The sequence below is a fragment of the Musca domestica genome, unplaced genomic scaffold, assembly GCF_030504385.1.
Source record: "Musca domestica strain aabys unplaced genomic scaffold, Musca_domestica.polishedcontigs.V.1.1 2, whole genome shotgun sequence".
NCBI lineage: Eukaryota > Metazoa > Arthropoda > Insecta > Diptera > Muscidae > Musca > Musca domestica.
The window spans coordinates 31760926-32268838 of record NW_026712249.1 but is presented as its reverse complement, the minus strand read 5'-3'; the positions used below and the strand labels follow the sequence as shown (position 1 = coordinate 32268838).

The following is a 507913-nucleotide window of genomic DNA, read 5'->3' as shown; positions in this document are numbered from 1 at the left end:
ATTCTCCCTGATTGAGTCAGGACAGTTGAGTGCCTATTCTCCTTTACAACTTCTTCTTTGAAACGTTTAGATAATTTGGTTCCTAATCTCTTGTTCTGTTTGACAAATATTTATGATTATGATTTGCCAAATCATTTTCCTGTTTCCTCAAGAGTCTTTCGTAGTTGTTAAGGCGAGTCCTTTCGTAGTCCTCTGGTCCAAAGGTCGTCGGTCGTCCAAAAAATAGATCTACGGGTTTCTTTCCAATTGACGAATGTATTGTGTGATTGTACTTGTTAACGCTATCTTGCAATAGCTCCTCAGAAGAGTAATCGGGTCGCTCACACTTACTGCAACGCATAATTTCCGATAAGGTCGAATGGAATCTCTCTATTTGCCCATTAACCTCGCTCTTATAAGGCGGTGCCGTAAAAATTTCCATGCCAAGTTCGTCTTCCAACATAAACCGAATGGTCTGAGAATTGAAAGATCGCTCGTTATCAAATACAATTGACTTCGGGACCCCAAAGTAGAAAATTATTTCTCTCAATGGTTTCCTAATGTCTTCAATGCCTTTGCCATTTATCATTCTGGTTACTGCGAATTTTGTAAATTTGTCTATTGCGGTTAAAACTCGAAACTTGTCTGTAGAGAAGATATCTATGTGGATTGTATGCCCAGGATAAGTTGGCATAGGTGTCTTATTAAGTTTGGGAGCGTTCGGATGTCGCTCATACTTATTTTCTTTACATACTTTACAGATATTGATCACATTCTTTATTTTCCTAGTCATGGAAGGGAAATAATAGCTCTCTAAAATTTGTCTCCTATTCTCGGCATTATTCCTATGTGCTCTGTTGTGAGTCTCAATAATGATTTGTTTTTGTCTCTCCTCATCAGTAACATCTTCAACCATTGTTCGAGCGAATCGTACTTTAATGTTTCTGAAGTGATGAGGGTACAGTGCTTGAATCATAAGCATAACTGGCTCTGAGGTCTTGATGCCGTTGACTACTGTAGGATTTAAGTATCTCTTTAATATGACTTTCAGATCTGATTCCGCTAGACTGGTTTCTTTAATGATATGTCTATGGTAGGAGGGAAATACAATGTTAAATTCATATGAGGAAGCTGATGATTCCTCAATAATGATCTGATTTTTGAAGGTATTTATTGGCACCTCAGCGGAAGGAATTAGGTCTTCCGATGAGTCCTCGGCACTGTGAACCGTGGGCGTTAGGGAGTTAACATCTGTCACTGGTGGTCTCGATAGCGTGTCCGCGACTACATTCGTGCTACCTGGTTTATAAATTAACTCGTAATTATATTCTTCTAACTGTGCCTTCCACTTCTTCATCTTCACATTTGTGTTCTTGTTGCTTAGCGCAAATGTCAAAGGTTGATGGTCGGTAAATATCTTTATGCTTCTTGCTCCATACAAGTAACAATTCAATTCCTTTAAAGCCCAAATTATCGCCAGCATTTCTTTCTCATTTGTCGCATATTCCTCTTCTGCCCTACTGAGAGTTCTAGAAAGGTATGTGATAGGTCTATTGCCTTGAGATAAAACTGCTCCTAAAGCGTATTTCGAGGCGTCAGTAGTGAGTTCAAAGGGCTTATCAAAGTCGGGATAGTTCAAAACGACTTCCTCCGATACCAAACAGTTCTTGAGCTGTTTGAAACTTTCAATCTGTTCGGAATTCAAATTGACACTGATTTTTTTTGACTGGTTTCTCGGGGTTTTCCCTATATCGCCTCTCATCATGGAAGTTAATGGTTTGGCTATTTGAGCATAGCCCCTTATGAATCTCCGATAATGTCCGGTCAAACCCAGGAACGATCGCAAGTCATGAACTGTTCTGGGTTGAGGGAAATTAACTATGGCCTTAAGTCTGTCTGGGTTTGCAGAAAAACCTCCTTCCTTTACATTGAACCCTAAGAAGTCAATTTCTTCCTTTAAGAATTCACTCTTGTCCAAATGAACTTTCAGATTAGAGTCTTCCAAAGTGCGGAATATTATCCTCAAATTTTCAATGTGTTCCTTTTTAGTCCTACCAAATATCAAAATGTCATCAATGTAGACGTAGCACCGTTTCCCTATATGCTCTCTAAGAATATCATCTAGAGCTCTTTGGAATATTGCAGACGCGTTACGTAGTCCAAATGGTAGTCTTGTGAACTCGAACTTTCCATTCTTGACGGAAAAAGCTGTTTTCTCAATATCGGACTCCCTAAGTGGAATCTGATGGAATCCGCTCTTTAAATCTATGGTGGAAAAGTATTTCTGTTCGCCTAAGTTAGCCAAGATTTCTGTAATTTCAGGTATGGGGTATCTGTCAGGTCTAGTTATCTCATTAAGTTTCCTATAGTCAATAACCATGCGGTATTTTTTCACACCTGAAGCATCTGGTTTTTTTGGTACTATCCAAACTGGAGCATTATATGCGGACCTGGAAGGGCGAATTATCCCGTCCCTTAATAGTTCTTCTATCTGTTTGTCAATTTCGGATTTCAGTGCCATTGGATACGGATAGGATTTTGAATAAACTGGACTATCACTACTCGTATTAATTTCAGCTTGTACGATTGTTGAATAAGTGAGTTTTTTATTGGGATCTGCAAAAAGGTTTGGATGGTCATCCAAAATATTCCTGACTTCTTTTTCATCTTCGGGATTTAGATGATTTAAACGTAGATTCATGTTATTAATCTCATCAATTTGCAGCTCTTTCAAAGGAAATTTCTTTCCATCCAGAATTGTGAGATAGGATCTCCAAGTGTAAATCACTGCATTCAAAGATTTCAGGGTATCATTCCCTATTATCCCATCAAAGGTCTCTAGACCAGGAAGGATGTAAAATTCTAACTTTCCGATCCCGCAATTAAAAATGTCAATAAAACTATGGGTCTCTATACTAACTATGCCGCCTACGGACTTAACATGAAAAGGTTTCTGGTTCTTTAGAGGGTTTCTAATAAATTTGCCATTAATATAATTTTTGTTCGAACCGGTGTCTATAAGAAATTTAAGTTCGTTGCCATTTTTCATTCTGAAAGGGAGGTATGGCAACGTTGAAGCTAGTCTAAAAAATTAACGTCATCTACAATTGCCAACTGATCGTCTAGATCCTCCTCGTACGCTTCGTCATAGGAAACCTCATATTCCTGTTCATCAGAACCATTCATTTCATCCGGCTCTGCATCCTCACGTATTTGGGCCTCAACATTAAACATTCTCTGCTGCTTTTGCGGCTGATGAATATTTCCTGAATTATTTCTCTTAAAGTTAGGCTGAACATTGTTAAAAGCATTACTCAACTGTGGCCTATTCTGATAGTTTACCTGCCTAGTCTGTATTGATTGATCCACGTCCATTGGTACAGCAGGTTTAGGAGGAAGTGGGGGTCTGTATCCTCCATATTGGGGGTGTCCAAAATTATTCACTACTGGAGGTCGATTCGAAAAGTTCGCCGGCCCTCCGTATTGTTGTTCTCCACTTCGGAAATTCTGATAACGATATTGAGTAGGGCCTCTGTACCTTTGGTCACCTTGAAAATTCCTATCACCAATCGTCAGCTGTGGGTAAAAATGTCTAGGAGGGTTAGTTTGGGGGATCCTGTTTGGTCTAGATCCTTTCTCGGTAGCGTGCTGAATACGCACACCTAGATTACCTAATTTTAAACAGGCATTTAGAGCCTGAGGCAAACTTGTCGGGTTTGTAACACTCATTAAGCTTGGAAGATTACCATTAAGTCCTCGAATAAAGGTGTCCAAAGCCTTGTCCCTATATGTTTGGGTCAATACATCCAAAGCCTCGTTCCCTATATCCAGACAATCAATCTTGTCCAGAATCAAAGACAAATGGTGGTAAACCTTCTGGTAAAAATCTGTTATGGTTTGCCCACCCTGAGATAGGACGGTCATTTGATACTCTAAGGTCGAAATATCTCTCTTATCTGAAAAATGAAGCACTAAACACTTTCTTATCGCTTTCCAATTTAATGGGGTCCGATAAGACTCCAAAGCCGTGTCGGCCTCACCAACAATTTTATGCCTAACAGTGTGTAGAATTGTGAAGTATTTGGTTGTTCCCCTTTGTGACTCATAAATGTTCATGATCCTATCAACAGCTTTCCTCCACGAACTAAATTCTCCTGGCTTGCCCGAGAATTCCCTTAACGTCTTCACTATGTCTGGTATTCTCTCTCCTTCTGAGATATCCCCAGATCCTTCTATGTCGACATCTTTAGTGGCGGTAACATCCTCCCCCTGTTTGAGAAGGTTTGCCACCGTCTCACTTATTATTCGTTTCACCTCATTAGTCTGACTTTCCGTAAAGGGATTAAACCTTACGGGAGCTGCCCCAGAAGGCGAAGATGTCTGTCCTGAAACACTCATAGCTTCGACCCTTGTTATTAAGTTGTTTAAATCTTCCGGCATTGGCCGCTCGAAAAAAAGGAGAAAAAGAAACACCAAATCCTAGTTCTCGTCACAAATCTATTATCAAAATTTCTTTAAACTTATTTCAGCACGGATATGACTCTTTAAATTTGGATGCCACACTCTATTTTTTTGTTTAACTTAATCTAACATTTCATATTTCTTACATTTGTTAATTTCGCACAAATATGATTTTTTTTGTAAATTTAGATGTCACACTTTATTTTTTGTTTTACCTTACTCTAACATTTCTTTCTTCTTACTTTGTTATTTTTGTTAAACGTATTCTAGCACAAATATGATTTTTTGTAAATTAGACTTCACACTTTCACTTTCTGTGTTATTCCTTATTTTGTTTAATTTTATTTTAACATTTCTTCTTTTTTACTTTTGTTAAATTTATAATAACTTACTAATAATAATTTGATCATTTTCCTTATATCCCGGTAGTCCGCTAGTTCTTACGTAACATCCTTTTCGTACTCCTACTCAGGAACGGTTCTCGTACCGGCTGTTGGGATGTTTTAATCCTTGTGGTTGTTGGGTTCTAGGATGTGTTGATCCTTGTAGTTGTTGGGCGCCAGTTAATGTTAGAAGTTAAAGTTTATTTCACACTGCTATGGTGTTTCTTTATTTTGTTACTAACATTTATGTTGCGGTGCTATGCACCTCTCTTGTTGGATTTACAATTATGAATTACTTCAACTTAAAACTAATATTATACTGCAGCCTGGTCGTGCTCGTTATTACGCTGAGTCATCACTTGCGGTGCGCTGGTATTAGTGCGCGTGTTTGTGGCGGATGACTGTCCTGGTGTCATATTCCTGTTGATTTGTCGGACTGCTTGCGCAGCATAATGATGGGAATGTTTACTAGTTGGTTTGCATATTTAGTTTGATGTTTATTAGGGTGAGCCGTTAACTTATATATATATATATATATATATATATATATATATATATATATATATATATATATATATATATATATATATATATATATATATATATATATATATATATATATATATATGTATATATATATATATATACATATGTATATATATATATATATATATATATATATATATATATATATATATATATATATATATATATATATATATATATGTATATGTATATATATATATATATATATATATATATATATATATATATATATATATATATATATATATATATATATATATATATATATATATATATATGTATATATATATGTATATATATATATATATATATATATATATATATATATAAACAAGTGAATCAGATAAATGTATATACAAAATTTTAGGTATAAGGATCGAACAATTTAAATTGGCTTTACAAATTACCCTTACAGGTAAAAGAAAAAGAGATAAAAAAACTTAACCTATGATTTTTAAGAGTACGCCGTCTGCACTAACTACATCGGCTTATAAAGCTTCAAAATTGTTATGAATAAATTCATATTTGAATTTCAATTTAATTAAAAAAAAAAAAAATAGCCGAAAAGAAAGAAATTTAACAAATCAGAAAATTCTAGGGCTGCTAATTTAATTCCAATAAGAATGTAGTGTAATAATTTCTCAATTGGAACACATGGTTCCGTTACCAAAAACAATTTCACAAGGGCATTAGACACGTGGCGAAGAACCGTTACTTTTTGTAGTAGCCAAAATTTAACATTAAAATTTATATAAGTCAACATGTATATACGTACATATGTACAAACTTATATACATATGAGGAAGGTTTTTTTTAATCGTTAAAACACAAAACTAGGAACACTGGATGTATCCGGAAAGTTTCTAAAACAGCTCGGCTGACCGTCGAGGAACAGGTTGCAAAAAAAAAAAAAAAACAGGGCCCACCCCTCCCGTCTGTGACTGAAGGAGGTGGGTAACCCAGGGATGATGATTGACTGCTTCAACTGTACCCGTGTGATTGCGTACTTACTCCGTTATTCTCCTTTAGGCATATAGGATTTTCGGCTTACCACAATTTGGGAATATGTTGATATGGTCAGATTTTGGTCTCCTTAACAGTACCGATGGGATCTGTCCTTATATTGGGTAGCACTGCCCTTTAAAGATAGAGTACAAATTGACACACAAAAATGTCCAATAACCTAACCTTTGGTCTTAGGCGGCGTGGTTGGCCAAAAAAGGAATTGAAAGAAACACGAAAAATTTTGGCGTTAAATTCCTGCTCATGCTAAGGAATCTCCTTAAAATCTCACCTTTATTATTAATCAAAACGAATTTATTCGGCACACAAACACTACTTTATCCACAATGATGGGTAACTTCAAATTATAATTGGAGAGGAGAATACCGGCTCTGACTGGTGTTAAATTGAAATTAAACTTTTCTTTTCCTCTAATGGCTTTTAGTTGTGCTGCTTCAAAAAAAACTTTTCTGCAATAATGCAATTTTTAAACTAAACTGCAGTGCGCCATCGAATTGATAGGTTGCCATAGATCGACTAAAGTTGACACCTGATGTCAGGGCTACCAACGACTGCGCACAATGAGGACGTTTTTTACGCCGTCGCTTGCGTTGTCGGGTTGTGGTATTTTAACACAACAGGCCAATGGAAACTGATGAGCCACATTGGTCTGAGAGAGTTTTTTTATGTTTCTCATGGTGATGTCGTCTGCTATTTCTTTGAATATATTTTGTATTAACTTACATACATGTGAAAGAAGTTTATCACCACTAATACAGTACAGTATCAGGGTTAAGTCTAATGTCCTTGTTTTCCAAGTTGGGCCTGGTTATTCTTTTGACTTCAGTTATGGAGGTGTTTGTCATAAATTGGTACGTATTCGGCTTTATAGTTAGATTTTCGTATAAAAATTCTTCGGTGAATTCTTCGTCGTTTGGGATTTGGCCTAGAGTTTATATATCACAGAGTTCGCGTGGAATGAATACGATGTACCTCTTACGGAGTTCTTCAGCACAAACTATTTTGTTTATTGTCTTGCAGTCATTAAGTATTATTTTAATTTATCGTTTTGTATAGAAATGAGTATCCAGATTATGAAACTTCCAATGAAGTTCGTTGGCAATTTTCATGGATTGAATCCATCTCCCATTAGGATATCCCTGCAAAATTGCTACTCCTTCACGTATGTTAAACACAATTAGACAATTAGACCGGATGCGTGTGCAGTACTTGGTCAGTGGTTTGAGTTGGACGTACCTAAAGGTAAATTGAACTCTTCGTTTGGCGGGCTACATAGGCTGCATGTAAAAGTTTTATGCTGACTCCGCAAATTTAGTTGGCCCCCAACAATGCACCTTCGGCAAATTTTTGAATTTTCAAGACTCTGGAAACTTTTCTTTTCTCCAAAAATCGGCTTTTCATTTTCTTCAATATTTCTTTTTAAGTTTATTGCAAGATTCTCGTTTAAAAGTTTCCCACTTGTGGTCATTAGTTGCTCCCGTGAACAAGTTCGCACTGCCAGACATCATTGGTCGAGCAAACAAGAAATTTTCCATTACTGTACACCCGACTGCATTTGTAACTCTTTCATATTCCTTTTGTCCATTTTGTGACGTTATAACCGTCGCCAAGACCACAATTATTTTATTAATAAAAAATCTTTACGTATAAATAATATATTTGCTTCTTTAAGCTGTAAATTATTTTAATTCTATTCGCAAAGTCAAATGTACTATTTAGATAGAAGTACATTGTTAACTGAGTCGTGATTCTAAGAATTTAATCCTATTTACACTTGATCTGTTTTCATTACCGAACGTTAAGTATAATTTTGACGTTGCAGACCGCATGTTGTGTTGGCTTGAATTGTAAAAAAATTGCAACTCGAGTGTCTTGTGTATATTCGTATGTATGAAGTTGAGTTGCTTCGACGGGTACCTATATCCTTTGCTGTGTTGGCTGCAGCGTCATTTCTTTTCAAGAATTTTTGTAATACAAACTTTGGTTTGAGAATTTCTTTAAAAAACCCAGAACTCTACCTAAAATTCTAAAAACCACTTCATTCTGAACAAATTTCTGTTTTTTTTTTTCTTCAAATCTTAAATCACTTTTTTCATGCGAACTTTTGTTCCATCTTAGCATTCTACTTACAGGAGAGCCAATAATAAAGGTTTCAATTTTTTTTTCTTTTTCCGCCTGTTTCCCTCTCTGTCAGCGACTCGAATGGTTTAAGAGCCTATATGGAGCGTGTGGGATCATTTTATGGTTAATGATGCCCATTGGATCCTTTTCAGTCGTAGGAACCTATATGGTCCTTTTTGTTGACTACTAACATTGGGCGCCAATTAAAAATTTTTTTTCTTCTTTAAGTTGTAGATCTGAACAGATTTTAATTTCTTCAAAACTTGACTTACCTTGGGGTTTAAAGTTTATAATTACTATGTTCCAGAAATGCAAGATTATAAATATTTTTATTACGATAACCGATTTGTCCTTTTTGATATCGAAAATAGCAAACCTAGTAGATTCTTGTAGGTTCTGGAACAGATAAAATATGTTATGCATACCTAGCAGCGTGGTAAAATTAAGAAGGTACAGCCACCTACAGTTTTTTTTTGTGATGCCAATACCTCATAATTTTTTAATCTCATTTCTCAGTATTAAATAATTTGTGTATGGGCTTTTCCTTTCCAAGCTCATTCGAAATATGATGACTAACCCATTGTAGAAAAGTATGCATATTTCGTTTCTTCTCTTCCTTTTAATGACATATTAAAGATGCGTTACGGCAAGAAAGATTTAACTACAAATCAAATAACATAATTAAGAATAATTTATTATTATTTTTCTCATCGCATGTTTTTAACATAGCTATAAGTTTACTTTACAAAGAGTAAAATACTATTTAATGTTTTGAATCTATTAGTCTAATAAGCATACACTCATGTGTCAAATTACTTTAATTTTTATACTAATCTAAGAAAAAAACTAAATAAATAAAATAAAAATTTCATAATGCTGTTTTAATTTAAAAAAAATATGTAAGTTATACTTTCCAATGACTGGGGATAATTAACCAATATAAAATATAAAAATATATATAAAAATTTTTTATTGAATAAAATCAAAAGCTAGCATCAAATTTTAGAATAAGTTTAGATTTGTTCGAATTGGTCACCTTTGGCACGAATTATGGCCTTCAAACTGCCAATAAAGCCGAATGTTGCTCTGCGGTACTTTGGCCCATTCCGGGCGAAGGGTGCCAACCTTGCTTTCCAAAATACTCCAGAAACAATAGTCTAACGGGCTGGTATCCGGAGATTTTGGTGACCATTGTGCCCTGGAAATGAAGCGAGGAACCTCATTTTGTAACCATTCTTGGTTGGCTCTTGGGTGTTTGCTTGCAAAAGGCTTTAATACGCCCTCCAGAATATTTTCGCAATAATATTCGCCATTTATTCTGATGCCACGGTCTATTAATGCAAGCGGAAGGCGACCATTGGCTGTTAAGGCGGCCCACACCATCACCATAGCCGCTTGAGTTCTGGTCTCATGGTAGCACCCTTTCACTGTTACTTTACGATTTTCCAGTACTCATTTTCGTCGCTGAACACAAAATGGAAGAATTTCAATCCTTGATTGTTTGTAATGGGTTCCATGGTTAAATTCTACTGCCTAACTTACAATGTTCCTCCAACGGAGCTAGAACCCATTAGGACCCACAAATACCAATTTTTAGACAAATCTGACAAAAATATGACAAAAACCCTTCAAAGTACGAAATATCGGGACGTACTGTTAAATGGGGGCTATACCAAAACGTGGACCGAACCATGCAATGTTTCGCCACCGTTATGACCAACAAATACCAAGTTTTATAAAAATCCGTGAAAAAATGTGGCAAAAATCATCAAAATACCGAATATCGGGAGGTGCCGTTATATGGGGGCCATACCGAAGCGTGGACACATACATGCAATATTTCGCCACACGAACTAGGACCCTTTATGACCTACAAATGCCAATTTTCAGACAAATCCGTGAAAAAATGTGGCAAAAATTATCAAAATACCGAATATTGGGAAGTACTTTTATGTGGGGACTATACCAAAACGTGGACCGATATATCTCATTTTCAATACCAACCATCCTTGACACAATACAAATTGTTCTGCTAAATTTTGACGCTCTACGTCGAATAATGTGGGCTGTATCGTGATTTTAACAGACAGACAAACGGACATCGTTAATTGGACTGAGAATTTTATGCTTATTATGAATATATATACTTTATGGGGTCTACGACGAATACTTGGGGATGTTACAAACGGAATGACAAATTTAAAAATCCTTTCCAAGGTGGAGGGTATAAAAATGGAAGACAGGTGTATTGACGTTTTGAATCTTTGCATGGCAAAATGACGTAAGTAAAGCTTCCCCATTCTTCCACATTTTTTTTTTTTAATTTTTGAATTTAGATTAATTGGAATCTGTTGAAAATATGATTTGATTATTTGAAAAAATGGTGAGAAACTACTTTTAAACGGGTTCGTAGCAATATTCTTCAAAATAATTTTTTTTTTCATCAAAAATTTTTTTCATGCATCAAAAATGTAATTCTTACCTAAACTCAAATGTACCTGACAGACTTCCTGATATAGAGATTCTCATAGCGCTGGACCTCTCTGTTTCACTCTAGATCGGGTAAGAAGAACCTTCGCCTCCTATTCTCTTGATTCCTATAAAATATCGGCTTTAAATATCAAACACTAGTTTTAAATTTGTGGCACACATGATTTTTCCATTTTATTCAACTTAGGATTTTATCTTAAAATAACTATTTTTCAAAAAGCTAAATAATTCACTCTTTTTTATGGAAAATAAAATTTTTTAATAAAGATTGCTCTTAAAATTATATGCCTTGGGTCAAGCAAACATTCAAATAATTAAAAAAAATGTCAAAATTCATATTTTATACTGAGCCTTCAAAATATTTAAGCTGAATTTGTATTTAAGGACCATGCTGGTGTGATGTGTATTACTGCTTCATTAACACAAAAATTAACTATATGGATAGTTAAAATTTTTTTCAATTATAATTTCTATATAATAGTTACAACTAGACCCGTCTAATCATCAGTTATCAATGAAATATCAAATTGAATACAAAACAAGATGTAAATATGTACAATGAAAGTATTTCTTTGTCTTAAACTAACTCAGATCTTCTTGTGAAACTGGTAACGTTAAAGCCTCCTTCAATGTATCACTCTCTTGTAATGAGGGGTTACTGGGCGCTCCTTTACTTCTTAACATCAACTGTATGGTTTTTGTCTTCCAATTGTTTTCAGAAAATGGATCACGCATTAAACCAAAACTACATTCAAATATGCCAACACAATCCATCTGTGTGTGTAATGTACCACATGCCAGGACCAAAACCAGACCATGTATATCCATACGTCCTTGAACACCCGAGTGCGTTAGATTTGGATTAAAGAAAAAATGAAATAATTTGCGGGTTTCGTATAGGGTATCCAAAAGTGAATTGGCATTATCACAGCTATGCTCTTCGCATCCATCACTAGCAGTTATTTGTAGCATAAGTCTAGCGTCTGGCCAAAAATCTTGAGGTTTTAACAAATTTTGGTTGTAGTTGTTGAAAAACCATTCGGAAAATTTTCTTGCAAGCAGGTTTATGGGGAATTCCGATTCCTGGGATAGAGATGTACTCGAGTGTGTATTGTGTGAAACACATGCTAGCTCTGTTGACTGCAAGCACTCATTGGCCAAACCGTTTTGATAACGTTTTTCATCTTCAATCGGACATTCACTGTTCCAGTATTCGACAACCCGTTTTGCTAGATTCGTTTTTGTGAAATCTTTTTGAAAAGGTATTTGTTTGCTGTGTAAATACTTAAATAATATCTCCTTGGTAATGGCTTTTCTGTTCAGAAGTGTCAAACAATCATCCGTATGTGTAAATATGTATTCCAAAGCATCTGGAAACAGAGAAAAACACAGTAAAATATCATTCCAGTTTACCTAAGACTTATGTGCCTTACCCGCCGTGGAATCAACCTCAACGACGTTTTTTGTCACCGTCCTAGCCAACTGCAATAAAACAGGAACATTTTGCTCTTCGTTTTGTAGTAAATCAATAACACCGCTCTTTTCTCTATCCGAAAAAGGCATATTAAATTCACAGTTTTTCTGTTTGTTTTCTGTTTATCTCATATTTTGCAAATATTTCCCAAAAATAGCAAATGCTCTACGCAATAGAGCTGACAAGCCATCGATAAACCTTTTCACGAGCGACTATCGATGCAAAGGTTAAAATCGATAATTTCGATAAATTTGTTTCTCAGTTAATATCAAGTTTCCACTGCAAAATTTGACTAGTTGTGACCATAAGAAACAATACACGAAACACGAGTTCTTTTTTTTTGCAAAAATAAAGAGTCTACAAACGCATACCGCCACATCGTAAAAAACCTATGGAAACGGTAAAGAGCAATGGTATTTTTTTTTTTTTTTGATTAACTGAAGCGTTTAACGATTACCATAAATGTTGAGCTTTTTCTAAAGTTTTCCAGAGGTTAATTCATAAAAAATTTTGTGAAAATCTGTAAATTTTGTTAAGTAAGCAATTGCCCTGTTCCAAAATGCAAGAATGTAAAATTTTTTACGACGATAACCTTTAAGTTATCAGAAAAATTGCAAAAGAAATGTGAACTTTTCTACTAAGATAATTCTTTTCCCTTTATATAAAACAAAAATTGCAAAACTAATTGATTCTTGCAGGTGTTCTTGAACGAATCAAGCGTTTTATATTCCCCATAACAGATTTAACATATGCCAAAAGTTCATATTCCAAATCTAAAGCAAGAGTTTTGTAATTTCAGATGTAATAGTAGTGAATTTACAGTTTTCACAATATTTAAATTTAAGAGAAAATCACGAAAAATTAATATAATCGACCCTATTAGTCGAGGCGACAATAACGGTATTAGCGTTGTCGTTTTTTGTTGATAGCGATGAATGGTTGCTATTATCATTGTCGGCCCAACAGTAGACGTGAAATCGTTTTTAGAGAATATCTGTCGCCGTAAAAAATTGTGACGACATTGTATGTTTACGACGTTGATATTTTAACAATTTTGTATTTGACATTTGACCATGAAAGTAACAACAGCAAAACAATTTGGAAATATTGAAGTCATTTCCGACACTGGTCTGCTAAGAATACCAAAGGTGTGACTAATTGAAAAAAAAACTCTAGTTAAGTAAAAACTCTTCGATGTTTTCGATTTTTTTCAGAGGTAGGTATTTTTACCCCGATTTCGGGAAACTTGCTATGATTCCCCAGATTTTTGACTCGAAAATCCGGGTTAAACCCGGATCCGGCTACCCGATATAGGCAATATAGGTATCGTTTGAAAGCTTATGAAAATACCTATCCCAGAAGACGTAGAAAATTAGGTATTAACACAAATTATGGTCTCAGCTTTAATTTGACATACATTTTTTGATCCCACATTGTGCACTTTCTCGACTTTTTGGGGGTTTTATAAAACTAACTTTCGATCCGCTTTAAATAACCCCATCAAGTGTCCATTTATTGCATTGTATTTTCATAAGCGATACCCATATTGTATATATCGGGTAAGTGGATCCGGGTCTTGAACCCGGACTTTCGGGTCAAAAACTTGGGTTCTGGGTTCGTCACCAAAAAAAAAAAAGATTCCAGAATCAGGGTAAAAAACCCACCACTGGAAAAAATCTCAAAAAAAAAAAAAAAAAAATAAGAGTTTAAACTAAACTAGAGTAGAGAAATTGAAACTTGTTATTCGGCCATGAAAGTAAGTTATTCGAGACTAAATGGTTCTTTGTTTAACTAAGAATGTAAAAAACCGTTCAAGAACAAGGGCTCTCTCGTCTAATCCAGCTTCCCAACTCGCCGACTATATGATGCCCTACACCACTAGGAATATTTAATAAAGCTCCCGAAACAAAATAATTTATTTGAAGTAGATCATACCACCTATCAACATTTGGCTTTAGATCAGTTATTGTTTGGTTTTAGAGGGAACTAATACATGGGAGGCATGTCGAATTCTGAATCGATTTTCACTAAATTTGCGAGGGACTTTAACACCAAATCGAATGAATTTGATGTACTTCCTTCTAGATTGAATTTGGTCGGATGTGCCAAAATTCAGGTCATTTGTACTGATATTAGCCATTTGGTGCATAATTAACCCGAAATCAATTGAAGATATACATGGGAGCTATATGAAAATCTGAAGCCATCTTGATAAAATTCGATACATTTATTTCAGAGCTGTATCTGATATCTGGTACCAAAGATCATTGTTGTGGAATGTATATTACGCGTGTGGGAGCTATAGCTGATCCGATTTATAGCAAATTTGAAATACTAGTTTCTAGGATGATTTCAGTCGTAATACCGAAAATTGAGTCCATTTGGGCTGATGTTAGCGATTTGGTGTACAATAATATCGGATAAGGATATACATGGGAACTATATCATAATCTGATCGAGCAGAGTGTGATATCCGGTACCAAATATCATTCATAAACAACTAAAAAACAAGTAAGCAAAAGCTATAGTCGTGGGGGGCCGACTATGTTGTACCCTACAACACTATAATATGTTAGAAGCCCCCTTATGTCCAAATCCATATTGGAAGATTTCGCTTTTGAAATTAGGATCTTGACTAGGGACATTTGCCCAACATTTATGCACTCCGTCGGGCTGTTAGTTGTTGTAGTCCATTTTACAGCTAAAAATAATCCAATGGTCATCCAAAATGCTAGAATTCTTCCCTGTCCTTAATTCTCTTCGATTGGCTTCAATTGTGTGATCGGAAAAACATTTCTGTTTTTGGTTGATCCCCTAAATATTTTGCAATCATCTCCAAAAGCAAGAAGCCCCTCTGTATCTCCAAATTTAGACTCATTTATATGATTTGCTTGTCTACGATCAACGAAATCAGCATAAAAAAGCCAGAAGTTCGCCTTTTGTGTATTTCGGATATCGCCTGTAAGTAATGCTGGTATTATTCCACACAAAATTAGTGGTCCATTCTACCCGCTGTCCTAAAATCTAACTTTATGCGAGATTTCGTGTCCTTTGGTTTCTATTTGTGACCTTTATAACGGCTGCAAAATCAGGAATATTTTAGTTGTTTGTCCATTTCAACCCCCTAATATATTGCGGACATCTTTGAAAACAATAGGCCTAGCCCTTCTGAGCCCAAACCTAACCCAATTCTGAATTGACAAAATTTCAATCGGTCCAGCCATTCTTGAGATATAAGCATTCTAACAACATCCCCTTCCTTTGTATATACACATTATATATTTCGCTATATATAACCGATATATTTACTATCGGCATCTACGTAACGGTCAAAATTGACCTATTCGTCTATTTGTGATTTCGCAGGGATTAAAAATATTCGCGGTTATATGGAAAATTTGACTTTTATTTAACACAAATGTTGTGGCCTATTTCACCCACTAAATATTACCCGATGACCATCAAAATTGAATTGCCCAGCCCTGAGCTCTAGCCCCATGCTTACTTTCGCTTTGATTGGTCTATAATTGCGACCTGTAGAGCAACTGCAAAATCAGGAATTTTTTCAGTTTTTGGTCCATTTCAACCCCTAAATATTACGCGATAATCTCCAAAAGAAATAGGGTTCTATTCTGACCTTAACCCCACCTTTATTTTAAATTCCGATCGGGCCATAATTGCGACCTGTAGAGTGATTACAAATTAACACGGACATACATAGCTAGATCGACTCAGCTCGGTGAGATAGGAAGATCCATATATACTTTCCTATGTGGGAAACCAATATTTCGAGGTGTTACATAATTTTTGGCCCAATCAAACTTATAATACCCCCAACACATAGTGTTGTAGGGTATAACAAATCGGATGAAACATATACATGGGAGCCATATCTGAACCGATTTTCTCCAAATTTGCAACTTGCTTCTAGACTGGATTCGGTGGGATGTACCAAAATTCAGGTCATTAGGACTTATATTGGTTATTTGGTGCACAACTAACCCGAAATCGGTTGAAGATATATGGGAGCTATATCTAAATCTGATCCGATTATCACCAATTGCAATAGGGTTTGTCCTTGGGCCAAACAAATATTCTTTGCAAAATTTCGGATAATAAATGCGACCTGCATTTTGTTCACCAGAATGCATGGAGGGACGGACTGACAAGCATAAATCAACTCAGACTGTGATTCTATGAATATCCTCAAAAGTAACTATGGGTCTATCTCGGTTCCTTCTCCCTGTTACAAACAAATGCACAAAGACATAATATCCTTACCACTATGTGGTGCAAAGTATACAAATCACTTCAAGGAAATTGATTTAAGGAGAAAAAGAAAAACAATTTCCATTATATCCTTCACAGGATGTTATAAATTGTTCATCAATATGCTTTGAATACCAATTTCCTGAAGAGTTTTTCGCTTCTGCAGTACATATGACATCGACAAGAGTCTTCCCCTCCATGGGGAGTGTTTCATTTAATTTACTGAATTCCATACTTTGTCATCGTCATCTGCGTCCTCAACATTGTCGTTTCGTCGTCTTGTATTAGTGATGTGAAGCTGTTTATAGCGTCTGCTTCGATTTAAGTGATTTGTGTCACTTGCTTCATTATTTAGTCACACTGCGAATCATATTTCTTGCATCGTTGGCAAGACAGTGGGCATGGTTGGTGATGGGAGGGGAAACGTCATGGCATATTTGTTTTTCACAACAATTGTTGGAGACGTTTTAAGGATGCTTTTTATATTGTTCTTTTCTTGTACTCCACCGTCGTCGTTGACTGTGTCATTTATTATCCTGTAAAGTGTCAACAAAAGCACAATTCTTATAAATGAGCTGTCTTGTGATTTCCAACTTCGTATAATGTTAGGTGATGCTGGGTGTTAGGGATTCAGTTGTAGTTTCTAATATTGAGAATGCATACATGATACTATAATTACAAATAATTACCCAAAAGTCCAGTAAGTGAGAGCGAAATGAGAGATACATTTTGACATTTGATTTACTGACAGTTTGCAAATTCTAACTGGGAAAATTTCTCCAGTAAGAATTATACAGAAACATCAGTTGTTCAGAAATTAATCGTTTTATAAACAAATAAATTAATTAATTAAAGAAAAAAGCTATTAAATCTATTAACAAACAAGGGTAATGTGGCGTTTCCACTGTACTTGATTCGCTCTCTATTCGTTGTTTGACCCTTAACTATGAAAAAACTACCTAATTCTTCACACGAATTTTCCTGAGCGTACATTGTTCAAATCAAATCACTCTCAGAACAACGAAAAAATATGTCCCATCACTAACAAGTGAGAGCATTTATCGAAAAATTAAATTATGACATTTTAAAAATAAAAATAGAAAAATTTAATGAAATTTTAAAAAAATTTGTTCAAACAAAAGTACATTTTGTTTTCTCTCTCATTCGAGGTACGCATTTTGTCCACGAGTTGAAATTTCCACAAAAAGCTGCAAACAAAAGAGGCAATATTTTCAAAATGTTTGTATCGGCAGAAAAAATGTTTGACAAGTGTCTCTCCAGCAGAATTTAAAAATAGAAAAATACAAAAATATGTTCAAAATGTCAACATTTACACAAAAAGTTGAAAACGTGAATGAAATTTGTAAAATTAATAATATAATAAATCTTTGGGAGAAGAACAATAATATCTTCTATTCATATTAGTGAGAATTTCTTGTATTTTCGTATATATTAGTATTGAATTCAACAAACAAAATGTTTGAAAAAGGGAATTATTTTACTTCGAATTACGAATCGTGCCGTATGAACGGGTTAATTCGTGTACCTAATTCTGAGAGCGAACAACGTGATTGAAAGTGTAATGGGAACATAGCATAAGGAATATATGAAGAATAATTAATTCAAGACCCGATAATAAGCTTTTTTGTTTATTTAGTTGTATAATTTATTATTATTATTAATTGTTTTATTGTATTTTTTTTATTTTGTCGACAGATGTATACCCTCAGCCAATATTCGATTGTTTAAATATACTGGGTGAGATGAAAAAACTGCAACCAACGTCAGACTGCTGTCATTACCATGGTACAATAAGGAGGTAGAACAGCTTCGTAAAACTACAGAAATACAGCTCTGAGGCTATACCCGCTTCCTGTCAGAATTATTCAAAATTATATCCAACAAGTTGTTTTCATTTATTTGATATATTTTGTTAATATCTAAAATGAGTCACATAGCGCGAAATATGAATGAAATGTCTGGATGTTCTTTCAAAAATATGATCCTATGTGTTCAAGCTTTCAATTCCATAGCAAATCTGGTTAATATTGTTAATGCGTGCCCCGAAATTTAAGTTTCTTCCAATCATTGATTTTGAAAATATTTTGTTTTTATTTTTCAAAACAACAAATACATACACAAAATTGGCAGAAGTCGGGCACGCTTAGAAAAAAAAATTGTAATCAGCTGGGAACTCTACCTTACCTTTTTATTGTACCATGGTCATTACTAAGCCACTCGTCCGACAGCTGTTAAAACTATTCCAGTGTTCACGGATAAGTGAACATGTTTTTATAATAAAAGAGAATAGCGGGGCTACCTAGTGTAGATGAGAGGGATTTGTAAAACAGGGATCTTCTTAATACAGTCCATATTAAATAAGATAAGAAAATGTGGTGAGCAGACCTTCGAGTTAAAAATAAATAATACAGAATTTTCAATTGGTGTATGTGTTATGGTGGAGTTAGATTATAGGATGTAATCTTTACTCAGACTGATAAGCAAGTGCAGCATGTTTGCTTGCCACATGTGAGATGGCTATGCGTGTTTATGACCTCCCCCTAAGGTTCATGGTGGCATGGTGCAGATGCATGTGTACAGTTGGTATCTATCTTTCTCTCTCTCTCTCATTTACACTTAATGATAATTTAGATTAAGTCATATTATCATATCTAGTTCTTAAGAAATATTTTTAATAAATAAATTTAGTGTCTTACAAACGCTCAAATGGTAAAGACTTTGCGTCTTTTAATTATTGATCCCGGTTTACATCCAGTGACAGCTCATTATTTTGTTTACAAGCGAACAAAAGCATTTTGGTGAGAATTTCCCAGAAAAAATGTTATTCGTGATGGAATTTCTTTATATTTGGCTGGAAAACAAAAAAGATTTGCGCCAAACTTGTTTTGATGAATCAGCTGTTATCTCAAGAATGTTTTGCAAGATGTCATTCGTTTACTTTTATTTTTTCTCCCGAGAGAGAGAAACTCTCGATTTTTTATCACATGGCAGAATTAAAAGGTAAGCTCGTGCAATCAATTTGAATTCATAAATCAACTAATCAGAAATGGAAACAGTTTTTAATGAATTTAAATTTGATTTGGTAGATTTGGATATTGTACTTTGAGAAGGAACTTCGCCGTCTGAATATAAAACACCTTTAAAAGGTCTCCTGTGTACGGAATATTTTGAAATGGAAAAACCTGTATGACAAATTATTGCTCGGTTTCAGAAATTCAAATTGTAATTAAGTAAGTTCTGTAACATAACATATAACTATAGTTCATCTAACCAAGGTCTTCCATCTGTAATAACCCCTTTAGAAGACCTTATTAAAGTTCCCAAATGCCACGCATCTAGTATGTATTTGAGTTATGCATCTCTATTTAAAATAAAGGTGCTGTGGGTACATATCTATGAGTTTGAGTGTACGTAGACTTCAATGGCTTTGTGGTCTTAATGACATTGTCTTTATAGTTAATGGATCATTTATCTTAATTAAGTTTTGCCATAAAGACCATAAAATTACAATGCATCCATTGTATGATGAAAGCATGGAATGCTGAAACCTAGAAGACAAACACAAGGAGTTTGTGAATGTGGGTCGGTTATCACTGACATGGAAAGTTTGTTTTGTTGACATTCTATAGCCATGAAGAGTTGTCCATCTGGCGTTTCGCACAAATACCTACACTTAGATGAAAGTTTACGAAGGTTGATTAAATATTAATGGTTTTATGTCGACTAAGTTATATTTTCATTGAGATATGCGAATCATTTTTGGAAGTGTTTTTTAATGCATGGGATTTTTAGATACAACATTTTATCCGGATTTACTTACATTTTCAGGGTTTATTGCCTTATGCCGGATTTATTAAACCAGATTTACCTTATAAAAATAGATCTTCTCATTACAGGATTTATTTTAAATCCGGAAGAATCCAGGTAGAAGCATCGACACAGCTGATGCGACAATGAACTGTAAAAGCATTTTGGGAACATTTTGAAGAAATAAACGATATACACTGGAAAGCTTCAGGAGAGAATAAAAATGTCTATAAACACCAGAGAAGACAAAACAATGAAACAATACATTCTCTTTTGGTCATGGTAGAAGAATGCAGGTAGATGCATCAACGCTTGGGAACATTGATATGTCAACAAATTTTAAATGTTTTGTTCAAAACTAAGTAGATTCTTATAAGTTTTCTTATATTTAGGTTATTATATTTTTTTTAATAATTTTTACAAATTTGAATAATTTTTCAATTTCGAAATTTGTATGACAGTTCATTATCCCAGCAGCTGTGTCGATGCGACTACTTGTATTCTTCTACCATGCTTTTGGTTGTCTATGTATACAGTAGCTCCAAGCAAAACTAGTACAGCTAAAGATTTTTTTTTTATTTTTCTCATAACTTCCAAAAATCAATATTTACAAATAAGAAATGTTTTTTTTTTACATTTTATTAGTACACAAAATTTAGTAATTTAAAAAGCAATGCCAAACTCGTACACTTTGTATATTTTAAAGTATTTCTAGACATAATAATGTCTCTACTTTATTACAATTTGTAGCCCATTGGGCATACAGGGTTGCCCACATTCGACGGACCTTTGGGACCATTCCAATCGACGAGGCTTGTCCGCAGGCAACATTCTTTTCGTCAATTGAATTTTGTACGGGAACAAATGCAAATCAATGCGAATAATCCATTGCAAAGTGGACCGAGCCATGCCCAACTGCTGAGAACGGCGTTTTTGGGATGTTCTTGGGGACCTCTTAACACTGGCTCGTACGGCAGCGATATTCTCGGCCGATCGCCTTGGTCGACTTTTATATGGCCTCTTCGGATTAGAAAGAGCCTTACCAGTCGAAAATTTTTCGTATAAACGCTTAATGGTGTTCTTAGAAGGCGCACTTCTCACATTTTTTTCACAATTGACTTCTTCCGTTGAATGTAAATTTCAACTATTTCAGAGCGCTCGCGTGGCGTGTATTGGTTCATGGTAAAAATCTGCTTGGACTGACGCTTCAAACGCGGTATGTCATTAAGCGATGTGTCAAAAGTTATGGCGTTGCCAGATGGGTCCGTCGAATATGGGCAACCCTGTACTTTTAAAAAACTTTTTGCAAAAGCTAGGTTCAATATGTTGTCATTCTTTCAACAAAGCTTTCTTCAAATCTTCCTTGAAAGATATGGTTTGCTGGCGGATTTTTCCATAGAGATAGCTCCATAAATTCTCTATGGGATTTATGTCTGGGCTGGTGTATCGATGACGTGGGGGCAACTATATAGCAGCCATGACCGCACTTTATAAGCCTTGTGTTTAATTATTGTCTTGATAAAAATAATAATCTTCGCTAAGGCCGAGTTTTCTTTACAGAGTGACACATTTTCTTTCAAAATTTTAAGGTACATAGTCTGATCTATAATACTCTCAATAAAATTCAATACGCCAGGTCCAGAGGCTGAAAATGAACCCTGCACTATTACTGGTGGGTCAAAAAGGCAAGGAGCGCTTCATTTTCCTTTCTCCATACATTAGGTGCACTCAAAAATGGATCCTTTTTGATCTGCCGTAAAATATACTTCTCATCACTCAAGGTAAATACTTTATTATTTGACGTTTTTGACTTATTTTCTATTTTTCACATCCATCTGTTTCCAACCGTTTTATGATGTACTGAACTGTAGATCGGCGTCTGCTAACAATCTCAGATATCTCACTTAGCGATTATGGTTTTTGTAATGTTTAATTACTAAATTTCTCACTTCAAAAGTGGTTTGTCCTCGATGTCTTTCCATTTTTTATTTTTTTAATATTTACTTCACTAAATTACACAACACGTGGGAATTTGTGATGAATGTTGGAAAATACATTTTCCAACAATCGTGTGAAGTTAGACGCAGTTCGAAACAGGGTTGCCGTATAAATATAAGCTGTACGGAGTTTAGCTTTTGCATAGAAATTTGGTGAGTTTTAGAATAAATGTCTTTATTTTGTTAAATAACTTTTGTTCTACGTCTAGTTCTAGTATACACTAATAAAAAATATATGTTTCTTCTGGTAGTGAATTGGATAACAGTTATATATTGCATGAAAGAAAATTGTTTGCTAAGTGTACGAGTTTCGCTTGGAGCTACTGTAGGTAAGCATACAGTTAGGCGGCATTAATATCCTTTTAGGGGTATATCTAAACACACCATAAACGCATATTTTTCAAACTTTTAATCCATATTCTTCGTGATATATTCTGTATAAAAGTCCTATCCCTTTTTTGCTTGACACATTTCAGTTTTGTTTAATATGCAATTAAAAAATTTAATTTCTTTAGAATATTTTCTTTATTACGTTTCAGTTTTTAGTTCTACGTTAACTATTTTTAATACAAGTTTATTGCTCTAATACAGTTGTGAAACATGTGATCTACAACTAAGTTTGTTTAATCAAAAGAAATAAATAAAAAAGTGATTCGGAACATTATTGATAGTTAATTAATACTACTGACTGACTTAATATATATTATATTTTAACAAAAATACTTTGTTAGGATGTTGTATAAAAATGAATTGTACGAATTCAATTTAAAAAAATGTCAATACACTATAGTGTTTACAAATACTTCTTCTGTACATTATCTTAAAATAGTATAATGTTTAATATTAAATATAAATTATACGTATTAGCGCTTTATTAATTTTTTACAGTAAAATAATGACATCGGGAAATATACCGAAAAAAGTAATTTAAAGGAAAATAAATTCACCAGCAATTTAATCGACCGTCGATTTGTTATGGCCCGTTCTTATGTCTTCCCCTTATAGTCCAGTTTTGTTTTACTCTACGCTAGGAAAAGCAAAGAATAAAGTTCACATTATCGGGTTTTCATTATTACATCCTTCCGTTGTAGAAGAATACATGTATCAACGCTTGGGAATGTCAAAATATCGGAAAATAAAAATCAAAATTATAAAAAGAAAACACTGATGTTTTTCAATTGACCTTAAGCCAAAATAAAGTTAATAAGAACATTTTTAAATGTTTTTTCAAATATAAGTAGATTTTTATATGTTTTCTTATACGATGTCATTCGGAGATTATTATATTTCGCATTTCCAACAATTTTCACAAATTAAAATAATTTTTCATTCAACATTAAAATAATTAAATTAAAAATTAAAATAATTTTTCATTCAACATTGTCAATTCAAAAATTGGTTTGGCAGTTCATTGTTGCAGCAGCTGTGTCGATGCGTCTACCCATGGTACAATGAAGAGAAGGTAGGTCAACTTTGAAAAAATTGCAAGTATAAATGTCTACCTGTTTGGCTTGTAATGTCAAAATTAGTATCAAAACAATAAAAAAATCAAAAAAATAAATAATTGAAAACAAAAAAATAAATAATTGAAAACCGCGATAACTGAATGAAATGTCAAAACCTTTTCAAAATCATGTACTATATATCTCTAAAGGATTATTTCGCTACAAAAAATCTAGATTTGGTCGATGCATACGTTGTAATAAACATTATGAAAACATCCGAATTTGAACATTTTCTGAACAAATTTTTTGTTATTGAAAAGAAAACACATACATAAACAAATAAAGATGACATATTAGGCCAAGAAAATAAAAAAATTAAAATCATATGGTATTATAGCCCTACCTTGATATCATTGTACCATGTATCTACCTATACTCTTCTACCATGCATCCTTCCGTTAAAATAAATGATTTTTTTACAGAGATATGGTAAGCTTTTTTTCAAAAGTAACAGGTGTTCACTGCATTTTTTCATAATGGCATCTTAATTTTAGTTTAAAAATAATAAACAAAACGAATTTGTAATTAATTTCTTGAAATAATTCAATTCTTCAAAACGATCATTTTTTTTATTTAAATAAGTTTTGCTGTTATTGACATATTATCAATATGAAATATGGCAACATAAATTCAGTAACATTTACGTCAAAAGGTAAAGCGAAGATGGCCTGACCTTTTGCTTATCGGACAGTTCATATTTAAATGAAACTTGTAATAACGAAAAACTATTTATGTGCCCGAGATTATTTTCTTATTTATCGAAAAGATATAATTATCGACCTTAGGCCTGTTCTTATATCATTCCTTTACAGTTGACTTAGGAAAAGTAAAAGATAAACTTCGCATTATCGGGTTTTCATTATTACATCTTTCCGTTAAAATAAATGCATTTTTTACAGATATGGCAAACTTTTTTTTAAGGTAACTGGTAGGTACTCCATTTTTTCGACCATAATATGTTAACATTAAAGCTTTTCGCAGGATTAATCTCTTGTATGTCGTACATGCAATGCATTTTTGAACCCTAATCCACTGTGTCAACAAACGTACTATTAATCGCTCCCATTTTTGTCTAGTTAAAAGAGGTCAAAGAAAACATGATATTTTTGTATGTTGTCTTCATTTTTACTAGTTCTTATAGAAACAGTGTTCTTTTAGAAATACTGCATATTCTGGACACAACATATGCGAACAGTCAACTTAGTCTACTTTACATCGACATATGCGTGATAAATCTCTATTTATGAGCCTCAAATAGTTTGGTTTTGACAAATCAGCTGATTGCTTGCAAGTCTTTGCAGATTCCATCTGTTTATTTTTCACAATTTTTATGCAAAATACTACTCTATCAGAAATTGCTGGACAATTCTTGCAGGAAAAGTAACCAGACACACCTATAGTATGGAATCTGAAAAACTTGCAAGCAATCAGCTGATTTATCAAAACCAAACTATTTGTGGCTTATAAATTGAGATTTATCCATGGTAGAAGAATATAGGTAGACGCATCGACACAGCTGCTGGGACAATGAACTGTCAAACCAATTTTGGAATTGAAAATGTTGAATAAAAAATTATTTTAATTTGTAAAAATTCTTGAAAAACGCGAATTATAATAGCCTCCGAATGACGTAGTATAAGAAAACATATAAAAATCTATTTATATTTGAAAAAACATTTAGATTTTTTTTGACATATCAATGCTCCCAAGCGTTGACGCATCTACCTGTATTCTTCTGTCATTGATTTATCACTTATTTATTTAAATTAATTTTTTTAAATTGTTTGTCTTAATATAATATAAAAGGAGAAGAAGTGATTCTTGTGTGATTGCAAGAAGAATTTTACAAATTCTGAGTGAAAGATCTGTCACAATTGTTCTCTTTTGTAGAACGTTTGTTTTAACAGAAGACTTCTAGTAACAATTGCAATAAGGGTAACCAAGCACACCTTATATTTCTTGTTTATGGACGATTCGTCATTTGTTTGACATAAAATCAAGAGACATGCTCTCAAACATTGTAGTGCCGGGAGCAAGCACGATATACACTCTTAGTTTAGTAAACACTAATTATCAATTTTTGTAAAGCCAGACGCTGAAAATACGCTTTAGTCATTAAAACAAAACATTATAGTTTTAAGTATTTCTTTCTTCACTTCAAAATTGTAAATTTTCGTGTTAAAAAAAAAAAGACTCAATAAAAATTTGAATTGAATTTGAATTGAATTGACATAAAATCAATGGAACTGAAATCAAAATTAAAAAAGGTTTATTGAAATCAAGGCTTAAGTGTTAAAGGCATGTTAATTGATATGGCCCAGAACCTGAGAGAATCTACTAGTTTTGAAATTGTTTTCGATATCATAAAGGAATAATCGGTTATCGTAGTAAAAAGCAAAGCAAATGTGATGATTTTTGAGTAAAATAATTGACAAATCAATGAATTATGTTGGATATATATAATATAAACATTTCCCCGAATAGTTTCTAAAATACGCGTTTAAATTAAATTCGTTTATATTCATCATGCATACGACAGTACATGCCTGAAAGTATGCTTCATATTATTAATGTAACATAATTCTAAAGGCAGGGCAACACTGGCAATGACATGAAAATAACGCCATCTATTGAAACACATGATGGGAATGGGCAAAATTTTTGAATTTTTAAAGGAAAATTCCTCATTTTCGCCATGCCATTAAGGCGCCAGAAATTATGCTTTAAAATACTAAAAATAGCAAATGGAGGGTACCACTGGTAAAGGCGTGAAAATATGTACATATATGATAGCATAATTTGAAAATGAATATTTTTTCTATTAAAAAAATTAAATTAATGGTATTTGTTACAGCAGACCCCAGCTTTAACGATGACGGTTTTTATAAACGGCTATTAAAAAAAAACGAGAGGAAACTTTACCGACAATTATACGGTTGATTAATATCTCGATGAAGTCGATATTTGAACTTAAATATTTTTTATTTTTAATAGAATGTTTGTCACCGAAAAAAAGGACAGTCTCGGAGGCCAATTACATACGATTGTCAATAAAAAGGTAAAATGAACTATTGAAAAACTTACTTCCTTTCCTTTTTTTATCAAAAATTTCTTTTAATTTTAGATTTTGGGTAACTATAATTCCAACTTTTCTAAAAGCTGCCCGAGTGTGGCATGGCTGTTGGTGAACCACGGAACTAGCCGTACCGAATTATTAGCTGCTACTAAGTCCTGGAGCTGATTCTTGTTCTATGAAAATATGAAAAAAAATAGTTTCTTTATAAAATTTTTCATTTGACACTTCCTGACATTCATACAGGACAAATTGTGTAGAGCCAGAGCTGTTTTTTTTTATCTATCTTTCTAAAAAAAGTTTTGAATATTGCAGAAGAACAAAAAGAATAGAATAAAACAGCATCAAGGGATTGATGATTTTCCAACTTTTTGGGACGCCTGTGTCACGTCAAGATAACTTTTGGTATTCTGAACAATAATACACGTTGCAGGGTTACTTTTCTACAATGGTAATATTTTTGAATTTATTAGACTAGACCCCGGTTATACTGAAATAATATACAATATTTTATCAAACCAAATACTGGCTGTAAATCCTAAAGTCCAATTAAATTGACATATAATAATTCAATTCCATAGATGATCTTATTATCATGCCTTTATAAGTGTTAAACCCGAATAATTATTATTTTTCAATTTTAAAGCATAATTTCTGGCGCCCTAATGGCGTGGCAAAAGTATGGAATTTGCCTTTAAACAATTTTCATTTTTGCCATTTCCGATCACGTGTTTCAATAGATGGCGCTATTTACATGTCATTGCCAGTGTTACCCCTTAATTGTTATTATTCTATGTATGCTGAAGCATAATTTGAGGCGCCGTATTACCGATCTCAGAAATAAAAACACAAACAATGTTTATCAAAAACAAAATTCTTTATTGAAGGAAAAACTATTGAAAATATATTATATAATAAATCATATAGATAGAAACAAATAGGAAAGCAGCAGGGCTTCAATTCTTGTTCTATGAAAATGAAAAATGAAAACCTGAATAAAGGCAGGGGAAAATTTTGAAAAGAAAAATACTTCAGTTTACATTTTTATAGATTAAGAATCAAGCCAGTGTTCTGTTGCAGTACCTGCAAGAATATATTAGTTGCAATTTTATTCGATATCATATAGGAAAGATCTGATATCGTGGTAAAAAATTGTACATACTTGCAGCTCTGGAACAGAGCATAGGTATATTTTTTTTGTAAAATATTACCTAAATAGATATATGTGGGCTACATTTATATTTGACAAAATTCTATAACTACTTTGGGATAAAATGAAGGTCTTACTGAAGTATCGAAATATTAGTTTAGATTACAAAAAGCATAGTTTATTAAGGCATATAATTCTTATATATTTTTTAAAAAAGTTACCAAAAAACAAACTTTTAATAAGAAAACATATTCCAAAATGAAATTGAATTGTATCTTAAAAATAGATATTTTTGCGTTTGACGTATCAGCTAAATTAGGATTCATTTTGTTAAAGCGAGTTTTTCTTCGTTTTTTTTAATTTTTTACTTTTTATAATTCCATTGTAATTGTTAATTGGTCAAATAGTTTTTTTTTTGTGTTTCAATAAAATGTTAACAAAGTTGTAGGATTTTGAACCCAACTCTTCTCTGGTTTCTTATTGCAGATCGGAAATTGGCCCTCTATTAAACGGGTATGCCAGTGCGATCCTTGATTTTACCCAAAACATTAACATGCACCTTGGCATAGCCACTGGATTTTTTGCCCAAAGTACCAAGGCTACCACTGGGGGCTGTGCCCAATGGTGTGGCGGTGGTGGCACCAGCTGCCACATCTATCGATGATGACGAGAGTGGTGAAGAATGTTTCGAATCACTGTGATGCGGCTGGGATGAGCGATGCGTTGATTCATGCGAGGATAATAGATCATCAGTACTCGGTCGCACATGAGACGAGGTCGATGGTGTATAAATTGGTTGTAGTTTATCGACTTCATCATCGATGGCCTTGAATTGCCAACTCCAATTGGCACGATACAAAAATGGACGATGATCGAAACGATTGTCGTCGGGACTATAACTTTCGGCATGCACTGAGGGTGTTAAAACCGTCATTTTGTGACGATTAATGGCATAGCATCTAAAGAAATGTTTAACTTTATCAGCCACCTCTTTGGGACTTAAATCACCTTTCCATGTGGCAACGAGACGACAGAACATACTGTATGGTCCACAGCAGGCTTGCTTTCGCAGACGGCCATATTCACTCAATTCGGCATAGGTCATACCCATATCTTGTTCATCCGTTTGCATAAGTTGGCCATCTTGCAATGGCTCCAATTCGGCAGTGGGTGGTGCATCAATAATTGACTCAAGCACAGGTAAATTGAATCTGAAAAGGAGAAAAAAGAAAACAATAAAAATTCTCCATTAATTTCAATTATTTTCTTTTTGCAGTTTTTTTTATCATTGGAACTATTGGAAACAGAGAAGTACAAATGATGTTAGTAAATTTTGTTCCCAAAAAGTCGATGATTGTATCCCAAATGATAATTAAAATAATCAGATTTTTTTATTCTGATAGACTTTTAAAAACACTGTTTGTGGCCGAGGCTTGCATCACAATTTTGCCAAATAAATCCAGAAATAATTTTAAATTTTAGCTCTGCTAGGGCTCCTGAATTATTCCAAAATTTGTTGTCCTAATAATTTTTAAAACTTAAACTAAATTATAATAATTAAAACTTTACTTACTTGTCTTTGGCATAGATTAAAAATCGTCTCAAATCCGTTTTCGAAATACCACCAATAGGATTAACATCAGCCGACGAGCAGTCGTATTTCGTCAAATAACCTCTCAGCGACTCGTCGACATTGGCCGAGCCCAATACCAATAAACCACCGGGACGATTACGCACCCACAACATAAGCTGGGCAAAAATATACGCCAATACCATGCGAATGCGTGATTGTATATTTTGTAAGGCCAAATTCTGGCGGGCACAGCCACCTTGAGTACGGAAGCGTGGCGTCAATCCCGTTACAGCATTGAAAATACCCAACAGGGCATTCACGGCCGTATCAATGCTTATCTCAATGTGATAGCTACCCAATTGATTGGCCAGCTGAGAGGCACGACGACGTGTTTCTTTGCTGGAGTTAACACTGCCCATGAAACAGGTTACCAACAGGCGATTACACAAGGCAGCTGGGTTATCGGGTGTATATTCGTGATCGGCCAATATTTTACGTATGTCATGCAACACTTGGGCATCGCCCTGCTGAACGGCTTGCACAATCATGCGACACATTGAATGCACAATGGTTGCAGAACTGCTCGAGTCAACACCACCGGACAGAGGCAAAAAGAAACCACCCTGTCCGGAACGTCTCAAATAGTCCCACAGCCAACAAGCCGGACCCATGGCAATTTCTTCTTCGGGCGTCTGATAGATCCATTGTATCGGCGTACTGGCAGTTTTAAAGATATCACAATGGGTGGACATTTCGAAATCACAATTGATACGTGGATATGTTGGCGCCGAGGCAGCCATTGAACAACGGGAACGTTGTGACACACGATAGGCACGTATCTCCTCCAAATCGATGGTGGCCAATGTCACTTCGACATCTTGCAGCGAAAATTGTTTGCCTCGCGCCACAATTTCACCGTTCAAGGCTATGGCAGAGCAACCATTGAAATAGACACGCTGGCCGTCGCAACCACGTAAATTACTAAAGAGATAGGCACCGCCAGCCTTAAAACTGGCATTACGTATTAAATCGGTGGTAATGTGGGCTTTGCGCAATTCCATATAGCTACCGGAACTGTTAACTATAATTTCAACACCGGACAGGGACATGTCAATGTGTTTGCTGGAAAGAGGAAAAAAAAGATCATCAAAGATGAAATAATAAAGAAAATAAGAAGAATAACTGGCTTAATCGGTCGTTGAGAATACCCAAAGAACGGATTTTGAAATTTTCTAGAATGGTAAAATTTTGAGATATATAAAATTTGGACCAAGTCTGGACAGATTTGCCAAAATAATGATCCCCGTATATCCAAAGCATACCAGTGAAAAGCCTCCTGTCAGAAGAATATTTGACGAAATCTTCTAGCTCGGGGAATTTACAAAATATAAAGTCTGATATTTTTGTCTATAGTAGAAAGTCTTCTATCAATGAAACGCTTGAAGAAATTTTTTAGAGGTTCTGATCTTAAATTCAGCGAAACGTAAGGAAGGCTTTAATTTAGGTAAAAGCAGAAGAAATTCCATTCATACGATATAAAAAACCGAAATGTAAAAGTATACAGTTGGACCTATAGAAGCCTTTTAAATTTTAGGTTAAAAAACTTGAGGTCTGACAACTTTTGTTTGTAGAAAAAGGACTTCTATGTATGGAAAGTATAACGAAATTCTTTATCTATGGAATGCCTGAAGAAGGCCTTTGTCTTTGGAAAAATGTATGAAAGTCTTTTAGGAGATCTGAGGAAGGTCTTCCAACTAGCGGTATGTATAAAAACATTTAGGGAAGGATTTTATCTATAGAAAATCTGAAGAAATTCGATCTATATGAGATCTTTGGAAATGCTTTATATGTATAAATAAATATTTTACCTACAGAATGCCTCAAGGTACCCTATTCTTAAAAAAATTAAAATCTCCCATATCTAGGAATCTGCAGATCTTTTGAAGTTCTTTTATCAAAGAGGCCTGCGGATGGGATGATAGCTAAAAATCTGAAGAGTGTCTATCTATTGCATTCAATGAATTAAACAAATTTTAACCTTGTGTGGAGGAAGATGGTCTATAAACGTGTACTAAGTGTGTTAGGAAATATGTTAAAGCTCGAATCGGTAGTTCCCTTTGGGTTATTAAGGTAGAAGGACATATGGACCTAGCTAGATCTATTCCAAATGTATTTGGAAGGACTTTTCTTGAACAACTAAGGGACACTATAACCATAGTTTTGATATGATAAATTTTTGGCTGTTTCTAATGACATATACCTTCTGCAGCTATACGATTGGAAGGAATAAATATGATAGGTTATAGAAATGCGACATTGAAAATTGAAAAACAATTCCTACCAAGGCCCTATATAAGATCGGCCAAGAAGACTGTTTTTAATAATAATTTCACACTAAACATAGTAGTATTTTCACTACTGTGATTGACTCCCTTTGAGTTTCAAAGATGTGCTTACTGGCCGACCTTATATAGGTCATGATGCCTACATAAGGTAAAACCTGAAGACAATATTTTGAGAACAAGTTGACAATAATTTTTTTTGCTTTTCACTATTGTGATTTGAGTTTCCTAGAATTTCAAAAAAGCGTTTCTATTTCGACAGTAAATTTAGTTGTCAGATGGGCTTTACTGGGCGACCTTATATAGGTCATGTTTATGACTAAGTAAGGGAAATCACTTTCTTGATAGTGCATTCTTAGTTTGTTAAGTAGCATAGTCCAAATCCTTGCTTTGTGCCATTTTTCAATTGAGTTTCTTTTTTTTTTGTCAGAAAATCTCACCTCTTGACATTCCACAATTCCTCACAGATTTCATAGCCAATGCATGTATCTTTTGTGGCAATGACAGCATCGCCAAATGGCACTGTATCTTGGCCCGTGTGTTGTGAAATCATACGTGGCAAATAAAAGTCTTCAATTTGCAGGGACTGAAATGAAAGTAGAACGTAAACAAAATTTAGCATTTGAATTTGAAAAATCGTCCACAACATTCTTACCTTGGTCCATGGTGTAAACCATCTTGTCTCGCGATAATTGCCATCATCACAATTTGACATTTTGGGTCGTATTAATAAAATCTTACGATTAAAGAAGGCCACGCGACAATTGTAGGCCACATTGCGATGCATTACAGGCATGCCAACATCGATTAACATGTTTTCACTGAAAGAAAATTGGGGTTTGATTATAGAAGTTCTATAAAGGGAATCATGGCATGCCTTGACTTACCATATGGGTGACATCATAATTTCCAATAAAACTTCCCACGAGTGGAGGTATGTGTCGGGTTCCCGAAAGTGATCTTCACAGCTGTAACCACTGTAAAATATTAAAAGTGAATTTGGTTAAATTTTTTTAAACTGCGATTTAGGTATTTGGATAAGGTATTCGGTTAATGACAACGTTTGAAATTAAAAATATATTAGAGGAATTGGATGTTGGAATCTTAATCTACATATATGACTATATAGGATCTGGAAAATTGTGTGTGCCATCGAGTCGAATAAAATGAATTTCCTCGAAGTGTAAGAGCTCCAAATATACCTAAATATTAACTTTTATTCTGTAGCCTTTCTGTGCATACTTTAAGGAGCAAAAATCAGCAAATAGTGCGAAAGTGATGTAAAGACTACTTAAAAAAAAATTGAGAAATCGAGACGAAAGGCAATATATATTTAAAGGAATTCTCTCAAAATGTACAAAAGAGCCATATATTCTCCATGACAAGATATGGAAAGAAAAATAAATGCGACCAATTTATGGCTGGAACTTTAATATGCATTGCGTAGATTAAGAGCTGGAATCCGGAAATATTTTCCTCTTATTGAGATGAAAAAAGTATTCAAACAGTATACTTGAACGAATTTCTTTAAAGTGTAAGGGCTCCATCTACAATCATTGAAATATTGAATGAAAGCAAAAAAAGTCGGAAATAGCGTCAAATTTTAGAATATATTAAGATTTGTTCGAATTGGTCACCTTTGACACGATTTATAGCCTTCAGGCGGCCAATGAAACCGTCACACGCTGCCCGAATGTTGCTCTGCGGTATTTTGACCCATTCGCTTGCTTGAGGTGATCGACGCTTTGGTATTTTTAATGCCAACCTTGCTTTCCAATATACTCCAGATACAATAGTCCAACGGATTGGTATCCGGAGATTTTGGTGGTCATTGTGCGCTGGAAATGAAACGAGGCACCCAATTTCGTAACCATTCTTGGATGGCGTGTGCTGAATGCGATGGTGCTGAGTCCTGTTGGTCTGCGGCCAAAATGTTTGCGTGCCCAAGGCTTTAATACACCTTCCAGAATATTTTCGCGATAATATTCGGCATTTATTCTGATGCCACGGTCGATTAATACAAGCGGAGAGTGACCATCGGCTTTATATGGCCTCACCATGGCGGGCGCTTGAGTTCCGGTGGCCAAACGAAGGTGCACATTTTTAGCTGACCTCTTTGGCAAGTAAACACGATCATTTTGTTTGTTTACAAACTACTGGACAACGAATGTTTTCTCATCGGAGAAAACCAAATTCGGCAGTTCACCACTTTTGGCCAAGCGAATTAACTCTTAAGCTCTTTTAAGTCTATTTTCTTTCTGTTGCGGTGTAAGTTCGTAGGCTGTAGTACCCGTTATGACCTTCAAATGCGAAATTTAGAACAAATCAGTTGAAAAATGTCGCTAATATCATCAAAATACCGAAAAAAACAATCCCAGTCTATAATGTCTCTAATAAAAAAAATAATAACAGACTATATGGGGCTATGCGAAGGCTTACTCTTTTTTGACGTAGGTTGTAGTACCCATTAAGATCTCCTAATACGAAATTTGAAATGATTCCGGTAAATAATGTTGCTGAAGACATCATAATACCGACTATCGGGAAGTACCTTTATATGGGAGCTGTTCGAAGACGTGGACCTGCATACACAAATTTTTGTCATAGGCCGTAGTACTCGTAATGGGTACTTCAAATACGAAATTTGAAATAATTCTGGTTAATAATGTCATGAAAATATCGCATATCGGGAGATACCGTTATATGGGGCTATACGAAAATTGTTCCGACATGACCCATTTTTGAACTTAACTTGTCTACTGGCCAAGAAACATTGGTGATATTGACCGTTTAATACTGTATTTTTTCTATTTCTATGTTACTCCTCAGACTTATCAACATCCATCATATCCATATTCGAATCTTAATATTGAAAATAAGTTGCTTTAAGTTGCTTAATTTTTATAAAAAAAACATAGATTACGAAAAACACCCATTTGCCATGTTCGCAAATTGTATCTCCTCAATTATTCATTATTGAAGGAATGATTTCTCTCAAAAAAATGTTTTTCATGGGAATAAAATTATGTGCGGATTTTCATGAGTATATAAATATTACATACTTACCACACTTCCAATTCGGGACCCGTGCGATATGAAGCACCCATATCTTTGGCTTCCATTATTGATTGTAGGATGCGCGCGAGATTGCCTTCAAAGTCCAAGGCCCATTGGTTGAGGGTTGAGACGGCCACAGTAATTTTACGACCCATGATGCCTATTGATTTTTTAGTTAGTTTGTTTTTTTTTTTTTTTCAAAATAAAATGTTATAACAGAATATAACAGTTAATTGTTTTATTGTCAAGGTGATTGTTATTGTTGGTAGTCTTCTTCAAAGGTTGTGGGAGGAAAGGCCAATTATTTTCTGTTGTTGTTTTTTTTTCTTTAAATTATACAAGAATATTGGTAAGATAAAAATCAGCACGCAACAAGTCAATAGTCTGTAAGGAAAAAATATAAAAATAATAGAAAAATGTATTAGACAATTTGACAACAACAACTACTAAATATGTATGTATATATATGTATAAAACCTATTTAGAAAAAACAATCACTAAATGGTTTATTTTCATACAATTATTCAATTACTGGATAATTGCGCAATTTTTTCAAGAACAACGACAACAACAACAACAAAACACGGACAACCAAATGACTCACTCTGTCCCACTCACTTTATACTTAGCCGAGTAATTGACATAGACGTAGGACATAGTATGTCCTTAGTTAGTCGTCATAAATGCACTTTCAGATTTACCCAAGTACTACTGACTGCACTTAAGAAATGTTTTGAGGCAAATAAACACTTTACAAGGATAGCGTCAAGGAACCCAGTTCCTTGGCAGCCGGAATGCAGCGATAGCAGAGTTTGTTTGGTGTTTGTTTACATGTTGTGAAGTAGTGATGGCGGTAGTGGTAGTAGTTGACTTTGTTTGACGCTGACTTGATTGCTACTGTTGTTGTTGCCATGTGCGCGACGCCATCATTACTGACGTCTTTTTTTGGTTTCGTTGCCGTCAGTTGATAAGGAGTTGTTATTTATGGGGATATAAGGTGGAAACGACAAATGGTCGATTGGAGTAGGCGATTCTGAACAAAAAAGATTTATTTGGAATTCATTTAAATATTCGGATAGCGCCATCTGTATGTTGTTATCTTCACAATAAGTAATTCTCTGAGAAGCTTAAATTACAGAGCATACTTTTAGGTTAAAATGCTTAAATCTTTTACAGAGACTTTAACGACGATTTTAGATCGACCTTCACGGATGACTAAGAGTTTTGTTTTTAATTTTTTTGTAGAACGCCATCTGTACGTTGATATAGTCGGAATGAGTAATTCTCTGAGAAGCATAAACTGATCACTATCATCATTACTGATGGATTTCTTTCGGTTTCGTTGCCGTCAGTTGTCGTGGAAACGACAAAGGGTAGATTGATGTAGGCGATTCTAAACAAAAACAGAATTATTTGGAATTCATTTAAATATTCGCATAGCGCCATCTGGATGTTGTATCTTGAGAATAAGTGATTCTCTGTGAAGCATAAATTGAAGAGTAGACTTTTAGGTTAAAATGCTTAAATCTTTTACTCAGACTTTAACGAAGATTTTAGATCGACTTTCACGGATAGCTAAGAGTTGGGAACTGTTTTAATTATTCGTAGAACGCCATCTGTACGTTGATATAGTCGGAATGTGTAATTTTCTGAGAAGCATAAATTGATCACTATCATCATTTTTCGTCTTTTTTTCGGTTTCGTTGCCGTCAGTTGATAAGGAGTTGCTATTTATGGGGATATAAGGTGGAAACGACAAATGGTCGATTGGAGTAGGCGATTCTGAACAAAAACAAAATTATTGGGAATTCATATTAAAATTCGCATAGCGCCATCTGGATGTTGTTATCTTCACAATAAGTAGTTCTCTGAGAAGCTTAAATTACAGAGCACACTTTTAGGTTAAAATGCTTAAATCTTTTACTGAGACTTTAACGAAGATTTTAGATCGACATTCGCGATTCACTAAGAGTTGGGAACTGTTTTAATTTTTCGTAGAACGCCATCTGTACGTTGATATAGTCGGAATGAGTAATTCTCTGAGAAGCATAAATTGAAGAGTATACTTTTGGGTTTATGGCTATATCTACGGCTTAGACATTAACTACGATTTTTGATCGACTTTCACGAATAAAAAACTTTTTCAAATTTCATAGAGCGCCATCTTTATGTTGACTATTGGTGGATTTTTTTCTTAAGGGTTCATTTGTGGATTTTCAAAGCATATCCATGAGGGACTATTCGAAATAGTTAAAACATTTTCTTTAGCGACTTTTTGAAGCATAATCTTGAGGAACCATTCCTGGATATTTCGAAAATTTCCAATTTTCAAAATTTTTTATAGTATTCTGAAGCGAATATTCGAGAATATTTATGAATTTTTTAAGAATATTCTGCAGCGAATATTCGTGGATTTCTGAAGAACATTCTGGAGCTAATATTTGTGAATTTTTAAGGGAGTGAATATTCGTGGATTTTTAAAGAAAATTTTGAAGCGAATAATCCTGAATTTTTTAGCAGTATTCTGGGGCAAAGATTCGTGGAATTTTAAACCAGATACTTGATAATATTCCACAGCGAATATTCGTGGATTTTTTAAGCAGATTCTTGAGAATATTCCGCAGGGAATATTCATAGATTTCTGAGGCTGATTCTTGTTAAAATTCCGCAGCGAATATTCGTGGATTTTAAAAGCAGATTCTTGAGAATATTTAGCAGCGAATATTCGTGGATTTTTAAAGTAGATTCTTGAGAATATTCCGCAGCGAATATTCGTAGATTTCCGAAGCTGATTCTTGAGAATATTCAGTACCGAATATTCGTGGATTTTTCAAAACAGATTCTTGTGAATATTCCGCAGCGAATATTCGTGGATTTTTCAAAGCAGATTCTTGAGAATTTTCCGCAGCGAACATTCGTGGATTTTTCAAAGCAGATTCTTGTGAATATTCCGCAGCGAATATTCGTGAATATTCGTGGATTTTTAAAGCAGATTCTTGTGAATATTCCGCAGGGAATATTCGTGGATTTTTCAAAGCAGATTCTTGTGAATATTCCGCAGCGAATATTCGTGAATATTCGTGGATTTTTAAAGCAGATTCTTGTGAATATTCCGCAGGGAATATTCGTGGATTTTTCAAAGCAGATTCTTGTGAATATTCCGCAGCGAATATTCGTGAATTTTTCAAAGTAGATTCTTGTGAATATTCCGCAGCGAATATTCGTGGATTTTTCAAAGCAGATTCTTGTGAATATTCCGCAGCGAATATTCATGAATTTTTCAAAGCAGATTCTTGTGAATATTCCGCAGCGAATATCGTGGATTTTAAAGCCGAATCTTGAGAATATTCCGTAGCGAATATTCGTGGAATTTTAAAGCAGATTCTTGAGAGTATTCCGCAGAGAATATTCGTGAATTTTTCGAAGCAGATTCTTGTGAATATTCCGCAGCGAATATTCGTGGATTTTTCAAAGCAGATTCTTGTGAATATTCCGCAGCGAATATTCGTGGATTTTTAAAGCAGATTCTTGAGAATATTCCGCAGCGAATATTCGTGGATTTTTCAAAGCAGATTCTTGAGAATATTCCGCAGCGAATATTCGTGGATTTTTCAAAGCAGATTCTTGAGAATATTCCGCAGCGAATATTCGTGGATTTTTAAAGCAGATTCTTGAGAATATTCCGCAGAGAATATTCGTGAATTTTTCAAAGCAGATTCTTGTGAATATTCCGCAGCGAATATTCGTGGATTTTTCAAAGCAGATTCTTGAGAATAATCCGCAGCGAATATTCGTGGATTTTTAAAGCAGATTCTTGAGAATATTCCGCAGAGAATATTCGTGAATTTTTCAAAGCAGATTCTTGTGAATATTCCGCAGCGAATATTCGTGGATTTTTCAAAGCAGATTCTTGAGAATATTCCGCAGCGAATATTCGTGGATTTTTAAAGCAGATTCTTGTGAATATTCCGCAGCGAATATTCGTGGATTTTTTAAAGCAGATTCTTGAGAATATTCCGCAGCGAATATTCGTGGATTTTTCAAAGCAGATTCGTTGATTCGAATATTCGTTGATTTCTAAAGCAGATTCTTGAAAATATTCAGCAGCGAATATTCGTGGATTTTTAAAGCAGATTCTTGAAAATATTCGTGGATTTTTAAAGCAGATTCTTGAAAATATTCGTGGATTTTTAAAGCAGATTCTTGAAAATATTCGTGGATTTTTAAAGAAAAATTTGAAGCGAATATTCCTGATTTTTTTAGCAACAATCAACAACAAAGATTCGTGGAATTTTAAAGCAGATTCTTGTTAATATTCCGCAGCGAATATTCGTGATTTTTTCAAAGCAGATTCTTGAAAATATTTCGCAGCGAATATTCGTGGATTTTCAAAGCAGATTCTTGAAAATATTTCGCAGCGAATAATCGTGGATTTTCAAAGCAGATTCTTGAAAATATTTCGCAGTGAACAATCTAGGATTTTTTTGTTCTAAGGACCTATTTACGGATTGTTGAAGGATATTCTAACACAAATTGTTCGCGGATTTTGCTTAAGAATATCCTTAATAGGATATTTCGAGTCTATTGTTCATTGATCCCCCCTTATACACATTTTCGCCTTTTGTTGTTTAACTTTGCCAGCTATTTAGGTTGTTAGGAACAACGCCATCAAACGTTGTGTGCCAGCCGAATGACGTTGACAGGTGTTTGGGCAAAGGAAGACGACATCAGCAGCGAAGAAGACGACGACTGTGTTGTGAATTGTTAAGAAATTATGACACAAACAATGAGAATGAGAGCTGAATGAATAGAACGCCCCGTGAGAAACCAAATGCTATGGAATTTCCATATCGATCAAGCAAAGGTAAAAAAAAACTTATTTAAGCGTTTACGTATGACTGGTTAACATTGGTTACGACAAAACAATTACTGTTAATGAAAAGGAGGTATGAGCATGGTGTTGTTGGTGAAAAGGTCAGTGAACAATGTAAGGTTGGAAGAGAGTATTTTTTTAACTTCTACCTTATGGTTATACCCTTTGTTTTGATACAGACAAATATAAATATTTGAAGTTTAAAAAAATTGCATACATTTCCATTTCATTACACAATGCAATGCAATAACACATCTGACCTTTACAGTTCGCAATTTAATAACGAGTCTTCAATTGTTCAACAAGATTTCCAAAAAATAGAAAAGTTCATTGCATTTGAAACGAAAATCAATTTTACAGTTTCCGATTTCCTTCTAATGTTAGTGCATATCTTTTCAAAATAAATTGCCGGAAATTGTCGAGAAATGCAATGGAAATATTGGCAATGCATTTGACGTCAAAACGAACGAGGAGAAGAAGAAAATGAGATGTTAAACACTTCTCTATGAATTCGTAAGAAATTGAGGGCAATCATTTTGTATAAGAATATAGATATGTATAGTTTGTATGTAAATATTTGTATGAGATTTTTTTTTCGATTTTGGACATCAAAAATTTCGAAAAAGAAAATATTAAAAAACAAGTAAGCAAAGGCTATAGTCGTGCGGGCCGACCATGTGATACCCTACAACACTACAATATGTTTGAAGTCACTTTTGTCCAAATCAATTTTGGAAGATTTCGGTTTTGAAAAAAAAAAATAATAATGTCACTGTTCTTAAATTCCGTGTCGATAAGTTTTCAATTGTGGCCTATAGAGCGACTACAAAATTAGAAAAAAAATGTTTTTAGTCAATTTGCACCTCTAAATGTCCATATTAAGAACAAGAGGCTTTAATTTTGACCCCATGAAAAATTTCGTGAGGATTGGATGATAATTGCGACATGCATATAATACCCACAAAACGTAGTGTTAGGGGGGGTGTAAAAATTTAGCAAATTTACAATTCAAAATTGTTAGTCAAATTAAAAAAATCGCATGTGATAAAAATATGACAAAAATTGAAAAAAATCGAAAAAAGATAGTCACTTTTTTATTGGTATAATTTTCTGCGAATTTGTTAGATTTTATCGTTTTCTGGCAAGAGACCATTTCGAATTTATTGGAATTGTGAAAATCGGCCCAGCGGTTTTTTATGTATATGCAGAACTCTTTTTACATATATATATATATATATATATATATATATATATATATATATATATATATATATATATATATATATATATATATATATATATATATATATATATATATATATATATATATATATATATATTGTATCTATTTTGCTATATATCCCCTAAATATATTGCGAACATCTTTGAAAACAATAGGCCTAGCCCTTCTCAGCCTAACCCCACCCTTTTTCGTGAGGATCGGACCTGTTCGTCTATTTGTGATTTCGCCGGGATTAAAAATATTCGATGTTCAATGGAAAATTTCACTTTTATTTAACACAAATATTGTGGCATATTTCACCCACTAAATATTACCCGATGACCATCAAAATTGGAAGTCTTCTGCCCAGCCCTAAACTCTAGCCCCATGCTATTGGTCCATAATTGCGACCGGTAGAGCAACTGCAAAATCAGGAATTTTTTCAGTTTTTGGTCCATTTCAACCCCTAAATATTATGCGATCATCTCCAAAAGAAATAGGGTTCTATTCTGACCCTAGCCCCAACTCCATTCTAAATTTCGTGAAGATCGGGCCATAATTGCGACCTGTAGAGTGATTACAAATTAACATGGACAGACGGACGGACGGACATACATAGCTAGATCGACTCAGCTCGGCGAGATAGGAAGATCCATATATACACAGAGAAAAAAATTAACCTTATACAAGGTTAGCTTAACCATAAATAAACATGATTTGGAGTCTACGTTATGTAAGGTTAATTTAAACATTTTCTTGTTGACTGGTATTTAAAAATAATCATCGTTAATTTAGCTATTCCATGTTTGACTTTTTTAACCACGAAAATTGTTGATATTGAAAAAAATTGTTGTTTTAACAATGCACTGTTAAATTTTTGTAACCATGAGAATTGTTAATAATAACATTTCATACACAGAGCCGAAAATACAATGACTTTTTTAACCATGTGCATGGTTAATTTTTTCATGGTAAATGTTTGAGATTACAAACACAAATTAACGTTATATAAGGTCAAATGTAGATGAAAAATAGTTTAATTAACGTTGTATAAGGTTGTTGTTTTTTGAGAGAGACGGAAAAATGTGAGAGATACATAAAAATTTAAAGAGCCTTCGGCTCTGTTGTGGTCAACAATTTTGAACTGCTTTGTGTTTGACGAAGTTCAATATTACAATATACGAAGTTGCAACGAATGTGACTGTCATATTCCCCCTCCTCCTCTTTATCGAATCTCTTTCTGTGGTCTGAATATGTGTAAGAAAGATCAAATAGACAATCACTTCTTTAGTTGGTGTTGAATAGTGCAAGGGAGTAGTGCACGTGCTCGTGGGAATAGTGCTTGGTATAAAGGTAAGTAAAAGCTGGTGAAATTAACAAATATATTTGATTGTAATTTGTATTTGTTTTAATAGAAAACCCTGATACTATTTCAACATAGTAATGTGTTATTGCTATATTCAAATTGTATCGGATTTGTCTATCAAATAAACTATAAATTACAATAAAGAAACAAAAATAACGGTAATACATTAAAAAACAAGCAACAACAACGTATATGCAGCGGCAAGCAAAAATGAGGAGAGAAATAATGTGTGAGTGTTTATTCATACATATGTGTTCTTTTTGTCTTGTGGCTGCTACGACGTACATTAGCGTATGCATTTGTCACCAAATGTACGTTGTTGTTGTTGGTAAGTTGTGACAATACTATTTGCTTTTATTAACTACTAGTTTCTTTTTCTGTTTTTGCAGTCGGTGTTTGGCGTTTTGTAGTTTTTTTCACAATGGCTGAGGAATATAATTTAAAATCACTCGGTAAGGCGTTAAAAAATAAAATTTATATTAAACATATATCTTTCTTTACCAGCCCTCCCTTAAATATACATACAATTTGTAATGGAAATACATATTTTAGAAATATGCGGTATTAATAAATAAATAATAAATAAACTTGTAAAAATTACATTTTTCTTGTTTTATTCAAACAAAGGTTAATTTATTATTAAAAATTATCATATGAACTGTTTAGATAAACTGACTATGAAATGTTATTATTAACAATTCTCATGGTTACAAAAATTTAACAGTGCATTGTTAAAACAACAATTTTTTTCAATATCAACAATTTTCGTGGTTAAAAAAGTCAAACATGGAATAGCTAAATTAACGATGATTATTTTTAAATACCAGTCAACAAGAAAATGTTTAAATTAACCTTACATAACGTAGACTCCAAATCATGTTTATTTATGGTTAAGCTAACCTTGTATAAGGTTAATTTTTTTCTCTGTGTAGTCAGTTTATCTAAACAGTTCATATGATAATTTTTAATAATAAATTAACCTTTGTTTGAATAAAACAAGAAAAATGTAATTTTTACAAGTTTATTTATTATTTATTTATTAATACCGCATATTTCTAAAATATGTATTTCCATTACAAATTGTATGTATATTTAAGGGAGGGCTGGTAAAGAAAGATATATGTTTAATATAAATTTTATTTTTTAACGCCTTACCGAGTGATTTTAAATTATATTCCTCAGCCATTGTGAAAAAAACTACAAAACGCCAAACACCGACTGCAAAAACAGAAAAAGAAACTAGTAGTTAATAAAAGCAAATAGTATTGTCACAACTTACCAACAACAACAACGTACATTTGGTGACAAATGCATACGCTAATGTACGTCGTAGCAGCCACAAGACAAAAAGAACACATATGTATGAATAAACACTCACACATTATTTCTCTCCTCATTTTTGCTTGCCGCTGCATATACGTTGTTGTTGCTTGTTTTTTAATGTATTACCGTTATTTTTGTTTCTTTATTGTAATTTATAGTTTATTTGATAGACAAATCCGATACAATTTGAATATAGCAATAACACATTACTATGTTGAAATAGTATCAGGGTTTTCTATTAAAACAAATACAAATTACAATCAAATATATTTGTTAATTTCACCAGCTTTTACTTACCTTTATACCAAGCACTATTCCCACGAGCACGTGCACTACTCCCTTGCACTATTCAACACCAACTAAAGAAGTGATTGTCTATTTGATCTTTCTTACACATATTCAGACCACAGAAAGAGATTCGATAAAGAGGAGGAGGGGGAATATGACAGTCACATTCGTTGCAACTTCGTATATTGTAATATTGAACTTCGTCAAACACAAAGCAGTTCAAAATTGTTGACCACAACAGAGCCGAAGGCTCTTTAAATTTTTATGTATCTCTCACATTTTTCCGTCTCTCTCAAAAAACAACAACCTTATACAACGTTAATTAAACTATTTTTCATCTACATTTGACCTTATATAACGTTAATTTGTGTTTGTAATCTCAAACATTTACCATGAAAAAATTAACCATGCACATGGTTAAAAAAGTCATTGTATTTTCGGCTCTGTGTACTTTCCTATATGGGAAACCAATATTTCGTGGTGTTACATAATTTTTGGCCCAATCAAACTTATAATACCCCCAACACATAGTGTTGTAGGGTGTAAAAACAAAAAAAAATCCATCCCTGGCGATTTTTGGGAAGAATTTATTTTTAAGTACTGACAGTTAGGATTAAGTCTCAGATGAAAACCTCCCCAATCAAAATAAGATAGCTGTTCACTCCGTGGTCAGCGGTTCAATGTATTTATCTCACCCGAAATTTATCTCATAATTGTCTCGGATGAATTTGAGACAATTTTGGGACAAGTTTCCACCATTAGGGATTAAGGAACAAAAGACGAATTTTAAAATTTTATTGAAGGGTTTGTATCTGACCTAAGTCTAATATAAATATAACAATGTTCCAGATTTGGACTATGTACACCACTCGCTTCACTTTATATCAGATATGTGAACATTTTTGGGTAATGTTGCAATGAGCGTGAGATGTCAGATATTGTGAAAAAATATTGGGATGTGCCGAATTTAAAGAAAATCAAGCATTTATTTCCAATTTTATGCGAATAATTTTTAATTCAAATGTTAACCTTTTGTGGGGAAGATATCAGAAGGAGTAGGCCGATATCTACCACCTTCACGCCAGATCTTGCGTTGATATATGTATATTGGGATGTGCCGAGTTTGAAGAGAATCGGATTATTACTTCGGTAATTCAAATTACTTTGGTAATTCAAAATTTTTACCCGTTGTGGGGAGGTACTAGAAGGGGTATCTCTTCTTCAGGATGTCCAAATTAGAAGACATTCGGACTATTTGTTCGCATTTTATAAGAGTTATAGTTATTCAAAATTTTGAAAATTTGGCGGAATGCCGATATTATTTTCTCACCTGACCGTGGACTGATACAATTATTAGGACTGGCAATATTTGCACAAAATCGAATGTTACTTTCTTGTTCTATAGGGTAAATTATATTATGTGCAAATGTTGACCTTTAGAGGGGAATGTAGCAGAAGGAGTGGTCCGATATTGCCCTTCTCCGAACTTGATCTAAGCTTGATAATGATTCGTATGCACGAGCCAAACCGTCAAAAGAGATCTAGAGTCTAAAACCGTTATTTGGAAGAGTCATACTTTGTCCGTATCAAATTGTACAGGGTGAGATAAAAAAACTGCAACATACTTCAGACTGCTGTCATTTCTAAGCCACTCGTCCGACAGATGTTAAAATTATTCCAGTGAAAGCTCATTATATTATTTACAAGCGTACAAATCCATTTTGGTGAGAATTTTCCAGAAAGAAAGTTATTCGTGAGGGTGATTTCTTTATATTTGGCCGGAAAACCAGAAGTGGCTATCGTTAGAGCACTCCAGCATTTAAATGTGAATAAATCTTTTGTGTCTCGTACCATCGCTCGTTACCGTGATAATGGTAGAGTTGCCCGACGTCAAGGAAATGGACGGAAGAAAACAGCAACATCAGCAGAAATGGTTCGAAAAGTAAACAAGCGACTTGATCGAAACCCGCGTCGCAGTGGCCGAAAAATGGCTCGTGAGCTGAACATATCGCAATATTCCATTCGGCAAATATTGAAAGATGAGCTCGGGGTAAAGCTATTGAAATTGAAATTTCAAAAAGTGCAAGAGGAAGAAAATTGACACAAAAGAGCCAAGAGTTGCTTCGCTTGGCCGAAAGTGGAGAACTGCCGAATTTGGTTATCTCCGATGAGAAAACGTTTGTTGTCTAGCAGTTTGTAAACAAACAAAATGATCGTGTTTACTTGCCAAAGAGGTCAGCTGAAAATGTGCACCTTCGGCTTGCCACCAGAACTCAAGCGCCGGCCATGGTGATGGTTTGAACCGCCATAACAGCCGATGGTCGCTCTCTGCTAGTATTAATCGACCGTGGCATCAGAATAAATGTCGGCACGCAAACATTTTGGCCGCAGACCTTGGCCATTCCAACAGGACTCCACCATCGCACACAGCACGCGCCACCCAAGAATGGTTACAAAATGAGGTTCCTCGCTTCATTTCCAGCGCACAATGGCCACCAAAATCTCCAGATACCAATCCGTTGGACTATTATGTCTGTGTATATTTTGCAGTAATAAATACCAAAGTGGCGATCACCTCAAGCAAGCGCTTCGCTGGCAATGGGCCAAAATGACGCAGAGCAACATTCGAGCAGCGTGGGCTGTTTCATTGGCCATTTGAAGGCCATAGTTCGTGCCAAAGGGGACCAATTCGAACAAATCTAAACTTATTCTAAAATTTGATGCTATTTTCGACTTTTTCATATTCAATAACAGTTTTTAAACCAGTAAAGAAAGTCTTAAAGTCGGGTGGGGCCGACTTTATGATACCCTACACCACTTTGCTAATTTAGTAGAGATCTGGATAACAATTAAAAGTACATACACGCTATGATTATAATTTAAAGTTCAAAGGACTGAATATGGCGAAACATTTGTATCTTTTAATTTCGGACTTGTATTACAATCTGATAAAGATATATATGGGAGCTATATCCAAATCGGAACCGATCTCGATAAAATTTGGCAAAGATATTTTTGATATATTTCCCTGAATATCGTCGTTACGGAGTGCATATTACAGCTGTGGGTAACAAATATAACAAATCGGATGAAGAGTATATATGGGATATATCTGAACCGATCTTCACCAAATTTGACATACTAGCTTCTAGACTCAATTCGGTCGTAAGTGTCAAATTCCATTCCATTTGGACAAATATTACACATTTGGTGCACAATAAAAGGTAAATCGGACGAAGTTATATATGGGAGCTATATTTAAATCTGAACCGATCTCGATCAAATTAAGCAAATGCATTTCTGAGTTGTATTTGATATATTCCCCAAAATATTGTTGTTACAGAGTGCATGTTACGGCTGCGGAGGACAAAAAATAAAAAATCGGATGAACAATATATATGGGAGCTATAACTATATCTGAACCGATTTCGATCAAATTTGGCATACTTTTTTTCAGGCCTAATCTGGTTGTATGTGCGAAATTCCATACCATTCGGCCTGATATTACACGTTTGGTGCACAATAAAAAGCAAATCGGACGAAGATATATATGGGAGCTATATCTAAATTTTGACCGATTATCTCCAATTTCAATAGGGTTCGTCCTTGGGCCAAACAAATGATTTGTGCAAAATTTCATATGGATAGGACAACAAATGCGAACTGTACCTTGTTTACAAAAATACATGAACAGACGGACGGACGGACATGCATAAATCGACTCAGAATGTGATTCTATGCAGATCATCAAAAGGAACTATGGGTCTATATCGTTTCCTTTTGCCTGTTACAAAAAATGCACAAAGATATAATACCTTGACTACCTTGTGGTGTAGGGTATAAAAAATTGACTGATACGTTTTAACTTGTACTTCGTAACAAGCATTAAGCTAAAAATACAATATCTATAGCATACTTTAAGGTCCATATAAAATGACATTTATGAAAAAATCTATGTTCGCAGAAACAATTAAAAAAAGTCAATGCAACCCGAATACGACTTCGAGTTTTTTTGATTTTTCTTATACCTTAAGTCGGTTATTAGAAAGTCGACCCATTTATGCCTTATGCCACATCCAGCCATTAGGACACATGACGCCCTATGCTTTCCTCAATTTGACTTTGTTTTGGACAAAATGCATATTCATATGATGTCCATGTATTACATATTCTAAAAGTATATTCAAATTAGTTTCAAACTTATTTGCTTCGGCTTCAATTTGACAAGGTAATTTGCAAAGCCAAACTTGACAACAATTTCCACAATATTTTACACAAAAATGGAATTACGTTACGTTACGTTTTTCCTTGTTTGCCGTACAAAGTAACTTTTTGACGCACACAGATACACAAGACACACACACATGGATATTGCGCAACACATGCAGGCAGGAAGGTAAGTTATGATGTGCGTGATATAGAATCCAAAAGAGAATGCAATGAACTTTAGAAAAAAAAATTGTTGTTATTGTTGTTAACAACAAACAGAATATACTATATAAAGGATGACTACAACAACACAAAAACAACAACAAAATCTAGCAGGAAAAACGTAAAAATGTGTACGGAAGTATATTTTTAGTTGCAAGGTAAAGTAAATTTAAAACCAACGCACGGAGATACACACATAAATATAAAATGGGAATGGTGCAAATGAAGTTAACATGGGGACAGAGAGAGAGAGAGAGAGAGAGAGAGAGAGAGAGAGAGAGGGAGACACGCGTGTGTGCAATAGAATTTAGAGTCGTTGTAACGGAATTAGTTGTTGGTATAGGAATTTGTTAGGACTAATGTGGGTAAATGTTTTTGCTCTAGTTAAAATCTTGGATTAAAGGGGAGGCGGTGCATACGCCCCTGTTTTTTTCGTTCTCATTCTATGCATTCTTATCACAATCTCACAGAAACACTATTTGATATGTTACAACTATTTTTACAGTGTGAGATAAAAAAATTGCAACAAAGTCAAACGTCATAATTTTTACATTTTTTTTCAAATTTTATTGAATGAAAGCAAAAAAGTCGGAAATAGCATCAAAATTTAGAATAAATTTAGATTTGTTCGAATCGGTCACCTTTGGCACGAATGGCCAATGAAACCGTCACTCGATGCCCGAATGTTGCTCTGCGGTATTTTGGCCCATTCCCGGCGAAGTGGTATTTTGGTATTTTTTAATGCCAACCTTGCTTTTACTCCAGACACAATAGTCCAACGGATTGATATCCGGAGATTCTGGTGGCCATTGTGCGCTGGAAATGAAGCGAGGAACCTCATTTTGTTACCATTCTTGGGTGGCGAGTGCTAAGACCTGTTGGAATGTCCAAGGTCTGCGGCCAAAATGTTTGCGTGCCCAAGGCTTTAATACACCCTCCAGAATATTTTCGTGATAATATTCGGCATTTGTTCTGATGCCACGTCGATTCATACGAGCAGAGAGCGACCATCGGCTGTTATGGCGGCCCACGCCATCACCATGGCCGGCGCATGAGTTCTGGTGGCCAACCGAAGGTGCACATATTCAGCTGACCTCTTTGGCAAATAAACACGATCATTTGCTTTTTGTTTACAAACTGCTGGACAACGAATATTTTCTCATCGAAGAAAACCAAATTCGGCAGTTCACCGCTTTCGGCCAAGCGAAGTAACTCTGTAGCTCTTTTGAGTCTATTTTCTTTCTACTGCGGTGCAAGTTCTTGCACTTTTTGGAATTTCAATGGCTTTATCCCGAGCTCATTTTTCAATGTTTGCCGAATAGAATATTGCGACTTGTTCAGCCCACGAGCCATTTTTGTCGGCCACTGCGACGCCGGTTTCGATCAAGTCACTTCTTTATTTTGCGGACCATTTCTGCAGATGTTGCTGTTTTCTTCGGTCCACTTCCTTGACGTCGGGCTACGATATCAGTATTACGGTAACGAGCGATGGTATGAGACACAAAAGATTTATTCTCATTTAAATGCTGGAGTGATCTAACGATAGCCACTTCTGGTTTTTCGGCCAAATATAAAGAAATCACACTATCACGCTTGAATTCCATCACGAATAACTTTTTTTTCTGGAAAATGCTCACCAAAAATGCTTTTGTACGCTTGTAAACAATATAATGAGCTGTCACTGGAATAATTTTAACAGCTGTCGAACGAGTGGCTTAGAAATGACAGCAGTCTAAAGTTGGTTGCAGTTTTTTCATCTCACCCTGTATCTGAACTTCGTTCTTTTTAATGAACATTTCCATTCGGATCAACTAAAAGAAGACAGCTCAATTGTGAAACATGCAATCTTTCGCATTGACGTTTGCTGCAATCATAAAAAATTGCATAAATTCACTGAATTCTAAATCACTTGGGTAACCATAAATGGATTAAATTCATTTGAACTCAGGACTGGGGAACAAGTGGAAAAATAAGATTTGAAAAAAAAAAATTGAAAAATCACTATAGCATGATTTTAAAATTCAAAACAAAATCAAAATTATTTTCAAATATCGATATTTATAATTATTGTAGTTTGTTTTCAATTCATGTGTGCTTTTAATGTATATTTTGTAATAAAACTGTTTTGAAGGCGCGGAAACATAATTGAGCAAATTTGAAACTAAAGAAGCTGTAAATTGTCGTTATATATAAACGCGTATGTCATTTGTCATCCAGACTGTTATTGAAAAAAAAAATTTGCAGCCATTCGGGTCAAAACATTTTCAGAAAAGTTTGTAAATACTCAAACATTCGTTGCTAGCTAACAAATATTCTTGGAAAGATGGAATATCAATAAAGGAATCAAGAGCAAGTCCACAATACTTAAATTCGAATAGTGATGGAAAATTTTGGTAAGTTTTTATATCTATTTTTTAATGCTTAGAGAATGTTGTATAGTGGTGTTTTCTGATATGAAAGCAAATTGTAATCGACGGCCGTGTAAAAAAGGTCAAGTTCAAAATTTGTAGCTGCTACCTAAGCTGACTGTCGACAAAGTGTTATAAAAAGAAAAAAAAGATACATATAAGTTGTATCTCTAGCGCTCTCTAAGCGCCAAAACAAATAATTTGTCCGATTCTTGAAGTTTTGAAAAAGACCCATAAAACGATGTACAAGGAAATGATTTTCGAAACAATTTTTGAAGGGACAAAAATGTAAAAAAAAAAAAAATAATTTTCCATGCAAAAAGTTTAAAAAATTCGAAATAGTAAAAATCTCCCTCGACAAGTGTCCTCGGCTCCATAACATGTTTTTGATTTGATTTTTAAATTTTACAATTATTGAAATGTTCTTAAAAATCCTAGATTTTGTTGAATGTCCTTGTAGCAACTATTCATAAACAAGTAAAAAGGCAGATAAGTTCGGCAGCCGAACCATTTCGAAAACTACCACTTAAATGAAAACCGTCATATGGGGGCTATACGAAGACGTGGACCTGCACACGAACTTTTTTTGCCATATGTACACATTGGGATCGTCCAGTACGAAAATTGAAACTATTCCGGTGAATAATGTTGCTGAAATAATCAAAATACCGAATATCGGGAGGTACCGTTATATGGGGACCATTCGAAGACTTGGTGGACCTGCATAAACTAATTTTTGTCATGGGCTGTAGTACCCATTATGAACTTGAAATATGAAATTTGAAATAATTCCGGTCGCTAAAATCATGAAAATACCGAATATCGGGAGGTACCGTTATATGGGGGCTATACGAAAACGTGGACAGACATGGCCTACTGGTAAACTATGCATGTATGCAAAATTTTAGCCTTCTATCTCAATTCGTTCGAAAGATAGCGTGATTGCAACAGACACGGAAAGACAGATGAACTTCGCTAGATCCAGAATATATATACTTTGTAGGGTCTATTATGAATATTCCGAGGAGTTACACACGGAATGACAAAGTTAATATACCCTTCATGGAATGGTGGTGGGTATAAAAAAGTCCACAATTTTTTCAATGAAGACCGTCTAACTTCTTTATACCCTTAGCCATATGGATGGAGAGGGTATATATCATTTGATACGGCCAAAACGTGTCTCATCGAAATAGTGGGTTTAGACCCTAGGACTCTTCGGACCTAATCCTTTTCAGGACATTTTGAAATCGATCTAGCGATGTAAGTCCGCCCTTTCGTTTGGCTGATGCACACGATTACTCTCGGTGGTACTTAGATCGATTTTTGGAGATGTGCAATATCGGTCCACTCCTTCTGGTACCTCCGGCACAAAAGGTCAATATTTTGCAGCACAGAAAGAGAGAGGATAATCTGATTTTGCTCCAACTTTGCAAATCCTAATATTTGCATCAGTGCTAGGTCGAAAATGGACAATATCGGTTCACTTCATCAAGTACCTTCCCTCAAAGGGTCAAAATTTTGAATAATTATAACTTTTATAAAATATTTTTATTGCCCCAAGATCTGGTGTGAAGATGGAATATATCGGTCCACTACTTTTGGTATCTTCCTCACAAAGGGTCATGAGGCTCATAAAACACGGAATTAACAATCGATTCTATTCAGATCTCAATATTTCCATCAACACAAGGTCTGTTATAAAGATGATAGAAAAAAGGTCAACATTTTGAATAACCAAAACGGTTATAAAATACGAAATAAGCATCCGGTTCTCCACATATTTCACACACCACAATAGTTTTATTAACCCAAGGTCTGGTCGCTCCACTTCTTTTGGTCCCTCCCCCCACAAAGGTTCAAAATTTTAAGTATCCGTGAAGCTCAGAAAACGCGAAATTAGCATCCGATACCATTCGGACTTTGCACGTCTCAATATTTTCATCAACACAAAATCTGTTATAAACATGGTAGAGATCTAACCATTCCTTGTGGTACCTCACCCACAAACGGTTAGAGTTTTGAATAGCCAGAAGGATTTTAAAATCCCAAATGTTCTTTCAACTATTCTTTTCATATTCCGCACATCCCATTATTTCTACTAACACAAGATCTCCTGTGGAGATGGGATGTAACGGTACACCCAACACACCACCAATGGTTCGAAAAGTAAAGAAGCGACTTGATCGAAACTCGCGTCGCAGTGGCCGAAAAATGGCTTGGCATATAGCTCGGGGTAAAGCCATTAAAATTCCAAAAAGTGCAAGAACTTACACCGCAACAGAAAGAAAATAGACTCAAGAGAGCTAAGGAGTTGCTTTGCTTGGCCGAAAGTGGTAAACTTCCGAATTTGGTTTTCTCCGATGAGAAAACATTCGTTGTCCAGCCGGGCATGGTGATTGTGTGGGCCGCCATAACAGCCGATGGTCGCTACCCGCTCGTATTAATTGAACGTGGCATCAGAATAAATTCCGAATATTATCGCGAAAATATTCCGCAGGGTGTATTAAAGCCTTGGGCACGCAAACATTTTGGCCTCAGACCTGTGACATTCCAACAGGACTCAACATCATCGCACTCAGCACGCGGCATCCAAGAATGGTTAAAAAATAAGGTTCCTCGCTTTATTTACAGCGCACAATGATCACCAAAATATCCGGATACCAATCTGTTGGACTATTGTGCCTAGAGTATTTTGGAAAGCAAGGTTGGCACTACAAAATACCAAAGTGCCGATCACCTCAAGCAAGCGCTTCGCCGGGAATGGGCCAAAATACATTCGGGCAGCGTGTGTTTTATTGGCCGTTTGAAGGCCATAATTCGTGCCAAAGGTGACCGATTCGAACAAATCTAAGCTTATTCTAAAATTTGATGCTATTTCCGAATTTTTTTCCTGTCATTCAACAAAATTAAAAAAAAATGCAAAAATTATGGCGTTTGACTTAGTTTCAATTTTTTTTTCGCTTTCTGTGCAGTAAAAGTTTTTTTTTTGAAAATTTCGACCTTTTGTGGGAGAGGTACCAGAAGGAGTGGACAGATATTGTCTAACTCCAAACTCGATCTAATTTTGATAATAATATTATGATGTACCAAGTTTGGACCAAATCGGATACTCCCTTCAGCCAGTCAGACAGACAGACGGGCGGACGGACTGGCGGACGGACTCCACATTTTCTGAAACGAATTTGGTTCAAAGAGACCTAGGCTCTAAAACCGTTATTTCGATAGGGCACGTTTTGACAGTATCAAATGATATATACCCCCTCTAGCCATATGGCTGAGGGTATCAAAATCGACGACTCTCGGCCAAGATTTTTCCCCAAAATATGCCATAAAAACTTTACGGCCGTGGTGATAGTTTGAGCCACTAATAAAATCGTTTTTTTCCCTCCTTGAGAATTGATATCCATTTTGTGATTCCCATCAAGGTTTCTCGGCAATGTGTCATCTGTTAATTAAATGACTCACAACAAATCTATTAAATTTGTCTTTGTCAAATTTTGTCATGTTGTACATTTATTGTTGTACATTTATTGTTGTAGGTCTTTCTCTGTAGATTCTTATGATTGACGTCAAACAAATTGGTTGAATGTGAATGCGGTTATTTGTCGTTTTATTGTTTTTTTTTTGTTGTTTGCGAATTACCGCAATTTCTTAACATGTGTCGGGGTGTGAGTGCCGCCGCAATATTTTCATATTGTTTATTGTTTTAGTTTATTTTACTGCAGTAATTTGTTTGTAATTGTTTTTCGTTTTGCGACTGAAAATGTATTTTTTCAATTGCCAAAGTCCTTATCACGCTAAAGAGCAACTTCTTCTTTATCAGCGGTTTTATTGCTGCAGGAAAATAGATTTTTGTTTTGAATTTACACCCTATTTAAACGTCGGAGTGAAGTTGAAATTCCAAAACCCACTCCCCCCCAATTATTTAGCCATTAGGATCGGCGAATGAAATTTGCCCGCCTGCAAATGACTGCAGTGTGCAATTAGTATTTTCGCTCATTTGTCCCTATAATTAAATATAGGTATTAGCAATTTTATTGTAATTTATTTTACAAAAATTAGCATAACATTATCGCAAAATTAAATGCGAAATAAAAACAATGGCTTGACTTCAATTAGTCGAGCTGACAAAGGGAATTAGTTTAATGAACCCAAAAATAGGCAACACAAATTACGAGTATTCTCAATCGTCCCCTACCAAAGTGTTTTTGTAACACCACATGATATCGTAGTGTTCGACGTACTTTGTTTGTCGGTGACACGAATTCGATTATAAATGTTATGACATAAATGTTACAAACAACCGGCAAAAAGTTAGGTAAAAGTGTGACGACGATGGAGCGGGAAAATGCGGTGTAGCGGTGTAATCAGTTAAGTAAAATGACAAGCGGCAGGGGAGTCCCTATGGTTTACTATAAAAATAAATTTCGAACTTCAATTTGGAGTCAATTAGGTTTTCTATGAGAAGACCTCATGGTCTTCTGTGAGAAGACCCTTTGTTCTTCTATGAGAAGAGCTCTCTTGGTATCCTATGATAAGAGCTCTCTTGGTTTCCTATGATAAGATTCTTGGTCTTCTATTAGAAGACCTCTTAGTCTTCTATGAGAAACCTATTCACCTTCTATGAGCAAACCTTTTGGTCTTCTATGAGAAGACCCTCATGGTCTTCTAATAGAAGACCCTCATGGTCTTCTATGAGAAGACCCTCATGGTTTTCTATGAGAAGACCCTGATGGTTTCTATGAGAAGACCCTCACGGTCTTCTAAGAGAAGACCCTCATGGTTTTCTATGAGAAGACCCTGATGGTTTTCTATGAGAAGACCCTCACGGTCTTCTAAGAGAAGACCCTGATGGTTTTCTATGAGAAGACCCTCACGGTCTTCTAAGAGAAGACCCTCATGGTCTTCTAAGAGAAGACCCTCATGGTCTTCTAAGAGAAGACCCTCATGGTCTTCTATGAGAAGACCATCTGCTCTTCTATTAGAAGACCATCTGCTCTTCTATTAGAAGACCATCTGCTCTTCTATTAGAAGACCTTCATGCTCTTCTATGAAAAGACCATCTGCTCTTCTATGAAAAGACCATCTGCTCTTCTATGAGAAGACCGTCTGCTCTTCTATGAGAAGACCGTCTGCTCTACTATGAGAAGACCGTCTGCTCTTCTATGAGAAGACCGTCTGCTCTTCTATGAGAAGACCGTCTGCTCTTCTATGAGAAGACCGTCTGCTCTTCTATGAGAAGACCGTCTGCTCTTCTATGAGAAGACCGTCTGCTCTTCTATGAGAAGACCGTCTGCTCTTCTATGAGAAGACCGTCTGCTCTTCTATGAGAAGACCGTCTGCTCTTCTATGAGAAGACCGTCTGCTCTTCTATGAGAAGACCGTCTGCTCTTCTATGAGAAGACCGTCTGCTCTTCTATGAGAAGACCGTCTGCTCTTCTATGAGAAGACCGTCTGCTCTTCTATGAGAAGACCATCTGCTCTTCTATGAGAAGACCGTCTGCTCTTCTATGAGAAGACCATCTGCTCTTCTATGAGAAGACCGTCTGCTCTTCTATGAGAAGACCGTCTGCTCTTCTATGAGAAGACCGTCTGCTCTTCTATGAGAAGACCATCTGCTCTTCTATGAGAAGACCATCTGCTCTTCTATGAGAAGACCATCTGCTCTTCTATGAGAAGACCATCTGCTCTTCTATGAGAAGACCATCTGCTCTTCTATGAGAAGACCATCTGCTCTTCTATGAGAAGACCATCTGCTCTTCTATGAGAAGACCATCTGCTCTTCTATGAGAAGACCATCTGCTCTTCTATGAGAAGACCATCTGCTCTTCTATGAGAAGACCATCTGCTCTTCTATGAGAAGACCATCTGCTCTTCTATGAGAAGACCATCTGCTCTTCTATGAGAAGACCATCTGCTCTTCTATGAGAAGAGCATCTGCTCTTCTATGAGAAGACCATCTGCTCTTCTATGAGAAGACCATCTGCTCTTCTATGAGAAGACCATCTGCTCTTCTATGAGAAGACCATCTGCTCTTCTATGAGAAGACCATCTGCTCTTCTATGAGAAGACCATCTCCTCTTCTATGAGAAGATCATCTGCTCTTCTATGAGAAGAGCTTTTGGCCTTCTATGAGAAGACCTTTTGGTCTTCTATGAGAAGACCTCTTCTGCTCTTTTATGAGAAAACCTCTCGTAGTCTTCTATGAGAAAACCTCTTTTGGTCTTCTATGAGAAGAGAGGTCTTCTCATAGAAGACCAAAAGAGGTCTTCTGAGGGAAGACATCGTAGTTTTCTATGAGTTGACCTCTTCGCCTTCTATGAAAAGACCTATTCGTCTTTTATGAAAAGAGCTCTTCGACTTCCATAAGGAGACCTTTTCGTCTTCTATGAGAAGACCTCTTCGTCTTCTATGAAAAAACCTCTTGGTCTTATATGAGAAGACCTTTTGGTCGTCCATGAGAAGACCCTTTGGTCTTCTATAACAAGACCCTTGGTCTTCTATGAGATGACCCTTTGGTCTTCTATGAAAACAACCTTTGGTCATCTATTAGAAAACCTTTTGCTCTTCTATGAGAAAACCCTTTACTCTTCCCGTGAAGAAGATATTAGGTTATTTTATGAACAGATTTCCATCTATTCTTTGAAAAGACTTTCTGCTCTTTCTGAAGTTCTGAATTTTCGCTCCCCATTTGAAAACAAGTTAGTGTTAATAAGTGAGCATGACACAGCAATGTTGATTTAAAGGTATTTTTTTTTGGTTTGACCCCTCAGGCCCACTTTCCATTAACTGAATTTTGGCAGAATGGTTATAGATGTTGATTTGGGCCAGAACAAAAAAAATAAACAATTTATTTTCACGAAAATTAACAACTACAAAAAAGCGTCTACCAAACAAACTTCTACAACTCCCAACAAATGTCTAACGCGATGAAAGAGCTCGTGAAGTGGATAACAATGGAAGTCAACAAATCAAATGTCAGTTAGTTAAGGTGCGCTGGTTGGCAGCAGGTAGCCGCATTTACAAAAAAATATCAAATCAAAGTCAATCCTCAAAAACTCAAAGTTGGAGTTGATATCGAATGGAAAAGAAACGAAGAACCGAAAATATTTAATTAAAATCAGATTTTGTGGCAATGGAGTTGTTGCTGCCGTTGAAATATTCGCATTGAATTGTAATTGTGAAATAATGCATAAAAAGTAGATTCCCCAAATTGTGTGGTGATAGATATCCTTTCACATATATTTTTGCGGAGACAAAAAAGAGAATCCGATTCGTGTATGGGGTAATTGAAGTGTTGTTATTTTTGTTCGTAACGATGGTGAAATAAAAAAAAAGAAAACTGTGAAAGGATGATCTCATTTAAATTCGATAAATGTTTAGTAAAAGGAGTGATTGTGTGTGGCAGTGGATTTATGTTTCCCCAATTGCAAAAGGGGGGCTTTAATTGCAGAGCTGAAAATACAAAGGAAAATTGCGTTTACACTAGGATTGCATCAGAGGCTTCCCCATTATTATCATTGAAATTATTGATTTTCCACTTCAGTGTGTCATGTGATGAAGTGGGTGGATGATGATTCGCATTATACGCATTTGGGGTTAATGGTAATGGTATCTTATGTATCACACTCCATCTGATCTCATATCCATCAATTACTGGGAATTTGAATACCCTACGGCAAATAATTAAAATTGTGATATCCTTTGGTATTTGGTTTGAATTTGGAATTCAGAAAATCCTGGTGCACAAATTAACTCTGGAAAAGTTCAAAGTTAGTACAGGGTTGTCCATATTCGACGGACCCATCTGGCAACGCCATAACTTTTGACAGAGATGTCACATGGCTTAATGACATACCGCGTTTGAAGCGTCAGTCCAAGAACGAAAAATTTTCGACAGGTAAGGCTCTTTCTAATCCGAAGAGGCCATATAAAAGTCGACCAAGGCGATCGGCCGAGAATATCGCTGCCGTACGAGCCAGTGTTGAGAGGTCCCCAAGAACATCCCAAAAACGCTGTTCTTAGCAGTTGGGCATGGCTCGGTCCACTTTACAACGGATTATTCGCATTGATTTGCATTTGTTCCCGTACAAAATTCAATTGACGCAAAGAATGCGGACAAGCCTTGTCGATTGTAATGGGCTTAAAGAGTCATGGGTCCGCCGAATATGGGCAACCCTGTACAGTTGTTTTTGAAACTGATATCGAGTTCGAAGGAAGATGGTCCATTCTTTTGGACTGCCCCTCTCTCAAAAGCTCTTTATTCTCGAAAAATATTATAAATCTCTTATGAAGCACAAGGAATATAGGGTTTGGTTGGAAAATAATATTTCAATCACACTTAAGCCAGGTGAGAAAATGGGCAGCATGGGCTAACTCTCTCTCTCTATCTCTCTCTTGTACCTACCCCATCAGAAATCAGAAATTCCAGAAATCAGAAATTCCATACTATTCTCAGTATTGAAAATTTTGACCCTTTATAAGTGAGGTACCAGAAGGGGTGCGCAGATATATATCATCTTAACAACAGATCTTGTGTTAGAAACAATTTTTGTATGTGTGAAATTTGAAGAGAGTTGGATGCTTATTTCGTTTCTTTGAGCATTTTGTTGTTCACAATCTTGAACCCTGTGTGGGGGAGGTACCAGAAGGGGTTCGCAGATATATATAATCTTCACAATAGATCTTGCGTTAGCAAAAATGTGTGACATTTGAAGAGGGTTGGATGCTTATTTCGCTTTCTTTGAGCGTTTTGTTGTTCAAAATCTTGAACCCTATGTGGGGGAGGTACCAGAAGAAATGGTCCGATCTCTACCATCTTTATAACAGATCTGGTATTGATGGAAATATTGAGATGTGCCAAGTCTAAGTGGAATCGGATGTTAATTTCTCGTTTTATGAGTAAAATGGGTATTCAAAATTTCGACCTTTTGTGGGGAGGTACCAGAAGGAGTGGACAGATATATTACATCTTAATACCCGATCTTGGGTTATTACAAATATTGAATGTGTGTAATTTGAAGTCAATCGGATTCTTACATCACATTTTATAAGAGTTACGATTATTCAAAATGTTGACCTTTTGTGGGGGAGGTACTTGATGAAGTGGACCCCTGACCTAGCACTGATGAAAAAATTTGGTTGCAAAGTTGGAGCAAAATCGCATTAACTTTTCTTTTTCTGTATAGCAAAGTATTTTTTTTGTTAATTTCGACCTTCTTTGGTTTAGGTACCAGAAGAAGTGGGCCGAGTTTGACAATACCAAGTACCAAGTTTGAAACAAATCTGATACTCTCTTCGAGAGTTATGGTGCGCACCACCCAGACAGACAGACACACGGACGGACATCGTTAGAATGACTCCAAATGTCCTGAAACGGATTTGGCCCAAAGAGAACTAGGATTTAAAACCGTTAATTCGATGAGGTACGTATCAATGATATATACCCTCTCTAGCCAAATGGCTGAGGTTATAAAAAAATTCCAGTTACCACCTACCGACAGAAAATCGTGAATTTTTAAAGAAATTTTTGGCTTAGCCAAATCGTAAGGCATTTTCTTAATGGGTCTCTAATAGCGGAGGTTTTTAGCTGTTTGATGGAATTTGATCTTGGATTATTTTAAGGAAAATATTCAAGAATATTCTCATTAAAAATCATATTTTTTTAAGTTGCTGTTGATAAAAATCATTTTAAGAACACCCTGTCCGAAAATCAGGAAAGTTTTTAATAAAAACAATTCCAAGGACCTAATGACAACAATTTGGAATTTTTAAAGAAAATATTTGTCATTAGTTTTTTTTAAGGCATCTTTTTAAGGACCTCCTGATACAAATTTGTGAATTTTAATCCCCTTGATTAAATTTCTTAGGCGTTTTTAAGAACAAAAATATGTGACCCCTGATAATTAATTGTCTAAGAAATTTTTTGCCAAGAACTGACTGAGCGAAAGTAGTGGGATTTTTTATTTTTTTTCAAAGACCCTCTGATTGATTTTTAAGACAACTTTTTTAAGGATCTTCTGATCGACAGTCGTCTTTTCTTTGTTTCCCACACTTTTTTAAGGTAATCTTAACGGGAAGTCATGCATTTTTTAAGAATTTTTATCAGGCACTTCGAACGAAAATCATTTTTGCCACGACCTTATGTTGTTCGAAAATCGTAATTTAAATAAAAATTTCCTGACGGAATTTGTGGATTTTCCAAGGAACTCCTGAACGAAAATCTAAGATCCTTTAGGAAGAGTAGATTTTTTTTTGTGAATACATTTTATTCAAGGTTGCTTTTAATAAACTTCTTTTAAAGCTCCTAGTCAAAAGTCCTGGACTTTTGAACGTATATCAAGATTTTTTAGAAATAAAAAATGTCAAGGACATCCTTTCCAATTATTTTCTTTTTTTAACTTAAAATTGTAGATTTTTTTCAAGGACCTCTTGATTGATTTTCAAAAAAGGATATCCTGACAGAAAAAAGATTTTTTACATTTTATTCATTTGGAGCATCTTTTGATAACATTTTTAAAGAGATTGCGACTGAAAATCGCAAATAAAAACAAGTAAAAAAGATGTAATTTCGGTCGGGCCGAACTTTAAATACCCCCCAGCATTTGGAACGAATTTGGCAATTTAAAAAAAAAAAATGAAATCCGTTAAAATTTCTTTTAAAATTTTAAAAATATCGAATGTAGCTGTTATATTACCTGCATAGGGAACTTTTGTCATAAGCTATTACAATATTCAAATGCGAAACGAAAAAAAAAATATGTTTATAATGTAGCTAAAATCATAAAATACCGAATATAGGGAGGTACCATGGGGGTTATACCAAAACGTGGACCTGCATTTTTCTGTCATAGGCTGTAGTATCCATTACGAACTTCTAATACCAAATTTGAAACAATTCCGGTGAATATTGTCGTATAATCATCAACATACCGAACATCGGGAGGTACTGTTATATGGGGGCTATACGAAGACGTTGACCTGCACAGACAGTTTTCTGTCATAGGCTGTAGTATCCATTACGAACTTCAGGTGCCAAATTTGAAACAATTCCGGTGAATAATTTTTCTAAAATCATCAAAATACCGAATATCGGGAGGGCCTATGCGAAACGTGGATCTACATGGCCCATTTTCAATACCAAAAGTCCTGCAGGCATAATATACATTTGAGTAAAATTTTATCAATCTATTTCATTTCGTTGCGAAGCTAGAGTGATTTCCACAGACGGATTGACGGACGGACATCGCTAAATCGACATAGAATTTTATGCTGATCAAGAATATATATACCTTGTGGGGTCTTAAATGTATATTTTGAGGTGTTTCAAACGGAATGACAAACTTAATATACCCTCCATACTATGGTGGAGGGTATAAAAAATCAAAGATCTCCAGATCGAAACAGGGGATTATTTTTGTTTCAAGGACCTATTGAATAATATTCAAGATTTTGTAATTTTTTACGACTTTCTAAACGAAAATCATAGGCTGGAAATGATTCCAATTCCTGTACGGCATCGGAGGATCTGTACCAGTTCAAGGGCCTCCGGACCGAAAACCGGTAATTTTTTAAGAACAAATTTTCAAGGACCTCTTGAACGATATTGTTATACCCTCCACCATACCATGAAGGATATATTAACGTCATTTCCGTTAGTTACTCCTCGAAATGCTCATGCCAGGCCCAACAAAGTTCTTGATCAGCGTAAAATTCAAAGCCGATTTAGCGATGTCTTTCCGTCGTTTACAATTTTGCACACATGTGTATGTTGTCAGTAGACAGGATACCTCTAAGTATTCGGTATTTTGTTTAGGGACATTATATTCCGGAATTGTTTCAAATGTCGTATTGCAAGATCTTAATGAGTACTACAATCTATTAATAAAAAATTTCTTATGCAGGTCCACTTTTTCGCATAGTCCCCATATAACGATATCTCCTGATATTCGGTATTTTAATGATCTTAGCGACATTACTCACCGGGCATGTTTCAAATTTCGTATTTGAAGTTCGTAATGAGTACTACAGGCTATGATAGAAAAATGTTTATGCAGGTCCACGGCTTGTATAGCCTCCATATAGCTGTATTTTCCCAATATTCGGTATTTTGTTGATTTTATCGACATGACAAAAATTACATATGCAGGTCCGCGCCTTCGTACAGCTCCTATATAACGGTCTCTCCCAATATTCAGTATTTTTATGGTATTAGAGACATTATAGACCGGAATTGTTTCCAATTTCGTATTTGAAGTTTGTAATGGATATTTCAACGGAAAATTGTATATAGGTCCACGTCTTCGTATACCTCACATACAACGGTACCTCCCTTCTTCGGTATTTTGATGATATTAGCGACATTATTCAACGGAATTGTTTTAAATTTCGTATTTCAAGGTCCTAATGTGTACTAAAGCCTAAACGACATAGTTTACAACTTGCTCGTCTTCCAAGTCTGATGGTGTAGGGTATCAAGGAACCAATTTCCATAGATATATATTTAACAAGTAAGCAAAGGCTATAGTGGTGCGGGGCCGACCATGTGATACCCTACAACACTACAATATGTTGGAAGCACCTTTATGTCCAAATCATCATCCAAGTCATCCAAAATGCTAGACTTCTTCCCTGTCCTTAACTCTCTTCTCAGGCAAAATTCCGTCTCGATTGGTTTTAATTGTGTGATCAGGAAAATTTTTCTGTTTTTGGTTCATTTGAACCCCTAAATATTTTGCGATCATCATAAAAAGGTTCCACTGTATTGTTAAATTTAGACAAATCTTCTCTAAGATATTTGGTTATATTCGTCAACGAAATCAGCATAAAAAGACAGAAGTTCGCCTTTTGTGTATTTTGGATTTCGACTGTAAGTTATTTTCAGCGTTTCGGTAGAATGGTAATATTGGTATTTTTTCATACAAAAGTAGTGGTCCATTCAACCCGCTGTCCTAAACTCTAACTTCATGCAAGATTTCGTGTACTGTGTACTTCGATATTTACTTGTGACCTTTATAACGGCTGCAAAATCAGGAACATTTTTAGTTGTTGGTCAATTTCAACCCCTAAATATATTGCGGACATTTTTAAAAACAACAGGCCTAGCCCTTCTGAGCCTAACCCTACCCATGTGAAAATTTTCGCGAAGATCGGACGATAATTACAATCTGCATATAATAACCCCAACCTGTGTTGTAAGGTGAAAAAATATTACAAAATGTATACTTCAATGCAAGATACATATATACTTTCCTGTATGGGAAACCAATATTTCGAGGTGTTACATAATTTTTGGCCCAATCAAACTTATAATACCCCCAACACATAGTGTTGTAGGGTATAAAAATTTCACTTAATTGTTGATATGCACTTCATCATCAACCATATGTGTCCCCTTGTATGTATGGGATGGGTTCAAATGGAGTGTGGTCTAACCACTGCCACTTTCGATTGCCATCAACACCACTTCTTTTTTGTTTCGTTATTTTTGTGTGTGTTTATAGTTCGTTGCATAAATGGATTGATTACTGGTTAAAAAAAGAAATAAAAGAAAAAACTGAAACACCATTGAATAGCTGCTGCCGCTGATGAGTGTTGTCTGTGTTGGTTTGAAGCGGTTCGCTTACTTGCCAGCTATTAATCCGCAATATTGATTGCAAAACGTGATTATAAGTTCAAAAGCTGCGGGAAAATGCTCTATATGTGTATGTGTGAGTGTGTGTGTGTAACATATAGTTGCGGGTTTTTTGTTTTACATCCTCGTTGAAGGCCATCACGAAAAAAAAACACACAAAAGAAAAAAAAAATAAAAACGGAAAGAGTTAAAAAAAAATATTCAGAATTCTTCTTTTGGTGAGCATTGCTAAAAGTTATGCAGCAGTTAAAAAAAATAGTGTTTTTTTTTGTGTACAACTCGTTCTTTATTATACAATAATTTTATGTCGGTCGCTCGTTGTTTGGTCGTAGTGGTGGTGGCGGTGGTGTTGGTTTCTACTGCTGCTGCTGCTGCTTCTGTATTTATGCAGTAGTGCCAGCCATCCAGCGTTTTGCATAAAAACAAACCGCGTTGTGTGCTGCAACAACAACAAATCCTCGCCGAGTTGCCTGCGTGAGCCCCAACAATAAAGATAATTATGGATTATGCCCTCATTTTAACAGATTATACCAGTGGTAAGTACCAACTCTGACTGACAGCCTGGCTGGCCCGGCTTGGCAAAAGATAAAATTAGACATTTTACGCAAAAACAAATAACCAGAATGTAATTATCAGCCGCACAAAATAGTATTTATATAAAAACTTTAAGCATGATTAATGTAATAAGAGGGTGCGGTAAGATTTTAGGTAAAATGTAGCTAGGTGAAGAGAATGAAGAAAATCGAAAAATAAACAAGTAAAAAAGCAGTAATTTCGGCTGGGCCGAACTTTGAATAACCTCCACCATTTGAAACGAATTAAAAAATTTTCAAAAAAATAAAATCGATTAAAAATTCAGTTAAAATCTTTAAAATACCTAATATCGGAAGGTGCCGATATATGGGGGATATACGATATTGTGGACCTATATAGACAAATCTATTGCCTGGAGGAAAAGTACTCACAAAGAACTCCTTTTGTAGATTTTCAGACAATTCCGTTGAAAAATGTGGCTAAAATCGTAAAAATACCTCGTGGACTTATATAGATAATTATCTTACAGGGGATAAAGTACTCACAAGGAACTCTTTGTGTGGAATTTCAGACAATACCATTGGAAAATGTGGCTAAAATCATCAAAATACCGAATATCGGGGAGTACCGTTATATGGGGGATATACGATATCGTGGACCTGTATAGACAATTCTCTCTCAGGGGGTAAAGTACTCACAAGGAACTCTTTGTGTGGAATTTCAGACAATACAATTGGAAAATGTGGCTAAAATCATCAAAATACTGAATATCGGGTGGTACCGCTATATGGGGGATATACGATATCGTAAACCTATAAAGAGAATTCTCTGTCTGGGGGTAAAGTGGTCACAAAGAACTCCAGATAATTCCATTAAAAAATGTGGCTAAAATCATCAAAATACCGAATATCGGGGGGTACCACTTATGGGGGCTATACGATATCGTGGACCTATATAGACAATTCTCTTTCAGGGGGTAAAGCACTCAGAAGGGACTCCTTGTGTGGAATTTCAGATAATTCCATTAAAAAATGTGGCTAAAATCATCAAAATACCGAATATCGGGGGGTACCGTTATATGAGGGCTATACGATATCGTGGACCGATATAGCCCATCTTCGAACTTGACCTGCCTGCAGACCCTCCATACTATGTATGGTGGAGGGTATAAGAAAGAAGTCCTGGAAAAATGTAATTTTTAAACCCTCAGTCATATGTCTACAGAGGCTATACAGGGTGTGATAAAAAAACTGGAACAAAGTCAAAAGCCATAATTTTTACATTTTTTTCAAAGTTTTATTGAAATAAAATTGTAGAATAAGTTTAGATTTATTCGAATTGGTCACCGTTGGCAAGAACTACGGCCTTCAAACGGCCAATGTCACATTCACACGCTGCCCGAATGTTGCTCTGCGGTATTTTGACCCATTCCCGGCGAAGCGCTCGCTTGAGGTGACCGACACTTTGGTATTTTTTGTAATGCCTAACTTGCTTTCCAAAATACTCCAGACACAATAGTCCAATGGATTGGTATCCGCAGATTTTGGTGGCCATTGTGCGCTGGAAATTAAGCGAGAAACCTCATTTTGTTACTATTCTTCGGTGGCGCGTGCTGTGTGCGATGGGGCTGAGTCCTGTTGGAATGTCCAGAGTCTGCGGCCAAAATGTTTGCGTGCCCAAGGCTTTAATACACCCTCCAGGATATTTTCACGATAACATTCGGTATTTATTCTGATGCCACGGTCGATTAATACGACCGGAGAGCGACCTTGGGCGACCTTGGGCTGTTATCACCATGGCCGGCGCTTGAGTTCTGGTGGCCAACCGAAGGTGCAAATTTTCACCTGACCTCTTTGGCAAGTAAACACGATCATTTGCTTTTTGTTTACAAACTGCTGGACAACGAATGTTTTCTCATCGGAGAAAATCAAATTCGACAGTTCACCACTTTCGGTCAAGCGATGCAACTCTTTAGCTCTTTTGAGTCTATTTTCTTTCTTTTGCGCTGTAACTTCCTGCACTTGGAATTTCAATGGCTTTACCCTGAGGTCATTTTTCAATATTTGACGAATGGAATATTGCGATATGTTCAGCTCACGAGCCATTTTTCGGCCATTCTGCGACGCAACATTCTGCTGATGTTGCTGTTTTCTTCCGTGCACTTCCTTGACGTCGGGCTACGCTACCATTATCACGGTAACCCTGTATATCATTTCAAACGGCCAAAACGTGCTTCATTGAAGTAACGCTTTTAAACCCCAGGTGTTTTTGGACAAAATCCGTTTCAGGACATTTGAAGTCGATCTAGTCCAATATGTCTCAATCTATATAACATATAAACTACAAGACCCATGTTGACATTTTTGATCACCCAACCCACCACTACCTACCACCTGTTGTTGTTGTTCTTGTCATTGTTGAATTATACAAAATTGACGACAGCTGAAATGTTTTCTGTCTAAGCAATTGCATACCGTCATTTGTCTTATCTACAAAGTACACCATGTGGTATACATACCTACATATTATTTTGAGCCATAAATAGGTACATATTATTTTATGTACGTTTATGAGGCGTATAATGTATGTACGCCTTTTTTTTTTAAGCTAGCCACCGACAACATCAAGAACTGAAAAACATATGTATTTTGGCAAAATAAATTAAACGCCAAAATATTAAACAAATCTTGTAATTATTCAAAATGACATCGCACTACCTTTCTACCGCATGAGAAGCAGCAGCAGCGCCGGCAACGGCAAATCTTTAAAAACATCTAAATTACTGATGTTCGGTTGGGCTTGACGACGTTGTCATTTGAAATTTGTTGTCGCCTTCTTTTTTTTGTTTGATTTTCCTTAGATTATTTAAAGGTGATAAAATATTTATATCGAAACAAATGTTGTTGGGGAAGGAAAATTTGCAAAACTTTAATTAATTTGTAAGGAAAATTTTGAAAAACCTTTTTTTTAGCAAAAATCGAAAACGCTATGCAGATTAATTGTTCACACTACTATGGGATATAATTTGGATAAAAACGACTAGTTTTTCCAAATCAAAGTAAGTTACTTTTGCAAAAAAAAAAAAAAAAAAAAAAACAAGTAAGCAATGGCTATAGACGTGCGGGGCCGACCATGTGATACCCTACCACACTACAATATGTTCGAAGTCCACTCATATCCAAATCCATTTTGGAAGATTTCGTTTTTGAAATAATGTCAAAGAGCCCTGCCCAGAGGTTACCCTTAGTTTTTTGGCCCGGAGAATTTGGCAAAAGTTGTGAAAGTTGTGGTCCATTTTACAGCTAAATGTAATCCAATGGACATCCAAAATGCTAGAATTCTTCCCTGTCCTTAACTCTCTTCCGATGCGAAATTCCGTGTAGATTAGTTTCAATTGTGGCCTATAGAGCGACTACAAAATTAGAAAAAATTAAACTTTTTTAGTCCATTTGCACCTCTAAATGTGCATTTTAAGAACAATAGGCTTTAATTCTGGCCCCAATCATACCCCCATGCAAAATTTCGTGAGGATCGGACGATATAATTACGATATGCATATAATATCCTGAAAACGTAGTGTTGGAGGGTGTAAAAATTTAGAAAATTTACAATTCAAAATTGTAAGTCAAATTGAAAAAATCGCATGCGATAAAAATTATGACAGAAATTGAAAAAAATCGACAAAAGATATTCACTTTTTTATTCGTATATTTTTCCGCGATGTTCTTAGATTTTATCGATTTCTGGCAAGAGACCATTCCGAATTGATGGGAATTGTGAAAATCGGCCCAGCGGTTCTTGATTTATAAGCAGAATAAATAAGATCAATTCTTTTAGTTATATATTGTACCTATTTTTCTATATATCCGATTTCGTGGCTATTAGCCTCACTGTTGAAAATATTCGCGGTTTGGTGGAAATTTTCATATTTTCTTATATAAAAGTTAGGGTCTATTTTACCCGCTAATTATTGTCCGATGGACGGACAAATTGGTAGGTTTCTGCCCACTCCCAAACTCTAACTCTATGTAAATTTTCGTGTCGATTGGTTCATAATTGTAACCTATAGAGCAACTGCAAAATCAGGAAATTTTTCTGTTTTTGGTCCATTTCAACCCCTAGATATCGTGCGATCATCTCCAAAAACAATAGGGTTCTATTCTGACCATAACCCCACCTCTATTTTTAATTTCGTGAGGATCGGTTCATAATTGCGACCTGTCGCTTGATTACAAATTAACATGGACAGACGGACGGACATACATAGCTGGATCGACTCAGCTCGGCGAGCTAGGAAGATCCATATATACTTTCCTATATGGGAAACCAATATTTCGAGGTGTTACATAATTTTTGGCCCAATCAAACTTATAATACCCCCAACACATAGTGTTGTAGGGTATAAAGATTGAGGAGTTTATCAGGAAATCCTTTTTTTTGGGAAATGCATGATTCCTTGGAATCCATGAAACCATTTCCTTAGAAAATCCACGATTCTTGAAAGTCATTGAAACTATTATCTCAAAAAATCCACGATTTTCGCAATCTATAATGTTCAAAGTTCTTTAAAACAGGTTAAAAAGTATCAGTCAGTTTAGTTTAGACAGATGTATACCCTCATCCAATGTTCGAGTTTTCAAATTGTTGGCTTTTTACGGAGTAGGTTGTGAAGGAATGGGGGCCAATATTGGCCCATTTTGTATCGGACCTAAATAAATATGAGATATGCGATAATCTTTAGAAAATGTACAAGGTACAGGATATAGTCGACCGAAGTATTAAATTTTGATGCTCTATCTAATGCATATAAACATATTGGTATGGGCGAAATTACAAGAAAATCGAACATTTATATCCAATTCAAATTATAAATTTCCATATTTATCTCAGGGTTCTGGTTAAAAGAGATATATTTAGATATAGCAAGTTGTAAAGAAAAGCTGATTTGTTTTGCAAGTTATGGCAAATAAAATTAGTGTAAATTGTGACCCTCTGTGAGTGAGGTATCAGAATGGGTTAGCAGATATATATCATCTACACAACAGATCTTGTATTGCAAAAATGTTTGGATGTGTGAAATTTTATTTTCTTCCTAAGCGTTTTGTTTTTCAAAATATTGAACCCTATTTGGGGGGAGGTTCGAGATGAAATGGTCCGATGGGGTGCATGAAATTTAAAAAGAACCTGATGCTTATTTCGGATTTTATGAATGTTTGGTTAATCAAAACTTTAGCCCTCTGTGGGGGAGGTTCCAAAAGAAATGGTCCGATCTCTACCATCTTTATAACAGATCTTCTGTTGATGGAAATATTGAGATGTACAAAGTCTGAAGGCAGTTAAATGTTAATTTCGCGTCTTATGAGCATCATAGATACTCAATATTTTGAGCCCTTGTGGGGGAGGTACCAAAAGGAGTGGACCGATATATCCCATCTTCACAACAGATCTCATTTTTGTAGAAATGATGGGATGTATGCAATTTAAAAAGAAGCTGATGCTTATTTCGGATTTTATAAACGTTTTGGTTAGTCAAAACTTTGGCCCTTTGTGGGGAAGGTACCAAAAGGAATTGGTCCGATCTCTATCATCTTTAAAACAGATCTTCTGTTGATGGAAATATTGAGATGTACCAAGTTTGAATTAAAACGAGTATTAATTTCGCGTTTTATGAGCTTAATGGATACTCAAAATTTCGACCCTTTGTGTGGGAGGTACAGAAAGAGTGGATCGATATATTTCATCATTATCTTGTGTTTATAAAAATATTGGTATGTGTGAAATGTGAAGACAATCGAACTGATAAATCACATTTTATAAGAGTTGTAATTATTGAAAATTTTGAACCTTTGTGGGAGAGGTACTCGATGGAGTGGACCGATATTGTCAATTTTCGCACATGACCTAGCACTTACGAAAATATTAGGATTTACAAAGTTGGAACAAAATCGGATTATCCTTTCTCGTTCTGTGAAAATTTCGACCTTTTGTGTGGGAGGTACCACCAGAAGGAGTGGACCGATATATTCCATCTGAATACCAGATCTTGGGTTTATAAAAATATTAGGATGTGTGAAATTTGAAGACAATCGGATGCTTACATTACATTTAATAAGAGTTTATGGGGGGGGGGGGGGGTACTTGATGGGGCGAACCGGTATTGTCCATCTTCGCACCTGACCTAGCACTGTCGCAAATATTAGGATTTGCAAATTTGGAGCAAAATAGGATTATCATTTCTCTTTCGGTGTAGAAAATGTTATTTTTTTTTTGAAAATTTCGATCTTATGTGGGGGAGGTACTGGTAAGGTAAGAAGTGGGCCGATATTGCTCATCTGCGAACTCGATCTATGCTGGACAATAATATTACGATGTACCAAGTTGGGACCAAATTGGATACTCCCTTCGAGAGTTATCGTGCGCACCAGCCAGCCAGACATAGACATACAGACGGATATCGCTAGATAAACTCCAAAATGTCCTGAAACGGATTTGGTCCAAAGAGACCTAGGGTCCGTTATTTCGACTAGGCACGTTTTGACCGTATCAAATGGGATATACCCTCTGTAGCAATGTGGCTGGGGCTATAAAAAAAATGAAGACCTTGTTAAAAATGTCTTAAAATCCCGCTTTTCGGCCAAAATATATTCGTAACAAATCCATTATATGTTCCAGAAGAAAGTGCTTGAAAATATAGCCTTAAAATCTACGATCTTGTAAAAAAGGAAGCTCTTTTAAAAATATAAATAAAAAACAATTCCTAGTCAGCAAAATTCTCCTAAAAATCCATGAATCAGCGAAACTTGAAAACAAATTCGGTGAATAATATAGCTAATATCATCAAAATAGCGAATATATGGGGAGGTGCCGTTATATCGGGGCTATACGAAGACCTGGACCTGCATAGGCAATTTCTTGCCATAGGCTGTAGTGCCCATTACGAACTTCAAGTACCAAAATTGAAACATTTCCGGTGAATAATGTCGCTTAAATCACCAAAATACCGAAAATAGGGAGGTACCGCTACATGGGGACTATACGAAGACGTGGAATTGCACAGACAATTTTCTGTCATAGGCTCTAGTATCCATTACGAACTTCAAGTACCAAAATTGAAACATTTCCGGTGAATAATGTCTCTTAAATCACCAAAATACCGAAAATAGGGAGGTACCGTTACATGGGGGCTATACGAAGACGTGGAGCTGCACAGACAATCTCCTGTCATAGGCTGTAGCAACCATTACGAACTTCGAATACCAAATTTGAAACAATTCCGGTGAATAATGTCGCTAAAATCAACAAAATATCGAATATCAGGATGTACCGTGGACCTACATGGCCCATTTGCTAAATCTGCATAGAATTGTATGCTGATTAAAAATATATAAATTTTGTGGGGTTTAAAATTTATATTTCGAGGTGTTACAAACGGAATGACAAACTTAATACCCTCCATAGTATGGTGGAGGGTATAAAAGATAATATTGAAGTGTACCACTCAATCTTAAAAAGTATTAACAACTGGTTTTGTGGACGGAAATAGAAATCATTTTCGAAATGCCCCGAGAAACTTGAATTGATTTGATTATCTACACTTTTCGATTCAGTACCACTATTATTCGAGTACAAAAAAACTGTAGCTGTGTGTGTGTGCGTGAGCGCGAATATGGTAGCAGTCAGCCTTTTAAGCCACCACAAATGTTGCGACCATAAAACCACCAACTACACTTGATATTTGAAGGATTTTCCACAAATGTTTGGAATTCCTTTGTGGCAAAGGTGTGTTAACACGGATTGGGGGGGGGGGGGGGGTAATGATGGTGATGGGGGTAAGTTGAGTGGGACTGGTGATGGCATTTATTGCTGTTGTTTGGCCACAGCAACCTATTGAACCCAAAAAAACAAACATCGGCAGTTTGGTGGTGTATCTAAGGAATTTCCTTAGATTGGAATTTTGTTGTTGTTGCTGCCGTTGTTGTCATTCATTGTTGTTTGTGTTTGCCGCCATTTTCAATTGTTCGAAATGAAAAGAAAAAAAATAAAAATGTTGATGTTTCATAGAAGCCGGCTTGTGATGGTGGTGGTGGTAAACTATTCATAATGGAATGCCTGCTCTCCATGGCATTAAGTATTGCATGTCGAATACAAACAGTTTTAGAAATCGGAGAACACCAAATATATATTCTGCGGGGGAAATAATACATATTCGACAAAAGTCATTGTTGCTTTTCATTTAATGTGATGTTGTTGTAGTTGTTATTGTTGTCTATGACAATTGGGGAAAGAGAGGAGAAAGAAGCAAAAAAAATCAAGAAAAGTCTATTGTCAGTTTGGAGTTTTTGTGTTAGTAATGCGAGGACCACGTGAACATTGGAAAGAAGGTCGCTTGAACAATGGCAAAATAAAAGGTTTTGGAGTCAAAAAAAGAAAACAAAGAAGAAGAAGCGCATAAAAATATTGAAAATTCTAATCTATTTGTGTTACAAAAGAGAAATTGTTCACCGAAAATCTGGGGAATTTTCCCTTGAAATATCATTTTTCTGCAAGAATTTTGAACAAGAGAAAGTAAACAAAACTGTTTTTTTAAAAAATAAAGTCGTTTCTCTTGATTTCCGAGTAACGTGTGAACAAAAACTTTAAAGTATCCGCTTCGTGTGAAAATAAAAAATAAACAAAGAAAAAAAAAGTATTTCAATCTATATCCCCTGTGTAAATTCGGTGCCGTAAAGCGACGATAGTCTGGTGTGAAAAATGAAAATAAATTAAAAACGTGTTTGGACTATTGACTGAAGCAATGCAGCAATGCACCTGAATGGTGCCCAGGATATTCTTAACGCCCCGAAAGGAAAGTAGATTTGTGCAGTGCTGAGGAAGGAGTAGCATAGAATGCATTAAAAATGGATTTAGGTGGCCGTGTGCAGTTCTTGCAAGCCCAGTTATTTCCAGTTTGCCCACTGACACCCTTAACCAGTGGAGGCAGAGGTAAACAAGATTCCATTTTTTTTTTTTTTTTTGGAGAATAACAAAATAAACAAAATTCGTGTAAATTTGCCATAAAACATATTTTGAAATATTAAATTTGCAAAAGTTCGTTACAAAAAAAGTGTTGAAATTATGAGTTCTTTTTGGGGCAATGTGGCATTACTTTTATGGTACGATTTTTGTGAAATTTTTGTTTGGAAATAAAATTTGTATGAGAAATTTGTGTAAATAGCATAGCAAACATTACTGTGGAAAATAAAAGTCATTGAAATCATTATCAAAATTTTGTAAAGATTTTCGGACCAATATCTCGCTAAATATTTTATAACTTCGAGTTATCATAACCACAAAAACTAATTGCAGAAAAAAACTCATAAGATTATAAAAAGAGAGCTAAAAAGAGAAAATGCGTGTATTGGCGTTTTTAAATTTATATCGCATAATAACCGAAATATAGAGGTCAATTCATATTTTCGTATTTTTTGATTTTTTTTTGGATTAAGAATCTTTTTAATCCTTGCATTTAAGGTGTATAGAGTCCTTGGCAATATTACCCATAGCAATACAAGGATTATGTTGGTGAAAAATTCTAACCCTCAAGCGAGTCACCAAGCGAGTTTTTTGATCCTTTCTTCCATTTTCTTAAAACTCCTCTTTAAAGGGATCGTATGACGTCAAAATGATTTGTCATAAAATTCTACTATAGGTCCTGGAATAAATCGAAAGAATAAATCTTACCTAAACACCAGGAATTTTTAAATATTAAAAACGTATTTTAGGGTCAAAATCGTATAGCCGTATGTTATATGAGTTTATGCCAAATTCTCCTAGAAAACACTATTTTACCAGAATGACGCTAAATATAAAATGTTCTTAATCAAATTTCACTAATGGTAACCAAGTGAAAGATATTCCTATTTCCATTATATATCAGGAGGATATTTGTATTATTTCTGTCAAAAAAAAAAAAAAAAAAAAACAATTTAAAAAGCTGTAAGTTCGTCAGAGCCGAACGAACGACCGGAACGAATTTAGCAATTTTCAAAAAAAATTAAATCAGTTAAAAATTCTATTAAAATCATAACAAGTAAAAAAACATTAATTTCGGCCGGGCCAAACTTTTAATACCCTCCACCTTAGGGTAAAAGAAACATTAGAAGAAATGTGGCAAAAACCATTAAAATTCCGAATATCGGGAGGTACCGTTATATGGGGGCTACACCAAAATGTGGACCTATAATTACAATGTTTTGCCACACGAACTAGAACCCATTATGACCCACAAATACCAATTTTTAGACAAATCAGTGAAAACATGTGGCAAAAACCATCAAAATACCGAATATCGGGAGGTACCGTTATATGGGGGCTATATCAAATCATGGACCCATGCATGCAATATTTCGCCACGGAAGCTGGAACCCATTATGACCAACAAATACCAATTTTCAGACAAATCCGAGAAAAAATGTGGCAAAAATCATCCAATTACCGAATATCGGGAGGTACCGTTATAAGGGGGCTTTACCAAAACGTGGACCTACACATGCAATGTTTTGCCACACGCTCAGGGACCCATTATGACCCACAAATACCAATTTTGAGACAAATCCGTGAAAAAATGTGGCAAAAAAAAAATAAAATACCGAATATCGGGAGGTACCGTTATATGGGGGCTATACCAAATCATGGGCCCATACATGCAATGTTTCGCCAACGGAGCTGGAAACCATTATGACCCACATATACCAATTTTTAGACAAATCCGTGAAAAAATGTGGCAAAAAAAATAAAATACCGAATATCGGGAGGTACCTTTATATGGGGGCTATACCACAACGTGGACCTATACATGCAATGTTTTGCCACACGCTCAGGGACCCGTTATGACCTACAAATACCAATTTTCAGACAAATCCCTGAAAAAATGTGGCATAAATATAACGGTACCTCCCGATATACGGTATTTTGATGGTTTTTCTCACATTTCTTCACGGATTTGTCTAAAAACTGGTATTTGTTGGTCATAATGGGTTCTGGCTGCGGTGGCTAAACATTGTATGCAGAGGTTCACGTTTTTGTATAGCCCCATATAACGGTACCTCCAGATATTCGGTATTTTGATGATTTTTGCCACATTTCTTCGCGGATTTGTCTAAAAATTGGAGTTTTTGTGTCCTAATGGATTCTAGCTCCCGAAATATTGTATGCATGGGTTCAGGTTTTTGTATACACCATATAGCGGTATCTTCCAATATTCAATATTTTGATGATTTTGTGACATTTTCCCACGAATATGTCTAAAAATTGGTATTTGTGGGACACAATGGGTTCTAATATTTCCTTTACCCAAAGGTGGAGAGTATTAAAAGTTTGGCTCGGCCGAACTTAATGTTTTTTTACTTGTACAAATATAAATTCGCAGTTTTAAGAACATTGGCATGACCCCTCGAAACTGCAATCGGTAAACTGCAATTCGATACACATGCCTATGCCCATCAATATGCCGCCTCCAGAGAACAATAACCCTTTGCTGTCGGTTATTGGTTATCAACCAACAACTAACATGTTTAGCAATTTATCTATAATTAGTTATGATCTAATTTCCTACTAAAAGCGCCAACGCCAATAAATTCCATTAAATGAATACCCCTGCTTCTTCCCAAATAGGAGCTGCAGCAGCAAATAGCGTTTTAATGACAGGATATCGGAGAGGTATCCTCAAAATTACCATGGCAACATAACAAATCAAGTTACCAACACCGAGCACCGCAACAACAACAGCAACCTAGCTATGGCAAATTTTCCATTGTTTGTTTAGTGGAAAATATATGGCGCTCCAGCCATTGATTGAATGGAGGACGGGGTGGGGCTATCAGAGATAACATCGATTAACCAGACTGCTGTCAGCAAACAGCAAACTTAATGTCATTTCAATTAGCAAAATTTATGTTTAGTTTTGAATACGAATATGCAAATGAATGAGCCGTGGTGCTGATGTCATAGAGAGGGAGGGTGGGTGTGTGTGTGTGAGAGAAAGAGTACGGCATTGATTTAATAAGGACCTGTTACAATTACAAGCGATTAATTCTGATTTCCTACTCCAGATAATGAAATAACAAATGCTCAGTGATTTGTTAGCTTGTCAAGAGCTTTCTACTGAATTACGCGTTCGTTGTTGACGACGACATTAACGCCGGGTATCGGGGGCAAGAAGTGTTGAAAACAAATGACTGTTTATATGCATGAATAATCATGATAACAATGATATATGTACTTAGCCGTTGTTGTATTTGGTGGGGGATTATGATGCTAATTATGGAGAGATTAAAATCTGTCAATTTATTATGAGTGTGTGTGTGCGTGCGAGTATTTAGTTAAGTGTTGACATACGTGCAGCAGTTTAATCAAGATAAGTTCGGTATGGTTGGGGGTGCTAATTTAACAAAATATAAAATCTATTAACAAATTATAATATTTTAATTATACAAAGTTTCTCGGGATAAAAATATTCGAGGCCATCAGGTCTTTTAAAGGAAGGCAAGAAGACCTTCTGGTCTTCTAAAGGAAGACCTTCTGTCCTTCTAAAAGAAGACCATCTTCTGGTCTTTGAAAAGAAGACCTTCTTCTGGTCTTCTAAAAGAATACCTTCCTTTGGTTTTCTATAAGAAGACATTCTTTTGTTTCCAACAAGAAAATCTTCTGGTCTTCTACAAAGTAACCTGGTCTACTCTGAAGAAGACCATTTCTGGTCTTCTATGAAGAGGCCATTTCTGGTCTTCTATGAAGAAAATCTATGGTCTTCCATAAGAAGACATTCTGGTCTTCTATTAGGAGACCTCTTGGTCTTCCATTAGAAGACCTCCTGGTCTTCCATTGGAGGACCTCCTGGTCTTCCTTTAGAAGACCTTCCGGTCTCCCATTAGAAGAGCTTCTTCTGGTCTTCTATGAGAAGACCTTCTTCTGGTCTTCTATGAGAAGACCTTCTTCTGGTCTTCTATGAGAAGACCTTCTTCTGGTCTTTTATGAGAAGACCTTCTTCTGGTCTTCTATGAGAAAACCTTCTTCTGGTCTTCTATGAAGAAGACCTTCTTCTGGTCTTCTATGAAGAAGACCTTCTTCTGGTCTTCTATGAAGAAGACCTTCTTCTGGTCTTCTATGAAGAAGACCTTCTTCTGGTCTTCTATGAAGAAGACCTTCTTCTGGTCTTCTATGAAGAAGACCTTCTTCTGGTCTTCTATGAAGAAGACCTTCTTCTATTCTTCTATGAAGAAGACCTTCTTCTGGTCTTCTATGAAGAAGACCTTCTTCTGGTCTTCTATGAAGAAGACCTTCTGCTGCTCTTCTATGAAGAAGATCTTCTGCTGCTCTTCTATGAAGAAGACCTTCTTCTGGTCTTCTATGAAGAAGACCCTCTTCTGGTCTTATATAAAGAAGACCTTCTTCTGGTCATCTATGAAGAAGACCTTCTTCTGGTCTTCTATGAGAAGACCTTCTTCTGGTCTTCTATGAGAAGACTTTCTTCGGGTCTTCTATGAGAAGACCTTCTTCTGGTCTTCTGTGAGAAGACCTTCTGGTCTTCTGTGAGAAGACCTTCTGGTCTTCTGTGAGAAGACCTTCTGGTCTTCTGTGAGAACACCTTCTGGTCTTCTATGAGAAGACCTTCTACTCTTCTATGAGAAGACCTTCTTCTAGTCTTCTATGAGAAGACCTTCTTCTGGTCTTCTATGAAGAAGACCTTCTTCTGGTCTTCTATGAAGAAGACCTTCTTCTGGACTTCTATGAAGAAGACCTTCTTCTGGTCTTCTATGAAGAAGACCTTCTTCTGGTCTTCTATGAAGAAGACTTTCTTCTGGTCTTCTATGAGAAGACTTTCTTCTGGTCTTTTATGAGAAGACCTTCTTCTGGTCTTCTATGAGAAGACCTTCTTCCGGTCTTATATGAGAAGACCTTCTTCCGGTTTTCTATGAGAAGACCTTCTTATGGTCTTCTATGAGAAGACCTTTTTGCGGTCTTCTATGAGAAGACCTTCTTCCGGTCTTCTATGAGAAGACCTTCTTCTGGTCTTCTATGAGAAGACCTTCTTCTGGTCTTCTATGAGAAGACCTTCTTCTGGTCTTCTATGAGAAGACCTTCTACTCTTTTGTGAGAAAACCTTCTACTCTTTTGTGAGAAGACCTTCTGCTCTTCTATGAGAAGACCTTCTGCTCTTCCATGAGAAGACCTTCTGGTTTTATTTTATGTGAAGAAGACCTGCTGGTCTTTTATAAGCAGAGTTTCTTGTCTTTATTGGAGGACTTCTGGTCTGCCATAGGAAAATCATTGAAAACCTATATTGTTCAGGGTCAATGTTGGTTTTGCATCTATATCATAATGTTGTTTAAATGTGTGTGTGTGTGTAATATAGACATGTTTACATGTCAATATTTACTATAAACAATATGTTCCGCTATTTTTACAACGTAAATGTAATGTAAGTTGTTTCACACCAAAAATCTAAAATGCATAATTAGGAGAATTTGTGGTAGCGGCGGCGGCGGCCACTTAAATTTATAACAGCTGCAATTCATTAAATTTTTTGTAGCAACAACAACAGCAACAAGGAAATCACAAATATAAGAAAGCTCACAACACTTTTACTTGCAATCGAGAGACGGAAATATGTTTTTTTGGTTTAAATTTATAACAAAATAATTGGAATATTTAGAATAATTAAACATCTAGATTTTGTTTTCATTCTGGTGGGCATTTATTTGAAAAAGGGGATAATATACCTACAATTATAAATGAATATATAATTTACAAAAATACGTTGCATTTTTGTTTGTTGTATTTTTTTACTGTCCACTTTGTTGGTCTAGTAAAATAATTTTGTAAAAATTCATATTTGTTGTCTTTATTTATTTAATATGTAAATATGTTAATTTAGATAGGCACAAAAATCAATTGCGAAACCTTTTTGTTAATTTTTCTTAGAAATTAAAAAAGTAATACAATTTTGGGATATTCTGCCTTATTAAAAATTTTATACACCTCAAATATGTTTAAGTTGTTTAAATATGTATCAGTTTTATTATTATTTTTTTGTTTAATCACATAAACACATACATTCTGAACACTCTTATATAAATCATTAAACCTGTTAATAATCTATGAATATTTTCTCATGAAATATCATGAAATATTTATTTATTTTGTGTCTACATACACAGAAAAAAAAATAAATTAATTATATTAAATAAACATTATGTCCACACATTAACGAAAAAGAAAAAAAAAGAGAAAAAATTAACAAAGCCAAAAATGTTTGCATTCGAGCATAACATTTTAATTAATTGTGCGCAAAAAAAAGAGAGGTGAAAAACACATTTAATTGCTAAAAGATTTATAGAATGGAAAAAAACATAAATTTCAATGTAGTACCTAACAAGGATGGATTGACACAAGTAACAAAAATGTCGAACATGCGTGAGTGAGACTTCCAAAATCTATCAAATCACTACAGGGTGAGATAAAAAACTGCAGCAAAATCAAACTCCACAATTTTTACATTATTTTAAAATTTTATTGAATTAAAGCAAAAAAGTCGGAAATAGCATCAAATTTTAGAATAAGTTTAGATTTGTTCGAATTGGTCACCTTTGGCACGAATTATGGTCTTCAAACGGCCAATGAAACCGTCACATGCTGCCCGAATGTTGCTCTGCGGTATTTTGGCCTATTCCCGGCGAAGCGCTTGCTTGAGCTGATCGACACTTTGGTATTTTTCAGTGCCAACCTTGTTTTCTAAAATACTCCTGAAACAATAGTCCAACGGATTGGTATCTGTAGATTTTGGTGGCCATTGTACGCTGGAAATGAAGCGAGGAATCAAATTTTGTAATCATTCATTCATGTTGGAATGTCCAAGTTCTGCGGCCAAATATTTGTGCGCCCAAGGCTTTAATACACCCTCCAGAATATTTTCGCGATGCTATTCGGTATTTATTCTGATGCCACGGTCGATTACAACGAGCGGAGAGCGACCATCGGCTGTTATGGCGGCCCACACCATTATCATGGCCGGCGCTTGAGTTCTGGTGGCCAACCGGAGGTGCACATTTCCAGCTGACTTCTTTGGGCAGTAAACACGATAATTTCGTTTGTTTACAAACTGCTGGACAACGAAAAACCCAAATTCGGAAGTTCACCACTTTCGTCGAAGCAACTCTTTAGCTCTTTTGAATCTATTTTCTTTCTGTTGCGGTGTATGTTCTTTGGACTTTTTGGAATTTGGTGGCCATTGTACGCTGGAAATGAATGTCTAAGTTCTGCGGCCAAATATTTGTGCGCCCAAGGCTTTAATACACCCTCAAAAATTTTTTCGTGATTATATTCGGTATTTATTCTGATGCCAGGGTCGATTACAACGAGCGGAGAGCGACCATCGGCTGTTATGGCGGCCCACACCATCACCATGGCCGGTGCTTCAGTTCTGGTGGCCAACCGGATGTGCACATTTTCAGCTGACCTCTTTGGGCAGTGAATACGATCATTTCGTTTGTTTACAAACTGCTGGACAACGAAAAAACCAAATTCGGCAGTTCACCACTTTCGTCGAAGCGAAGCAAATCTTTAGCCCCTTTGAATCTATTTTCTTTCTGTTGCGGTGTATGTTCTTTGGACTTTTTGGAATTTCAATGGCTTTACCACGAGCTCATTTTTTAATATTTGCCGATTGGAATATTGCGATATGTTCAGCTCAGGAGCCATTTTTCGGCCACTGCAACGGGGGTTTCGATCAAGTAGCTTCTTTAATTTTCGAACCATTTCTGCTGATTTTGCTGTTTTCTTCCATCCACTTCCTTGACGTCAAGCTACGCTACCAGTATCACGGTAACGAGCGATGGTACGAGACACAAAAGATTTATTCATACTTAAATGCTGGAGTGCCCTAACGATAGCCACTTGTGGCTTTCCAGCCAAAAATAAAGACACTACACTATCCCTATCCACTATCCGAATTCCGAATAACTTTTTAACTACGAATAACTTTTTTTCTGGAAAATTCTCACCAATATGCTTTTGTACGCTTGTAAACAATATAATGAGTTGTCACTGGAATTATTTTACCAGCTGTCGTCAAGTGGCTTAGAAATGACAGCAGTCTGAAGTTGGTTGCAGTTTCTTCATCTCACCCTGTGTGCCAACAAATAAAACTATTTTGGAGTATTTATTGCTGGTAGGAATATTTAAAATCTGAAATATCTTCCACCTTTAAACATAATCATAATTTTTAAAATAGGATCGCAATATTTCCCAGCGTTGTTCAAGCGTATACACAACCATATTCGTTCAGCGGAAGGATAAAATTAATTATCATTCAAATCAGGCATGAGCTACATAAGTATTACCATTCCCGTAATAAGCACTAGTGGAAAAAGCCCGTTAGATTCCGGGCCCTAAATAACTACTGTGTATTTTTTACAACAATTTTGCAAGCTTTTCGATCGGAACAAAAGGTTAAATATACATTTTTTATGGGACAAAGTTTATCTTATAGTAAAAGGTAAACAACTTTAAAGTGTTCTTATAAATAAGGTTAAGCCCAGAAATCATTTTTAAGTTGCTAATTGCATTTTAGAAGAATTTTTCTAAATGGATACATTTTTCAAAGATGTCTTGTAAAATTCATATTTATTACCCATTTCCTATCAAGCTAGTTCCGCAAAAGTTGACCATCAAATTATTGTTGCATGATTGCTACAAAAATGTCAACGAAATCTCTCAAAATTTGATCAGACGAATTCAGCTACAGACCATGGCATGCGTATAAGTGATGGCAATGTCAGAAATAAATTATCGCCCATACGCCACCATGACACTGAAAAAAAATCAGAAAAAAGCAAAGCAAAACAAGAAAACAACATTTCCACCTGTCGACTATATAACAGCAAAACTAAAACAACTACAAACAAAATTCAAATGTAAATGATAAACAAAATACAAGATAAGAGGCACTCATAGAGCAGTGACAACATATACATATATCTACTTATATAGGTGAGAAGAACACACAATCAAATGAGAGTGAAACAGTGAGTGACAAACACTCACATACAGCCAAAAATGCTAAAACATAATTATAAAAGCCATTTCTCCCTCTTCGTTGTTTTAATCTCTCTGATATTTCTCTCTTCTCCGATATTTCCCTCTCTCGAAGATGCTAAAGCGTAATTATAATTATAATAGTCATTTCTCACTTTGTGATATTTAACCTCTCTGGTATTCTCTTTCTCTCTCACCGATATTTATCTTATTGGAAAATACTAAACAAAACAAAAAATGAAAATAATAACAAAAATAACAATAAAACAACATACGACAATGAATTAACAATAAAACCAGTAAAGAAAGTCCTAAAGTCGGGCGGGGCCGACTTTATGATACCCTACACCACTTTGCTAATTTAGTAGAGCTCCACATAACAATTAAAAGTTTTTATGGGAGAATTCAATCATACACGCTATGATTATAATTATAATTTAAAGTTCAAAGGACTAAATATACCGAAGCATTTGCATCTTTTAAATTCGGACTTGTATTGCCCATTTGGTGCAAAATTAATTTGAAATCATATAAAGTTATATATGGGAGCTACATCCAAATTTGGCAAAGATATTTCTGAGCTGTATTTGCTATATTTCCCCAAATATTGTTGTAACAGAGTGCATATTACGGCTGCGGTGGACAAAAATAACAAATCGGATGAACAATATATATGGAGCTATAGCTATATCTGAACCGATCATCACCAAATTTGGCATACTAGCTTCTAGACTCAATTCGGTCGTATGTGCCAAATTCCATCCTATTTGGGCAAATATTAGACATTTGGTGCACAATAAAAGGTAAACGGACGAAGTTATATATGGGAGGAGCTATGTCCAAATCTGAACCGATCTCGATAAAATTTAGGAACTGTATTTCTGAGCAGCATTTGATATATTTCCCCAAATATTGTTGTTACAGAGTGCATATTACGGCTGCGGAGGGCAAAAATAACAAATCGGATGAACAATATATATGGGAGCTATAGCTATATCTGAACCGATTTCGATAAAATTTAGCATACTTATTTTCAGGCCTAATTTGGTTGTATGTGTAAAATTCCATACAATTTGGGCTGATATTACACGTTTGATGCACAATAAAAGGCAAATCGGACGAAGATATATATGGGAGCTATATCTAAATTTTTACCGATTATTATCAAATTTCAATAGGGTTCGTCCTTGGGCCAAACAAATGATTTGTGCAAAATTTCATCTTAATCGGATAATAAATGCGACCTGCATTTTGTTCACAAGAATACATGGACAGACGGACGGACGGACGGACGGACTGACATGCATAAATCAACTCAAAAAGTGATTCTATGGAGATCCTTAAAAGTAACTATGGATCTATCTCGCTTCCTTCTCCATGTTACAAACAAATGCACAAAGACATAATACCCTGACCACCTTGTGGTGTAGGGTATAAATAGAGAGAGAGACGCTAAACAAAATATATTAAGAATAACGATAATGTAGGGAGCAGAAACAACAACAACAACAATGCTAAACAATAAAATACCAACACGTATTGTGCGAAATACATATACAAGGTCAATGTTTTGTTGTTTTTGTCGTCGTTTTAATTTCTGCTGCCAGCGGTTCTATACGAACATCCACTACATGTTGTTGCCATTGCTCTTGTAATTTTTGCAAAAAAAAAAAGACAACAAAACAAATAAAGGGCAGTTGAACACCATACATGTTTGAGACACACACACACACACTCAGAGATATATTCACCTCTCTCATTCACATATGGGTGGTCCCTATTTGTTGCCCTTATTATTATTACAATTACAACAAAAACACAACAGCAAGCGAGAGAATGAACGACACATTTGCTGACGGAAGCAAGCAGCAGTAGGACAACGAACAACTGTTAAAATAGTTCAAACAATACATATGGATAATATCCTCCTCGTGTGTAGGAATGTAAACATGAGTGTAGTTGTGTACGAATCCCATTTGAAAAGTGTAGTTGGATGTTAGTGACAATCTCACTTTAATACTTCCCCGCATTGTTCTCTGTTGATGTTTGAGCTGTGTTGAGATAGAAATGTGTGGACGCGATTGTTCGGATGGGGGGTCTTAACACCACACATTGTCATATGTCATGTCTCGGTGACAGTGAAAATTAAATATGAATGGTTTGTTTGTTTGGTTGGTGGTCTTTTTGTTGCTGTTATTGTTGCATGATTTGCTAAATTTTTAGTGTCAGCAACATTTAATTTGAAATGGGTAGTGGTTGGTGGTCAATGGCATCATATATGGAATAGTTTTTGTGGTTTTTTCTATAGAGGGCTCTGAGAAGGTATAAAAATAGAAGACCTTAGAAGGTCATTAGAAGTTCGTCTATGAATAGAAGACCCTTAAAAGTCATCTCTAGAGGGTCTGGTGTGAATATAAGGTGAAAGGTCTTCTATCTGTGGTGGGATTGCCAAACCTATTTTTTTGAGTTATCGACATTTTGAGTTACCGATCGGTAAATCAAGAAGGTAAATAATGAATTAAAAGTATATATTAATGTTGGTAGCACTATTCCCATGGGTAGTACATACTTAGCGACTGCTCTTATTGTAACAAACTTGCCAAAAATGTCATTATTATACCTCCACAATAGTATGTATATTAAGTTTGTAATACCTCGAAACATACATTTTATACCCCACAAAGGGGCCAGCATAAAATTCTATGTCGATTAAACGATGTCCGTATGTCTGTGGAAATCACTCTAGCTTCCGAACGAAATGAGTTAGGTTGATAAAATTTTACTCAAATGTATATTATGTCTGCAGGATTTTTGGTATTGAAAATGGGACATGTTGGTCCGCGTTTTGGTATAGCACCCGTATAACAGTACCTCCCGATATTCGGTATTTTGATGATTTTAGCGACATTATTTACCGGAATTGTTTAAAATCTGGCATTTGAAGTTCGTAATGGATACTACAGCCTATGACAGAAAATTGTCTGTGCAGGCCCACGTCTTCGTAAAACCCCAATATAACGGTACATCCCGATATTCGTTATTTTGATGATTTTAGTGACATTATTCACCGGAATTGTTTCAAATCTGGCATTTGAAGTTCGTAATGGATACTACAACCTATGACAGAAAATTGTCTGTGCAGCCCTACGCCTTCGTATAGCCCCCATATAACGGTACCTCCCCATATTCGGTATTTTGTTGATTTTAGCGACACCGATTTTTTTCAAGCTTCGTATTTGAATATTGTAATGGCTTATGACAAAAGTTGCCTATGCAGGTCCACGTCGTCGTATAGGCATTCGGTATTTTTAAGATTTTAACAGAATTTTTAACGGATTTTATTTTATTTTTATTTTTGGAAATTGCCTAATTTGTATCAAATGGTGGAGGGTATTAAAAGTTCGGCCTGGCCGAACTTACAGCTTTTTTACATGTTCAAGTTTCTTATTTGAATATTGTAATGGCTTATGACAAAAGTTGCCTATGCAGGTCTACGTCGTCGTATAGACCCTAATATAACGGCTACATTCGGTATTTTTAAGATTTTAACAAAATTTTTAATGGATTTTATTATTATTATTTTTTTTTTTTGAAAATTGCCAAACTCGTTCCAAATGGTGGGGGGTATTCAATGATCGGTCCGGCCGAAATTGCAGCTTTTTTCTTGTTTTTACTAACAAAAGATCTGCTGTGAAGAAGGCACTTTCTTCCACCCACACCTTCTAGTACCTTCCCCACAAAGGGTCAAAATTTTGAATATTCCAGAAGCTCATTGAACGCAATAACAACATCCACTTCTCAATATTTCCATCAACACAAGATCTGTTATAAAGATGGTAAAGATCGGACTATTTCCTTTGATACCTCCCCCACATAAGGTTCAAGATTTTGAAAAACAAAACGCTGAAAGAAAGCGAAATAAGCTTCTACCTCTCTTCAAATTTCACGATTTCAAATTTGTGACGATCACATGTATCTGCGAACTCCTTCTTTTCTCTACCATAAATCTGAGATGGATATGGAATTTATGAATTCGCATAAAATTGAATATAAATGTTCGATATTCTTGCAATTTTGCCCATACCAATAGTTTTGTCTGTATTAGATGAAGTATGAAAATGGAATATTTCGGTCGACTATATCTGGTAAACCTGACGCACGTTTTAACATTTTCAAAAAATTATTAAAAAGGTGAGAAAGTAAAGCAAAAAATAGTCCAAACCTGGCACGTAACAGAATTCAAAATATATCTGGCGGCACACTTTTTTACTTGTTTTCATTTTTTTTGCAAAATTTAAAGAAAAATATCGATTTACAATCGAAATATAGATTTCCTTACTTTTTTCACTATTGTCTGTGACATTATATTTTGTAGGAGAATTTACCATAAACTCGTTTTCCATTAACCGAAATTTAAGTCTAAAATTACGGTTTTATATTTATAAATTCCTGCCACGATTGCGCTTAAAGGAGGAAGATCCCTTTTCGGGTCCAAAATGTCCAAGAGAAGACCTCCTAAATACAAGGAAAATCTTACAAAAAAGTACCCTACCTGACATCCGGTTTTATTCGTATTCTCAAAATGTTTGTACGCCAATTTTGTTTATTTATTTTCCCATATTTATTTATAATAATGTATACAAATTATAAATCATAATAAAAATCCGAGGGATATAAAAAATTATTTCCCACATTTGCGTTGAATACATTCTCGAACATTGACATTTACCCGCATTGAACCATAGCGCCCACACAGATACGAACAGGAGGGCATTCATTCGAGTATGTCGTCATTAATGTTCGCTCGCTGCTGGCCCATTTAACAAATTTTCTTTGGAAAACAACACGCAGCAGCATGATTTAATGGTGTGCAAATATAATGGTTTTGTGTGAGGGGATTGGGTTTTCAACTGTATTTTACCATTTCGGGGGAGAGGACGGAAAATTGGACTTTATGTGCAAAAATTTGAGAATCTTGAATATTCGAAAGTGAGCGTTTTTTGCGAAATGACTCCGTCTAATGGCCCATTAGTGAAATTTAATAATTTGAAGTGTTAAGTAGATTTTTGTGTTATTTATTTTTATTGGCTTTAATATTAAGTGGCCGTGCCGAACTTTGAATACCCTCCAACATTTGGAACGAATTCGACAATTTTCAAAAAATAAAATCCGTTAAAAATGATGTTAAAATCTTAAAAATACCAAATATAGCCGACATATTAGGGTCTAAACAATACGTGGATCTACATAAGTCATAAGCCATTACAATATTCAAATGCGAAACTTGAAAAAAATCGATGAATAATGTAGATGGGGGGCTATGACAAAATGTGGACCTGCACAGACAATTTTCTGTAATAGACTTTAGTATGCATTACGAACTTCAAATACCAAATTTGAAACAATTTCGGTGAAAAATGTCGCTAAAATCATCGAAATCACCAAATTTGAAACAATTGCGGTGACAAATGTCGCAAAAATCATCAAAATACCGAATATCGGGAGATACTGATATATGGGGCCTATACGAAGACTTGGACCTGCATAGACAATTTTTTGTCACAGACTATAGTTCCCATTACGAACTCTAAATACGTCATGTGAAACTACTTCGCTGAATAAAGTCGCTAAAATCAACAAAATACGGAATATCGGGAGGTACCGTTTTATGGGAGCTATACGAAGACGTGGACCTGCACAGACAATTTTCTGTCACAGGCTGTGCATTACGAACTTCAAATACCAAATTTGAAACAATTCCGCTGAGTAATGCCGCTAAAATCATCAAAATAGGGAATATCGGGAGGTACCGTTATATGGGGGCTATACGAAGACGTGGACCTGCATAGACAATTTTCTGTCACAGGCTGTAGTATCCATTACGAACTTCAAATACCAAATTTGAAACGATTCCGGTGAATAATATCGCTAAAATCATCAAAATACCGAATATCGGGAGGTACCGTCATATGGGGCCTATACGAAGACTTGGACCTGCATAGACAATTTTCTGTCACAGGCTGTAGTATCCATTACGAACTTCAAATACCAAATTTGAAACAATTCCAATGAATAATGTCGCTAAAATCATCAAAGTACCGAATATCAGGAGGTACCGTTATATGGGGGCTATACCAAGACGTGGATGTAGTATCCATTTCGAACTTCAAATACCAGATTTAAAACAATTCCGGTGAATAATGTCGCTAAAATCATCAAAATACGGAATATCGGGAGGTACTGATATATGGGGCCCATACGAAGACCTGGACCTGCACAAACAATTTTCTGTCACAGGCTGTAGTATTCATTGTGAACTTCAAATACTAAATTGGAAACAATTCCGGTGAATAATGTCGCTAAATTCAACAAATTACCAAATATCGGAAGGTACCGTTATATGGGGGCTATACCAAAACGTGGACCTACATGGCCCATTTCCAATACCAAAAGTCCTGTTGACATAATATACATTTGAGTAAAATTTTATCAATCTACTTCATTCCTTCGGAAGCTAGAGTGATATCCACAGACAGATAGGCGGACGAACCTCGCTAAATCGACATAGATATATGCTGATCAAGAATGTATATACTTTGTGGGGTCTAAAATTTATATTTCGAGGTGTTACAAACGGAATGACAAACTTAATATACAATGGTGGGGGGTATGAAAATAGGAAAGAAAAATCATTAGATTATGTCCCTTCTACACAGAAGAAGATTCCCAGAAACAAATAATCTTCAAAGAATAATAATCTTCAAGAAAAAAAGAACCATAATCCAGATTATTATTCAGCGAAAATTCTCGTAGCATAGCTGCAGACACCAAAGAAAAAAGCCAACAAAACAATAATGCAAATAGCCGGACAATGACATTAAAAAAAAGGACAAGACAACACACCATGGACAAAATTTATTACTTACTTGATAATGAAATTTTCATAATGTAAATAATAAATAAATTTCAAATTCACACGCCCATAAATTATGGTAATAAAATGACGTCCACCACGCCGAATGAAAGAAAACGTTGAGAAGACAAAAAAAAAAAAAACGAAGAAAAAGAAACACTCAACTCAAACGATTTAAATAAAAATTAATTGTGTTGTCTTGCGATAAACAGAAAATCTTAATGATTAAGGAAAGTAGACAAGAATTGAAAAAGAAGAGAAAGCCCCCCGATACAAAATTTAAGCAGAATTTCCAAGTAACGAACAGTTTCTTCTTTTATTTCAACCGCACAATGGCCGCTCGTGTCATACTCCCACAACACAACGGTCGCTAAATGACCAGCCGAAATTCGCAAGAAAAACAAAACAAATAAAAACTCACACATTCACGCACACATGCTCTCACATACTTGTAAATACCAACACTCTTGCAATAACAGCTGTTTTCCGTTTGCCATATTCAACACCCTGCAAAATAAGGCAAAAAGGTAGGAAAATAGAAATCAAAACAAAAACCGTAAAGTATTCCAATGCGCAAATGCTGAGAGTAATGTAGGTGAAAGTCGTTGGTGGGAGAGAGAGAGAGAAAAAAATACAAGTAGAGAGAGGAAAAGATTTTATAGTATTTGAGTAAAGCTTTTCTAAAGCAGCCACCTGCTAGAGAGCTTTTATTTGGAAATCTAGGGACATGACGCCTGCTATTGTTCTCCCAGAGTAATTTATCAGCGTTTTTTTTGCAAAGATATATGTATGTATATTTGTGTGACAAAGCAAAAGAGGCTTAAATGAAGAGGAGTGGTATATTAAATTGGTGCTCCAACATTTTATTAATTTTTTAGAGGATAAATGAAAATGGGACTAAAAATCTTATATTACTCCAAAGCCATTTAAATTTTATAGCCTCAGCCATATGGCTACAGAGGGTAGATATCATTTGATACGGCCAAAACGTACCTAGTCGAAATAAAGGTTTTAGACCCTAGGTCTCTTTGGACCAAATCCGTTTCAGAACATTTGGAGTCGATCTAGCGATGTCCGTCCGTCCGTCTGTCTGTCCGGCTGGCTGGTGCGCACGGATCCGATTTGGTCCAAATTGGCTACATCGTAATATTTTTGTCAAACTTAGGTCGAGTTCGGAGATGGGCAATATCGGTCCACTCCTTCTGGTACCTCCCCCACAAAAGGTCGAAATTTTCAAAAAATATATTTTTTGCACAGAAAGAGAAAGGATAATCCGAATTTTCTCTAACTTTGCAAATCTTAATATTTGCGTCAGTGCTAGGTCAGGTGTGAAAATGGACAATATCGGTCCACTCCTTCTGGTACCTCCCCCACAAAATATTGAAATTTTGAGTACCCATGAAGCTTATAAAACGCCAAACTAACATCCGATTTCAATTAGACTTGGCACATCTGTCGAAATATTTATATCATATTTTTGGGTCCGGTAGGAAATGGCCAATATTGGCCCATTCCTTCGGGATCTGCTCAATAGAGGGTCAAACGTTTGAATAATCGTAAATCTAGTCAAAATATATTTAAATAATCGAACATAGGCTGAGGGTATATATCTGGCGGCAATACCGACTGATACTTTTTAACTTGTTTTTTGAAAAATTAATTTACAAAACATATGCCCGGTCTATAACCATATGCGGAAGTTTGAGCAACTCTTCCATAGATTTTCCAAGCTTAAAATGCTTCTTATAAACTCCACCTTAAAATTGTATTAAATTTTTCATTCCGTTTGTAATATCCCCAAATATTCGTCATAGACCCCATAAGGTATATATATATATTCTGGATCAGCATAAAATTATAATTTAACGACTCTCGGTCTGTCTGTCTGTTGAAATCACGGTACAGTCCACATTATTTGACGTAGAGCTTTAAAATTTGGGCCAGTAGTTTCTACTGTGTCTAAACGGTCCCCGGGTTTTGGGATAGGCCCCACATAAGGGTACCTCCCAATATTCGGTATTTTGAGGGTTTTAGCCACATTTTACGTGGATTTGGTTAAAAATTGGTATTTGTATTTGGGTTGGTATAGATTCTAACTCCGGTGGCGGAACATGATATTCACGTTCACGTTTTTGTATAGCCCCGTATAAAAGTACCTCCCGATATTCGGTATTTTGAAGATTTAAGCCACATTTCCCAATGGATTTGTGTACTTGTACTTAATAATAGGTTCTACAACCGGTGCCAAAACTATGTCCATATTGGTCGGTTTTATACAAATTGTCAGTATTTGATATATATACCGATATTTGGTATTTTGATAACCCAAGTCACATTTACCCTCGAAATTGTTATACGGGCGCCATACCAAAACGGTACGAACTTAATGTCTTTTTATTTCTTATATTTTAAGGTAGCGACTGTATTGTCTATACAGGGTGAGGTAAAAAAAAAAAACTGCAACAAAGTCAAAATCCATAATTTTTACATTTTCTTTTTATACCCTACAACATTATGTGTTGGGGGTATTATAAGTTTGATTGGGCCAAAAATTATGTAACACCTCGAAATATTGGTTTTCCACATAGGAAAGTATATATGGATCTTCCTATCTCGCCGAGCTGAGTCGATCTAGCTATGCATGTCCGTCCGTCCGTCAGTCCATGTTAATTTGTAATCACTCAACAGGTCGCAATTATGGCCCGATCTTCACGAAATTTAGAATGATGCTAGATCCAGCATAGAAGCCTATTGCTTTTGGAGATGATCGCATAATGTTTGAAATGGACCAAAAACTGAAATGTTTCCTGATTTTGCAGTTGCTCTACAGGTCGCAATTATGGACCAATCGACGCGGAAGTTAGCATGGGGCTAGAGCTTAGGGTTGGGCAGAAGCCTTCCAATTTTGATAGTCATCGGGTAATATTTAGTGGGCGAAATAGATCATAACATTTGTGTTAAATAAAAGTCAAATTGTCCAGTAAAACGCGAATATTTATAATACCGGTGAAATCGCAAATATACAAACAGGTCAATTTTGACCGTTACGTAGATGCCGACAGTAAATATATCAGATATATATATAGCGTAATACATACAATGGGTATATACAAAGGAAAGGGATGTTAGCTAGTATGCTTATAACTCAAGAATGGCTGGACCGATTTTGACAAATTTTGCCAATTCAGAATGCCCCCTTGGCATGAAAGTATAAGACCTAAAAAAATTGCATAAGAAGATGCCAGTAATGATGTTAATAGAGATTTTATAGTATTTTGTGACATATTTTTATTTTTTTATATTTTTTATTGCATGAGATTTTTTCAATTTGACTTAATATATTGAAGTGTATATTTTGTAATATTTTTTCACCTTACAATACAGGTTGGGGTTACTATATATAGATTGCAATTATAGTCCGATCCTCACGAAAATTTTCTCAAGGGTAGAGTTAGGCTCAGAAGGGCTAGGCCGGCCTATTGTTTTCAAAGATGTCCGCAATGTATTAAGGGGTTGGAATGGACCAACAAAAATGTTCCTGATTTTGCAGGACACGAAATCTCGCATGAAGTTAGAGTTTCGGACAGCGGGAAGAATGGACCACCACTTTTGTGCGAAAAAAATACCAACACTACTTACGGGCGATATCCGAAATACACAAAAGACTTTTTCATGCTTATTTCGTTGACGAATATAGCCAAATATCGTAGACAAGCAAATCATATAGATGAGTCTGAATTTGGAGATACAGTGGGGCGTCTTGATTTTGGAGATGATCGCAAAATATTGGGGGGTTCAAATGAATCAAAACAGAAGAAAAAATCCTCATCGCACAATTGAAGCCAATCGACACGCCTGAGAAGAGAGTTAAGGACAGGGAAGAATCCGAGCATTTTGGATGACCATTGGATTATATTCAGCTGTAAAATGTAAATCTGGGCTGTGCTCCGTGACATAATTTTAAAACCGAAATCTTCCAAAATTGGTTTGTACATAAAGGGTCTTCTAACATGTAGTAGTGTTGTAGGGTATCACATCGTCGGCTCCGCAAGACTATAGCCTTTGCTTACTTGTTTTTAAATTTTATTGAATGACAGCAACAAATGTCGGGAATAGCATCGAATTTTAAAATACGTTTAGATTTCTTTGGCACGAATTATGGCCTTTAAACGGTCAATGAAACCGTCACACGCTAGCCGAATGTTGCTCTGTCTTATTTTGGCCCATTCCCGGCAAAACGCTTGCTTGAGTTGATCGACACTTTGATATTTTTTAGTGCCAACCGTGCTTTCCAAAATACTCAAGAACAATAGTCCAACGGTTTAGAATCCGAAACCTTATTTTTTGGCACGTGCTGAGTGCGATGTGCTGAGTCCTGTTGGAATGTCCAAAGTCTGCGGACAAAATGTTTGCGTGCCCAAGACTTAAATACACCCTCCAGAATATTTTCGCCATAATATTTGGCATTTATTCTGATGTCACGGTCGATTAATTCGACTGTTATGGCGGCCCACACCATCATCATGGCGCTTCAGTTCTGGTGGCCAACCGAAGGTGCACATTTTCAGCTGACCTCTTTGGCAGGTAAACACGATCATTTTGTTTGTTTACAAACTGCTGGACAACGAATGTTTTCTATCGGAGAAAACCAAATTCGACAGTTCACCTCTTTCCGCCAAGCGAAGCAACTCTTTAGCTCTTTGGAGTATATTTTCTTCCTGTTGCGGTGTAAGTTCTTGCACTTTTTGGAATTTCATAGGCTTTACCCCGAACTCATTTTTCAATATTTGCCGAATGGAATATTGCGATATGTTCAGCTCACGAGCCATTGTCTGGGCACTGCTACGTGTGTTTCGATCAAGTCGCTTCTTTACTTTTCGAACCATTTCTGCTGACGTTGTTGTTTTCTTCCGTCCACTATCTTGAGGTCGGGCTACGCTAACAGTATCACGGTAACGAGCGATGATACGAGACACAAAAGATTTATTCACATTTAGGTGCTGGAGTGCTGTAACGATAGCCATTTGTGGTTTTCCAGCCAAATATAAAAAAATTACACTATCACGCCTGAATTTTTTTTTTGGGACATTCTCACCGAAATGCTTTTGTACGCTTGTAAACAATATAATGAGCTGTCACAGGAATAATTTTAACAGCTGTCGGACGAGTTGCTTAAAAATGGCAGTTGGTTGCAGGTTTTCATCTCTCCCTGTATACCCTCTCTAGCCATATGGCTGATGGTATAAAGAAAAAAAAAAAAAAAATAAATGAATAAAAAAACCAGTAAGGAAATTCTTAAAGTCGGGCGGGGCCGACTTTATGATACCCTACACCACTTTGCTAATTTAGTAGAGCTCCACATAACAATTAAAAGTTTTTATGGGAGAGTTCAATCATACACGCTATGATTATAATTATAATTAGCATTAGAAGCATTTGTATCTTTAAAATTCGGACTTGTATTGCCCATTTGGTGCACAAATAATTTAAAATCGGATAAAAATATATATGGGAGCTATATCCAAATCTGAACCTATCTCGATAAAATTTGGCAAAGATATTTCTGAGCTGTATTTGATATATTTCCCTGAATATCGTTGTTATGGAGTGCATATTACGGTTGTGGGTAACAAATACTAGAAATCGGATGAACAATATATATGGAAGCAATAGCTATATCTGAACCGATCTTCACCAAATTTGACATACTAGCTTCTAGACTCAAATCGGTCGTACGTGCCAAATTCCACCCCATTTAGACCAATATTAGACGTTTGGTGAACAATAAGATGTAAATCGGACGAAGTTATATATGACAGCTATATCCGAATCTGAACCGATCTCGATAAAATTTGGCAAATGTATTTCTGAGCTGTATTTGATATATTTCCCCAAATATTGTTGTTGCAGAGTGCATGTTACGGCTGCGGAGGACAAAAATAACAAATCAAATGAACAATATATATGGGAGCTATATCTGAACCGATTTCGATCAAATTTAAGTATGCCAAATTTTCAGGCCTAATTTGGGTGTATATGCAAAAGTCCATACAATTAGGGCTGATATTACACGTTTGGTGCACAATAAAATGTAAATCGGACGAAGATATATATGGGAGCTATATCTAAATTTTGAACGATAATCTCCAATTTGAATAGGGTTCGTCCTTGGGCCAAACAAATGATCTGTGCAAAATTTCATCTGGATCGGGCAATAAATGCGACCTGTACTTTGTTTACAAAAATACATGAACAGACAGACGGACGGACATGCATAAATCGACTCAGAATGTGATTCTATGCAGATCATCAAAAGGAACTATGGGTCTATCTCATTTCCTTTTGCCTATTACAAACAAATGCACAAAGTCATAATACCCTGACCACCTTGTGGTGTAGGGTATAAAAATAATAAACAATTTTTAAAGGAATCCACTTAAATATATATATTGTCCCCGCAATTTCCGGAAGTCCCTCGTTTTATCTATATTAGAAAACTCAGTGAAAGCACCCACTGAAATGAAAGCTCATTTGTTATTCAACAAATGACAACTGTAGCTCAATGTGGTACAACACAACACAAGACAGCACTCACACATACACATGCACCTAGGCTGGCATTCATGAATTTATTCCCTACAGCAACGAAAAAAGAGGAAAATAATAAACAACAAACATGTTTGTTATGAACAGAAAAAAACAACGCACATACATACACTCTGCTTCTCACACACACAATCAAAGGCAAGACGACGACGACGACACATAATTTTTGGTGCAATATAGAATAGAAAGAATAAATGTCGATTATAGACGACGAGACAAGACGAGACGAGACGACAACAATAGAGGAGGATGGGTAAAACACGATAACAAAAAGAAAAATGAGAAGGAGGAGAAGGACAAAAGAAGCGAAACATGAAGAACAAGAACAAGCAAACCAGCTGTACCAGAGTCGGAGCAAAAAATGCCAACAGAAAAATAATGAAAAAGACATTTTCGCGCTGATTTCAGTTATCAACAAAACGAGCAACAGCAAACAAGTCGCCCAGCTAGTAGTCATTCGAATATACCGAAGAAGACACAATCGTTCAGCGTCGCATAACGCGTATCTAAGAGTTGTCGTATTTTTCGGATTACAACGACATATGGAGATTTAAAAGCCAGATAAATGATTTCGTAGAAAACGGTGTAAACCCATTTTGGAATTTCGCTAAAAAGTAGTTTGTAGTGAACACATAAGCAAACAAAGAAATAAGCGGGAATTATTAAAAAAACAAGACGACGCGTAAATTGAAAATTATTGCAATTTGAGTGTGGAAAATATAAGAAAAAAATATTGAAAAAAATACATACATATATCGAAAAATTGGAATTTTCTTTTGAGAAAATTCGTTTCTAATAAAATCTAGAAAAAAAAATATTGAAAATTGTGTCGACAACATATTGAGAAATTTTAGTGTCTTCTTTGTTTTTTTGAAACACAAAATTCTGGAATAAAAAAAATTCACCCAGTGCCTGTCCCTAAAAAATAATTTTGTAAAATTAAGTGTCGAAAAAGAAATTGGTCTTCTGCATTGGTGAAAATTACAAATTTAAAACTAAATTCTAAAACTTAGAATTTGTGTTGTTGTTGTTATTGTGTTGTTTTGTTTTGTCTGCCGTCCTAAATGAAAGACAATCAAAAAGGTAAAAAAATGCTTCATTTTCATAATTTTTTTGTATTGAAATTCTAAAAAATAAAACAAAATCGCTTAATTATTTTTAAGAACTCTGGTGAAATTTGAAAAAAAAAAAACTCATTTCATGATATTAAAATTTAATTGAATTGTTTTCAAAGTGTTTAGAGCGTGCGTCCCTCACACATTGTTGGCATTTCACAAACAATTACTGTAATTTTTTTTGTTTAATTTTATAAACAATTTCTTGATTTGTTTGAAAATCTGCAGAGAGTGGTTTGACATGACGGGTGGCAATTTGAAATAAATAAATTATTTTAACAAAGGAAATTGACATCAGAAATGCTAAATTCGTAATTTTTTAACAAAAATGTGGCTTTAAATTTGCTGTGGAAATAATTTTTGAATTTTGTTGACTTAATTAATTGCAAAAAAACCCTCAATTTGTGTCCAATGTTGCGTATTAACAATATTCAACACGGATTGCGTATACAACATGATGGATATTATTATAAAAACTATTTGGAGAAAATCTTAAGCGAAGAAACAGGTAATTATATATAACCGCCGCTCCGATAGAGTTGAATAGAAAGAGAACGTGTGTGCTCTGTGGGAGAAATGTGTGATTTTTTTTTTTGGTGAAGAACGACCAACAGGTGAACATTTTAAATTGGAAAGTATGACTTACATGGAAAATTGATAATCTGAAAATCTCCGAGAACATTAATTGCAAAAATTGAAGTTCAAATGCTTTGTGAATGGGAAAGAGAACTTCAAAGTACCTTAAATCGTTAGGTACAATTCAATGGGAGATATAGCAAAAAGTGTACCCTTATGTACACCTTGTTTTGAAGAAGCTTCCTTCCTCAGCAAAGTGGCATTATAAGTGGTCTGTTTTAAATTTATTAAATTGCCACGGATTCTACTGTAATGTTTTTATTCTTCTTCAAGTGCCCGGAAATTAGAAGCGTGGAAGTGGAGCTTCTGTTAAAAAATTTAAAAAATACCAAATTTAAATTAGGGTCTATACGACGCCATGGACCTGCATAGACAAGTTTTGTCATAAGCCATTACAATAATCAAATGCGAAACTTAAAAAAAATCGCTGAATAATGTCGCTAAATTCATCAAAATACCGAATAACGGAAGGTACCCCTATTAGGGGGGGGGGTCTATACGAAGACGTGTACTTAATTTTCAGTCATATGCTGTAGTAGCCATTACGAACTTCAAATACCAAATTCGAAACAATTCCGGTGAATAATGTCGCTAAGATCATCAAAATACCGTATATCGGAAGGTGCCGTTATATGGTGGCTATACGAAGACGTGAACCTGCATAGTCAATTTTCAGTCATATGCTGTAGTTGCCATTACGAACTTAAAATACCAAATTTGAAACAATTCCGGTAAATAATGTAGCTAAAATCATCAAAATATCAAATATCAGGAGGTACCGTTATATGGGGGCTATACGAAGACGTGGACCTGCACAGAAAATTTTCTGTCTTAGGCTGTAGTGTCCATTACGAACTTCAAATGCCAAATTTGAAACAATGACCAACATGGCCCATTTTCAATACCAAAAGACCTGCAGTCATAATATACGTTCGTTTGGAAGCAAGAGACATCGCTTAATCGAAATAGGATTTTATGCTGATCAAGAATATACAGGGTCAGATAAAAAAAAAAACTGCAACAAAGTCAAACGCCATAATTTTTACATTTTTTTTAATTTTATTGAATGAAAGCAAAAAAAAAAGGTCGGGAATAGCATCAAATTTTAGAATAAATTTTAGATTTGTTCGAATTGGTCACCTTTGGCACGAATTATGGCCTTCAAACGGCAAATGAAACCGTAACACGCTGCCCGAATGTTGCTCTGCGGTATTCTGGCCCATTCCCGGCGAAGCGCTGATCGACACTTTGGTATTTTTTAATGCCAACCTTGCTTTCCAAAATACTCCAGACACAATAGTCCAACGGATTGGTATCCGGAGATTTTGGTGGCCATTGTGCGCTGGAAATGAAGCGAGGAACTTGATTTTGTAACCATTCTTGGGTGGCGCGTGCTGAGTACGATGGTGCTGAGTCCTGTTGGAATGTCTTAATATAGCTTTCATACACCCTCCAGAATATTTTCGCGATAATATTCGGCATTTATTCTGATGCACAAATCATTTGTTTGGCCCAAGGACGAACTCTATTGAAATTGGAGATAATCGGTCAAAATTTAGATATAGCTCCCATATACATCTTCGTCCGATGTGCCTTTTACTGTGCACCAAACGTGTAATATCAGTCCGAATAGTATGGAATTTTGCACGTACGATCAGATTGGACCTGAAAATAAGTATGCCAAATTTGATCGAAATCGGTTCAGACATAGCTATAGCTCCCATATATATTGTTCATCCGATTTGTTATTTTTGTCCTCCGCAGCCATAATATGAACTCTGTAACAACAATATTTGGGGAAATATATCAAATACAGCTCAGAAAAACATTTGCTAAATTTTATCGAGATCGGTTCAGATTTGGATATAGCTCCCATATATAACTTCGGCCGATTTACCTTTGATTGTGCACCACACGTGTAGTATTTGCCCAAATTGGATGAAATTTGGCACTTACGACCGAATTGAGTCTAGAAGCTAGTATGTCAAAATCGGTTCAGATATAGCTATAGCTACCATATATACTGTTCATTCAAATTCTAACAGTTTCGTATGTCTACCAAAATATCCTCCAGGTTTTCGATACTTTCCCCTTATAACAAATTCTATTTTTCTCAAATCTTTTCAAACCATGTCATTAAGAGCTTTATTATGTTGTCCGAGAATTCCTAATAAAATTTCGTGGTCATCAAATGGAGACCACAATTTCATGTGGTTTTATTGCATTGGTGGCCAGGACCGACCTGCATGCGGTCTCATCTTTTGGCAATAAATGACATATTCACCGAACTAACGAACTGTATGACGTCTTGTCAACAACATAAAAATTCGTTTATGTTTGAGGCAAATGACAACTAATAATCATAAAATCATGTGTGAGTGTGTGCGTGTGAATAGAGAAATAGTAACAGCAGTTGTTATTATTATGGTCATGGAGCCACTCTACCCCTCCCCACCTCTCCTAAATCAGTGCTAGGGTGAATGTTAATTGCTTGATTGCTGTCATTTCGTTTGGATTTTTCCTAATAATGATGGTAGATTTGGTGTACCACAACATTTACGTGCGTAAATTATATTTTGGCCACTTTTCATAGAAATCCCCTAAATGGGAAATCTTTCGACGCCACCACATCCATTTACAGTTGTGTCCATGTTACTGGTTAGCCAAAAAATCTCAGTTCGTCAAGTGGAAGGCAGAGCGGTGGAGAAAAAGTCTGTCATTAAATTGAAAATCCAATGCGTTTGCTATTGCCAGTTTCCCTCCATGTTTAATGTGATTAATTTTCTATTTTATTGCTCTGCTCTTTGTGGAGGACGGAAGGGGTGTCAAGTCGTCAGCGAGAAGAAGAAAAAAAAAAAAAAAAGAAAATATATGGCAATGTTACGCGTTAACCATGTTGTGTGAAAGTGTTGCTGCTGAAAAGCGCTTGCAATGTTTGTCCGACAATGGAGGAAGTGTTGCAGCCAACAACAAATCAAACATTCGCACATACTTCACTGATCCGGCAAGCAAGTAGTAAACAAGCAGCCACATGTTGTGGGAGAATTCGAATTTTATAGACCTTATGGAATTTTTTGAAAGACAAAAAGTTTGGGCGAAATGAATTTCTTGAGGTCTTCTTTATATAGAAGATCTTCTTCATGTCTTCCATGGATATTAGACCTTCTTAAGCCCCCTGTAGCTAGAAGACGTTCAAGAGGTCTTTAACATATAAAAGATCTTGAGGTCTTCTATAGTTAGAAGACCTTCTTAAGGTCTACTATATCCAGAAGACCTTCTCGAGGACTTCTATAAGTAGAAGACCTTCTTCTTCTTCTATAGCTAGAAGACATTCTTGAGGTCTTCTATAGCCAGGAGGTCATACTGAGGTCTACTATAGCTAGAAGACCTTCTCAAGGTCTTCTATAGCTAGAAGCTTGGATACCTTCTAGAGGAGACCATCTTGAGGTCTCCTATAGCTGGAAGACATTCTTGAGGTCTTCTATAGCTAGAAGACCTTCTCAAGGTCTTCTATAGCTAGAAGGTCTTCTGGAGGATGTCTATAGCTAGAAGACCTTCTGGAGGTCGTCTATAGCTAGAAGCTTGAATACCTTTCAGAGGAGACCATCTTGAGGTCTTTTATAGCTAGAAGACCTTCTTGAGGTCTTCTATAGCTAGAATACCTTTTCGAGGTCTTCTATAGCTAGAAGACATTCTTGAGGTCTTCTAAAGCTGGAAGACCTTTTTGAGGTCTTCTATAGCTAGAAGACATTCTTGAGGTCTTCTATAGCTGGAAGACCTTCCTGAGGTCTTTTATAGCTAGGAGACCGTCTTAAAGTCTTCTATAGCTAGAAGACTTTCTGAAGGTCTTCTGTAGCTTGAAGAGCTTCCTGGGGTCTTCTATAGCTAGAAGACCTTTTCGAGGTCTTTTATAGCTAGAAGACATTCTTTAGGTCTTCTAAAGCTGGAAGACCTTATTGAGGTCTTCTATAGCTAGAAGACATTCTTGAGGTCTTCTATAGCTAGACGACCTTCTCAACGTCTTCTATAGCTAGAAGACCTTCTTGAGGTCTTCTATAGCTAGAAGACCTTCGGGGGGTCTTCTATAGCTAGAAGACCTTTTGGAGGTCTTCTATATCTAGAAGACCTTCTCAAGGTCTTCTATAGCTAGAAGACCTTCTTGAGATCTTCTATAGCTAGAAGACCTTCTTGAGGTCTTTTATAGCTAGAAGACCTTCTCAAGGTCTTCTATAGCTAGATCATCTTCTTGAGGTCTTCTATAGCTAGAAGACCTTCTTGAGGTCTTCTATAGCTAGAAGCTTGAATACTTTCTAGAGGAGACCATCTTGAGGTCTTCTATAGCCAGGAGACCATCTTAAGGTCTCCTATAGCCAGGAAACCATCTTGAGGTCTCCTATAGCTAGAAGACCTTCTGGAGGTCTTCTATACCTAGAAAACCTTCTCAAGATCTTCTATAGCTAGAAGACCTTCATGAGGTTTTATGTAGCTGGAAGACCTTCTTGAGGTCTTCTATAGCTAGAAGACCTTTTTAGGTGTTCTATAGCTAGAAGACATTTTTGAGGTCTAAAGTCTATAGCTAGAAGATCTTCTCAATGTCTTCTATAGCTAGGAGATCTTCTTGGGGTCTTCTATAACTAAAACATCTTCTTGAGGTCTTTCATAGCTAGAAGACCTTCTATACCTAAAATATCTTCTTGAGGTCTTCTGTAGCTGAAGTCTATAGCTAGATGACATTCGTTAGGTCGTCTATGCTAGAATACCTTCTCGAAGTCTTCTATAGCTCAAAACCCTTCTTGAGGTATTTTATATCTAGTAGACCTTCTTGAAGTCTTCTATAGCTAGGAGACCTTGAGGTCTAGCTGGATGTACTTTTTGAGGTCTTCTATGGATAAAATAGGGATAAGAGAGAGTCTTGAGTTCTTTCACGGAAAAATGCCCTGTGGGCGGCTTCTATGGATAACAGACCTTCTTTAGGATTTCTAGGGACCTTCTCAGGTCCTCCATAGTTGGAAGACCTTTTTGACTCCATGTTTTAACATTTCCCAACTCCAACTTAGATCACCAACCAATCCACGATACAGCCCCTCAAACCATGTCGGTAATATTCAATCGGCTATTTGGTTGGCCAAAAAACACCATCAACACGGTTTAACTGATGTTGGCTGTCCGCTGTTTGGGTTGCCTTGTATCGGCGGCACTATTTCAATAGAACCGCATCACTACAACTACAACCACGACTACAACTAAATGGACATGTTCGACAAGAATGGTACGTGTTTTGCATATCCTAGCAAAAACTGCAAAACAACTACAATTTTGTCTACGTGTAATAAAAGCGTGTGTGTGTGTGTGTGTGGATCTGTCGACATATGGACAACCAAACTAGTATGGAAGTATGTGAGTGTAGAGTAGTGCACTCCCACAAACGTGCAACACTACACATTCAGTACATACATACATACACACACATAAACTCACTCCATAACAGGAACGGACCAACTGACAGACAGACAGACAAATAGCCAATTGATGTAGTAGCGGTAGGAGGAGTGTCAATTGTGGTGGTAGTGGTGTGCTGTGTTGTCAGGGTGTTGTGTGTATTGAGCTACTGTTGCGGTTGAAAGTACAAAACGGACATTTGAATTTATACCCTCAAATGAAAATGAATTTGTGGAATTTTTAAGAAACCTCGTTTTTGTTTTCATTTTTTTTGGTTCTTCTTCCTCCCAAAAAAAAAGAAGACAAGCATGTGCCACATTCCCAGCTTGTGAATGTGTAGATACATAGTTGTTTTTTCGTTGTCTTCTTCTTTTTGTATTCCCCCCATATTCATTTCAATTTATCTTAAATCTACACTTCAGCACATTTTCATTAGAGCTTCGAACAGTTTTATTTGAACTAAAACTACAACGACCCAATGATGCAGCATCAACAGCACATGTCTTCCATACACAAAGTTGAAAGCAAAAAAGAAATGGAAGAAGATAAAGAAAAAAAAAATACTGCTACGTTTCTTATAACAAAAACGTCAACAAGAATTATGGAGTCAATGAAAAACAAATAAATTAAAATCTGAAATGAGATACAATTGAGTTGGATTATGGATGGAGAATGAAGAGAAACAGAGATTATTTATTTTATTTATTTTTTTTTTTTTGGGTAGAGGGGGAAAATACTCAAGGATTTGAGGGAAGTGTGAGTGAGAGTTGAAAATCGTAATATTTCAATTAAACTTGGATCAGGTTCGAAGAAAGATAATGCTGATCAATACCATCAGGTATTTAGGGTGGGTATTAAAGATTTGCAAAAGAAAAGAAATTAAAAAAAAAATGTGGAGCTTAGGGTCGATTGACATATCACGTCCAAACGAAACCGATGACATGACTGGAACTCTTTTTGGAAATTAGAACAAAATGGGTACCAAATGTACTCAAAGGTACAAAAAGCTTTGTCATGGTTTTCGGCGAAAAATGAGAACATGGAAAACTGAAAATTGAAATGGGTTTAATTTTGGGAAATTTTAATAAAATGGCTATAGCAATAACAATAAGTAAAAATATATTAAGTTCGCCGGGCCGACATTTTTATACCTAACGATTTCAGACCCAAATTATCTTTGAACCAAATCCGTTTCAGGACATTTGGAGTCGATCTACCGATGTCCGTCCGCATGTCTGCCTGGCTGGAGCGCACGATAACTCTCGAAAGGAGTATCCGATTTGGTCCAGATTTGGTACATCTGGTGTGAAGATAGAATATATCGGTACATTGGTACCTCCCCCACAAAGGGTAAAAATTTTGAATATCCACGAAGCTCATCAAAAGCCAAATTAACATTAAATTCCGTTCAGATTTGACACATCTCAATATTTCTGTCAGCAGAAGATCTGTTACAAAGACGGTAGGGATCGGACAATTCCTTCTGGTACCTCCTCCACAAAGGGTCAAAGTTTTGTATAACCAAAACGATTACAAAATCCGAAATGAGCATCCGGTTCTATTCACATTTCACACATCCTATTATTTTTACTAACACAAGATCTGAAGTTGGAATATATTGGTTCACTCCTTCTGGTACCTCCCACACAAAAGGTCAAAATTTTAAATACCCATGAAGCTCATAAAAGGCGAAATTAATATCTGATTCCATTCAGACTTAGTACATATTACTATCTCCATCAACACAAGATCGGTTATAAATATGGAAGAGGTCGGACCATTCCTTCTGGTACCTTCTTCACATAGGATTCAAGATTTGAAAAACAAATTGCTCAAAATACATGATCTGTTGTGAAGAGGATATACAGGGTGAGATGAAAAAACTGCAACCAACTTCAGACTGCTGCTATTTCTAAGCCACTCGTCCGACAGCGGTTAAAATTATTCCAATGACAGCTCATTATATTGTTTAAAGCGTACATAAGCATTTTGGACAGAATTTTCCAGGAAAAAGTTATTCGTAAAAAAGTTATTCGTGATTAATTTATATTTGGCTGGAAAACCACAAGTGGCTACCCTTAGAGCATTCCAGCATTTAAATGTGAATAAATCTTTACCGACGTCAAGGAAGTGGAAGGAAAATGGCTCGTTAGCTGAACATATCGCAATATTCCATTCGGCAAATATTGAAAACTGAGTTCGACGTCAAGGAAGTGGAAGGAAAATGTCTCGTTAGCTGAACATATCGCAATATTCCATTCGGCAAATATTGAAAACTGAGTTCGGGGTAAAGCCATTGAAATTCCAAAAAGCGCAAGAACCTACACCGGATTAGTACCCGGTTTTTAAACAAACAAAATGATCGTGTTTACTTGAAAATGTGCACCTTCGGTTGGCCACCAGAACTCAAAGAGGTCAGTTGAAAATGTGCACCTTCGGTTGACCGCCAGAACTCAAGCGCCGGCCATGGAGATGGTGTGATGGTGTGGGCCGCCATAACAGCCGATGGTCTCCGCTCGTATTAATCGACCGTGGCATCAGAAAAAATGCCGAATATTATCGCGAAAATATTCTGGAGGATGTATTAAAGCCTTGGGCACGCAAACATTCTGGCCGCAGACTTTGGACATTCCAACAGGACTCAGCACCATCGCACTCAGCACGCGCCACCCAAGAATGGTTACAAACTGAGGTTTCTCGCTTCATTTCCAGCGCAAATGGCCACCAAAATCTCCGGATACCAATACGTTGGACTATTGTGTCTGGAATATTTTGGAAAGCAGGTTGGCACTACAAAATACCAAAGTGTCGATCACCTCAAGCAAGCGCTTCGCCGGGAATGGGCCAAAATACCGCAAAGTAACATTCGGGCAGCGTGTGACGGTTTAATTGGCCGTTTGAAGGTCGTAATTAGTGCAAAATATAAACTTATTCTAAAATTTGATGCTATTTCCGACATTTTTTGTCATTCAATAAAATTTAAAAAAAATGTAAAAAATATATTGATTGACTTTGTTGCAGTTTTGCCTGTAAACTATGTTCCCTAGCATTTTGCTGCTCAGCTATCGAAAATAGATATTTGCTAGTGCTCATAAACAACATCACAGTGCCTTTAGGCCATAAACAGAATGTCAACAAAATTGTTGTTGTAGTTGGAAATTTTAGCCAAGCGTAGTTGACAATTTCATGACAAAACATTGAATCTAATCCAGCGAAATTGAAGAGTTATGTTCGTTGCCAAAAGCAATAGCCGAGTATCTTCACAAGTGACACTTGGCAATAATTCTCAATTGTTTCTAATATCCTCGAACGCAATGGGGTTCCCCATCTTTATTCTTCCGTTTTTTGTTTGTTTTTTATGCTCGTAAAGAAGTTCGTGAGGGGGAGAGGGGGTGCTCCACACTTCAGTAACTCATTTTGTGTGCTGCTGCTGCTAATAAATGAAAGCCATAAAAAATATCATTTTGTGTTGATGCGTTGCTATTTATAGAAATCAACTCATTTTTAATGTTGCCTTAGTTTATTTCAATTTTGGGGGTTGTTGTTTTTGTTAGTTCTTAGTTTTTCTATTTTGTTTTGGAGCGGGGGAGTGGTGAGTGACATTAATCCAGTTGCTATAACAGAGTTTATGCTGGAGGGGGGTTTATATTCAATTATAGTAGGTTTATATTTGTCACAATATTTTTGGCAAACAACGTTGTCTAAATAGGGAATGTGACTTGTCACTGAGTATAAAAATAGAGCGGAAAACATGAATAGCAAGCGGTGTGTAAGTTGGGTTTCAATTCAAAAATGAGGGCAAATATTTTACCATGACACAGCATTTGGTGCATTTTAGTACCTTTTTAGTACTTTTATATATTTTAATTTCGAATTCGAAAATGTAGTCAAATATCCTCCCTGCAAGAAAAAAATGACTCAAATTTCAAATTTGGAAATTCTAGTTTTAATCGTTTATTGGAAACCTATTTGGGCACAACATTTAGTACCTTAAAGTACTTTTGTTATCCTTTTAGTTCGCTTTTCCAAAATTCCAGTTTTATATCAAATTAGAACTACTCCATTCTAATTGGTGATGCTTTTTTTGGTTTTAAGTTCCCGTTGTAGTTACACAGTAATCCCAATTTCAATTGCTCGTTCGTTAAGGTGGGAGAAAACGTAGTTTCGTACTTTTTGTACTTTTTAGATTTCCAACAGTTCAGCTTTTTATAACCTTCACCTTACTATAGAGGGTATATGAACTTTGTCATTCCGTTTGTAACTGCTCGAAATACTCATGTCAGACCCAACGAAGTATATATATTCTTGATCAGCGTAAAATTCTAAGACTATTTTGCGATGACCGTCTGTCTGCTGTAATCAAGCTATCTTTCGAACGAAAGCTACAATTTTGCACACATGTCAGGCTAAGTTCGGAAAAGGTTCATGTTCGTCCGCGTTTTCTTACAGCCCCCATATAAAGGGACCTCCCTTTATTCAGTATTTTGATGATTTTAGCGACATTATTCACATAAATCTTTTAAAATTTCGTATCTGAAGATCTTAATGTGTACTACATGATATGGAAAAAAAAAATACTTATGCAGGTCCACGTTTTCGAAAAGCCCCCGTATAAAACTTACGTGCTTTTTTACTTGTTCTTACCCAGAAAAGCAATAGAGATCCCCATTCCCGAATTTCCCAAAAGCCCGTTATTTAAATACCATGAGCCAGAACTCAGTACCTTTTTGTACCCTCTAATATCAATTTTGGAAAATGGGGCCATATCTCTACCCTACACATCAACATAGGCTCACGTTCCGAATTTCAGAATTCTAACTTGACCAGTTCGTAAAAGATCACGGAACAAAATGAAGAACCTTTTCAGTACATTTCGTATCCTTGACATCTCATATTCAAAAGATCGTTCAGTTACATCCCCATTTCAAATTTTAGAATTCTTGCTTTGCTACCTACTACCATGAGAAGCGACTTTTTTACGTTTTGATACAATTTTTTGTTTTTTTTTTAAGGTTTTCCAAAAAAAAGTAGCACATTTATTCAACACACCGATACCGGCACCCATTACAAATTTCAGAATTCATTCATTCATTCATTCAGTCAAGATCATGCCGCACTATTTAGTATCCAGTTTCCAAAAATCTGGCATTATCTTTTTCAACATACCAACAATAAACCACAATTCAAATTTTGGAATTCCAGCTTTCCTCAACCTCTTCAGACCATGGAAGTACCTTTTAGTACTCTTTGTACCCTATATATTATTATTCCAGCCAACATTGATCCTCACATCAAAATTCTGAATTGCAGTTTTATCCATTCGTCAAATACCGTCATACCGCGTTAAGTACTTTAAAGTACCCGTTCAGTTGGAAATCTCATAGATGTGACCCAATCTTTCACCGGCACGCCAAAAGTGAACTAATTACAAATCAAAAAACTCATCCAAGGCCATGGCACAATATTTCGAACCCATTTTCCATGAATTCAGTAAAATTTTCTGCGAAATTCCGACATTAATCCACAATTCAAATTTCTAAATTCCAATTTTCCCCGAGACACTCCAGACCTTGACATATAGTTTAGTAACTTTTACTACTTTCCGTACCCTATATATTTTATTATTTCATCCAACATTAAACGCAATTTCAAAAATCAGAACTGCTGCTTTAACCTTTTCGCCAAATAGCGTCAGACCGCATTTAGTACTTTTTAGTGCTCCTAGTACCCATTCAGTTCGACTTTTCAAAAATGAGACCGAGCCTTTCAACTACACGCCAAAAGTGACTACTCCATTACAATTTTCAAAAATCTAGTATCCCGCATTCTTTATACATCGAAGGGCAAACATTTTAGTGCCTTTCGTAACTTTTTCATGACATTTCCGAAAAAATTAACCAAATCTCAGGAACTGTGATCGCCCCATTTCAAATTTAAGAATTCTATCTTTATCATTTCAGCCAATACCACGAGAACGCATTTAGTCATTTTATTTCGAAATTTCACTTCACACACAGCAAGAATTTCCATATAACATACAAATAAAAAATATGGCTTTTTTTAATTACTGCCTGCAAATAGGCTACAATTTACTAAAATGGGAACCAGAGTGCGTATTAGTATTGTCACTACTCATACGCAGAATAGAAATGCAGGGAATTTAATGTAGATTTTTTTTTTTAATAAATAATTTAGAAGGTGAAGGTGCGAGAATTTTGAAAATTATTTTTTAAGGACCTTCACCAAACGTGGGTTTTTTAAACATATTTTTTCAAGAACCTTTAAATATTGTGTTTTTTATTTAATATTTTTAAAGAACCTATACCAAACGTGGATATTCTTTCAAGACCCTATAAATATCGTCGTTTTAAAAAAAATATTTTTTAAAGGACCTACAAGAAACTAAATAATTTTTTCAAGAAACTGTGAATATCGTGATGTTTTTTAATATCGTTTTAAAGGACCTAAACCATCAACCGTGGATATTTTAAAAAATATTTTTTCAAGAACCTTATATCGTGTTTTCTTAAAAATATTTTTTAAGGACCTACATCAAACGTGAATTGTTTAAAAATATTTTTAAAGAACCTACAAATATCGTGGTTTTTAAAAATATTTTTAAAGGACCTACACTAAACGAGGATTTTTTAAAAAATATTTTTAAAAGACCTACACCAAACGCGGATTTTTAAAAAATATATTTTAAAAAGACCTACACCAAACGCGGATTTTTAAAATTATATGTTTAAAAGACCTACACCAAATGTGGATTTCTAAAAAAATATTTTTTAAAGGACCTACACCAATTGTGGATTTAAAAAAATGTACATTTTTTAAAGGACCTACACCAATTTTGGATTTAAAAAAATATATTTTTAAAAGACCTACACCAAACGTGGATTTTAAAAAAAAAAAAAAAATAATTTAAAAAAATATAAATTAAATAAATATAATATAATATAAATATAATATAAACCTAAAAAAACGTGGATTTCTAAAAAAAATATTTTTTAAAGGACCTACACCAATTGTGGATTTAAAAACATGTACATTTTTTAAAGGACCTACACCAATTTTGGATTTAAAAAAATATATTTTTAAAAGACCTACACCAAACGTGGATTTAAAAAAAAAATTAATTAAAAAAAATATAAATTAAATAAATATAATATAATATAAACCTAAAAAAACATTTTTTAAAGGACCTACACCAAACGTGGATTTTTTAGAAAAAATAATTTTTAAAGACTTCACCAGACGTTGATTTTTTTTTAAATATTTTTTAAAGACTTCACAAGTCGTTGATTTTTTTAAACGTGGATTTAAAAAAATATTTTTAAAAAACCTACACCAAAATTGGATTTAAAAAAATATTTTTTTAAATACATTTAAATTTTTTTTTTTTAAATACATTTAAAAAACTTTCACCAAACGTGAATTTTTTAAAAAATATATTAAAAATGACCTATGTGGTTAGGTCCTTTAAAACATATATTTTTGGATTTTTTTAAGTTATTTTGTTTTTTAAAGGACCTACACCAATTGTGGATTTAAAAAAATGTACATTTTTTAAAGGACCTACACCAATTTTGGATTTAAAAAAATATATTTTTAAAAGACCTACTCCAAACGTGGATTTTTTTAAAAAAAATTAATTTAAAAAAAATATAAATTAAATAAATATAATATTATATAAATATAATATAAACCTAAAAAAACATTTTTAAAGGACCTACACCAAACGTGGATTTTTTAGAAAAAATATTTTTTAAAGACTTCACCAGACGTTGATTTTTTTAAAATATTTTTTAAAGACTTCACAAGACGTTGATTTTTTTAAACGTGGATTTAAAAAAATATTTTTAAAAAACCTACACCAAACTTGGATTAAAAAAAAATATTTTTTTAAATACATTTAAAAAAATATTTTTTTTAAATACATTTAAGAAACTTACACCAAACGTGAATTTTTTAAAAAATATATTAAAAATGACCTACGTGGTTAGGTCCTTTAAAACATATATTTTTGGTTTTTTTTAAATCATTTTGTTCTTAAAGGACCTACACCAAAAATGATTTAAAACAAAAAAACATTTTTTAAAGAATTCATTAACTTTTCAGTTCGTGGCTCTCTCTAAAGTGACCAGCATTACGAATTTCCGAATTCTGCCTTTACCTGTTTGCTAACATCATTCCGTAGTTTAGTACTTTCCCTTTTAGACAACCAATGTTAATGTCAAAAAAAATATAACAGGTTAGAAAAAAAATATTTTTTTTTAAAATATAGTTTAACTGCAAAAAAAATTAATGAATATTTTTGTTTGGCAAAAAAACATATCACACAAAATTGCATAATTTTTTCAAAACCAAAAATAAAATAAAAAAATACATGTATTTAAACGTTCAAATTTATTGTTGACAGCTGCTTTGGCATTTATGCAACAATTACAATTTTAGAAATTCTGAAAGATATTTTCGAGTGCAAAAAAATATTTAAGATGTAAATGTAACAAGGCAGTGCGCGTTGTTTAAAAGAATTCAGTTTCATATTACAAAAAAATATATTTCAAAATTATTATTAAATTATCTAATTTTGATTTTTTTATCACTCCATTTCAGGCTTTCTTGGCAGTTTCCTATCCAAGGGCTTGAAAACCAATCAACTAGAAGTGAATACCGATGAGAAAACCTTGCGACCGATAGCTCGCCTCAAGGAGCCGCGTGATCTGTTCGCCCTGCCCAAAGACAAGGACAATGACTGTTCACAACAGGCCCCCCGATGGCCGATTGAATGTCAGGTATGTACTCTTATGAGTAAAAAAGTGATTTGAAACATTTAAGTAAAATAGTATAAATAAAATACAATGTAAAAACTGGTGACCGTTCCACCTTCATGCCATGCAATCGATTGCCAGATAAATAAATGTCCCCACAAAAATGTCGGTTTGCCGCCAAGTCCACACAGCAAAAAATATGAACATCATAATTCTCAAAATAAACGGCATCGAATGCAAGTGATTTACGTTGTTGTTTTGTTGCATTAAAGAAAAACATGCAGAAGAAGTATTCGAATCTCAATGGCAAAGGCCCAAAACAATGTTTTAGTTTATGCTCAAAACATGAGGTGTGGTATGATGATTTAAAGGAACTCGACATTATATTCAGAAAAATGAAAATTAAATAAATAACAATTCATATTCAATATGAGTTGGTTGAATAATGCTTAAAACTGATGATATCGGCCTATATACCTTTTTAAAACCATCCCGATAAATTTTACAAATTTTCAAATATCAAGTTTCCATTCCAAGTTTTTGTACAACTGAAAAGTCTTAAATGGTTCGTCAAACTCTGATCGCATGCTACAATTTTCTTCCAAGGTCTCCTGCCCAAAAGTCGTGGAATCCGTTGGCTTGACCGATTCTTAAAAATTAATTTTAAAGGGTGCTTGTACATAAATAATACATTTTCTGTTATTTGTCAACGAATTGCTGCCAAGAATCGTGAATTTCCTGAGAGATCCTTCTTATAAGAATGGTAGATAAAAAAATCAGACTTTCTGAGCAAAAAATTACACATTTTAAGGCTCCAGGACATAGTTGATTTTTTTTTTTTTTTTAATTTCAAGGACCTCATGAATTTTATACCCTACACCACATAGTGGTAAGGGTATTATGTCTTTGTGCATTTGTTTGTAACATGGAGAAGGAAGCGAAAAAGACCCATAGTTACTTTTGAGGATCTCCATAGAATCACTTTCTGAGTTGATTTATGCATGTCAGTCCGTCTGTCCGTCCGTCTGTCCATGTACTCTTGTGAACAAAATGCAGGTCGCATTTATTATCCGATTGAGATGAAATTTTCCAAACAACACTTGTTTGCCCCACGGACGAACCCTATTGAAATTGGAGATAATCGGTAAAAAAATAAAAAATAGCTCCCATATATATCTTCGTCCGATTTTCCTTTTATTGTGCACCAAATGTGTAATATCAGCCCGAATAGTATGGAATTCTGCACATACAACCAAATTAGGCCTGAAAATAAGTATGCCAAATTTGATCGAAATCGGTTCAGATATAGCTATAGCTCCCATCCGAGCTATTGCTCATCCGATTTGTTATTTTTGTCCTCCGCAGCCGTAATATGCATTCTGTAACAACAATATTTGGGGAAATATATCAAATGCAGCTCAGAAATACCTTTGCTAAATTTTATCGAGATCGGTTCAGATTTGGATATAGCTCCCATTTATAACTTCCGATTTAGCTTTTATTATACACCAAACGTCTAATATTTGCCCAAAAGGGATGTAATTTGGCACATGCGACCGAATTGAGTCTAGAAGCTAGTATGCCAAAATTTGGTGAAGATCGGTTCAGCTATATAGCTATAGCTCCCATATATATTGTTCATCCGATTTGTTGTATTTGTTACCCACAGCCATAATATGCACTCTGTAACAACGATATTCAGGGAAATATATCAAATACAGCTCAGAAATATCTTTGCCAAATTTTATCTAGATCGGTTAAGATTTGGATATAGCTCCCATATATATTGTTCATCCGATTTCAAATTAATTTTGCACCAAATGGGCAATACAAGTCCGACTTTAAAAAATACAAATGCTTCGGCATTTTTAGTCCTTTGAACTTTAAATTATAATTATAATCATATCGTATATGATTGAATTCTCCCATAAAAACTTTTAATTGTTATGTGGAGCTCTACTAAATTAGCAAAGTGGTGTAGGGTATCATAAAGTCGGCCCCGCCCGACTTTCGAACTTTCTTCATTGGTTTTACATGTTTTCTACCGAAAATCCTTCACTTTTGCTGACCAAAATCGTGGACTTTTTCAAGGTCTTCCTGGGAGGGCCAAAAATTAAAGAATTTTTTTTTTAAGGATCTCTTGATTAGAAATTGTTGTATTAAGACCTCCTACCTACAAATCTTAATTTTTTCCTCGGACTCTTGATCAAATATCGTGCATTCTTGTCGAATTTTTTTTTTTTTTTTGTTTTTCTTACAAAGTCTTAGCCAAAACAAAATGTCTCCTTTTTTGCAAAAGACCGGAAGTCGTAGATTTTTTAAGGACTGATTTTTCAAGGACATCCTGATAAAAATATTGTATCTTTTAAAGAACAACTTCCCGGACCTCCTAGACAGAAATCGAGAAATCACGGATTTTTTAAGGAAAAAATCCAAACCTGAATTCATGGACTTCATTGCTAAGACTCGTGGGTTTCTAAGAACAATTTTAAGCAACTCCTGACCAAAAGGCTGCAAAAATCGTAGATTTAAAAAAATCCAAGGAAAATTCCAATAACAGTGCGTTGGACCGGATACCAATCCGTTGGACTATTGTGCCTGGAGTATTTTGGAAAGCAAGATTGGCCCTAAAAAATACCAAAGTATCGATCACCTCAAGCAAGCGTTTCGCCGGGAATGGGCCAAAATACCGCAGAGCAAAATTCGGGCAGCGTGTGACGGTTTCATTGGCCATTTGAAGGCCATATTTCGTGCCCAAGGTGACAAATTCGAACAAATCTAAATTTATTCTAAAGGTTGATACTATTTCCGACATTTTTGCATTCAAAAAAATTAAAAAAAAGAATGTTAAAATTATGGCGTTTGACTTTGTTGCAGTTTTTTACTCACCCTACACAGGTCGCAATTATTGTCCGATCCTCACTAAATTTTGCATGGTGTAGCGTTATTATCAGAAGTTAAGCCTACTGTTAGAGACCAAAAAAAAAAAGCATTTTTCTGTTTTTGTAGTCGGTCTACATGAAACATTCCCAAGCGCTTCCCAGTTAAGAGTCGTGTAATTGCCGGTCATTCTGTCCAAAAAACTTCTTTTTTGCAAGAAATCCCTTGCAAAAATGTATTTTTCTAGGTCCAATGATGAATGATTGAAAATTTCGTGGCAATACGCCAATGCCTTTTAGTGACAATTTTTTTAAAGGACAATGACGTTTGTAAGTCCAGGAACTTTATTAAAAGTTACGACCATTTTAGATTTTGGTTATCTTAAAGTGGCATTTTTTGTTGTCAATTTTCGAATTCAATATCAGTTTAGGCATAGATCAGAAATATGACAAGGTTCTAGTTTTTTTGGTTTTCATTTTTTTATCAAGTTTGAATACTCCCTCCTATCGAAAGAAACATAATGGGAGAGTATAAACAAGTTAAAAAGGAGAAAATAAACAAGTTAAAAAGCAGTACGTTTGGCCGGGCCGAACTTTTAATATCCTCCACCATTTGCAACGAATTTGGAAATTTTCAAAAAATAAAATCCTTAAAAAATTCTGTTAACATTTTAAAAATACCGAATATAGCCGTTATATTGGGATCTATACGACGTGGACATACATAGGCATTGTTTGTCATAAGCCATTACCATATTCAAATTCGAAACTTGCAATAAACGGTGAATAATGTAGCTAAAATCATCAAAATATCGTATATAAGGAGGTGTCGTTAAATTGGAGCTGTGCGAAGACCTGGACCAGCATAGACAATTTTCTGTCACAGGCTGTAGCATCCATTACGAAATTCAAATACCACATCTCAAACAATTTCGATGGATATTGTATCTAAAATCATCAAAATACCGAATATAGAGAGGTACTGATATATGGGGCCTATACGAAGACCTGGACCCGCACAGAAAATTTTCTGTCACAGACTGTAGTTCCCATAACAAACTTCAAATACCAATTTTGAAACAATTCCGGCGAATAATGACGCTAAATTCATCAAAATACCGAATATTGGGAGGTACCGTTATATGGGGGCTATACGAAGACATGGACTTGCACAGACAATTTTCTATCTTAGGGTGTAGTATCCATTTGGAACTTCAAATACCAAATTTGAAACAATTCCGGTGAATAATGTCGCTGAAATCATCAAAATACCGAATACAGGGAGGTACCGTTATATGGGGGCTATATGAAAACGTGGACCTACATGGCCCATTTACGAACTTAACCTGCCTACTGGAAAAATAAACATGTGTGCAAAATTTTAGCCATCTATCTCAATTCATTCGAAAGATAGCGTGATTACAATAGACAGACAGACAGACGGACATCGCTAAATCGACTTAAAATTTTACGCTGATCAAGAATATATATACTTTGTTGGGTCTGATATGAGTATTTGGAGGAGTTACAAACGGAATGACAAAGTTAATATACCCTCCATAGTATGGTGGAGGGTATAAAAAATACCTATTTTAAGTACGCCTGTTTCCGATTCGGACAAAAATTCCTTCTAAAAAACTATCTGCGTTTAAGCCAATTTCTTAGACTGGCCGTACACGCAAAAGAAAACAACAATGGTGGCAAATTTTCACCATTGGTCCATAATTTCTCAAGAGATATGCAACGGGCAGGCAGGCTGGCAGATGGTCTGAATACCAAATTCATATCGATAGGTAATGAATGAATGAATGACCCCCAGGCAGGCAATGTGTGCGACTGATATATGGGTATGTATGTGTGTACAATAATTGTGAGCGAGTATTTGTTCGGTTTGGTTCCCTGTGTATTTGTGTGCTGTGCGATAAACAACAAGAACAACGAATTAAATTTTCCTTGTAAAATTTCCTTTCTGAAATGGAAAAGTTTTGTTTGTTTTTTTTTTTTTTTTCAAATAATGCCCCTGAGACGCGCTCTGGTTCAATCCAATGATATTCCATGGTCCATTTTAACACATCCAATCCGAGAACAAGCAGCAGAAGGCAACATTGTTCTTTTTTCCGAACTAAAAACCACACAGGCCCGGTTTTTCTTTTTTTTTTTTTCTTTTTTCCTGCTCACCACTAAATAATGATTGATGAGTTTTTGTTTTGTGGCTTTATTGTTGAATGTGGGTGGGTGGATGGATACAGCAGGACAACATATCGTCCTAGTCCAAGGTGTGATGGGTGGCTTCGTATTCGATTTTATTAAACAAATTTGATTTGCAGTTATTTTTCATTCTCACCACCCCACCCTTACCTAGGGTAGGCGTGTTTTAAAGTCCACAAAGGTGTATACGGGAGGATTTTAGCCGCTTTTTTCAATGGCAAGTTTGATGGATGTTCGAAACTGGGCTAGACGCAACAAGACGCAACAAGGCTAGACGCAACAAAAAAAAAATAAATCGATTAGAAATAACTTTACTTTCTAAACGAATGATTGATTAAATTGAATTCTGAATGCCATGTAACTGGGAAAGAAACAAAATTGATTTTGCGTTGGTTGTTTTTGTATAGGGATTTGTTTGTTATGGAGGGTATATGTATGTCAGAAGGAAGATAAATGGGTTGATTTAATAAAAACGAAAACCTAATTTGTTCCATTTTGATGTTTACACAAAGCCTATTCGATGATGCTACTTTGAAGTGCTTGAAATCTGAAGTTTGGTATTAGGGTTTTGCTGAACATATGTGGTCTGTACATAGGGATGTGGTTTCGGAAATGTGTGCTATAACTGTACGAAAAGTCCTAAATGGTACTATATTTGGTATTGGATGAAGGGATAGAGATTAAATTTTGAAATTTGAAACATAGATTGAGCGTTGGCGGTTGTTTGGAAATGCCTTCTAAATTTGGTACTAAATTGGGTATTGGGTGAAGGGATATTGGGGTCTCTGTTGCCATCTGTGGTTAAGCTATGGAGATGGTATTGGATACGTGTACTATAATTGTTTGAAAAGTACTAAGTGGTACTAAATTGGGTATTGGGTGAAGGGATAGAGGTCGAATCCCGAAATTAAATATTGATGTCTGTTGGTATCTTGGATTGAGATATGAAGGTGCTTTTTGAAATGTGTAGCATAATCGAACGAAAAATACGAAATTTTATATTGGGTGAAGGGACAGAGTTTGAATCTTGAAATTTGATATGGATGCCACTGTTGGTGTCTGCGGTTGAGAGAAAGAGCTGGTTTTGGATATGCATACAATAATGTATTAGATTTGGTAGTGAGGGAAATTATAGATCTGAAATGTTGAGATATGGTGGTGGTTTTGCAAATGCGTACTATAATTGTTCGAAAAATATTAAATGGTACAAATTTTGGATCACTGTCTAGGTGCCTAGGATGGAGAGATATAAATAATTTTGGATAAGGGTATCAATTAATGTTATTAAATTTGATAGTGGGTGTAGGTATGGAGGTGAAATTCTGAAATTTAATATTAAGGTCACTTCATTGATTTCAACGGTTTACATATGGAGACGGTGAAATAGTTTTCCACAGAAAAATCGGATGGGGGTCCATTGAGGTATTGAAGATTTTACGAATATCCTCTACGGAAAACTTCAAAATTATTTTTTCCGAAGAAAATCCAAAAGATCCTTAAAAAATTCTTTAGAATAATTCCTTTTTCTTCAATTTTTGGTGAGAGTTTCATTGAGAGGTTTTTAAAATTTCATAATTTTTTGTCGAGAGAGCTTTTGTTAAGAATTTTTTACAAATCGTGAATTTTTTGTCCTTCAATGAATTTCATAAAAAAAAATTTACAATTTTTGTATAAATTTAATTCAAAAACTTTTTAAACCGGAGATTTTTGGTTTTCGTATGAATTTCTTGAAGAAATTCCATTAATGTTAAAAAATGGTTATTTTTGAAAAAATTTCACCAACCATAATTCCGATGTGCATATAGGATATATATCTATAAAAGAGGAAAATGTTTGTATGTATGTCTGTTTGTTTGTTTGTTTGTTTGTTTGTAATTTATGGACTCGAAAACCGCTGAACAGATTTTCCTGAAAATTTGCATGTATACTGCAACATCGCCTGAAAGTAACATAGGCTATATACATTTTTGAAATTTCACTTGGAAGTGGAGATATAGCATCAGAATCGGAGGTACCTCCCAAAAATTTAGATTTTGTATGCAAATATCTATTGATCGATTACAGATACAGTGTCCAAATTTAGAATGTGTAACGGAATTTGGAAAAAAATAAATTAGTCAAATTATATTAAAATCGGTTCAGATTTGGATTAGCTCTCATATATAGTTTCGACCATGGTACAATGAATTCAAGGTAGGGCAGAACTACCATATGATTTCAATTTTTTTATTTTTCTGGCTTAATATGTCAACTTCATTTGTTTATGTGTGCGTATTCTTTTCAATAATAAAAAAAAATGTTTAGAAAATATTCAAATTCTGGTGTTTTCACAATGCTTATTGCAACGTATGCATCGACAAAGTCTTCAGTTTTTGTCGCGAAATAAATCATAAGAGATATATAGAACATGATTTAGAAAAGAAGTGTTGACCTTTCATTCAGTTATCGCGGTTTTCAATTATTTATTCAAAATAAATGCAATAAGTCGTTTGATTTTTTATTGTTTTGATACTAATTCTGACATTACAAGCCAAACAGGTAGACCTCTATACTTGCAATTTTTTCAAAGTTGACCTACCTTCTCTTCATTGTACCATGGTTTCGACCGATTAAAAAAAAAAAAAAAAAAAAAAAAAAACAATAAGTTCGGCCGAACTTTGAATACCCTTCACCATTCGGAAAGAAATTTGGTAATTAAAAAAAAAAAACTTTAGAACTTATGTTAAAATCATAAAAATACCAAATGTAGCCATTATATTAGGGCCTATACGACGACGTGAGCCTGCGTAGGCTACCTTTGTCATAAGACATTACAATAATATTCAAATGCGAAACTTGAAAAAAAAATCGGTGAATAATGTCATCAAAATACCGAATATAAGGAGGTACCATTATAAGGGGGTTATACTAAAACGTGGACCTGCACAAATAATTTTCTGTCATAGACTGTAGTATCCATTACGAACTTCAAATACCAAATTTGAAATAATTCCGGTGAATAACGTCGCTAAAGTTATCAAAAAATACCGAATATCGGAAGGTACTGTTGTATGAGAGCTAAATGAAAACGTGGACCTGCACAGACAATTTTTTGTCATAACCTGTAGTATCCATTACGAACTTCAAATGCCAAATTTGAAACAATTCCGGTGAATAATGTCGATAGGATCATCAAAATACCGAATATCGGGAGGTGCCGTTATATGGGGGCGTTATACGGAGGCGTGGACCTGAACAGACTGTTTTCTTTCATAGGCTGTAGTATCCATTATGAACTTCAAATACCAAATTTTTAACAAAATTTCGAATATCCAAAGGTACTGTAGTATGAGGGCTAAACGAAAACGTGGACCTGCACAGAGAATTTTCTGTCATAGACTGTAGTATCCATTACGAACTTCAAATACCAAATTTGAAACAATTCCGGTGAATAACGTCGCTAAAATCAGCAAAATACCGAATATCGGGAGGTACTATTATATGGTAGCTGCACCAAAACGTGGACCTGCACAGATAATTTTCTGTTATAGTATGTAGTATACATTACGAACTCCAAAACCCAAATTTAAAATAATTCCGGTAAAAAATGGCGCTAAAAATATCAAAATACCGAATATCGGGAGGTACCGTTGTATGGGGGCTAAACGAAAACGTGGACCTGCACAGACAATTTTCTGCCATAGACAGTAGTAATCATTACGAACTTCAAATACCAAATTTGAAACAATTCCGGTGAATAACGTAGCTAAAATTATCAAAAAATACAGAAAATCGGGAGGTACCGTTGTATGGGGACTCAACGAAAACGTGGACCTGCACAGACAATTTACTGTCATAGACTGTAGTATCCATTACGAACTTCAAATACCAAATTTGAAACAATTCCGGTAAATAATGTCGCTAGGAGCATCAAAATACCGAATATCGGAAGGTGCCGTCATATTGGGCTATACGGAGGCGTGGACCTGAACAGACTATTTTCTGTCTTTGGCTGTACGAACTTCAAATACTAAATCTGAACCTGCACAGAGAATTTTCTGTCATAGACTGTAGTATCCATTACGAACTTCAAATACCAAATTTGAAACAATTCCGGTGAATAACGTCGCTAAAATCAGCAAAATACCGAATATCGGGAGGTACTATTATATGGTAGCTGCACCAAAACGTGGACCTGCACAGATAATTTTCTGTTATAGTATGTAGTATACATTACGAACTCCAAAACCCAAATTTAAAATAATTCCGGTAAAAAATGGCGCTAAAAATATCAAAATACCGAATATCGGGAGGTACCGTTGTATGGGGGCTAAACGAAAACGTGGACCTGCACAGACAATTTTCTGCCATAGACAGTAGTAATCATTACGAACTTCAAATACCAAATTTGAAACAATTCCGGTGAATAACGTAGCTAAAATTATCAAAAAATACAGAAAATCGGGAGGTACCGTTGTATGGGGACTCAACGAAAACGTGGACCTGCACAGACAATTTACTGTCATAGACTGTAGTATCCATTACGAACTTCAAATACCAAATTTGAAACAATTCCGGTAAATAATGTCGCTAGGAGCATCAAAATACCGAATATCGGAAGGTGCCGTCATATGGGGCTATACGGAGGCGTGGACCTGAACAGACTATTTTCTGTCTTTGGCTGTACGAACTTCAAATACTAAATTTGAAACAAATCCGGTGAATGTCGATAAAATCATCAAAATACCGAATATCGGAAGGTACCGTTATATGGGGACGAAGACGTGGACCTACATGGCCCATTTTCAATACCAAAAGTCCAGCAGACATAATATACATTTGAGTAAAATTTTATCAACCTACTTTATTTCGTTCGGAAGCTAGAGTGATTTCCACGGACGGTCAGACGGATAGACCGACGGACATAATAAATATAGAAATATAGAATTTTATGCCGATTAAGATTATATTTATACACTTTGTGAGGTCTAAAATTTATATTTCGAATTGTTTCCATAGTAAAAATTTAGATAAAACTTATGTCAGCTGGGAAAAAGGACAGTATAGGGCGTATGATCAATAATCTTCCTAACTTATCAGAAAATGTAGGTCATACGCCACCATTGACAAAATACACCAAAAATGTATTCCTGACTTAGATTTAGATGAATAAATATTTTTTTGGTTCACTAATGGATACTAAGCGAGGCTCGAAATGTAGAATTCTTATTCAAGAAACATCTTTTATTCATGAATTGGTTTCCTTCAAACAAATCTCCTAATTATTTATAGAGAACCAAAAACACCTACTTAAAAAAATTAAATCACTTCTAGTCTATTTCCTACCGCCTTTTATTAAAAACGAATACATTCGCAGTAAACATCACAACAACTATCCACCCACCTACATTTAGGATTTCCAAACAAAAATCGTAACAATTTTAGAAATGCTGAACATAAATGTTTGCGGTTAAGTTGTTAGTGGTCAGTATTTCAGTTTTTATCTGTGGTTTAGCATTTTGCCATGAATGTCCAAGAGGAGGGATGAATCCAGTTACTGTTCCCTCGAACAGGTCGAAACAAATAAAATCATAGCCAAGTTAAAAATAAAGCAACACCCACACACACGCACACAAGTACCAGACTAATAGATTGTTAGCTCTTTAGCAATGTTGGGTTGGCTGGCTGGCCATTTGCCATTTACGAGTACTTTGCTGGATTCAAATATTTGCAAGCTGGAAAAAACGAGGATTTAGATCTGTAATGTAATTACTGCAAAATTAAATGCATAAATTTATGGTCAAACTCATAAAAGAAATTTGTTTCTGTGGTTTCTTTGTAGCAGCAGCAAGAGGATAATAAAGGATTTAAGGATAGAAACAAATGGATGAAAAACAATTTATTTTTTTTCCGGTAAATTTTGAAATTATTTAAGGTTATTTGTAATGACAATCTTTGAAGTGCTGGTGGTCACAGCAGCATGAAATGAGGATATGCATTTTTGAATATAAATTTAAATCTTTAGTGTTTGGGATAATTGAATTGTTATTGAATATTGTTGCTTCAATACTTTGTCCTTTTCCAGTGACCTTTATGTATGAAGATAAAAGGTCTTCATGATGTTGGCAATCAAATATGCATTTTTTTACAAATTCGTTATGCTCTACATTATTGAGAAGAATAAAGGTAACTAAAGTACAGGGTAAGATGGAAGAACTGCTACCAAATTCAGACTGCTGTTATTTCCAAACCACTCGTCCGGCAGCTGTTAAAATTATTCCAGTTACAGCTCATTATATTGTTTACAAGGGTACAAAAGCATTTTGGTGAGAAGTTTCCAGAAAAAAAGTTATTCGTGATGGAATTCAAACGTGATAGTGTGATTTTTTTATATTTGGCTAGAAAACCACAAGTGGCTATTGTCAGAGCACTCTAGCATTTAAATGTGAATAAATCTTTTGTGTCTCGTACCATCGCTCGTTACTGTGACACTGGTAGCGTAGCCCGACGTCAAGGAAGTGGTCGGAAGAAAATCGCAACATCTGCAGAAATGGTTCGAAAAGTAAAAAAGCGACTGGATCGAAACCCGCGTCACATTGGCCGAAAAATGGATCGTGAGCTGAACATATCGCAATATTTCATTCGGCAAATATTGAAAAATGATTTCCGGGTAAAGCCATTGAAATTCCAAAAAATGCAAAAGCTTACACCGCAACAGAAAGAAAATAGGCTCAAAAGAGCTAAAGAGTTGTTTCGTTTGGCCGAAAGTGGTGAACTGTCGAATTTGATTTTCTCCGATGAGAAAAAATTCAAAAACATTGCGATGAGAAAAAAACCAAAATGTACATCTTCGGTTGGCCACCAGAACTCAAGCGCCGGCCATGGTGATGGTTTGGGCCGCCATAACAGCCAGTGGTCGCTCTCCGCTCAGATAAATCGACCGTGGCATCAGTAAAAATGTCGACTATTATCGCGAAAATATTCTGGAGGGTGTATTAAAGCCTTGGACACGCAAACATTTTGGCCGCAGACCTCGGACATTCCAACAGAACTCAGCACGCGCCACCCAAGAATGGTTATAAAATGAGGTTTCTCGCTTCATTTCTAGCCAAGTTGGCACTAAAAAATACCAAAGTGTCGATCATCTCAATCAAGCGATTCGCCGGGAAAGGGCCAAAATACCGCAGATCAACATTCGGGTATCGGAATCGTTTCAAATTTCGCATGTGAAGTTCGTAATGGATACTACAGCCTAAGACAGAAAATTATCTGTGCAGGTCCACGTCTTGTTATAGCCCCCATATAACGGTACCCCCCCCGATATTCGGTATTTTGATGATTTTAGCGACATTATTTACTGGAATCGTTTCAAATTTGGTGTTTGAAGTTCGTAATGGATACTACATCCTAAGTCAAAAAATAAGCCATGTAGGTCCACGTCTTCGTATAGCCCCCATATAACGATACCTCCCGATATTCGGTATTTTGATGATTTTAGCGACATTATTCACCGGAATCGTTTCAAATTTGGTATTTAAAGTTCGTAATGGATACTACATCCTAAGTCAAAAAATAACCCATGTAGGTCCACGTCTTCGTAAAGCCCCCATATTTCGTACTCCCTGATATTCGGTATTTTGATGATTTTAGCGACATTATTTACCGGGATTGTTTCAAATTTCGCATGTGAAGTTCGTAATGGATACTACAGCCTAAGACAGAAAATTATCTGTGCAGGTCCACGTCTTGTTATAGCCCCTATATAACAGTACCCCCGATATTCGGTATTTTGATGATTTTAGCGACATTATTTACCGGAATCGTTTCAAATTTGGTATTTGAAGTTCGAAATGGATACTACAGCCTAAGTCAGAAAAATAAGCCATGTAGGTCCACGTCTTGGTATAGCCCCCATATAACGGTACCCCCGATATTCGGTATTTTGATGATTTTAGAGACATTATTTAACGGAATCGTTTCAAATTTGGTATTTGAAGTTCGTAATGGATACTACATCCTAAGTAAAAAAATAAGCCATGTAGGTCCACGTCTTCGTATAGCCCCCATATAACGATACCTCCCGATATTCGGTATTTTGATGATTTTAGCGACATTATTCACCGGAATCGTTTCAAATTTGGTATTTAAAGTTCGTAATGGATACTACATCCTAAGTCAAAAAATAACCCATGTAGGTCCACGTCTTCGTAAAGCCCCCATATTTCGTACTCCCTGATATTCGGTATTTTGATGATTTTAGCGACATTATTTACCGGGATTGTTTCAAATTTCGCATGTGAAGTTCGTAATGGATACTTCATCTCATGCCAGAAAATTGTCTGTGCAGGTCCACGTCTTTGTATAGCCCCCATATAACGGTACACCCTATATTCGGTATTTTGATGATTTTAGCTACATTATAAACAGATTTTTCTTCAAGCTTCGCATTTAAATATTGTAATAAGTTATGACAAAGGTTGCCCATGCAGGACCACGTCGTCGTATAGGCATCCAGTATTTTTAAGGTTTTAAAAGAATTTTTAACGGATTTTATTTATTTATTTATTTTTTTTTTGGAAATCGCCAAATTTGTGCCAAATGTTGGAGGGTATTAAAAGTTCGGTCCGGCCGAACTTACAGCTTTTTTACTTGTTTTAAATTTTAAGATTCCAGCTCCATGTGTTTCTTCTAAATTTAAATTGTACTGCATTTAGTATCTTTTCGTATGGATGAGTACAAAAATACCTGCTTACATCGACTCTACTCCTTAACCATGAATCCCATTCCAAATTTCAATTTTTTAGCTCTAACGGTTCACACATGGTACCAAATGTAGTACATTTTAGTACTTTTCGTACACTTGTAGTGAGAATTTCCATAAACCCGCTGGTACATCTATCATACACACCGCCAGTGACCCTCATTTCAAATTCAAGAGTTCTAGCTATACCGCTCTCTCAAATACAAGAGGTATCATATTTAGTACTATTTAATGCTTTTTGTATCGTACTAGTACGAATTTCCAAAAGCCCAGCCTTATCTGACCCCTTCGGACCAAGAGGTGGCCCTCTAGCTTCAGTCGTATTGTTCGGGCGCTGGAGAATCGTTAAGTCAGTCAGTCAATTGTTTTACTCTTTTATAAATAAAAGGTAAAGGAATTAAGAAAGTATCGGGTTGTTTGACGTCAGATACGAAAATTCAGCCTATGAATCACAGAATTCCAAAACAGAGATAGATTTACATAGAATTAAATTATCTTATTATGGAAATTATATTCACGCTACAAATTTAAAGAGCCCCTTCAAGCCTCCGACCCTTCTCAGCATATGCCAAGAATAAGAAAAAGGACGAAATGACTTTTGACGACCCCTACTCGGAAGATCAAAATTGCCTTAGCAACACCAAAAATGTAGGAGAGGGCAGGAAGGAGGAAGATGATAACGCCACCAACAAAACAGCCTGCCACTGGCTACCCTCACCCCCCCTGAACTCATTTGCTGCGATTTTTCCTTTTTCCTACTTTTGATTTCAAAATGAAGTGACGAGTTTTGTTGACAATGACAATGAGCGACATTGTCGTCGGGCGTCGACGTCGGTAGTGTTGACGATGGCTATATAGCTGTCACTTGTTACAAATGATAGAAAATGTCCTCGTTACTACTCCGATGTAGACAGTCACGAATAGGAAATGGTAGCTGATTAAAATAGGCTATGATTTTAGACAGATGTTGCGACCCCTGCTGTGTTGGGGTTGTGTGTTTGGTAGAGCATTTTACACATCTTAGTTGGATTTCGTTGCTGTTGTTGTTGTTGGAAAGGGCACATTCATACTATTTACTTTCTACATCCTAAGCCTCAACACATTTAAAATAGAAACTGAAAATGCTGTGACCCTTCGTTAGCTTCAATATGAAATGCTACATTTTTGGTGAAACTAAAAAGTTAGGAAAAACGAAGTAGTGAAGTAGGCATGAAGAATAGATAAGGGAAAGATAAAAAAATCTGAAGTGATGAGTACACATTTATTTTGTAATTTTACGTAATTAGAATTTCAAGGAAATTATTGCATAGCTACGTATAATACTGCTAAGGATAATTTTTGTTAACAATTTCCTCAACGAAGGGGACACGTAGTTTGGATACAAGTTTTGAAAACAAATTTGAATTCAGCATTTGATATAAAAAATAGTAAAAATCCTCCAACACAATTCTAATTTTTTCAATTGAACTCTGAGGCTAGATTTATTTGAAGCTCCTAAAAAGAAGACTTTCATGGATAGAAGTTTTACCAAATAAAAAGGAGAGCAGATATTCTGAAGCCTTTTACGGAAAAAGGAATTTCTAAAGGCTGTCTTTTTGGAGAGACGACCTTCAGAAGGTATCCTTATAAGAATCTTCAACTGTCTGTGGATAAAACGCCTTTAAAATCTCTCCAACAGAAAAATAATTTTCAGAAAAGATAAAAATTGAGAAAATATTCAAATTCTCTTCTATGGATAGAAGTACTTTAAGAGAATCTATGGGTGGGAGATCTTTAGCCGCTTATAGATAGATCTTCAAATTGTTTTCTATGAAGGGAAGATCTTGTGTAAAGAAAAGACCTTTAAAAGATCTTTTCTGAGAGGGCTTTAAATTGTATCCCATGAAGAAAAGACTTCTACTTAAGAAAAAATTCTGCTATAAAAGCTTTCCATGGAAAGGAAACCATCTAAAGTTCTATGGAGAGAAGGCCTTCGTCAAAGCCTTTTATGGAGATAAGACCTCCAAAAGGTCTTGTATAACGAGAAGTTCCTCAATAAAGGTCTTCTAAAAAGAGAAGACCTTTCTAAGGTATTTTTGAGAGAGGAGACCTTTTTAAGGTATTTTAGAGAGAAAGGGATATAGAGGGGAAGAGGAGCTTTTCAAGATCTGCTCAATGTGTACTTTAAAGAGACTAGCTCGATAATGCCTTCTCTTTGAACTGGCCTTCTCTCCATAGATGCCCTTGAAAATGTATTCTCTATTTCTAAAAGATCTCAAAAAGATCTACTCTTCATAGAAGACCTTTCAAGGGACTTCTTTATATTTCAGACCTTCTCATCTTCGAGTTTTTTCGTTGAAGAGAAGGCCTTTTCAAGTTATTTTATGGAGAAAACATATGCTCCAGTTCTTCTTTAGGCTTTTTAAACCAATTCTATACTGGGAAGGCCTATCTTCTACGGATAAGAGACCTTCTCGAGGTCTGTTATAGAAAAAAAACTTTCTCGAGGTCATCTATGGAAAAAAACTGTTCTCGAAAGAAAGGGGACCTTCTCGAGGTCCCCCAAGCTCTTCAAAAGCTTTCCATGGAAAGGAAACCATCAAAAGTTCTATGGAGAGAAGGCCTTCGTCAAAGCCTTTTATGGAGATAAGACCTCCAAAAGGTCTTGTATAACGAGAAGTTCCTCAATAAAGGTCTTCTAAAAAGAGAAGACCTTTCTAAGGTATTTTTGAGAGAGGAGACCTTTTTAAGGTATTTAAGAGAGAGAAAGGGATATTGAGAGAAAGAGGACCTTTTGAAAGAGAAGAGCTTCTCAAGATCTGCTCAAAGTCTACTTTAAAGAGACTAGCTCGATAATGCCTTCGCTTTTAACTGGTCTTCTCTCCATAGATGCCCTTGAAAATGTATTCTCTATTTCTAAAAGACCTCAAAAAGATCTTCTCTTCCTAGAAGACCTTTTAAGGGACTTATTTCTATATCAGACCTTCTCACCTTCGAGTTTTTCATTGAAGAGAAGGCCTGCTCCAGTTGTTCTTTGGGCCTTTTAAACCTTTTCTACGGGTATAAGCTTTTCTCAAGGTCTTCTATAGAAAAAAGACCTTCTCGAGGTCATCTATGGAAAAAAACCTGTTCTCGAATGAAAGGGGACCTTCTCGAGGTCTTCTATGGAAAGAAGAAGAGCTTCTCGAGATATTCTATGGAAAGAAGAAGATCTTCTCGAGGTCTTCTATGAAAAAAACCTTCTCGAGATCTTCTATTAAAGAATTCCTTCTCTACGTCGTCTATGGAAAAAAGAAAGAAAGGGGACCTTCTCGAGGTTTTCTATGGACAGAAGAAGACCTTCTCGAGGTCTTCTATGAAAAAAAACCTTCTTGAGATCTTCTTTTAAAGAATTCCTTCTCTACGTCGTCTAGGAAAGAAGACCTTCTCGAAATCTTCTTTGGAAAGAATACATTATCGAGGTATACTATGGAAAGAGGACTTTCTAGAAGTCTTCTATGACAAAAATGCCTTGTCAATGTTGTCTAAACAAGAAGACCTTCTCAAGGTCTTCTATGGAGAGAAGACCTTCTCAAGGTCTTCTATAGAAAGGCAGGCAACCTCTCGAGGTCTTTTCAAAGTCTTATGTGAAAAAAGACCTAGAGTTCCTCTATGGAAAGAAGACTTTCTCGAGGTCATCTATGGAAGGAAGACCTTCTTGAGGTCTTTTATGAAAAGAAAGCCAGAAAGACGGAAATCGAGGACTTCCATGGAAAGAAGACCTTTTATAGGTCTTCTATGGAAAGAAGGTTTTCTCAAGGTCTTCTATGGAAAGAGGACCTTCTTGAGGTCTTCAGTGCATAAAATACCCTCTCGAGATCCCCTATAAAAATAAGACCTTTTCGAGGTCTGATATTGATAGAAGACCTTTTCGAGGTCTTCTATAAAAAGAAGACTTTCTCAAGGTCTTCTATGGGGAGACGACCCTCTCAAGGTCTTCTATAGAAAGGCAGGCAACCTCTCGAGGTCTTTTCAAAGTCTTATGTGAGAAAAGACCTAGAGTTCCTCTATGGAAAGAAGACTTTCTAGAGGTCATCTATGGAAAGAAGACCTTCTTGAGGTCTTCTATGGAAGGAAGACCTTCTTGAGGTGTTCTATGGAAAGAACACTTTCTTGAGGTCTTCTACGGAAGGAAGACCTTCTTAAGGTCTTTTATGAAAAGAAAGCCAGAAATAAAGAAATCGATAACTTCCGTGGAAAGAAGACCTTTTATAGCTCTTCTATGGAAAGAAGGTTTTCTCAAGGTCTTCTATGGAAAGAGGACCTTCTAGAAGTCTTCTACACAAATGCCTTTTCTAGGTTGTCTATAGAGAGAAGATTTTCTCGAGGTCTGTTAATGGAAAGAAGACCTTTACGAGGTCTTTTATGAAAAGAAGACCTTCTTGATCTCTTCTATGGAAATAAGACCTTCTTGAGGTCTTCTGTGCATAAAATCTCTCGAGATCCTCTCGAGGTCTTCTGTTGAAAGTAGACATTGTCGAGATCTTCTATGGAGAGAAAACTTTTATGGTATATATAGAGAGATCATTTTTTGATTCTATGGAGGAAAGACCTGAATAGGTCTTCTATGATGAGAAGACATTTCCAAGAACTTCTTTGAAGAGAAGACCTTCTTAAGGTCTGCTATGGAGAAATGACCTCCGAATGGGGTTTCTATGTAGAGAAAGTCTTAATAAGAGTGATTAGTGTAGACAGGAAACCCTCATAATGATTTCTAGGATATAAGAACTTAATAAAGATATCTAAGGATAGAAAACCTCAATAAGGATCATATGTTAATGTCAGAAGACCTTCTACAGATCTTCTAAAGTCAGAAAACCATACGACATTTATAGAAAGAAGATCCGTTACATGTCTTCTTTAGCCAGAAAATTCTTTTGTAGGGTTTCTATAAAAAAAACCAAGTCTTTCATAATGAGAAGACATTTTCAAAAACTTCTCTGAAGAGATGACCTCCGAAGAGGTTTCTATGTAGAGAAAGTCTTAATAAGAGTGATAAGTGTAGACAGGAACCCCTCATAGTGATTTCTAGGATATAAGAACTTAATAAAGATATCTGAGGATAGAAGACCTCAATAAGGATAAAATTTTTAAATGTCAGAAGAGATTATACAGAAAACCATACGACATTTATAAAAAGAGGATCCGTTATAGGTCTTCTTTATCCAGAAAATTCTTTTGCAGGGTTTCTACAAAAAACCCAAATCTTTCATAATCGCAAAAGCTTCTACTTCTCCAGACCTGGAATATCTCTAGTATTCGGGTATTCTGTTATAATATTTTATAAAAAATGTGTATGCCACTTTCATAGACATTTAAAAGGAAATTGTTAATTTGTCTTAATCCATGTAATTTACATCCATGCCGCCCTTCCTCCCTTCCTTTCTCCTTTCCACCACACATCCCTTATTTATTTGCAACTTTGTTAAAAACTCATAAAACAACTAACAGCGATAAACGTTTATCATATAAAAATTGTTTTATTGTTGTTTCTCCTGTTTGGCTACCGTTTGGTCAGCTCCACACCAAATGCTCAGCTCGGCTCGGTTCGGTAATATTTCAAAAAAAAGTTTACGGCCACAACTTATACAATTCGTTGGTTTAGCTGGCCAGCCGGCCATCTGTTAATATTGTTTGGCCAAAGGAGATACGAAGGACTCCACAACATTTCTGTTGTGTTGTTTTATGTGTGTTGCTTTTATTTATTTCCGTTTTGCGCTTTTTGTTCGGTTGGTGGTCACATAACAACAAGGAGGAGAGGAGAAAAATAAGAATACCAACGAAATCTTATTACTATCGCCCGGTCCAAAAAACAAACATGGCAGAATCTTTTATATGATGCTGCTTTGGCTGTTGTTGTTCCCAACAATGATTGTTGTTCGCCTCTTTTTTTCTTCTCCTTGTTGTTTTCTCCTCTATTTTTTTTTTTTTTTGTGTTGTTCAAGGACGAAGTTATTCGTGCATTGAGTAAATCTGTAACACTTAGACTTAATTTATGGCGCACAGCATTAACCCATTTCACAGCCATTTTTACACAAAAGAAATTTCTTCCGTTTCCGTTTTGTTTGGTGGCAGGCGAGAGAGAGAGAGAGAGAGAGAGAGCGAGAGAGACAGAGAGAATTGGTGGTCAAATAGCAGGGGTGGCAGAGAAAAAATTCTCGAGAAGTAGTAGTAACACCAACAACCCACTGCTGATGATGTACGCCAAACAACAAAATAAATCGGATAACAATTTTATTATGTTTAGAGCCGGAAAACTAGATAAGGAAAACAAAAGGAAAATAAAAAACGTCTCTATATATTGGCAAGGAAATCGAAAGAGAAAGTTAAACAACAAATCCTTTGGGTTTCCGTAGACGACAAGGGAGATTGTTGATATTTGATTTCCTTGCGTTGCAATAAATTTTTGATGAAATGTAATCAATTTAAGGAATTAGATTTGGTTTGAAAAAAAAGCGATTTAATTTTATTACATAGAAAATACTTACCTTCGTTCCATACTTAAACTAAAATATTTTTATTTTCTTTTCAGGTAAAAAAATTCCTTTCTCATTTCTGATACAAAAACTTTAATAAAGTTTGTAATGGTAAGTTTTAAAACTTAAATAATAATACGGCATATACAAAATATTACACCCTCTCAAATGGATATTTAATATTTCATGATGATTTCGAAAAAATTGAGTTTAACAAATTTAAAAATAAATGAATTTTCAGTTTTTTTCTGAACTAATTAAAGATTTAAAAAAAAATGACAGCGATTGCAATATATTAGGCAAATTAGGGACAGAAATTGCTCATGCGATGTTTAACAAGTAAAAAAGCTGTAAGTTCGGCCGGGCCGAACTTTTAATACCCTCCACCATTTGGTACAAATTTGGCAATTTCCAAAAAATAAAATCCGTTAAAAATTCTGTTAAAATCTTAAAAATACCGAATGCTTATACGACGACGTAGACCTGCATAGGCAACTTTTGTCATAAGTTATTACTAAAAAATCTATTAGTTAAAAAATCTGTTTATAATGTAGCTAAAATCATCAAAATACCGAATATGCGGGGTACAGTTATATGGGGGCTATACGAAGACGTGGACCTGCACAGACAATTTTCTGGCATGGGCTGAAGTATCCATTACGAACTTCACATGCGAAATTTAAAAAAAATCTCGGTAAAGAATGTCGCTAAAATCATCAAAATACCGAATATCGGGGAGTACGGTATATGGGGGCTATATGAAGACGTGGACCTATATGGCTCATTTTCTGTTTTATGCTGCAGTATCTATTACGAACTTCAAATACCAAATTTGGAACGATTCCGCTGAATAATGTCGTTAAAATCATCAAAATACCGAATATCGGGGGGTACCGTTATATAGGGGCTATATGATGACGTGGACCTACATGGTTAATTTTTTGACTTAGGATGTAGTATCCACCACGAACTTCAAATACCAAATTTGAAACGATTCCGGTAAACAATGTCGTTAAAATCATCAAAATACCGAATATCGGGGGGTACTGTTATATAGGAGCTATATGATGACGTGGACCTACATGGTTAATTTTTTGACTAAGGATGTAGTATCCACTACGAACTTCAAACACCAAATTTGAAACGATTCCCGTAAACAATGTCGCTAAAATCATCAAAATAATGAATATCGGGAGGTACCGTTATGTGGGGGCTATACGAAGACGTGGACCTGTACAGATAATTTTCTGTCTTAGGCTGTAGTATCCATTACGAACTTCAAATGCCAAATTCGAAACAATTCCGGTGAATAATGTCGCTAAAATCATCAAAATACCGAATATCGGGAGGTACCGTTATATGGGGGCTATATGATAACTTGGACCTACATGGCCGAACTTAACCTGCCTACTGGTAAAATATACATGTGTGCAAAATGTTCGCTTTCTATCTTAATTTGTTCGAAAGATAGCGTGATTACAACAGACAGACAGAGAGACAGACGGACATGGCTAAATCGTCTTAGAATTTTACGCTGATCAAGAATATATATACTTTGTTGGGTCTGACATGAGTATTTCGAGGAGTTACAAACGGAATGACAAAATTAATATACCCTCCATAGTATGGTGGAGGGTATAAAAATATCGGCATATGTGAGTACAGTTATGAACATCAGTTCCTTAGCGTATAAGTGATTTCATAAATTTCATATCGCTCATACGCAGGGTTGTCACAAAAAACAACTTGCTCGCCAATACACAGGGCGAGATGAAAAAACTGCAACCAATTTCAGGCTGCTCTCATTTCTAAGCAACTCGTCCGACAGCTGTTAAAATATTCCACTATATTGTGTACAAGCGTGCAAAAGCATTTTGGTGAGAATTTTCCAGAAAAAAAGTCATTCGTGATAGAATTCAAGAGTGATAGTGTGATTTCTTTATATTTGGCTGGAAAACCACAAGTGGCTATCGTTAGAGTACTCCAGCATTTAAATGTGAATAAATCTTTTGTGTCTCGTAACATCGCTCGTTACCGTGATACTGATAGCGTAGCCCGACGTCAAGGAAGTGGACGAAAGAAAACAGCAAAATCAGCAGAAATGGATAGAAAAGTAAAGGAGCGACTTGATCGAAAACCGCGTCGCAGTGGCCGAAAAATGGCTCGTGAGCTGAACATATCGCCATATTCCATTCGGCAAATATTGAAAAATGAGCCATTGAATTTCCGATCGCATTAATCGACCGTGGCATCAGAATAAATGCCGAATAGTATCGCGAAAATATTCTGGAGGGTGTATTAACGTTTTTTTTTATCTCACCCTGTAGATTTTATATCACTCATACGTAGAGTTTTCTCACCAATGACCGGAGTCTTCAGCTCACCTATAGAGACCGGATTTCAAGATCCGGCTTCATTCAGCTGGTTTATGGAGACAGAGGCTGGGCTTCATTTAGCTCTCCTGTAGGTCTTCATCCAGCTCGTCGTTAGAGACCGGACTTCATCCAGCTCGTCTATAGAGACCGGACTTCATTCAGCTCGTCTATAGAGACCGGACTTCATTCAGCTTGTTAATAGAGACTGGACTTCTTTCAACTCGCCTAGTGAAACCGGACTTCATTCAACGCGCCTATAGAAACCGGTCTTCATTCAACGCGTCTATGGAGAACGGGCTTCAAAGCGCCTATAGAGACGCTTAAGTGATTTCATATATTGCATATTACTCATACGCAGATTTTTCTTACAAACGACCGGAGTCTTTATCTCGCCTTTAAAGACGGGTTTCACAGCTCGTCTACAGAGACCAGACTTCATTCAGCGCCCCTTTAGATACCAGCTCGCCTATAGAGACGGGTTTTATTTAGCACGCCCATCGTTCATTCAGCTTCAGAGACTAGACTTCACGCGCTTATAGAGACCTGGTTTCAATTCAGGTCGCCTATAGAGACGGGCTTCATTCAGCTCGCCTTCAGAGAACGGACTTCATTCAGATCGCCTATAAATAACGGGCTTCATTCAGCGCGCCTATATATACCACCATTCAGTTCAAGTCGCCTATAGAGACCGTGCTTTATTCAGCTCGCCTATAGAGACAGGCCTTCAGTTCAAGTCGCCTATAGAGACCGTGCTTTATTCAGCTCGCCTATAGAGGCGGGCTTCATTCAGTTCCGCCTATAGAGACCGGAATTCATTCAGCTTACCTACAAAGAACGGTCTTCATTCAGCTCGCCTATAGGGACCGGGCTTGATTCAATACTAACTTCATTCAGTTCGCCTATAGAGACGGACTTTATTCAGCTCGCCTATACCCCTTTTCCGATAGAAGAAATCCCTATGGGGTCATATCTGAGAAGTTTGTTATGAGTTATCTACACTCTTCTCTCAGAGTTTTAACCCTCTTGAAATAGAGATCTAGAGACAAAAGTCTCCTTAAAATCCATTTATGAAATAAGTCCTTTTACACACCTTCTTTTGATAAGAAGTTCTTTAATCGGAATCGGGGTCTTTTCCCCGTAATTCAGAATAAGGGAACTTTCTGCTATAGAAAAAAGTTCTTTCAGAAGACTTCAGTTAAGAGAAGACCCTTCAAATGTCGTTAAGAGATAGAAAACTTTTCACAGAAGATAGAAGTAGATAGAATACCTTCTACAAGTTTTCTATGGGAAGAAGACCTTTCTCAGGTCTCGTGAAGAGAGAGGACCGTCCACAGGTCCCCTATGTATAGAACACAGGGTTTCTATAGATAAAAGACCTTCTGGAGCCTGAAGTCTTCTTATAGTGAAGACTATAAACCGTAATCCAGAATAAGGAAACTTTCTCCTATAGACAAAAGTTCTTTCAGAGGACTTCAGTAAAGAGAAGACCCTCCAAATGTCGTTAAGAAATAGAAAATTTTTCATGGAAGATAGAGGTAGATAGAATACCTTCTACAAGTCTTCTATGGGAAGAAGACATGTCTCAGTTCTCGTGAAAATTGAAGACCGTCCACAGGTCCTCTATGTATAGAACACAGGGTTTCTATAGATAAAAGACCTTCCAGAAGTCTTCTTATACTGAAGACCTGTAATAGATCTTCTATTGAGAGAATACCTTCCATAAGTCTCCTACAGATTGAAGACCGTCCAAAGGTCTACTGTAGATAGAAAACCTTATACAGGTCTTCTGTGGATGGGAGACCTTCCATGAGTCTCCTACAGATTAATGTCTTCCTATAGTTCTTGTATATTAAGAAGACTTGTACAACCTTTCCCAAGTCTTGTGGATAGAATATCTTCCACTTGAATGGAAGTTCTTCCAGGAGTTTTTTTTTTTTTTTTTTTTTTTTTTTTTTTTTTTTTTTTTTATGAATTGAAGACCGTCCGCTAGTCTTCTGTGAAAAGAAATCCTTCCACAGGTCTTCTATGGATAGAAGATTTTCTACATGTATATCTGTGGAGGAAAGATTTTCCACAGGTCTTCAACAAATGTTCTATAGATAAAAGACCCATATTCGACGGACCCATCTGGCAATGCCATAACTTTTGACAGAGATGTCACAACGCTTAATGACATACCGCGTTTGAAGCGTCAATCCAAGCAGATTTTTACCATGAACCAATACACGCCACGCGAGCGCTCTGAAATAGTTGAAATTTACAAGAAGTAAATTGTGAGAACTCAACGTGCTTTTAAAACATTAAAAAATGTGAGAAGTGCGCCTTCTAAGAACACCATTAAGTGCTTATACGAAAAATTGTCGACTGGTAAGGCTCTTTCTAATCCGAAGAGGCCATATAAAAGTCGACCAAGGCGATCGGCCGAGAATATCGCTGCCGTACGAGCCAGTGTTGAGAAGTCCCCAAAAACATCCCAAAGACGCCGTTCTCAGCAGTTGGGCATGGCTCGGTCCACTTTACAAAGGATTATTCGCATTGATTTGCATTTGTTCCCGTACAAAATTCAATTGACGCAAAGAATGTTGTCTGCGGACAAGCCTTGTCGATTGGAATGGGCCCAAAGGTCCGTCGAATATGGGCAACCCTGTACTTATTTAACCCATTTATGGGTAACTACTCTTTTTTTCGTGCAATTGTCGCGATTAGACAAACTCTTAATTTTTATTTGCTTCCAGGAAATTCGAACCAGATCATCATTGCGGTCATTATTTTTGGCCTACTCGTAATGTAGAGGGTATGCAGTTGTCATTACTAGTGGTGCTGATAGTGGCCTACTAAATTCTGCTCTGATGTAAAATATCATCTATACAGAATAATTCAAGAGGACTGAACTGTAGAAGGCTTTTGGGGGATATTGAATTTCTCTGAAGGTTTAATTTTTCTATTGAACAGTTTTGAGGAATCTTCCATCTAAAAAAAGTTCTCTTAAGGGTTTGTCACCTACAAAGGATCTCATATAGAAAGGGTCCTGTGGAGCCTTTGTATAATTTTTTGGGCTGTGATGTTTAAAGGATCTCCAATATAACCTATTCTATGTCATAAAAACGAATATTTGAATACTTACATAAATAAATGGCACAAATTTGAAATAGCTGAAAAATAGCAAAAAAACATATTTCGATTATTAGTTAAATTTCCAAATTTAAGGAAAATTGCAAAGCTGAATTTCAAAAAATTATAATATTTTCGAGTTGAATCTTAAAATAATTATTTTCCCTTTAAATAACGGCTCTTTGTACAATTCCTTCTAATTCACAAAGCAAAGCCACAAAAGGGAAAATAAAATATTTACAAAACAAGGAGGGAGAGAAGAGAGAGCAAAAAAGACCAACGAAACATTCAAACGTTTTCTAATTAGTTTGCATTTCTATTATCCTCCAAGGCAACTATTTCAGTTTCGCCTTTAAGGTGCACAAGTCGTAACAACATTTTTATTTGGTTTTTATTGCCTGTCTTTAAGTTGGAGAAGAAATTGCGTTTTTCTCCTCAAACCCATTCAGAGTCCTTGCCGTCCATTTTAGATCAGTCAAAGTGCAGGAAAGTCACTTCTTGTTCGCATTTTCTTTTTTTTATTTTGTTCTGCTTTCTTCTCTAGTATTTCTACAACTAAAACGCAGCATATCATTTAATAATTTACAAAAGACTCTTCTTGCAAATGGTTTTCATTTTACTTTGGAAATAGAGACGACAGCAGCCGGAGCAGCAGAAGAGCAAAAGGAAGTAGAAAATAAGAAAATGTGCACTCAAATACAACTTGAAATGTCTTCTCGAGTAGGATAACAAGAGGAGCATAGAAAAAAAACCAAAGAGCTTCTTTTTTCACAACAACAACTCCAACAAAAAGGTGGTTTTAAAGACCAAAGAATGGCAAAATAAAAACATGGTCCCACAGCTCAAGTAACACACAAAAAAAAACCTTTCTTTCCAGCCATCACAGAAATTTGCCAGGGAAATTTTTAAGAGAAGACAGACAGACAAACGGACGGACGTACATTTAAAGATAATGGGTAGAACGAAAAATAGAAGGAGGAGGAGGAGGAGAAACAGTACCAGGATACAGGTGAAAATAATGAGAAAGTTTACTTAACCACAAGGAGCAAAACAACCTAAATTTCTCTTTGAGAAAAAAAATATTTAAAATAAGGCAACGAATTAAAGTCTTAATATTCAAATGGTAGAGCAAAAGAAGGAGCGAAAAGGAAAATCTTCAAATTTCTTCTAAATTAATAAAAAGCACAAAGACCACAGAAAAGAAGTTTGAAGGACTTAATTGTTAGGATAGAAGCTAAAAGGTGTTGCCGGAGAGTTTCACACATTTTTCTTAGGGCATTGAAGAAAAGTGATTTCCATTTAAATTAAAGATATTAAATAAAAAAAAAAAAAAACAGGGATAGTAAAAAATAGAGATGTTCAGAAGATATGAAATAATTGTTTAGGGTCTACTGTCATAGAAAATCTGGGGAAGGTGGAAAGTCTTACATCTATAGAGGATTGTAGAGTGTTTTCTGTCCATAGAATACTTGTGAAAAGTCTTCTATCCCCAGAAGATCTCTGGAAGCAAAGACTTCAGTCTGTTGAAGACTCTCAATTCAATGAGGCTTTCTTTCCATAAAAGATCTGTAGAAAGTCTTAAATTTTTAAAAGACCAGCGGAAAGTTTTCTATCCAAAATATACTTTAAAATTCTTCTGTTCAAAGACCTTCGGAAGATCTTGCTTCCTGTCAAATGTTTACTATCCCAGAAGATGCGCAGAGTCTTCTGTTCTCAGAAGACCTGTGGAAGTTCTTCCAACCACTGAAGACCTGTGAAAGTTTTTTTTTTTCACATAATACTGCTGAGGAGTCTTCTATCCACATTAGACTTGCGGAGTGCTTTCCATCCACAAAGGACCTGTAGAAGGTGTTCCATCAACAAGAGACCTTTAGGAGGTATTCTATCCACAAATGACCTGTGGAAGTTATTCTATCCAAACATGACTTGTGGAAGGCCTTCTATCCACAAACGACATGTTGAAATTTTTCAATCCAAAGAAGACATGTGGAGAGGCTTCTATACACAGAAGACCTCTGAAAGGCTTTGTCCAGAGAAGAACTGTGAAAGGTCTTCAAACTGTAGGAGATTTTTGGAAGGTCTTTTATCAATATTCGAGAAGATTTAAGTTTGTTTTTGTTTTCAAAGGACACCTGTGGACGAGACATGTTTAAGATATACCATAGACCTTAGACTTATAGAGCTGGAACTTAAAATTTTATAATTTCGCACTACAGCCTCTCAAGGTCAAAATTCCAGTAAAAAAAAAATATACAGTCATTGTTAGTCAAGACCATAACCTTTTATCAGGCATACTTCCCAACTGTGGTATGGTAAACCAGTAAAGAAAGTCCTAAAGTCGGGCGGGGCCGACTTTAGTAGAGCTCCGCATAACAATTAAAAATTTTTATGGGAGAATTCAATCATACACGCTATGATTATATTTATAATTTAAATTTCAAGGGACTAAATATGCCGAAGCATTTGTATATTTTAAATTCGGACTTGTATTGCCATTTGGTGCTCAATTAATTTGAAATCGGATAAAGATATATATGGGAACTATATCCAAATCGGAACCGATCACGATAAAATTTAGCAAATATATTTCTGAGCTGTATTTGATATATTTCCTCAAATATTGTTGTTACAGAGTGCATATTCCGGCTGTGGAGGACAAAAATAACACATCGGATGAACAATATATATGGGAGCTATAGCTATATCTGAACCGATTTCGATGGCATGCTTATTTTCAAGTCCAATCTGATCGTACGTGCAAAATTTCATAATATTCGGACTGATATTACACGTTTGGTGCACAATAAAAGGCAAATCGGACGAAGATATATATGGGAGCTACATCTAAATTTTGACCGATTATCACCAATTTCAAGAGGGTTCGTCCTTGGGCCAAACAAATGATTTGTGCAAAATATCATCTGGATGGGGCAATAAATGCGAACCGTACTTTGTTCAAAAAAATACATGGACAGACGGACGAACGGACATGCATAAATCGACTCAGAATGTGATTCTATACAGATAATCTAAAGTAACTATGGGTCTATCTCGTTTCCTTTTTCCTGTTACAAACAAATGCACAAAGACATAATACCTTGACCACCTTGTGGTGTAGGGTATAAAAATCAAGTACTTCCCGTGCACGTAATGTTCGAATTTCCCATTAGCCATTTAGTACATATCCATGTTAAACTCTACATTAACCCTAAGATATCAGAACACTAGTTCTATTCCAATAACCTTCAGTACATTCCGTAACCTTGTAGTATGGGGTTCCCTTCAATTTGTTTATATTATAGACAAAGCTAGATTCAGAGCCATGGCATCTTAATATTAACGATAGCAAAATTAGTACCTTCTTGTACTGAAGGACAAATTTCGAAAAAAAAAAACCAGCCGTATGACGCACCCACGCTTCTAGGCTTTGTATGTGCGTTGATGAATCAGTCAGTCAGTTAGTCTAAGTCAAGTGTTTTCTTAACCCATTCGTTGCGGAGATAATTGCATTATTTATCGTTTCACGCCCACAAAATTTAGACCTGCTTATTTCATTAATAAAAAATACATATGACCGGTGTTGATAATCAATGATTCCGATTATCTCCAAAAAAATCCAAAAAAAAAAAAATATATATTCTATATAAATAATTTAATTGGTCTGGGCATAACAGATTTTCTCCTTTCTTTCTCCCTCTCTCTCTTTTTCTCTCTATGGCATATAAAATGAAATAGTTTCTTCTGTTGTGCCCTCATCAAATCAAAATACAAACAAAAACATATTTCTTGCTTTTATTCATCTTCTTGTTTTTGTTGTTGTCCTTCTTCTTTGGGAACTGAAAGCTTAGCTAAATCCTGATGGCAAGGTGAAGTACCTGCCTGTCTAATGGGGGGCATAGTTTAAGTGCTCTCTCTCTCTCTCTCTGTGTTTATTTTGTAGCATAGAAGAAGAAATGCAAATTTGACTACTACACAAGCCGAGCATGGCATAACAAATATAAGAATTATAACAAGGTGAAGGTTGTTTAGAGGAATTAAAAATGGGTGTTCCTACAAAGAATTTTTATGGACAAAATTATATTTAACATTTTTTATAATAAAACATTTAGCAAAAATAGACAATGTGTAAAGGGTCAGCATATTCAGAAATAATCATAATGTAGGTCAGTATATATTTAAATAAACAGACATAGAGGGTGGCATAAAAAAAACTGCAACAAACGCCATAATTTTATTTATTTTTTTTTTTAATTTTGTTGTTGTAAAATGGTCAGACTTTATCCCTTTATTGTTGTTTTTATAAAAACAACGTTTGTTTATTAGTGGAGAAAGATGGTAATGTTTAATTCTTTGGTTCCTCTTCTATTGAGCTCACGATCTCGTCACTTGGGTAAAAAATGTTTTTGTCATAGAAGTTATTTTTAAAATAACTTCTGGGGAGAATATCCCAGACAAAAAACAAGGGAACTTATGAGGATTGGTGGCTCTTTCCAAAACCTAGGTATTCCCCGCCTTTCCCCCTGGTAAACATCACCATCGTTCTCCACTAATAAACAAACGTTGTTTTTATAAAAACAACAATAAATGGATAAAGCCTGACCATGTTGCAACAACAAAATACTACGGTATCCCGAACAAACAAGCCACACTGTTCTATTTTTATTTTTAATTTTATTGAATGAAAGCAAAAAATGTCGGAATTAACATCAAATTTTAAAATAAGTTTTGATTTGTTCAAATTGACAACCTTTGGCACGAATTATGGCCTTCAAACGGCAAATGAAACCGTCACAAGCTGCCCGAATGTTGCTCTGCGGTATTTTGGCCCATTCCTGGTGAAACACTTGCTTGAGGTGATCGACACTTTGGTATTTCTTAGTTCCAACCTTCCTTTCCAAAATACTCCAGACACAATAGTCCATCGGATTGATATCCGCAGATTTTGGTGGCCATTGTGCGTTGGAAATGAAGCAAGGAACTTCATTTTGTATCCACATTCTTGGATGGCGTGTGCTGAGTGCGATGATGCTGAGTCCTGTTTGGAATGTCTAAGGCCTGCGGTCAAAATGTTTGCGTGGCCAAGGCCATTTATTCTGATGCCACGGTCGATTAATACGAGCGGAGAGCGACCATCGGCTTTAATGGCGGCCCACACCATCACCATGGTCGGCGCTTGAGTTGTGGTGGCCAACCGAAGGTGTACATTTTTAGCTGACCTCTTTTGTTTGTTTACAAACTGCTGGACAACGAATGTTTTCTCATCGGAGAAAACCAAATTCGGCAGTTCACCACTTTCGGCCAAGCAAAGCAACTCTTTAGCTCTTTTGAGTCTATTTTAAGTTAAGTAAGTTCTTGCACTTTTTGGAGTTTCAGTGGCTTTGTCGCGAGCTCATTTTTCAATATTTGCCGAATGGAAAATTGCGATATGTTCAGCTCACGAGCCATTTTTCGGCCACTGCGACGCGGGTTTCGATCAAGCCGTTTCTTTACTTTTCGAACCATTTCTTTTGATTTTGCTGTTTTCTTCCGTCCACTTCGTTGACGTCGGGCTACGCTACCAGTATCACGGTAACGGGCAATGGTACGAGAAATAAAATATTTGTTCTCATTTTAATGCTGGAGTGCCCTAACGATAGCCACTTGTGGCTTTATAGCCAAAAATAAAGACACTACACTATCACGCTTGAATTCCATCACGAATAACTTTTTGTCTGGAAAACACTCATCAAAATGCTTTTGAACGCTTGTAAACAATATAATGAGCTGTCACTGGAATAATTTCAACAGCTGTCGGACGAGTGGCTTAGAAATGACAGTAGTCTGAAGTTGGTTGCCGTGTTTTCATCTCACCCTGTAGACTTAGAATATACATTTTTTTCTCCACACATATATAATATTTTTACCGCATACTGTAGCTACGGATTTTTTATTCTTATTCAAGTGGTTGCATCCCGCATTCGCATATTGGTGGTGCTGCACGATTTGATAGAAACATTCAAAAAGTGAAGTGTGTTCATGACAAGTCAGGCGGAAAAATGCATCTGCATAAGCATTTTTCTTTTTTGACGACTTTTTTTTTGCTTGCGATTTGGCGCATTCTTCTCCTAACCCACCTCCACCTTCAGTCCCCTCATTCCAATACATTACGTATTAGATTCGTTTCGTTTGTTCGTGGCATAGTTTTGCATATTTTAAGAATCGCACACATTTGAACATGAAATATTCAAAATATTACCTCTCTCGCCATTCGGTTCGGAATTGCAGCAAAAATTTGAATATGTTTTTCGTGTTGGATGTTTTTTTTTTTTTTTTGTGGCGAACATGTTCTGTGTTCAAAACCGAAAAAGTTTCAATGTCAGGAAATACAAATGTAAACATTATCGGATTTGGTGAAGAAAATAAGAAATTCGAGATATTTTAGGGAGATTACAAAATAATAACAGATTTAAAGTTGAGTATTTGAATTTGAATGAAATTTAAGTTTAAGGTACGCTGTAAAAGCACTCCAAGATGATGGAGATGAATAAAACTAGCTTGCATTTTCATTTCACTTTCGTGTATGGGAATTTACAGTAAAACCAGGATTAATGACTACACCTTAAAAGAAACAGTAGAATTTGTTTCTAGCCGTGTTATATCAATCGGAGTAGTAAAGGGTCGACTTAACTCCAGTATAGTAAAAACTCTCGGATTAAAAAAAAATCCTGTTTAGTTTTGTAGAAACTGTACATGTTGTAAAAAATAGTTTGTGTGTTGAAGGTTCTTCTTTAAATTCTTATCTCATTTTTATTTGTCTTTTCCGAAGAATGTAAATTAGTTAAATAAAGAAAACACTTAAGATGGATGTGCTTTCCAAATGCTAGGTTTATGGTCGGTAATAAATAATGTAATAAATGTCACGGCCATAAATAGAAGATAAGAAAGAGTCGATCACAAATTAGGTACGTTTCGTTTTCTCCCGCAACGTATTGTGTGCGTTAATGCACAGCGTGCATTAGTAAATAAAATGCATGTGTTAATGTATTAGATGTAAGCTTTAGTGTTAAGAATATGTTGTAAATAAATTGAGTTCCCTTCCAGCCACGGAACGAGAAAGATCAACTCGCGGCGTTTTCTTTTTCTTTCGTTAGTTACATCGCTTTGTGATGAGGTTAGGAGTCGACCTCATCAAATCCAGAGTTAGTTATTTTTAATCTTGATTCCGGAAGAGTATTTTTTCCTTGGTGGCCGGACTGGGCTACCCAGATATTTAACGCGAAATAATCGAAAGGCTTATAAAAATACTTATCCGTCTCACAAAAGATAAAAGACTTTTTCCCAGAATCAGTGTAAACAAGTAAAATAGTAACAGTCGGTTTTTCCGACAGATGTATACCCCCAAATTTGAGTTATGATTATTCAAACTGCTGACCCTTTATGGGGGAAGTTCCGAATAAGTTGGTCATTATTGACCAATTCGTATAGGACCAGATCCATAAAAATATTGGTGTGTGCAAAATTTGAGGGAAATCGAACATTTATATCCAATTTTATACGAAATCATAAATTCCGATAAATTCTGATTCTGATATCAGATTTCTGGCTGGGAGAAATATTTAGATATAGAAAGTTGTAAAGAATCGTCGACCTTTTTTCGCAAGTTATGACAGATATAAATATTGGAAATTGTGATCCGTTGTGAGGGAAGGTACCAGAAGGGGTTGGCAGATATATGACATCCTCAGAACAGACTTGCGTTAGTAAAAATATTTGGATATGTGAAATTTGAAGAGAGATGGATGCCTGTTTCGCTTTCTTTGAGCGTTTTGTTTCAACATCTTGATCCCTATGTGAGAGAGGTACCAGAAGAAATGGTGCGATATCCACCATCTTTTTTGTGGCAGATATTATGTTGATGGAAACATTGAGATGTACCAGGTCGGAATGGAATCGGATGTTAATGTCGTGATTTATGAGCTTTATGACCCTTTGTGGGAGAGGTACCAGATGGTATGATCTCTACCATCTTTATAACAGATCTTATGTTGATGGAAATGTTGAGATTTACTAAGTCTGAATTGAATCGGACGTTATTTTCGCGTTTTATGAGCTTCATGGATATTCTAAATTTTGACCCTTTGTGGGAGAGGTACCAGAAGGAGTGGACCGATATAATCCATCCTCACGCCGGACCTTGGGTTAATAAAAATATTGTAATATGTGTAATTTAAAGAGAACCGGATGTTTATTTCGGATGTTATAATCGTTTTGGTAATTCAGAATTTTGACCCTTTGTGGCGAAAGTACCAGAAGGAATATTCCGATCTCTTCTACATTTATAACAGATCTTATGTTGATGGAAATATTGAGATGTACCAAGTCTGAATGGAATCGGATGTAAATTTCGTGTTTTATGAGCTTCATGAATATTCAAAATTTTGACCCTTTGTGGGGTATGTACCAGAAGAAGTGGACCAATATATTCCATCTTCACGTCGGAACTTGGGTTAATAAAAAAAATTGGAATTTTGGATGCTTATTTCTGATGTTATGATTGTTTTGGTAATTCTGAACTTTAACCCTTTTTGGGGGAGGCACCAGAAGGAAAGTTCCGATCTTCACACCGGAAATTGGGTTAATAAAAATATTGTGATGTGTGTAATTTAAAGACAGTCGGACTCTTACATCACATTTTAAAAGATGGGATGTACTTGATGGAGCGGACCGATATTGTCCATTTTCGCACCTGCAAATATTAGGATTCGCAAAATTGGAGAAAATTGGATAATCTTTTCTCTTTCTGTGCAGTAAATTATTATTATTATTATTTTTTTTTTTTTTTTTTTTGAAAATTTTAACATTTTGTGGGGCAATAGGAGTGGACCGATATTACCCATCTTTGAACTCGATTTAAGTTTGATAATACTATTACGATGTACCAAGTTTGGATCAAATCGGATACTCTCTTCGAGAGTTATCGTGCACACCAGTCAGACAGACGCACGGACGGACATCGCTAGATCGACTCCAAATGTCCGGAAATGGATTTGGTTCAAAAAGGAACCTAGCGTCTAGAAACCTTATTTCGATTGGAAACGTATTGGTCGTATTAAATGATATATACCCTCTCTAGCCATATGGCTTAGGGTATAATACCTTCTTCTGAAAAAAATAAAAAAAAAAAATTATTTTGAACTAAACTAGAGTTTTTCCAAATATTACAAATAATGGAAAACCCTTTTTTTCGAAATTTAAAAAAAGAAACTGCATTTTATTCTTAATAAAAATTAATTTTTTTTCAACACTTCATCGTTTAGTATTCTCGTTATAACCGCATTCGACTGTTGATTATAATTGCTGCTCTCACTTGCTCTAGATTTCATTCATGTAGTTTTGTATAAAAGCCAAATTATAAATATAATTTTAATGTTGGCTGTCGAGATTTTTCATATTATTATCCACGTCCCCCCTTTACCACCACCCCGTCATCACCCACATTTGCATGTTTTGTTCGTTTTTCAATTCATTCATTTGAAAAACTGAAATAAACGAAAAAATATTGTAAAGAACTTGATTTTCTTTTTTTTACTTCTTCTACTATATTCATTTTCATCATGAGCGCATATGGCGGTGTACAAAGCTAATAATATGAATGAACATAATACCGTTTTGTGAAAAAAGAGAGGCAAAATAAGAACGAAGAATGAATATTTCATTAAAAGATTTTTCAAAATTTGAAATTTAAATGCAATTTTAAATAGAACTAAAAAAATTAAAAAAAAAGAAAAATTGGATAGGTGATTTAGAAAAAACATCAGAGTAATTGCAGTATTAAACGGGTAAAAAAATAAGTTGAAGTGCATCAGTAGATTTTGCTCACAGATGTATACCCTCACTTTATATGATACTAGCCAGTGCGCGTTACATAGTCAGCGAAAAGTCCAGCTTAAGATTTTAGACCTCAGTATCAGATTTCAACATTTCAATCCTTTCCCTTCACCCAATGCCAAATTTAGTAGAATTATTTTTTTATCAAATTTCAGGATTTCAGATATCAAATTTCAGGATTTCAGATCTATACGCTTCACCCACTAGAAAATTAACTACTACTTAGTACTTTCCGTTCAGTTTTTTTTTTTTTCAAAACCACCCCCATCATATCTCATATCCAGATACCAACAGAGACTTCAATATCAATATCAACCATATCCCTTCCCCCCATAACAAAATGTACAGGGTTGCCCATATTCGACAGACCTTTGGGCCCTTTGGGTCCATTCCAATCGACGAGGCTTGTCTGCAGGCAACATTCTTTGCGTCAATTGAATTTTGTACGGGAACAAATGCAAATCAATGCGAATAATCCGTTGTAAAGTGGACCGAGCCATGCCCAACTGCTGAGAACGGCGTTTTTGGGATGTTCTTGGGGACCTCTCAACACTGGCTCGTACGGCAGCGATATTCTCGGCCGATCGCCTTGGTCGACTTTTATATGGCCTCTTCGGATTAGAAAGAGCCTTACCAGTCGAAAATTTTTTGTATAAACGCTTAATGGTGTTCTTAGAAGGCGCACTTCTCACATTTTTTTTCACAATTGACTTCTTCTGTTGAATGTAAATTTCAACTATTTCAGAGCGCTCGCGTGGCGTGTATTGGTTCATGGTAAAAATCTGCTTGGACTGACGCTTCAAACGCGGTATGTCATTAAGCGATGTGACATCTCTGTCAAAAGTTATGGCGTTGCCAGATGGGTCCGTCGAATATGGGCAACCCTGTAGTTCCATTTAGAAATTTTCGTACAAATATAGGACATATTTTCAAATCACTGCCAAATCTCAAATACAATAATACATTTCGGGATTCTAATACCACATTTGGTGCTATTTAGTGCTTACGAACAATTATAATACCCATTTTCACAATAATCTCCATCTCTCAACCAGAGACACCAGCAGTAACATCCATATTAAAATTCAGGATTTCACCTCTATTCCTTCACCCACTACCAAATTAAATACCGTTTAGTACTTTTCGTACCATTATGGTACATATTTTTCAAAACCCCCTCCATATTTTATCCAGATACCTGCAGACCCCTAGTTTGAGGATTCTAGACCTATCCCTTCACCCACTACCAAATTTAGTAACATTTAGTATTTTTCGTACAAAAATACAGGGTGAGATGAAAAAACTGCAACCACATTCAGACTGCTGTCATTTCTAAGCCACTCGTCCAACAGCTATTAAAAATATTCCAGTGACAACTCATTATATTATTTAAAAAAAGAAAAAAGTTATTCGTGATGGAATTTAAGCGTGATAGTGTGACTCCTTTATATTTGTCTGGAAAACCACAAGTGGCTTTCGTTAGAGCACTCCAGCATTTAAATGTGAATAAATATTTTGTGTCTCGTACCATCGCTCGTTACTGTGACACTGGAAGCGTAGCCCGACGTCAAGGAAGTGAACGGAAGAAAACAGCAACATCAGTAGAAATGGTTCCAAAAGTAAGGAAGCGACTTGATCGAAACCCGCGTCGCAGTGGCCGAAAAATGGCTCGTGGGCTGAACATGTCGCAATATTCCATTCGGCAAATATTGAAAAATGAGCTCGGGGGTAAAGCCATTGAAATTCCAAAAAGTGCAAGAACTTACACCGCAACAGAAAGAAAATAGGCTGAAAAGAGCTAAAGAGTTGCTTTGCTTGGCCGAAAGTGGTGAACTGCCGAATTGAGTTTTCTCCGATGAGAAAACATTCGTTGTCCAGCAGTTTGTAAACAAACAAAATGATCGTGTTTACTTGCCAAAGAGGTCAGCTGAAAATGTGCACCTTCGGTTGGCCACCAGAATTCCAGCGCCCGCCATGGTGATGGTGTGGGTCGCCATAACAGCCAGTGGTCGCTCTCCGCTCAGATAAATCGACCGTGGCATCAGAATAAATGCCGAATATTATCGCGAAAATATTCTGGAGGGTGTATTATAGCCTAGGACACGCAAACATCTTGGCCACAGGAAATTCTAACAGGACCCAGTACCATCACACTCTGCATGCGCCACCCAAGAATGGTTCCTCGCTTCATTTCCAGAGAACAATGGCCAACAAAACTTCAGGATACCAATCCGTTGTACCATTGTATCTGGAGTGTTTGGGAAAGCAAGATTGGCACTAAAAAATACCAAAGTGTCGATCACTTTGCTTTCATTCAAGAAAATTTAAAAGAAAAACCAGTAAAGAAACTCCTAAAATCGGTCGGGGCCGACTTTATGATACCCTACACCACTTTGCTAATTTAGTAGAGCTCCACATAACAATTAAAAGTTTTTATGGGAGAATTCAATCATACACGCTATGATTATAATTATAATTTAAACTTCAAAGGACTAAAAATGCCGAAGCATTTGTATCTTTTAAATTCGGACTTGTATTGCCCATTTGGTGCACGATTAATTTGAAATCGGATAAAGATATATTTGGGAGCTATATCCAAATCGAAACCGATCTCGATAAAATTTGGCAAAGATATTTCTGAGCTGTATTTGATATATATCCCTGAATATCGTTGTTACGGAGTGCATATTACGACTGTAGGTAACAAATATGACAAATCGGATGAACAGTAGATATGGGAGCTATAGCTATATCTGAACGGATATTCACCAAATTTGACATAATAGCTTCTAGACTTGATTCGGTCGTAAGTGCCAAATTCCATCCCATTTGGACAAATATTACACGTTTGGTGCACAATCAAAGGTAAATCGGACGAAGTTATATATGTGGGAGCTATATCCAAATCTAAACCGATCTCGATAAAATTTAGCAAATGTATTTCTGAGCTGTATTTGATATATTTCCCCAAATATTGTTGTTACAGAGTGCATATTACGGCTGCGGAGGACAAAAATAACAAATCGGATGAATTATATATATGAGAGCTATAGCTATATCTAAACCGATTTCGATCAAATTTGGTATACTTAGTTTCAGGCCTAATTTGGTTGTATGTGCAAAATTCCATACTATTCGGGCTGATATTACACGTCTGGTGTACAATAAAAGGCAAATTGGACGAAGATATATATGGGAGCTATATCTAAATTTTGACCGATTATCTCCAATTTCAATAGGGTTCGACCTTGGGCCAAACAAACGTTTTGTGCAAAATTTCATCTGGATCGGGCAATAAATGCGAATTGTACTTTGTTCACAAAAATACATGGGCAGGCGGACAAACGGACGGACGAACATGCGTAAATCGACTCAGAATGTGATTCTATGCAGATCATCAAAAGGAACTATGGGTCTATCTCGTTTCCTTTTGCCTGTTACAAACAAATGCACAAAGACATAATACCCTGACCACCTGGTGGTGTAGGGTATAAAAATGTAAAAATTATGGCGTTTGACTTTGTTGCAGTTTTTTTTTATCTCACCCTGTATATTGAAATTTCGCATACATGACCTGTGTCCAAAATAGCCATGTTCCATATGGCATTACTTTGGTGTTCCCCGGAGGACCATTACTTTAAAATGTAAGCTAATGTGACCCAAAAAAAACGCATATTATTTATTATGCTCCCAGCTCCTCTTGTGTGCCACAACAACTGCACCTCCACAGCAATTATAACTACATTTATGTTTAAATAAATATTTAAAATGTAATCTACCGTAGAATTTCTGCAAAAAAAAAAAAATACAACAACAACAATTCCTAACCGGATAAAGAAATCAACAAAATTACATTTTATAATTCATGAAAATGGAAATTCTCTGACTGTTTTTTTTTTTTTTTGTTGCTGCTGTTTTCACTCGTATTTCATTTCAAATGTTTTCCTACTGCAGCAACTCTTCTCGCTCGTGGTGTTGGGGGGTGTCTCTGCTCGCATTTGCCTTCGTAATCCATTTGTGTTTGTGTGGCCATGAAGTGAATGAATTTAATTTTTTTTGTAACAAAAAATTTAATTCCATTTTTATTCCTGTTATCTGCTCCTTTGTTACGAACCATTTTGTTTGAATTTTTGAGCAGTGACTACTTTGAAACCCAAACATAATGTTGTAGCTACAAAATTCGGTCAAATATATCACAAACAACAACAACATCTACAATGTATAACAAGCTCAGCAACTAACAATAACAACTACTAAAAAACATTACAACATGTTTTTGATGATTGTCCGAAAAATAGCAAATTACAAATTATATGTTTCAATGAGTTTTACATGATTCTGGAACATGGATTTTTGACATCACCAAAATCCTCGGAGTATGTGTATGTAGAAATGTTTGTGTATATGTATGTATGTACGTGTGTGTGTTATTATGAGCATGAATAGGAAAAAAAAATGCAAACCAAATTAAATAAATAAATTTCCAATTATTTTCAAAGGCATAAATTAATTAAAATTCGTATGCAAGCTTATTTTTGTTGTAATTGAAGTACAACAACGACCAGTGAATTTCATCAATTTTATCACCGCCATATTTCGTAATTAATTCAATGACATTTCATTACAAAAAAAAAAATAGTTTAATATTTGCATAGTAAACATGCTTAGCAACAAAAAAAAAAAAAAAACAGGTAATAAATTTCAATAAATGTGGGTGCTCAGTAAAATTTTGAGATGGACGAAAAATTAAAGTTAAACAAGTAAAAAAGCTGCGAATTCGGCAGGGGCGAACTTTGAATACCCTCCATCATTTGGAAAAAATTTGTCAATTTTCAAAAAAAAAAAAAAATAAATAAATAAAAAATAAATAAATAAATAAATAAAAAAATAAAAAAAATAAAAAATAAATAAAATAAAAAAATAAAATAAAAAAATAAAATAAAAAATAAATAAATAAAATCCATTAGAAATTCGGTTAAAATCATAAAAATACCGAATGTAGTTATTATTAGAGGGTCTATACACGACGGCGTGAAACTGCATAAGCAACCTTTTTCAAGCCATTACAATATTCAAATAAGAAATTTGAAAAAAAAATCGATTAAAAATGTCGCTAAAATCATCAAAATACTGAATATCGGGAGGCACCGTTATATCGGAGCACAGACAATTTACTGTCATGGGCTGTATTATCCATTACGAACTTCAAATACCAAATTTGAAACAATTCCGGTGAATAATGTCGCTAAAATACAGAATATAGGGAGATACCGTTATATGGGGGCTATACGAAGACCTAGACGTGCGCAGAAAATTTTTTGTCATAGGCAGTAGTATCCGTTACGAACTTCAAATACCAAATTTGAAACTATTCCGGTGAATAATGTCGCTAAAATCATAAAAATACTGAATATCGGGAGATGCCGTTTTATTGGGCTATACGAAGACCTAGACGTGCGCAGAAAATTTTCTGTCCTACATTGTAGTATCCATTACGAACATCAAATACCAATTTTAAAACAATTCCGGTGAATAATGTCGCTAAAATACAGAATATAGGGATGTACCGTTATATGGGGGCTATACGAAGACCTAGACGTGCGCACAAAATTTTCTGTCATAGGCTGCAGTATCCACTACGAACTTCAAATACCAATTCCGGTGAATAATGTCGCTTAAATCATCAAAATACCGAATATCGGGAGGTATCGTTATATTAGGGCTATACGAAGACCTAGACCTGCGTTGAAAATTTTCTGTCCTAGACTGAAGTATCCATTACGAACTTCAAATACTAAATTTGAAACAATTCCGGGGAATATAGGGAGGTGCCGTTATATGTGGGCTATACGAAGACCTAGACTTGCGCAGAAAAAATTTCTGTCCTAGACTGTAGTATCCATTGCGAACTTCAAATGCCGAATTTGAAACAATTCCGGTGAATATTGTCGCTAAAATTATCAAAATATCGATTTTCAGGAGGTGCCGTTATATGGGGGCTATACGAAGGCGTGGACCTGCACAGACAATTTTCTGTCATAAGCTGTAGTATCTGTTATGAACTTTAAATACCAAATTTGAAACAAAATACCGAATATCGGGAGGTGCCGTTATATGGGGGTTATACCAAAATGTGGACCTACATGGCCCATTTTCAATGCCAAAAGTCCTGCAAACATAATATACATATGAGTAAAATTTTATCAACCTATTTCATTTCGTTTGGAAGCTAGAGTTATTTCCGCAGACGGGCAGACGGATAGACGGACGGACATCGCTAAATCGACATAGAAAATCAAGAATATATATACTTTGTGGGGTCTAAAATTATTTCGAAGTGTTACAAACGGAATGACAAACTTAATATACCCTCCGTACTATGGTGGAGGGTATAAAAATTAAATATGTCAAAATACGACTCTTCCTTATATAGGGGGACTACACCAAAAAGTGGATTCAATGATTCTTGAAGTACTCCAAAGTTGACTATACATCTTCAAAATCTTGTATTAAATGTTGCGATATATTTCAAAAAATATTAGGGTCATTTTGTATCCTCAGCCAAAGCGTGCCCATACGGCCAAAGCGTGCCTCATCGAAATAACAATTTTAGATCCTAGGTCTCTTTGGACCAAATCCGTTTGAGGATATTTGGAGTCGATCTAGCGATGTCCGTCCGTCCGTCTATCTGCCAGGCTGACTGGCTGGTGCGAACGACAACTCTCGAAAAGAGTATCCGATTTGTTTCAAATACAATATTTTTATTAACACAAAGTCTGGTGTGAAGTTAGGATATATCGGTCTATCCTTCTGGTTGTTTCTCAATGGGTACGATTGTGAGTGTGGAGTTAATTACGCTCATTGATGGCACGCGTATATGCCTGCCCCTGCTTCGAATACGTCTTTTCGAACAATCTGACTAAATGTTCGCTCTTTTTTGCAGACGAAAGTCTAATAACCAAAGCTCCCCACCACTTCCCCATAATGCAACAGGCCTCTTGAGCATGGAACCAACGCATCTTGAGCCGGGAACCTCCTAGACATGTGATCATCACCATAAATCCTGATGGTCTGACCATCTGACACTTCATTCGATGGTGTTGGTATGAAAGCTATATCCACTTCGTGATTAGATAATTTGCGACTTTCACAGATGTTGCAGAGGACACCCTTTTGACTATGCTTCAAGTAGACAAATTGCAACAGTATCTTTTTACCGTGTTCTATCTGTTCTTTGTTCTATTTGTTCTGCGTTAATTCCCTGGACTTACTAAGATATGTTGTTTTCTTATTGTAATTCGGAGTTTCGCTTTTTAGTTCCATGTGTAGAACTAAATTTTTATATTACTCTCTTGCGAATGTACTAAAAGGTACTATGTACAAATATCAACTAGAGAGTGCCCGCTACTTCGTTAGCGAAAAGTCTACCTTAGATTCGTTCCATCAGTTCGTCTTAGGTGCTTTCATACTCAAAATGCAAAATTTGTTCAATTTGACAAACATTTTTTATCCAAACTTTAACACGTCTTTCAAGTTTTTCCTTTTTCGAAAAAAAAAAACAAAGGACAATGTTTTTTTACCCCGAAAAGTCTTCGAAATCGTTCATTTTCAAATTTACCAACGAGGAAATTAATTAAATCATTGCACAAAGGACCCACATCAAATGTTTCCGTTCAAAACATTTTCAACGTTTACAAATGGGTAAACCCTAGAAACTAACCTTCTTTCGTCCAATAACAAATGTAGTACCTTTCGTAAAATGGTGTAAATTTCCAATGCCACCAGAATTTCTTAATCCCGGATGGCAACGGAGACCTCAATATCTAATTTCGGGATACATGTACATAAAGGGTGAGATGAAAAAACTGCAACCAACTTGAGAATGTTGTCATTTCTAAGCCACTCGTCAGATAGCTGTTTATTTTATTCCAGTGACAGCTCATTATATTGTTTACAAGCGTACAAAAGCAAGCGCTTCGCAGAGAATGGGCCAAAATACCACAGAGCAACATTCGGGCACCGTGAGATGGTTTCAGTGGCCGTTTGAAGACCATATTTCGTGCCAAATCTAAACTTATTCTAAAATTTTATGCTATTTCCGACATTTTTTGCTTTCATTTTATAAAATTTGAAAAATAATTAAAAATTATGGCGTTTGACTTTGTTGCAGTTTTTTTATCTCACCCTGTATAGTAACATATAGTACTTTTTCGTTTAATTTAAATACTCATTTGCAAAACCTTTCCATATTTCAATCCTAGACACCAACAGTTACGAGTACTTTCCAACCTTGACTGTGATACCAAATTTTAAGTTTTAAGCCCTTGGAAACATCACCATCGTTCTCCACTAATAAACAAACGTTGTTTTTATAAAAACAACAATAAAGGGATAAAGCCTGACCATTTTGCAACAACAAAATACTACGGTATCCCGAACAAACAAGCCACACTGTTTTAAGCTAATACCAACTAGTACTATTATAGAAGTTTAGTAATATTTCAGAACTTTTCGTAACTTTAAAGTTTGAATTTTTAAAAACCTGTTGGTACATCTATCCTGCACTCCATCACCGACTCTTATTCCAAATTCTAGCTCATTCCGTTTATCTAATACAAAGTATTCAATTTATAGGCATTGATCCTCGGTCGGTCAGTTATTTTACTGTCTTTTATATATATATATATATATATATATATATATATATATATATATATATATATATATATAGAAATGTGGACTAAAGCAATGGACCTGGTTTATTGTACTTTAAAGCATTCAAAAGCTTTTTGGGTAAAATATTTATTGATTATTAAATTTTTATTTATAATTTAATTATTATTTAAATAGCAAATTTCTGTGTGTGCGAATATTTTTTGTTGTTGCAATTCCAAGTGTGTGTTAGTGTGTGAGAGAGTTAATCTTGTTTCACAAAACTGATTACAAACGTAATCCGTTTATTTTGCGGTATTTTTTAGTAATTTGCCTGGTTGACTGCCGGCTTGTGTGAGTCTTTTTGCTTCAAACTAAATAACAAACAATGTAACAAACCAACGAAAACAAAAAAAACAATTAGCAAATATAATTTACATTTTACTGGAATTTTAATTACATTTTTATCATACACATATTATTAGCAAATTATTAAGTTAAACTTTGATTGGGGAAGGGAAGAGAAGGAGGTAGTTATGAATGAATATGGAAGAATGAGAATCAGATTTTGCATAGATGAATTAGCGGTTTTAATCCATTCGTCACGCCCACAAATTTCTTAATAATTCCATCAAAGAATAATACATATGACCGGAGGCGGTACCTAATTATACCCTCAGCCATATGGCTATATATCATTTGATACGACCAAAACGTGCCTAGTCGAAATAACGGTTTTAGACCCTAGGTCTCTTTGGACCAAATCCGTTTCAGAACATTTGGAGTCGATCTAGCGATGTCCGTCCGTCCGTCCGTCCGTACGTCTGTCTGTCTGGCTGGTGCGCACGATAACTCTCGAAGGGAGTATCCGATTTGGTCCAAATTGGCTACATCGTAATATTTTTATCAAACTTAGATCGAGTTCGGAGATGGGCAATATCGGTCCACTCCTTCTGGTACCTCCCCCACAAAAGGTGGAAATTTTCAAAAAAAAAATACATTTTTTGCACAGAAAGAGAAAGTATAATCCGAATTTGCTCTAACTTTGCAAATCCCAATATTTGCGTCAGTGCTAGGTCAGGTGTGGTCAAGTACCTCTCCCACAAATGGTCAAAATTTTGAATAATTACAACTCTCATAAAATGTGATGTAAGAGTCCGATTGTCTTCAAATTTCACACATCCTAATATTTGTATTAACCCATGGTCTGGTGTGAAGGGGGAATACATCGGTCCACTCCTTCTCGTACCTCCCCCACAAAACGTCGAAATTTTCAAAAAAAAAAAAAAAACATATTTTTTGCACAGAAAGAGAAAGGCTAATCCGAATTTGCTCCAACTTTGCAAATCCTAATATTTGCGTCAGTGCTAGGACCGGTGTGAAAATGGACAATATCGGTCCACTCCATCAAGTACCTCCCCCACAAATGGTCAAAATTTTGAATAATTACAACTCTTGTAAAATGTGATGTAAGAGTCCGATTGTCTTCAAATTTCACAGATCCTAATATTTGTATAAACCCATGGTCTGGTGTGAAGGGGGAATACATCGGTCCACTCCTTCTGGTACCTCCCCCACAATATATTGCAATTTTGAGTACCCATGAAGCTCATAAATCGCCAAATTAACATCCGATTCCAGTTAGACTTGGCACATCTGTCGAAATATTTATATCATATTTCTGGGTCCGATAGGAAATGAGCAATATTGGCCCATTCCTTCGGGATCTGCTCCACAGAGGGTCAAACGTTTGAATAACCTTAACACTAGTCAAAATATATTTAGATAATCGAACATAGGCTGAGGGTATATCTCTGGCGGCAATACCGACTGATACTTTTTAACTTGTTTTACTATCGTATAGATTGGGTAAATTAGTGCTCCGAGCTGATTTTACCCAAATACATGTGACTGAAAGTGATACCATATTGTACCCACGCAGCGATTGGGTTAAGAGGGATACGTTTTTAGAATGCATAACTTCTTTTCAAACAAGTTAAATAGTATCAGTCGGTTTTGCAGAACGATGCATACCCTCAGCCAATGTTCGGTTATTTAAATATATTGTCACTTCTGTTATGATTATTCAAATTGTTGACCCTCTATGGAGTAGGATCGTGTCGGGCCTAAATAAATGTGCCAGTTTTGGACCACATTGGTTACTTCCTTCGCTTTATATAAGATGAGCGATAATTTTTAGAAAATCTTAAAATGTGCTTGAGGTGCCAGATATAGTCGGCAGAAGTATTCCATTTTCATACTTCATCTAATAGAGATACAAATATTGGTATTGGTACAAGAAAATCGAAAATTTATATCCAGTTTTATAGGAAAACATAAATTCCTTATTTAGCTTAGGTTTCTAGTCGAATGAAATATTTAGATATAGCAAGTTTTAAAAAATCACTGACTTCTTTCACAAGTTATGACAGATAATAGTATCGAAAATTGTAACCCTTTGTGGTTGAGGTTGTAACGGCAAAAATCCTTCGTCATTTTTGCTCACAAAAAACGCTATCATAAATTCCAATAGAGACCAAATTCTTGCGAGCAACCACACTCAATAAAGTTGAACCGTTATCACAACAACACACAGCATCACTCATCACTACCAATGGGGGGTGATGAGCACGTGTAATGTTTTTGTGATAACCAATTTTTTGAAAACAAGTTCCCGTTACTCCGACGCGAACACGTGTTGGTGCCGGGTATAAAAGGGCAGTTGGTGGCAGAATCAAGACAGTCAGTGCAAGACCTTGAACGTGACAACACCAGGTTCGGCAAGTGGCATCCTTCCTTAGAGTACTTATACAGTCCTTGTATCCTAGATCCTTTTAGTTTACTTGAGTACCTATTTAGGTCTCTTGCTACTGTATCCTTGAATATCATGCATCGCTTGAGTACTTATTAAGGTCTCTTGCAACAGTATCCTAGATCCTTGTATCCTTGCAACCATATCCTTGAATATCCTGTAGTGCTTGAGTACTTATTAAGATCTCCCAACCTTATCCTTGAATATCCTGTAATGCTTGAGTACTTATTAAGGTCTCCCAAACTTATCCTTGAATATCCCATAATGCTTGAGTACTTATTAAGGTCTCGTGCAACCGTATCTCAGATCCTTGTAGTGTTTGAGTACTTATTAAGGACTCGTGCAACCATGTCTCAGATCCTTGTAGTGCTTGAGTACTTATTAAGGACTCTTGCAACCTTATCCTTGAATATTCTGTAGTGCTTGAGCACCTATTATGGTATCTTGCAACCGTATCCTAGATCCTTGTAGAGCTTGAGTACTTATTAAGGTCTCTTGCAACCATATCCTTGAATATCCTATAGTGCTTGAGTACTTATTAAGGTCTCTTGCAACCGTATCCTTGAATATCCAATAGTGATTGAGTACTTATTAAGGTCTCTTGTAACCGTATCCTTTAATATTCTGTAGTGCTTGAGTACCCATTAAAGTCTCTTGCAACCGTATTCTAGATCCTTGTAGTGCATGAGTACTTATTAAGGTCTCTTGCAACCGTATCCTTGAATATGCTGTAATAAAAAACGTTATATACAAACTCACACCACTTTTTTCCTCACACGAATAAAATTTCTGTACTAACCCCTGGACTCCGGCGAGCTATCTCAGCCCAAGGGAAGAAATCCTGTCGTTACAGGGTACCAGAAGGGGTTCGCAAATATTATTTCATCTTCACAACAAATCTTGTGTTAGCAAAAATGTTTGTGTGTGTCAATTTTGAAGAGAGTTGGATGTTTATTTTACTTTGAAAACATCTTGGACCCTATATGGGCAGGTAGCAGAAGAAATGGACTGATCTCTACAGTCTTTAAAATAGAGCTTATGTTGATGAGAATATTGAGATGTACCAATTCTGAATGGGATCGAATGTTAATTTCGCGTTTTATGGGGTTCATGGATATTCAAAATTTTGAGCCTTTGTGGGGGAGGTACCAGAAGGAGTGGACCGATATATATCATCTTCACCCCAGACCTTGGGTTAATAAAAATATTGTGATATGTGTATTTTGAAGACAATCGGACTCTAATATCACATTTTAACAAAGTTATGATTATTCAAAATTTTGGCCCTTTTTGGGCGAGGTACTTGATATAGTGGACCGATATTGTCCACCTGACCTAGCACTGACTTAAATATTAGGATTCGCAAAGTTGGAGCAAAATCGGATTATCGTTTCTGTTTCTGTGCAGAAAATATACTTTTTGAAAATTTCGAACTTTTGTGGGGTAGGTACCAGAGGGAGTGGAGTGGTGCTTATTTCGGATTTTATAAACGTTTTGGTTAAACAAAACGTTGTGGGGGAGGTACCAGAAGAAATGGCGCAATCTCTACAATCTTAATAACATATCTTGTGTTGATGAAAACACTGAGATGTAACAAGTCTGAATGGAATCGGACCGATATATTCCATTTTCACACCAGACTTTGGGTTGATAAAAAAATTGTAATGTGTGTAATTTGAAGACAATTGGACTCTCAGATCACATTTTATAAGAGTTATAATTATTCGAAATGTTGACCCTTTATGGGGGAAATTGGAGCAAAATCGGATTGTCCTTTCCCTTTCTGAGCAGTAAAATATTTTCTTTGAAAATGTCGACCTATTGTGGGTGTGATATCAGAAGGAGATGCCCACCTCCACATTCGATCTAAGTTTGACAAAAAATATTACGATGTACCAAGTTTGGAGCAAATCGGATACTCCCTTCGAGATCTAACGTGCGCACCAGCCAGCCAGCCAGCCAGACAGACAGACGGACGGTCATCGCTAGATCGACTCCAAATGTCCTGAAACGGATTTGATCCAAAGAGACCTAGGGTCTAAAACCGTTATTTCGATGAGGCACGTTTTGGCCGAATCAAACCCCTCTCTAGCCATATGGCTGAGGGTATAGATACTCCCTTCGGAAGTTACGTGCGCCAGCCAGAGAGATGGACGGATGGACATCCCTAGATCCACTCCAAATGTCCTGAAATAAATTTGATCCAAAGAGACCTAGGGTCTAAAACCGTTATTTCGATGAGGCACGTTTTGGCCGAATCAAACCCCCTCTAGCCATATGGCTGAGGGTATAAAAAAACATATGTCCTATGACCTTATTCACCCGTCGTATAGATTGGGATATTTAGCTTGATTTGGGTGTGATGGGTTGAAAGTCGTACCATATGGTACCCTCGCAGTGATTGGGCTAAGGAAGATAAATTCCATAATGCATAATTCCATTTCAAAATATTATAAGACTGATCATACCAATACTGAAATTTCCTATTAGCTATCATTCCATATTTTCTTCAATTTTCATATTCAATTTTGCCTTAAACTTCATTGATCCCCTGATGCCAATTAAATAAATTCGTTGGTGTTTTTCAATCTGCCCACAATTATTGCATTTCATGTCATTTTCGCAACCAACCAAAAAACAATATCCAAAGGTGATTAAATTTATGGCAAGTAATCAGACACCGATGTTTGTTTATTCACCTTAAGGGAACTGTCTATCTCTCTCTCTCTCCTCTCTCTTTGCTCTGTTAGCTTCCTCAAATGAACTGAACGCAAATTTACTTTAATTACTTGGAAAAAATTATGATAAATTATACATAAGTAATTTATCAACAACACGGCACAGACACCGACACATATGAATAAACTCACACACATACACACATGCAGATGTTACATACATTCCTTTTTTGCCGACCAACTACCGTGATAGTTGATGATGTGTCCACACGCCGAGGTAGTCGAGCAGCCTGCATTCATCAGTGGCAAAGTGGTCGCTCGACATTTCGTCGATGTCATGCTTAAGTGTTCCATACGTAATTTTTGCCATTTTGAAATGTATGTCATTTCTAAGGTTTTAGGGAGTGCTTTTTCCAAATCTGTTGTTCATTTTCCGATATCTCGTATAGTTTTCAAGATACCAACATAATTTGCAGATTTGTTTGGGTTTTATAAAATATGTCTTATGCTTTAAACTATTGAAAATAAGTTTTTTTTTTTTTCTAAATATTATTTTTTGACTCCGAAACTTCAGAAGAAGATAATATTTAGCAGTACTGTCCAATGTGCGGATATGTAACAAATTAAAAAACAAAAAACACATTTTTAAAAAGAAATATATATTTTTTTATTCTAACAATGAAAATTCACGTAGTACTAAGCCACTCGTCCGACAGCTCTTAAAATTTTTCCAGCGATAGGTCATTATATTGTTTACAAGCGTACAAAAGCATTTTAGTGAGAATTTTCCAGAAAAAGAGTTATTCGTGATAAAATTCAAGCGTGATAGTGTGATTTCTTTACATTTGGCTGGAAAACCAAAAGTGGTTTTCGTTAGAGCACTCCAGCATTTCAATGTGAATAAATCTTTTGTGTCTCGTACCATCGCTCGTTACCGTGATACTGGTAGCGTAGCCCGACGTCAATGAAGTGGACGGAAGAAAACAGCAACATCAGCAGAAATGCTTAGAAAAGAAAAAAAGCGACTTGATCGAAACCCATGTCGCAGTGGCCGAAAAATGGCTCGTGAGCTGAACATATCGCAATATTTCATTCGGCAAATATTGGAAAATGAGCTCGGGGTAAAGCCATAGAAATTCCAAGAAGTGCAAGAACTTACAGCGCAACAGAAGAAAATAGACTCAAAAAGCTAAAAGAGTTGCTTCGCTTGGCCGAAAGTGGTGAACTGACGAATTTGGTTTTCTCCGATGAGAAAACATTCGTTGTCCAGCAGTTTGTAAACAATCAAAATTATCGTGTTTACCTGCCAAAGAGGTCAGCTGAAAATGTGCACCTTCGGTTGGCCACCAGAATTCAAGCGCCCCCCATGGTGATGGTGTGGCCGCCATAACAGCCGATTGTCGCTCTTCGCTCGTATTAATCGACCGTGGCATCAGAATAAAAGCGCGAAAATATTCTGGAGGGTGTATTTAAACCTTGGGCACGCAAACATTTTGGCCGCAGACCTTGGACATTCCAACAGGACTCAGCACCATCACACTCAGCCCTCACCACCCAAGAGTGGTTACAAAATGTGGTTCCTCACTTCATTTCCAGGGCACAATGGCCATACAAAATCTGCGGATACTCCGGTCGTTGGACTATTGTGTCTAGAGTATTTTGGAAAGCAAGGTTGGCACTAAAAAATACCAAAGTGTCGATCACCTCAAGCAAGCGTTTCACCGGAAATGGGCCAAAATATCGCAGAGCAACATTCGGGCAGCGTGCGACGGTTTCATTGGCCGTTTGAAGGCCGTAATTCGTGCCAAAGGAGACCAATTCGAACAAATCAAAACTTATTGAAAAGTTTGATGCTATTTCCGAAGTTTTTTACTTTTATTCAATAAAATTTAAATTATGGCGTTTGACTTTGTTGCAGTTTTTATACCCTCCACCATACTATGGATAATCCATCCTCCCGATATTCGGTATTTTGATGACTTTAGCGACATTATTCACCGGAATTGTTTCAAATTTGGCATTTGAAGTTCGAAATGGATATTACAGCCTATGACAGAAAATTGTCTGTGTAGGTCCACGTCTTCGTATAGCCCCCATATAACGGTACCTCCCAATATTCGGTATTTTGATGATTTTTGCGACATTATTCACCGGAATTGTTTCAAATTACGTATTTAGAGTTCGTAATGGGAACTACAGTCTGTGACAGAACATTGTCTATGCAGGTCCAGGTCTTCGCACAGCTCCGATATAACGGTATCTCTCTATATACGATATTTTGATTATTTTAGCTACATTAATCACCGTTTATTTCAAGTTTCGTATTTGAATATGGTAATGGCTTATGACAAACAATGCCTATGTAGGTCCACCTTTTTTTAAAAATTTTAACAGCATTTTTTAAGGATTTTATTTTTTGAAAATTTCGAAAATTCGTTCCAAATGGTGGAGGGTATTCAAAGTTCGGCCTGGCCGAACTTACTGCTTTTTATCTTGTTTTATCTCACCCTGTATATACAAATTTTAAGCCACCTCAAATTAATTCGAGATATAAACTATGAAACACGTTTTTCTCAAATCAAACAAATAGCGTATGGAACACTTGTCTGAATCTCCATCTCCATTCATATGAATGTACGGAATGTTTTATATGCTCGCCAGTATGCATGAAGCAGTAGTTGTCAGTTGGTGCCCACTAGGAGAATATATTTATGTTAAGCCTCTTCCGTATGGGAAGAAAAAATCGGAAAAATATGTACATTTGTATGCATGTTAACACATGTTTCTTATATACGGCCTCAGAGAGTTTGTCCAGCACTACTACGTGGATGGTAACCGTGTATAAATAGAAGTAGCAGAAAAAAAATGCATGCATGTTAACACATGTTTCTTATATACGGCCTCAGAGAGTTTGTCCAGCACTACTACGTGGATGGTAACCGTGTATAAATAGAAGTAGCAGAAAAAAAAAATGGAAAACTATGGTTCAAGATATAAACGAGGGGTTATATAAGTCTTTTGAGTATGAAGTTAATTAATTTTTGGGGAGAGTTTCTAAACCAAAAATAAATGTCTTCAAAAAAAGAAAATTATACCCAAAAAATTAAGTTTAATGGGTGATTTTTACTCGGGGTGATTTTAACACTTGATTTAGACTTTGACTCTTGGCGTTTTCTAATACCTCAAGTAGAATATTATGACAAATAATTTGGTAAAATATTTTGTCTTGCTACGATTCCGGTTTAAGGGAGTAGAAAACCGTATGTAAAAAAGGACCAAAAATAACTCATTGTTGCTTGAGGGTTAACATTTTTGACTAAAATATTCACCGTATTGTTGTAATAATGCAGCGGACACTTTATACCAGAAATGCACGGATTATAAGGAATCTTAATCCGTAAAACTTCATACTTCTATTTAGGTTACTTTGCGATGTAAACTTTAAAACTTGCCAATGTACGTGCCATCTATTTTTAGCTCTACTTTCATAATATGATGTATTTTCCCCCGTAATTATTGAAAAATTTTGTCGCACATCTCTACCAAGGTTGCATACAAAAAAACCGAATTTCAGTTGCTACAGGCCATGGTTCGAATTTCAAAAAAAACTTGCCCCTACACACTAAAATTGATTTTCATGCAAAATTAAACTACATTACTCTCTCAAAGAAGTCGATCGAGTCGATCTAATGTTGTCCGTCCGCCTGTCAGTCTGGTGCGCACGATAATTCCCGATTTGAATCAAACTTGCTACATAGTAATATTATTGTCAAACTTAGATCGACTTCGGAGATGAGCAACATCGGACCACTTTTTCTGGTGCCGCCCACACAAAAGGTCTAAAAAAATATCTTACAGCACAAAAAGAGAGAGGATAATCCAATTTTGCTCTAACTTTGCAAATCCTAAAATTTGCATCAGTGCTACATGAGATGCGAAAGTGGACAATATCGCTCCACTCCATCAAGTATCTCCCCCATAAAGGGTCAAAATTTAGAATAATTACAACTCATATAAAATGCGATATAGGAGTCTGATTATCTTCAGATTAGACATATCACAATATTTCTATTAAACCAAGATCTGGTGTGAAAATGGAATATATCGGTACAGTGCTTCTGGTATCTCGCCCACAGAGGGTCGAAATTTGGAATATATATGTACCTCATAAAAAGCGAAATTAACATCCGATTTCATGTAGGCTCATGATTTCCATCAAAACAAGATCCGTAATATAGATGGATCGAAGTTTTAAAAAACCAAAACGATTTTAAAATCCGAAAAAAAGCATTAAGTTCTCTTCATATTTCACACATCCCATTATTTTTTCTGACACAAGATCTGCTGTGAAGATGGAATATATCGCCCCACTCCTACAGGCACCTACCCCACAAAGGTTCTACATTTTGAATATCCACGAAGCTTATAAAACACGAAATTAACATCCGGTTTCATTCAGTCTTAGCACATCCCATTATTTCTATCAATAAAAGATCTGCTGCGAAGATTACAGTACAGACATTAGTCCACATTTTGAATACCTATGAGGCTCATATAACGCGAAATTAACATCCGAATCCCCTTCAGACTTGATACATCTAAATATTTCCATCATCACAAGATCTGCTATAATGGATGGTAGAGATCGGACCATTTCTTTTTGGTACCTCCCACACATAGGGTTTAATATTTTTAAAATCAAAACGCTTAGGAAGAAAGCGAAAGATGCATCCAAATCTCTTCAAATTTCGCACATACAAAACATTTTTGGTAACACAAGATCTGTTTTGAATATGATATATAGCTGCGAACCCCTTCTGGAACCTCACCCACAACAAGGGTCACAATTTTCAATACTTTTGTCTATCATAGCTTGCAAAACAAGTCAGCGATTATCTACAACTTGCTATATCTAAATATTTCTTCACAACCAGAAACCTGAGCTGAATATGGAATTTATCGGAATTTATGATTTCACATAAAATTTGAGATGAATGTTCGATTTTCTTGTAATTTTGCCCATACCAATATTTTTATCTGTATTAGATAAATTATGAAAATGGAATACTTTGGTCGACTATATCTGGTAACTCACGCACATTTTAACGTTTTCTAAAAATTATCACATATCTCATATAAAGTGTAGGAAGTAGCCGATATAGCCTAAACCTCGCATGTAGCACTATTTATATCATATTTATTTAGATCCGATACAAAATTGAATATTTTAAAACGCCCATAACTCCTTAAATATTGAATTTTCGGCGTTTTTAGCTATTATTTGTGATCACTTTTTAAGGCATGAATTATTACATTCTTTAAAATGGCCATAACTCCTTAAATATTGAGTTTTCGGCGTTTTTAGCTATTATTTGTGATCACTTTTTAAGGCATGAATTATTACATTCTTTAAAATGGCCATAACTCCTTAAATATTGAGTTTTCGGCGTTTTTAGCTATTATTTGTGATCACTTTTTAAGGCATAAATTATTTGAAATCTTAAAATGGTCATAACTCCTTAAATATTGAGTTTTCGGCGTTTTAGCTTTTTATTATTGGCCCAATCCTTCGGAACCTACAACAATTTGAATAATCATAACATAAGTCAAAATATGTTTAAATCATCGAACATTGGATGAGGGTCCGCAAAACCGACTGATGCTCTTCAACTTGTTATGTTCCTTCTTGGATATTGGCTAATACTTAGCCGGTGTCTATTAGCGGACAGTTCAGTAGCTCTTTCATAAACGAAAAAGATCATCAATTGACCACTTAATAGCAGTGAAATACATAATCGCACTGGAATACTCCGAGAGAGAAATTATTTTTAAAATTAATTATTACATTATTATTTTTTAAATAATTTTTTTCTCTCATTTTCATTGAGGTTCTGTGAATTTTTGCAATACTACATGTCATGGTTAATTTTGCCAAATATTCTTTCCGATGATGAAGTTTTCAATTAAACTCAGTAAGACTTCACAAATGGAGCTTACGTTTTGTTATTCCCTCCCCTCGTAACTTTAATAACAAAACTGCCTCTAAATTTATTAGCTAGGAACGAGAGAGAGAAAAAAAACTTTTCAACATAGAGTTGTAAGAGAAATAAACTACAAACTTTACAATTTCCCCGTGCACAAACACGCACACACACACCCCGGCACACACTTACGCATTCAGTTAAGGTGCCACATACTTATGTACCCAACAACATAGCTACAATGTTGAACAAAAAGTTGGAGAGAACTGCTCTAGGGTCTAAAGGTGTTGGAGTATTTGTAAATGTCAATAAAGTACAACGGAATACCCAACATACCAAAAATACAATACAGCTTGAGAATAATATTATGAAAATAGTTTATCGTAAGAATTCCTCAACAATGCTAGAGAAAAACTTTTTTGCACAAACTTTTCTCAAATCTGTCCTTTGTTGACAAATTTGTTTTGATTTTTTTTGTGAAAATTGTCGACAAAAAAATTATTTTCTTTGGTTAAAATCAAAATCACGCGAATTTAGGACCCATTTCCGGACGAAACTCGAAGGTAATGATGAATAATAAATCTGGAAATCTGTAGTATAAATTATTTCAATCTCATTTCAGAATGGAGGCGTCAAAAAGTTGCAGGAATTCAACAGAAGTGAAGAATAAGTGGAGGAGATACAGAAGCTCAAATAAGGGGAAAGAAAGCATCTAGGTATCAAGGCAACAGGATGCAGTGACAGCTGGGATGGAAATCAATGAATGAAATGTGTAAAATAATTAAAAAATGAATAAATAAATATTTTTTACCATTGAAAAAATAAGCTTTATAAAATATTACTTTCGTAAGCTTATTCTCCAATTACAAGAATAAGCTTATGAATAAGGGTTCCTTTTCGATTATTCTATAATTGTTAAACAAACATTTCTCAATACATTCTCAAGATTTTCTCAAGCTTTAGGCTTATGTTTGTAAGCTTATTAAAATATTATTCTCAAGTCAATTTGGTATGTTGGGTAACTACACATTCGCACACACACACACAAATATTTATGGAGTTGAGTATTAAAAAAAAAAACATATGCAAAACCTTGAAGCACAACCTCCTCGACCTTTTCGCTTCCCAACATACCAAATTGACTTGAGAATAATATTTTAATAAACTTTCAAAAATAAGCCTTAAGCTTGAGAAAATCTTGAGAATGTATTGAGAAATGCTTGTTTAACAATTATAGAATAATCGAAAGGGAACCCTTATTCATAAGCTTATTCTTGTAATTGCAGAATAAGCTTACGAAAGTAATATTATATCAAGCTTATTTTTTCAATGGTATAAAATATTTATTTTTTAATTATTTTACACATTTCATTCATTGATCGCCATCCCAGCTGTCGCTGCCTCCTGTTGCATTGATACCTAGATGATTTCTATCCCCTTATTTGAGCTTCCGCATCTCCTCCACTAATTCTTCACTTCTCTTGAATTATTGCAACTTTTTGACGCCTCTATTCTGAAATGAGATTGAAATAATATACACTACAGATTCCCAGATTTATTATTCATCATTACCTTAGAGTTTCGTCCAGAAATGGGTCTTAAATTCGCGTGATTTTGATTTTAACCAAAGAAAATATTTTTTTTGTCGACAATTTTCACAAAAAAAAATCAAAACAAATTTGTCAACAAAGGACAGATTTGAGAAAAGTTTGTGCAAAAAAGTTTTTCTCTAGCATTGTTGAGGAATTCTTACGATAAACTATTTTCATAATATTATTCTCAAGCTGTATTGTATTTTTGGTATGTTGGGTTATGTTCAGTTATGCATGAGTGTGGGTGTGTGTGTGGCTGTTCGGATATTAACGCATAAAACTTAATCGAGTGAGTGAAAAATATGAATGCCGTTGGAGCTGAGACCGACCAAGTCCTACTTGTTTTTTATACCTTCCCCCTACCATGGAGGATATATTAAATTTTTCATTCCGTTTGTAACTCCTCGAAATACTCATGTCAGACCCAACAAAGTATATATAGGTTAACTTCGTAAATGGGCCATGTAGGTCCACGTTTCATATAGCCCCCATATAACGGTACCCCCCGATATTCGGTATTTTCATGATTTTAGCGACATTAATCACCGGAATTATTTCAATTTTGGTATTTGAAGTTCGAAATGGATACTACAGCCTATGACAGAGAATTGTCTGTGCAGGTTCACGTCTTCGTATAGCCCCCATATAACAGTACCTCCCGATATTCGGTATTTTGATGATTTTAGCGTCACTATTCACCGGAGTGGTTTCAAATTAAGTATTTAGAGTTCGAAATAGGAACTACAGTCTGTGACAGAAAATTGTCTGTGCAGGTCCACGTCTTGGTATAGCCCCCATATATCAGTACCTCCCTATATTTTGTATTTTGACGATTTTAGGTACAATCCTCACCGAAATTGTATGAGACGTCGTATTTTAAGTTCCTAATGGATGCTACAGCCTGTGACACAAAATTGTCTATGCAGGTCCACGTTTTCATATAGCCCTCATATAACGGCACCTCCCGATATTCGGTATTTTGATGATTTTAGCGACATTATTAAACGAAATTGTTTAAAATTTGGTATTTGAAGTTCGAAATGGATACTACAGCCTATGACAGAGAATTGTCTGTGCAGGTTCACGTCTTCGTATAGCCCCCATATAACGGGACCTCCCGATATTCGGTATATTGATGATTTTAGCGACATTATTCACCGGAATTGTTTCAAATTTGGCATCTGAAGTCCGTAATGGATACTACAGCCTATGACAGAAATTTGTCTGTGCAGGTCCACGTCTCCGTATAGGCCCCATATAACGGTAGCTCCCAATATTTGGTATTTTGATGATTTTAGCGTCATTATTCACCGGATTAGTTTCAAATTAAGTATTTAGAGTTCGAAATGGGAACTACAGTATGTGACAGAAAATTGTCTATGCAGGTCCAGGTCTTCGCATAGGCCCCATATATCAGTACCTCCCTATATTCGGTATTTTGACGAGTTTAGGTACAATGCCCACCGAAATTATTGGAGATGTCGTATTTGACGTTCGTAATGGATGCTATAGCCTTTGACAGAAAATTCTCTATGCAGGTCCAGGTCTTCGTATAGCTCCGATATAACGGCAACTCCCTATATACGGTATTTTGATGATTTTAGCTACATTATTCACCGTTTATTTCAAGTTTCGAATTTGAATATGGTAATGGCTTATAACAAACAATGCCTATGTAGATCCACGTTGTATAGACCCCAAAATAACGGCTATATTCGGTATTTTTAGAATTTTAACAGAATTTTTTAACGAATTTTATTTTTCGAAAATTTCCAAATTGGTTCCAAATGGTGGAGGGTATTCAAAGTTCGGCTCGGCCGAACTTACTGCTTTTTAACTTGTCTTTTTTTTTCTCTGTTACCAATACCCAACTCGCCTATCATTTTTTCCATTTCAACGCGGTTTTGCCATAAGCTCTGACAGCCATAGCTTTATTGCTGATGATGGCAGGCAATGAGGACGATGACGATGGTGTCCCATAAGCGGAACTTCAAGGTACATCATTATATTCCGCCGGTAGTCAAGGTGGCAAACATAGTTGGTGAATGTTGCGATGTGGATTTACAGGTGGACAAATAAATTTACACACACACATATATATGCATGTCGGCATATGTTGTTGTTATGTGTTTGTATATAATAAAGAGAATATTCATTAGTTGCCATATGTTGGGAATTTTTCAGACTTTATTTCGTTTTACTGGGGGGGTATTTGGAATTTTAACCGTGTGTGTTTGTGCGTTTGTTATATGAAAACCATAAAATTTTTATTGGTTTATAAAATTGTAAATTTTATGAAAGTTTGTCAAAAGTTGTTACATGAAAACCTGTGACAGCTTATGCACTTAATGGTGCTTTCCATCGATGACTCATAAAATTGTTGAGGATTCCAATAAACCATGTGTGCTTTGGAGGAATAAAAGATGAGCCAAAAAAGGGCTAATCGAACCATAAACAATTCTCTTTTTTCATCGATGTCCCATAAAACTTTTGATGATGAACTCATAGTTCATTAACTCATGGTTCACTGAACGGAACCAACCTGAACCAACATAGACAATTTTCTGTCACAGGCTGTAGCATCCATTACGAACTTCAAATACGACATCTCAAACAATACTCACCGAAATTGTTTGAGATGTTGTATTTGAAGTTACTGATATATGGGGCCTATACGAAGACCTGGACCTGTATAGACAATTTTCTGTCACAGACTGAAGTTCCCATTATGAACTCTAAATACGTAATTTGAAACAATTCTGGTGAATAATGACTCTAAAATCATCAAAATACCGAATATTGGGAGGTACCGTTATATGGGGACTATATGGAGATGTGGACCTGCACAGACAATTTTCTGTCATAGGCTGTAGTATCCATTACGAACTTCAAATACCAAATTTGAAACAGTTCCGGTTAATAATGTCGCTAAAATCATCAAAATATCGAATATAGGGAGGTACCCCATAATAATGATATGGGGGCTATACGAAGACGTGGCCCTGCACAAACAATTTTCTGTATTAAGCTGCAGTATCTGTTTCGAACTTCAAATGCCAAAGTTGAAATAATTCCGGTGAATAATTTCGCTAAAATCATCAAAATACCGAATATATGGAGGTACCGTTATATGGGGGCTATATGAAAACGTGGACCTACATGGCCCATTTACAAACTTATCCTGCCTACTGGAAAAATAAACATGACAAGAATTTGAGAATTCTATCTTAATTCGTTCGAAAGATAGCGTGATTACAACAGACAGACGGACAGACAGACAGGACGGATGGCTTACGGAACCATTTACTATTTATAGAACAATATATGCTACCTAGGAACATAGGTCCTTTCTAGGACTCTGGACCAAAGAAGACTTATGGATATTTAAATATATTTTGACTTCTGTTAGAATTATTCAAACCGTTGACCCTCTATGAGCTGGCTGAGGAATTAGCCAATATTGTCCATTTCGTATAGGGCCTAAAAAAATTTGATATAAATATTGCGACGCACCAGGTCTCGACTATATTGGTTACTTCTTTCATTTTATATGAGATTTGTGATAATTTTAAGATAATGTTAAAATGTGCGTGAGGTACTAGATATAGTCGACCGAAGTATTTCATTTTCATACTTCATCTAATACAGATAAAAATACATGAAAATCGAATAGTTATGCGAATTCTGGCTGAGAGAAATATTTAGATATAGCAGCTCCAGATAATTGCTGACTTGTTTCGCAAGTTATGACAGATAAATGTGTTGGAAATTGTGACCATTTGTGGGTGAGGTACCAGAAGGGGTTGTCAGACATATATCATCTTCACAACCGCTCTTGTGTTACCAAAAATGTTTGTGTGTCTGTGAAATTTGAAGAGAATTGGATGCTTATTTCGAATTTATTGAACGTTTTGTTTTTTTAATCTAGTACCCTATGTTCATCTTTATAACAGAACTTGTGTTGACGGAGATTTTGAGATGTACCAAATCTGAATGGAATGGGATGTTAATTTCGAGTTTTATGAGCCTCATGGAGATTCAAAATGTTGACCCTTTTTTGGGGGAGTACAATAAAGGAGTGGGCCGATATATTCAATCTTCACAGCAGATATTGTGTTAGTCGAAATAATGAGATGTGTGAAATATGAAGAGAAACGGATGCTTATTTCAGATTTTATAATAGTTTTGTTTATTCACAACTTTCACCCTTTGTGGGGGAGGTACCAGAAGAAATGGTCCGATCTCTACAATCTTTATAACAGATCTAGTGTTGATAAAAATATTGAGATGTGCCAAGTCTGAATGGAATCGCATGTTAATTTCGCGTTATATGGGCTTCATGGATATTCAAAATTTTGACCCTATGTGGGGAAGGTACCAGAAGGTGTGGACTGATATATTCCATCTTCACATCAGACCTTGGGTTAATAAAAATATTGTGATGTGTGTAATTTGAAGACAATCGAACTCCTGCATTACATTTTATAAGAGTTATAATTATTCAATGTTGATCCTTTGTGGGAGAGGTACTTGATGGAGTGGACCAATATTGTCCATTTTCGCACCCGACCTAGCACTGATGCAAATATTAGGACATGCAAAGTTGGAGCAATATCGGATTATCGTTTCTCTTTCTGTGCAGAAAATATACTTTTTGAAAATTTCGAACTTTTGTGGGGTAGGTTCCAGAAGGAGTCGACCGATATATTCCATCTTCACATCAGACCTTGGGTTAATAAAAATATTGTAATGTTTGTAATTTGAAGACAATCGAACTCCTGTATTACATTTTATAAGAGTTATAATTATTCAATGTTGATCCTTTGTGGGAGAGGTACTTGATGGAGTGCACCAATATTGTCCATTTTCGCACCCGACCTACCACTGATGGAAATATTAGGATTTGCAAAGTTGGAGCAAAATCGGATTATCCTTTCTATCTCTGTGCAGTAAAATAGTTTTTTTTTTTTTTTAATTTAAGCCTTTTGTTTTTTTTTTGTACCTGAAGCCGAACTCGATCTAAGTTCGATAATAATATTACGATGTAACAAGTTTGGATCAAATCGGATACTCCCTACGAGAGTTATCTTGCGCACCACCCAGCCAGACAGACGGACGGAAATCGCTAGGTCGACCCCAAATGTCCTGAAACGGGATGGGTCCAAAGACCAAGGGTTTAAAACCGTCAATTCCACGAGACACGTTTTGGCCGTATCAAATGATACCCTCTCTAGCCATTTGACTGAGAATATCAAATGATACCCTCTCTAGCCATATGACTGAGAATATAAAGAGGGTTCATATTCAGTTTCTAGACTGCTAATATTTAGTTCTCAGGGTTTTCAGACTGGTAACTGGTTCAAAGAACTAAGGATGGCGCATGGATACATATATTTTGTTAATGGAAACATTTCTGGCTGATTCATAGAATGAACAATGATTTGTAGTTCGTTCCTATTATTCATATTTAGTTATCAGGTTCATAATTAGATTAAATCTCAATTCCAAAGAGTTTCACGAATAATTTACATTTAAAACCTTATTATAACCTATCTAAAGAACCTCATACCTCTGAGAAAAATTCCCATAACTAATCCCCCATATTTCTAGGCTTTTTTTCAATTTCCTCTTTTGTCTCGCCATTACAGTTGATTCAAATAATGATTGATGATAGTTCTCTCTCTCTCTCCTTCTCTCATTCTCTCTCTCTCCCTCGATTTATTGTAAAACAAACATAAAATCAAATCAATAAATGATTGTTTTGTGTTTGTTTGTTCGTTCTTTCCCTCCCATTTACTGGCGGTGTTCAAGTTGAATTGATGTGCTGTGGAGGGCCATTATTGTCAATGACCTCTCATCATCATCACCAGCACCATCAGCACCACCGCCATCACTTACTCTGCATTGAGGTATTCGAATAACGAAATGAGAACAGGGAAATGCAAAAAAAATGAAAAAAAATATTGAAATTTATGAATGTTGAAGCGAAATGTGCAAATAAAATGGAAACGTGACCCTGACACCTATCAGGAGGATTTCTATGATTTTATTAAAACGGGACGTGCATGAATGGTGGCTGGGGGAATTATTAACACGGTGAAATATTAAAAAAAAAAAAACGTGGTTTCATGGTTTAAATGGTATGGACAGTAACGCTTGGTAGTTCGATTTAGTTTGAAATATTTTTATGTATTTAAGAGGCCTATATAAAGGATCCTAGGATTCGTTCTCACATAAAATACATACATAAAAAGCTTTTTTGACTGGCTTTTATAATCGGCTGGCTACATCGGAAAAGAAGAAAGGAGTTTTGGGCGAACTAAGTCAACTTTAGACTCCTTTTTTTCGAGGAAGCCACCCAATGAGCTTAGCCTGTTAAAAAGGCGTTTTGTGTATTCTCACCTATAGACCTACTCATTAAGTTTTTAGATATATTTTCTCTATATATATATATATATATATATATATATATATATATATATATATATATATATATATATATATATATATATATATATATATATATATATATATATATATATATATATATATATATATATATATATATATATATATATATATATATATATATATATATATATATATATATATATATATATATATATAAGGATGGAACAATTTTCTTTCATGGTCATAAGAATTTGTTTACTCCCAGGGTATATATCATTTGATGCAGCCAAAATGTGCCTCATCGAAAAAACGGTTCTAGACCCTAGGTCTCTTCGGACCAAATCCGTTTTAGGGCATTTGGAGTTAATCTAGCGATGTCCGTACGTTCGTCCGTCCGTCCGTCTGCCTGGCTGGTGGGCACGATAACTCTCGAAGAGAGTACCCCATTTGCCCCAAACTTCGTACATCGTAATACTCTTATCAAACTTATGGGCAATATCGGTCCCCTCCTTCCCCCCCCCCCCCCCCCAATAAAGTGAAATTTTCAAAAAAAAAAAAATTATTTTACTGCACAGAAAGAGAAAGGATAATCCGATTTTGCTTCAACTTTGCAAATCCTAATATTTGCATCAGTGCAAGGTCAGGTGCGAAAATGGACTTCCTTGGGTCCACTCTATCAAGTACCTCCCCCACAAAGGGTACAAATTTTGAATTATTATAAAATAAATCATATCACAATATTTTTATTGAACCATGGTCTGGTGTGAGGCTGGATTATATCGATCTACTCCTTCTGGTACCTTCCCCCACAAAGATCACAATTTTGAATATCCATGAAGCTCATAAAACGCGAAATTAGCCTTCGATTTCATTCAGACTTGGCACATCTCAATATTTCTATCAACACAAGATATGTTACGAATATGGTAGAGGTCGGATCATTCCTACGAGTACCTCCCTCGAAAAAGGGTCAAAGTTTTGAATAACCAAAAATGGTTATAAAATCCAAAATAAGCATGCGGTTCTCTTCATATTTCACACATTTGATTATATCTACTAATACAAGATTTGATGGAAGATCACATCTAGTTAGATTCGATACGAAATGGACATTATTGACCCATTCCTTCGGAACCTACTCTACATAGACGGTCAACAATTAGAATAATCATAAGAGAAGTCAAAAAAAAAAAAAAAAGTAATATATATATATATATAAATATATATATATATATATATATATATATATATATATATATATATATATATATATATATATATATATATATATATATATATATATATATATATATTTTGTTTCATACAATCCCTTCTCAATAGAAATAGATGCATCATACTATCCCTTTCAAAAGCAACAAATGCATCCCTGCAACCTGTACTACAATCCTTAGATTTAAATCCCTTATTTCAAGAAAAATTGCATTGCTTAAGGGAAAACTTCCATTTGTAAAAATATATGTTGACAAATATGTATTCTATATTTCCTTACACCACAACATTACACCAGGAGCAATTCGCTCCAAGACATACATAAAAGAAAATGCTTAGAAGATAAATTGATGTAGCTACCCTACAACACAGCGGGAAATAATGTCCGAAAGATAATTTAAATGATTTGAACAAAAAAAAGATTAAACTTTGGTTCATTTTTTTTTATTTTTAAAAACAAAATTTGATTCCGGACAACATTTACAAGACGAATTTCCGAAAAATAATGTAGAAAGAGGATAACAAATTGAACTAGATTCGTAATCAGTCACTAAAACTAGTTCAGTGAGCTGGAATCTAGTTCATACGCTATTTTCAATGAATCATTCAATGGAACTAGTGCCTTCGTGAACTATACAATAATATAGGTAATTTTCAGAGAGAAAAGAATACATTAAATAAAAAAAACAGATAAGTTCGTCCGGACCCAACTTTTAATTCCCTTCAACATTAGGAAGGAATTTAAAAAAGTTAAAAAAAATAATCCGTCAAAAATACCACTTGCATGAAACGATTATATAGGTGCTATACGAAGAAATGAACCTGCATAAGTAATTTTCTGCCATAGGCAAAGTACGAATTCCGAACTTCGAATAAGAAATTTGAAAACATTCCGCTGAATCATGTCGCTAATGTCATCAAAATACCGAATAAAGGGAGATATGTGGGCTATACGAAGACGTGGACCTGGACACTTTTCTGTCATAGGATTTAGTACTCATAATGAACATCAGATACGAATTTTCAAATAATACCGAATTTCGGAAAGTACCGTTTTATGGGTGCTAGTAATTAACATAAACCGATGCGTGTTCATACCTACAAACTGCGGTTCCGTCAAACAACTTTAGTGACATGAACATAATGTTGAGATCTTCCGTTTACCTTATGTATTTGCATGAACTGTATGTGGTTCAATGAACCCTCTTTCGATCAGTGACCCATCAAGGGTTCTTTGACCAACCTGTGATTTCAAGAACCACAACTGAACTGTGAATAGTCGTTACGAGCTACCAACATTTTCAATGAATCCCAAATGGTTACCATGGAGCGTCAATGGTTCCCATGAAGCGTCAATGGTTCCCATGAACCATCAATAGGACCCATGGGCTATTAAACATCAAGTGTTCCTATGATGGCTCTTCTGAACCATCAAGGGTTTGTATGAACCAGGAATGTTCCCTATAAACAATCTGTGGTTCCTATGAGCCATGAATGATTCCTATGAACCATTAATGGTTCACACGAAAAATCCATGGTTAAAATTAACCTTCAATGGTACCTGGGAACCAGGTAGTTATTATGAACCATCAGCGATTCCTATGAAGCATCGAATGGTTCCTGTGAATCATTAATGGATCCAATAAATCAGCAAAGGTTCCAATAAACCATCACTGTTTCCTATGAACTATCAAGGGTTCCTATGAACCATCAAGGGTTCCTATGAACCATTAAGGGTTCCTGTGAACCATCAAGGGTTTCTATGATCTATCAAATGTTAATATGAAACATCAAGGGTTCCTATGAACAATCAATAGTTCCTGTGAACCATTAATAATTCCTTTAAACCTTCAGTTGTTACTATGAACCATCGATGGTTCCTAGGAACCGTCAATGTTTTCTATGAACCATCAAAGATTCTCTTGAAACATATATGGTTCCCGTGAATCTTCCATGGTTCCATCACTGCTTCCTTTGAACGATTTATGGTTAAAATTAACCATCAATGTTCGGTGAACAATATGTAGATTCGTGCACTATTGATAAGTCCTTGTATCTCTAATCTTTCTGTGAATTAATAGTTCCATGAACTATATTTTGTCCCTTGAACAATCTATGCGATGGTGAAACATTTGGCGTGAACCAGTTATTGTTCGGTGTTCAATCTTCGGTTCCTTAGAAGAATCTATGGTTCAAATATATGAACATTGATTAAGTGAAACTTTTATGGTGGCATGAAATATCTATGGTTGCTTGAACAATCTACAAGTTGGCAAATCATTTTTAGTTCCGTCAATAACTTTTATGAAAGTCCTATGAAAAATCATTGGTTCAATGATCGATCTTTGGTTAAGTGAACAATTTACGGTTTCATGAACTAACTATGGTTTTATAAACTAACTATCCCTGAACTATCTATGACTTGGTGAAACATTTGTAGTTGCATGGGCAACATTTTATTGTGTTAAACATTTGAAGCATCCTTGGTTCCATAGACTATCTATGTATCCGTTCACAATCCTTTTTTCCGCGAATCAGTTATTGTTCTACGTTCCATCTTTGGAACTGTAAAGTATCTATAGCTCCATAAACCATCATCTTCTGTAAATTCATGAAGCATTTGCGTTTTGTTGAACCACTTTTGTTTCTATGAATTTCAATGATCAATCTTTGGTAATGAGAACTATTTATGGTTCGATAAACACTCTATGGTTCCTTGAATCATCTCGTGAATCGTTTAAGGTTCCGTAAACAACATTTTGTTACTTTCAACGTGTAAAACATACTTGGATCCATAAATAATCAAAGGCTCTGTGTACTATCTTTGGTTTCGTGCATCGCCACTGGTTCCGTGAACCAGTTATTGTTCAGTGTTCCGTCTTAGGCGCGGAGAATGAGTTCTGTGAACTACTTAAAGTTTTGTAAATTTTTTGCGTTACGATAAAATATTTATGTTTTTGTAAAATATTAAATGTTAGTTGAACCATCTTTGGTTCCTCAATACATATTTGATTGCGTCAGTGATTCACGGTTGTGTGAACCATCTATGATTCTGTGAACAATATATAGATGTAGTAACTATCCTTTGCTTGGTATATCATATTCGCCTTCGCGAAATAGCTTTAGTGCCATGAACCAGCTACTGTTTCGGAACTCAGCAATGTTTCCGAAAACTATCTGTGATACAATAAACTATGAATGGTTCTGTGAACCGTCTACAGCTCCTTATACCAATTAGAATTCCGTGAACCATTATTGCTTCTTTGAAGAGTTTTTAGTTGTGTGAAGTATCTAAAATTTCGTGCAAAATTTAATTTTCTGTAAAGAGTCTATACCTTTGTGAAATATTGTATCTATGAACCGTCCTATCCTAATGCGGTTTTGCGAAGCATTTATTATTCCATGAACCATTCATGGAACTATGAATCACCATATAGTTCCGTTAAGTGAACGACATATGTTTTCGCTAAGTGAACCCTGTACGATTCCGTTAAGTGAACTATGTACGGTTCCGTTTTAAAGAACCATTTGAAGCTCTATCGAAACATTTAAATTTCAATCGAAACGTCTATGGTTTTATCCAACTTTCCTTCGAAATTGTTTAACCGAACAATAATGGTTCAATCGAACTTCTATTGTCTATGACTCTATGGATATCATTTGTGGTTTAATTGAAATATTTATGACCCCCTATGAATCTATCGAAACAACTTAGGTTTTATGGAACCATCAATGGTCATATCGAGGCCTTTTGGGAACATGTGTGGTTCTCTGGAAGCAGATATAATAACCATCAATACTTCTATCGAACCTTCAATAAATCCATCAAACAATTATGGTTCAACCGAACCATCCGTGGTTCTAGCGACGGTTCCATCTATAGTTTTATGAAACCATTTATTTCTTTCCTATCGAGTAATTTTGGAACATGTGTGGTTCTTTCAAACTAGTCATAAGTACAAAGTACAACAGTTCTATCGAACCTTCAATATATCAATCAAGCAATAATGGTTCAATTGAAACATTCATGGTTCTGCCAACGATTCCATTTATGATTTTATGAAAACATATATATGATGATGGAACAATCATGCTCCTATTCATAAAACAATCAAACCATCTATAGTTCACTCGATCTATATAAGGTCCTATGGCTCTACGATTCTGTAGTATTTTTATACCCTCCACCTTGGAAAGGGTAGGGTATATTAACTTTGTCATTCCGTTTGTAACATCCTTAAATATTGGTCTTAGACCCCATAAAGTATATATATTCATAATCAGCATAAAATTCTAAGACGATTTAACGATGTCCGTCTGTGAGTCTGTCTGTCTTTCTGTCTGTCTGTCTGTCCGTCTGTCCATATGTCTGTTGAAATCACGATACAGACCACATTATTTGACGTAGAGCGCCAAAATTTAGCAGAACAATTTGTATTGTGTCTAGGATGGTTGGAATTGAAAATGAGATATATCGGTCCACGTTCTGGTATAGTCCCCATATAACGGTACCTCCCGATATTCGGTATTTTGATGATTTATGCCACATTTTTTCACGGATTTGTCTGAAAATTGGTATTTGTAGGTCATAACGGGTCCCTGTACGTGTGGCAAAACATTACATGTATAGGTCCACGTTTTGGTATAGCCCCCATATAAAGGTACCTCCCAATATTCGGTATTTTGATTATTTTTGCAACATTTTTTCACGGATTTGTCTAAAAATTGGTATTTGTTGGTCATAATAGGTTCCAGCTCCGGTAGCGAGACATTGCATGTATGGGTCCACGACGTGGTATAGCCCTCATATAACGGTACCTCCCGATATTCGGAATGTTGATGGTTTTTGCCACATTTTTTCACCGATTTGTCTTAAAAATGGTAGTTGTGGGTCATAATAGGTTCCAGCTCCGGTAGCGAAACATTGCAAGTATGAGTCCATGATTTGGCATAGCCCCCATATAAAGGTACCTCCCGATATTCGGTATTTTGATGATTTTTGCCACATTTTTTCACGGATTTCTCTGAAAATTGGTAGTTGTAGATCATAATGGGTCCCAGTTCGTGTGGCGAGTCATTGTGATTATAGGTCCACGTTTTGGCATAGCCCCCATTAAACGGTACCTCCCGATATTCGGAAATTTGATGATTTTTGCCACATTTTTGTACGGATTTGTCTGAAAATTTGGTATTTGTAGGTCCGTTGGCGAAACATTGGATGTGTAGGTCCACGATTTGGTATAGCCCCCATATAACGATACCTCTCAATATTCGGCATTTTAATGGTTTTTGCCACATTTCTTCTAATGTTTCCGTTAACCCTAAGGTGGAGGGTATTAAAATTTTGACCCGACCGAACTTAATGTTTTTTTTTTACTTGTTGAAACTTTTAATGGTTTTTTTTTCAAACCATTTATGGTTCTTTCGGACCACCGCTGCGGTTCACCCAAATCTTAGATTCTATCGAACCATTCAATCGACCGCAGCTATTTGATTTAACCTGAACCCTCTATGGTCTCATCAACTAACCATGGTTCAATCGAACTATCCATGGTTGTATACAAACATATTTTATTCGGTAAACCGTCAGGGTTTTTTTTTTGTACTACCTTGGAACCATCTATTATTCTAGCCAACCATATATATGTATACCGCTGCCGGTTTTCACCGTCTGTAGCATTTCATTCATATTCTTTATTCTTTATATTTTCCATATAAATTGATATCACATGTGCCATAGATGGCGTATTTGTTTGGTAAGCACTTGACTTTTATGGCATCGACGAACATATCTCGAAAGTGATAGAAATGGAACATGTGTCACAAATACATGCAAGCACCTCTACCAAGATTTACAAGTACCTACAGATATAGATATCCATATCCACATAGATATCCAATCGAAAGATTCCTTCGATATTCGCATATGCTTTTTATGGCACAGATGCCATTGGGGTAAAATATAGCAAAAAAAATGTAATATTTCCATATTTGTCAATGCATTAGTACTTCTGTTGTTAGAATCGTTTATTTTTTCAAGAGGGTCGTCACGGGGTGAAAAAGATGGAAATGAAAAAAAAAACACTTTGATGACCCCAAATATGAACACAATGTAATGGAGGACCTTTCATGACATCCACTGCCATTAAAATGTGTTGACATATTTTCACTCTTCAGTCTCGAATTTCCGGCTATATTTTATGGTGGTCTAACCGCTTTATGTATCTCTCTACGGAATGGCACTTAACAAAATAGCGATGTGGGATAACATATGATGGTTGTATAAAAGCCATGCATATATGTAAACACATATATATTTTAGTATAGATGTGTGTGTATTCATAATATTTTTTTGATAATATGGAGAAGGATACAACATAATGGAAATCACTCACAACTTTGTCATTGTGGGTTAACCATGTCCTTCAAATATTACAGCCTCATCCGTAAAAATACAATCTATATATAAAGTTTATTAAATTTAATATCATAGAACCAGTAAAGAAAGTCTTAAAGTCGTGCGGGGCCGACTTTATGATACCCTACACCACTTTGCTAATTTAGTAAAGCTGCGCATAACAATTAAAAGTTTTTATGGGAGAATTCAATCATACACGCTATGATTATAATTATAATTTAAACTTCAAAGGACTAAAAATGCCGAAGCATTTGTATCTTTTAAATTCGGACTTTTATAGCCCATTTGGTGCACAATTAATTTGAAATCGGATAAAAATATATATGGGAGCTATATCCAAATCGAAACCGATCTCGATAAAATTTGGCAAAGATATTTCTGTTTCCCTGAATATCGTTGTTATGGAGTGCATATTACGGCTGTGGGTAACGGATGAACAGTATATATGGGAGCTACAGCTATATCTGAACCGATCTTCACCAAATTTGACATACTGGCTTCTAGACTCAATTCGGTTGTAAGTGCTAAATTTCATCCAATTTGGGCAAATATTAGACGTTTGGTGCACAATAAAATGTAAATCGGACGAAGTTTTATATGGGAGCTTTATCCAAATTTGAACCGATCTCGATAAAATTTAGCAAATGTATTTCTGAGCTGTATTTGATATATTTCCCCAAATATTGTTGTTGCAGAGTGCATATTACGGCTGCGGAGGACAAAAATAACAAATCGGATGAACAATATATATGGGAGCTATGCTATATCTGAAGCGATTTCGATCAAATTTGGCATACTTATTTTCAGGTCCAATTTGATCGTACGTGCAAAATTCCATACTATTCAGACTGATATTACACGTTTGGTGCACAATAAAAGGCAAATCGGACGAAGATATATATGGGAGCTATATCTAAATTTAGACCCATTATCTCCAATTTCAATAGGGTTCGTCCTTGGGCCAAACAAATGATATGTGCAAAATTTCATCTGAATCGGGCAATAAATGCGAACTGTACTTTGTTTACAAAAATACATGGACAGACGGACGGACGGACATGCATAAATCGACTCAGAATGTGATTCTATGCAGATCGTCAAAAGGAACTATGGGTCTATCTCTTTTCCTTTTGCCTGTAACAAACAAATGCACAAAGACATAATACCCTGACCACCTTGTGGTGTAGGGTATAAAAACACTATGTTCGGCCGGGCCAAAGTTTTAATACCCTCCACACCTTAGGGTAAAGGAAACATTAGAGCCCATTATGACCCACATATACCAATTTTTAGACATACTCATGAGAAAATGTGCCAAAAATCATCAAAATACCGAATTTTGGGCAATACGGCTATATGGGGCTATACAAAAACGTGGACCTATAATTACAATGTTTCGCCACACAACTAGGACCCATTATGACCAACAAATACCAATTTTTAGACAAATCAGTGAAAAAAATGTGGCAAAAACCATCAAAATACCGAATATCGGGAGGTACCGTTATATGGGGGCTATATCAAATCGTGGACCCATGCATGCAATGTTTCGCCACCGGAGCTGGAACCCATTATGACCAACAAATACCAATTTTCAGACAAATCCGTGCAAAAATGTGGCAAAAACCATTAAAATGCCGAATATCAGGAGGTGCCGTTATAAGGGGGCTATACCAAATCGTGGACCTACACATGCAATGTTTCGCCACCGGAGCTGGAAACCATTATGACCCACAAATACCAATTTTTAGACACATCCGTGAAAAAATGTGTCAAAAAAAACTAAAATACCGAATATCGGGAGGTAAACTTTCTTGTTCCCTTGCTTCCTTCCTTTCCCTCTTTACATTGGCCCGAAAATATAAATAGCAAGTTTCCTACATCTGGAGAATATTTATGTTTAATAAATAATAATTATCTCTTATTTCTTGGACTATTAGACCCTATTTCTAGATAACTTTACTTATCCCATTTTTTTGGATTAAAAGACAATATTTTCAAATGACTTTTAATCCCCCTTTTAGAAAATCTCAATTTTTTCACAAACATTTTTAAAATTATCCATGACCATTCTGCACTGCCTTTGAAGTACATCTGCGCTCATATGTGGCCTGCCTTTTGTGAGAATTTTGCTATAAATCATCAAATGCTTTGTTTACTTTGGACTGTCTTTTATCCGTAAATCCATTGGTTTCAAATACATTTTTGTTTGTTTAGCGTGATGTGTGTCGGTGTGTGAAAAATTATTGAGAAAACTGCCTTTGCCACTTGGTTCTATTTCGATCGAGAAGAAAATTTGATAAACACAACGAGAACACAGCACAACAACGAAATGTCGAAAAAGTCAAAAGTGTGCCAAAAATCATAAACATATTTCGAGACTTGTGTCAGTTAGTTAGTCATGAGGAGACAGACGACGACGGACAGGCACCCCAAATAATTTGTCATGTTAATGATGTGGCACAATGGGTTGGCATGACCGGTGACGCGGAATTGGGAGATTATGGAAATTCATTATCAGGTAGTTATTTAAAACTCAATTAATAATAAGGTTAAAAGCAGTAAGTTCGGCCGGGCCAAACTTTGAATACCCTCCACCATTTGGAACGAATTTGGAAATTTAAAAAAAAAATAAAATACTTAAAAAATTCTGTTCAATTTTAAAAATACCGAATATTGCCGGTTTATTGGGGTCTATACGACTTGGACCTACATAGGCATTGTTTGCCATTAGCCATTAGCATATTCAAATTCGAAACTTCAAATAAACGGTGAATAATGTAGCTAAAATCATCAAAATATCGTATATAGGGAGGTACCATTATATCGGAGCTGTGCGAAGACCTGGACCAGCATAGACAATTTTCTGTCACAGGCTATAGCATCCATTACTAACGTCAAATACGATATCTCAAACAATTGCGGTGGGTACTGTACCTAAACTCGACAAAATACCGAATATAGGGAGGTACTGAAATATGGGGCCTATACGAAGACCTGGACCTGCATAGACATTCTTCGGTCACAGACTGTAGTTCCCATTACAAACTCTAAATACGTAATTTGAAACAATTCCGGTGAATAATGGCGCTAAAATCATCAAAATACCGAATTTTGGGAGGTACCGTTATATGGGGGCTATACGAAGACCTGGACCTGCATAGACATTTTTCTGTCATAGGCTGTATTTCCCATTACGAACTCTAAATACGTAATTTGAAACTATTCCGGTGACTAATGTCGCTAAAATCATCAAAATACCGAAATTTGGGAGGTACCGTTATATGGGGGCTATACGAAGACGTGGACCTGCACAGACAGTTTTCTGTCATAGGCTGTAGCATCCATTACGAATCTCAAATACCAAATTTGAAACAATTCCGGTGAATAATGTCGCTAATACCATCAAAATACCGAATATAGGGAGGTACCGTTATATGGGGGCTATACGAAGACGTGGACTCGCCCAGATAATTTTCTGTCATAGGCTGTAGTATCCATTTCGAACTTAAAATACCAAAGTTGAAACAATTCCGGTGAATAATGTTGCTAAAATCATAAAAATACCGAATATCGGGAGGTATCGTTATATTGGGGGCTATACGAAGACGTGGACCTACATGGCCCATTTTCTGTTTTATGCTGCAGTATCTATTACAAACTTCAAATACCAAATTTGGAATGATTCCGTTAAATAATGTCGCTAAAATCAGCAAAATACCGAATATCGGGGGGGTACCGTTATATCGGGGATATATGAAGACGTGGACCTACATGGCTCATTTTTTGACTTAGGATGTAGTATCCATTACGAACTTCAAATACCAAATTTGAAACGATTCCGGTAAATAATGTCGTTAAAGTCATCAAAATACCGAATATCGGGAGGTACCGTTATATGGGGGCTATACGAAGACGTGGACTCGCCCAGATAATTTTCTGTCATAGGCAGTAGTATCCATTTCGAACTTCAAATACCAAAGTTTAAACAATTCCAGTGAATAATGTCGCTAAAATCATCAAAATACCGAATATCGGGAGGTCCCGTTATATGGGGGGTATATGAAAACGTGGACCTACATGGCCCATTTACGAACTTAACCTGCCTACTGGCAAAATATACATGTGTGAAAAATTTTAGCCTTCTATCCCAATTTGTTCGAAAGATAGCGTGATTACAACTGACAGACAGACCGACACACAGACGGACATGGCTAAATCGTCTTAGAATTTTACGCTGATCAAGAATATATATACTTTGTTGGGTCTGACATGAGTATTTCGAGGAGTTACAAACGGAATGACAAAATTAATATACCCTCCATAGTATGGTGGAGGGTATAAAAATAGACAATTTGTTAACCCATAATAGCCGAGGCGAATTCCCCGGGTCACAACCTAAATTATTTCAATTTCCATTTTCCTTCAGATTATAGACACTTTCATGCGTGCCCCCATCAATTAATTAATCCATTAATGACCTCCATTCTACAAAGTTTCTTGAATTGCATTTTAATTGATTTGAAATAGTTTATTGTCCCAAGGTGATTTTGTTTACGCCGTGCCTTGTTTGCCATCAGGACGTGAGTGTGGGCGTAGCGTATGCAGCCGCGTATAGACGACAAATGCGTGTGCGACTGACTAGGGGGGGTTCTGCTTAAAATTAGCCAACAAAAAATTACACTTTCGCCTCTAGCGGCTAGCAAGCGAAGAAGAGAATTAAGAATGAAATGGTTGGAAGCAGTTTATTTTGGCTTCATCGAAACGATGACAGATGCCACAAATTATTGTTTGCCCAAAAAGTGTCATTCGTTTTGCAAGGCAATTGATTTTTTTCTTTTTTTGTTTTTGGCTGCCAGACTGACAGGTGCAAACTATTTAACGGCAGAAATCTGACGACCCACATTTTTTTGTTGGCTAAAAATGTCAAATATTAGAGTTAAGCTATGGATTACATAAATTATGCAATGACTAATTTTTGGCAGCTTTTACAAAAATAATAAACAACATATAATACGACGAATACAGAATGCAGAAAGTTAAGCAAGGCCGAATGGATGCAGAATGAAATCTGGGACTAAAAATTTTGGAAGGAATCGAGTAAAATTTCGAATTAAGTTTGGATTTATATGATTTTTATATTTAAAAAGAAACTCGGATTAATTATTTTGATAATTCTTGTCCGTGATACTGATGCCGTAGCCCGATGTCAAGGGCAGAAATGGTTCGAAAAGTAAATAAACCCCCGTCACAGTGGTCGAAAAATGACTAGTGAGCTGAACATATCGCAATATTCCATTCGGCAAATATTTTGAAAAATGAGCTCGGGATTAAACCATTGACATTCCAAAAAGTGCAAGAACTTACACCGCAACAGAAAGAAAATCGACTCAATAGAGCTAAAGAGTTGCTGCTTCGCTTGGCCGAAAGTGGTGAACTGTTTCTGCGATGAGAAAACATTTGTTGTCCAGCAGTTTGTAAACAAACTACTTGCCAAAGAGGTTAGCTGAAAATGTGCACCTTCGGTTGGCCACCAGAACTCATGCGCCGGCCATGGTGATGGTGTGGGCTGCCATAACAGCCGATGGTTGCTCTCCGCTCGTATAAATCGACCGTGGCATCAGAAAAATGCCGAATATTATCGCGAAAATATTCTGGAGGGTGTATTAAAGCCTTAGGCACGCCATCGTTTTGGCCGCAGACCTTGGATATTCCAACAGGACTCAGCACCATCAGCACACGCTACCCAAGAATGGTTACAAAATGAGGTTCCTCGAAACAATGGCCTCCAAAATCTCCGGATACCAATCCGTGGGACAATTGTGTCTGGAGTATTGTGAACAGCAAGATTGACACTAAAAAATACCAAAGTTCGATCATTTCAAGCAAGCGCTTCGCCGGGAATGGGCCAAAATACCGCAGAGCAGAGTGTGACGGTTTCATTGGCCGTTTGAAAGCCATAATTCGTGCCAAAGGTGACCAATTCGAACAAATCTAAACTTATTCTAAAGTTTGATGCTATTTCCGACATTTTTTGTTTTCATTCAATAAAATTAAAAAAAAATGTAATAATTACGGCGTTTGAGTTTGTTGCAGTTTTTTTATCTCACCCTGTATTTTAGATCCAGAATTTCGATAATTCTTGTCCTAATTTTTGTATGGCTATATAATTAAAACTAAAAATTAGAACTTGTTTCAATTCCGATTATACAGGGTTGCCCATATTCGACGGACCCATCTGGCAACGCCATAACCTTTGACAGAGATGTCACATCGCTTAATGACATACCGCGTTTGAAGCGTCAGGCCAAGCAGATTTTACCATGAACCAATACACGCCACGCGAGCGCTCTGAAATAGTTGAAATTTACAAGAAGTCAATTGTGAAAACTCAGCGTACTTTTAAAACATTAAAAAAATGTGAGAAGTGCGCCTTCTAAGAACACCATTAAGCGTTTATACGAAAAATTTTCGACTGGTAAGGCTCTTTCTAATCGACCAAGGCGATCGGCCGAGAATATCGCTGCCATACGAGCCAGTGTTGAGAGGTCCCCAAGAACATCCCAAAAACGCCGTTCTCAGCAGTTGGGCATGGCTCGGTCCACTTTACAACGGATTATTCGCATTGATTTGCATTTGTTCCCGTACAAAATTCAATTCATGGGTCCGTCGAATATGGGCAACCCTGTACATTATGTTACAGTCATATGTCAAGTACATTTTTGAACGGTTATCAAAAATAGTCAATAAAATATTGATAATGGAAATATACTTACTTTGGTCCTAATTATATAAGCACGGAACTGAAAGAATAATAAAAAAAAAATATTTGTTAATACAAGCTTATATTAGAAGTAAAATAGTTTAGCAATATATATCAATACCACCCCATACCTAATACTATTTTGTTTTATTTTTCTATCTTTCAGGTATGTATCTTTTGAATGGGAATACAAAAAAAAGGTAAAATGTTACAATAAAAAGATATAAAGAACATGTAAGGAAAGGTGAAAAGTCGGGCGGGGCCGACTATATGATACCTTACAGCACTATAGCGTATTGGGAATTTACGTGAAGTAGATCATGCCAACTATGAACGAAATAACATTGCCGTATAGTGCATGATATGACTTCGATAAGAATTATTATATAACCGATCTTGATAAAATTTGGCAGAGGTATTTTAGAGCAGTATCTGATGACCGGTATCAAATACCATAGTTGTGGAGTGCATACCATACCATGTAAGGGACTTTAACACCAAATCTGATAAAACATATATATGGGATAAAACATATATATAGTATGTACTTGCTTCCAGGCTGAATTCAGTCGGATGTGCCAAAATTCCGGTCATTTGGACTGATATTGGCCATTTGGTGCACAAAAAAACCTGATATCGGATAACAATTTATATGGAAGCTATAACCTAATCTAATACGATCTCGATAAAATTTGACAGAGGCATTTTTGAGCTCCATAAGTTATCTGATACCAAATATCATTTTATGTGGAGTGCATCGAAAATCGAATGAAAAATGCATACGGGAGCTATATCTATATCTGAACCGATTTTCACCAGAATTTGAAGCACTTGCTTTTAGGCAAAATTCCGTTGGAAGTGCCAAAATTCAGGCCATTTGGGCTGATGTTAACAATTTGGTGCACAAAAAACTTGAAATCGGAGAAAGATATTTGTGGGAGGTATATCCTAATCTGATCCGACTTTGACAACATTTTAAACACTTATATCTGGGTGGCGTTTACAGGGTGGTGAGCAACCAAGTCAAACGCCATAATTGTTACATATTCTTTAAATTTAATTGAACGAAAGCAAAATATGTCGGAAATAGCATCAAATTTTAGAATAAGTTTAGATTTGTTCGAATTGGTCACCTTCGGCGCGAATTATGGCCTTCGAAAGGCCAATGAAACTGTCACACGCTGCCCGAATGTTGCTCTGCCATATTTTGGCCCATTCCCGGGGAAGCGCTTGCTTGAGGTGATCGACACTTTGGTATTTTTTAATGCCAACCGTGCTTTCCAAAATACTCCGGACACAATAGTCCAAAGGATTGGTATCCAGAGATTTTGGTAGCCATTGCCGATTGTGCTGGAAATGAAATGAGGAACCTCAATTTGTAACCATTCTTGAATGGCGCGTTCTGGGTGCTGAGTCCTGTTGGAATGTCCAAGGTCTGCGGCCAAAATGTTTACGTGCCCAAGGCTTTAATGCACCCTCCAGAATATTTTGGCGATAATATTCGGCATTTATTCTGATGCCACGGTCGATTAATACGAGCGGAGAGCAACCATCGGCTGTTATGGCGGCCCACACCATCACCATGGTCGGCGCTTGAGTTCTGGTGACCAATCGAAGGTGCACATTTTCAGCTGACCTCTTTGGCAAGAAATCACGATAAGTTTTTTTGTGTACAAACTGCTGGACAACGAATGTTTTCTCATCATAGAAAACCAAATTCGGAAGTTCACCACGGTTGAAAACCACAGTATTTTATTAAATCAAAAACAGAAAGTCTTCTATAAATGACCGGAAGGTCTTCTTCTATAGATGACAAGAAGGTCTTCTCCAATAGATGGCCAGAAGATCTTCTTCTATAGATGACCAAAAGGTCTTCTTCTATAGAAGACGAGAAGGTCTTCTTCTATAGAAGACGAGAAAGTCTTCTTCTATAGAAGACGAGAAGGTTTTCTTTTATAGAAGACGAGAAGGTCTTCTACTATAGATGACCAGAAGGTCTTCTTATATAGAAGACGAGACGGTCTTCTTATATAGAAGACCAGAATGTCTTCTTCTATAGAAGACCAGAATGTCTTCTTCTATAGAAGACCCAAAGGTCTTCTTTTATAGAAGACTAGAAGGTCATCTTCTATAGAAGACCAGAAGGTCTTCTTCTATAGAAGACGAGAAGGTCTTCTTCTATAGAAGACCAGAAGGTCTTCTTCTATAGAAGACGAGAAGGTCTTCTTCTATAGAAGACGAGAAGGTCTTCTTCTATAGAAGACGAGAAGGTCTTCTTCTATAGAAGACGAGAAGGTCTTCTTCTATAGAAGACGAGAAGGTCTTCTTCTATAGAAGACGAGAAGGTCTTCTGCTATAGAAGACGAGAAGGTCTTCTGCTATAGAAGACGAGAAGGTCTTCTGCTATAGAAGACGAGAAAGTCTTCTTCTATAGAAGACGAGAAGGTCTTCTATAGAAGACGAGAAAGTCTTCTTCTATAGAAGACGAGAAGGTCTTCTATAGAAGACGAGAAAGTCTTCTTCTATAGAAGACGAGAAGGTCTTCTTCTATAGAAGACGAGAAGGTCTTCTTCTATAGAAGACGAGAAGGTCTTCTTCTATAGAAGACGAGAAGGTCTTCTTCTATAGAAGACGAGAAGGTCTTCTTCTATAGAAGACGAGAAGGTCTTCTTCTATAGAAGACGAGAAGGTCTTCTTCTATAGAAGACGAGAAGGTCTTCTTCTATAGAAGACGAGAAGGTCTTCTTCTATAGAAGACGAGAAGGTCTTCTTCTATAGAAGACGAGAAGGTCTTCTTCTATAGAAGACGAGAAGGTCTTCTTCTATAGAAGACGAGAAGGTCTTCTGCTATAGAAGACGAGAAGGTCTTCTGCTATAGAAGACGAGAAGGTCTTCTGCTATAGAAGACGAGAAGGTCTTCTGCTATAGAAGACGAGAAGGTCTTCTGCTATAGAAGACGAGAAAGTCTTCTTCTATAGAAGACGAGAAGGTCTTCTTCTATAGAAGACGAGAAGGTCTTCTTCTATAGAAGACGAGAAGGTCTTCTTCTATAGAAGACGAGAAGGTCTTCTTCTATAGAAGACGAGAAGGTCTTCTTCTATAGAAGACGAGAAGGTCTTCTTCTATAGAAGACGAGAAGGTCTTCTTCTATAGAAGACGAGAAGGTTTTCTTTTATAGAAGACGAGAAGGTCTTCTTCTATAGAAGACGAGAAGGTTTTCTTTTATAGAAGACGAGAAGGTCTTCTTCTATAGAAGACGAGAAGGTCTTCTTCTATAGAAGACGAGAAGGTTTTCTTTTATAGAAGACGAGAAGGTCTTCTTCTATAGAAGACGAGGAGGTCTTCTTCTATAGAAGATCATAAGGTATTTTCCTTAGAAGACAAGAAGGTTTTCTTCTATAGAAGGCGAAAAGGTATTTTTCTTAGAAGACCAGAAGGTCTCTCCTTAGGAGACCAGAAGGTCTTCTCCTTAGAAGACCAGAAGGTCTTCTTCTACAGAAGACGAGAAGGTCTTCTTCTACAGAAGACGAGAAGGTCTTCTTCTATAGAAGACGAGAAGGTTTTCTTTTATAGAAGACCAGAAGGTTTTCTTCTATAGAAGACGAAAAGGTATTTTTCTTAGAAGACCAGAAGGTCTTCTCCTTAGAAGGTCAAGAAGTTCTCCTCATTACAAGACCAGAAGGTCTTCTCCTTGAAGGACTAGAAAGAAGTTGCACAAGCTCTTCTCGTATAGAAAACCAAAACCTCTTCTCTCCTCCCTCTTCCTCCTTAGCTGACATAAAATCAATTTCCCTCCTAACCGTTTTGTAAACAGATTACTTTTCTTAAATTCTCTACATAACAGTTAACATGGGTTTCGCTCTGGTCTCCTCAGATTAGACTTCAACGATAACATATTCTAAGGTCAAATACTACTAAATTATAAAAAAATAACTGCCGACATTTATGGACATGACTTCTAACAAATGTGTACAACATTTATCATTTCTATTGCAAATTATTCAAACCCGAAAATAAAAATAAATAGCTGCTTAAATTCCCATAAAAAATATGTCATGCATCATCATAACAAAATGGCACACAAGACACCTCCGAGCGACACAGAGATGCCATGCCTCCCATAATGAATTAACATCAATAATAAAATTTGACAATTTGTTGTCTACAAAATAAAATTTAAACCAAAAAAAGATAAATTCATATATTTGCATATTTTGGCAAACGAGATGAAGAAGACACCAATCAAATCCCATGCAGAAAAAAACCCAACTTTGTTCTGGTTCTTGGGATATGTAAATTTTTAACTGGAGATATGTTTACTTGTATCTCTCCCACTCTCTAGCCAGTTTGTTTATATCATCTGAATGGCAGTACGGTTACCAGCTACCTTACTTGGCTAAACTTGGTCTTTTCTTTTTTGCTGTTTTTATTTAAGCTTGTTATTTGGAGATCATATCCTTTTTTCGTCCTCTTTTTTTTTGTTTTTTTTTTTCACCAGCTTGTTTGTTGTTTGCAAAAAAGTCACGTGCCATGGGGGACTGGAACTCAGACACACATACACCTACACACAAAATACCTTCGTTTGACGTAGAACAGGGGACCGACCATATTCTTTTAAATAACTTCATTTATAATCTTAAATTTCGTGACAATTTATGAAATATGTTTGTGGGCATACGGCAGAGTGAGACTGTTGGGTTTGTGAGTGTGTGTTTGTTTGTGTGTGATTAAATGAAACTATGTGTGAAGAAGAGTGTGTCGCTTGTTTATAAGAATATTAAATGTCAATAAATTAAATTCTGTCAAGATAAGACACATGAAATTTGCATATGAGCTTAACATGCCATTTTCTCCCAAAAATACAAGAAATATTTATCATATTCCGACATATTTGCATTTTGATTGCACAGAAGATTTTAAACGGAAGTTCATTATGTTTTTGAGATTTGATTTTGCTTAATGGATAAAAATACTAGCAGGGTTTCATGTGGAAGAGGACAAGAAGGTCATCGGATATTCGACCAGAAGGTTTTCGTATAGAAGTCCAAAAAATCTCCTAATAGAAGACCAGAAGGTCTTATCCCAGATGACCAGAAAGTCTTCCTACATAAGAGATGAGAAAACCAAAAGGTCTTCTCATATACGATCAGAAGGTCTTCTCATGGAAGACCACAAGGTCATCTCATGTAAGACTAGAAGGCCTTCAAATAGAAGGTCTTCTAGTAGAAGTTCTCATCATAGAAGACCAGAACGTCTTCCTATAGAAGATCAGAACGTCTTCTCATAGGAGACCCGAAAGTCTTCTCATGGAAGACCAGAAGGTCTTCTCATGGAACACCAGAAGATCTTCTCATAGAAGACCATAAGTTCTTCTCATAGAAAACCAGAAGGTTTTCTCATAAAAGAACAGAAGGTCTTCTCATAAAAGAACATAAGGTCTTCTCTTAGAAGACCAGAACGTCTTCCCATAGAAGACCAGAACAAAGAAGAAGACCAGAAGGTCTTCTCCTTAGAAGACCAGAAGGTCTTCTCCTTAGAAGACCAGAAGGTCTTCTCCTTAGAAGACCAGAAGGTCTTCCTATAGAAGACCTGGAGGTCATCTCATGGAAGACCTGGAGGTCATCTCATAGAAGACTTGGAGGTCTTCTTCTCATAGAAGACCTGGAGGTCTTCTTCTCATAGAAGACCAGGAGGTCTTCTTCTTATAGAAGACCTGGAGGTCTTCTTCTATAGAAGACCTGGAGGTCTTCTTCTATAGAAGACTAGAAGGTCTTCTTCTATAGAAGACGAGAAGGTCTTCTTCTATAGAAGACGAGAAGGTCTTCTTCTATAGAAGACGAGAAGGTCTTCTTCTATAGAAGACGAGAAGGTCTTCTTCTATAGAAGAACTGGAGGTCTTTTTCTCATAGAAGACCTGGTCTTTTTCTCATTGACGACCTAGAGGCCTTTTTCTCATTGACGACCTGGAGGCCTTTTTCTCATTGACGATCTGGAGGTCTTTTTCTCATAGAAGATCTGTAGGTCTTTTTCTCATAGAAGACCTGGAGGTCTTTTTCTCATAGAAGACCTGGAGGTCTTTTTCTCATAGAAGACCTGGAGGTCTTTTTCTCGTAGAAGACCTGGAGGTCTTCATCTATAGAAGACCTGGAGGTCTTCATCTATAGAAGACCTGGAGGTCTTCATCTATAGAAGACCTGGAGGTCTTCATCTATAGAAGACGAGAAGGTCTTCGTCTATAGAAGACGAGAAGGTCTTCGTCTATAGAAGACGAGAAGGTCTTCGTCTATAGAAGACGAGAAGGTCTTCGTCTATAGAAGACGAGAAGGTCTTCGTCTATAGAAGACGAGAAGATCTTCGTCTATAGAAGACGAGAAGGTCTTCGTGTATAGAAGACGAGAAGGTCTTCGTCTATAGAAGACGAGAAGGTCTTCGTCTATAGAAGACGAGAAGGTCTTCGTCTATAGAAGACGAGAAGGTCTTCGTCTATAGAAGACGAGAAGGTCTTCGTCTATAGAAGACGAGAAGGTCTTCGTCTATAGAAGACGAGAAGGTCTTCGTCTATAGAAGACGAGAAGGTCTTCGTCTATAGAAGACGAGAAGGTCTTCGTCTATAGAAGACGAGAAGGTCTTCGTCTATAGAAGACGAGAAGGTCTTCGTCTATAGAAGACGAGAAGGTCTTCGTCTATAGAAGACGAGAAGGTCTTCGTCTATAGAAGACGAGAAGGTCTTCTTCTATAGAAGACGAGAGGGTCTTCTTCTATAGAAGACGAGAGGGTCTTCTTCTATAGAAGACGAGAAGGTCTTCTTCTATAGAAGACGAGAAGGTCTTCTTCTATAGAAGACGAGAAAGTCTTCTTCTATTGAAGACGAGAAAGTCTTCTTCTATAGAAGACGAGAAAGTATTCTTCTATAGAAGACGAGAAGGTCTTCTATAGAAGTCCTGGATGTTTTCTTCTTAGAAGACGAGAAGGTCTTCTTCTATAGAAGACGAGAAGGTCTTCTTCTATAGAAGACTTGGAGGTCTTCTTCTATAGAAGATCAGAAGACTAGAAAGTGTTCTCCTGAGAAGACCAGAAAGTCTTCTCCTGAGAAGACCAGAAGGTCTTCTTCTTAGAAGGTCCAGAAGTTCAACTCAATTCCAAAGTCAAGAAAGTCTTCTCCTTGAAGAACTAGAAAGAAGGTCCACAAGCTCTTCTCTTATAGAAAACCAGAAGCTCTTCTCTCCTCCCTCTCCCCATAACTTACATTTAATCAATTTTCCTCCTAACCGTTTCGTAAACAGATTACTTTTCTTAAATTCTCTACATGACAGTTAACATGGGTTTTCTTTGTAGTGTTTTGACGCGTTATGGCCATTTCTCATTTTTTTTTCCAAGAGACATTTCATGTGACAATCTAACGCACAACATTGAATGTCAGTGACATTCAATTTTTTTTGTCCGAAAATGAAATTTTCGGAAAAAGGAGAAGAAGAAAAGAAGACCTTCGACCAGCAGTTTCAAGTGGCATTGAAAGAAAACAAAAAAAAAAAAACAAGGCGTTACCAGCATCCGTAGCCACGCGCTGACTTTTGTAATTGAGTGTGAAAATCGGGGTAGGGGAGAGACGAGCGAGGGAAGGATGCACACAATTTTTCATTTGAACTAAAACAGAGTTATGTCATGCTTTTATTATTAAAACTCATGACAGTCGACATGACAGCGGAGCTGTGCGTTCTGTTTCAATATTTTTTTCTGCTACGCCTTTTGCAAAAATACATGCCATATTCGAGACAGAGTTCCAGTGTGGATAATAGGGGAAATCGAAGGGAAATACTAAGGACCGACGCCCTCTGCAAATTTGTGAGTTATTAAATATATATTTAATTACTAAATAAGTTAGAAAAAATCTAAAACGTAATTAAAAATAAAAATAAATAAATAAAAATTAAATATATAAAAATATACAAATAAATAAAAATTAAATATATAAAAATAGGCCGACTTTATGATACCCTACACCACTTTGCTAATTTAGTAGAGCTCCGCATAACAATTAAAAGTTTTCATGGAAGAATTCAATCATACACGCTATGATTATAATTATAATTTAAAGTTCGGAGGACTAAATATGCCGAAGCATTTATATCTTTTAAATTCGGACGTGTATTGCGCACTTGGTGCACAATTAATTTGAAATCGGAAAAATCGGGAGATATATCCAAATCGAAACCGATCTCGATAAAATTTGGAAAAGATATTTCTGAGCTGTATTTGATATATTTCCCTGAATATCGTTGTTACCAAGTGCATATTACGGCTGCGGAGGACAAAAATAACAAATCGGATGAACAATATATATGGGAGCTACAGCTATATCTGAACCGATCTTCATCAAATTTGACATACTAGCTTCTAGACTCAATTCGGTCATAAGTGCCAAATTCCATCCCATTTGGACAAATATTAGACGTTTGGTGCACAATAAAAGGTAAATCGGACGAAGTTATATATGGGAGCTATATCCAAATCTAAACCAATCTCGATAAAATTTTGCAGATGTGTTTCTGAGCTGTATTTGATATATTTCCGCAAATATTGTTGTTACAGAGTGTATTTACAGAGGCTGCGGAGGACAAAAATAATAAATCGGATGAACAATATATATGGGAGCTATAGCTATATCTGAACCGATTTCGATCAAATTTGGCATACTTATTTTCAGGTCCAATCTGATCGTACGTGCAAAATTCCATACTATTCGAACTGATATTACACGTTTGGTGCACAATAAAAGGCTAATCGGACAAAGATATATACTATAGCTATATCTAAATTTTGACAGATTATTTACAATTTCAATAGGGTTCGTCCTTGGGCCAAACAAATGATTTGTGCAAAATTTCATCTGGATCGGGTAATAAATGTGGACTGTACTTTGTTTACAAAAATACATGGACAGACAGACGGACGGACGGATATGCATAAATCGACTCAGAATGTGATTCTACGGAGATCATCAAAAGGAACTATGGGTCTATCTTGTTTCCTTTTGCCTGTTACAAACAAATGCACAAAAACACAATACCCTGACCACCTTATGGTGTAGGTTATAAATATATAACTATATAATAACCATAAAAATAATTAAAAAAAAAATAATTTCTCAAAAAAAAAAAAAAAAAACTATCTTCTTCAATTAAATGCAATATTTTCGTAAAACTTGAATTAAACTTTGAAAATTTAATGTTTGCCGAAAAACATTACATCTCACCCAATACCCACTCAGCATTCGCATTTGCATTCAAATCCATGTCCCTTACATATGTCAGTTTACAGCGTACATGGCAAAATTAAAAACCAGTAAAGAAAGTCTTAAAGTCGGGCGGGGCCGACTTTATGATACCCTACACCACTTTGCTAATTAAGTAGAGCTCCACATAACAATTAAAAGTTTTTATGGGAGAATTCAATCATACACGCAATGATTATAATTAAAATTTAAAGTTCAAAGGACTAAATATGCCGAAGCATTTGTATTTTTTAAATTAGGAATTGTATTGCCCATTTGGTGCACAATTAATTTGAAGTCAGATAAAGATATATATGGGAGCTATATCCAAATCTGAACCGATCTGGATAAAATTTGGCAAATATATTTCTGAGCTGTATTTGATATATTTCCCTGAATATCGTTGTTACGGAGTGCATATTACGGCTGCAGTGGACAAAAATAACAAATCGGATGTACAATATATATGGGAGCTATAGCTATATCTGAACCGATTTTGATCAAATTTGGCATACTTATTTTCAGGCCTAATTTGGGTGTATGTGCAAAATTCCATACTATTCGGGCTGATATTACACGTTTGGTGCACAATAAAAGGCAAATCGGACGAAGATATATATGGGAGCTACAAGTTGGTCAGGGTATTATGTCTTTGTGCATTTGTTTGTAACAGGCAAAAGGAAACGAGATAGACCCATAGTTCCTTTTGATGATCTGCATAGAATCACATTCTGAGTCGATTTATGCATGTCCGTCCGTCTGTCCATGTATTTTTGTAAACAAAGTACAGTTCGCATTTATTGCCCTATCCAGATGAAATTTTACACAGATCATTTGTTTGGCCCAAGGACGAACCCTATTGAAATTGGAGATAATCTGTCAAAATTTAGATATAGCCCCCATATATATCTTCGTCCAATTTGCTTTTTTATTGTGCACCAAACGTGTAATATCAACCCGAATAGTATGGAATTTTGCACATACAACCAAATTAGACCTGAAAATAAGTATGCCAAATTTGATCGAAATCGGTTCAGATATAGCTATAGCTCCCATATATATTGTTCATCCGATTTGTTATTTTTGTCCTCCGCAGCCGTAATATGCACTCTGTAACAACAATATTTAGGGAAATATATCAAATACAGCTCAGAAATACATTTGCTAAATTTTATCGAGATCGGTTCAGATTGGGATATAGCTCCCATACATAACTTCGTCCGATTTACCTTTTATTGTGCACCAAACGTCTAATATTTGTCCAAATGGGATGGAATTTGGCACATACGACCAAATTTAGTCTAGAAGGTAGTATGCCAAATTTGGTGAAGATCGGTTCAGATATAGCTATAGCTCCCATATATATTGTTCATCCGATTTGTTGTATTTGTTACCCACCGCCGTAATATGCACTCCATAACAACGATATTCAGGGAAATATATCAAATACAGCTCAGAAATATATTTGCCAAATTTTTTCGAGATCGAGATTCCGAGTTGGATATAGCTCCCATATATATATTTATCCCATTTCAAATTAATTGTGCACAAAATGGGCAATACACGTCCGAATTTAGAAGATATAAATGATTCGGCATATTTAGTTTTTCGAACTTTAAATTATAATTATAATCATAGCGTGTATGATTGAATTCTCCCATAAAAACTTTTAATTGTTATGCGGAGCTCTACTATATTAGCAAAGAGGTTTAGGATATCTTAAAGTCGGCCCCGCTCGATTTTAAGACTTTGTTTACTGGTTTTAACATATCATCAACGATATATGATTTAAAAAATTCAGCAAAAATATAATATCAAAACAAGTAAAAAAACTGTAAGTTCGGCCGGACCGAACTTTGATTACCCTCCACCATTTGGAACGAATTTCTTTTAAAATCTTGAAAATACCGGATGTTATTTTAGTGTCTATATGACGACGTGGACCTACATAGGCAACTATTGTCATATGACATTACAATATTCAAAGGCGAAATTTGAAAAAAATCGGTGAATAATGTTGCTCATACCGAATATAGGGAGGAACCATTATATGAGGGCTATACCAAAACGTGGACCTGCACAGACAATTTTCTGGCTTAGGCTGTAGTAGGCAAATTTTCTGTCACAGCCTGTAGCATTCATTACGAACTTCAAATTCTAAATTTGAAACAATTCCGGTGAAAAATGTGGTTAAAATCATCAAAATACCGAATATTGGGGGTACCGTTATATGGGGGCTCTACGAAGACCTGAACCTGCACAGACAATTTTCTGTCATAGGCTGTAGCATCCATTACGAACGTCAAATACCAAATTCCGATGGATATTGTCGCTAAAATCATCAAAATACTGAATATCGGAAGGTACCGTTATATGGGGGCTATACGAAAACGTGGACCTGCACAGACAATTATCTGTTTTAGGCTGTAGTATATATTTCGAACTTCATATACCAAATTTGAAACAATTCCGGTGAATAATGTCGTTAAAATCATCAACATACCGAATATCGGGAGGTACTGTTATATGGGGACTATACCAAAACGTGGACCTACATGGCCCATTTTCAATACCAAAAGACCTGCAGACATAATATACATTTGAGTACAATTTCATCAATCTACTTCAATTCGTTCGGAAGCTAGAGTGATTTCCACAGACGGACGGACATCGCTAAATCGATATAGAATTTTATGCTGATCAAGAATATATATACTTTGTGGGGGGTCAAAAATGTATATTGTATGGAGGGTACACAACCCAAAAACAAAACTTAAAAAATAATAAATAAATTCACAAAAAAATTAATTAAATATTTTATAAAAAAAAATTATTCCCAAGTTTTCACTCAACTTGAGTTAGCAGAGCAAGGTTTCGATCCTCGGACCTCTGGGTTATGGGCCCAGCACGCTTCCACTGCGCCACTCTGCTCTGTATATGACACGAAGTCAAATACACCACTTGAAGCACACACACACAGATTCACTACTACCAACAACAATTATTTTTACTACAACAAACAACCCCATGACTCACACAGATTTTATTTCTCAGTAGTTTTTGGGGTTGTTTGATTTTGTTGTTGTTTTATTTTTGGTAGACGTATTTCTTATCTCTGCTTATCTGTTGATTGGAAATACAACAACATTTTGCCTGGGATACAAATTGTTAATAATTATTCGACAGTTATGACTGAAGGCAAATAAAAATTAACTAACAAACAGGTTAAATATTAGACTTAAGACATATGTGAAATATATCTACAATTATACTATATGTTTACGCAAAATACGGAATCCGTTGAGTCTTCTATAAAATAGTTTAAGTCGGCGTCGCACCCAGAGAATTACATCACCAAAACATTTTGGAAAAATAGCAAAAATTTAACTTTTTCAATAAAATGTTTCTATGAAAACTTTTTTTACCCTCCATCATTCTATGGGAGGTAAATTAACTTTGTCATTCCGCTTGTAACCCCTCAGAAGATCTGAGGTAATGTATAGTATTAGATTACATATGAAAGACGTTAGATTTTATATAAAAATTATTCGGGGCAAATATTTAAGCCTTTAAGCCTTATAGAAAATCTTATGACATTTAGAAATCTTGAGATCTTATGGAAGACCTGAATATAAGCCCACAAATTCTTATGAAAACCCAACAGCTTATGAGTTGGAAACCTGAGGGTTCTTCATAGGAGAACGGTTCTGGGGTCATCCTGAAACCTGGGAACGACATCATGTCGTCCGACATCAGGGGTCCTAATGAGGAGCTGTAGTCTTCTGGAATAACTTAGATTTCTTGAAAGATCTAAGTAGAGCTTTTAAAGAAATTTTGAAGTCTTTGATACCCTTAAAGCCCTAATAGACCTGAGTTCCTATACAACATTTATCGGAAGACTTCTGGGAACCTACGCTATAGAACAAGAACCCTATCCTATAGAAGTAGAACCAATGTTGTATACGAAACCTGAGATTTTAAAGCCTTTTAGAAGTATCAATGAGTTTTGAATGATATGCGGACGACCGGTTGTTTTATGGAAAACCTTGAGTTCTAAAGAATACCTGTAATGTTACGAACGATCTAAGGTCACAGAGAAGCCCCAATATTTTTTGGAAGATTTGAGATGTTTAAAAAGTCTTTTGGTCTTAGGATCTTTTGGAAGACTAGAGATCCTGGAAAAGACCCAAGGACTTATAGAAGGCATAATTTCTTCTGAAAATCCTTATAGAATCACTTAAGTCTTATAAATGATTTGCGATCTCATAGAAATCCAGTTATCTTATAGAAATTCGTCCTTATGGCGTATAAAAGACCCGAGATATTCTGGAGACATGCAATCTTTTAGGACCCGACCTGAGATGTTCTTTTTGAAGACCTGATTTTTTTCCACACCAAAGGTCTTTTTGAAAGAAACTCAGTAAATGTCTTGCATAAGATCTTCGGAAATACCCTAGGTTTTTTGGGAGGACTGAATTGTTATAGAAGTCCTGAGGTCTGATCTTATACAAATTTTAAGGTCTTCGCAAATTCCTTAAAGACATTTGGTCTATAAAATTTCAGATCCTCTGTAATAACACAAATCTTTTATAAGGCTTGAGGTTTTCCACTACAACTTATGCCTTCATGTTGAAATTTCATAATCATTTAAAAACCCTGAGAAATCATAGAAGCCTTAAGTTCTTCTGATATGTCTGAGATCTTACAGCAGTACCTCCAGATTTTCTGTATTTTGGATGTTTCTGCCACAATTTCCAACCAAATAAGCTGCGACTTTCCATTTGGGGTAGTTGCCCCCATTACGGATCCATTAATATACCCTCCATAGTATGGTGGAGGGTATAAAAATGAAATGGCTAGCAGAAGATCTCAAGTATCCAAAAAGTTCTGTGGTCTGATGATTCATAGAAGAGCCCTCATATGTCTTACCTAAGTTTTTACAAGATACTTCATGTCGTATATAATATACCTCATGTTTTATAGAAATCCTGGGGTGTTAAAAAAGACCTGAGGACCTGTTCTAATAGAATACCTGACATTTCACAGAAGACCTAAGATCTTGTAGAAGTCCCAAGATCCTAAATTTCTAAAAGACTTAAATCCTTTAGACGACCTGACGAATGAAATATACAACCTCTTTACTTTAATTTTGCTTCTTCAGTTTATAACTCAATCGCATTCTTAGATGTTGCTCTTTACCTAATCTTATATATATTTTTTACATGTAGTCCTTAAAAATAATCTGCTAAAATTCCATGCAATCATATAATGCCAACCATAGTCTCAATGAAATTCTATTATATTGTGTTACATGTGGCCAAAGAATAATATTTTGACCTCACTAATGATGCCATATAACCTTTTGGCCCCTCCGGCCATTTTCCAGCCAACCACACATTTCCATTGAGTTATAAATTTACCCCAAGAAGTCCTGCAAAAAAAAAAAAAAAGAACTTGGGCATTCATTATATTATAACCATTATCGTCAACATTATCATTTATTTGTCTTCTTGGCCTAAACGAAAAAAAAACTTTATGAAATAAACGCGCGCTCACACACACAATACACACAAAAAGCCCAGCAGACAAGAGGTGGCTGAGTTGACCCAACTTTTTTTTTTTTTGGTTGTTGGAAACCTAAAAGACAAACAAATCACCATGCCATTGCTTTTTGTGGAGAAATAAAAAAGAGAAGAAAAAACATCTATTGTTCCGGGCCATAATTTGTTTAACAATAGACTGACTGTTGTTGCCAAGCGTGGGTCCTCAATAATGGCATCGCTCGCATTCAGCTAACCAAGACCAACCAACACCGTCGAAAAACAACAGCAACAACTTTATTTTTTTGTCATTAAAACAAACTTTTGGTGTTTTTAGGCGATGGTCTATCCAGCAACTTTTTCTAAACGTTGTTGGCTTCCTCTTTCGCCTTTTTTTCTTTTGGCCCACAAAAAAAGTGGCAAGAAGATCCTTTGGTATTTTGTTTGTTTTAATCATGGCCGTTAAACAAACAAGGACTACAATTGCAACAACAAGAACCACAAACAGAAGGATACAAAAAAAAACCAACGAAGCCAAAACTTGTCATATCATGCGAAAAATGAGCTGAACAACGCAATACGAATTATTTCCTGCCATGACAGCACCGTCGGCATGTCGGTGTGAAGGCCTGGTCGAAACCACATCCAGCGGTAACGGGCCAGCAACCAGAACACCAAAGTTGTTAGGAGGCTTTTCTTTTGTTAGTGGCGTCGAAAAGTTAATGTCAACTAAAAAAAAAGTTTTGATTATAATTCGTTGTTGTCCTCATCGTCGCTCTGTCGCTGTTCTTGCTGGGGTTTCATTGTTATGCCTTCGTTATTATGACAGGTTGTGGGCGTTTTTTTTTTTTTTTTTTTTTTGTTAGACTTTTCGAGGCAACCACTAAATTGTTGCTGCTGTGTTTTTTTTTTTTTTCTTCGTTGGGATTTTATGGACATTTTTAGGCACAACAAATTAATGCATTCATAAATATTAAAGGAAATTATATTAATATAAACAAGTAAAAAAGCTGTAAGTTCGGCCGGGCCGAACTTTTAATAACCTCCACCATTTGGAAGGAATTTGGCAATTCTCGAAAACAATAAAATCCGTTAAACTTCTCTTAAAATCTTAAAAATACCGAATGTATCTATTATATTAGGGTCTATACGACGACATGAACCTGCGTTGGTAACATTTGTGATAAGCCATTACAATATTCAAATGCGAAACTTAAAAAAATCGGTTATAATGTCGAATATCGGGAGGTACCATTATATGGGGGCTATACGAAGACGTGGACCTGCACAGACAATTTTCTTTCATAGGCTGTAGTATCCATTACGAACTGTAAATATCAAATTTGAAACAATTCTGGTGGAAAATGTCCCTAAAATCATTAAAATACCGAATATAGGGAAGCACCGTTATATGGGGGCTATACCAAAACGTGGACCTACATGGCCCATTTTCAATACCAAAAGTCCTGCAAACATAACATACATTTGTGCAAAATTTTATCAATCTACTTCAATTCGTTCGGAAGCTAGAGTGATTTCCACAGACGGACAGATACCTAGACGGACGGACATCGCTAAATCGACATAGAATTTTATGCTGATCAAGAATATATACTTTGTGGGGTCTAAAATGTGTATTTCGAGGTGTTACAAACGGAATGACAAACTTAATATACCCACCATACTATGGTGCAGGGTATAGAAATATGAGCTGGAGGAATTTGTTTTGGTTGCTTTCATTGAATAGCCTACAGGGGTTCTACACACAGCGCACCATCGGAAGATTTTCAATTGATATAGAAGATATGAACAAATTCCAAAGTCTTTCTTTTATAGAAGACGTTGATTAGGTACTCCATAGATAGAAAACATTGAGAAATAAGACCTTGAAGTTTTCTAAATAAGACTTTGAGTTCTTCTATAAAAGACCTTGAGAACTTCCATATTAGACCTTGAATTCTTATATATGAGACCTTGAAATTTTGCAAGGTTTTCAGGTCTTCCGTATAACTATTTTGGGTCTTCTACATGTTGAGATGAAAAAACTTCAACCAAATTCAGACTGCTGTCGTTTCTAAGCCACTCGTTGTCCGACAGCTGTTCAAATTATTCCAGTGACACCTCATTATATTGTTTAAAAGCATACAAAAGCATTATGGTGAGAACTTTCAGGAAAAAAGTTATTCGTGATGGAATTCAAGCGTGATAGTGTGACTCCTTTATATTTGGCTGGAAAACTACAAGTGGCTATCGTTAGAACACTCCAGCATTTAAATATGAATAAATATTTTATGTCTCGTACCATCGCTCGTTAACGTGATACTGGTAGTGTTGCCCGACGTCAAGGAAAAAATATTCTTTAAAAATCCACGTTTAATGGCTCTAATAGTCCTTGAAAAAATATTCTTTAAAAATCCACGATTAATGGCTTTAATAGTCCTTGAAAAAATATTCTTTAAAAATCCACGTTTATTGGCTCTAATAGTCCTTGGAAAAATATTCTTTAAAAATCCACATCTGATGGCTCCAACAGTCCTTGAAAAAAAATATTCTTTGAAAATCCACGTTTAATGGCTCTAATAGTCCTTGAAAAAATATTCTTTAAAAATCCACATCTAATGGCTCTAATAGTCCTTGAAAAAGTATTATTTAAAAATCCACGTTTAATGGCTCTAATAGTCCTTGAAAAAATCTTTTTTTTTTTTTAATCCACGTTTAATGGCTCTAATAGTCCTTGAAAAAATCTTTTTTTTTTTAAATCCACGTTTAATGGCTCCTTGAAAAAATCTTTTTTTTTAAAAATCCACGTTTAATGACTCTAATAGTCCTTGAAAAAATATTCTTTAAAAATCCACATCTGATGGCTCTAATAGTCCTTGGAAAAATATTCTTTAAAAATCCACGTTTAATGGCTCTAATAGTCCTTGAAAAAATATTCTTTAAAAATCCATGTTTAATGGCTCTAATAGTCCTTGGAAAAATATTCTTTAAAAATCCACGTTTAATGGCTCTAATAGTCCTTGAAAAAATATTCTTTAAAAATCCACGTTTAATGGCTCTGATAGTCCTTGAAAAAATATTCTTTAAAAATCCACGTTTAATGGCTCTAATAGTCCTTGGAAAAATATTCTTTAAAAATCCATGTTTAATGGCTCTAATAGTCCTTGAAAAAATATTCTTTAAAAATCCACGTTTAATGGCTCTAATAGTCTTTGGAAAAATATTCTTTAAAAATCCACATCTGATGGTTCCAATAGTCCTTGAAAAAAATATTCTTTGAAAATCCACGTTTAATGGCTCTAATAGTCCTTGAAAAAATATTCTTTGAAAATCCACGTTTAATGGCTCTAATAGTCCTTGAAAAAATATTCTTTAAAAATCCACGTTTAATGGCTCTAATAGTCCTTGGAAAAATATTCTTTAAAAATCCACGTTTAATGGCTCTAATAGTCCTTGGAAAAATATTCTTTAAAAATCCACGTTTAATGGCTCTAATAGTCCTTGGAAAAATATTCTTTAAAAATCCACGTTTAATGGCTCTAATAGACCTTGGAAAAATATTCTTTAAATATCCACGTTTAATGGCTCAAATAGTCCTTGCAAAAAAAATATTCTTTAAAAATCCACGTTTAATGACTCCAATAGTCCTTGAAAAAATATTCTGTAAAAATCCACGTTTAATGGCTCTAATAGTCCTTGAAAAAATATTCTGTAAAAATCCACGTTTAATGGCTCTAATAGTCCTTGGAAAAATATTCTTTAAATAACCACGTTTAATGGCTCAGATAATCCTTGAAAAAATATTCTTTAAAAATCCACGTTTCATGGCTCTGATAGTCCTTGAAAAAATATTCTTTAAAAATCCACGTTTAATGGCTCTGATAGTCCTTGAAAAAATATTCTTTAAAAATCCACGTTTAATGGCTCTGATAGTCCTTGAAAAAATATTATTTAAAAATCCACGTTTAATGGCTCTGATAGTCCTTGAAAAAATATTCTTTAAAAATCCACGTTTAATGGCTCTGATAGTCCTTGAAAAAATATTCTATTAAAATCCACGTTTGGTGGGACTGCAAGTCCTTGAAAAATATTCTTTAAAAATCCACGTTTATTGGCTCTAATAGTCCTTGGAAAAATATTCTTTAAAAATCCACATTTGATGAGACTGCAAGTCCTTGAAAAATATTCTTTAAAAATCCACGTTTATTGGCTCTAATAGTCCTTGGAAAAATATTCTTTAAAAATCCACATTTGATGAGACTGCAAGTCCTTGAAAAAATATTCTTTAAAAATCCACGTTTAATGGATCTGAAAGTCCTTGAAAATTATTCTTTTTAATCCACGTTTGATGGGACTGCAAGTCCTTGAAAAAATATTCTTTAAAAATCCACATTTGATGAGACTGCAAGTCCTTGAAAAAATATTCTTTAAAAATCCACATTTGATGAGACTGCAAGTCCTTGAAAAAATATTCTTTAAAAATCCACATTTGATGAGACTGCAAGTCCTTGAAAAAATATTCTTTAAAAATCCACATTTGATGAGACTGCAAGTCCTTGAAAAAATATTCTTTAAAAATCCACATTTGATGAGACTGCAAGTCCTTGAAAAAATATTCTTTAAAAATCCACGTTTTATGGACCTGAATGTCCTTGAAAATTATTCTTTAAAAATCAACGTTTTATGGACCTGAATGTCCTTGAAAATTATTCTTTAAAAATCCACGTTTTATGGACCTGAATGTCCTTGAAAATTATTCTTTAAAAATCAACGTTTTATGGACCTGAATGTCCTTGAAAATTATTCTTTAAAAATCCACGTTTTATGGACTTGAATGTCCTTGAAAATTATTCTTTAAAAATCCACGTTTTATGGACCTGAATGTCCTTGAAAATTATTCTTTAAAAATCCACGTTTTATGGACCTGAATGTCCTTGAAAACTATTCTTTAAAAATCCACGTTTTATGGACCTGAATATCCTTGAAAATTATTCTTTAAAAATCCACGTTTTATGGACCTGAATATCCTTGAAAATTATTCTTTAAAAATCCACGTTTTAAAAAAAAAACTATTCTTTAAAAATTTGCGTTTTTTTTTTTGACCAGAAAGTCCTTGAAAAATATTCTTTTTAAATCCACGTTTGATGGGACTGCAAGTCCTTGAAAAAATATTCTTTTTAAATCCACGTTTGATGGGACTGCAAGTCCTTGAAAAAATATTCTTTAAAAATCCACGTTTGATGGGACTGCAAGTCCTTGAAAAATATTCTTTAAAAATCCACGTTGGATGGGACTGCAAGTCTTTGAAAAATATTCTTTAAAAATCCACGTTGGATGGGACTGCAAGTCTTTGAAAAATATTCTTTAAAAATCCACGTTGGATGGGACTGCAAGTCTTTGAAAAATATTCTTTAAAAATCCACGTTTTATGGACCTGAATATCCTTGAAAATTATTCTTTAAAAATCCACGTTTTATGGACCTGAATATCCTTGAAAATTATTATTTAAAAATCCACGTTTTATGGACCTCAATGTCCTTGAAAACTATTCTTTAAAAATTTGCGTTTTTTTTTAACAGAAAGTCCTTGAAAAATATTCTTTTTAAATCCACGTTTGATGGGACTGCAAGTCCTTGAAAAAATATTCTTTTTAAATACACGTTTGATGGGACTGCAAGTTCTTGAAAAAATATTCTTTAAAAATCCACGTTTAATGGCTCTGATAGTCCTTGAAAAAATATTCTTTAAAAATCCACGTTTAATGGCTCTGATAGTCCTTGAAAAAATATTCTTTAAAAATCCACGTTTAATGGCTCTGATAGTCCTTGAAAAAATATTCTTTAAAAATCCACGTTTAATGACTCTGATAGTCCTTGCAAAAATATTCTTTAAAAATCCACGTTTAATGGCTCTGATAGTCCTTGAAAAAATATTCTTTAAAAATCCACGTTTAATGGCTCTGATAGTCCTTGAAAAAATATTCTTTAAAAATCCACGTTTAATGGGTCTGATAGTCCTTGAAAAAATATTCTTTAAAAATCCACGTTTAATGGTTCTAACAGTCCTTGAAAAACTACTTTATTTAATAATCCACGTTTAATGGCTCTAATATTCCTTGAAAAAATATTCTTTAAAAATCCACATTTAATAGTTTTTTTTAGTCCTTGAAAAAATATTCTTTAAAAATCCACGTTTAATGGCTCTAATAGTCCTTGGAAAAATATTCTTTAAAAATCCACGTTTAATGGCTCTGATAGTCCTTGGAAAAATATTCTTTAAAAATCCACGTTTAATGGCTCTAATAGTCCTTGAAAAAATATTCTTTAAAAATCCACGTTTATTGGCTCTAATAGTCCTTGGAAAAATATTCTTTAAAAATCCACATCTGATGGTTCCAATAGTCCTTGAAAAAAATATTCTTTAAAAATCCACGTTTATTGGCTCTAATAGTCCTTGGAAAAATATTCTTTAAAAATCCACATTTGATGAGACTGCAAGTCCTTGAAAAAATATTCTTTAAAAATCCACGTTTAATGGATCTGAAAGTCCTTGAAAATTATTCTTTTTAATCCACGTTTGATGGGACTGCAAGTCCTTGAAAAAATATTCTTTAAAAATCCACATTTGATGAGACTGCAAGTCCTTGAAAAAATATTCTTTAAAAATCCACATTTGATGAGACTGCAAGTCCTTGAAAAAATATTCTTTAAAAATCCACATTTGATGAGACTGCAAGTCCTTGAAAAAATATTCTTTAAAAATCCACATTTGATGAGACTGCAAGTCCTTGAAAAAATATTCTTTAAAAATCCACATTTGATGAGACTGCAAGTTCTTGAAAAAATATTCTTTAAAAATCCACGTTTTATGGACCTGAATGTCCTTGAAAATTATTCTTTAAAAATCCACGTTTTATGGACCTGAATGTCCTTGAAAATTATTCTTTAAAAATCCACGTTTTATGGACCTGAATGTCCTTGAAAATTATTCTTTAAAAATCAACGTTTTATGGACCTGAATGTCCTTGAAAATTATTCTTTAAAAATCCACGTTTTATGGACTTGAATGTCCTTGAAAATTATTCTTTAAAAATCCACGTTTTATGGACCTGAATGTCCTTGAAAATTATTCTTTAAAAATCCACGTTTTATGGACCTGAATGTCCTTGAAAACTATTCTTTAAAAATCCACGTTTTATGGACCTGAATATCCTTGAAAATTATTCTTTAAAAATCCACGTTTTATGGACCTGAATATCCTTGAAAATTATTCTTTAAAAATCCACGTTTTAAAAAAAAAACTATTCTTTAAAAATTTGCGTTTTTTTTTTTGACCAGAAAGTCCTTGAAAAATATTCTTTTTAAATCCACGTTTGATGGGACTGCAAGTCCTTGAAAAAATATTCTTTTTAAATCCACGTTTGATGGGACTGCAAGTCCTTGAAAAAATATTCTTTAAAAATCCACGTTTAATGGTTCTAACAGTCCTTGAAAAACTACTTTATTTAATAATCCACGTTTAATGGCTCTAATATTCCTTGAAAAAATATTCTTTAAAAATCCACATTTAATAGTTTTTTTTAGTCCTTGAAAAAATATTCTTTAAAAATCCACGTTTAATGGCTCTAATAGTCCTTGGAAAAATATTCTTTAAAAATCCACGTTTAATGGCTCTGATAGTCCTTGGAAAAATATTCTTTAAAAATCCACGTTTAATGGCTCTAATAGTCCTTGAAAAAATATTCTTTAAAAATCCACGTTTATTGGCTCTAATAGTCCTTGGAAAAATATTCTTTAAAAATCCACGTTTAATGGCTCTAATAGTCCTTGGAAAAATATTCTTTAAAAATCCACGTTTAATGGCTCTGATAGTCCTTGGAAAAATATTCTTTAAAAATCCACGTTTAATGGCTCTGATAGTCCTTGAAAAAATATTCTTTAAAAATCCACGTTTAATGGCTCTAATAGTCCTTGGAAAAATATTCTTTAAAAATCCATGTTTAATGGCTCTAATAGTCCTTGAAAAAATATTCTTTAAAAATCCACGTTTAATGGCTCTAATAGTCTTTGGAAAAATATTCTTTAAAAATCCACATCTGATGGTTCCAATAGTCCTTGAAAAAAATATTCTTTGAAAATCCACGTTTAATGGCTCTAATAGTCCTTGAAAAAATATTCTTTGAAAATCCACGTTTAATGGCTCTAATAGTCCTTGAAAAAATATTCTTTAAAAATCCACGTTTAATGGCTCTAATAGTCCTTGGAAAAATATTCTTTAAAAATCCACGTTTAATGGCTCTAATAGTCCTTGGAAAAATATTCTTTAAAAATCCACGTTTAATGGCTCTAATAGTCCTTGGAAAAATATTCTTTAAAAATCCACGTTTAATGGCTCTAATAGACCTTGGAAAAATATTCTTTAAATATCCACGTTTAATGGCTCAAATAGTCCTTGCAAAAAAAATATTCTTTAAAAATCCACGTTTAATGACTCCAATAGTCCTTGAAAAAATATTCTGTAAAAATCCACGTTTAATGGCTCTAATAGTCCTTGAAAAAATATTCTGTAAAAATCCACGTTTAATGGCTCTAATAGTCCTTGGAAAAATATTCTTTAAATAACCACGTTTAATGGCTCAGATAATCCTTGAAAAAATATTCTTTAAAAATCCACGTTTCATGGCTCTGATAGTCCTTGAAAAAATATTCTTTAAAAATCCACGTTTAATGGCTCTGATAGTCCTTGAAAAAATATTCTTTAAAAATCCACGTTTGGTGGGACTGCAAGTCCTTGAAAAATATTCTTTAAAAATCCACGTTTATTGGCTCTAATAGTCCTTGGAAAAATATTCTTTAAAAATCCACATTTGATGAGACTGCAAGTCCTTGAAAAATATTCTTTAAAAATCCACGTTTATTGGCTCTAATAGTCCTTGGAAAAATATTCTTTAAAAATCCACATTTGATGAGACTGCAAGTCCTTGAAAAAATATTCTTTAAAAATCCACGTTTAATGGATCTGAAAGTCCTTGAAAATTATTCTTTTTAATCCACGTTTGATGGGACTGCAAGTCCTTGAAAAAATATTCTTTAAAAATCCACATTTGATGAGACTGCAAGTCCTTGAAAAAATATTCTTTAAAAATCCACATTTGATGAGACTGCAAGTCCTTGAAAAAATATTCTTTAAAAATCCACATTTGATGAGACTGCAAGTCCTTGAAAAAATATTCTTTAAAAATCCACATTTGATGAGACTGCAAGTCCTTGAAAAAATATTCTTTAAAAATCCACATTTGATGAGACTGCAAGTCCTTGAAAAAATATTCTTTAAAAATCCACGTTTTATGGACCTGAATGTCCTTGAAAATTATTCTTTAAAAATCCACGTTTTATGGACCTGAATGTCCTTGAAAATTATTCTTTAAAAATCCACGTTTTATGGACCTGAATGTCCTTGAAAATTATTCTTTAAAAATCAACGTTTTATGGACCTGAATGTCCTTGAAAATTATTCTTTAAAAATCCACGTTTTATGGACTTGAATGTCCTTGAAAATTATTCTTTAAAAATCCACGTTTTATGGACCTGAATGTCCTTGAAAATTATTCTTTAAAAATCCACGTTTTATGGACCTGAATGTCCTTGAAAACTATTCTTTAAAAATCCACGTTTTATGGACCTGAATATCCTTGAAAATTATTCTTTAAAAATCCACGTTTTATGGACCTGAATATCCTTGAAAATTATTCTTTAAAAATCCACGTTTTAAAAAAAAAACTATTCTTTAAAAATTTGCGTTTTTTTTTTTGACCAGAAAGTCCTTGAAAAATATTCTTTTTAAATCCACGTTTGATGGGACTGCAAGTCCTTGAAAAAATATTCTTTTTAAATCCACGTTTGATGGGACTGCAAGTCCTTGAAAAAATATTCTTTAAAAATCCACGTTTGATGGGACTGCAAGTCCTTGAAAAATATTCTTTAAAAATCCACGTTGGATGGGACTGCAAGTCTTTGAAAAATATTCTTTAAAAATCCACGTTGGATGGGACTGCAAGTCTTTGAAAAATATTCTTTAAAAATCCACGTTGGATGGGACTGCAAGTCTTTGAAAAATATTCTTTAAAAATCCACGTTTTATGGACCTGAATATCCTTGAAAATTATTCTTTAAAAATCCACGTTTTATGGACCTGAATATCCTTGAAAATTATTATTTAAAAATCCACGTTGGATGGGACTGCAAGTCTTTGAAAAATATTCTTTAAAAATCCACGTTTTATGGACCTGAATATCCTTGAAAATTATTCTTTAAAAATCCACGTTTTATGGACCTGAATATCCTTGAAAATTATTATTTAAAAATCCACGTTTTATGGACCTCAATGTCCTTGAAAACTATTCTTTAAAAATTTGCGTTTTTTTTAACAGAAAGTCCTTGAAAAATATTCTTTTTAAATCCACGTTTGATGGGACTGCAAGTCCTTGAAAAAATATTCTTTTTAAATACACGTTTGATGGGACTGCAAGTTCTTGAAAAAATATTCTTTAAAAATCCACGTTTAATGGCTCTGATAGTCCTTGAAAAAATATTCTTTAAAAATCCACGTTTAATGGCTCTGATAGTCCTTGAAAAAATATTCTTTAAAAATCCACGTTTAATGGCTCTGATAGTCCTTGAAAAAATATTCTTTAAAAATCCACGTTTAATGACTCTGATAGTCCTTGAAAAAATATTCTTTAAAAATCCACGTTTAATGGCTCTGATAGTCCTTGAAAAAATATTCTTTAAAAATCCACGTTTAATGGCTCTGATAGTCCTTGAAAAAATATTCTTTAAAAATCCACGTTTAATGGCTCTGATAGTCCTTGAAAAAATATTCTTTAAAAATCCACGTTTAATGGTTCTAACAGTCCTTGAAAAACTACTTTATTTAATAATCCACGTTTAATGGCTCTAATATTCCTTGAAAAAATATTCTTTAAAAATCCACATTTAATAGTTTTTTTTAGTCCTTGAAAAAATATTCTTTAAAAATCCACGTTTAATGGCTCTAATAGTCCTTGGAAAAATATTCTTTAAAAATCCACGTTTAATGGCTCTGATAGTCCTTGGAAAAATATTCTTTAAAAATCCACGTTTAATGGCTCTAATAGTCCTTGAAAAAATATTCTTTAAAAATCCACGTTTATTGGCTCTAATAGTCCTTGGAAAAATATTCTTTAAAAATCCACATCTGATGGTTCCAATAGTCCTTGAAAAAAATATTCTTTAAAAATCCACGTTTAATGACTCCAATAGTCCTTGAAAAAATATTCTGTAAAAATCCACGTTTAATGGCTCTAATAGTCCTTGGAAAAATATTCTTTAAAAATCCACGTTTAATGGCTCTGATAGTCCTTGGAAAAATATTCTTTAAAAATCCACGTTTAATGGCTCTGATAGTCTTTGGAAAAATATTCTTTAAAAATCCACGTTTAATGGCTCTGATAGTCTTTGGAAAAATATTCTTTAAAAATCCACGTTTAATGGCTCTGATAGTCCTTGAAAAAATATTCTTTAAAAATCCACGTTTAATGGCTCTGATAGTCCTTGAAAAAATATTCTTTAAAAATCCACGTTTAATGGCTCTGATAGTCTTTGGAAAAATATTCTTTAAAAATCCACGTTTAATGGCTCTGATAGTCTTTGGAAAAATATTCTTTAAAAATCCACGTTTAATGGCTCTAATAGTCCTTGGAAAAATATTCTTTAAAAATCCACGTTTAATGGCTCTGATAGTCCTTGGAAAAATATTCTTTAAAAATCCACGTTTAATGGCTCTAATAGTCCTTGAAAAAATATTCTTTAAAAATCCACGTTTATTGGCTCTAATAGTCCTTGGAAAAATATTCTTTAAAAATCCACATCTGATGGTTCCAATAGTCCTTGAAAAAAATATTCTTTAAAAATCCACGTTTAATGACTCCAATAGTCCTTGAAAAAATATTCTGTAAAAATCCACGTTTAATGGCTCTAATAGTCCTTGGAAAAATATTCTTTAAAAATCCACGTTTAATGGCTCTGATAGTCCTTGGAAAAATATTCTTTAAAAATCCACGTTTAATGGCTCTGATAGTCTTTGGAAAAATATTCTTTAAAAATCCACGTTTAATGGCTCTGATAGTCTTTGGAAAAATATTCTTTAAAAATCCACGTTTAATGGCTCTGATAGTCCTTGAAAAAATATTCTTTAAAAATCCACGTTTAATGGCTCTGATAGTCCTTAAAAAATATTCTTTAAAAATCCACGTTTAATGGCTCTAATAGTCTTTGAAAAAATATTCTTTAAAAATCCAAAATTAAAAGTCCTGGTAGTTCTTAAAAATGAAAAATCCAAATTTGAAAATCCACCATCGAAATAATAAAATAAAATTGTTCTACAAAACATTTCTTCATCATCGTCTTCCTAGCTTTCACAAAACGATTTTCTGTAAAGCACTACACGATTTTATATCTCCTAAAAGTAGGAGAACGTAAACGAAGTGTAAAAGCGTCAAAGTAACACTGAAAAGTATCATTAAATTTATGTTTCTGGCTGGTTGGATGCCTTGGCAACAGCAGAAGCAACTACAGCACGGCGCTGCAAATGCCATAAACGCTTTACACATTATGAATTTTTATGATATTCACAAGTTATTCCATTTGCTTTTATATTATGTCGCACGTTTTTTCATTCATTCATTCATTCCTTTCTTTCTCTCCCTCTCTGTCTCTGTCGTTCCAGGTCATTGAAGAACGTATCGTACACATTCCGACAGTGCCCGCCCAGCCAGAGCCATTCTATCAGCCAACGGGTAAAGAATTGAAACCGAATCCAGTGGGTGAGGAGAATGGCATTGTTGTATTCAATTACAATCCCATAAGTGCGGTAAATTATGTAAGTTGATAGCATTCGGTTCCCGTTTTTTGTTCGATATTACATTGTTGTTGTTATTTTTGTTGTTGCACTTTAATTAGTAAATTTGTGATGGGCGACCACATTGTTCTTTTTCTTGGCTTTTAGCAGGAATGGAATTTTTAACATGACATAAATCCCTTGCAACTATAAACTAACAAAATCTGTCAAATACACACGCACACACACACTCACATCGATAGGTGAAAAAGCCAATTAGTAGCAAAATTTCACATAACATTAGCAGGCTAATAAAGTAATATTGATGTCAATAACTGTCATTGCCAGCACTAGCAGCATTAATTTTAATTTGGTAAATATTAGTAACCCAAAATAGGAAGCACAACAAAATCGACAATATCGAGTCTGTCTAGACTCCTGTTAAAGAAGTCTGTCTAGACTCCTGTTAAAGAAGTCTGTCTAGACTCCTGTTAAAGGAGTCTGTCTAGACTCCTGTTAAAGGAGTCTGTAGAGACTCCTGTTAAAGGAGTCAGTAGAGACTCCTATTAAAGGAGTCTGTAGAGACTCCTATTAAAGGAGTCTGTAGAGACTCCTGTTAAAGGAGTCTGTAGAGACTCCTGTTAAAGGAGTCTGTATAGATTCTGTTAAAAGAGTCTCCTGTTAAAGGAGTCTGTCTAGACTCCTGTTAAAGGAGTCTTTCAAGACTCCTGTTAAAGGAGTCTTTCAAGACTCCTGTTAAAGGAGTCTGTCTAGACTCCTGTTAAAGAAGTCTGTCTAGACTCCTGTTAAAGAAGTCTGTCTAGACTCCTGTTAAAGGAGTCTGTAGAGACTCCTGTTAAAGGAGTCTGTAGAGACTCCTGTTAAAGGAGTCTGTAGAGACTCCTGTTAAAGGAGTCTGTAGAGACTCCTGTTAAAGGAGTCTGTAGAGACTCCTGTTAAAGGAGTCTGTAGAGACTCCTGTTAAAGGAGTCTGTATAGATTCTGTTAAAAGAGTCTCCTGTTAAAGGAGTCTGTCTAGACTCCTGTTAAAGGAGTCTTTCTAGACTCCTGTTAAAGGAGTCTGTCTAGACTCCTGTTAAAGGAGTCTTTCTAGACTCCTGTTAAAGGAGTCTGTCTAGACTCCTGTTAAAGAAGTCTGTCTAGACTCCTGTTAAAGAAGTCTGTCTAGACTCCTGGTAAAGGAGTCTGTCTAGACTCCTGTTAAAGGAGTCTGTAGAGACTCCTGTTAAAGGAGTCTGTAGAGACTCCTGTTAAAGGAGTCTGTAGAGACTCCTGTTAAAGGAATATGTATAGATTATGTTAAAAGAGTCTCCTGTTAAAGGAGTCTGTCTAGACCCCTGTTAAAGAAGTCTGTCTAAACTCCTGTTAAAGAAGTCTGTCTAGACTCCTGTTAAAGGAGTCTCCTTAGACTCCTGTTAAAGAAGTCTGTCTAGACTCCTGTTAAAGTAGTCTGTCTAGGCTCCTGTTAGAGGAGTCTGTACAGACTCCTGCAAAAGGAGTCTGTCTAGACTCCTGTTAAAGGAGTCTGTATAGACTCCTGTTAAAGGAGTCTGTCTAGACTCCTGTTAAAGGAGTCTGTATAGAATCCTGTTAAAGGAGTATGTATAGAATCCTGTTAAAGAAGTCTGTCTAGACTCCTGTTAAAGAAGTCTGTCTAGACTCCTGTTAAAGAAGTCTGTCTAGACTCCTGTTAAAGAAGTCTCTCTAGACTCCTGTTTAAGGAGTCTGTCTAGACTCCTGTTAACGTCTGTCTAGACTCCTGTTAACGGAGTCTATCTAGACTGCTGTTAACGGAGTCTGTCTAGACTCCTGTTAAAGGAGTCTGTCTAGACTCCTGTTGAAGGAGTCTATACAGACTCCTCTAACATGAGTCTATACAGGCTCCTTTAACATGAATCTTTAAAAGGAGTCTGTATAGACTCCTTTTAGAGGAGTCTGTTAGCCTCCACAATATTATAGTTCCACATTTTAGAATTTAAAACACTTTCTCAAAATCCAAACTATATTCCTAACGCACTCTGTGTAGATTAGTTTGTTTTTGTTGTTGTAGTTGCCTCTGAATGCGAAAAAGAGAGATGCATTAATGCAAACAATAGAAAGCAAATACACCACCGACGAGCAGCATGCCTGTAAAACGTTCTTGAAAGGCAAACAAAATGGGAAAACGAGTGAAGGAAAAAAAAAGAAAACTAAAAATCAAACAACAACTGTGCCGGCTATTGTAAAATAAAAAGAAAAAACGGAAATTCACACGTTTTTCTAAAAATAGAATAAAAAATAAAATTGAAATAAACGAAGAAACCTTAAACTTGCGAAGCAAAAAAAATTAAATAAATCGAAAAAACCACGAGCATCTGTCGACATCAATGGCAAAAGAAATCGCAATGAATAACGTGAGGTCTAAATGGGTATTGGGTGAATAAATTGGATAGCTTAGGCCATATATGTGGTAGTAGGACAGCTTGAGGATTTCTTTCCAATATTTTTTAACGATTTCGATTCCAAAAGAAATTTTGTTGACTCCCAATTTCCATGTCGTCAATGAAAAGTATAAGTGTTTCTCTGGTTCTCAAATTAAAAAAAAAATTTTTTTTGGAAAAATTTAATTACATTTTTCAATGGTCGGACAGGTACATTTATGTTGACCCACTGAGATCCTCAATACATCAGAGTGTTACATTAACATATCTCCCCACACAGGAGTGCTTGAGGCTTCTTATAGCCATAGTGGAATGAAATATTAACCCGCCTTTTCAACATATCCCCTTACTAACACCTGCCATGCCCCAATGGTTCTACGTTTGCCTAACGTTGCGTTAACTCCCCTTTCCCTAATTATGTTCTCAAGTTTGGCATCCCCTGAGAAGAAAGTATATAACCTCTAACTCCCCCACCTTAACTTTCCAATTTAGGATAAATCTGCCCGTTCCTCCTCGAATAAAAATCACAATGACGACGATTCAAGCGATTCGGATGTGTCCTCGTGTGAATCGCAGGGATCAACTCCCGATCTCAAAACCCCCAAGAGGTTAGATAAAAATACCCATTTGATAACCAAACTGCTGACTACCCTGGAACAAAGGTCGTCGAGTAATTCCAATGAGGAAGAAGAAGATGAGGAGGAGGAAGACGACGAAGACACTGAAAATGAGAATGAGCAGGAAAACGATGAAGAAGGCCGAACCTGGGCCGAGGAAAATCCCATAACCCAAGAAGAAATCGAGGATATATGGGCGGACAAATCACCGGAATATCGGGCAGCCACACCCACCTATATACGCAAGCAATTTGGCAAGGATGTGATTGCCCAAAAATATGGCAAGGTTGGCAGCAAAACCAAGAAAAGGCAACGAAAACCCATAGAACTCGAACAGGATTTAATGGCCGGTTTGCAAGTAGAATTTAGTAGGACCAGCCTGGATCCCAATCCCGATAATGACAAGCCATCCCCCTCCAATGAATATGCAAAATTAAAAGCAAATCCCATCTTTAATCCCGACATGTCCCTGAACCTAAACGAATTGGCTAGACAAAGTGAAAATACCTCCCTCAATAGTTGTAGGAAATCCTCAAATTGGCTTTCAAAATCGAAACGGCCACAGCAACAGAGTGCAAATATGGAAATTCCCCAACCCTTCTCGGCCAATTATTCCTCATCCAGTAGTTGTTCGCCCCAGAGTAGGGAGCACAGTGTTAGTCCCATGTATGGCCCGCAATCCCACCAAATCACCTGCTGCTCTGATGCACCCTGTAGTTGTAGTTGTACCAATTTGAATTCCAAATTAAATTGCAAACAAAATTTTCAAATCAAACCCAAAGCAGGAGGAGAAGAAGAAGAATATGACGATGAAATAGAAAATCTGAATTTAAGAAAATCCATTCATGACTCAAAATCATCTACTAAATCTCTTCATTCATATTTACCACAGTTTAGCCGTTCCGCAGTGGGTGGTTCGAAATTTCTCACCAATTGTCATCCCTACAATCCGGAGGAGTATGATGGCCTTGAGTTTGAATCGCGCTTTGAGTCGGGAAATCTAGCCAAAGCGGTGCAAATAACCCCCGCCTATTATGAGTTATATCTGCGACCGGATTTGTATACCAGCCGTTCGAGACAGTGGTTTTACTTTCGGGTGCGTAAGACCAAACGGAATATGTTGTACAGGTGAGTGTGGGAATTTTGTTCTTGAGATTAAAATTTCAGAAATACCAAATTTCTATTTTAAATTTGCATCTTCAATTTATTTTCTCCTTTCCGTCATTATCTTTCTATTGCAGATTTTCCATTGTCAATTTAATTAAATCGGATAGTTTGTACAACGATGGAATGCGCCCGCTCATGTACTCCACCCACAATGCCAAAACAAGGAACGAAGGTTGGGTCCGTTGCGGTGACAACATCTGTTACTATCGCAATGACGATGAGTAAGTTCAAAACCAAAAACAACCAAACCAAAAGAATTAAAACGCAGACATTATTTTCATGTGTATGAGACATTCCATGTAGGAAGTAAAAAAAGAAGGTTCAGTGATAATTCTGGACAAAAATTGAACAATTAAACCAAAAAGTAGCAACTGCGGCCATTCAATATTCCCTACTAAAAAATAATATCGAAAGATGAGAGAATCTAAAGCAGTCCTATAAAGCATCCTAAAAAGACTCCTCTAAAGGAGCCTTAAAGACTCCTCTAAAGGAGCCTTAAAGACTCCTCTAAAGGAGCCTTAAAGACTCCTCTAAAGGAGCCTTAAAGACTCCTCTAAAGGAGCCTTAAAGACTTAAGGGGTTTTTAAGACTCCCCTAAAGGAGCCTTAAAGACACCTCTAAAGGAGCCTAAAATACTCCTCTAAAGTAGCCTTAAAGACTCATCTAAAGGAGCTTTAAAGACTCCTAAAGGAGTCTCAAAGACTCCTCTAAAGCAGCCTTAAAAACTCCTCTAAAGAACCTTAAAGACTCATCTAAAGTAGCTTTAAAGACTCCTAAAGGAGTCTCAAAGACACCTCTAAAGCAGCCTTAAAGACACCTCTAAAGGATCCTTAAAGACTCCCCTATAGGATCCTTAAAGACTCCTCTAAAGGAGCCTTAAACAGCCCTCTAAAGGAGACTTAAGGACTCCTCTAAGGAGCCTTAAAGACTCCTCTAAAGGTGCCTTAAAGACTCCTCTAAAGGTGCCTTAAAGACTCCTCTAAAGGTCCCTTAAAGACTCCTCTAAAGGAGCCTCAAAGACTCCTCTAAAAGAGCCTTAAAGACTCCTCTAAAGGAGCCTCAAAAACTGCTCTAAAGTAGCCTTAAAGACTCCTCTAAAGGATCCTTAAAGACTCCCCTATAGGATCCTTAAAGACTCCTCTAAAGCAGTCTTAGAGTCTCCTCTAAAGGAGTTTTAAAGACTCCTCTAATGGAGCATTAAAGAGTTCCCTAAAAGAGCCTTAAAGACACCTCTAGGGATCCTTAAAGACTCCCCTATAGGATTCTTAAAGACTCCTTTAAAGGAGCCTTAAACAGCCCTCTAAAGGAGCCTTAAAGACTCCTCTATAAGGTCTATAAAGACTCCTCTAAAGAGCCTTAAAGACTCATCTAAAGGAGCCTTAAAGACTCCTCTAAAGGAGCCTTAAAGACTCATCTAAAGGAGCCTTAAAGACTCCTCTAAAGGAGCCTTAAAGACTCCTCTAAAGTAGCCTTAAAGTTTTCTTTACAAAATCCAGTAGTTTAATCCGGAGGCCCTCGGAGACCCCTTCTTCCTTAAAACATTATTTTTTAAAAAAGTTCATCATTTTTAATTAGAAAATTCATTTTTAACATTTCACGAAATGCTTGAAAAAATTGTATTTGACATTTGATCTGACAGTCCTGGATTAATTTTTTTTATAAAACTCCGTCCATAATTTTTTATCAGAAGGTCCTTTATAATATTTCCATAAAAAAAGGAAACATAAATAAATGATCGAAATCCTGTTAATTATTTTTTTAAAGAACACGATACTTATACGGGGTCTTCTATAATAGGATTTTTAATCTATAGATCCTTGATAAAATTCCATTTAAAAAAGTCCATGATTTTAAATCAGAAGGTCCTTTCACTAAAATAGACGAAGTTTTTGATTCAATAAATACACATTTTCTTTAAAACAACCCAAATTATTTGATCAGGAGATTCTTGATTACACGAGGAGAAAGGTGATACTTCATAAAATTTGATTAAAATAGCTAAGATATTTGAAACTTTTTCGGAAAAAAAAAGTCCATCACTTTTTAATCAGAAGGTCCGTTCGTGCCAAATATTGAATAATCTCCATCAGTTGGAACGAATTTCGCAATTTTCCAAAAAAACGAACAAAAATCCGTTAAAAAATCTGTTACAAATATCGAATGTAGCCTTATAATAGGGTCTATACGACGACGTGGACCTGCATAGACATCTTTTGTCATAAGCTATTACAATATTCAAATGCAAATCTTGAAAAATAAGATTCGGTGAATAATGTCGCTAAAATCATCAAAATACCGAATATATAGAGATGTACCGTTATATGGGGGCTCTATACGAAGACGTGGACCTGCACAGACAATTTTCTGTCATAGGCTGTAGTAGCCATTACGAACTTCAAATACCAAATTTGAAACAATTCCGGTGAATAATGTCGCCAAATTCATCAAAATACCGAATATCGAGAGGTGCCGGGCTATACGAAGACGGGGACCTGCACAGACAATTTTACGTCATAGGCGTAATACAGCCATTACGAACTTCAAATACCAAATTTGAAACATTTACGGTGAATAATGTCGCTAAATTCATCAAAATACCGAATATAGGGAAGTGCCGTTATATGCGCGCTATACGAAGGTGTGGACCTGCACGGACAACGTTTCGGTCATAGGCTGTAGTATCCATTACAAACTTCAAATACCAAATTTGAAATAATTTCAGTGAATAATGTCGCTTAAATTACCAAAATATCGAAAATAGGGAGGTACCAATATATGGGGGCTATACCAAAACGTGGACCCATTTTCACCAAAAGTCCTGCAGACATAGTGTACATTTGAGTAAAATTTTATCAACCTACTTCATTTCGTTCGGAAGCTAGAGTGATTCCACAGACGGACAGACGGATGGAGAATTTTATGCTTTAAGTATGTAATGTATATTTCGAGATGTTATAAACGGAATGACAAACTTAATATACCCTCCATACTATGGTGGAGGGTATAACAAGGCCACGTTTTTTCATTGATGATGAATTTATAACAATATGTCCTTGGGAAAAAGGTTTGCACTTGACAATTTTGAACTTAGCAGTGAAAATTTTTTTTAAATATTTTAGAATATTTGAAGCATTGGATGTCGCTGATTATGCGCTGCCTTTATTATTTAGATGAGAAATTAAAACTAAGTTGGTATCGTGATATGGCTCTTCTAAGTGCATACCCTGTACCAGATATATATTTGTCCAAAAATTTCAATCTTTTCTTGAAAGATCCTATATTTCCGTGGTCCGCTTTATAATAATTCATTCGTCTTTTCCAGGAAAATAATTGTTTCAAGCTTAGCTTTGCATTCTTCGATAAACTCAAAATATTCATCATTGCCCCAAAACTTGTGGATTTTAATTTTGAGATTTCTTCAAATTCAATTGTTTATGGCATAATATCAACAAATTCACATGGAATGTCTCATATATGTGATTTTCTAGTTAAAATATGCACACACACACAACACACTTTTATAATTGGGTTCAAACACACATCTGACCTCTTTCAACCTAAAGAAATAACATAGTAACATATACGAATTTTGTCATGTAAATGAAACAACTAATTACAAAATGTTTTTTTTTAATTTACGAAAACAAAAGAAAATGAAGCTACATCAAAATTTTAAATTCCAACACAATTTTGCACATGGAGAGAGAATTTAATACACATAAAGAGAGAAAGATACTACAGTAATAATATCAAAATAAATAATTATCTCATTTAATTGCAATTCTTGTATTATAATGAGCTTTTCTTGTTTCTTATTTTCTTCTTCTTTCACGATTTCTCTGTGTCTTTTCTATGGTTTCCTTTGGTCTCATAACTTCTTGGGCTCTATGTGTTTTTGTCATAAAATATCTCTCGGTCTCGCTCTCTTAATTAATGTTGCTATGTTTTCTCCATTCGTTCTTCTCTAATTCTAACATTTAACTAATTTACATTTTTTGCCATTGTCATCACAACGGCATTTGCATTAATGTATGTGTATTTGTGTGTGTGTGTGTCTGCTTTGTGCGTGTGTGTTATAAATGTCATGATATTTCTTTTTAGCAACCAAACCAGTGAAGAGGAAGAGGACAATTCTTCATACACTCTCACCTTTAATATTGAATTTGAGCATGACAATGACACCGTCTATTTTGCTCACAGCTACCCATACACCTACAGTGATTTACAGGTAAGCGCATAACAAAACAAAACCAGGGAATTGTTTATTTTCTTTACATGGATGTTTAATGTGGAGTGGGGGAGGAAAAAATTAATTAATGTTATTGTGAGATGGTCCTGTTATATTGAGAGTGTATAACAAAAGGGGAGTTATTTAATGAAGCTGACATGAAGATCCACTTACCTTTCAGTGATTTCACGGGAGAATAAAATCTGTAAAGAGAGAAGAAAATGGGGGCGAACTGTTATTTGATTGATTTGATGTTTTGAAATGATATAAAATAATTAATTGCTTAATTGCTAATTTGTTAGACAATAGAATCGACTAGGGGAAAAAGCAAAAGTAGTCGAAGCCATTCTAAATAAATAAATAAACTCGGAAGATAATCCATAACTAAATATATTTTATTTAGACTCGTATTTAAATTATACAAATTAGAGAGTTTATATGGTGTTGTCGACAGATATACAGGGTGAGATAAAAATATTGCAACAAAGTCAAACGCCATAATTTTTACATTTTCATACCCTTTACCATAATATGAAGGGTATATAAAGTTTGTCATTCCGTTTGTAACACATCGAAATATATATTTTAGATCCCACAAAGATCAGCAAAAATTCTATGTCGATTTAGTGATGTCCGTCCGTTTGTGGAAATCACCCTAGCTTCCGAACGAGATGACGTAGGTTGATAAAATTTTACCCAAATGTATATAATGTCTTCAGGACTTTTGGTATTGAAAACAGGCCATGTAGGTCCACGTTTTGGCATAGCCCCCATAAAACAGTACCTCCTGATATTCGGTATTTTGATGATTTTAGCGACATTATTCAACGGAATTGTTTCAAATTTGGTATTTGAAGTTCGTAAGACAGAAAATTGTCTGTGCACCTGCACACATCTTCGTATAAACCTCATATAACGGTACGTCCCGATATTCGGTATTTTGATGATTTTAGCGACATTATTGCCCGGAATTGTTTCAAATTTGGTATTTGAAGTTCGTAATGGATGCTACAGCCTGTGACAGAAAATGCTCTATGCAGGTCCACGTCGTATAGACCCCAATATAACGGCTATATTCGGTATTTTAAAGATTTTAACGGATTTTATTTTTTGAAAATTTCCAAATTCGTTCCAAATGGTGAAGGGTATTCAAACTTAGGTCCGGCCGAACTTACTGCTTTCTTACTTGTTTTTTTTTTTATTTTATTGAATGAAAGCAAAAAATGTCGGAAACAGCATCAAATTTTAGAATTAGTTTAGATTTGTTCGAATTGAACACCTTTGGCACAAATTATGGGCTTCAAACGGCCAATGAAACCACACACGCTGCCCAAATGTTGCTCTGCCGTATTCTGGTCCATTCCTGGTGAAGCGCTTGTTTGAAGTGATCGACACTTTGGAAATTTTTAGTGACAACGTTGCTTTCCAAAATACTACAGACGCAATAGTCCAAAGGATTAGTATCCGGAGAATTTTGTGGCCATTGTGCGCTGGAAATGAAGCGAGGAACCTCATTTTTTAACCATTCTTGGGTGGCGCGTGCTGAGTGCGATGGTGCTGAGTCCTGTTGGAATCTTCTATGTCTGCGGCCAAAATGTTTGCGTACCCAAAGCTTTAATACACCCTCCAGAATATTTTCGCGTTTATATTCGGAATTCATTCTGATGCCACGGTCGATAAGTACGAACGGAGAGCGACCATCGGCTGTTATGGCGACCCACACCATCATCATGGCCGGCGCTTGAGTTCTGGTGGCCAACTGAAGGTGCACATTTTCAGCTGACCTCTTTGGCAAGTAAACACGATCATTTTGTTTGTTTACAGACTGCAGGACATCGGAGAAAACCAAATTCGGCAGTTCACCACTTTCGGCCAAGCGAAGTAATTCTTTTGCATCCTTTGAGTCTATTTTCTTTCTGTTGCGGTGTAAGTTCTTGCACTTTTTGGAATTTCAATGCTCATTTTTTCAATGTTCGACGGACCCATGTTTTTTTTAAAAACCAAAGAAAAAAATAAAAATTTGGCGGTTGGCAATGTTAATCATTTAATTTGTTCCAAGTAGGTTTGTTTACATCAATTTTTGAATATGATATCTCTCAAATGGGCCCTCTGGCGTTGATGACTTATTGTGCCATTTTTGCTGCATTTTTCATCGTTTTTGCCAACATTTCGGCTGGAATAACGGCTATTTCTTCACGAATGTTGTCCTTGAGCTCTCCTACGGTCCTTGACTTGTTAACATAAACCTTTGACTTCAAATATCCCCACAAGAAAAAGTCAGGCGGCGTCAAATCGGGCGAACGCGGTGGCCAGTCCAAATCTCCACTTTTCGACATCAAACGGCCCGGAAACAAATTCTTCAGAAAATCCATTGTTATGCGACTTGTGTGCGGTGGAGCGCCGTCTTCTTGAAACAATGTGAAATGGGCTTCATCGGACATGGAAATTTTGTTCCAAAATTGCTCGTCATCTTCGGCCATTTCGATGACTCTTTGGACCCATTCAAATCGGCGAGAACAAATGCAAATCAATGCGAATAATCCGTTGTAAAGTGGACCGAGCCATGCCCAACTGCTGAGAACGCTTTTTTTGGATGTTCTTGGGGACCTCTCAACACTGGATCGTACGGCAGCGATATTCCCGGCCGATCGCCTTGGTCGACTTTTATATGGCCTCTTCGGATTAGAAAGAGCCTTACCAGTCGAAAATTTTTCGTATAAACGCTTAATGGTGTTCTTAGATGGCGCACTTCTCACATTTTTTAATGTTTTAAAAGCACGTTGAGTTTTCACAATTGACTTCTTCTGTTGAATGTAAATTTCAACTATTTCAGAGCGCTCGCGTGGCGTGTATTGGTTAGTGGTAAAAATCTGCTTGGACTGACGCTTCAAACGCGGTATGTCATTTAGCGATGTGACATCTCTGTCAAAAGTTATGGCGTTGCCAGATGGGTCCGTCGAATATGAGCAACCCAGTATTTTCCGAATGGCGGTATTGCGATATGTTCAGCATACGAGCCATTTTTCGGCCACTGCGACGAGGGTTTCGATCAAGTCGCTTCTTTAGTTTTCGAACCATTTCTGCTGATGTTGCTGTTTTCTACCGTCCACTTCCTTGACGTTGGGCCACGCTACCAGTATCACGGTAACGAGCGATGGTACGAGACACAAAACATTTATTCAAATTTAAATGCTGGAGTCCTCTAACGATAGCCACTTGTGGTTTTCCAGCCAAATATAAATAAATCACACTATCCTGAATTTCATCAGGAATAACTTTTGTCTTGGAAAATTCTCACCAAAATGCTTTTGTACACTTGCGAACAGTGTAATGAGCTGTCACTGGAATAATTTTAACAGCTGTCGGACGAGTGGCTTAGAATTGACAGCAGTCTGAAATTAGATGCAGATTTTTTCATCCCACCCTGTATAAGGATTTACTTATTAATTTGAACATTAGTCGAAGTCTCGGTGATTTTTTTATTCTTCAAATCTTGACCATATTTGAGAGAAGTATCAGAAATATTGGACCAATATATTCCATTACGACACTAGACTAGTATAGGAATATTTTAATAATATAGATATATTAATATTCGGATTCAAAGAGTTATGTGAGAATTTATCTCCCCCAACGGTTCACTAGATGTCAATAAAACAGCTTCAAATTTATCAAAAAAAAAAAAACTACCTGCAAACAGAATGGCGACTATATGTCGCCCACACGCACAAATGACATTAATTAATTTTTTCCCCCATTTAATTTTCGATTATGAATTTAACAATACAAATTGATTTTAATAATATTTACCGGAGACACTGAAAACATGGCCGCAAACACACGGCCACCAAACAGTTGACAATAACATTTTCACATTTGTTTCCAGTCATTTTTTATTAATCATTTCATTCCGTCCGTTTCCATGTTTTTTTTTTTTCAGGATTATTTAATGGAAATCCAAAAGAATCCGGTGAAATCGAAATTTTGCAAATTAAGACTGCTGTGCCGGACATTGGCTGGTAATAATGTCTACTATCTGACGGTGACAACGCCAGCGGTGACCGAGGAACTGATGAAGGTAAGTTGACCAAGGGTGGGGGATGGGTAGATAATGGAATTATTTGTTTTCATTTTTTATTGATTGAGAGGGCTGGGGCGGCAGTGGGGTAAAATATGTTTGCGGTTGATAATGAATTAAAAATTAATTTATAATAATTGTTGAACAAAGAGCGTAGAGTTGGAAATGAGTGAATGAATATGTTGCAAGTTATTCGAAAACTACACATGCATAAAAACTCACATGCATACATACAGATATATTTGCGTTAATAAATACATACATACAGTAAAAAATTATTAATAGGTTTTCGAATGTGGAATACCTCGCACAGAGGCTCAAAATCGGTTTATCGTGAATTCCAAAATTCTGCAAAATTTAAATGGTTAGAGGTATTGCGTTTTTTCTGGCAAAGTTGATTATTTTAAATCACTATGCAGCAAAATCCAACAGATTATGAAAGTAGTGCTAATCACAGAGGACATGTGAATCGGCGATTTAAGAGTTTACATCGCAAAGTAGCCAAGAAAAGGGCGCAAGTTCCCCTTCTTTACACTTTTGGAAATTTTTGGATTAAGATTACTCGGAATCCATTGATTTTAGGTATGCAGGGTGAGACGAAAAAACTGCAACCAACTTTAGACTGCTATCACTTCTAAGCCACTCGTTCGACAGCTGTTAAAATTATTCCAGTGACAGATCATTATATTGTTCACAAGCGTACAAAAACATTTTGGTGAGACTTTTCCAGAAAAAAAGTTATTCGTGATGGAGTTCAAGCGTGATTTCTTTATGTTTGGCTGGAAAACCACAAGTATCTATCGTTAGAGCACTCCAGCATTTAAATGTGAATAAAGCTTTTGTGTCTCGTATCATCATTCGTTACCTTGACACTGGTAGCGTAGCCCGACGTCAAGGAAGTGGACGAAAGAAAATAGCAACATCAGCAGAAATGGTTCGAAAAGTAACGAAGCGACTTGATCGAAACCAGCGTTGCAGTGGCCGAAAAATGGCTCAAAATTTCCCAATATTCCATTCGGCAAATATTGAAAAATTAGCTCGGGGTAAAGCAATTGAAATTCCAAAAAGTGCAAGAACTCACACCGCAACAGGAAGAAAATGGACTCAAAAGAGCTAAGGAGTTGCTTCGCTTGGCCGAAAGTGGTTAACTGCCGAATTTGGTTTTCTCCGATGAGAAAACATTCGTTGTCCAGCAGTTTGTAAACAAATAAAATGATAGTGTTTACTTGCCAAAGAGGTCTGTTAAAAATGTGCACCTTCGGTTGGCCAACAGAACTCAAGCGCCGGTCATGGTGATGGTGTGGGCCGCCATAACAGCCGATGACCGTATGCTGAATATTAAATCGACCGTATGCCAAATTAAATAAATGCCGAATAGTATCGCGAAAATATTCTGGAGGGTGAATTAAAGCATTGAGAACGCAAATATTTTGGCCGCAGATCTTGGACATTGCAACAGGACTCAGCACCATGGCAATCAGCACGCGCCACCCAGGAATGGTTACAAAATGAGGTTTATCGCTTAATTTCCAGCTCACAATGGCCACCAAAATATCCGGATACCAATCCCTTTGACTATTGTGTCTGGAGTATTTTGGAAAGCAGGGTTGGCACTAAAAAATACCAAAGTGTCGATCACCGCAAGCAAGCGCTTCGCCGGGAATGAGCCTTTGCACCAAGACTGGCCCTCGTGCAAATTTTCAAGATCCTTGCTTCAGCCGTTTCGTCTGGGCGTTTATTCTTAATCTTTAGTTAAATACCACAATCGAATTAACCATACATCCACCCTAATGTACAAACAATTTAATTAATTTCCATCTCCTATTTTTTTCCTACTTTCCCTTAATTCATATTCATTTCTCTACAGTTCACAGGAAAAATTACAAAAAAAAACATTCTCACAATATCAAAGGAATTAATTCAATATTTCTATAAGTCCAATTATTCATTGCAGAATGCATTTGAATTATTCTCTCTCCCTCTTTCTGTCTCTTCCCCTTTTTCCCTTTCCCTTCGTCACCATTTCCATTTTTTGTTCATTTGAATGTCCTGTCCCTTTGCTCGGCTGCTAACCAATGTTAACACTTCATTGGGTTTAATTAAAAGCATGTCAGCAGATGACGATGGTGACACGCCTCCCGACAAGCATCCTACCAACAACACAGCATACAAGTGTCCTTGGATCCTGGGTATTGTAATTTTTTTCTTGTTTGCTTCACTCTAATTAAACCATAGATTTTAATGAAAAAATAGGAGTAACCATAAACTTTTGTTATTTGGTAGGGGCGGGAATGGGAGGAGGCGTAACATGGCCAGAAAACTGTAAAAGGCCTGCAACTACACAACAGCAACAATAACGAGAATATTCTAATGAGTTGCCACAAATTATGCAACAATTTACCATAGATTCAGGAATCGTCTCTTCCCCTCTCCATTCACCCCCCCAGCCACAATAATTGGACAGGCAAAAGGAATAATCGCAACACATCACCGAGCTTTGCCTATATCTGAACTTTGTACGAGGAATTCTTAATACATGCCTAGTGAACTAAGCCATATGGAGTCACCAGCAGCAGCAGTATATCCTCTGCAGTATTTGACAAAAAAAAAAACTTGGCGTGATAGGGTCCTTGTTTCACAAAACCACAGGCAAAGGCATGGTGGAAACCTCTCCTAATATGAGTTTATTTGAACGGCGAAAGCAGCAGATGATGCAGAAAAAATACAAAATTTGAAATAGCCACCGAGAGATTATTTAAAACAATGAGAACTAATGGGAGGCTTGCTACAGAAGAGAAGCTTCTTTTGAAGTCGTTTGTAGACAGAAGAATTTTTATTAGGACATTTATAAAAAGAGGACTTTTTAAATGGAATTTATGGGCCACGACAACCCGCAGCAGAGCACTACAACCAAGAATATATTAAAAAAATCCACATTTGAAGAGTCCTTGGAACAAGTTTAAACGTCTGATCCATTTCGTATCTGACGAAGTCTTAAAAATTTAAAATGTTCGAAATTTGGACCTTCATTTCGATTTTTATAAGAGTAGGTACTTAATGGGCCTTTCTTGTTCTGTTAGGTTAACTGTTTTCTATGAAGGGAATGTTTTTCTATGTTTTTTGTAGGTAAGTTACTAGAACAAGTAGATTCCCATCTTCGAACTCAGTCTATGATTGATAACAAAAAAGTCCACGTTTCGTCCTTGAATAAAATTCCTTCAAAATCCACGATGCACCCTTGAAAAATATTAATTTCAAATCCACATTTCAAAAATGTTCCTTTAAAATCCACGTTTCATCCTTGAAAAATATTCTTTTCAAATCCACGTTTCGTCCTGGAAAAATATTCCTTTGAAATACACTTTTGGTCCTTGAAAAGTATTCTTTAAAAATCTACTGAAAGACCTTAAAAAATATTTTTTGAAAAAAAAAAAAAAACATTTTTTTTATGAACCTTACAAAACTTAAAAATTTATTTTAAAAATTGAAGTTGGGTCCTTGAAAAGTATTTCTTTAAAATCCATGTTTGGTCCTTAAACAATAGTCATTTAAAATCCGGGCTTGGTTCTTGAAAATATTTCTTTAAAATTCACGTTTGGTCCTTGAAAAATATTCCTTTAAAATCCACGTTTGGTCAATGAAAAGTATTTCTTTAACTCCAAATTGGGACCTTCAAGAATGTTTTTTTTTGAATCCACGCTTTGTAACTAAAAAAATGTTCTCTATATACCAAGTTTAGTCCTTGAAAAAATATTCTTTAAAATCCACGTTATGGTCTTAATAGTCCTCGAGAAATATTTGGTAATATTCTTTAAAAATCCACATTTAGTCCTCAACAAAATCTTCTGATAGCCCTTGAAAATATATTATTCAAAAATCCACGCTTAGTCGTCAAAAAATCTTCTGATCGTCCTGGAAAAGATATTCTTTAAATCTTCTGATAGTCCTTGAAAAGATATTCTTTAAAATCTACGTTTAGTCCTCAACAAAATCATCTGACAGTCCTTGAAAATATATTATTTAAAATCCACGCTTAGTCGTCAACAAAAGCTTATAATAGTCCTTGATAAGATATTCTTCTTAAAATCCACGTTTAGTCCTCAACAAACTCTTCTGATAATCCTCAAAAAAATATTCTTTAACAATCTAAATTTAATGGCTCTGATAGCCCTTGAAAAATCTACGTTTTGGGGCTCTGATAATCCTTGAAAAATATCCTTAGGAGTTCTCCTTTAATGGCTCTGATAGTCCTTGAAAAATATCCTTAAGAATCTTCGTTTAATGGCTCTGATAGTCCTTGAAAAATATCCTTAAGAATCTTCGTTTAATGGCTCTGATAGTCCTTGAAAAATATCCTTAAGAATCTTCGTTTAATGGCTCTGATAGTCCTTGAAAAATATCCTTAAGAATCCTCGTTTAATGGCTTTGATAGTTCTTGAAAAAATAATAAAAATCCGAGTTTAGAATATTGAAAAAATATCCTTGAAAATCCAAGTATAATTGCTCTGACGGCGCTTAAAAAAATATCCTTTAAAAATCCACGTTTAATGGCTCTAATAGTCCTTGAAAAAAAATATCCTTTAAAAATCCTCGTTTAATGGCTCTAAAAGTCCTTGAAAAAATATCCTTTAAAAATCCACGTTTAATGGCTCTAATAGTCCTTAAAAAAAACTATTCTTTAAAAATCCACGTTTAATGGCTCTAAAAGTCCTTGAAAAAATATTCTTTAAAAATCCACGTTTAATGGCTCTAATAGTCCTTGAAAAAATATTCTTTAAAAATCCACGTTTAATGGCTCTAAAAGTCCTTGAAAAAATATTCTTTAAAAATCCACGTTTAATGGCTCTAATAGTCCTTGAAAAAATATTCTTTAAAAATCCACGTTTAATGGCTCTAATAGTCCTTGAAAAAATATTCTTTAAAAATCCACTTTTAATGGCTCTAATAGTCCTTGAAAAAATATTCTTTAAAAATCCACGTTTAATGGCTCTAATAGTCCTTGAAAAAATATTCTTTAAAAATCCACGTTTAATGGCTCTAATAGTCCTTGAAAAAATATTCTTTAAAAATCCACGTTTAATGGCTCTAATAGTCCTTGAAAAAATATTCTTTAAAAATCCACGTTTAATGGCTCTAATAGTCCTTGAAAAAATATTCTTTAAAAATCCACGTTTAATGGCTCTAATAGTCCTTGAAAAATATTCTTTAAAAATCCACGTTTAATGGCTCTAATAGTCCTTGAAAAAATATTCTTTAAAAATCCACGTTTAATGGCTCCAATAGTCCTTGAAAAAATATTCTTTAAAAATCCACGTTTAATGGCTCTAATAGTCCTTGAAAAAATATTCTTTAAAAATCCACGTTTAATGGCTCTAATAGTCCTTGAAAAAATATTCTTTAAAAATCCACGTTTAATGGCTCTAATAGTCCTTGAAAAAATATTCTTTAAAAATCCACGTTTAATGGCTCTAATAGTCCTTGAAAAAATATTCTTTAAAAATCCACGTTTAATGGCTCTAATAGTCCTTGAAAAAATATTCTTTAAAAATCCACGTTTAATGGCTCTAATAGTCCTTGAAAAAATATTCTTTAAAAATCCACATTTAATGGCTCTAATAGTCCTTGAAAAAATATTCTTTAAAAATCCACATTTAATGGCTCTAATAGTCCTTGAAAAAATATTCTTTAAAAATCCACGTTTAATGGCTCTAATAGTCCTTGAAAAAATATTCTTTAAAAATCCACGTTTAATGGCTCTAATAGTCCTTGAAAAAATATTCTTTAAAAATCCACGTTTAATGGCTCTAATAGTCCTTGAAAAAATATTCTTTAAAAATCCACGTTTAATGGCTCTAATAGTCCTTGAAAAAATATTCTTTAAAAATCCACGTTTAATGGCTCTAATAGTCCTTGAAAAAATATTCTTTAAAAATCCACGTTTAATGGCTCTAATAGTCCTTGAAAAAATATTCTTTAAAAATCCACGTTTAATGGCTCTAATAGTCCTTGAAAAAATATTCTTTAAAAATCCACGTTTAATGGCTCTAATAGTCCTTGAAAAAATATTCTTTAAAAATCCACGTTTAATGGCTCTAATAGTCCTTGAAAAAATATTCTTTAAAAATCCACGTTTAATGGCTCTAATAGTCCTTGAAAAAATATTCTTTAAAAATCCACGTTTAATGGCTCTAATAGTCCTTGAAAAAATATTCTTTAAAAATCCACGTTTAATGGCTCTAATAGTCCTTGAAAAAATATTCTTTAAAAATCCACGTTTAATGGCTCTAATAGTCCTTGAAAAAATATTCTTTAAAAATCCACGTTTAATGGCTCTAATAGTCCTTGAAAAAATATTCTTTAAAAATCCACGTTTAATGGCTCTAATAGTCCTTGATAAAATATTCTTTAAAAATCCACGTTTAATGTCTCTAATAGTCCTTGAAAAAATATTCTTTAAAAATCCACGTTTAATGGCTCTAATAGTCCTTGATAAAATATTCTTTAAAAATCCACGTTTAATGTCTCTAATAGTCCTTGAAAAAATATTCTTTAAAAATCCACGTTTAATCGCTCTAATAGTCCTTGATAAAATATTCTTTAAAAATCCACGTTTAATGGCTCTAATAGTCCTTGATAAAATATTCTTTAAAAATCCACGTTTAATGGCTCTAATAGTCCTTGAAAAAATATTCTTTAAAAATCCACGTTTAATGGCTCTAATAGTCCTTGAAAAAATATTCTTTAAAAATCCACGTTTAATGGCTCTAATAGTCCTTGAAAAAATATTCTTTAAAAATCCACGTTTAATGGCTCTAATAGTCCTTGAAAAAATATTCTTTAAAAATCCACGTTTAATGGCTCTAATAGTCCTTGAAAAATATTCTTTAAAAATCCACGTTTAGTCGCTCTAATAGTCCTTGAAAAAATATTCTTTAAAAATCCACGTTTAATGGCTCTAATAGTCCTTGAAAAAATATTCTTTAAAAATCCACGTTTAATGGCTCTAATAGTCCTTGAAAAAATATTCTTTAAAAATCCACGTTTAATGGCTCTAATAGTCCTTGATAAAATATTCTTTAAAAATCCACGTTTAATCGCTCTAATAGTCCTTGAAAAAATATTCTTTAAAAATCCACGAATAAAAGCTGTGATAGTCCTTGAAAAATATTCTTTAAAAATCCACGTTTAATGGCTCTATAGTCCTTGGAAAAGTATTCTTTAAAAATCCACGTTTAATGGCTCTATAGTCCTTGAAAAAGTATTCTTTAAAAATCCACGTTTAATGGCTCTATAGTCCTTGAAAAAGTATTCTTTAAAAATCCACGTTTAATGGCTCTATAGTCCTTGAAAAAGTATTCTTTAAAAATCCACGTTTAATGGCTCCAATAGTCCTTGAAAAATATTCTTTAAAAATTCACGTTTAACGGCTCTAATAGTCCTTGAAAAAATATTCTTTAAAAATCCACGTTTAATGGCTCTAATAGTCCTTGAAAAAATATTCTTTAAAAATCCTTGTTTATTGGCTCTAATAGTCCTTGATAAAATATTCTTTAAAAATCCACGTTTAATCGCTCCAATAGTCCTTGAAAAAATATTCTTTAAAAATCCTTGTTTATTGGCTCTAATAGTCCTTGATAAAATATTCTTTAAAAATCCACGTTTAATCGCTCTAATAGTCCTTGAAAAAATATTCTTTAAAAATCCACGAATAAAAGCTGTGATTGTCCTTGAAAAAATATTCTTTAAAAATCCACGAATAAAAGCTTTGATAGTCCTTGAAAAAATATTCTTTAAAAATCCACGTTTAATGGCTCTATAGTCCTTGAAAAAGTATTCTTTAAAAATCCACGTTTAATGGCTCCAATAGTCCTTGAAAAAATATTCTTTAAAAATTCACGTTTAACGGCTCTAATAGTCCTTGAAAAAATATTCTTTAAAAATCCACGTTTAATGGCTCTAATAGTCCTTGAAAAAATATTCTTTAAAAATCCACGTTTAATCGCTCTAATAGTCCTTGAAAAAATATTCCTTAAAAATCCACGTTTAATGGCTCTGATAGTCCTTGAAAAAATAGCCTTAAAAATCTACGTTTAACGAACCTGATTAAAAATCCTGAAAAATCTTAAGTCCTTCTTATCCTTAAAAATATATTTTTCTCAAAACTCCACGTTTAAAGGTTTTGGAAAAATAGTTTTTTTCCTACACCCCTCGTGGGACATTTGCTGTTGGTCAGGCTCACCAAATGACAGACAAACTTTCTGCCATTTCATTCGTGCTACAAATATGAAAGCAAATATATTTTGTGGGGCGTAATTAATATTTAATTAGTCATTTGGGTATTTAACACTTTGCCCGAGACAAGATGTTGATTGCCTTGTTCGGCAATCAGTTACACAAATCGTTTGACTGGCTTCTTTGCTTTCAATAATTGCCACAACGGCGACTTATTCCCCAAAGAAGACGACCTCACCCTGCCCTTCTTTTCAGACAGTAGTTGGTGTTAACAAGCCAATAAATGGTTCGAAAATTGCAAGTCATCTCCCAACAACAACTAATGAATACGCACAAGGTCTGATAGTTGTTGTAGTTGTCGTTGGCATTGTGGCCAAGATCAAAAGTCAATTAGTCCTGGGTTTAAGTTTTCATCCAAAAATTTCCTGTGGCTTCCGTTCACTTTTCACTTTGAAATTGAAAAATCAACTGGCAGTCGTCGCAACGGCAAATCATCCCAAGAATTTTCCATTAAATGTGATGTTGGAAAATTTCTGATGAACATTTCACCAAACTTTTTTTTTCTTTCAAGGCAAAGAGAGAAAAGTTTACGGCTTACGTTGTTAAGACGAACTTAAAGCGGCAAAAGCAAATCTCATGTGAAATCATGACTGATGAAAGTTCTACAAAGGATGCAAAAGTTTTAACAATGGGGCGAAAAACAAAAGTTTTTCATTTTTGCATTCAACGAAATTTGACATCCTCCGCCTGATAGCATCAAGAATTGTGTTTTCTCATGCAAGGAGAGATAGGGATATGAAGTGAACGGGAGAGCTTGCTTGTTGCCAGTGGTAATGAATGCATCCTTTTTGTTATCACGTCAGCATATTTAACCTCCTCCTTGGTTTGACTGACGTTGTAACACTTGTTGGCTGGTTGTTCCTTGTTTTGAGCCATGAGTTTCGAATTATTGTTGAATGAAGTGGTGCAGTGGGAAAAGGCGGCCGCTTTAAATCTTTAATCAGAAAATTATCGGAGGCATAAAACTTGATTTTGTAAAGATTTTTATTTGACCAATTCCCATGTTTACTTTAATTTTAATGGTCCTTTCCTTTTTAAACGTGGATTTTTAACGAATATTTTTTCAAGGAATAAACGTGGATTTTTAAAGATTATTTTTCAAGGACTAAACGTAGATTTTTAAAGAAAATATTTTTTCAAGGACTAAACCTGGATTTTTAAAGAATATTTTTTAAGGACTTAACGTGGATTTTTAAAGTTAATTTTTTAAGGACTAAACGTGGATTTTTAAAGAGTGTTTTTCAAGGACTAAAGACTAAAGATTATTTTTTCGAGGACCAAACGATGATTTTTGAAGAATATTTTTTCAAGGACCAAACGTGGAATATTTTTTCGAGGACTATCAGAGCCATTAAACGTGGATTTTTAAAGAATATTTTTTCAAGGACTATCAGAGCCATTAAACGTGGATTTTTAAAGAATATTTTTTAAGGACTATCAGAGCCATTAAACGTGGATTTTTAAAGAATATTTTTGAAGGACTTGCAGTCCCATCAAACGTGGATTTTTAAAGAATATTTTTCAAGGACTTGCAGTCCCATCAAACGTGGAATTTTAAAGAATATTTTCCAAGGAGTTTCAGTCCCATCAAACGTGGATTTTTGAAGAATATTTTTTCAAGGACTTGCAGTCCCATCAAACGTGGATTTTTAAAGATTATTTTTTCAAGGACTTGCAGTCCCATCAAACGTGGATTTTTAAAGATTATTTTTTCAAGGACTTGCAGTCCCATCAAACGTGGATTTTTAAAGATTATTTTTTCAAGGACTTGCAGTCCCATCAAACGTGGATTTTTAAAGATTATTTTTTTAAGGACTTGTAGTCCCATCAAACGTGGATTTTTAAAGATTATTTTTTCAAGGACTTGCAGTCCCATCAAACGTGGATTTTTAAAGAATATTTTTGAAGGACTTGCAGTCCCATCAAACGTGGATTTTTAAAGAATATTTTTCAAGGACTTGCAGTCCCATCAAACGTGGAATTTTAAAGAATATTTTCCAAGGAGTTTCAGTCCCATCAAACGTGGATTTTTGAAGAATATTTTTTCAAGGACTTGCAGTCCCATCAAACGTGGATTTTTAAAGATTATTTTTTCAAGGACTTGCAGTCCCATCAAACGTGGATTTTTAAAGATTATTTTTTCAAGGACTTGCAGTCCCATCAAACGTGGATTTTTAAAGATTATTTTTTCAAGGACTTGCAGTCCCATCAAACGTGGATTTTAAAGATTATTTTTTTAAGGACTTGTAGTCCCATCAAACGTGGATTTTTAAAGATTATTTTTTCAAGGACTTGCAGTCCCATCAAACGTGGATTTTTAAAGATTGTTTTTTCAAGGACTTGCAGTCCCATCAAATGTGGATTTTTAAAGAATATTTCTTCAAGGACTTGCAGTCCCATCAAACGTGGATTTTTAAAGAATATTTTTTCAAGGACTTGCAGTCCCATCAAATGTGGATTTTTAAAGAATATTTCTTCAAGGACTTGCAGTCCCATCAAACGTGGATTTTTAAAGAATATTTTTTCAAGGACTTGCAGTCCCATCAAATGTGGATTTTTAAAGAATATTTCTTCAAGGACTTGCAGTCCCATCAAACGTGGATTTTTAAAGAACATTTTTTCAAGGACTTGCAGTCCCATCAAATGTGGATTTTTAAAGAATATTTCTTCAAGGACTTGCAGTCCCATCAAACGTGGATTTTTAAAGAATATTTTTTCAAGGACTTGCAGTTCCATCAAACGTGGATTTTTAAAGATAATTTTTTTAAGGACTAAACTTGGATTTTAAAAAATATTTTTTCAAGGACTTGCAGTCCCATCAAACGTGGATTTTTAAAGATTATTTTTTTAAGGACTAAACTTGGATTTTAAAGAATATTTTTTCAAGGACTTGCAGTCCCATCAAACGTGGATTTTTAAAGATTTTTTTTTAAGGACTAAACTTGGATTTCAAAAAATATTTTTTCAAGGACTTGAAGTCCCATCAAACGTGGATTTTTAAAGATTATTTTTTCAAGGACTTGCAGTTCCATCAATCGTGGATTTTTAAAGAATATTTTTTCAAGGACAGTCCCATCAAACGTGGATTTTTAAAGAATATTTTTTCAAGGACAGTCCCATCAAACGTGGGTTTTTAAAGAATATTTTTTCAAGGACTTGTAGTCCCATCAAACGTGGATTTTTAAAGAATATTTTTACAAGGACTTGCAGTCCCATCAAACGTAGATTTAAAAAGAATAATTTTCAAGGACTTTCAGGTCAAAAAAACGCGAATTTTTAAAAAATATTTTTCAAGGACTTTCAGGTCAAAATAAAACGCGAATTTTTAAAAAAATATTTTTCAAGGGCTTTCATGTCCATAAAATTTGGTTTGGTAAAGAATATATTTTTAAGGACTAAATGTGGGTATTTTTGTTGGGGGTGGACTCAGGTCCATAAAACTTGGATTTTTAAAGAATATTTTTCAGTTTCATAAATGGTGGATGTTTAAATATTTTTAAGTACTTTAAGGTCCGTAAACCTTGGATTTTCATAGAATATTTTCTAAGGACTTTCAGTTTTATAAAACGTGGATTTGTTAAGAATATTTATGTAAAGACTAAATCTTGGATTTTTTAACAATATTTTTAAAAGACTTCACGTGGACTTTTTAGATTATCTTTTTAAGGACTTTCAGGTCCAAAACGTGGTTTTGTTAAAATTTTTTTTGAGGACTTTCAGGTCCATAATGCTTGGATTTGTTTAGAATATTTTTTGAGGACTTTCAGGTAGATAAAACGTGGTTTTGTTAAGAATATTTTGCAAGGACGATACGTGTATTTTTATAGAATATTTTTTTTTATTTGTGAATGTCGTAGGAAGGACAAAAAGACCTATGATTGAGTTTTTTTTTTTTTGGAATCGTTATCAAGGACTAACAGACAGACAATATGGAATTTCTTAAACTGTTTTTCCAAGGAAGCGAAAGTTTTTATTCAAATATATATATATTTTTTTGAAAAAGCTTTCACTAATTGCCTTAGCCATGAATTCACTTTAAAATTTAAAATATTTCTAATTAAATTTTCGTTCTATTCTGCTGCGAAATTCAATTGAAACGTCTCATTTAGTTATTTTTTGTTTCACAAACTACGAGAGTTTGCCACAGTTTCCTTTTTAGAACAAAAGTGAAAAATGGAAGAGGAAGAAAAAAGTCGGAACAGACAGAGCAACACGGATGGCTCGCATATTCAAGAAGTGATAGAAAAAACACTAGGCCAGCGAGTTTAGTTATAAAACCTCAAGAGATTTGCTATTTTTTGCAGTTTTTTTGTTTCCGTTTCCGTGTTAGAGAGAAAAACACGAACTATGTCAGCAAAACTGCATACGCATAAAAGGCACACACACACACACTCACATGCATACATTTATGCAAGCATAGAAAAATCAACGACCCGTATACAAATACATAACAGCATATTCATTCATATGGAAAACTCGCACACAAAAAAACTCGCTCAGACATAGACAAAAAAAGTATTAAAGAGAATCCTGACGATGCTGACGTTGTTGTTATTTGTTTCCTTTTATGCCATTGCAGCGTAAAAAATCCATTGTAATTTCGGCACGTGTTCATCCAAGCGAAACCCCCTCCTCGTGGATGATGAAGGGTCTGATGGATTTCATAACGGGCGATTCGACAGTGGCCAAACGCCTGCGGCACAAATTCATCTTTAAACTGATACCGATGCTCAATCCGGACGGTGTCATTGTGGGCAACTCACGCAACTCGCTGACGGGAAAAGATCTAAATCGCCAATATCGTACGGTAATACGTGAGACCTATCCGTCGATATGGTATACAAAAGCTTTAATTAAAAGGTAAGTAGAAGAACTTTGGGTGGCGGGCAAAAGGGTAAAGGACTTGCAGTTAATGCCAACTTAATAACATGGCATTACCCATGGCCAAAATGTGTTCTTTTCTCTCCCTGCCTTTCTCTCTCTCTCTCTTTGTCTCCTCCCAGACTGATTGATGAATGTGGTGTTTCCATGTACTGTGATATGCACGCACACTCTCGCCGGCACAACATTTTCATTTATGGCTGTGAGAATAAACGCAACCCGGAAAAGAAACTTACCGAACAAGTTTTTCCACTTATGTTGCACAAAAACGTAGCAGATAAGGTGAGTCAATCGCAAGCAAAAGGGCCAGAACAGGTTACAGAGGGCAAAAAAAGACAGTATGAAAAAAAAAACTTGTCCAAATTATCCTCATGTGCCACCTCTCATCTCTTGAATGACTTTGTTAAAATTTCCTCTTGAGTGGGTGGCATGGGAATTGTTGGATTTTGTTTTGAATCCATGTTTTTTTTTTGCCTTCGTTCCCAACATTTATAATTAGTCAAGAGCCAAGGAGTTTGAAACATTTTTTTGTTTTGTTTTATTTTTTTTATTATTATATGATGTTGTAATTTTCTCTTAAAGTTTTAACAATTTCCCTTTCCTTTTTTCTTTTATTTTTTTTTTCAAACTTTCTTTAGTTTTCATTTGAAAATTGTAAATTTAAAATTCAACGCAGCAAAGAGGGCACCGGACGCATTGTGGTCTGGATGCTGGGCATCACGAACAGCTATACCATTGAAGCTTCATTTGGTGGCTCATTGTTGGGGTCACGCAAAGGCACCCACTTTACCACACAGGTAAGTAGTAGTGCGTAGCTTGATGATTGGCGTGTTAATAATGAAGATAACATAAATTTCAAATTGAAAATAAAAACATGGAAAATTAAAGAAAGTCCTCAGGAAAAGCGTCAGTAAAATATTTTCTGGAAAATTTAATGATAGCAAATAAAATAGTTACCAAAATTTGGCAAAAGCTGCGAAATGGTATTTAACAAATCGGTGAAAAAAGAATCTGGAAATTTTGAATGCGGTCCTTGTTAGCCGACATAAGGAAATTTCAAGTAAATGGTACAAAATGCACCACACTTTAACGGGATATATGTACAGGGTGAGATGAAAAAATTACAACCAACTTCAGACTTCTGTTATTCTTAAGCCACTCGTTCGACAGCTGTTAAAATTATTCCAGTGGCAGCCAATTATATTGTTTCCAAATGTACAAAAGCATTTTTATGAGAATTTTCCAGAAAAAAAATTATTCGTGATGGAATTCAAGCGTGATAGTGTGATTTCTTTATATTTGGCTGGAAAACCACACGTGGCTATCGTTAGAGCACTCCAGAATTTAAATGTGAATAAATACTTTGTGTCTCGTACCATCGCTCGTTACCGTGATACTGGTAGCGTAGCCCGACGTCAAGGAAGGGGACGGTAAAAAACAGCAACATCAGCAGATCTGAACATATCGCAATATTCCATTCGGCAAATATTGAAAAATGAGCTCGGGGTGAAACCATTGAAATTCCAATTCCATTGGTCACCAGAACACAAGCGCCACCATAGCAGCCGATGGTCGCTCTCCACTCGTATTGATCGACCGTGGCATCAGAATAAATCTCGAATATTTTCGCGAAAATATTTTGAAGGGTGTATTAAAGCCTTGGGCACATTTTGGCAGTAGACCTTAAACATACCAACAGGACTCAGCACCATCAACCTCAGCACGCGCCACCCATGAATGGTTTCAAAATGAGGTTCCTCGCTTCATTTCCAGCGCAAAATCTCCGGATACCAATCCTATGGACCATTGTGTCTGGAGTATTTTGGAAAGCAAGGTTGTCACAAAAAAAATACCAAAGTGTCGATCACCTCAAGCAAGCGCTTCGCCGGGAAACTACATTCGGGCAGCGTGTGACGGTTTCATTGGCCATTTTTTATTCGAATTCGAACAAATCTAAAGTTATTATAAAATTTGATGCTATTTCCGAAATTTTTTACTTTCATTCAATAACATTTAAGAAAAATGTAAACATTATGGTGTTTGACTTTGTTGCGGTTTTTTTATCTCACCTTTTATGTATTTAAATTCGTGGCGTTTCAGTGAGATTTAGACTTTTGACGTCTTCTGGGACCTATGACAAACAAATTTGTAGGATATTTTGACTTGCTCCGATTCCGTTTTGAACATTTTTTCAAAAAAGGACCAAAAATACCGCCTTTTCGAATTGTCTGAGGGTTAATATATTCGACAAAGATATTCGTTGTATTTTTATCTGCAATATTTCCGAAGACTCTACCTAAAATGCACGGATTCTGAGGAATCTTAATCCGGATATTTGCGGAAGTGTAGAAGAGGGAAACTTGCTCCCTGTACTTCGATTAGTTTGCGGTGCAAATATATAAAACGCCGATACACATGTCTTCCATTTTTAACTCTTTTTTCATAATCTGCTGCATTTTCCCTGTAACTATTGAAAAAAATTAATTTTGTCGCAATGTGTTCTATAAAATTGATAACAAGTAAAAAAGCAGTAAGTTCGACCGGAACGAACTTTGAATAGGAGGAAATTTAAAAAAAAATAAAATCAATTAAAAATTCTGTTAAAATCTTAAAAATACCGAATATGGGAAGATACCGATATATGGGGGATATACGATATTGTGGACCCATATAGACAAATCTATTTCTGGCGGTAAAGTACTCACAAAGAACTCCTTGTGCAGGATTTCAGACAATTCCGTTGAAAAATGTGGCTAAAATCATTAAAATATCGAATATCGGGAGATTCCGTTATATGGGGCCTATACGACATCGTGTACCCATATAGACCATTCTCTTTCAGGGTGAAATATACATACAAGGAACTCCTTCTGTAGAATTTCAGACAATTCCCTTGAAAAATGTGGCTAAAATCAACAAAATACCGAATATCGGGGGTACCGTTATATGTGGGCTATGCGATTTCACGGGCCGATATAGATAATTATCTTCCAGGGACGAGTGGGGAGCAATGTACTCCCAAGAAACGCCTTCTGTACAACTTCTCACAATTCCATTGAAAAATGTGGCTAAAATCATCAAAATACCGAATTCGGGTGGTACCGTTATATGGGGCTATATCATATCGCGGACCTATATAGACAATTCTCTTTCAGGGGGTAAAGTGCTCAAAAAGAACTACTTGTGAATAATTTCCGACAATTCCATTTAAAAATGTGGCTAAAATAATCAAAATACCGAATATGGGGGGTACCGTTATATGGGGGCTATACGATAATCATGGACCGATATAGCCCATCTTCGAACTTGACTTGCCTGCAAACAAAAGACAGACATTTGCAAAATTTTTGGCTTCCTATCTTAATTCGTTTTGAGCGTGATTACAACAGGCGGACGGATGGACAGGGCTAAATCGTTTTAAAATTTTTAACGCTGATTAAGAATATATATCCTTTGTTGGGTCTAAAATTATTGTTTCGATGAGTAACAAACCGAATGGCGAACTTAATTTACCCTCCATACTTTGTATGGTGGAAGTTATAAAAAAATTCCCACATTACGCAAAAATGCACCCTTGTAAACCCACACAGAAATCCATTATCGATTATTTCTCCACACACACAGATAGCATGTGATAACCGAGTTAATATTAATGGATTTTTATGCATCTCCATAGCCACAATAATGACAAAAAGGAAATGTGAAAACAACTGAGGAAAACCACATAAAAACAACGGGAAATGGAAATATCTCTCTCTTTGACATCTTCATTAACGAGAGCATCCCAAAAAAGGCAAACAAAAAAAAAAAAAAAAAAAAAAAAAACAAAAACAACATCATTGTCACCATCATCACCACAGGACGAATATTAACAACAACATCAACAACTTACAGCTGCCAAGCAATTCGACAACAATAATAATTTCATGTGGTTAATATGGGTTTTTGTGTAAAGTATTCCAGCTGTGAAGGCTACTGGTTGTCATTATCAATGATGTCCCTCATTGATGTTGATTTTTTTGTCTTGATATCAATATAATAAGCGGACTTTATGTTGCTTGATTTTATTTATAAAAATTCATCACACCATATTCTGACTATGGATGATTTTTCTCTAAAGCAAGAGTGAGGGTCTTCTAACTATGGAAAAGCTACAAATTGTCTACCATACCCAAAAAAAAAAAAATTTTTTCTGAATGTCAAAATAGGAGAGGGTGAGATGAAAAAACTACAACCAACTTTAGACTGCTATCATTTATAAGCCACTCTCCCGACAGCTGTTAAAATTGTTCCAGTGACAGCTAATTATATTGTTTACAAGCGTACAAAAGCATTTTGGTGAGAATTTTCCAGGAAAAAAGTTATTCATGAAGGAATTCAAGCGTTATAGTGTGATTTTTTTTATATTTGGCTGGAAAACCACAAGTGGCTATCGTTAGAGCACTCCAGCATTTAAATGTGAATAAAGCTTTTGTGTCTCGTACCATCGCTCGTTACCATGATACGGGTAGCGTAGCCAGACGTCAAGGAAGTGGACGGAAGAAAACAGCAACATCAGCCGAAATGGTTCGAAAAGTAAAGAAGCAACTTAATTGAAACCCGCGTCGCAGTGGCCGAAAAATGGCTCGTGAGCTGAACATATCGCAATATTCCATTCGACAAATATTGAAAAAGGAGCTCGGGGTCAGGCCATTGAAATTCCAAAAAGTGCAAGAACTTACACCGCAACAGAAACAAAATAGACACAAAAGAGCTAAAGAGTTGCTTCGCTTGGCCGAAAGTGGTGAACTGTCGAATTTGGTCTTCTCCAATGAGAAAACATTCGTTGTCCAGCAGTTTGTAAACAAAAAAAAAAAATAATCGTGTTTACTTGCCAAAGAGGTCAGCTGAAAATCTGCACCTTCGGTTGGCCACCAGAACTCAAGGGCCGGCCATGGTGATGGTCTGGGCCGCCATAACAGCCAAGGGTCGCTCTCCGCTCCTATTATTAATCGAGCGTGGCATTAGAATAAATGCAAAATATTATAACGAAAATATTCTGGAGGGTGTATTAAAGTCTTGGGCACGCAAACAATTTGGCCGCAGACCATGGACATTCCACCAGGACTCAGCACCATCGCACTCAGCACGCGCCACCCAAGAATGGTTACAATATGAGGTTCCTCGCTTTCTTTCCAGCGCACAATGGCCACCAAAATCACCGGATAACAGTCCTTTGGACTATTGTGTCTGGAGTATTTTGGAAAGCAAATATTCGACACCAAAGTGTCGATCACCTCAAGCAAGCGCTTCGCCGGGAATGGCACCAAAACACCCCAGACCAACATTCGGGCAGCGAGTGACGGCCGTTTATTGGCCGTTTGAAGACCATAATTCGTGCCAAAGGTGACCAATTTGAACAAATCTGAACTTATTCTAAAATTTGATGCTATTTCCCATATTTTTTGATTTCATCCAAAAAAAAAAAAATAAAAAAAATGTAAAAAATTTTATTGGCCATTTAAAGGCCAGAACTCGTGCCAAAGGTGACCAATTTGAACAAATCTAAAGTTATTCTAAAATTTGATGCTATTTCCGACATTGTTTGGTTTCATCCAAAAAAAAAAATAAAAAAAATGTAAAAAATTTTATTGGCCGTTTGAAGGCCAGAACTCGTGCCAAAGGTGACCAATTTGAACAAATCTAAAGTTATTCTAAAATTTGATGCTATTTCCGACATTTTTTGGTTTCATCAAAAAAAAAAAAAAAATAAATAAAAAAAATGTAAAAATTATGGCGGTTTTTTATCTCACCCTATAGTTCTACAAAAAGTAGAACTTAATAGGTGATTTAATGCCAAAATCAAACAATCAAACTCAACTGATGCATATTCTTCCAATTTAATAACATGTCATTTGTTAACAATTTGCCATTTTGAGTGATTAAATATATATATATTTTTTTTTCATTTTTAATGGCTTAAAGAAGCACTTAACGTCTTTAAAAACCATTAATACAAACACACATGCACATATCCGGTGTGTTTGTGTGCACTTACAAATGCATTGCAAATTTAATTTAATGCGATTAAATGTGAACAACGCATGCACGCACACACACACAGACACACTCAAATTCATTCATACACATACACACATACATATGTCTCCAACACAAAAACCAACACTGAATCATAAATAATTGTTCTGCAGAAGGATAATGTTGAACGGCAATGCCAGTTGAAAGATATGAAAATTATACCTTGGCAACGAAAGAATCAGACGTAACTGAGAGAGAGAGAGAGAGACAGAGAGAGGGAGAGAAAAGAAAAGGGGGACAGACAAACATATCACATTTCAGCTTAACCACATTCAAAGTAAAAATACACACACACACACACAAATATAGTTAGCATATGTAACTCTGTGTGTGGTTATATGACTGTCTCTGTAATCAGCTTAAAATTACCAGAACAGGTTTTCGTATTTTTTTCTGTTGTTGTTGGTTTTTGCAAACTATTCTCAAATCATCTTGAAAGGTGAATTGCCGTATTTTCTTCTACTAGTGACCACCAACATCTTGACATCAGCATCACCATCGTAGAAATGCCAACGTAAGCATTTATCAGCAGGAACCCATCTGGGAGCAATATGTAATTTTAGGTTTGAATGTGTGTGCCTGTGTGTGTGTGTGTTTTATTAGGTTACATATCAGTTTCTGTCTAGAAATTTCCAAATCGACAAACGAGTCTCAGTTGGCTTATTTTCCTTGAAGAAACCTGCCAAAAAATTCAATTGGTCTAATGTAGGGACATTCAATTTGTATCCCTTTATAGAATATTTACAAACTTGTAGAGCAAAGTTTGGGTAGCTTCAAATTCTGTAAGCTAAGATAAACAATTTAGGGGGAGGCGGCAAACCAAGAGGTATTTACCATGAGAAATATGTTTTCATGCATCATAAAGTGATCTGCTAAAGAGTAAATGCCCTCAGAGGTCAATTTCTACGAAGTAGACGAACTCAGAGAGATTTTTAACAGAGTAAATCATCTTCCATAAGGTAGATGAGACAAGGGGTCATCTACCATAGAGTATGACCCAAGGGGTCCTGTTCTATAGAGTAGATGACCTAAGGGTTACCTCCTATAGAGTATATGACCTCAAGGGCCATCTCCTATAGCGTAGATGTCCCTAAAGGTAATCTCCTACGGAGTATATGACCTAGGGGTAATCTCCTATAAAATATCTGGGGTCATCTCCTATAACGTAAATGGGGTAATTTTTCTTCATAGAATATATGACCCTAAGGGGTCATTTATCTTCCAAAGAGTAGATAATAACCCCAGGGGTCACCCTTCTGCTGTAAATTATACTATGACCCCAGGTGGCAATCCTTCTCCTATAGAGTAGACGATGACCCTAAGGGGCAATCCTTCTCCTATAGAGTAGACGATGACCCCAGAGGGTCATCCTTCTCTCATAAAGTAGATGATGACCCAAGGCGGTCATTCTTCTCCAATGGAGTAGATGATGGCCCTAGGGAGTCATTCTTTACCTATAGAGTAGACGATGACCCTTAAGAGGTCATGTTCTCGTACCCTTGGGGGATCATCTTCTCGTACAGAGTAAATGAAGACCCTTGGGGGATCATCTTCTCGTACAGAGTAGATGATGACCCTTGGGGGGGTCAGAAGACAATGACGCCTGGGGTCATCTTCTCGTACAGAGTAGATGATGACCCTTGGGGGGGTCATCTTCTCGTACAGAGTAGATGATGACCCTTGGGGGGTCATCTTCTCGTACAGAGTAGATGATGACCCTTGGGGGGTCATCTTCTCGTACAGAGTATAGAGACGATGACGCCTGGGGTCATCTTCTCATATAGGGACAATGACGCCTTGGGCCATCTTCTCATACAGAGACAATGACGCCTGGGGTCATTTTCTCGTTTAGAGACGATGACGCCTGGGGTCATCTCATATAAGGACAATGATGCCTGATACCTTAGTATCCTATAGTGTAGTAGATTACTCTCACCGGCGGAATTGTTTTTTTTTTTTTTTTGGGCTCCTGAGGACATGAATTTTATCTTCCGAAGTTTTTCTAGTTCAATACATTTCTTAATTAATGAACTTTGCTTATTTTTATTATTATTCCTCCCCCATCTCGTTGCAGGACTACGAACACATGGGACGTGCATTTTGTGAAACCCTGCTCGACTACTGCGATGACAATCCGAACAAAGTAAAGAGAAACGCTAAGTTATTGAAACGCATTAAGAAAATACGTAAGCGTGAGAAACGCGAACAGAAGGCATTGAAATTAAAGAAATTGGCCGAACAGGGATGTATAATCGAAGAGAAATTCAAAGTTAAAATGAGAACAGGCAAAAGTGTTTCTTAGATAAGGATAGCAACAAAAAAAAAACAACATAGAGAAAATTTAATACAATAACACAACTACCATAACACTTAAAAGAAGAAGAAAGAGAAGAAGAGGGATACACCAAAGACCAATGAACCTCTGTTCACTTGCCATATATTAATACACTTTGTTTTATTTTTTGTGTGTTTTAAATGTATTGTTGTTGTGTAGGCAATATAGTGTACACTAGAGCCTCAATTTGCGTCGACACAAAAAAAAAAACACGACGAAATTTAATCAATTTTTTGTAAATTGAATTTATTGGAGAAATTATTTAAAACAAAGTTAAGATTTGATATTTTTGGGAAATATTTAAAAAGCAACGCAAATCGGGGCTCTAGTGCATCAATTTCCTTAATTTTTGTTATTTGTTTGTTACTATTCTTTGTGTAAAAGTAGAAAAGAAGTAAGTTTTTTATTGGTATTTTTAATCCTACACCATATGAATTTCAGAAATATATGTAATCTTATTTTGAAATCATACAAGGGGTATTATAGTGGAAGTTTTTCACGCAAGGACATTTTCAATATTCATAACATATACTTCTAAAGCCTGTAACACCTTCATTTAAATTTTCCGCGCTTCTTTGGATATTTTTTTTAAATTTAAATTATTTCAAACTAATTTTTTATGGTGTTGACATGCGTCATAATGCAAATACCTGTGACTGTGTTTTGTTTGTTGTTCCTTATGGTGCTTTCTTCATTTAATATTCATTTGACTGCCTTTTGGAAAACTTATTTTAAACTGCTCTCTGCTATCCATCTATGCTTCCTATTTGTTAATAAATACATCTGTGTCTGCCATCTTCAACTTACATCCATACAAATATCTATCTACACAAACACTTAAAATGACTTAACCCCCTCTACATACCTACATACATACTTATACATGTATGTACATTACAGAAATGCACTCTCGTTTTGCGGGTGTGCGTGTGTGTGTGTGTTGGGTTTCATAAACAACTGATGTTTGTTGTTTGTAATTTGAAATTTTCCTAGAAAGCTCAAGGAATTTACAAAAGTTCCGTTGTTTTTGTTTTACTTATTGTTATTGTTGTCGTTGCCGTTGTTTATCCGTTCACACAAAGTAAATGTAATGAAAATGTTTTCCCCAACATGACAAGGAAATAACATGAGACCGTGTTGTTTGGAGATCCGAGATAAAATGCAAATTGATGTAAGTCAAATCTTAGATTTAATTTTGTGATAATTTACGATATTACCGTAGAATCAAATATGGCTTTTATCGTAAAAATATCATCATATATAATCAGAGAGGGCTTTTATAGTAAAAAAAATATATAGCGAATATATAAGGGGATTTGGAGAAGGTAATTACAATGATTCGATAAAAATCGATTACTTTATGTTGGAATAAAAAACGATAAAGTATCTAAGATATCTAAAAAAATCGATATTGAAAAAACAACATTTTATAAACAATCAAGTTGATTCGATACAATATCCACCATAATTTAATTAAATAACCGCAACAGAAAAAATTGGTTCTAAAAATTTTTATAAATTAAAAACCCTATATTTTCATAAAATATGTATTTCGATAAAATATCCACAATAATTTGCTAAAATTTCAGCAATATTAAAAAACGTTCTGAATATTTTTATAAAAACCAAAATCATGATCATTAAACAAATATTCGCGAACCCAAAATTCTACGCATTTTATTTTGAATATAGTATTTTTTTTTTTGTGGATAAAGCGGATAACATATTTTCGATGTTTAAATGACGTGGATAAATGTATTTTCCAGGTCTGAATAAAGTGGATAATAAATTGGATAACGTGGATAATTATATTTTCCAGGTTTGAAAAAAGTGGATAAATATATTTTCCATGATTGGATAACTTGATAATATATTTTCCACAATTGGATAACGTGGATAAAATATTTTCTATATGGATAACATATTTTTTGCGTCGATAGCACCAACAATATTTTTTCTATGTTTGGATGATATTTTCTAGGTTTGGATAACGTGGACAAAATAATTTTAATTTAATTTATTTCATATTTTCCACATATGTATAACGTGGATAACATATTTTCTATGTTTGGATAACGTGGATAATATATTTCATATGCGGATAACATATTATACACTTTCGGATAACGTGGATAACATATTATGCACTTTTGGCTAAAGTGGATAACAAATTTTCCACTTTTGGAAAACGTGGATAACGTTTTATCAACATTTGGATAATGTGGATAACTTATTATCCACTTTTGGATAATGTGGATTACATATTATCCACTTTGGATAACGTGGAAAACATATTTTCCACTTTTGGATAACATGGATAACATATTATCCACTTTTGGATAACATATTATCCACTTTTGGATAACGTGGATAAAATATTACCCACTTTTGGATAACGCGGATAACATATTGTCCACTATTGGATAACATGGATAAAATATTATCCACTTTTGGATAACGTGGATAACATATTATCCACTTTTGGATAACGTGGATAAAATATTAACCACTTTTGGATAACGCGGATAACATATCCACTTTTGAATAATATGGACAACACTGTATCCACTTTTGTATAACGTGGATAACAAATTTTTCACTTTTGGAAAACGTGGATAACAAATTTTCCACTTTTGGAAAACGTGGATAACGTTTTATCAACATTTGGATAACGTGGATAATTTATTATCCACTTTTGGGTAATGTGGATAACATATTATCCACTTTAGATAACGTGGAAAACATATTATCCACTTTTGGATAACATGGATAACATATTATCCACTTTTGGATTACGTGGATAACATATTATCCACTTTTGGATAACGTGAATATCATATTATCCATTTTGGATATCGTGGATAACATATTATCCACTTTAGATAACGTGGAAAACATATTATCCACTTTTGGATAACATGGATAACATATTATCCACTTTTGGATTACGTGGATAACATATTATCCACTTTTGGATAACGTGAATATCATATTATCCATTTTGGATATCGTGGATAACATATTATCCACTTTTTGATAACGAGGATGCACTTTTGGCTAAAGTGGATATCATATTATCCACTTTTGCATAATGTTGATAACTTATTATCCACTTTTGGATGATGTGGATAAAATATTACCCACTTTTGGATAACGCGGATAACATATTGTCCACTATTGGATAACGTGGATAACATATTGTCCACTATTGGATAGCGAGGATAATATATTTTCCACTTTTGGATAACGTGAAAAAAATATTATCCACTTTTGTAAAACGCGGATAACATATCCACGTTTGTGTAAAGTGAATAACATATTATCCACTTTTGGATAATGTGGATAACATATTTTCCACGTACGGATAATATACTATCCATTTTTGGATAATGTGGATAAAATACATATTATCCACTTTTGGATAACGAGGATAACATATCTCCTTTTGGATAAAGTGGATATCACATTATCCACTTTTGTATAATGTGGATATCATATTATCCACTTTTGGGTAACGAAGATAGCATATTATCCACTTTTGGATAACGAAGATAGCATATTATCCACCTTTGGATAACTTATTATCCACTTTTGGATGACGTGGATAACATATTATCCACTTTTGGAAAACGCGGATAACATATTATCCACCTTTATATAACGTGGATAACATATCCACGTTTGTGTAAGGTGGATAACATATTATGTACTTTTGGATAAGACAAGTAACTTATTATCCATTTTCGGATAACACATTTTCCGACAGCCTGGGCAAGTTCGTAATGAAACTTACGATACTTCAATCTCGTGGAAAATATATTTACAACATATCGATATAATGGATAAAGTATTTAAGACATTTTGATATTGTGGATAATATATTCAAGATATTTCAACAGATGCATAAGTTCTTCTCGGTATTAAGGTATCGTGGATAACCTATTTACGATATCCGAGATAATGACATTAATATATTACGTATCGCATTCAAGTGTCTTTAATAACAATTTACGACAATTAAATATCTTTGATTATATCTTTACGATATTTTGCTAATAATGTTTCAATGTGGTGGATAACCAAAAATTACGATATTTCCACACAGCATATAACTTTCGGCAAATTTAATAACTCGAATGCAATATTTATGATTTCCAAATAGACTGGATAATTTGTTTACGATATTTCAACTTCATGAATAACACGTTGACAATATTACAATACTGGTAAAAAATATAATTACGATATTGGAAATAACACCTATATTATGTTTCGCTATTGTGGATTACCTTTTTACGATACATCGACATTGTTCACAAAATTATTACAATATTTCCATATTGTGCATAAAATTTTTACGATATTTCAATAATAATTCCCTATGATACCCTCTCCAAATTTCCATTTCTTACATCAATTTGCATATTTTGTTAAATCTGAAAATAACACTGAACACACACACACACACACAAATATCGATGTTTTGTGAACTGTTATGTAAACATATACAAATGCAAACCCCCCCCCCCCCTCCCACACACACACATACACACATAAACATATAAATTACAGTATATATATACAATATAATTAGTTTTATGCCAAAATGATTTTTACTAATAAGAACTAACTTTAAGCCATTAAGAGAATAGTACGACGACCAAAACCCCATAAACTAAACATAACATGTTAATATTATAATAATAACAACAATAGCAACTGAATATATGCTATTTGCATATTTGTTATTATTGATAATACTAAAACTCTTAACTTTGTTATTTTCTCTTGTTTATGCATTAAAAAAAAAAAAAATTAAAACAAAGCATATTTAACCTTTAATTAATGAGAATGGTAAAATATGAATGTTAAGCCAACCCCCGTTTCGTGCCAATTTGTATTCAAAAAAGAAAAAAAAAGAAAATCGTTAGAGAATTTTCACCCCTGGGCTGCCTTGCCTCTTTCTCCTTTAAATGCCTAACAAATTTAATTTTAGAAAAAAAAATATTTAATTTTAATTCCATCTATACGCCTAATCTCTACGCTTACGTACTGATGTCTGTGTTAGTTATTAGTTGAAAGGAAAACTCTTTTGCGAGGGTTTTCCGAATGCTTCATCCAACACCCCACCGCCCGCCATCAGTCATCTATCCAATAAATTCATACTCCAACACAAAAGTAGCCACAGTAGTCCTGTAGCTTTGTGCCTTAGTTGGTGTAGAATTTTCGCCCAAAACTCTCTTAGTTTTTCTGTTTTTCTATGTATAATTTATTTAAGTATTTTTTTATTCACTATTTCTATCCCAAACCAAAAAAAAATATTATTTTATAGTTTATTTTGTAAATATTTTATTAAAAAAAAACAATAAAGCTTTTACACAATACCCACAATAATATGTCCGGTATTTAACACTACAACAATTGTAGTTTTATTATTATTTTGATGAACAACAACAACAACACAAAGGTAGTTAGTGATTTTCAAAAAATTCTACTTGGCACCAAATACACGACAACTTCAACACAGGCAATAAGATTTTGTCCTAATCTTAAAAAAATACGATATTTTGATAATTACTTACGATATTTTAATAACATGGATAATTATTCACCATATTTCGATAGCGTAGATATCTATTTACGATAATTATATTACGTGGACACCCTGGATGGATATCAGGTGCATAATCTATTTACGATATTTCGGAACTTTTTATTACATTTCAGCGATATTTCGACAAAGTGAAAAATGTATATACGATATTCTGATACTGTGGATAACATATTTACGACTTTTCGACAACGTGAACAGTTTTTTACGATATTTCGACAACGTGGGATAACCATTTGCGATATTTCAATATCTATACGATATTTTAATAACATAGATGCCATATGTTCGATATTTTGACAGAGGATTCAACCTATTTACGCTATTTCGACATTGCCGAATTATTCTAATACGTTAATCCAATATCATATTTACGATATTCCAAAGTCGATAATGCGGATAATATATATCGATGACTTGGATGAGAACTAACTCACTATATTTTCATAACATGGATAACTATTTTCGATATTTCGAGAACATCTATAATATTCCGCGGATAATATTTATATTTTACGTGGAAAATAATTTTACGATATTTATAAAACGTGGGTAACGTAAATATGTGCATAAAGTGGAAAAATACGATAATTAACGTGGATAATATATTTACGATATTGGGATAACATGAATACCATATTTACGATATTTGGATAATGCGAATAAAATAATTACTATTCATGGGTATCGTGGATACTTATTTACCATATCTCAAAAATATGGATAACGTATTTTAGACCATAGGAATACGTGGATACGATATTTACATCCTTTGGATAACGAAAATAAAATATTTGAGGCCTTTGGATAGACATTCGGATAACAGTGATAACATATTTAAGACATTTGGATAAAGTGGAGAACATATTTACGACATTCGGATAACGTGGATTACAAATTTAAGGTCTTTGGATAAAGTGGATAGCATATTTACGATATCTTGATAAAGTGGATAACATATTTACGAAATTTCGATAACGGGGATAACATATTTAAGACATTTGGATAAAGTGGAGAACATATTCACGACATTTGGATAACGTGGATAACACAATTACGACATTTGGATAATGTGTATAACACATTTACAACACTTGGATAACGTGGATAACATATTTAAGACATTTGGATAAAGTGGAGAACATATTCACGACTTTTGGATAACGTGGATAACACATTTACGACATTTGGATAACGTGGATAATATATTTACGGCATTGGGGTAACGTGGATAACATATTTACGGCATTGGGATAACGTGGATAATATATTTAGAACATTTGGATAAAGTGGATAACATAACTACGACATCTGGGTAACGTGGATAATACATTGAGGACATTTGGATAAAGTGGATAACATATTTACGACATTTAAATCACGCGGATAACATAATTACGACATCTGGATAACGTGGATAATATATTTAGAACATTTGGATAAAGTGGATAACATATTTACGACATTTAAATCACGCGGATAACATAATTACGACATCTGGATAACGTGGATAGTATATTTAGGACATTTGGATAAAGTGGATAACATATCTAAGACATTTGGATGAAGTGGGTAACATATTCACGACATTTGGATAACTTGGATAACACATTTAAGACATTTGAATAACGTATATAACACATTTACGATATTTGGATAACGTGGATAATATATTTACGGCATTAGGATAACGTGGATAACACATTTACGACATTTGGATAACGTGGATAATATATTTACGGCATTGGGGTAACGTGGATAACATATTTACAGCATTGGGTTAACGTGGATAACACATTTACGACATTTGAATAATATATTTACGACATTGGGGTAACGTGGATAATATATCTAGAACATTTGGATAAAGTGGATAACATATTTACGACATAATTACGACATTTAAATCACGCGGATAACATAATTACAACATCTGGATAACGTGGATAATATATTTACGATATTCAAGTGACATTTCTACACTTTTTTCGATGAGATGGAGAAAATATTTACGATATTTAGATGGCATGGACAATAATTTACGATATTAAGGCGACACTGGTACGATTCTTCACGATTTGATTGAGAAAAGATTTACGACATTCAAGTGACATTTCTACACTTTTTTCGATGAGATGGAGAATATATTTACGATATTTAGATGGCATGGACAGTAATTTTCGATATTAAGGCGACACTGGTACGATTCTTCACGATTTGATTGAGAAACGACTTACGATACTTGATTTTTTGGGGATATCTGTTGAAAATCTTTTAATAGGCCTCTCAATTTACCCTTTTAAAGGGGATAACATATTTACGATATTTGGATAATGTGGATAATATATTTACGACATGTGAACATCGAAGATATGCTTTAAACATATTTACGATATATATAGATGACGTGAAAAATTATTTGAGATATTTAAGTGACATAGGTAAGGTTTTTACGATGAGAAAATATTTACGATATTTCGATGACACGGATAATAATTTACGATATTTAGGCGTGACTAGTAAAATCTTTACGATTTGATTGAGAAAAGATTTACGATAATTGATTTGTGGGGATACCTGTTGAAAATCTTTCAATAGGACTCTCACAGTTTACCTTTTTACAGAGTATAACATATTTACGACATGTCAACATCGAGAATACATATAAATAATATGTATAAAAATATTTACGATATATTTAGATGACCTGGAAAATTATTTACGATATTTAAGTGACATGGGTAAGGTTTTTACGATGAAATGGAGAACATATTTACAATATTTATACTCGTATGAGATGGAAAATTATTTACGTTATTAAGGCGACAATGTTAGAATCTTTACGATATTCTGTTGAGATTGACAAATATTTACGATAGTTGATTAGGTTGGATATCTGTTGAAAATCTTTCAATAGGCCTCTTAATTGACTTTTTTTTACAGAAGAAATCACACTGGGGCCTACTCAAGAGGACTTCTTTCTTATCAGAATTTCTTTCTGTAAATAATCCACACTATCATTTTTATCCGTAAAAGACTTCGAAAAATATCTTCTTTGTACAATGGACTAGTTAAAATAACTACTAGGCCTTCAATCGGTTAAAGTCCCTATCAAACTCAAGATGTCTGCAAAAAAAAAACAGAAGCCCCCTCAATAGGAATTTTATCCATAGACCACTTTTCTAGAGGCTCTTTATCGATTGATGTCCTCTCACGAGGCCCTCTATCTGTAAATTACCTCTCAAGAGGTATTTTTTCCAACAAATGCAGATTCAGGGACCTTATAGGCCTGCTATTCATAGAATTACTCCCAAGAGAACTAATAGGCCTTCAATCTTGAAAAATCCAGACTCAAGATGTGTTAAAAAAAAAAACAAACAAACCTGAGCCCTCGAATGAACTTTATCCATAGACGACTTTCTGGAGGACCTACATCTATTGATGTCCCCTCAAGAGGCTTTCTATCTATAAAATAGCTCTCAAGAGGTATTTTTTCAAAGAAACATAGATTCGGGCACATTAAAGGCCTTCTATTCATAGAATTACTCCCAGGATAACTGCTGTAAAAATCCCACACAGACTCAATGTGTCCAAAAAAAAGAGCCCTCGAAAGGAACTTTATCCATAGACGACTTTTCTAGAGGCCCTGCATCTGTTGATGTTCACTCAAGAGGCTTTCTATCTATAACATAGCTCTCAAAAGGTATTTTTGTAAGCAACACCTAGTCAGGGGTATTACACCGATACAAGTCCTCTAAAGAGAGTTTCTACAAAAGAAACCTTCTATTTAAAGAATTACTCACAGGAGTTCAGTCCAAATAGCCATTCGAAGAAGTTCTAAGTTCAGGAGTTCTATCCATAGCATATTTATTTAAAAAACGATTTATCTATAGCCTTCTATCAATACAAGGCCTATTGAGGCTTGTCCGCAGGTAACCTTCTTTGCATCAATTGAATTTTGTACGGGAACAAATGCAAATCAATGCGAATAATCCGTTGTACAGTGGACCGAGCCATGCCCAACTGCTTAGAACGGCGTTTTTGGGATGTTCTTGGGGACCTCTCAACACTGGCTCGTACGGCAGCGATATTCTCGGCCGGTCGCCTTGGTCGACTTTTATATGGCCTCTTTGGATTAGAAAGAGTCTTACCAGTCGAAATTTTTCGTATAAACGCTTAATGGTGTTCTTAGAAGGCGCACTTCTCACATTTTTTAATGTTTTAAAAGCACCTTGAGTTTTTACAATTGACTTCTTCTGTTGAATGTAAATTTCAACTATTTCGCATGGCGTGTGTTGGTTCATGGTAAAAATCTGCTTGGACTGACGCTTCAAACGCGGTATGTCATTAATCGATGTGACATCTCTGTCAAAAGTTATGGGGTTGCCAGATGGTCCGTCGAATATGGGCAACCCTGTATGTATCTGAGTGATCATCAAGAGGCTTTCTATCTTCAACGAATACCTCTCAAAGATCCTTTTATGAATAGAATGGGACCTTTAAGACCTTCCAAAAGTTTTTATATCTATTGTACAGATGTTTCCGTTTTTAACCAATTCTTTCAACGGATGTATCTATAATTTCGAGCTAATATTTCTAAATTGCGGTTCTTCATTGGGCAAATAGGATTCCAGGACAAAAAATGCGTATTTCGATATATTGTTTCGGTGGCGCCCGACTATGATTTTTGCATTTCATACACTGCTGATTGAACTGCACTGAAGCATTCCCTGACATACTAGATTGATATTTCCAAGAAATTTCTTCTAAGCCAATTAAGTCTGAAAATACATTACATACATACATAGAATTCCTATTGAGAAAAAAAAAAACAAAAACTATTAACTACTCCCACCTAATTTACTCACTCGCTTTTTTGCTTTGAAATTATCCAATATTTTATTGTTTTCAAAAAAAATGTTATTATTTCTTTCTATCACCACCTGCTTAATGTCACCCCCGTACTAACCCGTCAATAGTATTATCAGATTCTGATTTTCTTACGTCAACAGGAATGTTTAAGACTGAAAATTATAGAGCGTTTACTGAAGGAGGGTTCCAGTGCCGAAGAACCGATCAATATACCATTGTCCGATTATTCAAGGTAAGAAAACAAAAATGAAATGAAAACCCCCTATTCCCTTTTATGGGCAATATTTGATCCAAATCTTCACAGTGATGAGGGTAGCAGTTCAAGTTCCGATAATGAGGGCAAGGGACCATCTTCGTCAAAGGACTTTTCCGATTTAGAAGGCCCCTGCTGTCATCCGTTAAAGGCGCCGCCTTGTTCGCCGGAACTGGATATGGAAATAAGAAAGGTGAGTGAAAATGAAAACCTATCAGAAATATTGCCCAGGACACTATATACCTAAAATACAAGGACAAAAACCTTAATCCGAAAATTACAAAAAAAAAAATACGGCAAAAGGATCTTGCCCCCTTTTTATACCCTACACCACAAGGTGGTCAGGGTATTATGTCTTTGTGCATTTGTTTGTAACAGGCAATAGGAAACGAGATAGACCCATAGTTCCTTTTGATGATCTGCATAGAATCACATTCTGAGTGGATTTATGCATGTCCGTCCGACGGTCTGTCCATGTATTTTTGTAAACAAAGTGCATTTTTGTAAACAAATTTATTGCCCTATCCAGATGAAATTTTGCACAAATCATTTGTTTGGCCCAATGACGAACCCTATTGAAATTTGAGATAATCGGTCAAAATTTAGATATAGCTCCCATATATATCTTCGTCCGATTTGCCTTTTATTGTGCACCAAACGTGTAACATCAGTACGAATAGTATGGAATTTTGCACGTACGATCAGATTGGACCTGAAAATAAGTGTGCCAAATTTGATCGAAATCGGTTCAGATATAGCTATAGCTCCCATATATATTATTCATCCGATTTGTTATTTTCGTCCTCCGCAGCCGTAATATGCACTCTGTAACAACAATATGTGGGGAAATATATCAAATACAGCTCAGAAATACATTTGCTAAATTTTATCGAGATCGGTTCAGATTTGGATATAGCTCCCATATATAACTTCGTCCGATTTACTTTTGATTGTGCACCAAACGTCTAATATTTGCCCAAATTGGAAGTAATTTTGCACTTACGACCGAAGTGAGTCTAGAAGCTAGTATGTCAAATTTGGTGAAGATCGGTTCAGATATAGCTATAGCTCCCATAAATACTGTACATCCGATTTGTCATATTTGTTACCCACAGCCGTAATATGCACGCCGTAACAACGATATTCAGGGAAATATATCAAATACAGCTCAGAAATATCTTTGCCAAATTTTATCGAGATCGGTTCCGATTTAGATATAACTCCCATATATATTTTTATCCGATTTCAAATTAATTGTGCACCAAATGGGCAATACAAGTCCGTATTTAAAAGATACAAATGCTTCGGCATATTTAGTCCTTTAAATTATAATTATAATCATAGCGTGTATGATTGAATTCTCCCATAAAAACTTTTAATTGTTATGCGCAGCTCTACTAAATTAGCAAAGTGGTGTAGGGTATCATATAGTCGGCCCCGCCCGACTTTAAGACTTTCTTTACTGGTTTTAGCTTAATTTATGGTGTAAAATTTTAAGACGCCAATACACGTGTCTTCTCTTTTTATCTTTAATTTCATAATTTATAGGGTGTTCTTTGCAATCACTGAAACAAAAAATGAATTTTGTAGCACAGTGTAATTAATATTCTATCCGAAAATGTTTAAATAATTGAAACCAACGAATTTCCTTCAAAAATTTTTTTTGTAAATTCTGAAAAAAACATTAATTTTTTTTAATTCCTTTACATTTTTATATTCAAAATCATTCTTCTTCTCAACTTCAGTTCAAATATTCGCGCATGCGCAAAATAATGCAAGAGCTAGATCGAATTTACTTTCAACCACTGTTTCACAAGAAATGTCAATTTTTGCAAAAATCAAGGCGACCCACCCCTCCAGTAATTATACGCAGTAGACCTAAAATAAAAAATAATCTCAAAATGCCCCTGAAGTCAAAATCTAAAATCAATATCAAACAAAAGCCATTTCACAGCAAAATTCGTAGAAATGATAATTTATCAACATCCCCATCTCAATCGACTTTGACCAATTCCAAAATCACTTTGCAATGTGTACGCCCAATTTCGGATTCTGCAAGTTCTTCATCGTTGAATACTCTCAAAGGTGGCAATTCTCAGGGAGAGCTTGTGAAGAAGAAACGGCGCAAAGGAGGCCATTGCCGTCCAATGGCCAATGCCAAACCCCGTTTGAAAGTCTCACGAGCATTACGTCTGTGGTTGGAAAAACGCCAAATAATTATCATTCGTCGAAAATTGGTAAATAAGAGATTAAAATTTCCTCCCCAAAGAAAACGAATTGCAAATGTATCCTCCTTGATATGGAGATAAACCAAGTGTATGTATGTATGTGCATGTGTATATATTTTTTTTTTAAATTCTATGTAGCATTTTTTCAAAGAAAATAAAAAACCTTGAGGCACAGATTTACTAGATATTTTGACAATAATGTCCAAAATTCCATTAAAAAATTCAGATAATTTTTAAAGGACAGACACTTAGGATTCGGTTTGGAAAACAAATACATATGGACGAAATAAATACATTTGGAATCTTGGCAAAAAAAATTTGGAATAACATGACCAGAAAACCCTTGTAAAAGGTAATGTAAACAACCACATTTTTCATTGCTAGTAGAGGTTGACAAAAGAGCTATTCTGCAATAACTTATTTGTATGCCCTCGGCCATATGGCCAGAGAAGGTTTATATCATTAGATACGACCAAAAACGTACCTCATCGATTTAACGATTTTAAACCCTAGGTCTCTTTGGGACAAATCCGTTTCAGGACATTTGGAGTCGATCTAGCGATGTTCGTCCGTCCATCCGTCTGGCTGGTGCGCACTATAACTCTCGAAGGGAGCATCCGATTTGGTCTAAACTTGGTACATAGGAATATTATTATCAAATTTTAGATCGGAGTTCGGAGATAGGCAATATCGGCCAACTCCTTCTGGCACCTCCCCTACAAGAGGTCGAGATTTTCAAAAAAAAAAGTATTTGACTGCACAAAAAACAAAACGATTTGGCTCCAACATTGCAAATCCTAATATTTCCTTCAGTGTTACGTCAGGTGCGAAAATGTATAATATCGGTCCACTCCATCAAGTATCTCTCCCACAAATGGTCAAGGGTTTGAATAATTTTAACTCTAATAAAAGGTGATGTAAGAATCCGGTTGCCTTCAAATTACACACATCACAATATTTTTACTTAGCCGAGGTCTGCTGTGAAGATGGAATATATCGGACCACACCCCCACAAAAGCCTCAACATTTCCAATTTCCATGAAGCTCATAAAACGCGATATTAATATTCAATTCCATTCAGACTTGGCACATCTCAATATTTCCATCAACACAAGATCTGTTATAAAGATGGTAGAGATCGGAAGATTTCTTCTGGTACCTCCCCCACAAGGGGTCAATGGTTTGGATAACCAAAACTATTATAAAGTCCGAAATAATTATTCGGTTCTCTTCATATTTCACACATCTCATTATTTCTACTAACATAAGATCTGCTGTGAAGATGGAATAAATCGGTCCACCACTTCTGGTACCTCCCCCACAAAAGTCTCAACATTTCCAATTTCCATGAAGCTCATAAAACGCGATATTAATATTCATATCCATTCAGACTTGGCACATCTAAATATTTCCATCAACACAAGATCTGTTATAAAGATGGTAGAGATCGGACGATTTCTTCTGGTACCTCCCCCACAATGGGTCAATGGTTTGGATAACCAAAACTATTATAAAATCCGAAATAATTATCCGGTTCTCTACATATTTCACACATCCCATTATTTCTAATAACACAAGATCTGCAGTAAAGATGGAATAAATCGCTCCACTACTTCTGGTACCTCCCCCACAAAGGGTCAAAATGTTGAATATCTATGCAGCTCATAAAACGCGAAATTAACATCCGATTCCGATTCAGACTTCGTATATCTCAATATTTCCATCAACACGAGATTACCTTCCCCACATAGGGTTCAAAATTTTAAAAAACAAAACGCTCAAAAATAGCATCGAATTTTAGAATAAGTTTCGATTTGTTCGAATTGGTCACCTTTGGCAACTCACGCAAAATGGCCTTCAAACGGACAATGAAATCGCCACACGCTGCCCTAATGTTGCTCTGCGGTAGTTTGACCCATTCCCGGCAAAACGCTTGCTTGAGGTGATCGACACTTTGGTATTTTTTAGTGCCAACCTTGCTTTCCAAAATACTCCAGACACAACAGTCCAACGGATTGATATCCGGAGATTTTGGTGGCCATTGTGCGCTGGAAATGAAGCGAGGAACCTCATTTTGTAACCATTCTTGGGTGGCGCGGGATGTATGCAATGGTGCTGAGTCCTGTTGGAATGTTCAAGGTCTGCACCAAAATGTTTACATGCCCAAGGCTTTAGTACAGCCTCCAGAATATTTTCGCGATTATATTCGGTATTTATTCCTTTGCCACGATTGATTAATAGGAGCGGAGAACGACCATCGGCTCTTATGGCGGCCCACACCATCACCACAGCCGGCGCTTGAGTTCTGGTGGCCAACCGAAGGTGCACATTTCCAGCTGAACTCTTTCACAAGTAAACACGATCATTTTGTTTGTTCACAAACTGCTGGACAACGAATGTTTTCTCATCGGAGAAAATCAAATTCGGCAGTTCACCACTCTCGGCCAAGCGAAGCAACTCTTTAGCTCTGAGTCTATATTCTTTCTGTTGCGGGGTAAGTTCTTAAACTTTTTGGAATTTCAATGTCTTTAACCCGAGCTCATTTTTCAATATTTTCCGAATGAAAAATTGCGATATGTTCAGCTCACGAGCCATTTTTAGGCCACTGCGACGCGGGTTTCGATCAAGTCGCTTCTTTACTTTTCGAATGATTTCTGCTAATGTTGCTGTTTTCTTCCTTCCACTTCCTTGAAGTCGGGCTACCCTACCAGAATCACGGTAACGAGCGATGGTACGAGACACAAAAGATTTATTCACATTTAAATGCTGAAGTGCTCTAACGATAGTCACTTGTGGTTTTCCAGCCAAATATCAAGAAATCACCCTACCACGCTTGAATTCCATCACGAATAACTTCTTTTCTGGAAAATTTTCACCAAAATGCTTTTGTACACTGGTAAACAATATAATGAGCTGTCTCTGGAATAATTTTAACAGCTGTCGAACGAGGTGGCTTAGAAGGGACAGCAGTCTGAAGTTGGTTGCGGTTTTTTCATCTCTACCTGTATAGTCCCAACCTGCCACGTCGCAATATTTATATCATATTTATTTAGGTCCCAGACGAAATGGACTATATTGGCCCATTCCTTCGGAACCTACTCCATTAGAGGGTCAAACATTTGAATTATCATAACAGAAGTGAAAATATTATTTAAATCATCGAACATTGGCTCATGTTATACATCTGTCGGTAAAATCGTCTGATAATTTTTAACTCGTTTTCAGTATCAAGAACCACTTGAGCGGAAAAACTCTTTACATGGTAATGGTAAAACTTTTGCAACAACGTAATGAGTAGAAGGCAATAGTAAGTCAGATACCGCTGTTTCGATGCGGCACATTGTGACCGTAATAAATGATACAAATAACCCCGCCGGTAGTCATAAGGCTGAAGATATAAAAATATATTGAACCAAAAAAAAAGTGCCTTCTCATCACCTTGCAACCATGACGTAAAACTATTGCGAAACCAAGTCATTAAAAGCGAAGAAAATTACAATAAAAAAAAAACTTTTTTTTTCACTTATTTCACTTTGCCCAGGTTTTCTTCCGCTTTTCATTGAGTTAATTAAAAAAAAATTGCAATTACTTTGCTTTTAATTGGATGATGCCTCGTTGTTTTCTGTCTGTCTCTGCCTGCTATTGAAAATGAGAGAGAGAGAGGGAGAGAGAGAAACACCAATGAATTAATTGTTTTTCGACATCTTTGTAAAAATTGTATAATTTACATTTAAATCGATTTTCTAGGTGATGATGATGCCAAAGCAGGCAAGAGTAGAGGGGAGAGCGCAGGGAAGAAGAGAGAGAAGACCGAAATTACAAAACAACAAACGTAAATTAATTAAAAGTTCATTGTCAGGGACACTTTCAACGACTCATTCATGTTAATTTATTGGTGTGAAGGTAGGTAGGTGGTGGTGGTCCAAGAAGGAGATGGGGGGAATTAATCTGAAATCCGAACAAAATACAATGAAAACACAGAAAAAAACAAGCAATTGCCAAAAAACCAACGATAAGGGGGTGGGCAGAAGAATCATCACAATGAAACTAATTTTCAGGGTGAATGGTCACTTTGTCGTACGATTGAATGATGGAAACACACATATGTATATACACACCTGTATGTGTGTGTAAATGGGTAGGGAGAGAAACATGTAAATTCTCACAAAAAAACTCTCAAGAAAAATAAATATATAAAGCCCTTTTATGACATTTTTGGTGCGGAGAGAAAAAAACACAACCTCACATAAACAAATTACCCCAAAATTGGAAATTATCGGCAATTGAATGGGTATCGCAAAGTGTGTCACAACTTTTTATACCCACCACCATACTATGGAGGGTATATTAATTTTGTCATTCCGTTTGTAACTCCTCGAAATACTCATGTCAGACCCAACAAAGTATATATATTCTTGATCAGCTAAGACGATTTAGCAATGTCCGTCTGTCTGTCAGTCTGTCTGTTGTAATGTAATCACGCTATCTTTCGAACAAATTGAGATAGAAGGCTAAAATTTTGCACACATGTATATTTTACCAGTAGGCAGGTTAAGTTCGTAAATGGGCCATGTAGGTCCAAGTTATCATATAGCCCCCATATAACGGTACCTCCTCATATTCGGTATTTTGATGATTTTAGCCACATTATTCGCCGGAATTGCTTCATATTTGGCATTTGAAGTTCGTATTGGATACTACAGCCTAAGACAGAAAATTATCTGAGCAGGTCCACGTCTTCATATAGCCCCCATATAACGGTACCCCCTCCCCCCCATATTCGGTATTTTGATGATTTTAGCGACAGTGTTTACAGGAATCGTTTCAAATTTGGTGTTTGAAGTTCGTAATGGATACTACATCCTAAGTCAAAAAATGAAATGTAGGTGAAATGTAGGTCCACGTCTTCATATAGCCCCCATATAACGGTACCCCCCGATATTCGGTATTTTGATGATTTTAGCGACATTATTTAGCGGAATCGTTCCAAATTTGGTATTTCAAGTTTGTAATAGATACTGCAACATAAAACAGAAAATGGGCCATATAGGTCCACGTCTTCATATAGCCCCCATATACCGTACCCCCCGATATTCGGTATTTTGATGATTTTAGCTACTTTATAAACAGATTTTTCTTCAAGTTTCGCATTTAAATATTGTAATAACTTATGACAAAAGTTGCCTATGCAGACCCACGTCGTCGTATAAGCGTTCGGTATTTTTAAGATTTTAACAGAACTTTTAACGGATTTTATTATTTGGAAATTGCCAAATTTGTACCAAATGGTGGAGGGTATTAAAAATTCGGCCCGACCGAACTTATAGCTTTTTTACTTGTTTGTTGTTAACTCAGCGCACATATGTGGGAAGGAAACACAATATACTCGCATAGAATTATGTGCCAAATAGCAACCTCAGCCACTAGCTACCACCTGCTAAAGGTGTGATCGATCGCCGACTGTAATGCAATACTTTTCACACCAAATTGCCCGATTTTGAAATTAATGATATAATAGATATGTTAGCACGTTTATTGTTAAATGTGAGACAAACATTTTTGCAATGATCTGGGGAACATTTTTCGATTATCTGAAATACGCATCAAAATAAAAAGATCATTCTAGAAATACTTCTTTCAAATTTTTGATACATGTTCTTATTTGACACTGATATTACAGGGACCATTCGATGTGGTTGAAAATTCACATAATACAATATTTATATCAGACTAGGTGAGGTGCGAAAATTAACAATACCGGGCCAAAATTATCATAACCAACGTAATATCAAACAGTTTAGCCAGGCCGAACTTTTAACACACTTAACCATTTGGAAAGGAAATTAAAAAATGTGAAAAAAATGTTTAGTAAAAATATACCATTATATGGAGGCTATACGAAGACGAGGAAACACATAAATAATTTTTTTTGTCTTAAGCTGTAGTACCGATACCGAACTCCAAAAAACTGTTAAAAATGTTTAGTAGAAAAATACCGTCATATATGGTCTATATGAAGACGGGGACTTACATAAGTAATTTTTTGTCATAGACTGTAGTACCGATTCCGAACTTCAAATACGAAATATTAAACAATTCCCCTAAAATCCGAAATATGCCGAGAAAGGGACGTACCGTTATATGTACGCGAAGTCGTGGACACGCATAGACAATTTTTTGTGTCCATTAAAAACTTCAAATACGATAAATAATGTCACAAAAATACTGAATGTCTGGTGGTATTGATATATGATGGTTATTCGCAGACGTGAACCTGCAAAAGTAAATTTTTTTAGCCTGTAGCACCGACTCCGAAATTCAAATACGAACTTTTAAACAATTCCAGTAAATAATGTCGCTAAAATCATCAAAATTCCGAATATCTGGAGGTACCGTTATATGATATGGGGGCTATACGAAGACGTGGAACTGTCCAGAAAATTGTCGATCATAGGCTGTAGTGTCCATTACGAACTTCAAATACCAAATTTGAAACAGCTCCGGTGAATAATGCCGCTAAAATCATCAAATACCGAATATCTGGAGGTACCGTTATATGAGGGCTATACGAAGACGTAGACAGACAGTTTTCTGTCATAGGCTGTAATATCCATTACGAACTTCAAATACCAAATTTGAAACAAACTCCGCTGAATAATGTCGCTAAAATCATCCAAATACCGGATATCGGGAGGTGCCGTTGTTTGGGGGCTATACGAAGGAGTGAACCTGCACGGACAATTTTCCGGCATAGGCTGTAGTATCCATTCCGAACTTCAAATACTAAATTAGAAACATTTGCGGTTAATAATGTCACTTAAATCACCAAAATACCGAAAATCGGGATTTACCATTATATGGTGATGTAAATATTATATTTTTCCTACACCACAAGGTGGTCAGGGTATTATGCCTTTGTGCAATTGTTTGTAACAGACATAGTTCCTTTTGATGATCTGCATAGAATCACATTCTGAGTCGATTTATGTCCGTAAGTCTGTCCATGTATTTTTGTAAACAAAGTACAGTTCGCATTTATTGGCCTATCCAAATGAAATTTTGCACAGATCATTTGTTTGACCCCAAGGACGAACCCTATTGAAATTGGAGACAATCGGTAAAAATTTAGATATAGCTCTCATATATATCTTCGTCCGATTTGCCTTTTATTGTGCACCAAACGTGTAGCATCAGCCAGAATAGTATGAAATTTAGCACATACAACCAAATTAGGCCTGAAAATAAGTATGCCAAATTTGATCGAAATCGGTTCAGATATACCTATATCTCCCATATATATTGTACATCCGATTTGTTATTTTTGTCCTCCACAGCCGTAATATGCACTCTGTAACAACAATATTTGGGGAAATATAGCAAATACAGCTCAGAAATACATTTGCTAAATTTTATCGAGATCGCTTCAGATTTGGATATAACTCCCACATATAACTTCGTCCGATTTGCCTTTTATTGTGCACCAAACGTCTAATATTTGTTTGGAATTTGGCACTAACGACGGAATTGAGTCTAGAAGCTAGTATGTCAAATTTGGTGAAGATCGGTTCAGATATAGCTATAGCTCCCATATATATATTGTTCATCCGATTTTGTTATATTTGTTACCCACAACCGTAATATGCACTTCGTAACAACGATATTCAGGGAAATATATGAAATACAGCTCAGAAATATATTTGCCAAATTTTATGGAGATCGGTTCAGATTTGGATATAGCTCCCATATATATTTTTATCCGATTTCAAATTAATCGTCCACCAAATGGGCAATACAAGTCCGAATTTAAAAGATACAAATGCTTCGGCATATTTAGTCCTTTGAACTTTAAATTATAATTATAATCATAGCGTTTATGATTGAATTCTCCAACAAAAAACTTTTAATTGTTATGTGGAGCTCTACTAAATTAGGAAAGTCGCGACCCGCCCGACTTTAAGTTTTTTTTTTTCTGGTTTTAAATTACAGTCTATCTGGAGATCGAAACCACTAAAATAAAACTTTAAAAAATATTAGAAAAACAAATATTTAAATACATAACAAATATACAAACAAGTATTTTTTACTATTTCCTTTTAAAAACTAACAAAAAACACCTCCCGAAAAGTTTACCACACAAAAACAAAACATTTCATTTTTACAACCAAACCAAATAATCTATTCCTCAGTGGCATGAATTTGGTTGTTAATATTTTTTTTTTTTTTTTTGGGTTATCCTTTGTCGTTGTGGGTTTTTGCGGTTGCATTGCTCTTGGGTTCTTGGCATTGACAGTGATTTTTTTATGTATGTCACAACATGCCATCCGGATAGCCAAAGAAAGAAGAAAAAAAACGCAAACAACGCCAAAATCCCCAACACATAAAAGAAAGTTTGTTGTTGTTATTTTTTTTTCTTCGCTGTGTAACATTTAAAACAAAACGACGACAAAATAGCAGCAACAACAAAAAAATGCAGTTTACAAATAGGTCAGGCAAAAAGTCGCATAGAAAACACAATAACCAAAATAGCACCAACCCTCCTCCCAAAAAAAGAAGAGCTACCAACCCGAAAAAAAAGAAAAATTAAATGGGACAGACTTGTGACAGCGCGGAAAACCAAAAACAATCAAAAGAAATGGCTATAAAGACAAATGAATGCCAAAAAAAAAAAAAAAAAAAAAAAAAAAAAACAAAACATCAAATGTAGCTGCTTGGCTGCATGATTTTTTTGTTTCGTGTAAAAAAACAACAACAAGGTGGCCAAAAAAATCAGACTATAAACGACAATAGTTGTGGTTACCAGGAGCCCAGCTGGCCCAGCTGAATATGGCAAAGCAAAACAAAAAACTTAGCGGAAAATTCTTGAGGAAAACCCTGCATGAGTAGCTGAAAATTACGTGTTTTCTGTTTCAAAGACACAGCGGTTTTTGTCTTCTTCCCAACTTGGCGGCAATGGCGAACAACAATAAAGTACATTGTACTTTCGCAGCGTCTTTGTTGTTCCTGTGGCCGCCACCACCATCAGCAATTTATGGCCAAATAAAGGTTTCTTTTTTGATTTTCGGTATTTGGTGTTTTGGTGGTGGCATTTTTTTAGAACCTTCACCATCAAATGGGAGGGTACATTAAGTTTGTCATTTCGTTTGCGACATTTCGAAATTGGAAATAAAAAATACAAGGTGAAATGAAAAAACTGCAACCAACTTCAGGCTGCTGTCGTTTCCAAGCCACTCTTCCGACAGCTGTTAAAATTATTCCAGTCTCAGGTCATTATATTGTATACAAGCGTACAAAAGCATTTTGTTGAGAATTTTCCAGAAAAAAATTTATTCATGATGGAATTCAAGAGTGATAGTGTGATTTCTTTATATTTGGCTGGAAAACCACAAGTGCCTATTGTTAGAGTACTCCAGCATTTAAATGTGAATAAATCTTTTGTATCTCATACTATCGCTCGTTACCTTGATACTGGTAGCGTAGCCCGACGTCAAGGAAGTGGACGGAAGAAAACAGCAACATCAACAGAAATGGTTCGAAAAGTAAAGAAGCGAAAAGTAAAGAAGTGATCGAAACCCGAATGGCAGTGACCGAAAAATGGCTCGTGAGCTGACATATCGCAATATTCCATTCGGCTAATATTGAAAAATGAGCTCGGAGTAAAGCCATTGAAATTCCAAAAAGTGCCAGAATTTACACCTCAACAGAAAGAAAAGAGACTCAAAAGAGCTAAAGAGTTGCTTCGCTTGGTCGAAAGTGGTGAACTGCCGAATTTGGTTTTCTCCGCTCCCATGAGAAAACAGTCGTTGTCCAACAGTTTGTAAACAAACAAAATGATCGTGTTTACTTGCCAAAGAGGTTAGCTGAAAATGTGCACCTTCGGTTGGCCACCACAACTCAAGTGCACACCATGGTGATACTGTGGGCCGCCATACAGCCGATGGTCAATCTCCGCTCGTATTTATCGACCGTGGCATCAGAATAAATGCCGAATATTATTGCGAAAATATTCTGGAAGATGTATTAAAGCCTTGGGCTCGCAAACATTTTGGCCGCAGACCTTGGACATTCCAACAGGACTCAATACCATCGCACTCAGCACGCGCCACCCAAGAATGGTTACAAAATGGGGTTCCTCGCTTCATTTCCAGCGCACAATGGCCACCAAAATCTCCGGATACCAATCCGTTGGACTATTGTATCTGGAGTATTTCGAAAGTCAAGGCTGGCACTAAAAAATACCAAAGTGTCGATCACCTCAAGCAAGCGCTTTGCCGGGAAGGGGCCAAAATACCGCAGAACAACATTTGGGCAGCGTGTGACGGTTTCATTGGACGTTTGAAGGTCATAATTCGTTCCAATTCGAACAAATCTAATCTTATTCTAAAATTTGATGCTCTTTCCGACATTTTTTGCTTTCAGTTAATAAAATTTGAAAAAAAAAAAAATGTAAAAATTATGGCGTTTGACTTTGTTGCAGTTTTTGTATCCCTCCCTGTATGAAATAGTACAATCTCCATCTTAACATAAACAAGCTAAAAAGCAGTAAGGTCGGCCGGGCCGAACTTTGAATACCCTCCACCATTTGGAACGAATTTGGAAATTTCCAAAAAATAAAATCCTTAAACAATTCTGTTAATATTTTAAAAGTACCGAATATAGCCGTTATATTGGGATCTATACGACGTGAACCTACATAGGCATTGTTTGCCATTAGCCATTGTCATATTCAAATTCGAAACTTGAAATAAACGGTGAATAATGTAGCTAAAATCATCAAAATATCGTATATAGGTAAGTACCGTTATATCGGAGCTGTGCGAAGACTTGGGCCAGTATAGACAATTTTCTGTCACAGGCTATAGCATCCATTACTAACGTCAAGTACGATATCTAAAACAATTTCGGTGGGTATTGTACCTAAACTCTTCAAAATACCGAATATAGGGAGGTACTGATGTATGGAGCCTATACGAAGACCTGGGCCTGCATAGGCAATTTTCTGTCACAGACTGTAGTTCCCATTACGAACTCTTAATACGTAATTTGAAACAATTCCGGTGAATAATGACGCTTAAATCTTCAAAATATCGAATTTTGGGAGGTACCGTTATATGAGGTCCATACGAAGACGTGGACCTGCACAGACAATTTTCTGTCATAGGCTGTAGTATCCATTACGAATCTCATGCCCCATTTACGAACTTAACCTGCCTACTGGAAAAATAAACACGTGTGCAAAATTTTAGCCCTCTATCTCAATTCGTTCGAAAGATAGCGTGATTACAACAGACAGACAGACGGACAAACAGACGAATCGACTTAGAATTTTACGCTGATCAATTATATATATACTTTGTTGGGTCTGACATGAGTATTTCGAGGAGTTATGGTGGAGGGTATAAAAATGTCTATTCTGAAAAATCTACTTAAGTGAGTTTTAGCACTCTTAAAAATATTAGCGATTGACTAATGTACAGCATCTAACAATCGACCACACTGATCGATCCCAACACTTCCTCCTCATCGATTTTCTCTCTGTTACATTTTGGCCAAGGCGGGCATTCAAAAGGAATTCAAACATTCCGCCCCAAAACAAAATGTTGAAAATGTAAATAAGTGATTTATGCAGGTACAATTGGCAAAATTACAACCGAATGCATTTCGTTTCAATATTTTGCCATTAATCAAATAATGTTCGTTACCCGCCAGCCACTTCCCCGTTGGTCGATGTTCAAAGATGTCTACGGGACTACCATGGCACGAGGCATAGACTAACGGCTGTTGGCAGAAATTTTTAGTTGTGAATTTACAGCAAAACGCCTTAAGACAATGATTTATTTATTTTTCCTTTGATGTTATTGTTATTTTTTCATTCATTTTTGTTGGGTGTTTATTGGGAATTTTATTGGACTGTTTTGAAGATGGATTGGGTGGATTGTAGATTGCTTTTTTTTTTGAAAAAGTGTATGGGCGTTTAAAATCTAATAAAAATTAAGGACAATGAAAATATATATTTAATTTAATGTAATCTTCATAAGAATAATATCAGCCTTTACGAATGTTTTTTTTTTTTTTTTTTCTATAAAATAGGAGTTCTCATGTGCAATAAGATTGGAGTAATAACTACCAAAGAGTAAAAATAGATAAAACTCCTTTTTCTACATTTTCGAAAATTTTCGGATAAATATTCCTTGAAATCCTCTAATTTTGGGTATATAGCAGTATTATAGACTAGCAAGTGTCCGCTACTTCGTCAGCGAAAAGTCCACCTTAAAATTTTAGATTCGTTCTAACAGTTCAGCCGTATGGCTACGTGATTCATCGAAATAATGGTTTTAAACCCCAGATCTCTTTGTACCAAATCCCTTTCAGGATATTTGGAGTCGATCTAGCTACGTCCGTCCGACCTTCCGTCTGGCTGGCTGGTGCACACGATAACTCTCGAACGGAGTATCCGATTTGATCCAAACTTGGTACATCGTAATATTCTTATCATACTTAGATTGCGTTCGGAAAATTCCCACAAAAATTCAAATTTTCCTAAAAAGAAGTTAGAACAGCCGACAGATGTATACCCTCAGCCAATGCTCGATTATTTAAATATATTTTGACGTCTGTTATGATTATTCAAAAAAACATGTCCATATCCATATTTCGTATCGGATTTAAATAAATATGATATAAATATTGCGACGTGGCAGGTTTGGACAATATTGGTTACTTCCTTCACTTTATATGAGGTATGTGCTATTTTTTAGAAAATGTTAAAAGAGAGCGCGAGGTGTCACATATAGTCGACTGAAGTATTCCATTTTCATACCTCATCTAATACAGATAAAACCAGTAAAGAAAGACCTAAAATCGGTCGGGGCCGACTTTATGATACCCTACACCACTTTGCTAATTTATTAAAGCTCCACATAACAATTAAAACTTTTTATGGGAGAATTCAATCATACACGATATGATTGTAATCATAATTTAAAGTTCAAAGGACTACATATGCCGAAGCATTTGTATCTTTTAAATTCGGACTTGTATTGCCCATTTGGTGCAAAATTAATTTGAAATCCGATAAAGATATATATGGGAGCTATATCCAAATCTGAACCGATCTCGGTGAAATTTAGCAAATATATTTCTGAGCTGTATTTCATATATTTCCCTGAATATCGTTGTTAAGGAGTGCATATTATGGCTGTGGGTAACACATATAACAAATCGGATCAACAATATATATATGGGAGCTATAGTTATATCTGAACCGATCTTCACCAAATTTGACATACTACCTTCTAAACTCAATTCGGTCGTATAAGCCAAATATTAGACGTTTGGTGCACAATAAAAAGTAAATCGGACGAAGTTATGTATGGGAGCTATATCCAAATCTGAACCGATCTCGATAAAATTTAGAAAATGTATTTCTGAACTGTATTTGCCATATTTCCCCAAATATTGTTGTTGCAGAGTGCATATTACGGATGCGGAGGACACAAATAACAAATCGGATGAACAATATGTATGGGAGCTATAGCTAAATCTGAACCGATTGCGCTCAAATTTGGTACACTTATTTTCAGGCCTAATCTGATTGTATGTGCAAAATTCCATACTATTCGGGCTGATATTACACTTTTGGTGCACAATAAAAAGTAAATCGGACGAAGATATATATGGGAGCTATATCTAAATTTTTACCAATTATCTCCAATTTCAATAGGGTTCGTCCTTGGGCTAAACAAATGTTGTTCGGAAAATGTCATCTCAATCGGATAATAAATGCGACCTGCATTTTGGTCACATGAATACATAGACAGACGGACGGACGGACAGACAGACAGACGGACGGACGAACTGACACGCATAAATCAACTCAGAAAGTGATTCTATGGAGATCCTCAAACAATACTATAGGTCTATCTCGCTTCCTTCTCCATGTTACAAACAAATGCACAAAGACACCTTGTGGTGTAGGGTATAAAAAAAATTCGAACTATATTGAAAATATTTTTAAAAAGTCATTCTACTTATTAAGATTTTAAAATATCGCATTACAGGCAGTACATATAAAACATCCAAAAGTGTGCTTGCTGTACATTTCAAACCTAAAACAAAACATTTCGAAACCATTTGAAAACACAAAAATAATAAATTAAAAATAATGTAAAATAGTAATATTTAGAAAAAGTTATTCCTTCGAGCCGGATTTGAACCAGCGACCTATGGATATCTACGATTAATCGCTCACAGCGCTCTCTACAGTCCACCGCTCTACCAACTGAGCTATCGAAGGTTATACGAGTTTACTGGCAAATTGAACACTTGTACGAGAGCGTAAACAAATCACCTCTTACAATTTCCACCACTCGGACAGCATTGGTGAATTTTGTAGTTATTTGTGAAACCAATCTCTCTCTTGGGTTGTTGTCCACGATAGAGTTGTATAAAATTGTTGTTATTGTGAATGACGCGTGGGGATTTGTGCCCATTCACCCTGACATTGTGTTTAGTACATTAAAGGTGAAAACAATTTGGTGGATTTTAACCACGCATCAAATTGCAGAAAGCCAGGTGGTGAGATTTTCTTGGCAACGAATTTTGTTGGTATGACATTGTAATACAGCAAAACAAATGCGTGTGATTATGCTAAATAAATAATTTGATTGTTTTTAAATAACATAAAAATAACTATATAATAATACAATAATAATAATAATAATAACAATAATAATAATAATAATAATAATAATAATAATAATAATAATAATAATAATAATAATAATAATAATAATAATAATAAGAATAATAATAATAAGAATAATAATAATAATAATAATAATAAGAATAATAATAATAATAATAATAATAATAATAATAATAATAATAATAATAATAATAATAATAATAATAATAATAATAATAATAACAATAATAATAATAATAATAATAATAATAATAATAATAATAATAATAATAATAATAATAATAATAATAGTAATAATAATAATATTAATAATATTAATATTAGTATGATAATAATAACTATATTATATAATAAAAATAATGCTAACGTTTATATTTATAATAATATCAATATAATACAAATTATGGGAATAGAAAATTATTTTAAATAATTTTTTTTAAGGAAGTATTTTAAAAATAAAATTTTCTTGATTTACATTGATATCCCCTATTTATTGGCATCGAATATAAGATATAGACTTCTATGAACGCGATACTTTCAGTTTCTAATGGAATTTGTGGTATATGTACTTACATGTATATATTTTTTTTATAACTGAAGGAGCCCCAAGTCCATTGAAATGTAATGATATAATATATTTTAACATACCTGCAATATAAGAAAAAGAAAACATTTATTAAATTTCATATTTTGTCTAATTTAAAATTAAAACAAAAAAACATTATTTATACAAAAAAAAAAGAACTCCTTCGAGCCGGATTTGAACCAGCGACCTATGGATTTCTACTTTCAATTGCATTTTCTACAGTCCACCGCTCTACCAACTGAGCTATCGAAGGTTATGGTGTCGCTGCCATATATGGAAAAATTCCATGGTGATATTTTAATACGATATTTTTTTCTAAATCGAGAAAATATTTATGTGAACAAAATTCCAGAATATTAATTTATATTCATAATCTGTGTTCATGTTCGAGCTTTTTATCACCATCAGAAATAATCAAAAATTAAATTTCATTGTTTGAATTATATTTATTTTGATATAAAAATCTTTCAAAAATAATATCCGAATTTTAATAAATGTCCACATTTATTGGATTTATTAGCGACCTGTTTCTAGAGAAGCCTTTATAATTTTGTCAAGAGGATATTAATGTCGATTCTTGCGATTCTGTTGATAATTTTCTTACTTCCCGGTGTAACATTGAGGAGGGAAACATGTACATTTTAATAGCGCTTTAAAACTACAAGAAGGTATTGATTTTCAAAAATTGAATTAGAAAAATTAGAAAACTGAGATTTATTTTTATGGGGTCCACTTTTTCTGTTACACCAGCCCATTACCAAAAAGATACAAATGATCAACATATGGAAAATCAGATTACATCCAAACAATTCTAACGAAGTGTGTCTATGCTATTCCCATATAGCCCGCTTATAGCCCCCATATAACGGAACCTCCAAATATTCGGTATGTTGATGATTTTAGCGACATTATTCACCGGAATTGTTTCAAATTTGATATTTGAAGTTCGTAATGGATACTACTGCCTTTGACAAAACTTTTTGTATAGAGGTCAACGTCTTCGTTTAGCCCCCATATAACGATACCTCCCGATATTCGGTATTTTCATGATTTTAGCGACATTGTTAACTGAAATGTTTTAAAATGTTGTATTTGAAGATCGTAATTGATACTACAGCCTATGACAGAAAATTGTCTGTGTAGGTCCAAGTCTTCGTATAGCCCCCACATAACGGACCCTCCCAATATTCGGTATTTTGCTGATTTAACCGGAATTATTTTAAATTTGGTATTTGAAGTTCGCAATGGATACTACAGCCTATGACAGAAAATTATTTTAACAGAATTTTTAACGTATTTTATTTTTTTGAATATTGACAAATTCGTTCGTTCGTAGTGCATCTTCACAGAGAAAATTAGTGGATTTTTCTAAAATATATATTTATTATAAATATGTTTCAATGTCTTTTAGTTTAATATTTTTAGACCGAGACGAGATTTAAAGAATATTTTTAATTACAAAAATTAATGTTTTTCTTACTCGATTAAGTGGATCGAAAATTCTAAGAAATATATATTTAAGAGTAAGCTAGAAAAAATTGCGTGTTCCTGAAAAAACTTTCTGCACATTGAAATGGATATATTTGTCGGAAAACTGGCTTAAAGTTTAGAAATTGTTAGAAATACTCAAAAAATGCAGAATGTTATTTCTGACACATTTTCATATACTAATTTTAGTTTCAATAATTGTGTATTTGTTGAAATAAATGACATTTTTTGATGTACAAAGCAAAAGTTTCAATATTATTATCAGAATTATTGTTTTATTCGAGGCCAATATTTTTTTTAGTTTTCGAAAAATTGACTCATGAAAAATTTGCAAACCAAAACAATTTGTATTCCAACATAAGTCACGCTAAATAACCAGATTTCTCGAGACTAGTTTTTAATAATTCGGCCACTAATATTTTAAGTGGAAAGAAACTCGAGCCAAAATCTTGAAAATAATTCTTCATAACCTTCGATAGCTCAGTTGGTAGAGCGGTGGACTGTAGAGAGCGCTGTAAGCGATAAACATAGACATCCATAGGTCGCTGGTTCAAATCCGGCTCGAAGGAGTCACTTTTTTATGTAAAATAAATTACAAAACAAATACATATTGGAAATAAAAATAACAACAACTACAGTTATTATAAATAAAAAACGAATAAAAAAAATTGAATTTGTATTGGAAAGACATATTAAAAAATATTTAATAACGCAAATTTCAGATAAGACTAATAGTAGAAAAATAAAATTAACAACAAAAATCTATTTATTTTTACTATACAAACTTAATATGAAATTTATAATTTTTGAACAGAAATCCAAGTTTGAAATTTCAAGCACTAGATATTTTTCTCAATTTTTATTAAAATCGAATATTTTACCGATAAAAATCATTTTTACAAAGTTAATAGTTTCGACGATTAACGAAGTTTTTCAGTAGGTTAGCAACGAAAATAAAGTTGTTGCTAAGACCTATTGATCAGGAACATTTCCATTTTCAATGAATCCCACTACTCATCATAAGCATTCAAATTTATAGTACTTTCATAATAATATTGAAAAAAATGTTATTTCGCTATTTTATTAAATTTAATTTCAAAAAAAATATAAACAAAAAGTTACTCCTTCGAGCCGGATTTGAACCAGCGACCTATGGATATCTATGTGTATCGCTCGCAGCGCTCTCTACAGTCCACCGCTCTACCAACTGAGCTATCGAAGGTTATAACGAGATGTGGGCAAATATACAGCAGTTGCTGCAGCAAATACTTATGTGGAGCAACACTTATTCTGCAATTCACCACACCCAAGCGGTAATATTTCCCACATTTGTAGTTTGAAATTATGGTGATAATTAAAATTCACCTCCAAGAAACTAAGAGGTACTAATTTATGGTTTTTAGTACAAATGTTAAATATAACCACTGAACACATGTTTATTTTATCGCCGTAGCAACATAACCTTCGATAGCTCAGTTGGTAGAGCGGTGGACTGTAGAAGAATCTGAAAGTAGAAATCCATAGGTCGCTGGTTCAAATCCGGCTCGAAGGAGTTATTTTTTTATTAGGATATTTTTTCCTTCCATTATGAATTTTAAACTATTTCGACGTTTTTAATCGTAACCTGATTGGACAAACGAATTTAAACGATGTGTAAAGATATTTCATATTTTACTCAACGTTTCATTGGTTTTATTCCAACTTCACCAGAAGCTATATGTTATTGAAAATCAAAAGATAATGAACATAATTAATAATTTTTGAAGGCTACATGGACAATAGTGCAATTAATTCAAGATAACCTCATTTCAAATAACTACAGATAACAAAAACTGCAACAAAGTCAAAGGCAATAATCTTCACATTTTTTTAATTTTATTGAATGAAAGCAAAAAATATCGGAAATAGCATCAAATTTTAGAATAAGTTTAGGTTTGGTCGAATTAGTCACCTTTGACACGAATTATGGTCTTCAAACGGCCAATGAAACCGTCACACGCTGTCCAAATGTTGCTTTGTGGTACTTTGGCCCGTTCCCGGCGAAGCGCTTGCATGCGGTGATCGACACTTTGGTATTTTTAGTGCCAACCTTGCTTTCCAAAATACTCCAGACACATTAGTCCAACGGATTGGTATCCGGAGATTTTGGTGCCCACTCTGCGCTGGAAATGAAGCGAGGAACCTCATTTAGTAACCATTCTGGGGCGGGGCGTACTGAGTCCTGTTGGAATGTCTGCGGACAAAAAGTTTGCGTGCCCAAGGCTTTAATACACCCTCCAGAATATTTTCGGCATTTATTCTGATGCCACGGTCGATTAATACGAGAGGAGAGCGACCATCAGCTGTTATGGCGGCCCACACCATCAACATGGCCGCCGCTTGAGTTCTGGTGGCCAACCGAAGGTGCACATTTTCAGCTGACCTTTTTGGCAAGTAAACACGATCATTATACCCTCAGCCATATGGCTACAGAGGTAATATAAAATTAGATACGGTCAAAACGTGCCTAGTCGAAATAACGGTTTTAGACCATAGGTCTCTTTGGACCAAATCCGTTTCAGAACATTTGGTGTCGATCTAGCGATGTCCGTCCGTCTGTCTGCCTGGTTAACTGGTGCGCACGATAATTCTCGAAGTGAGTATCCGATTTGGTCCAAACTGTACCCAGTAATATTTTTGTCAAACTTAGATCGAGTTCGGAAATGGGCCATATCGGTCCACTCCTTCTGGTACCTCCCCCACAAAAGGTCGAAATTTGCAAAAAATATATTTTTTGCACAGAAAGAGAAGGGATAATCCGATTTTGCTCCAACTTTGCAAATCCTAATATTTGTGATGTGAAAAAGGACAATATCGGTCCACTCCATCAAGTAACTCCCCCACAAATGGTCAAAATTTTGAATAATTACAACTCTCATAAAATGTGATGTAAGAGTCCGATTGTCTTCAAATTTCACACATCCCAATATTTATATTAAACCAAGGTCTGGTGTTAAGATGTGCAAAATCGGTCCACTCCTTCTGGTACCTCGAACACAAAATGTCGAAATTTTCAAAAAATATATTTTTTGCACAAAAAGTGAAAGGATAATACGATTTTGCTCCAACTTTGCATATCCTAATATTTGCGTCAGTGCTAGGTCAGGTGTGAAAATCGACAATATCGGTCCACTCCATCCATCAAGTACATCCCCCACAAATGGTCTAAATTTTGAATAATTACAACGCTCATAAAATGTGATGTAAGAGTCCGATTGTCTTCAAATTTCACACATTCCAATATTTATATTAACCTAAGGTCTGGCGTTAAGATGTGCAAAATCGGCCCACTCCTTCTGGTACCTCGCCCACAAATGGTCGAAATTTGCATATTTTCTGCACAAAGGGAAGCAATAATTTAATTTTGCTCTAATTTTACAAATCCTAATATTTGCGTCAATTCTAGGACTCGTGTCAAAATGGATAGTATTGGTCAACTCCATCAAGTGCCTCTCCCACAAAGGTCAACATTTTGAATAATTATAACTCTTAAAAAATATGATGTAAGAGTCCGATTGTCTTCATATTTTACACACCCTACTATTTTTATGCACCCAATATCTGGTAATAAGACGGAATATATCGGTCCACTCCAAGATCTGTTATAAAGATGGTAGAGATCGGACCACTTCTTTTGCTAATTTTGAAACTGTCCTTATCAGTTTTAAAATTTTTGATAAGCCAACAGATTTTTAAGACCCAAAACGAAAAAAAAAAAACAAATCGTGGCAGCATTGTGTGATTTTAGCACAACGGAGGTGGCATAACCTTCGATAGCTCAGTTGGTAGAGCGGTGGACTGTAGAGAACGTTGTGAGCGATAAACATAGACATCCATAGGTCGCTGGTTCAAATCCGGCTCGAAGGAGTTACTATTTTACTGCAAATTTTTGTAAGGAACATTTTTATGGTTCTCTAGTTTGAGAATATTACCCAGTTTTCTATCGTCTATTATAGAAAATTTTGAATTCCTTTAAAAAAACAAAACTGTAAAGACTACAAAATATTCGTTTAAAAAAGTTTATGAGAAAAATATTTAGACCAGCATGACAGATAAAAATTTCAGTAGACCAAAAATGTTGACTCAAAATTATATTCCATGAACTTTTTTAATTAGTCGAAATTTGAGTTAGCTTTTAAAACTGCTTAACATGCCTATCATCGACATCGTAACAAGAGAGCTCTTGCGGCTATGTTCATACTGATTTTATCTTCTTTAATCTCGCTCTCCTTCTAACTTAAGTTCAACAAGTAAAAAGCAACTAAATTCGGGCGGGCCGATCTTTAAATACCCTCCACCATTGGGAAGGAATTAGAAAATTTTCAAAAAAAATCCGAAAAATACAACTTAATTGAAACCCGTTATATGGGGACTTTACCAAGACGTGGACCTGCTTACGAAATTGTTTGTCATATGCTGTAGTACCCATTACGAACAAATACGAAATTGGAAACAGTCCAAAAATCATTACCGTACCGTTATTTGGGGGCTATACGAAGACGCGGACCTGCATGCAAAATTTTTTGTCATAGGCTGTAGTACCCATTGCGAACTTCAAATAAAAAATTTGAAATAATTCCGGTAAATAATGTCGCTAAAATCATTACAATATGAAATATCGGAAGGTAACGTTATGTATGGCATATACGAAGACGTGGACCAGCATACGATTTTTTTTTTTTTTGCCATAGGTTGTAGTACCCTTTAAGATCTTCTAATACGAAATTTGAAATAATTCCGGTAAATAATGTCGCTAAACTCACTAAAATATGAAATATCGGAAGGTACCGTTATGTAGGGCATATACGAAGACGTGGACTTGCATACGAAATTTTTTGCCATAGGTTCTAGTACCCATCAAGAGCTTCCAATACGAAATTTGAAACGATTCCGGTGAATAATGTTACTAAAATCATCAAAATACCGAATATCAGGAGGTACCGTATCCCTTTATATGGTGGCTACACGAATACGCGGACGTGAGTAGGAAATTTTTTGCCATAGGTTGTAGTACCCATCAAGATCTTCCAATACGAAATTTTTGAAATTAACAAAATACCGACTATTGGGGGTACAGTTACATGGGGGCTATACGAAGACGTGGACCGATATGGCCCATTTACGAACTTAACCTGCCTACTGGTAAACTATGCATGTATGCAAAATTTTAACCTTCTATCTCAATTCGTTCGAAAGATAACTTGATTACAACAAACAGACAGACGGACATCGCTATATAGTCTTAGAAGTTTACGCTGATCTAGAATATGCATACTTTGTAGGGTATATTCTAATTATTTCAAGGATTTACGAACGGAATGACAAAGCTAATATACCCTCCCTAGAATGCTGGAGAGTATAAAAAAGGGACCTGATTGGGACCATAACGATGCGGGAGTTAGGTGAGTAGGTTTAGCTCTGTTAAAGAAGTACAGCGTGTTATGTGGGTCTGTGCCACACGCTAGGAGGGTTTTCCGCCCCCTGCTATAAATTCGAGCTTTGTGAGAAAGTCCTCCTGGTGTCAATATTTTTACTCTAAAATGTCCTATTTTTATATTTCTATGTCTTTGGTACAAGAGGCTTTAATGCTGGTCTCATGAAACTATAAAACTAAATCCTAATAGTCCCTTTAATTTTACTATCCCTTTATTTTTTCATCCTCCATACAGCCCCACAAAGCAAAAATGCGTTGCAAATCCTTACATCGTCGCAAGAAAGAAGAACGCCTGCTACTCGATTTACCCACCACCGATCCTGGTTCCGATTTGGTCTTCTCTACCGATGATGAATATGTTATGGACTCGAACGGTGTGCAACAATGTTATGGCACAATACCGCGTCACATACGACGAGGTCTACTGCAAAGTGAACTACAACGACGTTACATTGAAGAGATTGGAGATGGTTTGAGAAATATGCCTCCAGAATTGATTATAACATCGCCCTCAAACAAAACCAAACATCCGCCCATAAAGGTTCTACTTAAACCGTCAACGACGACCAAGAAATATGTGGCACCACCAAAATCTGCCGAGCTGCCCATGATTGGTGAACCAGCAAGACGTACAAGTTCCTGGCACAATTTAAATACTGCCCCACAGACACCCATTACACCGCAATGGTATTCAATGAATGTCACACGAAGACAACAATCACCGGCTGTGACCACACCGAAACCAGTATTCAAAACAAAGTGAGTTTTGAAAATTAAAAAGAATAATAAAATTCAAAATTCTTGTATTTTTTTTTTCAAATGTTGGAGTTTTTTGACAAACAATTGCCATTTTACAGATCAATGGCCAAAAAGGAGGCACTGAGTAAGGAGGACTTGGAAATAAAATTGTCTTTGAAAAAGAAAATATGGACTGGCATACAACCGGAGGATGGACCCTATGGCCTGGATCGTAGCAGACCGTTGACATGGGTACCTCCACCTCCGCTCAAAACGCCCACCAAAAAATCTGTTGATCATAAAAGGGCAGATTGTGCTAGGAATGTACTGCGTCTGGAGAATGAAGCGTTTTTAACGTAAGTTTTTAGGACATTAACGAAAAAAAAACATTCTAAAGACGTGAGAATATTATCGTTACGTATGTATATGTTATGTTTTGGCATTGCTTCCAGGGCCTGTAGTCAAAAACTATTGGAATGGCAGAGTATAAATTCCAATGAAGAGGAAACGCCAAGGGATAGTCAAAACAGCAAATTGCCTATGAGTCTTATGATGCCGGAACTAAACGAGGATCATACCATGAGAATATTTAAGCACTTGGCCAATATGAAAAAGCCAACGAAACCCAAAAGCGACACTGAAACGAAAACAAAACAAAAAAGGTATTTTAGAAATAAAACACAAACTATATTTCAAAAAATCTTAATCACTAATACCTTCTTTGCAGAAACATCATTACCAAAGTTGCGGAGACAACAACATTCCTGACGAAAATTAGCAAAAATAAATCACGCAGCACAATGGCAGTGGGGACATATCGCAGTACGGTCAATAAACAAACCAACACCACCGGTGGTGGTAATCCCAATGGTGTTGGAGGGCAGCAACACAACAGAATTCACACACGTAATCCTAGTAAATTTAAAACTGGCGGCATTGTGGCCACAGCTGTTCAGACCAGCAATACCAAGAATAAAGCTAAAAAATCAAAAGCTCACAAATTAAATAACATACAGGAGGTTACTTCTGAGATTCGGCCATCAACTAGTAGCGGAGGTGCTTTAGTATTAGCTTCCACAGCCACAACACTGGTTCGCAAGGTCAAAACTAAATTGAAAAAGAAAAAATCGTCATCAACAACCAATTCACAAAATGCCGCTACCAACACAAATAATTCCAGTACCGTTGCGAAGGATGGTATTGTAACATATATTTCTGCTAAGGCGGCTGGCAGTTGTTCGTCATAGGCGGAAAATAATGATATGTTCGATATGTATATACACTTAGCTAAATTTCTAAATATAATAAATAATTTTTGTAATTATTCCGGATGCGGAAAAATAGTGAGTTGATTTATTTGAAACAAGTAACAAGTTCCAGGCCGAAATGATTATAACCTCCACAACTTGGAAAGTAACACATGTAAAAATATGTCTGTAAATGCCGAAATTCCAGTATTCGAGGGGTATGAGCCACTTTTGTTATTAAGAATATCCTAAACAAATTCCAAACAATTCTGTAAAAAAGTTGGCTTCAGTCATTAGAATACCGAATATCCGGAGGATAGGGACTAGAGAAAAATTGTTCAATATAAGCAACCATTACGGCATCCATAAACTGAATTTAAAGTAATTTCGTTAGAATATTTGTCCTAAATCGACAAAATACCGAATATTTGGAAGTAACTTTTTATGGAGGCTATAGTAAAATGTGGACCCATATGAAAAGTGTTCTGCAGCAGGATATAGAATCCACAATGTATTCTAAATATCGAATTTCAAGCCAGGGGAAGGTACAATTATATTGGCGCTATATTAACAGCTCCGAGATCTTTGGTCCATTGTGTTCATCCTAAGATGAAACAAGTAAAAAAGCTGTAAGTTCGACCGGGCCGAACTTTGAATACCCTCCACCATTTGGAAAGAATTTAGCAATTTTCAAAAAAAAAAATCCGATAAAAATTCTGTTAAAATCTTACAAATACCAAATATAACCGTCATAAGCCATCAAAAATATTCAAATGCGAAACTTGAAAAAAATCGGTCATTAATGTAGCTAAAATCATCAGTTTGGGTGGAACTATTATATGAGGGCTATACCAAAATGTGGACCAGATCAGACAATTCTCTATCATAGCATCCGTTACGAACTTCAAATGCCAAATTTCAAACAATTCCAGTGAATAATGTCGCTAAAATCATTAAAATACCGAATATCGGGAGGTACCGTTATATGGGGGCTATACAAAGACGTGCACCTGCACAGACAATTTTCTGACATAGGCTGTAGCATCCGTTACGAACTTCAAATACCTAATTTGAAACAATTCCGTTAAATAATGTCGCACGAATCATAAAAATAAATAGGTTGTAGTATACATTGCGAACTTCAAAAAAGCGGTTCATAGAGAGAAGAATAGTTAGCATAGTGGTCTTCTTAGCCAGGGAACGTTTTTAGCCAACTTGTTCATGATGATGGTATCCATGTCGTCATAGCTTCCATCTCCCACCTGCAAAATAGCATATGTCTTTTGTTTCATGGCACATCTGCATAGCATTCAGTCGTCTCTATCTCTTCTTCATATTAACACATTAGTCAAGAACACTGTTTTGGCATCTTGAGTTCAGATATGTTACTGCGGTTGCCAGTCAGTCTGCCTACCGGGATTCTTAGATCAGACCTACTTAGTACTAGAAGAGAACTTTTTTCGAGATTACCGCCCAGATGCCCATAACTACCCAGCAATCAGTTTCCAAATGTCATCTTCCTCCAATATTTTCCACTTATTTCAGCCAAATTTTGTTATTTTGGGTTTTTATTAGTAGAAACGCTTTTACCAAAAAAAAAATTATCAATTTAGGTCCTTGACCTTGTGTTTGTGCCTTCTGATTTTAGTTAATTAGAGGATCCTGATGATTTTTTCCAATCGATTCGACATAATCGCTGGTTCCGTCTCTGAGAAGTTCAAATATAAATTCTTTGCTCTCCCACCATTAGTGTAAGTCTTGCATACGCATCCCCTTTTTGAAAACCAAGACTCTAATATAGCAATAAACTCTTATAATACCCACCACGAGTTATACTTCAAGTTAGGACCTCATCTAGCCTTTTCTGTTAGACGTTCCTTCAGTAGTAATTCTCTTTCAAACTTATGAACTGACCTGAGAGTGCTGTTACCAATTGTAAATGCAGAGGCTGTCGCAAAAGATCCGTTTCCATTTCAGGTCCATGAGTATATATGGCTTTTTTAGTGAAATATGTGGACTTGGAAAGTTCTCACCTTTTAGACAAATTTCAATATCAATTACACGACGATTTGTGAGCCAAAACATTAAATCCGGTTGATTGGGCCGTTCGAAATTTTAAGATTTTCCCCAAATGCAGCTAATTTACAAAAGCTGATTTTAAAAATAGTAAAGTACAGATCATCAGATATCCAGATATGGTGGTTGTTCCACAAAAGACAATATAATTAGCTCGTATTCCTCAAATCAAGCTTCATACCATACTCATACGGTTCATACTGATGTCTACCAATACATTATATGGGCTACTAATGCATTATATTTGGACTCCCCAAAATGTGTGTAAGACAAGTTTTCTCGTGAAGACCAACTTCCACAATTCCGTATTTTTTATGTTGAACTCTTAAGGATTAAAAATTCCATAATTCACCAACCACTAAGAATTATGTTTTTTTTTTTAAAAAGTTTTCGTCATGTAGCTGGTGTTGGTAATCCCTAAATTCAGTTTTCAGAAGAATACTTGGTCATTGCAATATATCATAAGTAATAATATTAAATTTCTGGCCGATGGGAGGTCGTTCACATAGACTTCAATTCTCTAATAAAGATCCTCTTTATTTAGAAATATGGACTTCCTCAAAAAAATAATTATATTGTCGAAATTAGCACAAGTGTTTCATAATGATGCACTTATTACCAACAACGGTGAGAATGTATGTAATTCTGCAGGACAATTATTATATAGATGTATACAAGCCCTTGCGAGCTAATTGTTACAAAATCTACCGTGAGGGGACTGAATTAACTATTAGTATAGCCCCAAAAAGGGCCTCAGGGGTTTGATTTGGTCCCTTAAATTTACCCTCTTCCAATGAAAGTATGAACACGGACAAGATTTAATACCCTTAAGGAATGCCTACAAAATTGACAAATGTTTGATTAGACTATTAGAAACAAATATACCTACATACTTATCTCTTAATACATATTTACAAATTCAATAATTGCATTACTGTTGTTGTCAACACTTTACAGGTTTTTAATGCCGGTTATTTGTGTTGCAAAAAGTCGAGAGACATTTTATATAGCTGATTACAGCAGAGTTCTCTAAAATTATTATTCTAATATGGCGTATCAAGAAGATTCGTTTTATTTCAACAAATTACTTATCTTCTTTCTTATCAATGCAGCAATCAAAAGGGTAATCAGCAATAAAATGTGAGTTAAACAAACACGTCTTGTCATGATTAAAACTCATTATTGCTGCTGCCGCCTCCCACAAGAGAACCCATTCGAACAGCACTTGATGATGTTTTCTTTGCCCTTCTCTTTTGATACAATTATGTTAATATAATAATTTCACTAAATTGTTAAAATATTTTCGGCAAACAAAACTGAAAATAAAAAAACTATTAGTGCGCCTTTTTTTGCAAATTTTAGTTTCACTTGGCTGTGGTTTGTGTGTTTATTTTTGTTTGCGCTTTTGTTAACAATTTTCTCACTCACTCTCTCTTCAAAAATTGTTGTTTGTTTGTAGGTTGTTGTTTTTGTGTTTTTTTGCTTTACTTCTCTGGGAGAGCGCATTGGGAACTCACCTATAATTTCGCTTTCGTTTGAAGCACACACTCTGGCTAACAACACTGCCTGTTTGTATTTATGAATTTTGAATGAAAACTTGAACACTTAACTTCGAGTCGAACACCACGAATTGTTAATTGACTTGAACGAAAACACTTTGTTGTTGAATTTTAGCACAGTTAAAAGGGTTTTTTGTATGCACTTGTATTTGTTTTTAATTTGTGAATTTTCTTTTCGGTCGACACTTTTCTTCCGCACAAAAACACACTCACCCACTCTCTCGTACGTTATAATTATAGCTCTCTTCGCGTGTGTCAAAAGTTTTCTGACATTCCTTTGCACATGAAGTTTTCATAAAGCGACTTAATGGCAAAGGGTTGTATTTTTGTGGAGTGTCTGTTGTGATGTCGAAACTTATGGCCGTTAAAATTAATATAAAAGAAAAAAAGTCTTATGATAATAACTTTTTATTTTTTAGCTTGAGATTAAAATATTCTCCTAAAAAATATGTTTTGTATTCGAACATTCATAAATTGGAGGACTTTTTTCATTTAAATCGATGTTGCATTTATTCGTGTCGATATAATGTGTGATCCCATAAAAATACTTATTTACAAATATTGTAAATTGATAAAAAAATTGATAAAAAATTGATTAAAAAAATTGAGAAAAAATTGAATGAATACTAAAACTAGTCGATTTTTGCAGGTATTGTAACAAAGCTTCAGAGATGTCCGTTGTATTTACTATATCAGTTTATTGTTGCATATTCCATTCTAGGCAATGCAGACAGACACTTCGTGAGATGCCGGGCGGTACATTTCTGAGCCGAATAGCTTGTTAAAAGGTAAAGTAAAAAACACGCTTTTCTGGAAAGTATGGATGGAAAATAATGGGTTTATGTTAAAAAACCCAAAGCAAAAGATCTTACTTTCCTCTTTTTTCAAAAAAGTATTCAGTCGCCTTATCACAACTATTTTTGACCACATAGCTTTAATCAATGTTATCTTGCGGCTAGGTAAATAATTCAAATTTTTTTCTCATAACGGAGACATTAAAAATTTGTCGCCGCTGAACATAGCAAAAAAAATTATGATCTCCCCGACGGGGAATTGAACCCCGGTCTCCCGCGTGACAGGCGGGGATACTAACCACTATACTATCGAGGATGTTGAAATTCGGTTTCAAAATTAATTATTTAAAATAGATATAATTCAATTGATCGCAAATAGCATAATTGTAATTCAAACATATATTTACGACCGTTTGACAGAATCAAAAGAGAATGAGAAAGAAAAACACAAACTCAATGTGCGTTTTTTAAATTAATAAATATTTTTGAATTGACAAAAATTAATAATTTGAAAACAAGTACAGAGGATACTGAGTTGGAGAAGTTTGAAGAAATTCGTTTATTCAAATGTTATTCTCTTGGGGGAACTACGCCGGGCCGATATCTTGATACCCTCCAGCATGATATATACAAAGTCAAAATGAGGACTATATGAACAATTTTTCTAAGGCATTAGAAACTTCAAGTACAATATTTCAGACAATCGCATTGAAAAATGTGCCGAATGTCTTTGAAATGCTTAAAATGAGATGGCACCGTTAGGAAATATACCACTGTGTGGACTTATATAGTTACTTTTTTGCAAGGGTTAGGAACACGTTATAAACTTTAAATACAAATTTCCAGATAATTCCCTTAAAAAATGTCCAGGAAGTCGTCGAAATTCGTTGATGCATCTACCTGTGTTCTTCTACCATGTTTATTTCTCAGCACCAACAAATGACCTGTTCCAGAACTTCCAGAATGTAACAATTTTTTTAAACGATAACCGATTTTCCCTTTATGATATCCGAAACAATTGCAAAACTAGTAGACTTTTGCAGGTTCTCAGATTCACTAAATTCACTCGATCTCAAATCTATAGCCATGGTAGAATTAAGAAGGAATGTCTTGCAATCGTATGTTTACAATTTTTTTGTCAAAATTATTCATTTGACATCTGATTGTCAAAATTTAGATTTACAATTCCATTCATGGTAGAAGAGTATAGGTAGACGCATTGAGACAACTGCTGGGACAATGAACTGTCAAACCAATTTTGTAATTGAAAATGTTGAATGAAAAATTATTTAAATTTGTAAAAATTGTTGAAAAACGCGAATTATAATAACCTGCGAATGACATCGAATAAGAAAACATATAAAAATCTATTTATACTTGGAAAAAACATCAATTTTTTTTTTTTTGACGTATCAATGCTCTTAAGTATTGATGCATCTACCTGTATTCTTCTGCCATGATTTCATTGTATATATAAAAATCAGAGATGGGAACCTGTTTTCTATGCAGTGACTTTTGACTAGGTAAATTACAGAAAATGCAAAGATGGATATGCTTATTTGAAATGACTTTACCTTCTTAATTTTACCATGTCCATAGCGTATACGTCGGTTAATATCCAATGGATTAATGAAAACGATTTACGTATGCGACAAAATTAATTTTGTTTTTAATGATTACGGGGAATATACAGCTGATTATGAAAGTAGGGCTAACAAAAAATACACCTGTATCGGACTTAAGAAAGTTTTCCTCGGAAAGTAATCAAAATTGAAGAAATTTATTTTTTCATAGTATGTAAAATAACATTTGCATGAATTTTCCCAAAGAAAAAATTTCTTAATTTTTTTGATGAATTCTTTCTCGGACTTTTTCAGATTTTGAATGTCATTTTTTTTGGAAAGAATTCAAAACAAGATAATTATAATTTGTAAAGAAGTGAATAAAACCAGAAACAACAAATTTCTTCGACAGAAATAATAACGCACATGTAAACATTCTTGAAAGCCTATACTCCCTTTTTTATACAACTGTGCTGTGCTGCAGTCTCTCACATTAACAGAGTTGCATTGCCAACATTACAAATAAAGCGAAAATAAGAAACAAAGCAGAAGCTGAAACAAAATACGGCGAATTAATTAGAAGCAATTTTGCAAATTTTGTCGGCGTCTTTAAATCGTTGTAATAATTTTGTAATAAGATTTAAATAAAATAATTACGAAAAAGGTAGAATATTCATATTCTTTGCACTCAATGTTCTGCTTCTCATCAGCCCATGGTTAAGTAAAACGTAACAGGAAGAAACGCTCCAAAATGCAAAGCTAAAACACGAATAAGCAGAAATGAATAGAGTGCCACAAAAATTTTCTAGTTGAGTTTTTTTTGGTGGCAAAGGAAATAGCGATCGACGTCCGACCTAGGGCAGACAAGGAAACAGTGTAGAAGAAACCCGAACTAAGGATCTAGAAAAGTTGAGCCGCATTGGCATAGGTTGTAAAGTGTGGTTGTAATTTGGAGCAAAACATGTGTTCCTTGTAGAGTTTTGTTATTTCGCTGCACTTGGCGTTGGCGTTGATTCCTCGAAGGCAAAGGCAGTTTTGGTGGGGAGAAGAAGAAGAAACAGCAGCATCAGCAGGTAATTGGGAATCTTATTGCAGCCCTTGCCGTACAGTTTAACAAGTAATTCTGAATTCATTTTATTTGAAGGTTATTTTCTTAAAACTTAACAAGCGCTTGATCTGCAGCGCCACCTTTTTGAAGGCATTGTTGTTACACTACTGTGGCGGCTACACTATGGATCTCTTTGATCAATTAAAGACTGCCGGTGCAGTGGCCAAGGAACATAAAAAGGATAAAGAGGAAAAGAAGAAAAACCACTCCGATAGCAACAAGAATGTTGAAACTCCAAAAAAGAATAATTCATTGAAACACGACAGCAAGGATTCTGTGGATAAGCATAACTCTTCTTTTGAAAAGAAGAAAGAAAAGCACAAGCATAGTCATGAAAAAAGCGAGGAGACACCCAGTAAGAAAAATTCCCTACATGACAAATCTAAGTCTTCAAGCCCCGAGAAGACGACAAGCAAGCATCATAAGGAAGAGAAGGAGGGTAAAAAGAAAAGCCACGATGGCAAAACAAAACACGACAATGGACCGCTCAAAAATGGCAAAGAGAATTCACATGGCCCAGACGATAATGATAGTCCGCCAAAGAAGAAATCTAAGGTGGATGTAACTAGTAAGGAAAGTGAAAACAAGAGTAAGACCAGCAGCGGAAATCATGAAAAGAATGTAGAGAAATTCAATAAACAGCATAAAACAGAGGACATTGCTGGAAATCAACGACGACGTGAATCCTTGCCTTCACCCATACCGCCGTTAAATGCCACTAAGAAGAAGGCCAACAAATCTCGCAGCTTGTCACCACCCAAAAGTATTCCGCCGGCCTTTGCAAAACAGCTCAAAGTTAAATTGGAAAGAACGAAACTTGAAGATTACTCACCAGTTAAGGGCGATAATCTTGGTTCTCCAGTTAAAACGGAAGAACTCAAAAAGAAAACACCCACAAAGGCACAACAAAAACTTTTCGAACCATCTATTGGACAGAAGAAATCTAAGAAGAAGCTAAAAGTTAAGCGATGTGTGGTACGAATACATCGTGATAATTTGAAAAAGCTGATGAAGGAGTTTAAAAAGTCAACAGCTCACACACCAACTGGAGCAAATAAACAGGATGGTTCACCATCTACAAAGAAAGGCAAACCGAATGCCACGGCTTTGCCTAAAACAAAAACTGGTTTTTTCATTAAGATAACCACACCATCGAAGACGGAGAAAAAATCAAAATTATCCAAATCCAATTCATCGTCATCCTCGTCTTCATCATCCTCTTCCTTTTCGAAATCTTCGTCCCTGTCATCTTCAACCGTGGCCCAACATAATAAAATTAAAAATTCCAAATCATCCACAACAACGCCAACAAAATTTTCACGCACTCATCTTATCAAGACCTTTGGAAAGCAGTGGTTCAATTGTCATGTGCGTGTTAAGAAATGCAATCATCCCATTGCACAAACATTTGTCTCCAAGTCCCGCGCCCGACATCAACTTACCAACAAGAGTAAAAGGAAAAATCTTTCCGTCTCCTTCCGCGATGAGGTAGAAGTATTGGGTACATCCTCTGATTCGGATTCAGATGATTCACGTGATGAGAATTTCTGTGCTACAGCTATACCCGCCAATTTGGGATCTACGCCTGTCCGAAATAGTAGCCGACGCTCCAGTACATTAAATGCCCCATTGATAGTACCCACCACACCGCTGCCTGCTCGCCTAAAGAAATTGGAAAATGGTCGTGTGGTCGATGATATTGTGTTGGATCCTTCGCTCTTTCTGGGCCCTGAAAACATCATAGCCAGTACCCCCTTTAGTCCGGGACGTAAGAAGCGCGAACACAAGAAGTCGTTTAGCCCTCTGAAAGACGAGGAAGCACAAAGTCCCCGCAAAGAACAGTTGAAACGAGCCAATGAACGAGTACCACCAACTGGTCTTCGGCGTTTAAATATTGATGATGACGATGAAGACGACGAAGAGGAAGATGATGATTGTGAATATATTGGTAAGCAATGGATTTTTATTTCGATTTAAACGATATATAAACACTTTTTTTATTGCAGTACCTATTGATATGCCCGAACGACGGGCATCACGTACAAGTTCCACAAACACAGCTTGCGACACGGGCCCCAGTGTCATACCACCCACATTTGATGATGACGTGGTACCCTATACTTCATCATCGATTTTTACACAAATCGATGAGGCAATAACATTAGCCAAAGGCCTAGTATCACCGGTAACTGCAACAACCCCCAATCCAGATTCAAATGAAAATAAATTGAATGACAATGATAACAATAATAAAATAACAACCAACAATTCAAACAATACATCGGATAATACAGAATCTCATGATAGTTTTGTTTCGGCTAAAAATCAACCAGATGAATCATTATCGCCGCCATTATTTAATGATGCCGCCGCTAATCTTGAAAGCGCAAATGCAGCACCAGGTGTGCCGCCACAAACGAAAAGCGCCGCAACAACAAATGGTAATATTAAGAAAACTTTAGAAGATGGGGATGTATGTATGACTGATATACCTTTGAATTTATTCACTGAAGGTAATGTCATTACTATTCATCCAAAGGGATCGTTAATTGAAAAAATTCTTATTTTTTGTATTTTCTTGCAGACTCGCAAACAAATGAGGATGCCCCAGAGAAGAATTATGTTGATAATATCATAAATGAATTGGGCAGTGATATAGGCAATGATGACAGCTCAGCTATGTAAATGAAGAAAGGTGATGGCTTTGTATGTATCGGAATTGTTGCGGTAAGAATGACGAAAGGTTAAAATAATGTAGATTAAAGTATACATGTTATTAACAATAGATCCTTTTTAGCTAGAGTTGGCAAGCTAATTAATAAGTCCTACAAATGGGTATCCAATAAGAGGTGTTATTTTGGTATTCAAGAGAAATGAAGAGGAATATTTGTCGTTGATATTGAAAAACAATGTCCTCCAAAAAGCCCACCACCAGCAAAGCAAGCTTACAGGATCAGTTTCTTTTCATAAAATTTTGCATAACCGAACTGCTGTTGGCACAAACCTTGTTTTCGCGTGTAAATCTACAAGAACACGAGAGACAATTCTGAACACTTTTTGAAGAGATAACATGGTCCTGAAAATTTGCCCATAAAAGAACGTTGCTTGCGTGGCACGTACCGCCATCTCGTTAATAATAAACGTTGCACAGTTCAATAGCACCCAACTTCAAACAATCCGTACACTGTGGCTGTTTATCCAACCCCATTTTCGAAAAAGTAACCTCAAATGGTCATGTCGGGCCATAAATTGCACCAAGCAGTAACACGTTGAGGATGGAGAGTCTTCTCAAAAATAACTCTTTTTCCAAGTCCCGTACACATTGCAAATCTGAGCATGAACCAATTTTTTTAATAAGCCCATATCGCATCAAATAAGTAATTATATGTTGGCGATTAATATTCAACTGTTAATATCACACTATCACGCTTGAACTCCATCACGAATAACTTTTTTCTGGAAAATTCTCACCAAAATGCTTTTGTACGCTTGTAAACAATATAATAAGCTGTTACTGGAATAATTTTAACAGCTGTCGGACGAGTGGCTTAGAAATGACAGCAGTCTGAAGTTGGAAGCAGTTTTTTCATCTCACACTGTAACTGCAATATAACGATTTGGTTTTTCTGTGGAGGGTTTTCGGTACGGTTCTCATATACCTGCACCTCCTAAATTGTTCTATTTAGAGGGTCAATTTTGATGAAATTATTAAAATTGGTCTACCTTTTCGCAAAACATGTTCGATGAAGGGGTCCAACTCTTTGGATTGTCCCCTATGTATAACTAGACCTCCTGAGTTTGAACATTTAAAAACGTTTGGTTACAATTTTCATCCAAATCAGCGATAATTTGAAATTTTGGGATTTTAGTGAGTAGATTTACTTCTCACAAAAAATATTTCTTGTAGGTCCATTTTTTTAAAAAAGGCCCTATGTTATGTGCATCATAATTTTTGGTATTTTGAAAGTTGTGGCCTCAACTCACATCCTTGCAAAAATATTTAATGTAGGTCCACTTTTTGGCATACTTCGGCAAATTTTGGGATTTGGGATAAAAATGTTGTTGCTAGTTGAGAACCCCTAAATGATTTCCAAATGCATTTCGGTATACGTCTCAGCTATTTCAAATCGGCCATATACTTTTCACATTTTGTTGGGGAAATAACCAGATGATATTTTTCATTCCCCACACATTTGACATTTTAAATTGGATATTTTCAAAACAACTAAAAGCTCTCTTTTTCTTTGCAGATATAATTCGCCTACCATTCTCCTAGGAAAAAACCGCAGTGTATTTTTTTCTATAAATAATTTTTTTGGATACTTTTTTTCTTTACAAATTTTGTTATAAACAATTTGCAATTTACTAATATTTTGTTCTATACATTGTTTTGTAGTTAACAATTTGATTTGTTGTGAAAATTAAAAAAAAAAAAAAAACATTGTGAAACCACTCCGTGAAAATTACGCTCACAAAATAAGATTGTAAACTAAATGACATTAGGTTATGACATATTTCTTAATATTATTAATTTTTCATGCAATTAATGTTTGCAGCAATAGATTCTAAAAAAAAAAAATCACCCTAACAATAGAAATTATAATGATAACGAAAAAACATTACCCAATTTAAAATTTACTTTTTTTTCTATTTTTTCGTTTTGTAAACAACCTTTTGCCATTTGTGAAAATGTGCTACACAAGACAAAGGAATTGTCGAAAACAAACAAAACGTAATCTTATTTTAATAATTTTTTTTTTTCTAATAGAAAAAAAGCTTTAAGTACTCATTTTTTCCTTCTATATTAAGGCCAATAGCTTAGAACTACTGCTCCATATCTTAATTTTTTTCTTTTCATTAATTATTTTTTTTTAAATGATGATGTTTTTCATTTATTTCCTATTGCAAATAATAATAATAATAATAGTAATTATGTATCATTTGTCATTATCAAGTACATAATATGTATGTATTTACCAATTGTCAACACAGCATATAAACATAATAAATATTCAGACGAAGAAAAAACAAAAACAACTGTATAAGAGACACAACACAACATATGAAATAAATTTATTAATTTTCATGTCTTTAGAAATAAGATTACTCACATTGTATATGTTTTATCTTTTTAAAAATACAACATATATGAAATAATTTTAAAAAAATATATTAATTTTTGGATGGGTTTTGGTTACATTGGAGGACGATAATGGAGTTAAAAGGAGATGGGGTTATTTTGTTGTTGAGGTAGTTTACATATCGATGTTTTATTTGGATTCAAGAGTGCAATTGAAAAGCTGTCTACGCTCAATATAAATTAACCGAACTGTACCGAAACAGCGTTGGAATGAATTTATACGGTATTGCAGACCTAGAATGTGTAAATCATTTTCCAAACGCCTATGTGAGGACATTTTGTCCATCATAGAACAGTTTGGATGTTACTCGTGGTAACACACAAGCCATATCCTTTAATATACATAGCTGATTGATTGCTGTTGTAGTTCTCAGGGAAGTGTTTTAGAATTAAACCTCCAACTTTTATCGTGAAAATAATGGAAAATGTGGACTAACATGTCCCTACAGATGAATATTATTCCATAGTAATATGTTGATGATTTTTTGCGAAGGTTGTTTATTATCCAAAAATCTTCCTTATATCGCAAAATTTTAAAGAAAAAATCATTAAATTTTCTATTCACAATTATTTAACCGAATTTTATACCCTAGCACAGCATAATGACTCAAATGAGCCATGTTATTATCTATCCGTATATTAGAAATTTAGAAAGAACAAGTAAAAAATCTGTACCTTCACCATTTGGAACGAATTTGGCAATTGTCAAAAAATAAAATCCGTAAAAAAATTCTTTTAAAATCTTAAAAATACCGAACGTGTCCGTTATATAAGGGTCTATAAGACGACGCCGTGGACCTGCATAGGCAACTTTCACCATAAGCCACTACAATATTCAAATGCGAAACTTGAAAAAAAATCGGTGAAAATCATCAAAATACCGAATATTGGGAGGTACCGACATATGGGGGCTATATGAAGACGTGGACCTGCACAGACATTTTTCTATCATAGGCTGTAGTATCCATTACGAACTTCAAATACCAAATTTGAAACAATGCTTGTGAATAATGTCACTTTAATCACCAAAATACCGAAAATAGGGAGGAACCATTGTATGGGGGCTATACCAAAACGTGGACCTACATGGACCATTTTCAATACCAAAAATCCTGCAGACATAATGCACGTTTGAGCAAAATTTTATCAACTTCATTTCGTTCGGAAGCTAGAGTGATTTCCACAGACGGATAGACGGACAGCGGGACGGATATCGCTAAGTCGACATAGAATTTTATGCTGATCAAGAATATATATATCTTTTTTGTGGGGTCTAAAATGTATATTTCGAGGTGTTACAAACGGAATGACAAACTTAATATATCCTCCATACTATGGTGGAGGATATAAAAATGCAATGCAGGTCCACACTTTGATAAAGTGTCCATGTGATGGTACCCCCAATTTCTCTTTTATGAAGATTTCGACTAAAATGTTCAACCAACTCAGCGGTAGGTTTTAATTTCGGGTAATCTTTGGTTAGATTTACTCTTTGTAAAAATGTGGGTCCATTTTTTTTGGAGGGATTGAATGTTTCGACCACAATTTTCTACCAAATCAGTTGTAAATTTTACGTTTCAAGTTTTCTGTCCAATGAAAACACTTTCGCAAAAAAATAATCAAAGTGGGTTCTTAGTGAGCAGTTTAACTCCTCGCAAAGAAAATTCAATGTAGGTCTACTTTTCAGTATAGCCGCCATATAATTGTAAGCCCTGATTATACCCTACACTACAAGGTGGTCAGGGTATTATGTCTTTATGCATTTGTTTGTAACAGGCAAAAGGAAACGAGATAGACTCATAGTTCCTTTTGACGATCTGCATAGAATCACATTCTCATTCGATTTATGCATGTCTGTCCGTCCGTCCATGTATTTTTGTAAACAAAGTACAGTTCGCATTTATTGCCCTATCCAGATGAAATATTGCACAAATCATTTGTTTGGCCCAAGGACGAACCCTATTGAAATTGGAGATAATCGGTCAAAATTTAGATATAGCTCCCGTATATATCTTCGTCCGATTTGCCTTTTATTGTGCACCAAACGTGTAATATCAGCCCGAATAGTATGAAATTTTGCACATACAACCAAATTAGGCCTGAAAATGAGTATGCCAAATTTTATCGAAATCGGTTCAGATATAGCTATAGCTCCCATATATATTGTTCATCCGATTTGTTATTTTTGTCCTTCGCAGCCGTAATATGCAATCTGTTACAACAATATTAGGGGAAATATATCAAATACAGCCCAGAAATACATGTGCCAAATTTTATCGAGATCGGTTCAGATTTGGATATATCTTCCACACATAACTTCGTCCGATTTACCTTATATTGTGCACCAAACGTCTAATATTTGTCAAAATGGGATGGAATTTGCCACTTAGGACCGAATTTAGTCTAGAAGCTAGTATGTCAAATTTGGTGAAGATCGGTTCAGATATAGCTATAGCTCCCATATATACTGTTCATCCGATTTGTTATATTTGTTTCCCACAGCCGTAATATGCACTCCGTAACAACGATATTCAGGGAAATATATCAAATACAGCTCAGAAAAATCTTTGTGAAATTTTATGGAGATCGGTTCCGATTTGAATATAGATCCCATATATATTCTTATCCGATTTAAAATTAATTGTGCACCAAATGGGCAATACAAATCCGAATTCAAAAGATACAAATGCTTCGGCATATTTAGTCCTTTGAACTTTAAATTATAATTATAATCATAATACACGCTATGATGAATGAATTCTCCCATAAAAACTTTTTATTTTTATGCGGAGCTCTACTAAATTAGCAAAGTGGTGTAGGGTATCATAAAGTCGGCCCCGCCCGACTTTAAGACTTTCTTTACTGTTTTTTTTATTAATTTCGCCACCAATATCCAATCAAATCAGCTGTAATTTGAAATTTCGACTTATCAATGGGTAATTTAACTCCTCGAAGAAAATATTTAATGTAGGTCCGCTTTTCGGTATAGACTTCATATAATGGTAGCACCTAATGTTTGCTTTTTTGAAGATTTCGAAAGCAATATCCAATAAGATCCAATGTGATTTGACATTTCAGGTGCTCAGTCAGTAGTTTAACCCCTCGCAAAAAATATTAAATTTCAGACCACTTTTTGGTATAGCCACCTCCTGATTTTCGGCATTTAGCACCAATTTTCAACCAAATCAGTTGAAATTGAACTTTTCTGATTCTTCTTGAGTAGATTAACTCCTTTAAAAAGTATTCAGTTTAAATATAGTTTCCATATAATAATACTCCTTATTCTAGATAATTCATATGGTGTAGGGTTCCAAAGTACCCGAATTTTGGCCAGGAAATTTAAATATTGAACAAATGCATACATTTTCTCACAAATCTTCATTCCCAAGTTTTAAATTTGGCACGTAAAATAGTCTTAAACAGCGTTTTGCAATTGAAACTATTTTTGGAACCACATATTTTTTGTGATATGTTCCAAGAAGTATAAAGTTTAATTTAAAATCTTTGGTACCGATATATACATTTTGGTCTACCAAAAGTTCGAGTTTCCAAAAGTCTATAATATTTCATTGACAATATCAAATTTTCAAAATTATGAAATTACCTCTTTAATTTTGCCATGTATTCATCCATATGCATCGACATCGAGTTACAAGCAAAATTTCATAATTATACATTTATTATTTTACTATTCTATTTTAAATCTATTCTCTTCTTATACCATTGTGAACATTATTTAATACTTTTTAGTACCCTTTCTCACCTAAACACCAAATTTCAAATTACTTTCATTATGGCATCTTATTTTCATTTATTTTTTTTTTCTTTCTTTAAAATAAAAAAATTAAAAAAAAAAATAAATAAAAAGTTGATAATCCTCTTGAACACTCGAGGTTAGCAGAGCAAGGTTTCGATCCTCGGACCTCTGGGTTATGGGCCCAGCACGCTTCCACTGCGCCACTCTGCTTCTTGTCCAATGTGCGCTTAGTGTCGTACAAAAGTGAGTACAACAACAACCACTCAGATGTACGCACATTTAGTACTAACTAAGGGGTAGGTTAGGTAGTTGAGTGTGTACATACAAACAAACATACATTCGTAGCTAGTTGGTAGGTTATTTTTGTATTTCTTGTTTTTTTTTAAGAACAGCTATTATATGCTTGTGGTCAACTTCATTTGTCACTAATTTTAACACAAAAACTAGTTTGAATATTTACTAAAGACTATAAATCACTTCATATCTGAATACTCTAAATACCCGGGAAAAACTCTCAATACCTGGGGCTGAATTTCTGTACTATGAAAAATTTCGAATCAAAAAAAAACATTTGGCATTTTCATAAGCATAGAAAAGGATAGATAAAAGAAAAGACATTTTCATAGAACAACCAGTAAAGAAAGTCCTAATGGCGGGGGCCGACCTTATAATACCCTACACAACTTTGCTAATTTAGTAGAGCTCCGCATAACAATTAAACGTTTTTATGGGAGAATTCAATCATACACCCTATGATTATAATTATAATTTAAAGTTCAAAGGACTAAATATGCCGAAGCATTTGTATCTTTTAAATTCGAACTTGAGCTGCCCATTTGGTGCACAAATAATTTAAAATCGGATAAAAATATATATGAGAGCTATATCCAAATCTGAACCGATCTCGATAAAATTTGGCAAAGATATTTCTGAGCTGTATTTTATATATTTCCCTGAATATCGTTGTTACGCAGTGCATATTACGGCTGTGGGTAACAAATACAACAAATCGGATGAACAATATATATGGAAGCTATAGCCATATCTGAACCGATCTTCACCAAATTTGACATATTAGCTTCTAGACTCAATTCGGTCGCATGTGCCAAATTCCAACCCATTTGGTCAAATATTAGACGTTTGGTGTACAATAAAAAGTGAATCGGATGAAGTTATATATGGGAACTATATCCAAATCTGAACCGATATCGATAAAATTTAGCAAAGGTATTTCTGAGCTGCATCTGATATATTTCCCAAAATATTGTTGTTACACAGTGCATATTACGGCTGCGGAGGACAAAAATAAGAAATCGGATGAACAATATATATGGGAGCTATAGCTATATCTGAACCGATTTCGATCAAATTTGGCATACTTATTTCCAGGCCTAATTTGGTTGTATGTGCAAAATTCCATACTATTCGGGCTGATATTACACGTTTGGTGCACAATAAAAGCCAAATCGGACGAAGATATAGATGGGAACTATATCTAAATTTTGACCAATTATCTCCAATTTCAATACGGTTCGTCCTTGGGCCAAACAAATGATTTGTGCAAAAATTTCATCGGAAGCGGGCAATAAATGCGAACTGTACTTGGTTTACAAAAATACATGGACAGACGGACGGACGGACATGCATAATACGACTCAAAATGTGATTCTATGCAGATCATCAAAAGGAACTATGGGTCTATCTCGTTTCATTTTGCCTGTTACAAACAATTTACAAAGACATAATACCCGGACCACCTTGTGGTGTAGGGTATAAAAATTGAAAGTTTTCAAACTATACCTACAGAAAGAGTAGTGAAATAACTGACAGGGAATCAATGCCAAGAAACTATTGAAGCTAGAATTATGAAATTTCACTAGGGTCAATTATGGTGCGTAGGAGTGAGAAATGTTGGGTTTTGCACATTCGTACTTAAAGGGTGCTAAAAGTAGTGGAATGTACTAAGAATTGAATGCTTTATACTGGACAACCGGGATAAGTTAGACTTCCAAAAAGAAAAATAGGAGTCAGGATAGATTAACCAAAGTTTTTTTATACCCTCCACCATAGTATGGAGGGTATATTAAGTTTGTCATTCCGTTTGTAACAACTCGAAATATACATTTTATACCCTACAAACTATATATATATTCTGGATCAGCATAGAATTCTACGTCGATTTAGCGATGTCCGTCCGTCTGTCCTTCTGTGGAAATCACTCTAGCTTTCGAACGAAGTGAAGACGATTGATAACATTTTACTATAATGCATGTTATGTCTGCTGGACTTTTGCTATTGAAAATGGGCCATGTAGGTCCACGTTTTGGTATAGCCCCATATAACGGCACCTCCCGATATTCGGGTTTTTGATGATTTTAACAACATTATTCACCGGAATTGTCTCAAATTTAGTATTTGAAGTTCGTAATGAATACTACAGCCTATGACAGAAAATTGTCTGTACGGGTCCAGGTCTTCTTATAGCCTCTATAAATTGGTATCTCCCTATATTCGGTATTTTGGTAGCTACATTATTCACCGATTTTTTTTTTAAGTTTCGTATTTGAATATTGTAATGGCTTATGGTAAAAGATGCCTATGCAGGTCTACGTCGTCTTATGGACGACGTAAGGGGTAGGCTAAATTTTAAAAGAATTTATAACGGATTTTATTAATTTGAACATTGCCAAATTCGTTCCAAATGGTGGAGGGTATTCAAAGATCGGTCCGACCGAACTTTTAAATTCCTTAGTGTAACAAAAATTTGTAAAAAAACACCAAACTTCTAAAATGGCACCTAAAACATAAAACTTGGTATGTGAATCAAGGTTGGAACGTAAGTTTAATAAATGAAAATGTGATTTTCGAATTGCGTACTAAGTGTACGAACTGTACTAAATTTGGAACAGTTTGGTTAAGGGTGAACTGATGAATTTGGAACTTCGATTTTTTTTATTGGAGTCCCTGTTGGTTTGAAAATGTGTAAATTCAACTATATTTGGTACAATTTGATCTGCTTGAGCAGATAGTGCTTAAGAACTGAAAACTGGTATTAGGGTCGCTGTTCATATGTAGCCTGGACATATGGAGGTGGTTTCGGAAATGTGTACTATAAATGTACGTAAAGTACTGAAACTTACTATATTTGGTAATTGGTGAAGGCAAAAAGCTGAAACAGTGAAATTTAATATTACGATAACTCTTGGTATCTAGAACTAAGATATCGAGGTGATTTCGGAAATGTGTACTATAATTGTACGAAAAGAACTGAATAGTACTAAAATTAGTATTTGTTGAAGGAATAGAGCTGAAATGTGATATACAGGGTGAGATGAAAAAAACTGCAGCCATTTCAAAGCACTCGTCCGACAGCTGTTAAAACTATTCCAGTGACAGCTCATTATATTGTTTACAAGCGTACAAAAGCATTTTGGTGAACATTTTCATGAAAAAAAGTTATTCGTGATGGAATTCAAGCGTGATATTGTGATTTCTTTATATTCAGCTGGAAACCCACAAGTGGCTATCGTTAGAGCACTCCAGCATTTAAATGTGAATAAATCTTTTGTGTCTCGTACCATCGCTGGTTACCGTGATACTGGTAGGGTAGCCCAAGGAAGTGGACAGAAGAAACCAGCAACATCAGCAGAAATAGTTCGAAAAGTAAAGAAGCGACTCGATCGAAACCCGCGTCGCAGTGGCCGAAAAATGGCTTGTGAGCTGAACATATCGCAATATTCCATTCGGCAAATATTGAAAATGAGTTCGGGGTAAAGCCATTGAAATTCGAAAAAAGTGCGAGAACTTAAACCGCAACAGAAAGAAAATACACTCAAAAGAGCTAAGGATTTGCTTCGCTTGGCCGAATGTGGTGAACTGCCGAATTTGTGTTTCTCCGACGAGAAAACATTCGTTGTCCAGCAGTTTGTAAACAAACAAAATTACCGTGTTTACTTGCCAAAGAGGTCAGCTGAAAATGTGCACCTTCGGTTGGCCACCAGAACTCAAGCTCCGCCCATGGTGATGGTGTGGGCCGCCATCACAGCAGATGGTCGCTCTCCGCTCGTATTAATCGATCGTGGCATCAGAATAAATGCCGAGTATTATCGCCTAAATATTCTGGAGGGTGTATTAAAGCCTTGGCCCGGCAAACATTTTGGCCGCAGACTTCGGACATTCCAACAGGACTCAGTACCATCGCACTCAGCACGCGCCACCCAAGAATGGTTACAAAATGAGGTTCCTCGCTTCATTTCCAACGCACAATGGCCACCAAATCTCCGGATCTCCAATCCGTTGGACTATTGTGTCTGGAGTATTTTGGGAAAGCAAGGTTGGCACTAAAAAATACCAAAGTGTCGATCACCTCAAGCAAGCGCTTCGCCGGGAATGGACCAAAATACCGCAGAGCAACATTTGGGCAGCGTGTGACGGTTTCATTGGCCGTTTGAAAGCCATAATTCGTGCCAAAGGTTTACCAATTCGAACAAATCTAAACTTATTCTAAAATTTAATGCTGTTTCCGAAATTTTTTGCTTTCATTCAATAACATTAAAAAAAAAAAAATGTAAAAATTATTGGCGTTTGACTTTGTTGCAGTTTTTTTTATTTCACCCTGTATTTTAAGGTGGAATTTTGGCTGAAGAAGTAGCGGACCCTTGTGGATCGCTTAAAAGTATGCTATAACAATGCTAAAGATAATTGCGAAAAACTCACTTTACATACGACTCGAATAAATTGTAATTGCATTCTCTCCTCACTAAATAGCTCCATCTCCATCCATTCACCCTCTTCTTCAGAACACCTCAACAAACCCCAATTCCCCACTAAAATCTCCATTTACACCATTACATTTCTTGTAAATCTCTTTCCCTGGAAAATGTCAGAAAAAAAAAACACTTTTCTTGGTACTTAACTTGCTAACGATTTCCGCAAATATCTTAAAGACGTTGTAATTACGCCATAGGCAAAATACCCTATTTCCATTTACTTCACTTCTCACGAAGTGAGATTTTTTCTACCATTTGCCTCAATTAGGAATATCGCAGTGAGCGAAGCTTAATTATGTTCCTGACACCATTTTACCGTTGCGTTTCACGTGAAGTTGAATGTCCTACTTTTATTTGCGAGGGGTTTTGTTGTGTTTATCCATCAAAACGTTGATTTCTATTTGTCAAGTTTTTGGGCGACATGCAAAAAAATGGCAAATAACTTTTTCGGACATTTCCGGTGTTGAAATGTAAATGGCTTAGAAAGAAATCGAAGTTGCCATCAGCGGTTGAATGGTCAACTTGCCTGAGCCGGAAAAAATGTTTGTTAATGATTTTTGATGAGAATATTGAAAATGTAGTTTGCGAAAATGAAATGCAAACAAGCCATTATTACTTCATTAACTAAGCATTTGGTGTTCCTACGTTAGGTAAATTATTTTACAACTGACTCGAGCCGTGGTGTGGGATACCATGATTGGTGTTAATTTGGTTTATGTTCATCGTCAATTGCTTGTAAACATTACTTTATGGAGCAGAACCAGAACTTTTGTTTTAAAAACAAGTAAAAAAACAATTAAGTTCAACCGGGCCGAACTTGTAATGCCCTCCACCATTTGGAAGGAACTTGCAATATGTAAAAAAAAATTCGTTACAAATTCCAAATATCAGATGTTATACAAAGACTCAAAATTTTGAAAATCTTGAATCCCAATATTTCTATCAACTTTAGGTCGGGTCTAAAAATGGGATAGATCGCAGCATTCCTTCTGGTATTCCCCCACAAAGGTTCAACATTTCTGATTATCATGACTTTTTTAAAAATAAACATGAGCTTCCGATTCTTTTCAAGTTGGAAACATCCCACGCCAAGTATGATATGTATCTGATACCTCACCCATAAGAGGTCAACGTTTTGAATAGTTAGTTATAAGTCTCATAATATGCGAAACAGGATAACGATTGGCTCCAAACACACAATTCGTTCGTTCGTTTTTCTACGAATTAGCCAAACATCGACGTAGTATTTGCCTATCCATTCATGCCAAATTTAATTTCTCGCCCCTGTCATTTCTCCTGGGTGTTGTTGAGACTACAATTTTGTATATAGACTAGCAAGTGCACGCTACTTCATCAGCCCAGAATCCATTTTTAAATTTTAGATTCGTTCCAATAAGTCGTGTTAGGACTTATGGACCCACATCCAAATTTTCTGTCCAGAACTATTTTAACTTCTCCATATGTAAAACCCAGAAACCAACAGGTCCTTCATATCTCAATTCCAAATACCAACAGGGTCCTCAGAAATAAATTTGAGGATTTCAGCTCTATTCATTCACCCAATACCAAATTTAGTACCAAAACAAAAACCCTTAATCCCAGAACCAAACGAAACGCTAATATCGAATTTCGGAATTCCAGCTCTATACCTTCATCTAATACCAAATATAGTACCATTCAGTACATTTCATAGAATTATAGTACATTTTCAAAACCACCTCCATTTCTCAACCACAGATACCAACAGAGACCTCAATATCAAATTTCTGGATTTCAGATCTATACCTTCACGCAACACAAAATTTAGTACAATTTAGTACTTTTTCTACAAATACATGACGAATTTCCAAAAACAACTCCACATCTCAATCCCAGAACCAACGAAGACGCTAATATCAAATTTCGGGTTTCCAGCTCTATCACTTCACCCAATATCAAAAATAGTACCATTCAGTACATTTCGTACAATTATAGTAATCTTTTCCAAAATCACCTCCATATCTCAATTTCAGATTCCAACAGTGACATCCATATTAAATTGCCGGATTCCAGCTCTATTCCTTACACGATACCAAGTTTAGTACCATTTAGTACTATTCGCTCAAATATAGGACGCATTTGCAAAAACAACTCCATATCTCATTCCAGAACCAACAGAGACCAAAATATGAAAATTCAGGATTTCAGCTCTATTCCTTCGCCCACTACCAAATTTGGTACTATTATTTACTTTTCGTACACCTTTTCAAAACCACCTCCATATCTCATTTTCAGATACCAACAGAGACCTCAATATCAAATTAGGGGATTCCAGTTCTATTCCTTCACCCAATACCAAATATAGTATCGTACAATTGTAGTAAACTTTTCCAAAATCACCTCCATATCTCAATTTTAGATTCCAACAGTGACATCCATATTAAATTACCGGATCCAAGCTCTATTCCTTCACACGATATCAAGTTTAGTACCATTTAGTACTTTTCGTACAAGTATAGGACACATTTCCACACCACCTCCAAATCTGAAACTCAGATACTATCAGTAATCTATATATGAAATTTCCGAATTTCAGCTCTATCCCTTCACTCAATACCAAATGTAGTACCATTTGTACCAAATACCAAATGTAGTACCATTTCCGAAACCAACTTCATATGTCCAGAATACATTTGAACAGCGACCCTAATACCAAATTTTATGTTTCAAGCACATCTTTCCACCCAAAACCAAATTGTACCAAATACATTGCTATTTAGCATTTTTTGTGTACTTTGTACAATTATTGTACATATTTCCAAAAAACCTCCATATCTCAATCCTCGAACAAACCGAGACCTTAATATCAAATTTTAGAATTGTATCTCTATCTCTTCGTCCAATACCAAATATAGTACCATTTAGTACTTTTCATACAATTACAGTATACATTTCCGAAATCACATCCTTCTCTCCACCTTAGACACCAACAGTGACATCCATGTCAAATTTCTTTATTCCTTATCACAATACCAAATATAGAACTATTTTGTACTTTTCGTACAATTATTGTACACATGTCCAAAAACAGCTGTATATCTCAATCCCAGCACCAACAGAGAACTTACAATCAAATTTCTGGATTTTATCTCTAACCCTTCACATAATACCAAAAAGAGTACTATTCAGTACTTTTCGTACAATTGTAGAACACATTTTCGAAACCACCACCATATGTCCAGGATACACATGAACAGCGACGCTAATACCAAATTTCAGATATCAAACACTATCTGTTCATCCAATACCAAATATAGTACCGTTTAGTACTTTTCTTGCACTTATGGTACACATATCCAAAACCACCTCTTTATCACAAACCTACCACAAACAGGGACCTAAATACAAAATTTCAAAATTCCAGCTTTATCCGTATACCCTAAACCAAATTGTTTCAAATTTAGTACCATTTAGTACATTTCCCACACTTAGTACATATTTCCAAAATCACCATCATATTTCAATCTTACTTTCCTACATTGATTCTCATACCAAAGTTCAATCTTTTAGCTTTATCTGTTCACATAAGACCAAATGGTACCATTTTATAAGTTTAGTACCATTTTAGTACTTTCGTAATCTTAATGTTCGAATTTCCACAAACCCTTTGGTACATCCATCCTTCACTCCATCAGTGACTCTCATTCCAAATTTCGGAATTCTAGTTCATTCCGTTTGTCCAATACAAAGTATTACATTTTTAGTACATTTCAAACCTTTTTAGTTCGAATTTCCAAAAACCCAGGCTTACCCACCAACACCGGCCCTTGTGCAAAATTTCAAGATTCTAACTTCAGTCGTTTTGCCTGGCCCTTGATTGTCAGTCCGTCAGTCAATAAATTATTTCACTACTCTTTTTTTTTGATCACACACAAAATGATAAACTTGTTATAGCACAATTTCAGAATATTTTTTCCTATTATTTTGTTGTTGTTGTAGCCTTTTCAAATTTGTTGAAATATTTTTGTTTAATTGAAACATGTGTCCAACAACATTCGTTCAAAGATCACTTTGTTCTCATCTAAGAACTTCTTGCATTACAAGAAATAAAATGAACACACCCTCCTCAACATCCTCGATAGTATAGTGGTTAGTATCCCCGCCTGTCACGCGGGAGACCGGGGTTCAATTCCCCGTCGGGGAGATCACATATATCTTTTGTTTAATTTTTTTAAGTATTTTTTGTTAATTTAAAAAAAAATAAAATCAGATGAAAAAAAAAGATTTTCGATCTCCCCGACGGGGAATTGAACCCCGGTCTCCCGCGTGACAGGCGGGGATACTAACCACTATACTATCGAGGATGTTGAGGTTTGGGTTTTAAATTCAACACTTAAAGCAAGCAATTCGATTGAAGGGAAGAAAAACATAATTTAGGCCCTGTTTCTATATCATGATATGCAACGATACGAAAGTGAATCTGGAGAATAATATCCTCAATGATTTTTTTAATTAATTAACAATCAAAAATTAAAAAAAAATCAAGTTCACTTTCGAATCGTCATACAAAAATATGTCATTTAAAAATTCTATAATTTTTAATAAAAAATGATCTGTTCTAGAACTGCAAGAATGTAATAGTTTTTACTACGATAACCGATGTTTCCTTTTTGATATCGAAAAAAATTGCCAGAATTGTATATTCTTGAAGGTTTTGGAACAGAGCAAACATGAAATTGGAAAACGTTTGCTCTGTTCCAGAACCCGCAGGAATGTACTAGTTTTGCGATTTTTTCGATATTTATAAATGGAAAATCGGAAAAGCTTTAACATTCTTGCAGTTCTGAAACATACCACTTTTTATGTAAACGTGTATGGTCTGTTCCAGATCCTGCAAGAATCTGGTAGTTTTTTTTCGATATCATAAAGAAACAAGTAAACCAGTAAAGAAAGTCTTAAAGACTTTATGATACCCTACACCACTTTGCTAATTTAGTAGAGCTGCGCATAACAAATACAAGTTTTTATGGGAGAATTCAATCATACACGCTATGATTTTAATAATAATTTAAAGTTCAAAGGACTAAATATGCCGAAGCATTTGTATCTTTTAAATTCGGACTTGTATTGGTGCACAATTAACTTGAAATCGGATAGAGATATATATGGGAGCTATATCCAAATCGGAACTGATCTCGATAAAATTTGGCAAAGATATTTCTGAGCTGTATTTGATATATTTCCCTGAATATCGTTGTTACGGAGTGCATATTACGGCTGTGGGTAACAAATATATCAAATCGGATGAACAGTATATATGGGAGCTATAGCTATATCTGAACCGATTTTCACCAAATTGGACATACTAGCTTCTAGACTCTATTCGGTCGTAAGTGGCAAATTTCATCCAATTTGAGCAAATATTAGACGTTTGGTGCACAATCAAAGGTAAATCGGACGAAGTTATATATGGGAGCAATATCCAAATCTGAACCGATCTCGATAAAATTTAGCAAAGGTATTTCTGAGCTGTATTTGATATATTTCCCCAAATATTGTTGTTACAGAGTGCATATTACGGCTGCGGAGGACAAAAATAACAAATCGGATGAACAATATATATGGGAGCTATAGCTATATCTGAAGCGATTTCGATCAAATTTGGCATACTTATTTTCAGGCCTAATATGGTTGTATGTGCAAAATTCCATAATATTCGGGCCGATATTACACGTTTGGTGCACAATAAAAGCCAAATCGGACGAAGATATATATGGGAACTATATCTAAATTTTGACCGATTATCTCCAATTTCAATAGGGTTCGTCCTTGGGCCAAACAAATGATTTGTGCAAAATTTCATCGGAATCGGGCAATAAATGCGAACTATACTTTGTTTAAAAAAATACATGGACAGACGGACGGACGGACGGACGGACGGACGGACGGACGGACGGACAGACGGTCTGACATGCATAAAACAACTCAGAAAGTGATTCTATGCAGATCATCAAAAGGAACTATGGGTCTATCTCGTTTCCTGTTGCCTGTTACAAACAAATGCACAAAGACATAATACCCTGACCACCTTGTGGTGTAGGATATAAAAAAGAAGCTAAGTTCGGCCGGGCCAAACTTTTAATACCCACCACCATTTCGAAGGAACTTAAAGAAATTTAAAAAAAAAATACCAAAACTACCACTTAAATGAAAACCGTTATATGGGGATTATACGAAGACGTCGACCTGCATACGACTACCATAGGTTGTAGTACCCATTATGATCTTGCAGTACGAAATTTGAAATGATTCCAGTGAATGGTGTTGCTGAAATCGTCAAAATACCGACTATCGGGAGGTACGGTTATATGGGGACCTGCATATAAAAATGTTTGACATAGGCTGTAGTACCCATTACGAACTATAAATACGAAATTCGAAATAATTCCGGTAAATAATGTCTCTAAAATCATGAAAATAACGAAAATCTGGCATGGCCTTCAATCTCAATTCGTTCGAAAGATAGCGTGATTACAACAGACAGACGGACGTCGCTAGATCGTCTTAGAATTTTACGTAGATCCAGAATATATATACTTGTAGGGTCTATTATGAATATTTCGAGAACTTACAAACGGAATGGCAAATTTAATATAGCCTCCATAGAATGGTGGAGGGTATAAAAATTCGGTTATCGATAATAGAGCCATAATTTTTATATCCTACAACACTGTGTGTTGGGGGTATTATAAGTTTGATTGGGCCAAGAATTATGTAACACCTTGAAATATTGGTTTCCCACATAGGAAAGTATATGTGGATCTTCCTATCTCGCCAAGCTGAGTCGATCTAGCTATGTATGTCCGTCCGTCCGTTGTAAATTTGTAATCACTCCACAGGTCGCATTTATGCCCCGATTTTCACGAAATTTAGAATGAAGGTGGGACAAGGGCCAGAATAGAAGCCTACCGCCTTTGGAGATGATTGCAAAATAATGAAATGGTGATGAAATGGACCAAAAACTGAAAAAAGTCCTGATCTTGCAGTTGCTCTACAGGTCGTAATTATAGACCAATCGAAGCGGAAGTTAGCATGGGGCTAGAGTCTAAGGCTGGGTAGAAACCTTTCAATTTGGACGGGTAATATTAATAGACCATAACATATGAGTTAGATAGAAGTCAAATTTTCCCGCGAATCCGCGAATATTTATAATCCCGGCGAAATCACTAATAGGCAAAAAGATCAATTCTGAACGTTACGTATATGCCGATAGTAAATATATCGGATATACCGGGTGAGATGAAAAAGCTGCAACCAAATTCAGACTGCTGTCATTTCTAAGCCACTCGTCTGACAGCTGTTAAAATTAATTGCCCGACGTCAAGGAAGTGGACGGAAGAACACAGCAACATCAGCAGAAATGGTTCGAAAAGTAAAGAAGCGTCGCAGTGGCTCGTGAGCTGAACATTTCGCAATATTGCATTCGGCAAATATTGAAAAATGAGCTCGGGGTAAAGCCATTGAAATTCCAAAAAGTGCAAGAACTTACACCGCAACCGGATGAAAATAAACCCAAAAGAGCTTAAGAGTTGCTTCGTTTGACCGAAAGTGGTGAGCTGCCGAATTTGGTTTTCTCCGATGACAAAACATTCGTTGTCCAGCAGTTTATAAACAAACACAATTATCATCAGCTGAAAATGTGCACCTTCGGCTGGCCACCAGAACTCAAGCGCCGGCCATGGTGATGGTGTGGGCCGTCACAACAGCCGATGGTCACTCTCCGCTCGTAGTAATCGACCGTGGCATGAGAATAAATGCCGAATATTATCGCGAAAATATTCTGGAGGGTGTATTAAAACCTTGGGCACGCAAACATTTTGGCCGCAGACCTTGGACATTCCAACAGGACTCAGCACCATCGCACTCAGCACGCGACACCCAAGAATGGTTACAAAATAAGGTTCCTTGCTTCATTTCCAGCGCACAATGGCCACCAAAATCACCGATACCAAATCGTTAAACTATTGTATCTGTAGTATTTTGGAAAGCAAGGTTGGCACTAAAAAATACCGATTACCTCAAGCAAGTACTTCACTGGAAATGGGCAAAAAAACCGCAGAGCAACATTCGGACAGCGTGTGACGGTTTCATTGGCCATTTGAAGACCATAATTCGTGCCAAAGGTGATCAATTCGAACAAATCTAAACTTATTCTAAAATTTGATGCTATATCCGACATTTGTTCCTTTCATTCAATAAAATTAAAAAAAATGTAAAAAGTATGGTGTTTGAATTTGTTGCAGTTTTTTATCACACCCTGTAATTTTTTTTTCATTTTGTAAAATTAAATACATTTTGTTCTTTTTCATACGGATTCCACAAAATCGAATTGTCACCAATCGGTAATTTCATCTCAAATACCAATCTGAAAATTGCAATTCACCCAACTCAACCACCTGCATGAATTACATTAGACGATGAAAAGTCAATAAAATTGAAAACGGGATAAAACCAAAACTCAAATAAATATGCAATCAACCCCCATGGACCCACCCAAGGCTTCTCGGGACCACAACACCATTGACGCCATGGATATTCTGTAGAATTTGTTTTCATTTATGGCTAATATTATTGTTATTATTGCTGACGTCGTCGTCGTCGTCGCCGTTGTTGTTATTGTTATTACACCAAAAATGCAATTACAATGCATTTGTGTTTTGTTGTTATTGCTGTAGTGAAATGATATAAACAAATAGCTTTTGTATTGGTGAAAAACCAAATATCCCCCACTGAAAGTAAATGTTTAGTTTATGCATTTTTTTTTGCACTCCATGACTGGCCAAATGGAAAAGGGATCACAAGATTTGGTAGAATGAAAAAAAAAAAACAAAGAAATAAAGGATATGAGAGTAGGATACTGACTAGGTGATGTTGTATTCCAAACCACTTTAGAGACTAGTACTAAATTTGGTAGTGGGTGAGGGAATAGAGCTGTAATTCGGAAATTTGATGTTGATGTCTGTGGTTAAGATATGGAGGTGGAAAAGTACTAAATGGTAATAAATCGGGTATTGGGTGAAGGGAGAGAGCTAGAACCCTGAATTTGGTATTGAGGTGTCTGTTTGTATCTCGAATTGAGATGTGGTTTCGGAAGTGTGTGTTATAATTGTACGAAAAGTACTAAAATTCTGATAAAATTCTGAATTTTGATATTTAGATAACGGTTGGTATCTGAAGTTGGTTTTTGAAGGTGGGTGTGCATCCTATATTTGTACGAAAAGTACTCACTGGTACCAATACTAAATTTGGTGTTAGGTGAAGGGACAGGGCTGGAATCTCAAGATATGAAGATTCTGTGGTGTAAAAGGTAAACATTCTCATATTTTTCTTTCCAAAAAGGAAAACCTTGAAAGTCTGAAAATTAAAAACGATGTACAGGGTTGCCCATATTCGACGGACCCATCTGCCAACGCCATAACTTTTGACAGAGATGTCACATCGTTTAATGACATACCGCGTTTGAAGCGTCAGTCCAAGCAGATTTTTACCATGAACCAATACACGCCACGCGAGCGCTCTGAAATAGTTGAAATTTACAAGAAATCAATTGTGAAAACTCAACGTGCTTTTAAAACATTAAAAAATGTGAGAAGTGTGTCTTCTAAGAACACCATTAAGCGTTTATACGAAACATTTTCGACTGGTAAGGCTCTTTCTAATCCGAAGAGGCCATATAAAAGTCGACCAAGGCGATCGGCCGAGAATATCGCTGCCGTACGAGCCAGTGTTGAGAGGTCCCCAAGAACATCCCAAAAACGCCGTTCTCAGCAGTTGGGCATGGCTCGGTCCACTTTACAACGGATTATTCGCATTGATTTGCATTTGTTCCCGTACAAAATTCAATTGACGCAAAGAATGTTGCCTGCGGACAAGCCTCGTCGATTGGAATGGGCCCAAAGGGCCCAAAAGTCCGTCGAATATGGGGCAACCATGTATTGGATATTTTAAAATGGCCATAACTCCTTAAATATTGACTTTTCGGCCTTTTTAGCTATTATTTGTGATCACTTTTTTATGCATGAATTATTCAATATTTTAAAATGGCCATAACTCCTTAAATATTGACTTTTCGGCGTTTTAAGCTATTATTTGTGATCACTTTTTTATGCATGAATTATTCAATATTTTAAAATTGCCATAACTCCTTAAATATTGACTTTTCAGCGTTTTTAGCTATTATTTGTGATCATTTGTTTAAGTGTGCAATATTGGATATTTTAAAATGGCCATAACTCCTTAAATATTGAGTTTTCAGCGTTTTAGCCATTATTTGTGATCACTTTTCTAACCTTGAATTATTGGGAAAAAATACTGAGTTCTAGTCCATTTAGCTGAAGAATGTATAGGGTGAGATAAAAAAAAACTGCAACAAAGTCAAACGCCACATTTTTTATACTTTTTTTAATTTTATTCATTGAAAGCAAAAAATGTCGAAATTTAGCATCAAATTTTAGAATAAGTTTAGATTTGTTCGAATCGGTCACCTTTGGCACGAATTATGGCCTTCAAAAGGCCAATGAAACAGTCACACGCTGCCTGAATGTTACTCGGCGGTATTTTGGCCCATTCACGGCGAAGCGATCGACTCTGTGGTATTTTTTAGTGCCAACCTTGCTTTCCAAAATACCCCAGACACTATAGTCCAACGGAGTGGTATCCGGAGATTTTGGTGGCCATTGTGCGCTGAAAATGAAGCGAGGAACCACATTTTGTAACCATTCTTGGGTGGCTCGTGCTGAGTGCGATGGTGCTGAGTCCTGTTGGAATGTCCAAAGTCTGCGGCCACAATGTTTGCGTGCCCAAGGCTTTAATACACTCTCCAGAATATTTCCGCGATAATATTCGTCTGATGCCACGATCGATTAATAGGAGCGGAGAACGACCATCGGCTGTTATGGCGGCCCACACCATCAACATGACCGGCGCTTAAGTTCTGGTAGCTAACCGAAGGTGTACATTTTCAGCTGACCTCTTTGGCAAGCAAATACGATAATTTTGTTTGTTTATAAACTGCTGGACAACCAATGTCTTCTCATCGGAGAAAACGAAATTCAACAATTCACCACTTTCGGCCAAGCGATGCAACTCTTTAGCTCTTTTGAGTCTATTTTCTTTCTGTTGCGGTGTAAATTCTTGTACTTTTTTGAAATTCAATGGCTTTACCCCGAGCTCATTTTTATACCCTACACCACAAGGTGGTCAGGGTATTATGTCTTTGTGCATTTGTTTGTAACAAGCAAAAGGAAACGAGATAGACCCATAGTTCCATTTGATGATCGGCATAGAATCACATTCTGAGTCGATTTATGCATGTCCATCCGTCCATCCGTCCATGTATTTTTGTAAACAAAGTGCAGTTCGCATTTATTGCCCTATCCGTATGAAATTTTGCACAAATCATTTGTTTGACCCAAGAACGAACTAGGTTTGAAATTGGAGATAATCGGTCAAAATTTAGATATAGCTCCCATATATATCTTCGTCCGATTTGTCTTTTATTGTGCACCAAACGTGTAATATCAGTCCGAATCAGAGGGCTGCAACGAGTATGCAAAAATTCAAGCATACTCGGTTTCTTACCTGATTTTTGTTGATGCAGTCGTTTAGTTTGATCTGAATGAAATGACCGTTTTCGCTTCGGATCGAATCGAACGCTCAGTTTGAATCACTTCACTCACAATCAAACATGAGCGTTCGAGACGGTTTGATGTGTTCAGCAACGTGAGTTGATCGAACACATGAATGTAAATGAGCAATCACAACCGTGATTGTCTTCTTTGAATCGAGTTCGCTCAGCGTCATTGTTTATTCAACCATTTAATCAAGTTGGGACAGTTTATTTTGACTTTTTTAATATTTGAAATGGAAGAATATTGTGATAGTGCGAACGAAATTGTTGCAAGTAGAAACTACACAGGTGTAGGTAAACGAAGAGGTCGAAGTTTGTGAAAAATCTTGACCAATATGATTTCGCTCAGTTTCGAACATTTGTGTTTTAATCAAATCAAATCACTCACTTAACTGGGATGAATCAAACCGACAAGACTCCTCATAGATGATCGACCCGTTATGAACAATTCAACATAAGTTCGTAAACAAATAACTCATGTGAGCTGTTTGATTGCGATCACAAAACTTCGATCAATACATGTTTGATCACATCTTTTTCGTTTGGCTTGAGTAACTCGAATGAACATGTTGCATCTGACCGACTGATTGAGTTTGATTGTATTTCCACTGTGTGTGATCAAGCCTACTCGATCATACTCATTGCAGCCCTCTGGTCCGAATAGTATGGAATTTTGAGAGTACGATCAGATTGGACCTAAAAATAAGTACGCCAAATTTGATCGAAATCGGTTCAGATATAGCAATAGCTCCCATATATATATATATTGTTCATCCGATTTGTTATTTTTGTCCTCCGAAGCCGTAATATGCACTCTGTAACAACAATATTTGGGGAAATATATCAAATACAGCTCAGAAATACATTTGCTAAATTTTATCGAGATCGATTCAGATTTGGATATAGCTCCATATATAACTTTGTCCGATTTACCTTTGATTGTGCACCAAACGTCTAATATTTGCCCAAATGGGATGAAATTTCGCACTTACGACCGAATTGAGTCTAGAAGCTAGTATGTCCAATTTGGTGAAAATCGGTTCAGATATAGCTATAGCTCCCATATATACTGTTCATCCGATTTGTCATATTTGTTACCCACAGCCGTAATATGCACTCCGTAACAACGATATTCAGGAAATATATCAAATACAGCTCAGAAATATCTTTGCCAAATTTTATCGAGATCGGTTCCGATTTGGATATAGCTCCCATATATATTTTTATCCGATTTTAAGTTATTTGTGCACCAACTGGGCAACACAAGTCCGAATTTAAAAGATGCAAATGCTTCGGCATATTTGGTCCTTTGAACTTTAAATTATAATTAAAATCATAGCGTGTATGATTGAATTCTCCCATAAAAACTTTTAATTGTTATGCGGAGCTCTACTAAATTAGCAAAGTGGTATAGGGTATCATAAAGTTAGCCCCGCCCGACTTTAAGACTTTCTTTATTGGTTCAATATTTGCCGAATGGAATATTGCGCTTTGTTCAGCTAACGAGTCTTTTTTCGGCCACTGAGACGCGGGTTTCGATCAAGTCGCTTCTTTACTTTTCGAACCATTTCTGCTGATGTTACTGTTTTCTTTCGTCCACTTCCTTGACGTCGGGCTACGCTACTAGTATCACGGTAACGAGCGACGGTACGAGACACAAAAAATTTATTCACATTTAAATGCTGGAGTGCTCTAACGATAACCACTTGTGGTTTTCCAGCCAAATATAAAGAAATCACACTATCACGCTTGAATTCCATCACGAATAATTTTTTTTCTGGAGAATTCTCACCAAAATAATTTTGTACACTTGTAAAGAATATAATGAGCTGTCACTGGAGTAATTTTAACAGCTGTCAGACGAGTGGCTAAGAAATGACAGCAGTCTGAAATTGGTTGCAATTTTTTCGTCTCACCCTGTATATACCCAGATTTTCACTTTTTATAGAGGACACCCGTGAATCTCGTAGAAGACGACTTTGTTCACACTTTCTTGCATCGCATTGGTACTAACGGTAATTGTAATATGTAGGTCCCGTTTCGGGCTAGAAATGACGAATGATGAATGAAATAACCTAATAACTAACAAAACATTTTCCGAAACGGCGGACTAACTCCATTTTGAAACAATTATATTGAATTCAAATTTACCACAACAGCATGGGTAATTAAATTTGTTACTCCGTTCACCTCGTAATATAAATATGAAATACTATGTCGATTTAACGAGGTCCACTGCTAAGTTTCATATCTGACTTTGTCATAATTTTACCCTTGGTTATATTTTGCTATTAAAATTCTATAATTTCCTCAAGTTTCTTCTCCAATACTTAAATTCCACCATTCCATTTTCATGTCCCCCTATTGAGGTTTATTTATAACTGCATGCATTCCCACCACATAGCATCAATACAGGTTACCGCATCTGAAAACGTAATAAATGTTTAGCAATATTTTCTTGTTCGATGATAGAGAACACTCACATTTTCCGATACGTATGGAACAATGGGATAACTAATACGTACATATAGGAGGTATATGTATGTACGTAGTATTGCCAGTGTAATAGATGAAACATGCTGTTCTGAAGCGAAAGCAGTGAAGAGGTAATATTGCACATGCTTCAAATTGTATGCACCTCCCCTCCTGGTTAACAAACAAATTGTTGAATGAAAAATGCTCCTTCTGGTCTTCGATGAGAAGGCCGTCCGGTAACATCTGGTCTGCGACGAGAAGACCTTCTAGTCTTCGATGAGAAGACCTTCTAGTCTTCGATGAGAAGACCTTCTGGCCTTCTATAAAAAGACCTTCTGGACTTCTATAAGAAGACCTTCTGGGCTTCTATAAGAAGACCTTCTGACCTTCTAAAGAAGACCTTCTGGCCTTCTATGAGAAGACCTTCTATGGGAAGACCTTCTGGTCTTCTATAAGAAGACCTTCTGGACTTCTATAAGAAGACCTTCTGGCCTTCTATAAGACCTTCTGGTCTTCTATGAGAAGACCTTCTTCTGGTCTCCTATAAGAAGACCTTCTTCTGGTCTTTTGTAAGAAGACTTTCTGGCCTTCTCTGAGAAGACCTTCTGGCCTTCTATAAGAAGATCTATTGCTCTTCCATAAGAAGACCTTCTGGCCTTCTATAAGAAGACCTTCTGGCCTTCTATAAGAAGACCTTCTGGCCTTCTATAAGAAGACCTTCTGGCCTTCTATAAGAAGACCTTCTGGCCTTCTATAAGAAGACCTTCTGGTCTTCTATAAGAAGACCTTCTGGCCTTCTATGAGAAAACCTTCTTCTGGTCTTCTATGAGAAGACCTTCTTCTGGTCTTCTATGAGAAGACCTTCTTCTGGTCTTCTATGAGAAGACCTTCTTCTGACCTTCTATGAGATGACCTTCTTCTGGTTTTCTATGAGAAAACCTTCTTCGGGTCTACTAAGACGTTCTTTTGGTCTTCTATAAGAAGACCTTGTTCTGGTCTTCTATGAGAAGACCTTATTCTGGTCTTCTATGAGAAGACCTTGTTCTGGTCTTCTATGAGAAGACCTTACTCTGGTCTTCTATAAGAAGACCTTCTGGCCTTCTATGAGAAGGCCCTCTTCTGGTCTTCTATGAGAAGACCCTCTTCTAGCCCTCTATGAGAAGACCCTCTTCTGGTCTTCTATGAGAAGAGCTTCTTCTGGTCTTCTATGAAAAGACCTTCTGGCCTTCCATGAGAAGACTTTCTGGCCTTCTATGAAAGGACCCCCTTCTGCTCTTCTATGGGAAGACCTTCTTCTGGTCTTCTATGGGAAGACCTACTGGTCTTCTATGGGGGGACTTTCTGGCCTTCTATGAGAAGACTTTTTGGTAGTCTATGAGAAGTTCTTCTGGCCTTCTATGAGAAGACTTTCTGGCCTTCTTCTATAAGAAGACCTTCTTTGTCTGTCCATTTAACACAATAATGCCTTCACTTATTTTGTTGTGTAAATTAAATTTTCGGTTAATTTCGAATTTATTTTTGTTGTTTTATTGTTTGTAGGAGGAGAAAAATTATAATAAATTTATTTATACTTTTTGTTTGTTTATAATTTTTGGGGGGCAATTTAACATTTTATAGGTATGGTTAAGATTAATTATGTTTCGAATACGTCTGTCGATATGTTGTGTTCTTCCTAATGGGATACATGGTTTTTGTTTGATAGATTTATTTTTGAAAATTTTCCGTAGATTTTTTATGGTTAACAGAAAAAAAAACTGAATAGAAATTAAAACACTAGGAATTTGTTGATTTGATCGGATAATTTGTCACGAGACATTTTTTTGAAGCAGCGAAACTTCTTATTTAAATTGTGAACTCATTTCTTTCACTTATTTCTTCTAGTTCCTTATTGAAAGTATATACCTATATTTAAAAAAAAAATTAGGATATCACACAGTTGACTCATATCGTCTGCCAGCCATATGCCTTTCAAGGACGTCTTACATTCAAGCGTTGAGACAAAGTTCATTTCTATTTTTCTTTCTTTTTCAGATAAAAATATTATTATCATTATCATGCTAATAATTGTCATTGTAATGATTATCATTACAATTGGCATTGTTCATTTGTGTGGAATACGCCTCAAACATGTTGTGTTTATGTTTGATGTTGGCACACAACATCAAGCAGATGTAAAATGAAGACAACAAGTACGATTGTTGTAATTGAATCGAACCAAAAATGAAAAGTAATTGATGTTTGAAGAAGACTGACAACAGTGACTGAGACAAACGAATGTAATTTGTTGAAATTGTTGTGGTTGAAGTGACAATGTCGATGGCGGAAAAGATTCACATTGGGATGTGTTTTTGCTACAAAAAGATATATTGTGCTATTTTCTTATAGTTAAATGATATAAGGCAATAAAGGTTGAAATTATTATTATGAGAGATTAAGGCCGAAGTAAATTAAATTGAGGTTACTATAATTTTTGTTTACCTAAAAAATCCTCTATTTTCTGAAAGAAGGTTGTCCACATTTGTTGAATGGTTGTTGCATATGCAAACGATGTACAGGGGATTCCAACTTGGGATCAAAACTATAGGGGCAGATTTTATTGTTAGCAAATATTCACAAATCAGAACATATTTTGATACTTATACGAGTATACAGGGTAAGATGGAAAAACTGCAACCAACTTCAAACTGCTGTCATTTTTAAGCCACTCGTCCGACAGCTGTTGATATTATTCCAGTGACAGCTCATTGTATTGTTGACAAGCGTACAAAAACATTTTGGTGAGAATTTTCTAAAAAAAAAGTTATTCGTGATGGAACGCAAGCGTGATTTCTTTATATTTGGCTGGAAAACCGTAAGTGGCTTTCGTTAGAGCACTTCAGCATTTAAATGTGAATAAGCGACTTGATCGAAACCCGCGTTGCAGTGGACGAAAAATGCCTCGTGAGCTGAACATATCGCAATATTCCATTGGGCAAATTTTAAAAAATGAGCTCGGGTTAAAGCCATTGAAATTCCAAAAAGTGCAAAAACTTACACCTCAACAGAAAGAAATAGACTCAAAAGAGCTAAAGAGTTGCTTCGCTTGGCCGAAAGTGGAAAACTGCCGAATTTGGTTTTCTCCGTCTCAGATGAGAAACATTCGTTGTCCAGTAGTTTGTAATCAAATAAAATGATCCTGTTTACTTGTCAAAGAGGTCAGCTGAAAATGTGTACATTCGGTTGGCCACCAAAACTCAAGCGCCGGTCATGGCGTGGGCCGCTATAACAGCCGATTGTCGCTCTCCGCTCGTATTAATCGACCGTGGCATCAGAATAAATGCCGAATATTATCGCGAAAATATTCTGGAGGGTGTATTAAAGCCTTGGGCAAACAAAACTTTATTATCGCGAAAATATTCTGGAGGGTGTATTTAAGCCTTGGGCAAGCAAAAATTTTGGCCTCAGACCTTGGACATTCCTATAGTGCTCAGCACGCGCCACCCAAGAATGTCTACAAAATGAGGTTCCTCGCTTCATTTCCAGCGCATAATAGCCACCAAAATCTCCGGATACCAATCCGTTGGACTATTGTGTCTGGAGTATTTTGGAAAGCAAGGTTGGCATTAAAAAATATCAAAGTTATCCGATCCGATCACCTCATGCAACGAAATGATACTAAATTTAGTACAATTCCAATTTGGGTGGATTGAAGTAGCTGGTAATTTGAAATTTTGGTAGGTGTGATAAAGAGGTGGTTTTTTGGAATGTGTATAGTACACAGTGCACGAAAAGTAAAAAATAGTACTAAATTTGGTACAAGTTGGTATTGGTTGAACAAATACTGCTTGAAATATGAAATTTTATATTAACGTCGCTGTTCATGTATAGTCTTGAGATATGGAGGTGGTTTCGAAAATATGAAATATAATTGTACGCAAAAGTACTAAATGGTACTATTTTTGGTATTGGGGGAAGTGATAGAGATAAAATTCTATAATTAGATATTTAGTTTACAAATCGTATCTGGATGTGAGATATGCTAGTGATTTTTGGAAAAATGTCGCATAGTTGTACGAAAAGTACTAAATGGTACATAATTCGGTATTGGGTGGAGGAATAGAGCTGAAATCCTAAAATGTGTTATTGATGTCTCTAAATTTTTAAGGTGGACTCCTAGTTGACGAAGTATGTGAGATATGGTGATGATTTTTTGGGAATGTGTCTAATAGTTGTACGAAAAGTACTAAATGGTACATAATTTGGTATTGGGTGGAGGAATAGACCTGAAATCTTCAAATTGGTTATTGATGTCTCTAAATTTTTAAGGTGGACTTTTAGTTGACGAAGTAGCATGTACTTGCTAGTAAAGGTTATATGAAATTTGAAGAGAATGTCCAATTTGGCCCAATCTCGGTAAATCGTAAAAGGTTTAAAAAACTAAGATCGAGAGGTGACAACATCGATCCACAGTCTTTGGTTACTCCCCCACAAATCTTCAAATATTCGATAGGAACAATACAGATCTCTTGAAGAATTGTAGATCACGTGTGAAAATGAAATATATCGGTCCACTCCCCACATAAGTTCAAAGCCACCTAAAAACGTGTTCCACTTTAAACCACAAATACCATTAAGACTGTTTGGATAATACTGTTAAACATTTCAAAATACCATAAAGTGGGTGAGGCCATTATATGGGAGCCATACCAAAACGGGAACCTCTGCCAAATCCTCTTGAATATCAATTTTGAGTAAATGTGTCTAGGATTATCAAAATACCGAATATCGGTGGGTATCGTTATATGTGCGCTATAGGAAAACGTGGACATATATATTCAACGTTCTGCCACCGGAGCTAGAACCCATTATGAACTACAAATACCAATTTTTAAACAAATCCGTGAAAAAAATGTGGCAAAAATCATCAAAATGCTGAATACCCGGAGGTGCCATTATGTAGGGGCTATACAAAAACGATAACCTATACATACTTTGTTCCGCGACAGGAGCTAGAACTCATTACGAACTACAAATACCAATTTTTGGATAAATTCGTTTAAAAATGTGGCAAAAATCATCAACACACCGAATACCGGGAGGTACCTTTACATGGGGTCTATAGCAAAACGTCATCTCGTTTTCAATATCAACTATCCTAGACGTAATACAAATTTTTCTGTCAAATTTTGAAGCTCTATTTCAAATAATGTGGGCTGTATCGAGATTTCAACTGACAGACAGACACACGGACATCGTTAAATCGACTTAGAATTTTATGCTGATCTACAACGAATATTTATTTTAGGATCTTAGATGAATTCTAATTACTTTTGACCTTTTGTGGAAGAAGTGCCGAAAGAATATTCCTAATCTTCGCATTGGAATTAATGGTAATGTTTACATTTAATGTGAGAAGTCATTATTCCCAATTTTGACCCCTTGTAGAAATTGAGCTCCATTGATGTTTGATGTATTTGTATGTCTTTGACGTTCATAGATCGGGCCACTACGGATACTAGCTTTATATTATCGTGGGCATTTATTATCAAGACATACAGACGGACGCGATATTCAATGAGACTTGAAGTCTACAACTCGACTGTTTCCTTGGTAAGTGATTTACGAGTATTGTTAACTTACCTCACATAGTTCGTAAAAATGGAGTGGTTCCCTGTCGTTATCCAGATTCTCCTGTATTTTCCAATACAATACCCCAATGAAATCTAATTTGAGTACGTAGAACACCTATTGAATGAATTATGTTAAAAATGTATTTTGCTATTTTTTTTTTTCTAAAACTTACCTCCAATGTGCCTCCAACGGCAATTGATTGGGTGCAGACAGATAGGCGAACTCAAACTCTCGCCAAAGGCATTCCTGGCTGGAGGGGTGATGACAAAGATGTACATTTGTTGAAGAGCACACACAAGAATTTAAAGTTCGCAAATAGGAAATTCCTCGATGTGATGAAGTTAATCCGAATGAAAATTAAGACTCAAGACGATAACGATGATGACGTTGACCAAACAACAAATGCTAAGATAAACAAGAAACTACAGGAGAACGCAAGGAAGCGAAATGCGAAAACATGATTAAGTACTCCTACTCGAACTGGAACGTAACAGTTGAACATGTTCGGAGGCTGTCTGGCAGGCTGCCTGACCGCCTGCCGCCTAGTTAGTTAGTTGGCTGGCTGGCTGGCTCGGTGGCTGACTGCTTGGTTGGATGTCTTCTTTGAGTATTGGCAAATGTGTGAGCATGTTTTCTCCAGCATCATCTTTTTGGGCTGCCGTATCTCAGTTAGTGTTTAGATATCGTGGCGTAAGGAGCTCAAAGCGAAAACGGTTAAATTATATTTGTGCGCGAAAATAGAATCTGAAACGGAAAATATTCATAAATAAAACTAACGAAAGTATGAATCATTTTTGGTGTTAGCAAGTGCAAAGAAAGTACTGGCGGAGTAGTGAAAATAAATAAATAAATAAAATACTACATTTTTTTAAAAAGAAAATTAAAATATAAATAAAAACGTTAAAATATAAATTTAAATTAGAAATCTAAAATTGTGTGAAAATAATTTCATGTCTGCGTATAAGTGTTAAATTTTGAATTGGTCAAAAAGTATTAATTATACGCCATGTAAGGCAGTGCTATTCGGTTGATAGTTTAAAAATAAAAACTTTTTTTGGTAATTTTAAAGTGCATAATTTATTGTAATTTATTGTGTTTCATTTGACTTTGTGGCAACTAATTTCAAAAAGTTTGAGTGGATCGCGATGTACACGTATATTTGTTTTATTAAAAATGTGACATAAAGGTTAACGTTTCTTCCGAAATTTTATTCCATTTTAGGAGATAGTACCTTTAGCTTTTTGAGCAGGGATATTTGCCCAATATTTATGCACTCCGTCGTGTTGTTAGTTACAGCTAAATATAATCCAATGGTCATCTAAAATGCTAGACTTCGTCCCTGTCCTTAGCTCTCTTCTCATGCAAAATTTCGTGTCTATTGGTTTCAATTGTGTGATCCGAAAAAAAATTCTGTTTCGGTTCATTTGAACCCCTAAATATTTTGCAATTTGCTGGTCTACGATATTTGGCTATATTTGTCAACGAAATCATCATAAACAAGTAAGCAAAGGCTATAGTCGTACGTGGCCGACCATGTGATACCCTACAACAGTACAATATGTTCGAAGTCCCCTTATATCCAAATCCATTTTGGAAGATTTCGTTTTTGAAATAACGTCAAAGGGCGCCGCCCAGAGGTTACCCTTAGTTTTTTGGCCCGGAGAATTTGGCAAAAGTTCTGGTCCATTTTACAGCTAAATGTAATACAATGGTCATTCGAAAAGCTAGACTTCTTCCCTGTCCTTAACTCCCTTCCGATGCGAAATTCCGTGTCGATTAGTTGCAATTGTGGCCTATAGAGCGACTACAAAATTAGAAAATATTTAATTTTTTTAGTCCATTTGCACCTCTAAATGTACATCTTAAGAACAATAGGCTTTAATTCTGACCCTAATTTCGTGAGAATCGTACAATTATTGCGACATGCATATAATACCCTCAAAACGTAGTGTTGAAGGGTGTTAACATTTAGAAAATTTACAATTCAAAATTGTAAGTCAAATTGAAAAAATCGCATGCGATAAAAAATATGACAAGAATTGAAAAAAATGGAACAAAAAATATTCACTTTTTTATTGGCATATTTTTCCGCGATTTTCTTAGATTTTCTGCTTTTCTGGCAAAAGACCATTTTGAATTGAAGGGAATTGTGAAAATCGGCCCAGCGGTTCTTGACTTATAAGCAGAATAAATAAGATATCTTTCTTTTACATACATATTGTTCCTATTTTGCAATATATCCGATTTCTTGGCTATCAGCATCGCTTTAATGGGCAGGAGTGACTTTTTAAAGTATTTGTGATTGGCTGGGGTTGAAAATATTCGCGGTTTAGTGGAAATTTTCCTATTTTCTTAAATAAAAGTTAGGGTCTGTTTTACCCGCTAATTATTGTCCGATGGCCATCCCACTCCTAAACTCTAATTTCATGTAAATTTTCGCGTCGATTGGTTCATAATTGTGGCCTACAGAGCAAAGTCAGGAATTTTTCTGTTTTTGTCCATTTCAACCCCTAAATATCGTGCGATCATCTCCAAAAACAATAGGGTTCTATTCTGACCATAACCCCACCTTCATTTTCAATTTCGTGAGGATCGGTTCATAATTGCGACCTGTAGCTTGATTACAAATTAACATGGACAGACGGACGGACGGACATACATAGCTAGATCGACTCAGCTCGGCGAGATAGGAAGATCCATATATACTTTCCTATGTGGGAAACCCATATTTCGAGGTGTTACATATTTTTTGGCCCAATCAAACTTAAAATACCCCCAACACATAGTGTTGTAGGGTATAAAAACTATGTGGAAATATGATTAATAGGTTTTGGAAAAATAGCGTATTTTTATACCCTACACCACAAGGTGGTCAGGGTATTATGTCTTTGTGCATTTGTTTGTAACAGGCAGAAGGAAACGAGATAGACCCATAGTTCCTTTTGATGATCTGCATAGAATCACATTCTGAGTCCATTTATGCATGTCCGTCCGTCCGTCTGTTCATGTATTTTTGTAAACAAAGTACAGGTCGCATTTATTGCCCGATCCAGATGAAATTTTGCAAAGATCTTTTGTTTGGCCCAAGGACGAACCCCATTGAAATTGGAGATAATCGGTCAAAATTTAGATATAGCTCCCATATATATCTTCGTCCGATTTGCCTTTTATTGTGCACCAAACGTGTAATATCAGCCCGAATTGTATGGAATTTTGCATATACACCCAAATTAGGCCTGAAAATATGTGTGGCAAATTTGATCGCAATCGGTTCAGATATATCTATAGCTCCCATATATATTTTTCATCCAATTTTTTTTGTCCTCCGCAGCCGTAATATGCACTCTGTAACAACAATATTTGGGGAAATATATCAAATGCAGCTCAGAAATACCTTTGCTAAATTTTATCGAGATCGGTTCAGATTTGGATATAGCTCCCATATATAACTTCGTCCGATTTACCTTTTATTGTGCACCAAACGTCTAATATTTGTCCAAATGGGATGGAATTTGGCACTTACGACCGAATTGAGTCTAGAAGCTAGTATGTCAAATTTGGTGAAGATCGGTTCAGATATAGCTATAGCTTCCATATATATTATTCATCCGATTTGTTATATTTGTTACCCACAACCGTAATATGCACTCCGTAACAACGATATTCAGGGAAATATATCAAATACAGCTCAGAAATATCTTTGCCAAATTTTATCGAGGTCGGTTCAGATTTGGATATAGCTCCCATATATATCTTTATCCGATTTCAAATTAATTTTGCACCAAATGGGCAATACAAGTCCGAATTTAAAAGATACAAATGCTTCGTCATATTTAGTCCTTTGAACTTTGAATTATAATTATAATCATAGCGCGTATGATTGAATTCTCCCATAAAAACTTTTAATTGTTATGTGGAGCTCTACTTAATTAGCAAAGTGGTGTAGGGTATCATAAAGTCGGCCCGCCCGACTTGAAGACTTTCTTTACTGGTTCCTAATTATAAAAGAAAATTCATTATAATTTTTAGTTGATTTCCTGGTCAAATTTCGAGTTCAGCCTAAATTTGGACATTTGAATATGTTTCTAAAATATAAATATTTTTTTTAAGGATATGTTTGAAGGTATTCATGACATTTATTTAAGCCTTTTATGGCCAGGGATCGCGGATTATTACCAACAATTTTTGAAGCTTTTTGCCGAAGGATCGTATATTTTTTACAGTATTTTTGAATTAAGTTTTTCAAGCACCTCCTGTCTTAAAATCGTGTATTGCTAAGAATGTTTTTACATTTTTTTTTTCCTGCACAAAAACCTTTATAATTATCTCTTGATAAAAAATAGGTTAATTTTTGGAGAAACAAATTTTAGGGCTAAACAAATCATAGTTTTGATTTTTCAATGACATTGTGCTTTAAATTCGTGAAGGACTTAATCACCAACACTACAAGGCGAGATAAAAAACTGCAACAAAGTCAAACGCCATACTTTTTACATTTTTTTTAAATTTAATTGAATGAAAGAAAAATATCGGAAATAGCATCAAATTTTAGAATAAGTTTAGATTTGTTCGAATTGGTAACCTTAGGCACGAATTATGGCCTTCAAACCGCATATGAAACCCGAATACTGCCCGAATGTTGCTTTGCGGTATTTTGGTCCATTTCCGGCGACTTGCTTGTTTAAAGGTGATCGACACTTTGGTATTTTTTAGTGCCAACCTTGCTTTCCAAAATACTCCAGACATCAAAGTCCAAGGGATTGGTATCATGAGATTTTGGTGGACATTGTGCGCTGGGGAAAAGGAAGCGGGGAACCTCATTTTGTAACCATTCTTGGGTGACGTGTGCTGAGTGCGATAGTGCTCATTCCTGTTGGTATGTCTAAGGTCTGCGGCCAAAATTTTTGCGTGACCAAGGCTTTAATACACCCTCCAGAATATTTTCGCGATAGTATTCGGCATATATTCTGATGCCACGGTCGATTAATTCGAGAGTGAGAGAGAGAGCGACCATTCGGAGAGCGAAAGTTATGGCGGCCCACACCATCACCATGGCCGGCAATTGAGTTCTGGTGGTCAACCGAAGGTGCACATTTTCAACTGACCTCTCTGGCAAGTAAACACAATAATTTTGTTTGTTTACAAACTGCTGGACAACAAATGTTTTCTCATTGGAGAAAACCAAATTCGGCAGTTCACCACTTTCGGCCAAGCGAAGCAACTCTTAAGCTATTTTGTTTCTGTTGCTTTGTAAGTTCCTGCACTTTTTGGAATTTCAATGGTTTTATCCTGAGCTAATTTTTGAATATTTGCCGAATGGAATATTGTGATATGTTCAGCTCACGAGCCATTTTTCGGCCACTGCGACGTAGGTTTCGATCACGTCGCTTCATTACTTTTCGAACCATTTCTGCTGATGTTACTGTTTTCTTCCGTCCACTTCCTTGACATTGGGCTACGCTACCAGCATCACGGTAAGGAGCGATGATACGAGACACAAAAGATTTATTCACATTTAAATGCTGGAGTGCTCCGACGATAGCCATTTGTGGTTTTCCAGCCAAATATTAAGAAATATATCACAAATAACTTTTTTCTGGAAAATTCTCACTAAAATGCTTTTGTACGCTTGTAAACAATATAATGAGCTGTCACTGGAATAATTTTAACAGCTGTCGGACGAGTGGCTTGGAGATGGCAGCAGTCTGAAGGTTGTTGCAGGTTTTTAATCTCACCCTGTATGTGGGGAGGTACCAGAAGAAATGGTCCGATCTCTACCGTCTTTATAACTACCTGTGTTATTACAAATATTCAGATGTGTCAAGTCTAAATGGAATCGGATGTTAATTTCACGTTTTATGAGCTTTATGGATATTGAAAACGTTGACCTTTTTTGTGGAAGGTACCAGAACCGACATATTCCATTTAAAGCCCTCGTCTTTGGTTGAATGTGTGAAATTTGAAGACAATCGGACTCTTTCATCACATTTTATAAGAGTTATAATTATTCAAAACCCTTGTGGGGGAGGTACTTGAGTACCCCGATATTGCCCAGAATTTTTTTTTTTTTTTTGAAAATTTCGACCTTTTCTGGGGGATGTACCAGAAGGAGTGGATCGATATATTCCATATTAACACCAGACCTTGGGTTAATAAAAAATATTGGGATGTGTGAAATTTGAAGACAATCGGACTTTTAAATCACATTTTATTAGAGTTGTAATTATTCAACATTTTGACCCTTTGTAAGGGAGATACTTGATGGAGTAGACGGATATTGTCCATTTTCGCACCTGACCTAGAACTGACGCAAATTATAGAATTTACAAAGTTGGAGCAGAATTTGATTATCGTTTCTCTTTCTGTGCAGAAAATATATTTTTTGAACATTTCAACCTTTTGTGGGGGAGGTACTAGAAGGAGTGGACCGATATTGTCCATCTCCGAACTCGATTTAAGTTTGACAAAAATATTACGATGTGCCCAGGTTGGACCAAATCGGATATTCCCTACCAGAGTTATCGTGCGCACCACCCAGCTCGACAGACGGACATCGCTAGATCGACTCCAAATGTCCTGAAACGGGTTTGGCCCAAAGAGACCAAGGGTCTAAAACCATTGTTTCGTCTAGGCACGTTTTTACCGTATCAAATGATATACACCCTCTACTTAAAACATAAACCCTAAACTTAAAACATTTAAAAAATTCCGTCGAAATACCCTTTAGTTGGCTACCGATTTCAAACTTCAATTATGAAATTAAAAACAATTCCGTTGAATAATGTCATTAAAATACCGAATATCGAGAGATATCATTATATGGGGGCTATAGGAAGACATGGACCAGCATAAGTAATTTTTGTCATAGGTTGTAGTACTCATTAAGATCTTCCAATACGAAATTTGAATGAATTCCGTTAAATATTGCCGCCAAAATCATCAAAATAGCAAATTTTGAGAAGTACCGTTATATGAGGGCTACGAACTTAACTCGTGTGCAAAATGTTAGCCTTCTATCTAATTTCGATCCAAATATAGCGTGATTACAACAGACAGACGGACGTCGCTAAATTGACTTAGAATCTTACGCTGATCAAGAATATATATACTTTGTTGGTCTAACTTGAGTAGTTCGAGGAGTTAATATGCCCTCCATAGAGCGGTGGAGGGTATAAAAATTATTTATAGATGGATTGCCTTCAAAATGTCTTTTATAGATATAGATACCTATATAGCCAGATAACCTCTATAAGAACTTTATAAGATAGAAAGTAGACTTCCAACATTCTTTCACATACTCGTATAGAACAGAAAGTTCTTCTATAAAACAGAAAAACCCCACTGAATATATTTTAATATTTGTAAATTTTGTAATATTTAAAAATAAATGTTCCCAAAATTTCTTTACTGACGACAGATTTTACTAGCTCTTTCATCCAAAAAACAAAACAAAAAAAATGCATTAATTTATTTATAATTTGGAAAATATAAAACATACGCCATTTATTTGTAAACATTCAATGGAGAAGTAAGAGTCCAGTGATGCTACTGCATCATTACCGTGTAAATATTATTTCCCCATTTCCCACTGGTCCCACCAAAAAAATCGACCAGCCAGCCTATACGCAAACCGGTCACGTATGAGTAATATTAATTTTTGTCTGCCACTGAATGATGGACGACTAACCGACCCAACCGACCACCGAGCAGACAGCGTAACGGCAAAACCGTGTGAGACCGGGAGTGCTGTTGTAACAATTTCCTTTTAATAGTCGATTTTTATGTGCTCGTAATTGTTGGGGCAAATACACACATACGATTGCCTGGTGGTGTCGGTGTTGTTGTATTTGTGTATATTTTCGTTCTTTAATTTTGTGAATTTTTTAATTGCAAAATATTTTGTTGTTCTGTTGCTGCCGTTTTGGCGATGGTGCATTTAATTACAAAACCACATAATTAGAATTACTTTGAAAAATGTCAAAATGCATTCGTTGTCCGCCCCTTCTACTCCATCTATGGCATGGCAGGAGAGCTATGATTTGGACACATTTGAATACACTTGTTTGTGGGTAGTGACATTTGGTCTTCCATGCACGAGTGTTGGCGTTGAAGTAATGCAATGCATTTATTATTCATTGTGGCATTTATTGCAAATATTAAAAATAATATTATTTAGTTTATTTTTATACCCTATACCACATAGTGGAGGGGCAATTATGTCTTTGTGCATTTGCCTGTAGCATGGAGAAGGAAGCGACATAGACCCATAGTTACTTTTGAGGATATTCATAGAATCACTTTCTGAGTCGATCGAGTCCGTCCGTCCATTTATTTTTGTGAACAAAATCCTGGTCGCATTTATTATCCGATTGAGATGAAATTTTGCAAACAATATTTGGATCGGATTTAGCTCCCATATATCTTCAACCGATTTCGGGGTAATTGTGCACCAAATGGCCAATATTAATCCAAATGACCTGAATTTTGACAAATCCAAGCGAATTCAGTCTAGAAGCAAGAACATCAAATTTAGAGAAAATCTGTTCAGATATAGCTATAGCTCCATTACTCTCATATATATATATTTATCCGATTTCGGTTTTATTGTGCACCAAATGTCCAATATAAGTTCAAATGACCTGAAATTTAGCACATCGAACCGAATTCAGTCTAGAAACAAGTACATCAAACTTAGTGAAAATCGGTTCAGATATAGGTATAGCTTCTATATATATATATATATATATATATATATATATATATATATATATATATATATATATATATATATATATATATTTCATCCGAGTTGGTGTTTATGTCTCTCACATGCGTAATAAGCACTTCACAGTAATGCTATTTGGTACCAGATATCAGATATAGCCCAGAAATAACTCAAATTTTATCAGGATCGGTTCAGATTTGGATATAGCTCTCATATATATAGCTTCAACCGATTTCGAATTAATTGTGCATCAAATGGCCAATATAAGTCCAATTGACCTGAATTTTGACACATCCTACCAAATTCAGTGTAGAAGCAAGAACATCAAATTTAGTGAAAATCGGTTCAGATATAGCTATAGCTTCCACATATATGTTTCATCCGATTTGGTGTTTAAGTCCCTCACATTCGTAACATGCATTCGAAAACAATGATAATTTGTACCGGATATCTTATGGAGCTCGGAATTTGGCTTAAGCTCCCATATACAGGGTGAGATGAATAAACGGCAACCAACTTCAGATTGCTGTCGTTTTGAAGCCCTTCGTCCGATAGCTGTTAATATTATTCCAGTGACAGCTCTTTATATTGTTTACAAGCGTTCAAAAGCATTTTGGTGAGAATATTCCTGAAAAAAAGTTATTCGTGATGATAGCGGGATTTCTTTATATTTGGCTGGAAAACCACAAGTGGCTATCGTTAGAGCCCTCCAGCATTTAAATGTAAATAAATGTTTTGTGTCTCGTACCATCGCTCGTTACCGTGATACTGGTAGCGTAGCCCGACGTCAAGAAAGTGGACGGAGGAACATCAGCAGAAATGGTTCGAAAAGTAAAGAAGCGACTTGATCGAAACGCGCGTCGCTCTGGCCGAAAAATGGCTCGTGATCTGAACATATCGCAATATTCCATTCGGCAAATATTGAAAAATGAGCTCGGCGTAAAGCCACTGAAATTCCAAAAAGTGCAAGAATTGACAACGCTACAGAAAGAAAATAGACTCCAAAGAGGTGAAGAGTTGCTTCGCTTTGCCGAAAGTGGTGAACTGCCGAATTTGGTTTTCTCCGATGAGAAAACATTCTTTGTCCAGCAGTTTTTAAACAAACAAAATGATCGTGTTTACTTGCCAAAGAGGTCAGCTGAAAATGTGCATCTTCGGTTGGCCACCAGAACTCACGCGCCGGCCATGGCGATGGTGTGGGCCGCCATAACAGCCGATGGTCGTTCTCCGCTCATCAGAATAAATACCGAATATTATCCCGAAAATATTCTGGAGGGTGTATTAAAGCCTTGGACAAGCAAACATTTTGGCCGCATATCTTGGACATTCCAACAGGACTCAGTACCATTGCACTCAGCACGCGCCACCCAAAAATGGTTAGAAAAAAATGAGGTGAGGCCATCAAAATCTCCGGATACCAATCCGCTGGACTATTGTGTCTGGAGTATTTTAGAAATCAAGGTTGGCACTAAAAAATACCACCTTGGGTTAATATAAATATTGGGATGTGTAAAATTTTAAGACAATCGGACACTTACATCACATTGTATGAGAGTTGTAATTATTCAAAACTTTTACCATTTGTGGGGGAGGTACTTGATGGAGTGGACCGATATTTTCCATTTTCACACCTGACCTCACACTGATGCAAATATTAGGATTTGCAAAGTTGGAGCAAAATCGAACTATAGTTGCTCTTTCTGTGCAATAAATATATTTTTTGAAGATTTCGAACTTTTGTGGGGGAGGTACCAGAAGGAGTGGGCCGATTTTGCCCATCTCCGAACTCGATCTAAGTTTGACAAAAATATTACGATGTACCAAGTTTGGATGAAATCGGATACTCCCTTCGAGAGTTATCGTGCGCACCAGCCAGCCAGACAGATAGACGGACGGACGGCAAGCGCTTCGCCGGGTATGGGCCAAAATACCGCAGAGCAACATTCGGGCAGCGTGTGACGGTTTCATTGTCCGTTTGAAGGCCATAATTCATGCCAAAGGTGACCAATTCGAACAAATCTAAACTTATTCGAAAATTTGATGCTATTTCTGACATGTATTGCTTTCATTCAATAAAATTAAAAAAAAAATGTTAAATATATGGAGTATGACTTTCTTAATTTTTTTTATCTCACCCTGACGAATTCGCAGGAATTGTTATCCGAAAGTTTTAAAATACATATCTTATATTTTTTTCTCCACTTTACTAATCTGCTGGACTTTCTAAATAATTATTGAAAAAAATTTCCGCACAGTGTTATTTATGGACGGCATTTTTGGGGTTTTCTATCAAAAGTGTAGTTTTAGGTGTCCCTTCAAACTCTTGACATTTTAACCGCGGTCGCCTTTTTGGTGCCTTTCTATCTATGATATCACTTTTGGAGACCGTCTAGTCTATCCACGGTTTTATGGTACTATTTGATGGTGTTCATCCTTAGAATATCACTGGTAGTTCGCCTGCATTAAAATCCCCGTTTGAAAGTCATCATCTTTGAAGGGCTGAGGTTTTAAGAATACCTTTTAGAAGGCTTTTTAAAATCTTCTAAATGACACCTGTAGACCCTTAGAAGACCTATTTTTAAAGCCATTATTCCATCTATAAAAAATTCATTTCAAAAGCTTCGTTATTTATAAAAGACCTCTTGCAAGTTTTCTTTTATTAAAATAATTGAATAATAACCCAAAGCGACATCGTTATCATATCCAAGTGACCATTTCAAATTCAGGAAATTATTTGCCATAAATTTCTATTAGTTTAGTTCTGCTGAAGCAATTTCCCCCCCGATGACCACGAACTTTAGCCGGAAATTATTTGCCATGCAAAAGGAAAACTTTATTTCGATTCAAATGAAATCGTTTTGGTGACCATGATCTCTCCTTCTAACAGCAGAAACAGCAGCAACAACAGCAAAGAAGTCAACGATGGCGAATAAGTTTTGAAATTCAAAAGATGAAGTGAAAAATTCAAATTAAATGCAATATTCACAGGGGAGTTGAATTTCCCGCAAAGTGTTAAAGTCGAGGAAAAGCAAAAAAGAAATGAAAAAAATTAAATAAATACAAATCAAGTAGGAATTCTCCCCAATGAGCAAGTGGTTGTTTGTTATTGTTATTGTGTGCTGAAAAGTGAGTGAGAAAATATTTGAAACCAAAAAAAAAAAAAAAATGGTGGAATTCGATGCAACGGACGATGCCAATGCCGAGCTGCTAAACAAATTAAAACATTTGGATGTCCGGGTGGAGACGGTGGAGGCCAATCGTGGCATTTGTAAAAAGAGTTTTTGGAAATCGCTGAAATTAAGAGCTGCCCTAAATCATATTGGTCTGCTGGTGGGTTTGTCCATCTACTGTGGCGTTGGTGGTATGGTGAGTAGTTTCATTTTCCATTTTTCTGTCAATATTTTATATTTAAGTAAAAATTGAAAAAACAGAATAATACTTAAACCATGAAATGACAACATTGTTGTGAAAAAAGACAACAACAACATTATTGCATTTATGCTAATGATATTTCCACGAATGAAAAGAAAAACTGAAATAATAAAACAATACTCCACAAACGAAACAGTAAACAAAACAGAAAGTGAAGAAAACTTAAATGGACATTGACATGAACTTAATAAACAAAATAATTGTAGACTGTATCTCTGTCGGTGTGTGTGTGTGTGTGTGTGTGTGAGAGAGAGAGAGAGGGTGTTTGTATGCTATATAAATTACTACATTGATATTGAGGACATACTGTAAAATTCCTTGATAGTTTATCGCCGAGGAAGAAGAAGAAGAAGAAGAAGGAGGACATGAATATCAAAAATGTTAAATTGTTGCTTATGTAAATATATATAACTTGTAGCTTAGTGCATTTTTTGAAGTATAAATGCATCATTGTGATGGAAAGCTTGGAAAATGAAAATAATGATGCAATGGTCGACCACAGTGTGGGCTGCATATTAAGATCATTGTTAGCTATGGAAGTTCTAAAAGAGAACTTTTAAATAAGGAAGTAGGATAGATTGATACCTTTATGAGAAATAAACCGGCAAGGAAAAATCAAAAGTCGGACGGGACCGACTATATGGTACCCTACACCACTATGCATATTTAGTAGAGCTTTATTTATTTAAAGCAGGTCATACCGCCTATCAACATTTGGCTTGAGAGCAGTTATAATTTGGTTTCAGAGGAAACTAATATATGGGAGGAATATCCACTTCTGATACGATTTTCACCAAACTTGACGGAGACATTTTTATTTTTTGTACCAAATAATTACTATGGAATGCATGATATCACTTCGAGAGGGATTATATAAAAACAAGTAAAAAAGTCGCTAAGTTCGGCTGGATCGAACTTTTTATACCCTCCAACCTTTGGGAGATACTTGAAAATTTTCAAAAAAAAAAAAAAAAAAAAAAACAAATAAAAAAGCTGTAAGTTCGGCCGGGCCGAACTTTTAATACCCTCCACCATTTGGTACAAATTTGGCAACTTCCAAAAAAAAAAAAAAAAAAAAATAAATAAATAAATAAATATATAAATAAAATAAAAAAATAAAATCCGTTTAAAATTCTGTTAAAATCTTAAAAATACCGAATTTTGTCATAAGCTATTACAATGTTTAAATGCGAAACTTGAAGAAAAATCTGTTTATAATGTAGCTAAAGTCATCAAAATACCGAATATAGGGGGTACCGTTATATGGGGGCTATACGAAGACGTGGACCTGCACAGACATGGGCCATCCATTACGAACTTCTAATACAAAATTTGAAACAATTTCGGTAAATAATGTTGCTAAAATCATCAAAATACCGAATATCGGGGGGTACGGTATATGGGGGCTATACGAAGACGTGGACCTACATGGCCCATTTTCTGTTTTATGCTACAGTATCTATTACGAAATTCAAATACCAAATTTGGAACGATTCCGTTAAATAATGTCGCTAAAATCATCAAAATACCGAATATCAGGGAGTACCGTTATATCGGGGCTATATGAAGACGTGGACCTACATGGCTCATTTTTTGACTTATGATGTAGTATCCATTACGAACTTCAAATACCAAATTTGAAACAATTCCGGCGAATAATGTCGCTAAAATCATCAAAATACCGAATATCGGGAGGTACCGTTATATGGGGGCTATATGATAACTTGGACCTACATGGCCCATTTACGAACTCAACCTGCCTACTGGCAAAATATACATGTGTGCAAAATTTTAGCCTTCTATCTCAATTTGTTCGAAAGATAGCGTGATTACAACAGACAGATAGACGGACAGACAGACAGAAGGACAGACGGACAGGGCTAAATCGTCTTAGAATTTTACGCTGATCAAGAATATATATACTTTGTTGGGTCTAACATGAGTATTTCGAGGAGTTACAAACGGAATGACAAAATTAATATACCCTCAATAGTATGGTGGAGGGTATAAAAATCAACCCGTCGAAAAATGCCACTCAAATGAAAACAGTTATATGGAGGCTATACGAAGACGTGGTCCTGCACAAGTAATTTGTATAATAGGCTGTAGTAACTGTCCCGAACTTTATATACGTAATTTGAAACAATTTCGGTGAATAATCTCGCAAAATTTATGGAAATACCGAATACGGGGTACCGTTATATGGGCGCTATACTAAAACGTGCACGTATTTCGATCAATTAGGGTGTAACGTACCCAGAGGGAAAACCTTGTGTGAATTTTCAGACAATTCCGTTGAAAAATGTGACTAAAATCATCAAAATACCGAATATCGGGAGAAACCGTTATATAGGGGATATATGATATCGTGGACCTATATATACAATTCTCTTTCAGGGGGTAATGTACTCAAAAGGTACTACTTTTGTGGGTTTTAAGACAATTCCATTGAAAATTTTGGTTGAAATCATCAATATACCGAATATCGGGTGGTTCCGTTATATGGGGTTAATGCACTCACAAAGAACTCCTTAGCGTCCTATCTTAATTCGTTGGTATCCGGAGATTTTGGTGGCCATTGTGCACTGGAAATGAAGCGATGAACCTCAATTTGTAACCATTCTTGGGTGGCGCGAATGTCCAAGATCTGTGGCCAAAATGTTTGTGTGCATAAGGCTTTAATACACCCTCCACAATATTTTCGCGATAATATTCGTCATTTATTCTGATGCCACGATCGATTAATACGAGCGGAGAGCGACCATCGGCTGTTATGGCGGCCCTTGAGTTCTGGCCAATCGAAGCTGCACATTTTCAGCTGACCTCTTTGGCAAGTAAACACGATAATTTTGCTGAACAACGAATGTTTTCTCATCGGAGAAAACCAAATTCGGCAGTTCACCACTTTCGGCCAAGCGAAGCAACTCTTTAGCTCTATTGAGTCTATTTTCTTTCTGTTGCGGTGTAAGTTCTTGCACTTTTTGGAATTCCAATGCCTTTACCCGAGCTCATTTTTCAATATTTGCCGAAAGGAATATTGCGATATGTTCAGCTCACGAGTCATTTTTCGGCCAATGCAACGCGGGGTTTCAATCAAGTCGCTTCTTAACTTTTCAAATCATTTCTGTTGATGTTGCTGTTTTGTTCTGTCCACTTCCGTGACGTCGGGCTACGCTACCAGTATTACGGTAACGAGCGATGGTACGTGGAAAAAGATCTGCTCACATTTAAATGCTGGAGTGTTCTAACGATAGCCACTTGTCGTTTTCCAGCCAAATATAAAAAAATCACACTATCACGATTGAATTCCATCACGAATAACATTATTTCTGGAAAATCCTCACCAAAATGCTTTTGTACGCTTGTAAACAATACAATGAGCTGTTACTGGAATAATTTTTGAAAGCTGTCGGACGAGTGGCTTAGAAATGGCGGCAGACTGAAGTTTGCAGTTTTTTCATCTCATCCTGTATTTCGGATTTTATAATCGTTTTGGTTATTCAAAACTTTGACCCTTTGTGGGAGAGGTACCGGAAGACATGGTCCGATCTCTACCATCTTTATAACAAATCTTGTGTTGATGGAAATACTGAGATGTACCAAATCTGAATGGAGTTGGATGTTAATTTCGGATTATTATGGATTTCATGGATATTCAAAATATAGACCATTTGTGGAGGAGGTACTAGAAGGAGAAAGCATCTTCACAGCAGATCTTGTGTTAGTAAAAATGATGGGATGTGTGTAATTTGAAGACAATCGGGCTCTTACATCACATTTTGTAAGAGCTATAATTATACAAAATTTTGACCCTTTGTGTGGGAGGTACTTTATGGAGTGGACTGATATTGCCCATTTTCGCACCTGACCTAGCACTGATGCAAAAATTATATATTTGCAAAGTTGGAGCAAAATTGGATTATCCTTTCACTTTCTGTGAAGTATTTTTTTTTTTTTTTTTTTTTTTTTTGAAAATGTCGACTCTTTCTGGGCGAGTTACTAGGAAGAGTGGACCAATATTACCTATTTCCGAACTCGATCTAAGTTTAATAATATGTGCCAAGTTTGGACCAAATCGGATACTCCTTCGAGAGTTGTCGTACGCACCCGGCCAGCCAGACAGACGGACTGACGGAAATCGCTAGATCTACTCCAAATGTCCTGAAACTGATTTAGACCAAGAGATCTAGGGTCTAAACCGTTATTTCACGTTTTGGTCGTATAAAATGATATATACCCTTTGTAGCCATTTGACTGAAGGTATAACAAATCAGACACTCCTTTGCGGTCTATATTTCTAAGGTAGATTATTTTCTTTGAACATTTTGAAAGGTAAAGAAGTCATCAGAAAATAAATTATCGTCAGTTAAAATATTACGTTGTGCCAAATTTGGAAGAAATCTGGTACTTCATTCGTGAGTAAGCGTAACCGGCCTCTTGAACAGACAGATGGCTCTAAAATCGTTATTGTGGTGAGGCAAATTTTGGTCGTGCCAAATGATAGGTACATTCTATAGCCATAATTCGAAGGTATAATGAAAGTAGTGAACCCTTGGATTAAGCCAATAATGTGGGCTCTTACGTCCTCAAATTCAGCAAACATTTGCTTAACCATTTTTTAGATTTGAACATAATAGTCGATAAAACTTGATTTTTAGGACTTTAAAGTTTTCTGCCAATATTTCCAACCGATTCGTTTGTATAATCTATATAACATTAACTACGCAGTTAAGAGATTTGGTAGAGTTATGAAACATTTTCCAAACAAATTTTTTGTATTTCGGTAGCACGACTTTACTTTCTATTAACATTGTAATTGTGAACTCTATGAAAATTCGTTGACATTTCTGTTCCGTTTTCTTTCATTACCTGTAATAATTATACATTTTGGCATTTGTGCCCTTGAATTCATAGACCGGCAATGATTACAAACAAATATTTCATGTGCTGACATAAAACTGAAATACCTTTATGATTCCTTTGAATATTCATGTTACCGAACCGGAGTTTCTCACTTTTTATGACCCCACATTCCGACGACCTATACAACATGTTTTCTACTTACCATTAACTCCTTCTTCATGAATATTTCATACAGAAGCCGTTAACGACCTGCATTAAATCAGCTAATAAAGACATCAGCATTAATTATGATTTATGGGGGTCTGAATAAATTAGGTAAATTTCATAGGTCTAGAGTCAGTCTAATCAGCATGAGTTTCGTGAGAGTATGTGACAAATCTCATCCCTGACTAATAAAACCGAACGTAGGAATAATCCACAGAAAGTGGTTTACACGAAGAGCGAAAGAGGGAGAGAGTGGCAGGACATTGCGTGTCGCTTAAGTAAATTGCATTCTTTTTGTTGGCCAAGTTAAAAGGAAAATACACAGAAAAGCGAAAAATTTATTGTCGTGTTAAAATTGTTTTTAACTTTTCTAAAAACAATTAAATGTTGGCTTGGCATGGAGGAGAGTGGGAGGAGAGATGTGGCTGGCGACTATGTGGCTTATTTTTTTCACTAAGAACCAGAAGCCAGAAGGGAAACCCTTAATGTTAAACATACTTTGCAAAGTAAACTAAGTTCTTTGACAACAAATAAAAACGTCGCGCAAAGCAAAGGTGTCACCAGCAAAGATGAAGTATGGCAATGTCCAAGGGAGGAACTTTTTTAGAGAATTCCTTGGTGCTGGTTTTCTTACTGTTTTAGAAAAGGATTTATTTATGTGGAGATTTTTTTTTTTTATTTTTTCGTTTTTTTTCAGTGAAAATAATTTTGAGGATGTAAACTACGAGGGATGAATGTAATGTCTCAAATGAAGCAAATCATTTTCACAAATGAAAAACCAGTAAGGAAAGGCTAAAAGTCGGGCGGGGCCGACTATATGATACCCTACACCACTATGTGTATTTAGCAGAGCTCCCGTAACATATTGGGAATTTATGTGAAGTAGATCCAAATAACATTACTGTATAGGACATGATATGACTTCGATAAGTATTATATTAAAAACCAGTAAAGAAAGTCTTAAAGTCGGGCGGGGCCGACTTTATGATACACCACACCACTTTGCTAATTTAGTAGAGCTCCGCATAAAAATTAAAAGTTTTTATGGGAGAATTCAATCTACACGCTATGATTATAATTATAATTTAAAGTTCAAAGGACTAAATATACCGAAGCATTTGTATCTTTTAAATTTGGACTTGTATTGCCCATTTGGTGCACAATTAATTTGAAATCGGATAAAAATATATATGGGAGCTATATCCACATCTGAACCGATCTCGATAAATTTTGGCAAAGATATTCCTGAGCTGTATTTGATATATTTCCCTGATTATCGTTGTTACGGAGTGCATATTACGGCTGTGGGTAACAAATATGACAAATCGGATGAACAATATATATGGAAGCTATAGCTATATCTGAACCGATCTTCACCAAATTTGGCATACTACCTTCTAGACTCAATTCGGTCGTATGTGCCAAATGCATCCCATTTGTGCAAATATTAGACGTTTGGTGCACAATCAAAGGTAAATCGGACGAAGTTATATATGGGAGCTATATCTAAATCGGAACCGATCTCGATAAAATTTAGTAAATGTATTTCTGAGCTGTATTTGATATATTTCCCCAAATATTGTTGTTACAGAGTGCATATTACGGCTGCGGAGGACAAAAATAACAAATCGGATGAACAATATATATGGGAGCTATAGCTATATCTGAACCGATTTCGATCAAATTTGGCATACTTATTTTCAGGTCCAATCTGATCGTACGTGCAAAATTCCATACTATTCGGACTGATATTACACGTTGGGTGCACAATAAAAGGCAAATCGGACGAAGATATATATGGAAGCTATATATAAATTTTTACCGATTATCTTGGGCCAAACAAATGATTTGTGCAAAATTTCATCTGGATAGGACAATAAATGCGAACTGTGCTTTGTTCACAAAAATACATGGAAAGACGGACGGATATGCATAAATCGACTCAGAATGTGATTCTATGCAGATCATCAAAAGGAACTATGAGTCTATCTCGTTTCCTTTTGCCTGTTACAAACAAATGCACAAAGTCATAATACCCTGACCACCTTGTGGTGTAGGGTATAAATATATATTGGAGCAATAGATATACCGAACCGAGTTTCACCAAATGGTAAGATTCGGTTAAAAATAAAGCAAATCTATCCAATTTGGGCTGATATTATATATATGTATGTTGGACAATAACCAGAAAATCGGATGAACATGTGTATCGAGGCTATATAAATCCGAAACGACCTCGATAAAATTTGGCAAAGGTATTTTCGAGCACTACCTGATGCCCGGTATCAAATACCATTGTTGTGGAGTGAATATTACGCATGTGAGGAACTTAAAATCCCTAATCGGATGAAGCATATACAGGGTGAGATAAAAAACTGCAACAAAGTCAAACACCATAATTTTTACATTTTTTTTAAATTTGATTGAATGAAAGCAAAAAATGTCGGAAATAAAATCAATTTTTAGAATAAGTTTAGATTTGTTCGAATTGGTCACCGATGGCAAGAACTACGGCCTTAAAACGGCCAATGAAACCGTCACACGCTGCCCGAATGTGATCGACACTTTGTTATTTTTTGGTTCCAATCTTGCTTTCCAAAATACTCCAGACACAATAGCCCAACGGATTGGTATCCGGAGATTTTGGTGACCATTGTGCGCTAGAAATGAAGCGAGGAACCTCATTTTGTAACCATTCTTGAGTGGCGCGTGCTGAGTGCGATGGTGCTGAGTCCTGTTGGAATGTCCAAGGTCTGCGGCCAAAATGTTTGAGTGCCCAAGGCTTTAATACACCCTCCAGAATATTTTCGCGATAATATTCGGCATTTATTCTAATGCCATTGGAGAAAACCAAATTCGGCAGTTCACCACTTTCGGCCAAGCGACGCAACTCTTTAGCTCTTTTGCGTCTATTTTCTTTCTGTTGCGGTGTAAGTTCTTACACTTTTTGGAATTTCAATGGCTTTACCCCGAACTCATTTCTCAATATTTGCCGAATGAAATATTGCGATATGTTCAACTCACGAGCCATTTTTCGGCACTGCGACGCGGGTTTCGATCAAGTCGGTTCTTTACTTTTCGAACCATTTTTGGTGATGTTGCTGTTTTTTTCCTCCCACTTCCTTGACGTCGGGCTACGCTACCAGTATCACGGTAACGAGCGATGGTACGAGACACAAAAGATTTATTCACATTTAAATGCTGGAGTTTTCTAACGATAGCCACTTATGATTTTCCGGCCAAATATAAGGAAATCACACTATCACGCTTGAATTCCATCACGATTTTCACCAAAATTTGAAGTACTTGCTTCTGGGCTGAGTGCCAAAATTTAGCCCATTTGCATCGATATTAGCCATTTTGTGCACAATAAACCAGAGATCGGATAGGGATATATATGGGAGCTATAGCCAAATCTGAACCTAACTTGAAGAAATGTTAGGCACTTATTTCTGGTGTCGATTTTCGGCAAAATTGAAATACTTTTTCCTAGGATGAATTCAGTCGGAATTGCCAAAAATGAGGTCATTTGAACTGATGTTGGCCATTTGGTGCACAGTTTACCCCAAATCGATTGAAGGTATATATGAGAGCTGTATCTAAGTTTGAACCGATTCTCACCAATTTCAATCGGGTTCGTCATTGGGCCAAACAAATATTGTTTAGAAAATTTTATCTCAATCGAATAATAAATGCGACCTGCACTTTGTTCACAAAAATACATGGACAGACAGACTGACATGCAAAATCGACGCAGAAAATGATTCTATGAAGATTCTCTAAAGTAACTATGAGCCCATCTCCTTTCCATCTCCATATGTGGTGTAGCGTATAATATCACCCATATAAAGTTGTGCCAATCTAGTTCGATCGAGCGAACAGGTTCCTTATCTCGTTCCATGGACTCTGATCGTTTGTATGAAAACCCTGCGTATGAGTTATATGAAATATAGGAAATCACTCATACGCTTAGGAACTGGTGTATTGAACAGTGAACTCTACTACCATCTAAAAGAATTTTTCAACTTGTATTTATCAGAAACATTTTCATAGCATTGCCATATTTTAATACATTCTTTACAACCATAAGACATTTACGACCCTTACACGTTTCTGTATGTTGTAAACTCTTAAAAATGTCTCTCCCATTCGCCCAACTATTCTGAAAAATAATTTTTTTTGCTTTTATTATTTTATCGTACACAAGTCAATCAGGAAAATTTATTTGACTTCGTTTCGCTTTCGTTTTTCGTTGGGTCAAAGTTTGCGTGTCTCACGTGTCATCTGTGTGACCAAAGGTAATAAGGAACGAAGTAGGAGGAGGAAGTAGAGGAAACAAATTGTGGCTAGTATTTTCTCCTTTAAGTAAGTTTGTCGTTTTTTGGCGGATTTACGAATTGTTGACTTAGTTGATTGGTCGATATGAGTTAAGTTGGTTTTTTTGGTGTGTTGGAAAAAATTAATATTAAAGTAAAAATATTAAAAAACTTTTAAAAATGCAAATATTTCGTAGTAGATGAAGTCTATAATGAACCTCAGCATTAGCCTTGATAAGACCAAATTTTCCCCAAATACATAAGGGCTGTGTTGTTCTTACGAGTTGATATGGTCATAGCAAATCTGGAAGAAAGCATCCAACTTTAGTTGGTCTAAACATCTTATAACATCGTTATATTTTTATTAGCAAGTGTTCGTTACTTCGTCAGCGAAAAGTCCATTTTAAAATTTTAGATTCGTTTTACCAATAAATGTTAGGCCTTTTTATAACCTCCAATATAAGATGGAGGGTATATCAAATTTGTCATTCTGAGGCCCCAAAAACGATAAATTGATGCACCCATGTAACGGTACCTCCATATTTTTGGTATTTTGAATTTTTCTGCCATAATTTCCAACCAAATTAGACGATTGGCACCTGTTCTCTGTTTGCAAAAAATACTCGATTCATATCTACTAATTGGTATAGCCTCCACATAACGGTATATCCCGGCCGAACTTAATCCCTTTTTACCTGTTAGTACTCAAAATGCATAATTATTTCATTTTGACAATTTTTTTAATCAAAACTTTATATATCGTACTAAATGTGTAGTCCTTCAAAAATACTTCAAAATCACTTCCGAGAAGGATATGAGTAAACCATTGCACAATGGACCCACATCCATTTTTTCTGTTCAAAACTATTTCAACGTCTCCATACATAAACCCTAGCGACCTATGTAAACAACTTTTCGTAAAATGAAAGTACACATTTCCAAAAACAACTGTATGTTTTTATTTCGGATTCAAACAGATACCTTAGTAGAGGGTTAGATGAAAAAACTACAACCAACTTCAGACTGCTGTCATTTCTAAGTCACTCGTCCGACAGCTGTTAAAATTTTACCAGTGACAGCTTATTATATTGTTTACAAGCGTACAAAAGCATTTTGGTGAGAATCTTCCAGAAAAAAAGTTATTCGTGATGGAATTAAAGCGTGATAGTGTGATTTCTTTATATTTGGCTGAAAAACCACAAGTGGCTATCGTTGGAGCACTCCAGCATTTAAATGTGAATAAATCTTTTGTGTCTCGTACCATCGCTCGTAGCGTAGCCCGACGTCAAGGAAGTGGACGGAAGAAAACAGCAACATCAGCAGAAATGGTTCGAAAAGTAAAGAAGTGACTTGATCGGAACCCGCGTCGCAGTGGCCGAAAAATGGCTCGTGAGCTGAATATATCGCAATATTCCATTCGGCAAATTTTGAAAAATAAACTCGGGATAAAGACATTGAAATTCCAAAAGAACATACACCGCACCGGAAAGAAAATAGACCCAAAAGAGCTAAAGAGTTGCTTCGCTTGGCCAAAAGTGGTGAACTGCCGAATTTTGTTTCCTTCGATGAGAAAACATTGGTTTCCAGCAGTTTGTAAACAAACGAAATGATCGTGTGCCAAAGAGGTCAGCTGAAAATGTGCAACTTCGGTTGGCCACCAGAACTCAAGCGCCGGCCATGCTGATGGTGTGGGCCGCCATAACAGCCGATGGTTGCTCTGCGCTCGTATAAATCGACCGTGGCATTAGAATAAATGCCGAATATTATCGTGAAAATATTCTGGAGGGTGTATTAAAGCCTTGGGCACGCAAAAATTTTGGCCGCAGACCTTGGACATTCCAACAGGACTCAGCATGCGCCACCCATAAATGGTTACAAAATGAGGTTCCTCGCCTCATTTCCAGCGCACAATGGCCACTAAAATCTCCGGATACCAATCCGTTGGACTATTGTATCTGGAGTATTTTGGAAAGCAAGGTTGGCACTAAAAATACCAAAGTGTCGATCACCTCAAGCAAGCGCTTCGCCGGGAATGGACCAAAATACCGCAGAACAACATTCGGGCAGCGTGTGACGGTTTCATTGGCCGTTTGAAGGCCATAATTCGTGCTAAAGGTGACCAATTCGAACAAATCAAAACTTATTCTAAAATTTTATGCTATTTCCGATAATTTTTGCTTTCATTCAATAAAATTAAAAAAAAAAACAGAAAATGTAAAAATAATGGCGTTTGACTTTGTTGCAGTTTTTTTTCATTTCACGCTGTATATAATTTAGGAATATCAGTTGTGTTCCTTCACCCAATATCAAATTTAGTACGATTAAGTAATTTTCGTACAAATATAGGGCACATGAACGAGCTATTGTTTCACTTGAGTTAAACAATGAGAACTAGATTGCCCAACCCTATTATGTATTGAATTTATAATGGACTTAAATCTCTCATGTAAACCAACTGGGTAAAGCTTCTCTTACTGTCACCACTGTTTGTTTCGAGCAATTCATCAGCTTAGATTAAATCCATCAAATATTGTTCACAACTTATATTTTTAAGAATTAGTTTTAATTTTCATAATTATACCCTACACCACAAGGTGGTCAGGGTATTATGTCTTTGTGCATTTGTTTGTAACAGGCAAAAGGAGACGAGATAGACCCATAGTTCCTTTTGATGATCTTCATAGAATCACATTCTGAGTCGATTTATGCATGTCCGTCCGTCCGTCTGTCCATGTATTTTTGTAAACAAAGTACAGTTCGCATTTATTGTCCTATTCTGATGAAATTTTGCACAAATCAGTTGTTTGGCCCAGGGATGAACCCTATTGAAATTGGAGATAATCGGTCAAAATTTAGATATAGCTCCCATATATATCTTCGTCCGATTTGCCTTTTATTGTGCACCAAACGTGTAATATCAGCCCGAATAGTATGGAATTTTGCACGTACGATCAAATTAGGCCTGAAAATAATATGCCAAATTTGATCGGAATCGGTTCAGATATAGCTATAGCTCCCATATACATATATTGTTCATACGATTTGTTATTTTTGTCCTCCGCAGCCGTAATAAGCACTATGCAACAACAATATTTGGGCAAATATAGCAAATACAGCTCAGAAATACATTTGCTAAATTTTATCGAGATCGGTTCAGATTTGGATATAGCTCCCATATATAACTTCGTCCGATTTACCATTTATTGTGCACTAAACGTCTAATATTTGTCCAAATGGGATGGAATTTGGCACTTACGACCGAATTGAGTCTAGAAGCTAGTATGTCAAATTTGGTGAAGATCGGTTCAGATATAGCTATAGCTCCCATATATATTGTTCATCCGATTTGTTATATTTGTTACCCACAACCGTAATATGCACTCCGTAACAACGATATTCAGGGAAATGTACCAAATACAGCTCAGAAATATATTTGCCAAATTTTATCGAGATCGGTTCCGATTTCGATATGGCTCCCATATATATTTTTATCCGTTTTCAAATTAATTGTGCACCAAATGGGCAATACATGTCGAATATAAAATTATAATTATAATCATAGCGTGTATGATTGAATTCTCCCATAAAAATGTTTAATTGTTATGCCCAGCTCTACTAAATTAGCAAAGTGGTGTAGGGTATCATAAAGTCGGCCCGCCCGACTTTAAGTCTTTCTTTACTGGTTTTTTTTTTTAAATTTCATCAAAATTACTCGGGACAAATAATTTTTGATAGCAACAGAAGGCTAATCCCCAAATCGCCCCATCTTTGGACTTAATCAATATTTAACCTTTTTGAAATATGCGTTTCGAATAGTTGACACACATTCCGGCCACCATACCTCAAATTCAATTTAATCCAATTTTCAATTTTTTTATTACAATCTACAATTACTTATTCCTTATGTAATCATTTCCATTAAAGAAGATTAAATAATAGAACAAGAACTAAAAGGCAATATCTTAATTTCGAAACAATACCCCATAATGACTTAATTTTTAAATTAAAGATATAATATAGTTGCTTCTTTGTCCTTTGTGTCCCTATAATTTAGACGTTAAAAGAGATAAAGACAAGTTGACAAATGACAATGCGGCAGTGAAATACAACAGCAACAACATCAGCCCAAAGTCAATACCCCTTAAAGAAAGACACACGCAATGGCGTAATTAAATCAAAAATTAAGAACGTCTTTGCAGTCAGACAAGCGTTGCGTATACGCCGCACTGTTGCCAAATTCAACGGCTCAAAAACAACAACAACGACCCAATAAGAAAGCAGGCCTGTCAAATGTTTGTTTTATTGCTGCTGCTGCTGTTGGTATTGTTGTCGTTGTACACAATATGTTTTTGGGTGTGATTAACTGGATTTTAAGGGACAAATTACAGGGCAATCGCAATCAAATAAGTCAAGGGATTTGTGCGAAAATTTTAATTGCTGTGACGCTGCGTTAAATCAAATGTATCGTCGGGTTCAGATTTGGGCGAAGAGGCTCATTACTCATGTTTTGGGGTTGGTTAGATAGTTGATGATGTTTTCTTAAAGAAATGACGTAAATTAAATTCATATATCAAAAAGTGCAAAATCACGAGAGATAACAATTATATTCAATATCTAAAGGGAGCGCGGAACCAATGTCAAAGGACGAACGGTAGGTACCCACCATGAGGCACAATTTGTATAACCTACACCACAATTTGGTACAGGGCATTATGTCTTTGTGTATTTGCTTATAACACTGAAGTAAGATAGACCCATGCTTGCTTTTGATGATCTGCATAGAATCATATTCTCAGTCGCCGTATGCATGTCCGTCAGTCTGTCCGTGTATTTTTGTAAACAAAGTACCGATCGCAATTGTTGTCCGATCGCGATGAAATTTTGCACAAATCATTTGTTTGGTCCAAGGACAAAACCTATCAAAAATTGAATATAGTTTAGATTTTGCATATCGGATATACGGAAAATCATACAGAAGAATATAAATTTTCAACTATTGTTGAAAATGGAGGGTAAGTTTGACATTCCGTTTGTAACACCTCGAAATATACATTTCAGACCCCACAAAGTATATATATTCTTGATCAGCATAAAATTCTATGTCGATTTAGCAATGTCCGTCCGTTTATCCGTCCGTGGAAATCACTCTAGCCTCCGAGCGAAATGAAACAGGTTGATAAAATTTTACTTAAATATATATTATGTCTGCAGGACTTTTGGTATTGAGGTATTTGGTATTGAGCGTCTTCGTATGGCCCCCATATAACGGTACCTCCCGATATTCGGTATTTTGGCGATTTTAGCGACATTATTTACCGGAATTGTTTCAAAATTGGTATTTAAAGTTCGTAATAGATACTACGGCTTAAAACAGAAAATGGGTCATGTAGGTCCACGTCTTCGTATAGCCCCCATATAACGGTACCTCCCGATATTCGGTATTTTGATGATTTTAGCTACATTTTAAACAGTTTTTTTTTCAAGTTTCGAATTTGAATATTGTAAAAGCTTGTGAAAAAAAGTTGCCTATGCAGGTCCACGTCGTCGTATAGACCCTAATATACGGCTACATTCGGTCTTTTTAAGATTTTAACAGAATTTTTAACGGATTTTTTTTTGTTGAAAATTGCCAAATTTGCACCAAATGGTGGAGGATATTCAAAGTTCGGCACGGCCGAACTTACTGCTTTTTAACTTGTTTGTATACCCATTAACACGACATAGGACGTTGATATAGGACAAATGCTACCAAGATTTGCATGTCCTTTTGGTTTCGGTCAAAGGCCAACATTTCCGATATGGCGAAAACATGGTAATATTTTGAATTAATTTTAATAATATTTTTACATCACTGTTTTCAAAAATGTTTTCAAAAACACTATATGTTGGGGGTATTATAAGTTTGATTGGGCCAACAATTATGTAACACCTCGAAATATTGGTTTCCCACATAGGAAAGTATATATGGATCTTCCTATCTCGCCGAGCCGAGTCGATCTAGCTATGTGTGTCCGTCCGTCCGTCTGTCCATGTTAATTTCTAATCTCTCCATAGGGTGCAATTATGGTCCTCATGAAATTGAAAATGGAGGTGGGGTTAAGGTCAAAATAGAACCATTTCTTTTGGAGATGATCGCATAATATTTAGGGGTTGAAATGGACCAAAAACTGAAAAATTGCCTTTGTATCCTTTGTGGGTCAGGTAAAAGAAGGGGTTGGCAGATACATATATATCATCTTCACAACAGATCTTATGTTAGCAAAAATATTTCGATGTCTGAAATTTGAAGAGAGTTGAATGCTTATCTCGCTTCCTTTGAGAGTTTTGATTTTCAAAAATCTTGAACCCTTTATCCAATCTAAAACTGATCTTGTGTTGATTGAAGTATTGAGATGTACCAAGTCTGAAAGGAATCGAATGTTAATTTCACGTTTTATGATCTTCATGGATATTAAACATTTTGACCCTTTGTTGTGGAGGTACCAGAAGGAGTGGACCGATATATCCCATCTTCGCAGTAGATCTTGTGTTAGTAGAAATAATGGGATGTGTGAAATATGAAGGGAACTGGATGCATATTTCGGATTTTATGATTGTTTTTATTCAAAACTTTGACCCTTTGTGGGAGAGGTACAAGAAGAAGTAGAAATAATGGGATGTGTGAAATATTAAGGGAACGGGATGCATATTTCGGAGTTTATGATCGTTATGGTTATTCAAAATGTTCAACCCTTGTGTTGGACATATCAGAAGGAGTGTGTTGTGTTGATAGAGATATTAAGATGTGCCAAGTCTGAATGAAATCGGATATAAATTTCGTGTTTTATGAGCTTCATGGATATTCAAAATGTTAACCCTTTGTGGGGGAGGTACCAGATGTAGTGGACCGATATATTGCATCTTCACGCCAGACATTGGATTAATAAAAATATTGTGATGTGTGCAATTTGAAGACAATGGGACTCTTACATCACATTTTATAAGATTTATGATTATTCAAAATTTTGACTCTTTGTGGGGGGAGGTACATGATGGAGTAGACGGATATTGTCCAATTTCGCACCTGACCTAGCACTAACGCAAATATTGGGATAAGCAAGGTTGGAGCAAAATCGGATTATTCTTTCTCTTTCTATGCAGTAAAATATTTTTTGAAAATTTCTACCTTTTGTGGGGGTGTAATCAGAAGGAGTGGACCGATGTTGCACATCTCCGAACTTGATCCAAGTTTGATAATAGTATTACTATGTACCAAGTTTGGACCAAATCGAATACTCCCTTCGAGAGTTTTTGTGCGCACCGGCCAGATAGACAGACGGACGGACGGACATCGCTAGATCGACTCCAAATGCCCTGAAACGGATTTGGTTCAAAGAGACCTGGAGTCTAAAACCGTTATTTCGATGAGGCACGTTTTGGTCGTATCAAATGATATATACCCTCTGTAGCCATATGTCTGAGGGTATAAAAATGAGACTTGTCTCGGAATCGAAATAAAACAAAAATTCTATGCCTTCCTCGCTCCGTTTGGATATTGCAAAACACCATTCCTACCTTTTCTTCGGACCATATCTTGCATTTTTAATTGAACTAGCCAATTTTAAAATAATTGCATATACGTGTTTTTCAAATATAACCCAATTCAACAAATAATAATAACATATTGTACTGGTACTACACAAATATATACATATAATTTGTAGAACATTTCCCTCTCCATTTCCTATTCACACACACACGCGAGAGAGGTAACTCACACATATACACACAGAGTAAACATGGCACCGTCAACATTATTCCAAATTGAAAGTAAAAACGATAGGGCGCTGTTGTAGATTTCTCCTTTACCCAATACTTTCCGCAAAAACTTGATTTGGTCAAGGCCACGACAAAACATAGACGACCCGAATGTGAGAGGCTAATAAATGAGAACCCATTCACAATAACAGCATGGATCATTAAACAACAAGGAAATCCTACAGCCAAACATACTTCCTAGGAAACAACAACAACAATAAAAGCCGACAATACAAAGTCTCTCTCTCTCTCCCTCACTTTAGCTTTCTGGACGTCTAGCTGTCGGCACCGAAAACATTTTTTCGCATTTGAGGCACGCTGATGGATGGATCCAATGATGACGTTTATGGCAGAACCTAGAGTAATATATCCCACCCACGGATTCCCATTTTAAAAACACTTTGTGTGTGTGTGCGGGTGGTTCAGAGTGTTCTACATAAATAGATTAAAATAAGAAAAACATTGTCCAATGCGAGTGAGTCTGTCTGTCGGTCAGTCGACCAGTTTCAACGCCATTTACATGGAGAACAACAGCAATTACAATGTTGTAATTGCCATAATGACGACGCCTTACATTTCAAATCTAATGATGTTGGTATTTACACATTGTCTGCCAATATGGTTGGATGGGTAAATGGATGGAAGGACGGACGGTAGGAATGGATGGATGGATGGATTTTTTGGCAACAAGAAAGAGTGTTACTTAATGATGGATAATCAAATACTCATGTATGAAACATTAAAATTTTGTTGTACTGGAAAAATGTTAAGATAAGAAAATAAATGTGCTAATTCGTTTTAGTTTGTTGAAATAGAATTAAGTTCATAAACATTTATTGCAAATAACCAAAAACAAAAAAAGCAGTAAGTTCGGCCGGGTCGAACTTTGAATACCCTCCAACATTTGGAACGAATTTGGAAATTTTCAAAAAACAAAAAAAATCCCTTAAAAATTCTGTTAAAATTTTAAAAATATCGCATGTAGCCGTTATATTGGGGTCTGGACCTACATAGGCTTTGTTTGTCATAAGCCATTACAATATTCAAATTCGAAACTAGAAATAAGCGGTGAATAATGTAGCTAAAATCATCAAAATACCGTATATAGGGAGGTACCGTTATATCGGAGCGATACGAAGACCTGGACCTGCACAGATAATTCTCTGTCTTAGGCTGTAGTATCCATTTCGAGATTCAAATACCAGATTTGAAACAATTCCGGTGAATAATGCCGCTAAAATCATCAAAATACCGAATATCGGGAGGTACCGTTATATGGAGATATATGAAAACGTGGACCTGCATTGCCCATTTACAAACTTAACCTGCTTACTGGCAAAATAAACATGTGTGCAAAATTTTAGCCTTTTATCTCAATACGTTCGAAAGATAGCGTGATTACAACAGACAGACGGACAGACGAACATCTCTAAATCGACTTAGAATTTTATGCTGATCAAGAATATATATACTTTGTTGGGTCTGACATGAGTATTTTGAGGAGTTGCAAACGGAAAGACAAAGTTAGTATGCCCTCCATAGTATGTGGAGGGTATAAACAAGTAAAAAAGCTGTAAGTTCGCCCGGGCCGAACTTTTAATACCCTCCACAATTTGGTACAAATTTGGCAATTTCCAAAAAAAAAAATAAAATAAAATCCGTTAAAAATTCTGTTAAAATCTTAAAAATACCGAATGCCTATACGACGACGTGGACCTGCATAGGCAACTTTTGTCATAGGTTATTACAATATTTAAATGCGAAACTTGAAGAAAAATCTGTTTATAATGTAGCTAAAATCATCAAAATACCGAATATAGGGGGTACCGTTGTATGGGGCTATACGAAGACGTGGACCTGCACAGAGAATTTTCTGGCATGGGCTGAAGTATCCATTACGCACTTCACATGCGAAATTTGAAACAATCGCGGTAAATAATGTCGCTAAAATCATCAAAATACCGAATATCGGGAGGTACCGTTATATGGGGGCTATATGATAACATGGACCTACATGGCTCATTTTTTGTCTTAGGATGTAGTATCCATTACGAACTTCAAATACCAAATTTGAAACTATTCCGGTAAATAATGTCGCTAAAATCATCAAAATACCGAATATCGGGGGGTACCGTTATATGGGGGCTATATGATAACTTGGACCTGCATGGCCCATTTACGAACTTAACCTGCCTACTGGCAAAATATTGCCCTATCCAGATGAAATTTTGCACAAATCATTTGTTTGGCCCAAGGACGAACCCTATTGAAATTGGAGATAATCGGTCAAAATTTATTTATAGCTCCCATACATAGCTTCGTCCGATTTGCCTTTTATTGTGCACCAAACGTGTAATATCAGCCCGAACAGTATGGAATTTTGCACATACAACCAAATTAGGCCTGAAAATAAGTATGCCAAATTTGATCGAAATCGGTTCAGATATAGCTATAGCTCCCATATATATTTTCCATCCGATTTGTTATTTTTGTCCTCCGCAGCCGTAATATGCACTCTGTAACAACAATATTTGGGGAAATATATTAAACACAGCTCAGAAATACGTTTTCCCAAATTTTATCGAGATCGGTTCAGATTTGGATATAGCTGTCATATATAACTTCGTCCGATTTACAGTTTATTGTGCACTAAACGTCTAATATTTGCCTAAATGGGATGGAATTTCGCACTTACGACCGAATTGAGTCAAGAGGATAGTATGTCAAATTTGGTGAAGATCGGTTCAGATATAGCTATAGCTCCCATATACTCTGTTCATCCGATTTGTTATATTTGTGACCCACAGCCGTAATATGCACTCCGTTACAACGATATTCAGGGAAATATATCAAATACAGCTCAGAAATATCATTGCCAAATTTTATCGAGATCGGTTCCGATTTGGATATAGCTCCCATATATATCTTTATCCGATTTCAAATTAATTGTGCACCAAATGGTCAATACAAGTCCCAATTTAAAATATACAAATGCTTCGGCATATTTAGTCCTTTGAACTTTAAATTATCCAGGTTTGTCCATATTCAACGGACCTTTGGGCCCTTTGGGCCGATTCCAATCGACGAGGCTTGTCCGCAGGCAACATTCTTTGCGTCAATTGAATTTTGTACGGGAACAAATGCAAATCAATGCGAATAATCCGTTGCAAAGTGGACCGAGCCATGCCCAACTGCTGAGAACGACGTTTTTGGGATGTTCTTGGGCACCTCTCAACACTGGCTCTTCGGATTAGAAAGAGCCTTACCAGTCGAAAATTTTTTGTATAAACGCTTAATGGTGTTCTTAGAAGGCGCACTTCTCACATTTTTTAATGTTTTAAAAGCACGTTGAGATTTCACAATTGACTTCTTCTGTTGAATGTAAATTTCAACTATTTCAGAGCGCTCGCGTGGCGTGTATTGGTTCATGGTAAAAATCTGCTTGGACTGACGCTTCAAACGCGGTATGTCATTAAGCGATGTGACATCTCTGTCAAAAGTTATGGCGTTGCCAGATGGGTCCGTCGAATATGGGCAACCCTGTAATTATAATCATAGCGTGTATGATTGAATTCTCCCATAAAAACTTTTAATTGTTATGCGGAGCTCTACTAAATTAGCAAAGGGGTGTCAGGGGTATCATAAAGTCGGCCCCGCCCGACTTTAAGACTTTCTTTACTGGTTATTAATGATGTCTCTTCGCTTAAGAGGTTTCGGTTTCTCAAATATGTTGCTGAATTTTTCGAAGAATCCAATTTGGATTTCTCCATCCTTTTATATAAATTCCACCACAATTTCCACTGCATTGTGAAACAATTTGATTTCAAATTTTGCAATGTCATTAAATATCAATTCACTTTCGATTTGTATAAAAAAAGAAAACTAAATGTGCAAAAGTCGACGTGTTTCTACCCAGCAACAATTGTTCCGTCTTCTACCATTCGAACATTTAGTAACACAATCTAACAAAATGTTATTGATGAGCTTTGAAATTTCACACTTTGTTTTTTTTTAAAGAATCACATTAATTTTTTTCTCTCTTGTATGGAAACTATACGTGTTTTATTTTAAAAATAAAGCATACGATTTTGGCGGATTTCTTTCTCTGCGTGGGAAAAAAGTGTTGAAATATGAGCTGCAATATTAATGAACTACAGAAAGGGGATTGAATTAATCACAAAAAAATATTTCATTGTCGTTGTTGGGGGTTCCATCCAAACTCTGACGCAGAACGGGCGCAAGCGATGCAAAAAATTCGAATAAAGCAAGAGAAAATAAATTGAAATTCATGTTTATTTGTTTACAAATATTGGAACCAATTATAAATCTCAAGAAAACAAATAGTTTTCTTGCACTCTCTCTTTTCTCTCTGCTAGAAAAATCTTTCTTTACTCTCTGCTCGAATTTAAATAAATGTGTTCGCCCCCCCACAATATCGGTATTTGCCAGCCAATTAAGAAAATACTTTCACGCATTGGTTTCCAGTCTTGGCTGGAATATTATTTGAATATCGGAAACGGAAATCTTGGTATTCATGTCATGTTCTTTTCGCCAACTTCTGCTGCTGATGTTGTTGTTGTTGTCATGCTGTCATGTAATTTGTGACAGCCACACTCTTCATAATCTGCATATGTATTTGGGTGTGTATGTGCATATATGAATGCAAATATTTTCTCCGACGCCTTAGAGCCTCATCGACGCCGTGTTGTGGAAGTAATGACAAATGACATTTCCCGCTGCACTAAGCCATGTTTTCGAACAAGTTTACACTTAAGTTGGATTTTATTGATTGGGGTGCGAAAATTTATGGTTTGTGTTGGTGTGTGGGGGGTGAGGGTGAATTAGGTCACGTTGGATGCAAACAAGTTTTGCATAAATTCAATTGCAGAAATGTGACGAGGCAAGAAGAAATCAATATTTGTCATCATCGCAGTGATAATTTTATTTGTAATATACCACAGAATTGCAGGGGAATGTGGGGAGCTACAAATTGTAAATAATAACATGTTTATGGAAATACTAACTAGGCTGTTATAAATCGCGTGGGTTGGCATAGGTCTATAATTGCATCGAAAAGTGGTTCAAAGTAGCAACAATGGCACAGAGGGAAATAATTTAAAAATTTTCTTTCTCTAATTTTGAATAATACCAAATTCCGCTAAATGGTTCAGAAAATTTTAAAGCCAAAGTTAAATTGTTTATAGTTTAAATAGCGCTATAAAGATTTTGAAAATTTTTACTTAAATAAGTTGGAAAGTATTAGAATGGATGGAACAGTATATTTCACTTCACACTAATTATTGGGATGGAAAAAATTTGAAGAAAATCGGACATTGAGGTTTTCACACTGAGACACAAGAAAAAAAAAAAACAGTAAAGAAAGTCTTAAAGTCGGGCGGGGCCGACTTTATGATACCCACACCACTTTGCTAATTTAGTAGAGCTGCGCATAACAATTAAATGTTTTTATGGGAGAATTCAATCATACACGCTATGATTATAATTTTAATTGAAAGTTCAAAGGACTAAATATGCCGAAGCATTTGTATCTTTTAAATTCGGACTTGTATTGCCCATTTGGTGCACAATTAATTTGAAATCGGATAAATATATATATGGGAGCTATATCCAAATCGGAACCGATCTCGATAAAATTTGGCAATGATATTTCTGAGCTGTATTTGATATATTTCCCTGAATATCGTTGTTACAGAGTGCATATTACGGCTGTGGGTAACAAATATGACAAATCGGATGAACAGTATATATGGGAGCTATAGCTATATCTGAACCGATCTTCAGCAAATTTGACATACTAGCTTCTAGACTCAATTCGGTCGTAAGTACCAAATTCTACCCCATTTGGGCAAATATTAGACGTTTGGTGCACAATTCAAGGTAAATCGGACGAAGTTATATATGGGAGCTATATCCAAATCTGAACCGATCTCGATGAAATTTAGCAAATGTATTTCTGAGCTGTATTTGATATATTTCCCCAAATATTGTTGTTACAGAGTGCATATTGCGGCTGCGGCGGACAAAAATAACAAATCGGATGAACAATATATATGGGAGCTATAGCTATATCTGAACCGATTTCGATCAAATTTGGCATACTTATTTTCAGGTCCAATCTGATCGTACGTGCAAAATTCCATACTATTCGGAATGAAATTTCACGTTTGTTGCACAATAAAAGGCAAATCGAATGAAGATATATATGGGAGCTATATCTAAATTTTGACCGATTATCTCCAATTTCAATAGGGTTCGTCCTTGGGCCAAACAAAAGATTTATGCAAAATTTCATCTGAATCGGGCAGTAAATGCGAACTGTACTTTGTTTACAAAAATACATGGATCGACTTAGAATGTGATTCTATGCAGATCATCAAAAGGAACTATGGGTCTATCTCGTTTCCTTTTGCCTGTTACAAACAAATGTACAAAGACATAATACCCTGACCACCTTATGGTGTAGGGTATAAGTACGGAAAAAAAACTCAGTAGTTTATGAAAAGATATCTGAAAATACACTTGTATCGGCGTTTTGATAGCTTCTATAAGAAAGTAATACATAAAAAAGTAAAGTGGGAAAGTTCTCCCCTATTCCATATTTTTTTGACATTTTCGTATAAAGATTTCTGGACATACTGTCTTTGGCAATAACAACAATAAGAAAATTATTTAGGTATAAAGTTTCAACCCTCAAACGAGCCAATGAAGGGGTCTTTTTATGCCTTTTTTAAAAAGACTTCCTTTATCGTAACGATATGTTATAAACCAATTTGATGTTATTTTTTATGTCACATATTAAGTGTACATATTTCCCTTCCTCAGAGACCCACAATCAAATTTGATATAGAAAATTTCTTCCTTTGACACTTTTCCGAAAAAATTAAGTATAAAAGGAAAATATGTCTTAGAATGAAAACGTCCAAAATAAGCAGTAAAAAACGTAGACACATAAATATACCCTCAGCCAAATGGCAAGAGAAGGTGTTTATCATTTGATACGGCGATACGAAATATCGGTTTTAGGTCTCTTTGGACCAAATCGGTTTCAGGACATTTGCCGTCGATCTAGAGGTGTCCGTCTGTCTGTCTGGCTGGAGCGCACGATAAATCTAGAAGGGAGTATCCGATTCGATCCATCATAATATTGTTGTCAAACTTAGATCGAGTTCGAAGATGGGCGGGTTGGCAGTGGACCGATGCACTCCTTCTGGTACCTCCCCCACAAAAGGCCGAAATTTTCAAAAATATATTTTACTGCACAGAAAGAGAAAGGATAATCCGATTTTGCTCCATCTTTGAAAATCCAAATATTTACATCAGTGCTAGGTCAGGTGCGAAAATGAACAATGTCGATGCACTCCATCAAGTACGTCCCCCACAAAGGGTCAAAATTTTAAATAATTACCACTCTTATAAAATGTGATGTAAGAGTCCGATTGTCTTCAAATTACACATCTCAATGTTTTAATTAGTCCATAGTCTGGTGTGAAGATGGAATATATCGGTCCACTCCTTCTGGTACCTCCACCACAAAGGGTCAAAGTTTGAAGAACAAAAACTGTTATAAATCCAAAATAAGCATCCGGTTCTTTTAATATGTCACACATCCCATTATTTCAAAAATCTGCTGTGAAGATGGAATATATCAGTGCACTCCTTGTGGTACCTCCCTCATAAAACGCGAAATTAACATCCGATTACATTCAGAATTGACACATATCTATGTTTCCACCAACACAAGATCTTTTATAAAGATGGTAGAGATCGGATCATTTCTTCTTGTACAGGGTTGTCCATATTCGACGGACCCATCTGGCAAAGCCATAACTTTTGACAGAGATGTCACATCGCTTAATGACATACCGCGTTTGAAGCGTCAGTCCAAGCAGATTTTTACCATGAAACAATAAACGCCGCGCGAGCTCTCTGAAATAGTTGAAATTTACATTCAACAGAAGAAGTCAATTGTGAAAACTCAACGTGCCCTCTAAGAACACCATTAAGCGTTTATACGAAAAATTTTCGACTGGTAAGGCTCTTTCTAATCCGAAGAGGCCATATAAAAGTCTACCAAGGCGATCAGCCGAGAATATCGCTGCCGTACGAGCCAGTGTTGAGAGGTCCCCAAGAACATCCCAAAAATGCCGTTCTCAGCAGTTGGGCATGGCTCGGTCCACTTTACAACGGATTATTCGCATTGATTTGCATTTGTTCCCGTACAAAATTCAATTGACGCAAAGAATGTTGCCTGCGGACAAGCCTCGTCGATTGGAATGGGCCCAAAGAGTCATGGGTCCGTCGAATATGGGCAACCCTGTACCTCCCACACAAAAGGTCAAAGTTGTGAATAACGAATACGATCATAAAATTCGAAATAAACATTAAGTTCTCTTCATTATTTTTACAAACACAAGATATACTATGAATATGGGAAATATCGGTGCACTCTTCTGGTACCTCCCCCACAAAGAACCAAAAATTTTGACTATTCATGAAGCCATAAAACGCGAAATGAACATCCGATTCCATTCGCACTTGGTACATCCCAATATTTCCATCAACACAAGGTCTGTTATAAAGATGGTAGACCCACATTGGGTTCAAGATTTTGAAAAACAAAACGCCCAAAGAATGTGAAATAAGCATCCAACTCAAATATAGAATAACCCAATTTTGACCCTAAATCAACCCATTTATTGCATTTAATTTATTTTTACAAACACTACCTCAAACTTTTGCCAAAAAACATGTTTTCCTTCAGCCATCAACACCAAATCAAGAGGTCATCAAATCTATTTGCCAAGAAAAGCAAAACAAAAAATTGCATTCGTTTTCATTTTATTTTGTATCCGCTTCTGTTTTTGGCAATGCCAACAACTTTAGTTTCTGGTTATCAGAACATTTTTAGCATGTCAACATCATTAGCTATAAATGGGACAAACAACTACTTTTTATTGACTTTAAATCTATCATTGGCAAATTAAATTCCAATTGAGACTGATAGCCGTTGGCCGGCAAGTATCGGAAACATTTATGGTACATATGTTGAAGCAAACTAAAATTAAATACAAAAAAATCAACCATCACAAATCGATATTGATTTTTTGCTATTGGCTTTTCCAAAGCTTTATCTTCCCGAATACAATGTATAAAAACCAAAAGAAAATAAATCTTCCGTAAAGGAAATCGTAAAAAAACGACCACACAATAGAAATAAAGAGGCCTACCACAAAATACTACATCATTCTACCTTCTCATCCCCTCACATTCACACATCCAACCATAAATCTCCAAGAAATCACATCACCACAAAGACCCATTGTAAGGCAAGTGGTCAATTGAGCATTTCCTTAGAAAATACATCCGAATAGAGGCTAAGCCATAATTGACTACAGATGGTGACTGCCTTAAAGCACAATCATGTGACCCTATTAATGCTGTGGTCAACACTGTCCCTCTAGCAATCTTATGGAGTTCTGAAATTTGAAGAAAAACAAGTAAAAAAGCTGTAAGTTCGCCCGGGCCGAACTTTTAATACCCTCCACAATTTGGTACAAATTTGGCAATTTCAAAAAAAAAAAAAAAAATACAAGTTAAAAAGCAGTAAGTTCGGCCGGGTCGAACTTTGAATACTCTCCACCATTTGGAAAAATTTTGGTAAAATTTTAAAAATACCGAATATTGCCGTTATATTGAAATTCGGAACTTGAAATAAACGCGAATAATGTAGCTAAAATCATCAAAGTATAGAATATAGGGAGGTACCGTTATATCGGAGCTGTGCGAAGACCTGAACTTGCGTAGACAATTTTTTGTCATATTCTCTAGCATCCATTACGAACTTCAAATACGACATTTCAAACAACTTCGGTGAGTATTGGACCTAAACTCGTCAAAATACCGAATATAGGGAGGTACTGGTATATGGGGCCTATACGAAGACTTGGACCTGCATAGACAATTTTCTGTCACAGACTGGAGTTTCCATTACGAACTCTAAATGCGTAATTTGAAAAAAATTTGGTGAATAAAGACGCTAAAATCACTAAAATTCCGAATATAGGGAGGTACTGTTTTATGGGGGCTATACGAAGACGTGGACCTGAACAGACAATTTTCTGTCTTAGGCTGTAGTATCCATTGCGAACTTCAAATACCAAATTTTGAACAATTCCGATTAATAATGTCGCTAAAATCATCAAAATACCAAATATCGGGAGGTACCGTTATATGGGGGCTATACGAAGACGTGGACCTGCACAGACAATTTTCTGTCTTAGGCTGTAGTATCTATTTCGAAACTCAAATACTAAATTTGAAACGATTCCGGTAAACAATATCGCTAAAATCATCAAAATACCGGATATCGGGGGGTACCGTTATATGGGGGCTATACGAAGACGAGGCCCTGCACATATAATTTTCTGTCTTAGGTTGTAGTACTCATTACGAACTTCAAATGCCAAATTTGAAACCATTCCGGCGAATAATGTCCCTAAAATCATCAAAATACCGAATATCGGGAGGTACCGTTATATGGGGGCTATATGATAACTTGGACCTACATGGCCCATTTACGAACTTAACCTGCCTATTGGTAAAAGATACATGTGTGCAAAATAGTTGCCTCAATTTGTTCGATAGATAGCGTGATTACAACAGACAGACGGGCAGACAGACAGACAGACACAGGGACATGGCTAGATCGTCTTAGAATTTTACGCAGATCAAGAATATATATACTTTGTTGGGTCTGACATAAGTATTTCTAGGAATTACAAACGTAATGACAAAATTAATATACCCTCCATAGTATGGTGGAGGGTATAAAAGTCACCCGGAAATTGTATTGGGAAAAATAAACTTTGTGTGAGCGATTTCCAGTACTCAAGTATTGATTGTATGCATTCACACCAAAATCACTCACACACACACACACCCTTACACAAACAACTTCTGTTGATTTTATGCCACAACGACCCCCCAGCAACTGTTGTTGTAGCTGCTGCTGTTATTGAGTGCTGCTCTTCTGCCCCGATAGATCATTTATTATATCAATCTGTTGTCAAAATATTGAAATGTTTTATATTGTCCAGCAGTTGAAATGTTCTTGGGAACTTTTTGTTGTAGTTGTTGTTGTTGTTGTTATTATTGATGGATGTGAGTCAGTTTTCCAAAGTCATACATGTCAGTGCGATGTTGCTTTAATGGTGTGTTGAAGAATGTGAATGAAGTCATTTTTAAATAAAGAAAGAAGAGGAAACATATTGGAAGTGGTTTTTAATAAAAGTAGGTATAAGAATATTTAAGAAGTCTTAATGGTTCAACAGTCTTCAATACCAAATATCATCCTATTTATAGGAAAATCACATCATATAAAAACCCCATGATAATGGGGATTATGTCAAAAACGACATGCGGACATAAACTCCATTATGGGGTACGTATTTTTAACCTCATTAAGGCAAAGTAATTTTTTGTGGGCATATGCCCGGTTGTTTGAGCCGAAAGTTGGTATTTTTGTATTGGATCTTTTTGAAAAACACTTAAAAAAGTCGAAAATGGACTTTTTATGGAGTAAAAAGACTTACACACTACATTATAGCCTACACACGTGGCTATCGTTAGAGCACTCCAGCATTTAAATGTGAATAAATCTTTTGTGTCTCGTACCATCGCTCGTTACTGTGATAATGGTAGCGTAGCCCGATGTCAAGGAAGTGGACGGAAGAAAACATGTACACTGCGACAACTGCAACAGGGTGCCTTCTCATAACACCAGTGGACCCCCTACATAAGAAGGCGAAAGTCATTCCAACCATCATAAGGTGGATACAACTCCCCACCCAAGGGGTGTCAGGAAGGACATACACGATCGAGAGAGGGTGATCCAACGCTATAAGAGAGAGCCTTTAGATCAAGAAGCCTATCAGGCAGGTCTGAGAGACATTAATCCCGATGCAGTCGCGGATGCTATAATCAGCTATAAAATAAATGACGTTCTCGGAGTCCACCAACCATCTATTGCAGGGGAAGAACGTCAGATGCCTAGACAAACCAGGGTAGTCTTGGCGCAATTACATTCAGGATGGTGCAGTCGTCTCAATTCGTATTGGGCATGAATTGATGAAGATGTGATACAGGCCCGCACAATACGCTGCACCACTTTAATTGCACAGCCAAGCCTACCCAACTCACTCCAGAAGATCTCTGGCTACAGCCCATTAAAGTAGCCGAATGTCTAAACTGGAACCAGATTAGCAGAACGTAAATACACACATCCACTACTGCTACAACAACAACAATGGAATAAAACAGCAACATCAACAGAAAGGGTTCGATCGAAACCCGCATCGCAGTCGCCGAAAAATGGTTCGTGAGCTGAACATATCGCAATATTCCATTCGCAAATAATGAAAAAATGAGCTCGGGGTAAAGCCATTGAAAGTCCAAAAAGCGCAAGAGAAAATAGACTCAATAGAGCTAAAGAGTTGCTTCGCTCGGCCGAAAGTGGTGAGAAAACATCCAGCAGTTTGTAAACAAACAAAATGATCGTGTTTACTTGCCAAAGAGGTCAACTGAAAATGTGCACCTTCGGTTGGCCACCAGCCGCCATAACAGCCGATGGTCGCTTGAAGGCCATAATTCGTGCCAAAGGTGATCAAATCTAAAAATCGGCCCGATCATACTTTCAATTGCCTCCAACATCATTTGACTTCAATCGAACATTTTTCGCAAGAAGAGAACAGAACTTTCAAGAACCCCAAATGTCAAGTTTCAGATATTGGTTCAATTTGCGCATTGGAAGACAACATTTAAGCATTTATTCATGAGATACAGGCCGAAATGTATGAACAATTTAGGACGCAGTCGCGGTCAACTTTTTTGTATAATTTTCAAACATTGAATTGTAGGGACCGAATTATCGATTCAAATACATTTTTCTGAATTTTATATTTTTTCTGCTTTTGAAAAAGTTCTTATAGCTCTTAAAAACAAGTAAAGTAGTATCAGTCGGTTTTGCCAACATATGTATATCCCCAACCTTGAGTTATGATTATTCAAAATATTGACCCTTTATGGGGAAGGTTCCGAAGCAGTTGGCCAATATTGACCAAATCGTATCTACCCTATGACTGATACAAATATTGCAACGTTTGGACTATATCGACTACAAATTAATAATATAGATGAGGTACCAGAAGGGGTTGCAGATATATATCACCTTTACGAGAGATCTTGCGTTAGCAAAAATGTTTGTATGTCTGAAATTTGAAGAGAGTTGGATGCTTATTTCGCTTTCTTTGAAAGTTTGGTTTTTCAAAATCTTCAACCTAATGTGGGGAAGGTACCAGAAGAAATTGTCCGATCTCTACCATCTTAATAACAGTTCTGGTATAGATGGATGTATTGAGATGTGCCAAGTTTGAATGGAATCGGATGTTAATTTCGTGTTTTATGAGCTTCATAAATATTCAAAATTTTGACCCTTTGTGGGGGGAGGTACTTGATGGGGTAGACCGATATATGCCATCATCACAGCAGATCTTGTGTTAGTAAAAATAAGGGAATGTTTAAAATATGAAGAGAACCGAATACTTATTTCGGATTTTATAATAGTTTTGGTTTTGATCCTTTGTGGGGGAGGTACCAGAAGCAATGATCCGATCTCTACCATCTTCATAACGGTCATATTGTGTTGATGGAAATACTGAGATGTGCCAAGTGTGAATTAAATCGGGTATTAATTTCGCGTTTTATGAGCTTCATGAATATTCAAAATTTTGAACCTTTGTGGGGGAGGTATCAGAAGGAGTGGACCGATATATTTTTTATATTATACCGATTTTCACACCAGACCTTAGGTTAACAAAAATATTGTGATGTGTTTGTGTTATTTGAGGAGAACCGAATGCTTGTTTTAGATTTTATGATCGTTTCGGTTATTCAAAATTTGACCCTTTGTGGGGGAGGTACCAAAAGAAATAATCCGATTTCTACCATATTTATAACGGATCTTGCTTTGACGGAATTATTGAGATGTGCCGAGTCTGAATAGAATCGAATGTTAATTTCCCGTTTTATGAGCTTCATGAATATTGAAAATTTTGACCCTTTTTGGGGGTGTGGTACCAGAAAGAGTGGAACGATATACTCCATCTTTATATCAGACCTTTGTTTAATACAAATATTGTGATGGGTGTAATTTGAAAATAATCGGAATCTTAAATCACATTTTATAAGAGTTATAATTATTCAAAAATTTGACCCTTTGTGGGAGAGGCACTCGATGGAGTGAACCGATACTGTCTATTTTCGCACCTGGAAATATTAGGATTTGCAAAATTGGAGCAAAATCGGATTATCCTTTCTCTTTCTGTGCAGTAAAATATTGTTATACCCTACAACACTTTGTGTTGGGGGTATTATAAGTTTGATTGGGCCAAAAATTATGTAAAACATCGAAATATTGGTTTTCCACATAGGAAAGTATACATGGATCTTCCTATCTCGCCGAGCTGAGTCGATCTAGCTATGTATGTCCGTCCGTTCGTTTGTCCGTCTGTCCATGTTAATTTGTAATCACTCTACAGGTTGCAATTATGGCCCAATATTCACGAAATTTAGTATGGAGGTGGGGTTAAGGTCAGAATAGAACCCTATTTCTTTTGGAGATGATCGCATAATATTTACATAAAAAATCCTGATTTTGCAGCTGCTCCACAGGTCGCAATAATGGACCAATCGACGCGGAAATTAACATGGGGCTAGAGCTTAAGGTTAGACAGAAGCCTTCCAATTTTGATGGTCATGGGTCAATATTTAGTGGGTGAAATAGACTATAACATTTGTGTTAAATAAAAGTTAAATTTTCCATTAAACCGCGAATATTTTTAGTCCCGGCGAAATCACAAAAAGACGAACAGGTCAATTCTGACCGTTACGTAGATGCCGATAGTAAATATATCGGATAAATATAGCGAAATATATACAATGTGTACAAACGAAGGAAAGGGGTTGTTAGCTAAAATGCTTATATCTCAAGAATGGCTGGCCCGATTTTGACAAATTTTGTCAATTCTGAATGCCTTCCTGGCATAAAAGAATAAAATCTAAAAAAAAAAAATAAATAAATATTTGTTCACCTTACAACACAGGTTGGGGTTATATACAGATTGCAATTATTATCCGATCCTTACGAAAATTTTCACAAGGGTAGGGTAAGGCTCAGAAGGGATAGACCTATTGGTTTTAAAGATGTCCGCAATATATTTGGAGGTTGAAATGGACCAACAACCAAAAATGTTCCTGATTTTGCAGCCGTTATAAAGGTCACAAATTGAAACCAAAGGATACGAAATCTCGCATGAAGTTCGAGATTAGGACAGCGAGTAGAATGGACCACTACTTTTGTGTGAAAAAATACCAGCATTACTTACAGGCGATATGCGAAATACACAAAAGGCTAACTTCTGGCTTTTTTATGCTGATTTCGTTATTGGGCAAATATCCCTGGTCAGGCAGTGCTCCGTGACATAATTTCAAAAGAGAAATCTTCCAAAATCGATCTGGTTATAAGGGGGCTTCTAACATATTGTAGTGTTGTAGGGTATCACATGGTCGGCCCCGCACGACTATAGCCTTTGCTTACTCGTTTTTTTTTTTTTTTTTTTTTTGAAAATGTCGACCTTTTGTGTTGGTGGTATCAGAAGGATGGGAGCGATATTGCCCATCTCCGAACTCGATCTAGGTTTGATGTATCAAGTTTGGACCAAATCGTATACTTCTTTTTGAAAGTTATCGTGCGCACCAGCCAGACAGATAGACAGACGGACATCGCTAGATCGACTCCGAATGTTCTGAAACAGATTTGGTCTAAAGAGACATAGGGTCAAACACCGTTACGCCGAAGAGGCACGTTTTGGCCGCGCTTTTCATGAGGCTGAGGGTATAAAAAATATAAATAAAAAAATATGTCCTATATACTATGGTGAAGGTTATGCTAAAACCCCATATCTATCACTTTTTGCGTTCTTTTCAAATATCATCAGCATGACATCTGCAATGAAATGTCGTTTATATTCAAATTTTATTATGTGTCACCCTGCAATATATTATATTCCAAATCCAAAATTGTCCCAGAATGATAATTTTATTACCAATTCAATATGACTAGGAAAACCATAAATTGTGATTATTACCTTCGGCTAAGAGGTGTACTCTTCAGAGAGTGAGATATCTACTCGGCTACATAAAAATGCTAAACGTTGATAAATTTATCTTACTTACCCGAAAAGTGGAACAATCAAAGCTCTGGTACTACTTTTCAGCTGGTATTTGAGAGTTTGTTTTGCTTTCATTTTTGCTTCACAATATTCTTGCTGTTGTTGTCCTTCCCTTGACATCTAGCCAATTATTTGTTACACACCCACTTTACCACGACCTGTTTTTTGTTTTTGTCTTGTTTTGGGAATGCTTTCCACACTCACTTATCATCGACGAAGTGAAAGGTGCACACGTTCGCCTCCTGTTTGGAGCAAGATACACATACGTCATTTATTCCTGGGTGTATTTTTCCCATTTCTCAACGTTCGAAGTTATGTCTGAAAAGTTCACAAAAAAGAAAAAAAGGTGTTTGAGTATGGGTTGTTGTGTTCGAGGGACTCCGCTTTGCTTATGTTTGTGGCAATAAAAAATTAAGCAAGAAAAATTGTTCGGAGCTTTGTTTCGCAAGGTAACATAGAAAAATATTTGCTAAGCTATATCCTCCCTAACGACTACATCATCGTTGCATACAATGTAGACCATTTGCTTGCGGTTAGAACTTACGTAAGGGCGCACACACACACGTCAAAGGAATTGTGAAGACAGTGGTAGGAAAATTATTAAAGGGATTCCGAAAATTTTAAGTTGCGTAAAGTTTACTAGTCGTAGGAAGGTTGGTGTATCATCTACATTGAATTAGAGGAAAATATGTTAATATGATCGGAAAATGTATAGCACCTCTGTCATAGTAAGATTCAGTTATATTATTTTTATAGCCTCAGCCATATGGCCAAAGAGAATGTATATCATTTGATACGACCAAAATAGAAATTACGGTTTTACACCATAGTTCTCTTTCGAAAAAATATTTTTCAGGACATTTGGAGTCGATCTAGCGATGTCTGTCCGTTCGTCTGTCAGTCTGGCTGGTGCGCACGATAACTCAGGAAGGCAGTATCCGATTTAGTCCTAACTTGGTACATCGTAATATTATTATCAAACTAAGATCGAGTTCGGAGATGGACAATATCGGTCCACTCCTTCTGGTAACTCCCCCAAAAAAGGTCGAAATTTTCGAAAAAATATTTTACTACACAGAAAGAGAAAGGATAATCCAATTTTACAAATCCTCCGGTCAATATCCGTCCACTCCATCAAACACAGGGTGAGATGAAAAATCTGCAACCAATTTCAAACTGCTGTCATTTCTAAGCCACTCGTCCGACACTCGTTAACATTATTCCAGTGACAGCTCATTATATTGTTTACAAGCGTACAAAAGCATTTCGTTGAGAATTTTCCTGAAAAAAAGTTATTCGTGATGGAATTCAAGCGGGATAGTGTGATTTCTTTATATTTGGCTGGAAAACCACAAGTGACTATCGTTAGAGTACTCCAGCATTTAAATGTGAATAAATCGCTTGTGTCTCGTACCATCGCTCGTTACCGTGATATTGATAGCATAGCCCGACATCAAAGAAATGGTTAAAAAAAGAAGCGACTTGATCGAAACGCTCGTCGCATCGGCCGAAAAATGGCTCGTGAGCCGAACATATCGCAATGTTCCATTCGGCAAATATTGAAAATTGAGCTCGGGGTAAAGCCATAAAGTGTTCTTTGGTTTTCTCCGCTGAGAAAACATTCGTTGTCCAGCAGTTTGTAAACATACAAAATGATTGTGTTTACTTGCCAAAGAGGTCAGCTAAAAATGTGCACCTTCGGTTGACCACCAAAACTCAAGCGCCGGCCATGGTGATGGTGTGGGCCACCATAATAGCCGATGGTCGCTCTCCGCTCATTTTAATCGACCGTGGCATCAGAATAAATGCCGAATATTATCGCGAAAATATTCTGGAGGGTGTATTAAAGCCTTGAGCACGCAAACATTTTGGGCGCAGACCTTGGACATTCCAACAGGATTCAGCATTATCGGACTTAGCACGCGCAACCGAAGAATGGTTACAAAATGAGGTTCCTCGCTTCATTTTCAGCGCACAATGGCCACCAAAATCTCCGGATGGACTATTGTGTCCGCGTCGCAGTGGCCAAAAAATGGATCGTGAGTTGAACAAATCGCAATATTCCATTCGCCAAATATTAAAAAATAAGCTCGGGGTAAAGCCGTTGAAATTCTAAAAAGGGCAAGAACTTACACCGCAACAGCCTTGGGCTGTTTGGCCGTATTAAAGCCTTGGCCACGCAAACATTTTGGCCGCAGACCTTGGATATTCTAACAGGACTCAGCACCATTGCACTCAGCACGCGCCACCCGAGAATGGTTACAAAGTGAGGTTCCTCGCTTCATTTCCAGCGCACAATGGTCACCAAAATCTCCGGATACCAATCCGTTGGAGTATTGTGTCTGGAGTATTTTAGAAAGCATGATTGGCACTAAAAAATACCAAAGTGTCGATCACCTCAAGAAAGCGCTTCGCCGGGAATGGGCCAAACTTTCGTAGAGCAACATTCGGGCAGCGTGTGGCGGTTTCATTGGGCGTTTGAAGGCCATAATCCGTGACCAATTCGAACAAAACTAAACTTATTCTAAAGTTTGACGCTATGTCCGACATTTTTTGCTTTCAATTGAATTTAAAAAATATAAAAATTATGGCGATTGACTTTGTTGCAGTTTTTATCTCACCCTGCACCCTCGAAAGGTCAAAATTTTGAATAATTATAAATCTATAAAATGTGATGTAAGAATCCGATTGTCTTCAAATTACACACATCACAATATTTTTATTAACGCAAGATATTGTGTGGTGATGGAATATATCGGTCCACTCCTTCTGGTACCTCCTCCACAAAGGGTCAAACTTTTGAATAAACAAAGTGATCATTAAATCCGAAAAAAGCATCCGATTCCTTTCACATTTCACACATCCCGTTATTCTTACTAACACAAGATCTGCTGTGAAGATAGGTTGTATCGGCCCACTCCTTCTGGTACCTACCTCACCAAGGGTCAACATTTTCAATATTCATGAAGCTCATTAAACGCGAAATTAACATCCGATTCCATTCAAACTTGGCATATCTCAATATTTGCTTCAACACAAGATCTGGTTTGCAGATTGCAGAGGTCGTACCATTTCTTCTGGTACCTCCCACACAAAGTGTCGAAATTTGAAAATAAAAATCCATAAAATCCAAAATAAGCATCCGGTTCTCTTCAAATTTCACACATCTCATTATTTCTACAAACACAAGATCTGCTGTGAAAATAGGATGTATCGGTCCACTCCTTCTGGTACCTACCTCACGATAGGTCAAAATTTTGAATACCCATGGAGCTCATAAAACGAGAAATTAATATACGATTTCATTCAGACTTGAAACATAGTAATATTCCCTTTAACACAAGATTTATTATAGAGGTGGTAGAGATCGAATCATTTCTTCTGGTACCACCCAAATACGAAACTCGTAAAAAATCCGGTGATTAATGCAGCTAAAATCATTAAAATACCGAATATAGGGATGTACCGTCATAGGTACATAGGTAGGGAGGTATTGATATATGGGGCATATACAATGACCTGGACCTGCATAGAATATATTCTGGCATAGAATGTAGTTCACATTCAAATACGAAATTTGAATAATGTCCATAAAATCGTCAAAATATTGAATATCGGGGAGTACCGTTGTATAGGGGGTAAAGTACTCGGAATGAACTCCTTTTGTGGATTTTCAGACAATTTCATTGAAAAATTTTGGCTACAATCATCAAAGTACCGAATATGGGGGTACCGTTATGTGGGGACTATACGATATCGTGGACCGATACCCATCTTCGAACTTGACCTGCCTACACACAAAAGACTGATCTGTGCAAAATTTTAGCTTCCACTTTAGCCACTGTTCGTAACAAGTGAAGTTCCATGCAACCCCAACGATGGAAAAAAAAAATATGCCAAGATTTATGAACACATAATGTAGTCATTCGCACATACAACACTTCGAGAATATATATTATGGACATGACCGAGACACATTGACATGGTCATGGATGAATTATTTGTCCAATAGAAAGAAAAAACAAACACACGCCACTCACCAGAACAATGACGACGTCATGACTTCCCACTTTTTATTGAATTTCAAATGGGGATATATCGCTGACATTTTGGTTCCCGCCCTCAACTTTCACACAAACTTTGTTTCAGTTTCTATTTTTTTTTTTTTTTTGGAATAATAAATATTAACTTTAACATGACATTTCAAAACGAAAAAAAAACATGGAAGGTGATTTTCAAAATTTATGTTTTTAATATGGGTGTATTTTCAATACAAAGTGTTGAAGAACACACAAATCCAAAAAACACAACATTTTCTTGGGGGAGTTTGTTTTTGGTGATTCTGAAATTTGGGTGGAAACATTGGAAGACATATTTTCCCTCGCTATATTCGTCCGTTTCATGCTTGATTTATTTTTATTGGCCAAATCATAAGGCCAAGTGCTTCATTTGTTTTATTTTTGGTTGTCCTATTCTATTTGAAAATTTCATATCTTAAAATCTTCATGTTCCGGCTATGCATTGTAAAAATTTATGAATCATTAAATCAAAGACCAACATGATTTCAATGTTATGTCCTAGATTATGGTAAATTGTTAATTTATTTTTAATTGAGTAGTTTATAGGATTGGAAATACCTCCCAATAAACAACAGGTTGTAGACGACATTTGGTTCAAAAATATCTTAAGCAAGTACAAAGCAGAAAGTTCGTCCTGGTCGAACTTGAAATTTTGGGAACCAATTTGAAAAAAAAATACGCTGAAAATTAAATTAAAAATTATTTAAATGTCGTTGTATATAGGCATATGCAGTTTTCTGTCACAGGTTGTAGTACATGTTAGGAACTTCAAATACGAAATTTCAAACAATTCCGATAAATAATTTTACTAAAATCAGCAAAATACCGAATATAGGGAGTTACTGTTATATGGGGGCTATACAAACACCTGGACCTGCATGGGTATATTTTCTGCAACTGCAAATACGAAATTTGAAACACTACCGTTGAATAATGTCGCTAAAATTATCGAAATACCGAATATAAGGAGGTAGCCTTATATGGGGGTTATATGAGAATGTGGACCTACATACGCAGTTTTCTGTCACAGGCAGTAATACTTTTTACGAACTTCACATACAAAATTTGAAACAATTCGATAAATAATGGGTCAGATAGTTAGATTTGTTCGAATTGGTCATCTTTGGCACGAATTAAACCCTTCACACGGCCAATGAAACCGTCACACGCTGCCCAAATGTTGCTCTGCGGTATTTTGACCCATTCCCCGCGAAGCGGTTGCTTGAGGAGATCGACACTTTGGTATTTTGTAGTACCAGCATTGCTTTCCAAAATACTCCAGACATAATAGACCAACGGATTGGTATCCGGAGATTTTGGAAATGAAATGAGGAACCTCATTTTGTAACCATTCTTGGGTTGCGCGTGCTGAGTGCGATGGTGTTGAGTCCTGTTGAAATGTCCAAGGTCTGCGTCCAAAATGTTTGGGTGCCCAAGGCTTTAATTTACGCCCTTCAGAATATTTTCGCGGTAATATTCTGATGCGATTAATACCAGCGGAGAGCGAGAGCGGCTGTTATGGCGGCCCACACCATTGCCGGCGCTTGAGTTCTGGTGGCCAACCGAAGGTGCACATTCCCAGCTGACCTCTTTGGAAAGTAAACACGATCATTTTGTTTGTTTACAAACTGCTGGACAACGAATGTTTTCTCATCGGAGAAACCCAACCTCGGCAGTTCACCACTTTCGGCCAAGCGAAGCAACTGTTGCGGTGTAAGTTCTTGAACTTTTTTGAATTTCAATGGCTTTACCCCGAGCTCATTTTTTCAATATGTTCCGAATGGAATATTGCGATATGTTCAGCTCACGAGCCATTTTTCAGCCATTGCGACGCGGGTTTCGATCAAGTCGCTTCTTTACTTTTCGAACCATTTCTGCTGCTCTTGCTATTTTCTTCCGTCCACTTCATTGACTTCAGTCTACGCTACCAAAAAATCCACGTTTAATGGCTCTGATAGTCCTTGTAAAAATATTCTTTTAAAATCCACGTTTAATAGATCTGATAGTCCTTGAAAAAATATTCTTTAAAAATCCACGATTAATGGTTCTGATACTCCTTGAAAAAATTTTCTTTTAAAATCCACGTTTAATAGATCTGATAGTCCTTGGAAAAATATTCTTTAAAAATCCACGTTTAATGGCTCTGATAGTCCATGAAAAAATATTCTTCAAAAATCCACGTTTAATGGCTCTGATAGTCCTTGAAAATAGTCACGGTTGGTGGCTCTAGAAGTCCTTGAAAAATCCCGTTTGAAGGCTTTGATGGCCCTCTTGTAGTCCTTGGAAAAAAACATTAAAATGGTTGTGAAAATCCTTAAAAATTCAAGTTTAAAGACTTTGCTGGTCCTTGAGAAACTATTCTTGTAAAATCTACGTTTAAAGGCATTTTAAGAGAAGAACTGATAGCCTACCTTTTCAAATTAACTTTTCAGCCATGAAATCGATTTTCTTTTAATCAAATTAACTTGTCATCAGCCTTTCCTTTTAGTCAGATAATTCTGCGTTGAATGAATGACACGCACGTATTTGTAATGTCGATTAAGGATTACTGAAAAAACATTTAAGGTATTTCCTTTTTTGGAAACGAAATGAAAGGTGTCGTGTCATGTTTTCTTTTCAATTTTTCTTTCATCAACTCACCATAACTTGCAGTTTCCTTTTTTTTTGGGCCATTCACTCGCCCTCTAAACATTTGGGAGACTGACACCATTACAAATGTGTCGCATCAGACCTTCGAACAAATTGACCAAAGTTTTTTTTTTTTTTTTTTTTGTCATAAAAGCCTTCAAACAAACATGTCGTGGTAACGAACAATTTCTTAAAAGTCTCGTCTCATTTGAGCGTTGCGAAAGCCAAAGTAATTCCAGAATCAATTTAAAATGTAATCGCAGCAATGAAAGGACATGGTATACAAAAGGGGGAGAAGGAACGGAAAGAAAGGACCGGAAATAAATTGTACGGAAACCCCACATTTTTGCATCTCAAAACTAATCCATTTTCTTTGAGATTCTAAGTCATAATTACCCATTTCCACATTGAGTTTTGGCCGAAGGTTGACAAATGTGATATTTGATTGAATAGATGTGGTGAAGTGATATGAAATGAAATCCTATTTCAAAAGTAGCAATGAAATGAAAGGATTAATGGAACAGTTTACCACAAAAAGCATTAGTCAGTTTTGCCGACAGATATATACCCTCAGCCAATGCTCGATTATTTAAATATATTTTGACTTGTGTTATGATTTTTCGAATTGTTGACCCTTGGGCCATTATTGTCCGTTTCGTATCGGTCCTAAATAAAAAAATGATATAAATATTGTGACGTGACAGGTTTAATTTTATTTTAAGAATATATTCAAATATGCTTGAGGTACCAGATATTGTCGACCGAAGTATTTCATTTTCACACCTCATCTAATACAGTACAATAATATTGGTATAGACAAAATTACAAGAAAATCGAACATTTATATCCAATTTTATGTGAAATCATAAATTCCATATTCATCGCAGGTTTCTGCTTAAGAAAAAAACATTTAGTTGTAAAGAATCGCTGAGTTGTTTCGCAAGTTAGGACAGATACAAAGTATTGAAAATTGTGACCCTTTAAGGGTTAAGTACCAGAAGATATACAGGAAGAGATTAAAAAACTGCCACTCGTCCGACAGCTGTTAAAATTATTCCAGTGACAGGCCATTATATTATTGACAAGCGTACAAAAACATTTTGGTGAGCATTTTCCAGAAAAAAGTTATTCGTGATGAAATTCAAGCGTGATAGTGTGATTTCTTTATATTTGGCTGGAAAACCACAAGTGGCTATCGGTAGAGCACTCCAGCATTTAAATGGGAATAAATCTTTTGTGTCTCGTAGCATCGCTCGTTACCGTGACACTCGTAGCGTAGCCCGACGTCAAGGAAGTGGACGGAAGAAAACAGCAACATCAGCAGAATTGTTTCGAAAAGTAAAGAAGCTACTTGGTCGAAAACCGCATCGCAGTGACCGAAAAATGGCTCGTGAGCTGAATATATCGCAATATTTCATTCGGCAAATATTGAAAAATGAGCTCGGGATAGAACCTTTGAAATTCCAAAAAGTGCAAGAACTTACACCGCAACAAAAAGAAAATAGACTCAAAAGAGCAAAAGAGTTGCTTCGCTTGGCCGAAAGTGGTGAACTGCCGAATTTGGTTCTCTCCGATGAGAAAACATTCGTTGCCCAGCAGTTTGTAAACAAACAAAATGATCGTGTTTATTTGCCAAAGAGGTCAGATGAAAATGTGCACCTTCGGTTGGCCACCAGAACTCCCGCACCGGTCGCTCTCCGCTCGTATTAATCGACCGTGGCATCTGAATAAATGCCGAATATTATCGCGAAAATATTCTGGAGGGTGTATATAAGCCTTGACGCAGACCTTGGACATTCCAACAGGAGTCAGCACGCGCCCCCAAGAATGGTTACAAATGAGGTTCCTCGCTTCATTTCCTGCGCAAAAATGGCCACCACAAAATCTTCGGATACCAATCCGTTGGACTATTGTGTCTGGAGTATTTTGGAAAGCAAGGTTGGCCCTAAAAAATACCAAATTGACGATTAACTCAAGCAAGCGCTTCGCAGGGAATGGGTCAAAATACCGCAGAGCAACATTCGGGCAGCGTGTGACGGTTTCATTGGCCGTTTGAAGGACATAATTCGTGTCAAAGGTGACCAATTCGAACAAAACTAAACTTATTCTAAAATTTGATGCTATTTCCAACATTTTTTGCTTTCATTCAGCAAAATTAAAAAAAAAATGTAAAAATTATGGCGTTTGACGTTGTTGCAATTTTTTTTATCTCACCCTGTATATGTGAAATTTGTGAAATGTGAAATCTTTAACTCTATTAAGAAGGGGGGGGGGGGGGTGCCAGAAGAAATGGGCCGATATCTATAGGAGATCTTGTGTTAATGACAACATTGAGATGTACCAAATCTGAATGGAATCGGATGTTATTTTCGCGTTTTATGAGCTTCATGAATATTCAAAATTTTGACCCTTTGTGGCGGAGGTACCAGAAGGAGTGGAGCAATATATCCAGACCTTATGCTAATAAAAATGTTGTGATGTGTGTAATTTGAAGAGAACCGGATACTTATTTTGAATTTTATAATCGTTTTGGTTATTCAAAACATTGACCCTTTCAACCCCCATCCCCCACAAGGAATGGTTCCATCTTTACCATCTTTATAATAGATCATGTGCTGATAGAAATATTGAAAAGTGCCAAGAATGGTTTGTATGTTTATTTCGCGTTTTATGAGCTTCATGGATATTCAAAATGTTAACCCTTTGTGGGGGAGATACCAGAAGGAGTGGACCGATAGACTCCATCTTCAAACAAGACCGTGGGTTAATAAAAATATTGTTAATTTGAAGGTTATCTGACTCTTATATCCCACTTTATAAGTGTTATAATTATTCAAAATTTGCAACCTTTGTGGGGGAGATACTTGATGAAGTGGACCGATATTGTCCATTTTCGCACCTGACCTAGCCGGTATGCAAATACCAGGATTTGCAAAGTTAGAGCTAAATTGGTTTACCCTTTCTCTGTCTGTGTAGTATAATATTATTTTGGAAAATTTCGACCTTTTGTGAGGGAGGTACCAAAAGGAGTGGACCGATTTTGCCCATCTCCGAAATCGATCTTGACAATAAAATTACGATGTACCAAATTTGGACCAAATCGGATAATCCGTGGAAACCAACAAAACAGACAGACGGGCATCGCTAGATCGACTCCAAATGTCCTGAAACGAATTTGGTCCAAAGAGACCTATGGTCTAAAACCATTATTTCGATGAGGTATCAAATGATAAATACCCTCTCTAGCCATATGTCTGAGGGTATAATTATTCTGGATAGGAATAAAACCAATTAGTTTTAGAGTTTATACAGAATTTGGTCAAAAGGTCGGCATTAACAATGACTGAAGAGATCTGAATGTTTAAGTCCTCAATGAGAACTCAAACGTCGGCCGCTATACGTCAGACTATGTGGGGAGCTATTGGCCAATTGGTGGGCTTGGTATGCCAATATGTATGGTTTTTACTTAACAATTCATAAAAGGTGGCACCGTGGCCAAAATAAACCGCCCACAACATACAGCCTTTATTGGTTTGCTTGAACTTAAGTACCACACACATGTGTGTAAATCCCTCAAACATTTTCCATATGTTTACACCCATTACAGTTCATTAACCCAATATGAGAGTGAGAATGACGTCCATTCATCAATCAATCGAACAATGTTTGTGTATCCGCAAACACGCACTTTTTTATTTTCCACCAAATTTACACGCCATCATAAAACTGTAGCTAAACTGATATATATTTTTTTTAAATAATTTCCATTTATTTATTTATTTGTTTTTATAGATTTTTTTACGACCCACCTCCTAATTCTTCCATTGAGAAACACTTTAACGAAATTTTCAATTTAGCACATTAATTGCCCCATAAATGTTATGATAAGTGATCATTATTAAATAGATTCGAAAAAAAGAGGAGAAAAAATCGGAAAATTATTTCTAGTCATTTTAGAAAACGAAAATGTGGGTCCTTCATTACAAGTATGTGCTCAGGTTTTGATGGCCTTTAATTGGGGAAAGTGGATGAAGATAATTAAATTGAGGAAGGAAAGTTGGTGGTATTGGCACGTCGGCCATGTAACGATCATGATTTTGAGGAAAAGAGATTTGGCCTTAATATAATGTCTTTTTTTATATAAAGGACATTTAAGGACGAAAAGAGATAAAATCTTAAGTTTTTTACCGAATTATTTTAAAGAGACCAACAACCAAAAGTGTGAATTAATAAGAATTTTAAAATGGCCATAACTCCTTAAATATTGAGTTTACAGCGTTTTTAGCTATTATTTGTGATCACTTTTTTAAGCATGAAATATAGGATATTTTAAAATGGCCATAACTCTTTAAATATTGAGTTTTCAGCGTTTTTAGCTATTATTTGTGATCACTTTTTTAAGTGTGAATAATTAAGAATTTTAAAATGGCCATAACTCCTTAAATATTGAGTTTTCAGCGTTTTTAGCTATTATTTGTGATCACTTTTTTAAATGTGAAATATTGGATATTTTAAAATGGCCATAACTCCTTAAATGTTGAGTTTTCAGCGTTTTTAGCTATTATTTGTGATCACTTTTTTAAGCGTGAAATATAGGATATTTTAAAGTGGCCATAACTCCTTAAATATTGAGTTTACAGCGTTTTTAGCTATTATTTGTGATCACTTTTTTAAATGTGAAATATTGGATATTTTAAAATGGCCATAACTCCTTAAATGTTGAGTTTTCAGCGTTTTTAGCTATTATTTGTGATCACTTTTTTAAGCGTGAAATATAGGATATTTTAAAGTGGCCATAACTCCTTAAATATTGAGTTTACAGCGTTTTTAGCTATTATTTGTGATCACTTTTTTAAATGTGAAATATTGGATATTTTAAAATGGCCATAACTCCTTAAATGTTGAGTTTTCAGCGTTTTTAGCTATTATTTGTGATCACTTTTTTAAGCGTGAAATATAGGATATTTTAAAGTGGCCATAACTCTTTAAATATTGAGTTTACAGCGTTTTTAGCTATTATTTGTGATCACTTTTTTAAATGTGAAATATTGGATATTTTAAAATGGCCATAACTCCTTAAATGTTGAGTTTTCAGCGTTTTTAGCTATTATTTGTGATCACTTTTTTAAGCGTGAAATATAGGATATTTTAAAGTGGCCATAACTCCTTAAATTTTGAGTTTACAGCGTTTTTAGCTATTATTTGTGATCACTTTTTTTAAGTGTGAATTAATAAGAATTTTAAAATGGCCATAACTCCTTAAATATTGAGTTTACATCGTTTATAGCTATTTTTCGTGATCACTTTTGTGGATTTGTTAAAATGCACTGTGCGACAAAATTCATCTCAAGAACTTAAAAAGTAAAAAGTTATCAGTCGGTTTTGCCTACAAATATATACCTTTAGCTATTGTCCTTTTATTTTGCCTTCCGTTAGGATTATTCAAAATGTTGAGTCTTTATAGGGGGAGGATTCCAAAGGAGTTGTCCAAAATTATCCATTTGGAATCTGACCTAAGCCTGATGGAAATATTACAATGTTTTAATGATATATGTGACAATTTTTGGAAAATGTTGAAATGTGAGTGCGGTACCAGATATCTTCCTCCGAAGTATTCCATTTCATCTAATACTGGTAAAAATATTGGAAAGAGGGGAAATATAAAGATAAGTTACCTGAAGGCGAGGTTCGATTCTCATCTTCACACCTGATATTTATACATAGTGTTGTACACTATGTGTTGGGGGTTTTATATGTTTGATTGGGCCAAAAATTATGTAGCACCTCGAAATATTGGTTTCCCACATAGGAAAGTATCTATCTATCTCGCCGAGATGAGTCGATCTAGCTATGTATGTCCGTCCGTCCGTCTGTCCATGTTAATTTGTAATCAAGCTACAAGTCGCAATTATGAACCGATCCTCACGAAATTGAGGTGGGTTATGGTCAGAATAAAACCCTATTGTTTTTGGAGATTATCGCACGATATTTAGGGGTTGAAATGGACCAAAACAGAAAAAAATTCTGATATTGCAGTTGCTCTATGGGCCACAATTATGAACCAATCGACGAAAATTTACATGGAGTTAGAGTTTAGGGGTGGGCAGAAACCTATCAATTTGGGCGGCCATCGGACAATAATTAGCGGGGAAAATCGAGCCTAAGCCTAATATTTTCAATCCAAACCAAATCACAATATATGTAAAAGAATTTATCTTATTTATTTTGCTTATAAATCAAGAACCGCTGGGCCGATTTTCACTATTCCAATCCCATTCGGAATGGTCTCCTGCCAGAAAACGATAAAATCTAAGAAAATCGCGGAAAAATATACCAATAAAAAAGTGAATATTTTTTGTCGAACTTTTTTCAATTTTTGTCATATTTTTTATCGCATGCGATTGAATCTAATCGACACGGAATTTTGCATCAGAAGAGAGTTAAGGACAGGGAAGAAGTTTAAAATTTTGGATGATCATTGGATTATATTTAGCTGTAAAATAAACTACAACTTTCGTGTGAAATTGTTTTGAATACTTAACAACACTGCGGGGTGCGTAAATATTGGCCAAATTCTCCGGGTCAAAAAACTAAGGGTAACCTCTGGACGGGGCTCTTTGACATTATTTCAAAAACGAAATCTTCCAAAATTGTTTTGGATATAAGGGGACTTCGAACATATGGTAGTGTTGTAGGGTATTACATGGTCGGCCCCGCACGACTATAGCCTTTGCTTACTTGTTTGTTGGTGGAAATATTGGAATGTGCCAAGTTTGAACATAATCGGATGTTCTTTCCGCGTTGTACGAAACTCATGGCTATTCAAAATTTTGATCCCTTTGGGGCGGAGGTACCAGAAGGAGTGGAGCAATATATCCCATCTTCACATCAGATTTTTTGTTAAACGTAGTATTTGAATGTGACTTTTATTTCTCATTTTGTAAGAGTTATAGGTATTCCAAATTTTGACCATCTGTGGGGGAGGTACTTTATGGAGTGGGCCGATATTGTACATTTTTGCACCTGATGTAGCACTGGAACTGGAATTTGCAAAGTTTGCATAAAATTGAATGATCATTTCTCTTTCTATGATATAAATTATTATACCCTCAGCCATATGGCCCGTCACACGCTGCCCGAATGTTGCTCTGCGGTTTTTTGGACCATTCCCGGCGAAGCGCTTGCTTGAGGTCATCGACACTTTGGAATTTTTTAATACCAACCTTGCTTTCCAAAATATTCCAGACACAATAGTCCAACGGATTGGTATCCGGGGCCATTATGCACTGGAAATGAAGCGAGGAACCTCATTATGTAACCATTCTTGGGAGGCGCGTTCTGAGTGCGATGGTGCTGAGTCCTGTTGGAATGTCTAAGGTCTGCGGTCAAAATGTTTGCGTGTCCAAGGCTTTAAAACCTCATCCAGAATATTTTCGCGATAATATTAGGCATTAATTCTTTAGTCGGCATTTATTTTGATGGTCGATTAATACGAGCTGAGAGCGACCATCAGCGGTCATGGCAGTCCACACCATCACCATGACTGGCGCTTGAGTTCTGGTGGCCAACCGAAGGTGCACATTTTCAGCTGACCTCTTTGCCAAGTAAACACGACCATTTTGTTTGTTTACAAACTGCTGGACAACGAATGCTTTCCCATCGGAGAAAACCAAATTCGGCAGTTCACCACTTTCGGCCAAGCGAAGCAACTCTTTAGCTCTTTTGAGTCTATTTTCTTTCTGTTGGGGTGTAAGTTTTTGTACTTTTTGGAATCGATCGATGCCTTCATCCCGAGCACATTTTCCTATATTTGCCGAATGGATTATTGGGATATGTTCAGCTCACGAGCCGCTTCATTACTTTTCGAACCATTTCTGCTGATATTGCTGTTTTCTTCCGTCTACTTCATTGACGTCGGGCTACGCTACCAGTATCACGGTAACGAGCATCGGTACGAAACACAAAAAAATTATTCACATTCAAATGCTGGAGTGCTCTAACGATAGCCACTTGTGATTTTCCAGCCAAATATAAAGAAATCGCAATATCACGCTTGAATTCCATCACGAATAATTTTTTTTCTGGAAAATTCTCACCAAAATCCTTTTTTTACGCTTGTAAAGAATATAATGAACTGTCACTGGAATAATTTTAACAGCTGTCGTACGAGTGGCTTAGAAATGACAGCAGTCTGAAGTTGGTTCCAGTTTTTTTCATCTCACCCTGTATATCATATGATGCGGCCACAACGTACCGTCATCGAAATAACGGTTTTAGACCCAAGGTTTCTTTGGACCAAATCCGTTTCAGGATATTTGAAGTCGATCTTCCCTGGAGTCTGTCTGGCTGGGAGTATCCGATGTGGTTCAAACTTGGTACGTCGTAATAATATTATCAGACTTAGTTCGAGTTCAGAGATGGGTAATATGGGACGAAATTTTCAAAAAAAAAAAAAATATTCTACTGCCCTGAAAGAGTAAGGATCATCCGATTTTCCACCATCTTTACAAATCCTAATAACTATATCAGTTTTGGGTCAATCTGGTCTGGTGTGAAGATGGAATTTACCGGTCCACTCCTTCTTGTATCTCCCCTACAAAGAATTAACATTTTCAATATGAATAAAGCTCATATGGATGTTTCTAAAATAATTTTGAGGTATGAATTTTTTTTCTCAGAATTTTTAAAAATAAATAAAATTCAGGATCTAAAATTATTAAAAGTGGATTTTTAAAGATTTTCTTCTTTCAGGGATAAAATCCTAAATTTGTAAATAAATGTCAAGGACTTCAAATAATTTACCGCGCACTTACGGGAAGAATTTCCAGGGTTAAAATTGCGAAAATTTTAAAGGAATTCCTTAAAAAATCGGGAAATTCCTATCAACATTTTGCATGCAATTGATGCATCAATAAACTTTTGATACCTCAAGAAACATTCATATGGATTCCAGTTTTCCCTCACACTACCTAAAAAACACGTGTTATCATTTATTCCCTAGTGTTGTTATTGTTTTCATTGTTATAGGAAAATATTTTCCCAAATATTAAACAGCAACTAAAAATGCCAACAACCGCAAAAACCAATAAACCTTCAAAATATTGGATGAAAAACAAAATATTAATTCCCAAATACCGAGAATCTGCATATTATCCGAAATTCAATTCAAGAATTTCACAGAGCAAAAAAAGAAATAATGATGGCAAGGTAATTGTGATTGATATGTCTTAATGCCGGTAGTGAGGGGGAAATGGCAACACCTTCCCTCCCGTCTCGTTACCATCCACCCTACAACAACCGCAAAAATTACTCGAAGAAAATACAACAAGAAACCAAACCAACAAAAAACAGAGATAAGTAAATAAACAAAAATTAAAATGTAAGCAAAACATAAATCATACACCCAACCGTTCGCCGCTCTCTCACACACACACATACACACGCATGTGTGTGTCTGCACATCTATGTGTACATACAGGTATGTTTGTACTTTTCTTCCGATCGCATCAGATGTTTATTTTTATTTTTAATAAATAGTGTAATAACCAAACAGATTTTCATTCCGATTTGTTTCAAATTATTTGCAAAGAAAAGATGTTGGCGTGCTAAGAGAGAAAGTGTTGGAAAATGCCCCGCATTTGGTGAATGATTAAACCGCAATTTAGCTGTTGGAAATTCAATTAGTAAAAACGATTTGAATAGCGTAAAATGCCATATCTTCGACAAAAAGGAGGGAATTTAAGACCAGTAAAGAAAGTCCTAAAGTCGGGCGGGGCCGATTTTTTGATACCCTACACCACTTTGCTAATTTAGTAGAGCTCCGCATGACAATTAAAAGTTTTTATGGGAGAATTCAATCATACACGTTATGATTATAATTATAATTTAAAGTTCAAAGGACTAAATATGCCGAAGCATTTGTATCTTTTAAATTCGGACTTGTATTGCCCATTTGGTGCGAAATTAATTTGAAATCGGATAAAAATATATATGAGAGCTATATCCAAATCTGAACCGATCTCGATAAAATTTGGCAAATATATTGCTGAGCTGAATTTGATATATTTCCCTGAATATCGTTGTTACGGAGTGCATATTACGGCTGTGGGTAACAAATACAACAAATCGGATGAACAATATATATGGGAGCTATAACTATATCTGAACCGATCTTCACCAAATTTGGCATACTACCTTCTAGACTAAATTTGGTCGTATGTGCCAAATTCCATCCCATTTGGACAAATATTAGACGTTTGGTGCACAATAAATTGTAAATCGGACGAAGTTATATATGGGAGCTATATCCAAATCTGAACCGATCTCGATAAAATTTAGCAAAGGTATTTCTGAGCTGCATTTGATATATTTTTCCAAATATTGTTGTTACAGAGTGCATATTACGGCTGCGGAGGACAAAAATAACAAAGCGGATGACCAATATATATGGGAGCTATAGCTATATCTGAACCGATTTCGATCAAATTTGGCATACTTATTTTCAGGCCTAATTTGGTTGTATGTGCAAAATTCCATACTATTCGGGCTGATATTACACGTATGGTGCACAATAAAAGGCAAATCGGACGAAGATATATATAAGAGCTATATCTAAATTTTTACCGATTATCTCCAACTTCAATAGGGTTCGTCAAAGACATAATACCCTGACCACCTTGTGGTGTAGGGTATAAAAAGGATTATTGTGGAATATTTTATGCCGGACATTCAAAGCTAAAATCGTAGATTTTTATCCCCTCAGCCAAATGGCTACAAAGGGGATTAATCTTTTGATACCATATCGAACAACTCTAGGTCTCTTTGAACCTTCAGGACATTAAGAGTCGATCTAGAGGTATCAGGACATTCAAAGCTAAAATCGTGGATTTCTATACCCTTAGCCATATGGCCAAATAACGAAATAACGATTTTGGGCCATAGGTCGATCTAAAGATGTCCGTCCATATGTCTATCCGATTTGGTCCAAACTTGGTACATCGTAATATTATTATCAAACTCAGATCGAGTTCGTAGATGGGCAATATCGGACCATTCCATCAAGTACCTCCGCCCAAAGGGTCAAAATTTTGAATAGTTATAACTCTTATAAAATGTGATGTAAGAGTCCTATTGTCTTCAAATTACACACATCACAATATTTTTATTAACCCAAGGTCTGGTGTTAAGATGGAATATATCGTTCCACTCGGACCCTTCTCGGACCTCCCCCCACAAAAGGGTCAACATTTTCAATTACCACGAATCTCATAAAACGCAAAATTAATATCCAATTCCATTGAAATTTGGCACATCTCAATATTTCTCTCAGATGATACAGATCGAACCATTCCTTTTGGTAGCTTCTCCACAAAATGTCAAAGTTTTGAATAACCAAAACGATTATAAAATCCGAAATAAGCATTTGGTTTCTTTCAAGTTTCATACATCCCATTATTTCTACTAACATAAGTTCGGCTGATGGAATATATCAGTCCAATCCCTCTTTTACCTCCCCCACAAAGGGTCAAAAATTTGAATATCCATGAAGCCCATTAAACGCAAAATTAACATCCGATTCCATTCCAGACTTAGTTCATCTTAATATTTCCATCAACACAAGATCTGTTATAAAGATGGTAGAAATCGGACCATTTTTTCTGGTACCTCCCTCACATAGGGTTCATGATTTGAAAAACAAAACGCCCAAAGAAATCGACATAAGCATCTTACTCTCTTCTTCTCTGTTGGAAAGATAATATATATCTGCCAACCCCTTCTGTTGTCTCACCCACAAAGGTTCACAATTTTCAATACTTTTATCGGTCATAAATTTTGAAACAAGTCAGCGATTTCTTTGCAACTAAATATTTTTCTGGACCAGAAACCAGGGATGATTATGGAATTTATGTTTTTTTATACCCTACACCACATAGTGGTAAGGGTATTATGTCTTTGTGCATTTGTTTGTAACATGGAGAAGGAAACGTGATAGACCCATAGTTACTTTTGAGAACCTTCATAGAATCACTTTCTGAGTCGATTTATGCATGTCCGTCCGTCTGTCCGTCCGTCTGTCCGTCCGTCCGTCTGTCCGTCCGTCTGTCCATGTATTCTTGTGAACAAAATGCAGGTCGCATTTATTATCCGATTGAGATGAAATTTTCCAAACAATATTTTTTTTGGCCCAAAGACGAACCCTATTGAAATTGGTGAGAATCGGATCAAATTTAGATATAGCTCCCATATATATCTTCATCCGATTTCGGGTTAAATGTGCACCAAATATCCACTATCAGTTCAAATTACCTGAATTTTGGCACACCCAACCGAGTTCGGCCTAGAAGCAAGTATATCAAATTTGGAGAAAATCGGTTCAGATATAGCTATAGCTCCCATATATATCTTTCATCCGATTTGATCTTTAAGTTCCTCACATTCCTACTATGCACTCCACAACCGTGATATTTGGTACCAGGTATTAGATGGAGCACAGAAATAGCTGTTTTAAATTTTATTGAAATCGGTTCAGATTTGGATATAGCTCCCCTATATATCTTCATCCGATTTCGGTTTAATTGACCACCAAATGACCAATATCAGCCCAAATGGCCCGAATTTTGGCACATGTGACCGAGATTAGCCTTAAAGCAAATACAACAAATTTGGAGAAAATCGGTTCAGAAACAGCTATAGCTCCCATATATATCTTCATCCGATTTCGGGTTAAATGTGCACCAAATGTCCACTATCAGCCCAAATTACCTGCATTTTGGCACACCCAACCGAGTTCGGCCTAGAAGCAAGTATATCAAGTTTGGAGAAAATCGGTTCAGATATAGCTATAGCTCCCATATATATCTTTCATCCGATTTGGTGTTTAAACCTCTCACATTCGTAATATGCACTCCACAAGAATGATATTTGGTACCAGATATAAGATGCAGCCCAGAAATAGATGTTTGTAATTTTATCGAAATCGGTTCAGATTTGGATATAGCTCCCATATATATCTTCATCCGATTTCGGGTTAATTGTGCACCAAATGGCCGATATAAGTCCAAATGGACTGAATTTTAGTACATCGGACCAAATTCAGCCTAGAAGCAAGTATATCAAATTTAGTGAAAATCGGTTCAGATATAAATATAGCAACCATATATATGTTTCATCCGATTTAGAATTTTAGTCCCATACATTCGTAATATTCACTCCACAACCGTGATATTTGGTACCAGGTATTAGATGGAGCACAGGAATAGCTGTTTTAAATTTTATCGAAATCGGTTCAGATTTGGATATAGCTCTCATATATATCTTCATCCGATTTCGGGTTAAATGTGCACAAAATGGTCAATATCAGCCCAAATCGCCAGTCTAGAAGAAGAAGAAGAATACGTAAAATTTGGAGAAACCCGGTTCAGATATAGCTATAGTTCGTAAAATGCACGATAGAATTAGATAGATTTTGATTTTGTACCAAATATCTCATAGAGATCTGAAATGCCCTGTATAAACCTTTTTACGAGAGCTCTACTAAATATGCATAGTGGTGTGGGGTATCATATAGTCGGCCCCGCCCGACTTTTGAGCTTTCCTTACTGGTTTTTTTTATATAAAAGTTATGGTCTATTCCGAGTCGTTTGGTTTATAATTGTGATCCGTAGAGCAATTGCAAATTCTGAAATTTTTCAGTTTTTGATCAATTTCAAGCCATAACAATATTGCAATCCTATTCCTACCTCAATGCGGAATTTCGTTAGAATCGAGCCATTATTGGGACCTGTAGTGTGATTACAATTTATGATGGACGGACACACGTGGTAGGGTATAAAAATCCACGTTTTATATATAGCCGATAATATTCCTAATATTTTTGAAGAGGAAAGTAAAACAATTCTTTAAAAATTTACTTTTTTAACCAGGATTTCTTTAATTTATATTTATTTATTTTTATTTTTCCAGTAATCCCTTTTATAGGAATAGTGGCTTGATGTTGTCGGTCTATTTTTTCACAGCAATATTATCCTCCAAAACTTCGCGTCGAATGAACTGTAATTGTAGCTTTTAGAGCCACAGCAAAACCAGGGCAATATTTTTTCATTACTTCACCCCCTATCTTTATACCCCTCTTGTCCAGCATAAAATTATATGTCGACATAGCGATGTCCTTCAGTCTGTGGAAATCACTCTAGCTTCCGAACGAGATGAAGTAGGTTGTTAAAATTTTACTCAAATATATATTATGTCTGCTGGACGTTTGGTATTGAAAATCGGCTATGTAGATCCATGTTTTGGTATAGCCACCATACAATTATACCTCCCTATTTTCTGTATTTTGATGATTTAAGCAACATTTTTCACTGGAATTATTTCAAATTTGGTATTTGAAGTTCGTAACGAATGCTACAGCCTATGGCAGAAAATCGTCTGGGCAAGTCCACGTCGTCGTTTAGCCCTCATATAACGGTACCTCCCGATATTCGGAATTTTGATGATTTTAGCGACATTTTTCATTGGAATTGTTTTAAATTTGGTATTTGAAATTCGTAACGAATGCTACAGCCTATGGCAGAAAATTGTCTGTCGTCAAGTCCACGTCGTCGTTTAGCCCTCATATAACGGTACCTCCCGATATTCGGAATTTTGATGATTTTAGACACATATTTAACCGGAATTGTTTTAAATTTGGTATTTGAAATTCCTAATGGATACTACAGCCTATGACAGAAAATTGTCTGGGCAAGTCCACGTCTTCGTATAGCACCCATATAACGGTACCTCCCGATATTCGGTAGTTTGATGATTTCCACGACATTATTCACCGATTTTTTTTTTCAAGTTTCGGATTTGAATATTGTAATGGCTTATAGTGAAAGTTGGCTATGCAGGTCCACGTCGTCCTATAGACCCTAATATAACGGCTACATTCGGTATTTTTAGGATTTTAACAGAATTTTTAAGGGATTTAATTATACCCTACACCACAAGGTGGTCATGGTATTATGTCTTTGTGCATTTGTTTGTAACAGGCAAAAGGAAACGAGATAGACCCATAGTTCCTTTTGATGATCTGCATAGAATCACATTCTGAGTCGATTTATGCATGTCCGTCCGTCTGTCCATGTATTTTTGTAAACAAAGTACAGTTCGCATTTATTGCCCGATCCAGATGAAATTTTGCACAAATCATTTGATTGGCCCAAGGACGAACTCTATTGAAATTGGAGATAATCGGTCAAAATTTAGATATATCTCCCATATATATCTTCGTCCGTGTAATATCAGTCCGAATAGTATGGAATTTTGCACGTACGATCAGATTGAACCTGAAAATAAGTATGCCAAATTTGATCGAAATCGGTTCAGATATAGCTATAGCTCCCATATATATTGTTCATCCGATTTGTTATTTTTGTCCTTCGCAGCCGTAATATGCACTCTGTAACAACAATATTTTGAGGAAAGCTGTGTTCTGAGCTGTATTTGATATACAGCTCAGAAATACATTTGCTAAATTTTATCGAGATCGGTTCAGATTTGGATATAGCTTCCATATATAACTGTGTCCGATTTACATTTTATTGTGCACCAAACGTTAATATTTGCCCAAATTGGATGAAATTTGGTGAAGATCGGTTCAGATATAGCTATAGCTCCCATATATACTGTTCATCCGATTTGTCATATTTGTTACCCACAACCGTAATATGCACCCCGTAACAACGATATTCAGGGAAATATATGAAATACAGCTCAGAAATATCTTTGCAAAGTTTTATTAAAATCGGTTCTTATTTCTTATCGCCATTTAATTTATTTCCAGCTCAAGGTGATTTGAATTCTTGTACCAAAACAAACTCATTACACGCTTTCCACAGCTTGATATGGGCTACAGAAATTAAAATCGAAACACCCATTCGAAGCCAGTTAATTAGATTCATCCAGAATATAACTATGATAGATTACCAAAATAAAGTGGCATAATTAGCTCATTGCGAGTTTATTCGTTCATTTTTTTTTTCATAATTCAAATATTGACTAATTAGAACGAATGGCCGGCAAATACTAATGGAAAGGGCAAAACCGAAAACGAATCTATCACCAAAACTCATTTAAGGACAATATTTTCTAGCAGCCAACCAACCAACAATGTTCTTCAAATACTTTACAAGGCGCCGCATAGAATGTTAGTGTGAGTGTGTTTGTTATGCCGGACGCCAAACCTACTTCCTTTTGATATCCGCTCGTCTTTTGATTTCATTTTATTTTATTCACTTAAGAAAAGGCCATGTCTCATCTGCTTACTTTGTTTTTTTTTTTCGCTTCTTCTTCGAAGATATCAAATGAATTTTTGGCAAAAATAATGCTGGCATATAAAACTATGGCATTTAAAAGGCAATCTACAAACTTCTATGTTTTTATACCCTACAACACTTTGCGTTGAGGGTATTATAAGTTTGATTGGGCCAAAAATTATGTAACACAACGAAATATTGGTTTCCCACATAGGAAAGTATATATGGATCTTCCTATCTCGCCGAGATGAGTCGATCTAGCTATGTATGTCCGTCCGTCCGTCTGTCCATGTTAATTTGTAATCACTCTACAGGTCGTAATTATGGTTCGATCTTCGAAATTTAAAATGGAGGTGGGGTTTGGGCCAGAATAGAACCCTATTTATTTTGGAGATGATCGCATAATATTTAGGGGTTGAAATGGACCAAATACTGAAAAATTTCCTGATTTTGCAGTTGCTCTATATGTCCTGTTATAGACCAATCGACGCGGAAGTTAGCATGGGGCTAGAGCTTAGGGCTGGGCAGAAACCTTCCAATTTTGATGGTCATCGGGTAATATTTAGTGGGTGAAATAGGCCACAACATATGTGTTAAATAATAGCCAAATTTTACATTAAACCGCGAATATTTTTAGTCCCGGCGAAATCACAGAAAGACGAACAGGTTAATTCTGACCGTTACGTAGATGCCGATAGTAAATATATCGGATATATATATCGAAATATATACAATGCGTATAAACAAAGGAAGGGGGTGTTAGCTAAAATGCTTATATCTCAAGAATGGCTGAACCGATTTTTGACAAATTTTGTCAATTCTGAATGCCCTCTTGGCATAAAAGAATAAAATCTAAGAAAATCGTCTAAAAAGATGCCAATAATAATGCTTAAACAGATTTTGTAGTATTTTGTGACATTTTTTTTATTTTTTCATATTTTTTATCGCATGCGATTTTTTCAATTTGACTTATAATATTAAGGTGTACATTTTGTAATATTTTTTCACCTTACAACATAGGTTGGGGTTATATACAGATTGCAATTAATATCCGATCCTCACGAAATTTTTCACAAGGGTAGGGTAAGGCTCAGAAGGGATAGACCTATTGGTTTTAAAGATGTCCGCAATTTATTTGGAGGTTGAAATGGACCAACAACTTAAAATGTTCCTGATTTTGCAGCCGTTATAAATGTCACAAATTGAAACCAAAGGACACAAAATCTCGCATGAAGTTCGAGATTAGGACAGCGAGTAGAATTGACCACTACTTTTGTATGAAAAAATAGCAGCATTACTTACAGGCGATATCCGAAATATACAAAAGGCGAACATCTGGCTTTTTTATGCTGATTTCATTATTGGGCAAATATCCCTGGTCAGGTCAGGGCTCCGCGACATAATTTCAAAAGATAAATATTCCAAAAACGATCTGAATATATAACGGGCTTCTAACATATTGTAGTGTTGTAGGGTATCACATGGTCGGCCCCGCACGACTATAGCCTTTGCTTACTTGTTTGTATTGTGGTGGTGGGTGTCAAAATATGTATGTATGTGTATGTATGTAGGTAAGTGGGTTGGTTCATGGTGATGGACTGACCCCTGTATAACAAATTCAAAATTTAAATGTGTCACACATCGTTAAATCGCGTGTGTGAAAACGTTAAATTAAACGTCAAACTTTAAGTTGAAATTTGGTTCCCGCAATCTATTGGTTTCTTGTAAAATAATATGTGTTTTAAATTATTATGGTTTGTTTGGAGTGAAGAATATTCGCAAGGTGGAGGTAACTACCATATATTTTTGTTATTAAGACATAACCGAACTGATTGAGAAAATAAAAGTGGAGTTAATTATGTCTTACATGGGTTTTACGGTTTTAGTTTTGTTAGATTTACAGCTCGATTCATACGTATGGTAATAAGTTAAAAATTATCAGTCGTTTTTGCCGACAGATGTATATCCTCAGTTAGTTCTGTTATGAGTTTTGTGATGATTATTCAAATTATTGACCTTCTATGGCAAAGAGTCCGAAGGAATGGGCCAATACTGGCCATTTCGTATCGGACCTAAATGTTATATGATATAAATATTGCGATGAGCCAGGTTTGGACTACAGGGTGAGATGAAAAAACTGCAACCAACTTCAGACTGTTGTCAATTCTATGCCACTCGTCCGACAGCTGTTAAAATTATCCCAGCATTTTGGTGAGGATTTTCCAGAAAAAAAGTTAAGATGGAATTCGAGCGTGATAGTGTGATTTCTTTATATTTGGCTGGAAAACCACAAGTGGCTATTGTTAGAGCACTCCAGCATTTAAATGTGAATAAATATTTTGTGTCTCATACAATCGCTCGATACCGTGATACTGAAAGCGTAGCCCGACGTCAAGGAAGTGGACGGAAGATAGCAGCAACATCAGCAGAAATGGTTCAAAAAGTAAAGAAGCGACTTGTGTCGGGAGCTGAACATATCGCAATATTCCATTCGGCAAATATTGAAAAATGAGCTGGGGATAAAGCCATTGAAATTCCAAAAAGAGCAAGAACTTACACCAAAACAGGAAGAAAATAGACTCAAAAGAGCTAATGAGTTGCTTCGCTTGGCCGAAAATGGTGAACTGCCGAATTTGGTTTTCTCCGATGAGAAGGAGTGGACCGATATTGCCCATCTCCGAACTCGATCTAAGCTTAATCATAATATTACGATGTACCAAGTTTGGACCAAATCGGATACATACATTGCGCACCAGCCAGAAAGACAGACAGACGAACGGGCGGACATCGCTAGATCTGCTCCAAATGTCCTGAAACGTATTTGGTCCAAATATACCTGGGGTCTAAAACGTAAGGTCTGGTGTGGGGATGGAATATATTGATCCACTCTTCTGGTACCTCCCCCCATAAAGGGTCAAAATGTTGAATACCCATTACCTTATGGTACCTCTCCCACAAAAGGTCAAAGTTTCGAAAAACCAAAATTATTATAAAATCCGACTCTGTATATAAACCTGCGAACCCCTTCTGGCACCTCACCCACAATGGGACACAATTTTCAATAGTTTTATCTGTCATATCTTGCGAAATATTTCTCTAAACCAGAAACATGAGATGAATATGGAATTTATAATTTCGCATAAAATTAGATATAAATGTTCGATTTTCTTGTAATTTTGACCATACCAATATTTTTATCTGTATTAGATGAATTTTGAAAATTGAATACTTCGATCGACGTCAGCACATATAAAGTGAAGGAAGTAACTAATATAGTCCAAAGCTGGTACGTCGCAATATTTGTATCATATTTATTTAGGTCCGAAACGAAATGGACAATATTGGCCCATTCCTTCGAACCCTACTCCATAAAGGGTCAAAAATTTGAATAATCATAACAGAAGTCTAAATGTATTTAATTTATAGATTGGCTAAGTGTATACATCTGTTGGCAAAACCGACTGATAATTTTTAAATATTTTTTTATTGTTGCAAAATGGTCAGGCTAAATCCCTTTATTGTTGTTTTTATAAAAACAACGTCTGTTAATTAGTGGAGAACGATGGTAATGTTTACCAGGGGTAAGGCAGGGAATACCTAGGTTTCGGAAAGAGCCACCAATCCTCATCAGTTCCCTTGTTATACCCTCCACCATACTATGGAAGGTATATTAACTTTGTCATTCCGTTTGTAACTCCTCGAAATACTCATGTCAGACCCAACAAAGTATATATATTCTTGATCAGCGTAAAATTCTAAGTCGATTTAGCCATGTCCGTCTGTCTGTCTGTCTGTTCGTCTGTCTGTCTGTCTGTCCGTCTGTCTGTCTGTCTGTCCGTCTGTCTGTTGTAATCACGCTATCTTTCGAACGAATTGAGATAGAAGGTTAAAATTTTGCACACGTGTTTATTTTTCCAGTAGGCAGGTTAAGTTCGTAAATGGGCCATGTAGGTCCACGTTTTCATATAGCCCCCATATAACGGTACCTCCCGATATTCGGTATTTTGATGATTTTAGCGACATTATTCACCTGAATTGTTTCAACTTTCGTATTTGAAATTCGAAATGGATACTACAGCCTATGACAGAAAATTATCTGGGCAGGTCCACGTCTTCGTATAGCCCCCATATAAAGGTACCTCCCTATATTCGGTATTTTGATGATATTAGCGACATTATTCACCGGAACTGTTTCAAATTACGTATTTAGAGTTCGTGATGGGAACTACAGTCTGTGACAGAAAAATGTCTATGCAAGTCCAGGTCTTCGTATAGGCCCATATATCAGTACCTCCCTATATTCGGTATTTTGAAGAGTTTAGGTACAATACCCACCGAAATTGTTTGAGATGTGGTATTTGAAGTTCGTAATGGATGCTACAGCCTGTGACAGAAAATTGTCTATGCTGGTCCAGGTCTTCGCACAGCTCCAATTTAACGGCACCTCCTTATATACGATATTTTGATGATTTTAGCTACATTATGCACCCTTTATTTCAAGTTTCGAATTTGAATATGGTAATGGCTAATGACAAACAATGCCTATGTAGGTTCACGTCGTATAGACCCCAATATAACGGCAATATTCGGTGATTTTAAAATTTAACAGAATTTTTTAAGGATTTCATTTTTTTTAAATTTCCAAATTCGTTCCAAATGGTGGAGGGTATTCAAAGTTTGGCCCGGCCGAACTTACTGCTTTTAAACTTGTTTTTTGTCTGGGATATTCTCCCCAGAAGTTATTTTAAAGATAACTTCAATGACAAAAAAAAAAACATTTTTTACCCAAGTGACGAGATCGTAAGCTCAATAGAAGGTAAACATTACCATCATTCTCCACTAATAAACAAACGTTGTTTTTATAAAAACAACAATTAAGGGTTTAAGCCTGACCATTTTGCAACAACAAAATACTATGGTATCCCGAACAAACAAGCCGACACTTTTCTATTTTTTTTTATTTTTATCTACTTAAAGACACTATGCTGTTCCATGAGATAAAAAATATTCATCAAAATTTAAGACACAATTTTCTTTAGAAATTGTTCACTTTTAAATATGGCCCAAAGGAACACATCTCAAGTTAGTGCACAACTTCCGATAACCAGACATACCTACATACACTGTATACTTTAAATGACAAATGACTTTGGTGAATGTAACCAGTCATAATTGGATGAAATATTCATTGTAATGACCAAAAGCAATAAGTCACGATAAATTGTTTTAAAGTTAAGGAAAGGAAAAAAAAAACAACAAACAAACAAACAACAATAACAAGGAAAATTACATGGAAAAAGAAATGGCAATCATTTTTCATTCGAGACCACTAGCACGTTTTATTGTCCCAAGAAATAAAAACAAAAAACAAAAACACCATTGGGTCACACAAACACGCACACAACCTCAAAAGAGAAATGCAATCATACCAGCTTTCAGCTTTCATACTAAATACAACACGTGCTGGCAACATCAAACATGTTGTGTTTACATTTCGTTGTGGCTACAATGACTTCCCGAGCATAGAACAGCTGTTGTTGTTTGTTGTTGTCGAGATGAGATGAGGTAAGTCTGTGAAAGCTAATGTGTGTGGGCAAAAAGGCTCGGCGATGTTTGTTTTTGTTTTCTTCTTTGCCAAAGCAAACAAATAAAACAACAATCAAACAAACATTGACTTTATGTACCAGGCGTCGGAGGCGACAAATAATGACGTCGCCATGGCAGTTGGTTTGAAGGATGGAAGGTGAGGTTGGTTGGTTGGCCCAACACCGGCGAGTGTGTGGCGTGCGTTGCGTGCGGTGGTATTGTTTATATCGCTGCGTGTTTGTGCGGAAAATTGTTTACATGATTTCGGTGGTTTGTTCGGCCGTATTTCCACCATGTTATTGTTGTTGTTGCTATTTTTTCTTCGTATGTTTTTTTTTGCCCATTGTTTGTTGGATTTCTGCTTTCACTGTGTTGTTGATGGCGATGATGATGATGATTTTGCTGCCGGTGTTGATGTTGTTTTTGCTGTTGTTGTACAGAAGTCAGCACAGTTTTCACTTGTGTGTGTCTGTGTGTGTATTTTCTTTCGTTTGTTTTTGGAGCTTCCAAAAGCCAGTGGCAAATTTTGGTTATTTAGTTGATGTTCTGCCTACATAGCGTTCGGTCGACGGGATTTATGTTAAAGTTCGCAAGGGCTACGTATTCGTGTTGGCGCTGGAAAAGTATTGATTTCGGCGTGTTCGATTTGAAGGAAACATTATCATCATCGTCATAACCAAAATAATAACAATAACAACAACAATACTCATACGTACCGTAACACCGCAATGAATTTACATTACTCATACGTTATTGGCTAAAAGCATAAATATTTTGATTGGGTGCGATGAAAGTGAAAAAAGCAAAAAAAGAGTGATTTCCAGTGAATTTAGAATTTGAAAAGTGAAAAATTATTTCGTTCGAAATTATAGATTTAAAGTCGAAAACTGTTTTCGGGATCCAAGAAAAATAAACGATTTGAAAGAAAATCATTTTGAATTTCATGGAAATTATAAATTTCGAATTGGAAGTGAATAAAATAACAAAAATAATTCGTATATCAAAATTTAAATGGTAAAAATAGATATATTGTGCATAGTGTCTCAGGATAAACCTGGAAGTTACAGTGACGATTATTAGATTGTAATTTAATGGTAAAATTATGATAAAGTACTTTAAACAAGTAAAAAAAGCTGTAAGTTGGGCCGGACCGAATTTTGAATACTCTCCACCATTTGGAACGAACTTAGCAATTTTCAAAAAAATAAAATCTGGTTAAAAATTTTGTTAAAATCTTAAAAATTTTGTTAAAATCTTAAAAATACAAGATGTAGCCGTTATATTAGGGTCTATACGGCGACGTGGATCTACATAGGCAAATTTTGTCAAAAGCCGTTACAATATTCAAATGTGAAACTAGAAAAAAAAAACGGTGAATAATGTAGCTAAAATCGTCAAAATACCGAATATAGGGAGGTACCATTATATGGGGGATATATCAAAACGTGGACCTGCACGGACAATTTTCTGTCATAGGCTGTAGTATCCATTACGAACTTCAAATACCAAATTTGAAACAATTCCCGTGAATAATGTCGCTAAAATCATCAAAATACCGAATATCGGGAGGTACCGTTATATGGGGGCTATACGAAGACATGGACCTGCATAGACAATTTTCTGTCACAGGCTGCAGTATCCATTACGAACTTCAAATACCAAATTTGAAACAATTCCGGTGAATAATGTCGCTAAAATCATCAAAATACCAAATCTCGGGAGGTGCCGTTACATGGGGGCTATACGAAGGTGTGGACCTCCACATACAACTTTCTGTCATAAGCTATAATATCCCGAACGGAATTCAAATACCAAATTTGAAACAATTCCGGTGAATAATATCGCTAAAATCATCAAAATACCGAATATCGGTAGGTTCCGTTATATGAGGTCTTTACAAAGGCGCGGACCTGCATAGAATATTTTCTGTCATAGGCTGTAGTATCCATTACGAACTTCAAATACCAAATTTGAAACAATTCCGGTGAATAATGTCGCTAAAATCATCAAAATACCGAATATCGGGAGGTGACGTTATATGGGGGCTATACGAAGGCGTGGACCTGCATACAACATTTTCTGTCATAGGCTGAAGTATCCATTGCGAACTTCATATACCAAATTTGAAACAATTCCGGTGAATAATATCGCTAAAATCATCAAAATACCGAATATCGGGAGGTACCATTATATTGGGGCTATACGAAGACGTGGACCTGCACAGACAATTTTCTGTTATAGGCTGTAATATCCATTACGGACTTCAAATACCAAATTTAAAACATTTCCGGTAAAAAATGTCGCTAAAATCGCCAAAATACCGAAAATAGCGAGGTACCATTATATGGGGGCTATACCAAAACAAGGACCTGCACAGACAATTTTCTATCTCAGGCTGTAGTATCCATTATAAACTTCAAATACCGAATTTGAAACAATTCCGATGAATAATGTCTCTAAAATCATTAAAATACCGAATATCGGGAGGTGCCGTCAATGAGTGCTATACGAAGGCGTGGACCTGCACACACAATTTTATGTCACAGGCTGTGATATCCATTACGAATTTCAAATACTAAATTTGAAATAATTCCAGTGAATAATGTCGCTAAAATCATCAAAATAAAGAATATCGGGAGGTATCATTGTATGGGGGCTATACGAAGACGTGGACCTGCACAGATAATTTTCTGTCATAGGCTGTAATATCCATTACGAATTTCAAATACTAAATTTGAAACAATTCCAGTGAATAATGTCGCTAAAATCATCAAAATACCGAATATCGGGAGGTAGCATTATATGGGGGCTATACGAAGACGTGGACCTGCACAGATAATTTTCTGTCATAGGCTGTAATATCCATTACGAACTTCAAATACCAAATTTGAAACAATTCCGTTGAATAATGTCGCTAAAATCATCAAAATACCGAATATCGGGAGGTGCCGTTATATGGGGACTATACGCAGGCGTGGACCTGCATGGAAAATTTTCTGTCATAGGCATTACGAACTTCAAATACAAAATTTGAAACAATTCCGGTGAATAATGTCGCTTATTCCGTTGTAAATGTTGGCTAAAATCGTCAAGGGAACATCGGGAGGTTATATGAAAACGTTAACTGATTTAGCTCAACTTCGAACCTGACCTGCCGACAGACAATTCCATGTATTCATGAGATTTGAATAAACCAAGTACCAGGAAATTCAGCAAGATTTAAAAACCAAAAAAAAAAAATCTTCCAATCCTGCATTTCCAAATGTTTTCTCTGCAACTTTCGGTGTTTATACAAAGCCAAAAAAACGTTAGCGTGCTAAGAGGACATTGTTCTATTTATTGGCTGCAGTGCGACACACACACATATATATATCCATAATATCGTTCCTTTTTGTTGTTTTGACATGAAAATGTAGTCATCTACATTTGTGACATGAAGGTTTGATAATTAAATGCTGATGATAGATAAAGTATCTGCAGCTGTAAAAAACTAGTAACCACAAAAATTAACACATAAACAACTGCTGTTAGGCTGACACCTAGGACCTTCACACAATTCCCGTTTTAGATAATAATTATCAGAGGATTTTTTCGGTGCAATTACACCTATGCCTGTATACAAGAGTATATTCATAATTATTTCGCCGTTCTGACATGTTCATTTAAAAATATTATGGGAACAAATATAAGTTAGCAAAATTCGAAGAATAAAAGTCTGAACTAGCGTCACCGTAACGTATACGCAATATATCTGAGAGTTTTTTACTTAATATAACGTATGCGCCTCTTTCTAGTGGAGTTCATTTGTAAATTTAGTAGAAAATGCTTTGCCAACGTTTAAAGCTCATTTTATTCATGCGATTTAAAACTTTTTCTCAACAATATTTCAAGAGCATGCCATAGCGAGGCCTTAATGTGATGTGCAACTGAGCAAAAAAAAAAAAAACGTTTCTTAATTAAGGACGTGTTAATGTTCGCCAGAGATTTGCGTTTATGGCATGTGAACAACATTAAAGCGGTGCTAAAAAGTTTTTGGAGGATAAGTACAGATAACGATAAGAGGCGTATTTTAAAATAAATAGGCCATTAAATGGGAACTAGTGAAATTCATTCGTGTCCATGAAAGTACAGGGAATTGATTTTGGGTTTAAAATTTTTGACGATTTTAATTTCAACTGCCGATGAACCCATGTATACATTTGTGTGACTGAATCTCATCTATCAATATTCAAATAATTTAAAATTAAAAAACTAATTCCTTATTGATGGGTTTTGCGGTAATTCACACACTAAGGTAGCGAAAAGTACTAATATTTACGACATTTAAAATTTGGCATAAGATTCACCCTCTGTGTAAAGAGAGATAACGTGGATTTTTTTTAAATTAAATATTTTAAAAACCACCTCTATATCTCAACCCCAGATACCAACAGAGGCCTCAATATCACATTTGAGGATTACACCCCTAATCCTTCACCCAATACCCAATTTAGTACCACTTAGTACTTTTCGTACAAATATAAGATGCCTTTCCAACTGTCCACTGTCAAATCTCAAACACAGATACCATCAAATTTTAGAATTGTATCTCTATCCTTTCAACCAAACTTAGTACCATTTACTTATTTTCGTACAATTACAGTACACATCACCTTCATATGTTCATACTACTCATGAACAGCGACCCGAATACCAAATATCAGAATTCAAGCACTATTCACCCAATACCGAATTATATCAAATATAGTACCATTAGTACCTTTCGTACGCTTGCTGAACCAATTTCGAACCCAAACTCTTTATCTTAACCCTGTCATCCTTCAACAGAGACCTCAATAACAACATTTCAAATTACAAGCTTCTTCCGTTCACCCTAATCAAAATTGTACCAAATTTAGTACACATTTGTAAATCCACCATCTTACATAAAACCCACTTCTAAGAATTGATTCTCATACGAAATTTCAAGATTTTACCACTATCCCTGATTCCAAATGGTACAAAATATGTTGCCTTCCAACTCAATCCCTTACCTAAATACCAAATTTAGTATAATTTCGTACTTTTGAGTACATATTTACAAAATCACCTACAAATCTTATCCCTATACACTAACAGTGATCCTTATGCCATTTTTCAGATTTCAAGCAGCATCCGTTCACGCAATACCAAAATTAGTACCATTTAGTGCCTTTCGTACGTTTCCTCAACCCATTTCCAAACACAAAATTTTATTTTAACCCTAGTCACCAGGAGAGACCCCAATACCAACATGTTTAATTTGCAGATCAACCCGTTCAACCAAAACCAAATTGTACCATTTAGTACAGTTAGTACACTTAGTACATATTTCCAAAAATGTCAAGATTTTAGGTGTATCTGTACACAAACTACCAAAAGGTACGAATTGAAACACTCCTGGTCGGAATTTCGATAATCCAGCCTTATCTCACCTTCATCCTCCTCATCGAAAATTCAAAATTTTTCAAATAAAGGGAAGGAAGAAGTTGATATAGTCCTAACCTGGCATGTCGCAATAGTTAACAGGTCAATAGGTCATATGCGAAATAGAAAATATTGTCCCACTCCTTCGGTACCATCTATAGGATATTTATCTGTTGATAAAAACGACAATTATTTTTTTGCTTGTTCATTGTTTTATATACAGGGTGAGATGAAAAAATGGCAACCAACTTCAGACTGCTGTCATTTCTGATCCAGCTGTTAAAATTTCCGACAGCTGTTAAAATTATTCCAGTCATAGCTCATTATATTATTTACAAGCGTACAAAAGCATTTTGGTGAAAATTTTCCAGAACAAAGTTATTCGTGATGGAATTCAAGCGTGATAGGGTAATTTCTTTATATTTGGCTGGAAAACCACAAGTGGCTATCGTTAGAGCACTCCAGCATTTAAGTGTGAATAAATCTTTTGTGTCTCGTCCCATTGCTCGTTACTGTGATACTGGTAGCGTCAAGGGAGTGGTCGGAAGAAAACAGCAAATCAGCAGAAATGGCTCGAAGAGTAAAGAAGCGACTTGATCGAAACCCGCGTCGCAGTGGCCGAAAAATGGCACGTGACCTGAACATATCGCAACATACCATTCGGCAAATATTGAAAAATGAGCTCGGGGTAAAGCCATTGAAATTCCAAAAAGTGCAAGAACTTACACCGCAACAGAAAGAAAATGGGCTCAAAAGAGCTAAGGAGTTGCTTCGCTTGGCCGAATGTGGTGAACTGCCGAATTTGGTTTTCTCCGCTCCGATGAGAAAACAATCGTTGTCCAGCAGTTTGTAAACAAACAAAATTATCGTGTTTACTTGCCAAAGAGGTCAGCTGAAAATGTGCACCTTCGGTTGGACACCAGAACTCAAGCGCCGGCCATGGTGATGGTGTGGGCCGCCATAACAGCCGATGGTCGCTCTCCGCTCATATTAATCGATTGTGGAATCAGAATAAATGTCGAATATTACCGCGAAAATATTCTGGAGGGTGTATTAAAACCTTGGGCATGCAAACATTTTGGCACCATCGCATTCAGCACGCGCCTCCCAAGAATGGTTACAAAATGAGGTTCCTCGCTTCATTGGAATGCAAGGTTGGCACTAAATGATACCAAAGTGTCGATCACCTCAAGCAAGCGCTTCGCCGGAAATGGGCCAAATATACCGCAGAGCAACATTCGGACAGCGTGTGACGGTTTCATTGGCCGTCTGAAGGTCATAATTCGTGCCAAAGGTGGTCAATTCGAACAAATCTAAATTTATTCTAAAATTTGATGCCATTTCCTCATTTCACCCTGTATGTATATACTTTTTTGTTGTAATTTGATATTTCAGGTTTTTAAAGGGTAGGTTGGTTCTTACAAAAAATATTCAAAGTAGGCCCTTACAGTGGTACCTCCTGATTTGAGGTATTTTTACGGTTTTGGACCCTAATTTCAATAAATTTGTTAGTTCGGGATCTTTGCGGGCAGATGAACTGCTCCAAAAAATGTCATATTGGTATACATCTCATATAACTTTTAGCAATTTTGAGGGTAACTGACCGGGTCATACTGGAGTTGTTTTTACTTCTCCACCATGCATAGTATATTTAGGGTATACTAAGTTTGTCATTCCGTTTGTAACTCATCCGTCCGTCCGTTTGTTGTAATCACGCTAGAGCCAAAACGAATAAAGACAGGAAGCTAAAAATATTCAATAATTCATTCTTCAAAAATGATCACAAATAATAGCTAAAAACGCTGAAAACTCAATATTTAAGGAGTTATGGCCATTTTAAAATATTCAATAATTCATGCCTTAAAAAGTGATCAAACGCTGAAAACTCAATATTTAAGGAGTTATGGCCATTTCAAAATATTCAATAATTCATGCCCAAAAAGTATTCACAGATAATAGCTAAAAACGCTGCAAACTCAATATTTAAGGAGTTATGGCCATTTTAAAATATTCAATAATTCATGCCTCAAAAAGTGATCACAAATAATAGCTAAAAACGCTGAAAACTCAATATTTAAGGAGTTATGGCTATTTTAAAATATTCAATAATTCATGCCCTAAAAAGTGATCACAAATAATAGCTAAAAACGCTGAAAACTCAATATTTAAGTAGTTATGGCCATTTTAAAATATTCAATAATTCATGCCTCAAAAAGTGATCACAAATAATATTTAAGGAGTTTTGGCCATTTTAAAATGTTCAATAATTCATGCCTAATAATAAGACGATTTAGCCCTGTTCGTCTGTCCGTTTGTTGTAAACACGCTAGAGCAAAAACGAATAAAGACAGGAAGCTAAAATTTTGCATAGATCAGGCTTTTGTCTGCAGACAGGTTCAGTTCGAAGATGGGATGGTTCTACGATATCGTATATCCTCCAAATAACGGTACCCCCCAATATTCGGTATTTTGATGGTTTTAGCGACATTATTCATTGGAGTTATTTCAAATTTCGTATTTAGAGTTCGTAATGGCAACTACATTCTAAGACAGAAAATTATTCATGCGGGTCCAGGTCTTTGTATAGCCCCGATATAACAATATCTCCCTATATTTGGTATTCACCGGATTTTTTTTTTCAATTTTCGTATTTGAATATTGTAATGGCTTATGACAAAAGTTGCCTATGCAGGTCTTCGTAGAGACCCCAATATAAGGGCTATATTCGGTATTTGTATACCCACCACCATACTATGGAGGGTATATTAATTTTGTCATTCCGTTTGTAACTCCTCGAAATACTCATGTCAGACCCAACAAAGTATATGTATTCTTGATCAGCGTAAAATTTTAAGACGATTTAGCCATGTCCGCCTGTCTGTCTGTCCGTCTGTCTGTTTGTATGTCTGTTGTAATCACGATATCTTTCGAATAAATTGAGATAGAAGGCTCAAATTTTGCACACATGTATATTTTGCCAGTAGGCAGGTTAAGTTCGAAAATGGGCCAAGTTATCATATAGCCCCCATATAACGGTACCTCCCGATATTCGGTATTTTGATGATTTTAGCAACATTATTCACCGGAATTGTTTCAAATTTGGGATTTGAAGTTCGTAATGGATACTACAGCCTAAGACAGAAAATTATCTGTGCAGGTCCACGTCTTCGTATAGCCCCCATATACCGTATCCCCCGATATTCGGTATTTTGATGATTTTAGCTACATTATAAACAGATTTTTCTTCAAGTTTCGCATTTAAATATTGTAATAACTTATGACAAAAGTTGCCTATGTAGGTCCACGTCGTCGTATAGGCATTCGGTATTTTTAAGATTTTAACAGATTTAATTTTATTTATATTTTTTTTTTTTTTTTTGGAAATTAACAAATTTGTGCCAAAATGTAGAGGGTATTTAATTACAGCTTTTTTACTTGTTAAGATTTTAAAGGATTTTATTTTTTGAAAATTGCCAAATTTGCTGCAAATGGTGGAGGGTGTTCAAAGTTCGGCCCGACCGAGAATTGAGGGAATTTCTGTGGTATTGGTACGTTCAACTAAGTAACCTAGACAAGTGTTTTTTTTTTTTTTTGCGAAGAAAAACTTCTACTGCAACAAACATCTGCACCACTGATGCATTTATTAGAGCGTGTGAAGCTCAAAAGGAAAAGTGAAATATTGTGCTGCACTAAAAATGAGCGGAACATGGCATATTTAAAACAGAAAATAAATTCACAAATCAAATCAATTTCCATCTCCCCCTCTACCATTTACAGAAGATTTAAACAGAAAATTGAAAATAAATTAAAATAAAAGTGCAATTAATTCCAAAACAAAGAAAAGTGAAAGAGTTTCAAACCCAAATTAAAATTGTGTGAATGTAATTAAAAATCTTGAGATTGATTGGAATCAATTTAAATAGAAAAAAAAACGAAGAAAAAGACGTGCAAAAGAAGATACAACCTATCATCTTTAGAAATTCAATACAATGGTGGAATTCGATGGCTCCGATGATGCAAATACTGAACTTTTGGCGAAACTCAAACATTTAGATGTCCGTGTGGAGAGTGCCGACAAATCGGAGGGAGGTCTGCTGAAAACCGGCTGCTGGAAATCTCTCAAATGGAAAGCAACTCTAAATCATATTGGCCTGCTGGTGTCATTGTCCATTTATTGTGGTGTGGGCGGTTTGGTAAGTGTTTCCATCCAACAATTCATTCACCCGATCAACAACTAAAACAACAACAACACCATAGAAATGAAAACAAAACAAATTGTTCTCGTTTTTTCCGTTAGCCGGCTTGTCTATGTTGGAATAAATTAAATTTTATATTTTATGGTTGTTGTTTGTCTTTTGTCTGCTGCGGTTTTTTTTTTTTTTTTTTTTGTTAAATTTGAAAATGTGCGAAAAATTAGCTGAGGATAAAAATTAAATACAAACAACAAACCAAAAATAATGATACTAAAACTATTAATAAATCTTGGAATTGTTTATCGTCTGGGATACAGTGGGATGATAATGCGAAAGATAGGAGGGGAATTAGTACTTAATTTAAAAGAGTGCAGAACAATTTATCTAAATCCCATTGAATACAATTTTCAGTTTTTATTAATTTTGATTTATTTACAAAATCTGAAAATTTCCAAAAATTCGGTAGGACATGAAGATGAATTACAAACAAAAACTCAAAATAATGGAACTAGAATTATTAATCGGTATTTTTACTCTGGTCCCGGGAAACTATTTTATTCTTGAAGGACGGACCCAGGTCCCCAGATTTTTGACCCGAAAGTTTAAGTCCCGTACTAGATCCAGATGCTCTTACCCGATATAGACAATATAGGTATCGCTTATGAAAATACTTAGCGAACAAGTGATCAACTGATGGAGTAATTTTTAAGCGGTTCGGAAGTGATAGTCAAATTATCGATTTTTGGGACCCAGATTTTTTATAAAACGGAAGTTCAAGAAGTCGAAAAAGGGCCCTTTATGGGGGTCAATCAAATTAATGCCAAATTATTGCTGACACTTACTTTTCCAAAATGTTACAATTTGTGCTAATACCTTTTCTGGGTCCAGAATAACCCGATTCTAACCAGTTCATTAAAATTATGTTATCTATAAAAACAGGTTTATTTCGCGTAGCCAGCGTTGGAATTAGAAAATAATCAAATTTAGAAAACTTTGGTTCGCGTTAACCGGTATGGGACATACCCAGAGGAGAAAATTTCAAGCCCCAGTCGGAGGCCTGCTATTTAAAAAGTGTCAAATTTAAAAAAAATGGTACGCGTTAGCCGTTGTGAGACATATCCAGAGGAGAAAAACTCAAGCCCAAAAAAGTGTCAAATTTAGAAAAACTTTAGTTTGCGTAGCCGGTTGAACGTACCCAGAAGTGAATACCTCAGGACCCGAAAAAGGTATTAGAAAAAGAAAAAAGTGTCACATGTCCGTCTGTCCGTCTGGCTGTCTGACTGGTGCACTCGATAACTCTCAAAGGGGGTATCCGATTTGGTACAAACTTGGTACATCGTTATATTATTATCAAACTTAGATCGAGTTCGGAGATGGGCAATATTGGTCCACTCCTTTTGGTATCCGCCCCACAACGGTCGAAATTTTTAAAGAAAATATTTTACTGTACAGAAAGACAAAAGGATCATCCAACTTTGCAAATCCTAATATTTGCATTAGTGCTAGGTCAGGTTAGCAAAAGAACAATATCAGTCCACTCCATCAAGTTGCTCCCCCACAGAGGGTCAAAATTTTCATTAACTATAACTTTTATTAAATGTGATATAAGAGTCCGTATGGGCTTCAAAATGCACATATCACCATATTTTTATAGATCCAATTTTTTTTATTAAGCCTATCGGTCCACTCCTTCCTGTTCTTTCCCCAACAAGGCTCACAATTTTGAATATCTATTGTGCTCATAAAACGCGAAATTAACATCCGATTTCATTCAGACTTTGTTCATCCCAATATTTCCACCAATCCAAGATCTGTTATATAGATGGCAGAGATCGGGGACCATTTCTTCTGGTACCTCCCACACATAGGGTTTAAGATTTGAAAAACAAAACGCTCTAAGAAAGCGAAACAAGCGTCCGACTCTCTTCAAATTTCACACACACAATAACACAAGATCTGTTGGGAAGATGCGAACCCGTTCCGGCACCTCACCCACAAAGGGTCATACATTTCAGTACTTTTATCTGGCATAACTTATGAGTCAAATCAGCGATTCTTTACAACTAAATATTTACCTCAACCAGAAACCTGAGATGAACATGGAATTTATGATTTCGCATAAAATTGGATATAAATGTTAGATTTTCCGCTAATTTTGCGCGTATCAATATTTTTATTTGCATTAAATGAAGTATGGAAATCGAATACTTCTGTCGACTATATCTGGTTCCTCAGGCATATTTTAACATTTTCTAAAAATTATCGCATATCTAATAAAGTAGGAAAGTATATATGGATCATCCTATCTCGCCGAGCTGAGTCGATCTAGCTATGTATGTCCGTCCGTCCGTCTGTCCATCTGTCCATGTTAATTTGTAATCACGCTACAGGTCGCAATTATGGCCCGATCCTAACGAAATTTTGCACGAAGGTGAGGTTAGGGTCAGAATAGAAGCCTATTTCTTTTGGAGATGATCCCCAAATGTTTAGGGGTTGACCAAATACTGAAAAAAATGTCGAATTTTGCAGTAGCTATACAGGTCGCAATTATAGACCAATCGACGCGGAATTTCGCATGTAGCTAGAGTTTAGGGCGGGGAAGAAGCCTACCAATTTGAGTGGCCATCGGATAATATTTAGCGGGTAAAAAAGACCATATCTTTTGTGTTGAAAAAATGCAACATTTTTCATTAAACCGCAAATATTTAAAATCCCGGCGAAATCACAAAGCCATGACAAGGTTACTTCTGATTTTTACATTGATGTTAACATCCAATAAATCGGATATATAGCAAAATATATGCGATATATATGTCTATCAATGAAGATATGCTTGAAAGATCTCTTATATGTCGAGAACGGCTGAACTGATTTCATTAATTCAGAATGGAAAGAAAATACGTCTAAAAAAATCGCATAAAAATATCTCTCTAAAGATGAAAATATTGATTTTGTAACATTTTCTCATATTTTTTCAATTTTGTCATATTTTTGGCATATTTTCATTTTGAATTAAACATTTGGTAATATTTCTACAGGTAACAAAACTAAGTAGTTAGGATATCAGGATATCATATACAGATCGCATTTATGGCCCGGTCCTTACGAAATTTTGCATGGGGATAAGATGAGGGTCAGAATAGAAGCCTACTCTTTTTGGAGATGATCGACATATATTTAGGGGTTGAAATGGACCATAAAACTGCAAAATTGTCAGCAGGTCGTAATTATCGCCGGATCCTCACCCACATTTGAATGGGGGTTACCGGGCATTGCAAAAGCCAAGCAGTTTTGGATGGCCATCCAAAAATATTCAATTTGTAAAGGAGTTAGCCAACTTTTGTAGACAAAATACGAAAATGTCCATTCCAGTGACTTTTTGGAGAATTCACAAATACAGGAAAGACGCACTTCTGACTATTTCGATAACGCTGATTTCGTGGAAGAATATAGTCAAATGTCTGTATCTCATATAGATGCGTTTCAGTCAAAATCCAATAATAAATGTTAATCTTTTGCCACTTCTGAGAGATTATAGGTCTTTGGGAAATATTGGTTCCAGATCTAGGAAGACCATTTCAGTGCAACATTTAGCAATAAATTGGAAATGAGCAAATTAGTTTAAGTTGCTATTATTCGAAAATAAGAGAACGGACCCTGATGGTTTTCTTTTATTATTTGTCACAATATCTTGTGGAATTCTTTCGAGTATCTCGCCTATATAAACTGTATCGTCTATTATTGTGTTGTAGGGTATTCAACGGTCGGCCCCGCTCGGCTCTAGCCTTTGCTTACTTGTTTTTTTTTTTTTTTGAGAAGGAGTTAACATCAAATTTTTTAAAAATAGTTTATTGTAGCCACAATAAGAACCAATGCCAATTTTAACTACAAAATGTTACATTTTTCTAGTTTTCATAAACTTTAAACTTTTTTGGTTTTTTTTTTTTTTTGTAAAATCACAAATTTGAGTGTGTTTGTATGTATATATGTGTCTGTGTGTGGTTGTGCATGGCCTTTTTATTTGCGTTTTATGACCAAATTGCGTGTGCATATCATTCAACACAATTTGAAAATAAACCTCAACATTTCATTTGGATTTAAGAAATTACTCTTCGCTTTGTGGCAGACAGCAGCAGCGGGCAGACAATAACCATTTGGAATCCATCAAAAATACGTTTTTTTTTTTGGAAGCATTAATGCTATGCTAAATGAACTAAATGTTGAAATTATTAGGGGGCTAATAATTGCGACAGCACAGCTTTGGCTATGCAATGATGATGAGAAGTGCTGAGAATGAACTGTGTAAGATTTCAATTCTAAAAAATTTCAAAATTCTAAAAAATCAAAAATCAGTGGTTGGCCCGTCTAGCAAAAAAAAAAATTTTTTCTGTAATTTTAAGAAGGAGCCTTTTTGAGGGGTCCGAAGACTTAATTTTCTTTTAAATTGTTATTACATCCTTGTAGCCATATGTGGATACTTGCAAGGGAAAATTCCACCTTAAAATTTTGGACAGTTCGTATTGGGCCTTTTTTAAACTCAACATACAACATACACATACTCTTAATCCACTATTACAATCCAATATACCTTAAACCGGTAAGGGTATTATGTCTTTGTGCATTTGTTTGTAACATGGAGAAGGATCTCGTTTCCAGGGTCTATCTTTTAATTAGTTAATATTAAGAATCTTCGTAGAATCACTCTCTCTCCTCGATTTATGCATGTCAGTCCGTCTGTCCATGTATGTTTGAGAACTAAATGCAGATCGCGATTTATTATCCGATTGAGATGATATTTTCCAAACAACATTTGTCTGGCCCAAGAACGAACTCTATTGAAATTGTTGAGAATCGGTTACAAATTAAATATAGCTCTGATATATATCTTCAAACGATTTCGGATTAATTGTGTACCAAATGGCCAATATCGGTCCAAATGATCTGAATTTTTGACACATCCGACCGAATTCGGTCTATAAACAAGTACTTCAAATTTGTTGAAAATCGGTTCATATGTTGCATCGGTATATATGTTGCATCCGATTTGGGGTTTTAAGTCCATCACATGCGTAATATGTACGCATCCACAACAATGATCTTCGGTACCAGATATCAGATGCAGCTCAGGAATAAGTTCCTAAAATTTCAGCCCAAATGGAGTGAATCTTTACACTTTCGACGGAGTTCAGCCCCAAAGCAAGTACTTAAAATTTTGGTGAAAATCTGTTTAGATATAGTTATAGCTCCCATATATTTTTTTTTCATCCGATTTGGTGTTAAAGTCCCTCACATGCGCAATACGCACTCCACCGAGCCGATACCGAGCATCAGATACTGCTCGAAAATACCTCTGCCAAATTTTATCGAGATAGGTTCAGATTTTTATATAGCTTCGATATACACCGTTATCCGAATTTACGGTTATTGCTCTCCATATATGTAATATCAGACCAAATTGAATAGATTTTTTCATATTCAACCAAATTATTTACTTTGTTGAATTTCGGTCCGGTACATATATTGCTGAAATAAATATTTCTTATCTAAGTCATATAATTCACTATACAGGGTGACCTAAAAAACTGCACCAAAGTCAAACACCATAATTTTTACATTTTTGTATGTTATTGAATGAAAGCTAAAAATGTCGGAAATAGCATCAAATTTTTGAAATAAGTTTAGATTTGGTCACCTTGGGAACGAATTATGGCCTTCAAACGGCCAATAAAACCATCACACGCTGCTCGAATATTGCTCTGCTGTATTTCAGCACATTCCCTTTAGTGTCAACCTTGCTTTCCAAAATACTCCACACATAATAGTTCAACGGATTGGTATCCGGAGATTTTGGTGGCCATTGTACGCTGAAAATGAAGGGACGAACCTCATTTTGTAACCATTCTTGGGTGGCACGTGCTGAGTGCGATGGTGCTTATTCCGTGTGGAATATCCAAGGTCTGCGGCCAAAATGTTTGCGTGCCTAAGGCTTTAATACACGCTTCAGAATATTTTTTTGCGATTATATTCGGCATTTATTCTGATGCCACGGTCGATTAATACGAGCAAAAAGCGACCATCGGCGGTTGTGGCGGCCCACACCATCACCATGGCCGGCGCTTGAGTTCTGGTGGTCAACCGAACGATCATTTTGTTTATTTATAAACTGCTGCTAATGTTTCCTCATCGGAGAAAACCAAATTCAGCATTTCACTACTTTCGGCCAACCGAAGCAACTTTGCGGTGTAAGTTCTTGCACATTTTGGAATTTCAATCGGTTTACCTCGAGCTCATTTTTCAATATTTGCCGAATGGAATATTGCGATATATTTAGCTCACGAGCCATTTTTCGGCCACTCCGACGCGAGTTTCGATCAAATCGCTTCTTTACTTTTCGAACCATTTCTGATGTATAGCAATGTTGCTAGGTGTACAAAAGCCTCCGTTAAATTTGTTGAATATCGATTCACAGTTGGATATAGTTCCTAAATTTTGAATATTCTAAAGCCACGATACGAATTCAAATAAGGTTCATAATTGGTATGATCTACTCCACATAAATTTCTAACATAAACTTTTTTGTTGGTCGTGGCCGACTTTTGATCTTTCCTTACTGGTTTCAGTTAAAATAGCTTTATTAAACTATAAATAAATATAATTCACTCCTTCCAATTTGTATTTCATTTAATAAATGCATTTCCTAATAAAAGGAAATTCATAATTTGTCTATGCCTTCATTTCTGCCAGTTGTGGTTCTCCTATCAATTGTTTTACATAGCCATGCATGTAAACGTTTTCAGTTGTAAGTGGCATTGCGCCACTGCATTTTGCTCCTTCGATTCGCAGCGATTTCAATATTTGTGGTTTTTCTACGTTCAGACACATGTATGTATGTACAAATAAGGCTGTTTGTATTCTCAGACTATGCATGCACTGTTAACTAACTACTGTACATTGTTTGTATTACCCATTTATTTTCCTTTTTTTTTTGTAAAACTTCCAAACGGATAACTTTAAGGCGTTAGATATGGCCTTATTAAATCCGAAGTAAATTATAATGGAAAGCGAGCGTGAAAGAGAGAGAGAGAGGGCAAATGCAATTTTACAAAATAACAAACACGTTCGGCTATCACAATTACGTGTACGTAATAGCTTGGAAATGTATCCAAGTCGCTCGTAAATTACAAAGTGAAAATAGAAGTGAAATTTAAACTGCGGTGGCCAAAGCAAACTGCAATTTAATGCATTGCATTTTAAATTCTATTTTTATATGGCGTACATTTGAGTTCGACAAGAGTAGCTGGTTTGAATTAAATATTGGAAATCTGCAGTTTTATATTCCAATGCAATGAAATTAAAAACTTTTTTAAAGTATATGAAAACTGGATAAATGATATTAATCAAGAAATTCCGGATATATTTCTGATTTTTGTAATATTTTGAAAGAACTCCTGACTATATAAATGAAGAACATATTGCAAGACCTGCCGGTTATACAAATTTATTGGATTTTTTGAATATTTTTATCAAGACGTCTCAGAAATATAGATTGCAGATAGATTTGAGATATCTGTAATAAAACTATTTCTTCAGCCAGTTCCTGGAAAATTCCTGAGGCATTTCTGGCAAAATATCGGCGGTTTTTAAGGATTTAATGTCCAAAAATTTTGGACTTATTTATTTTTCAAGGACGTCGTGTTTAGAAATGTTGGATTCTTAGTTTTTTCCAATGGGCTTCGTGTTCAAAAATTGTGTATATTCTAAATTTCGACAAAAAAAATTGCAGTTTATAAAAAAAAATTTTGCATTTCATAGCAAAATTTTTAAAATCATAAGGTCTTCTCAAACATGAAGACTTCAAAGATTCTTTGACACAAAATTATGTGGATTTTTTTTAAAGGACTTTCTGTTTAAAATTTTTTCTTGCAAAATTTTTGTTTTTTTTTTTAGTTTGTTTTCATGGAATTTTAGTCCGAAAAATTAACGATCCTTTGAAACTGTTCAGAAAAATGTTGAGTTTTTAAAAATGATTTCTTTAGACTCCTGGGAAAATACATCAAGTCTGAGAATTATAATTATTCAAAATGTTGACCCCATGTGGGAAATGTGTCAGAAGTGTGTGCCAATAAATCACATATTCATATCAGTAGTAGTCTGATCTATTCCATCTTCATACTAGACCTAAATTTGGTAGAAATATACGAAATTTGAAGACTGTCGGACACTTCTTTCATATTTTGTAAGAGTTATGTTTATTCTTAATTTTCACCCTTTGTGGGCTAGGTACCAAAACGAATGGTTCACACAGATTTTGTATTGGACGTCTCAAGTTTGAAAATAATAGGGTGTTAATTTTGCATTTTGTGAGTGTTATTGATATTGAAAATTGTGACCCTCTTTGGGGTAAATACCAGAACGTGTGGTCCCCCATATCGCTTCTTAAAACAAGATCTTGTGTTGATAGAAAAATTGTAGGATTAGCGAAATTTGAAAACAATTGATTATTCTAAATTTTGACCCTAAGTGGGGCAGGTACTAGTAGTAAGCTGCTGATAATGTACATTTTCTCACCAAACCTAGCACTGGAATAAGTATTAATATTTGAACAAAATAGCCAGACAGACAGACGGACGGATATAGCCAGATCGACACCAAATGTTCTGGAACGGATTTGGCCATATCACATGATATATACCCTCTCTAGCCATATGGCTGAGGGAATAACAACATAAGGATTTCTGGTCCTTCTGGTCTCGGAATATTTTATGCACTACCTAGCAAAAAATTTGGATTTTTATAAATATTTTTAAGCACTTAAATTCGTAAAAATGGCTTTCCTGACAAAAGAAAAATTTTTTCAAATTTTTTTTAGTACATTTCCATGAACTTCGTGTTCGATGGTCATGGATTATTTAAAAACATCTAAAGTCTAAATATTTGCCGACAGATATGTACCCTTGGCCAATGTTCGATTATTAAAATTTATTTTGACTTGTGATTTGACCCCCTTTGGTGTAGGTTTCGAAGCAATGAGCCATTATTGACCATTTCGTATCGTACCTAAATAAAAATTGCGTCGGGCCAGTTTTGTACTACATTGGTTACTTCCTTTACTCGATCGAATCGAATATTTATATAGAATTTTATTTGAAATCATAACTTCCATACATTCCAAATTTTGACCCTTTGTTGGAGAGGTACCAGAAACAGTGAAACCGTCTTCACACCAGATCTTGTGTTAGTAGAAATAATGGAATGTGTGTAATATAACAAGAACCGGAAGCTTATTTCGGTCTTAGAATCGTTTTTATACCCTACACCTTGGAAAGGAGGGTATATGAACTTTGTCATTCTGTTTGTAACATCCTTAAATATTCGACTTAGACCCCATAAAGTATATATATTCATAATCAGCATAAAATTCTAAGTCGATTTAACGATGTCCGTCTGTCTGTCTGTCTGTCTGTTGAAATCGCGATACAGCCCACATTATTTGACGTAGAGCGCCAACATTTAGCAGAGCAATTTGCATTGTGTCTAGGATGGTTGGTATGGAAAATGAGATATATCGGTCTACGTTCTGGTATAGTCCCCATATAACGGTACCTCCCGATATTCGGCATTTTGATGATGTATGCCATATTTTTTCACGGATTTGTCTGAAAATTTGGATTTTGTAGGTCATAACGGGTCCCTGAGCGTGTGGCAAAACATTGCATGTATAGGTCCACGTTGTGGTATAGCCCCCATATAACGGTACCTCCCGATATTCGGTAATTTGATGATTTTTGCCATTTTTTTTTACGGATTTGTCTGAAATTTGGTATTTGTTGGTCATAATGGATCCTAGTTCGTGTGGCGAAACATTGTAATTATAGGTCCACGTTTGGGTGTAACCCCCATATAACGGTACCTCCCGATATTCGGCATTTTAATGGTTTTTGCGACATTTCTTCTAATGTTTCTTTTACCCTTAGGTGGAGGATATTAAAAATTTTGACCCTTATGTGTTGGAGGTACAAGAAGAAATGGGCCGATATTGTCCGAGCTGGATCTAAGTTTGACAAAAATATTACGATGTACCAAGTTTGGATCAAATCGGATACTCCCTTCGAAAGATATCGAGCGCACCAGCCGGAAGGACGGACAGACGGACGGACGTCGGTAGATCGACTACAAATGTCCTGAAACAGATTTGGTCCATTGGGACATAAGCACGTTTTGGTCGTATCAAATGATATGTACCCTCTATAGCCATATGTCTGAGGGCATAATAAGTAAGATTTTAACGCATGACGCCTTTAAAAAATATTTTAAAATACCGTCACTAGGTTTCACTTCACGTGGACGAAATGTCCTTAGACTATCTAATTATCCTGTGGACTCATCACAGAAGCATCCTTTACGTCATTACTTAATTATGTATAGTAAAAATTTAAAAGATGAGACTTCATTTACAAAAAATGTATTTAGTCCTTTCGTGTTTTTACATCAATGTCCTTTAAATTTTCAACACACATACATATCTGCATACATGCATAAAAAATCATACACAAATGACTAATAACCCCATGCTACGTAATTAAACGGAACAAAGTAATAAACATGATAACAAAAAATATGAAATCCTTTCTCCGGCATCCCGATACACATGCAAGGCAGAGGAAAGACGACAAGGTCTCCACATATCCTTTTTGTGTTCAGCATAAAGCATTTCGTGATTGGCAATTAATTTTCACATTACGATTACCGGCGAACGACTCGTGAGCTCGCAAAAAAAGCAAAGTTAATAACGCAAATCAAGAAATTACATTCAGGTCATGTTGTGATTATTTGTGTGTGCGGCAACGACATGCAGTTTACAGATCGGGCAAAAAAACTCAACTATGCATGCAATTCATGTAAATAATGCTGCGACAATGTCAAATGAAAAAGTTTACAATGCAGACATGTCACACACACACACAGGTACATGTTTGAATACGTGTTCCAATAAAATTATTAACTTTAAATGGTAATTCGGGAGAACGAAGGAAAAACATGGTTATATTGAACAAACAAAAGTGGTTTTTAATGAGGTCAATTGTGTTCGGCATGCTAATTATGGCATCATACGCACACATATAGGGTGAGATAAAAAACTACAACCAAATTCAGATTGCTGTCATTTTTAAGCCACTCGTCCGACAGCTGTTAAAATTATTCCAGTGTTTTAAAAATTATCCAGCATTTTGTTGAGAATTTTTCAGAAAAAAAGTTATTCGTGATGGAATTCAAGCGTGCAAATGTGAATTATTTATATTTGGCTGGAAAACCCACAAGTGGCTATCGTTAGAGCACGTCAGCAGTAAAGAGCACTCAGAGCACAGCATTAAATCTCCATAATAAATTTTTTGTTTCTCGTACAAAGGCTCGTTACCGTGATACTGATAGCGTAGCCCGACGACAAGGAAGTGGACGGAAGAAAACAGCAACATCAGCAGAAATTGTTCGAAAAGTAAAGAAGCGAAGCCGAACAGGTAAAAACGCAGCTAAGTTCGGCCGGGCCGAACTTTAAATACCCTCCACCATTTGGTACAAATTTGGCAATTTCCAAAAAATAAAATCCGTTAAAAATTCTGTTAAAATCTTAAAAAAACCGAATGCCTATACGACGACGTGGACCTGCATAGGCAACTTTTGTCATAAGTTATTACAACATTTAAATGCGAAACTTAAAGAAAAATCTATTTATAATGTAGCTAAAATTATCAAAATACCGAATATAGGGGGTACCGTTATTTGGGGGCTATACGAAGATGTGGACCTTCACAGACAATTTTCTGGCATGGGATGAAGTATCTATTACGAACTTCAAATACCACATTTGAAACAATTCCGGTAAATCATGTCGCTAAAATCATCAAAATACCGAATATCGGGGCGTACGGTATATGGGGGCTATGCGAAGACATGGACCTGCACAGACAATTTTCTGGCATGGGCTAAGGTATCCATTACGAATTTCAAATACCAAATTTAAAGCAATTCCGGTGAAAAATGTCGCTAATATCATCAAAATTCCGAATATCAGGAGGTACAGTTATATGGACTTATACGAAGACGTGGACTTGCACAGACAATTTTCTGCCATAGGCTGTAGTATCCATTAGGAATTTGAAATACCAAATTTGAAAGAATTCCGGTGAATAATGTCGCTGAAATCATCAAAATATCGAATATCGGGTGGTACGTTTATATGTGGGCTATATGATAATTTGGGCCTACATTGCCCATTTACGAACTTAACCTGCCTACTGGCAAAATATACATGTGTGCAAAATTTTAGTCTTCTATCTCAAATTGTTGGAAAGATAGCGTGATTACAACAGACAGACGGACAGACAGACAGACAGACGGACACGGCTAAATCGTCTCAGAATTTTACGCTGATCAAGAATATATATACTTTGTTGGGTCTGACATGAGTATTTCGAGGAGTTACAAACGGAATGACAAAATTAATATACCCTCCATAGTATGGTGGAGGGTATAAAAATGGCTCGTGAGCCGAACATATCGCAATATTCTATTCGGCAAATATTGAAAAATGAGTTCGGGGTAAAGTCATTGAAATTCCAAAAAAGTGCAAGAACTTACACCGCAACGGAAAGAAAATAAACTCAAAAGAACTAAGGAGTTGCTTCGCTTCGACCGAAAGCGAAGCGAAGCGAATTTGGTTTTCTCCGATGAGAAAACATTCGTTCTCCACTAGTTTCTAAACAAACAAAATGATCGTGTTTACTTGCCAAAGAGGTCTGCTAAAAATGTGCACCTTCGGTTGGTCAACAGAATTCAAGCGCGGGCCATGCTGATGGTGTGGGCCGCCATAACAGCCGATGGTCACTCTCCGCTCGTAGTAATCGACCGTGGCATCAGAATAAATGCCGAATATTATCGCGAAAATATTCTGGAGGGTGTATTAAAGCCTTGGGAGCGCAAACATTTTGGCCGTAGTCCTTGGACATTCCAACAAGACTGGGCCCCATCGCACTCAGCACACGCCTCCAAAGAATGGTTACAAAATGAGGTTCCTCGCTTAATTTCCAGCGCACAATGGCCACTAAAATCTCCGGATACCAATCCGTTGGACTATTGTGTCTGGAGTATTTTGGAATGCAAGGTTGGCACTAAAACATACCAAAGTGTCGATCACCTCAAGCAAGCGCTTCGCCGGGAATGGACCAAAATACCGCAGAGCAACATTCGGGCAGCGTGTGACGGTTTCATTGGCCTTTTGAAGGGCATAATTCGTGCCAAAAGCGAACAATTCCAATTCGAACAAATCTAAACTTATTCTAAAATTTGATGCTATTTCCGACATTTTTTGCTTTCATTCAATAAAAAAAAAACAGTAAAGAAAGTCTTAAAGTCGGGCGGGGCCGACTTTATGATACCCTACACCACTTTGCATATTTGGAAATCATACAAGCTATGATTATAATCATAATTTAAGTTCAAAGGACTAAATTTGCCGAAGAATTTGTATCTTTTCAATTGCCCATTTGGTGCACAATTAACTTGAAATCGGATAAAGATATATATGGGAGCTATATCCATCTGAACCGATCTCGATAAAATTTGGCATATATATTTCTGAGTGCATATTACGGCTGTGGGTAACAAATATGACATATCGGATGAACAGTATATATGGGAGCTATAGCTATATCTGAACCGATGTTCACCAAATTTGATATACTAGCTTCTAGACTCAATTCGGTCGTAAGTGCCAAATTTCATCCAATTTGGGCAAATATTAGACGTTTGGTGCACAAGAAAAGGTAAATCGGACGAAGTTATATATGGGAGCTATATCCACATCTGTCCAGATTTCGATAAAAATTAGCAAAGTTATTTCTGAGCTGTATTTGATATATTTCCCCAAATATTGTTGTTACAGAGTGCATAATTCGGCTGCGGAAGACAAAAATTAAAAATCGGTTGAACAATATATATGGGAGCTATAGTTATATCTGAACCGATTTCGATCAAATTTGGCATACTTTTTTTCAGGCCTAATTTGATTGTATGTGCAAAATTCCATACTATTCGGGCTGATATTACACGTTTGGTGCACAATAAAAGCAAATCGGACGAAAATATATATGGGAGATATATCTAAATTTTTTACCGAGTATCTCCAATTTCAATAGAGTTCGTCCTTGGGCCAAACAAAATTTGTGCAATAAATGCGAACTGTACTTTGTTTACAAAAATACATGGACAGACGGACGGACAGACGGACGGACGGACATGCATAAATCGACTAAGAATGTGATTCTATGCAGATCATCAAAAGGAACTATGGGTCTATCTCGTTTCCTTTTGCCTGTTACAAACAATTGCACAAAGACATAAAACCCTGACCACCTTGTGGTGTAGGGTATAAATACCGAATGCCTATACGACGACGTGGACCTGCATAGGCAACTTTTGTCATAAGTTATTACAATATTAAAATTCGAAACATAAAGAAAAATTTGTTTATAATGTAGCTAAAATCATCAAAATACCGAATATAGGAGGTACCGTTATATGGGGGCTATACGAAGACGTGGACCTGCACAGACAATTTTCTGGCATGGGTGAATAATGTCGCTAAAATCATAAAAATACCGAATATCGAAGGGTATGGTATATGGGGGCTATACGAAGACGTGGACCTACACAGATTATTTTCTGTCTTAGGCTGCAGTATCCATTACGAACTTCAAATACCAAATTTGAAACAATTCCGGTGAATAATGTCGCTAAAATCATCAAAACACCGAATATCGGGAGGTACCATTATATGGGAGCTATATGAAAACGTGGACCTACATGGCCTACTGGCAAAATATACATGTGTGCAAAATTTGAGCCTTCTATCTCAATTTGTTCGAAAGATAGCGTGATTACAACAGACAGACAGACAGACACACAGCAGACAGACGGACATGGCTAAATCGTCTTAGAATTTTACGCTGATCGAGAATATATATACTTTGTTGGGTCTGACATGAGTATTTCGAGGAGTTACAAACGGAATGGTGGAGGGTATAAAAATGGCTCGTGAGCTGAACATATCGCAATATTTCATTCGGCAAATATTGAAAAAATGAGTTCGGGGTAAAGCCATTGATATTCCCAAAAGTTCAAGAACTTACACCGCAACAGAAAGAAAATAAACTCAAAAGAGTTAAAGAGTTGCTTCGCTTGGCCGAAAGTGGTGAACTGCCGAATTTGGTTTTCTCCGATGAGAAAACATTCGTTGTCCAGTGGTTTGTAAACAAACAAAATAATCGTGTTTACTTGCCAAAGAGGTCTGTTGAAAATGTGGACCTTCGGTTGGCCAACAGAACCCAAGCGCGGGCCATGCTGATGGTGTGGGCCGCCATAACAGTCGATGGTCGTTCTCCGCTCGTATCAATCGATCGTGGCATCAGAATAAATGCCGAATATTAACGCGAAAATATTGCCTTGGGCACTCAAACATTTTGGCCGCAGACCTTGGACATTCCAGCAAGACTCAGCACCATCACACTCAGCACGCGCCACCGAAGAATGGTTACAAATTAAGGTTTCTCGCTTCATTTCCAGCGCACAATAGCACTAAAATCTCCGCATACCAATCCGTTGGACTATTGTGTCTGGAGTATTTTGGAATGCAAGGTTGGCACAAAACATACCAAAGTGTCGATCACATCAAGCAAGCGCTTCGCCGGGAGTGGGCCAAAATACCGCAGAGCAACATTAGGGCAGCGTGTGACGGTTTCATTGGTCGTTTGAAGGCCATAATTCGTGCCAAAAGTGACCAATTTTAATTCGAACAAATCTAAACTTATTCTAAAATTTGATGCTAATTCCAACATTTTTGCTTTCATTCAATAAAAAACAGTAAAGAAAGTCTTAAAGTCGGACTGGCCGACTTTATGACACCCTACTTTGCATATTTGGAAATCATACAAGCTATGATTATAATCATAATTTAAGTTCAAAGGACTAAATTTGCCGAAGAATTTGTATATTTTCAATTGGGGCTTGTATTGCCCATTTGGCACCAAATTAACTTGAAATCGGATAAAGATATATATGGGAGCTATATCCATCTGAACCGATCTCGATAAAATTTGGTATAGATATTTCTGAGCTGTATTTGGTATATTTCCCTGAATATCGTTGTTACGGAGTGCATATTACGACTGTGGGGAACAAATATAACCAATCGTATGAACAATATATATGGGACCTATAGCTATATCTAAACCGATCTTCACGAAATTTGACGTACTAGCTTGTAGACTAAATTCGGTCGTAAGTGCCGAATTCCAACCTATTTGGTCTAATATTACACGTTTGGTGCACAATAAAAGGCAAATCGGACGAAGTTATATATGGGAGCTATATCCAAATCTGTCCCGAACTCGATAAAATTTAGCAAAGTTATTTCTGAGCTGTATTTGATATATTTCCCCAAATATTGTTGTTACAGAGTGCATAATACGGCTGCGGAAGACAAAAATTAAAAATCGGTTGAACAATATATATGGGAGCTATAACTATATCTGAACGGATATCGATCAAATTTGGCATACTTTTCTTTCAGGCGTAGTTTGATTGTATGTTCATATTCCATTCCACACTATTTGGGCTGATATTACACGTTTGGTGCACAAAAAAGGCAAATCGGACGAATATATATATATATATATATATATATATATATATATATATATATATATATATATATATATATATATATATATATATATATATATATATATATATATATATATAGGGTTCGTCCTTGGGCCAAACAAATGACTTGTGCAAAATTTCATCTCAATCGAATAATAAATGCGACCTGCATTTTGTTTACAAAAATACATGGACGGACAAACGGGCGGACATGCATAAATCGACCCAAAACGTGATTCTATGCTGATCACCAAAAGGAACCATCTGTCTATCTCGTTTCCTTCTCCATGTTACAAACAAATGCACAAAGACATAATACCCTTATCACTATGTGGTGTAGGGTATAAAAATGTAAAAATTATTACGTTTGACTTTGTTGCAGTTTTTTCATCTCACCCTGTACATATAATACAATTTTTAAATACAATAACATTTGTTATACTTTAATATTGTTACAGAATTATTAAAGTGGAAAAATTACGGGAAAAAACATTCATTGTAATATTTTCCCATGCTCTCCCTCTCGTCCCCTAATAATGCACCCTAATCTGTTGAGAGGGCGAAAAATAAATTCCGAAAAGAATAACAAAAAGCAAAAAAAACTTACAATTGCTAGCTATTTGCACATTTGTACAATATGGTATTAATAATATCTCCTGGCTAACAGTGGTGGTAACACATGTTGGTAAACTCTTCAAGCATCTGTTGCCAAACTCATACTCCTCACTCTCCGACGTACTTAGAGGATATCCAAAGAAGCAGAAGCAGCAGAAATAGAATGAGGGGAATTTCTTTTACTCTCTATGAAAATGCAAACGTGCTGCATGAATACTGTTGTTTTTTGTAATAAAAATGCAAATGCTATCATCATCGCCATCATCATCATCATCTTCAATGTAATAGTTCGCTCCAAGTGTAAAGTGTTAGTTGATTGCTGTAGAAGATATCCTGTGTAGCTGCATTCCAAGAACATATTTTGATTTATTATGGCATTACCACCGAATGCATGGTAATTTCTACTGATGTTTATTCAAGTGAAATATATTTTTCGAGCAATTTAAAAGAATATTATTTTGATGGGGAAAATAAAAAGTTATTGAATTAAATGGGTAATAATTTGAAAAAAGGTAAAAATAGTACGTGAAGAGAAAATATATAAAAGAAGAAGCAATTAAATTCAATCAAATTTAAAGAGTGGAATTTTTCCGTATTTTCATAAAAACAGTAACAGAACATTTGAACAGCAAATTTGAACTAATATTTCGAACTTACTTAAATTTTTACTAAAATGAAAATTAAACAAGTAAAATAGTATCAGTTGGTTTTGCCGACAGATGTATACCTCCAGTCTTGAGTTATAATTATTCAAACTGTTGACTCTTTATGAGGGAGGTTCCGAAGCAGTTGGCCAAAATTTACCAATTCGTATCTGACCTGAGACTGATATAAATATTGCAACGTGCCACATTTATGAGATATGAGATATGTGCAAATTTTTGGAAATATGCTTGAGGTAACATATAAAACAGACCAAAGTATTCCATTTTCATACTACCTGTAAACAGAAAAATAATATTCGTATGTGCAAAATTAAAAGGAAATCTAACATTTATATCCAATTTTATGCACAATTACAAATTACATATTCATATCAGATTTCTGGTTAAGAGAAATATTTAGATATAGTAAGATGTAAAGATTCGGAGACTTGTTTCGCAATTCTGACATATATAAGTGTTGGAAATTGTGACCCTTTGTGGGTGAGGTACCAGAAGGGGTTATCAGATGTATGTCATCTCCACAACATATCTTTTGTTAGAAAAAATATTTGCATGTGTTTAATTTAAAGGGATTGGGATGCTTATTTTGCTTTCTTTGAGGGTATAGTTTTCAAAATCTTGAACCCTATGCGGAGGAAGAACTAAAAGAAATGGTCCGATCTCACCACAGATCTTGTGTTGATAGATATATGGAGATATACGAAGTCTGAATGGATTCAGATGTTAATTTCGCGTTTTATTAGCTCCACGTATACTCAAAATGTTGACCCCTTTTGGGGGAGTTAACAGAAGGAGTGGACCGATATATCCCAATTTCACACTTGACCTTGAGTTAACACAAATATTGTAATGTGTGTACTTTAAAGAGAACCGGATGCTTTTTTGGGATTAATGATCGTTTTGATTATTCACAACTTTGAGCCCTTGTGGGGGATATGTAATCGGATCTTAATTTCGTGTTTTATGAGCTTCATGAATTTTCAAAATTTTACCCCTTTGTGGGGGAGGTACCAGAAGGAGTGGGCCGATATTTTCACGCTTCACGCCAGAGCTTGTGTTAATTAAAATATTGGGATGTGCGAAATTTTAAGACAATCGGATTCTTACATCACATTTAATAAAGGTTGTAATTATTCAAAATATTAACATTTTGTGGGGGAGGTACTTGATGGAGTGGACCGATATTGTCCATTCTTGCACCTGATATAGAATTGACACAAATATTAGGATTTGCAAAGTTGGAGCAAAATCGGATTATTGCTTCTCTTTTTGTGCAGAAAAATATATTTTTTGTTTGTTTTGAAAATTTCGACCTTTTATGGGGGAGGTACCAGAAGGAGTTGATCGATGTATTACATTTTGGCACCAGACCTTTGGTTAATAAAATTATTAGGATGTGTAAAATTTGAAGAGAATCGGACTCTTATATAACATTTTATAAGAGGCGTAATTATTCAAAATTTTGACCATTTGTGGGGGAGGTACTTTATGGAGTGGACCGATATTTTCCATTTTCGCATCTGATATAGAACTGACGCAAACATTAGGATTTGCAAAGTTGGATCAATATCGGATTATCTCTCTCTTTCTGTGCAGAAAAATATATTTTTTGTTTGTTTTGAAAATTTCGATCTTTTTTGGGGCTGAGGGTATACAAAAGCAGCTAAGTTCGGCCGGGCCGAGCTTTTAATACGCTCCACCATTTGGAAGAAACTTGAAATTTTTCAAAAAAAAAAACTTCCGGAAACTACCACTGAAATGAATACTGTTGTATGGAGACTATACGAATACGTTGACCTGCGTACGAAAATGTTTATCATAGGCTGTAGTACAATTTGTAGAAATTTGAAACAATTCCGGTAAAAAATGTCGCTAAAATCATGGGCGATATACGAAACAGTGAACCTACATACGAATTTTTGTTCATAGGTTGTAGTACCCATTAAGAACTTCAAATACGAAATTTGAAACGATTTCAGTGAATAATGTTGCTGAAATCATCAAAATACCGAATATCGTGAGCTACCGGTATATTGGGACTATACGTAGACGTGGGTCTGCATACAAAAATGTTTGTCATAGGCTGTAGTATACTGTTATATAGGGGCAATATGAAAACGTGGACTTACATAGCCCATTTACGAGCTTAACCTGCCTACTGGGAAAATAAACATGTGTGCCACATTTTAGCCTTCTATCAATTCAATTCGTTTGAAAGATAGCGTTATTAGAACAGACAGACGGACGGACATCGCTAGGTCGTCTTAGAATTTTACGCTAATCCAGAATATATACACTTTATAGGGTCTACTATTAATATTTCGAAGAGTAACAAACGGAATGAAACAGTTTATATACTCTCCATAGTATGGTGGAGGGTATAAAAACATAGGTACATATATCCTACACTCCAACCTGATCTACATGCAAAATTTTATGATGATAGATTCAGCGGATTTGTAATTTTTAAATCTTTAGTTTTTTCCAATTATGGTGTCTAAGCCGTACGACTTATCCAATTTGGTTAAAGAAATATATTTTATTACGGACAGAGAAATCGATTTGCTCATTGCTGCGTACTTTTTATAGTAGGAGATAAATTTTTTTAAGGTGTTGGGAACAGCAACTTATAATATATCCTTCAATTAAGGCGGCATGGAAGTATAATAAACATATATAGAATAAATGTAATGTTGTGCAGAAACCTTATATTCGCCAAGTTCCTGCATTTTTTTATGTCCACTCTCGCTATAGGCCTGTGATATAAAATTCATCATGACTTTAATATGACCTACGATAAACCTAGAAAAGAAATGCGCCTTTCAGAGATCAAATCATAATTCTATGAACATAATTTACGCGTGAGAAAAAAACAAAAAAGCCAATCGTCATAAGGACTACTTACAAAAACACATTAGTAAGCACATCACGCACAGAAGCGTTAAGACCCAAGCATATCGAAAGCAAATGTCTCAAAATAAAATATGAACAGAGTATTGACACACATCACATCAGCTAAGGACTTATGATTATCCTCTATCTAATGATGATGATGGAGAGGAACTCGTAAAAATATCAACAGTGTAATATCTTTAGGAATGTTGTCTTTATACACACACACACTGACACAAAACATATATCATTGCAATTCGGTGTTAGCATAAGATAACAATAGTTGTCCTAGTAAGTACATTTGTCAGCAAGAAAAGTAACATGACAAAAGGACATACAAACATATCAAAAAGTTTCTTCTACAATAATAGGATTAAAAGTTAGTGCAGCAGAAAATAAATGAAATCTGCAAAAAATAAAAAGAGAGAGAAACATGAAAGATAAGGATACGAAACATTTTCAGAAATAGAAAGACACAAGTAAAAAAGCTGTAAGTTAGGCCGGCCGAACTTTGAATACCCTCCACCATTTGGAACGAATTTGACAATTTGTAAAAAAATCTATTAAAAATTCTGTTAAAATCTTAAAACTACCGAATGTAGTCGTTACATTAGGGTTTATACGACGACGTGGACCTGTAAGGCAACTATTGTGACAAGTCATTACAATATTCACATGCGAAACTTGAAAAAAAAACAAGTTAAAAAGCAGTAAGTTCGGCCGGGCCGAACTTTTAATACCCTCCACGATTCCGAACGAATTTGGAAATTTTCAAAAAATAAAATTCTTAAAAAATTCTGTTAAATTTTAAAAATACCAAATATAGCCGTCTATTGGGGTCTATACGACATTAATCTACATAGGCATTGTGTGTCATAAGCCATTACCATATTCAAATTCGAAACTTGAAATAAGCAGTGAATAATGTATCTAAAATCGTCAAAATATCGTATATAGGGAGGTTCCGTTACATCGGAGCTGTGCGAAGACCTGCACCTGCATAGACAATTATCTGTCACAGGCTGTAATATCCATTACGAACTTCAAATATCACATCTCAAACAATTTCGATGGGTATTGTACCCAAAATCGTCAAAATACCGAATATAGGGAGGTACTGATATATGGGGCCTATACGAAGACCTGGACCTGCATAGACAATTTTCTGTCACAGATTTTAGTTCTCATACTGAACTCCAAATACGTAATTTGAAACAATTCCGGTGAATAATGTCGCTAAAATCACAAAATACCGAAAATAGGGAGGTACCTTTATATGGGGGCTATACGAAGACGTGGACCTGCACAGACAATTTTCTGTCTTAGGGTGTAGTATTCATTTCGAACTTCAAATACCGAATTTAAAAAAAAATCCGTTAAATAATGTCGCTAAAATCATCAAATACCGAATATAGGGAGGTACCGTTATGTGGAGGCTATACGAAGACGTGGACCTGCACAGACATTTTTCTGTCTTATTGTGTAGTATCCATTTCGAACTTCAAATACCAAATTTGAAACAATTCCGGTGAATAATGTCGTTAAAATCATCAAAATACCGAATATCGGGAGGTACCCTTATATGGGGGCTATAGGAAGACGTGGACCTGCACAGACAATTTACTGTCTTAGGCTGTAGTGTCCATTACGAACTTCAAATACCAAATTTGAAACAATTCCGGTGAATAATCTCCTTAAAATCATAAAAATACCGAATATCGGGAGGTACCATTATATGGGGGCTATACGAAAACGTGGACCTGCATGGAAAATTTTCTGTCATAGGCTGTAGTATCCATTTCGAATATCAAATACCAAATTTGAAAGAATTCTAATGAATATTGTCGTTAAAATCATCAAAATATCGACTATCGGGAGGTACCGTTATATGGAGGCTATACCAAAACATGGACTTACATTTCAATACCAAAAGTCCTGCAGACATAATATACATTTGTGTAAAATTTTTTCAATCTACTTCAAATCGTTCGGAAGCTAGAGTGATTTCCGCAGACGGATAGACGGACGGACATCGCTAAATCGACATAGAATTTTATGCTGATCAAGAATATATATATACTTTGTGGGGTCTAAAATGTATATTTCGAGGTGTTTCAAATGGAATGACAAACTTAATATACCCTCCGAACTATGGCGTAGGGTATAAAAAACAAAAGGATTAAAGTATTGTGCTATTATTTATGTTGGCCAAAATCTGTCCAAGCAATACTTCAATTACAAGGAGATGGTTGGCGAAAGTTCAAGTGGGAGGACTAACCAAATCCCATTATTGTGTGGTACACAGACACTCAAACATCCTTTGAAATTTACCAAGACATTTTGCCCCAAATGGCAGGCGTGGGAATATATCTATATTTAAATATGTGTATGTGTGCGTATCTCCCCCTGTATGTGAAGGGTGTCAAATTAAATAACAGACATTTAACAAAAGTTCTTGTTCCCTCCAATTGTCGCCGCATTGTTTGCCGATGTAGGCCAAGGTTAACACAATGTCCTGCTCCATTGGACAATAATATTGTTTATGAGCCGGGGTTTTTTTTGACTCAGATATATATGTATGTGTGTATATTACACCACATTGGATTATATTACATTGGCTCTCACGCAATATGGTCATATGTCTGTGTATCCGTTGTGTGCGTGTGTGTGTGATATATGAGAGTGTCATGTAATAAACCTGCCATATGTCAAATGGGGAGACCAGCCTACAAATTAAATTCGTATTTCATTTTTTCCTGTAAGCATCACAATGTTGTACCATTGCAACCCCGGTCATTATTATAAATCAACGTTTATATGTCGGCAATAAATTCAAAGTAAAATATCACAAGCGGGAAAAATATTCAGTAAGGAGAAATTGAATTTTTTTATTTATTTATGATTTGTTGCACAAGATTTTGTTTAACTACATAAACATATTCGAACACTAGTATTATTAAAAAAACCTCCGAATATTATTAAAAAAATCTCCAATTTTTTCGGATGTTCTATTCACAAGTTATAATAGAACTTTCACAATTTGTAGTTAAAACTTTCTATGATTTGTGTCACATTCTGTTTTTTGTTTTCATTATTTGACCCGGAAGGCTTCGTATTTTTACGCTTCACCATACATGAGATGAAAAAACTGCAACCAACGTTAGATTGCTGTCATTTCTAAGCAACTCATCCGAGAGCTGTTCAAATTATTCTAGTGAGAGATCATTATATTGTTTACAAGCATACAAAAGCGTTTTGGTGAGACTTTCCCAGAAAAAGAAGTAATTCGTGGTGGAATTCAAGCGTGATAGTGTGATTTCTTTATATTTGGCTGGAAAACCACAAGTGACTATCGTTAGAGCACTCCAGCATTTAAATGTGAAAAAAATCTTCTGTGTCTCGTACCATCGTTCGTTACCGTGATACTGGTAGTGTAACCCGACGTCAAGGAAGTGGACGGAAGAAAACAGCAACATCAGCAGAAATGGTTCGTGACCGAAAAATGGCTCGTGAGCTGAACATATCGCAATATTCCATTTGGCAAATATTGAAAAATGAGCTCGGGGTAAAGCCATTGAAATTCCAAAAAGTGCAAGAACTTACACCGCAACAGAAAGAAAACAGACCCAAAAGAGCTAAAGAGGTGCTTCGCTTGTCCAAAAGTGATGAACTGCTGAATTTGATTTTCTCCGATGAAAAAACATTCGTTGTCCAGCAGTTTGTAAACAAACAAAATGATCGTGTTTACTTGCCAAAGAGGTCAGAGGTCAAATGTGCACCTGGGCATTAAAATAAATGCCGAATATTATCGCGAAACTATTCTGGATGGTGTATTAAAGCCGTGGGCACGCAAATATTTTGGCTGCAGACCTTGAACATTCCAACAGGACTCAGCACCATCGCACTCAGCAAAATCTCCGGATATCAATCAGGCAGCGTGTGACGTTTTCATTGGCCGTTTGAAGGTTATAATTCGTGCCAAAGGTGACCAATTCGAATGTTGCTCTTTTCTAACATTTGATGCTATTTCCGACATTTTTTGCTTCCATTCAATAAAATTTAAAAAAAATGTAAAAATTATGGCGTTTAACTTTGTTGCAGTTTTTTTTTTATCTCATAGTGTGGAGGGTTCGTCATTCCGTTTATACCTCATCGAAATTATAATTTTCGACCTAGCAAAGTATATTCTTGATTAACGTAAAATTCTAAGACGATTTAGCCCTGCCCGTCCGTTTGTCTAAGCTGATCCTGATCTTCGTATAGCCCCCATATATCGGTATATATTCGCTATTTTGACGATTTTCGCTACATTATTATTCGCCGTAGTTTTTTCAACTTTTGTATTTAAATATTTTAAATTTTAACAGAATTTTTAACGGATTTTATTTTATTTTAAATATTTATTTATTTATTTATTTTTTTTTTTTTTTTTGAAAAATTCCAAATTCTTTCCAAATGGTGGAGGGTTCAAAGATCGGCTTATTGCTTTTTTACTTGTTTTTAAATCACAATTAGTATAGATCCGGAAAAATCTTGAATTTTTTTGAAGTCTCGAATCTTGTGTCAAAATATTTGTTATTGTAAAAGCACAATTCTTAGCCAGGAATCCTTTGAGAAAATCCACGATTTCTGGACAGTAAAATAATAATTATATGTTTCCCATATAAGAGCTATGGAAAAACTTTTCCGTATAAGGGTCGCGGTTGATGTGTAGTCAGGACATATGTAGAAATAAAATTTCGGAAATGTGTATTATAATTGGACGAAAAGTACTAAATTTTGTATTAGTTGAAGGAATAGAGATAAAATTCTGAAATTTGAACTTCAAATAACAAATTTGAAACAATTACGGTGAACAATGTCGCTAATGTCATCAAAACACCAAATAAAGGGAGATACCTAGTATTTCGGTGCCGTTATATGGGGGCTATACGAAAACGAAGATCGACCTGACGAACATTTCCGAACTTAACCTAAACTCTAACTCGATGCAAAATTATATATAGAGATTATATTCAAATCTGAATACGACAACATTTGATACCAATATTATAACAGATTATAATATTAATACCAGGTGTTGGGTATTCTGAAGCCTTCAACTACATATTCTTAAATTAATGCATGTCTCAAAGTTAATATTAATTGATCTTACCGCTCATTGAGTTGTACAAGTTATTTCCATGTTAACAATTTGAAAGTTGAGCCTACAACAATTAATTGTCAAAAAAAAAAGAAATGCGTGCGAATATTACATTTGTCACACAGCCCACACCTCAAACCAAAGTAGACATCGCAGACGGACACAAAATATTGAAAAACAAAAAAAGCAAAACCATGATAAACACGTGAACTCTAAAGAATCGTATACTTTCAGATAATTTAATAAAACCAGAAAGGAAAAGTCAAAAGTCGGGCGGGCCGACTATATGATACCCTACACCACTATTCATGTTTAATAGAGCTCCCGTAACAAAAGAATTTGTTTGAGCAGTTATAGTTTGGTTTCAAGGGAACTCTGAAGCGATTTTCACTAAATTTGACGGAGACATTTTCATCTTTTATACCAACTAACATTGCTATAGAGTGCATGATATCACTGTGAGAAGGATTATATTAAAAATATATATTTCGGAGCCGAGTTCCACAAAATGGAAACGTACGTCCCATTTGGGCTGATATTAGCCATTATTTGCACAATAAACCTGAAATCGGAGTAAGCAAATATATGGGAGCAATATCCAAATCTTAGCCGTTCTCGATAAAATTTGGCAAAAGTATTTCCGAGCTCTATAAATTATCTGGTACCAAATATCATATTACGAATGTGAGGGACGTAAAATCCCAAATCGGATGAAACATATAAATGGGAGCTATAGCTATATCTGAACCGATTTTCACCGAATTTGATGTACTTGATTCTAGACTGAATTCGGTCGGATATACCAAAATTTAGGACTTCTGGACTGATATTGGCCATTTGGTGCACAATTAACCCGAAATCCGTTGAAGATATAGCTATATCCAAATCTGAACCGATCTTAATAACATTTGGCAGAGGTATTTCTGTGCTGTATTTGATATCTGGTACCAAATATCATTGTTGTGAAGTGCTTATTATGCATGTGAGATACTTTAATGCAAAATCGGATGAAGCATATATATGGGAGATATAGGTATATATGAACAGATTTTCACCAAAATTCAGGTCAATTGAATTGATATCAGGTATCAAAGATCATTTTTTTGGAATGCATATTACTTGTGAGGGACTTTAAACTAGAAATCGAATAAAACATATATCTGAACCGATAATAAAAATAAACATATAAATGATAGCTATTTCTGAACCGATTTTCTCCAAATTTGATGTACTTGCTTCTAAACTGAATTCGGTGGGATGTACCAAAATTCAAGTCAATTGCACTTATATTGGCCATTTGGTGTACAATTAACCCGAAATCGGTTGAAAATATATGGGATCTATATCTAAACCTGATCCGATTATCACTAATTTCAATAGGGTTTGTCCTTGAGCCAAACAAATATTATTTGGAAAATTTCAACTCAATCGGATAATAAATGCGACCTGCATTTTGTTCACAAGAATACATGGACAGACGGACGGACGAATTGACATGCATAAATCGACTCAAAAAGAGATTCTATGAAGATTCTATGAAAAAATACTTCAGCTATTAAAACTAATCGAAAATATAAACCACAATCACAAAAATCCCTCTCTTCCCTTCCTGTGGCCTATTGGCCAGGGTAATAGTTGTTATGGCTGAATTTCAATTATTACTGCGTCAGCTATTTCAGATTCCTTGAGGTGAAATTATTTCTAACTACATTTTTGGCTTGTAATGCTCTTCGATGTCATTGACATTATCATAAATTGTCTGGTGAAATTGGTTTTGTTAACAACATTCACGGCGACACACACACACAACTTCAAATCTACACAAATCATTAACGAAAAAAAAAAACTCAAAACGACCCAATAACAATGAAATAAAATAGGCACAAACTTATCACAAAACAGAATTAAATAAATAGCTTTTAAAAATAGCTCGAAATTTAGTGCCACCGGCTATAAAAGCGAAATCTCTCCATTTCACTACCTCCCAGCACCCGACAACAAACCGCTGATAATTACCAAATAAACAATTTTAATTTTTCTCGGTAATCATCGTAAAAAATAATAGTCGTCTGTCTTCGGAGGAAAAACGGGGACTATTGAAGGAATTTTTTAAAACTTAAAAAGGCTATGTGTAGAACAAAACTGTCGCAAATAAAGACACACCACAAATACATTCACACACCACCAACAACATTATGCGTCCAATTTTATATCTGTGTGTGTGTCGTAGATGTAGTTATTTGATATGCCTTCCTTTACGCATACTAATGCCTTTGACTATTGTTCGGCTCATTGTGGCAAATTATAGCATGTTAAAAAGCTCTAAATTCGGCCGGACCGAACTTTGAATACCCTCCACCATTTCGAACGAATTTGGTAATTCTTAAAAACAATAAAATCCGTATAATTACAGAATGTAGCTGTGATATTAGGGTCTATACGACGACATGGACCTGCATAGGTAACTTTTGCCAAAAGCCAATATTCAAATTCGAAATTTAAAAAAAAAATCGGTGAATGATGTAGCTAAAATCATTGAAATACCGAATATATGGGGGCTATACGAAGACGTGGACCTGCATAGACAATTCTCTGTCTTAGGCTGTAGTAGCCTTTACGAACTTCAAATACCAAATTTGAAACAATTCCGGTGAATAATGTCGCTATACGAAGACGTGAACCTGCACAGTCAATTTTCTGCCTTAGGCTGTAGTATCCATTTCGAACATCAAACACCAAATTTGAAAGAATTCCGGTGAATAATGTCGCTAAAATCATAAAAATACCGAATATCGGGAGGTACCGTTATATGGGGGGCTATACGAAGACGTGGACCTGCATAGACAATTTTCTGTCTTAGGCTGTAGTATCCTTTACGAACTTCAAATATCAAATTTGAAGGAATTCCGGTGGATAATGTCGCTAAAATCATCAAAATACCGAATATCGGGAGGCACCGTTATAAGGGGGGCTGTACGAAGACGTGGACCTGCACAGACAATTTTCTGCCATAGGCTGTAGTATCCTTTACGAACTTCAAATACCAAATTTGAAAGAATTCCGGTTAATAATGTGGCTAAAATCATCAAAATACCGAATATCGGGAGGTACCGTTATATGGGGGCTATACGAAGACGTGGACCTGCATAGACAATTTTCTGTCTTAGGCTGTAGTATCCTTTACGAACTTCAAATACCAAATTTGAAACAATTCCGGTGAATAATGTCCCTAAAATCATCAAAATACCGAATATCGGGAGGTACCGTTATATGGGAGCTATACGAAGACGTGGACCTGCACAGACGATTTTCTGTCTTAGGCTGTAGCATCCATTTCGAACATCAAATACCAAATTTGAAAGAATTGCGGTGAATAATGACGCTAAAATCATCAAAATACCGAATATCGGTAGGTACCGTTATATGGGGGCTCTACCAAAACATGGACCTACATGGCCCATTTTCAATACCAAAAGTCCTGCAGACAAAATATACATTTAAGTAAAAATTTATCAATCTACTTCAATTCGTTCAGAAGCTAGAGTGATTTCCACAGACGGATAGACGGACAGAAGGACGCACATCGGACATAGAATTTTATGCTGATCAAGAATATATACATTTTGTGGGGTCTAAAATGTATATTTCGAGGTGTTACAAACGGAATGACAAACTTAATTCACCCTCCATACTATGGGGAAGAATAATAACAAGGGGCAGGAGGGAGAATCCAACTAAACAGTAGAAATCCTTAAAAAAGGGAGAGTCCTATTTCCATTTTCCGAAAAAAACGCAAAATCTATATTCCCCCTCCCATGTTATTATTGTTACTTGCCTCGTCATGCATGTATTGTAATAGGATTCTATTCCCGACACAACAACCTCGTGTCAAACTTGCACAATTGCCAGACGTATTCTTCACATGTGCATGTGTGTCGGCTTGGCATTAGTTACCTTATCACCTTTGCCCCCGGGGGAGCATAAACCGCCAGTGTGTAATTGTGCCTGTTATCAAAACGTTCGAAATCACGAAACAATATTTTAAGCTGACTGCCAACGTTCGGAAGAGGATTGTTGTTAAAAGAAAACATGACGTTTTGCTAAATATTCACGTGTTTTCTTTCTTCCTCTGGTGACCTAATTTAAATAGACGCTTTTAGCAGCGACTATTTGTGAATAGGTTTTGGAAATAATAGAAAATAACAGCCAAGGAAAATGCAGGAAAAATATGCCAACGTTTTATTAAATTTAAGCAAAACTAAAAGGGAGGAAGAAATTCAGGCTTTTCCAAAAGGAGGTGTTATTTGGCCTGGGCCTGGAACCTGGGTCTTCAGTTAACTCAATAATTAAAACCACCAGATCATGATCCAAGTCGTATCTTCGCTATGACGGTTCTTAAATGTCATGAAAACAATTTATAAAGTATCAGTTTTGTATTTGTCGGTTTGGCATGTGCAACATTTTAAGAAAATCGAACATTGATTTTCCATTTCAACTTTTTGTGGGGGAGTTACCAGAAATAGTGGGTCAATGTATTCCATATTTACATCAGATCTCTAATTGAGAGCAATATTTAGATATACCAAGTTTCAAATAAATCGTTGACTTCTTTCGCAATTTAAGAGAGATCTAAAAAAATTTGACCATTATGGGGGAGGTACCAGAAAGGGGTGGGTGGGTCTGTATATCCCATCCTCTCGCCAAATCTTGCGTCAGTAAAAATATAGGGATATAAGAAATTTGAAGAGAAACAGATGCTTATTTCGCATTTAATGAGAGATATAATTATTCAAAATTTTGACACATTGTAGGGGAGGTACTGGAAGGAGTGGTCTTATATATCCCATCTTCACACCCTATCTTGCGATAATAAAAAAGGTTGAGATGTGTGAAATTTTAAGAGAATCGGATGATCATTTCGTTTATATAATTATATAAAATTGTAATTTTTTAAAATTCCGACCCTTTGTGGGAAGATATATGATGGAGGCGCCAACATTGTTCAGACCCGCAATAACTAATACAAATATTGGGATTTCCAAATTGAATGATCTTTTCTATACGATAAATTATTTTCTCTGAAAATGTTGACCTTTTGTGGGGGGAGGTATCAGAAGGTGTTGACCGATATTGCTCATCTCCGAACTCATTATAAGCTTGACAATAATATTACGATATACCAAAATTTGGTTCAAATTGGATCCTCCCTACGTGAGTTATTGTAGATCGACTCATCCAATTTGGTGTTTAAGTCCCTCACATTCCTAATATGTACTCCAAAAGAATGATATTAGGTACCAGATATCAGATACAGCCCCGAAATACATCTGTAAAATTTTATCGACTGGATCAGACAGGATCAGATCAGATGTGGATAAAGCTCTCATATATATCCTTATCCGATATCAGGTTTATTGAAAATGAATCTTGAATCTTGGCAATTTCGACTGAATTCATTCTAGAAACAAGTACTTCAAGTTCGATAAAAATCGGTTCAGATATAGCTATAGCTCCCATACATATGTTTCAGCCGATTGCGTAATATGCACTTCATAACAATAATCTTTGGTACAGGAAATAAGTGCCTAAAATTGTTTCAAGTTAGGTTCAGATTTGGATAGAGCTCCCATATATATCTCTTTCTCCGATTTCAGGTTCATTTTGTACCGAATGGCTAATATCAAGTCAAATGGACTGAATTTTGGCACTCCCGACGGGATTCAGTCCAGAAACAAGTGCTTTAAATTTTGGTGAAAATCGGTTCGGATATAGCTATAGCTCCCATATACAGGGGGAGATGAAAAAAATGCAACCAATTTCAGAATACTGTCATTTCTAAGCCACTCGTCCGACAGCTGTTAAAATTATTCCAGTGACAGCTCATTATATTGTTTACAAGCGTACAAAAGCATTTTGGTGAGAATTTTCCAGAAAAAAAGTTACTCGTGATGGAATTCAAGCGTGATAGTGTGATTTCTTTTCATTTGGCAAGTGGCTATCGTTAAAGCCCTCCAGCATTTAAATGTAAAAATTTTTTTGTGTCTCGTACAACCGCTCGTTACCGAGATACTGATAACGTAGCCCGACGTCAAGGAAGTGGACGGAAGAAAACAGCAACATCAGCAGAAATGGGTCAAAAAGTAAAGAAGCGACTTGATCAAAACCCGCGTCGCAGTCGCGGAAAAATGGCTCGTGAGCTGAACATATCGCAATATTCTATTCGGCAAATATTGAAAACTAAGCTCGGGGTAAAGCCATTGAAATTCCAAAAAGTGCAAGAATTTACACCGCAACAGAAACAAAATAGCTAAAGAGTTGCTTCGCTTGGCCGAAAGTGGTGAACTGCCGAATTTGGTTTTCTCCAATAAGAAAATATTCGTTGTCGAGCAGATCGGCGTCGAGCAGCAAAATAATCGTGTTAAGTTGCCAAAGAGGTCAGCTGAAATTGCGCACCTTCGGTTGGCCACCAGAACTCAAGCGCCGGCCATGGTGATGGTGTGGGTCGCCATAACAGACGATGGTCGCTCTCAGCTCCTATTAATCAACCATGGCCTCAGAAAAAATGCCGAATATTATCGCGAAAATATTCTGGAGGGTGTATTAAAGCCTTGGGCACGCAAACATTTTGGCCGCAGACCATGGACATTTCAACAGGACTCAACACCATCGCACTCAGCACGCGCCACCCAAGAATGGTAATAAAATGAGGTCCTCGCTTCATTTCCAGCGCACAATGGCCACCAAAATCTCCAGATACCAGATACCGTCGGATTATTGTGTCTGGAGTATTTTGGAAAGCAAGATTAGCGCTAAAAATACCAAAGTGTCGATCACCTCAAGCAAACGCTTCGCCGGGAATGGGCCAAAATACCGCAGAGCAACATTCGGGCAGCATGTGACGGTTTCATTGGCCGTTTGAAGGCCATATTTCGTGTCAAAGTGACCAATTCGAACAAATCTAAAATCTAATCTGTTCTAAAATTTGATGCAATTTCCGACATTTTTTTCTTTCATTCAAAAAAATTTAAAAAAATGTAAAAATTATGCCGTTTGACATTGTTACAGTTTTTATTATCTTACCCTGTATATGTTTCATCCTATTCGGTGTTAATGTCCCTCACATGCGTGATATGCACTCCTTAACAATGATCTTTGGTATCAGATACAACTTAGAAATAAATGTCTAAAATTTTTAAAGATCGGTTCAGATTGGGATATAGCTCCTATATATATCTTTATCCGATTTATTGTGTAAATGGTTAATATTTGTCATTCCCGACAGAAATAAAACCAGAAGCAGGTTTTTCAAATTTTGGGGTAATCGGTTTAAATATAGCTATAGTTCCCATATACATATTTCATCCGATTTGGTGTTAAAGTCCCTTATATACGCAATATGAACACCACAACAATGATATTTCATGCCGCACATCAGAAGCAGCTCGAGAATACCTCTGCCAAATGTTATCGAGTTCGGTTCAGATTTTCATATGCCTTTGTATGTCTTCATCCGATTTGACGGTTATTGTCCACCATGTATGTAATAATATGATACGCATTCACATAGGTTTCATAATTGGTATGAGATAAATTCCCAATATAAACGTTTTTCTTAAAGGAGATCTACTAAATACGTATAAAGGTGTAGGATATCATATAGTCTGGCCCGCCTGACTTCTGACCTTTCCATACTTTTTTTTTAATTTTGTGGAAGAGGTACCATATATTGCCATATTGCGATGTTCCAAATTTGGATATTCCTGTCGAGAGTTACCTGCCACACAAACACACAGATGAACGTGAATAGCAAAATTGACTCTTACCGCACTGAAATCGATTTCGTTCATAGAGACATAGGACCAAAACCTATTGAGAAAAAACAATAGCCTGCCATGGAAGATTCGGAGTGTTCTGGTATTTTATAAGAAGACTTCTTGTTTTCCTTTTATCAATAGAATCTTATGTGTCTTGTTTGTCATCTGTAAGAAACCTCTTATTCTACCTCTATAAGAAAATTCATTGGTGTTCTACGGAAGACCTCTTTGTCTTCTATGAGAAAACTTCTACACATTTCTTGTATGGGAAGAAAGGCAGACCTCTGGTATATCTATGGAGGAACTTGTAGCTTTTTGTGAGAAGATTTCTTGGTCAGTGAAAAAACACTTTTTCTATGAGAAAAAAATCTTATGGATTTGTCATAAATTCAGTTTTCACATGGATTAATTTTTATAGCCTCCCAGCCGAACTTAATGCATATTTTACTTCTTTTAATTATATCGTGTGTTTTATTGCAGAATTCAGCTGTTATTTATTTATTGCGGAATTCAGCTGTTATTTGATGTATGTAATTATTTTGGTACCCCGTGAATTTGGCAAGTATTTTTTCACAACTGAAAGAAACAAACAAAACCACAGCTAATAAAACATGGTGTAAGTGTTGTTATATAAAAAAAATACTTAAATATTTACCTTTCCTCTTTAAATCAAAGAAACGAAAATTGCCTAATTTACTTATGCTCACAAACCTCCTGAGATATTCATCAATATTTTGCCAAACAATGTCGGAAACAAGGCCACATTACAATGTAACATTTACATAATAATATTCATAAATTCCATGTAAGAATTCCGTTATCCACTCGTGATTAACTAAGAGCCCTCCAACAATTATGATGTTCTTAAATGAAGAAGTATACCTCTATGACGATGCCATATGAAAATATATGTTCCATATTATCAAAACACCGATCATTGTTGAGCTCATAAATTATTTTATTATCTGTGATTTATTTATTTTGATTGGATATTCCGGATGAAAAGAAACGAATTTTCTGTTTTAATGATATGGTGAGCAAGGGGTGGTAGGAGTGCCATGGCCAGACATGGGCGATGATAACTCAATATGTTGGCAGACATGAATTATTTCATTTTTACACCAATAAAACAACACTAAAAAAACAAATGGAATTCCATTCCAGTTTAGCGCCAGTTGTTTCATTTCATTGAATTTATGAATATATTTTTGATTAATTTATTAGTTTTGTGTTGAAGTGTGCTTTTTTTAAATATTTTTATTTAAAATTTTTATTTTTTTTTAATTTTTAATTTTTTTTTTTAATATTTTTTTCAAATTTTTTTCGAGAGGTATTCTCAACTAAACGGTATTCTTATCGAATACCAACTAGTATTCATCCTATATAGACGAGAAATGGTGCTCATTTAAAGGTCCTAATGGTCTTCCCACACCGAAGACCAAATGTTCCTCTCTTAGAAGTCCAAATGTTACGCTCATAGAAGATCAAGTGGTTTTTCATTGGTATAGCCATATGGCTACGAAATAAAGATTTTCGATCCTAGGTCGTTTCATGACATTTGGAGGTGCACGTCATGAAGGGTGTATCTGATTTGGTCCAAACTTGGAGTATCTTAATATTATTATAAAATTTTGAAAAATCATAACGCAAGTCAAAATATATTTAAACTAGCAAGTGCCCGCTCCGAAAAGCCCACCTTAAAATTTTAGAATCTTTCCAACAATTTGTTTTAGAACTTTCAAGTACTCAAAATGTGCGATTAGTTCAGACCGACAAAATGTTTATACCCTCAGTCATATGGCTAGAGAGGGTATACAGGGTGAGATAAAAAAACCGCAACCAACTTCAGATTGCTGTCATTTCTAAGCCACTCGTCCGACAGCTGTTAAAATTATTCCAGTGACAGCCCATTATATTGTTTACAAGCGTACAAAAGCATTTTGGTGAGAATTTTCCAGAAATAAGTTATTCGTGATGGAATTCAAGCGTGATAGTTTGATTACTTTATATTTGGCTGAAAAACCACAAGTGGCTATCGGTAGAGCACTCCAGCATTTAAATGTGAATAAATCTCGTACCGTCGCTCGTTGCCGTGATACTAGTAGAGTAACCCGAAGTCAAGGAAGTGGGCGGAAGAAAGCAGCAACATCAGCAGAATTTTTTCGAAAAGTAAAGAAGCTACTTGATCGAAACCCGCGTCGCAGTTGCCGAAAAAGAGCTCGAGGTAAAGCCATTGAAATTCCAAAAAGCATTAAAACTTTCATCGCAACAGAAAGGAAATAGACTCAGAAGAGCTAAAGAGTTGCTTCGCTTAGCCGAAAGTGGTGAACTGCCGAATTTGGTTCTCTCCGATGAAAAAACATTCAAAAACATTCCGATGAGAAAAAAGCAAAATGTACATCTTCGGTTGGCCACCAGAACTCAAGCGCCGTCCATGGTGTTGGTGTGGGCCGCCATAACAGCCGATGGTCGCTCTCCGCATTAAAAACCGTACTTATCGACAGTGGCTGCACACCTTAGACATTCCAACAGCAGCACCATCTCACTCAGCACGCGCCACAAAAAATGAGGTTCCTCGCTTCATTTGCACAAAGGCCACAACAATCACCGGATTATAATCCCATGGACTATTGTATCTGGAGTATTTTGAAATGCAATATTTGCACTAAAAAATACCAAAGTGTCGATTACCTCAAGTAGGCGCTTCGTCGGGAATGGGTCAAAATACCGCAGAGCAACATTGGGGCAGCGTGTGACGGTTTCAATGGCCGTTGAATGCCATCAATCGTGCCAAAGGTGACCAATTCGAACAAATCTAAACTTATTCTAAAAGTTGATGCTATTTTCGACTTTTTTATACCCTACACCACAAGGTGGTCAGGGTATTGTGTCTTTGTGCATTTGTTTGTAACAGGCAAAAGGAAACGAGATAGACCCATAGTTCCTTTTGATGATCTGCATAGAATCTCTTTTGAGTTGATTTATGCATGTCAGTCCGTCTGTCCGTCCGTCTGTCCATGTATTCTTGTGAACAAAATGCAGGTCGCATTTATTATCCGATTGAGATGAAATTTTGCAAACAACATTTGTTTGGCCCAAGGACGAACCCTATTGAAATTGGAGATAATCGGTAAAAATTTAGATATAGCTCCCATATATATCTTCGTCCGATTTGCCTTTTATTGTGCACCAAACGTGTAATATCGGCCCGAATAGTATGTAATTAACCAAATAAGGTCTGAAAATAAGTATGCCAAATTTGATCGAAATCGGTTCATATATTGTTATAGCTCCCATATATATTATTCACTCGATTTGTTATTTTTGTCCTCCGCAGCCGTAATATGCACTCTGTAACAACAATATTTGGGAAATATATCAAATGCAGCTCAGAAATATCTTTGCTAAATTTTATTGAGATCGGTTCAGATTTGGATATAGCTCCCATATATAACTTCGTCCGATTTACATTTTATTGTGCACCAAACGTGTAATATTTCCCAAATGAGATGGAATTTGGCACTTACGACCGAATTGAGTCTAGACTAGAAGGTAGTATGCCAAATTTGGTGAAGATCGGTTCAGATATAGCTATAGCTCCCATATATATTATTCATCCGATTTGTTGTATTTGTTGCCCAAAGCCGTAATATGCACTCCGTAACAACGATATTCAGGGAAATATATCAAATACAGCTCGGAAATATCTTTGCCAAATTTTATCGAGATCGGTTCAGATTTGGATATAGCTCCCATATATATCTTTTGCTGATTTCCAATTAATTTTGCACCAAATGGGCAATACAAGTCCAAATTTAAAAGATACAAATGCTTCGGCATATTTAGTCCTTTGCATTTTAAATTATTATTATAATTATTATTATAAAAAATTGAATTCTCCCATAAAAACTTTTAATTGCTATGTGGAGCTCAACTAAATTAGCAAATAAAATCGACCCCGCCCGACTTTAGGACTTTCTGTACTGTTTTTTTTTTTTTTTTGAAATTCCAAAAATATTTCAAATGTTTTCCAATTTATCATTTTCAATATTACCAATTGGCATGGCATTGAAAACGCGTTTTGCATGTCAACTACCACTCATTTCCACCCAAAAATTCTGAGTTCATTGTTGCCATAACAAAAAAAAAACGTTCTCCAATTTATGAGGATTAATTGTGACACGATTTTCGTTTTGATTTATTCAACACCTCGACAAAGGTGTCGCCCCTTAAATCGACACACAGTTTCGCCATCATTATTCTCTGTCACACCTGTCAATATGAAAATGAATTCCTAACTAATTTGCATTGCATTATACATTGTAATAAATTATTATTATGGCAATGGCAATAAAAAAAATCCAATAAAATCCATTTCCCAAAAAAAAAAAAAAAAAAGTTTTCCCAATTCTGTTACTACACCTAATCGAGTTCCTCTTTGAAGCCGGGGAAAAAAGTTTCGGTTTCCATTGTTTGGTTAAAATAACAAACTGTTTGCTTTTCTTTTGTTGATGATGATGTAGTTTTTGTTTTTGCCTAACAAGATTTTGATTTCTGTTTAACAGGAAATCACCCCCACCCCTCTTTTTTTGTTCTCCGCATTATTAAAAGGCGTGTTGCAATGCATATCCTTTGTATACTCACCGCCAACACCCTTAAACCCCCCCAAAACAAATTAGGAAACTTTGTCGTAGTTCTTTGTTTCATCGCCAAAATAAAATACAGTGATTTTTGCCTCTTCCTGTTATTCTTCCCCTTCCGGATCTCCTCCCTCATATTTCCTCCACCGAGCGGGGCATTCATTTAACACAGAAAAAATGTAGGTTAACTATTAACATAAAAACAACAATGCCATTGATTTTCTGTTTTCTTCCTTATTTGGTCGATTGTTCTTATTGACACCCTAAATGAACGCCACAGGATCCCTTTCCTTCCCTTGCCATTGGCTTGAATATAATTTATAATGCCTGCTGGTTCTTAGCCCAGCATGAAATTGGCATAAGTGCCAGAAATTAACTGGAAGTGTTGGGAAATATCTCCAATAGAGACGTTAAGACTTTGGACACAGGTGGGAGGAATGTTGGAAAAATAATTTTGATTTCAATTTAAATTTTGCAATAAAAGGATATTTCTTTAAAAAAAATAACCACCTAAGCCGCGTAGAGATTTTTTTCCTCAGAAAAAATATCCTCACTCCGGATTTTTTCATTGGAAAAATGTTCTCACCCAGACTGATGTTTTGCAATGAAGTGATTTTTTCATATGGAAAAATGTCCTCTGTCAGGTTTGCGAACGCCAGCGTCAAAGCGGAAAGGGTGAATAGGCCTCGATCCTCGCATCCATTAGTGTCACAATTGATTGATGATGCACTCGTCTTTTTCCCTGAACGTGCCTTAACTATTTCTCATTTTGGATGACCAATTCCGTGTTGCATGGAACAATAACTGATAGTCGTTTCGACTACGAAATCTGATAGAGACTCTTCTGGATTCGCGTGTATAAATGTCCCTAGATCTCTTGATCAAGCCTGACTACGGAGGGGTCCTTGTTTTGGGAGCAACGCGGTTTTTGTGGTTAATACCAAAATCGCAGGTAGATCTTCGGCTCGATGTGGAGTTGCATTCAACAATCGGGACCCATAGAGCAGCAGAGTTGTAAGATAGTGCGACTGCGGGATGGACCTAGAACTCTCTAAAACTCTCATTTTAAAGGGATGCTGACAAATGCATTATAGTTGGAACCGTCAAAGGTAGAATCATGTAAAACCCCCTCGACTTCATCCTCAGCCAGGCTGATTTTTTCCTATCGAAAAAAAATATCCCGAAGCAGTTTGAGGAGTGATTTTTTTTCTATGGAAAAAAATTCAGGGTGAGATGAAAAAACTGCAACCAACTTCAGACAGCTGTCATTTCTAAGCCACTCGTCCGACAGCTGTTAAAATTATTCCAGAGACAGCTTACAAGCGTACAAAATCATTTTGGTAAGGAAGTGGACGGAAGAAAACAGCAAAATCAGCAGAAATGGTTCGAAAAGTAAAGAAGCGACTTGATCGAAAACCGCGTCTCAGTGGCCGAAAAATGGCTCGTGAGCTGAACATATCGCAATATTCCATTCGGCAAATATTGAAAAATGAGCTCGGGGTATGGCCATTGAAATTCCAAACAGTGCCAGAACTTACACCGCAAGAGAAAGAAAATAGACTCAAGAGAGTTAAAGAGTTACATCGCTTGGCCGAAAGTGGTGAACTGCCGAATTTGGTTTTCTCCGATGAGAAAACATTCGTTTTCCAGCAGTTTGTAAACAAACAAAATAATCGTGTTTACTTGCCAAAGAGGTCAGCTGAAAGCGTGAGCCTTCGTTTGGCCACCAGAACTCAAGCGCCGGCCATGGTGATGGTGTGGGCCGCCATGACAGCCGATGGTCGCTCTCCGCTTGTATTAATCGATCGTGGCATCAGTATAAATGCCGAATATTATCGCGAAAATATTCTGGAGGGTGTATTAAAGCCTTGGGCACGCAAACATTTTGGCCGCAGACCTTGGACACTCCAACAGGACTCAGCCCCATCGCACTCAGAATGCGCCACCCAAGAATGGTTACGAAATGAGGTTCCTCGCTTCATTTCCAGCGCACAATGGCCACCAAAATCTCTGGATACCGATCCGTTGGCCTATTGTGTTTGGAGTATTTTGGAAAGCAAGGTTGGTACTAAAAAATACCAAAGTGTCGATCACCTCAAGCAAGCGCTTCGCCGGGAATGGGGCCAAAATACCGCAGAGCAACATTGGGGCAGTGTGTGACGGTTTCATTAGCCGTTTGAAGGCCATAGGTGACCAATTCGAACAAATTTAAACTTATTCTAAAATGTGATGCTATTTCCCACATTTTTTGCTTTCATTCAATTCAAAATTTAAAAAAAATGTAAAAATTATGGCGTTTGACTTTGTTGCAGTTTTTTTCTCACCCTGTATGGGAGCTATAGCTATATCTAAACCGATTTACATCGAAATTTGATGTACTTGTTTCTACGATGAATTCAGTCGGAATTGCCAAAATTAATTCTATTTGGACTGATATTAGCCATTTGGAGCACAATAAACCTGAAATCGGATAAAGATATATCTGGTAGCTATAATCTAAACCGATCTTGAAAAAACTATAAACACTTATATCTAAGCTGTATCTGATATCTAGTACTAAATATCCAAATATTACGCATGTGTGGGACTTGAACACCACCAAATCGAACAAAACATATATATGGAAGCTATAGCTATATCCGAACCGCCAAAATGTATATCTCTGCCAAAATTTAGCAGAGCTATTTGCTATTTGTCTAGGATGGTTGGTATTGAAAATGAGATATATCGGTCCACGTTCTGGTATAGTCCCCATATATGGCGGTACCTCCCGATATTCGGTATTTTGATGATTTATGCCACATTTTTTCACGGATTTGTCTGAAAATTGGTATTTGTAGGTCATAACGGGTCCCTGAGCGTGTGGCAAAACACTGCATGTATGGGTCCACGTTGTGGTATAGCCCCCATATAAAGGTACCTCCCGATATTCGGTATTTTAATTTTTTTTGCCACATTTTTTCACGGATTTGTCTGAAAATTGGTATTTGTTGGTGATAATGGGTTCCAGCTTCGGTGGCGAAACATTGCATGCATGGGTCCATGATTTGATATAGCCCCCATATAACGATATTCAATATTCGGTATTTTGATGGTTTTTGCCACATTTTTTCACTGATTTGTCTAAAAATTGGTATTTGTGGGTCATAATGGGTCCTAGTTCGTGTGGCGAAACATTGTAATTATAGGTTCACGTTTTGGTGTAGCCCCCATATAACGGTACCTCCCGATATTCGGCATTTTAATAGTTTTTGCCACATTTCTTCTAATGTTTCTTTTACCCTAAGGTGGAGGGTATTAAAAGTTTGGCCCGGCCGAACTTAATGTTTTTTTACTTGTTACCTTATGTTATCTACTTGCTTCCAGACTAAATTTGGTAGGACTTGTCAAAATTCAGGTCATTTGGACTGATATTGGCCATTTGGTGCACAATTAAACCGAAATCAGTTGAAGATATATTTGGGAGCTATGTCCAAATTTGAACTGATTCTCAACAATTTGAATAGGGTTCGTCCTTGTACCAAACAAATGTTCTTTGGAGAATTTCATCTCAATAGGATATCAAATGCGACCTGCTTTTTCTTCACAAAAATACATGGATGGACAGACATGCATAAATCGACTCAGAAAGTGATTCTATGGCGATCCTCAAATGTAACTATGGGTCCATCTCGTTTCCTTCTCCATGTTACAAAGAAATACTCAAAGGCATAATACCCCTACCTCTGTGTGGTGTAGGGTATAAAAAGGACTTGAACAAAATTATTTGCAACAAATTTAAGAGCAAAACAACAAAAAGTTAAAGCAAATATTTAAGTCTGGACATGAGAAACTAGCTATTGTTTTTCTAAAGAAAGACACTTTGACAACATGTTGCGTGTCAAGAATAATTCCCAGCTAAATACCTTTTACTTTATGTCGTGTAGTTGCTGTAATTGTTGTTGCTGTTGTAAGTACACTTGAGCTAACATGGAGAACTGTAGATAACCTGATTGCCGGCGGGTTAGATGGTGCTTGGTGTGCTAACAAGCTGATGGTAGATAATGAATGGAAAGATTGAAGGAAGCAACAGCAACTGGGAATGTCATTCGGAGACGATAAGGAATTCTAGTGAAAAGAAAATCCGACAAGGATGTGACAGCTAGGTATTTTGTGATGCGATATTACTAAGGTATCAGCGCAGAAGACAAGATATGTTAAATAGGCCCAGGTTTATATCTTATTCAATGTGATTGTATTGGAATATATCAAGTTGTCTGTGGGGATGAAAATACCTTTGATTGGACATGGCCAGGATAGATAAAAATTCCGATATAAAAAGTGGTGAGTATAAGTTGTCAATTTTCTTCAGGGAGAATTTTTTATTAATAAACAAGTAAACAAAAACAGCAAAGTTCGACCTGCCGAACTTTATATACCCTATACCTTTTGAAGAGAAGTTACAAAATTACAAAAAATTTCGAAAAATTCCGCTTACATTAAAACCGTTATATGGGGGTTATACGATGATGTCGACATGCATGGTTTTTTTTCCAATCGACGAGGCTTGTCCGCAGGCAACATTCTTTGCGTCAATTGAATTTTGTTCGGGAACAAATGCAAATCAATGCGAATAATCCGTTGTAAAGTGGACCGAGCCATGCCCAACTGCTGAGAACGGCGTTTTTGGGATGTTCTTGGGGACCTCTCAACACTGGCTCGTACGGCAGCGATATTCTCGGCCGATCGCCTTGGTCGACTTTTATATGGCCTCTTCGGATTAGAAAGAGCCTTACCAGTCGAACATTTTTCGTATAAACGCCTTATGGTGTTCTTAGGAAGCGCACTTCTCACATTTTTTAATGTTTTAAAAGCACGTTGAGTTTTCACAATTGACTTCTTCTGTTGAATGTAAATTTCAACTATTTCAGAGAGCTCGCGCGGCGTTTATTGTTTCATGGTAAAAATCTGCTTGGACTGACGCTTCAAACGCGGTATGTCATTAAGCGATGTGACATCTCTGCCAAAAGTTATGGCGTTGCCAGATGGGTCCGTCGAACATGGACAACCCTGTACAGGGTGAGATGAAAAAACTGCATCCAACTTCAGACTGCTGTCATTTCAAAGCCACTCGTCCGACAGCTGTTAAAATTATTGTAAAAGCATTTTGGTGAGAATTTTCCACAAAAAAGTTATTCGTGATGTAATTCAAGCGTGATAGTGTGATTTCTATATATTTGGCTGGAAAACCACAAGTGGCTATCGTTAGAACACTCCAGCATTTAAATGTGAATAAATCTTTTGTGTCTCGTAACATCGTTCGTTACCGTGATACTGGTAGCGTAGACCGACGTCAAGGAAGTGGATGGAAGACAGCAACAGCAAAATCAGCAGAAATGGTTCGAAAAGTAAAGAAGCGACTTGATCGAAACCCGCGTAGCAGTGGCCGAAAAATGGCTCCTGAGCTGAACATAAAGCGATATTCCATTCGGCAAATATTGAAAAATGAACTCGGGGTAAAGCCATTGAAATTCCAAAAAGTGCAAGAACTTATACAGCAACAGAAGAAAATAGACTCCAAAGAGCTAAAGAGTTGCTTCGCTTGGCCGAAAGTGGTGAACTGCCGAATTTGGTTTTCTCCGATGAGAAAACATTCATTGTCGAGCTGCAAAATAATCGTGTTTACTTGCCACAGAGGTCAGCTGAAAATGTGCACCTTCGGTTGGCCACCAGAACTCAAGCGCCGGCCATGGTGAGGATGTGGGCCGCCATAACAGCCGATGGTCGCTCTCCGCTCGTATTAATCGACCGTGGCATTAGAATAAATGCCGAATATTATCGCGAAAATATTCTGGAGAATGTATTAAAGCCTTGGGCACGCAAACATTTTGGCAGCAGACCTTGGACATTCCAATAGGAGTCAGCACCATCGCACTCAGCACGCGCCACCCAAGAATGGTTACAAAATGAGGTTCCTCGCTTCATTTCCAGCGCCATCAATGGCCACCAAAATTTCCGGATACCAATCCGTTGGACTATTGTTTCCGGAGTATTTTGGAAAGCAAAGTTGCCACTAAAAAAATACCAAGGTGTCCATCACCTCAAGCAGGCGCTTCGGCCAAAAAAAAGCGAATGGGCCAAAATATATTAGAGCAACATTCGGACAGCGTGTGACAGTTTCATTGGCCGTTTGAATGTCATAGTTCCTGCCAAAGGTAACCAATTCAAACAAATCTTAACTTATTCTAATATTTGATGCTATTTCCGAAAATTTTTGCTTTCATTCAAAAAAATTTAAATATTATGTCGTATGACTTTGTTGCAGTTTTTTATCTCACCCTGAATAGCGATTTTTTCATTTTAATTTTGATCCACTCTAAGCGGCTTCTATTTGTTAATTATACCCTACAACACTATGTGTTGGGGGTATTATAAGTTTGATTGGGCCAGAATTTATGTAACACCTCGAAATAGTGGTTTCCCATATAGGAAAGTATATATGGATCTTCCTAGCTCGCAGAGCTGAGTCGATCTAGCTATGTATGTCCGTCCGTCTGTCCGTCTGTATATGTTAATTTGTAATCACGCTACATGTCGCAATTATGGCCCGATCCTAACGAAATTTTGCACGAAGGTGGGGTTAGGGCCAGAATAGAAGTCTTTTGGAGATGTTCGCCAAATGTTTAGGGGTTGAAATGGACCAAATACTGAAAAAATGTCGGATTTTGCAGTAGCTATACAGGTTGTAATTATAGACCAATCGACGCGGAACTTCGCTTGTAGCTAGAGTTTAGGGCGGGGAAGAAGCCTACTAATTTGGGTGGTCATCGGATAATATTTAGCGGGTAAAATATACCATATCTTTTGTGTTGAAAAAAAATCAAAATTTTTCATTAAACCGCGAATATTTTAAATCAGGCGAAATCACAAACCCATGAAAAGGTTACTTCTGATCTTTACATTGATGTTATCATCCAACAAAACGGATATATAGCAAAATATGTGCGATATATATGTCTATCAAAGAAGATATGCTTGAAAGATCTCATATATGTCGAGAACAGCTGAACTGATTTCGACAGTTCTCATTAATTCAGAATGGCCTCTTGGCAGGAAAGAAACAACGTCTAAAAAATCGCATAAAAATATCTCTCTAAAGATGAAAATATTGATTTTGTAACATTTTCTCATATTTTTTCAATTTTGTCATATTTTCATTTTGAATTAAACATTTGGTAATATTTCTACACCTAACAAAACTAAGTAGTTAGGATATCAGGATATCATATACAGATCGCATTTATGGCCCGATCCTTACGAAATTTTGCATGGGGATAAGATGAGGGTCAGAATAGAAGCCTACCCTTTTTGGAGATGATCGCCATATATTTAGGGGTTGAAATGGACAAAAAACTGCAAAATTGTCAGCAAGTCTTAATTATCGCCCCATCCTCACGTGCATTTGAATGGGGGTTACCGCACATTGCAAAAGTCAAGCAGTTTCGGATGGCTATCCAAAAATATTCAATGTGTGAAATAGTTTGCCAACTTTTGTAGACAAAATACGAAAATGTCCATTCCAGTGACTTTTTGGAGAATTCACAAATACAGGAAAGACGCACTTATGACTATTTCGTTAACGCTGATTTGGTTGAAGAATATAGTCAAATGTCTGTATCTCATATAGATGCGTTTCAGTCAAAAACCAATAATAAATGATAATCTTTTGCCACTTCAGAGAGATTATAGGTCTTTGGGAAATATTGGTTCCAGATCTAGGAAGACCATTTACGTGCAACATCTACCAATAAATTGGAAATGAGCAAATTAGTTAAAGTTGCTATTATTCGAAAATTAGAGAACGAAACCTGATATTTATCTTATATTACTTGTCACAATATCTTGTGGAATTCTTTCGAGTATCTCGCCTATATAAACTGTATCGTTTATTATAGTGTTGTAGGGTATTCAAAATGAATTGATCCGATCTTAAATTGTCATGATTATATAGGACAGGTATAAAACTTTCCCATTTCTGCCCAAAGAAATATAAACAAATGAATTAAAATTTACTATTATTTTTCATTCCCAAATCTACTAAATGTTTATCCGAGAAAATACACTACTTTACTATTTTATTATTTAAAATACCCAACCTCACAATATCTTTCAATTTTAGCTTTGTTACATTAAACCCATAAAATAATTTTATGGTCTTTTAAAAAATAATAGTCATTGTTTCCACACGCTATGGTTTTTGAGAAAAAAGAAAACTATAAAATTTTCCGAAAATTGCCACCATGTGCTAACCATAGCTCATTGGAACTATAAAAGAAACATTTAACGGGCCTTTTTAAGAAATTATCACCTACACTTAAAAACAAAGTAAATTGTCCCTTAAAATTTTTTCGAAAAAAAAAACTACAAATTGATTTCAAATAAATAAATGGGCAATTTGTTAGATAAAACGTGTGTCCTTTATTGCCAATTCACCACTCCCTTTTAGCTAAGAGCCCATGGCAAAGAAATAAACAAAGAAAAGAAATTGGTAATAAAAAGGCAACATTAAATTGGGGAGACTACAGATTTCTTAATCTATGTTTTTTTTTCTTTTTTTTTTTTGGACGGGAAATTTATGTATTCGTTTATGGGCAAAGTTCCCAACCAAATCATAATTGTTATATTATGTCCATGGAAAAAGGAAGAAGAAAAACAAAGAAGAACCAAAAAAAAGTTATTGAGACTTTGAATGACCATAATAAACATAAACATTTTGAGCAGACTCTGTCGAAAATATGGACATAATAAAATATATGTTTTGAAACGATTTTGGAATCGAATATTTTATTTCTGTGAGATTATTAAATCTGTGTCATATGGTTGCTTTCCCTGTCCTCATATTTTGAATAGACTTTTGGTAATAAATTAGCATAACGTACATATTTCGGAAGATGTCAAATATATTCCAAAGTAAAAAACCAGTAAAGAAAGTCTTAAAGTCGGGCGGGGCCGACTTTATGATACCCTACACCACTTTGCTAATTTAAACGTTTTTATGGGAGAATTCAATCATACACGCTATGATTATTATTATAATTTAAAGTTCAAAGGACTAAATATGCCGAAGCATTTGTATCTTTTAAATTCGGACTTGTATTGCCCATTTGGTGCACAATTAATTTGAAATCGGATAAAAATATATATGGGAGATGTATCCAAATCGGAACCGATCTCGATAAAATTTGGCAAAGATATTTCTGAGCTGTATTTGATATATTTCCCTGAATATCGTTGTTACAGAGGGCATATTACGGCTGCGGAGGACAAAAATAACAAATCGGATGAACAATATATATGGGAGCTATAGCTATATCTGAACCGATCTTCACCAAATTTGACATACTAGCTTCTAGACTCAAATCGGTCGTTAAATTGCCAAATTTCATCCGATTTGGACAAATATTAGACGTTTGGCGCACGATAAAAGGTAAATCGGACGAAGTTATATATGGGAGCTATATCCAAATCTGAACCGATCTCGATAAAATTTGGCAAAGATATTTTTGAGCTGTATTTGATATATTTCCCCAAATATTGTTGTTACAGAGTGCATATTACGGCTGCGGAGGACAAAAATAACAAATCGGATGAACAATATATATGGGAGCTATAGCTATATCTAAACCGATCTCGATCAAATTTGGTATACCTATTTTCAGGTCCAATCTGATCGTACGTGCAAAATTCCATACTATTCGGACTGATATTACACGTATGATGCACAATAAAAAGCAAATCGGACGAAGATATATATGGGAGCTAAATCTAAATTTTGACCGATTATCTCCAATTTAAATAGGGTTCGTCCTTGGGCCAAACAAATGACTTGTGCAAAATTTCATCCGGATAGGGCAATAAATGCGAACTATACTTTGTTTACAAAAATACATGGACAAACGGACGGACGGACATGCATAAATCGACTCAGAATGTGTTTCTATGCAGATCATCAAAAGAAACTATGGGTCTATCTCGTTTCCTTTTGCCTGTTACAAACAAATGCACAAAGACATAATATCCTGACCACCTTGTGGTGTAGGGTATAAAAATATGTGTGAATTTTGAAAAGAGTTGGACGCTTATTTCGAATTCTTTGATCGTTTTGTTTTTTTTAAATCAGGAACCCTATGTGGGGGAGGTACCGAAAAAAATGGTCCGATCTCTATTATCTTTATAATAGATCTTGTGTTGATGGAAATATTGGGATGTACAAAGTCTGAATGGAATCGGTTGTTACTTTCGCGTTTTATGAGCTCCATAGATATTGAAAATGTTGACCCTTGTTGGGGGAAGAACCAGAAGGAGTGAAATATTTCGGATTTTATTATCGTTTTTGTTATTCAAAACTTTGATCCCTTGAAGGGGAGGTACCGGAAGAAATGGTCCGATCTCTACCATCTTTATAACAGATCTTGTGTTGATGGAAATATTGAAATGTACCAAGCCTGAATGGAATCCAATGTTAATTTGGGATATTTAAGATTTTGACCCTTTATGGGGAATGTCCCAGAAGGAATGGACCGATATATCCTGTCTTCACAGCATATCCTGTGTTAGTAGAAATAATGGGATGTGTGAAATATGAAGATAGCCAGATGCTTATTTCGGATTTTATGATCGTTTTGGTTATTCAAAACTTGTACCATTTGTGGGGGAGGTACCAGAAGAAATGGTTCGATCTCCACCATATTTTACAACAGATCTTATGTTGATGGAAATATTGAGATGTACCAAGTCGGAATGGAATCGGATGTCAATTTCACGTTTTATGACCTTTATGGTTATTCAAAATGTTGACCCTTTATGGGGGGACGTCCCAGAAGGAGTGGCCCGATATATCCCGTCTTCACAGCATATCTTGTGTTAGTAGAAATAATGGGATGTGTAAAATATGAAAATAGCCGGGTACTTATTTCAGATTTTATGATCGTTTTGGTTATTCAAAACTTATACCCTTTGTGGGGGAGGTACCAGAAGAAATGGTCCGATCTCCACCATATTTTACAACAGATCTTGTGTTAATGGAAATATTTAGATATACCAAGCCTGAATGGAAACGGATATAAATTTTGCGTTTTTTGAGCTTGTGTTGTTGAGATCTTGTGTTGATGGAAATGTTGAGACATACAAAGCCTGAATGGAATCGGATAATTTTGCATTTTATGAGCTTCATGGACATTCAAAATTTTTACCCCTTGTGCGCGAGGTACCAAAAGGAATAGTCCGATATATTCCATCTTCATACCAGACCTTGGGTTGATAAAAATATTGGTATGTGTGAAATTCATGGAATGGACGGATATTATCCATTTTTGTACCTAACTTAGAACTGACGTAAATATTAGAATTTGCTAAATTGGATCAAAATCGGATCATAGCTTCTCTTTCTATGCAGAAAAAAAAAATATATATATTTTTTTTTGAAAATTTCGACCTTCCGTGGGGGAGGTACCACTTTTACACCAGACCTTGGGTTAATATAAATATTGGGATGTGCAAAATGTGAAGACAATCGGACTCTTACATCACATTTTGTAAGAGTTATAATTATTGAAAATGTTGACACTTTGTGGGGGAGGTACTTGATGGAGTGGACCGATATTGTACATTTTTGTACCTGGACTCGCACTGATGCAAATATTTATAGGATTTGCAAAATTGGAGCAAAATCGGATCATCCTTTCTGTTATTGTGCTAATTTTTTTTTTTTTTTTTTTGAAATTTCGTTCTTTTTTGTGGGGGAGTAACCAGAAGGAGTGGACCGATATTGTCCATCTCCAAACTCGTTGAAGGTTTGATAATAATATTGCGATGTACCAAGTTAGTTTGTACCAAATCGGGTACTCCCTTCTAGAATCATAGTGCGCACTAGCCAGACAGACGGACGGACAGACATTGCTAGATCGACTCCAAATGTCCTGAAACGGATTTGGTCCAAAGAGACCTAGGGTCTAAAACCATTATTTCAATGAGGCATGTTTTGGCCATATCACATGGTATATGCCCCCTCTAGCCATATGACTGAGGGTATAAACAAAACCAAAATTTAGAACATCAGAAAAAATATCGAAAGGAACGGTTGAGATGTATGCGGATTGAAGATCCAGAATCAATATTTCCCTCAGGCAATGTTGGAACATCTCAACCATTTATTCGCTTTGAAAATCCACTAATTAATAATTTTAAACACCACAAGACTATTTATAAATCACTTATTAATTTAGTGAATTAACTCCAACAACACAAGAACACATACCCACACCACTTCGCCTCCCCTAAGGTCTTCTTGGGCACATGTTCAAACCTGTTTATCGTTTATGTATGAACAAAACCCGTACAACATTCCCTAAAAATATTTATTGCATTACAACGTGTTCAAATGTTTTTCCATCAGACATGTTGTATCGAACCACATACAACATGTTTTATTGCCAAATTCAACCCACTCATTTATTTGTTTGTGTGTGTGAGTACATTTATTTGTATTTTCTTTGCTTTCGCTCCACACCTCTTAGCCAGCCATTCGGCGTTAAGCAGAGTGGCGCAGTGGAAGCGTGCTGGGCCCATAACCCAGAGGTCCGAGGATCGAAACCTTGCTCTGCTAAAAATGTATTCATCTTTGAGAAAAATTTGTTTTTAGAAAAAAATGTTTTTGATTTTCCCTGACTTTCAAGAAGGTTGCCCAGTACTCTTATAACATGTGTCGAAAGAAAATAAAATTTTTCAATAATTTCAGGGAAAACTCAGTAGATTATAAAACTGGGGCTCATAATGGACAAGTTTATCGACGTTTTGATCGCAAAGTAACCTAGAAAAAGGGCACAAGTTCGCCCCTTATTATTATTTATTTATTTATTTATTTTTTTTTTGGAAATGTGGATAAAATTACTAAAATTTACTAAAAATGAATACTTTGTATTGGACAAACGGAATAAGCTAGAATTCTGAAATGAACTAAGGTTTTTATGGAAATTCTAACCTTAAGGTTACGAAAGGTTCTAAAATATTACTAAACTTCTAAAACGGTGGCCTTTGGTATTATGTGAACGTATAGAGCCTGAAATTTGGTATGAGAATGAATGTTGGAAAGTAAGTTTGATATCTGAAGGTGGTTTTGGGAATATGTACTAAGTGTGCGAAATGTACTTAATGGTACTAAATTTGGAACAGTTTGATTAAGCGTGAACGGATGAACCTGGAATTTTTAATTGGAGTCCGTGTTGGTGGTAGGTTTGTAATTTGAAATATGAGTACAAAAGTGCATGAAAAGTACTAAATAGTACTATATTTGGTACAATTTGGTATTAGGTGAACAGATAGGCCTTGAAATCTGAAATTTGGTATTCCTGTCGCTGTTTATGTAAAGTTTGGACACATGGGGATGGTGGCGGAAATGTGTGCTATATTTGTACCGGAAGTACTGAATGATACTATATTTGGTATCTGGGGTAGAGGTTTGGAAATAGATTTGGAAATGCGTCCTATATTTGTACGAAAATCTTTAATTTGTTATAGATATCTCTGTTGGTATCTGGAATTGAGTTTCATATCTCATGGTTTTGAAGTGTGTACTATAATTTTACGAAATGTACTGAATAGTATAAAATTTGAACAGATAGTGCTTGAAATATGAATTCTGATACTAAAGTCGCTGTTCATGTGTAGCCTGGACATATGGAGGTGGTTCGAAAATGTGTATTATAATTGTTCGAAAAGTACTAAATGATACTAATTTGGATCAATCTATCAAATATTGACGAAATTAAATGGACAATTTGACTAAACACTTAAAATCGGTATAGGCATAGGCAAGAAAGTTGAACCCTTAGTCATGTCATTAAAGAGGTCTAGTAGATCTTATTTTTTTCAAAAAAAAAAAAACGTTCAAAAACTCCATTGAGATGGATCGTATCAGATACAAATATTCCACAAAAAAGTTTCGCGATAATATTTTAAAAAAAATTGTTCTAAACAATTACCAAAACACCTTTTTAATATTTTTGGAAGGAACTTCAAACATTAAAAAAATCGTAGAAAATATATTTTTTAAATGAATATTGTTATATGGAGGGTATACAAAGTCGAGGACCTACAAGTTTTTGTCATCGACTTAGAATTTTACATTGATCCAGAATATATATATACATATGTACATGAGTATATCGAAGAGTTACAAACGGTATGACAAAGTTAATATACCCCCTATAGTATGACGGTGGATATAAAAAATAGCACTACAAATAATGTTCAAACCGTAAAACATTCCCTACAAGTGGATATTTATTTCACTGCAACGCGTTCAAACGTTTTCCCATCCAACATGTAGAATCAAACATATCAACCTCACACAACATGTTTTGCTGGGCAACCCAATGTGTGTGTGTGTGTGTTTGTTGTTTGTATAGATCATCCCAACAAACACCCATTGTGTTAGCCACAATCCCCATTCATTTGTTTGGTTGTGTGAGAGAGTGAATTTATTTTTAGTTTCTTTGCTTTCGTTTCACAACGTTTAGACAATCCCTCGGCGACAAGCAGAGTGGCGCAGTGGAAGCGTGCTGGGCCCATAACCCAGAGGTCCGAGGATCGAAACCTTGCTCTGCTATACACGTAGGACTTGGATATTCTTCAACACAATATCCCTACTTTCACCAATTTTTGTTGTTTAAAATAAAAATGTACTTTTAAAAAAAAAAAAATATATATTTTTTAAAAAAGCATTTCAATAAAATCCTGAAAATCAAAGAACAAAATGGTGGCCCACACGTAGAATAGGATACTCAAGAGTATGTTATACAAGTATACCATACTTTCAACAATTTTTGTTGTTTTGGAAATATTTTTTAAAACAAAAACAAATTAAAACAAGTAAGCTAAGGCTACAGTCGAGCGGGGCCGACCGTTGAATACCCTACAACACTATAATAAACGTTACTTATTATATAGGCGAGAAACTCGAAAGAATTCCACAAGATATTATGACAAATAATAAAAGAAAATCATCAGGTTTCGTTCTCTAATTTTCGAATAATAGCAACTTAAGCTAATTTGCTCATTTCCAATTTATTGGTAGATGTTGCACTGAAATGGTCTTCCTAGATCTGGAACCAATATTTCCCAAAGACCTATAATCTCTAAGAAGTGGCAAAAGATTAACATTTATTATTGTTTTTTGACTGAAACGCATCTATATGAGATACAGACATTTGACTATATTCTTCAACGAAATCAGCGTTAACGAAATAGTCAGAAGTGCGTCTTTCCTGTATTTGTGAATTCTCCAAAAAGTCACTGGAATGGACATTTTCGTATTTTGTCTATAAAAGTTGGCAAACTCCTTCACACATTGAATATTTTTGGATGGCCATCCAAAACTGCTTGGCTTTTGCAATGTCCGGTAACCCCCATAATTACGACCTGCTGACAATTTTGCAGTTTTTTGGTCCATTTCAACCCCTAAATATATGGCGATCATCTCCAAAAAGAATAGGCTTTTATTCTGACCCACATCTTATCTCCATGCAAAATTTCGTAAGGATCGGGCCATAAATGCGATCTGTATATGATATCCTGATATCCTAACTACTTAGTTTTGTTGGCTGTAGAAATATTACCAAATGTTTAATTCAAAATGAAAATATGCCAAAAATATGACAAAATGGAAAAAATATGAGAAAATTTTACAAAATCAATATTTTCATCTTTAGAGAGACATTTTTATGCGATTTTTTTAGACGTTTTATGTTTTCTGCCAAGAGGCCATTCTGAATTAATGAGAACTGTCGAAATCAGTTCAGCCGTTCTCGACATATAAGAGATCTTTCAAGCATATCTTCTTTGATAGACATATATATCGCACATATTTTGCTATATATCCGATTTGTTGGATAATAACATCAATGTAAAGGTCAGAAGTAACCTTGTCATGGCTTTGTGATTTCGTTGGGATTTAAAATATTCACGGTTTAATGAAAAATTTTGAATTTTTTCAACAAAAAAGATATGGTCTATTTTACCCGCTAAATATTATCCGATGACCACCCAAATGGGTAGGCTTCTTGCCAGCCCTAAACTCTAGCTACATGCGAAATTCCGCGTCGATTGGTCTATAATTGCGACCTGTAGAGCAAGTGCAAAATCAGGAATTTTTTCAGTTTTTGGTCCATTTCAACCCCTAAATATTATGCGATCATCACCAAAAGAAATAGGGTTCTATTCTGACCCTAGCCCCACCTCCATTTTAAATTTCGTGAAGATCGGACCATAATTGCGACCTGTAGAGTGATTACAAATTAACATGGACAGACGGACAGACGGACGGACGGACATACATAGCTAGATCGACTCAGCTCGCCGAGATAGGAAGATCCATATATACTTTCCTATATGGGAAATCAATATTTCGTGGTGTTACATAATTTTTGGCCCAATCAAACTTATAATACCCCCAACACATAGTGTTGTAGGGTATAATTATTTGTGTAATTGTGGGAATAGACTTCAATAATTTCTTAAAAATCTTAAAATCAAGAAGAAAATGGTGCCATTGCTCTTCGGAGTGGATACCCAAGAGAATGTTATACACGTAGGACATGGATATTCTTCAACACTACTTTTATCAATTATTGTCATTTGAATAATCGTAACAAATGATTTCTAACAGAGACCAGATATTCTTCACAAATTTATAGGATATATTGAAAGCCACCCCTTTTGGGTCAAATTCGTTTCAGGATATTTGGAGTTGATCTAGCATTGTCCGTCCGCCCGTCTGTCTGGCTGTTGCGAATGATAACTCTCGAAGAGAGTATCAGATTTGCTCGTAACTTGGTACATCGTAATGTTATTATCAAACTTAAATCGAGTTCGGATATGGGCAATATCGCCGTGCTCCTTCTCGTACCTCCCCCACAAGATATCAAAATTTTCAAAGAAAATATTTTACTGTACAAAAATAGAGAGAATAATCCGATTTTGATCCAACTTTGCAAATCCAAATATTTGCGTCTGTGCTAGGTCAGGTGCCAAAATGGACAATATCGGTCCACTCCATCAAGTACCTACCACACAAAGGGTCAACATTTTGAATAATTTTACCACTTATAACATGATTGTCTTCAAATGGCACACACCACAAAATGTTTATTAACCCATGGTATGGTACGAAGATGGAATATATCGGTCAACTCCTTCCGGTACCACCCCCACAAAGTGTCAAAATTTTAAATATCTATAAAGCTCATAAAATGCTTAAAATAACGCCCGATTCCAGTCAGATTTGGTACATCTCATCAACACAAAATATGTTATAAATATGGCAGAGATTGGACCAGTGCTTCTGATACCTCCCCAACATAGGGTTCAAGATTTCGAACAACTAAATGCAAATAGAAAGCGAAGTAAGCATCCAACTTTCTTCAAATTACGCACATACAAATATTTTTGCTAACACAAGATCTGTTGTGAAGATGATATATATCTGCGAACTCCATCGGGTACCTCACTCACAAAGTGTCACAATTTTTATACGCTCCACCATAGTATGGGTGGCATATTAAATTTGTCATTCCGTTTGTAACACTTCGAAATATATATTTTTGACCCCACCCCAAGTATATATCTTCTTGATCAGCATACAATTCTATGTCGATTTAGTTATGTCCATCAGTCTGTGAAAATCACTCTTTCTTCCGAACGAAATGAAATTGGATGATAAAATTTTACTCAACTTTTGGTATTGAAAATGGGTCATGTAGGTCCACGTTTTGGTATAGGCCCCATGCAATGGTACCTCACTATTTTTGGTATTTTGGTGATTTTAGCGACATTGTTCACCGGATATATTTCAAATTTGGTATTTGAAGTTCGCAATGGATTCTACAGCCTACGACAGATAATTTTCTGAGCAGGTCCACGTCTTCGTATAGCCTCCATATAACGGTACCTCTCGATATTCGGCATTTTAATGATTTTTGTGACATTTTTCCAGGAATTGTTTAAAATTTGGTATTTGAAGTTCGTAATGAACACTACAGCCTAAGACAGAAAATTGTCTGTGCAGATCCACGTCTTCGTATAGCCCCCATATAACGGTACCTCCTGATATTCGGTATTTTGATTATTTTAGCGATATTATTCACCGGAATTGTTTCAAATTTGGTATTTGATGTTCGTAATGGATACTATAGGATATGACAGAAAATTGTCTGTGCAGGTCCACGTCTTGGTATAGCCCCCATATAATAGTACCTTCCTATGTTCGGTATTTTGATGATTTCAGCAACAGTATTCACCGGAATCGTTTCAAATTTCGTACTGGAATATCTTAATGGGTACTACAGCCTATGACAAAAACATTTGTAGGTAGCTTAACGTTTTCGCATATCCCCCATATAATGGTAAATACCGATATTCGTTATTTTAATGATTTCAGAAACATTATTCACCGGCATCGTTCCAAATTTCGTACTGGAAGCTACCAATGGTTACTACAGCCTATTTCAAAAATGTTTGTATGCAGGTTCGTATCTTCCTTCCAAATGGTGGAGGGTATTAAATGTTCGGCCCGCCCGAACCTAGCTTTTTTTTACTTGTTATTATTAAGTTTGTAGTATTACATTTTTATTTTTTTATTTTTATTTTATTAGTCACTTGAAGCAGTGAACGACCCATAAATATAATTAAAAATCCCCTACAAACTTCTGTCGCACGCATTTCATTCTCAATGCTGAATATATATCTCCCCCTCCCCATTCGATTCCTTGCCATGTTTTTTTCTTCCTTGGCATTCGAACATAAATCAAATGTAAATTCCTCCCGTGTTGCAGTGTGTGCATTTTATCAAAAAAAGAAAATTTGTGAAAAATCCACCGTTGTCCATGGCATTTTCACAGCTTTGTAAGTGGATCGTGCTAGATGTCAGATATTTTAAATTTAAAAACAATGTAACAACAACAAAAAACATAAAACAAAGAACAGCATTTCATTTCATTTGTGTTATTGTTTTTGTAGTGGCTGCCTTTCTTTGTCTGCCTGCTTCCAGGTTGTGATAAACAGTGACAGTCGCCTGCATTGTTGGCGTTCGCAAGAAAATTGGGTTAAGTGGTCTAAAATAGCAATTTTCATTAAGTGAGTGATGTGATGCATTTTCTTCTTTTATTCGAAAATGAAATGCAATTTTATGGAAAATTTAAAATATAACGAAATGTTGTTTTTATTACAAATAGATATGGTAATAACAAGTTAAAAAGTATTGGTTGGTTTTGTTGACAGATGTATACCCTTAGTCCATGTCTGTTTATTAAAATATGTTTGACTTACTTATCATGTTTATTCAAAATGGAGGAGATAACATGGTAGAAGGATACAGGTAGATGCATCAACGCTTGGGAAAATTGGGAAAAATTCAAAAATAAGTGGATTTGTGCATGTTTTCCTATACGACGCCAATCGGAGGTTTTTATGATATGGATTTTTCAACAATTTTTACAAATTTGAATAATTTTTCATTTAATTTTGTGTCTATGCGACTACCTCAGTTCTTCTACCATGGGAGATACCGAAGGAGTGGGCCAATATTTTCCACTTCTCATCTGAACTAACGTACAATGTGCCCGATTTGGACCGTATCGACTTCTCCTTTACTTTATATAGATAAGTGATAAATTTTGGAAATATCAGACATATTGAAATATCAGACATATTGAACCAAAGCATTCCACTTCATTTAATACTGGTAAATATATGTGGATTTGCAAAATTTGAAGAAAATTCAACATATATAACCAATGTTTTTGGTAATAATGTTAATCATAATTTTTACCTTTTTACTAGAGGCAGTGAGCCGATATATTCCATATTCACATCAGATCTTCGGATGAAAAAAAATTATAGATATACAAAATTTGAAAAGAATCGGCTACTTGTTTCGCACATTATGAGAGAGTATTAAGTACTGCAAACCGTGAACCTTTGTGAGAGAGGTTCCAGAAGGGGTAGGCCGATATCTATCATTTTCACATCGGAACTTGAGTTAGTAACAAGTTGGAACGAATTTGGAAATAAAATCCTTAAAAAATTCTGTTAAAATTTAAAAATAAAAATATCGAATATGGCCATTATATTTGTGTCTATACGACGTGGACCTTGAAATAAACGGTGAATAATGTAGCTAAAATCATCAAAATATCGTATATAGGGAGGTAGCGTTATATCGGAGCTGTGCGAAGACCTGAACCAGCATAGACAATTTTCTGCCATAGGCTGTAGCATCCATTACGAACTTCAAATACACGTTTCAAACAATTTCGGTGGGTATTGTACCTAAATTCGTCAAAGTACCGAATATAGGGAGGTACTGGTATGTGGGGCCTATACGAAGACCAGGACGTGCATAGACAATTTTCTGTGACACACTGTAGTTCCCATTACGAGCTCTAAATACGTAATTTGAAACAATTCCGGTGAATAATGACGCTCAAATCGTCAAAATACCGAATATAGAGAGGTACCGTTATATGGGGGCTATACGAAGACGTGGACCTGCACAGACAGTTTTCTGTCTTAAGCGGTAGTATCCACTTCGAACTTCAAATACCAAATTTTAAACAATTCCGGTAAATAATGTCGCTAAAATCATCAAAATACCGAATAGCGGGACCATACGAAGACGTGAACATGCACAGACAATTTTCTGTCTTAGGCTGTAGTATCCATTTCGAACTTCAAATACCAACTTTGAAACAATTCCGGTGAATAATGTAGCTAAATCATCAAAATACCGAATATATGGGGGCTAAATGAAAACGTGGACCTACATGGCCCATTTACGAACTTAACCTGCCTACTGGTAAAATAAATACAGGGTTGCCCATATTCGACGGAGCTTTGGGCCCATTACAATCGACGAGGCTTGTCCGCAGGCAACATTCTTTGCGTCAATTGAATTTTGTACGGGAACAAATGCAAATCAATGCGAATAATCCGTTGTAAAGTGGACCGAGCCATGCCCAACTGCTGAGAACGGCGTTTTTGGGATGTTCTTGGGGACCTCTCAACACTGGCTCGTACGGCAGCGATATTCTCGGCCGATCGCCTTGGTCGACTTTTATATGGCCTCTTCGGATTAGAAAGAGCCTTACCAGTCGAAAATTGTTCGTATAAACGCTTAATGGTGTTCTTAGAAGGCGCACTTCTCACATTTTTTAATGTTTTAAAAGCACGTTTTCACAATTGACTTCTTCTGTTGAATGTAAATTTCAGAGAGCTCGCGTGGCGTGTATTGGTTCATGGTAAAAATCTGCTTCAAACGCAGTATGTCATTAAGCGATGTGACATCTCTGTCAAAAGTTATGGCATTGCCAGATGGGTCCGTCGAATATGGGCAACCCTGTATTCAGTCTTCACACCAGATCTTGTGTTGGTGGAAATATTGAGATGTGCGAAATTTGAAGACAGTCGGACTCATATTTCACATTTTATACTAGTTATAATTATTCAAATGTTGACCCTTGGTGGGGTAGATACTTGATGGCCTAAAACTGGCAAAAATATTTGGATTTGCATAGTTGGCACAAAATCGAATGATCTCTGAGCTAAAGTATCTTCTTTGAACATGTTGAGCTTTTGTGGGTGAGGCACCAAAAGAAGTGGACCGATGTTACCCATTGTCGTATCAAATGATATATACCCTCGGTTGCCGTACGCCTGAGGGTATAAAAAAATAATATGAGATTCAAAGTTTTAATGCTTGGAAACCACTTTATTTGTTTAAGATGGGAAAAATAGAAGTTAACCTGATATGCCTTCGAATATGTAGTTAAAATCACAAAATTTTCCTTCAACCCTCCCGACTTCATGAGTTATCGTGAAAAGGGCCAAATAAGTATACGTAACCAAATTTAGTGTAATTTAGTACAATTATAGTACGTATATCCAATACCAGCTCCTTCTATGAACCACAGACACCAACAGGGACGTCATCCATATCAAATTTCAACTCTATTTCTTCACCTAATACCAAATTCCAAACCAACCTCTATATCTCAATCCCAGATCAAAATATACCTCAATATCAAATTTGAGAATTTCCTTCATAAAATACCAATTTTAGTACCTTTTAGAACTTTCGTACCTTTCCAAATTCACAATTCCATCGCCAAATCTGAAACACAGTACCATCAGTTATTTACATATCAAATAACAATACAAAATTGTACCGAATATAGTACAGCTTAGTACTTTTCGTGCAAAGCCACACAATCATACTCCCAACAGGGACACCAATACTCAGATTTATCCGTTCGCTTTAAACCCAACTGTTCCAAATTTAGTACAATTCGCACACTTTGTACACATTTCCAAAACCACCTTCAGATATCGAACTTACTCTCCAACCTTGATTTCCATACCAAGTTTCAAGTTTTTAGCTCTATCCGTTCACATAATACCAAGGGGTACCATTTTAGAAGTATGGTACCATCTTAGAACATTTGGTAACCTTAAAGTTTGAATTCCCAAATACTCTTTGGTACGAGAGTAGTTGGGAACTACTTTGCTTAGCACAAAAAACACGGTATAAAGAGAAAAAAAGTTAAGTGTTTGGGAAACTTCCATCTCTGTCATGAACACATGTTAAATTTTGTTTCGATCTGGCAACTCCTTCATATAGAGACAGGTGTTCAAAAAAGACGCGTTTTACCTCAAATGAAGATGCAATTACAGTTGCAAACCTCTATTTTAACTACTATTTTATTCAAGGGATAGAATTGCTAGCGAAAGCGTTGGACTAAGTGTATTGAAGTTTCAGGAGATTATATTGAAAAATAAAAATATTTTTTAAAAACTAACTATTCTCCTTCATTGATAGGCTAAGAAGTTTCCGAACCCCCCTCCAATATATCTATCCTGAACTCCATCTGGGGCTCTCACTCAAAATTCTAGCCCACTCCGTTCGTCCAAAACAAAGTATCCAATTTTTACACATTTTAGCACTTTTCGTACACTTTTAGTATTAATTTCCAAAACCCGAGCTTTACCACATGTCTACGCACCAAGCCGGCCCTCGTGAAAAGGTGAAATAAAAATCTTTAAATAAACGGCATTACACGGAGGAGGGTATAAAAATACCCTGTAAAGTTGAGTTAGGTGTTTAGAAATCCATGATAGAAGTGTATAATTCGATCAACTGTTTTGAGATTCCGTACGATAATCTCTATTGACGTAGGATCGTAAACAATCGGTGATTTTGAAAACTTGTTCCGAAAAATGCTCAACTTTTGGTAAATTATATTTGAAAACTAATATTCAATCGCAAGAAATCAGCCAGTGCCAAATTAGTTGACCAAACTCTAGTTCGGCTTGTCTTGATGGATCGATAGGAATGGAAAATAATATTTATACCCTACAACACTACGTGTTGGGGATATTATAAGTTTGATTGGGCCAAAAATTATGTAACACCTCGAAATATTGGTTTCCCACATAGGAAAGTATATATGGATCTTCCTATCTCGCTGAGATGTGCCGATCTAGCTATGTATGTCCGTCCGTCTGTCCGTCTGTTCATGTTAATTTGTAATCACTCTACAGGTCGCAATTATGGCCCGATCTTCACCAAATTTAGAATGGAGGTGGGGCTAGGGTCAGAATAGAACCCTATTTCTTTTGGAGATGATGATGTTTAGGGGTTGAAATGGACCAAATACTGAAAAATTTCCTAATTTTGTAGTTGCTTTACAGGTCACAATTATAGACCAATCGAAGCGAAAGTTAGCATGGGGCTAGAGTTTTGAGCGGGGAAGAAGCCTACCAATTTGGGTGGTCATCGGATAATATTTAGCGGGTAAAATAGGCCATATCTTTTTTGTTGAAAAAATTCAAAAATTTTCATTAAACCGCGAATATTTTAAATCCCGGCGAAATCACACAGCCATGACAAGGTTACTTCTGATCTTTACATTGATGTTAAGATCCAAAAAATCGAATATATAGCAAAATATGTGCGATATATATGTCTATCAAAGAAGATATGCTTGAAAGATCTCTTTTATGTCGAGAACGGCTGAACTGATTTCGACAGTTCTCATTAATTCAGAATGGCCTCTTGGCGGGAAAGAAAAAAGTCTAAAAAATCGCATAAAAATATCTCTCTAAAGATGAAAATATTGATTTTGTAATATTTCCTCATATTTTTTCCATTTTGTCATATTTTTGGCATATTTTCATTTTGAATTAAACATTTGGTACTATTTCTGCAGCTATCAAAACTAAGTAGTTAGGATATCAGGATATCATATACAGATCGCATTTATGGCCCGATCCTTATGAAATTTTGCATGGGGATAAGATGAGGGTCAGAATAGAAGCGTACTCTTTTTGAAGATGATCGCCATATATTTAGGGGTTGAAATGGACCAAAAAACTGCAAAATTGTCAGCAGGTCGTAATTATCGCCCGATCCTCACGCACATTTGAATGGGGGTTACCGGACATCGCAAAAGCCAAGCAGTTTTGGATGGCCATACAAAAATATTCAAAGTGTAAAGGAGTTTGGCAACTTTTGTAGACAAAATATGAACATGTCCATTCCAGTGACTTTTTGGAGAATTCACAAATACAGAAAAGACGCACTTCTGAATATTTTTTGATTTCGTTGAAGAATGTAGTCAAATGTCTGTATCTCATATAGATGCGTTTCAGTCAAAAAACAATAATAAATGTTAATCTTTTGCCACTTCTGAGAGATTATAGGTCTTTGGGAAATATTGGTTCCAGATCTAGGAAGACCATTTACGTGCAACATCTACCAATAAATTGGAAATGAGCAAATTAGTTTAAGTTGCTATTATTCGAAAATTAGAGAACGGAACCTGATGGTTTTCTTTTATTATTTGTCACAATATCTTGTGGAATTCTTTCGAGTATCTTGCCTATAAAAACTGTATCGTTTATTGTAGTGTTGTAGGGTATTCGAGCGGGGCCGACTGTAGCCTTTGCTTACTTGTTTTAGGATAACAAAGTTTTAAAAATCTGCTCATGCCTAGGTGACTAGGAGATCATACCCTTGGCATTTTCATAATTTGGCGCCCAAGCTAATAAAATTTCACTATTTTTATAACATTAAAATACATTAATAAATTTGTCAACACAAAAATGTCATTAAATCTGAACACTCAATTTTTAGCAAAGAATTTTAGCACTATTTTTATTATTATTATTTTTTTTTTTTTTCAAAAATATATAAATGTTAATATTTTATTTAAAAATACCACATGACATGTGTTTTAGTGAGTAATCACTATAAAACCACAAAATTATCAATAAATTATATATATATATATAACAAAAACTATTTTCATTTGGTGGACCATGAAAAAAATCTGTCTCATCGCTGACAGGTTGTAATTAAATTTAGAGCCTGCTAATGGAATGGCCTCCAACAACTAGTTTGTCATAAACGATTGGCGGCCGTTTTGTTCTCTGAGATGTGGTGTGGGGTGTGTGACTCAGTTGGTAGGTGAGTGTGATAAGGTGTTGGTCATGATGGGTTATTTAAAGTTTTCAAATGAAATTAACCTTTGATGATTATTTACATACACTCATACCTAGAGACACATGTCGGAGACATTTACTTATAAAAATGTATAAACAATGTTTCCCGCATTGATGTGGACATGGAACATAATTTTCTCAATCCAATTAATATGGAGTAGGTGGGCACAGCCGATAACACTTGCCACCGCCAGCCACTTGCGGTTCCATGTCGCCCATTTGCCGGTGATTGACATTTCACCAATGTTGATGTTTTGCCTAGTCCGGCATGTGTTTATTTTTCCACACAATCAACAACACACAGCCGGTGTGGCAGATCAATTTCTGTCACCGGCAACATATTGTGACAATCAAACATTGTCTCAACAGAGATTTGCTGGTACGATTTTCCTATGACATGGATGGTTTGTTGTTATTGTCACCTTGGCTCTGGGCCAAAATAATTAGACGCAAAATTAGTATTAGTCTGGATAGATGGCATAAAAAATTAACCATCGGATCAGTCGCCATTTGAGTTATGTTTGAAATATCCACTGACAAGAGAAGGCACAACAAACAAATAAACAAGCGAGCGAGCAAGCAACAACTAGAGGGAAATTTTACGCATTTCCCAAAGAAATTCGAACATTTTCACTGACACTGACATTAGATGACAACACATGATGAAATTATGACATTTAGCAGATTACCAAGGAAATTATATTTTGTTTAAACGCTTAAATTACTGTCATCGGCGGCTGAATAAACTCATTAACAATGTTGCCTTCTTTCGGGGGGATGGGTGGAACAACAAAGACCAAGTGGCACTTGGATTTTTTTGGAAAAACAAAAATAATTTTTAATAAGATAGGAAAATTCGCGAATAAGGGCCGTAGTCGGACAAAAGAGGTCTTTTTCCCACAAAATGTCAATCTTCGAAAGAAAACTTGTTCATTCTGGGGATTGAAAAAAAATTAAATTCTACAGAAAAATCGAAAGGAAACCTGTCAGGAATACATACGAACCATTTGCGGAATGATTTGACCTGATTGTGTAAACAGGGTGAGATGAAAAAACTGCGACCAACTTCAGACTGCTGTAATTTCTAAGCCACTTGTCCGACAGCTGTTAAAATTATTCCAGTGACAGCTTATTATATTGTTTACAAGCGTACAAAAGCATGAGAATTTTCCAGAAAAATAGTTATTCGTGATGGAATTCAAGCGTGATAGAGTGATTTCTTTATATTTGGCTGGAAAACCACAAGTGGCTATCGTTAGAGCACTCCAGCATTTAAATGTGAATAATATGTCTCGTACAATCGCTCATTACCGTGATACTGGTAGCGTAGCCCGACGTCAAGGAAGTGGATGGAAGAAAACAGCAACATCAGCAGAAATGGTTCGAAAAATAAAGAAGCGACTTGATCGAAACCCGCGTCGAAGTGGATGAAAAATAGCTCGTGAACTGAACATATCGCAATATTCCATTCGGCAAATATTGAAAAATTAGCTCGGGTAAAGCCATTGAAATTCCAAAATGTGCAAAAACTTGCACCGCAACAGCAAGAAAATAGACTAAAAAGAGCTAAAGAGTTGCTTCGCTTGGCCGAAAGAGGTGAACTGCCGAATTTGGTTTTCTCCGATGAGAAAACATTCGTTGTCCAGCAGTTTGTAAACAAACAAAATGATCGTGTTTACTTCCCAAAGAGGTCAGCTGAAAATGTGCACCTTCGGTGGGCCACCAGAACTTAAGCGCCGGCCATGGTGTGGACGGCCATAACAGCTGATGATCGATTTCCGCTCGTATTAATCTACTGTGGCATCAGAATAAATGGCGAATATTATCGGTAAAATATTCTAGAGGGTGTATTAAAGCCTTGGGCACGCAGACATTTTGGCCGTAGACCTTGGACATTCCAACAGGACTCAGCACCATCGCACTCAGCACGCGCCACCCAAGAATGGTTACAAAATGAGGTTTCTCGCTTTATTTCCAGCACACAATGGCCAGCAAAATCTCCGTTGGACTATTGTATCTGGAGTAATTTGGAAACCAAGGTTGGCACTAAAGAATTCCAAAGTGTCGACAACCTCAAGCAAGCGCTTGGCCTGGAATGGACCAAAATACCGCAGAACAATATTCGGGTAGCGTGTGACGGTTTCATTGGCCGTTTGAAGGCCATAATTCGTGCCAAAGGTGACCAATTCGAACAAATCTAAACTTATTCTAAAATTTGATTTTATTTCCGATATTTTTTGCTTTCATTCAATAAAATTAAAAAAAAAATGTAAATATTATGGCGTTTGACTTTGTTGCAGTTTTTTTTATCTCACCCTGTAAATTTGGTATTTTGTGAAGGGATTGGGCTGGAATTCTCGAAATTGATATGGATGTCACAGTTTGTGTTTGTGGCTTAGAGAAGGAACTGGTTTTGGATATGTTCACTACAATTGTACTAAATGATACTAGATTTGGTAATGGGGGAAATTAAAGAGCTGAAATCCCGAAATTCTAAGGTCACTGCTGGTATCTGAGGTTGAGATATGGGGATTGTTTTTAAAATGTGTACCATGATTGTTCGAAAAGTACTAAGCGGTACTAAATTGGGTACTGGGAGAAGGGATTGGGTTGGAATCTTCAAATTTGATATTGTGATCTCTGTTGGAATCTGGAATTGAGATATATGGCCACTGAAGGGAAATCTTTCACAGCTTTCAAAATGTTTACCACTTATTGTGAAAAGTACCAAAAGAAGTCAACCGATGTTGTTTATTTCCGCACCTGTCCCATGTTCGATACGAATATTACGATAACTTTTTTTTTGAAAATTTTCAACTTTTGGACCGATTGGCCAATTTTCGAATTAAATCTAAGTTTGACAAAAATCGAATGCGATGCATGTAGAATGTGGCACAAGCTATTCGAATTGCCTACGCCTTGGGTTAGTAATGCCTTAAAGCTGACTACATTTGGTGGTATATGTCTCATATATCCATCATAAGTACTTAAAATTAACAAGTAAAAAACATTAAGTTCGGCCGGGCCAAACTTTTAATACCCTCCACCTTAGGGTAAAGGAAACATTAGAAGAAATGTGGCAAAAACCATTAAAATGCCGAATATCGGGTGGTACCGTTATATGGGGGCTATACCAAATCATGGACCCATACATGCAATGTTTCGCCACCGGAGCTGGAACCCATTATGACCAAAAAATACCAATTATCAGACAAATCCGTGAAAAAATGTGGCAAAAATAATCAAAATACCGAATATCGGAAGGTACCTTTATATGGGGGCTATACCAAAACGTTGACCTATACATGCAATGTATTGCCACACGCACAGGGTCCCGTTATGACCTACAAATACAAATTTTCAGACAAATCCGTGAAAAAATGTGGCAAAAATAATCAAAATACCGAATATCGGGAGGTACCGTTATATGGGGACTATATCAAAACGTGGACCTATACATACAATGTTTCGCCACACGAACTAGGACCCATTATGACCCACAAATACCAATTTTTAGACAAATCCGTGAAAAAATGTGGCAAAAAAATTAAAATACCGAATATCGGGAGGTACCGTTATATGGGGACTATACCAGAACGTGGACCGATATATCGCATTTTCATTACCAACCATCCTAGACACAACAAAAATTGCTCTGCTAAATTTTGGCGCTCTATGTCAAATAATGTGGGCTGTATCGTGATTTCAACAGACAGACGGACAGACAGACGGACATCGTTAAATCGATTTAGAATTTCATGCTGATTATGGGGTCTACGACGAATATTTAAAGATATTACAAACGGAATGACAAAGTTAATATACCCTCCTTTCCAAGGTGGAGGGTATAAAATGACACATTTTCTAGAATGTTTACAGTCAAACATATTTATTTCGTAATTCCCGAATAAAAATCTCCATTTTAAACAAATCTTGGCACTGCATACGGCCATATTTCTTCTTGGGATTTGATTGTCTGAAATTGAAGATTAAAATGTCAAAAAATATTACAAAATATAATTCAAATTTCCATGCAACAGGCTATCATTTGTCCATTTAACCACAACAACCCTCCTTGGGAATAGCCAAGACAATTCCATTATTCTCCACAGCCTTCATTTTTCGTCTTTTTTTGGGCTTATTTAAAAACTCGAAGTAAACAAATTTTTTCCATGTTTGTATTTAATATTCATTCCAGCAGCAGATTTGACATGGGAGGCTATCACTCGCCTCCCGAAAAAAAGAAAAAAAAACTCACGAGTGATGCGCTTATTCTAAGAATGTAATCAATCAATTTTCACTTGGAAACTGATTATGCTTGTGGATGGTAGATTTTAGTTGTTTAAATTGTATTCTCTCAACTAAACAAACACGTTTTTATATCTCCCACAAAAATTGGAGGCTTTTACTGCCAAAGAACATAATCTAAGTCATTTATCTTGAGATTTTTGTCAACTCACGCATTTTGTTTGTTTCTCTTTTCTTCTTCTTCTTCTGTTTTTAGATATTTCGTCAATTGGAGCGACCAGCTGAAGTTGAACGGCTCCAGGAACTGAAGACCATTGTAAAGACACAACGTGAAAAATTCATAAATGTGATAGTTAATAATACAGATGTCAATAATTTGGATGAATTACTGAAATTCGAGTTGGCAAAATACGAAGCGGTAAGTTTGTGAGAGAGTTTATAATTTTATTGAAAGAAATCGGGATAGAAAATAAAGGAAAGTGGTGCAAGTATATAAATCGTAGATTTAAAAAAAAAAACACAAAAATGTCTGTATGGACATTATTAAGGAAAAAACTTCCTTCACATTTACAAGGTCCGATAATCGCAATTTTTTAATATTTTTAAAACGATCTCTTTGAAAAAAAACGTCGGATTTTTTAAAAAAATGTGTAATGTTTTCCTTTTTAAAATAGTTTTATAAAGTCTCCTGGCCAAATATCGAATATCAAAATGGAAGCAAATAAAACTACCTCATCCTTCTGACATTTTTTATTACTAGTATAGCACCAAATTTTAGAATAAGTTTAGATTTGTTCGAATTGGTCACCTTTGGCACTAATTATGGCCTTCAAACGGCCAATGAAACCGTCACACGCTGCCCGAATGTTGCTCTGCGGTATTTTGGTCCATTCCCGGGAAGCGCTTGCTTGAGGTGATCGGCATTTTGTTATTTTTATACCCTCCACCTTGGAAAGGAGGGAATATTAACTTCGTCATTCCGTTTGTAACATCCTTAAATATTCGTCGTAGACCCCATAAAGTATATATATTCATAATCAGCATAAAATTCGAAGTCGATTTAACGATGTCCGTCTGTCTGTCTGTTGAATCACGATACAGCCCACATTATTTGACGTAGAGCGCCAAAATTTAGCAGAGCAATTGGTATTGTGTCTAGGATGGTTGGTATTGGAAATGAGATATATCGGTCCACGTTCTGGTATAGTCCCCATATAGCGGTACCTCACGATATTCGGTATTTTGATGATTTATGCCACATATTTTCACGGATTTGTCTGAAAATTGGTATTTGTAGGTCATAACGGGTCCCTGTACGTGTGGCAAAACATTGCATGTATAGGTCCACGTTTTGGTATAGCCCCCATATAAAGGTACCTCCAGATATTCGGTATTTTGATTATTTTTGCCACATTTTTTCACGGATTTGTCTAAAAATTGGTATTTGTAGGTCATAATGGGTTCTAGCTCCGTTGGCGAAACCTTGCATGTGTAGGTCCATGATTTGGTATAGCCCCCATATAACGGTACCCTCCGATATTCGGTATTTTGATGGTTTTTGCCACATTTCTTCTAATGTTTCCTTTACCCTAAGGTGGAGAGTATTAAAAGTTTGGCCCGACCGAACTTAATGTTCTTTTACTTGTTTTAATGCCAACCTTGCTTTCCAAAATACTCCAGACACAATAGTCCAACGGATTGGTATCCGGAGATTTTGGTGGCCATTGTGCGCTGGAAATGAAGCGAGGAACCTTATTTTGTAACCATTATTGGGTGGCGCGTGCTGAGTGCGATGGTGCTGAGTCCTGCTGAAATGTTCAAGGTCTGCGTCCAAATTGTTTGCGTGCCCAAGGCTTTAAAACACCATCCAGAATATTTTCGCGATAATATTCGGCATTTATTTTGATGCCACGGTCGAATAATACGAGCGGAGATCGACCTTCGGCTGTTATGGCGGTCCACACCATCACCATGGCCGGCGCTTAAGTTATGCTGGCCAACCGAAGGTGCACATTTTCAGCGGACGTCTTTGACAAGTAAACGCGATCATTTTGTTTGTTTACAAACTGCTGGACAACGAATGTTTTCTCATCGGAGAAGAACAAATTAGGCAGTTCACCACTTTCGGTCAAGCGAAGCAACGGATATTCAAAAGTTTAACCCTTGTGGAGGAGGTACCAGAAGGAGTGGACCGATATATTCCATTTTTACACCAGGTCTTAGGTTAAGAAAAATATTGTGATGTAATTTGCAGACAGTCGGAAGCTTACATTACATTTTATAAGAGTTATAAATATTCAAAATGTTGACCCATTTTCGCACCTGACCTAGCACGGATGAAAATATTAGGATTCGCAAAGTTGGAGCAAAATCAGAGTATCCTTTCTTTTTTTGTGTAGTTAATTATTTTCTTTGAAAATTTTGACATTTTGTGTGGGAGGTACCAGAAGTAGTGGACCTATATTGCCCATCTTCGAACTCGATCTAAGTTTGACAATAAATTATGACGTACCAAGTTTGGATCAAATCGGACCAGCCAGACAGACGGGCGGACAGACATCGCTAGATCGACTCCAAATGTCTTGAATCGGATTTGGTCCAAAGAGACCTAGGGTCTAAAACCATTATTTCGATGAAGCACGTTTTGGCTGACGATATAACCATATGGTTTGTTATATCCTCAGCTAAAACTGATACAGCCAAGTTAAAAAGCAGTAAGTTCGGCTGGGCCGAACTTTTAATACCCTCCACAATTTGGAACTAATTTAGAAAATTTCAAAAAATAAAATCCGTTAAAAATTCTTTTAAAATCTTTAAAATACCGAATATAGCCGTTATTTTTCGGTCAATACGACGTGGACCTACAAAGACTATGTATGTTTGTTTGTCATAAGCCATTACCGTATTCAAATTCGAGACTTGAAATAAACGGTGAATAATGTAGCTACAATCATCAGAATACCGTATATAAGGAGGTACCGTTATATCGGAGCTATACGAAGACCTGGACCTGCACAGACAATTTTCTGTCACAGGCTGTAGCATCCATTACGAACTTCAAATACGACATCTTAAACAATTTCTGTGAATATTGTACCTAAAATCAAAATACCTAATATAGGGAGGTACTGATATATGAGGGCTATACAAAGACGTAGGCTTGCACAGACAATTTTCTGCCTTAGGCTGTAATATAAATTTCGTACTTCAAATACCAAATTAGAAACAATTCCAGTGAATAATGTCGCTAAAATAATCAAAATACCGAATTTCGGGAGGCACCGTTATATGGGGGCTATAAGTAAAAGTGGACCTACATGGCCCATTTACCAAATTAACCAGCTTACTGGCACAGACAGACAGACGGGCATCGCTTAATCGACTAAGAATTTTAAGCTGATCAAGAATATATATACTTTGTTGGGTCTGACATGAGTATTTCCAGGAGTTACAAACGGAATGACACAATTAGTATACCCTCCATAGTATAGTGGAGGGTATAAAAACTATAGTTCTGACATAAATTTTCTTTACTGCATAGATGACCCTCCTTGTTTTCTCGTTTGATATTAAATTACGGATTCTTTTCCCTTTAGAAAGGGTATGCTCTGCTTTTAGCTAGTCGTAATTAATTACAAATATTTCGAAAATAAATATTTGTTTTTAGTGGCTTAAAACCGAATATTAATTTCTAAAAAATGTTATTTTATTAAAGAAAGCTTTATTGTACAAAACCAATAACCCATTCCCCATATTTATTTTAATTAAAATCATAAAAAATAAATTAACTTTCATAAAAAAAATCACAAAAAGCGATGTGCGTTGGCCGGGAATCGAACCCGGATCAACTGCTTGGAAGGCAACTATGCTGACCATTACACCACCAACGCCCTGTTAGCGTAGCAGACATAACCTCAACACAAACTTTCAAAACAACTGTATTTAATAACAAAACGAACTTTTCAATTTTATTTTTAGCTACACCAGAGCAAACAGGGTTGATTTCTAAGCTAAAGCTTTACCATACCACATGGCATGTGGTAAAAAAAAACCTAGACATATGGTGAAAGCTCTTAACATGAGGTTTGGGAAAATAAATAACAACAACAAAATACGATAATGTTGGCAATGGTGGTGTGATAACATCATATTTTATTGGCTGCTCTGTTCGTTGCTACTGGTTTCATTCAAGCATTTGTGAATTTATGTCTTGTTGTGCGATACTTGAAACAAGTGGTCGCATCATTTATCTGCAAACCAAGCGACAAATTGTAATTTTGAAATTATCACTCGATAAAAAAAACATAAGCAGATGTTGTGTTGTTCTTATGGTTGTTAATATTTAGAACTCCTAGCCCTTGAGAACAATGGACGAAAAAAAAAACTAAACAAATTTAAAACAAGTAAGCAAAGTCTATAGTCGTGCGGGGCCGAACATGTGATACCCTACAACACTACAATGTTAGAAGCCCCCTTATGTCCAAATCTATTTTGGAATATTTCGCTTTTGAAATTATGCCACGGAGCACTGCCCACATATTACCCTCAGCATTTTGAACAGAGACTTTCGCTCAATATTTACGAACTCCGTCGTGCTCTTATTTGTTGTGGTCCATTTTAAAGCTAAATGTAATCCAATGGTCCAACCAAAATGCTAAAATTATTCCCTGTCCATAACTCTCTTCTCAGGCGTGTCGATTGGCTTCAATTGTGTGATCGGGCGATTTTTTCTATTTTTGGTCCATTTTAACACCTAAGCATATTGCGGACATCTTTGGAAAAAATAGGCCTAGCCCTTCTGAGCCTAACCCTACCTTGTGAAAATATTCGTGAGGATCAGACGATAATTGCAGACTGTATATAATAACCAAAACCTGTGTTGTAAGGTGAAAAAAATATTACAAAATATACACTTCAATATTATAAGTCAATATGAAAAAATCGCATGCGATAAAATTTATGAAAAAATAAAAAAATGACACAAATAAGACAAAATCTATAAAAACACCATTATTGGCATCTTTTATGCGATTTTTTTTAGATTTTATTCTCTTATGCCAATAGGGAATTCTGAATTGACAAAATTGTCAAAATCATTCTTGTCATTCTTAAGATATAAGCATTCTAACTAACATCCTCTTCCTTTGTATATATGTATTTTATATATATCGCTATATATATCCGATATATTTACCATCGGCATCTACAAAACGGTCAAGATTGACATTCGCAGTTTAATGGAAAATTTGAAGTTTATTTAACCGAAATGTTATGGTCTATTTCACCCACTAAATATTACCCGATGACCACCAAAATTGGAAGGCTTCTGCCCAGCCTGAAGCTCTAGCCCCATGCTAACTTCCGCTTCGATTGGTCCAAAAGTTCGTCCTGTAGAGCAACTGCAAAATCAGAAAATTTTTTTGGTCCGTTTCAACCCCTAAATATTATGCGATCATCTCCAAAAACAATAGGGTTCTATTCTGGCTCTAGCCCGACCTCCATTCTAAATTCGTGAAGATCGGGCCATAATTGCGACCTGTAGAGTGATTACAAATTAACATGGACAGACGGACGGACATGCATAGCTAGATCGACTCAGCTCAGCGAGATAGGTAGATTCATATATACTTTCCTATGTGGGAAACAAATATTTCGATGTGTTACATAATTTTTGCCCCAATCAAACTTATAATACCCCTAACACATAGTGTTGTAGGGTATAATTAGGTCCGTATTTAAGGATAGAAAATCATTGTTGGGACAAAGGAATGAAAACGTGTTTTTAACAAAAACCAAAAAAGGAAACAACTCTAAAATTGAGGCACTGACATTAAACTTTCGACGAATAATATTTGAAGATGCCCTCGGTTGAAAGGGAAGATAAAGGGTGAGATGAAAAAACTGCAATCAATTTCAGACTTCTGTCATTTCTAAGCCACTCGTCCGACAGCTATTAAAATTATTCCAGTGACAGCTCATTGTATTGTTTACAAGCGTAGAAAAGCATTTTGGTGAGAATTTCCACAAAAAAAGTTATTCGTGATGGAATTCAAGCGTGTGATAGTGTGATTTCTTTATATTTGGCTGTTAAACCACAAATGGCTATGGTTAGAGCACTCCAGCATTTAAATGTGAATAAATCTTTTGTGTCTCGTACCATCCCTCGTTACCGTGATACTGGTAGCGTAGCCTGACGTCAAGCAAGTTGACGGAAGAAAACAGCAACCTCAGCAGAAATGATTCAAAAGGTAAAGAAGCAACTTCATCGAAACACGCGTCGCAGTGGCCCAAAAATGTCTGGTGAGCTGAACATATCGCAATATTCCATTTGGCAAATAAACATAAACAAACATTTTAGCCGCAGACCTTGGATATTCCAACAGGACTCACCACGCGCCGCCCAAGAATGGTTACAAAAGGAGGTTCCTCGCTTCATTTCCAGCGCACAATGGCCACCAAAATATTCGGATACCAATCCGTTGGACTTTTGTGTCTGGAGTATTTTGGAAAGCAAGGTTGGCACTAAAAAATACCACTGTGTCGATCACCTCAAGCAAGCGCTTCGCCGGGAATGGCCCAAAATACCGCAAAACAACATTCGGGCAGCGTGTTACGGTTTCATTGGCCGTTTGAAGGCCATAATTCGTGCCAAAGGTGACCAAGTCGAACAAATCTAAACTTATTCTAAAATTTGATGCTATTTCCGAAATTTTTTGCTTTCATTCATTAAAATTTAAAAAATGTAAAAATTATGGCGTTTGACTTTGTTGCAGTTTTTTTTATCTCACCCTGTAGTTCTTGAAATCTGAAATTTGATATTAGGGTCGCTGATCATGTGTAGCCTATACATATGGAGGTGGTTTAGAAAATGTGCACAATAATTGTACGAAATGTACTGAATGGTACTAAATTTGGTACTGGGTGAAGGGATAGGGTTGAATTTCTCAAATTTAATATTAAGTCGCTGTTGGTATCTGGAATTGAAATATGGAGGTAGTTTAGGAAATATGTAATATAATTGTACGAAAAGTACTAAATAGTACTATGTTTGGTATTCGTTGAAGGGATAAAACTGAAACCGTTAACCGATATTGGGGTTTCTTTTTATACCCTCCACCATACTATGGAGGGTATATTAATTTTGTCATTCCGTTTGTAACTCCTCGAAATACTCATGTCAGATCCAACAAAGTATATATATTCTTGATCAGCGTAAAATTCTAAGACGATTTAGCCATGTCCGTCTGTCTGCCTGTGTGTCTGTCTGTCTGTTGTAATCACGCTATCTTTCGAACAAATTGAGATAGAAGGCTAAAATTTTGCGCACATGTATATTTTGCCAGTAGGCAGGTTAAGTTCGTAAATGGGCCATGTAGGTCCAAGTTATCATATAGCCACCATATAACGGTACTTCCCGATATTCGGTATTTTGATGATTTTAGCGACGTTATTTACCGGGATCGTTTCAAATTTCGCATGTGTAGATCGTAATGGATACTTCAGCCCATGCCAGAAAATTGTCTGTGCATGTCCAAGTCTTCGTACAGCCCCCATATAATGGTACCCCCCATATTCGGTATTTTGATGATTTTAGCTACATTATAAACAGATTTTTCTTCAAGTTTCGCATTTTAACATTGTAATAACTTATGACAAAAGTTGCCTGTGCAGGTCCACGTCGTCGTATAAGCATTTGGTATTTTTAAGATTTTAACAGAATTTTTAACGGATTTTATTTTATTTATTTATTTATTTTTTTTTTTTTTTTTTTTTTGGAAATTGCCAAATTTGTACCAAATGGTGGAGGGCATTTAAAGTTCGGCCCGGCCGAACTTACAGCTTTTTTACTTGTTGTATCTGATATTGGGACCTGCGGTGGTTTTTCATATCCGTACTATAATTATTCAAAACGTAATAAACGGTACTAATGTTTATAAATTCTATAAACTTTTAATGTTTATATGTAAATTACCGACTTTCGTGTAAGATTTGGAGAAACTATAGAAGAATTTTGCGACAAAATTTTTTTAGAATATTTGATTTGGATTTGGAGATTTCATGTAATCTGAAACTATAGAAGAATTTTATGACAAGAACTTTTTAGAATATTTGAGTCCCCGTTTAAGGGGAATTTTAAGCCATTTTTAATGACCGAAAATTCCCCTTTCGTGACTCGCTTGAGGGTTGAATTATTTGGCCAAACTAATCATCGCATTGTTATCAGCAATATTGCGAAGACATTAAATATCTAAAATGCAAGGATTTCAAACCTAAAGTCAATCCTGAAATTCTAAAATGCTGAAAAGGTGGATACCAACATCTTTGTGGTGCAAACTTTCAAAACACCAATACATGGGTCTTCTATTTTTAGCTCTACTTTAATAATCTACTGAGATTTTTTTGTTGCTCAATGCAATTAATGCTTACAATTTCTGGTAAAAAATTTTTCGAAGGCTTTTCTAAATTTCCTCCCACTGTGCAGTAATTTTCTGCTGATGTCGCGGCAATCGATAAAATTCAAAGTTTATGATTTTTATGACAAGTCATTCGGCAATGTGCACCCTTAAAAGTCTTCTATGTTTTCCACTAAAGATATTAACACTTTTTCATTGTTTAATGGGTGACAATTAATTTATGATCGAATCCTACGAACATGATGCCAAACGAAGCATCCTAGACACGTATCAAACAAACAGCCTCATTATTTCTTGGCCAATTAACTTTGCCAAGGATCATTAGTCAGGATGTTAGCACTTTCACTTTTTGCCCTTGTTTAATAAACTTGATGGAGTTTTACAACTTGTTGATAAAACATTTTTGGAACTGGAACTAGGTTAAGAGAGCTGGCAGAAATGTTGTGTCGTCTAAAGGATTTGTAACAGAACATCCTTTAATTTATAGTCGAGCTTTGATGGGATAATAATTTCTAATCATTATTTTTGAAAATAATAATTTGTGAATGGTTTATTAAATTGGATATTTTTATTTTTTCACTCTCTTTCCAGGCCGTCCAAGAAGCAGCGGAGGGTGGCCTCTTAATTGAGGCCGACAAAGATTTTCCCGAGCCCTATGAACGCTGGAGCATACTGCAGGCCGTCTTCTTTTCATCCACCGTGCTGACAACAATAGGCTATGGCAACATTGTACCCGTCACAATCGGGGGCAGAGCATTTTGCATATGCTTCGCATTAATAGGCATTCCTTTTACGCTGACGGTTATAGCGGATTGGGGACGTTTATTTGCGACAGCTGTTTCGGTATTGGGCAGACATATGCCGAGTAAGTGGATCATCATTTTAACAACTTGGAAAATATGAATTTTGAAAACTCCTCCTCTGCTTCCAGAAACACCAAAAGTCACCAATTTCATTGGTAAGACATGGTTTTATGCTCTGTCGGCGGTGCTGTTCCTTTGCGTCTATCTGGCCATTGGAGCTGGTCTGCTGCTGCTGTGGGAGGATGATTGGACATTTTTTGATGGCTTCTATTTTTGTTTCATCACCATGACAACAATAGGCTTTGGTGATTTGGTACCAAGTAAGATTGGTCATTGCTTACTTATGAAAATTTTCAAATGTAACTAATCCTTGAATATCCTGTTTCTTTTGTTCTCCTCCTCCTTTCCACAGAGAAACCCAATTATATGCTGCTGTGCACATTATATATTTTAATAGGTTTGGCATTAACATCGACCATTATTGAATTGGTAAGACGTCAGTATGCCACCAGTTGGGCCAAGTTACAAGTAAGTGTTATGGTCTTTTGCTTCCACTCCTGTCGCACACACACGCACACACACACATACTCGCACACACACAACTTTAAATGGAGATTAATGAACTTTTGGTTTTCGTGGTGTTTAAATTTATTTCCGTTTCCATTTTTTTTTTGTGTGTGTGTTTCTAGGAACTTTCCGGTCCCATGGCTGAAACACTGAGACGTTTAGGCGAGACAGCCGGCACTGGCCTAGATTACGCAGCATTACAAAAAGTCCTGACGGTATGTAGGCCATAAATATCCTTTGTTTTTTTTTTTTTTTTTTTTGTGGTTTGTTTGCTTGTGAAAGTGTTGCATAAATGTTTTGCCTTAAGTTCCGACGAAGTGTAAAGTGGGTCAATTTGTTGATGTTGTCGTGATAAAACAATAAGTTGGCCAAACTTTAAATTGCCAATAAATATCAGTGGGGGGGTAGTCACATTTAAAAAGGGGACAACAAGTTAAGAGGATAAAAGTGACATAGAATAGCAAACTTGTTGACGTTTGAATGGGATTTGAGTTTGTGGTTTGAGTTCCTGGCCGAAATCAAAAAAAAAATTAAAATTAAATACCCTCAAGCATTTGCAACGAATTTGGCAATTTTCAAAAAAAAAAAAAAAAATAATAAATAAATAAATAATAAAATCAATTAAAATTTCTGTTAAAATCTTAAAAATGCCGAATGTAGCCGTTGTATTAGGGTCTGTACGACGTGGGCCGGCAATTTTTTTCATAAGCCCTTACAATATTCAAATACGAAACATAAAAAACACGGAGAATAATGTAGCTAAAATCATCCAAATACCGAATATCGAGAGGTACCGTTATATGGGAGCTATACGAAGACGTGGACCTGCAGAGACAATTTTCTGTCATAGGCTGTAGTATCCATGACGAACATCAAATACAAAATTTGAAACAATTCCGTTGAATAATGCCGCCAAAACCACCAAAAAAACTGAATATTGGGAGGTACCGTTATATGGGGGCTATACGAAGACGTGGACCTGCACAGACAATCTCCTATCATAGGCTGTAGCAGCATGCTTTACGAACATAAAATACCAAATTTAAAAGAATTCCGGTGAATAATGTCGCAAAAATCAAAAAAGTACCAAATATCGGGAGGTACCATTATATGGGGACTATACGAAGACGTGGACCTGCACAGACAATCTCCTATCATAGGCTGTAGCAGCATGCTTTACGAACATAAAATACCAAATTTAAAAGAATTCCGGTGAATAATGTCGCAAAAATCAAAAAAGTACCGAATATCGGGAGGTACCATTATATGGGGACTATACGAAGACGTGGACCTGCGTAGACAATTTTCTGTCATAGGCTGTAGTATCCATTACGAACTTCAAATAACAAATTTGAAATAATTCCGAGTCGCAAAAATCATCAAAATACCGTATATCAGGAGGTACCGTTATATTGGGGGCTATAGCGAAACGTAGACCAACATGGCCCATTTTCAATACCAAAAGTCCTGCAGTCATAATATACGTTTGCGTAAAATTTTATCAATGTATTTGAATTCCTTCGGAGGCTGGAGTGATTTCCACAGACAGACGGACTTTATATACCCTCCATACTATGGTGGAGGGTATAAAAATGATATGGGCAAAATTAAAAGAAAATGTAAAGAATCGCTGACTTGTTTCGCAAGTTATGACAGGGTAAAAGTATTGAAAATTGTAACCCTTTGTGGGTGAGGTAGGTTTTATGAGCTTCATGGATAGGCAAAATTTTGACCCTTTGTGGCCGATATATCCCATCTTCACAGCAGATCTTGTATTAGTAGAAATAATCATGTGTGAAATATGAAGAGATTCGGACGTTTATTTCAAATTTTTTAATCGTTTTAATTAGTCAAAAATTAGATCCTTTTGTGGCGGAGCTACCGCAAGAAATTAGCCGTTCTCTACCATCTATATAACAGATCTTGTGTTGATGAAAATATTCAGATGTACCAAGTCTTAATGGAATCGGATGTTAATTTTGCGTTTTCAAAATTTTCACCCTTTGTGGAGGAATGTACCAGAAAGAGTGAACCGATATATCCTATATTCACACCAGATCTGGGGTTAATAAAAATATTGTGATGTGTGTAATTTGAAGACAACAATTGGAGTTATAATTCAAAATTTTGACCCTTTGTGTGGGAAGTACTTGGGTGTGGACAGATATTATCAATTTTCGCACCGGGCACCTAGCGCTGATGCAAATATAAGGATTTTCAAAGTTAGAGCAAAATCGGATTTTCCTTTCTCCTTATGTGCAGTAAAATTTTTTTTAGAAAATGTTGACCTTTGTGTTGGATGTACCAGAAGGGAAGATGAGTTTAGCTGATGGAGGAATACATCTGACTTATGCAATCAATTTTACTAAAATATTGACAATTTTGAATTATTTTGTTGTTGCAAAATAGTTAGGCTTAATCTCATTATTGTTGTTTTTATAAAAAAAACAACGTTTGTTTATTACTGGAGAACGGGGGTAATGTTTACCAGGGGGTTAGGCTGTTCCCTTGCTTTTTGTCCGGGATATTATTCCCCAGAAGTTATTTCAAAACAACTCCCTTCCGAAACCTAGGTATTCCCTGTCTTGCCCCCTGGTTGTTTTTATGAAAAAACCAGTAAAGAAAGTCCTAAAGTCGGGCGGGGCCGACTTTATGATACCCTACACCACTTTGCTAATTTAGGGAGAATTCAATCATACACGCTATGATCATAATTATAATTTAATGTTCAAAGGACTTGTATTGCCCATTTGGTGCAAAATTAATTAAAATCAGATAAAGATATATATGGGAGCTATTTCCAAATCTGAACCGATCTCGAAAAATTTTTGCAAATATATTTCTGAGCTGTATATATTTCCTGAAATATCGTTGTTACGGAGTGCATATTACGGCTGTGGGTAACAAATACAACAAATCGGATGAACAATATATATGGGAGCTATAGCTATATCTGAACCGATCTTCACTAAATTTGGTATACTACCTTCTGGACTCAATTCAGTCGTAAGTGCCAAATTTCATCCCATTTGGGCAAATATTAGACATTTGGTGCACAATAAAAGGTAAATCGGACGAAGTTATATATGGGAGCTATATCCACATCTGAACCGATCTCGATAAAATTTAGCAAAGGTATTTCTGAGATATATTTGATATATTTCCCCAAATATTGTTGTTGCAGAGTGCATATTACGGCTGCGGAGGACAAAAATAACAAATCGGATGAAACATATGTATGGGAGCTATAGCTATATCTGAACCGATTTCGATCAAATTTGGCATACTTATTTTCAGGCCTAATTTGGTTGTATGTGCAAAATTCTATACAATTCGGGCTGATATTACACGTTTGGTGCACAATAAAAGGCAAATCGGACGAAGATATATATGGGAACTATATCTAAATTTTTACCGATTATCTCCAATTTCAATAGGGTTCGTCCTTGGGCCAAACAAATGATTTCTGCAAAATTTCATCTCAATCGGATAATAAATGCGACCTGCATTTTGTTCACAAGAATATATGGACAGACTGATGGATGGACGGACGGACAGACGGACAGACGGACTGACATGCATAAATCAACTCAGAAAGTGATTCTATGCAGATCATCAGAAAGAACTATGGGTCTATCTCGTTTCCTTTTGCCTGTTACAAACAAATGCACAAAGACATAATACCCTGACCACCTTGTGATGTAGGGTATAAAAACAATAATGCGATTAAGCCTAACTATTTTGCAACAACAAAATACTACGGTATCCCGAACAAACATGCCAACACTGTTAGAATTTTGAAATATTTAAATTTTCTATTACAAAATCCACTAACACCTTCTATTTATTTTATTTTCATTTACTCTCCCCAGGTATCGATGCCCAAATGGAATATGTCACGTAAGGATCCCAACAATGCTGATATTGCAGCATTAGAAGCCATTACCAATGCCATTCTGAAGGAAGTCAAGGAGGCACAGAATAATAAACCCAAGGTCTTACAAATTGTCATCTATGAGTCTTCGGTGTAGTTTAAACGTTTAAAAGCATTCAGTAGATTTTAAAATTCATAAATTAAATAATAATTATTTTAATAAACGTAGCTAAATCTAATACCATTTAAGTAGCTAGTACCAATGTTTAAGTATTTCTTATTTAATTTCAATAACTTTTTTAAGTAAATATTAAGTTTATATAGATTTTTTATGAAAAAAAAAAAAACAAAGTTACAGTTAACGCACATTTATGTGTTCAGAGCAAAACATTGAAAAAAAAATTAATATAATTAAATATAATTATTGTAATTATAACGTACTTACCAGTTGATATAGAAGGTAATTTATAATATCTGCAATGAAGAAAAATAAATATCGTTAATAAATCAATTATAGTTTGTAAGTTAAATATAAAAGTTGAATATAAATATACACAAAATGAATGAAAATATGATTAGATAGACAGAAATTCTCTAAATACCCTGCATCATTTTTACCTCGAACATTTTATCCGTTATTTGCAATTAATTTAACTTTTTGATTATTCTTAGAAGAGATTTTGTCAGAGATATGAAATTTGTCACATTTTTTAATCCTTTCTTTATTTCAAATTTTACCACTCCTCCATAAAAATGTTTTCTTTATCTTAGGATGTTTAGAAATGATCTGGCTGTAATTTAAGATTTTTGTTCGGAATGGCTAGAAACCCTCTTCCAAAATGTGTTGGCATTGGTCAAGCCTTTGAAAGCTGAAAACTTGGATGAACTACGACAGCAGAAACTTGAGTGAACTTCGACATTTTTATACCCTACACCACATAGCGGTAAGGGTATTATTTCATTGTGCATTTGTTTGTAACATGGAGAAGGAAACGAGATAGGCTCATAGTTACTGTTGAGGAGCTTCATAGAATCACTTTCTGAGTCGATTTATGCATGTCAGTCCGTCTGTCCATGTAATTTTGTGAACAGCAGGTAGCATTTATTATCCAATTGAGATAAAATTTTCCAAACAATATTTATTTGGCCCAAGGACAACCTCAATTGGAATTGATGAGAATCGGTTCAAATTTAGATATAGCTCTCATATATATTTTCAACCGACTTTGGGTTTATTGTCAACCAAATGACCTGAATTTTGACACATCCGGCCGAATTCAGTCTAAAAGCAAGTACATCAAATTTGGAGAATAGAGGTTCAGATACAGGGTGAGATAAAAAAACTGCAACAAAGTCAAACGCCATAATTTTTACATTGTTTTTTTTAAGTTTTATTGAATGAAAGCAAAAAATGTCGGAAGTAGCATCAAAATTTAGAATAAGTTTAGATTTGTTCGAATTGGTCACCTTTGGCACGAATTATGGCTTTTAAACGGCCAATGAAACCGTCACACGCTGCCCGAATGCTGCTCTGCGGTATTTTGACCCGTTCCCGGCGAAGCGCTTGCTTGAGGTTATCGACACTTTGATATTTTTTAGTGCCAACCTTGCTTTCCAAAATATTCCAGACACAATAATCCAACGGATTGATATCCGGAGATTTTGGTGGCCATTGTACGCTGGAAATGAAGCGAGGAACCTCATTTTGCAACCTTTCTGGGTTGGCGCGTGCTGAGTGCGACGGTGCTGAGTCCTGTTGGAATGTCCAAGAACTGCGGCCAAAATGTTTGCGTACCCAAGGCTTTAACACACCCTCTAGAACATTTTCGCTTTAATATTCGGCATTTATTCTGATGCCACAGTCGATTAATACGAGTGGAGAGCGACCTTCGGCTGTTATGGCGGCCCACACCATCACCATGGCCGGCGCTTGAGTTCTGGTGGCCAACCGAAAGTGCACATTTTCAGCCGACCTCTTTGGTAAGTAAACACGATCATTTTGTTTGTTTACAAACTGCTGGACAACGTATGTTTTCTCATCGGAGAAAACCAAATTCGGCAGTTCACCACTTTCGGCCAAGCGAAGCAACTCTTTAGCTCCTTTGAGTCTATTTTCTTTCTGTTGCGGTATAAGTTCTTGCACTTTTTAGAATTTCAATGGCTTTAACCCGATATGTTCAGCTCACGACTTATTTTTCGTCCACTGCGACGAGGGTCAAGACGTTTCTTTACTTTTCGAACCATTTCTGCTGATGTTGCTGTTTTCTTCCGTCCACTTTCTTGACGTCGGGCTACGCTACCAGTATCACGGTAACGAGCGATGGTAGAAGACACAAAAGATTTATTCACATTTAAATGCTGGAGTGCTCTAACGATAGCCACTTGCGGTTTTCCAGCCAAATATAAAGAAATTACACTATCACACGCTTGAATTCCATCACGAATAACTTTTTTTCTGGAAAATTCTCACCAAAATGCTTTTGTACACTTGTAAACAATATAATGAGCTGTCACTGGAATAATTGTAACAGCTGTCGGACAAGTGGCTTAGAAATGACAGCAGTCTGAAGTTGGTTGCAGTTTTTCCATCTCACCCTGTATATAGGTTTCATCCGATTTGTAATATGCATCCCACAAAAATGATGTTTGGTATCATCCCAGGAATACCTCTGCCAAATTTTATCATGACCGGTTCAGATTTGGATATAACTCCGATACACCGATCCGATCTCCGATCTTTAATCGATTTCGGTTTAATTGTGCAACAAATGGCCAATATCTGTCAAAAAGTCCTGAATATTGGTACATCCGACCGAATTCATTCTAGAAGCAAGTACATCGAATTCGGACATAATCGGTTCAGATATAGCTATAATTCCCATATACATGTTTCATCCGATTTGGTGTTTAAGTCCCTCACATGCGTAATTTGCATTTGACAACAATGATATTTGGTATCAGATATCTTATAGAGCTTGGAAATACCCGACTTTTGACTTTTCCTTACCAATTAAAATTGTTGAGAAAAGTGAAAATAGGGTTCTATCATTATAGAGAGAGATTCTGTTTGTTACTCCTCACATATAGATGGCATTGCTATTAACAAAAAAACAAGCGTAAAAAGGAATAAAATAGACTTATGGGGGACGTATAGTAAAACTTGAAGCTAAACTGCCGCAGATTTTAATATTTGGTTAGAGACCTCTAATTTTTTAAATTGTTGAGGAAAATTAAAATCGTGGTCTATCATTATAGAGGGAGTATCTGTTTCTTACTCCTCAAATGTAGATGGCATTGCTATTAACAAAAAACAAGCGTAAAAAGGAATCCCTTTGAGTATACGGACAGGGTAGACTTATGGGGGACGTATACTAAAAATTGGAACTAGACTGCCGCAGAGTTAAATGCCCGTTGAAACCCCGAAATTCCAAGCTATGTTAATACCATCTAGACAATATTAAGTCTATCATTTAAAATATTAGCACATATGAATGTAGTGGCGTAGGTTACCAAAGGGTCGGCCGTGACGACTTTAGCTTTATGTACTTTTTCATTGCGAAGTTAAGGGGTAACTAAACAATTTTTAAACTTTAATCTAAATTAAAAAAAAAAAACAAAATTCTGTACTATATATAACTACAAAAACCTGCCTTTGTATAAGAAAATTAAATAATTTAAATAAAAATATAAACGCTAAGCTAAAACAATTGTCTTCATAACCTATAAAAACGTCTTCGAAAACTAAATTAACATAAATCAAAACATACATTTAACAAAATATATACATATTGTAAATAATTAATAGAGTTAATAGCAAATTGAAAATAAAATAATCTATTGCACATTAACGAAGAAATAATTCTCATTCAAACAAAAATAAAAATAGAAATAAAAAAATTTCCAACAAGGAGGATTTATAATTAAGCTTTGAAAACTGACATTTATCAAACAAAAAAAATATTAATAATAATTAACAATATATGCACATAAGTTAATCTAATACTACTTAGTAATATTTGCAAATACATATTTTTTTAATTTAATTTTATTTTATATACATTATTTATTTTTTATATCTCACATTTCTAAGTCTTCTTTCTCTAAAAGAAATCATATTTTTTTTTATTTTGTAAATTATGTGTATAAATAAAAGACTTATTGTAAGTTAATTTACGAGACAGAAATTGATGGCGTTTTAATTGTTGTTATTTGCTCTCGCATTCAAATGCGAAAATTATGATGATGATGGCGATGGCGATGCACGAGTGAAATGTCTTCGGTTGTTAGAGACAGATAAAAAAAGAAAAAAGAATTTGAACGACTGTGTCATTTTACTACACACAAAAGACGAAGACGACCACGAGTTGTTCGTTCATTCATTTGAGGAAAAAAAATCTCTATAATTTGTGAATTAGTTCACTTTGTCATACGCCTTCTCCTCCCCGCTGCGCTTCCAACCCACCGCCACGGCGTAATTGTCGTTAGAAAACTAAGTTAAATCACTCATTTATTTCACCATATAAAAGAGAGAGAGAGAGCGAGAGAGATGCTTTTCCATTAGACTGTGGCAGAAATGTGACGATACAAAATTTGTATTGAAATTTCAGTTATCACATGATGGAAATCTATGTTGTGTTTATACCCTACACCGCATAGTGGTAAGGGCGTTATGTCTTTGTGCATTTGTTTGTAACATGGAGAAGGAAACGAGATCGGCTCATAGTTACTTTTGTGGATCTTCATAGAATCACTTTTTGAGTCTATTTATGCATGACAGTCCGTCCGTCTCTCCATGCATTTTTGTGAACTAAATGCAGATCGCATTTATTATCCAATTGAGATAAAATTTTCCAAACAATATTTGTTTGGCGCAAGGACAAACCCTATTGAAATTGGTGAGAATCCGTTCAAATTTTGGATATAGCTCTCATATATATCTTCAACCGATTTTGGGTTAATTGTCCACCAAATAGTTAAATGACTTGAATTTTCATAAAAATTTACAGAAAATCGGTTCAGATATAGCTATGGCCCCCTTATAAATGTTTCATCCTATTTGGCGTTTTAAGTCCCTCACATGAGTGACATGCACTCCACAAGAATTATGTTTGGTACCATATAACTCAAATATATAAAAATATAGCTCAAATATACCTCTGTCAAATTGTATCGATATCGGATCTGATTAGGATATAGCTCCCATATATATATTTATCCGATATAAGGTTTATTTTTCACCAAACGGCTAATATTAGCCCAAATGTACTGAATTTTGGCAATTCTGACTTAACTCATCCTAGAAACTAGTACTTCGAATTTGGTGAAAATCGGTTCAGATGTAGCTATAGCTACCATGTATGTATGTTTAAACCGATTTGGAGTTTTAAGTCCCTCACATGCGTAATATGCCCTACACAACAATGATATTTGATACCGGTAATCAGATACTGCTCGAAAATACCTCTGCCAAATTTTATGGAGATCGGTTCAGATTTTTATATAGCTTCGATATACATCTTTATCCGATTTTACGGATATCGCTCACCATATACGGGATGAGATGAAAAAACTGCAACCAACTACAGGCTGCTGTCATTTCTAAGCCACCCGTCCGACAGCTGTTAAAATTATTCCAGTGACAGCTCATTATATTGTTTACAAGCATACAAAAGCATTTTGGTGAGACTTTCCCAGAAAAAAAGTTATTCGTGATGGAATTCAAGCGTGGTAGGGTGATTTCTTAATATTTGGCTGGAAAACCCCAAGTGGCTATCGTTAGAGCACTCCAGCATTTAAATGAGAATAAATCCTTTGTGTCTCTTACCATCGCTCGTTACCGTGATACTGGTAGCGTAGACCGACGTCAAGGAAGTGGAAGGAACAAAACAGCAACATCAGCAGAATTGGTTCGAAAAGTAAAAAAGCGTCGCAGTGGCCGAAAAATAGCTCATGAGCTGAACATATCGAAAATTTCCATTTGGCAATTATTAAAAAATGAGCTCGGGGTAAAGCCATTGAAATTCCAAAAAAGTGCAAGACCTTACACCGCAACAGAAAAACAATAGACCCAAAAAGAGCTAAAGAGTTGCTTCGCTTGGCCGAAAGTGGAGAACTGCCGAATTTGGTTTTCTCCAATGAGAAAACATTCGTTGTCCAGCAGCTTGTAAATAAACAAAATGATCGTGTTTACTTGCCAAAGAGGTCAGCTGAAAACGTGCACCTTCGGTTGGCCAACAGAACTCAAGCGTTGGCTATGGTTATGGTGTGGGCCGGCATAACAGCCGATGGTCGCTCTCCGCTCGTATTAATCGACCGTGGCATCTGATTAAATGCTGAATATTATCGCGAAAATATTCTGGAGGGTGTATTAAAGCCTTGAGCAACGCAAACATTTTGTCCGCAGACCTTGGACATTCCAACAGGACTCACCACGCGCCCATCAAGAATGGTTACAAAATGAGGTTTCTCGCTTCATTTCCAGCGCACAATGACCACAAAAATCTCCGGTTACCAATCCGTTGGACTATTGTGTCTGGAGTATTTTGGAAAACAAGGTTGTCGATCACCTCAAGCAAGCGCTTCTCCTGGAATGGCTCAAAATACCGCAGAGCAACATTCGGGCAGCGTGTGACGGTTTCATTGGCCGTTTGAAGGCCATAATTCGTGCCAAAGGTGACCAATTCGAACAAATCTAAACTTATTCTAAAATTTTATGCTATTTCCGACATTTTTTGCTTTCATTCAATAATTTTTTTTTTAAAAAAAATGTAAAAATTATGGCGATTTACTTTGTTGCAGTTTTTTATCTCACCCTGTACATCATTAAACCGATTTTGGTTTAATCGTCCACCAAATGGCCAATATCAGTCCAAATGACCTGAATTTTGGCACATCCGACCAAATTGAGTCTAGAAGCAAGTGCATCAAATTTACAGAAAATCGGTTCAGATATAGCTATAACTCCCATATATATGTTTCATCCGATTTGTCGTTTCAAGTCCCACACATGCGTAATCTGCACTCCACAAGAATAATATTTGGTACGAGATAACGTATGGAGCTCAAAATACCTCTGTACTTCAAATTTGAAAATCGTTTCAGATGTAGCTATAGCTCCCATATATGAGTTTCATGCGATTTGGGGTTTAAGGTCCCTCACATGCGTAATATGCCTCCACATCAATGATATTTGATACCGGGCATCGGATAGTGCTCGAAAAAACCTCTGCCAAATTTTATCGAGATCGGTTTAGTTTTTATATACAGGGTTGCCCATATTCGACGGACCCATCTGGCAACGCCATAACTTTTGACAGAGATGTCACATCGCTTAATGACATACCGCGTTTGAAGCGTCAGTCCAAACAGATTTTTACCATGAACCAATAAACGCCACGCGAGTCCTCTGAAATAGTTAAAATTTACAAGAAGTCAATTGTAAAAACTCAACGTGCTTTTAAAACATTAAAAAATGTGAGAAGTGTGCCTTCTAAGAACCCTATTAAGCGTTTATACGAAAAATTTTCGACTGGTAAGGCTCTTTCTAATCCGAAGAGGCCATATAAAAGTCGACCAAGGCGATCGGCCGATAATATCGCTGCCGTACGAGCCAGTGTTGAGAGGTCCCCAAGAACATCCCAAAAACGCCGTTCTCAGCAGTTGGGCATGGCTCGGTACACATTCAACGGATTATTCGCATTGATTTGCATTTGTTCCCGCACAAAATTCAATTGACGCAAAGAATGTTGCCTGCGGACAAGCCTCGTCGATTGGAATGGGCCCAAAGGGCAACCCTGTAGCTTTGATATACATCTTTATCCGATTTTACGGTTATCGTTCACCATACATATCAACCCAAATTCAATAGATTTTTTCATATTAAACAGAACTTTACCGTTTGGTGCAACTTGGTCCGGTATGCCTATGGCTACAAAAAATATTTTTATATCATCCACCATAGTATGGAGGGTATATTAAGTTTGTCATTTCGTTTATCTTCTTATAGCCCACACATAATGGTACCTCCGACATTCGGTATTTTTGACGATTTTAACGATATTATTCACCGAAATTGTTTCAAATTTGTTATTTTTAAGTTCGTAATGAATACTACAGCCTATGACAGAAAATTGTCTGTGCAGGTGCACGCCTTCGTATAGCTCCCAATATAACGGTTCTTCCCGATATTCGTTATTTGGGTGATTTTAGCGACATTATTGACCGAAATTGTTTCAAATTTATTATTATACCCTCCACCTTGGAAAGGTGTGACAAAGTTAATATACCCTAACTTTGTCATTCCGTTTGTAACATCCTTAAATATTCATCTTAGACCTGTCTGTCCGTCTGTCTGTTGAAATCACGATACAGCCCACATTATTTGACGTAGAGCGCCAAAATTTAGCAGAGCTATTTGCATTGTGTCTAGGATGGTTGGTATTGAAAATAAGATATATCGGGTATAGGCCCCATATAACGGTACCTCCCGATATTCGGTATTTTGATGATTTATGCCACATTTTTTCACGGATTTGTCTGGAAATTGGTATTTGTAGGTCATAACGGGTCCCTGAGCGTGTGGCAAAACATTGCATGTATAGGTCCACGTTGTGGTATAGCCCCCATATAAAGGTACCTCCCGATATTCGGTATTTTAGTTTTTTTGCCACATTTTTTCACGGATTTGTCTAAAAATTGGCATTTGTGGGTCATAATGGTTTCCAGCTCCGGTGGCGAAACATTGCATGTATGGGTCCATGATTTGGTATAGCCCTCATATAACGGTACCTTCCGATATTCGGTAATTTGATGATTTTTGCAACCTTTTTTCACGGATTTGTCTGAAAATTGGTATTTGTTGGTCATAATGGGTTCCAGCTTCGGTGGCGAAACATTGCATGTATGGGTCCATAAATTGGTATAGCCCCCATATAACAGTACCTCCCCATATTCGGTATTTTGATGGTTTTTGCCACATTTTTTCACTGATTTGTCTAAAAATTGGTATTTGTGGGTCATAATGGGTCCTAGTTCGTGTGGCGAAACATTGTAATTATAGGTCCACATTTTGGTGTAGCCCCCATATAACGGTACCTCCCGATATTCGGCATTTTAATGGTTTTTGCCACATTTCTTCTAATGTTTCTTTTACCCTAAGGTGGAGGGTATTAAAAGTTTGGCCCGGCCGAACTTAATGTTTTTTTACTTGTTTTTAAGTTTGTAATGAATACTACAGCCTATGACAGAAAATTGTTCGTTCAGGTCCACGTCTTCGTATAGCCCCCATATAACGGCATCCCCTATATTCGGTATTTTGATGATTTTAGCTACATTATTTACAGTTTTTTTCAAGTTTCGCATTTGAATATTATAGTAGCCTATGCAGGTCCAGGTCGTCGTATAGCTGTTAATATAACGGCAACATTCGGAATTTTTTAAGATTTTAACAGAATTTTTAGTAGATTTTTTTTTAAATTGCCAAATTCGTTCCAAATGGTTGATTATATTCAAAGTTCGGCCCGGCCAAAATTACATCTTTCTGTCTTATTTTATATAATCCTTATCGAAGTCATATCATGCGCCATACAGCAATGTTATTTGCTTCAAAGTGGGTATGATCTACTTCACATAAATCCCTAATATAAACTTTTTTGTTACGGTAGCTCTACTAAACATGCATAATCGTGTAAGGTATCATATAGTCGTTCCTGGCCGACTTTTGACCTTTCCTTACTGGTTTTAATTACGTATTATAGGGTTTATTATAATTTCCGGTAGAAAATATAAATCACAGAAATGATTGTCAATATACAAATGTTGTCGCTCATCTTAATTTTCTGTAACTGGTGAAATGGAAAGCAAATTTAATTTTTGGTTTTTATTTCATTGTTACAAAACCGAAAGAGATGTTTAGTGCATAAAACAAAACATTGAGAATCTAAAAATCTAAAAGCCATCTATACAAGGTCTCAGATTAAGATTTATATCTTTTGCTTTGAGTTTGTGACAATAACAACATATGTTACGAATGAAACACTTCCAACCATATCCCCACCATACACACATGGTGGTTGGCAAGCTACCAACCCAACGAGCAACCCGAAAGGCAGACAGACAGACAAACAAACAGCCTGCCTGCCAACTTAACTAGCGTAATCAACACTTCCAGCCAGCCAGCCAGATGATGATGATGACGGTCATATTCATGTGCATCGATACACATCTACATACATATGTGTATTTTAGAATCTAGAAGATTGTTATATCCATCTCTATCTGTTTGCTACAAATTGTATGAATTTTGTTTTAATGTTCTTCTTTTCACCTTAGGTCACTTGGCGATTTTACAAATTCAACACTTCCTTTTATGTCCGCGTCTGCCTAAATTATTAATTAACTCGATTAATTAATTAAAACAATTTGTTGGCTTTGTATTGTTATTATTATTATTAGTATTTATGCTTTCATAAATAAAATAGTAAATTCCGAGCACGTGAGTGGAACAATTCCATACAAAATAGTACGACAACGATAAATTGTTGTATTTTTTTGTGAAAATCAAAAATTACAACTCAATGGTGTGACATCAATTTGTAAACATTAAACAAAAACTAGATGAAGAATAACAAGCGACGGCAATAAATGAAGGAACGGGGAAAATACGATTTTGAACTCATACAAATACACGTAGTTACATCTACTTCCTGGCGGTAAACGAATAAGGTGAGTTGAAGGTAAGAACAGTGATTAGGATTTTTTAATTAATATATTAATAAATTTACCTACAGAATTGAGCTATTCCGGAGCGTTTCAATTTATGAGTAAAAACTGATTTTAACATTCCACCATTGATTTGATGTAACGAAAAAACGGTTTTAGACCCTAGGTCTCTTTGGACAAAATCCGTTTCAGGACATTTGGAATTGATGTAGACATGTCCGTCCGTCTGTCTGGCTGGTGCGCACCATAACTCTCGTAGAGAGTATCCGATTTCATCCCACCTTGGAACATCGTAATATTATTATACATCGTAATTATATTATATAGATCGAGTTCGGAGATGGGAAATATCGGTCCACTCCTTCGGGTACCTCCCCCACAAAATGTTGGAATTTTCCAATAAAATAATTTACTGCACAGAAAGAGAAAGGATAATCCGATTTTGCTCCAACTTTGCAAATCCTAATATTTGCATCAGTGCTAGGTCAGAAGCGAAAATGGACAATATCGGTCAACTCCATCAAGTACTTCTCCCAGAAAGGGTCAAAGTTTTGAATAATTTTAACTTTTATAAAATGTGATGTAAGCATTCGATTGTCTTCAAATTTCACACATCCCAATAATTTTATTGACCCAAGGTCTGGTGGTGGTGGAATACATCGGTCCACTCTCACAATAGGTCAAAATTTCGGATATCATTCAGCCC

The 507913-nt window shown here is 35.7% G+C and overlaps 5 protein-coding genes, 1 long non-coding RNA gene and 11 other non-coding genes across 28 annotated transcripts; 9 read left to right on the top strand and 8 right to left on the bottom strand.

Moving 5' to 3' along the window:
- Positions 1 to 11144: 11144 nt before the first annotated feature.
- Positions 11145 to 12687, bottom strand: LOC101895518 (uncharacterized protein C3orf38 homolog). The gene is made up of 2 exons (XM_005175686.4): positions 12437 to 12687; positions 11145 to 12373 (listed from the first exon to the last, which is right to left on the bottom strand). Exons 1-2 carry the CDS (start codon positions 12564 to 12566, stop codon positions 11586 to 11588), a joined length of 918 nt encoding a protein of 305 aa, XP_005175743.1. The 5' UTR covers positions 12567 to 12687; the 3' UTR covers positions 11145 to 11585.
- A 15768-nt stretch (positions 12688 to 28455) lies between these two features.
- On the bottom strand, positions 28456 to 227446 carry LOC101895346 (glutamine-dependent NAD(+) synthetase). 2 transcript variants are annotated; one of them, XM_059122101.1, is made up of 9 exons: positions 227430 to 227446; positions 191129 to 191155; positions 138725 to 138752; positions 35281 to 35655; positions 33102 to 33191; positions 32870 to 33035; positions 32655 to 32800; positions 29873 to 30994; positions 28456 to 29510 (listed from the first exon to the last, which is right to left on the bottom strand). In XM_059122101.1, exons 4-9 carry the CDS (start codon positions 35424 to 35426, stop codon positions 28805 to 28807), a joined length of 2376 nt encoding a protein of 791 aa, XP_058978084.1. In that variant the 5' UTR covers positions 35427 to 35655; positions 138725 to 138752; positions 191129 to 191155; positions 227430 to 227446; the 3' UTR covers positions 28456 to 28804. The 2 variants fall into 2 exon arrangements, with proteins under 2 accessions (XP_058978084.1, XP_058978085.1); XM_059122102.1 differs by lacking the exons at positions 138725 to 138752; positions 191129 to 191155; positions 227430 to 227446 and adding an exon at positions 35890 to 36092.
- On the top strand, positions 42295 to 43332 carry LOC131802243 (uncharacterized). Its single transcript, XR_009342110.1, has 2 exons — positions 42295 to 42719; positions 43122 to 43332. It is a non-coding gene; the product is annotated as an uncharacterized LOC131802243 (long non-coding RNA).
- LOC101891509 (cytosolic carboxypeptidase Nna1) lies at positions 50869 to 290215 on the top strand. 9 transcript variants are annotated; one of them, XM_059122099.1, is made up of 19 exons: positions 98461 to 98563; positions 112750 to 112928; positions 218692 to 218844; positions 221736 to 222146; positions 222753 to 222988; positions 223102 to 223248; positions 227129 to 227255; positions 231196 to 231333; positions 244205 to 244485; positions 244629 to 244788; positions 245145 to 245303; positions 252659 to 252727; positions 263510 to 263634; positions 263707 to 263848; positions 265401 to 265892; positions 288370 to 288893; positions 288992 to 289228; positions 289325 to 289534; positions 289600 to 290215. In XM_059122099.1, exons 1-19 carry the CDS (start codon positions 98467 to 98469, stop codon positions 290117 to 290119), a joined length of 4407 nt encoding a protein of 1468 aa, XP_058978082.1. In that variant the 5' UTR covers positions 98461 to 98466; the 3' UTR covers positions 290120 to 290215. The 9 variants fall into 9 exon arrangements, with proteins under 9 accessions (XP_058978080.1, XP_058978078.1, XP_058978079.1 ...); XM_059122097.1 differs by lacking the exon at positions 98461 to 98563 and adding an exon at positions 50869 to 51167 and having other exon boundaries at positions 221736 to 222988; XM_059122095.1 differs by lacking the exon at positions 98461 to 98563 and adding an exon at positions 65113 to 65354 and having other exon boundaries at positions 221736 to 222988.
- Positions 203246 to 203317, bottom strand: TRNAM-CAU (transfer RNA methionine (anticodon CAU)). Its single transcript has one exon. It is a non-coding gene; the product is annotated as a tRNA-Met (tRNA).
- Positions 280076 to 280176, bottom strand: TRNAY-GUA (transfer RNA tyrosine (anticodon GUA)). The gene is made up of 2 exons: positions 280140 to 280176; positions 280076 to 280111 (listed from the first exon to the last, which is right to left on the bottom strand). It is a non-coding gene; the product is annotated as a tRNA-Tyr (tRNA).
- TRNAY-GUA (transfer RNA tyrosine (anticodon GUA)) lies at positions 281333 to 281426 on the bottom strand. The gene is made up of 2 exons: positions 281390 to 281426; positions 281333 to 281368 (listed from the first exon to the last, which is right to left on the bottom strand). It is a non-coding gene; the product is annotated as a tRNA-Tyr (tRNA).
- Positions 283131 to 283230, top strand: TRNAY-GUA (transfer RNA tyrosine (anticodon GUA)). Its single transcript has 2 exons — positions 283131 to 283167; positions 283195 to 283230. It is a non-coding gene; the product is annotated as a tRNA-Tyr (tRNA).
- On the bottom strand, positions 283784 to 283883 carry TRNAY-GUA (transfer RNA tyrosine (anticodon GUA)). The gene is made up of 2 exons: positions 283847 to 283883; positions 283784 to 283819 (listed from the first exon to the last, which is right to left on the bottom strand). It is a non-coding gene; the product is annotated as a tRNA-Tyr (tRNA).
- TRNAY-GUA (transfer RNA tyrosine (anticodon GUA)) lies at positions 284123 to 284213 on the top strand. Its single transcript is given in 2 exon segments — positions 284123 to 284159; positions 284178 to 284213. It is a non-coding gene; the product is annotated as a tRNA-Tyr (tRNA).
- TRNAY-GUA (transfer RNA tyrosine (anticodon GUA)) lies at positions 286468 to 286567 on the top strand. The gene is made up of 2 exons: positions 286468 to 286504; positions 286532 to 286567. It is a non-coding gene; the product is annotated as a tRNA-Tyr (tRNA).
- Positions 290216 to 296661: 6446 nt separating the features above from the next.
- Positions 296662 to 302321, top strand: LOC101890987 (probable replication factor C subunit 1). 2 transcript variants are annotated; one of them, XM_011291852.3, is made up of 5 exons: positions 296662 to 297183; positions 297255 to 299166; positions 299225 to 299659; positions 299803 to 299945; positions 301469 to 302321. In XM_011291852.3, exons 2-4 carry the CDS (start codon positions 297342 to 297344, stop codon positions 299901 to 299903), a joined length of 2361 nt encoding a protein of 786 aa, XP_011290154.1. In that variant the 5' UTR covers positions 296662 to 297183; positions 297255 to 297341; the 3' UTR covers positions 299904 to 299945; positions 301469 to 302321. The 2 variants fall into 2 exon arrangements, with proteins under 2 accessions (XP_011290154.1, XP_011290152.1); XM_011291850.3 differs by having other exon boundaries at positions 299225 to 299731.
- Positions 302322 to 306253: 3932 nt separating this feature from the next.
- TRNAM-CAU (transfer RNA methionine (anticodon CAU)) lies at positions 306254 to 306325 on the bottom strand. Its single transcript has one exon. It is a non-coding gene; the product is annotated as a tRNA-Met (tRNA).
- Positions 306326 to 342285: 35960 nt separating this feature from the next.
- Positions 342286 to 497114, top strand: LOC101890813 (TWiK family of potassium channels protein 7). 2 transcript variants are annotated; one of them, XM_059122091.1, is made up of 7 exons: positions 342286 to 342728; positions 483087 to 483248; positions 491836 to 492109; positions 492176 to 492367; positions 492460 to 492575; positions 492737 to 492829; positions 496487 to 497114. In XM_059122091.1, the coding sequence occupies exons 1-7, from the start codon at positions 342528 to 342530 to the stop codon at positions 496643 to 496645; spliced, it is 1197 nt and encodes a 398-aa protein (XP_058978074.1). In that variant the 5' UTR covers positions 342286 to 342527; the 3' UTR covers positions 496646 to 497114. The 2 variants fall into 2 exon arrangements, with proteins under 2 accessions (XP_058978074.1, XP_019890314.1); XM_020034755.2 differs by lacking the exon at positions 342286 to 342728 and adding an exon at positions 414231 to 414507.
- Positions 465564 to 465635, top strand: TRNAM-CAU (transfer RNA methionine (anticodon CAU)). The gene has a single exon. It is a non-coding gene; the product is annotated as a tRNA-Met (tRNA).
- Positions 467565 to 467636, top strand: TRNAM-CAU (transfer RNA methionine (anticodon CAU)). Its single transcript has one exon. It is a non-coding gene; the product is annotated as a tRNA-Met (tRNA).
- Positions 486649 to 486720, bottom strand: TRNAG-UCC (transfer RNA glycine (anticodon UCC)). Its single transcript has one exon. It is a non-coding gene; the product is annotated as a tRNA-Gly (tRNA).
- Positions 497115 to 507913: the final 10799 nt, after the last annotated feature.

Coding starts and splice junctions, on each gene's coding strand:
- LOC101891509 (XM_059122092.1), top strand. CDS start 98,467: ATGTTGCGTATTAACAATATTCAACACGGATTGCGTATACAACATGAT. Junction 218,845..221,735: donor CCATAAGTGCGGTAAATTAT/GTAAGTTGATAG, acceptor TTTCCAATTTAG/GATAAATCTGCCCGTTCCTC. Junction 288,894..288,991: donor AAACCAGTATTCAAAACAAA/GTGAGTTTTGAA, acceptor GCCATTTTACAG/ATCAATGGCCAAAAAGGAGG.
- LOC101895346 (XM_059122101.1), bottom strand. CDS start 35,426: ATGGGTCGTAAAATTACTGTGGCCGTCTCAACCCTCAACCAATGGGCC. Junction 33,192..35,280: donor GGTCCCGAATTGGAAGTGTG/GTAAGTATGTAA, acceptor AATATTTTACAG/TGGTTACAGCTGTGAAGATC. Junction 32,801..32,869: donor GGTTTACACCATGGACCAAG/GTAAGAATGTTG, acceptor CTTTCATTTCAG/TCCCTGCAAATTGAAGACTT.
- LOC101895518 (XM_005175686.4), bottom strand. CDS start 12,566: ATGCCTTTTTCGGATAGAGAAAAGAGCGGTGTTATTGATTTACTACAA. Junction 12,374..12,436: donor TGAGGTTGATTCCACGGCGG/GTAAGGCACATA, acceptor CTCTGTTTCCAG/ATGCTTTGGAATACATATTT.
- LOC101890987 (XM_011291850.3), top strand. CDS start 297,342: ATGGATCTCTTTGATCAATTAAAGACTGCCGGTGCAGTGGCCAAGGAA. Junction 299,167..299,224: donor TGATGATTGTGAATATATTG/GTAAGCAATGGA, acceptor TTTTTATTGCAG/TACCTATTGATATGCCCGAA. Junction 299,732..299,802: donor TTTGAATTTATTCACTGAAG/GTAATGTCATTA, acceptor ATTTTCTTGCAG/ACTCGCAAACAAATGAGGAT.
- LOC101890813 (XM_020034755.2), top strand. CDS start 414,304: ATGGTGGAATTCGATGGCTCCGATGATGCAAATACTGAACTTTTGGCG. Junction 483,249..491,835: donor AGTTGGCAAAATACGAAGCG/GTAAGTTTGTGA, acceptor CTCTCTTTCCAG/GCCGTCCAAGAAGCAGCGGA. Junction 492,368..492,459: donor CTTTGGTGATTTGGTACCAA/GTAAGATTGGTC, acceptor TCCTTTCCACAG/AGAAACCCAATTATATGCTG.